This window comes from Eleginops maclovinus, chromosome 6, assembly GCF_036324505.1.
Source record: "Eleginops maclovinus isolate JMC-PN-2008 ecotype Puerto Natales chromosome 6, JC_Emac_rtc_rv5, whole genome shotgun sequence".
In the NCBI taxonomy this organism is placed as follows: domain Eukaryota; kingdom Metazoa; phylum Chordata; class Actinopteri; order Perciformes; family Eleginopidae; genus Eleginops; species Eleginops maclovinus.
The window spans coordinates 20879285-21351894 of NC_086354.1; the positions used below are offsets into that span (position 1 = coordinate 20879285).

At 40.7% G+C, this 472610-nt stretch overlaps 23 protein-coding genes, 2 long non-coding RNA genes, 4 other non-coding genes and 1 pseudogene across 51 annotated transcripts; 7 read left to right on the top strand and 23 right to left on the bottom strand.

Moving 5' to 3' along the window:
* Nucleotides 1-225: 225 nt before the first annotated feature.
* On the bottom strand, nucleotides 226-5437 carry dnajb4 (DnaJ heat shock protein family (Hsp40) member B4). Its single transcript, XM_063885250.1, has 3 exons — nucleotides 4977-5437; nucleotides 3172-3746; nucleotides 226-1910 (listed from the first exon to the last, which is right to left on the bottom strand). Exons 1-3 carry the CDS (start codon nucleotides 5185-5187, stop codon nucleotides 1680-1682), a joined length of 1017 nt encoding a protein of 338 aa, XP_063741320.1. The 5' UTR covers nucleotides 5188-5437; the 3' UTR covers nucleotides 226-1679.
* Nucleotides 5438-6309: 872 nt separating this feature from the next.
* Nucleotides 6310-12975, top strand: slc25a24l (solute carrier family 25 member 24, like). The gene is made up of 10 exons (XM_063886398.1): nucleotides 6310-6570; nucleotides 6680-6806; nucleotides 7125-7212; nucleotides 8026-8137; nucleotides 8267-8425; nucleotides 9868-10005; nucleotides 10105-10215; nucleotides 11839-12006; nucleotides 12097-12235; nucleotides 12319-12975. Exons 1-10 carry the CDS (start codon nucleotides 6448-6450, stop codon nucleotides 12492-12494), a joined length of 1341 nt encoding a protein of 446 aa, XP_063742468.1. The 5' UTR covers nucleotides 6310-6447; the 3' UTR covers nucleotides 12495-12975.
* An 845-nt stretch (nucleotides 12976-13820) lies between these two features.
* Nucleotides 13821-23479, top strand: fubp1 (far upstream element (FUSE) binding protein 1). 14 transcript variants are annotated; one of them, XM_063886599.1, is made up of 20 exons: nucleotides 13847-13974; nucleotides 14357-14480; nucleotides 15396-15431; nucleotides 15603-15639; nucleotides 15735-15781; nucleotides 15863-15934; nucleotides 16042-16099; nucleotides 16182-16344; nucleotides 16458-16556; nucleotides 16708-16818; nucleotides 16902-17004; nucleotides 17209-17448; nucleotides 17550-17710; nucleotides 17792-17943; nucleotides 18030-18121; nucleotides 18316-18441; nucleotides 18745-18819; nucleotides 19233-19295; nucleotides 20095-20255; nucleotides 20471-23479. In XM_063886599.1, exons 1-20 carry the CDS (start codon nucleotides 13861-13863, stop codon nucleotides 20477-20479), a joined length of 2043 nt encoding a protein of 680 aa, XP_063742669.1. In that variant the 5' UTR covers nucleotides 13847-13860; the 3' UTR covers nucleotides 20480-23479. The 14 variants fall into 14 exon arrangements, with proteins under 14 accessions (XP_063742675.1, XP_063742682.1, XP_063742681.1 ...); XM_063886605.1 differs by having other exon boundaries at nucleotides 13821-13953; nucleotides 14357-14447; nucleotides 20095-23479; XM_063886612.1 differs by having other exon boundaries at nucleotides 13821-13953; nucleotides 14357-14447; nucleotides 18030-18106; nucleotides 20095-23479.
* Nucleotides 23480-23772: 293 nt separating this feature from the next.
* On the bottom strand, nucleotides 23773-35186 carry miga1 (mitoguardin 1). Its single transcript, XM_063886613.1, is given in 16 exon segments — nucleotides 23773-25653; nucleotides 25791-25907; nucleotides 26031-26084; nucleotides 26385-26519; nucleotides 26624-26722; nucleotides 26809-26895; nucleotides 26980-27052; nucleotides 27152-27261; nucleotides 29128-29227; nucleotides 29307-29428; nucleotides 30471-30607; nucleotides 30783-30915; nucleotides 30998-31116; nucleotides 31502-31664; nucleotides 33655-33814; nucleotides 35110-35186. Coding segments are annotated over 15 exon segments (1767 nt in total). The 5' UTR covers nucleotides 33754-33814; nucleotides 35110-35186; the 3' UTR covers nucleotides 23773-25434.
* Nucleotides 35187-36256: 1070 nt separating this feature from the next.
* usp33 (ubiquitin specific peptidase 33) lies at nucleotides 36257-58530 on the top strand. Of its 2 annotated transcripts, none has more exons than XM_063886321.1 (24): nucleotides 36257-36450; nucleotides 39354-39452; nucleotides 40001-40054; nucleotides 40151-40213; nucleotides 43764-43913; nucleotides 44221-44329; nucleotides 46283-46352; nucleotides 48203-48316; nucleotides 48936-49014; nucleotides 50381-50825; nucleotides 50925-51065; nucleotides 51438-51553; nucleotides 51780-51952; nucleotides 52770-52840; nucleotides 52925-52958; nucleotides 53058-53103; nucleotides 53197-53377; nucleotides 53514-53640; nucleotides 53765-53934; nucleotides 55291-55372; nucleotides 55499-55607; nucleotides 56214-56316; nucleotides 57056-57124; nucleotides 57315-58530. In XM_063886321.1, the coding sequence occupies exons 2-24, from the start codon at nucleotides 39369-39371 to the stop codon at nucleotides 57470-57472; spliced, it is 2748 nt and encodes a 915-aa protein (XP_063742391.1). In that variant the 5' UTR covers nucleotides 36257-36450; nucleotides 39354-39368; the 3' UTR covers nucleotides 57473-58530. The 2 variants fall into 2 exon arrangements, with proteins under 2 accessions (XP_063742391.1, XP_063742393.1); XM_063886323.1 differs by having other exon boundaries at nucleotides 50937-51065.
* Nucleotides 58531-58775: 245 nt separating this feature from the next.
* On the top strand, nucleotides 58776-78378 carry zzz3 (zinc finger, ZZ-type containing 3). Its single transcript, XM_063886712.1, has 12 exons — nucleotides 58776-58841; nucleotides 64537-66334; nucleotides 69487-69625; nucleotides 70490-70637; nucleotides 70767-70879; nucleotides 71513-71584; nucleotides 72409-72510; nucleotides 72845-72940; nucleotides 73470-73619; nucleotides 75477-75611; nucleotides 76144-76244; nucleotides 76717-78378. Exons 2-12 carry the CDS (start codon nucleotides 64602-64604, stop codon nucleotides 76859-76861), a joined length of 2934 nt encoding a protein of 977 aa, XP_063742782.1. The 5' UTR covers nucleotides 58776-58841; nucleotides 64537-64601; the 3' UTR covers nucleotides 76862-78378.
* A 1731-nt stretch (nucleotides 78379-80109) lies between these two features.
* ak5 (adenylate kinase 5) lies at nucleotides 80110-141410 on the bottom strand. Its single transcript, XM_063886812.1, is given in 16 exon segments — nucleotides 80110-80758; nucleotides 82017-82217; nucleotides 82396-82512; nucleotides 90007-90063; nucleotides 90065-90091; nucleotides 90093-90175; nucleotides 96479-96523; nucleotides 97634-97679; nucleotides 103643-103716; nucleotides 112079-112169; nucleotides 117597-117788; nucleotides 129268-129381; nucleotides 133283-133455; nucleotides 137437-137604; nucleotides 139679-139865; nucleotides 141097-141410. Coding segments are annotated over 16 exon segments (1701 nt in total). The 5' UTR covers nucleotides 141157-141410; the 3' UTR covers nucleotides 80110-80692.
* Nucleotides 141411-145215: 3805 nt separating this feature from the next.
* pigk (phosphatidylinositol glycan anchor biosynthesis, class K) lies at nucleotides 145216-174444 on the top strand. Its single transcript, XM_063886929.1, has 11 exons — nucleotides 145216-145344; nucleotides 145548-145601; nucleotides 145727-145818; nucleotides 146766-146901; nucleotides 147518-147629; nucleotides 149194-149290; nucleotides 150792-150909; nucleotides 151475-151585; nucleotides 153804-153976; nucleotides 161830-161905; nucleotides 173119-174444. Exons 1-11 carry the CDS (start codon nucleotides 145279-145281, stop codon nucleotides 173233-173235), a joined length of 1152 nt encoding a protein of 383 aa, XP_063742999.1. The 5' UTR covers nucleotides 145216-145278; the 3' UTR covers nucleotides 173236-174444.
* Nucleotides 174445-176977: 2533 nt separating this feature from the next.
* st6galnac5a (ST6 (alpha-N-acetyl-neuraminyl-2,3-beta-galactosyl-1,3)-N-acetylgalactosaminide alpha-2,6-sialyltransferase 5a) lies at nucleotides 176978-239784 on the bottom strand. Of its 3 annotated transcripts, XM_063886918.1 has the most exons (9): nucleotides 239757-239784; nucleotides 239390-239444; nucleotides 238963-239257; nucleotides 233675-233793; nucleotides 223818-224055; nucleotides 222971-223189; nucleotides 193668-194080; nucleotides 182689-182796; nucleotides 176978-179982 (listed from the first exon to the last, which is right to left on the bottom strand). In XM_063886918.1, exons 5-9 carry the CDS (start codon nucleotides 223830-223832, stop codon nucleotides 179724-179726), a joined length of 1014 nt encoding a protein of 337 aa, XP_063742988.1. In that variant the 5' UTR covers nucleotides 223833-224055; nucleotides 233675-233793; nucleotides 238963-239257; nucleotides 239390-239444; nucleotides 239757-239784; the 3' UTR covers nucleotides 176978-179723. The 3 variants fall into 3 exon arrangements, with proteins under 3 accessions (XP_063742988.1, XP_063742989.1, XP_063742990.1); XM_063886919.1 differs by lacking the exons at nucleotides 238963-239257; nucleotides 239390-239444; nucleotides 239757-239784 and having other exon boundaries at nucleotides 233675-233939; XM_063886920.1 differs by lacking the exons at nucleotides 233675-233793; nucleotides 238963-239257; nucleotides 239390-239444; nucleotides 239757-239784 and having other exon boundaries at nucleotides 223818-224476.
* A 6583-nt stretch (nucleotides 239785-246367) lies between these two features.
* On the bottom strand, nucleotides 246368-308836 carry st6galnac3 (ST6 (alpha-N-acetyl-neuraminyl-2,3-beta-galactosyl-1,3)-N-acetylgalactosaminide alpha-2,6-sialyltransferase 3). Its single transcript, XM_063886572.1, has 5 exons — nucleotides 308607-308836; nucleotides 290578-290772; nucleotides 283303-283712; nucleotides 255124-255231; nucleotides 246368-251893 (listed from the first exon to the last, which is right to left on the bottom strand). The coding sequence occupies exons 1-5, from the start codon at nucleotides 308622-308624 to the stop codon at nucleotides 251704-251706; spliced, it is 921 nt and encodes a 306-aa protein (XP_063742642.1). The 5' UTR covers nucleotides 308625-308836; the 3' UTR covers nucleotides 246368-251703.
* LOC134866466 (uncharacterized) lies at nucleotides 301858-303378 on the top strand. Its single transcript, XR_010166041.1, has 2 exons — nucleotides 301858-302250; nucleotides 302441-303378. It is a non-coding gene; the product is annotated as an uncharacterized LOC134866466 (long non-coding RNA).
* Nucleotides 308837-313232: 4396 nt separating the features above from the next.
* Nucleotides 313233-317799, bottom strand: LOC134866321 (uncharacterized). The gene is made up of 2 exons (XR_010166034.1): nucleotides 317370-317799; nucleotides 313233-313636 (listed from the first exon to the last, which is right to left on the bottom strand). It is a non-coding gene; the product is annotated as an uncharacterized LOC134866321 (long non-coding RNA).
* Nucleotides 317800-318435: 636 nt separating this feature from the next.
* Nucleotides 318436-324726, bottom strand: rabggtb (Rab geranylgeranyltransferase subunit beta). Its single transcript, XM_063886756.1, has 9 exons — nucleotides 324616-324726; nucleotides 323987-324094; nucleotides 323068-323265; nucleotides 322694-322799; nucleotides 322178-322230; nucleotides 321977-322087; nucleotides 321319-321444; nucleotides 320484-320633; nucleotides 318436-319913 (listed from the first exon to the last, which is right to left on the bottom strand). Exons 1-9 carry the CDS (start codon nucleotides 324616-324618, stop codon nucleotides 319773-319775), a joined length of 996 nt encoding a protein of 331 aa, XP_063742826.1. The 5' UTR covers nucleotides 324619-324726; the 3' UTR covers nucleotides 318436-319772.
* A 10572-nt stretch (nucleotides 324727-335298) lies between these two features.
* On the bottom strand, nucleotides 335299-341794 carry acadm (acyl-CoA dehydrogenase medium chain). The gene is made up of 12 exons (XM_063885887.1): nucleotides 341656-341794; nucleotides 340458-340560; nucleotides 340225-340322; nucleotides 339723-339792; nucleotides 339361-339461; nucleotides 339119-339199; nucleotides 338624-338754; nucleotides 338238-338346; nucleotides 337649-337789; nucleotides 337382-337477; nucleotides 336658-336906; nucleotides 335299-336255 (listed from the first exon to the last, which is right to left on the bottom strand). Exons 1-12 carry the CDS (start codon nucleotides 341668-341670, stop codon nucleotides 336184-336186), a joined length of 1266 nt encoding a protein of 421 aa, XP_063741957.1. The 5' UTR covers nucleotides 341671-341794; the 3' UTR covers nucleotides 335299-336183.
* Nucleotides 341795-343805: 2011 nt separating this feature from the next.
* Nucleotides 343806-347578, bottom strand: rps8a (ribosomal protein S8a). The gene is made up of 6 exons (XM_063885959.1): nucleotides 347481-347578; nucleotides 346186-346292; nucleotides 345836-345935; nucleotides 345462-345637; nucleotides 344747-344876; nucleotides 343806-343960 (listed from the first exon to the last, which is right to left on the bottom strand). Exons 1-6 carry the CDS (start codon nucleotides 347482-347484, stop codon nucleotides 343851-343853), a joined length of 627 nt encoding a protein of 208 aa, XP_063742029.1. The 5' UTR covers nucleotides 347485-347578; the 3' UTR covers nucleotides 343806-343850.
* Nucleotides 344186-344254, bottom strand: LOC134866668 (small nucleolar RNA SNORD38). The gene has a single exon (XR_010166069.1). It is a non-coding gene; the product is annotated as a small nucleolar RNA SNORD38 (small nucleolar RNA).
* LOC134866667 (small nucleolar RNA SNORD38) lies at nucleotides 345110-345178 on the bottom strand. The gene has a single exon (XR_010166068.1). It is a non-coding gene; the product is annotated as a small nucleolar RNA SNORD38 (small nucleolar RNA).
* On the bottom strand, nucleotides 345735-345805 carry LOC134866669 (small nucleolar RNA SNORD38). Its single transcript, XR_010166070.1, has one exon. It is a non-coding gene; the product is annotated as a small nucleolar RNA SNORD38 (small nucleolar RNA).
* LOC134866670 (small nucleolar RNA SNORD46) lies at nucleotides 346029-346136 on the bottom strand. Its single transcript, XR_010166071.1, has one exon. It is a non-coding gene; the product is annotated as a small nucleolar RNA SNORD46 (small nucleolar RNA).
* A 743-nt stretch (nucleotides 347579-348321) lies between the features above and the next one.
* On the top strand, nucleotides 348322-351820 carry LOC134866276 (E3 ubiquitin-protein ligase TRIM39-like; annotated as a pseudogene).
* hectd3 (HECT domain containing 3) lies at nucleotides 350801-358037 on the bottom strand. The gene is given in 21 exon segments (XM_063886361.1): nucleotides 350801-351030; nucleotides 351269-351340; nucleotides 351430-351508; nucleotides 351658-351732; nucleotides 352415-352544; nucleotides 352639-352845; nucleotides 352971-353060; nucleotides 353165-353278; nucleotides 353420-353588; nucleotides 353676-353728; nucleotides 354124-354306; nucleotides 354532-354613; nucleotides 354814-354979; nucleotides 355273-355355; nucleotides 355445-355558; nucleotides 355850-355971; nucleotides 356228-356363; nucleotides 356633-356849; nucleotides 356852-356885; nucleotides 357056-357501; nucleotides 357820-358037. Coding segments are annotated over 20 exon segments (2571 nt in total). The 5' UTR covers nucleotides 357416-357501; nucleotides 357820-358037; the 3' UTR covers nucleotides 350801-350945.
* A 514-nt stretch (nucleotides 358038-358551) lies between these two features.
* Nucleotides 358552-361922, bottom strand: best4 (bestrophin 4). The gene is made up of 10 exons (XM_063886324.1): nucleotides 361881-361922; nucleotides 361614-361792; nucleotides 361419-361519; nucleotides 360446-360679; nucleotides 360149-360303; nucleotides 359979-360056; nucleotides 359623-359775; nucleotides 359449-359529; nucleotides 359001-359155; nucleotides 358552-358915 (listed from the first exon to the last, which is right to left on the bottom strand). Exons 2-10 carry the CDS (start codon nucleotides 361763-361765, stop codon nucleotides 358651-358653), a joined length of 1374 nt encoding a protein of 457 aa, XP_063742394.1. The 5' UTR covers nucleotides 361766-361792; nucleotides 361881-361922; the 3' UTR covers nucleotides 358552-358650.
* A 3201-nt stretch (nucleotides 361923-365123) lies between these two features.
* si:ch211-106k21.5 (leucine-rich repeat-containing protein 38) lies at nucleotides 365124-375202 on the bottom strand. Of its 2 annotated transcripts, none has more exons than XM_063886835.1 (3): nucleotides 375022-375202; nucleotides 369445-369598; nucleotides 365124-369357 (listed from the first exon to the last, which is right to left on the bottom strand). In XM_063886835.1, exon 3 carries the CDS (start codon nucleotides 369353-369355, stop codon nucleotides 368138-368140), a length of 1218 nt encoding a protein of 405 aa, XP_063742905.1. In that variant the 5' UTR covers nucleotides 369356-369357; nucleotides 369445-369598; nucleotides 375022-375202; the 3' UTR covers nucleotides 365124-368137. The 2 variants fall into 2 exon arrangements, with proteins under 2 accessions (XP_063742905.1, XP_063742904.1); XM_063886834.1 differs by having other exon boundaries at nucleotides 369441-369598.
* Nucleotides 375203-376427: 1225 nt separating this feature from the next.
* Nucleotides 376428-417500, bottom strand: LOC134866476 (zinc finger protein GLIS1). 2 transcript variants are annotated; one of them, XM_063886680.1, is made up of 9 exons: nucleotides 417389-417500; nucleotides 400848-401962; nucleotides 392585-392746; nucleotides 387684-387797; nucleotides 385223-385331; nucleotides 383630-383786; nucleotides 378801-378934; nucleotides 378625-378723; nucleotides 376428-378384 (listed from the first exon to the last, which is right to left on the bottom strand). In XM_063886680.1, the coding sequence occupies exons 2-9, from the start codon at nucleotides 401715-401717 to the stop codon at nucleotides 378257-378259; spliced, it is 1773 nt and encodes a 590-aa protein (XP_063742750.1). In that variant the 5' UTR covers nucleotides 401718-401962; nucleotides 417389-417500; the 3' UTR covers nucleotides 376428-378256. The 2 variants fall into 2 exon arrangements, with proteins under 2 accessions (XP_063742750.1, XP_063742751.1); XM_063886681.1 differs by having other exon boundaries at nucleotides 400848-401957; nucleotides 417389-417463.
* LOC134866475 (general transcription factor II-I repeat domain-containing protein 2A-like) lies at nucleotides 397647-400248 on the bottom strand. The gene is made up of 2 exons (XM_063886678.1): nucleotides 399003-400248; nucleotides 397647-398734 (listed from the first exon to the last, which is right to left on the bottom strand). Exons 1-2 carry the CDS (start codon nucleotides 399873-399875, stop codon nucleotides 397760-397762), a joined length of 1848 nt encoding a protein of 615 aa, XP_063742748.1. The 5' UTR covers nucleotides 399876-400248; the 3' UTR covers nucleotides 397647-397759.
* A 1560-nt stretch (nucleotides 417501-419060) lies between the features above and the next one.
* On the bottom strand, nucleotides 419061-425308 carry LOC134866486 (heterogeneous nuclear ribonucleoprotein C). Of its 3 annotated transcripts, none has more exons than XM_063886693.1 (9): nucleotides 425151-425308; nucleotides 423348-423446; nucleotides 421918-422183; nucleotides 421231-421264; nucleotides 420979-421029; nucleotides 420415-420584; nucleotides 420079-420201; nucleotides 419801-419955; nucleotides 419061-419635 (listed from the first exon to the last, which is right to left on the bottom strand). In XM_063886693.1, exons 2-9 carry the CDS (start codon nucleotides 423350-423352, stop codon nucleotides 419534-419536), a joined length of 906 nt encoding a protein of 301 aa, XP_063742763.1. In that variant the 5' UTR covers nucleotides 423353-423446; nucleotides 425151-425308; the 3' UTR covers nucleotides 419061-419533. The 3 variants fall into 3 exon arrangements, with proteins under 3 accessions (XP_063742763.1, XP_063742761.1, XP_063742762.1); XM_063886691.1 differs by having other exon boundaries at nucleotides 421192-421264; XM_063886692.1 differs by lacking the exon at nucleotides 423348-423446 and having other exon boundaries at nucleotides 421192-421264; nucleotides 425151-425269.
* A 618-nt stretch (nucleotides 425309-425926) lies between these two features.
* LOC134866601 (putative ferric-chelate reductase 1) lies at nucleotides 425927-431638 on the bottom strand. The gene is made up of 7 exons (XM_063886833.1): nucleotides 431488-431638; nucleotides 430739-430839; nucleotides 429748-429954; nucleotides 427913-428023; nucleotides 427519-427660; nucleotides 427098-427259; nucleotides 425927-426461 (listed from the first exon to the last, which is right to left on the bottom strand). The coding sequence occupies exons 2-7, from the start codon at nucleotides 430835-430837 to the stop codon at nucleotides 426409-426411; spliced, it is 774 nt and encodes a 257-aa protein (XP_063742903.1). The 5' UTR covers nucleotides 430838-430839; nucleotides 431488-431638; the 3' UTR covers nucleotides 425927-426408.
* A 4226-nt stretch (nucleotides 431639-435864) lies between these two features.
* LOC134866286 (uncharacterized) lies at nucleotides 435865-455618 on the bottom strand. The gene is made up of 51 exons (XM_063886373.1): nucleotides 455555-455618; nucleotides 453579-453631; nucleotides 453383-453409; nucleotides 453159-453227; nucleotides 452423-452476; nucleotides 451890-451943; nucleotides 451562-451621; nucleotides 451436-451477; nucleotides 451276-451341; nucleotides 450341-450412; nucleotides 450206-450256; nucleotides 449565-449657; nucleotides 449320-449391; nucleotides 449179-449226; nucleotides 448757-448825; nucleotides 448575-448640; nucleotides 448337-448408; nucleotides 448168-448230; nucleotides 448003-448074; nucleotides 447485-447544; nucleotides 447233-447289; nucleotides 446836-446904; nucleotides 446278-446346; nucleotides 446083-446133; nucleotides 445929-446000; nucleotides 445440-445499; nucleotides 445260-445334; nucleotides 445108-445173; nucleotides 444960-445028; nucleotides 444778-444837; nucleotides 444604-444678; nucleotides 444455-444520; nucleotides 444307-444375; nucleotides 444155-444226; nucleotides 444009-444074; nucleotides 443793-443864; nucleotides 443652-443711; nucleotides 443447-443515; nucleotides 443299-443364; nucleotides 443152-443223; nucleotides 442793-442855; nucleotides 442197-442268; nucleotides 442047-442106; nucleotides 441874-441948; nucleotides 441523-441585; nucleotides 441230-441292; nucleotides 441038-441112; nucleotides 440811-440850; nucleotides 440538-440589; nucleotides 439621-440035; nucleotides 435865-438891 (listed from the first exon to the last, which is right to left on the bottom strand). The coding sequence occupies exons 2-51, from the start codon at nucleotides 453624-453626 to the stop codon at nucleotides 437287-437289; spliced, it is 5076 nt and encodes a 1691-aa protein (XP_063742443.1). The 5' UTR covers nucleotides 453627-453631; nucleotides 455555-455618; the 3' UTR covers nucleotides 435865-437286.
* Nucleotides 455619-457035: 1417 nt separating this feature from the next.
* apol1 (apolipoprotein L, 1) lies at nucleotides 457036-463710 on the bottom strand. Its single transcript, XM_063885963.1, has 10 exons — nucleotides 463563-463710; nucleotides 463036-463107; nucleotides 462398-462454; nucleotides 462125-462214; nucleotides 461960-462010; nucleotides 461200-461250; nucleotides 460445-460516; nucleotides 460293-460332; nucleotides 459823-459874; nucleotides 457036-459700 (listed from the first exon to the last, which is right to left on the bottom strand). The coding sequence occupies exons 2-10, from the start codon at nucleotides 463081-463083 to the stop codon at nucleotides 458734-458736; spliced, it is 1428 nt and encodes a 475-aa protein (XP_063742033.1). The 5' UTR covers nucleotides 463084-463107; nucleotides 463563-463710; the 3' UTR covers nucleotides 457036-458733.
* Nucleotides 463692-469746, bottom strand: LOC134866058 (uncharacterized). Of its 3 annotated transcripts, XM_063885964.1 has the most exons (22): nucleotides 469600-469727; nucleotides 469106-469177; nucleotides 468953-469021; nucleotides 468792-468863; nucleotides 468640-468708; nucleotides 468374-468445; nucleotides 468222-468290; nucleotides 468060-468131; nucleotides 467893-467955; nucleotides 467742-467801; nucleotides 467304-467369; nucleotides 467171-467221; nucleotides 466995-467069; nucleotides 466578-466625; nucleotides 466327-466395; nucleotides 466174-466227; nucleotides 465985-466059; nucleotides 465053-465097; nucleotides 464448-464492; nucleotides 464101-464177; nucleotides 463961-464020; nucleotides 463692-463758 (listed from the first exon to the last, which is right to left on the bottom strand). In XM_063885964.1, exons 1-21 carry the CDS (start codon nucleotides 469675-469677, stop codon nucleotides 464014-464016), a joined length of 1308 nt encoding a protein of 435 aa, XP_063742034.1. In that variant the 5' UTR covers nucleotides 469678-469727; the 3' UTR covers nucleotides 463692-463758; nucleotides 463961-464013. The 3 variants fall into 3 exon arrangements, with proteins under 3 accessions (XP_063742034.1, XP_063742035.1, XP_063742036.1); XM_063885965.1 differs by lacking the exon at nucleotides 465053-465097; XM_063885966.1 differs by lacking the exons at nucleotides 468792-468863; nucleotides 468953-469021 and having other exon boundaries at nucleotides 469600-469746.
* Between the last annotated feature and the right edge of the window lie 2864 nt (nucleotides 469747-472610).

A 472610-nucleotide genomic window follows, 5' to 3' on the forward strand; every position in this document is an offset into this window, starting at 1 on the left:
AGTTTTGCCATTTAGTATAAGCATTACATCCAGTCAACATAATTTAATTACACCATCAGAAGTGTTACTGTATATAAGTTTTACATCAACAAAATATTCACATTTGACGAGTAAAGATAAGTCAGAAGAGGACTATTTCTATCGGCTGATTGACTATAAATAGGCTTATTTCAGGGAAGAGGATTCATAACATACCTCCCTATAATTCAAAACAGCTGAACTTAATTTCATGTGGAAATATTTATTTTAAAATTCAAGTACAATTCGTTCACATGTAAGTCTAAAATGCACACAAGACAATCCATTTCATTCAACCATGTTTTCATTTGCGTAACCTGTACATAGATTTTAAGACAGCCTCCAAATTGAGGGTGTTATCTCTACATGATGCTGGGCTGCAAGTGACTAATACTTTAGTTTTTGATTAGAAACAATTACTTGTTAGGTCTGAAACATGTGCATCCAAGTTTCTCAAAGTCTAAAGTGCTGTCTATAAATATCTTGTTTCGTCAGTCCAAAACATAAATATATATGGTTTAGTAAAATATGAAACAGAGACAAGCAGAACATCTCCAGCACCATTTTTGCAAGACCATTTACGATTATCAAAAATAGTTCGGCTAGTATTATTTCTGTCGGTTAATAAATCATTGCAGCTCTACTACACGACAAAATAAAGTACAATTACAGTTAAAAATGTCAGTAATGAAGCCGGTCAGAAAAAAAAAGTTTGGCACTGCAGTCATTTTCATTCCTTTTTTTTGGCAACTGTAGACTCACTACAAAATATTTCCAACAAACAAAACGATAAAGGGATTGTTGCCACATACATAAAGTGTGTTTCTTTCAGACATCAACACTTCGAGCACTGATATCAACTCGGCAGCATGCATGGTATTCATACAAGCACCACATAGCTCAAAAATAGAAATTGCACATTCGTCGCAGGGGTCCATCTGTGAAATCTCAGTGTGTGTGTGTGTGTGTGTGGGGGGGGGGCTTGTTAACATGGGCGACAGCTTTTCTCCCCTCATTAAGTCTTTGTTCTTTGTCAAAGCAGGTAAATGTCGATTTAGGACATCTTTTACTGTAAACACATTAACACATTTCTGCCTATTAATCTCGTAAAGTGTGAATTTGAATCCTCACATCCTATTTAATTGTTCAAAATTTAGGCCAATATGATCATTTTAAATCACATATAATAAAAACGTGTTTATTTTCAGTTTTACGAAATGTTCCGAGCAGGACACTTTATTTATTTTTAAAAATACATGTGTTGGCCCTCAAAACACAAAATATTAATACATAAATTAAAAAATAGGAACAGAAAATAAATAATTATAATAGTAATTATTATTATTATCATTATGATTCTTATTATAATAATGATTTTGATTCCAATAGGGTCCTACTACCCGACATTGTCAGTACTTAGGAGGACAAACTTGATAGAGGTGAACATTTTCAAACTGCCTTAAAATAATCTTTGGACTTTTGTGTTTGTCAACACATTATATCTGCCAATATGCTAAAAATAGAGACATTTGTATAGAAATGGCACAATCATAGTGGGTCCATCTGTGAACCCTCAGTATGTGTGTGTGTTTGTGTGTGTGTGAAGGGGGCGTGTGCTGTCATGTGTTACTTCTCGTTTTGATTAGTCCTTGTTCTTCTTCCTAAGTAGGTAAATGTCGTTTCAGGACATCCTTGGCGTTTCCGGGCAGCGTGTCGGGGAAGTTAACGTCCAGCTCCACCACCAGGTCTCCTCTCTGCTCTGGGTTTTTGGGTAAGGGCAGGCCCTGCCCGGCGACAGTCTTTCTCATGCCGGGCTTGATGACGTCCGTGATCTTCATGTTGCACGTGTTCCCGTCTATCGTCGACACGGTAACAGAGCATCCGCACAATGACTGAAAAACACAGGAACATGGAAGTCAGTGTGAGGAACAAGAACCCAGACATGACGTAGGAAACAATATTACACATAACAGGAAATGTTCATGTCACTAAGATACAATTCAGCTAAAAGTTGATAAAGGATCATATTTATTTCTTCCTAATCCTAACTTTTTTTGTTGTTGCTGATTGTCATATTAACATTGACACAATCAGCTGATAAGCAAATATGTAGATTCTGTCAAATTGGACTTGGGTTTTGGATAAATGGTTTCCTCCACTATCACACTCAAACCCACAATCTGAATATCTTGTATTTTTCAGCTTTAAATACCCTTAAAAATGCTGCTACAAAGCACTCTTTTTATCTTGAAAGGTAATAATATGGTTGATATGATTTATTATAAGAGTTTACCACAATTCTTCCCAACGACTGTAAGATAACTGAACACCTAGACCTAAATAATTGAAAACCGAGCATATTATACATCTATTGTTTCAAAATAATCTTTATTTAAGGTCCATTTAAGATCCATAAACACATCAACAGTCTCCATTAGTGATGCAGTTTGCTCAGCTGTCGAGGAGATTGCTCAATTGTCCTCACTTGATAACAGGTGTCCGTAATCTCTCTGTTCAAAGATCGTATTTGGAGTTTGATGTTGTACTTTTGCTTGTATTTCTGAGGAACACTATGACATGCTCTGGAAAGTGTTCTTGGAGGTCAGATTAAAGTCATGTTGATATATTCTATTGGAGTATCGTTGCAAAATATGTTTTACCAGAAAAGAAATGAAGCTACTGTATGATTGGAAACCTTTAACGTGATTGCTAGAATAAGTGATGAGTCACTTCACATGGAGCTGATTGGCTGCTGTTCGCATGTATCGCTCACATATTCAGAGTTGAAGCAGTGAGATCTCAGAGTGTTGAGGAGAGTAGGAGGAACCATAAAAGTACATCTTGAAATGTCTGCATGTGGGCGGCCGCCGCCTCTCTGCCCTCCCTGTGATACAGCTCCTATTTCTCAATGTTAGACATTACATAAGCCAAAGTGTGTGTTTAGTACTATGCTCATTCAGGACACATGTACTTTCTAGGGAAAACCACTTTCAAGCGAGACTACATCTGTTTTTGAGAATCAGAGCATTAAAGCAGCACTCTAAAATAAATATGAGGTGGTTCTGAAACACCCCTGTGTGTGACTAATCTATCTATCAGACTCTAATAATAAAACTCAGTCATGAGTGGGAGCCAGAACAGAAAATAACTCACCTGTCTTAAGCTGACGCGCACAGGATATACAATATTTGAGCCCTCCCGCCTAAAATGAGGGTGTGGCTTGTCTTTGATGACGAAAACAATGTCCGCAGGAATGGTATTGGGCGACTCGTCCCCCTCCCGCGGGAACGTGATCTTGGTTCCCTCTTTCCAACCTCGCTTGATCTCGATAGTGAGAATCTTATCCTCGTTGCGCATGGTCCTGCCGTCTGGATTTATTCTCTTGCGAGAGATTTTCATCCTCTTGGTGCAGCCGTGGAAAACCTCCTCCAGGGTGACCCTCAGTTCGTGGATGATGGCGGGGTCCTGTTTCCTGCGTGGCCCTCCGGGTCCCACGTGAGGGTCCCTAGGGAAGCCATTCATGTTGAAGTTGCTGAAGGAACCAAAGGGGTCGTTTCCGTCCACCTCCATGTCGTCGTCGTCCCGACCATTTGCTTTACGCCCAAAGAACATATCGAAGGGGTTCGAGCCACCGAAGAAAGTGGCGAAGGTGGCGTGAGGGTCCCCGTGGAAGGTGTAAGTGAAGGTGTTGCCGGGTCCATCTGTGGGCCCGTTTCCTCCCTTGAGACCTGATGGGCGATACAAATGATCCATCAGTCATTCTGACATTGACACTCAACAGTGGGAGAGCTTTATTCCACAGGTGATGCAAACATTGACAATCCCCAAGACAGTAGAATAATCCTCTCCATTAAAAAATGGTTCATCAATAAGGTTAGTTTCATGAAAAAATGGCCCAAAATGCTTTTATCCAAAACAAGGTACAATAAGGGACAATAACTACAGTACAATTATTATTTTTGGGGGGTTTTAATTTCAATGTGCAGTCAAAAAATGTTGATTTAGTCAATTTTGACTATGTCATTAGAAAAAATCTGTTTTATGTCTTATTATCACTCATTTGCTTAAGCCAGTATGTAGTAATGTCATGTTCCCTTACATAAGAATAATCCTAATGAGTCTCCAACACTTATAAAAGTAGGTCAAAGGTTGTGCCTTTTAATGGACAGTCTATGCTGGACAACTGCTCAGGCTATCTTCCATTTTAGAGTACATCATCTACTTAATGTACTCCAAGGTGTTCACTCATGTTTACTCGTGGGTTATTCTGATAACAACTTCCATTTTATCCCCAATTTAGAAAAAGTATAGATGCTCTGTTTGTTTCATGGATTGAGTTAGCCTTTAAAGGAGACATAGTGTACACATTTCCTAAATTAAATAATAAAAATGATTTTAAAAAAAGCTCAAAACGCCTCATTTAGTTTTTTATAGAACTATAGCTTTATAGGAGACTATCGGTGACATGTTCCCCTTCCTCACACCATGCTTCCCACCCATAACCATCTGTTCAGATTCAAATACGACATGGCAGGTACGACATATCCTACTGTGCACACATGCTTTGTTATTATTAATTCAATTCAGATGTAAATTAATTTATAGCTATATGGTTGGAATACATGCACTGTCCCTGTCAAATAAAACAATGTATATTAAAACACCCACATTCGTAAGAAAGTCTGAGGTGGAAATTATGACAGGCTTTTCTTTCTCTCAAACCAGGGGCTTATTATAGCTGCAGATATGATGCAATTGATCATTCTTATAATAAATGCACAGATCGAGGCCCATAATGTGCTGAACAGCTGTTTTTAGCCCTGCTGGTTACAGAGTGATTTGAATTAAAGCCAGCTGTGCTTTACATCCAGTCAATCCGGCTTTGTAACGGGATTAAACCGGTATATTGAAGGTGTGACACCAAATATAATTCAATTCAAGTAATAAAAACACCTTACCTTCCTCTCCATACTGATCATAAACTTCTCTTTTCTTTGGATCACTGAGCACCTCATATGCTTCAGCGATTTCCTTAAATTTCTCCTCGGCTGCTGCAGACTTGTTTTTGTCCGGATGCCATTTCAACGCCTGTTTTCTGTAAGCCTTCTTTATATCCTCCTCTGTGGCTCCTTTGGAGATGCCCAGCGTTTTATAGTAATCTTTACCCATGTTCCCCCTCACGTATCCCCTTATAAAAACGCCTAAGAAAGACCCTTGCAGCGGATGTATGCAGTGATGCTCGTCGGATGGTTGTCACAAGCAATGGCTCAGTCTGGACACATGAAGCCGCAGACAGACACACAGAGCGGGATGAAACACATTTAGAGGCGGTTAGTCAGCGCAGAGGACCTTCTGCTATTTATCCGTGACTGGATGACCCTCTTTAAATAGCCTCGGCTCCCTCCTCCTACCCTGCATCCATCCACAGAGCCAATGTCAAGCTCAGTAACATGAAATAATTCTGCTTCCGGTGACAGTATGTGTGATATAATATTGGTGAAATTTAAAATGCAATGCGTATTCACACATAGTATCATAGACATGTTAACTATGCCTCATTTTGGATGAACTCAAAAGTGTTTTTTATTGTTTAATTTATTATATTAATGTATGTAGCATATTTGATATTATTAATATTATTTTTGGATTATTATTATTATTCATTTTCTATTAATTTTCATTTAATTGTTTTATTATTATATTTATTTTTCTCCATTATGTGTCCTTTTTTCATGTTAACTATGGTCATGTATGTTTGTTGTTTTTTTTTTAAATATTTGGACGTGTTATGTGTATGTTTTTTAAAGCACAACCATATCCTACCAAGGCTAGCTTATGAAGAATATTATCTATTTGTAGTATTTTGTTATTAACATAATAGGCGATTGTGCACAGCAAACCACTGGCAAACAAAGGCTGATGTACTTGTGTGCTTCACTGATCCCTACCTAAGCTTCCAGATCATTCCCATTGTATCCAATTGCCTCAACACATCCAACTCTAAAGATAACACGTTTTTCTATAATTGGTTGCAGTGGTTTGAGCCAAGATAAAGTTATTTCCTTTTTGTCACCACAAGCAAAATGAAGTACATGTCCATATATTTTATTTTATTGCTACTGAACACTCAGCAGGTTCAGGATGTAGAGGAGAGGGCACAGTGGCGATGGATGGTGATGTGGTGGGCTTCTTGCAGCTGCAGCGCCACCTGCTGCACCACAGAGGGAATTAGGTTTCCTCTTTGCGACGTAAGCATTCCTGCAGCACTGGCACTGAGCTCCGCTGCCAATGAGTCAGCGTCCGAGCAGAGCTGCAGGTCAATAATATCTGATGATTTATCAATGCATGCATTTCTCCCTTGATGAAGAAGAGTGCATATTTTTAAACATCTTTATTTTTAAGCTGGGTTGAGTTGTTTCTAAATGCACCATGGATCAGTTTCGTGGTTTATTCTCTAAACTGGATCAAAACGAGGATGGATTCGTTTCAGTGTCGGAGCTCCAGGACGAAATGAGGAGGCATGGGATCCTCTCAGCTGATGGAAAAGTCCAGGTACCGTTGCAAATATATACATACATGTTTTATTCTTAACAGCAATGCACAAGGCTGTTATGTCATTCATTCAGGCCTAATCACCACACACCTTCTCACTTTCTCCTAGAATATCATTGAATCTTATGACAAAAACAAAGATGGCCTGTTGGATTACAAAGAGTTCCTCAGCTACATGATGGACAGAGAAAGGAAGTGGAAAATCCACTTTCATGACCTTGACAAGAACAAATGTGGTGAGTGAGACCTTTTTCTAAAAATATTTTATTTATGAAGGAAACAAAAGAAAATGCAACAACGTCGCTTCATGTAGAAGATGAGTTGTCCAATTGTTTCTTATTCTTTATTAACAGCTATTATGTGAATTTCTATGACAATAAACTGTATTTTCAAGGTGAGAAAGGAAAGGTAGTCGTGCATATTCCTTGTTTATGGTACACAGCACGCAGACTGTAACCTTTGCACCCATACAGTTTACAGTATCACTTCCCAGAAATATGAAAACGCAAAGAGCCATATCTGTTTGTAATCATGTGCATTTCTTCTCTGATCAGGGGTGATTGACCAGGAGGACATCATATGTTTGTTTAAGGAGTTAGGAGTGGTCATATCAAAGCCGAATGCAAAAAAAATAATTCAAATGTAAGATTTTTTGTCAACTACATCATGGATTATATTTGTTGTTATTTAAAGGACTTTATCAGTTGTAGTACTTGGTTCAACTGAGATCACCAAACACACACAACTTTAAACAGGTGTTATCATATTGCACTTTTTTGATAAATGCCAGCAATTTATTGTTTTAGAGTTTAAAAAAAGTCTGTTTTTTTTAGCATGGTTCTTTCTCAATATCATACTGGTTTCTTTTGCAAATATATAAGCTAAAACTATAGAAAATGACACGTAAATAAAACAAATGTACAAAAAAACTGAGAAATTAATAAATAAATGAACATGCAATCACATGAAAGAGGAAAAGGAATCACATTTATTCCATTTAGATGAATATGTCGAAGAATTTACTATGTTTGCTATTTACACATTTTAAAAAATAGCTGGGTCAAATAAAAGAACGATATCCATTTAGCCCAATCTGAAGTTAAAAGAAAAGGTATATTTCTCCACGACACAAACATCTATCTAGCTATAAATCATAATATCGACCAACCTGGGGTTACGGGTTTCACCTGTAGTTACAAAGGAATACATCATTTTATTGTGGCCCTAAACGGTCCAATTAGGACTCACTGAACTGTAAGTATTATAATGGGTCATTAGTGCTCCACATTTGAGATTAATATTCCTGATCAATAGGGACATAACCAGCAACTTTTGAAACCTTTATCAATGTGCCTTTTTGTGAAATATTACTAGGTTGATGTTTGATGATAATAACACACAGCTGGTCATTACAGTATTTGATCAAAACAAACCAAGTGTTTATTATTCCTCCAGGATGGATAAGGACAGCTCCATGACTGTTGACTGGGCTGAGTTTCTGCACCACGTCATCCTCAACCCTGTGGACAACATCGGGGAGCTGGTGTCGTCATGGAAACACAGTTTGGTAAGATCTTTTTGGGCAGCTTCACGGTCAGTTATGTTACTTTTGATGATGATGTGCAGAAACTGTGACACATCCACTTCAGCGTGAGTAATTCCAGATAATAGAAGATGATGAAGGCTCATTCTGCAGGTTTTCGATGTGGGCGAGAGTCGTGCAATGCCCATAGAGTTCCCCGAGGAGGCGTCCGGTTTTGGTGCGTGGAGGACGTTTGTTCTGGCAGCAGGTCTGGCTGATGCCGTGTCCCGAACTGTGACGGCCCCCATTGACCGGCTGAAGACACAACTGCAGGTCAGATCCACGGTCAGGTGTTACTGAAAAGCATGTATGGACTTGAGACAAGACATACGTTAATAATCTCCAAGGGGAAATTGCAATTTTCACTCTGTTGTTATTTACATTGCATCACACACAAATGCCTGAAATACCCACAAACATATAAAGATGCGTGAGTGGAGATGTGTCAGAGCAAAGAGTCTGCCAATAATTCAGCACCATGGAGCACTTGACGGTTTAGGTCAAGGAAGCGAAATGACACTCCTCCAGCTACACTGTATTTTGTTTTGATCAGGACTTGAACCAGCAACCCTTCGGTTCCCAAGCTTGGTGTCTACAGACAGAGACACTGACAACCCCTTTCTTAATTTATCTTATATGATACTTTTATGAGTGTTTGATCCCAATAATCGTCTCGTTTGAAATCTAGGCTATATAATAAGGTCTGTTCTTGTTTCTCTTGGTAAAATAACCTTTTGAAAGATTTTGCAAACAGAATCCAAACCATGTGAGTTTAACCATGATACCATAGTGTTACACAGCATCATGTGTTTTCAACATACAAAACGTATTATAATGTGAGCTGTAGTTAAAAGCTTTGAGAGTTAACAGTTACAGAAGGGCAGTCGTTGGCAATGTAAAAGTATAAGGCTCTGTCTAACAATGCCAATATAATGTGTCTAAATGAAGAACAAAACAAAGCATATACTTACTTACATAAACAGGTCCTAAAGGTTGAATATGAACTTCCATACTTTGGTGTCTTTGGAGGAGTATTTAAATCTGATCTCATAATCTTTTGTGCAGTTTTGCAAGCCAAACATTCATATCTCAAAGAGTGAAGGACAAAAACCTAGATAAGAAGGGTATTGATCTTTGTTTTACATAGAGTGCTGTCCCGGTTTTATTTTACACTGTCTGGCCACTAGATTACTGTTACCAGCTAGCCTACCTTGTTTTACATATTTATGTTCCTGACACTGGAAGATCATTCAGGCTAAAACATTTACATGTACAAGAAAGATAATGTTTAGTGCTGTCATGTCATGCTGTCACTGTACATTCAGTACACGACTATCATGGTCAAAGGAATACATGTAACAATATCTCCCTGTCTATATAAGAGCTTTTAAAAAAAGGACATCAGGAAAATGTGTATTTAGCTTAGTTTATTGTCTCTTCTTTGGCAAATAAATTGCATTCATTTGTGTGTGGGATGTTGGAGTTGGGCAAAAAATGTAACACAGTATAACTATTTCCTTGATTACTTACAGAGTAGTATCATATTTGCATTATTAACAATACAAAACCTTTTTATGTTTTTGCTGCAACTCTAGGAACATCTGAACCTTAATGTATCATCAACAGGTGTCATGAGTCATCCATTTGATGCACATTTATGGTCAATCCTTATGAAGTTGATATCTATTTTTAAAAGGTTCCTGTGTGCTCTGCAGGTTCATGGATCCAAAGCCTTCTCTCAGGGGTTTTCAGAGATGAGAACCGGTGGTCTGCGGTCGATGTGGCAAGGCAACGCCGTCAACATGCTGAAAGGAACACCACAGTCAACGCTCCAGTGTCTTATCTACGCCCAGGTGAGGCAGTCACAGGAAAACTCTCTACAGTGAATTATTCATCCAGAAGTTTCCATTTATAATTCAGCGGCTCACTCAGAGTTACTCAACTTTGTGCAGATGAAGGCGTACACCCAGAGCAGCACGCAGCAGACTCTGACAGTGCAGCAGCGCTTCGGGTTGGGCTGTGTGTCCGGGACCGTCGCTCACGCTGCCTTCTACCCTTTAGAGGTATTACAGATCAGAGGCAGGTCTGAGGGCTTTAACTTCTCTGTCCTGTCCTCAACCGTTAATAGCAGTTGCCCATTACAGGCTACCACAAATGTCAATGTGAGAATGTCCTAGTAAGATAAATCATGATGCTTTGGTTTAGTTGGTGCAATCTAGGTGTACAAATATACTACTTTTAACTTCTCTATAATTCATTGACACATGTACTTTATGTGCAGATTTAGATTATGAATTTGAAATATAAATCAACTAAGAGTTTTTAATGGGGGTCATATATTAAGATCAGCCTAATACCATGTCATAAAAATGCACAACAGTATATTAAACTAAGCCCCACCCTTACCAACTACAACAGCAAAGCTATAAACACATTAATGCATCAATTATTTCAGAACAAAACATAATGTACATTCTCCTCAAATGATTTATTCTGCATAATGTTACTTTGACTTTTTCTACCTTATAGATATTTATTTTATATACTAAACTAAATCTACATCTACCAAAAGAATATTTTGAATGCAGACCTTTTATTTGAGTATTTCTGCACTGTGGTATAACTGTTAAATAAAGTAAATAGATTATAATTACTTTATTGATCCCAATTTTTCGTTGCAGCAGAACAATAAAAAATAAATAAAAACAAGACAATGTAATTACAATAAATAAAATCAAATAGCATTTGTAAAAATATGCTATTTGGACAAAAAATATACAGAAAATACAAAGCAGAATATAATATAATATGTACAATAAATAAAAAAGATATGAGTATTTGTTCCACCACTAACAATAAAAAAAATCACCACTTTATTTATTTAATTTGATAAATTTAACCTCATGGCTCTTATAAAATGCAATACTCAGGCCGGAAGATTCCTCTCTTAAACCCTGACCCATCTGCTGTTGAGGCAGTATCAATAGCTCTGGTACTTGAAAGCATAATGGGCCATCATGCTTGCTCATACCCCTCCTTGTGACTTATAATGGTAATACAATTATCGTTAGCATCAAAGTTTGGGTGTGTGTCATTCTCCTTAGAGAGACTATACACTGTGAAGAGGTCACTTTACAGATGTCTGTGTTATTCATTGGCTGTGATGCTTTAGGAGCTTTTCCCACACTAGGTGTTCACCTCTGATGAAGATTAGGTTTAATTTAAGTAAAACACAAGTAAATCTTACTGTTTGCTCTACTTCTAAAATAACCCAATTTTATTTATTTATTTTTCTAGGCAAACCAAAAGTGTTCACGTAGGCCTATACTGTATATATATGATCCATTGTAGATCTTAAAATCAACTTCAGACATTTTCAGTTTTAAATAGTCCTGGTTATTCTCAAAACGGAAATTTATAATTAATCAATTAATTAAAAGAAATTTAAAGGCTGATAAATGGAAGCTGTTTTTGACCTGAGACTGCTCGCCTTTGTTTGCATTAATTCTACCAATGTCTCAAATCGTTGTGATAATATAAAGAATAATAAGAGGCTTTGATACTAATATCTGTATAATCTAAATGAGAGACTCACAGTTTTGCTATCTTAAAAGGTTAGAAAGGAAACTTATCATTTGTAATTACGTGAAAGAGTGTCTCATTTTAGTAATCTCCCTCCTCTACAGGTCCTGAAGGTGAGGTTGAATCTCCAGCAGGCCGGCACCTACCACGGCGTAGTGGCATGCGCTCGATCTATTTACAGACACGAGTCGCTTACCTCCTTCTACAGAGGATTCAAGCCCAGCATCCTCTGCATGATCCCCTATGCAGGCGTGGAGTGTGCAGTTCATCAGGTGAGATGAATCAGCAGTCAACAGTAGAGTATACTATATGTCCTCTGAAATTCAAAATATATATATTTAGCCGTTTGCTTCTTGTTGCAGTCGATCATGAACTGGGCAAGGAATCATCCCACCTACAACAGCGACTCCAAACTGTTTTTCTTCAGTTTTGTGGCCTTTGCTTCTGGACAAATGACCAGTTACCCGCTGGCTGTGATCCGAACTCAACAGCAAGCACAAGGCAAACCAATTTCTGCACACATTTTAAGATTATTTGGAACCATTTCAGATGTTGTGCTCATGCCCATTTGTCTTGTTTTGCAGCTTTCAGCCCAGATTCTCGTCAAGCTTCAGGTGTACTACAAGGACTTATAGGGATATATGAAAGAGGAGGAATTAGAGGATATTATAACGGAATGGGAGCCAGCTTCGTCAGAGCTATTCCATGTGCTTTGATAAACTACACTTTAACTAGAACATTTGAAGATCTGGTTTCCTAAACAGGGTCTTGAACTTACGAAAAAGATGGTGCTCACTCCAGAAAACAAAGGCACTGTGAAACCTCTATAATGTTGACTGAATGTAGATAAACTACTTGAATCATGTTGTGTTTATGTATGCACCAACATACACCAAAGCAAATTCCTTGTATGTGTAAACGTACCTGGCAATAAAGTTAATTCTGATTCTGAATACTGGAGTAACTAAGAATACATAAATCCTCATTTGATTCAATTTTCTAAAAGCCTACTCTTTATCTTTTTTTAAATGAAAGGTTGAGTTAAGTGAATGGTTTATCACTGACAGAGCTTATCACATGAATGTTTTTTAAATGCATGGTTGACTTGAAATAAAAAAATGTTTAAAAGTGTATTAACTTCCAGTTTTAGTCTGGGCTACATCAATGTGCTGAAGGGTGGTCTGTAAACAAAATGTTATTACATAAATGTGGTCGGATATCTTCTTTTCAACTATAATTAAACAGTGTATGTGTTTTGTTTTGCAATGAGCAAAACATCACAAACAATTCCTGGTTTTTGCACTTATTGTAAGTTGCTTTGGATAAAAGCCAAAAGTAGGGCATAATTGAGCAGTAGCTGCCATATTGTGTATTTTTATTTTCTGCTACTTTAGTCCTATATTACTCCAGTACATTTATTTGTATTCAGATCCTTTTCTAAAGTAAATGAAGGTCCTCAAAAATCACGTTGAAATATTGCGCTTCAAGTCATCATCATATGCTCATACATTATAAAATAAAACTAAGAGTGTTAAGAGTACTACTACCCCCTAATACAAGGTTCAAACGGTTCAAAGGTTTTATTTGTCATATGCACAGACAGCGTATAGGTCGGCAATGAAAATCTTTTATCGCAGGCTCCTCCAACAACTCAACATACACAGTGCAAATAAGATAAATAAAATAATGCAAAAAATTAGACAAGAATAAACTAGTGCAATAAGCTAGTGAAAGTGCATTCTTTTGTAAAATGTCTCAATGTAAATAATAGGATGGCATATTGCATGTATGTATGTAGTATTATGTTTCTCTATCAATATGTTTAGAGCTTGATTCTTTGTGTTTTATGTTTATATTTGTCTGTTTTCGACTTTTTTTCCTTTTCAAATTATATGCAATATCTTGTTTATAAGCTGCTGTGACAAAACACAGAAAGAGAACACAGAACAAGTGGTCACTTGTCATTGTTACATACAGGCAAAGATTTAGAGAAACTATTCTTGACAAACATTTGTTGTCCCCGCCTTAAACACTTCTCGCGATACGTCATTTCCCCGCGAGTTTCCCGTCCAGATCTCGTGAATGTAACCGTCCATCTTGAGGCGCTGTGCAGCAGATCATCAGATATGGCTGACTACAGCAGCGTGGCTCCTCCGTCCTCTAACTCCGGTGCTGGCATGAACGACGCTTTTAAAGATGCTCTACAGAGAGCACGGCAGGTAAGAACATCATTTGATCAAGTAAGTAAACAAATGATATCGAAAGCGGGCGCGAAAAAGCACGTTTTTTGATGCTTTTTCTCCCCGCCGTAACATACGACAGCACGCGAAGCTAAGCTATGCAATGCTAACCATGACGATGAAAAGCGAAAACAGATGTGGGAACAAAAACAATTTCAAGTGAATGCAGTAAATTGAACACGTATTACTTATAATTATTGGCTAAAAACTAAACCTATACGAGTAAAACCGTAATGCATTTTTAAATGGAAGTTTTAGCTTCCTTTGTTGGCTCGCACTTCCGGACCGGACGGTTTTTTGCACTAGGCCGCAGACAGAGACGCGTCAACCACAAGAGAATAAATCATCTTTAATTTTAATTTTTTGTCTTTTCTGTTTTCAGATCGCAGCGAAGATCGGCGGTGATGTTGTTTCAGCTCCCCAGACGAACGACTTTGGCTACGGAGGCCAGAAAAGGCCCCTGGAGGACGCTGGTGGGTATTTTCCCATGCCTAACCTAAATATCGGTCAGTGGTTCAAATCGATTCAATGCAAGTCTTCATAGCTAATGCTTGCATGTTTGTTTTTAGCCACTACTAAACTGTATTTGACTAGACTTTTTACATTAACTAATACGCTTAACATTAAGTGTTGTATCCCAAACCATATTATTTCCTCTTAATGTTAACCAATCCAACATGTTGGTTAGTGCATGGTTTGAGAGAAATTTTCACTGTATCAAATCAGGGATGATGAACATGTATGTATTGGGGAACTTATGTGTTGACATGAACTCTTATTCAATCAAAATGTGCTGCAACTAGTAAATATTAGCAAAGCGCTCAAACCTTGACCCATAAGGATTCTTTGCAATTGAATCCATACAGTAATTATGACAACATTTAACTACTGTAGTAGATTAACTAAAGTCAAACTACACAACAGCTGTGCTCCACTGTGGAACATGAGTAAATTGGCTTGACTATATCCCAGCACTGAGGGTCTAATGTCTATCTAAATTCAAGGTTAATGGGCATTTTCACAGTGATTATACATGTCTATACTTTCTGTGGAGGGTGAGCCATTGTTGGTTTCAGTTTTGTTTTCCTAAAAGTATAAAGTAGTGTCAACAATCCTTTTCAGAGAGTTCCTGACTTTATGTACAACATTGCAGTAATATGTCTTATACGTATATCCTGCAAGAAATCTGACAAAATATATTCAGGGTGGAGGGACTGTTGAATTGACAGGGATTTTCTGGGTGTGTTAATAAGGAAATGAAGAGTACATTGCAGCTCTTGTGTGGTGGCTATGCAGGCTTTTGCTGTTTGCCTAACCATTTCAATTTCAGGTAATGTTGATTAGCCATTTTTAGATACTGTAATGTGATAGTGGGTGTAATGATAGATACTTATACTGGTTATTATGTCATGTTGTCACAGACCAACCAGAGACGAAGAAAGTGGCTACAAACGACGGTGAGTGACCTGGTGACGTAGCTGTAGTTGCAGTTGAATATGTGGCTGTAATTTGTTATGATTCCCTTCCTTTGAGTAATTGCCCCCAACATTGGCATGAATTTGTTGCATGTGTTAGATGTCTGTGTTGTATATTATTCCCACCTAATGTATTGTAATGTCTTTCTGCAGCCTTTTCAGGAATGGGAGGAATGGGTGGTCCCCCAAGGTAGTTACTCGAGCTAAATTAGAAATATTTTTGTCTCTTACATTTGATTATGTATTTCAAAGATCACAGTGATTGATCTGTTCTGTTATTCTCAGGTCATTATCAGAGGAATTCAAGGTCCCAGATGGCATGGTTGGATTCAGTAAGTTTAGGCCCTAAAAACACAGCATTTAAGTGTCTTTTGATAAAGAATGCTTTAGGGTAACACATTTTGTCCTTATAGTTATTGGAAGAGGAGGCGAACAAATCTCTCGCCTGCAGCAAGAGTCTGGATGTAAGATACAGATTGCATCGGGTATGTTTAGATCTGCTGCTGATATTTTGGCTCCAGTTATTCTCATAATTATTAGATCTGATAATGGCTGTGATGTTAGAATTGACTACATGTCTTTTGTGATATAGACAGTGGAGGTATGCCTGATAGGTCGGTGACACTGACCGGAGGACCAGAATCCATCCAGTAAGTCAACACTATTATACAACACCTTGGATTCATGTTATGGGTTTCAGACGGTGTTTAATGTTAATGTTTCTCCCATTAGGGCTGCCAAGAGGCTACTCACAGAGATCGTTGAAAAGGGCCGTCCAGCTCCTGCATTCAACCACAACGACGGCCCCGGAACAACAGTCCAGGAGATCATGATCCCTGCCACTAAAGCTGGACTCGTGATTGGGAAGGGAGGAGAAACCATCAAAGGACTTCAGGTGAGCGTCCGGCCATAGTTCAAGAAGCAGAGCGATCCTGAAAATAGGAACAGTCATTTATTTGATACAGATTTTTGGCAAAGGCACATTCTCACTCCTCTCTTAACCTGCAGGAAAGAGCTGGCGTGAAGATGGTCATGATCCAAGATGGACCCCAAAACACAGGTGCTGACAAGCCACTCCGTATTTCAGGAGAACCCTTTAAAGTTCAGGTGAGTCATTGTCCCCGCTAAATATTAGTACATTAAAAGACAGTCATTATAGCCTTACTGTCTTAAAGCTAAGCATATTTTACTATTATTGGTCTCCATTTGGGACCAGTGGAGTAGTGCCGTAATAAGATGTCATTTCTTGTCTCGACAGCAAGCCAAAGAGATGGTGATGGAGCTGATCAGGGATCAAGGCTTCAGGGAGCAGAGGGGAGAGTACGGTTCACGAGTCGGAGGCGGCAGTAATAATGGAGACAGCTTAGATGTGAGTATTTGTCTCAATTGTCTTGTTTTGGAGACAGGATGTTGAGTCTGTTTCTGAACTGGTTTTATTCTGTCCTCATTTAGGTTCCCGTCCCCCGGTTTGCAGTGGGGATTGTTATTGGCAGAAATGGAGAGATGATCAAGAAAATACAGAACGACACAGGCGTCAGAATTCAGTTCAAACCAGGTAAATGTTTAGGAGTCTTTTGGACGCTGTTAAAATGTGTTTGGTCCGTGATGAAAAATCATGCACCACGCTGAGAACTGATGGATAACCCCAACCCTTTAATCTGAGACCTGAACACAAGACTTTAAAACGTCAAAACCACTTTATCCCAACACCCTATATTCTCGCCTGACGGACTCTAATCCTCATATTTTCTTTCTCCAGATGACGGTACCCCCCCTGAGAGGATAGCACAGATCATGGGCCCCCCGGACCAGGCACAGCACGCAGCAGAAATCATTTCCGACCTGCTCAGGAGTGTTCAGGCTGGTGGGCCCCCAGGACACGGCGGGGGTAGAGGGCGTGGTCGCGGGCAGGGGAACTGGAACATGGGCCCCCCTGGTGGCCTGCAGGAATTTACCTTCACTGTTCCAACCATGAAGACCGGCCTCATCATTGGAAAAGGTAAGGGACCCCTACCGTGTGAAGTTCAGTCGTGTCTGGTTGCATAAGACAGACTCCATGACAGCAGATTATGAACTAATGATGGTTTCTGAACTCTCCAGGCGGCGAGACGATAAAGGGCATCAGCCAGCAGTCTGGAGCCAGGATCGAGCTGCAGAGGAACCCTCCCCCCAACGCCGACCCCAACATCAAAATGTTCACAGTGCGGGGCTCCCCTCAACAGATCGACTACGCCAGGCAGCTAGTTGAGGAGAAAATTGGGGTGAGACAAGTTTATGTTTAAGCCCCGTTGGATAGATTGCCTTTTTTTAAAGCTGTTTACTGACCAGGATGTGATTTTCAGGGTCCCGTCACTCCAATGGGTGGCCCACATGGCCCCCCCGGTCCCCATGGAGGTCCAGGCCCACACGGTCCTCCTGGACCACCTGGACCCCCCGGGGCTCCCATGGGTCCATACAACGCTGGGCCATACAACCAGGGCCCCCCAGGACCACAGTAAGTACAGGGGCCACCTGGTTCTCATGATGACGCTGATGTAAGATATTGAGGGTGCAGGACATTGATGCTTTTTCTTTCCTCAGTGGCCCGCCAGCGCCTTACCAGCCTCAGGGGTGGGGCAACGGATACCCTCACTGGCAACAAGGACAGCCGGATCCAAGTGAGTGTCTACAGGGTTCGTTAAAAAAATACTTACTACAAAAATTTGGCACATTCTCAATTGATCTGTTTTCAAGGTTAGTTTTCTAAGTGGAAAAATACTCCTTGATTGACGATGGCATTGTTCATATGCTAAACACAAACAGCCATGTCTGTTTCTATCTTTTGTCCTGGACTTTGTTTTGTAACAAAATGCTTTTATATGTCCAGATAAAGCAGCAGCCGACGCCAACGCAGCAGCGTGGGCAGCTTACTACGCTCAGTACAGCCAGCAGCCGCAGGCCCCCATGACCCCAACGAGTGGAGCTCCTGGGACATCTCAATCTAACGGCCAAGGTGACTGAAGTCTCGATTAGTTGGTCTGTTCCCCTATGAGATGCAGAAAATGAGGGCAGGAGTAGAGCAGGGTAGCATACTTTAGTTGTAGGCTAGTAGTGTTCTATGCTCACTTCTTCTGACAGGAAACGCGTTGGTTTGGTTCCACCTTTAATGGGTTTTGCAGAACATCCTTTGTTTACTTTACCTCAGGGACAGGATAGTTTCCTTTCAGCCCACAAAAGCTGACAGACCTGAACCCAGGCAGCAGCAGACTCTCTGAGAATGCTTCACTAATTACACAGTGCCGTGTTTCTTTAACAGGTGACCCACCGCCTGCAGGGCAGAGTGGACAGGCAGATTACTCCAAGGCCTGGGAGGAATATTACAAGAAAATGGGTATACGAACAGAGTTCCAGTGTACTACTATTAACACGAGTCTAAACAGCCACAGGGCAGCCAATCAGCCTCTTCTTTTAGGGTATTTGTCAATACGCTGGCATGCAGCTTAGGGTTTGTCAGTGGGCATCCAGATGGTCTGACATTTGATGCCTGTGCTGTTTGGACTGCAACACTTCTCACTATCAACAGGAGCTGAGGGCACAGAGCCTTAGTCATGAGCTTAGAGTAGCTTATTTTCAACACTATAATTGGGCTTTATGGACACTGTTTTGGGTCATGAATGTGTTACTGAATGCATGTAAAGTTAAATGATGTGTGTCATGGATGTAAGCCATGTAGAAGGATTTCATTTTAATATTCATATTTTAGTTCAACACTAATACTTGACACATTTTTCCTTCTGTTTACAGGTCAACAGAGTCAACAACCTCAGGACTACACGAAAGCCTGGGAGGAATATTACAAAAAACAAGGCATGTACTCTTTTTAGTTGCTTTAACATCAGATATGCTTTCGGATTCATCAAGGTATAATAATGGCGGCATACTCGGCTCAGTTCTGTTTGTGCATTTATAAGTAAAAGTAAATTGCTGTCAGTGCCTTTTCTATGTCTTTTGTAATGAAACAAATCAGGAAGCGTTTGCAAATGATGACCCTGGTTGTAAGAGTAGTATCCCCTCTTAGAAACTGAGTGAATTATATTTTGATATCTGAAAAAAGAGTCAGTCAGATGTTTCGTTGTACCTCTGATTCAGAAGTCTTTAATGTTGAAGGGTGGCTGGGTTCATTCAGCAGCCCTCTCTAGTAGAGTGTCTGCTCTCCCAGCCGCCCAACAGAAAGGCAGAAGGATTCTGTCCCACCACCTCTAGGAAGTGGTGGTGGGTTCGTTCACCTTCTTATAAAACGATATCTGCAGCCCTGTTTAGGGGGCCCTCTTATGCTTATTGGGGTTTTCCCTTTCCTGTTGTTTTATATGCATGTAAATGGTCTGCTAAAGTCCCCTCCCCCTGCCTTAAATGCCTCCATTGGACTCCTTTGTTCACTCCCTGAACATAATGACATCACATGTAACACTTGCACGTCTATTGGCTAATGTTCCAACACGTGATAGGCTACATCTTTATGGCATTGACCAATCACAGCTCAACCTGAAGTTAAGCTAAATGGGGCGCTGTTAAGCATTAAGTTGATCTAATAACCTAAAGCGACTGTGCTTCGCCCGTGTTCCTGAATCAGATCTTCATTCCAACGTTTGTTCTCGTTCCCCTCCAGGTCAAGCAGCCCCTCAGGCCACCGCTGCCGCAGCAGCTGCCTCTCAGCCTGGCGGTCAGCCCGACTACAGCGCCGCCTGGGCGGAGTACTACCGGCAGCAGGCCGCGTACTACGGCACAGCTAACCCTCAGTCGATGGGAGCAGCACCACAAGCCCCTCAGGTACACCCCCGATAAGAATCTGCCCTCCACATCACTGAATATTCAATTTAGTGCTGTAACTGCCTTCCCCCCCTCAGGGTTCACAGGGCTCCGGTGACTCCCGCACCCTCACACACTTAACCAAAACGCCTTCCTCCCTAAACAGGTTTTAGAAGCTGACTCGCTAATTCCGCTGTTAACATGCAACGTATCTTCTATGTATTTCTTCTGCACAGGGCCAGTAATGTGAAGTGGACATAAAGTAAATGCTACATTGTCGAAACAAAATCCTTTGTTAAATGTTTGGATGCAGACGCCTTGATGAAGATCTTAAATTTCCTTGGTTTGAAAGTGTTTCACATAGATGGCAGATTTCCCGGCGAACACGTCCTTCTCCTTTTTTTTTTTTTTCCTTTTTTCTTGTAAATGCTTTGTTTTTAGTGAGGTTATTATACATATGGTCATTCCAGCCCTGTATCTACATTAAATGTGGTTAGAACTCATGTTTATTAAGCTGTAGACATTACCATGTAAATCATCTCAGTTTTAAAATGCTATTTCCTGTTGTGTTTTTGCAATAAAACAAACTGAAACCTCCTGTGTTGGTAAGTTGGGGTGGTTTTAAAGTATAGGTGTTAAAGAGGAATTTCTGTATGTTGTTTTTACCGAGGGGGAGGGAGGTTTGAAACGCTAGCCATGTGTGGGTTTTATTGACTCAAAGTTGTGCTGTCCTGTCTCTCTCCAACTGTCTATAAGGCTCTTAGATACATTATGTGCGTGCAATGATCCCGAGTGGTTCTGACCAACAAACGTCCTCGTTGATAGACATTTATTTTTTACACTTGTTTCTGATTTTGCTCTGCAGTACAGAGATGTTTTGTCATGAGTCGTCAGGTATCCATGTATCTTATCTCATGCATTAACTGCGTTGCTATGGCACTCCCTTTTTTTTAATAAATTCTGTCTGGTTTGCTGACATTGTTGAGGTAGTATGCACTGTTTTGATATAGACACTTCCTCCTCCACAGGCAAATTTAGAAAATCGGTAAGCAAGTATTCTTCCTTAACATGTTCCTCAGAAAACGTGGTTGCAAGAAATGTTGCATATTTTTAGTGTTATATATATCTCTATTTTTTTGTGCTGTTCTTCTTCCAGGACAGTCAGGTAAATTGCCACTGTATCAAAAATGCATTGAAACGTGTGTCTTGACCTTTTCAAAATGCGAACTAACTCACATGTATGAATTTGTTTTTTTTAAACAAATGTTTTTTTAATATAAAAACATTGCAAAAAAGTCGTTTTTGCTGTCCCCATTCTGTTAGTGTTTATCCAATATAAGAACATAGATGTTGTAGGGTCGGGGTGGCTAAGCAGTCTTCATCCATCAGTTGAGCCCTCCTATACTGTAAGTACAAAACTGTGACTGACTTTTGAGAAGTAAACGCCTTTTTTGATGCTTTCTGAACTGCAAAAAGATGTAGTATTTTTGTCCAAATATTGCCATTTCCCCCCCCCCCCCCCCCATGTCTCTGGGTAAGTATGAAATGTTCTGAGGAGAGGAATAGAGCTTTAGTTTACCTCATCTTTCTGAGACTCATCTCCCCTTGTGACTCACATTCAGACTTTGAATCATTCACAGTATGTTGATACTTGTAGATTGCTGACTGTTTGTGTAGGTAGCATTTTGTTGGATTTCTGAACTGAGGGTTTGAATGTCAGATCTGTTACACTGATGGTAGGAACTGTTTTTAAGGATGTGGATTTTTTTGCGTTTTGATTACCTGACCTGCTAAGTGCCATTTTCTAGTCGTCATGTTTTCTTTAAAATGCCATTTATTGCAAAAATATTTCAAAGAAAAGTCCCACTGCATAACTCCAGTGTAGCATGCTTAGGTTTTTATTCCTGTTATCTCCTATATCAGCATGTGGAATGCTAGTAGTGGAAGTGCTTCTGACTAGCCCAGTATTGATCTGACATGCTCTGAATAAGCACTGTTGTGAAAGGCTGTTTAAGCATTGTTCACTGATGGCAAACAGTGCATTATATCTGATCTTTGCAGTGTCGTCCCAGACCTTGCACCTTAGGTTCTGCTGCAATAACACAGGTAAGCGAAACCTAAGGAAACCAGTGTTTTTGTCCAGTGACATGACCAATTTACATGCAAAGAAATGCTTACCTGTGAATTTAACATGCATTTTATGCCTAGTCGTAAACGAAATGTCCTCTGAAGTATGAACAGCCCTTTTTTTCTAAAAAGATGATCTGCTTTCATGAATGAACTGCATGATATGAGCTGTATGATTTGTTGACTTTTGAAAAAGTGACTTTATCCAGAAAAAGTTGTTGCCTAGGCTCACTGAGGAAATGTTGTCTTTTTCGTATGTGCTTAATATCTATGATAGCCTTGTCTTTGCATCCCGGTAAGTCTTACAGCGACTGTTTCGATGCTTCTAGACATTGGTTTATCAACACTGCATGCCATGTTGTCAGACGTTAGTTAGCAATGTGCTCAACCTGTAGTTTAAAAGGAAAACGGTGAAATACATGCTTTTGATTTTCTCTGTCGTGGTGTGAATCTGCCCTCAAGTGCAGTGCAAATCTCCTATTGAAACGCTGCTGCCTTCACTTCTCGCTCACAGTGTTGGTCATAGATCAGGCCCTGTCGTAGTTTGTCCCCAAAAGGAGGGATCCTTTTGAGTCAATCCCCACTGCTGAACGTAGACCGTTCAAGAGCTCCAGTGATAAGGTAAAACAGCAACGCAATGAAATTTAAATTCTGTGATTGCAAAGTGTTGGTCAGATACATGTCTTTCAGCTCGGATAATGTCTATCTAATAACCATGATTGCCATAGTGTATTTAGAGTTGTCTGATGGTTTCTTAGCTTGAATGCCTTCTTTAATAACCTTTCATATATAGGAATGTGCTTTAGAAAGTTGGATGAGGACAGGAAGTGATGTACTTTAAATCACATGTTTTATTGGCAGTAACATTTGGGGGTCATCTGTTTTGTTAAGAACCTACTCCTTAGTTTAAAGGGTCACTTACTGTCTGTCTACATGTGAAATGCTCAAGGGTTTCAACACAGTTCGGGGGGTTTAGAAGAAGCAAGAAGCATGCCTTAGAGGTAAAACAAAGATTTCATGTGTTGTGTATATTATCAAAATATATTTGTTTGTTTTTTGAATCGACTGTTCTGACTTTGAAATATTGCCATGTTCATTAATAAAGTTGTAAGAAATAATCTGGATGTATCCGCCTGAGTTTGATTTCACATTGGGACAAGAACTAGAACTTAAGTGGGCCCTATTTGGGGTTTTGTGAATGCAAAGGCTAAAATCCTTTATTTCTGGAACAGTGACATCATTATGCTACACTAACTCCTATTGGCTAGTGCTCCAACAAACTAGGTAATGTGCTCAGGTGTGACAAATATCTCAGCGGTTGGCCAATCAGGCTTCTTGTTTCCGACAAACCTGAAACTGAGAATTGAGCCCCTTTTTTTTAATGTTAAATAAAAAAACTTAACACATCCTCAAGTCTTTATTTGCTTTATTTATACACAAACAACTCACTAATGTAAAAATGTCTTTGCTTTTTTGCCAAGGTCAACTTTAAAGAATAGATTGACACATCAAATGCCTCTCTGTTAAAATGCAGCTGAACATAGGGGGTCAAAATTGCTTTAAAAAAAAACACCGTCTGAATGTACAGCCAATGAGGAACTTCAAGAGTTACTGTTTTTATCAATGTCTCCCCGCTATTTCAAGTAAAGTCTTTCTACAAAAACCTGAAGCTTCATTGATTTACTCCATCGTTCATTCTGCAAAAAATGATTTCGCGATGTCTTATCTAAACATTATGAAACCTAAAGATAATTCACCATTTTATACATACCAAGAACACTAGAACACGTTGATACTGAAAAAGCCTGGGAAACACTGAGTTTTCACCCAACATCTCAAAACATTGACAGAGAAATGGACAGTGATATACCAAAGAAACACCAGTGGAACCTCAAACCTAAAGAGGGATTTTCAAAATAAAAGCACTGGAGAAAAAAAAGTTGATATGACCCGTGACTGAAGTGGCCTCACAACAAGCACCATCACCGGTAATTACATTAAAGTGCATTGTATTTTGCTTTGTGATGCACCTTTCAATATAAATGAATCCAAAGGAAAATCCTGCAACTAACAATTTCAATACCTCCTAAAATATCTAACATGGATCACAACGCATACAATTCAGTTTCTCCTTCGTCTGCTGCTCAAAGCTAGCATGTTCTGTACATGGCAGTGACTGACGAGCGGAGCGGACATCAATATATATATATATAGTATTAATAAGACTGACATTCAGTGATGAAGACACGGCTGGAACATGTGATATTACAGTAAGGCTTTTAGCGTGTTGGCCTGTCATGAAGAAGCTGCAGTATTGTGCAATAGTGGTGTATCATCTTTATTTCCTGTGTCTGACGGTAAAATGGGATTACGGGTTTTAGCTGCATGAGCTAGGCTTCATTTAAATATTGCACTAAGGTTTGTGAGACACGGTGCCAAAAGTAACAGCTTTCATGAATCTAAATGTGATGACTAACACTTTCTCCCTTTAAGTGATGTGCTTGTAACAAAAAGAACATTTCATTGTTTGCATTGTTGATGTGCAGCAGGATGTGTTAATACATCTAGTAAACCTCAGATTATATGACATCCGTACTATATCTTTCTATAACTACAACCTTTAAAAAATAAATCCTACATAGTAAAATAAATACCCTTCTTTTAACACACACCAATAAATATGCTGAAATGTACACAGCAGAATATACACTGCGATATGATTACTATCAAATGTCTCACAGCTTGCTTAATTTGAAATATTATTGCTATGATTTTGAAACGTGCACTGCCATGGCACAGTCAATAGGGAGCGGGGAAGAGGAGGAGGAGGAGGCCATACTTGAAAAACTGATCAAGTGTGAAGGCAAGGTACAGTTTACCCTCACAAACAGAGCAGTGAGAGCACAAAGCATGATGGGGGATGTGATGTCAGACCACGGTGAAAGTGTAAATGAGTAGTTTTGTGCAACAGATACCGACAGTTGAACTGCACACAGTAAACTCACCCCACGATAAATGCTAATATTTCCACATGTAGTTTTGATGCTTGTTTGTGTGTGTGTGTGTGTGTCCTTCATTGCACTCGGGCCTCTAGCAAGGCGCTGGGCAGCAGCTGCATCGGCGGGGCGCTGCAGATGTTGGCTTGCCGCAGCGAGTCGGCTCCCAGGTAAGCCAGCAGCAGCTCGGAGCGGCGGTGCAGCAGGTGGAGCATGTCTTCCGCCAGAGTCTCCACAGACGAGTAACGCACTTTGTCCAGGTCAAAGATGTCCTTCAGGAAGTACTGCACCTGATCCTGGAGATAAAAGAGAGAACAGTTTTAGCACAAATCTGTGACAATGAGTAACTCTTTATATTAAAAGATCCTATTCATAAGAGGGTACAGGGAGGTATAGAGTCCCTATGACATTATTTTCTGGAGCTGAGACGGACCTTGAAGAAGCAGCAGAAGTCGTGCAGGGAGCTCTTGGGCCCCAGGATGCCCCAGGCCAGCACCGGGCTAATCTGCTCACACACCGCGTAGAAGTGAGCGATGAAGCCGTCAGAAACCTGAGACACAGAAGGAGGTTACTGTCATAACAAACCTGAAATAGGATTAGATAGGATCAACTGTAGGACCTCTTAACAAACGGAGTAGGATATTTAAATAGTTTGAAGCTGTTGGACTCTTACCTTCATGTGCTGTCTCTTCTGCTTCATCACTGACCAACAGCTGGAGGCCACCGCCTGTCAAAATATACAGTTTTCAATTTATTGCAATAAAGTCGATATAAAGAAACAGCAGATGCATTTTAAAGGGGTCGAACAGAAATCCTTTAATCCTTTTTTATAAAGTTTTGAGATTATAAAGTGCTTGTAATTGTCACACATCTAAAGAAAGCCGTAACGTGATGATGAAGTAACATGATCAGCACATTGGAGATGTGGTTTAGCACAGCTGTAAGGTAATGGAAACGCTCAAAAATGTCTGAAAAATGCTCAGATTTGACTCAAATTCAAGCACTACCATGTTATGCGTTTCCTCACCGTCTCCTTGAAGGAGCTGTTGAGCCAGCGGTTGTTGATCACGTTCTGGATGGAGATGGGTGGATTCTCCAGATCCTCGAAGGAGTCCATCAGGATGAAGTCCAGCACGATGTCGTAGAAGTTCAGGTGCTTCACCTGGTCGGAGAGAGGATTAACCGTTAGATTTATTTCAAGTGTTGTTGGCAGCATGTTGAATTCTGACATCGGACAATAAGTGTGAGTAAAAGTAGCGGTCGTACCCCTCGGGTGGCCAGCTCCACCTCCGTGTTCTCCCAGTGCTCTGTGTGCTCCACGAAGGAAATCATCTCCTCGAACACTTCCTCAAATCTCTTCGGGCTCTGAAAATATACAAACAACAGCACATTTAGGAAGGGAAGCACTCTTACAAAGTCTTATAATCGACTGGTTGTGGCTTCAGTATCACCTTCTGTGCTTTAACAATAATTGAAGACAGAATTTTCTTTCCCGTGTCGGCCAGAAACATCCGGGTCGTTCTATCACACAGAATGAGCTGCAGAAAAGAAAGAGTTTTACTCAAACAATGTACAATTCCAATTCCTCATGATGTGTTTTAATTCATTAGGTCATTGTGTACCTGACATGCCTGCCGCACACAGTGCAACTTGGCGAGGAAGTCGATGTCCCCGAGACACCCGAGCATCTCGGTCCTGACGAGCAAAAATCGACGTTAAAGTGTTGGCAGAAAATGCAATGAACTCCACACAGCACGATGTAGGAGAATGTGTTATACTAAGTACTGTAATTACCGCAGCACCCGGCAGGAGATCTTTCCGTCCTCAGCCATCTGCAGCGCCTCCTCGTAGAAAAGGTGAGGACCCAGAGCGATGACGCTGCGCAGCTCTCGGTGCTCCGTCAGCTGATACGGGTAGAAAAAATTATGGATTTAATAATAACCGTTTGAATCCCATTCCTGCCAAAGTCATGCTCCTGTTTCATAACACAGATGGGAATTCTGTGGCCTACTATGATTCTCGATACTCATGTAAAAATAAGAGGAAAAAGACAAATTACAACAAAAAACCGATTTATTTTAAATGCACTTTATGAGGATTTATCAAGACAAATTCATTTTAAAATCTACTATTTCTTACAATTGACTCTTTTGGTATATTTCCAACAGCTAAACAAGAGAGAAAATATGCTAATAAAAAGATGTATTCTAATCAAGGTGGCATTTAAGGATAAACCTGGAGTTTCTTCTTTCACCTAACATGAGTTCAGGCTGTCCTGGAACACAGCGTGACTTCTTAAGTGCCGTAAGACCACCACGGTATCACTGTAATGAGTTATAAGTGTGCAATTTTCTAATCTAAAGAGCAATTCTCTGACCCCACAGACACCTCCCCGTGTTGTTGAGGTGTTTGGAGATTATAGTGAAAGCAGCTGCAGAGCGACAGTGAGCTTGCGTGCTGCAAAGTGAAGAATGTTGAAGCTCTATTTATAACGGAGTGACCCGCTTTAATCATTCCTCTCACTGCTGTGTAAATGTCACACAGGGTTGAGGGTGTGAAAACCATTTTTGAAGGTGTAGACTCTAGAAAGCTTAATATCTTGATATATTTAACAGCTATTTACTTTAAACGCTGTGTGCTGTAATGTTGATTTGTAACCCCCGGTAGATGTGAGGCACCTTCAGCTCTCAGCGTGACGGGAGATCAAGGTCTTGAACATTTCAAGGAATTAAGCCTCAGTGTCAGTAGTTCTTACCAACCAGTTTATTTTTGTACTCTGTGGGTCAAGTGCACCAGTAGCAGTGGAGACACAGACGGACAGAACCCCCGCCTCCCCCACACCCCCCACCGGTGACTTAGAGAGATCAGCTGAGAGCTGCAGGTGAAAACCAGGAGATGAACGAAGCTATTTCCATCAAACTCCTGCTGTGAACGACTCGAACAGTATTTGATGCTTTGACCTGTTCTTGTGTCAGGTGCTCCAATAAGGGACGTGATGTGTGATGTTCACTGAACTGATATACCTCTCCCTTTATCTTTAAAACTCAGGAGGTGACGTTTGTTTGTCAGCAGGATTAAAGAAACTAGAGGAACGATTTCAATTTAATTTCCCACGAAACTTAGAAGTAGGTTGTAGCATGGGGCAAAGAGGAGCTGGAGTGGATATGAATCATGGGGCGGATAGAAACAATATATTTGACTTTCAGTATTTGATTTTAAATTGGGGTTTAATATTGTTTTTACGTCATGTGTGAGGGTTTTCAATCTGTGGCTTTAATATATATATATATTTATTGATGTACAGCTCTTTGGTCAGCTGTTTTTAAATGTGCTAAAGAAATAAAGTAGGATTGGACTTAAGTTATACTGTACTTGCTAAAATGGGCAAACAGCTTGGGCAGGGATTTGTGTTCGACAGCAAGCTATATTTCTTTTTAACTCAAATACTATACTTTAAAAATACATCTGTTGAAACTTTACGGATACTTTTTAGTCAACCACACTTAGTATTTATTTTTCCCCAACAACCAACACAAGGAAAAGTATAAAGTGTTGCATTCAGGCACCTCGCCGTAGTGTGTCTTCATTATTAGTATTATTGTTTTTTTTAGGGATATTTGCTTGACTTTGCCTGATCAAATCTTTCCTTAAAAAGTAAGAGGATGTTCTTATTCTACATAAAGAGCTCCTGGGATGCAAGTAGAATATATAATTAAATATTCCTATTGTTAGTTACTTTATGACCTTAGTTATTTTAGAGCCTCTCTCACCTCAGCAGCCGACACAAAGGAGTCGTTGGAGGCGATGCTCATGCTGTCTCTCAGACACGCGTCGTCCAGCTCCTCTCTGAACAAAACGTCTGACATTTATCTGTGAGGGAGAATCATCGTTGTAACGTGTTGTATAATACTCTATTGATCATGGACAGTTCATAGTGTGTGTGAGTGACTCACCCTGGCAGAGGGACGAGGGCTCCGACAGGCACAGCACCCCCTCAAACTCCTCCTGCAGGCTGTAGGCTCTCTGCAGCAGAGACTTCAGCCTGTGGAGGAACTCTGTACTCATCACCTCCTGAACACAGAGAAACATCGAGTTCAAACACAGAAATATGGCTCTCAAAGCCTAGAGAAATGAGCTATATAGAGACCACACAGTTTCACTTTATAATCATATTAAAAAGGATTTGAAAAACAGGACGGACAACGGCATATGCTGCTCAAATGCATGAGGGAAAACATGGGGACAATTTTCCCAGCTTGTTAAGAGGAAAAATGTCATTCCTGATTATGGTTTTTCAACTTTGGAGGGATGAGAATATTATGGTTGTTGTGGTGAAAATGGCACTACCTTTACTGCCTGTTTTTGTTTATTATTGACACCGTTGTGTACTAGATTTTTTGAAATCATTTTCATCTGAGGGGTTTCAGTGGCTCTGCTGTTTCAGCCATATTTCAATTGCTGCTTTTATCTTTTCTTTTTCAGTGTTTTCCTATTGGTTTTCCTCCTTTTTCCACATGCAATGATGCAACCTAATAAAACCTGGCTTCAGTTAGAAAAGGAAGGGTTTATAGCAGGGTCCCTCATGTTTGAAATAGCATCAGCTTGAAGGGAGATAAAATGAAGACATTTTAGATTTTTTAAACCCCTATTATCTAAAGATCTCTTTCTTTGTTTCTTGAGAATTCCCCTTTTTAGCTTAGCTTATCAAACTGTCGATACACTTGGTTAGTGGAAGGACTGGGGAGAGGATACTGTTGTTGTTGAAGAAGTGTGCAGCAGACTGGACATGGGTTTGGGTGCTGAAATTAACTATTTGACCCGCACTAATCCAGTTAGCTGTTAAACAATCCTCACTCAGAGTGCTGCTTACTCATGTGTGTGAATTGGAGTTTAATGTGTGTAGGCAGGATGTTGTCTCTACCTTCACCTGGCATAAAAGCATTTGTATATTCCTTTTGATCAGGTTTAACTGATCTGCTTCTTTTCTCGGGTGCTTTTAAAAAACATACACTTTTCCAAACATAAAAGCATGACGTTAGAAAGACACTGTTTAGCACTACCCTGAATATGTTGAATAGGAGTTCAATATGGAGGTGTGTGTCTGTGTGTTCACCTCAGTGCCCGGCTCAGCGACGGCCTCTTCAGCTCCCGTTTTGACGGATGCACAGCTGGCATCATCCTCCTCCTGTCTGTTCCTGAACGTCAACGCTTCCTCCCAGCGCCTCAACGCCTCCTCGAATAAATCCATACCTGCAAACACACGTACAAGAAACTCTGATTTTCCTTAAACATCCGAGGAATAAAAAAGCAAATCAAAAAACTGCTGATTATTCCCAAAAATGAAGGATTAAATATCAATATTTCAACTGACAGTCTCCTTATTACAAACACTGTGAGGTGACGTAGTGTGTGTGCAAGTCTGTACCCATGAGGTAGAGGTTTTCCGGTGTGGTCACAGGTAAGTTGACGACACTGCAGATGTCAGCCTCCACCGCTCGGTCCCAGCAGATGGACTCATTTGCGCAGGTGCTGCTGCTCGACGAGTTCATGCTTTTCACCTGGGAAGACACGGAGGGGAACACAGTTAGAATTACATATTGAGATGATAGGTCTCACATTCAAACTATGCCTTAGTCTTACCGAAGCCAGGCTCAGCAGAGAGCCGGACATCTTCCTGTAGTCTCCCGAGTTGAGAAGCAGACCGGAGGCGAGGCCTTTCTTGGAGTTGAGGGAGAGAGTGATGTTCTTACTGGTGTTATCTGGGGAGATAAAGACGAGACGTCAGAGATAATCATCGAGTCAAAGATCAGAAAGCAGAGATCATAAGAAATTAGCTGGAATACACAATGGATAAACTGAGTTTGTTTACAGCTGTGTTTATTAATATGCACTCTCCATTTCCTGGGAATTTAGCTGCTGTCCTTTATCCGTTTGAATAACTTCCATCCCGTTTTAATGATTGACTTTCTGACTCCCCTGCTGCTAATAGCTAGTTTATCAGTTGCTTTCACTTTGGGACTGTTGTCAGTGAGATTAAATGAATTAAAAATAATTGATCTGCAGCTGTCGGTTTAGAGTTCAAGGTGCCCAACATGATTACACCACAAACTGTTCCATAACTGAAGAGATATCCCAGGGTTTTACCTGCGGCCGAGGAGATCAACTCGAAGCCGTCCTGCTCCCACTGAGGAGAGAGAGCCTTCTTCCTGCCCTTCCTCCTCTGGAAGCGGCGAGCGAGGAAGAGGAGCGAAACGGCGCCGAAGGCAGCGGCGGCCACCAGCTTCTTGGTGCCTGTGCTGACATCCAGCTGGAGGACAGGGATAGGGAGGAAGAGATTACACATTCATGTTTGTCCATCTTTAAAAGAGCAGTAGAGCCGGTATTTTCAATTTGGTTTGATATTCAAAAAGTCTCCGTAGCTTCACATCCTGTTAGTGCATTTTCACAAGCCTTACCCTGACTGTCGAAGAGGACAAAATCTTAAATTGAAACCCAAAAGATCCGTTACATGAAAAACAGATTGGGTAGGAAGATAATGTTGACAGTCATTACCACTTCATACAAAGTCAACTAACATGTGTTCAGAGCACAGGGTGTTGGAAGCTGTTTTGTATTAACACAAAATAAGAAAACGTTTGTTTACGTTAAACATACAGGGAGAAAAATAATTGCTCATTGCTATTTTGATAATTGCTCCAGTCCTTTTTCAAGCAGAAATTGTGAATCCATTCCTATGTTCTCTAATTGCCTCCTGATTTTTGTTGTCTTTTATTGTCATACGTAATTTCAAACTAAATATTTTTGGAGATATAAGACGTGAAGATCTAACTTTTGGCTCTGTGAAGTTGAAATTTCCATTGTCTGACAACTTGTGATGTATAATAGATGGACTATAATCATTATTTGAAAAACATATATGCACATTCATCTATAATGAAGCAATGTTCTCTAAATATCGTAAGAACAGTCTGCCACCTAAAGAGAACCGTGGCAGACTGAGGAAATACAGCTGTACTTAGAAAGAGACTATTGCAGCCTACAGCAACACAGAAGATTGTTTTCTACAGTAACACAGTGTAGGCGAAGGTACGATGAAACAGAGATATAAAACAAACAAAAAAGATTAGAAGCAGTTGCATCATATACCTGCCGGAGAGAGTTCATCTGAGGATGCATAACTCTCCGGAGGACAGAACACACGGTGCTGAAACTCAGCTACCAGCCTGTCATCAACATTTAAAGACTCAGCTTCCTATAGAGTGCACCCCCCGCCGCCCCCTCTGTCTATACATAGAACCACTGAACCAGGACGGGGAGATTATCCAGACTCTGCCGCTGCATATTCCCAACAACTGAACATTACATAAACACGGTTTGAGCTCTGACTGCGCAGCCATATTGACTTTTTAAAAGCCACTAAAGGGAATGGGATGAGTGAAATGGTGCCAACGTGTTTCCATGCAGCTTTTCCTGCACACATGTCAGACGTGCTCAGATCAGATTCTCAATGACATCAGATCTGCCACACACACACACACACACACACACACACACCTTACGCACTGCTAATAACATGACAACACAAAAGGTTACTGAGAGAAAATACTGTCCATGTAGCAAAAAAACCAGATGATTCAACACTGAAAATGATTGTTTGTTGAAGCGATACTGTGTTCTAGATTAATAAAGTATTACGATTTAGACACATTCGAGCTAAGTATAGAAAACTGTTCAAAGAATGTCAGACCTTTTGATGACAGTGAGGATATTCTGATGCTAGCAGTCACAAATTATTCAGAAACGTCACAAAATAAGGATCTTTTGGAAACAGTAGGTTATTGTAATAGTAAATACAAAGTCCCTATGTGTTTTATGAAACTCTTTTTGTATTTATTCTTGAATATCATTGATTTTTTCCTCTGTTATCTGCTGTGGATGAGTTTTGTTATTGGTGTGTTTCTCCTGTGTCCTTAAATTACAGTGATCAAAAGTAATGCTGCTAATATCCTGACACTCTGCACACGACCATAAAGGCTTTATTTTTCCACATTTAAAGAAAGCTATACCAAGATAATTCGATCCACTACTGTTTTAGACAAATATCAAGACTATAAAAATCAAATAAGAACAAGAACACAAGCAATAGATGAGATGCACTTAATAAAAGGCAGCTACAAAAAGATCCTGAACGTGCAGTAGTCGTACCCACCACAGACCTCTCATGACACAGCAATCAGTGAGAACTCCCCATGACGAAGCAGTTTGCAGACTTCCACCAGTTCTAAACACACGCTCACCTGAGTCAGCGAGCTGCACACGGACAACGGCAGGTCCACCATGCGCAGGGCAACCGCCTTGACAGACAGCTGGGAGTTAGTGAGGGTCTCATGTGTCATTGTGGCGGTCTATCCATGACTTGGCAGCAACTCTCTTATCCTCATCGCCATTCTGCTGCCGCTGAGGGAGATGACATGCAGGGATTTAACCTTGGAGGCTCAGGAGGGGATATAATCACGTTATTACATAAAGGCTCCAACATACAGTACATGCAAGCAGCAACACTTGCCTAACCTCAGGAAAGTAAGGCTTGTCAACCCTTAACATGTGGTAATGTACTAAGATAGACGTGAAAGTCTGTGAATTCCTTACATTACACACATGCCTGAATAAACCTTTATATGTTCAGTCTATGAGACAAACTGGTTTTCTGAATTCACATTAAATAAGAAGCTTTCTCTACACATTGCTTTGTCTAAACAAAGTCTCTCACTATTGGACCTCATCCTCTAATCTGTTTATCCACCGGACAAGACAACATGCAACATCCAATTAAAGTTTGCACATCATCACATGGATGGTTATCCCATTAGAGTCTTACCCTGACACAAGGATGATGCTTTGGCTGAAACCTTTACCATCGCTAACATCCTTTAAGTGTAGTTTCATTTCCAGTTTGAATGTTGTGAACGCCTGTTAAGAGTGCTTCAACATACAACTGACAAGTAAACAACACAAATAATGAAGAGGCACAGGTTTGCCTCTTCCTTAATATTTGCAACTCATCAATTGTAATCTATTAATTTGGATGTTCAACTTATTAATAGTTATTAATACATTAATAAGAGAGCAAACGGATGTTACATCTCTACTCGATTGTACTTGTATTTCCTATATCCAATTAGAACAACATAACATCGTACTTTTGTCTACTTTTAAATACACTTCTGTGTTATGGTATTGTATTTTAAATCCCTTTATTCTATTTTAACTGATTTTAATGATCTTTTCAGTCTGCTTTACATGTCTAATGATTTCTTTGCCTCATGTGAAGCAGTGTGTATAGGTTATTTGCTATATAAATACATTTGATGCTGATAAGACCTATTCTCTTTATACATCTATTGAAAAGAGTGAAATATCCAAACTTCCATTCATTAGCATAACACCAAAATACAAGTTTTCAACTAATATTTTCCAGGACAAACACTCAGACATGAATAAAAACAACACCCTCAGGTTAGTTCTGGAACATATTGGTGATTTTAGCTCATGTTAATACAGTTACAGCAGTCTACAGTTACTGGCCTGGCTAAGCAGCTAATGCTAACTTATCTAACAAGGCTAATAACGGCTATCAACGTTAGCTTCATCTGTTAAACCCGCTACAAATAAACAGACAAACAAATCAACTCGTCCAGATGGGTGGTTGTTTTTTGACCGAATGTAAAAACTGTAGTTATGAATGAAAGTACCTGATCATCTAGAGTTTTCCTCCACACACTGCTTCACTGCTCCGGCTGACCTCAGCTGCTGCCGAGTGAAGGACTCCAGCGGGATTTTCAAAATAAAAGCATGTCTCCCTGTGGTTTCTATGGTGTTTTAGCACCATCTGCTGGCTTTCTCACAGTATTGCAAATACAGTATATTTATTTTGTATAATGACCATACTGAGATTGCATTACAGGGTAGGGATAATATAATGATCATTGAAAATATCAGACTAACTGCATGTATAATGTGTAAGAACCCATCATGCATAAAGGTGTATACATATATTTCAATTTTTGTCTTGTTTTGATCTTGTTTTATTTATTTAGTATACTTCCCCCCCCCTTCTTTTAAATTATCGAGCTACTGTCACAAGACATTTCATTCTGGTGTGTGAATAGATAAACTGTGGGTACATACAAGTCAAAATGTTTGCTATTCAAATCAGTTTATTAGATACACAATTAAAAAATGAGGGGAAAAACAAAATCAAAGAGAAAAGGAAAGTCAATATTTTGCACGATTTCAACAATGCTATTAAATAAGTGTTTGGTTTTGCTGACTGACTAATAGGCAACAATACATGTAAATAAATATCACCTGAGTGAGGCAGAAAGGAAACATAATAGGCTACATATATTTGATCCTAAATTGACTTGTCAAGTTTTAATAAAAATGTTGGAAGGATTTTTATTTTATTTGTAATTTTTATACTTTTAATTCTTTTAATTAATATTTTATTCTTATTTATTGTATTCATTCCCACACTGTGAGTATCATAAAATGCACCAATTACACTAGATGGCGCTTGGGTTGGGTTTATTGTGTATTGCCATCAATGGGATTGTATTGCTATTATTATTTTGATCAGTACTTTTCCCTAAGACAATGTATACTTAATTCAGGATATCATCAGACAAGTATTTCTTATTTATGATATAATTAAATATATTCCATTGATTCATTACACATCTTCCACGCATGATATGGAAAGCTAATTCATGGTTGATAATACTGTATGAACTCATTATGCTTCCACACAAATGTAAAGCTCGTAAAATGAAAAAAGCATACATTATAGTGTAATATTTACAGTTGGATGGGGAGGGGTTTATGGTTTATGGGATGTCTTTTTTTCTGTACCGGAAGAGGGGCGGAGAGACAGCTGTAACGTTAGCAACCACGCTGAGCGACAGGAACGATTATCGTTAATGTGAAGGATTTTCTTGTTTGAAATATGTCTTAAAAACATTCTGAACCTGTTTCTAAGACATCAAATACTGTTGGATATACCTGAGAAAACGTCGAGTCTTTTTAATCTGCAGGTAAGGACCGAGGCTGATATTATTTCTGGATGCTAGCTAGCTCTCTGCTGACTTTAGTCACCGTGGGATTGCCAGTGATCATGTAATACAGGGACGTTGCTAGCATTAGCCATGTAGCTTGCTACTAACGAGATGGTTATCAATAGAAAACCATCTCTAAAAATATCACATATTGCTAAATACATCCACCGCTTGCTTAATATGGTATTACAAATGCTATGGCTAGCCTTCAAAGCATTTATTTCAACTTGCTGATTAATTATTGGCTTAAAGGCTAATGCTAACATCGAAAGATTGCTAGTCAGACTGTGACGCTGTCAATGCCTCGCCTGCTTTTGACAGCTCAGTTTGAGAAATGGACAAGGCCAAAGCCACACACAGCTATATCTTATTTCTTCTACAGTATTGGACTGACTTTGGCCTTTCCGAAATTAGCTGTCAGATGATTCGTTAAAATGTCGTTAACTGGCAGGCAACGGTGCGTTTTCAAAATAGAGTTCATATGACCCTTCTGTGGTGACTCTCCTGGATAGCTATTGTTATCAAGCTACTTTAGTTTAGTAATTGTGTATCTAGCAAGTTGTTATGTGAAGGTTCCATTATGTAGCGTCTGCAACGAGTCTCGGAACATCGGATTCATTTGCATTGGGTCAACGCCCCACCCAGACTGTACTGTACTTCTTCTTTGTGCAGGATTAAACAGAGGTGATAGAAGTACTCAGATCTTGTCCTCAAGTGAAAGTAGAAGTACCAGAGTTCAGGAATGCTGTGTTGCTCTGTTTCAGGACATGCATTCAGAATGATACTCAAGTAAAAGTACAGATGTAATATACTTAAAGTATCAAAAGTACTCATTATGCAGATAGGCCCATTTCAGAATAATACATATTATGTTTTGATTCCTATTAGTGATGCATTAGTGTGTTTATCATAGCTGGTATATGTGGAGCTAATTGAATCGCTTTGTATACTGCAGCTTGTGAATTTACTCAGAAGTTACAGGTGTAACTAAAGTGTTATTTAAGTGTTGATTGTATTTCACTTCATTAATCTATACCTGCCAATTCACTTAAGGTATTAAATAAATGTTGTGGAGTTGAAATACTATTGAATTGTAGTGGGGTAGAGGTACAAAGTATCCAAAAAACTGAGTCCCCCAAAATTGTACTTAAGTACTTGGTTACTTTACCATTGTGCAGGATTTAGTGTATCATTATGTTGTTTGAGGAGAAAGGGAAAGGGTGTGGATGGTGAAATAGATAGGTATTTTCTCCTCCATTAGCATTGCGTGATCGCAGGAGACTACACTGTGGAACCACTGGCTAATAACGTTCTCCTTGTGTGTGTTACGATAAGCTCTATCGGTGACTGATCTCTGTTGGAGGCACCGCAAGCGTGATCATTTGACATTATAAATGGTTGCAGCCAAAGTCCAAGGCAATTATAGAAGAGTCTAACACAAGTACAACTGTGTGAGACTTTTTATTAGCTTTTTTGTGTCCTAAAGTACCTAGTGGGATGGATATATTATGAAGCACTTGATCATAGCACGTCATTTGGTTTCTGGTTGGTATGCTGTGACACACATGTGGTTTTACCATGTTGATGTGATTTAAATGTGCTGAATCACGTGCAGCGCAGCAGAGGGCTGTTGGTCTCAGCTCTGCTGTCATCGTGCCAATAACACTTAAACACTCTTTAATGTCTGGATATCAATGTGCAGCCGCCATCAAGGTCTACACTTTGTCACCTCACCATGAACGAAATGGTCACACATTCAATTTTCTGGTGGGTTTCAGGTCTAAAAAGGCAATTTTTTGTCAGAAAAAGTTGATCAAAACTAGAGAAAAACCCCGTAATGATCAATATTGTTTTTACTTCTAGAGGACAGAGTGAATTATTAACAAGTGACTCCTGGGATGTATCTGCTGGCTGATAATGGCTTTATCATCATATCATAATTGCTTTCGCTATCTCACTTCCTGTTTTCTTTCCTTATATTTTTGTCCACTCATTCACAGTATTTATAAACAGAGCTTTTTGACAGATGGACCTGATCTCTTGAGAGGATGTGTCTTAAAAAAACGATGACCAAACCTCTGTGTTTGCCACTAAGGAGAAATGACTTCTGCTCACAGTGAGACAGTGGTGTGCTTTATGATAGAGCAGTTCTTCTAAAACACAACCCTTGATTGACAGACTCCAGTAACCCAAGTCTTTTGAAGCGAGTCTCCTGCTCCCATAAGGGCTTTATGAAGCAGTGCATTTCCATTTGAAGAGGAAATGGGATTGCGGCCTTCTCAAGAAACCTGATAACGGAAGCCTCCAGTGGTTTCCTGTCATCCCAATGTACAGCGCTCATATGTCTTGTCTGGTCGCTGTCAGTCTTCCTCTTTTCCTACGCACTGAAATAAAGACGCATAGAAGGACACAACCATCAACATATACACGTTTGTATTAGGAGCAAACTAAAAAGAGCTAGATCTTTTTGTAATAAAAACACGTTTTAAATTCAGTGGTGATTAGCGGAATTGAATTCTCCTGGCTGTGCTTTCAAAATATCTGCTCTAACTTATTCATACATCCCATAGCCTGTGTCTCTGCTTTTCTTCTGCTTTGTCAGCCCTCATATCATATGGCAGCAACATTCAGACTGCCTGTTCCCCATTTGTTGACAGCCGTAGTGTGCTGATGTCCTTCAGTGGCTGATAATAACATGAATTTGTCGGTCATGATGCGGGTATGGAAAAATGATGTTGTTCGATGGTGTCTCAGATTACAGTAGCCTGACTGTTTCAGAGTGTGTCAGAAACAAGAAGAAGAAGAACAACTCTGTTTTAGAAGTCACCTATAATTGTGTACTCAACGTGTGTGTCATTTATCTTTCTCTCTCTATCTCTCAGACCTGTGTGTGAGGGATGTCGCCGGGGTCCAGCTCTGATTGTCCCCACCTGGACTGTGTGGGGGAGATCACCAAGGAGGAACTCATTCAGAAATCCCATGTGAGTCATCCACCCTCCACCGTGGCTCTGTCCAAAGCCATACTTCTCCCTTTTACATCTTATAATAACAGAGTATCTATCTACTAAATGCATCTCTTGCTCTACTGACCATAGATCTTAAATAACTTCTTTTTTTTGCTGCATTGGCTGCCAGTTAAATTTTAAATACTGCCTGAATTTCTGAGTTAGTAAACCCTTACACCACTGAGCGGATACTTAGGTCAAACAGCCAAAACCTGTAAACTATGGAACAATGTCCTCCCTTCTGTTGGATCAGCTGACTGTTGACTGGTTCAAAAAACATTTATACGCCCTCTTCTACAAGTTGGCTTTTCTCTAATTCTATAATCTGTGTGCCTCATGCTTGCTGAGTTTGCGATCGCGCTCTGCAGTTAATGTTTGTGTTTTCTTTTCATTACATATGGAGCACTGATCCTGATATATGACTTTACTCCTTCTGAATTAAAAGCCTGATCTATTTTTGAGTACTTCTGCTATCTCGCTGTGCTCCAGTTAACTTCAACTGGAGTGTCTTCATATTTTTCCAGGGCCAGTGCCAAGACTGTAAAGTTGGAGGACCAAATCTGTGGGCGTGTTTGGAGGTAAAACAATGCTCACCAGAGAAGAAAAAACATCCTTTGTTTCTCATTTCTTACATTTCTCTCTTTAATTCCTGCATCCTCTGTTTGTCTCTGCAGAACGGCTGTGCATATGTAGGCTGCGGAGAATCCCACACTGACCACAGCACTGTGCACTCACAGGTGAGGCTCATGTCTTTTAGCGGGGTAAATATGAATGAATGCTTAGCAAAAAGAGAGGAAGGGATGTGACCGAAAAGCAGGACGTGCTAAAGACTGTGAAGTGAAAAACGATGTAACCCAAAGAGGAGCTAAAATGTCACTAGAGAGGCAGAGGAGGCACAGATGGCAGGACAGGAATACCACTTCATAGTCCCAGGAGCCAGGACTTGGAAAGAAAACTGCCTCCAGCACTCCTTTATTTTTTAACATGATTTAAGAGCCAGTGCTTCCATTTTTGTAGCTTTCCAAGTGCACCCATTGTTTAAAACCATCGGACCAACCCTGCCTGCCTATACCTCCGAATTCAGTGCAATTTCAGCAGTACATCATCCATTATTAATCGCCCATTCCTCTGGAGAGTGAGGGAGATTCAGCAGCCAGTTCCATGGTAACAGTATCTGCCCCTCCTGAATCTTTACACAGCCTCTGCTGCTCCCACTGTTGACTCGAGCTTTTCCTCCAGCTCGCCGGGGCCAAGTGGGGTTAGGAGCAGAGACGGAGAATCATGAGAGCAAACTTGTAATTTGCCCGGCCTATAAGTATCTGCATAGCTGCTCAAACTATTGTCCAGAAAGTGGCTTTTCAAGTGCTCAACAGTAGAGCCCTCCACATCAGATGGAAGACAGATTTTGGATACAGAGCGTGCCGGTTAAGAGCTTCAATATCAGCTGAAGGATTTGAAATGATATCACTAGTGAATTTTATATCCGTCCGCTTATCCAGGACATTTTTCTGTGCATCTCGCCAGCCCCTCTGTGTGTGTGTAGATAGAATCGGAGGATGAAACCCTCTTTATTAGTCACATACATGCACACAGCAGAGCACACACAGTGAAATTGGTCCTCTGCATTTAACCCATCCTAGTACTAGGAGCAGTGGGCAGCTATTGTGCAGCACCCGGGGAGCAATGGGGAGGGGGGATTGGATGTGTCCGGTGCCTTGCTCAAGGGCACCACAGCAGGGCATAGGAGGTGAACTGGGACCTCTCCAAGTAGCAGTCCACTTTCCATATTTTTTCAAGTCTGTTCGGGGACTTGAATCGGCGACCCTACGATCAGTCCAAGCCCCTACTTACTGAGCCACTCCTGGACACTGTGTGTGTGCGTGTGCGTGTGTGCGTGTGCGTGTGTGTGTCCATCAGCCATCTTTACATTTTGTAAGAATGGAGGCCTGGTTAATTAGTGCTTTGGAGGCCCTGAAGGGAGGAATCATTTAAATCTCTTGGCTATGAGAAGGACTGCTGTTGGATCAGTTGGATTTCATCAGATCCTTTCTGAAGTACAAGATCCACTTCTGTGTACATTTGGTAAGAAACTGGAAACAAAATGTACATTAAGATCATATTTTAAACATTACACACACAATTTGGATTGCTAAGGCAACTCCAACAAAGGCAAACCTGTAAATCTGTCTTCACTTTGCAGATGAGGAATGGGAATGGGAGGTTTACCACAGCCTTACAGTTGCCTTTGGGCTGAAAGCAACTCAGTTCTTCTGCAGTATTACATGCGTTTGTGCAAAGTGAGTTGTGTGAGATAAGCTTGGGAGAGTACTGAAGTACCTTATTCTTTATTGATTATTGTCAGTAACATCTTGAATGCTGAAGGCTAGAGACGAAACTTCACTTCTGCAGAAAAAATACCCAGACTCAACAGACAGAAACGCCTCCATTGGACTCCTTTGTTTAATTCTGTATCCTAGTGACATCATGACGTAACACTTTATTGGATGACACTACAGCATTTCTAAGTGGTTGACCAAACACAACAGAGCCCGCCAGCTAACCAATCAGAGCAGACTGGGCTCTGGTTTCAGATAGAGGGTGAAAAGAGGTGTGGCAGCACAGGCAGTATGAGAAACACAAAGAGCTTTTTGAACATTAAAGCATGGAGACATGTCCCAGGAGAGGCACTAACTATGAATATTGAAATGAGCAGAATAAGGCCCCTTTAAGGATAAATTATTGTCATTTATTGTCAAGATTGCAATAATAAAAACACTAGTGCCTTCATGTAGAATATTTCTTAGGTTTATATCAAGAGGACTGTAGCAGGAACAACGGTGAGTCCTCTGAGCAGACGATATTTCCTGCATCTTTAATATTCAAAGGTCTGCATCGGGGAAACACTGTCCATGAAATTTAACAATGTTTGAACACCAAGCATCCATCTTCATTAAGATCACACACTGAGGCAGATGTTGAATCCCAGCTGATGCTGCAGTACCCGTGTCAGTTGAGTTTTTGTACTCTGCAGACACGATAAGAAGTCGTAGTAGCTCAAATCTTATTCTGTCTGTGTAGAAGAAGCACTGGGGATTTTGTTTTTGCTCGAAGACAGTATTTTTCAAGTTATAATTTTAAAGAATGAGTTGACAAAAAATAAATTAGCATAACAAATGAAAGCTATAAACAGACACAACACAAAAACATCCTCTTGGCTATAAGTCCATTATTATTGATGCCCTGCCTTGTATTCTTTCCTTAATAAATTATTTTTGTTTGGGAGTTTCATACCCACTCTCAGTCTGCTGTGCCCCCTCTGCCAGCTCTACCCCCCCCACCCCCCACCCTTTCTGAGAAGACTAATGCAGCCCTGATCAATAATGCAGTCTGCTGCTCACGTTCGGTCTCCTGTCCACCTGCCAGCCTGCTGCTTCCTGTCAGAGCAGCAGTGGGTCAGCACAACTCTGCCATGTTTCCACAGTAAACATCTTAACCCACCGCGCCCCCCCCCTCCACCTAAACCTGTAACCTGAGGCCCTCAGCTCAGAACTAGTGATCAACATCTTAAAAACACAACTTTAAACCTAGAATTCAAGGTTTTGTTTTCATATTTTGGAAAAGTGTAAGGATGTTGATTTTGTTTACCTGCAAGGAAGCAAACTGAAGGGGGGAGTAAGTGAGTGCTAGAGTGGAATAGCTTCTTGAAATGATAACTTTTTAAATAAAACATCAAATAAAAACACAGCTCTCTGAGGATATTGTTAAACTTTTTTTCAAGCTCGAATGCCAAAAGGGATGTAGTGCCAGCTTCTCTTTCGTTTGGATAGGCAGCTGTTCTTTATCTTTTCTATTTGAACTGCAACCTTTAACTTTAAGTGGGGTTGTATGAGGCACTCATCTGTATCTGTACCACTGCTGCCTGTAGATTTGAAGACATTTTCTGTATATTTTTCCTTTTACTACTAAATCAATATTGTAACAAACACTGACATTGTAAAACTTACCAATGCCAGACCGCAATATTTGAGCTGAGAACTTAATTTAGCTGGAGATCCCTGAAAAAAGTTTGTACTCCAGGGAGGCACTAGGACTCATATATTTGTTACATAAGAGCAAGCTGGGATTGTCTAATGAGATGCTGGGTGTGTTGAGATGAAGAATAATTACGCTGATAACAATGTGCTTTATCAGCTTTCATTAAATAATTAATTACCACTATCTTCTTTTCACTTTGTGTACACAGTCTGATTCGTCCATTCACAATATCTCTAACACCTTTGTGTGCAGGACACGAGACACAACCTCACAGTGAACCTGACCACGCTCAGAGTGTGGTGCTACGCCTGCGGGAAGGAGGTTTTTCTGGAGCGTAAACTTGGACCTTCGTCTCCTCACGGCAGCAGTAAATCCCTCTTGTCCCCTCAGAATTCTGCACAGGTAACATCCAGGTTCTCCGTGTGCCGTCATGTTTTATTGCCTTCAGCTCACGTGGTTTACTTAACTGCAGTCATAAAGCAGGTTAAGTAAACCAGGTCTTTGCATGTACTCGAATCTGAAAAAACATGTTTACATTTCACCGTGTTATCGCTTTATCACATAACCATGTGCTTTCCGTCACACTTATCAGAGCTGTACGATAATAGTTTCCGCAAGCCTATCCATTTTAAGTGTCAGTCAAACTGTAGGTGGTTATTCATTTACCAGATGAGAGATTTATGATGAGATCTGTGCGTTGTTTCTCCAGGATAAAAGCAGGGCCCCTGGGAGCCCTACCTCTCTGAGAGTGCCCCCTAATGGAGGCTGTGAAGACCTGGACATGGAGACGGAGGAGGAGGATGAACTGCGAGCCAGAGGTCAGCCTTACACAAAAAGAATAACTCGAAACATTGACAGTAATAGAATCACACATTGCACTTGTACCGTTAGGAAGACGCTATTTAAAGTTCATATTCTGAAATGTGGTTGACAAATCTGAAACAAATGTAGAAATGTTGCATGTGTGCAATGTTGTTCAATTTATTCCCCAGACTATGATTATGTATAATCAAAATGATTTACTCTTATCAGCGAGGTGACTAAAGTGTAATTAAATGTTTTCAGCTCTTTTTTGCAAGTAGGACACAATAACAAAAATAAACACTGCATGAATCATTTGAAGTCAAAGGAGCTCAGTAATCAGCCGTTGCTTTAGTTCAAAGCACAGACTATGATTTAATAAGAGCAGCTAATGGGTTCGCCAGGCTTCAAAGTACAAACACGGCCATTATCCTCTTCTGTTGAAAGACGTACTTGAAAACACCACACAGCCAGCAATCCCAACAGCTTTTGAAAGACAAACAAAACAAACAAACCGACGATTTACAAACACACAAACGTGATCCGAGACACTTTGGGCACAATCGGATCCGAGTAGCAGCCATGGTTACAGACACACTGCAAATATTACAGGCAACAGAAAGCTGCACACACACACACACACACACACACACACACACACACACACACACACACACACACACACACACACACACACACACACACACACACACACACACACACACACACACACACACACACACACACACAGAGGAGCCGTGTGTGTGTGTGTGTGTGTGTGTGTGTGAGAGTGTGAGTTAAGCCCTGCACTTCACTGCTGAGTGCTTCAGTCCCACTGGAGCCACCAATGCAAATAATGTCCTCTCTCAGTGCTGCGAAACACACACACACACACACACACACACACACACACACACACACACACACACACACACACACACACACACACACACACACACACAGCTCCGCCTGATGGCATATGTTATTGTAAACCTCATGTGGTGAAGCTCAGGCATCGGCACCAGTCACTGCCTCCATTATTTTGGTCACAATTACCGATCATATGATCAGGAGGCGGGGCAAATAACCTTTCTAATGCTCTCTGCAGAGGAGGCAAGTCATATAATATACAGGGTTTACAAACCGTAAGCAATAAGCTACTCCCAGTCATAAAATCAAAATACATAGACATGATTAGATCACCTTGATTCAATTACGTTTGTAATTTGCAAAGATATTATCTCCGATGTGATTATTGCAAAAATAAATTAAAAAAGCTGCTTAGGAATCAGATAAAAAGGCAAGTTTATGCAAAAAAAACGTACCTTCACAATCACTTACAGTTATTAGAGAGACAAGAAAATACAAGCTGAACTGGAAACACACAGTTATGAATTACTGTGAAAGACTAAATGAATAATTATTTGATTTAATAAAAGCTGGCAAATAGAAAAGTCTTCAGCCTGATTTAAAGAACCGCAGTGGGTGTGCAGTTTTCTGGGAATTTGTCCAGATAAATGATGCGTCTGGAGATCAGAAACTAAATCAAAAACGTATTAACGGCATTACTGGCTGAATCCATGGCAACTTTATGCCTCTGTTTACATCACCCCAGGGAATTATTCAACTGCAGTTCAGAACATATTTCATGGATAAAGCCCAAATAAAAGATAGACAAATAACAGAAGTTAGAATACCTGTTTCCTGAGCGGTTGGTGGGGAGGTTATTTAGTTTTTTGTCTGAGCAGGAGAAGCAGTATCAGTCTTTATAAACGAGGACAAGATGAATCAGCCCTCACAGTATCTGATGTAAATCACACCCAGGTAGCCATCTTTTTTTTCCCGCTCCTGCTGCAGTAGATAAATCTTAGGAAAAGGAGTGGGTGTCCTTACCTCGACTGCCATCAAAATTTACAAGCGTTTGAGGAGTGGCTTGTTTTAATTTCCCCGGTGTGTTGTGTCTCCCTCAGGCCTGACGGGGCTGAAGAACATCGGGAACACCTGCTACATGAACGCAGCGCTGCAGGCTCTGTCCAACTGGTGAGTCCTGCGTTCCCCTGCTGGTCCCACATTCACCTGTCGGACGTTTCACACGCGCTCTCCGCTTTCTTCATGTCCCTTTACACTCATTCCTCAAACTGTCTGCACGCTTTTCTCTTCAAACTCAGTTTTAGCTTGGTCATCACTTTTCACATCAAAAAGTATTTCAGTTGACAGCTGTTTTTACAAGGGGTTGCAATATGTATTTGGATGTAAACAAACATATGTTTTGGGGATTCAGTCAAATATATGTAGGAAAGTATCCACATTAATTAAAAATAAAATCCCCTGTTTATTTTGTCTCATTGTATTAGAGAACCTAAGGGTGCAGTCCAGATCCTTTGTAAAAATGTATCCTCCAATTACCCCTCCCAGTGTTCCCCTTCATACCTCCATTAGTGGCGTCCGTGTTTCTAAAATAGTTCCCTCTGTAATCCCATCATTAGTTTCCATTCTCTAAATACTCTTTCTAACCGCTCAGCATATGTGGAACGATCGATTGGAGCTTTCTCATACTCAACAGGCATCTTATCAGTGGCCACTCCCCTCTGATTCTCTGTCTGTTTCTTGTTGATTGTGAAAGAAACGACTATGGCTGCACTCATTTGTGAGAGTATGCTGGCTGAATGAGGGAGAGTTGCTGCAGTGCACCATTCGAGACACAGAAATGGCCTTTTGTGGTTCCCTGTAGGGTCTTCTGTTACAAAAGAACTCTTTCCCAATTTCTTTAGTTCCTCCTCCTCCTCCTCTTTTCCCCAATTCTTTTTCCCACTTGGTCTTTTTATGAGTCACATAAAACTGTAATTACTTGCTGTTTCTCTCCCTGTCTGCTACATACTTTTTTTATTGTTTATTGAATTACCATTCCTTCTGATTCATTCTTTGTGACTGGATTGTCGGTGTGGTCACTTAAAGTAGAGCTCCGCTGCACAGCCCGAGGCTTCTTACCTACTTTTAATTTATTTTTAATGAAAGAACAAACCCCTTTCTTCTTTAAAACCGTCTACCTAGGGGGTCGATTTTTATTATTTAATTCAACTGAAGATGCTTCGTCTGGATTCAAGTCAAAGTGGGTAAAGATGTGGGTCAAAATTTGCAATCTAAATCCCGTTCCAAAAATAGGAGGAAGTGAGTCACTGAGCTGCGGGAAGGAGGGACATTTTCTAAAGTTTCCTTTGATGTCTATTTGTGTGAGCGCCGCTTCTTTAACTTACTGTCGGGTCATTATTCAGTTCCAAGGACTTTCCTCCTGCCAAGGGAGAGGGAACGCTCGATGCCTTATTCATTTCTGTAGTCGGTTTCTTTCTCACAAATTCCTGTCCGCTCTGTATCCATCAAACAAAATCCCCTCAGCTGTTTTTCTTTTCAGCCATTTCCGATGTCCTTCAACTTTCAGCTGTGTGTGGAGTTTTCTAGCATCAGCCAGTACCCCTGGGAATTTGTGATATTTCTCTAGGAGTGAAATATGGGTTTAATGAAACAAAAACGCAGGCAGAAGACGGCATTATGCAGAAATACTGAACTCAAATCTCTCAGGATTTCCCCCCCCTATTTATCTTTTCTCTTCTTTGAGTGACTTTTATGGATGTAATCACAAAACCAAACTCCCCCTAAAGGATGATTTGCAGATTTTACAGTATTCCAATGCATAACAGAATATAAAAACATTACATTATGTCCTGCCTCTCTAAATCATATCTGCTTTTCTTCAGCCTATTGAGGATTACAAGCAGATTTCTTAGAATTAGTCGCAGCTTTTTGGTAATTTACTCAATTTGTTATGGACATATTTTTTAGTAAAAGCTTCCTGCTGCCTATGAATGATATGTTTAAACCTCTTTCAACTTCAGCCCGCCCTTGACACAGTTCTTTCTTGAATGCGGTGGCATGGTGAAGACGGACAAGAAGCCCGCTCTCTGCAAAAGCTACCAGAAACTCGTGTCCGACCTTTGGCACAAGAACAGGTAGGAGCTTTTCACACAAGTTACAGTTAGTTTAATACTTCATTTTCATTTTTTTAGAGACCAATTTATGCTTTTGGGCATTTTCCCTTTCCAGTAGTGTGTTATATAGGGATTCTGTGCATGTAAATGGTCTGCAAGGGCTCAAATCCCTGTGTTCCCTCCAGAAGGAGTTTCTCTCCCACACATTCCCCCCTGCCTGAGACACTTTCATTAGACTCCTTTGTTTAGTGTTGTTACCAACATACTGACATCACCCCGTAACACTTGCGCTTCTATTGGCTAGCGCTCAAACTCATTGTACGGAAGGGGCGGGACATCTCTAAACACTTGAACAATCACAACAGAGCCGGCCAGCTTACCAATCAGAGCAGACTGGGCTCTGGTTTCAGACAGAGGGTGAAAAGAGGCAGTATGAGACAAATAAATAGCTTTTTGAACATTAAAGCATGAAAACATGTCCCAGTAGCGACACAAATAGAAATATGAACCTCATAAAAGCATAATATGTCCTCTTTCAAATATGACTCCGCAGTCACTTCTGAATTTCACAGTTATCACAAAGACTTTATGTTGATTTTGTGTACATGTGTTGAGCATGCTGTGTTTTGTCACATTGCAGACCCTCATATGTGGTCCCGACCAACTTGTTCCAGGGGATCAAAGCCGTGAACCCCATGTTCAGAGGATACTCTCAGCAGGTGGGTCATTGCAGATGGTGAAATGAATGTGCAACTGAAGTGCAGACACACAGATTCACAATAAATAAAACATGGAGCCACTCTTCACGCTCTGAGAAATATTCAACGGTATTTTTGGAATCGGTTGTTGGGTCTTAGGGGAGTGGATTTTCTTTCTTTTACCTCTGTGCTTTGCAAGTAATCTGAATAATCTGAGTAAATATGAATATAAAACACGGATTTGAACTGAATCCTTCAAGAATGAGTGTGTGCTGAGCTGGAATTATTATGGGTCTGACGCCCAGACTATAAAGTGGGCTCAGATCTTACAACACAGCCTTTCCCTTTTTTCTTTTCCACTCCATATCCCCCCCATGTATGTTCCTTCACAGAAATCACATTAGCTCCAGCTCAAATCACTCAGGCAGATAAACTGAATCCCCAGCCTTGCAATTACCAACTCAGATCTTCTGACTTTCATTCACATGCAAATGCACACATTAATCCTATCTAGAAAACTAAAGGTGAATTTCTTGATTTAATTTCAGGCGAGATTCATGTGTCACAAATATGAAGAATTTCCAGAGGCTTTCTCCAGGATCACGTCTAGTCTCTGTCCAGTGTGTGTAAATAAGGGTTTCATAAGCCTGAGTGGTGCGATGATGAAAGGGCCTGTTTCCTCTTGGCTTGCCAGGGTTTGTTCAGAGGAGTTAGCCGAGGAATATTCATTTGTCACGCCATGTCGGGCTGCGCTGCCTTGGAATAAGCATTGCTGTGAATAAACTTCCCGATCCTGGGAGAAGGGGGGGTGCATTTGGCCAGAGAGGGAGATTGGATGTCTGTGGTTCGTTAAGTTTGATTACACATTCATGAGTGTTTGGTTTCGGATTTTGTGAAGCAGAATCGGGATAAACGAGGAGACGCGGTGTTTGTTTTGTAATTTGGAATATAATTAGCGTTGCTGTGTCTGTCAAACTCGTATATTTAGGGAGAATATGTTGCCTTATATGTCTTTTCAGGGAGAGGAAATTAACTATTCTTTTTACAAACCTCTGAGGAGCAGAAAACTGAATATTTCTCAGCTAGAACAAATTTGGAAATAACATTTATTTTTTCTAAACAATATCTTTTATAGAGTACAAACGATGACATCCAAAAATACAGTTATTATCAATGACTTAATGAGACATGTACAAATGAGCTGGAGATCCATGCATAATATACAAAGTTTTACTCACTAACACCAAGTCGCAAAAAACAAAGACACACCGGGTGACAAGACCCGAACAAATGAAATAAAAACACTAATAAATAATAATAAAAAATGTATGAATTGAAATAATCGAGGAAATGACATTTCTTGTGATTATTCCATCTCGGCCTCCAGGACTCCCAGGAGTTTCTGCGCTGCTTGATGGATCAACTCCACGAGGAGCTGAAGGAGACGCTGCACGAGCCCTACGACCAGTCTAGCGGCGTCACCGTGGACGACTGCCCCGAGGAGGACAACCACAGTCAGTCGGACAACGACTTCCAGTCATGCGAGTCGTGCGGCAGCAGCGATCGCGCCGATAACGAGGTGCAGGGCGGGAAGGTGATGATGGAGGACACCAACGAGGCCGAGATGCTGATCCCGGAACAAGAGGAGATCCAGGCCAACAGGGAGTGGCAGAAGGAGAAGAACATGATTAATGACCTGTACCGCTCTGGAGTTAATGGGGTTCTGGGTGGAAGCACGGGAGTGGACATGGACAAGGACGTCGACACCACCACTGAAAACACACCCATTATCAGCAGCCAGGGAGCCATCAAGGTTCAAAGCAGGATGTCAGGTGATTATGGAGAAGATGATTCTGTTTTGTTTTAATCTAAATGTACTCAGTGATATTCAGAATTATGCCTCGGTCTAATATTTGGCCTCTTCGTGCCAGATTCCTTCCCAGACATCCAAATGTCCAACAACAACAGACCACAGAGTCCGGTCCCAATGGAGGGACACATTCCCAAAATGTCCAGCAGCCCGCCCAAAGCTGCCTCAGGCTGGCCCAGCATGAACCCTGCTCACAAGAAAGGTATTTCATAATCTGAGGAAGTCAAATCCACAATCAAAGCTTAACAAGTCAGTTGTGTCAGTTGCACAAAAGACCCTTAGTATTCTCCTTAAGTAAGACACTTAAAGGTGCTGTGGTTAAGTTAAAGGCAGAGGCACCTTATGTTTTTGCTTTAGTTGCTATGGTCTTGTGCAACTAACTTTTCCTTAAGTTTAAAATGTTGATGAGGTTTTCTTCAATTGATGTTGTATTAAGGAATTCTGAACTCAGACTCAGAGGAACATTTTGTGCAACCTGCCCCAGGGTTTTAGCACGATAGTAACATCATATGTCTGTCTTTGCCGACAGACCGTCAAACACTATTCTCACATTTCTCTCTCTCTCTTCCCACAGCAGTGACCACTTTCTGCCCGCCGAAGAGCAAGCGGCAGAAGAAATACCGCAGTGTCATCTCGGATGTGTTCGACGGGACCATTGTCAGCTCAGTTCAGTGCCTCACCTGTGATCGGGTCAGTGTGTTTTCTCAATCTCAAAATAATGGGATTGCTGAGAGGCATAGCAGCCGAGCAGCACTAGAGAACAAGATATTGTGTCGTTCAATTTCCCTGCCCTCAAATTGAATGTCTTTCGAAATGATCAACTCTGCTGTTAGACTCTCCTGTTCCTACGCTCTGTTGACACGGTTCTAGAATAAGCTGAAGCCTAACTGTGTGTGTTTGTTGTGTTTGCTGCCAGGTGTCTGTGACCCTGGAGAACTTCCAGGATATCTCGTTGCCCATCCCGGGGAAGGAAGACCTGGCCAAGCTCCACTCAGCCACCCACCAGACGGCCCTGGTGAAAGCTGGCTCCTGTGGGGAAGCTTACGCACCGCAGGGCTGGATTTCATTTGTCATGGAATACATCAAGAGGTGTGGTTCTACTTTTTATTGCAGCATTCATCTTTAGTTGGGTACTTTTAACTAAAATATGTACCGTAATTTCCGGACTATAAGCCGCTACTTTTTGCACAAGCTTTGAACCCTGCGGCTTATAGTCCGGTGCGGCTTTTCTGGATTTGATTTGATCATGATTTTTGTGATATCCTAAGAGGTTTTGTTTTGGTTTGTTCCGCTGTTGTACGGCACTACTTTGCCTGGCGGAAGGGCATGTGATCAGACACACAGTCACGGGGGAAAAGAGTGGTATGTTGGTCACATGTCCGTCCGCCAGGCAAAGTAGTGCCGTACGAATTAGCGCGAAAAAGAGACTAGATTAGCAAGAGCAAGACGAGTACCGTCATTTCCGGACTATAAGCCGCTACTTTTTGCACAAGCTTTGAACCCTGCGGCTTATAGTCCGGTGCGGCTAATGTATGAACAAAACAGGATTTCCCCCTAATTTTAGCTTGTGCGGCTAATATTCAGCTGCGCCTTGTAGTCCGGAAAATACGGTATATAGTATTTAAAGAATACAAACATAGAGCATCAGGTGCTTTTCATTTGAGATTTAAAAATAAACAAACAGATTTAAACAAAAGATTTGTGGAAAATGATACATTTTTACTTCCTAAAACCAAATGGAGAAGCACATTTCTTTCCATTAAAAACATTTCATAATTTATATCATATGGATATTCCCAAAATAAGAGGTATGAAGGCGCTCCAATGTCAACATTTTATTCACATTTTCCACAATCGATTTGCTCTATCCTTTTTCGTGTAACCTCTGTGTTTGTTTTATTTGTAGTTGGTTCTGGGGCCCGGTGGTTACGCTACAAGACTGTCTTGCTGCTTTCTTTGCGAGAGATGAACTAAAGGGTGAGCATGTGGGCGTGAATCTGTTCTACCAGCACAAACATAAAGATTGATGTGTCAATAACCCTGTGCTTGTTGTTTTTCTAGGAGACAACATGTACAGCTGTGAAAAATGCAAGAAGTGAGTAATTCTGACATGGCTGATTATTAAACTGCTGTTTCTTTCCACAACAAAATGTGTGGATCTGTAATCATTGCTGTTCATGTTTTTCTCTCCTAGACTACGAAACGGAGTCAAATTTTGTAAAATGCAGAGTTTGCCAGAGGTAAACAGACAACGCTCATATTTAATCATGTTTCTTTTCATGCTGTCTTTGATTTTATACAATAAAACGTCTTTGTGCATTCCTCTTCTCCAGATCCTGTGTGTCCACTTGAAGCGCTTCAGACATGAACTGATGTTCTCCACCAAGATAAGCACCCATGTGTCCTTCCCGCTCGAGGGCCTGGACCTGCAGCCTTTCCTGGCCAAAGACAGCTCCGCCCAGACCACCAACTATGACCTGCTGTCTGTCATCTGTCACCACGGCACTGCCAGCAGTAAGTCCCTCCCCTTTCTGCTCAGACCTGGGCATCCGCCTCTATTGGCGTGGATTCATTGGCCTGTAGACACATTTCACATGTTCTTGTTAAATTTATGAAAGCTGCTGTAATTCATTCCCCTGTGTGATCCCAGGTGGCCACTACATAGCGTACTGCAGGAACGATGTGAACAATCTGTGGTATGAATTTGACGACCAAAGTGTGACCGAGGTGTCTGAATCCTGCGTCCAGAATGCCGAGGCTTATGTGCTCTTCTACAAGTAGGCCTTTGATCTGAGTTTTCTGAGTTACATTTTTAAGATTAACTGTGCAGCTTTGACATTCATAACTTAGATCTCACTTTTGTTTGGCAGTGCATAATCTGTGTGTCTGTTCCCGTCACAGAAAGAGCAACGAGGACGCTCTGAAGGAACGTAGGAGGGTGTCGGGTTTATTCAACATGATGGAGCCCAGCCTTCTGCAGTTCTACATTTCCCGACAGTGGCTTAACAAGTTCAAGACCTTTGCTGAACCGGGGCCCATTTCCAATGACGACTTCCTGTGTTCGCATGGAGGTGCGTGTGACATCATCGTACTAAATCTCCTCAGAGGTCAAAATGTCTCCAAACAGAAAGCCTTTCCTTGCTCTGTGCAGAAGCGTTTAGTGGAAGTTGGTGCTCTATCCTCTCTGAACACAGCTTTTGCTTTCATCCTCTGATGTGAATTTTTGACTTTGACAAAGACTGCAGAGTATTCCCTTTACAACACAGCAGACTTCAAAAGGGGGGTTTTAATTCTCAGAAACTCAGATCCTTCTCTTGCATTTGAGTAGAGAAGAGGGGAGAATTTGAAAAGCCTTTTGTGCCAATCAATCTGCTTTCCTTTTTCTGCTCTATGCGCTGAACATTATAGAATAAAACATTAAGCAGGAAAAAGAAAACCATTTATGATAAAGCTGTCGGAATAAAGACACAATATTTCATTCCTTAAATAAGCACCTACAGGTTGTTTCCTCCTCCTCTTTCGCAGCTACCGGCACATAATAACTGGTTAAGTCAGGTACATAAGTAGAGATAATAGCAGTGTAGAATAACCATGTTTGCGCTGCAGCACTTTGGCCTGTTTTATTTTCAGTGTAAATCCGTTTGTGCACCCGTTTGTTTTCACTTTCCTCTTCATGGCCAAGGGCATCCTCAGAAATATATATTTAGGCATGCAAAGCATTTATTAAGGGGCTCAGGCAGCAATTTTTCCCAGGAGAGAGCTTCAAATAGGCAGCCATAAAAAGGTTATCGTCCATGATTTTTCAAGAGGAAATAGTTTGCCCTGCAATGTAGTGGTTCCAAATTATTCTGCCCTGTCAAAGATTATGGCTTTAGTATGGAAATATAACTGATATTTTTTCCTCTCAGTTGGATAAGGTTAAAGAGGACATACTTTTCTCATTTTCAGGTTCATATTTGTACTTCGTTCCTCTACTGGGACATGTCTCCATGCTTTAATGTTCAGAAAGCTCTTTATTTTTCTCATACTGCCTGTGCTGCTGCACCTCTTTTCACCCTCTGTCTGAAACCAGAGCCCAGTCTCCTCTGATTGGTTAGCTGACTGGCTCTGTTGTGATTGGTCAACGGCTAAAAGATGTCCCTCCCCTTAGCCAATCACAAACAATATGTTGGAGAGCTAGCCAATAGAAGCTTGAATCGTGAAGTAAACAAAGGAGTCCAATGGAGGCGTTTCAGGCATGGGGGATCATTGGGATTTTCCTACTTTGCACACCATTACATTCACTGAAACCTATTTAACACACTACAGGAAAGGGAAAACTAAAAAAGCATAATAGGGTCTTTTTATCCCGTGCTTACATGCTTCTTTGTCACTTTACAAATGTCACAGTGTTAATATCTGATGGATGTTTTAATATGTTTCATCAGGTGTGCCTCCCAACAAAGCAACGTCCATCGACGACCTGGTGGTAATGCTGCCTCAGAACGTGTGGGATCACCTTTACAGCAGGTACTTACAGTAAACAGAGCCAACTTTGAGCACATTAAGCTATATGGGGAAGTCAGTTGCAGTATCATTTCCTTTTTGTATAGTTTAATGTCATCCTTGTGAGTTAATGTGCACTGCTCCCTGCAGGTACGGAGGAGGACCAGCTGTCAACCACCTGTATGTGTGCCACACGTGCCAGATCGAAATAGAAAAACTGGAGAAACGGCGCAAATCAGAGCTGGACATGTTTGTCAGGGTATGTTTTTTTATTTCTGGCTAGAAATAAATTGAGTTTTTGTTAAACACAGGGAAGATTGGTGTAAGTGATAAAGTGTCAGTGAGCCTTTGTGCAGCCAGTGCTCATGGGAGGCCTATTCTCCAGTCTATTGAACCAGTTGATAGGCTGCATGTGTTGCTGCTCTTCAGCCCGGCAGGAGATGAGAGGTGTGAGCCCGATGAAAGCCTTATCATTAATGCATTGGGACAGATGCAGCTGTTATTGTGTGCTCACTCACACAATGTCCGCTCAAAAGGAGAGATAGATGGTGTGTGTGTGTGCATGTGTGTGCTTGAGTAAGATAACAAGAGGAACAGGGATTGTTGTCATTTGAAGACAGATGAAATTGGTGCAGTGGGGTGTTAAGACTCTGTTCTAACTGGAATAACTACCAGAGAGAATCGATTAGGTTTCTCCATCTACTCTCCTCTCAATCTTTTCATCCTCACTTAATTTTAATTTTTTATTTTTATCCCCCCTCAACCCCCACCCCTCCCTTTTCTCCTCCCTATCCCTTTGCGTCCTTTCTCCTCCCTCTTGTCTCTACTGCTCACTCCTCCCCCATTTCCTCTCTCCCCTCTGTAGCTGAACAAGGCGTTCCAGGAGGAGGAGTCTCCAGTGGTCATATACTGCATCAGCATGCAGTGGTTTCGTGAGTGGGAGGGCTTTGTCAAAGGAAAAGACAATGGTAATTGGACAGAAGTCTTGCCTTTCAACCCCCAACCCTGTTTAAATGTCTGATTAAAAGGCCAAATGTTGTGTTTGATATCTGGTAATGTATTTTTAATTGAAATGCTTCTGATTTCTTTTTTTCGATGTGTTTTTTGTATTGCAGAATAGGTACAATCATTTATGGTCACAATTGAGACAATGATCTTTGAAATGCTTCTTATTTTGGTTTGGGTCTGTACATTCACATGGATAGGAGGATTATATGGATGTACTGTTTTTATATGGGACATCCAAATTCTCCTTTTTCCAAAACCTGCTCAAAAGACACGGTGAAGTCCCGCATATTCTCTCGATTTATCTTCAAAGAGTTTGCTTCAGTCCCCCGAGACAAGTTTCCCTCCCGCAAAACAGCAAAACGAAGCGTCAAAATACATTTAGTTTTCTTCCATTCGTTCTGATTTTTTTTGCTTCCGTTGCTTTGTATTGTCACATCTATTTATAACAGCTTACATCTGGCACGTCTGCAGATCTCTTTTTTCCTTCTGACTTCTGCTCCTCGTATATTCGTTTTTTCTCGCTGTAGCAAGCAGGGAGCAGAGAGTGCTTTTCATCGTGTGACAAAAACATTTGACACTTTAACATCATTGCTCTTTGAAACAATTATGCAAGAGAAAATGTCTCTGAGAAATAATGTAGGCAAGCATATTAGTGCGATGAATTATTATGACAACTAATTGTCTTTCTTCCTCTTCAAGATCCACCGGGACCCATTGATAATTCCAAGATAACAGTAAACAAGAACGGCCATTTAACACTCAAACAAGGTACTACCTCCTACTGTTATTGATGTCATGGTGCATTATTGTGATTATTTTTTCCTTAAAGACGCATGAAGTAAGTGTACATGTACACAAAACGTTTTGTTCTTATAACTTCTGCAGAGACTCTATTGATTATAGTATTATTTAACTTGAGATATTAGTGATATTAAAAAGTGTGTGTTTGACCCTTCAGGAGCTGACTCGGGGCAGATCTCTGAAGAAACGTGGAACTTCCTCCACTCCATCTACGGCGGCGGGCCACTTGTAACGGTTCGGCCAAACATCAGCCACCAGGAAGCAGAATCATCGCAGTCAGAGGAGAAAATCGAAATGGAAACACGCTCTGTTTAGTCAACACGCTCCAGAAAACCACATAAAACATTCAAGAAATGAAAATCCTTTTTATTTTGCACTTGACTTTTATTTTCAAAAAATAATTCAAGCAAAGGACCTCATCTCCACCGCCACATGACCGCCTTCGACGGCTGACAGAGGGAATTAACATGTCTAAAAAAGGTTTGTCATGTTGTACACATCTGTATAAAGAGCTCTTAAATTTATATTAGCATTCTAGTATTCATGTGTCAGGTTGTTTTCAGAACCAACCATTTAAATTGTGTGCAGCTAAAAATTCCACTGAATGCCATATTTCTTTTCTTCTTTTTTTTGACCAAATGAGCACATGTTGTATGTCCATGTGTCTTATGTTGCTGATATTGATGAATCACAAAACACCTTGCTGTATATATATCACACATTTTTCTTGTTGAAAGAGAAAATTGTCCAATGAATGGTAAGAGAAGGAAAATGTGACACTTTAAGTGATTCAAATCAAGGGTTATGAAGGGACTAATTACTGAGTAGTCTCAGGAATTAATTTTGTTTTGCACTGTTTTGTAGACGTACAAATTGGCATGCTCTCGCAAATGTCTGGTCTGTATTTGAATGTACCAGTACTGATAGTATGTTGGTAAAGATTCAGCACTTGGTAACTTACCACAGAAGGGAGTGATTAATAATATGATGTTAATAGTTTTTGTAGAAAATATGTGGCAGGTGGCGTATGTTAAGAATGCATGCTTTAACACTCAATCACAGTTTAACATCACATGGAAATGCATGTTAATGCAAGCTGCTCATAAAATGTGCACGCAACTCATGATTTGGATCAATCTTCACTAAAATGTACAGCTACAGAAAGAAAATTGCGGTATGTATTTAGCATCATCAGAAATGTAGTTAGTTGAAGACATTATTTTTGTGTATGGGCATGGTGTTGCTTAATGCTGATAGGGGGAAATCAGGATGCTGTACTGTATGTTTTTTTTCGCATATGGATGTCACTTGAATAAGATCTAACCTGCATTTTGCTGGCTGACACTATTAAAACTTGATGAAAACATGTTTAACACTGGTCACTTTGATTTTGTTTCCATTTCTGCTGGGTACAGTGGTCGTTAGATAAGAAACAAGGATAAATACAAAAGGAAAAAGTAAATGATCAAAACTGTGTTCCATTATAGTAAAACTGTCAATAATATATGATTTAATAAACGAGGTGACCCCGAGAAGAGTTGCCCGGTTGCACTCTTGGCAGAGCAGAAATGTACAGTATAGTGTTGCGTTTTGAGAGCGCGGTTCAGTCGGCTCACACCCCGACTAGTTGACTGGATTGAAAACATGGCTGCGGCCGAACGTGCAGCAAATTTACGGAAGTGAGGTATGTGTAATTCTTGAGCTACAAACGCTATTTAGAAGTGTGCCTGCAGTTCGCTGCTTGTATTACAACAAATGACAAAACCTTAATTGATTAACCCTCCAAAAATGTCTATGACCGGCATTGTTGGCAGTACACAAATACATCGGCAAAGTTATGCGCGGAACAATCAGCTAGCCTGGCTAGCTTCTACTCGGCTGCAGCAGCTAGCCGTGGTTAGCTGCTAACTGGTTACTAACTACCGTTATAGCACTGCTGTTAATCAAGCCGCTTCTGTCGGTGTGTGAACTGTAAACCTCGGTGAAATACAATGTTAGTAGGGAACCCTCCATTGGTTTGTGTGTCATTGGTGGACTTAAAGACTGTATCAGTTTTCGGGCTAGTTTAGCTAGCATGTTAGTGTCGCTCTCTCAGGGGCTAACAAACCGCCACGATTCTTCGCTGCACGATGCAGTTTGTGGGATAACTAGCGGAGGAAACGTTAGCCAACTCGGCTAACTAGTCGTTCGTGAGAAGAACAAAACAGGCTTTTATACTGTTGTGTACTTGTGACTTGGTTGTCACTGGAAGCGTGTTGGATATTATGTGTATTTCACGGGTGCAACAGTCTGCAGTTTGGTGTCTCAAGCGTTAATGTGTTATATTTAGCCCTGGGAGAGCTAACGGTAAATTAGTTAGCTATGGTTAGCCAGTTAAAGAGACGCTAACGTCCAGGTCCAGCAACGCTCGCTTGGAAGTTGGTGTTTGCTAACATGTAGCCTGCTCTCCAGCTTCATGAACTGACAGTTTTAGTTTTTTATCCCGAACTTAAACCTGCTGCAAACTAGTGTTAACCCAACCGGCGGCACATGCAGCTTCAGCGGTGTCTAGTCTCCAGATAAACAGCATTAAACTTTTTAGACATTAATCTCTCGGCAGCTGATGAGCTGGGATGTTGTGATTTGAGCTTTTCTGTTTGGTATGTAAACCAACAACACTTCTTGGATTTGTTGTTGCCAAAAGGCCCTGTGGAAGTGTTGAACTACAGGTCAGCAACCGGTCCAACTAAACGGTAAACCGGCTCAAAGCTTGCTTCTCTTCCTAAAAGCAATTTCTCACCCTAAACTCAAGTGTTAGCTTAGCCGCTTCTCCAACAATAGTGTTCACACTGAGTTAGTAAAGTGTGTGTTGTGTGTTTACTTGTGTGTAACTAGGTTTTACAGCCATACAATGTAAGTGAAACCAATGTTTTTGATACAAAATGACCCTTCTGTAAGTCGTGGTCTTGTCATGATAATAGTAATCAGCACGTGTTAATATAACTTCACCCAGCACGCGCTTTAGTCAAATACAGGAAGTGGTTTGATTGAGAATTACAATCACACATGGGTACTGTCTGAGTAGCTGCACCCTCTAACAAATATTCAGGCAATGACACCTTCAACATTAATGGTTAAACTGGTCCCTATGAGCATAAGCTGTTCTTGTCAGGATCCGTAGCTATACATGGAAAAGTATGTATATATTCACTCAATGTGACCTAGGTTTTTTGGCCCTCTCAATGTACATTTATAGAAATAAACACAAGGAAAATAAAGCTGGGCAAAAGCTAAACAATACACATTGGCTACTATGCACAAATACAACTACGCTTAAATCATGTATTAATAAGCAAAGACAGTGACATTTGTAATCAAGTTATTGTGTTAAGACTAATGAACTTGCCCTTTCTGCAAATATTTGAGAGTATCATTGTTATTCTATTGGATTTTGGGATGGAAATTAAAAAATCAGTAACAGGAACAAGGATTTTTTATGTTCTAAGATCCAAAACAACCCTGTTAAAAGTAATTTATTCCTATGACTAAAACCCTTCCTAAGAAGCTGTGGTCACATACAAAAGAGAGGATGTTATGTTGATACCTACACTGGGGGCGTGCAATACATGGCATGTGCTAAATACTTATTAATAGATAGTGACTGTGGACTTTAATTCCTACTGTAAGGTGTTTTAATTGTGTCTATATATGTTTATCGTCTACTGTGTCGAACTAAACACAAAATATACACACAAAGGACCTTTCTGTTTGTATCAGTAGCTCTCCACCGTCACATACCCACCACCAGCAGTAAAGTGAAAACACAAGTCAAATGCTGCTCTGTGGTCTTAAGCAGTTATTCACAACCTTTTCGGCATTTGACCCCTATAAAACAAAGCAATGTCTGTCTGTGACCTCTTGTCTGACACTATGGCCTTATTTTTAACATGATTTATGAGCAGTGTACCCAAAACAATGCTCTGTGTATTTCTTTATTTGTATTTGAATAACATTTTAGGGGTGAAAAGAGTTCAAACCTGTTTATAACACCGCTGTGACTCATGATTTGACGCTGTTTCACGATAGCCAATAATACCATATAGAAACAGGCATTTTATAACTCTTTATTTAATGACATGTCTGACACAACGCCTCATTTTTTAAAATTCCTTTGAGCCGACTCTACAGGTAGTTGGATTTAAGTAATAACCTGCTTTCTTTTCCATTGATTCATCAGCGCAAAGCTTATCGTGACGTTTCCGACAGGCACCTGAAGGCAGCATTAGTTGTTTATTAATGGCTTTGTCAGCTGTGAAAACAATGTGTTGATTATAGTGAAAAGGAGGTGCGAGCAAATGTTCGATAAAGCCAAAAGGTAACCCCCTGATCATTCAATAGTAGTGATTCGTTTTCTGGTTTTTGACAGCAGGTCAGATGAGCAGACTTAATTACTTTTGTCGATTTTGAGTCTAAGGGTGAGTCCTCAGTCTGACTGAATCCCCCCCCCCCCCCCCCTTTCTGTTTTTCTTTCTCTCTCTTATTTTATGCATGGACAAATCTCATTAGCTTTCTCAGCTGGAGTCCTTAGCGGAGTGTGAGTAATTTGTGCATGTGGTAGTGCTTGTTCCAGGTGACTATTATGTTTTCCCCCTGAAGGAAAATCATATAAATGTGTTGTTGTGTTACCTTAGCACAGTGTAGGAGGGGAGCAATTTCCCCAGGAATAGCAACACGGTGTTTTTAAAAAAGAAAGCTCTGTTTTGACAGGGCCACAGATTAATGTATTGAAATGAATATAAATAAGCACCACGTCCACATTGTTAATTGCTGTAATCTATTCTCTCTCTGTGTCATTTTCTGCAAAAGGACACCAAGTGAGATCATATTCCACTGAGTCACTTTATAATGACCTTTACCATGTTACATTTTTTTATTGTCATCTGTTGTTTGATTCATTGTTTTTTCTCGAGGATATTTGTGGCGAGTTGTTTTTCGCTCGAGCAAATACATACTTCATGAATACCATTAGCAGAGCCCATCAGTGATCTGTAGCTACTCAGGAGGAATATATATGAAGCAGAATTGTGTATTTTAAAGTCCTTGAGCTTGAGGATTGCAGTCTCACGCTGGGGAGGTGTTTATTCAATCTCTTCTTGAAGCAGAAAACAATATTTGACGTGATGTCTCCACTGACAGCAGGGGGAAGGGTGTTGTTACAGAACAGTGGAGAAGACTCCTGTCAGAGCATTTGGGATTAGCTCTGGGGAGTAACAAAGCACGGGGTGGAGGTTACTACCAACCTTTGACCTGGGACATGAGCTGAGGGTAGCTTTACCTTCAGTTCTGGAATATTTGGTATGCATCTTTGAAAGGACAGTTGTTGCAGCGACTGATTTGCAATGGCTAAGCTAGTGATGGCATAATTCTTAAGAGCAGGGGTTTGTTAGAAAATGTGTTTTTTTCAGTGGATATACGCATTATTTTTCAGTAATTGAAACAGCCTTGGCTCCCAGAGTGCCCTCCTAATTTGTAATGAGATAGCTACAGCAGTTTTTAGTCACAATATATTAGTTTTGATACATTGATTTTCATCTGCCTCACCTTTATGCCATGGACAGAATCAACGTAATCAGAAACTATATACGCTTATAACAAGCTAAGGGAATTAAGTTTGCCTCAATAACAACTGTGTTTTAGCTGTGAGAAATGTGCAGTTATATTGAATTGTTTTTGCTTGAAGGCTACCTAGTATTTGTGGACAGATTATTTGGTATACGATACATTATTCAGATTTGAATACCCATTAATGCATGGAAGCATTATGTTTGTATTTTTCCTGTTTACACTGTAAGCCACAGCATGTTTGTCCAAATGCACAGAAAAGCACTTCATCCGTGGAATACCTCAGGCGAATCACAAAGCATGTTTGGTAAATCTTTGTTGTGCCTTTATTTGTGTCAGAGGTTTAGAATATGACAATCAACTTCCTGTGGTTATCCAAACTCTAAGCCTGTAAAGCCGTGTGTAGGATTGTTGTTGGAGCTTTTCAATTTTTGCACATTTTGATAAATCGTGGAAGGATGGCAGCCTGTTGGTCCTCTGGCACACCTGTTATTCAGAGATAAACAGTCTGCAGTGTGAGATGACAAACCTGTGTCTGCAGTGTTATCTCTGCTGAATTGGGTGTAAGCATTACAGTGTCGCTTCTGTGTCAGAAATCAGTCAACCATTATCTGTTCTGTGTGTGACAGAACACACAGTTACCTCTGCTGGGAGGAAATAAATATGCCTTCAATAATACATTCACACATTCGATTTCAGTGCAAGCAGTTTACCCTTTTTTATATATGTCATCTGCTTGACAGCTTTAGGGGCTTTTCCTTGTTAAAATGCTTGCTGCGCAGCAGTCACCTTTATCTCCGGCGTTACCAAGCACATACAGATGAGATTCAAGCTGTGACATTTGTGAAATTAAAGGAGGCTGTGATTGGTGATGGAGGCTAAATGGAAGATCTGAGATTTTATAAGTATTATCTTGCAGGCCTTTTTTTCTTTTTTGTATTGCATGGGTGATGGACAGGAAATTGTGAAAGAGGGGTACTAAATTCAACAAAGGGACGTGGCCTGTGCGTTAAGGTCTCACCTGTAGGACACCTGCTCTAAGTGTGCTGCCAAAGTGTTACTTGGTTATTAGTTTAATAAAGGTTATAGCAGAACAAACGGTTAGTCACCATTGCATTCATACACTGATGTACTGATAAATATACATGCCACTGTATATGGTAATGGAATCATAATTACTGTAAGAGGGCACACACACAATCCATTTCTTTTAGCACTAATGCAAACATTTATCAACCCACTGATAGATCAACAATGTCACAACATCTATCCAGTCAATCTGTGTTTGGGGCACTGTCTGTAACCATTCTTTTTACACTTTCCTTGCTTGCTGCTTATGGGTATTCCTCTTCACCAGTATATGAGCTGCAATATTTCCCAAATAGATGCTAGAGAAAGAACGGTCAATTCCAGCACCAAAAGAATGAGATCTGTCTTTATTGCCTGATGTTTTGTCTTCCTCTTTCATTTTCTTCTGTACGGCCCTGTGGTAAGACATCTAGTTTTTCCCGTGGACACAAGGTGTTGCTTAGCTACAATGACAGCATAAATCAATACCCTTGGTGTGAGCTGAGCAATGACCCATGCCGTATTTAACAAAGGCCTACTGGTGAACGCTTTTGTTGGAAACACTCAGGATACCATTCATGAATTCATTTTTAGCATGCGTAGCGTGAGGCACCAATCAAACTTCTAGTTGTTGCAAAGGTAGTTTCATGATGTAATAATTCAGTGATATTTTTGACCTAATGTAATGCATGCATCTGTTTGTTTTGTAGGTGCCCACATTCTGCTGCAGAAGAGAGAGCACCAGGATGAGGAGACTGTAGGCACCCGCCGTAGTATGGCCGCGTCCCGTTCCTCGCGTGTCACAAGGTCGTCAGTGGGGCTCAATGGATTGGATGAGAACTTTTGTGGTCGAACCCTCAGGAACCGCAGCATCGCCCAGCCGGAGGAGACCTCGGTTTCTCCGCTGCCAAGGGCCCGCTCGCCCAAGAAGAAGCAGGAGTCCAAGCAGGAGTCCAAGCAGGAGTCCAAGCAGGAGTCCAAGCAGGAGTCCAAGCAGGAGTCCAAGCAGGAGTCCAAGCAGGAGTCCAAGCAGGAGTCCAAGCAGGACGGCAAGCAAGAGTCCAAACAGGACACCAAACAAGATGTTAAGCAGGACGCTAAACAGGACTCAAAGCAGGACACCAAGCACGATACCAAGCAGGACCCTCAGCAGGATGGCCAGCAGCAGGCCTCGTTGCAGGAAAAGGTGACTGACTCGAACGCTGCTCCGGCTGAGGTGGAGCAATGGACCAGTTCCAGGAAGCGGAGTGTGTCCTGTTTAGAGAAAGACATTAGTCCTGAGAAGTCGGAGAACTGTGATAGAGGGAAGGGCTCGCGGGATGCCTGTTCTCAAATCAAAAGGGCCAAGCGGTGTTCCCGCTCTGCAGAGTCTCAGGGACACGACGAGGACCCTGAGCCTCTGAAACCCGACAGTCCAGTGTCTGTCCCGGAGCCTGGCAAGGACAACAGTTGTGAGGATTTCCCCAGCCAAACCTCTTCTCCTGCTTCACCTGTCCTCAGTAAAGAGGGAGATGAGCCGACGGGGGGGAAGGTGGAGGATGGTCTCGAGGAGTGTGATGGGGCAACTCGGCCCCCAAATGCTCACAAGGCCTCGAATGGACTTAAGGAGAATAAAGCAGAGGAACCCAGCACGCTCACTGGAGAGCCTGGTGCGAACCCACCCTCTGCCCCCAACACCCCGTTGCTGCTTAACGGCAGTCAGACGACGGCTCCCTCACCCCCTCACCCCGCTGTGCCTTGTCGAAACTCTGTCCCTCTGCAGATAGAGGTCTCCGGCTCAGGGGAGTCGCCAGCCTCACCTGCGCCGACTTTTGTCCCCGAGGACCCTGTCCCCGAGTTGATAGTGGCTAAGGAGCAGGAGGTGGAGGAGGTGGAGGTGGACGTGGTAGGCGAACCGTTGTGTGTCTCCCACGAGGAGCAGGTGATCGAGACTGAGCACGACACCAACGGCCGGCCGCTGACACCACTGCAGGAAGCCCCCGCCTCCACCTCTTCCACTAACACCCACATGAACAGTAGTCCAATCAACAACAACAACAGCAACTCAGGAGAAACTACACCCCCTCTAGCAACAACCCCCTCCCCCACAGAGCCCGGGTACACCCCCTCAGTATCCAGCACGCCCCCCTCCTTCACAGAGCTCTATGAACACAGATACACCCTGCGGACTTCACCCAGGAGGGCCGCCACCGGTGGCAAAGCCTCCTCCTCCAAGCTCAGCTCTCCTCCACGAGACAATGGTCCCATGAGGGAAGAGGGGGAGGTGGTTGTGGAGCTGCAGGAGGAGGACTGTCCTATGGTGGAGGAACCTGCTCCTTCAGACGTTGTGGTCCCCTCCTGTGAAGGGCCGGTCTCCACGGCTGAGGACAGTGTGGCCGTAGTGGGCAAAGAGGAGGACCAAAGCAGGGAGGTGACGAGGAGCCAGCCTGCAGAGGAGGAGGATGAAGAGGAGGAGCCAGACGTGTATTACTTTGAATCGGACCACCTGGCTCTTAAACACAACAAAGAGTATGTAGGAGCCCCCCCTGGGGAGTATGCTCTCTCCTCCTCGTCTCTCTCACATGTTGGACTGGGTTCTGTGCTCGCTGTGTTACTCCTCTCTCTGGCTCTGAATGAACCGGAGTCCATCTGAGCTGAGGAGGATTTGGTTTTGTTAAAAATGTGTTTTAGAAGTAATGAATCTAAACCTCAAGTCTTTTTTAGGGAGGCAGTTTCATTGTTTCCAAAACCTTTACTATGCTTGTGGTTATTATTTAGGTATTTGTTATTAGAAGTAGATTCTTCTGAACCACCCCCCAGGATGAACATGGTTAGGTTCTATATCCTACATTTATATAACATTTAAGAGATGAAACCTTAAAAGTTCTTATTCCACAAGAAATAAGCAAACATTAGAGAATACAGTTACTCTTTCCTTCCCCCCGGATTTCATTTATCTCCGGTTGTTGACGCTGTTGTACTTCTTAAGAATCATTTATTTTTCTTGACCTACAGCTACAGAAGTTCAAATGAGAAGTCATTTTAGAAATCAATATTGAATGAAATGAAATGAAAGCTGAATTTCCTCCTTGTGGGAATAAATGAAGGTTCATCTTCAAAAACGAATGAGAGGAAGCATCACATAGAAGTGTTTTAAGGTTGTTGCGCATGCACGAGTATCAGCGAGGATCTATCTTTAGCTCCTGTTTTGTTCAGGTTTGACATGTTTTAAGCGTTTAATTTCCACCTTCTATCGAGAGCTGTGATTGTGTGAATTTGCTGCCAGTTGCCCACTTTCCATATCCTACTGAGATTGGATTTAAAAATGACTCTGCTGAGTGCCTCCGATCTGCCGGCTCGCAGTCAGAGGAGTCATTTCACAGGAAAGGGTATCTCGCTGTAGGGTTTGTTCCTCTGTGTATTGTCAGTTGTCAGGATGGGATGTTCGTGATGCTGGACAGGTCCCACGCTGCGCTCATTCAGGCCCTTCTAACCACTGTGGCATGTCAGCCGGTTCATGATGCGTCTTCAGAGGAGGGGGGGGGTGGCGGCTGGTTGGTGCTTGGAGACATCGGCAGCTGAGGTCCGTTTGTCTTTGACACCCGTATTGGTCAATGTTTTAAATTTGGAGACTGGCTTCAAGTAAGATTTCACTGCTCTCCGATTCCAAGTTTCTGTGACATGCCAAGTTTTACTTTCTGCTGAGCGAGGAGTATCTGAAGGCTCTGATCAATGCAGTAAGAACTCATTTTTAAGGGAGCATGACTATGCATTTTAGGGTTTGCTGAATATGGAGAATTGACACGGACATGATTGATGTGTATACAGAACATTCTTTATTTTCATTGTGCAGTTTTATCCATTTGGACACAGTTCTTTCAACCTATACCATGTAAATATTCTAAAAGCAACCCTTCATTATCAGGCTTTGACAAGCTACTACTTTATTCCTGCCCGCTTTTTATCTGGCACCCTGTGTGTGTCAGTGGTGTTCGGGCCCAGCAGGTGGCAATGGTACACCAGGTTTGTACCCGGACACCTGGCAGGAGTCTGAGAAGCTGGGCCAAGTCCTCCTCATTTCCTGTAAACAGATTAATACACACACAGATTGTCTGTTCATCTGAGGAAGTCTGCATGCGTGCTGTTTTCTTTTGCAGAGATCTTACGTTAGACTCAGAGTCGCTGTAGTACAGGAAATGTGCAGCAGTGGCTGCAGGGACAGATCTACAGCTCGCTTTAAAGCACAGCGCTCAGTGATGCAGAACAAGGTCAGCAGAGCTTCACCCAGAGCTCAAGGGGGTGGTGTGTGTTACTAATAAAGGGATATGAGGTTAAGCACTGGTGACCTGCTTGAATGTTTCTTACAGGATGTTCAAACCACAGCAGCTGTGGAATAAATTGTCCTGTGCATTGATTTTCATTCATGTCCTGTTAGGGGGGGGGGGATTGATCCGCTCTGCCTCACTGAGCACTTGCATTAGGTTATAGCCATGTAGTAAACTGTCACATTCCTGTCCGTTCCTCCTGCTCTGCGCACAGTGGAGGCCCTCCGCGTCAGTCGCACACTTAGTCACTGACAGCTCAGTTTGCAGCTCTTCTGTGGCCCCGGAGGGTGTGAGTGGAAAGGTCAGACTTGTACAGCGTGGACGGCTCCTCAAGCACCACAAAAGCCAGTGTTTGTCATGCAAAGGTTTCGCTGTTGCTATGAAAACTGAGTGAGGCGCTCCGTTACCGAGCAGAGTTGCAGTGGTTTAAGTGCATTTTCTCCTCCCCTTGAACTTTCATTTACCCTCTGCAGTTTCAATAGATTGGTTTCTGTGTTGATTTTTCGTAGCCGGTTTGAGACACATATTTCTTTGCAAACTCAATGCCTTTTTAAATGTGTATTTTGCAAAATAAGTGGAAAGGACTGGAGACTTTAATTTCTGGTGCAATGATTTAAAGCTACTGTATCATCATTTTGGTTAGATTTTTGTGGCTTCTGTGCACAGTTAGCAGTGTTTCCACGAGCTGCACTGCCGGCATAAAGATGCTGATGTTGTGTAGCCATCAAGAATATATTATATAGTGATGTCAAACCACATCCCACAATTTATTTTACAAATAGAATAGAATATGAATCAAAAAAAGGCCAATTAAGAATCAGTTTTGACTCCTTTCAAATCTGCAAATTCTCTCCGTCTGTTGAAAGACTTACCAAGGTTGACTTTTCTTTTGTTTCGTGATTCTTTACTTTTCTTTCTCTCTTTGCTAATCCTGCCCCGGTTTCAACCATAGCCACAAAAAAACGTCAAAAATAAAATTCTGGATAACGTTCTCCCTGCACAGCTTGGCCTGTGAAAGTGTAAACACATGCTTCCTCTGGTCAGTGTCCCAGAGATGGTTTATTCTTAATTTAGCTGGGAATCAGGTTTTGGAACATTAGAAATAACTACGTACAAACAGACTTCTTGCCGATGGACTCGTTTGCATATATAGGTCATTTACAGGCGTGTTAAATGGGGACTTCTTTTACCTCCAGTTAAACCTTCTTGTAGCAGCCTTTCGCCCTCAGCTCCCTGATTGAATTATGCATTGTCTGGGCTCTGAAACTTTGATGCGCTGCAGCGGTGCGAGTGTCAGGGTGAATAATGTCAGCCCTCCCTCCCACTGTTGTCTAACCGGGCTCTCCTGCGTGTCAGTTACCAGAGGCTGCTGCAGACCATCGGGGTCCTCGAGGCCCAACGAACGCAGGCCATCCTGGACCTGGAGACGTTGGCGCGGCAACAGAGGGAGGCGCTGGCCGATCCCATCAGCTTTGTGGAGCAGCTGCAGAAACGGGTAACAGAAGAGCAAAGATTGTCCTTGAATAGCTTTTATACGAGTTATTTTAAGTGCTCCACCTGTACGAACTAATGCATCCAATACATAACGTCTACTTACCGGTGGCTGTAATATTATAAATAACCAAGAGTAATTTAGTGCTACATCTAGGTTATTGTGTATTCACTCACGTCTTTCTTAAGTGTCTCCTAAGACCTTGTTCTTGAGGTTTTTGCCTGAGGGATACCTGGCTGCTGGAAACGCTGCTTGAATAAATATCTGGGAGCTTCTTGTAATTCAGTGTGCAGACCACTTCTCCAGTGTATGACTCAGATTGTGTTCTGCACCTGTTCACAAACGAGGCAGGATGTGCACCTTTCTTTCTACTTGAGATATTTCTGAAAGCTTATAAATAAAATATTACGGCAAATGAATTCATACATGTGTGCAGTCATGTAAATGCAAACCGTGAATACAATCAGAACACCTGCTGCACGTGTTTGAGCCAGGACCTGCTTAAATGGTATTGTCACTCATTAGCATATGGTCATTTGTTTGCAGAGTGTGCATACAAACAAAAGAAAATCACGTCTTGAGATGATGTGGTGACACGCTCAGTATAAAGATGGAGGCCAGCAACCAAGTCTGTTGAATATAGATTTAGAAATCACTATTTATTTTAACAAATCTGGAAAATGAAAAACGAGCAATGCCTGGAGTTTTCCGTAAAGTAGAAAAATGTCCCAAAACTTTTCCTCACTCGTTTGTTTCTCATACATTGTCACATATCCAACCTCGATGCAGTAAAGTCTAAGCAGTTAAGCCGTTTTATTATTTTATTTGTAAATGGATTATAACCCCCCCACTTCTTGCGTCCCTCAGGTTAATTTGGGCTTGCCGCGTCCTCAGCGAGTCGTGCAGCTCCCTGACATCGGATGGGAGCAGTACACCTCAGGCCTCAGCGACTTTGAGAGAGAGTTCTGCGACAAGAAACGCAAAACCAGGCGGCTAAAGCTGGTCTTTGACCAAGGCATGTTCACACTGCATATGCTTTGTCTGTGTGTTTGCAGTTTTTACCCCTTTTATGATCAAAATAAACAACATAAAGATTATTTTCACTCTTATAAAAATACTGATTCTGCTCTTCTCCTCCGCTCAGGTTTGCCTGACCGACCAAAAAGTCCAGTAGAGCCCAAGAAGGAAGGCGAGTCGTCCACCATGTACTCCTCTCTGCCCACTAGTGACGCTCTGGAGAACAGCAGGCAAGCGCAGGTATGGCTCTGCTGAAATAACCTGCACACACACACTCACACACACTTTGCTGCGGTGATCGTCTCCCAGTGTACCATTAGTGGAGACGCTGCTACATCCGTTCTATCTATAGCCGGTGAGTCACCGATCTCCTGTAGGTTGGCCTACAAATCATCTTGTTGTTACCTCATTACATGCCGAGGCTTCCTCCAGCCTCCTCTCCCCCATTCTCACCCGTCGGGAGAGTTAAGCATGCAGCACATGTGAGCACAAAAGATGGTATCTATGGAAACATGAGGAGCCCGCCTCCCCCACACCTCCGTATAGGCAGTCAGGTTTTTACTTTTGACTGATTGTTGGGATTAGCCGGCGCCAAGCTCTGAGCAAACAGCTGGATTCCTTTTCTTGAACGGCCTGTTTGTGTTGGGCCGGCACATTTGCATTCTCCAGGGCTACACTCTGAAATCTCCCAGGATTGTGTTTGTCAGTCACAAGTGTTACTGTTTTTCTTTCCGCGTTTTCTTTCCCAATGACGCATCTCCAGTCTCATCTGACAGCTGGGCTTTGTGTGTCAAACTGACGGATCTCTTTTAAACGGCGCAGTGCCCATTATTCTGGGTTTTTAACATGGCTGTCACTCATGTTTCCTGACAGTTGATCAGGGGGAGGATCTCTCAGCCGAACAAGTCTGACACGTTCAACCAGCTGTGGACGGTGGAGGAGCAGGTAGGTGTTCGACGCTGCACCGTGTTGGATCATTTCAGCATGCACGCTGAGAGGCATGCACAATCTAACATGCAAGACGTCACACTACAACTTTCTTATTAAATAAAAACTTTCTAGAACTTATCCGGTGTTTCCCATTAACTGCTTACAGTCTTTGTAGACCTGCTGTACTTTGTTTATTTGGCCTTTTTAAGGATCCTCCTTTTATTTTTACATCGCAATGTGGAAACATCCTAGAAATAAATAAGAATTTCCATATCAGGTTATTTCAATATCGTGCTTCCCTGCTATATTTTAGGGATCCTTTTTAAACATGTTTTATGTATTTCTCAGATATTATAATATTGTTTTCAAAAACCTGTTTCTCACAAAATAATCAATTAATAATAATAATAATAATAATAATAATAATAATAATACATTTCATTTATACAGCACCTTTCAAACAAAGATACAAATAAAATAAAAACCTAACACAACTAAATATAAAGAATTAAATGAACTCGAAACCTTATAAAACAATGGCAAAAAATCAAAGTCAAAGGTAAAACAGAGTAGGACAACCTGATAAAACAAAGAGTTGAACAAAAAAAGCTGTACAAAATAAATAGAATCAAATAAAGGTCATTCTCACAAAGTGCACAGAGTTTACAGCCCTGATCTCCTCAGGCAGGTCACTCCAAAGTCCAGTCACTATCAAACATACATTTTTGTGATAGAATCTTATTAAATAGTTGAAACACTAAGGTAGCCATGCATTCATTATCATTCATGCATCAATAACATTGTCTTGTTTTTAACTGTTGTGTTGTATATTTTGCTAGAAAAAATTGGAGCAGCTCCTCGTTAAGTTCCCTCCCGAAGAAGTGGAGTCGAGACGGTGGCAGAAGATCGCTGACGAGCTCGGCAATCGAACAGCCAAACAGGTGACAGAGAGAGAGAGAGAGAGAGAGAGAGATTGGACGGAAGAAAGCATGCTTTGATTAATGGTCATTAGCTGCTTTGAGTTGTTAACACACTTACAAATGATATTTAAAATGACCTACACCTGTGTCCTTGCGTTTTATTCGACACTGATAAATCTGTGTGCCTCTACTAGGGAACCAGACTGTTACATTGCATGGCCTGTACACTGTGCTAAAAGGCAGGGACCCCCTGCCAGCAGCAGGATCATACACTTGTGTGACCTCAATTACTTGAAGCAGCTGTTCCTCGGTTGGAAATCATTAACACAGCCATGTTCCTTTTAAAACATTCCAGGTGGCGAGTAGGGTTCAAAAGTACTTCATCAAACTGACAAAAGCTGGGATCCCCGTGCCTGGGAGGACACCCAACCTGTGCATGTACACTAAGAAGGTATTTGAAGGTCATTTATTTACTAAACCCTTTACCAAGTTACTAATGGTATTAAAATGCTTTCTTTTGAACGTAAAAGGGACATTTTATCACTTCTCTCCAGTGCTATTTATCAGGATTGTTGTTTTGTGAGTTAATGAGTGTTATAGAGAGGCTGTGAAGTAGTTTAAAAAAAAAAGATAAGTTGCTGTTTAGTTTTTGAGGCATTTTCTGTGATGTTTTGGGCACCGTAATCCCATTGTTTTTGAGAAAAGGCAGACTCCACAGCCAATATCTCCCAGAAATGTCAGCTATAACTCATGAGGTTTAAATATAAACTAAGGGCATCGCGTCTTTATTTCATATTTAAGTCTGGATACTTTTGCCACACAAGATGTATCAATCAATATGGCCCTACTTTAAAACATGTGGAAAGTATGTATTATTTGTAGTGGTTGCTATTTTATTGGATAAATGAAATATCAGAACATGTTTAAAGGAACTGTTTGAAGCTGCTTGCTCCTTTTAACTCCACCTGTTCATCCCTCAGGCGTCCAGCAAGAGGCAGCACCACCTCAACAAGCACCTGTACCGGCCCTCCACCTTCCTCACCTCCTACGAGCCTCCGGTCTACATGGATGAAGAAGACGAGCGCGCAGCGTATTACAGCAGCGTGCAGGACGCCTCGGCTGATGACTCGGTCAGTGGCATCACACTAAACACTCGTACTTAAACGTTCTTGTTCTGCACAAATCCAACTCCTATTTACCGGTCCCAGGAGACCATCTTGAAACCGATCTCCTGTCTTGTCCGTGTCACTGATCACCGAGCAGACTTGCTACTTAATCAAGCTCATCACAAGCTCACAGCCCCTCCTCTCCTCCGCTGTGTCCCCTAGAGCTTAAATCAACATACACTCAGTCCAAAACTCACTTATTCAGTCTAGCTTTCAATCTCTAATCAACCCCCCCCCCAGATATTTTACTCTGCACTTTAATTAGGAAAAGCGCTGACACAGATTTCAGGATGTCTCACAGGGAAGAATAATGAATGAGAATTTAGCAATAGAACAAAAGTATCCTCAAATATTCACAAAACACTGTGTAATATTTTCTGTTATCTGAAAGGTGTGCTCTCTCCTCATTGTGGTCTGGTTTTTCCACCAGTTTTGTCCTTTTCATATACACAGCATCTACAGTGTAGTTATAGCAATGGAAATATGGAGTCCTGTATATCATCCCCTGCCAATTTAGTTAGTGTACCCACTTACAAAGAAATGAACAGTCTGTCATTTTTATGGTAGGTTTATTTTCACAGAGACAGAATATCAAAAACAAAATCCAGAAATGTACATTTAAAAAAAAGATATAAAGGAATGTGCATTTAAATGGGGGAAATAAGTATTTGATCACCTTGCAAAACATGCCTTAGTTCTTGGTGGAGAAAGCCTTGTTGGACAGCACAGAGGTCAGATGTTTCTTGTAGTTGGTCACCATGTTAGTGCACATCTCAGGAGGGATTTTGGTCCACTCCTCTCTGCAGATTCTCTCAAAATCCTTAAGGTTTGGAGGCTGATGTTTGGCAACTGGAAGCTTCAGCTCCCTCCAAAGATGTTCTATGGGATTGAGGTCTTGAGACTGGCTAGGCCCCTCCATCACATAAATGGGCTTCTTATTTTAGCCACCCCTTAGTTGCTTTGGCCGTATGTTTTGGGTCATTGTCGTGCTGGAAGACCTATCCATGTCCCATTTTCAGTGTCCTGGCTGAGGGAAAGAGGTTATCAGTGAGTTTATGCTCACAGAGATATATATGACTAACTCTAACTGGACTTTCAAACGTATGTGAATCAATAAACTATACTATAGCTGTGACCTGCACGATAAAGAGAGGGTAAAGCTGCATGCCATGTCTACAGGAAGCTTGTTTTATACCTGACAAGTCTATTTAAATCCATTTAAGGCCAAGAAGCTGCACACAGTCACCTTCACAGACTGTTCGCTCTTTATCTTAAACACCTTTTGTTGAAATAAGGCATTTGATCATGAGCGCCTGTGACTTTCCCCCTACTTTAATCACTGCTGCGTGTTCTGTATAAAACGGCTAAATCAGCAGGGGGTCGCCCCAGCCGTTTCCATTTGAACTGTTGCTCCTGACGCTCGCCGTTACCTAAGAGCTGACATTTCCCTTCTCCATCCTTTGATGGCAGCAACCTTTAAGTGAAACTGGGTCGCTGCGCCCCGCTGACAACACATGCCGCCATCTCCACCAGCGCATTAACAAAACCTCCGACACCGCCCGCATGAAGTGGAGTCACAAAGGTGCTGCCGGCGTGGGCTGCAATCATTTCGCCCCTCACAAGGCTGTCCTTTGCTTTGGCCCAGTCTGCAGGAAGAAATGAAAGTTTGCTTCTGCACATTCTCACAGAGACATTTCCTTTCAAGACCTGGGCGTGCAACTTGCATAAAATAAAATGTTGCTGAAGCGGAGCAGTCATCATGTCTCTTTGTCTCTGTATGTGCATATGAATGTGTGTTTGTTCTTCCTCCCTCACGCTCAGGATGAAGAGGCTATACCTGTGGAGTTGAGAAACTTGCCGGAGTACAAAGAGCTTTTGGAGCTGAAGCGACTGAAAAAACAGACGCTGCAGGAGATCCACGAGGACAAGGCCGGGATGCTGCACGTAGGATTCAAGGTGAAGACTTTGCACCAATCTGTACACACACCCCCAACTTTACACATATTACTACATATAATATACCAGCTCCATGCATGAGAGGTGAGGACACCCTGAGTCAGAGGAGAGGTGAGACCTGTTATTTGGTCAGTGACAGTGTCCAGTCAACTATACAGTTATTCTCACATTTCTAAACAAGGTACAGTGTGTTTTAAAAATGACAGAATCAGCCCTATAGTTACTCTATTCTTTAATGGACTATATATCCCACAATGCAACACACAACAGAAATAGAGGAAGCTTTGAACTCGTAGAAAACAGAGGAAACGGTTACATTATTAATACTTTATATTATAGGACTACTGTAGTATTTCTTTATCCAAATCACTACTTTATCCATGGCGTGGTAACATACAGTCAAGACATTCAAATGTTATCGTCCTGAAAAATCAGTGTCTGCTGATCCCTGTTATGGAGTTATACATACACTGTTATATTAAGAAGCATAGAGAAGTTGATGCTGTTCTGAAGATGTGTTTGTTTTGTGCAGTGTGACGTCTGCGGCATGGATCCCATCCAGGGAGTTAGGTGGCACTGTCAAGACTGTCCGCAGGACAACTCGGTCGACTTCTGCTCCAACTGCTCCGACTGGTGAGATGTTCCTCCTCAGCCGAGAGAGAGAAACACCCTCATTAACAGCTAGCATTTAGAATGGGACAAAACGACAATGTACCCCTAGAAGAGAGATGTTTTCATGGTTTAAACTGTGGTTACTTTGCCTTTTTTAATATATATGTGCAACGTTGTAAGTGTGTATGCGATGGCTTGTTATGGAACAAGGGATATTTGGTCAGTAATGAACTTCTCTGGATTAGCCATAAACAGAAAGCATCTGGTACGGCTCATTTAAGCTGACATGGATCCATTCAAATGAGTTCGATCTAGTCCTTAGGATTGGCCGGCAGAATCCCTAAGGTATCATATTATATTTGGAAGTATACTATATTTTAAAGAGGTATAGATGGAAAATATGTCCGTTGAATTCACAGCCCATTGGAGGTCAGGTTTAGCTGCTGTCTTTTCTTCGGGGGATCTTTAAACTGTTTTACTGCTCGTCTTTCAGTTTGTTCAAGACGGAGACCCACAAGCCGAACCACCAACTGGAGCCGGTGCAGCATCCGGACACGTTTCTGGACCGGGACTACTGCCTGCCGCAGAGCACGGGCTACAATTACCTGGACCCAAACTACTTTCCAGCCAACAGATGACAGGGCCGGCGGCGCCTCTCGCTCCAGAGTCTCTCCACGTATCCCACAGGCCTCTCTGTGCACGGCTCCATCCTACAAGTGAAGAACACCGCTTAACCCGCGGCCAGCAGGCAGGCGGGGGGGCCTCAAAGTAGACCCCAGTGCTGCTGCTGGTGAGAGGGGGGGGGACTGTTGGCAAACTGGCCTCCCTGACTCCAGCAAAGGGCGGCCATGTTGGATCCTGCTCCTCCTCAGCCAGGTTCATCAGTGGATCTGTGATTAGAAACACTATTTTTAAAAACACAAAAACAAGAAGGCACACCGACATTCCCGAGCTCTGTGACTCCAGGAGGGCTTCCCCCCCCTCACCCCTCACCCCCCTCCAGTATACCTCCCTGTGCTGCTCCCAAACTGGAGACCAGTCTGATGGAGACGTGTGGTCTCAGCGGACTGTGAAGATACACCACGGTTATTTGTACGTGTGTGTGTGTGTGTGTGGTCGCCTTGTTATGCAAGAGTGAAAAATGTCCTAGCTAGGTTTCCGTAGATTGAGTATTTATGAGTCGCAGCGGGAGGAGTCGCTGCGAGAGGAGTGACGCAGAGGCGGGTTTGTTTATGGCCGCAGACTGTATAAAGTTCTGCCGATACACACCACGCTCTGCTCACACACACACACACACACACACACACACACACACACACACACACACACACATACATATACACACACACACACACACACACACACACACACACATACACACACACACACCTACCTGTATGTGTTAAACAGACTGGAGCCATCCCTACCACTGTCACACAATGCTGCTCTCACTCTTCACACACACACACACACACACACACACATTTTCATCTGGATTTCTTTTCTGCTCTCTCTCCACTAAAACACGTCAAACGGGAAGCACTACAGCACGGAGAGCAAATGTTTCTGAAGGCAGGCGACCGGAACCTTTCTGTTTTTATTTTTATTTCTCCCCCCCACCCCAATGTGTGCCGTTGTTGATCATGTTGAGTGTAAAAGTAAATGGTGAAAAGTAGCCAGCGATAGTTGCTGTGTGCCATTTTTTAAAAACAATATCTTTTTGTTTTTGGGGAGGAATTCCACCTCTGACCCACAGCTCCTCCCTTCCTGCGTGGCACCACCAACCCACATCGTCCTCCATTATCGATCCAGTCTTCATGCCTCTAGATCTTCTTTAATTTCTGCAGTCCACTTTAAAAAGGTCCATTTAAAAGATTGTATTTTTATTAATCTATTTAAAAAAAAAAGCATTGAGGTAGTGGTTGGAGCCTCCACAGTGGAACAGCCCACACAGTTTTATACACATAGATTTTGTTGTGCTTGAGTAGACACCATTTTGTATGGTTTTCGTCTCCTTTCCCTCACCCCTGCCCCCCCCCCCCCTCTCTGCCCCGCTTCAATATCTGTGTATAACAGTCTGTTCTTATGTATAAAAAATAATAATGTAAAAAAAAATGCTAGAGGAGAACCGTGGAAATAAAAGTATGTGAAAATAGTGTTTCTACACCTGTGGTTCCTGGGTTCTTATTGCTGGCTCTGCATCTGGTTTGGTAGTTCAGAGGTGTAACGATTATTCAAGGACTCGAATAGTAAAGAAACGTATCAGAAAATCTCTGGATCCTCCTTCCCTGTGAGGATTTGCGTCAGTTTTATGAAATGATTGTCTAAATATCTGGTTTTAGACTGATTTGTTGGAACAAACAAGACTTTTTAAGATATCCATTTTTCACTTTTTGCTTACACGTTTTTTTTATAGACCAATGATCAATTAGGAAATCAGCAGATTAATTCAATTGTGACTGATCTTTAATTGTTACCTTTCAGAATTTGATGATTTATCGAGGTTGAATCAGTTTTTACTTTAGAATATCAATGCATTAGAGCTTTAGACTTCATCATTAAACGTAAAGGCTCAGCTTTAAAAGGCAAAGTCTCAGATCTGATTGTAAAACAAATGTATTGTAATCCAACTAACAGACCAAGATCCAAAGATACTCCTTATACACGTTACAGATGTTTGAGAAGCTGGAATCAACACATGCTAGTTTCTAGATGCAAATGTCTATTAAAACTTTCTTTCCACAAGAGATTAAATAAATAAGCCGAGGTGGGAGAAGTACTCAGATCTTGTACTTGAGTAAAGTACCAGAGTGTAGGAATACTCTGTCACAGTAAAAGTATTCAAAATGTTCCTCCAGTGAAAGTAGAAAGTACTCTCCTCTAAATGTACTTAAAGTAGCGACAGTAAAAGTAGTCATTGTCTGATTGGTCCATTTCAGAATAATATCTCTGATATGTTTTATAATGATTGATCATTAAAGTGTTCTCAGAGCTGGTAAAGGTGCAGCTAGTTTGAATGGCTTTGTATACTGCAGGGTAGCTGCTGATTTACTCCAGGTGAACTAAAGTCTGATTTAAGGGCTGATTATATTTACCATCATTAATCCTAATCTGTAAAGTATTTGTAGTGTAGTAAAAGTACACCATTTACCTCTGAACTGTAGTGGAGTAGAAGAACAAAGTAGCATAAAATAGTACAAGTATGTCAATTGTACTTAAGTACAGTACTTGAGTAACTCTAATTAGTTACTTCTAACCTCTGGTGTTTAGTAGACAAAACCAGAGCGCTGGATGAACCAAGACTTCATAATTTACGCTTTTCAGGGACTTAAAAAGAACTAAAAAGCCTGTGATAAATTCTTAAATATTTCAAGTAACTTAAATATGTGAAAACTCCTACTCAGATAGTACATGTTTTTTGATCTCATGCACCTATCAGTAACACTTTTGTTTAAAGATGTATCCCCAGAAAACAACAAATACAGGGAAAACCTATTCCTTTCAGGAGCTGATAATCACCTTGAAGCATAGCGAAATCATCCCCTTTCATCTGCTAATAATTAATATGTGTGCTTCTGTTTCAAATATTTCCTGTAAAATCGTTATTTTTATAGAATTCAAGTAACGTAGAAACCTCCAGGTGTTGCCAAAAATATGTAAAAATGTTTATTTATTTATTCATCTTTTTATTTTTGCTCCCAACATGTGAGCTATAGTGATCGCCTCACACACTTCTTGATGTTGAGTGCTGCTGGTACTGTTGGATCCATCTACTGTATTGTGATCTTCTCCCCTGCAGAGGGCGCTATAGGACCGGCTGTTAGCATTCCCTCTCAACACACACCCGGGTACACACAAACCACCCAAAGTACAGACTCAAAAATCCTTAATTTAGCAAATGCACTGGCTTTATTGAATGTTAAATACCAGACTCAAACAAGCACCTGCACGATGAGCTCGGATACATAAAGACATTCGTAAATAATTCTTCTCTGCTTTTTATTTGACGCACAAAAGGCAGTAAAAGCTTGATTGTAATTCTTGCATGCTTGTTACGATACAGAGTATGTTGCTGTGCATGAGAGCATGAGAACACGCAGACACTTCCACTCTGCAGCGCCGCGGAAACCCTGTGCTCCTGTTAGCGAGCTTTCACATTCAACTCGAAACATGCTCTCAGTCACAGCAGGCGATGCTTTTTATTCAGTACAGTTATCTGCCTCGCTCCGGCAGTCGGCAGCATATATTGAGGTCAATGTAAGAGAGAGACAATGCATGTGGGTGAAGCAGAACGTGATGAAACCGGGCGCTTCGTCAGTGTGAAAAGCAGAAAGAGGTTTCACTTCGGGGCACATGCAGTTCAGAGAGTGTGTGTCTGAGTGAAGGTATGTGGGTGAGTCTCCAGCGAATTGGGGGAAGGCCTGCACAGGTGGACCTCCTGGACAGCAGAGGTTGGGGATGGATGGAATTCAGAAGTTCTCCATCAGCTGGCAGATCTGTGCGAAGACGTCTTCTGGTGGCCTCTCAGCGTCAATCTGCAGACGGAGAAAAGAAACTGAGTCTGAGGACTTTCAGAACTGAGGACAGCGACTGTCTGCTGCAGAGCGACCTCTGCAAGCTCACAGCAGACAGGTGACCTCAATACCTGCTGTGGCATTTGAGTTCACACACACACACACACACACACACACACACACACACACACACACACACACACACACACACACACACACACACACTTCTGATGTGGCATTTCAAACGGCTCATTTTAAATGACGTTAAACCCGCCTGAACAAAATGTACGTGATAATCCTACTGACCCTCGTGACGGTGCAGACGTCAGGGAAAGAAGCTCCACACAGAGGGGGGGGAACCACTGAGCTACACCCGAGCCATCTGCTTCCAATATGTGTTAAAAAAAAAAGTGTGATGTACAAGCGACTCCCGAAGCCCAGGAGAAAGTGAGAAAATGTCTGGAGCTTAATTTATCTGTTTAACATTGACTTTGTTTATGACATAAAGAACTGGCAACAAAACCAACCGCTTTGCCGGGGTAATCTTTCCTTAAATCTCTTAGTGATCCTTGAAACAGGAGGGAGGAAAAAGTGTTGGTATGCACATTTATTTAAAAAATGTTTGCGGTCCAAGTGTTGTTGTAGCAGTCATTTCAGCCACAAGATGAGGCTGAAGTGACTTTTGAAAAAGAGTAAAAGCATTCCAATTTTCTTTTAGGTAACTTTTAATTTGTCCATGCACTGCCCTCAAAACAAGGCACAGTATATACAGTATTGTGTGTAGGGTCAGGTTCTCCTAGAGGCAAGAAATGAATTTTATCGAGCACTTATCTGCTTTAAGGGAAAACATGAATGCTTTTTTCTCAGGTGAAAAATGATTTGTAAATATTTCTTTAGTCTTCACTAGAGGTACTGATGCTGACCAAGAGCAGTCAGAAGGATCTATTTTGTTTATCTGACTGAGAAGATCTGAGATCAAACATCTACTACAAACTATGGGATGTCATTAAATAAATATCTGGTCTTTTGTTTCCAAGGTGCATCAAAGACACCTCAGGATCTTGTTGGAAGTATATCAACGTCATTTAAAGGAACTATTTGGGTAGAAAAGTTAAATGAAGTTGCTTGAATATGGGTTTGGAGGGCTTTAAAATGTGCTGAGGTATGTGAATAAGCTTATTTGATGGGTGAGCTCCTGTTGCCCTGAGTGTGAATCAAACCGCCTCCCCCGAGAGTCAGCTGCGTCCAGCCGCACTGAATAAAAACTAGAGGTTGTTACCGTGTGCAGGAGCTTCTTGCTCTCGTAATGATCCGCCACCGCCTGGCTGTCGCTGCAGAAGCTCTCCACCCTCCTGTGCAGGGCGCCCTCTCTGTCTGCAGCGGGGGGGATGCCAGAGGTGGATCTGCTGCGGCTCTGCAGACGGCTGGACATGGTGTCGGTGCAGCAGCTGAGCAGCAGCACCGCATCGGGCTCCCCCATCTGACTCAGGACACAGGAAGAGGAGAGTCAGCAACAAGTATCAGCTTCAGGAGACATCTTATTCTGTTTCACTTTATATCAATCAAAGCACTTCCCTAGCCTTTGGGAATCCTCAAAGAGCTTAAAGATGAACAGAATTAAGATTTAACCACAGCTGTCTGTCAGCCGGTGCTCTGACCTTGGCCTCGTACTCCTCCGCCCGTCTCAGGTCTCTGAGGAAGCCGCAGATCACGATGCCTTTCCCCTGCCGGACGGACGCTGACACTGCATCACACAGCAGCTCCAGCAGAGTGTCCTGGTACAAACAGACACAAACGTGCATTAATCAACATGTAAACAAAACCCCCAAACATCAAATTACAACAGGCAACTCCAGGAACAAAACCTCTTACTACACGTGTGATGCACTCCACTCAATGGAAGACGAATCAAGCGCACCCTCTGTAACGAGCCGGCCTATTTAAACAGCTCCACCTGCTCTGTTGCTTTGCTGCTAGTTTTCACCTACACACACTTCCTGCTATGTTTGAAGCATTTTCAAGCTAAATGGCTAATAACACCATCAAGGGGAGTTTGTGAATGACATAATGTTTGTGTTGTACCTGGGGAAATGTGTGCTCCTGCTTCTCAAACTGGACACTATGTTAGCTTGAAGCTACATCAACACCTGCTAATGGCTTTCCTCTGAACTGCTGCACCTCAACAAGCTTTGGTGAGTCTGTGCTGTCTCATTGTTAGTGTGGATTATTGCTCTCTGAAGCTTGTGGTGGTTTTCTTTGCCTCTGCTAATTATGCTGATGTTGCTCTTGTGCTGCAGTTGCTGAATTTTTGTAGATTATGATGCTTTCATGCTGCCGATGTCTTTGTAATGTAACATTATTAGTTGCTTTTGGTTGTTCTCCTTTTTACCCAGACTCGGGCTTGGGGTTTACACATAATTACTTTTTCCCTGTAGGCTTTATGTGAAGTTTGGATAAACATGAACACATTTTACATTCAGTCAGACATTAGAGGAATAATTCTACTCACAACAAATGGGTTTATGTAACAGCATTAAATACTGTGTGATATTCTCCATTTCATAATCAACAGCTGAGCTCCTGATCCACTGCTAATGCCACTCCACTAATGGACGTTTATCTGCTGCTTATCAGCGCTGTGTAACTTCTCATGATCATTGAGCGCATACCTCTCATTCCTGACTCGCATTTCTTTAGTTGATGAGTGGTGTTTAACGCTGGATGGCTTATTTCCAAGAAACATATTAACACATTTCTGGTACACAGTTTTTAAAGTGATGTTTTTTTCTTATTTTGTGTTGAGAAACTTGCTTTGAGGACAAACTGTGTTATCTATTGACTGTTGTCCCTTTGTTATTGATGCCTCTTAAAGTGGGGATTTGTAAACATGAGTTTATGTTTAGGTATGTTTTTAAAAAATATTTTAACCTTTATTCCTCAGGATTGTGAGAAACAGCATGGCTGCATATTGTTAGGGAATATTTTTGCTTAGGTGTTTAACCTTTGACCCAGTTCATCATTTTTTCCTTCCTCTGTCTGTATTGCCATGGCATAGTTCTTCGGCCTTAGAGGTGCTGTTATCTTCATTAAGGAGGGGCAGCCTGGGCTTCCTGAGCCTTGTTGTTGCCATACTGGGTACGAGCTCATGCTGACCTAAGATTGGTTTAATTGTTTTGGAGCAGCTGGGCGCCAGTTTATATGGCCCCAGATGCTCCTGTACACACTTTATTAGTGAACTAGATGACAGTTTTAGTTGGACGTATTGCCCGCGTTTGTTTAGTCTGGCGACTAAAGAATGTTGATTGTCCAGTCCGAACTGGTTAAAACCTCGTATTGTAGTAGAGATCTTCAGAATTGGCCGGGCAACCGCTCTGTCAACTCGTGGCTGCAGCAAACGTCTTGTCAATTCCCCGGCTGGTAACTTCAGAATAAACCTTCACTGTTTGCCATCAAAGTTCCAGCTCTCTCCCCGCGTCTCTCTGAGTTTCGTCTCCATTGCTCCAGAAGTTTCCACCACACGTATCACTGCTGGGATTGGGATTTATCATTATACATTCTCAGTTTCCATTTCATCAGCTCCACTCAGCTAAAGCTAATGCACCCTCCAAGTGTTTGTGATAATCTGCCCACCACATTTATAGACTCGGAGGATGAAACCCTCTTTGTTAGTCACATTCATGCACACAGCAGAGCACACACAGTGAAATTGGTCCTCTGCATTTAACCCATCCTAGTACTAGGAGCAGTGGGCAGCTATCGTGCAGCGCCCGGGGAGCAATGGGGAGGTGGGATTGGAGATGTCCGGTGCCTTGCTCAAGGGCACCACAGCAGGGCCTAGGAGGTGAACTGGGACCTCTCCAAGTAGCAGTCCACTTTCCATATTTCAAGACTGTTCGGGGACTTGAACCGGATACCCTACGATTCCCAGTCCAAGCCCCTACTGACTGAGTCACTGCTTATATCAAACAGGTTAGACAATACTCGATAATGACCATACAGTTGAATCAACAGCTCTCCAAAGCAGCTTTACAAAAGAAAAAGCCACACTTCCAACTTCCTGCACGCCATGTTTATCGTAGGAACGTTGTATAGACTTTATTAGTTTAAGATGTGTGTTCAGAACCTCATAAATCAGGTTGTATTTCCTGCATTGTATCTCAGAATGGCTGCAAGCTCTGCTGAACTTTGTGTACGCAGCTCTGTAGATACAGTCTGACTTAATCTCAGTTTTCATGGCTTTCAGAATGGTATGTTTTGAGGATAGTTGGCTTTTTTGGATTGAGGTGTATCAGTTCAGACGGAAGGGAAACATGCAGCTCCACAATCGCTACCCCTACACTTTAAGGGGGTTTAAAATGTGTCTGAAGGGGTTTTGCTATGTCTTTCCACATCTATAATCCACCTTCTACATCATACAACCACATTTTGACTCCTCTTTAAACTTCTACACCGCTCAGATTCTGGACTATCCAAGTCTCCGAGCAACAGCATCGACGTTTGACTGCAAACTGCAATCATTTGCAAAAGATAAAGAAGGACGGAGATCCTGACTTTTTAAATCATTTCCAGGTATGGTGATTTCGTCCTTCTCGGGAAAAGCTCACAGAAAGGAAGTAAAGAAGGAAGGATGGCAGGGGGATTGATGCTGTGATGACACGACCTTGTCAGAAGTCAGATCTGCTCTCAGCTGATTGTTCAGGACGGGCTGAGGCCCTGGGCTGCCAGAAGATGCATCAAATAATGAGCAGCAGCAGCAACAGCAGCCTCAGGAAATCAGCAGGAAATCCACTGCTTCTGATGGTTTAGCACATTAAATATTAAAGAGTTCTGGCTTTGGCTCAAAATACATAGCTGGCAGTGGATTTTTCCACCTCTGCACACCAAGATCTTACATCAGGGAGGGAAAAAATCCATTCTTATACACGTTTAATCTCTCAAAGCTTGAGACCCAATATATTATCTATGTACAGATTCATACAGAGCACACCGGGCTGAGGCGAAGTAAAATATTGATATTATATCAATATTGTAGGGGACTAGATATCGGAGGTGGTAGATGTGCTAAGGTGCTTTACTTAAGTGAATATACTCAGTTATAAGTAATGTCCTGCATTCATTAAGTTGTACTTAAGTAAAAAATATTAGCACCAAAAGTACTTTATTTATTAGATCTTAATCATTGAAGCACTGTTGTGTTTATAGTCTCACTGTTGAACTGGGATTATGTAACTTTTCATAGCGCTTAGTGGCTTCACCTTGCAGCCTTTATCCCTGCAGCTGGTAATGAAGGCTGCACAGAGAACCCTCGGCAGCAGTCTGCCCGTCCGCGGGGACATCTACACTTGCAGGTGTCATGAAGGATGCTACCCACCCTGCAAATGAACGGTTTGCCTTCCTCCCGTCAGGCAGGAGACTGAGCTTTTTCCCTGATGCTGTGAGACTCGTAAACCCTTCCTCCCTCCTCACTCCCCCTACTTTAGTTCCCCATTTCCTTCCATCCTCATGTTTGTTCTGGAATGACAATAAATTATTATCTATGATCATTAGGAAGTTGATTTTGAATAAAGAGCAAAATCTGCAATGTGACTTGTAATTCAAGTGGAAAAACAAATGGAGTGAAAGTATAAAGTAGCATAATGTGAAAATACTCAAGTAAAGTACAAGTATCTCAATACTTCACTTAAGTACAGTATTGTACTTTCACCACTCTTAGATTTTTGATATTGTATTTTGGAATAACCGTAGTCTCTTCCTGCTTTTAAAGTTTACACTAGATTTATGTAATTTTCTGAAATGACCCTCTGTTGGAGCTGCTCCGTTTCTGCCCTTTATCCTCTCATTATGTCCATGTTACAGCTGATTATCAACATGTTCATTGTGTTAATATGATGTGGAAGCCCCCAAAGGTCAAGCCTACACTGTTATTGAAATACCGATAACGAGGCATTTGATCCAAAAATATTGTGATATTTGTTTTTCTCCTTATCTCCCAGCACTGCACGGTCAGACAGGAAGCTGGCGGAGGGATAACAGTCAATGGAGACCATTACATTTTGCGTTGCCAGGCAACAGTAGAGTAATATTTCACCGGGTCTAAGTCAGTACCTCACAGCTTTAAGACTCACACGACAGCTTTTCATTTCCCTTTCAGATTAAACCAATAACTCTGTGGTTTTTGTAGAGTGTTCTGCTCTAAACCTGCACTTCAGTTAATGTGGGATTTTGTATTAATCCTTCATAACTAATTCACTCACACATCATAAAAATAAGTGACAATGTTAGTGAACACACGGGACATGGCCTTAATGTGCTGTAAGAACCTTAGACAGCTGAGCCTCACAAGGACGCCTCGGGTTTCTGCACTCAGATGACAGAAAGTTCAAGTAAATCTGAGCGCGGGTGTCTTTTCAATTGCTTGCAGATCCGTTCCCCACACCACCGTTTAAATCTTTAGACAATAGGTTGATTGTCTTGGATTTTGTAGATGTTTCATAGTGTGTTCTATCCCAACAATGTCCAAATTAAAGGATCAGAAAATAAAAATGTTACAGTAGATTTATAGCAATGGAGCTTTATGGCACAGAGGAAGATCAGACGGTATTTGTTAGATATTATGCTGATTTGGTTAATAGATTTTGTTGACGACAAGACTGACAGAATATTGCTATCCATCTTATTCTTAGTCATTCTAAGGATTAATATTCTGTCCTTTACTCAGCTTTTCTGTCAACAGTTTTATTCATCAGGCTCTCTTTCAAGGCTATGGTGAGTTCATGAGCATATAATACTTCCCTAAAGAAACACATTCTTCCGGGACAGATTAAAGGCTAAAAATCATTTTCTGTGTGCTTCAACAAACTGCTGAGTGGCGTGAATGGACACGCTACCGACTACATTTCTCTTCAGATTTGTTTCATGATGAGTCCGATCGATATTTGTGACGCATTCAGACCTACTGTCCTCGATGTGTGCCATTCATAAACCAGAAACACACACATGCATACACACTTTGGAACATGTGAAGCAGGGATGACAGTGTGAGTGTGTGTGTGTGAGTGAGTGAGTGACAGGTGCCGATGTGCAGTGATGTGAAATGTCAGACTCTTTGCAGCTCAATTTAAAAAGCTCCCTGACAGCCCCCGGTACAGTGCGATACCGAGGATTAGTAATCACCAGCAGCACAACGCATCGCTGCTCCAAATCTCTGCAGATGTGATGCGGGACGTGGATGCTGAAAATGAAGACCAGCAAGCTTAATGTGTCTCACCTCCTATACCTGCCGCGGGATTTGAAAATATATTAACTTTTCACCATGAGGTGGATGGTAAATCCTTTGTGATTCAAACAAGAAAGATTTTTGTGAGGGACGACTTAAAGTGTGTGTCCTATTTGTTTTTATTTGAATCGACGTGTGCTTACCTCATTATTTAATATCTTTGCCATGTTTTAACGCAAAATCCCCGGCTGTCTGAAATATAAAAGATTTCTGATTCTGATGACGGTGGTACACAGTGGACTCCACCTCACTATAGCAAGGTGCTGAACCCCGTTGTATTCAGGAGGTCTTGTTATGCTCCGCTTCAGTTTCATATTTCTGCTGAAACCAGAGCCCAGTCTGCTCTGATGGGTTAAGCTGGATGGCTCTGTTGTGATGGTTCCCTCTCTCACGTAAAAAGCGTTGGAGCGCTAGCCAATAGAAGCACGAGTGTTACAAAGTGATGCAACTATAGAAACATATCGGGGAACTTTGGAATTTCATTGGATTGTTGTCGCTGCCCATATATTTTCTTCCTTCATTCAAAATGCTTATTGATGCTTCACTTTGTTTGACCTTCACTGAGTAGAGTGTGTGTGTGTAGGGATGAAATATGAAGGCCGTTTTCACATTTGTGTACTGAATGGGGAATGTGTTTTTTTTTGTACACGAGCAATTTCTGAAATATTGATCCCACGGTGTATAAAGTAGTAAAATGTGCTCCGCCTCAGGCTATCACATTAACATACTGCTTATGTTACAGCATCAGAAACACATTAGCAATAATAAAATAACTCTCCCAAAGGAAATAAAAAGTACATTCTGCTTTTTCCTTTGCAATTTAATGTGTAATATTATAGATAATTGTGAGTTTTCACCATTTAAAATGATCTCCCATACATTTCTGACAAATCGTCCAGTGTTTTCCTCTGAGAGTTTTCAGAGTCGTAGATAATCATCTGGTTTGCAGTCTGAGTTCGTTTCCATCTCCAATATATGCTCAGACAGCCATGCCAGCTTTGTCTGGAACATTGTGTAAGAAATCTTCAATCTCTGCTCAAGCCTCTCTGAACACTCTTGGCTGTACCATCCCTCCTCTATTTATTTCATTAGGCCCTCAGCAGGAAGAAAACAGGTTTGTGGTAGATCAGTGTTTTCTCAGAAGAGAGCTGTGGTATCACATTGTCTATGGTGTCTTCAGCTGTCCGTCTTTTCTGAAATATAATCTATAAGATCTTGTTTTTTAAAGAGATCATTTTATTTAGCACATCGCTCGCTGCTCCCAGAGATCACCTGTCAGTCAAACAGTGTGTGGGTTTCTGTGACGTCTTTTTAACTTCATGTTTATGTTCAGACACGCTGCTTACTTGCAATTCATGTCATCACTTAGAGTTCTTGTTTTCACTCCAGACAACCTACTTATCTGAGTCTGTTCGGAGTTAACTATACCTTGCTTTCTTAAAGACTGCTTTTAACCAATAACAGTGTAATTATTGATCAGACAGGCAAGCACATATTCTTAATAAACCTTTGGACTTTTATTCTTAAATTAAATACGATTGTTGAATATTTCCTCCATGGTATAAAACGTATGCAATATATTTTCTTGCCGTGTTAATTTTTTTGCACCAAAATAATTACGCAAATTCTACAAAATGTTAAACCTACTGGCAAAATTATTTTTATTCTAAATAACTCTTGACTACGCAGCCTGCAGCTTGACTCAATTTGCGTGTGAATGAGTCAAACCTGGACAACAACTGTTGCACTGAGTTTTGTTCTCCTCTGCAACGACGTAGCATTTTGAATTCTCTGCCGCTCTGATTTGCACCCTCCTTTTTAAAAGGCAACCGTTAATCATCGGTATTGTAGTATTTTGTAGCGGTTGACACAAAATCTCAGTTTTCTCAGAAACAGAGTTTAAGTAATTAAAAGTAGTGGCCATAAGATAAACATAGGAGACAGTTAAAGGAGCCCTGTGTTTACACGTGAAGTAACATAGCAGCAGACCGACCTCCGGCAGCTGCTCTCCTCTCTCCAGGACGTCCGCAGGTGTCGCCCTCTTGTCCCCAGTGAGACAGCAGCTCGTTACACAGCAGGGTCACCGAGGGCGAACGTGGACGCAAGGCCGAACCTCTCCTCCATCCGCTCACATTGCAGAGATTTACCTGAGCCTGGACCACCTGATGAGGAACACACACACACACACACACACACACACACAGGGTCAGTCGGTCCTTAGAGACGAGTAATCACTGAAACACAACACAAAGTGAGACGAGAGGAATGGAAAAAAAACAGAATAATGAGCAATAGAAAAGGTGTGTGTGGCTGCCTTGGTGTTTGTGTGAAACAAAAGTTGTCGAGGGATAATTGGAAAGAAAATGAGTGCAATTTAAGTTCAAAATAATTGTGTGTGTGTGTTGTGGTGTTGTGTGTGGGGGTGGAGTTGTTTGTATGTGAGATTTATAGGGAGAAAAGAGGGAGTTGTGGATTTAATGTGGGAATAAGGGTGTGTGTGTGTTGTGTGAGTGTGTGTGTGTGTGTGTGTGTGTGTGCATCACAGTGTCAGATTCATCGCCAGGGGCTGAGATTCAGGTTATCACAGATCATCATCTCCTCTTACTAAATCTGTACACACACACACACACACACACACACACACACTCTAATTTTCGGTCTTTCTTCACCTTCATTTCTTTTGTGCCTCACCTCTTGTTACACTTGCTTAGCACCTTATCTTTGCAGTGGAGAGGCGAACTCACGCCTTATTATCTTTCTTTATGCTGCTTTATATTTCTTCTCAAACATTCTTACTTCTGCTGCACCAGGAAGAGGAGGCGTTGTTAGCCCCCGACAATCACAGCACCAGTCCCTCCTCTACCGCCTGGTTCCATTGAAATGTATTGCAAAACTATACAAATGTGGTTGTTAATTTAGACAACTCATCCTACTGATTAGTTGTCCATCATCAACATTATGTATTTAGACTTTAGTTGATTTAGTCTTTCAGCTCGCTCCACTGCTGCTCTGTAAGGTCTGAAGGTGTTTTCATAGCAGCTTAATAACTATATTACACGGCCATGGAGCTGAGTGAGGCATCGGCAGACAGAGGTGATCTATCATAACCAGCCTCGGGCACAGTAATAAAACTCAGGATGTGCTCCACATTTATTAGTATTCCCCTCGAGACAGAGTGTCGCTGCCCTCTGCCAAAAACAAACATCCTCATCTAAGTTTCCTCAGAGAGCAGGGACCGATAAGAGTGGCGCACCGGGGCACGACCTGGAGTCAGGAAGGCAGATATTGATTCATTTATTGTACATTCAGCACATATTCACTGATTTAATGTATTCCACCAGCCTCAAAAAGGCTGCACAGCCCCCTCACGCCTACTCACTAGAAGTTTTACTCCGCTGCTCGACACCTCTGCCAGGAAGTGAAATAATGACCCAACAGGCTGAAAGTCCACAGAAGCTTGGATTAAACTCTCCTATTTAGTCGAGTAAACCTGCTGTATGAACTGGCACTGTGAGTAAAGATAGTTTTCTCTCTATGAGAACATTTAGAGTATTGAATAACTGGCCCTGAGAGCAGAATGCTTTTGCATTAAGGTTATTTTGAATGTCTCTCTTTTTTCTGTAAAGGGCTAAAACTTCTGCTGCTTTTAAGAAATAATGCCCAGATTTTCAGTGAATTTCAGTTATAACCATTTATTCACCAAACTCACAAGATATATTTCATGCTTCTGGAAAATTAGGCGAGTAACAGCTTCACTTAAACCTGAAATAAAGGACTTACTGTATTATGGCCACTTTAGAGGGCAGTGGGGACGATATGTAAACACAACACTGACTGATTTTAAGTAAATATGAGGAACTTGTTAGTAGTAAAAGTTATTTACACCTCCAACAGAGATATATTATAACTCATTTAGTGTTGTGTTGATAAATGTAAGTCCAATAATCACTCTGCTTTGGTGTCCAAGGGAAAATACCCATGATGCTGAACAGGTAGTGTTCATAGTGAGTATAACCTCTTTAAAATTACAATATGAATAAGTATTATTTTATCAGGCCAGAGGAAAAAGTGAAACTGACCAACAGATTTGGCTGAAATTAGGTTGACAAACAGATTGAGTTACAGAGTATTTATTACGACTAAATCTCTACACTGATGTTGTCTGATTCCAGTCAAGATATTTTCCTTTTAACATGCAAATAATCCTTGGTTTAGCTTTTGGTATGGTTTCATTCAGAGTTGACCGATAGGATTCATTGTTTCCACTTAACAATATCTTGCTTCACTCCTTTAGTTACTGTATATGTGGTGTACCTCAAGGCTCCATCCTAGCTCTCCTTCTCTTCAATATGTTACCTTTTTATAGTGAAGTTATTTTTTAAATTCAACCTGCTAAATCCACCAAATGGGGATCAAACATATATATAAATGTCTCTTTGGTTTTGTGGATGCTTGTTAGATTTCTCAAAGTAAAAACGAATGGTCTTGGTGTCATATTTCCCCCTTCTCTGTTGCTTGAATCCTACTTTTATTCAGACAATTTGGTGAACATTGGCAGACGTGTGGACACATTGGAGGCTTAGATTTGGGAAAAAAACCTGCCATGTGTGAACAGCCCCATCACAGTGTTTTCCTCTAAAAGCCAAAGTGATGGATGGATTAGAGACAGAGATGTAATGAGGCAAAGAGGGCAGAGGACGAAATCTAGGAGAAATCTTCAGGTAGATGTATTTCTTGAATCTATTCCTGCTACATTATTATTTTCCAGCAGGTGACACTTTAATGCAAAACAGAAATCAGTCCAAATGACAAACGAGCCGCTAAGGACACCAGCTGCTCGCCTCCAGTCATTCAGATGCTTACATTTAAAGTGAAAAATGTTCTTTGCTGGATTCAGAAAAGAGAATTGAATCTGTGTTGAAGAGATACCGCCATACCTCTAAGTGAAGAGACCGGGGACTTTGCAAGGTGCTCTTCACTTCCCAAAGAAAGTATTTTTGAGTAATATAAATGCAGACCGTAAAAGACAGGTTGGTTCTCTGCCACATTGTCAGCAGTTTTGTGATATTTCTTAATGTGTTATTATCCTCTTGGTAATATTAAAAGATGAACACTTAAGAGAAGATGAGATGGGTATTACTACTAAGTCACTTTATTTAATTACTTGTTTTGTTACAGCAACAATTAAAAACAAAGTATAATCATATTAGATTAAATAAGAAGACCAAACGTTTAAATAATCATTTGGTTTTCTGTAAATCAACTTCTTTAACCTTTTGTGGAATAAGATTGCACCCTGAGTCAGTTCCTCATTGCCTCTTAAATAAAAAGGTCTTTTCTTATTATAACATTTAAATGAACCTAATGGTGTAGACTTTTCATCCAAAGTCTGATTTGTTACTCCTCTGGGCTTCCTTAATCGCAATGAAAACACACCATTGTTTATTTTTAGCTAATCCCACCTCATCCTGCTGCTCTTCACTGGAGATCAAAATGTGCGTTAATCCTCAACTGAAAACATTTTGAGTATTTTCTCCTGTTTGAGTTATAGTTACTGGAAACTGCAGTGTCCAGCTGTGTGGGAAAATACAAGGAAACCTGTTTTATTACTTCGGAGAAAAGGGCTGATTTCTTTAATTGGAAATACAGCATAAGGCTTTTCCTTTATCACTAAAGTCGTGGTGCTTGCTGCTTTTCAATGACTATGGAAGGTTTCATCAATGGCCATCAAGGTGCAACATTCCCATTACATCAATTCAAAACATTGTAGCACTGACCTTAGCTCTCACACCAAAAGGTTTTTCCACCATTGAAATGCCTGAGCCTCAGTCTAAGTGTCATTACAAAAGTAAAAATTGTAGAGGGAGGAAATGGGAATGAGGAAGCAGGAAGAGAGAGCGAGAGAGAGAGAGAGAGAGAGAGAGAGAGAGAGCGCAGCGGGACATGAAGGAGAGAAGATGATAAAAGGCTGAAAGCTCCGGCGCCAGTGAAACCTCACATTAGCATTTCCTCTCAGGCTTCATCTCTAACTTTTTTTCTGAAGCATCGCTGCAGAACAGCGCTTCAACTTTCCCCCCAGTTTTTATAATCGGGAGATTTTGAATGGATACACCAAGTTAAACCACCTAAAGCTCTGCTCTCCCAACTTTTGATTAGAGCAGTTTTTAGAACACAGATGCTTACTGAACAGACCGTCGTTCATTTTAAAGAGGCCCTATTTTTGGTGGGTTTTCCCTCTCCTGTAGTGTGTTATATAGGTTTGTGTGTTATATAGGGATTCTGTGCATGTAAATGGTCTGCAACGGCTAAAATCCCAAAGTTCCCTCAACACACTCCCTCCCTGCCTGAAACTCCTCCATTGGACTCCTTTGTTTACTTCTGTAAAACAGTGACATCACTATGTAACATCCGCGCTTCTATTGGCAATCGCTCCAACACATAGGTGATAGGCTAAGGGGCGGGACCTCTCTAAGAGGTTGACCTATCACAACAGAGCCCGGCCAGCTAACCAATCAGAGCAGACTTGGCTCTGGTTTCAGACAGAGGGTGAAAAGAGGTGCTGCAGCACAGGCAGTATGAGAAAAATGAAGAGCTTTCTGAACATTAAAGCATGGAGACATGTCACAGAAGAGACACAAAATACAAATATGAACCTGAAAATGAGCAGAATGTCTTCTTTAAGTAAAAAATGAGCTCTATCAGCAGGCATCTTAATCTAAGGGTTTCTCATACATTTAATTTCACTATTGCAGTATTTTCACATCCTCCAAATTAAGAATTTGTCCAATTTAAGGTCAGCAGTGTGATCCACGCTCTTATATATTGCCACTCCTTTCTTTTCCCCTCTGATATTACTACTTAATCTCCTTAAAGACACCCTGATATTCACTCTCAAAAGCCCTTCAGAGGGCAGGTAGATGAGCATCAAGAGACTCTTCTTCTTTACCACATAAAAACAGTCTGACGGATAACCCCCCAAAGCTGCAGCATCAGCAGGTTTGGAAAAGAGCGACAGCAGGAGAAGAGGAGATGACGAGGGGACATTAACTTTTCATTAATAAGTGAGGAGTCCTCGTGCTGAGTCAGGGAGTCTTCAGACTGTCAGCATCAAGTCTGGCAAAGCTGGAGATACGACCTGTCCTGTGAGGTGTGCTGTGATACACAAACTACATCCTCCACTGGAGAGTGAGTCATCCGTTGTCTGTTTTCACTTGCACTATATCATTTAGTCAATGCAGTTGCAAAGCACTTTGTACCTTGGCTTTTAAAGTGCACTTAAAAATGCCCTAAATAAAACAATGCTATGTTACACTGAAGAGGCTTTTTGGGATCTCATTCAGTTCAAAGATTGTTATAATAATGTAGTTTAGATTCTGCTTTTTTTAGACTCACTGGTAACGCTTTTAACGAGAGGAATGGTTCCCCTTAATTAGAATAATTGGCTATTTTTGATTACTTGAATCACGCAATTAATTTGGGTATACAGTTTTAAGGATTTGTTAGCCTGGTGGAGTCCCATTCTGATTTGAAGTTAGGTGGGGGAGAAACTCCCTCTCGAGAAACTTTGGGATTTTAGCCTTTGCAGACCATTCACAAGCACAGAAATCGATATAACACACTACAGGAATAACACAAAAAGCACAACAGTCTAGTGTTTGACACAAGAGAAACTGATGCTCAGTTCTAAAAAACAACTGTCATACATTTAGAAGGTATGATCACGAAACATGAGGTGGAGTAAAATCCTGTTAGCTGACGTGGCCAACCTTTAATTATTTGGTATAAAATCTGCTCATGCGAGAGGAGGTTACAGTTGGAGAAGCAGTTGGCATTTCCTTCCAATTATCCGGTGCTGCTGAGGAAAAGCTCCTGCTCTAACTCAACCTCAAACATCCAGACACACTGGAGTTAGTACAAGTCAGTGGGGATTTGTCGGGTCGGGTTTCATGAAAAGGGTTTTAACAATAACACACAAACACGAGAAGGTATTTTTTGTATTTTCTGAAGGAGTGCACAAAGGGAAGACCTTTTCTGAAGACGGACACTTCAAACACTTAATTTGATGCCTTTTCTTCGTAAAGTTTTGAATAACGACTTCATGTTTTCAACATCTTTGACTCTATTTATCAGTGTTTGGTTTTTCTACTGATGAACAGTGTTGAAATGTGCCATGAAATTCTACAGCAGCAATTCTTTAACTCGGACACTTTTAATGAACTACTTCATTAACTCTCCTTCTGTCTGAAACGAGCGAGAGCCTCTGAGACCGGAACATCTGTCGTACCCCCTGCAGCGACACTCCTGAACGCAGCTTTTTCATCATCAGTGTGAGTTTAGTTCACAGGAAACATGCAGAAAAATGTTCGGGCAGCTGCTCTGTATGATTCTGTGTGAACGAGGCCAGTTTAACTAACAGCAGTCAGCAGCTGCTCATTATTATTGTGTGTGTGTGTGTGTGCACGTACCCATCATGAAGATGACCTTTGGTTTCTTCTGTTCTGTACAATAACCTGTCAGAGGAAAGAGATCAGAGTTTACTATGAGGAGTAGGTCAACACGTGCAGGACACTGTACCCGCATGCAGGAACAGAAATAATTCAGAATCAATGTTTTAATATATTTTTGAAGCAACAACAGCCCTGTTTTCTAGAAGAGAAATTAAGAAATTATTATTCATTTGGTCCACAGAAAATGTCTGCTAATCTTCAGTGTTTTTCATCTTTTAAAAAATGAATATACGTTAGCAAAAAACCGTGACAATATATTGAACACGAGGTGTCAAACTTCATCACCAGTTCCTAATTATAAAATCCTAATTATTATTATTTGGAAGTCAGTCTGCAATGTTTGAAGGTTGATAATGTCATAAAATAAATGATAATGGAGACTAAACACATGGTTTGTTGTCCTATAATCAGACATGTCTCCTCCTCCTCCCCTCTGTCCTCTGCCTGCTGCGTGGAGATGTTAGCGTAGCGACAGTTAGCTGACAAGATAAACATCAGGTCTGACCGGCAACAGAGAACCCTCCTCCCCCTCTATTACACAATCAATACTGTTGCTGCACAACAATGCTGATGAAAACACACACACACACACACACACACACACACACACACACACACACACACACACACACACACACACACACACACACACACATACACACGCAGACAAGGCTGCAGGGAGAAGTTCATTCAGGCATCTTGTGAATAGCCGTTCCCTGACACATGTGGCATTTACTGAGATGGAACTCTGTGTGTGTGTGTGTGTGTGTGTGTGTGTGTGTGTGTGTTTGGGGGTGCATCTGTGGCTGGTTTATGAAAGGAAGCAGAGAAGAACAAATGTGTAGCTGCTATTAAAAGCTTTGATGATAAGTCAGGGTGTCACCTGCAGCTTAAAGAAGAGGTGTGTGTGTGTGTGTGTGTGTGTGTGTGTGTGTGTGTGTGTGTGTGTGTGTGTGTGTGTGTGTGTGTGTGTGTGTGTGTGTGTGTGTGTGTGTGTGTGTGTGTGTGTGTGTGTGTGTGTGTGTGTGTGTGTGTGTGTGTGTGTGTGTGTGTGTGTGTGTGTGTGTGTGTGTACAATCAATCTCATAAAATCTTTTGTTTCAATGAACTCACTTTCTGTGGTTCCTTCAGCATAGGCCATTTCTTCCTCCTCTTCGACCTGCAAACAGAAAGCTTGGTTTTATATATTTAAACGCATTATTTATTTTCATTTTATGTCCTTGACTTGTTTTTGACTTGAGCTAAAAGAAGACGTTGGTATATCGGACTGAACCAATGACTCACCTGATAGAAAAGTAAAGCTGTCTGCAACTTATTTAACAATCAATAAACTCTATTTCAAATGTCATTTTGGCTAAAGACTTACCAAATTCAGAGAGAAAAAGGCTGATTAAATACTTGTTTCCATGCCGTAAAAGGATTATTAGGAGTTGGCTATTTTATTGTGTTTTTTAATGCATGTCCTTAACAACTGATGGATGGAAACACACTGCATATTGAAAAAGGAAAAGGGCCTTTCCCAAACACTGAAACTAAAGTTGGAAGCACAACATTGGAATCCTGCAGCATTAAGCTAACAGGCATTTAACATGTGGAAAAGAGGCAAGAGGATATAGAACAAGAGACTCAAAGAAAATAGTTTTATGTAGGAGAGAGTGGCCAGGGTATTTAGAAGCAATAGCCCTTTGGAAAGTCTGAGACTGAAAGAGATGAAATATTATTGAGAGATGAATACAGTGCTGGATGAAACCTCAGTCTCCCCGGAGCAGACACATGGTGGAGCCTGGAGGAGGAGGAGGAAGAGGAGGAAGATGAGGAGGAGGAGGAAGAGGAGGAACCCTCAGCAGCCATACTCTCTGAATCACAATCACAGAGTTACAAACACATGGCAGCAGAAATAATTGGCTGATGGACATTATGCATGTCCTCCAAAGGACAGTCTGAGTCATTTGATTCAAGCGCACATCCAACTGGTTCGGATATTTGAGACCATTTTCAAAAATGATTTCTCCCTCAGGTCTTTCTTGCCTCAGGTTTCCATGGTTATTCTCCTCAGCTTTGGCCGTCTGCATCACACATTACCCGTGTGGATATCTCAAGTGGTGGCATAATGAAAAACCATGAATTCTTAGGATCCGACTGTCTGCTGACACCGGAAACACACAAACACACAAAAGCCGGACAACCTGAAATCTTTGTGAAGGAAAAGGAAGATAGTATAATTATTATTATTTAAAGCCGTGACCAAAGTTGTGATTTATGCTGGGGACGCTGGGGACACGCTCCACCACTTTCTGAGATGGCCAATTTAGTCCGTACTACTTCTAAACGTTTCACAATGTCATGTTTTGAATGCTTTGAAAAAGGTTGATTTGAGCAAGAGAATAATTTAAATCTCAGAAAATAGTCATTACACACTCAGTGGGAGGATTTTAGGGGAACAAAGTGATGCATTTTGTGACACATTTCATCTTAGTAAACTTTGATTAGAAAGTAAAAAGGCAGGTATCCCGCCCGCTTTGCATTAGCAGGACACAGACACCGCACTGGTTGTGAAATATAGTAAGCTGATGAGAATCTAACCTGGTTCGCCCTCCTACGTACTTCCGCTCAATTTTCATTTCCCTTCAGTACTCTGCCTGGGTTTTCTCTGACCAATCTTTACCTGTCCAATCAGTGAGCAGAGGGAGTGGCTGAGAACGATGACGTTGAGGTCGTGCGCGAGTCTGAGTTGTAGTTCAGCAATGGCGGCGTAGAAAGATGCGAAAGAAGCCATTCGGTTCGCTGTGGCAACGCTGCGATTGGTTATGGCAGATCCAGAGTGGCACTGGGCAGATCCAAAGTTTTAAACTTCAACAGAGTACCCGCTTTCAAGTAGAAAACACTTGTCAATGGGGAGTGGCCAGACTCTCTGTACAAATGAAATGCAGTACAAGAGTCTGGTAGGACCAGGCTAATAAGAATCCCCCTAAAGCTGCATTCACATGATGCACAGTTTGCTCTTTGCTCACCGTGAAGTTGGGAGTAGAGTCTTGCGAGGAAAACTGCTAGTCAAGTTTTTATTGTTAAGCAGATCTTCAAGTATTGCTAAGAAATAGAATTGCATGTGGATGCAATACACTAGATGCTATTTCTTAATTGGAAAAGGTGTGTCCACCTCCAAGTCTCTCATATAGGGAGATATATCATCTTCGGAAAAAACATTTTCCACGTTGAAATATCTCAGTTTGCAAACATCAAAATGGATTTAGATTTGTTTTCATTCGTGATGAAGTAAAGTTGGTTAAAAGCAAGAAATATTTGGAGTAAAATGTCCATAAGATGTGACAACAGAGACCCAAAATAAAAAACAGCTGGTTAAGTTTAGTTTCTACGGTTAAGCAGATCTTCAGGGATTACTATGGGGGTGGGTGCAATACATTACATGCTATTTCTGAATTGGAAAAAAGTACTGCCACCTCTAAGTCTCTAATATAGGGAGATATATCATCCCCTGGTTCTGGTATTGCTCATTTATTGTGTCTTTCAAGTAATATAAAGCTGTTAATGACCTTTTCTGTTAATAATGGATCGAATGGGAAAGGAAAAAAGAAGATTCACATTGATCACAATATCATCTCACTCAAAACTCAAAATGAGGTAACAAATGGTAATTGAGCATACGGCCAGCTGATGAAATGACAAATTAGGTGTCTGTGACAATATTGTTAAGAAAAATCACACACACCATTAGGATCTGATTCCCTAATGATGCTAATTGCTAATTGCCCCCGTTTAACTCCTCTCCATCAGGTACTGCAGTGAAGAGAAGTGATACACCGTAACAGAAACATGTTGTCAATGCAGTCTGTTATGTCAATACATATGAATATTTATGGAATGTCAATTAATAAACACAATGTTAACCAGCCGACGGCCAAACTGCAGTTTATCCAAGCGTTGACTAAGACAATAAAAGATAAAACAAAACTCTATCTCATTCAACAGAGCTGCAGTGAGAGTGTTGAGGGGAGAAACAAAACAGAGTAAGGTTGTTAAATCTTCAGGTCACAAATGACCGGATAAATGGAAGAAAATAATGACTTTGAATTGCTGATTTAAATAATATGAATGAGTGATTTGTAATTTGATTTGGGGCAATTTGAGGGAACAGTTTATCAAATATTTCCCGTAGGGTTCAAAATCAAAATGTTAATGGCTCTTTGAAATGAAAATGCTAATGGGTCATTTAAAAGGGAAATAGAAAGCGAGCATGCAAGCAAGTTGTAGAGTATGGAGAAAAAAACAAAAACAATCCTGATTTCTCTAAACCAACTGGAAGCTGCATTATCCAGCAAAACTTGATACCTCACGATCAGCCTTGGCAGAAGAAACTGTTCAAATGATGCAACACATTTACAGAAATCTGACAGAACAGGCATCTATTGTCTCCACAGACACGTTTCTCAGGCATGCAGACTTTAAAATGAGTCCTAACAACACCTTTTGTGCTTCCTCACCTCCGTGTTTCATATCACTTCCCAACAAAAAGTATTCAAACGTGTGAAAACTGTGTGTCTGCTCTGAGAGGAAAAACACCTGATGTGCACAGAAATGTAGCGTGAGATGAGCGCCTGCCAGAGAAATAAACGTTTCTGTTCATGTCCTCACAACATGCCAAAGTTATTTCACCTCGCTGTTGTCAACAGGAAGATCCTCTAAAGTTAGGGTTTAATACATTTAGTAAATATATCTTATTAGGAAGACAAAACGTGCAGTAGTGTTGAAAGAAATTCACCTAACTTTGGTACAAATAGGTCTCACAATGAACTAGACTAGTCTAGTAAATTGCACTGTTGAGCAACATTTTTCATACATTACATAATTACACCGTGGTTGTGTATATGTTATGACAATAAACCTTTGAATCTTGAACTACATGATGAACAGTCAAATTAAAACATTAAAAAAAGTCCCAAAAGATGTTTCAGTCTCTGAGAAGATTTACCAAATGTTTTCAAAAAGTTTTCTCTAAAGATTTCCAAAACTAGGTGGAGGGCTGGTCAACATACAGCCATCATGGATACTGTTTTATGAGATAGATATTGTTTTAGTTTTTGTATATCATAGTAGTAGTATATCAATATTCAACTGTTCAATATCCTGGCTTTATCAATAATTGTATAATATGTGACATTATCCAAATCTCAGCCCAAGCATCTCAGAGGCTATTGAAGGAATACTGATTCCCTCCTTGTTCTCATAATGTGTCTAAGCAATGAAGCCGTCTTGTTTTTGTATTTTCATGGAACTGTTTGTGATTTGGAGACAGCTGCCTATCAGCAAATGCCCCCAGAACAGCCCGCCGTCATCTGCAGACAGAGGACTGAACAAAACACCCCCTCCCGAGAATCTGTCGACCTCTAATCCTGCAGAAACGGACTTCTGTGATTGAGACATGTGGCTGTTTGCAGCGTGCTCAGTGTAAATGGGAGCTGCAGTTACATGGAGTAAAGAGACGCAGAGTAAAGTAAAGTCGAGTTCTGTGAGTGTTAAATAAATTGCGTCAGTGTGGGGGAGTGGGTGTCAGCTTGGCATGTGGGTACACCAACTGGTGCGGTGACTCAGAGGGAAACACATGCACAGCCATTTTGCAAACACGTGATGGAGGCTAGATATGTATGTAAACACATACACTAAAACACCGTAAAAAAGAGGGTGTTTTTCTTAATGCCTGGGAAGAGGATGCTGTATGAAGGCGATCATCAATGGAACCTGATGCATAAAGACACACATTCATAACCACTGTGACGCAGTTCTGCTACACACCATGTGGGAAAAGACATTGAGATATTTCAGTCTGAAAACAACAAAATGGACTCAGAAACTGAACTTAGCTTTCTTTTCATCACTGATAAAGTAAAGTTGGTTAAAATCAAAAAATATTTGGAGTAAAATGTCGAAGAGATGTGACAACAGAGACCCAAAATAGCCGCTCTGCCCTTCTGTGAATTGCCACACAGAATCTCAAATCTGAAGCCACAAATATGGGATGACAAGTATGCACTGTGTCTTCGCTCCACTTCACAGAAAAGGAAAATCGCCGCTCGCCACAGGAAGTGCTGCTCGGGGACGATGCGTCTGCAATGAAATCAACTCGTGTTTTTTGTTTGCACTCCCCTCGTCCTCAACAAGCAAACTGTATCGATATCCCTGCATCATCCTGGCTCTGAATGTGCCTTTGTGGGTGACATTGGTCAATTATGATCAATCAGCCTAAGAGTGTTTTATTAGGAATCCTCACGAAGTGCCATGCAGCGCTGGAGACACCCGGCAGGTTGTTGTTGTAACAAAGCTCCCGGCTGTGAGGGAAAATGTGTTTGGGAACATGGATGGTTAATATTTAAACGCTGTGACGACATCTGTGGACAATAACATATCACCCCGGGCTGAGGACGCAGGGGAAGAGCTGTGTCGCCTTTGATTGCTTCGGTACTTTGTAGATGTTACTTCACTGTGCTGCTAAAGGATGTTTGATTCTGGGCTGATTTTTAGTGCCATTATTAAACGGATTGAGTATCTGCATAAAACAAAACTATCAAATAATCCATTAAGAAAGTGTAGAAGTTCAAGGACTTTCATGTTCGGTGAATTGACAATTATTGACTGAAATTTGAACCGTTTTCATAATATAAAACATTTGGCAAATTGCAAAAATAAAGTGCAAAAAAAACGCACCAATGTTTGTATTGTCTTAGGAAACAAACACTGTTTGAATACTAAATAAATAACCTGAACCTGTTCTTTATAACAGTACCTGTCTTAAAGTGTTTTCCAGATGTGAAAGTTTTAGCAAGTGTTATCCGTACTGCAACGTGTTAGGAAAAGCATCCCTGTTTGTGTGGCTCATCCTAACAGTTAGAGAATCATAATTTAAAGGTTTTCATGTCTTACTTAACACATAAAGTTCCTGTATTTGTTTTGCGTCTTACAGTATGAATAGGAAACATAAAAATGGCTGTATTAGAGCAGTTTAGCTTTTAGAAAATGCAAACAAACAAAAAGAAAAGTATCTCCATCTCAACAGAAGGTAAAAATTGGTAGCAAAACACATTTGACATTCTAAAAGAAGAGCAATCTTACCTCATCATACTTGCAGGCAACATCTGCCAGGCTGCCGGTTTCCCCCAGCAGACTGAGATCCAGCTCACTGGGACCTGAGCACAGAAAAACACCCATCAAACTCTCAGCTTACTGTACATCACCTCAGGTGACTTGTGGAAAATGCAAACTGCTTTAACCTGACAAAATCAAAAGCGTGTCTCGGATCATATGTAGGCCACTGTAAGCTGCCAGAATCACATCACAACAGATGTCTGGATATGTATTGCATCATCTCCCTATAATACAGCTCATTAAGTCTCATAAGACGCAGTGCCACAACAAGCTTCCAGAAGTTTATATGCAGCTTCACATCTGTATTTTGAGGAGGATATAAAATCCACAAATCAAGGTTGATTTGCATAAACTGAATCTAAACTCCATATGTTCAGATAGCAGCTGCGACCGTTCTTTGTCTCCTTCCTCGGTGGAACTGGGTCGTGAATAACATTTCCCCTCGGCAGTTTTTTTTCCCAGACGCCGGAGATCTGCTTTAGTTTCTGCGAGGAAGCAGCTTCAAACGTTCAGGCAGATGCCACAGAGAGACGGCAGTGGTGCACTGCTTAATTTCGTTGTGTAGAAAAGTGTCAGGATGCATCAGATCTACAGAGAGGAGGATCGGAGACAGCAACATGTCAGAGGGCAGAGGGGCTGAGGTTTGACAGTGGGTAGCTTTTTGTTTTCCTGGGGCCAGATCTGTCAGGTGGCAGTGGCTGCAGCCATCAGCAACACCTCAGTTTGCTCCACATAATTACAGGTTGAAGACGGAGGAGAGCGACAGTTCTCCCAGGAGAAAAACTGCCGCTACAGAAGCGTCAGTAAATTTCTCTTAAAGAGTTTTCCTGAACCTGCTTCAAATCTGATATCAATATGATTACATTTCATTTTTTGTTTCCTGCAGCTTTCCTTTGTTTTTAAATATGAGCTGAACATTAAAGGTTGAAGCTGGAGATTTCTCATAATAGACCCTTCAAATTGCACTCCACTCAGGGTAATTTTTTTTCCTAGGTGTGGAACTCCTATAGTGAGGCTTCAATACAGCCAACATATGCAGGAAATGTACATTGACAAATGCACAGATGTCATGCTGCTCTTCCAATGCAGGGCACAGCTAGGTGCTGTACATTAGTGCAGGATACCACATCAACATAACTGCTGTATGAGTGGACTCTAAATGTATGAGGAAAAAAGATTGGATTTGATGTAAAACATATCTAAAGGAGAACTTAATGTTTTTTTTCTGCATGGTTATTGAGTGGTTATCTTTAGATTTAGATTGTCCCAGAGGGAAATGTGTTTTTTTACATCTGGTTAAGAACAGATATACACATAAATAAAACATATATACACACACAAAGCCGAACAGCAACACACTGCATCTGAACTTACAGATACAGTTTCAGAAGCAACATATAAACTGTGGCCACGGTCAGGAGGGTTACTTTGAAAATGTATTGCGTAACAATTTCTAGTTAACTGTAAAAACCTGTAATCAGTAACCCTAGTGTGAGTAATGTAACCTGACTTTTGGATTACCTCAATATCAAAAGCATTGCAGATACACACAAGAGAAAATAAATATCAATCAGATGTACATTTGTGTTCACCGTGTGATTTACAGAACAGTGTGACCTTAGAAAAGACAAAAACTAGATATTTAGGATCATAAAGGATTTCCTTTGTAGGAAAACCTGCCTTTCACGAAGCAGTAGCCTATACACCAACAATGAAACACATACTAAAGTTAAAAGAAGCAGAAATACAATCTGAGCAGTCAGAAAATGTTCAGTTTAACCAGAGAACTTTTAATATTGACGAGAACGTTCACTCTCAAAACCGTTCCGGTATGGTACTGCACCTGGGGGCGCTGGTGGGCCAGTGCAGAATGAATGTGGTCCTATGGAGCCCCACCCATAGATTCCTACATTTCTTTGGATATAATTTTTTTTTAAATCACTGCTATAGTTTTTTAAACATGGAATGGATAATCCTCACAAACGACACATAGCTAGTATTTTATATTCGCTTGATTTTGACTAAAATTAGGTTTTTGTAAATCGGATGACGTCATGCGTGATAAATTGCTTTACGGCACCTTGTGTCTCTCCTTCCCTTTCCTTTCCCTCGCAGCAACAGCTGCATACGATCGCAGCTGATTTGGCTCCGTGGGACCAAAGCCCGTCTACGGAATATACGTCAATATTAAAAGTTCTCTGGCGTTGTTGATGTTCTGTGGACAGGTACCACAAAGCGTATTCTTCGGTCGTAACCAGTCGTGAGTTCTTCATTGACCAATCGGCTTTCATTAGCCAGATGCTAGCAGAACCTGGGTCGCAACTGCCCAACCTGTAAGAAAACAAAAGGCTATGACCCCCAGATTATTCCACTTTTGACGAAAAATCCCTGTCGACCTCTCGGAAACCACAGTAGTATTTTGGATTTTGTAGACGATATGCTAGGAGAATGATGTAGCTAGCCGCCTAGCTCCATAGGGGTCCATGTATTCTGCACTCGCCCGCGATCGCCCCCTAGGTGAACTGCAGCCAAATTCGGTACAATGGGGGTGAATAGAGAGTGAAGGGGCTTTCCGTAGACGGGCTTTGGTTTAACACACACAGTTAAGCTCACACACACTATTTCATGAACATATCACCTACTGAATAAAAAAGTGAGACGGTTTTAGAGAAAACCATAAAGCAGATTCAGGCAGGATATTCACTCCGCAGCGTACACACGGTTCCGTTGCGTTGACGCTTGCCGGTGGGCGTGTCTGGCGCTTGGGGTTAACGCGACCAACAACCAATCACATTAATCCCCCGCCCCGAACACACATACACGTGGTTTGATTGGCTAGCGCTTGCAGGGGCATATTTGCATAAACGGGATTTCATTGGATGGCGCTTCCGTCGACGCTTGAAAAGTTGAACTTTTCTCAACTTCCACCGCGAACAACGGAGCTAAAGCAAAGCAACGGAACCACAATGCAGTTCGGCAACGCTTGACGTCACCCCATTCAAAGTGAATGGGAAGGTGCAAAGCCCGTCTACGGAAAGCCCCTTCACTCTCTATTCACCCCCATTGTACCGAATTTGGCTGCAGTTCACCTAGGGGGCGATCGCGGGCGAGTGCAGAATACATGGACCCCTATGGAGCTAGGCGGCTAGCTACATCATTCTCCTAGCATATCGTCTACAAAATCCAAAATACTACTGTGGTTTCCGAGAGGTCGACAGGGATTTTTCGTCAAAAGTGGAATAATCTGGGGGTCATAGCCTTTTGTTTTCTTACAGGTTGGGCAGTTGCGACCCAGGTTCTGCTAGCATCTGGCTAATGAAAGCCGATTGGTCAATGAAGAACTCACGACTGGTTACGACCGAAGAATACGCTTTGTGGTACCTGTCCACAGAACATCAACAACGCCAGAGAACTTTTAATATTGACGTATATTCCGTAGACGGGCTTTGGTCCCACGGAGCCAAATCAGCTGCGATCGTATGCAGCTGTTGCTGCGAGGGAAAGGAAAGGGAAGGAGAGACACAAGGTGCCGTAAAGCAATTTATCACGCATGACGTCATCCGATTTACAAAAACCTAATTTTAGTCAAAATCAAGCGAATATAAAATACTAGCTATGTGTCGTTTGTGAGGATTATCCATTCCATGTTTAAAAAACTATAGCAGTGATTTAAAAAAAAATTATATCCAAAGAAATGTAGGAATCTATGGGTGGGGCTCCATAGGACCACATTCATTCTGCACTGGCCCACCAGCGCCCCCCAGGTGCAGTACCATACCGGAACGGTTTTGAGAGTGAACGTTCTCGTCAATATTAAAAGTTCTCTGGAAGGTGCGTCAACGCAACGGACGAGCCGTTAGCCTACAGAACTGTACAGTTTACAAAGACGACATAAAATCTGCACTTTTACAACAAAAACAATATGCTCTTTTAGTTGTTTTGTTTCCTACTAGTGATCCCCCATTTTTAGAAATGTAACAGTACTTTGATTACATATTGTTTGTATGTCACTGTAAGGCAGGGGTGTCCAAACTACGGCCCGGGGCCATTTTGAATCGGCCCTCAGCAAATTCTAAAAGTATAATGGAATATGGCCCACAAATTAAACTTTTGTTTGTCTCTATTTTCCTTCTCAAATATATATGTTAAAATATATTAATGAGCCCCATTTTCAAATAAATTCAGTCATTTAGAATTGAAAACATTGTCTAACAAATCTTAGTTGATAACAAAACAAGCTTGAAATTTAACCTTCATATTTACTCTAATTATCAGCAATCTGAGGCTTCTGTTTTAAGGAATGAGCTGTCAACAGAATAAATGAAACCCTGAAGACAGATGGGATGTAGGCTGTTTTTGCCTTAAACCATTTGAAAGTATCGATCATTATTCACCTACATTTGATTTGCTTTGCTAACTTATAACATAACTTATGAGGCAATATTCACCTCTATAAGTGGCCCAGCTCTCCGTGTATTTTTCTGTATGTGGCCCTTGGTGAAAAAAGTGTCGACACCCCTGCTGTAAGGGAATACTTTTTTTGGTATCCTGATTACATAATCCTGTTAAATGTAATCCATTTCTTCATCTGAGAGTCCTGCATCTCAGCAAACCTTACAACGCAGCCCTGGCATTTTATGCTGGCTTGATCCCTCACATTTCACCTGTTTCCGAGGATCTATTTTGGGGGTTTTGCAGGCTTCTCGAGCTCAAGAGGTTCAGAGTTTATAACAATCTGCCGCTGTGTTTCAGTGTCCTGTCATTAAGTAGACTGCTGTCAAGGGCTGTCGAGTAGCATGAGGCAATTTTGATGTCAAGGATTGCAGATAATGTGATGTCTTGATTACGTAACGTGAAGTTCCTAGAGAAAAGCTGACAGACTTACAGTGTAATAATGATGCCACATCCCACCTATCCAATAACAGTTCGCTCACTGCTCTCCTCTCAAAACAAACGCAGTATAACAGACGGTCTTTTCCTCAACTATATTGAGCTGCCATATCCTCCTGAAACAAAACTGTTCCAAACTTCCACACAAACTAAAGATTTCTTGTTGTAAAAGAAGGAAAAACCTAGTACTCAGCTTTCTGCTGTGCTGAGCCCAAACTGTGTGGCACAACACCATGAACGATGAGCACAAAACAAGCCAACCACACGAGGCATTCGTAAAGGGGTTTATAATCTGTACAACCTCTGCTCTATCCCCTCAATGCACACTGTAAAGATAAAAAATACAACACAAAACACCTGAATCTGGATAAAAGAGACACCACTGGAGTGACCCTTCTCCCAGGATGATCACATTTAATACAGGGTTTTAATCAGTATACTATGCTTAATTAATTAAACCAATTAAGAGTTGAAGGATGTGTTTTAATTTCCAGAGATTTGCATTAGAGCTCATACTGGCATTGACTCTATCCAAACGTTAAATGCTTCAGTCTGTTATCCACTGAGTTGTTTGTTGGTTAGAAGTATAAAATATGCAGTTCATTGTGCATCGGTGGTGGGCCTCTAGACTGTGGGTAATGAACGGGAAACACTAAATCAGTCATAGAAAATGTTTTCCTTTTTGTATCATCCAGCAAAATAAATGAATCATGACCTGTTAGAGTTCATTTGCTGTCATTGCGATGCAACTGTATGGAGATGTAAATTATAAAATGGTATGCACTGTGCGCTTACTGCTGTGCATGTCTGTGCATTTAAAGTATTCAGAAACCCTCATTAAAAATCCCATTGACATTTGTAACCGTCCTATACCCTACTCTCTTTGTGGCGTGCTTCAGATGTCTAGATGAGGGAAATGTTCCATAATCTCATATCTCTCAAAATATAAAGGTAGAAGTAGTTTTTAGAACATGACAATATATTGAATAATGCGATTCTCTGAACCAGGTGTCGGCAATGCAAGTCCAGTTTTGTGTGGCTACAAAACAAGGAGCAAATAACTACAGAACAGCAAAGTAAAGACGCTCCTTTCCAACTTATTCTCTGAAAATAAAGAATAATAAAACTGTGAGTTTGAGGCAGCAATAAGCTTCTGGACTACAAAATATGTGGGAACAGTTCCTGATTTCACCTACGCTTTATTATAAGAACAAAAATAATGCTTTCAAAACCAGACAGCTGAGTTCTGCACCAACACTTTTCCTTTTATCTAAATCCTTCATGATAGCTATGCTTCCTTTTATATGAATCAGTAGGAAGGAGTAGGCATTATGTGTCGGTACATTTGCTGTCATTGCGATGTGACCGTAACCAAATTGCGGTGTGGATGATAAAATGATATTCCCTGTGCAGCTTGTGTCAGCTTATTGCTGTGCCAGATAAACACAATAAAGAACCAAAGGGAAACCAAAACACACAGGGATCAGAACTCGTCATTCCTCATGTGGCAAAAGCTACTGATTTCACATTTGCTTTATTATAATAAAAGAAAATGCAATGAGGTTTTGCCAGCTCAGTTCTGTGTCCCTCTCTCTAAAACCGTCATGATATCGCTCAGAAACCCCTTGACAGACCATGTTTCAAACCGATCTGAATCCACACTTCTTCTAAATGATCAGGTTTTTATAAAACACACACATAGTCTCCGTCTGAGACTGACTCTCACCCCGCTGATCCCGTGTTCCCTCACAGAGCTTCGCTAACCCCGCTTCACTGGTTGCTATGCCAACTCTGGTGGTAACCAGGGAGCTGGTGGGTTTTTCTGTCTTCTTGCATTCCTGCACTGAACACATGCAGCCGCTTAAAGCGCAATAAACCCCCCGAGGATGTTCTTCTGACTGTCGGTATTATAATGGATATCTGTTGCGTAATATGTCATCATTTGGTCTGAAGAAATTGTGTGAGTAATGTGTCTAACATTTATAAATACACACACGTGTAACATAACGATATCTTTATTTGTTATGACTAAAACAAATCCTTCTCTCTGCAATATTTGAGAGTTATTTAACGCTGGAGGCCTTTCATAGCTTTGTGACATTTACTTCCATTTATAATGTTGGATAAGAAGAGCCCAGATCTTTAAGTCTCCACGTCTGCCATCGCAGACTGAAAACCCGCCTGTTTTGTGTTTACCTTGGCCATTACACAGATTATACACCTTAGTATTCATGTGTTCATAAGCCCACTTTTCAATAGTTACATTTGAAAACATTTCCTAACAAATCTTGGTTGATTTAAAAAAAAAAAGAAGCCCAATAACTTATTCACATAACACCCTTCATACACTGCCCGGCCAAAAGAAAGGTCACAAACCGGTGGTGGGCAGTGCTATGATCTAGGGTTGCTGCAGTTGGTCTGGTCTAGGTTCAGCAATGTGCCTAAAGAATGAGGTCAGCTGACTCCCTGAATAAACTGAACGACCAGGTTATTCCATCAATGGATCTTTTCTTCCCTGATGGCACGGGCATGTTCCAAGATGACAATGCCAGGATCGATCGGGCTCAGATTGTGAAAGAGTGGTTCAGGGAGCATGAGACATCATTTTCACACATGGATTGGCCCCCACAGAGTTCAGACCTGAACCCGATTGAGAATCTTTGAGATGTGCTGGAGAAGACTTTGCGCAGAGCTCCGAATCTCCCGTCATCAATACAAGATCTTGGCAAAAAGTTAATGCAAGACAGAAATAAATGTTGTGACGTTGCAGAAGCTCGTGGAAACGATGCCACAGAGAATGTGTGCCGTAATCAAAGCTAAAGGCGGTCCAATGAATATTGTGTAATATCAGAGAGTGGCATTTTTGTGGGCCGGGCAGTGTATTTCCTGTTATTATCAGCAATCTGAGGCTTCTGTTTTAAGAGATGAGCTGCCAACACTTTTTGTAACACAATAAATGTAACCCTATGAAGAGCTGGGATCTTTTCTTAAAGCAAACTCAAGTATCAAGAATCATTTACCTACTTTTCATTGATTTTGCGAACTTATGAGACGAAATACCTCACCTCTAGATGAGTAGACCAGAACTTTCGTGTATTGTGCTGTATGTGGCCCTCAGTGAAAAGACACCCCTGGTTTAGCCCGTTAAACTAATGCACCAGCAGCTATAATGGTGTGGCTTATTTGATGTGAACATATCTGCATTTTTCTTGTTGTTCTGAGTTTTTATCTTTATGGTTTATTGCATTTACTTTGAGTCGCTGTTGATAAAAGCGAAATCAAAACTTAGAGGAACATGTTTAACTAAAATGAAACTTCCCCAATTGTTAACCTACATCATGTTTTGTATTACAGGTTTTTAATCCTATTTGTCATTAAGATTGATCTGGCTTGCATCATTGCAGGCTGTATTATAACCAAGGATGATCTTATAGAGGCACATTTTTAGTTTGTGTTTCTGTTATGGTAAGACACATTTAAAAACTGCTGTTATAAAATGAGTGTTCATCTCACCGGCTGCCGGCTCTTTGGAGGAAAACAGTTTGTTGTCCAGAGTCATGCTGATGTCGCAGAAGACCTCCTCCTCGTCTCGGTCAGCATCCAGCTGAAAGGAGAAGAAGAGCCGTTCATTCACATTGTCATAATTAGTTTGCTTTTTGACCTTTTGATTCTCTCTGTACGACTGAAATGACATGACCTGAAAGCTACAACAGGAACGGACATGCTCAGTCCATTAAACGGCCGTGACATCCAGAATGAGACTCATTATAAGATCAGACATCAGAAACACGCTCTGAAGCCGGGAGCCGCACCCTCGGGGTCATTTTGCATTCGACACACAGCAGAAGCTTTCATAACACCAGATTAATTCAGCGTCTAGTTCCCCTTTCGGATTATTCAGAGGCCGGCTGTCTTCTTTTGCACGTACAGTACTCACTAATTCACTGTGAAGAATGTGGTTTGTGAGCGGGCTGGAATCTGATTGACTTCTGCCTCCTCGCTAAAGTGCTCTTTGGTCTTCCCTCTGCACCCGTCGTGGACAATAACAAAAAGATTTCAAAACACCCCCCATACTGGATATAATTGCTGTGTTTCCAGTCTACCTTCAGGTGTGTGAATCTCAGCCCTCCGAAGTAACCAAAACCGAGTAATGAATGTGTGTCAGCAGGTGTAGGGGTGGAGGTCAAATGTTAAATTGTAAGATAAGGACAATCAGCTTCCTCCTGTGGTTTCTGTGGTGACAAGCGTTAATAATGAGGCTGCTGTGCGCAGTGGAGGAGAGTCCCCTGAGCCTGAAAAGAGTCCACCTGCTGACGTGATGCAGAAGGGATAAAACTGAGGATTCCCCTAGAGAGCGTTACAGGAAAACAACTAGCAATATATCCGGCATCATAAGCCGAAAAAGTAAAAGCTGTCACGCTGCAGTCTCTTTCACAGTGGTGGAAAAAGGTCCTACTTAACGAGGCCCTTGGGGTTCTCCCTTTCCTGTAGTAAAGGGTGTTATATCGGTTTAGTGCATGTAAATGGTCTGCAAAGGCTTAAATCCCTGTGTTCCCTCCAGAGGGCTCCTTTGTTCAATCCCATAACAGAATGAGATCACTATGTAATACTTGCGCTTCTATGGCTAGCGCTCCAACACATTGTACGTGATAGGCTAAGGGGCGGACACATTTCATGATGAAGGGAAGAGGTGAAGCTAAGTGAAAGCCCTCATCCTCCATTTCAAGATCTCAAAGAAAAAGAAGAAGTAGATTAAAGGAGGCAGAGGATCTTTGAGCAGCTACTTCTTTTAAACCTCGCAACTCTTTTCAGGAAGATGGTCGGTGCATCCACTGTTTTCGGTTGGAGACTGAAGGAATACAGAAGAGTCAGAGTAAAAAAAACAGCTTGAAAAAAACGTCCAGTTTCGCTGATGTGACGTAAACCTTGATGTTGTCACACTCTGAAGACGAGTCACAAGATAAAAATAAGACTCTAATAGATAGAAAGAATTAATTCTAGGTGTTATTTTCAGAGCGTCTTTGATAGTTGTTAATGCTGATTAGACAGTTACTATGGCGCTACCCTATTTATATCCCAGGAATCGTTAGAGAGATAAGACTCTAAGAAAGATGGAGCGAGCTGTTTGTTTATATCCAAGAGGTATCTGGCAGCATGTGGGGAACAAGCAGGAGCTCAATTCACTGGGGGGATACTTCATTAGATCGGCTCTTTTTTCCTGGAATGATAGGACCGGGTTTGATTCAACATAAGCAATTATCTCTGCTTTGCTTCTGCAATTTCCGGTGAGGCTTCATTGTGTGTGTGTGTGTGTGTGTGTGTGTGTGTGTGCGTGTGTGAGTGTGTGAGTGTGTGAGTGTGTGAGTGAGTGAGAAACAAACCTTCATTTGTACGTCAATGTGACTTTCTCCAAATAACCAAAATGTCAAAAATCCCCCAAATGCGGCCCAGAAAGAAAATAGCTGAGCAATTGTTCGTCAGAGATGGGAAAACGTTGTCACAATGACAGAAATATGAGAAGTTAATTCAGCGAGACGCAGGGTATTGAAGGACTTGTAGACGTGTGTAGAGACAATTCAATTCAGCCGTGAAGATTTGGTGTAATGAGTCACTGCCATTGTTCTCTATAAACGTATGCCTTCTTTTCTCAGAGCTGGCATTCAAGAGAGAGGATTACTGTCACACAAAACACTTTTAATGAGCCAAAGCAATTAAGCCTGAGGCTATAGCATTCATTAGGAAACACTGAGTCCTAATTACTGAAGAGCAGGAGGAACTCATCCAATCAAAAGTTAGGGTGAACTTTAAAATCTGTTTATTTGGTGAAATGTTTTTTGTTTCGGGTCATCAGAGAAGATAAAACGCAGTTACTCTTTAGACAACACAACAATATAACAAAGAGGATTCTTTTCTGTGTTTCAGAGAGATATGAGGAGGAATTATCCATTAATCCAGCTTTCTATTAATCCTAATACACCCCTCCATACTGTATGTTGTCATGTACATGTTATATATAGTACAATGTGCACTGATTAAATGTTACTCTATTTAATTTAATTGTATCTTTTAATGGACATTTTACTTTAACATCTCATTTGTCAAGAGAAAATAATTAGTTTCAGTCAATTTAAAAGATAAAAAAAGCTTAAGAAATTGTCAAACATTCTCTGATTGCAGTTTTTCAAAAGAGAGGATTTGCAGATTTGCCATGTCTTACATCGTTATAAATTAATTATCTTTAGGTTTCGGGGTTTTGTTCGACAAAACAAGACATTTAAAGATGTTCTGTTGTCAATTATTTCTCAATATTTTCTGTCGATATGCCACTTTGAGCGATGCACTATTGAAAACTTTAATTTAACATCATACTAAACTATGCTCTTCCTCTGACAGAGCAGACACAGATTGCCAATAGGTAACAACTATAAATGGACAGAAAATGTACCAAGAATTGACTCAAGAGACGTCTGGGGAGAATTTAGGACTTATAATACTTTACCCAGCCGTGTGCTTTCATCCATTAATGAAAGGCGGCGTTAATCTTCTCTCTGTTCAGAATTTACTATCAGTTAATCCGCACAGATGTTATGTAGCTTTTAGGATTCACAAGGAGAAATATGTGCTGGTTGTCGGAAGACTAATCCATTTTATAAAGATAATACTTGGTAGATTAGAAACTTTATCTTGAGTTTTTCTTATAATATGTTAAAAATACTTAACTGGGATTTTAAAGAGGAACTGCTATTCTATGTACAGGTTCATGTTTCTTTTTTTGCCTCTATACTGTGACATGCTTTAATGTTCAGAAAGCTCTTTATTTTTCTCATACTGCCTGTGCTGCAGCACCTCTTTTCACCCTCTGTCTGAAACCAGATCCCAGTCTGCTCTGATTGGTTCGCTTGCGCTTGTGATTGGTCAACCGCTTAAAGATGTCCCGCCCCTATCACGTACAATGTGTTGGAGCGCTAGCCAATAGAAGTATGTTACGTAGTGATGTCACTTTGAAGTAAACAAAGGAGTCCAATGGAGGCGTTTCAGGCATGGGGGGAGTGTGTGGGAGAGAACCTCAGTGATGATTTACATGCACAATCGTCGATAACACAGAACATGATGCAGGTGATTTCTAAAAGTCCTGAATGTAATCATTTTATTTTCAAATTACAAGAAGCAATTCCTCCTCAATTGTCTGTTAAACAAAGCATCATTCTGAATATCCCATCCTCTCCCCGTTGACTAGAAATGTAGATTCTCTTTCCTCTGCAAAGCTTTTGTGATTTCTCTTAAGAACTGCCCAAGTGTTCAGCTCAAACACCTTTTGACATGAAGGCTTCTAAAGCGAGAGTGTTTCTGACTGTCAGTTTTTCTCTGGTGTCAGGTCTGTGATTGAGAGGACAATTTAACAAGACAGAGGTGGTGTGAAGCTGCGTGTCTGAGAGTCGATTCTGACTTTCCAGCACCACAACAAAGAGAGTTCACTGGACAGAAAATCCACCGATAAGCTCTCAAAACGTTCAGTCTGCAGACTTCTTTAATTCACAGGTAACCGGAGCAGAAATTGGTTTAGGACAAAGGTGTTTTTTTACAGGAACACAACACATTGTTCCTGTGGGTTTTGTATTAGGAGCTTTCAAGGTTATTTATGTCATTTGTAAGTCATCTGAAGCTCTGTGCTGATTAGCTGTGATGTCTAAGTAAACCTGTAACTGCATTTTTAAAGCATATTGTATTGAAATTATGAGCATGAACTGACAGTCCTCCTACCTCAGTATTCTTCAATTGCTCTAACTAAAGGGCAGGGAAAAATGTGCCTGAAAAAACCCCCTGAAAACTCAAAGGGAGGTTTTCCCTTACCTGTAGTGTTTTATATAGGTTTGTGTGCATGTAAATGGTCTGCAAAGGCTTGAATCCCTTTGGGAGAGAGTGGTTTATCTCCCAAACCCCTGAACCTCAAAATAAGCAAAGGGATGGAGGGAAACAAAAATGAGGAGAATATAAAAAGATAATATTCAAAAAGAAATTGAAATTGGAAATTGGAGAGATTCACCTTTACAGCATCAACCACAGAAAGTTAAAGATATACCCCGCTCTGACTTTTTTTGCATCTGATTTCACTATTTCAATGTGAGATCCTCCGGAGATTGCCCTGATTATTTGATTTTACGATGCACTGAGACATCAATCTAAAAGCCTGCGAACAGAATCTGTTTCTGGCAGTCGAAGAGTTATTCAGTATTCCCTCTGCTTCGAGGACGCGACACTCAGACAGATCAATAAGACTGAAGAGTGGGCAGGCGCTCTGTGTTTTCTGGAGGAGCAAATCACTCTATTAGCACCTGGCTCACACATACCGCAGGTAACTCAATGCTCCTCTGCGCTCTACCACACGAACTAATGAACATCCCAGTGGTCTGCCATTAACACTCCCTCCTCCGTCCCAGCAGAAAAAGTCTGCGTTTCCCTTTTTTCTAAAACAATCAGGAGCCAAAAAGAAATGGTTTGGAAAGCTGCTTCACTTTGTCATTTGTCTTTTTGGTGTGCACTGGGAATAAAGCCGATTGCCTTTATTTGTGCTAACGGGATCGCACACAGCTGCAAGTATAAACCTGAATAAACAAGCAACCAGACACAATTATGTTTCTAAACAAGACTTTTAACACATTCATTTTGGGGGATTTGTTACTGTAAAGTTGAGAGACACAAGAAGAGGGTAAACGATGGTTTCTAAATGCGGCGCATGTGTTGTCAAGTTGGTGAAGATGTTGGTGAACACATAACGTATAGTGGTTAGCCTGCGCCAGAAAGTTAACTTTGTTTCATAAGGAAAACATATCTCCTCACCTCCTACAATCCCTGTTATTACTCCCTGTGTTTGCACCAGAAAGTTGACATTGGATGTAAATCATGCAACGGACAATAGTTGAATTATATTAATAGTGAGCTGCTTTAGGAAAATAACCGTGCACGTTTATTATCACTTCTCCCCGTCTTTAACCCTACGCTAACACACAGAGACATGCATGTTATTCCTCACCGTAACAATATGGCCCCTCTCCTGGAAGTATTTGACCAGAGGAATGGTGTTCTGTTTGAAGTTGGTCAGGCGGCGGTCGATGGCCTTGGGGTTGTCGTCCGGTCGTCCCTGCTGCTCGGCTCGTTTCTGCAGCCTCTCCTTCAAGCGGTGGTTGGTGCAGGCCAGGAACACCACCAGGTCAGGAGTGCAGATCTACCGGCACACAGAGAGACATATAAAACCTTACAGCCACTCAGATAAACCTTCATTCATCTGTGACGGTCACGGTTTAACCCTGAGGAGGCTTCAGCCCGGAGCTGCAGATTAGGATCAGTCTCATTCTCAGTCAATGGGCGAAGGTCAAAATGTCAAATGCAATCACACCAGAAAAAGACTTAATACTCAGTCAAGTCGCAAGATTTTGACATATATTGTGTGGATTTCCAAGTGAGTCCACCACTTAAGGGAAAGCATTGAAAGTAGATGGATTTTTAATCCAGTTGGGAATATCAGTAGTCAGGAGTCAGACAGGATGCTAAACTGCACTCTCCCCACATCATCACCTGCCACATGCAGACATATTGTCTTTGTTTTAACGGAACACTTCTCCTTCTTTGTGACATGAGTAACATCGTATGACATTATAGGTATGATCACACATGCAGCCTTTTTCCATGACAGTGACGGAGGTTTTCTATTTCAGACATCAGATGTATAAGCGGGGCCAGTTATAGAGTGCGATTCGACAGCTCAAGACGCAACAGACCCCTTTATGTTATCCGCACATGGTGACTCTTAAATTATTCATAGTTGCTATGGCTGCCCCAACCAAAATGTTTGAAGTGTTTTCGTATCTTAGAGGTAATTGAAGTTTTGATTTGGATTCCTGTCCTGCATATATATCATTTTATACAGCTTGTTCTAAAACAACCAAGGTGTTTATATTGGAGTTGTTCCTTCAGGCAACCTGTGTAAAACTCACTGCTCTCTAAGTCTGTCAGCTGTTTTTGGTCCTTGCCGCACTGAAGGGAAATATCTGTTGCTGAGCTGATAAATGTTCCACTATGTTCCCCAGCTAGACCCTGACTGTGTCTGCTATTTGGTGCTCAGCAGGTATATCACAATTTATAAACTGTACATGACAAACACAAATTTCTACAAAATATCCACATTTTTGCTGTTCGAAACAAAGATTGTGTTGAGATCACACAACAGTCCAAATATTGACCTAATAGATGCTTAAATGCTATACATAAAGCTGAGTGAGTTGATAATAATCAGTGGTTTAGTCTCTATGATCAACCCCCTTTACATTCTAGCCATTTGGTCCATTGGTAATATTAAGTGCTGCTTTGAGCTTTATGTGTTGTTTTTGAATTTATTTTTATGACTAGATGCTCTGAAATCTCAGAGAAAATAATAACAACGGATGTTGGTACTTCAGTACCGAGTAGAAGTTGAAATTCTGTATATTTATGTACTTAAGTCCCTCAGGGCTTGGGAATAACTGTGTTCCCAGGGAAGGTAAGGCTGTTCAACACCTGAGCTGTGAAGTGCTTTCAAAAAATGTACCTGGTTGCATCCCACTATTTATTTAATTACAAACAGTATTTAATTGTACAATATTTAATGTTAACTCTTACATTCTGTTATTGTATATTTCATTCTGCTTCATGAACTTAGAATCCTGCATAATATACTTGATCACTTCCATCATGCCAAGCATAATTTAGCTTAAATATTCACTATTCATTTTGCACTACTTTTCTAAGTTTTACTTTATTATATCTATTTTATTTTGTCCTTTTATAATATGTTAGAGGAGCTCGGTACCTAAGATTTTCAATGCCAAACTACACTGTAGCGACTGTGCACATTGAACCCTTGAAACTTAACAAAGTCTTCTTCTAAATTTACTTGAACGTTGGTCGTGCAACGTGATCTTGCACTATTCAATTTCTACTCTGTTTCTTCTTGCACCACTTCTATTCTTGTTATGTATTATATATATCTCTATGTTGAATTGTGATTGCCATAACTGCTCTGTAGCTACTGTGAATATCACAATGAAACCTTTAAATTTAGAATCAGGAGGAACACTAGTTCTAGCTGTCGGCAAAGAGTAGTTAAAATACCAGTAGTTTGGGGTGTAAATTAAAACCTGTTTGATTGTAATCTCTTGCAAGGTAGTTTTGAGGAGGATAATGAATAAATACAGCTGCTTGAATGAGTTGTTTTTAAGAAACAGACATTAGGAATCAGATATTGTGAGAGTGAATAACATGACCTTCATCAGAAAATATGTAAAAGAGATAATATTGAAATGAGAATATTTTAATTTCAAGGAGTATTCATATCGATATTTATCCAGTAGGAATTGTATGAATTTGTTCTCTTGGAAGGATAAACTAAATCACATTACCTGATGTGTGCTTATTAAAAGTTACCGGCAAACTCGTTCAGCTCATTTCACTTCAATCAGGAGGGAGGCCTTAAGCGGCTGTTGCCACGATGTGAAAATAAACACTAGCTGTTTTGCTTTAAAGGGAAAGGTCAAACGACAGCAGCAGCTTTGACTCAGACCTGAGTAATGGAGATTTAATTTGTGACAGGACAATGAGCAGCTTCTGTTTTCATGAAATCCAATACACAAAAACATTCCTGGGTAACCAGTGAGGACGTGAAGCAAACACGCTGACGTGCACGCTGGCTATTTAAAGAACGGCGGAGGATGCTTTTATCTAACTAATGCAAAGCAGCAGCAAAGGGAAACAACTCGGTTTCTATGGCTGTGACCTGTTTAGGTGAGGTTAGTCGTTCTCTGAAAAGAGTCAAATATATTCATGTTCTTGACCGAGCACGCCACCTCAGGGGACTTCTGTCTATAAAAAGCATCAAGATACCATTCATACTCTGATGCTTGTTTTCCTGCTTTGTTCGATGAAATGCACTTTATGAAGACTCCAGAGTCTGCATTTTAATCTGGCTCGCATCCAGAGCCAAAAATAGCACTAGTCTATTGAGGCGAAATCCACTCCTGCATCGGGAGTCTTTTTCTGACTCTTGCAAATTCAAAGTTTCTGTTACCATAGTGACAGCACACATGATCATGGTTTTTATTTTCTCTGTTTTTTTCTTACAATCATTCAAATGTTTCCAGCAATGTATTATCATGTAATCACACAACAGTGTATATTCTAAGAAATAGTCTTAAATGCTAACAGTCAGTGATGCTATCTCTCTTGCTTAAATGCCAGGAAGCATGAAGTAGGCTTCCTCTGTATAACACACACACACACACGCACGCATGCACACGCACGCAGGCAGATGTTGGCCTGTGCCAAACACGACAGTTATTACCTTTCATGGATGTTTTACTGAATTAGATATTAAAGGTCCCCTATTATGCAAAATGCACTTTTTGATGTCTTTTAAATATGTGTCCCCGGTGTGTAAGGAGACTCACCCACATCTCTAAGAACAGGGGTACAAACGAGCTGATCCAGAATTGCTGCGGACTTGACATCATAACCAAAATGTGGGCTGGCTTTACATTGAACTCATGGCAAGGTCCCGCCCACGTGACACGTCCCAACCTATCGTCCCCCATATAAAGTTGCGAGCTGAATGCCCTCCTCAGCACCTCTGTGTGTCTGTGTATTCAGCAGGAGGGACTTATAGTTGTTGTATATATAATACATATAATGTCTCTGTTCTTGTGGTAAAAACTGGGAAGTTTTGCTGAGTTTCTCCGTTAGAAACGTCTCTCTTCACAGTGAGCTGCATGACGCTCCAAAGGGGTGTGGCCAGCTTCAGATCAGCTCAAATATAAAGCGACTGTCACAGAATCAGCACCTCAGGAACAGGGCTGAAATAGAGGGGGATGAGGCATGCTACAATGGATCTGTTTGGTATTTTGAGCAAAACACTTCACATATGTATGCATTGTATAGATATTGCCCTACAATATATTGTTCAAATATAGCATAATAAGAGACCTTTAAGACTAGATTTGTGGAAATGTAACTCTGCTGCGATGCTGCAAGACCTAGAGAGTTGGAGCTTTAGCCAATAGAAGTGCATGTGTTTTATAGTGATGTCATTATGTTACGGAAGTAAACAAAGGGGTCCAATGGAGGCGTTTCAGGTAGGGTGGGGGCGAATGTGTGGGAGAGAAACTCCATCTAGAGGGAACTTTGGGATTTTGGCCTTTGCAGACCATTTACATGCGCACAAGCCAATATAACACACTACAGGAAAGGGAAAACAGAGATGGCTCCTAAAATATGTATCTCAAATGTTTAGAGAAATCTGTAATTTTAAGCAAGGTAGCGCTCCGTTTTATTTTGGCCATAATTCCACTTTCCGTTTAGTGGAATTATCTTCCAGAAGCTGGATCATAAACGCTCACTTCTGCATTCAGTAACACAAAACACATTTCGAGCATGAGAGCTTTGTAAGTTTGCATCCTTTCAGTCTTTGCAACTCTCCTTTGTTAGCCTGCAGAAATCTGTCTCACAGCAGGAGCTCGATGAAGCCAAGTGCTCTTGCAATTTGAGGTAATTCGTTCTCAAAGCATTATGTTTAATTTCTCTCTGATTTTGGGGAGGGGTGTTGGCGTCCACACTGAAGATACAAACTGCTCTGTTTGGTTGTTTTGTCCTTTTTGTTATTCATCATGATGGATGAGTACTTAAAGACCACATGACAGCGATTGATCGATCACAACCTCGGGCCAACAGTCATTGTATCACAACTATTACTTTACCTTTGTATAATAGTCAAATATAACAAAATAGGGAAAATTGCTTATTTTTGCACAACTTTCACAACAAAACAGGCAACTATTTGATTTCCAAAGCAGCAAATCTTCACCTTTATTTGCAGTGTTTGGCAATTCTGCTTGATAAATAACCTTTGACGATTGATCAATTGCTAAAAAAAGATAAACGATAGATGTGTTCGTGGCAGATTTAGAAACACACAGGTAGATTGAAGAGAATAAATGGATAAAATGACACCTCTGTAGTCGATGGAAGGTGGGGGGTAAAAAGCCTGGGGGTGTAGATGAAAGGATAGACGTTCTCCCAGGCAGCTAAAAGAGGAGTAGGGCGTTTGTGGCGTCCCACTGGAGCGAATCAAAAATGGCTGCTGTGATGTTGTAAAGGGCAAAGTAGAAGCATGGGGAGAGGGTAGATGATGGAAGTGGATGTTGTGGATCCCCAGAGAAACACTCACAGCTCCCACAACTGTCCTTCAGGGCATCCAAAATAACAATGCACTTTCTACATTTGTATTTTATTCATGTAGTGCTGATTCGGTAATTTGGAGAGTCAATGTATCACCCAGTCGGATCTAACCATTTGAGGGTTTTTACAAATATTCTGCACACTGAAGCTCTGCAGAGGGAATGGTTTGTGTGTTAATGATGTGTATTCAAGCGTGACAATTTCCATGCAAATTCTCTACGAAATTGCCATGTTGAAAAAGGCTTTTAAATTGTAATTGGGCATTTACATCCTCCTCTGAAATGCTTACTGTTAAAGGTTGCAAAACAGCCTTTAAGAGTCAGTAAGAATGTTCTTTTCTTTCTTAAATCAAAGTCTCTGATGAATCGCTGAGTGCATATAATCACAGTAGAGTACTTGTCCCTGACTAAACACTATTGTTTCCAAAATGCTTTTACCTCTCTCAGGTGTTCCATTTTCTGTTCCTAAAAAGACAACATCTTGTTTGACACTACTAAGAGCAGATAATGTGGAAATGCAGCTGATTTAATGTCGTCTTGATATGACAGTTGATATAGGTTGGAGATGCAGGCGCTTGAACATTTTCAGTTTCATTCAGAGCTGTATGAGGTGACTAAGAGGTCCAAGCAACCAAAAATAAGCACACTGAAATAATAAACGTACTTTGACTCTTCCTACATGAAGGATCAATACCTTTTTATTCGCTCTACGTAGCTACATCCAGGAGACCATTCGCTTAGCTTAGCATAGCAGCTGGAAGCAAAAGGAAAAACTAGTCAAACTCGATGGCCCAAAGTTTAAGAACACTAGCACCCTCTGAAACGCTTCTTCTATCTGCATCCAGCTGCAGTTACCTGCATAAAATAGTGCACATCAATTCCTTTAAGAGCGCAGTTTATTTGCAGGTTTGTAGGTATTTAAATATTTGGGAGAAAGTCAGAAACCCCCCTTAAGCTAAACTGCGGTTATGGCTAAAATTAGCATAAAGACTCCAGACAGCCGGCATCGGCTAAAAAGGGCAAACTGTGCCAGGCAAGGGAATGGTGTAACATATTTACATTCCTAAACTGGGTTTTCTCCCACGTTTTCTGCATGATTAAACTGACTAATATGTTCCTTAGTGATAGTCTGAAAAAGGCTAACTGTGTCCCCTTGTTTAGAGTCTTTGTGCTAATATAAGCTTGTTTCCTCTACAAGGGCAAAGGTTTGTTTTCAACAATGTAGGGTGACACACTTAGGAAACAAAATCCATACCTATCACTGATAAATAAGAATCAGTCACATTTAATGCTAATAAAAAATGGTTAAATACTGTTTTATTTGCATCTTTACTAACCGTCTTCTGATGGATCTTTTAAAAGGTTGAGTGGCTTCTGCTGGTATTCCTTTTCAGGCTGCATACCACAACCTTCAACCATTAAAGTAGGGCAACATGCTTTTAGCATGAGAGTTGAAACCCAGGTGAGAAAAAGGCTGCCAAGCACTAAAGGGCACCACTTGTTCAACTCATGAGCCCATGGTTATAAGTAAAATGAAAGCACAATGGAAAATCAGTGTTCCACGATACTCATAATCATCCTCCACCAACAAGGGGGGGGGTTACAAAAACAAGATTTTGAAAAACGAGGGAAAGACACTGCCATTATTGCACTCTCAATACACAAATGATAAGAACTCTGCTTATTATCTGATAAAGCATACCACTGTTGTCTTCTCCCGTTGCTCCTGAGCTCAACACAAGGCCATTTAATAACAATAATGTTTCACTTCTATTGTAAATCAAGGGCTTCTGCATCTGTATCAATATTCATCAATGTTAGGTGAGACGTCATCAGTTCCCAGCCAATCAGCAACGTCTGTCGGAGCTGTTTTTGAGCGGTTGCTTGGACACAGTAATAAACAGTATACGTTTGTTATATACGAGACTACATCTGCAGTGAACTTCCTCGGGTCCTTATCTAACCCCTGGCGCTCATTTGCAAACTGTCATCAATCCATATACTCTACTTAGCTGAAATAAACATTCAAACTGAGACTTTTCATGCTACTTTAATGTAGGAATGCCTGTTATTCATATCTGTTTTTATTTAAATGTTATAGTATTGACAATATTAAATCCTATCTGCGCCAGAAACAGCTGGAAATGATGATAACAACCATGGTAACAGCTTAATTGTGAGCTCTATGAATGAGATATGGCGTGCAGGATTATGTGGGTGTTCTCTGGGTAGAAAAGTCCTCTCTCTGTGCACGAGCCAGCCACATACAGTATGTAATCTCCCTTCGTTCAAACACGGAACATGAACACAAGCGGAATCTGCTGGGCTTTGGGACAGCAGCGACAAAATTACGAGCTCTCATGGCTCTCTTCATAAAAAGACATCTTATATTTATCGAAAGACAACTACACTGACATGACAGCTGTCCATATTTGGTTTATGCGTTGAGCCAAAGAACACAAGGCCTGAACCAGATTGCTGCAATACATCAGTTTTTCTTTGAGGATACAGACTATTTCTAATACAAAACTACAGAAAAAGTGAAGGAAAATAATGCACAATTTAAACTTAACATAAATAAAATAATGTACATGCTGGATAGAGTCGGAGGATGAAACCCTCTTTATTAGTCACATACATGCACACAGCAGAGCACACACAGTGAAATTGGTCCTCTGCATTTAACCCATCCTAGTACTAGGAGCAGTGGGCAGCTATTGTGCAGTGCCCGGGGAGCAATGGGGAGGGGGGGATTGGAGGTGTCCGGTGCCTTGCTCAAGGGCACCACAGCAGGGCCCAGGAGGTGAACTGGGACCTCTCCAAGTAGCAGTCCACTTACTTTACATGCTCATTACTTTCATATGAGCTTAAAATCCTCTGTTGAAAGTAGTGTACTAATGCAGGCAAAATGTCTATGGTGACAATGTTAAGCCCCCAACAATCCAGGTTTCTTCATTTTATGGGGAAAAATCGCTCTTTAAAAGCATTTTGGTCATCATGACGCTCAAAACGCTCTTAATTCTGACCCACACTAATGCATTGGTAAAAAAAAAAATACAAACCCAACACCAGTATTCTATTGAAGAAAACCTTGTTTACACAAACATTGCTGCAAGAGTAATTGAATAAGCACAAAACAGCATTTATCCACTGAGTGTTGATGCTAATATTCATCATATCTGCAGGCGATGATTCCTAATCAACCACTTAAGACATGACTCATCCTCATTCATTCGTTCCAGCTGATATAACCAAAGCAAATTCAAAAACAAGTTAATGATACATCTTACTGCCCACAGTGTGCATGTTATATTCATGTATGCACTCATTCTGTAGGGAGGCCCTGATTGCTCTGCATATGTGTGTACGGTATAGTAGATAAAGAAGTGTTTCCCTATTTATTGATGTGCCTCCATGTGTGTAAATATGTTCGTATGACTTATTCATGTGTGTGCATCTGTATTCTACATTTATGTATACGTCCCATGATTGGTAAAAGATTGTGTGCACTATCGTTATGTGTAAGAGGTTGTGCGTGTAATTGGTGTGAAATACAGAAAAAAGAAACACAGTACGACAGTCAGAGATTGCCTTTTTTGCATCGCTTGTTACCATAACTGACTGGAGCAGACGGACCCTGTGCAGCCAGTTACTTGCCTGTGGCTGCCTACATTAAATAGATGTTCACATGTGTTTACTGGAAAGAGGACAAGATAAAGCGCCATGCCATCTTTCTCTAAACGCACCTCCAGAAGAGGCCAATGTGGCTCTCCCTGCAGGACCCTACAAACACACATTCAATCACCATTAAAAGCCGACGAGTTTGTGACGCATCATTCTTCCTTAAGTGACGCATTAAGAAAACACATGGCGGGTTGATTGTTACACTCACAACAGAAGGCAGCTAACAAGCGTGGTGTAGAAACATAAACTTAGTGTCTACAAAGAAGCCGTATTACATTATACCCTGATGCTAGGAGACATTTATTGCCCCACACATTGATGCACTAAGAAGTACTTTATTGAACACAATTTGGGACATTTTTGACCGTATGTATACAGTATACACAGTATGTAGTCTTTTCTACTTCGTCATTTCTTTGTAAAACATTCTTACCCTATCTAATCTTGTATAAACGCATCTTTTCTCAGCGTATCTTGGCCTAGTTTAGCTTAATTAACTCTCATCCAGTATTTTTCTATTGTGGTATTGCAAAAATCTATGCAAAGTCATCCAATCTCTGCAATATTTGTGAGATTTCTTTGCCAATATAACCAATCCCTGCATTTCTCTCTATGAAAATGATTAAAACCAGACCTACTTCTACCAGCAAAAGTCAAACGAAGTGTATGTTTCTCCATAACGGCTTTCTCAGGCAGTGTTCGTCCTGATCCTTTTCTGTCTTTTCAGTTGAAGCCATTTCAAGTGACCCATATATAACCTGATGCTTTACACCAAGTATTTGATTCATGGAGCTGCTGCAGGCTCTTCTACACAGTGATGTAGAGGTTTATATATACAGTCTATAGGAGACACTAAGGTTTACTTACAGACTTAATTCAGGGGGGAAAAGTCAGAAATGTAAGTGCAACATCCTTGCATGTAACACCACATGCTAGCAGAGAGTTCACCAACAGGTCAATCCTAACGTGTCTTCTTCAACACTTTCGCAAACAACCCAAATCATACTATTAATTAAGTAATTATGCTTTTTGTTTAACAGCCTTATGATAATGGCCATTTGCTTTTCTTCCAAATCATCATTACTCTGAGCAGCATAGAAATGATCGGATTATACAGTCAGCTTCACCCACACTGACCCACATAAACGGTATCCACTTTAAAGTCATTTAGAGCACATTTAGAAGTTGATAAATGTTAAGTGAGCTTAAATGTGATTAATAGAATCAATCCTTCTAAAAGCAATCGACCATTGTGCCACAAGTGTGCCGGTCAACTGTAACGATACATTCAATCAGGGCGCTCAGGCTAGACGGAAACACTGCTGTACAATATATATTTATAGCTTATTTGTTGTCAGAAAAACAACTACCTTTTATCATTTATTATCCGTCTGTTGCATCATAACGTGGCTCTTTATGGGAAATCAACTCAACTTTCATGACATACAAAACCTGCACGTATGCTTCAGTCATTCTTAGAAAGCGGGTCCAAACACCCAAAATAATTCTGGCAGGTAGTCTTGCTCAGGAGTGCTTTAGCAGGTCAGATGTTCAATGACAACACAAAGAGTGTGTCCTTGCTCGCTGTGTCACTACCTGCTCATTTCATGAACACACAGCAGTGACTGGGCAGTGAATGGAGACAAAACTGTTGAATAGCGGAGCAACAGCAGCTGAAACACTTTGAGCGGTGGCACTGTGAGTACAGTGTCACTTAAAGGTCAATAAAATGTTACACTAAATTAGATATTAAAGTAAATAAATATCCGCTGGTTTATTGCATGCATTTCAGATGAAATATAACAGCTAGTCCATAACAACTTACATCATGTATCAAACAGAGAGTAAATCATTAACCAAACCATCCGTCAGTATCTTTGATAGAGAGCTTCTTTCATGTCAGGCCCTCCTAATGAACCCTCTCTGGGCTGCAGATCCGGCTGCTGAAATCTTTTCTTCAGGGATCTACAGTGTCGCTCTTGTGTCGCTTCTGGTTTCAGAACACCAAGATGATGACTGCTAAAAGCTTAGAAGGCAACAGCCAAAAAACAAAAATGCCGATAGCCAAAATGCTCAACTCAAAGCATGAAAACAGTAATCCAGAACCTATAGTTTATGGCTTGACCCACTTTTTATTTACAGTCTATACACTGCACTTAATAATCCACAACAACTTATACTGTATCTGTTGTTGTAAAACTCTAAATCAAAGTTTAGGTGAATCTGATAATAAAGAAAGACGCTATTCTTCATGATGTCCAGGACAGCTCAAAGGACCTTAAAGGTGTTAAGTGTTGTATATAATGTAAATAATAAGTGTTGGTAATCATTTCTACAGTTAAAATATCACTTTTTTAAGATGAAAATACAAAACTGATCAGATATTTACAGCTTGTCCAAGAGTCTAAATGCCCTGACGAGTGACGAGGTTAAACGGACACTTTGTGCAGCATCAAACTCAGGCAGCGCGAGTTAGAGCATTGAGCAACCGACGCTGCTATCCTCAGATCTCACACCGTGAGATAAAACCTGAGAGATAACAGCACGAGTGTGTGGAGAGCGACAGACTTGTTTACATATTTGGCTGGAAGCTGGTGCCACTTGCGTAGCTCATTGTCTGTTGGACTCTGAAACTTGTCTGGATGCCAAAAGAAAGATATCATTTGTTTCGGATCGTCACAGGTGGAAATATCTGTAGGGAGATAAAAAGCGGAAGGGATGTGTAATATGTTGGACAAAGTATAGAATTATGTTCCTCACCTGGTCTTCAAAGGACAAAGCCTGTCCAACGTCTCGAGGGAATCCATCTATGACGATGCCGCTAGCGTCCGGTATCTTCATGATCTTCTGCTTTATTTCGGTTATCGTTGTCTCCTGGTGGACAAACAAAGAACCGGGATTTGTCATTTTGTATAATCATCGAAAAACGATAACCATATCAACAGGAGCTTTATTGGATTTCTGATCAAGAGCTCCACAATGATCCTGATGCTTGAGTTTACGGCCTTCCACACTTATTTATTACATTTTAAATGCTGTGAGTGAGTGAGTGAGCTACTGGTGTCATGGGAGATTTGAGCTGCAAATTATTAATCATAAAGGTTCACAGTTGTAATTTGCTTTTCCATTCGCAGCATGAAGGGGGAGATTAGTTCTGTTAATGTTGCTTCAATTCCCAGATTCATCAAGGTTGAATATTAGTTAAAACCACTTGAAAATGAACGAGAGGCGGAGATAGAGTCATAAAGCAGGTTAATAGAAAGCTGCAAAGACACTGGAGGATCCAACACTATAATACATCTGTTATCCAATTATATTTTAATATATCTGACTGCAGCAGGAGAACTGTTGTGATTGCAGCTGAAGCGAGACACTGCCAGCCTCTTTCAGCATCATTTACTTCCTCTTGGCTGGAGGAGGTCGACATGTTCGAATGTATTTCCCTGAGATGAATGCATCATACGATATGGCAGAGATACAACCCTCCGATCTAAAAATAACATCCACGGCCATCGCTGAGTAACAGACGTTCAATTTCCCTCCATAATAAAGGCAGCGACCTGACAGACTTCACTGAGATTAAACATAATCTACGTAGATCCCACCAAACATATTGGTGTATACATGTAGAGGATCAAGAAAAGCCCTCTGATCCACTTTATGGCTAAGTTTAGATTGTTAAAGTAACATATATATCGCATAACAGTATCTAGCAGCAAGGCGTAACATATTTTCTAAAATTGCAGTTTGATTTAAGGGCACGTGCCGTATCATTATTGCAAAATGGGAATGAAAATGAAGCACTACTGAGACAAAAAGCTAACTATAGTATTTGCTTTTAGTAGCTTTTATGAAATTGATGCACAGCTTTTCTCAATCCTTTTGAATTGCCATACATTAAAGATGGGTCTTTAGCTGCTTTTATCACTGAATCTCGTGGCAGGGCCATCTCTACACAAACTTTTTTAAAGTCTGTAGTCGTAGACCAGACTGTCAAACATCCAAGATTGTTATTATGTGGACATCTGTTTGATTTCTGAGGGAACGGAAGTTCAGATGAATGCTGAGTCATATGACCTTGCGGCGTCTCACTGACAAAGAGCAAAAGCGCTGAGAGTCTGTGAGGCTTTTTGAATTATTTGCAGCATTCAAGGAGTTTCACTGTAACTTTTTGGAGCGTTTAGGTGCTCCTTAGATGGTCCCTTTTACCGAGCAGGGACGCTATAAAGAAGATTTGTGTCGGCCTATTTTTTTCAACCTTCTCTAGTGTTTTATAGTCTTTACGGGACAAGGAAAAGCAATGGAAACGGATGAAGTGAGCCAGGAAAAATCGCCAAATTATTACTGACTTTTTGAATTAAGAGGGCATAAAGAGACCTCATTCCAACACTACATGCATGCAGCACAAAGACCTCTCATCTAGATAGAAGATAGATAGAATCGGAGGATGAAACCCTCTTTATTAGTCACATACATGCACACAGCAGAGCACACACAGTGAAATTGGTCCTCTGCATTTAACCCATCCTAGTACTAGGAGCAGTGGGCAGCTATTGTGCAGCGCCCGGGGAGCAATGGGGAGGGGGGATTGGAGGTGTCCGGTGCCTTGCTCAAGGGCACCACAGCAGGGCCTAGGAGGTGAACTGGGACCTCTCCAAGTAGCAGTCCACCTTCCATATTTTCAAGTCTGTTCGGGGACTTGAACCGGCGACCTTACGATTCCCAGTCCAAGCCCCTACTGACTGAGCCACTGCTGGACCTCTGGTGATGTTAAGGGAAGAAAAGCTTAGTGTATTCATCTCGTAATTTGAATACCCTTCAGATTGAATGGGTTATTTCACCTTTTTTCATTATTTTATGAAAATCAGGCCAGTTGTTTATTTTTGATCATCCTTACAGACAAACTGACAACTGACAACCTCCTTGGTGGAGAAGCTGTGAATCAGTAATACATCAATAAACACAACACAATATATAAACAAGCACCACTGTCATCAGGGCTTCTGTTTAAGTGTGATAACCATACCCAAGAGTATTTAAGCCTCTTTCTCTCATCAGTCCCTACCAAAATAATCAAGAAACCAATTCTCCTCTGCTCTGCTGAACTAATCATGGCAGTTAAAGAAAAGCCCGCCAGCAACAGAAGTCACTCCATCACAACGAACATGTCAGCAGCTTGGCCTACTTTGCTGTTTATCTCCCTCGTTCCTGGGCAGAGATCTGGGGCTTGGCCAGATGGAAGATGAGATGTGTGCCAGACGCCGCACGGAAGATAAACGATGAGGTGGGCAGCTATTGAAGATAATTCACAAGGGGACGCGAGCTAAGAGCTGCCAGTCACGAATCAGGCGGGCGATGATACAGCCATGTTCCTCTCTGCTCCGCTAATGCATCATGCTGTCCATGTTGACAGCAAAGACCCCTCTGAGGAGTTTTAATAATGCTAATTTAAAATGTGCCCAGACAACCAGAATCACTTAGATTGTTTCACACCTTTTTATATAAACGATAAATCCGTTACAGATGCTTTTAACCCTCGCCTTCCTGTTGAAATGTCATCTGTTATCACAGTGACTTACTTTGAAGAGGCCCTGTTGTGCTTTTTGGGGTTTTCCTTTCCTCCACGTTTTACTGCAGAGGGAGTTTCTCCACCACAACCCCCCCCCCCCACCCCCACGGAAACGCCTCCATTGGACTCCTTTGTGTACTTCTATGACATAATGACATCACTGTGTAACACTTAGGCTTCTATTGGCTCGCGCTCCAACACATTGTACGTGATAGGCTAAGGGACATCTCTAAACGGTTGACCAATCAAAACAGAGCCGGCCAGCTAACCAATCAGAGCAGACTGGGCTCTGGTTTCAGACAGAGGGTGAAAGAGGTGCTGCAGCACAGGCAGTATGAGAAAATAAAGAGCTTTTTGAACATTAAAGCATGTCAACTCACTTTAAACTTAAGGTCCATTCACTGACTATTTCAACAGCTTTTTGTGGGAATCAGACCACTTCAGCAACATTTAATTAAATATAATAATTAGATAAAGTGTCTTCTGAGATTAAAAGAATATTCCTAAAACCACATGAGCCAGCTCCATTCACTGACCAGGCCTTGAGAGGCAGTCATACCTACAATAGCTCTTTGAGGTTAATATTTTACCAGAGATAATGAATCTAACTGCACCATGTGGTAATCATCTTTCTTTGGAAAAAGAGCTAAAGGCAATGAAGCTGTCGTCGTAATCCAGTCTCTTTTATCTCTATTTTACACCTAAATGACCTGGCTGGTCGAATGCTGGAATAAATGGTTAAAAGCGATTTTCTGCTTATTTATAATTATGGTTTTAATCATCCCTCTGGCATTGAATGTGTAGACTTCAACTATTAATCAACATTGTCATCTTAATTTCATAAGCATATTGAATATGGAAATATAAAGTGTTTTGTAAACAGTTTGAATGAATGAATGCACAAACAACCACACAGGGTCTGTGCTCATGTATTTTCCCAGGCTGAGTAATTACCTCTGCAAATAAGGATGCTAATAAGACCGATAAGAATCCCTCTCTGCAGTGGGCTGGTGATATGAACGCTGATAATGAGGCCCTTCGTTCATGTTCGCTGTGATAATGATCTGCGTGTGAGTGGACACACTTCCCTTCATAATCTCCCTGTTATGCAAAACACACACACACACACACACACACACACACACACACACACACACACACACACACACACACACACACACACACCACTCTCTGTGTTTATGCTACCTGTGGTGCCAGCTCTCCGTTGGTGATGATTTTAGCGATCAGGCTCCACTTTCTGTTGCTGGTGGCGTTGTGGATCATCTTCTTCCTCAGCAGTTCGCCCACAGACACGTACTGGAAGCCGTAGCGCTCGGCAATCTTCAGACTCTGTGTTCCTTTGCCGCTGCCAGGGCCACCTAGACACAGAGGGAGAGTGTTGATGTTTTGGGAGAGAATTTGTGTGCGAAAATGTGTCCGTGTAAGTGTGAAACATTGTGTGTGTGGGTGTGTGAGAGGAGGCTGTATTAGTGCAAAAAGCCCAGACTATGTGAGAGTTTGTGTGTGTGTGTGTGTGTGTGTGTGTGTGTGTGTGTGTGTGTGTGTGTGTGTGTGTGTGTGTGTGTGTGTGTGTGCATGACTGCTTGTGTTGGATCATTTGTGACAGTGTGTGTCTCGCTGTGTGACTGTGTGTGTTTTTGTGGGGGAGAAGGGCATGTAGGGGGGTGGATGATAGCAACCAGGTATGTGTGAACCTCCTACATTTGCTACCAAATCCTCTTTTTATCTTTAAATTTCAATGGGAAGAAGGATGTGCACAGTAACGATAACAGCAGAACACAGCTCCAAGCTTTATGGGTAATTTAATAGACAGCCTTGTCAATATTTGTCATGTTAGCCTTTGTTTTAAAATGTCATTATTAAAAGACTCAAATGCTTTTTTTGTCATATGCACAGTAGCTACAGTGCTATTATGGCAATGAAAAACGTTCGTCCCAGGCTCCTCCAACAATATATACAAGACATAAAACAATAAAAGCTGTGCAAAAAGAAACAGAATACATATAAAACAGCAAGAGGATGTTGCAAGTACAGGTTTAAGAAGTAAACGTAAAATAGAACACAAGTTTACATATAAAATAATCAGAATTCATTCAAAAGTATAAAAGGCAAGACAAAACATTATATACAGTAGTTGATATTTTGGAATTAAATTGCAGTACGGGGAATCCAGTCATCAGAAATAAAGTCCTAATGGTGCAAGATACAAGCTGTCCGAAAGTGAAAGCCTTCTATAAATGTCTGCAAAAGCCATCTGACAAATTGAATGCTGCTTTTTCTGCCCGTCATTCAAGGATTTTAGAGAGGCTCCTGTTTCCACAGAAAATGTCAGCCGCTCCAAAATTGCTCCTGGTATAAAGCCAGGGCAGCAAAAGTGAAATTAGTTGGAGAACAAAGCTGCGTGGGCAATTCATCCCACCGTGGTGTCACTGCCAGAAAGGATTTTTGCAGTGAGGAGAAGAGTGTGCAAAAAATCATTACGAATCAGTGATTGCTAATAAATCATTGTGTTAATATAGACCTGATTTCATTATTGTGATGTGATCTCAAACTGAATCCTGAGAGATAATGATTGAGGACTTGAATTGTCTGAAAGAAATAACAGGTATTCGATAATCTGACAACTAATCACATTATCAATGGCTCGGTTCAGTTCAAACAGACAGTGACATGACCCTAAGTTGTAAATCCACCCATTTCCGTTCACCTTTCATCTAGATTGTTTTGGAGTGAGCTGCTGAGTGTTATCTTTTATACATTGGCTGCAGAAATGCTTGCCTTTTTTTTGCATAATGAAACCAGGGCTCAGGGCAAAAAGCTCAACAGTAATGTCTCTTTCCAGAAATCTTGACCATCAGGAAGGAACTATTTTCTTTCCACCAAACTACACTCGCTAAATGTGACACAGAAGGTGTGTGCATCCACTCTTGGACCTTCAGCTTGTGCTTTTGCAAGATATATGTATTTCAGTCAGACAACCTCAGTTGTTATTTAAAAGCAGAATGTAGTTTGACTTTGGCATCGAGGCTCCATTCCTGCAAATATTTGTTACATAGAACATTGAAGAGTGATGATGAAATAACCGGATCCTACAGGTGGATGTTGAGGTGGTGGCAGGGGCAGAAAAGCAGCAGCATTAGCGAGGCAGAGGGAGAATGTGTTTGTTGGTTGTATGAGAGGGTCAAGCATGTCATGTATGTGTGTGTGTGTGTGTGTATCTTTGGTACTCGAATTGACCGCATGAACTAGCTTGCACGCTTCGCTCCATTAATTGGTTTCCTTCTGGGCAGCGCTTGTCACGATTGGTAGAAGACGTCATTAGATGCTTCTAACTAATGAAACAGATTGTGGTTGCGCTTCAGTAGGAGGAAATGATAGAGATAAAACCTGTCACTACATGATCTGTGGATTATCTTGTGTAACCAGGTCATCATTTCCGTTTGAAGACATTGGTTATTAGTTACAAAAACAAACGTGCTTTGCCTCTTTAAGCACCACAAGGCCAGGGCTATGTATTTTATTCCATTATATTCCTGAGAAGGCAGACATTTCTACGGCCAATCTCTCTAACGCTCAGCAACTCACATCCAACAAATAAGGAGGGAATGTTTTGGTTTGGGGATGAACTTTCCCTTAAAGGGTCATTAAAGTGCACTGCCTGTTTGATTTTTGCAATAAAAGGCCCAGTGATTTAGCCAAATATTCACTTCACATGTAATAAAGACGAAAAAGTGAAAGTTTGAAAACATTAGCGATGGAGGGCTGGAGAGATAATCTAAAAATAATAAGTGCCTATCTTAAAAATGTGCTCTTTTATCTCACATCTGAGAGTTTTGCAATGTTCGACCCAGCTTCATCCTGACCAAAGGCGTCTTCATCAGTCCGTCTGTCTCTCTGAAAACCTGACAAACAATTGGCACAATCATCCAAAGTGATGACAGCTGCTGCCATCCTCATTTCCTTTAAAAATAGGGCGCAATGTGCTCAAAAAGACGAGATTGTAACTGGCTTTGTGCTGCGAGGACAAATAACAATCATCCACACTTCAGGGGGACTGAACAACCAGGTCCAAACTAACATGCCGCAGCAGAGGGGAGGTTTTAACCGAGACCCAAGTCCTTTTCTGGCTTATTAACTGTGGTGTATTAAATCTGTTCATATATACAGTTAGTTACTCTCTGAGGTCATAGAGAGTACAGAGAAGATGTCGTTCAGGGGCCAATCGGTGGGCAATCGGATGTTGTATAACAGCATCTGGTATATGTTAGGAGGCCCCTATGAACGGATACATGTCACTTAGTGAGGCATACATTGTCATTGATTACCTCCTGTGAGCACACACACTTTGGACACGCACACAAATTTTCTCTTATAAATTGCATGCACAAAGAGAGTTTGGGGGACTTCCACAATTGACTCTGGGAACCTCGTATCGCCCGTGTTGGTGTATGATACTATGCTGTTTGTAATAAACCTTATTATATACAAGCTGGTGTCTCCGGAGACTTCTTCATCATCTTCACAAACATCGCTACAAGATATACCTAACCTTAACCCCTAACCCATAACAAACGTAAATAACTATTTTTAAGAGGGTTTATAAATAGCAGCCTTTGTTCCGTCCAACTCGTCCAGTGTCATGACTCTCATTGTGCAGCTGCCATGCTTAATTCATAAGACTAATGAAAGTGTTTGACGGGTTAATTCAGGCCCCAAGAAGGAAATCAGATTAGCAAAGCGTGAGCGTCTAACACAGTGAGTGACATGCAACGAGATCCCTCCTGCTGATAGCAACACAGAGAGGCGGGGCCAAGTTCAAAATACCATACCAGGACACACACACACACACACACACACACACACACACACACACACACACACACACACACACACACACACACACACACACACACACTCAGAATACCATCAAAGCCATGTATTCTTAGATCACGAGTGTGGTAAATATAAACTTTGTATTTTTGTTGTACTTTTTCATAAAAGGATAAAAGCTCCCTTCAGATGCATTAAGTAGACTCGGGTCAAAGTGTTTTCCATGTTTGCACATAAAAATATATCTGCTGCCTGCTCGCTTATCTAATGGAAAACACGAGTCAGCAGGAATCCAGCTGCTTCATATTTCTAACATTCTGGATGGGGAGACATTTTTGACTCCAAGGGAAGTGTGTGTGTGTGTGTGTGTGTGTGTGTGTGTGTGTGTGTGTGTGTGTGTGTGTGTGTGTGTGTGTGTGTGTGTGTGTGTGTGTGTGTGTGTGTGTGTGTGTGTGTGTGTGTGTGTGTGTGTGTGTGTGTGTGTGTGTGTGTGTGTGTTGGTACTCTACCGATGACAAGGATGACTTTGGGTCGCGGTCTGGATGGATCGAACACCTCGTACTCCTCTATGAGCTCCGCCGTCTCCGACAGGTCCGAGTCGCTCTCGATGGAAAACTGGCTGATGGGAGGGAGGCGGTCATACCTTCTGTAGGGAAAGTTTGGACTGTCGGGCAACACTGTAACACACACACACATACACACACACACACACACACACACACACACACACACACACACACACACACACACACACACACACACACACACACACACACACACACACACACACACACACACACACACACACAAAAAGGGTAATGATGAGAACCAATTTGTTTACTTTTATCTGAAGTATAGATAAAGAAAAGGCCTGAATTTGAATTTGAATGATCATAGTTTTGTGCTTTTCCACATGGTTTAAAGTGCTGCAAAGCCCAAAATATAAAAAAACATCTGCTTTACCAACAGATGAAGCTATTGTGTAATTCAGTGCTTCGATCAGTTTGGCACAGCTGTCTCTTGTGAATAAGGCATTGATAATAAAACATTTAGCAGAAATAGAATCCATATTGAATGCTTTCCGAGAGCTGCTGTATATTGACATACAGAACCAATGTTATCTCTTCACACTGTATTATGACAGAGAGGTTGCTATTTCACATGCAGTTTTTACCAGATGTGCCAGAGATAGATTGAGATATTTTTGAAAAGGTTGCAAATAACAACTGAAGCTGGCTCTCCTGCCTGAGTCTAAAGGCGTACCTGTTGCTCTTTTTACATTTCAAACAGATTGAAGAGTCAATGACGCGGAGTACAGAATAATTCAGGAAGCGAGATCAGCTTCCAGCAAACTTTTGTAACATGGAAGAGCTTGGCTTTCTGCCTAAAGGGGGGAATCGCAGGACACATGAATTTCTGATCAGGCTTAATTACCCTAGCAAATAAATGCTTGAGCTGGCTTTTTCAGACGTTTAAATGGGATAACTAACCTTAGTGAAGCACTCCGCCCTCAACACATCTTGACTTTCAAAAAGTTGTGCATGTAAGCTTGAAAATGCAAAAGCACGTTTTAATCACTCATGGCCTTTGCATATTGCTGCCATGCTTGACACACACCATCGACAAAGAAGTAATTGTTGGGATTATTATTATACTATTATTATAAATAATGCAAATAAAGAGTTTTGCATCTTGCGTCAGTGGTTGGCCCTGCCAGGAAAGCTGTATTAATGACTAACTGCACACGTTCATCTGTGTTTTTCTGCACGGAAACAAGCTGCCACAGGTCAGTGAATGCACCACAGACATGATAAGCGCTGTGATCTGCATGCAAGATTCTGTTTTTGAACATTTTGGGAAGCAACAGCAGTGGTTTGTTCTAACCTTTGTATTTAGTTTTGTTTGTGGGCGCTTTGATACCTCAGAAAAACGCTTCTATCAATTCTTGCTGGAATTATTGATGCACACTGCTGTACTTCACAATATTCCTGGAAAAAAGACTCCTCATATTTCACATATCGCTCTAAAATTCTTCTACTATTTCCAGATGTGTTAACACGTTTTCTACAATAGGGCTCATAGGGGTAACAGTACAACTGTCAACACCCCTTCCTGTTCAAACACTGAAACAGTTTTGATTGAGTAGGAGAGGATGATGTTTTGCTACCAGAAACATTGGAGAAAAGTCAAACTTAGAACATTTCTTTTGTCTCTTACAGTAGCATTTAATCATCAATTAAAGGAGATTCCAAGGTGTAGAATAGGATGTGATTCTGGGCTGTGACTATTTGGCTTTCTCCAAGATGATATAGTCAGTTTCTAGGGACATTTTCTGTCCGCAACAACATGCTGTTACCGAAAGAATGAACAAGCTCTAAAGATGGCCACGATATTGAAACGTTAGCATGAATTATTTGACAGATTGAACTGGCTAAATTCAATTTTGTCAACTTCCTCCATAAGATTTGTGTCTGCGATACATTTTTGCCTTTGCGTTTTCAACACTGGATCTTTTTTAACTTAGGTTTAGCACCACACGCAAACACAGTGGTGCATCCTTTCAAAGACCTGAAACCTATATTGTCTGCTATATAAAACAGATAACAAAGTGAACTTCTTTTAAAGGCAGGAACCAGAATTAAACAATTAGTCAGTTATCACAATTGTTGCTGTCTGTTAATCAAATGACCGATTTACTGTTTAACGTTTCAGCTTTTAAGTGCTTCTGTACAATCAGCATTCACTGCTCACCATTTCTGAAGAGGGACCTGCGTGATTGGCCGCCGTTAAGGGGGGGAAGGGACTTCTTCTCCTGGCCCACGAAGGTATCCCACCGCACTTTGTCTGGTCCTCCGAGCTCCTTAGCTTTCTTCAGACAGCCCTCCAAGTAGTCGATGGGGTCGTCGGGTCGGTAGTACATCAAACCTGTCAGCAGGCTCTGGAGAAAATAATGAAGGAGGTGGATGACTTGTTGAGGGAGAAAGAGATGTTTGTTCAGGCATCGTTACATCTCTGTGATCATGTGTTGTTCTGTAACAGCGTGGACGGCTGCTGTTTTTAATGAGGAAAAGTCCTGAAGTGCAGATCATGATTGCCTTGGCTGGTCTCCACCGGGGGAAACAAAACATCTCATTTTGTCAGAAGCCCATGAAATGGAGCTCAGGTCATCGGGACTCTGTGTTTATTTGCCTGTCTGTTATTGTCAAGGAGGAAAGCCAGCCACAGTGATGAATGTGAGAAAATGAACTGAGCTCCAAAACACAAGTTAATGTTTGTGTGACATTTGCTCCCTCGACCATGAATGTTTTAAAACAATACCTTCCTCGGGGACTTCCTTCCTCATCCCCACCCTCCTCTCTAACAACTCCCACCCATGCACACATAAAGCTTCTCCTCACAGGAAACATTCACGGTGGTCATATCTGAAAGCTTGTAATGAATATATGAGATCAGTAACATTACAGTGCAGTTTTGATGATGTGTCAATTCACTCCTCAGTGTAATTTAAACTGGCTGTGAATAAACAGGCAGTGATTGCTTGCATACATTAGCTGCGCTGCACATGGGATTGAGTCTAATTGAGTGGATGAGCCAATTTACAGTTGCCTCAGGATAATAAACGATATCTCATTATTATATTTTTCCTCAAAGCTGCTTAATAGAGATTGTAAAGCTGTCTTTATTGTTCTTGATTGCATGTTTACCTTTAATGGTATAATAATACTGTAGAGACTTCTCTCATATTTAATTGTATTACTTAATAGTATTTTTTACCACATGTCTAATATTCCACAAGTCATATTATGATACTATTTCCTGCCGTAATTGCAATAAATGGATTTTTAATGATCTTTTAATGAGTGAAGCCTGTATCTGAATAATAATTATTACAGAAATCATTCTAATAATTCATCCCACATCAAGCGAAGAACAACAAATCTGTTTGGTTTTGTTACATTTTGAGTAATTAGCCTACATTTCACCATAAAACACAGAAATCTTTAGCGTTTCCCTTCTTCAAACCATTATTTATAATCAATAAGTAAGGACAGTAATCGTCCATCCACCAGCCATAACAACATTGATGTTTTTGCCGTCACTCGCTCGTGTATCGAGTCTTTGTGTAAAAATCACACAGCCCGATCTTCTCATGTTTCAGAATATCTCACCTCAAATAGTTGAGGTATCTCCCGCCGTGCGAGATACTCCTTGGCATCGTTGGTATTCATCTCCAGTCGGATTTCCTCTGAAATCACAACTTGTCCGGAGCGTTTCTTTGTTTTTGTTTGCCTCTCCCGGTGTCTCGGTGCCGTTAGGGTTGATCTCTGTTAACAGCGGACCTCCAGGCAGTTTCCCTTCAGCGCATCTTAGCCTCGTGTGTGGACTTTACAACTGGATTCCAGCAGGCGATGCCACCGCGCCACCCTCCTCGGTGATGCGGATGCGTCTCCCCTCCTACTGCTCTCTGCCTCAGCGTGCACCATGTGTGCCTGACGTTGGCACAGGGGTCGCGCGCTGTGCCAAATAACGCACGCACAGCCTCAACGTGGCGTTTTTCACATGGTTAGTCAGCCCGGAAACGTGTTGATGAGAAAGATACAGTAACGCACAGAAGTATAAAAATGACATACAGTATATGGCGGTAAGTGTCCTCTGGGAGTTGCTTTTAACCATCCCTTCGTGTTCGTTTCACCCTCCTTACTTTGGTGTTCTCGGTCAAATCAAACTGTTTTAACTGCCCTGAAATGAACTCAAAAAACAGTTATTGAATGAGGGGCACATTTAAAGCTGGACCAAGGAGAAAAAGACAGTGTTCAAGATTTAAACTTTTTCAGTTCAGAATAAAGTCATAGCTCCAGTGGTGTAGTGGGGATTTTTTAAGTGAGGGTACGCTATTTGTGACGTCACCCCCCACACACACACACACACACACACACACACACACACACACACACACACACACACACACACACACACACACACTCCCACCCAAAAAGCCATAGCCTACATATATTCAGCTTCATCACATCCACGTTCTCGTTGTTGTTTTTTTGTCTTGTTTTAAGTGTCAGGTTGATGACGATTATCGAATGTTCATGTTATGTTCATGTCGTAGCCAATATAGGTCACGGACAGATACTGGGGATGTCTTATGTAGCCTATGTAGGTTGTTCTCACCATTGCCAATATCTCCGGATTTACATTTGAGTTGTAGCCTAAGCTATTTTTTTTATTTTTTTTTTTAGTTGTAGCCTAAGCTATTTTATATTTATTAATATATCACGTCGGGAGAAGTGGGTGGACGGCGTACCCCCGCGTCCAACGCCCACTACACCCCTGCATAGCTCTCATAAACAGTTGTTGTTTTAATAACAGATGTGTGTTAATGAATTAGTTGCAATTTTATGGTTTATTAACCTGAATTTGGTCTCAGTAAAGAATATATTTTATTTTATTTCTTAATATTTGTTTGTATTTGTTACTGGAACCGAATTTGTTTCAATAACTTTCCATTTATTTAATTACTTTACTGAAACAAACCCATTCCTGTTATCTTAGGTTACTGCACGATTTTGGCTGCAACACAAAAAACTTGCATTTTGGAGGGGGGACACGGGAGGGTGCACAGTGTTACAGGTGCCCCTGTTGGCCTCCCCTAGGACCGCCCATTGGAGACAGATACAGATTACAGATAAACGAGTTAATGGTCCTCTACTACAGTGGTTCTCAACTGGTCAAGCCTCAGGACCCATTTTTTCTTAACTCATATATATATACCATGCAAGGCAGATTATATCCCTTTACAGAACTGAAGTATACTTTTAAAAAGTTTAAACTGGTGAGGGTCATCACGTTTTCTAGAATCAGAATTGAACTTTATGAAATAAAAAAGGCACATATTTTTGTGATAAATAAAAAGACAGACTTGGAAACAATCCTGGAAACTCACCATACTTGAAAAATGTGACAAGTTTTACCCTACTTACATTTTTTCCCCTTGCGTATCTGAGACAAGTATTTGAGAACCACTGCTCTAGTAAGTGCGTTTAATTGGGTTTTGGTTACAGAAAACATGTTATTTTTGGATTTCCTCATGTGCTCTTTCAGACAAAAACAAGGGCAGAGTTTCACCTCAACCAGTTTATATAAACACAAAAACAAGGTCCACTTCACAAGCTTCTCACCGAATCTAATTCCTTCCTGGGCATATATTTGTATTCCTTACGTCTTTTATCAAGCTACTTACCAACATCGAGAGTAGGTCTCAATGCTCTGGCTCTATTTTTCTGAAGGTTTTGTCATATAATAAAACTAACAAATCCCTTCATCACAGATGGGATAAGTCTAGTAGCTACATCCTGTACAATACCTATTTTGTCCTTGTGTGGGATCAGTGCTTGTGTACCTAATCTTTGCCAAATGTAATGAAATAGCAAAAGCATTGCAACCCAAAGTATTTAAGATATTAATAGAACAATTCCTCAAGTGTGTTTTTTGAATTTGCAAAACAGTAATGGAAAAAAAAAGCAAAAACAATGGTGAAATAGTTTGGCTTATTGAAAGCTAATGTACTTGCAGGATGTTTGCCCTCTGAGTTTGCACCCTTATGGTCGATTGTACTTATTGTAAGTCCCTTTGGATAAAAGCATCAGCTTAAAGTAATGTAATGAATTCTCTGGACAGAAAATACTGTATGTCTGGCATTTTAAATATTAAAACATTTGACATCAGGGAAACATGCTCCATTCTATTTAAAGCTTCAGCAACAAGCCTCAGTGATATAAACAGACTTTGTCTCCTCTTGTCTCAGTATAGATAAATATTTGACCAAGACTGGCACGAGGTTTCAGTGCAGCAGCGTGCAAGTGTTTAGCTCCAGGTCGATCACCACTTAACCTGCATAACAATGTTTATTTCTAGTTTTGGTTAAGCATATAAACAAAGTTCAAAAGTGGAAATCCACTGGATCAAGGCTTCTTTAGGCAGCACGAATAGGCCACTGGTTTGCTCCATAGGATTTGATGCTTAGAGGCCACTAATCCTCTGGACAGCTGACTATAAGTCACCTTGGTGTATCAGAGAACAACTTTAGATCAGTCCAGCAACATCAGTGTGTTGAATCTGAATGACGTTAGAGCATGACTGAGATTCTGTCACTAGTGAGGACAAGAAATGCTAATTTATGGACTGAATATGGCATAGTGATTCGATTTATGCAACCACGATCTGTTTGGTTGGCGCGCTATCCTTGCTTTTTCATTTTCTAATGTGATGCATTTGAAGGAGGGCATGTCTATGATGATATCTATGCAGGCGAATAGACTGATGCCGCAGGTCAAAAAGCAGCAGAAATATGCAGCATTGAAGTGGTTAGCAGACCCCTAAAGGCGTTCCAAACTGATTGTGATACTGCTTTTCCAGAAGACGTTGAACCTGCTGCATTTGAATGTTACATTGGAATTGCATGAAGGATATGTTTTTTTCATAGCTTTATCTCGTACTGCAGGGCTGCCAGATTGAGGCTTCTTCAGCAGCAACGTGACGCGCTTTCTGACATCTGCTCATGTGATATACATGTGTCACTTCTCATTAGAAATTCCCTCAGCAATTAGCTGAAGAAGACATTTGAATACGAAGCTGTCAACATTACTTGACCTCTAATTCTCTTTTTTTTCCATCTGCCACATTTGGCATAATTATGATTTGCTGAATTAGACATGTAGTCATCTGTGTCTAACCCCTTAAGTGTCTTACTGAAAATGGAATTGAGACATGAAAAACAACTTCAAGAAACCACAACACCAAACAAACCATTACAATACCAAAATGAAATAAAAAGAAAAAGGTTTTCATGCTTTAATTTACAACTAGCATGTATATCATCTGTTTTGTGATTTGCACATACTGTATGTGTATCTGGTGTGTGTTTGTATTTCTATGCTGCAAAAAGGATGGAAACATCTATGCATTTTTTGTTTCTAGGACATATTAATTTAGTGAGCATATATAATAGAACACAAGAAAACAACAATATGTTCCTGGCCCATATTCAACTTTATTTGAAGTTTATAAAAAGATAAATGATTAATCACAAAGTGTATATTGGATGTGTTTGAATGGAGGCAATGCACCAGCTCACTGCCAACATGAAATGTCTTAACATTTAACTCTGAGAAAAAGCAGTGATCTTAGACGTTAACTTTATTCTTTCAGAAAAATGTATATTTTTTTGTCCATTCACATTTTCCATGCCGACGCTTTTATTTTGAAAGTAATTCTACCGGAAGCACTTACTGGGCGGAGTCGCCGGTTTTCACTTCCTTGATGCCCACAGCTAACAGAGCTGCACAATGAAAATACTTACTTTATTCAGCTTATTTGCCACCTATTCATCAGCAAACAGCATCAACATCGAGGTGAGTGTGTATTCTTTCACTTGCAGCTATTATTACCTCGCCAATGAGTTGTTTTTATGTTGAAAAATACCTGAAAAGCTGTTCCCATGCAAGCTCCTTATGCTATCATGCTAGCTATTGTGGTGATGAGTGTGAGTGCTTTTATGACACTACAATCAATTTATCTAATACATACATTTATGAATATCCTCTACATTTCTTAGGATAACGCAGGGCAGTTTTTTAGCAGTGGTCATACAAACAACTGGGCTGTTCTGGTGAGTATTTATTCATGTAAAGTTTGGATAAAGCTAACATCAAGCTAATTGATTTCCTGCATTAATGGTGGCAGCAGCAGAATCATGTTTGTGAAACCTCCTTTTCTTATTTGTTTGATGCACAGGTGTGTACATCCAGATTTTGGTTCAACTACCGTCATGTGGCAAATACTTTATCCGTCTACAGAAGTGTTAAGAGGCTGGGCATTCCTGACAGGTAACTGTGATACCATTTCTGCATCGAAAATGTCTAATTTAATATATCACATTGGTAGACATGTAAAAGTGATCTCGTGGTTATCTACAAGAGAGACAGTTCAGACGATTACTCCAATAGTCTAAACAATAATTGTCAGATTCATTAACGATAACAATTATTGTCGATCAAAACACTATGGCCAACTTTTTGAAAATGTGCAAAATGTAAATAAAATACAGTTCTGGACTTCCAGTTTAGCCTTTCTGAAATTACGGAGTGTATTTTCAAAAAAAGACTCACAACCAGATTTTTTGAACCAATACTACTATTAGGAATGTGTCACCTTTCCTCTTCCTGCCTAAACTCTAGGAATACACTTTCTATGATTGTATAAATTGCAAGCCAAAAGTTGGCAAAAACTAGGAGACCTTCAATCATACTTTTTAAACTAAAGAAAGAAAGTGTTGAGTCTCTTGGCAGAAAGCTCTCATCTTTTATTTAAATCCTTGAGTTACTGGCAACTAAAAATGTATTAAAGACATATTTCATCTAAAGCGCTATCAGTATTCTTAACTCAATGTCTGAGAAGATCAAAGCCACAGATGTGAATTAATGAATGATACGAACTGTTGTGAGGCATAATGTGACCTTGTCTTTGTGTTGGTTTAACTAGCTGCTTGTCTGATTTATTTATAAAAATTCCACCCGGGTAGACATGAATTCTATTCTCTCTTAGAGGGACAGACAGGCATTGCATATATCATCCTTTGTGTGCATCTGATAAAAAGGCTCCTTTTTATAAAAAGCATCTGAACAATAACCTGATTTAAATGTAACTCGTCTGTACACAAATGGTATTTAACAACATACTGAACATGTGTTTAACACAAATGCCGCATTCGTCCTTTACCTTGTTTTCTAATGTTGTCATTTCTAACGCTCTCTGTTGTTTTCTCGTTCTCCAGCCACATAGTTCTCATGCTGGCTGATGACATGGCTTGTAACCACAGAAACCCAAAGCCTGCCACAGTGTTCAGCCACAAGAACATGGAGCTGAACGTGTACGGGGACGACGTGGAGGTGGACTACAGAGGATATGAGGTCTGTTTACATTGCAGTCAGAAGGTTATGCACAGCGTTTCACCTGCTTTATAATAACTGAGTAGTTAATAAACAACACTTGAAGGCAGATATTAGTCGATGTTAAGGTCAACACTGTGAGTCCAGTGTTTGCTCTTTCTGTTGAGCAGGAAATGACTTGATAGAGTAGCCTCTAAGTGTATTGTTTGTTACAGCAAGGCAGATTCCCAGCAGTGTATGGACTCTTTATCACAGTTTGTGTTTGATTATTTACCCTGCCTCGTGTCGGTCCTTTAAATATGAACAAACACTGCTCTCCTGATCGATGTTTGCTGTCAAATGGTAATTATGTACAAGAAAAGCTGATAAAAGATCAGGATGAGGACAAAGAGGAACAGAATACAAAGACTACTTGATTTTCACGGCGTCATTAAAAGATAGAGCAGTACCTTATACTGACCCTACTGATGTCCTGTTTTGAAAAGTGTTTTATTGGTAAAAGTTCATTTTCTTTAACGTCCCAATCTGCTCACTGTTTTAAAAATCCTCCGTGGATGTGCATTAAATTAGAAGACGCACAGTACATTATATATCACTGCTGAATCATGCATGAATATTCTTGCTCTATCCTCTTCAGGTGACGGTGGAGAACTTCCTGCGTGTTTTGACTGGCAGGCTGCCGCCCAGCACGCCTCGCTCCAAACGCCTCCTCTCCGATGACAGGAGCAACATCCTCATATATCTGACAGGTAATTAAAGGACAAATCCACCCCCACATACTCCACTGGCACTCTTTATATTAAATAATTGTAATGTTCAATCAGCTGTTATTACTGAAGAAGCGTTGGTGTGGAAACGGTGTCTACAACCCTGCTTTAGCTAAGGAGAAACAAACATTTTCAGAGAGGGATGGGAAAAAACAATCCTTATGGCTGTCGGTTAGGAACATGTACATACAATAAATTAACAGATAATTTGAGATGTATAAAGATAGATAATCAGATTTACAGATATGAGACATGAAAATTAAGTGGTTACAGTCTAAGCAGAGAGAGAGAGAGAGACCCCCCCCAACAGTACATTGAGGCGATGAGTATTAATTTTAGCAGGGATTCATCAGGATATAATGTAACCAACGTGTCCAAACTTTCAGATCTTCATGCATTTTATCTTTAATTCATTTAGTAATTTAGTAGATGACGCACTCATAGCAACAACACATTTAATATATGGCATATGTTTGTTTTTATAACCCTAATCCCTTTCCCCTAAAGTTTAATATCAGTCAAGTGATTTCTTTCCCCCCGGTGAGGTATACCACCTCCTCTAATTTACGTTTCAGTAAGACTTCAAATGTAAGAGAAAGAGTTTTCTACAGAACTGTGTAACTTCACATTGTATTTGAAATAAAGCACAGGTGTTTTTCTAGATACAGTATGAGGGTGCTAATATTACGGCCCCGCCCACTTTCTGATGAAGCTCCTGCGTCAGAGTGAAGCGGAAAATAACACTTCCTTCATGTCTTAAAGCTTCTGCGTCATATATTGAGTTCCGGTTTCTTTACTTCCTCTCCAGAAAAAAGGAGAGTAAATGAAAGGATGTAATTCAGAAATCTGTGTTTCAGTGTCAGCCTGCTGCCTGCCACTCGTCCACCGGACATCCATCCCCGATTTATTCTCCGTAAAGACAAAACTGTCTCTGCCGTCTGACGAGACATTTGACAAGATTTACTGCATTTTTTAAGTACTTATAGTGTTTTGGAGGAACAGAAATATTGTTTTCTGGCATCCCTTTAATATTTTACAGGGAAAATCTGCATTTTGGTTTGAGCGTGCATCGCCCCGTTACGCGCTTTAGACAAAACCCTGCAGTAGCCTCTGTTAACCTGAGTTGAGGTTGTCTGTGTTTGATCTTCACTGCATTGCAACAAATAAACCCTCCATATAACACTTAAGTTGGCTCAGAAGGTAAAATCATTAAGAGGTTGACACCATTAAGTTGTTTTACAGACAAAAGTTATTACAATAGGAGAGCTGTACAATCAATACAGGCAACACTGAGCATTATCTACCCCTTAAAAGACCTTTCCCATCATGTCGTGAGTCGTGTGTTTCTACGCTCTTGAGATTTGTATTTTATAGATTTATGTTTGAGTTTGTTTTATAGTAGCGTCTCTTTACATTATTAATCTGCGGCTGCATGCAGGAGAGTTTCAGTTGTTTCTCCCCCAAAGCTGCCAGCCTAGCTTTTTTTTTTTTCATCAATATGAATCAGAGAGGAATGAATAATTAATAATGTGTGTTTGTTTAACAGGCCATGGCGGAAACGGCTTTCTGAAGTTCCAGGACTCTGAGGAGATAAGTAATGTGGAGCTGGCTGACGCTTTTGAGCAGATGTGGCAGAAGAGAAGGTAAATAAAGCGGAAAACCACATAAAACATCAAACACTGCGTTCCCTCTGTTGCAAGTCCATTATTTCCTTAATTCCCCTGAGGGCCAATTATCTATGAAGCAAGTCAACTCTCATTTAATGGCACGACACTAAGCCACCTATAGATGTTATATATATCCTCTCTAGGATCGACTCAGGAAGATACGTTTGTATATTTTCTTGAAATGCAGGGCTTTATACAAAATACTCATTTTACAGTACACAAGGTTTTGCTGGCACAGCCTTTGCTCATACCCTACCTTCATTATTACTCAGTGTAAAATACATGCGTGGTGTTGGTCAACATGGTCGAAATATCATTGTCAATAACCTCCGGCTGTCAGTATTTGGTGTAATAAGTTCAGCTCCTTGTCCCTGCAACAGGGCCCACACATTAATCTTGTGAAACAGAACTCTTTTAGAGGTTTAGTTATGATTTAAATTCAATATATTTAGTTTGTAATTAACCTCCTGATGATTGAGTGCATTCCTTATATTTCTGGAGGAGAATTTCACATGAGTTTAATCTCACCCAGCATCACAGAACCATGAATCATTGAGCATCCGTTCACTAATGAAGGATACATAAGTACAAATGTAGCAACAACTCTGTTCTTTTTACGTCCCTAGCCTCAATTTTCTCCTCTCTATTTGAGCTTCCACAAGCTTTTTTAAGTCACTATAATGCGAAGATATTCACAAATGACCCGACAATAGAAATGACAACAGTCCTCTTATTGTGGTGTTTCTTTTATCTAGATCCGCTGTCCAAATCTTTTCATCCCTAGAAGCCCAACCTTATATATAATAACAGTAATACAAATAATTACAAATCCTCTTATAAAGGAGAGACTTCTCTGTTTATATAGGAATCGGTTGCTTTTAAAGAAGCTGCGATCTGTGTTTTAATTTGTGCGTTTTAAGACACTAATTAAGCCGAGGCGTCTTTATGCCCCCGGCTCCTCTTTTGTCCTCAGACCCATGCATGGAGAGTATCTGGGTTACAGTCAGAGCTGACAGATAGAAGCTTAGAGACGCCAGCTTTGATGCTGATGTGATAATTGCAGTCTTGAAGTGCCAAATTACAGTCGCCATAGAGACTCGGCCACCTCCCTTCATCATCATCATCATCCTCAAACCAGCTCAGTCCATTCATCAGGGATTAAAAAACTCTCATCATGGTGTCCTCAGCGAGAGGAGGACGAGGTTAAAGGAGGTAGCGACTGAGGATGTAAGGGAGAAGGTGTTTCAGGGACTGAATGAGGCTGTTGGTTTTTATTGGTCACCATAGCAACTGCATTATGAAAGATGGTAGAGGTTTGTGTAGCGGCCGGTTTTTTATTGGAGCAATTGGACGAGAGATATGCCAGCTGTGTTCTTTCTCATCAGTCCTGTTTGAGAATGTACATGACCCACTATGTGTGTGTTTGTGTTTGTGTGTGTGTGTGTGTGTGTGTGTGTGTGGGTGTGTGTCTCTCCAGGTACAATGAGCTGCTGTTCATCATTGACACCTGTCAGGGCGCCTCCATGTACGAGCGGTTTTACTCCCCGAACCTCATGGCTCTGGCCAGCAGTCAGGTGGGAGAGGACTCTCTGTCGGTGAGTTGCCTGCCCTCACATGATTTAACATTACATTAAAAATGATCCATCAGTTTGTCAGCTTTCTAATAAGCAGCGGGTTTTCACAACACATCTCAAAACTAGGCTGGAGCAATATGTTTACACACACACACACACACACACACACACACACACACACACACACACACACACACACACACACACACACACACACACACACACACACACACCTTAATACAATCTCGAGTGTTACATTGAACTGTAAATAATTGCTTCCCTAAAGGCACAATTACCTTTCCAAAAATACTTTATAAACAAAGATGAATCCCTCTCGATCCTTTTTTATGCCCCACTCAATGTGTGTTGAGATGTCTGAATGTGCAGAGACTCTGCCCTCTACTGCACAATCAAACACATATTCACCATGTTATCTTCCTTACAAATGAAGTCATGTTCCCAGTCCGGGGCAAAGCAGCATTTCTGAGCCAAAACTAAAAGCGCCATCCATTCTCCTGTAGAGCTGAAGTGCTGTTGGAGACTGAACATTCAAATTCTGGTATTCTCTTCTTCTGTCCTCCTCCAGCATCAGCCAGATTTGGCCATAGGAGTCCATCTGATGGACCGCTACACCTTCTACCTGCTGGAGTTCCTGGAAGACATCCACCCTGCAAGCAAATCCAACATGAACGACCTAGTGAGTGTGACTTTCAACCAATATCCGAGAGAACACATGTACCGTAGAGCAGCAGCTTGGGTTCAATTTCCTTTTGTAATCCTTTTTGTATTATTAATAGATTCACTATCAAAAATAGTTAGAAAGTAGTACATATAATACCATTACACTTTCCTAAAGCCAACGATTTTCAAATGTGTTCTAAACCTAGAGTCCGAATCTAAAGGTACTCAATTTTGATAAAGTTTATGTACATTTTACCCTCATATAACGAGTGATATTTACTAATCAACTAACCAATTCACCACCTGTAAACCAAGCAAGCTTAAGTATTTATCGCCTCTGCATATACTCCAATAAGCTGTATAAACAGTAAGTGTTTTTCCCCCGACACTGTACATTATGTGAGACGTGGGTCTGACTAGATTTAGGCTTCCTTCACAATATTTAGGTTTAACTTTCCCCTTGTTTTGTTTCCAAGGAGTTAGAATACTAAGTTGTAGACACAATTACTTTTTTAACAATCACTCGAATCGGTAAACTAAGTTAATTGAAAACAATTCACCGCACCAGACAATACTTAGGTGTATCATTCAGCTTTATAAGGACAAATGCTAAACCTTCCCTGGATCCTGCCTCTCTGTGGTGGGGATTTAAGTCCTATAGGTTTTATAGCACTGCAAGTACTTAATCAGCACCGATTAGATTGTAATTGGATTTGAAACCACACAAGAGATTCAATAACCTTAACTTAAGAAAGTGGAGTGGGCCTTTTGTTGGTAAGGATGTATTGGATCTGAATAAAACAAAATAAAAGTTGATATTTTGAAAGTAATTGTGGCAGATGTTCATGCAGGATCTATATTTTGTGTCCTATAGATGGACTGTGGCAGTAAATTCAGTTCACATGTAATGTTTGGTACCTAAAATAGAGACAGTTCCCCTCCTCTTCCTCCTCTGTCTGGTGTTTTGCTCCAAAGGAGTCAGATGAAAGCCACACAGCACTTGAAGCAGAATGTCTGATACTGTGTTCAGGTTTTTGGCCTTTCACACATGACGGATGTGATGGGGGAGGACATGCTGCTTCGGGCCATGGCCTCCCTTTTTGTCCTTCACACTCCTGCAGAGATCCACCGCCTCTTCCCCCCCAACAGGAGTTACAAAGAGGACACCTGTAATCCTCTCTCCTGCACTCAGCGCCAGCGAGATCAATGCTCTCTGGCTAATGCTTATTATTCTTTCCCATCTTCTTTTTTCTGGAATTGCACTCTTTGTTCGTGAGCTATTTTGTGGAATTAAGGATCGATTTTATGGATTTCCCGGACGAGCCCTCACTTACTTTTTAAAAATCCAGTCTGAAAAGGCTTGCACTTTGATGAAACAGAAATTGCCTCCAGCTTCTCAACTAAATCATCATCCAATTGTGTGTTTTCCAATTCTTGTTTGTCTGATAGAGAAAATGCTCACCTTGGTTTTAATGATTTTTCCGTTTCTTTTCAAATGAAGAGCCCAGTCAGACAAAACACTGATGAACCACACACTAGAGAGGATTAACCCACAAGTGGTAACACACCAGGCACTGAAAGATTTATATTTGATCGTGGCATAAACAAATGTCAAGATCTTATCTTCTCAGTTCACTTTCACATATTTGAACACCTCCCACTGACGCTCTAGCCATGCTTGAAGCATCTGGCTCCTATCTGTAGTATAAAAAGTAAGAGAGACAAACTCTTTAACGCCATCTGACCCCTGTGTCCTGGAAAAAGTGACCTCTACCCAGTGATTCATGGTAAAGCTCCTGACAGCAGCGTGAGCAGATGTGTACTGTATTCACATTATTGATGCCTGAATATTTAGTAGCATTTATCTATAAACAAATAAATAAACCAGTTTAGTCTTATATAGAAACCTCCCTCCCTCAAATATCAATAGTCATAGTTAAAGGGAGAAAAGGATAGAAAGTAAACATCAATATTTGATATTTCTTTAACGTTGTGGTAGAAAATGTATTCAGATTTACATTTTACTTTAAAGTTCATGCTAACAAATTGAGATGAAATCCATGAAGGGTTATACGTCGTTGCTAGCTTTGCAAATACAGTGTTCATCAGATTTAAAAACAGTTTTATTGTTGTTGTTTTTTGTTAATGGCCGGTTGTAAAATGTAAATGGAGCATCTTCGGCCGTCTCTGAAGTTTAATACCTCTAACACACTGCTTGTGTTTTGCCTCCCCAGTTCAAAGTGTGTCCCAAGAGTCAGTGTGTGTCCACTCCGGGCCACCGTACTGACCTTTTCCTGAGGGACCCGGGAAGTGCCCTCATCACAGACTTCTTTGGCAGCGTGCGCAAAGTCGAGATCACCATGGAAACCATCAACTTGACGGAGCCAATCCAGCAGGTGGAGCTGACGTAAGCAGAGTTATATTTTTCCTTTGTGTTTTATCTAAACTTCATTTAGTTTTAATGTGGAAATGGTTATAATATGTATGGCAAGGGAGATAGAAGAATACATTATGACAATACGTTTATTTTTCGGGGTCTCTAAAGCGTTTTCTAAAGGTAAAGCAACCGTTTCATTGAAGGCCATGTGAAGCAATCTGCCTCTCCCAACAAGGCTTGATCAATAAGTCGATACCTAAACCTGTTTTCTTTTTTAAATATATTTTTATAACCCCTCTCTCTGATTTCACATTGCCTGATTATTGTCTTGTGATTTTGTCACATTATAGGTGGTATACGTTTGCTCTGTTTCATTACATGGCTTAGTTGAATACTAGATTCTGATTGGTCAATTGGGACATTTCAGAGGTCAATATGACAGGAGTACAGACCGCTGTTAAACACTATAATGACCGTTGCTGAGGAGAATCAAGAGAGGGAAAGGAAAAGAGGTTAAAAGACGGAGCGCTGGACGTCAGATAAATAATACTAATACTAATAATAATGATAATGATTGTTGATAATCAACAGATGAAGGCAGACAGGAAGTCAACACTAACAGGAACACGGTATGGGCTCTGTAGTGTTTAAGGACTTGTTGTCGGACTTCCAGCCGTTGGTGCACAGCGTAACAGAGTTTTTATTTTCTTAGGGGAAGCAATACGATAATTTACAAGTCAATTAAATCATATCAATTAATATTTGGAGTCCAGACGTTAGTTGTTTAGTATGTGGTCGTGTAATATATAAAAATGAAATGAATCATTATTATTTTATTTAGTATTTCTTCTATGTGTATTTAAGTTGTGCAAGTCGATCCAAATCAACTCCCTAAACTAAACTAATAATGTTTTAAAGATAAAACATATTCAACGATAGAATGTATAATAAAAACTCATCCGTATGAACACACCTGTTACCCACACCTCCAAAGGGAAGTGATATTGGGGGTGGATTGGGGTCAACCTGCATGTGAAACACGTTAATTGAGGTCAGCCTCTCTTTGTTTTAATTGAATCGTAGCAGGACAAATTCGCTTGGTTCTCAACCTACTAGACTTTCGATTTCTCTTCAGAGCGTCTCTTATTAGCTTTATTGACTTCTCTGCTAATGGTGTGAGTTGCTATGACTACCCTGTAGGTGATTTAAGACCTGATTGTTACGGTTGACCAATGACACGACTGCCTGAGGTTAATGCGGCTCAATCAGATGGTACTTATAATCAGCTCCTGCACTTTCGCAACAAAGTGAGGTTCATAATTGGACAGCGTCTGTAGTCGATACATCAGTTACTCTTCATCAGAGACTCTGAGTGAGCAGCAGTGGCTCTGATTGATTGAATGTGGCGCCACCCTGTGATGAACCTGACCAGATGCTTCCAAATTGAATTCAGTTCTTCCTCTTGGTGCGTCACGTGCTGTGATGAATATACTCCGCCACTAGATGTCTGTAGAGAGCTGTCAGACTCTTAAACATCCTCTGTGTCTGGTGAGGTATCGTCAACTTTCTCATATAAGTTCTCACACACGTTAATCACCTGGAGTTTTTGGAAACAAACAGCTAATGAACAAAATACAATCCCTCCTCCTTTGTTTCGCTCATCAGGCTGAAGGTAAGGAATAGATTGTATCGCTCTACACACAGATGTGATGAAATTAAACTTTATCACTCTCTATTCTATTAATTCCATAAAGATGGGGTTTAATTGAACCACTGGGAGGTGTTCTAGTGAAAGGATCTCATGTGGTTGGCTGCTAATTAGTAATGAAAAGGTAATTGCCACACCGATTTTAGTCATCAGCTGTTTTGGCTCTAGGCTAGTTAGTCATTGCAGAAACTTCCCCCATTAGTTTATTATTGATTAGAGCCAGCGCTCTAGGTCTGCTGATCTCACATGCAACAAAGAAACACAGCAGCAGTGTATCGAGCGGCCTGTTGCCCTCATTCAGTCCTAGAGAGACGTTGCATCTACCATTCTGATGTAAGAAGCAGCAATCCCGATTCACTTGATGTTTAATGGAGCTCAGTTTACTGATGCAGCAAAGCACCAGCGGAGTCTTTCTACTTTTAGGAACGATAGAAAACACTATCGCAAAAGTTTAAAGGTAGACTCAAGGGAGGGTTACAGCACTTTCAGTCATTTTGTCTGTCACATTTATCAAGTGTTTTGATAAAGAGGCACCTTTTTTATGCTGATTTTTAGGTTCATATTTATATTTTATGCCTGTACTTTGACATATGTTCATCCTGTGCTGCAGCACGTTCTTCAAAACCACAACCAAGTCTTTGCTGATTGGTTTGCTGATCGTTACTGTTGTGATGGGTCAACCGCTTTCGGATGTCCTGCCCCTTAGCCTATCACCTACAAAGTGTTGGAGTGCTTGCCAATAGACGCTTGAGTGTGACATAGTGATGTCATTATGTTAAACAAATAAACAGGGGAGTCCAATTGAGGCGTTTCAGTGTGTGGGAGAGAAACACAGGGATTTTCGCCTTTGCAGACCGTTTACATGCATGCACCTATATTTGCTGTCAAATTGCTAAGGGAGGTTAGGTATACAAGGTTATTCTACAGAGAACAAAAACATGATTTGAATCTCCAGTATGCTTATCAAATGACGTCATTGCATGTGTCCTGTTTTGTTATATAAATGCGAGAGTTCTCAAGGTGACTGTTAACATGTGCAGGTTACCAGAAGGCTATTCAAAGGCAGGTTATTCATGGCAGGATCGCCAACACAATAGAAATACAGTAGCTCTCTAAATTTCCTGCGTTAAATATATTTTTCTCCTTATTTTTTCTTGTTTACAGAAAATCCAGCTTAATAAACAAAAAACTGAGAAAAAAAAGAGTCTCTCTGGACACTTCACTGATGGAAAGACCAGACATAGAGTAGGAAATCAGTCCTGGGATTATTAATGGAATATTGATTGGAACATCAGGTCATAATAAATTATCCAAACCTCAAAAAACCCTTTTTTCCCCGCTGGGTCCAGCTTCTCGAACACAAGGTCTTGCTGCTTAATTTAATATATATCTTACATAACTGGATATCTTAAGGGTTTACAGGCAAAGTCAAAATAAAACGTGCATTTATTTGTAAATCTTCTGCACACTCAGTTAATCAGGAAAATAACGTATTAACAGTAGCCCTGCATACAGACATCATCCCACCTCCTAAAATAACTAAAACCTCTTATTTAAATGTGTATTTAAATCCGGGCTGGGCTCGGTTCAACTCTTCTTTTCAACACATCTGGATCATGTCACAAAAACAATCACGAAAATGGATAATTATGGGACCTCTATGTCCGGCCCCACAAGTTAAATTGCATAATAGCGCCCCAGAAGACCGGAAAATGGATTGTAGTGAGCTCTGTGTCTTCTCAGGGAGAAAATATGACAGACGTTCTCTGTAAAAAGCTCTTATTAAATATAGTGCTGCTTTTCGGCTCATGCGGCCTCTCCGACGGCAGGATAGTTAAAGAAGATGGGTACATGTTTCAAGGTTTCAAGGTTTTATTGGTCATATGCTCTGCATATACAACGTGTATGTTGGCAATGAACATTTTATATCCCATGCTCCTCCAACAACTCAACATACATGGTGCAAATAAGATATATAAATAGAGCAAAAAAGAGAGAGAATATTTACAATAACAACAATAAAGATTTGAGGATGTGAAATATATACATATGTGGAATACATTGAGAGTATTTAAATACTTTACACTGTTGAATGAGGAGGTATGGACAGATGCATATATTACGTATAACAGATGTATATGGCAGATATGTATAATATAGATATGTGTACTATAAACAGATATGTATATTATACACATATGTGTGTCCAAGTGTGTAAGTCCTTTTCTTTCTCTTGCTCACTCATCCCTCCCTTATTGTGTCTTCTCCTCCCACCCATTTCCGAGCGGCCACTCTCCCTCAGAACAAGCTCTCCCATTAAGTGAATTGCTCTTGATGCAGAGGACATTTTAATGGACCCCTCGGTTCTTTTCATTATACATGAGCTTAGCAGTGTAAGGTAGTTACTCACTTCCAGCCATAGGTGCTTATCGACCAAAACACGTCATCTTGTGGGGTCACATAACTCCAAAGATTATCATATTAAAGCTACATTAACTTCCCCCTTTTGAATAATAAAGCACATTTACTGTCATTTGTGACACTGCAGCACCGGAGAGACTCTAGAAAAAGTACTTTTCATGAGCAGAAAATATTTTTAAAGGATTTGTGTGACCTAAAGGTGGCAGCTGGAGTAATACCGGAGCTGTAGGTGGGGAGGAGCGGTCACATCTATTAGAATCAGTTAAGGTCTGGATTGAAGACGGCATTATGCTCATTATTAGGTTCATATTTGTATTTTATGCCTCTACTGTGTCATGTCTCCATGCTTTAATGTTCAAACAGCTCTTAATTGATCTCATACTGCCTGTGCTGCAGCACTTCTTTTCACCCTCTGTCTGAAACCAGTGTGCTCTGATTGGTTACCTGGCTGGCTCTGTTGTGATTGGTTTACCGCGAAGAGATGTCCCGCCCCTTAGCCTATCACGTACAATGTGTTGGAGCACTGCAAGTGTTACATAGTGATGTCGCTATGTTACAGGAGTAAACAAAGGACTACAAGTGGAGGGCTCGCAGACCGTTTACAGGCACAATACCCTATTCAGCACGCCTTCTTTAAAGGAAATTTGTGTGACCTAATGATGGCTGCTGGAGTAATACCGGAGCTGTAAGTGGGGAGGGGCGCTCACATCGGTCAGAACATCGAGCTAAGTGCATTGAGACATCTTCTCAAAAACACCTCTGTACATGGAAAATGGTCTGAATTGAATGAGGGTATTTTCTTGCACTCAGTAAAAATGGGTGAAACAGCGGTGAGTCTCGGTGACATATTTCCAGTAGCAGAAAGAGCTGGCAGCACACAGGGGGCTCGACGGGGGATCGTCTCTCTGCCTGATAGCCGCCCAGTTTCCTTCTGTCTCTGTTCCTGTCTATCAAAGCAACTCCTGCCCTGCTGCACAGACACAGGGAGTAAAGAGACGTGCAGGGAAAGGGGGTGGAAAGAAACAGAACAAAGGAGGAATGACATGAGCCACAAAGTCAGAAATAATTTGAGCAACATTAACCCAGTGGGTGAGAGAGGAAAGAAAAAGCAGAACAGATTCAAACAGCAAGCAATGGCTCTCTGGGGGATTTGGCCCACTTTGTCCGCAGCTGTCTGACCTGAACTTTCTTTGATTAGAGAAAAAAAAGGCCACTCAAACCTCCACTCGACTGTGACCTTTAGCTGCAAATCTTCTTTCTGATTCATGACTGTGATGTTGCAGAAAGAGATGAATGGAGGCATGTCAAAACCACCCGATTGCATTTGTGGTGTATTCTGCACCCAAATCCTTGCAATGGGTTTGACAAGCGTAGAAACTTGTAATGTAACTCTGACAGCTGTGTTTCTTTGCGTTTATCAGTTATGTCAGTGCTCTTAAAGTTGACACAGTTGGATGTTTCTGTTTCTTATAGATCAAAGCAAGTTAAAGAAAAATACACCCAAGAGTTTCGTTAACAGTGTGCACAGTACAAGAAATGAACCTGACATGAGATAATAGGGACCCTTTTTAATATGGAAACATGTCAATTAACACTATATAGACAAAAGTATTGGGACAACTACACATTACACCCAAATGCCAAATTCTTAGGCATTAATATGGAGTTGGTCCCCCTTTTGCAGCTGTAACAGCTTCCACTCCTCTGGGAAGGCTTTCTACAAAATGTTGGGGAGTGTTTGTGGGAATTTCTGCCCATTCAACCAGAAGAGCATTTGTGAGGGCAGACCCTGATGTTGGACGAGAGGGCCTGGCTCTCAATTTCCGTTCTAATTCATCCCAAAGGTGTTGAATAGGGTTGATGTCAGGGATCTGTGTGGGCCAGTCCAGTTCTTCCTCACCAAACTGCTGGCTTTGTGCACTGGGGCACAGTCAGGCTGGAACAGAAGAGGGCCTTCCCCAAACTGTTTCTTTACTACTGTCAACAAACCCCCTGTCACAACTGTTTTTCAGACATGGATTCTTTCTAGTGAGTTGCACGTTGCTTAATGTGGGGTCGACACACAGTAAACTGCTGCACCTGTGTGTGTTGTAATGATGCAACGTGTAGGCCAGTGTGGCTCATTAATGCTTCTTTAATAGCTTTCTGACAACAATGGCAGCAGCGGGGCTCTGTGCCTAGGTAACCAGCGCTGCATCTCAGAGGTCGCAGGTTTAATGCATCTTGTCGAACATTAACTAATGAATATCCATCAACTGGTGCAAAGGGAACTTTTTTGTTGTCCTTGAGCGAGACACTTAACTTCATCCATTTATATAAGTCTCTATGAATAAATAATATGACTGCACGGCTGTAAATACAACTGGCTTTATTCATAACTCTCAATGCTCAGGTGCTTTATGGTCGGGAAGGATTAAAAGGCGCTGAGGAGTCGCTCTTTTACTTTGAAGTAGTTTTACCATGATATGGTCTTTGTGTGCTGGCCTTGGGTACACGGATACAGAGCTTTTTCTGAAACCATGCCATTAAAAGGGACGCTGGAGTTAACATGAAAGAAGTAATTAAACAAATCTCCAACAATTTCTTACTTAAACAAGCCTTTAATGTCATTAACCTGTAAAAATAAACCCTAGAACTACAAGTGAACGTTTTTTAAGAAAGACTTGTCTGATTTTACTGATCAAAGTTTTGCTAAATGTCTAAAAGAAGGTATACAACCTTTTGTTCATGCTGCTTGAAGTTATGTAATTAATATTGGATATTAAATCCTCTAGTTCCTGTCTGCTTTCTGCTATAACAGAGCTTCTTTTAGAAGTCGTTTTCCATGCTGTTGTCGGGCAGATTTAGTCTGTTCTTGGGAGATAGACACAAATCTTCTTTTCTGTTTTGTGAAATGGGACTGGATGTTTTATGTCCTTTGTGTGTGCTTATGTTATTATAAGAAGTCTTAAGTAAAATAATCACTCTATAAAAAGGGAAATAATAAGCCTTTCAAAAGATTTCTGGGGATTCTGGTTATTTAATGCCATACTGACTAAAAGCCTAAAAGCTAAAGCAAAATTATCTTTGTAATTCTTTAAACTGGATAAGAGCTATGAAGATGGTGCAAACAGTACTGCTCAAGGTTTGTCAAATCTAACAAATAAGAGATCTGTTGTTTGCCGTGAAGCACCGACAAAAAACCAGCAACTCTATTTGGTTTACCGGCTCAACATTGATTTCTTCATCGATGTTGACTCAGGTTTACTTTATATTTTAGAACAGCTAACCAGAGTGCACCGTGGGAGGTTTGTTAGTTTGGAGCCCAACTAACACGTCTAAATGATAAAAGGTTGTGTGGGTTGCTTGATAAAACAGATGTTACATGTCGTATCACGTAAACATGTATTTCCTGTGGTGTTTGATCCATTTGTCTTCTGTAGTGATATACACAGGATGGGATAGACATAATAAGATGATTTGCTCTCTCCACAAAGTGCTTTCTCTGTATTTATCAAGAGGAAAACATGGATTTACTTGCATTCATTTGCACTGCATGTCATTGACTCAGCTCTTAAATGGTGTGTTAATCACACACACCTCCTCTAGACTCACACTGCCACCCGAAACGCTGCGGTTCGTTCCTCTTCCCGACAGCTTTTATTCATTTCTGAATAATGGCGTCCCATTTAACAAAAGCTTAATTTTTCTAAAGTGCAATTAACTGCAGGTAAATGCTAACGAGAGTCCATTTTGTGTGTGCTTTGTCTTTCAGTCCTGTCAATGAAGAGCTGCAGAAAGAGAAGTACTCCTATGCCGACCAGCTGCCAGTGTCTGAGATCATCCATCAGGTAAGAGAGAGACACACACACACACACACACACACACACACACACACACACACACACACACAAACACACACAACCAGGGTCATTAGGGGTGTGTGTTTGTCTATTTTCATGATAATAGACAAACACACAATGCATATTATGGTCTTCCCCATTACTCTTTTTCTCACCCCATGTAACCCCAAGAAGAAAAGGGGTACACAGTAACTCATAAATCAGTCAAAGTTGAAAGGTTTTGTTTGTCATTTGCACAGTAGAAGTGGCGGAAGAAATACTCAGCTTTTAAGTAAAAGTATCCATACCTTATTGTAAAAATACTCCGTCACAAGTAAAAGTCCTCAAAACCTTATTTTAGTTAGAGTACAAAAGTATCGTCCTCAAAACATACTTTAAGTTCCACGTGTAAAAGTATTTGTTAGGTGTAATGGCACATCTACATGCACAACAACCTATATAAAACCCCAAAAAGCATAATATGGCCTCTGTAAAAAAAGACAAAACGACTAAAATGCATACTGTGGGTTTATGTAAATACAAATATACAAACGATAAAATATAAATGCAACGATCCTCGTAACAGAGTAAGAAAAAGAGAAATGATATCTGACCCTATTTGTCATTCTTCGACTCGCCCTTATCTGTACTCCGGTATATAACCTTCCCTTACTTTTTTTTCCCCTGTTCTTTCACAGTTCTTGTATGATATTTTTTCACATTCAGCAACCTTTTCCCATTTCAGTTTCCCTGACCCTGAATAGCAGGTATTTCTTGAGAACATTTTGCCACCCTATCATTACTGCTGTCTGGGTCCGTTCCATACATCGAGAAAGTGCAACCCAAACCCCCAATTATCTCCAAGGAAATAAAGTTTTGGACAGAATTTGAAATGTGGACACTTATAACTGTGCTGTGAATCCTTATCCAGATGTTTTGGAGGCACAACCTCAGGGCAGGAACCAGAATCTCTGCACCTTTCTTTGAGCCTCAAATCTCTCTCCCAAACACTTCTCAGAGTTGCCAGCATAAGTGGAAGAAGTGTTTAGCTCTTGTACCTAAGTAAAAGCACTTATACTAATGTCAAAATAAACCTTTAGAAGTAAAGGTCCTTCATTTAAAACTTCACTTATGTGAAAGTACTGAAATATTATTAAAAATGTGCTTAAAATACTAAAGTAGAGTCAATCTGCAGAAAAATGGCCTCCATGTGACATTTCCGTGTATGAATTGTTGCATTGAGTAGCATTTTACTTTATATAAACACTCTATGGATCTGACACACAAATTATTTATGTTAACGACTTTCTTTATCTTTGGGTAAAACATTTGATATTTTAACCTCAAACGATTCTTTTTTGATTCAGACGTTTTAAAGCTAAATGTTCGTCTGAAAGGTCAATAAAAGCTGTAAGATAAAAGTAGAAGTGCAACATTTACATGTGAGATGAGGTGGAGTAGAAGTATAGTGTAGCATCCAATGGAAAAACTCAAGTGAATTATAAGTAAATACAATAAGTTAAATACAGCACTTGAGTATTCGGTTTCTCCCCTAAAACCCAAAATCTAATGTTTTTTGGAGACCTTTTGTCGTTCAGAAAACTACTTTCAAGTTTTTCTGACTTTTTCGACATCCATTTCATTTGTGATTAAACTGTCAAATGCCTTTTTCTGTCTGGCCATTCCCCCCCCCCCACACCTGTGTTTTTGTTATTCGATGTGTGTCGAGGCATTCGTCCTCAATTTGGACCCTGAACCGAAAGGTACGGGCAACCTCCAGCAACAGATGTCTTTGTGTTGTTTCTATGGTGATGGCTCTTAAGTGTGAAATGCAAGTACCTCTAGTCTCGTGTGAAGGGCCCACCGTGAATTCCAGCAGAATGGATCGGTAGGATTGTGGCGAGAAATTGTGCATTCACCTCATTCCCAAATGGATTGTGCCTTTCAGTCGCGCCGACCTTCACAAATGAACACCTATTCCTCCTCATTCCACCTTTTGAACGTGTGCTCGGCATTCAAAACACACCGTCTGCGCTCGACTGTGTTCCTCTTGTAAGATTTTCTATTAAGAGCCCTTTTAAAAAATACTATTTCTATACCTCCCCTTCAACTCGTGCTTCAGAAAAATAACAAAGTCACATTAATCTTGGCCACCGGCAAGAGCAGACATTAGTGGAGCTTACATGTGGGGTTCAGCTGCCTCTGTAAACCCATATTTAAAAACATTAACACGACCATCTTCACAGTATTATCCGATGCAATATCCTGACAGAGACAGATACATGTTATATCAGTTCTGTAGCGGTTTGGATTTCACAGTATGGGAAATTGAAAGCTACACCTTAGCAGAACTTATTTCAGAGCTGTTTTAATGGGTTGCACACCCGGCTTTAACCCAATCGAAATATAATCATCAACTTAATGACAAATCCAACATCACATCCCTTTTTGTATTCACTACCCCCATGATGAGCTTCTCTAATCAATATTTTTAGTTAGAAAGGCACCATATCAAACTACAAAAGTGGATATTTAGGTATCTGGAGTGCCTACCAACCCACCAACTAAAGTGCTTCGACGTCCAGATAGATGAAGCCAATAAAAAGGACACATTTGTAACTGAAGAGCTCCTGAGCTGTGTTGCAGGTTCCTGTCTGTATTCAAGCTAATTGGGTATCTCCCATTCAGCTCGTAGAGTTGGAGCAGCTTATCATTTCAACAAAGCTATCTACAAAGCTAGCATCCTGTCTCAAACCCCCTGGGATGGCATCGTAGGGATAATAACTTCAAATTCAAAACAAATCCAGTTTTTTTTGCTGAGGATGAATGGAACATTTCAGCTATTGTTTTTTCCACATTAGTCCCTAAAACACGAGCTAAGTAATTTCAGTTATTGCTAAACTAATGCCACTTGTCAAACCTGGCCTTGTGATTCTAAAGCCACAGCAGTTTTCTAAATGATACCGTGGCTGTCTTTAATTAGTACGCAGAAACTGAGGCATCTAATTATACATCTGCAAAACAAAGAAGAGTCACTTGGTGAGGATAGATCTGTTGAAATGCTCTTGGTTTCATTTTCAAGAACTACAGTATAGGAGTTGCTGACATTTGAATTAACTGTGATGTTCTTCTCTACAATTACTGTTTATACTAAAGGTCAGGTCCAGCTGACCAGCTAAGAAAGAAACGTAGAATAAGTCTGCGGTTCTGCTGCTGTTAGTCTTTAAAAGGAGTCACAGTCATTTGGCCCAGAGAAATGAAGCTGACCACAGGCCGGCGCGCTGTCAGACGCTTATTGAGTATCGTGAGGGGAAGCAGGGGTGGTCTCGTTGCCCAGCAGGAAATTGATCTCTGAGAAATGCCTCAAAAGACCAGAAAATACGTTCTGGTCTCAGATCTGCTTCCCAGCCTTTAAGGTCATTAAAGCCATTAACTCTCTGCCGGCTTCATGTCTTTTTTGTCTCAATATATTTGTCCACCTCCTCTCCTCTTTCAAATGCACCCGCACGAACAACGCAGAAACACACTCATCGACCCGGCGACCCCTGTCAGAGATTTCGATTATCGGCTAGCACTCCTGCTGGGTTGAGGACGGGAGTCCTGACAGACTGAGTCATCCCTCTCCCCCTTCAACATAATCCATCTGCACTGCTGCAGAATGACCAATGTCCATAAAGCCCATTGACGGCTCTCCTCTTTTTGATTAGCTGTCATATTGTGCGCCCGTCTCCCCGAGATGTCTTTGTTTTCATGCCACCGTGGCAGCATCTGTTGTTGTCTACGATCAGAAGCACTCATCTGAAGGACCCGATGTGATTGAATCTCATAAGATTTGATGTCTAAAGTATTCCCAAGTGGTCAGATTTCAGCTGTGCCTCCAACAAAAAAACTAATCTTCTCACTGTGTTTATCTTCTAAGAAAACCATTTTTCCATTTCCATTTTTGCCAGTAGACCGGGCGACGGCTTGTAAATAGAAAAGTCATCACGGTGACTGACAGCGAGTGTATAAGCCTGTGCTGTATGGCGTCTGTGTACAAACTTTCCCTCATTGTTTATGTGGAAGTGTGTATGTGAGGAGTTGATTAATGCCCTGTCATCGTTGTCAGTTGTCTTGCTTGTGGTGACGGGGTGAGTCCCCTCTTCCCGCCACCTTCCCTTTCCACATCTCGTCACGTTGGAAACACTTAATCACAATACGTTCAGCGCTGGAAACAACGAGTAGGAGCTCCTTGTTTCCCTCTCTTGTGTATTCTACTTTTCTTTTCCATGCCTCGCTGCTGTGAGTTCTGGTCCCTGGCGTCAAATTGTTATTTGTTCTTTTGCCAGCTTGACGCCACACCATATGGCTTCAGAGAATTCAAAGTGGAAGAACTGAAAATTAATACCTTTGCCTCCCTTCAATCCTACGCCAAATCCCCCTTTCCCTCACTGAGCCTGCTACATTGACACTTTTTTTTAAAGTGGATGTAGGGATTGTGTGGATCACAGGCCAAACCCACTCCGACAAGCTTTTCCTCTGAACGAAAAAAAGAATATGGTCCTGAAAAGCAAAACATGCTTTATGAGAGAATAATACACCCGCTGCTTTGTCTGTCCAAGCACTCAAATGTCCGGGCAATACAGTGGAGGGTCCTGGCAGAGCAGAAAGGCTTCCGTCATCAACATAAATTTGCTGCAGTTTTGACCTTGGACCGTTTGGCAGGGCGTTTCAGACCTCTCTCAAAGGACATTAGCATCCTGCATGGCCTTGTGAATTAGCTCCGATCAATCAGATGGGTAGCTGCTAATTGATTTTACTTGTGAATTGAATACACAACACAAAGCGTGTGTAATGGAGGCGGGCTCTTTGGTCCTTGGTGTTGAGAAGTGAATGGTTCGCTCGGTGAAGGTCAGGTTTTTTCTGCTCTCATTTCTGTGATTCATTTTTCCTTCTCTTTAAAAAGCTGCAATCTTTTGGACGTGTGGTAGTGAGAGAAATCTCACACAGAGTAGGCTTGTTTTTCTTCACTCTGTGGTCGTGGCTATCCACATTTAATATTCAAAGTAGGTTTTAAATAAGTTATTGAATTTAGGGCTGCAGCATTTAGTCATTTAAGCAATTAGTCGGCGAACAGAGAATGAGAATTTTAATAACAGATTATCCGTTGAACTCATTTATCAAGCGAAATCTCCAAACATTTGCTGTTTCCTGCTTCTCCGTTATAAATATATAATGATCAAATGAATGTGTGGGCTTCTAGCTGCAGTTTAGACAAAAGGAGAAATCAAAGATGTGACCTTGCTCTTTGAAAAGCCTTTCTTTCACACATTACACCAGAGCTAGACCAAAGAAATCACAGTTACAGTTATATGGGTAGAACAGTATGAGTCCATCGATAATTTTCAAGAAAATAGCGTGGTATGTTGGAAGGCAGTGACCAAAAACCATGACAAAAGGGGGAAATGAATCACTTAAATGTACCTTTATGTGAACTTTGTCCGCGTATATTGATCACTATTCTCTAAAGAGGATATATTGTGTTCATATTTGAATTTGTGTGTCTTTACTGGGACATGTCTCCATGCTTTAATGTCAAAAAGCTCTTTATTTTTCTCATACTGCCTCTTTTCACCCTCTGTCTGAAACAAGGGCCCAGTCTGCTCTGATTGGTTAGCTATGTTGTGATTGGTCAACCGCTAAGAGATGTCCCGCCCCTTAAACTCACTTACATCACGTACAATGTGTTGGAGCACTAGCCAGTGTTACAAAGTGATGTCACCATGTTGCGACGGTTAGTTTTGGAGTAGTCGATTGATGTGCACCAGTTAACTCTCCACTGACTCCATGTGGCTTCCTTCTCTTCTAATCTCTTTCTCTCTTTGCTCTTGACATATGCTCCTCTTTCTGTCGGCGGTGCTGACGTGGCTTCCTGTCACAATCGATCCATCTTCCTTTGCTCTTCCTTACCCGAGAGGCTTGCGCTTGCATACCCATATATAAATACACACACACACACACACACACACACACACACACACACAGTCACAGAGTCACAGTCACGCACACGTCTGTCTTGCTTTGTCAGGGAGGTCAACTGCCCCCAATGGCGGCCTACTCCCAGTCGACTCCTATCAACATCCCTGGCCGGCTCTGCTTCGTCCTCCAGATGTTTAACCCTCAGCTCCTCTTCTTGTCTTCCTGCCGGCCACTTTGTCACCAAGGCTGCAGCTAAGAGTGTCTCGACTCACATTTTGTTTTGTAACACAGATCTGATGCATGTAGTGTAGTGAGAGCCGGAGAACATCCCGCGCTGAATATGTATTTTAAAATCAGTGTAGCCTTAACTGTCAGATCAGTATTCATGTGATTATGTCCCAGTCTCAGTGGGGCAGATCACTCAAGCATGCTGTCAAATTTAATTGGGATTTGGGGAGTTTAAGCTAAACTAGAACAGACGGGTCAAAATCGACCAGCGTTCAAAGTAGTGTGAGAAAAATGAGATGCCTCAAAGCCGAGCTGTAACCCCGGCTCCTTTTTTATAGTGAAGATACCCATGATTCAGGCACTAAATAATGACCTCTCTCCTTAAACGGTATTAAAGTATGAAGGTCAGTCATGCAAGTATCAGAGTTTGTAACAGGAAGATTGTGTACAGTGCTTATATAAAGTGAGAAACTGACGCAATGAGAGCACTGAGACACGGTCGGACAGAAGGAGCTGGAACTCATAATAAAGCCGTGGGGATCCTGAAAAAACTGTCGATATTTTCCATGGTTTCATCACCACGACTGAACCCTTTCACCCTTTTCTGATTATTTTTCCTGTAAATATATCGACCGTAGCATCTTTGGGTATCAATGACTAAATGAGCAACACTTAAACAGGAAGAAAAGACAAAGCACTCACCCCTAAACATTGAGGTTAACATTGAGATATAATAGAAAATAAGGAAGTCATTACGGTTTGAAGGTTTGACGGGATGTAAATGAGTGCGATAAACCCAGGAAAGCAAGGACTAAAGGAGAAAGTATACGGAACAAATAAAGCTAAGCATGAATAAAAGGAAGCAGAACTCAAACATGGTGAGGATTTAAGGACACACATTACAGGAAGTTCTATTGTGTTAAATATAAAATTGCACAAATGCTCTAGTTAGTCAAAAAAAGTTCATTCGGATAATCCCCACATGCTGCACATAAACAGATATATGGATTACTTATTTTTGTCCCATATTTAATGCAGACTGTGTTTAATTACATGGGAAAGAGTCTGTTCTTTAATTACAGTTATATTTGTAGATACATTGTTAGAGCTGCAACAATTAGTTGACTAATTGGCATTTATTTTGATGATAAATAAATCGAGAAAATGCAGCTTTCAGCTCGTGAAATAAAAAGACTTCCTTATCGTTCTGTTCTATATCTTATTAAATCTACTGTGTTTGGGTTTTGGGCAGACAAAACAAAACATTTAAACACATGACCTCTGGCATTGAGAAACTGTTTTGGACATATTTCATTACTTTTTACTTAAAACACCAGCAATAATAATGAGTGTTTTAAATTAGTAATAAACAAAGATTAGACCACAGGCACATCCCATAGTTAAACATGATGCACTTCGGATATCATGGTCCTGGTACAGAAGTAACACTCCGAAACTCCACTTCCTCTTCGGCGCTCTGCAGGTGCCAAATGAATGGATCAGTGTGAAATAACTGAGAGTGTTCTAACTTTGGCAGAAATGATAGCGCTTCATAATTCATAGTTAGAAGTTGAATGTGAAAATAGGAATTCAGGGCCTTTTTCTTTTCTTTTTTTTAAACAAAGGGCTATTTCTGAACTCGGCTCTTACTTTGACGTCACACAAATGAGACCAAAATGCCTGAGATTTGTTTCTGTAGTTTCTCTTACAAAGCGCCGTTGAAACAGACGCTGAAAATATCCCTTTGTAGTCGGGGCTTCATCGTCTCTGCTGCTCACTGGAACTCTACTGAAGCACCCCGGTTTTTTTTCTTCCACCAAATACCCTTCAGCTCAGTATCCGTCAGACACTATCCACTAGATTAAGTTTATATGGTGTATGGATGGTGTTAGTAAAGGTGCCTTTTACTGGAGGATTGGCGCTTTACAAATAAATACAACTGGAAATTGCTACGCCATAATATTACACCATCAGAACCAGAATAGCTTTCTTCGTCCCACAGAGGGGACATTTTCATTTGTTACAGCAAAAAGAGCCAAAGACAGCTTAATATTACACCCAAGATACAAAAATATATACAATTTTACAAAATACACACAAATAGACCCCAGAAACAGTTCTTAGGTATACCAGCCAGGTATATATTGCACAGTTATTAACAGTAAATAGATATATATATATATTGCACATAGTTGGTATTGCACAACATTTATTGAATTCTATTTTGTATTAATAACATGCATAGGCATAGTAGCTAGATAGTAAAGCTGTGAAATGGTGTATGAATACATTTGCGTACAAAATGTAGTGTGGTAAATCTATACAGTTGCACAAAGTACTCAATATAAATACAATTAGCAAAAATGTCAAATGAACAGCAGGATGTGTTTCAGTTAGAGGAGCCCTCTTCTGCTGTTGGTAGTTTCCCCTGTCCTGCAGTGTGCTATACAAGTCGTTTTTGTGCATGTTAATGGTCTGCAAAGGCTTAAATTCCCAAATTCCCTCCTCGATTGGACTTTTTTTACATGTGCTGTTACAAGAAGAATGTCCCAACTTCAAAAAGAAAATCAATCTGTTCTTATCCAATCTAATATCCTACAGCTCCTCTAAAAACCACAATATAACATCAGCCCTGTTTCCTGTCCTCTGGTTTTGTCTGAAATATGATTATTGCTGGCTGTTGTTTTCCAGTCCGACATGAATAGAGGCAGAAGATCTCACTATGAAGGCAGCTCTGAACCCTGTTGGTGCTTCAGTATTCAGGGTGGCAGTGGAGCGTTATTGATTTTTTCTTAAATGAGCTGTTGAATAAATTTCAAGTCTGACGTAATCCAGTTTTACTCCTGTCCCGAGTCTTTCCATGTTAGAAATTGGCAGCGTTGTTGCGTACACCTGTAGTTTGTGGTGAAACTACAGCCTTGAGCGGAGCATGAAAAGCACACAGAGGCAGGAGGAAACATACTGAAATCCACTTTTCGCCTCACTTACCAGGAGCTGTAAAAAGTCATGAGAAATTAGAATAATTTCCACCAGCCGCAGTAGTTAATATTCATTATTCTAAGGAAAAACATAAGGATGCCTGCTCTAAATGATATGTCATGAATAAAATCAGGTGCAATGTGTTATTTAAGACTTGCTGTTTTATGCATCGGGTCAAGTTCATCATCACTGCCTCTCCATTAGCTCACGAGGGAAATGTTCTTTGTAGAGCAGGAGCGTTACAGTCGGTCACTAAAAGGCCATTTTAAGACGGAGACGATGCTTTTGCTTTAAATGGGCCGGCTGTCCGTCAGAAAGGAGAGAAACAGGAAACTGAACATAACTGAAGTGTTCAATTTCACAGTCTCAGCCAGTTTTGGGAGGATTTCAGGTGCCAAACACACATTTTACTGGCATTTGGTGCTCAGTGGGGGGTGATTTCAGTGCTGCACATATTTAACACTTCAGTATTATGCACCAGTGCTGTCCGCTGCACATATGCCGATTCAGCAGTTCTCAACCTCTCATAAAAAGTCAAGTTCAGCAGAAATATCCACTTGAGTTGTACAGGTCAATTCACCTATAAACTGCAGGGCAATTAGACAGTTTCTATACTGAAATGTCATCAAAATTAGATACAAAACATTCTCTCTCTTCACTGCAATTGAGTCACTAAACGATACGAGGCAATTTTTTTAGTTAACATTGTTTGTATAAGTGGTATTTCTGGTTTCCATCAAGTGATTCTCAGGCTGGTTATCACGGGAATTTCTGTTTTTATTTGTGTTTTGTCACTAAAAAAATGATACTATCAGTTTATTCATTATTACATCTTTTTCTACTAAAGCTATCTCTTCATTAAACCACCGGCTTTTTTAAAAATGTTGTCCGAACTCAAGCAGCTACACAACCTTTCCCATAAATAACATCACCCAACAATTGTCAAAAATATGATTTAATGTGCTCTTAATAGAATAACTAGAGGACAAATAAGACCAGAATTTAATGGCAGGTCAGGTTATTAACGTGTTTTATACTCTGTGCTACTGAAACATCGATCCGAACAATATTCACTTACCTTTTTAGCTCAGTTATGGTTTGTGTCCCCACTCAGAAAAGTAGCTCTGACTGATTTCTCATGGAAACCGCTGCCTATAGGAGCACTGTGACACTAAACCATACATTAAATATGCTAAAGAACCAAATCAGTCAGCTTAAAAAGCCTGTAGTGATAATTCTCCTTAATATAAACCCTAAACATCTCTCTGCTCATTGTTGCTGTCTTGTTTTACACTAATCATGTGATAAAATGCCCCTTTACTGGGCTTTAATAGCCTGGATCCACATCTTACTGACGCTGTTGGATGGACTTCAGAGAGACTGAATGTACACTAGAGCTCAGCCATGATCGAGGAATCACATCTCCTATGTGTGTGTGTCGCAGCTTTACTGTACGTTATGTGAGTGTGTGCTCTTTGGCACGTCTCTGGGTTTTAGCTTTGGGGAATGCCTTCTCTGCCGGGTGCTTTCTCACCTCCCCGGATAACGGCAGCGTGTATAGCGGGGGATAACAGACATCTCTTAAGTGCGTGTTTGCAGCCTATCTGTAGCTTTTGTCGCCAGTGGAGGAGTTAGGACGACTTTTTAGAGGTTAAATCTCATCTCTCCGCAGAATATTGCAAAGGCATTAGCATATAAATGTGCTCCTTGTGAGATGCATGTTTAATACGGAGGAGATTTAAAAGTATAATCATACACAAAGTGATGATGTGGCAGTGAATGGGACAAACACAAGACGGGGGGGGTGTACTGATGAGAATTACCACCCGCTCATTGTGTGAGTCATTGTGTGTGTGAGACAGATAGTGTACATAAAGTGTGTGTAGAGATAAAGCGAGTGTGTGTGTGTGACTGCACCTGCCAGCCTGTGTGAATGACAGAGCAATCAGCGGTGGCCTTAACAGGAGAAATATACACACCACAGCTAACCTGCAATCTCCCCCCCACTCCTCTCCGCTTTCCTCCCTCATCATCGCCCCGCTTCTCCCCCCTTTCAGAAACCAAAGCAGAGAGACTGGCATCCCCCTGACGGCTTCATCCTGGGCCTGTGGACTCTAATCCTCCTGGTGTTTTTTAAGACGTACGGCATGAAGCACCTCAAACACATCTTCTGAAGCCTCTGTGTTTACCCCGCTGGATATCTGGAGGACAGGAAGCTGCAGATATGGAGCTTTGTCTGAAGGGATATTAGAGGGAAAGGTGCAGGGTGTGTAAATAGAGAGAGATGTATAGCACCACAAATGCTTCTCCAGGAACTGTGTTGCCTTTTTCTGTTTTATTTTGGGGGATTTCGCTCTGTTGGTGAAATGTTGACACAAGGGATGAGGGACACTTGAAAGTCATGCATTGGATTTGCAATTCCTCATCTCTGCAGGGGGAATACTACTGCCATTTGTTTGTGTTTTTTGGACTTGTGTTTATTTATTTTGGTTTGGAAAGTCTGTGTCGTCGAGCCATTCCATAGTTATTTGGTTAAAAAAAAATGCACTGAATTAAGTCTGCAGATAATTTAATCGATTTCTGAAAGCATGCTGCATATTTCAGCGGCGGTGGCGGCAGCCTTTATTGTTTAAGTGCTACTCGGAGTGTCTGCTCGGTCAGGAGAAGGAAAGTGTGTGATGAGGGCAGGCTGATTGGCTGTGAGTGGGCTGTGAAGAGATTACTATTTAATGTCTCTCTTGTCTATATACATTACACCCCTTGACTGTCATATCACGTTTGTGAAGGATAACAATTGCACGTAATCCCATCTCGCACGATGGACCCATCCACTTTCCCATTCACCAAATTGCCCTCCCTGTGGAAACATCCATTAGCTCCCCGGCCGGGCACTCTGCTGATTGTATTCTGGATGATGGACGGCAATTTCTCTGGCCATTCCACGGCGGTGATAAGTGAGTGATAACCTAGTAAGCTGCCGGCCGTCCCAGATGAATCTCCTCGGTGCTGCTTACCTCCCGTTTCCCTCTCTCGCTGCATGTGTAACTACTCTGCATTAGGCTCATTGTTGGAGGGAGTGACTGATGCTCAAAGCATATGGATTGAACCCGCGGTAGTTTGTCTCTGCTCCTCGGTGCGAGGATCCGCCCATCCAGTGCCCACTGCAACTCTGAAGCAGGAAGGAGATGGAATTGGAAATGAAACCATATGTATCAGAGGGCAGCTGCTGCGTCAGCCACCGAATACCTTTCCTTATGCATTATTTATGCAATGCTTGTTCTTCCTCTCTGTTTATATTTTCCTGTAATCTCATTCTGCCTGCTCCCGTTTCCTGGAGCTCATTTTGATGCCCTGATTAAAGATGAAACACTAAGTTAAATGAATTCTTGTTTTTGTTGTTGTTTTCCTTCCATATTTAATCTTTATAAAAACACATTAGCAGATGTAACTGTTAAATACCCTTTGAAGTCTGCCCAGCTCCTCTAAACATATTTTATATCACAAAGAAACTTGAATCTGTGAGGTTTAAATTGAGGTAAATAATCCCCAGAGAGGCTTTTAAAATTGAGTCTTCTTTGTTCCAGTGTCGTATTACATAAGATATTGGGCCCCAGCCTCTATATACATCCTTAAACAATAAGCTGGCAGCAGATACAATAAATAAAATTAGAGCAAACCTATCTCTGATGGATTTGTTTGTTCTTAAACCCACTTCAGAATCAACTCAATTTCCTCCGCGCCTCTCGTTGCTACTTCAGCACTCGCAGATGGAATTGGATATATTCTCCTTTCAGCCTGGTGATGTATTCTCCTGTCTCCTCTGTCACTATAGATTCAAAATGCTAATAAAGATCTGTGTCTGTTTTCCTTCACACCTGATTTAGTTGGGAGAAAAACCCAGTGACAGGACAATATGAGAGCAGCCACCTCCAAAGAGACGGAGAGATTTCAGACGGAGCCGTCGAAGCAGCATGCTCTGAATGTGTCACACAGGTTGTTCAAACGACAATCTGTATTCACCAGTGAGCACACACACACACACACGCTTTGCTTGTTGTCTTTAGAAAGCTGAACAACATCGACATTTAGTCCCTTGTGGCAGCCTGCTAAATTTAATGATTCACACACAAACACACAGACACACATGCTGTTTGGAGACGGTGAGCGCCTGACAGGTTGTCCAATTTACAGAAAAACTCTGGATTTCCAACTGCTCTCCTGTCAGCGAGCCTTTGTAATGTCAATCATTCCCAGCAATGATGATAGTAATTTCAGCAGTCACAGATTCTCATTCTCATCAGCAACAATAGCGATGGCACAGATAATGCTCAGTGGCTCTTGTTCAGTGTGGTTTTGAATTTGAATGTCTCTTTAACTTTGAGTGAGAAAACCATAATAAAGAACAGGAGAGAGTTTCACATTTCAATGAAGCTGTTTAAATATGAACAGCTTCATGTTCCTAGTCCAGATTGCATTGTTTTATTTATGCAAACTCAATGTTACACCAAGAACAAACCAAGAAAGCAAAGACGATCCAGCTGATACAAACTAAATGTGTTTTCTAAGCACACAGTAGGAAATCATTTTGTTATGCTGGAATAAATATTAAAATGCATGAGATCAAAGTTGATGTTGGGCCTTGAACTTTCAGTCTCAAAAAGAAGTCCTTCAAATGCTCTGAAAAATAATAAACAACTGGGTGAGTGCTCTCTTCTGAGCTTTTTACCTTGAGGTGAGTCAATTAAATTCTGATTGTACAGTCGTTGCATGGCAAAACAAATTCTTTTCTGTTTTCTGAGATATCTCATGCTCTTCATACACCTTTCGTCACGTGACTGAAGTTCCATACTTGAAAGCAGAAGACTCCAGCTGCTGTTTAAGACTGTGAGCCCTGGTTAAAAGCTCCAGAAAAAAACTAGCAATAGGACATTAACCTACATTTTATTGGGGGGAAATCTACTAATGACAATCACAATCCTTTCAGAAAAAGATGCATCATTTACTGCTAAAATGAGCTATCATCATGTTAACCCATAAGGCTGCTAATTGATAAAAGTATAATTAGTATTAAATAAACATATTTGTTGAAACATTTCCTCACAAAATGCTTTAGGGAGGTATTAGAAGCCTTTTTATATACAGTAATTCTTCCCTGCTGTCACTACTGCTGGCTACAACACGTAGAAAGCTCATTGACCTATAAAAGGTGATGCAATAAATCTGCTGCATTTACATTTTATGTGGCATTAGGAGAGTCGTAAAAAAAGGTCTAAAATTAAACTTGGTTTACCTTTAAAAAATCAAGTTTATTCCCCAAACTATTTTGCAATTAACCAAAAGTTGATTGATAGTTGAGAAGGTTGTGAGTTCAGTAATATATTCAGGATTACTGCTAGTTTTTATTTCAAATTGAAGATGTTTGAAGGTCTTATGATATTATACTTTATGATGAGAAATCAATCCTCCTTAATGCACATAAGGAACCTTTCATTGATCTGGTTCAGCTGTCTAGTTATTTGAATCATCCCTTTAATAAACACTTGTATTCCCTTTATCTTCCTCTGACGTTACCTTGATCTACCTTCACTTTATGTGGCTGCACGTTTTTTCAAAGACAAAACGAGAAATGCTCCAGTGCTCAGCCGTGAAGTCGGTCAGGGATGTGTGTGTAGCTCGTGGGAATAATGGCCTTGTTACGCTGCCTGTCTTTCATTATTATTTCAGTGTGATGTCACGCGCAGACAGGGAGACAGAGATGGAAAAGAAAGAATCGCAGCTGCCGTCAGTGGAGGGTGAAGGTGAGTCACCCGCCTCGCCTCCTCCAGGTTTCGTCTTCATCTCTGGGGACTCTCTCTCACTCTCCCACAGGGGCTACATGTTTACCTTGTTTTTGTTAGAAACTACTGAATGCCGTACTGTTGGTAAACCTGTTTTATTGAGTGGAATGACACATTTCCATCATGTGCAAAAGAATCAGATTAACAACATCAGTGCTGAATTAATACTCAATTAGTCCTTCAGAAGGAAATACATTTGAAACAGTTTGTCAACCCTTTTAAAGGCATGGCTGACATTTTGAGAAGTGTGCCTTCTTCTGAGAGTACAGACTGACACCACTGTCCTGTCTGTACAGTTCATATGTAGCTGAGTCAGCAGCCGGTTAGCTTAGCTTAGTTAGCATAGCATCCAAACAGCAAACAGGGAACCACAGTTATCCACGGCCTATCCAAAGACAGTGTTGGATGAAGTCCTTTTTAATTAAAGGTAAAGATACCATCCAGAAATACTCAGTCACAAGTAAAAGGCCATTACTTATGTTAATGTACACAGTTATCAGCTAAATGTACCTAAAATATAAGTAAAAGACAGAGATCTGCATTATGTCTCCTTTCAATGTGTAAGGATTTGATATTATTCTGTTTTTATTATGTACAAATACAGCATTTCAGGGATCACGTTCATCAATCTAGAGCCAAATTAGCTATTAAAAATGACTTTTCCCTCTGAAATGTAGAGGAATATCAGCAGTAGTCAATAAAGGAATACTCTTGATCTACTTGTACTATACTTATTATATTCCACCACTATCCAAAGATCACTAGGTATTACATGATTTGTGCTATGTTTTCATCTATCCTTACAAAAGCAGCAAAAAACAGTTTAGTGTGTGCTGTTTTTCTTGGCTGGGAGTAACAATAGTCGGGCACGTTACCCACGGTAAAACAACAAATTGTCTAATCGTTGAATTTTGACTTTATGCTAAGCTACTGTAAGCATCAGCTGGTTCAGCTACATTTTCACTGTACAGATATGAGAGATAAGTCAACGTGAATCTCTGCACGAAGGGAGTAATCATATTTCCCATATGCCAAACCTTTGAAGTTATCCATAAAGCAAACCTTTGAAATGTTCACTGGTGTCACCTTGTGTTTTGAGAGGATTTTCAGCTTTTCTCTGTTTTACAGTTAAATACCAGTTTAATATCTTTGGATTTTCACCTGTTTAAACAAAACCAGCAATCTGAAAATGTCACCTTGGACTCCAGAAACTTGTGACTCATTTCTGACATTTCAGAGCTCAAACAATTAATCTAAAATGGAAATAGCTTGCAGCCCAAAAAGACAAAGCTTGACAGTGCGTATCACTCTGCTGATACACACCGCCGTGCACAGCCAGTTGCAGACGAGTAAACAAACACATATCTTTGTCTCTCCTACGGCACAGACGCAGCAGCAGGACTCTCAGTACTGTAGCATCACTCCTGCAGCTCTCTGTGATGTACGAACAGTAATCGCCACGTCCACGATGGGAAACTCATCCTCGTGTGAGCCCCTCTGTATCTGACCCACAGCATTCCTCCTCTCATTACTTACATTACAGAGATGAGGGGAAAATCGATAAGGACTTGGGACCAGAATCATCAAGATAACCACACGTCTCATCGCTTTCTGCAGACACCTGATTCTTATTCATGGAGGAGGAAATAGAGGATACAGAGGAAGGGCTAGTCTACAAGCCGCATACACTCCATCAAATGAGAGGAAGGGCACATAAAACACAATGGAGAGCAGGAGAGGAGAAGACCGACTCATCACATACTCATCAGTTTAACAAAAAACTGTCATTTTCCTGCGCGGAGATTCAGGCCGCAGATGAGCGCTGTGGAGTAGGATGGATGGCGCCGCTGCATCCCTGCTCTTGATTTTAATCTCCCACTTGTCTTGTGCGACATGGCTGTGCATTTACATGGAAATCCGGCTTGTAGCGATATAAATTGCACTATTAGGTGGTGACAGCAGCCGACAAGGCCTTTTGATACATAGGCTACGTACGGGGCCCAGGAGGCGCCCACACATGAGATAAAACCTTCCAGTTAATAGCACACGCATGTCACTCAGCCGGGTCGGAATGCAGTGCAAAGTTTGACTTGTTTGACACTTGTGAGTTTACAATGCACAGCTGAATGGTAGTACAAATGAAAGTCAGGGAAGTGATTTATACCAGCTTTGTTGCACTGCCCAGGCGTCTAAAGAATCGTATCTGACGCGACCTCTTCAGCGAGAGAATAATGCTGATGATTACACAGTTGGATTTAACTAAACCATTATAGGTATTCATCCGGCACTGTCTCGAGCTCTACATGTCAGATTAGGTGAACTGTAATGGTATTTTTCTTTCAGAGAACTGTGAGCCTCGAATCCTGCAAAGATCCTTCATCCAGCAGAGGCTTTGTGGAGAGCCCAAACTCAAGTTAGTTCGGCTGCGGTCCCTCAGGTAAACATACAGCGCATACACATACACACACACACACACACACACACACACACACACACACACACTCAGAGATGAGGAGGATCCACAGTAAGACACTGCATGCATACATTGAGAGTGTGTAATGAGGTTGTCTCCTTGTAAAAACTCGCTTTGCAAGGTTGTACAATGGATGTACAACTTTGAACTCAGTGAACCGAACACGCTGCTGCATCCGGAGAAATGTTGGCACCAAATATCCAGCAGGACTCTTCTTCTGTGGTAACTATATCTTGCCTTCTTCATGTTTTATCCTCTCTGTTAAGCGTCCAGCAGGCCTAAATGCAATCATCCCCATCTTTAGTCTTTTCCCAGATGAATCTCTCAGGGATTTTCTCCACCCCAACACAGGTCACGTCTTTTGGGGTACCAGGGGCGCCGCGGTGGCTGTGGCTTCTAGAGTCCGGTTGGCTGGGAGAGGCGGGGGTGTCCAGTCCGGCTGGTAGAAGTGGATGTCAAAAGTCCGAGCCCACTTAGCAAAGACCCGCTTCTCTGTGATGAAGCGGTGGTGGCTGCCCCGCCGCCCGCGCTCATGGGAGATGTACATGGCGCACTCGTCTGGACCCCGGGGCTCGTAGTAGTGGTACGGGACGGAGTGGTGCTGCGGCTCCCTGCAGAAAACGAGAAGAGGTGGTTGACATTAAAAACACTTTATGAGTCACTGCAGTTTCAGTGTTTTTTCATTCATTGTTTAAAGAGGTGGACTGATTTACATTTATTTGTTCATCTCTGCATGGATTATGTAACCACATTTAATAGCTTTTTAAATGCCACCAGCAGCTCATGACTAAATGAAAAAGTCAAATGGAGAAACAAAGTTTGAGCATGAATAATGAAAGTTATGACAAAAGAGCCTCCATTCAGGCAGGCATGAGCAGCGCTTTATATTCACATTATCAAATCATGTATGAGTTCTCCTCTTACATCAGGCGGTCTATACAAAGATGTGCTACTAATTGCCACACTGCCGCCTGATTTTAGATATGCCAGGTGAACCAATTATGCACGAACTTTACGACTATACTTTTGGTTTTTGCTTTTGTTCTGTCATAAATATAGCTTTATTTTGAAAGTATGTCTAAAAATATTCAAAATCATCAGAGTAAACTTGGTCACATCTGATCAGAACAACATTGTATTATGGTATGTCTGAGAAAAAATGTTGAGAAAAATGTCTTGTGTCATAAAAATAAATAAAAAGTTTTAAAAAATCTAATGTTGTTGATTGGATTTATTGGAGTTCAACACAAGTCAAAGTGTCTAAGAAAAGTAAAAAATTTACGTGAGCGCACCAGGAGGGACGAGAGACTGAGATTGGAAACTAACTAACCAAACTACGACCTCATGCTATTCCACTACCCAGCATGCTCCAGGCTGATGTCCGCTTGTGTGCTCTTCTGGTTGACCGCAGGAAGAAGCACAGACTTAAAGAATGTACTACTGTTTCTATTTTGTCTTGTCTTGTTTGTTTTTACAAGATTTAATGGAAAACTGCAGTTCATTGTGCACTCCTGTGGTGCACAATGACAGGAAATGATCCTTGTTGTACGAAAGTCGCAGTAGAGTATGTCATAAAGTAATGTAATTTAGATGTTATGCTGCAGTATGTCATTAAAAGTCACGGTACATTAAAGAATAAGTCTAAGCAAAAGTCACTGTCTTCATTAAACATGTAAATAATATAAAATGTCCATAAAACACATTTGATCTAAGATGAGTCTCAGTTGGATCAAATCCAGTCAGATCTGCAGACTTCACTTGTAACAACTTATAGTGATTGCCAAATATCCGCTTAGACAACCATTTGCTCAGAGAAATGAACCGTCATCTCGCTCCTCATTATCAAGATTGGATTTGTGCCTAAACTCAAAATGATAAAAAGAAAAACTGAAGTAATGATTTAATCAATCAGCAGCGGGAGCAAAGATATACTGAGCATTTTACAGTTTGTTCTTTTTTATTGAGAAATCTAATAAGATTTGTTCCTTGTCCAATAAAATCCCCCAATTAAAGCGTTGGCTGAGAGGAAAGAGACGTGAGCTGTAATTTCAAACCGTTAAACTTGACTAATGAGACGCTCGCTGAATTTGTTGCTATAGGAGCAGGACGGTCACCAGCAGCTATGTATCCCATAACTATTCGCATTTGTGCTAAAGGGGAGCAGTGTCATGGTCATGCTATTCTAACCGGCTCAGTGAAAAGAGGGAAACGTTCATTTTTTCGGAGATTTATGAAAGGTAAAACATTCCCCTTTTCTTTTTCCAGAATACTCCGTGGATTATTTTATCCTGGATTTTGGTTTTCTTTTGTTTGTAACCGTCTGATTGCAAAGTACTTACTGTAACTATAGTGTTTGAGTTGGTGCAATATGAGAAGTATGTATTATTGACACGTCATGAGAGGCTTTATTTTTGGTATACTGGCTACAGAGTAAAGATGGTGTACTCCACCTCCGATCAGTTCCTCCATGTGTCAACAACTTCCTGTTTCTGAGTAATTCCCTGTAATAAAGTAGTAGTAGTAGTAGTATATAGGATTATAGTCAAATATGTTAAAATATCATGGAAACGAGACGTCAAAAAATCTGAAAAAGTCAGTGTAGTGGGATTTTTTTTTAAACGTCCTGATATAGTATGTCAAAAAAAAAGGTCACAGGCTAGTACGTTGAAAAACAAGCTTTGGAATAATATGTCAGGATTTTGAAAAAAGGTATAATATAGTTAAATGTCAAAAAATACCAGAAACACATCATAGTATACACATGTGGTGCAAACTAAAGTCTAGTATAGTATGTTGGAAATCTCATGAACAAAGTCATGTTACAGTTTGTTGGAAATTTGAAAAATGCCGAAGGAAAATGGAGAATTATCGTGTAAAGTGTACGGACTGTGAGCTGAATCTCCCTGCAACAGGAGGCTATAGAGGGAAGCCTACTCAGATATGAAAGGAAACATCATATGTGCAACAAAGCTTTTTCACACACTGTGCTATGATGTGGCCACACAATGGAGCTGAGTGAGACCCCTGCTTTCTCTTTTATCTCATACGGACACAAATACTAAAACCCTGGGTGAATTTATTTTTACTAATCTGCAGGCAATTTAAGCAATCCAGAAACATCTCCAGTCACAGTGACATGTTATCTATCAGCTGCCTGAATACATTTAGTTTGAATCTTTCTTATCAGGTCGATGTGCTGCTATGAATTTCTATACCCTTAAAGGAATTGCATATACACCTGTGATTTATAAAAGGATTAGGGAGGGAGTTAGTTGGAGAGCTGGTGATGATGTTTACATGCAGCTCCACAGCCTCACCTGCAGAAGTCGGGGGCGACCATGCCGTACACGTTGATCCTATCGCACAGTTCCAGGGCTATGGTCATCGTGAACCAGCCGGTGCTCAGCCAGGAGTTAGAAACTCTTCTGCAGACGAGAGAGGATCAGACAGTTAGATGGATATCATGCATGGGAAATAACGAGGTTTAAAAATGCACCACGTTGGATTTTTGGGATTGTGATTAACTGGGATAGATAATCAGAAACTTCACATTGGCATGTTATGGCAGAATAAAGATTCATCTTGATCCAGAGGTCGATCTTTCTGACTGCAAGATCATTCAAGTTCCCTCGCAGCTTCATTAAAATACAGATCCATCGTACGTATCGACGGATACAAATGAACCCTATCAAATAATCAAACCCTCGATCAGAATAGTCTGCAGAAAGTAGAGATGACAAAGCCTCAGCTGCAGAACCATCTGCCTACCAACACACTGGAGATTTATCAGTCAAACACTAAAGACCCAAGCACAGTTTTCTGAGAAATGCTGTTATGAAAGAAATTATTTTTACATTGCATTTGATAGTCTCTCCGAATTTAAATAGGGTTTCTGTCAGATGAAATAACACAACAGCCTGACTACCATGCATTTTTCAAGCATCCCTTGAATAGATTTAATGGACTCCAGTCATGAAACTTCCAACACCACTCATAAAAGGACTAAAAACACATTCAGTTTAAAGTTAAATACTCAAACTAAAACCAAACAACACAAACAAAACTTTGATTCAGGGGATTTGACAGGAAAATGAATAAATAAGCTCTAATCAAAGTCAGCTGAATATAAAAGCACACTGCAATGTTTATCAGAAGCTGCTTTTATTAAGGCTGTGGTAAAAAAAACACTGTTGTCTTAAAGTCGTCTTCAGAGGTTTTTCAAGTTAACTTTCTTTTATTCCAGACAAGCCAAAGTACTTACGGGTGTTTTGTAGACCTGATGATTAACTGACTGCAAATTGCTTTAAAGGCCTGAAATGACAGCCAAAATGTTTTCGAGGCTCAAGAGCTTATGGTTAGTTCGTCAACTACTTTAGTCCAAACTGAAATACCTTTACTTTTAAACAGATTTCAATTAAATGTTAGGCAGATATTCATGATCCTCAGGGGACGAACCCTGACAAAGTTGTGGCTCACATCTTGGTTTAAATATCTTGATACATATTGAATGTATGACCATGACATTTGACAACCGATTAGGGGGAAATAATCGACACAGCATAGCATCGCGATAATTTATGAGGGGATATTGTATCGATACACGGACGCCAAGTATCGATACAATATCCCCTAGTTATTATTGTATTCCCTCACGGTGTTTGAGCAGTAAAACACAAAGCTCTCAATTCTGACTTTTTTCAGAATTTCTCTGAATTTTTTATATTTTCAGAAATTCTCAGAATCGATACACGGACACCAAGTATCGATATTTCATTGTATAAATTATTCATATTGCAAATCCAAATGAAGGTTTTTGGTAACGATTGCTTTTTCAATCCACTAGATGATGCTGAGCTTTTTCTTGTGCGGTCATGGCCATGGGTAAAGTCAGTGGGATTGGCAGGAAGTCAGTCTAAACAAAGATGGAGTCAGCGGAGAAAGAAATCAGAAATGCGCAATACTTAGCATTTGGTAGAATCGCAATACTACCGTATCGTGGCTTGAACGCGATAGTATCGTATCGTGGGGATCCTGATGATTCCCACCCCTAACAGATATTCAAGGACCCAAGAGGAGAAAGTGTAATTACCTTGGTCAACTCAAGATCTTTTGTCACCATCATCAGGTCAACCTTTAATGTTTCCCAAACCTTTGCTTTATGACAAAAAACTAATGACCTTCCCATGAGCTTCAGCTATACACTATACCTTTGAGATTTCAACCTAAAATAACCCAGCACCAGTTAGTATTGGAACTCCTGCACAACTGTAAAAAAGACTGTCCATAATGTTTTACTTACAGCTAAAAGCTTCAGGCATTTTCAATTACATGTAACTTGTAATACGAGTTAAAGTTGAATGCTTTCTGCACAGGGTGGGGGGATCAGTGTCCCATGATGCCTCCAAAATATGTCAAAGTATGGCTATACTATGGGGGTAATAAACCATCAGCATACTGGCATTACTGTTAGGGAATATTTTGCTTAGGGGTTTAACTTTTGACCTAGTTCATCATTTTCTCCTTCCTCTGTCTGTATTGCCATAGCATATTTTTTCGGCCTTGCAGGTGCTGTTATCTTCATTAAGGAGGGGCAGCCTGGGCTTCCGAAGCCTTGTTGTTCCCACAGTGGGTACAAGCTCAAGCTGACCTAAGATTGGCTTTATTATTTAGGGACAGCTGGGCGCCAGTTTATCTGGACACAGATGCTCCGGTAAACACCTTATCTCTGACCTACATGACAGTTTTTAGTTAGACGTATTGTCCGCGCTTGTTTAGTCTGGCGTTTGCAGAATGTTGATTATCCATTTGGAACTAGTTAAAACCTCTTCCTATTTTCGAGATCTTCAGAATTGATTTGGCAACCTCTGTGGCAACTCGTGTCTGCAGTATATGTCTTGTCAATTCTCCGGCCGCAACACAGAATAAACCCATCAGTGTTTTGCCATCAAGTTCCTGCTCTCCCGTGTCTCTCTGGGTTTCGTCTCTATTGCTTTAGAAGTTTCCACCTCTATTACTATGAGCAGGTTAACATTTAGCTCAATGCAGAGCATGGCATCCAGCTCTTGTTTTCACAAAGCAGTAGGGACAGAAAACTTGATGCTGGCTGGCTCGTCGCCACGGTTGTAATCGCTGCCAAGCACAGTCATGCAGGAGGTTTAGCTGTTGTGCTTTTTTGGAACAAACAGTATTCATTACATCAATTTATAATTGAAAAAAAATCTCAACTGCTCTCGTTCTCTTACACACTGTGTGCAAATATTAAAAGTATGAGCTGATACAACACAATTCAGCTGGGATGAATTTGAATCCTTCAGCTGAATCAGGCCCAGCTGTGGTCCTGTCACGCTCCCCCTGCTCACCGCTCAACCAAACCTCCAGTGGGATTATGTCAGGGGACCAGTGCATCAGTTAGCAGGTGTATTTTAAGAAAGCCTCTTTGTAAACATCCAACATGCTGGTGACATTACAAAAGCAAATATAAGTCATGCCTGCAGCCTTTACTGTAAATGTTGCAACAGATTCGCATATCAGATCAAACTTAAATAACAATGAAGGAGGAACAAAATGAGTTCTGCTTGAAGCACATCATTTGTATTAAGTGATCTTCCTCATTAAATATTTAAAGAGGAAGCAGTGCCACCCATAGCCCTCTCCACTGTGTCCATTTTAAGTCTAAGATCGGCCAAGACTTTGAAGGAATGCTCTGGGACAAAGGGCACAACGATACCACAGAGATAGCTTTATGGTTCAGAGCCAGCAACCCCGTGCTTTGCCAGATGATAGATGAAGTGAAGGTTGATGGGGGGGAAAAGATAATCACTTTTGGCAAGAGCAGGAAATTATGGGCTGGCACGTAAGGGTATTTTCTAATGAAAATACTGGAAACAAATTATGTGTTTTTGCAAGCTATTGTTGATTAGAAGAATGAGACTTCACAACGCAATGTTTAGCTTGAATAATTTGGACTATGATCATCTTAATTTTGCATGCCTAAATTTGGTATTTAGCCCTCCACACAGATTGAAGCTGAGGGGGGTTTTGTTTTGCAGGATTTTCTGTTGTAAAGTCTATTTATTTTCAATAGTTTTCAGGTCATGAAACCCACTGATTCTCAATCCAGATGGTATTACTTAATTAGACTAACGTGTAACACCTCTTTTAAATAGTTAGAAAAGTCTATTTTATGTAAATATTTATGTAAAGATTTGGGGTTTAAAAGTCTGGATTTTTTCCAATAGCTTCCATAACATGTGACCCAGTGACTCTAAATCTATGCAGCATTGTATAACAACACTTGACTAAATAGGAAACATCTTTTTAATAGGAATAGAATGTATCTACTTTGTTAGGGAAATTCTGTCCGAGGGTTTTATATAACGTAATAAGGATTTCTCCTCATGGCACAATGAATAATTTCTCTAAATGTCACAGCAATCCGTCCGATAAGCTTTTCCCATCAGGAACAAGTGGTGAACAAACACACAGAAATACCAACTATAAATAAAACCATCCACTAGTGTCACTGAAAAGCTATTTTACATCCCACCTTCCTTTGAACACTTTAAACAAGCATTAAAAGAAGCTTTTCTTCTCATCATTTGTGTTTAAATGCTGTAAAGAGGAGTGAGGAGGCAGAAGATCAAGTGCCGTTTGACAGGATCTGCCGTTCTCTCGACCACCTCGTCTCCCCGCTGCTTTCAGAGAGCTTGTTACTGCTCCTCGTCTGTTCCCACAAACACACTCAGCATCCACAGAGAAGGCTTCCACTCAGCAACACAGAGAAACAAAGCTCGGCCTGATAAGAAAAGTGTTGACAAGAACAACCAGGCAGCCAACTCCACACTCGCCTCGCCTCCGGTTGATGAGGGTGACACATTTGGAGTGGAGGGATAACCCCGGCTGTTGTAAGGTGTTTCTCTTCGTTCCTCACAGATAGACAGCAGTGTAAGGGGGGAGGGGGGGGGGGGGATGCACGTCAGACAGAAAGCTTTTAAATAAAAAGCCTGTTGAGCATTTCAATTTTGAGCATTTCCCCTGCCTAAGGATGGTGGGATTAAACCACATCTTCCTGGGAACGTTTAGAGGAGGGGAGGAAAGTTATGGGAACGTTTAGAGGAGAGGAGGAAAGTTATGGGAACGTTTAGAGGAGGGGAGGAAAGTTAAGAGCATGTTCTAAACAGCAGCAAAGAATGACTTTGTTAACAGGCATTCTAATGATCCTCTACCTTTCCAAAACAGCATAATGTGTGGGTGTTCTGAATAAAGCCTAAAACTAGTTTTTTTTTTTACCGATTTAAACCAGGGGTGTGCCGATATTAACCAGATTGCCAGAGCATTCTTTGAACTTGAACATTCAGAATATGAAACACATCTTTACTAAACGTTTGGAAGCATGGAGTAAAGATCATAGAGATGCATGGCCAAAAGACAGTCGAAATGTCTGGATCGGAAAGACTTTAAAGGTGCCATGGAATGGAAAACTGTGTTTACCTTGGCACAGTTGAATAAGGAGAGTTCGGTACATCTCACTGACATACCGTGAACCTCAAACACCATTGTTTCCTTGTTCACGTGCAAATCATGAATATGCATTCACAGCGGTAAACAACAATCCTTGTGTGTGACGTCACACACGGTAGTCCAGCCCCAACATTTGCATACACCAGCTACTGGAAACACTAACGCTAACACTTACCACTCCGTAACGTTGCTCTCCAATATCCGACCCACTGGCTGTTCTTCAAACTCATCGGTTTCCTCCTCCGATAAAGGCTCAAACATGTAAGGTTGGATGCCAATGGCCTCCATGGTTCATCTCTCACAGTTTCGCTTCACTTACTTCTGTGGGCTCTGAGGCAGCCATGGATTGCTCCTTCTAAACCAGCCAATCAGAGCAGAGCTCGTCATCATTATTTAAATGAGCCCCCAAATAAGGCAATTCAGCTCGTTTCATTCTAGGTCCAAATCATAGAGTTGTAAATGGACCTGTAAAACTGCATCTGGACCCTTTTTGGATCAACCAAAGTTATATACCTTCTTTGTAGACATCAGAGAACAACTTAAAATACCAGATAGATGCTTTCTATGGCACCTTTAACACAGAGACTTCATAATCAAAAGGTTGCAGGTATGTGGACATCTTGCATATGGAGGGCTGCGTCCGTACGGTGAAACAATCCAGTGACTATGAATCAAAGCAGCATTAATCAACTACACTGGACGAGTAGGACACACCTCTTCTTATGAGATTTTAGTGCTTCCTCAATTCTATACAAACATTTTTGTGAACATTTTGTGGCCCACCTACTATAAATCAATGCAGCGTTAATCAGCTTCACAGGTTGAGTAGGACACACCTCTTTTTAGTGGATTCTGAAGCCTATTTTGAGGGAACAATTAATCAGAATACATTCGGACACTCAAATAACAAAGTGGACGGTCACTTTGGTGCACAGTGTAGGAGTTAGGGAGTTATTTCAGACACATGCTCAGTTTAGTTCTCTTTCAGCAGTCAAACAAACAACAACAACTTCCCTCTTTCACCCCACTCTGACCTTAACCCAACATTGTGTGTGCTGGAGAAAAAACGTCTCCGAATAGACACATCCTGCTGTTTTACCGTGTTGCCAAACAACACCAAAACCCTCTGAATCTGTACTGAGTGACAGCGTGATGAATAGTGACGCCGCACTTTTGTCTGATTTTCATCTTTATTAGAGTCTGTGCAGGAGACGAACAACAGTGTCCGACCAAAGTGATGCTATCGCTGCCGAAGCACAGACTTCTCATTTTCATTTAATTACGACAGCACCCAGGTTGTCTGGAACATGTTGATTTGTTTTGATATGCAAACACCGCCCTGTGGCTTTACTTTGACAACAGCACACACACACACACACACACACACACACACACACACACACACACACACACACACACACACACACACACACACACACACACACACACACACACACACACACACACACACACACACACACACACACACACACACACACACACACACACACACACACACACACACACACACAGATACCTTTTGCAAATTAGAAAACGTCCAAAGTTCAAAGCGCAACATTTTGTCATCAAGCCGCCTTTGGTGGTTGCGCGGGGGTCTTAGTCGGGAGGCGTGCAGCTAATCTGACTTAAGAAGTCTTCCTCATTTCCTTGTTTATGAACATGCTGATGAATAATGTGGTGTGAAATGTCAAGCTCTTAGCTTCAATGGCTGTCTTTAAAAAGGACTGGAAGCAAGCTGTGAGTGGGAAGATGGATTCATCCCGGTGAAGGAGAACGGCTCCTCGTGTTTACACAGTTTGGGTTTGAAAGTCGAGCAAAAGCAGCCCGTTAATGATGAGTTTAGCTGTATTCTGATCCCTGGGTGTTAACATCTTATTTCTATTAAAAGACTGATATTATTTGGGCTCGTATTAATAAAGGAGATGGCTGTTTTCATAATATTGAGTTGATTAGCAACAACACCCAGCAGGCATATTGTCATTTACTTTGAGAGAAATAATCTAATAGAATCGAATTAGTGAAGAAGTGTAAATCTTTCTAATTATGGATGCTGAGAAGAGAAAGACAGTCGTTCTGCTCTTTGGTTACTCTGTTGTTGCAACGTGTTTATTTCTGAAGAGCAGGTGTAGTTTATTATAATGTTTTTTATGTTACTGCTGAGAGGTAAAGGCCAAACGAGGGTGTGAATTGGTGCAATTAGTAGAAGCTGAACACGTGTCGAACGTCATGATAAATGCACCCTGGACACGGAGCTGAAACATTAGTTTAAAAAAGCTGTTGTTTAGAAGAAGGCACGCACAGGTTATTTACTAAAGGCTGCAGTGATTAGAAGCAGTTTGGTGTTGATTACTGATTTATGGTTCTTCACTTCCACTCACTCACGTTGCATTGCTCAGGGGTGAAAGCTGCGGGACTAAAGCTTCCATTTATTTGTTTTGCAATCACTTCTCTCGAGTTCTATTTATCCAATTAAATTATATTTATTTGTATGCACTATCTAATTTGGCTTTACTAAGCTGCAGACTTTCCTGCATCTGGAATGCTTTATGTTTTATTTATATCCCGTATATATTGCAGGATGCGTATTGTTCTTTACAACTCATTAATTGCTTCAGGAAATACTTAAGATGTGTAACTAAAAATCTAACTTTTATTCTGAAAGATGGTCCATCGGCACCTCTGCTCTGCTTGGTACAGCCACACAGGTATTTCAATTACTAGTCTAGTGGTTAGGATTCGGCGCTCTCACCGCCGCGGCCCGGGTTCGATTCCCGGTCAGGGAACGACATTTTAATGGGCGGTGGTGGCGAAGTCCATAGGGGGTTGGCCTGGGAACTGGAAGGTCACCAGTTCAAGTCCCCGAAGAGACCTAGTGCCACCGTGGTGTCCCTGAGCAAGACACTGGTTACCTACACTGCTCCCCGGGCGCCGTACATAATGGCAGCCCACTGCTCCTAACACTAGGATGGGTCAAATGCAGAGACCGCATTTCGTTGTCCTAGTACTTGTACTCTGTGCAATGACAATAAAGTTGAATCTTCTCTTCTTCTACATGGGCTCTTAGGAAAGTAGTTTCCATCCAATTATAGCAAAATTCCAGGGCAGGATTTCCAATTGACTTTTATATTACTTAAATAAAAGAAAATGACCTTTAAAGGTGATCGTACACTTTGGAAAATGTGTGATATTGTTCAACTTTTAGAAGATACCTATTAATAATTGACTCTGTAGAGTGTTCTAAGTTTAATTCAAGGGGCCCTGTTATAGTTTTTGGGGGGATTCGCTTTCCTGGTGTGTATTATATAGGTTTGTGTGCATGTAAATGGTCTGCAAAGGCTCAAATCCCCAAATGGGTTTGGTCACACTACATCAAGGCTCCTGTCGTGGCTAATTGTTCTTCCAGGACTGTAAACTCTACTGTCGTATTGTTCTCTATTGAACACTAGGCTTTCTGTTGCTTCTCTCATTCTCTTTCTGACCTCTGAAGTCTATCTTTTGGTAAACTGAAAACCTGACGCACTTTATTCCAGTTTAAACTAATTTCCCCCGATGAATCAAGCAGAACAACAGTAAAACACAGTGAGACTGTAAGCCGTTAGAGCAAAGCATTATGGGAGCATAAAATGATGTAAAGGGATGAAAAGTTATTTAAAAAGCTAATTTGCCTTTAATCACTGGTTGAGGCGCATGGTAATTTAACACAGAGGAGGCAGGGGGACACCTGTTTTTCATTCCTCCTCTGCCAGCATTATAAAAATGGGTGGATGTGACACCTTCCCACACCATCTTAATTACCTTTACTGAAACGGCATAGCCCATAATTACAATTACTGGCTTGCAGGGTTGCCGATCGCACAGTTGATCACCCAGTAACTCTGCTATTACTGCCAGCTCACACAGCTTCACAGTCCTAAAAAACAATAGGATTCATTTTATAAATGCATTAAAATATTGTAATTTCAAGCAGAAAGCTTCTTTTAAACTTTAATCCATCATTAAAATGATGTACAGTTAATGGAGGTGTTCTTCCTCCCTCTTCCCACGCTCCACAGAGCTGAAATGACCTCAAATAAGCCTCACGGATATTAATGCCAAACGCTATAAAGAGGATAACAGTACATCGGAAGCCGCTCGCTCCCTATAAACATTTACCATGAATGAAGACACAGATCCTGAAGGATGGAAGTCTTGGCCATTCACCAAATCCCTTGACTCGACATTTTCCCCCGGACATCTGTCTAAACGCTGAAGACATTCAGTCTCCAACAACACTCCGGACAAAAGGAGAGAGACTAACTGTGTGAGTGTGTGTGTGTGTGTGTGTGTGTGTGTGTGTGTGTGTGCAGATGTGTGTGTGATAGCATTTTCATTAAGCATTAAAGGCCTCAAGACTGAGGACTCAGCTAGGACTCATTAATTTCGAGCCCTTTAACACTGCTTTAGAAAAGACGCTGCAGTAACTCTGAAAGAGTTTCTAAATCCCTTTGACGTCACGCGTAAACAAAACATTTAGTTTTATTTTCATTCCACAGCCTGTACTGTATAATGTGTTGGAGTGCGAGCCAATAGAAACGTGAGTGTCACATAGTGATGTCACTATGTTACTGAAGTAAAAAGGAGTCCAATGGAGGCATTTCAGGCCAGGGGTGAGGGATTTAAGCCTCTGCAGACCATTTACATTCACTAACACCTATATAATTAACTACAGGAAAGGGAAGACCCCAAAATGGACAACAGGGCCTCTTTAAATCTAATGGCAGAAAGGTTTGGGTGTGTGGCCCTGATGTCAGGTGATGCTTTTTTGTCACATCATATTACCTGACACTGGTTTTAACTAGAAACCCTTCCTTGCCTTCTATATCTGGCGCTGCCTCTACAGTTTTATGTTAGCAGGCTTGCATGCTGCGCTTTGAGTGTTTCTTCACCTTGGGCAAAAACATAAACCATTACATTCATACCATGGGGACTGACCACTTCAAGAAATAGACTTCTGGAGCCCTGAGGAGAAACTCTTATCACACAGCCTTCCAACTGGACTAATATCAAAGCTCAGTCTGAACCTCACGCTGCTGCACATTTCAGGAGTCCTCTAGCAGGTTATCTGAGCAGGAGCTACTTTTCCGAATCATTACCATAACTGCACCACTAAAGTAAGATCATTTATTAAAGAATTTAATAAGAAATAAGTAATGGTACTCAGATAGACTGAAATCTAACTGTGCTTCAAGCACTGCTAATATATATTTATAGGCTTTAAAATGTAATCTTATACCCAAAAGCATGACCACAAAATAACCAAGTCACTTTGATTCAAGCCTCCAAAGATTAAACTCATTATCAGTTCATCTGTAGTTCAAAACATATATATTACTATTCAGTAAATCCAGTTAGACTAAAACCCTAAAAAACACCAAACACAATTTCCCAAAGCCCTAAATCAAAATGCCGAACTGTATTTATTCAAATTACAATAGTCAAATAAAAGGCAGCAAAGGCTCACATTTGAGACTATTGTACGAACAGATGTTTGAGACCATTTATGTTGCTTATCCTCATACTTGGAAAATGAGGACTGATTTTCTGTCAGTCGAGTAACCTTTTAATGAAATCATCATCTGAAAACGCTTCATCTCTTGATTTTAATATGGAGAAACATATTCATTCCTGTAGCACCTGAGCTCATCCTGTCGCAGGTTTAGCCTTAAAGGGTGATATTCAAATGTTCCGGTAAATCATGCGATGAACTCTCCCTCACCTGTCCTTGCCGGTCTCCTTCTTGAAGAGCTCGTCGAACTGAAGCATCTTCTGCCAGGAGATGATGTAGACTTTGAGTTTGGGCAGCACCTGGTTCATCAGTCTCAGGTTGTTGTACACCAGGCCCTTCCCGTCGCGCCTCATGTAGCTGCTGGGGCCCCAGAAGATGAACACGGTGTCCTGGCTGGCGTTGAGCAGCTCGTGGCGGCTCCGCAGGACACGCTGCATGCTGGAGTGAGCGATGACGCGCAGGGATGTGCGGCGACCCACGTCTGGAGCGTAACCCCGGGCGGTGGGGGCGTCGTTCATCCGGATGACGCACTCGGCTTGGTCGATCTCTTCCCCCCGTCCGCCTCCGAGGAGATGACCTGAGCTCGTCACCAGGGCGCAGGTCTGGCAGTGCATCCTGGGAGGCTGGTGATGGAAGAAAAACAAGATTAAAGCAAAGGGAAAGTAAAACTTTCTTATGCAAATATGATGTACTGTGAACTGAAACTGTGGCCTCTTTACTCCCAGTGGAAGAACCAGCAGCACTGCCACCTGAATCCTAAGTTTTCACCATATTTGGTTTTTTTCCAGAACTCAAAATTGCTCTGAAAGTTGTGTTTAGCCCCGGTTTATACAGAAATATGCAAAGCAGACAGAACAGCACACCTAGGGGGAGCGTGGTAAAATGCTTTGCTGTGTGTTTGAGGAAGAAAATGCTTTGTTGACAAATGGGTAGCGGCAGAGCCTCCTGGGGATGAGTAGCTTGTCATTTCGCTTTTGCGATACCTAGAAACCCCGGGGTCTTACAAAGGCATTCACCTTACATCTTTCGCCCACTCACAAAGTACAGAGGGGTGTGTGTTTACCCCAAAACAACAGGTCGGGTGCACGTTGAATTCTTATCAAATATCAACCTCAAGTATTCACCGTGTTGTATATTTCAAACTCAGGAACTCTAGAGGAATATTGTGATAGAAATGACTGACAATAACATATATGATAAGTATGTGGATCAAATACCAACATAAATTTGTTTGCTAGTTAATCACTTCGTCAGGAGAAAACAGAAACATCTTATGAGGGGATTTTATTTAAAATGTGTTGTATGATCAAATGAGTGTTAGGGTATATGTTTACCTGTGTTAATAAATGCAGGTATTAACAAATACTTGCAATACAAGTGCTTATTTCTAATTATATCTGGTGTTTTTTTCTTCTTCTTTTTACTTTGCTCATCACTTATACAATTTAAACAATAATAAATTCTGGTCCAGCAGTGGCCAAGTAAGTAGGGGCTTGGACTGGGAATCGTAGGGTCGCCGGTTCAAGTCCCCGAACAGACTTGAAATATGGAAAGTGGACTTGGAGAGGTCCCAGTTCACCTCCTAGGCCCTGCTGTGGTGCCCTTGAGCAAGGCACTGGACATCTCCAATCCCCCCTCCCCACTGCTCATAGCACTAGGATGGGTTAAATGCAGAGGACCAATTTCACTGTGTGTGCTCTGCTGTGTGCATGTATGTGACTAATAAAGAGGGTTTCATCCTCCGAGTCTATCTATCTCTCTTTGCTTTTGTTTTTAACGACTGATAAGTGAGAGTTGACCTCCGGATGCACTTTTTAAAAAATGTATTTTAATCCGATAAGGTTAAAATCTTCAGAACTGAAAAACAAAAATGAGGGAGAAACAAACATTTACATAGGAACTAAGAGGAATGCTCATAAAAATAAAGATTCAAAAAGAAATCATTTATATTTTAAGTTTTGCCTGTTTCTACTGAATGAACTGAATATCGTCTGGTTTTAGAGTGTTGTTAGAAAACAAGCATTTTAAATATAGCGTAAGATAAACTTTTAACGTCCCTATAGGAACATTTCTTCTGGACTCCATCCTTAAGATAAAATAATCACACAACTATACCATATATATTGTGGATATAACGCCATGCTTCACTATTTCCTGACATTTAATCGATTAAATCGGTTTAAGAGAATAGTCTACACATCAATCAATAATGAGAACGAAGGTATCAGCCTGTCATGTTTGTTGGCTTGACATCCTGAGCATTTCGTTGGATTATATGACTAAAAAGTATTTTAAAAACCCTGATTATTATCATTTTCTACACATTTATGCACTCATATATCATCCTGTTGTGGTTGTGGTCTGCCACAGATGAAGCTACACTGGAAGTCATGCTTCTCATTAAGAATTTCTGTCTGTGCATGAACATTAGTCATTACCATAAATCTATTTATGCGAGCTGCTCTACATGTTGTTAGAGTGTTGGTGTGTGTGGTGTGTGTGTGTGTAGTGTTACTCCTCATGTTCTTTTTATGCATGCATGTGGGTGTTTATTCCCCCGCCCCCCCCTTGCACTGAGCAGCAATGATATGCAAACCAGGCCCTGCAGAGCCCGTTAATGCACGCTGAAATATCTCCCCAGCAGAAGTATGATGGTTATTTACATTCCTATAGCCATAGCTAATTTACATTTCCATGGCATTAACAAGAGCAAATGATTATAGCTAGATGTGAGTGTGAGTGTACAGGGGGAAATGCCTCATTATCATCCTCATCTGCCGACTTTGACTTACTGTCAGATTACCAGACGAACAGACTCATCTGGCTAATGAGACCTTGAGGAGCGGCGGCACAGAGAGGAAGGTGTGAAAGAGAATGAAGTAAAGCGATAAAAACAAAGAGAAAGAAAATGTGGCGTAAGACAAAGAGATATATGGAGGCAGGGAGAGCCACCCCGGTGCCGTAGTGTTTGATGAGATGTCGAGCTAATGAGGTCCTAGCGGTCTCCACCATCACTAGCAGCAGCAGCATCCATCCATCCATTCCTCCCATCCCCCTCCCTCTCCCACCTGGAAAGCCAATCTGGCCGTAAAGCTGCGGTACCAGTGGAGCAGGTCAGAAATCCCATTTTCACCCGGGGGCTTTTAAGTGGCTCCGCAGACGCTATTCTCTCTTCCTCTGTCTCACAGAGAATTTAAGTGGGGCTCCGCTGGCCAGAATTGGCCTCTTCAGGGAGCTCCGTCAGGCTATTACTGAGAAATAGGCTGGATGTCTGGACAAGACTCTCTATTTTAGCCAGAATTACGTGACCCATCCAATATGGGTGATTGGTCTGAGGGGATTGAGTCGATGTAGTTTATCTCATTCATTGTTCAAGAGAATATTAAAGACTGGATCAAACTTCTGTTCAAATAAAAATCTAATCAAATATTATTGATAGAGCCCAATATCACAAAACACATTTTGAAGGCTTTTCAGATCAACAATCATGAATGGAAATATAAAATGATATAATAAAATCCCAAAATATAAAAAGGTTACAAGACTTAAAGTAAAATACAAACTATCAGAGTAAGATGAAACAACAACACAATATATAATGTTCTAGGGAAGGCTGAAAGCGGCCCTGTCATGCTTTATTAAAAGGAAGGTTTTTACCATTAAATCTTAAGTTTGAATTATAATGAACCGTGTCTGTAAATTAAAATACCTTTGATCATTTACCTGCGACAGGTGTTTGGGTTTTCTTTTAAAGTGAATGATATCAATGTCCTGTTAAAGCTACTGACCGAAGCTTCAGGCAGTAAAGTAACGAATCAATATCCAAACTAAATTAATTCTGATTAACATTCGGCTATTTCTGTCTGACTGGAGGAATAAAGATAGACATAAGAAGAACAATGTTTTTCAGCTTTGCTCAAAACAAACACTGATTTATCTGCGGGTTTTAGCACTCCCCCCAAAGGGACCTTCATATTTGAATTTCTCACCGTGTTTATAAAACATTACAGACACAAAGAGGTGACAGGGATCCTTTAAGAAGTCGCCATGGTTGGGAAACACTGAACTAAACTAGCTAACAGCTTATACATTTTAAAAAGCTTCATGAGCTACTCATAAAAAGATATACTGTTGTAACTGTGCTTCCTGCATCAGGCAGTCGTACTGTACTTACATTTCATTCACATTGGTCTCTCTCTCTGAATGATTTCACTGATTATACTTCTTGACTTTTACTTTTGTAAGCCTTTAAATATAGCTGCAGAGCTTAAACTGTGATTTACACTCCGTCTATTCTTCTTCATACTTTCATATTGACCACCTTTCATACAGAATCAGAGATCAATGCAAGTAAAAGTAGTTTTGCATCATCTAGTGAGCCTCTGCCATCCGACTACCATCCTTCAAACTGAGCCAGTTATTAATTGTGTATTCAGTACAACCAGACCTTTAAATAAGCATAAATAATGCAGCAGCTATGCATGTACGGCACAGATGTATATATGTCAGCCGTACCCTCGTGTGAGGCATGGGCATGTGCAGGCTTTGGCCTTCCCTCAGGGATAATCAATATTCATCCAGCTTTAATCTGATTCAGAGGAGCAGAACAGTTAGGGAGATAAAATGTCAGACCCAGAATCAGAATCGAGTTTTTGTTGCCGAGTAGTTTAACACATACATTAAAAGGAATTCAATTTGGTGTATATAATGGATCAATCCATTCAATAAGAGGAATTCAGTAAAACAAATTAAAGAAAAAAGCTTTGTTAAAAACTATTTTAAAAAATGATAAAAAGAAATGTTGACAAAAATATAAATATACAAAACAGAGTAAATAAGAACATTTTACGCTGAAAATAAAAATATCTGAATATAATTTAAACAATATTTGATGGTTGTGAAGCTGCTACTCTGATGAGTTTGTTGATTAGTTAATAAATCGTTTGGTTTCCCAGATATTGTTTTTTGTCCAAAACTCAATTTAAAATCATAGCAAATAGAGAAAAGCAGTATATTGTCACATTTGAAAAGCCTGACCCACTAAGCTTAGTCCTCACACAAAGCGACATAATCATTGTCGTTACTAATGAGTCTTCTTGCCTAATAGTGTAACCTTGTCCCAGTTGGTGCAAACCCCGGAAGCCTGCCCTGGTTTCATTAAGCCCACACATCCATCCACAGCATCCTGGTACAAAGATACCGACAGAAAACAGCCTGTCACATCTTCGCCCCCCTCACAGGGAAACGTCACTGACCCGCTCAACCTGCCCGACTCCCTGACCCGAGGAAAACATGGCTGTCAGAGCGGCGGGGATTAACCTTGAGACGGATCGAGGATGAGGGGATGGAAAAGAGAGAGGCAGCTCTGGTCCCGGACCTCCTGGGGAGGCGGTATCTCTGAGAGCAGAGGGAGACGGGGGACCAAAGACAACGTTCTGGTGCCTATTAAGCTCTGAATAAACATGAGTGTGTTTCCAGTGTCATTAAGTTTGTTCTGGTTAGAGCTGCACCATTAATCAACATCAAAAAAGTGACTTACTATTAGCTAACCCCAGAGGAGGAAGAAGTACTCAGGTCTTGTACTTAAGTAAAATTAGAAGTACTAGAGTGTAGGAATACTCAAATACTCAAGTATGTTTTGATGTTTGATGGAAGTAGCAGACAACTGAAATACTCAAATAAAGTACTAGCATCTCAAAATTGAGTACTTGAGTAAATGTACCTACACCACTGGCTAATACACAATATAAATCAATTACCAAACCAACAAAGAAGCATCATTAAAGGTTAAGATATCAAACAACAAGGTCATTAAAGTACAGCCTTACGGTAAATTGAAATGGCTTTGACGAGTATTTTCACTTTTGGTACTTTTGTAATATTTCCTGGCAATACACTTGTACTGTTACTAGAGTAATATTTGAAAATGCAGGTTTTACTTGTATCAGAGTATTTTTTTTAATGTAGTATGAAAGTAAAATATATCCGAGTTATTCTTCCTCCACTGGTGCTCAGAGCCCTTCGCTGCCCATGGGTAACACAGACAATAATTGGTGGTTAAATCTCACATGGGTCTTAAGGGGGCATGAAATCAGCTTTAATTCCTCACCCGATTCCCCCCCCCCCCCCCCCTCCCCCTCCTACAACTCAGCAGCATCCCCAGAGGAAGAGACACACTTACAATGCAGTGAACCATTACGCTTGACGTGAGCCATACACCCTCTGAGCGGAGAAATAGCATTGGAGTGTTGTTATTGATTTTGTGTGGGTGAATGCCGTGGGGAGGGGATCGAGCGCAGGCTTAGTGATGATGCCGGGCCTTAAAGGATGTGAAATGGAGGATATGGTCGGTAAATGCGAGCACTGAGAGGCGGCAATCATGCAGCCCAGCAGGACACCGTCTGGCTGTCTAGTGTTGTTCAGAGATACCCAACAACAAAACAGAACATTTTCAGCCTCCTCCGGGCCCCGAGGCCTGACCTTTAGGCTCGTCAAAGACGCCTCTGTTTCTGCAGCTTCCTCAGAGGAATGCCTTCAAACCCACACTCAGAAATTAATGGTGGCTGGAAGCAAAACTGCTCTTGTAAGTTGTGAAAAACAAAAAGGGAGAAATTCTGACCTAAATATACATATAAGTATGTGTTGTTGTTGTTGTTGTTGTAGGTCACACTGCTCATGTATTGGGTACTGAATGCAGCTTTTGTCCTTCATGGCCCATGGGGGACATTCTCCAGTGTCGTATGTGTGAAGAAAACAAAGTGAATGCACAGAGATGCAGGAACCAGAAGTACAGAACGTCAGCACCACTCAGAGCTGCAACAAATAAAGGGGCCGTGTTATGCTTTCCCTCTCCTGTAGTGTGTTATATACGTTTGTGTGCTTGTAAATGGTCTGCAAAGGTTAAAGTCCCTGTGTTTACTTCTGTAACATAGTGACATCACAGCGTAATATTCACGCTTTTATTGGCTAGCGCTCCAACAGCAGGACATCTCTAAGAGGTAGACTAATCAAAACAGAGCCACCTATCCAATCAGAGCAGACTGGGCTCTGGTTTTGGACAGAGGGTGAAAGAGGTGCTGCAGCACAGGCAGTATGTGAAAAATAAAGAGCTTTTTGAACATTAAAGCATGGAGACATGTCCCAGTAGAGGCACACATATACAGATCAACTATTTTGATAATCACACAAAACAAATGTAGAAAATGCTGTTTTCAGCCAATGAAATATGGGAAGTTGTGATTTGTGCTTTATATCATATTCCATTTTGTAGATGTTCTGCTATTTTAACCGGATGAATAAAAACTTGAAATATTCCCCATGGACTGACCAACTATTCCCTCCCTGCAGCTACGGCTAAAATAGTCGAACAGCAAACAACTGCAGCTGCATGAAAGAACCAATATGAGGAAAAAAAATCTTCAAACAAAATCAACATCAACAAAGCGGAGGAGGACGGGCTGGTTGGGGAAAATTGCATCACAACACTCTGAACAGCCAGCTGTTCCTAACAGTGCAGTGAAGTTAGAGCAGAGCTCACAGGGCAGGATCCGGCTGATATTTGCAATGCTAATGTATTGTTTCATCATTCAGTAATGTTGCCTTTGAAACAGGCCATGAAAAGCTCATGAAATCTGATAAAAAAGGGACAAAAATGCTCTGAGAAATAAGCTAATTTCTTAAGTTGGCTCCTGCTGTGAGAGCCAAAATGTGCAATATAAGATACGACATGATAAAAAGGAAGTGAAGAAGAGGGGGGAAATGGGAGGATAAAGAAATGAAGTAGACGGGGATAGAGAGGGAATGAATGTAGAGTTAACAAACAGAGAAACAAAACAGCATTTAGAGTTGAAAGCTGCGCAGGAGGAGCGGATGTGAGAAGGCGGGACGAGTGCAGTTACCAATTAGAGTCAAAGCTAAACAGCTGGAGGCAACAACAGAGAGGAGGAAAAGGAGAGTTAAAGGAGCTTTATTCAGAGGAGAATCAGACCTGCTTCTGCTGAGCTGCAGGGCACATCGATGGAGGACGGCTGTTTGTCCGGCAGCGCGTTTGACCGGTCATAAGAGAGAGCTGAGCGAGGAGCGAGCGCTAGTGAGAAATAATGAACACGAGGAGGGGAGGAGGAAGAGGAGGAGAGAGAAAGGGAGATGTCGAAACAGGGGCAATTAGGGATCCAGTGATCGGTGGAGGTACTCCAGGTTGACAGCTCCTGCTGCTCCGACTCTCTGGTCTTAATTAGGGCACAGTTTTTTTGTGAGCACCTTGAAAAGAAGACATCTTTGATGGAGGGCAATTTATGTACTTCACAGTTTTTCCCCCCACATCTGGCCTAAAAAGAGAGTAATAGAAGTTCATAGATGGATGTAGAGAGTGTTTTGAAGATCTAAAGGGGGGCTATAGTTGAAATGAGAGCTGATACCATCCAGAGCATTTGAAGAGACGGAGAGATTGGCGGCCAAGCTCTGATCTTCAAAGCAAGCAAGAGTGTAAAGAGGACCCTTCACTGGGTGGCTCTCTCTCTGTGTGTGTGTGTGTGTGTGTGTGTGTGTGTGTGTGTGTGTGTGTGTGTGTGTGTGTGTGTGTGTGTGTGTGTGTGTGTGTGTGTGTGTGTGTGTGTGTGTGTGTGTGTGTGTGTGTGTGTGTGTGTGTGTGTGTGTGTCTTGTGCACATGTTTGTGATCAAAGTAAAAGTGTTTGGCCGGTGGAGAGGGATGCAACAGTTTACAGGACATCAAACCGTCCCTGTCTCTCTCACTGACACACACACACACACACACACACACACACACACACACACACACACACACACACACACACACACACACACACACCATATCTGATTTGGCACTTTCACTTGACACGTTTGAAGCAAATACCACCATCAAACTAACAACCAGAAACATTCAAAAACAACAACAAATGCGAGCAACATTTCAGCAGACTATCAACGGTAATCATGCTGTCTTTGTTCACTTATATATTAAAAAAAAGCCAAATGGAAGAATTTTGATGCCTGATTCGGAGAGAAAAACATTACTAAAGATAACGTTTAAAATGATGTGTAAAACAAAAACCGTTACGCAAACTTAATCGATAAATTGATGTCTGCCGTCATTGAGTAAAGTTCAAAATGGCCTCTCATTAGCCATTATTTTATTAGTAGGCACTGTTCTATTCTAATTATTTATTCATATCAATTTGATAAAAGCAACTGACCATTTAAAATCCATCCTAGATAAAACAAATGATACTACATCTCCTCTCATTTGCTCCTTTGTTGAGTAAAGCTGAATAATTTTGCTCCTACCGGTTGAGATTGAATTGAAATCATAAGGATTAATCTTGTTTAGGATTGGAAACGTTGTGACATTAGTAGTTCTCCTACAGAAAGAATAGACAGGAAGGAAGCAAAGACTTAGAGTGGACTGTATTCTTAGGAGTTTGGTAGCTATTGTAACCACAACCCTGTTTTGTACAATATCACTCAGCAAGACAACAAGCCGCAGAATGGCTCTGATGCAATGTTTACAGTCAGTCGCTGTGCTCAACGTTTATTTATTAGTCACAACAGAACCATAAAACTTCCTTTTTACGACAGAGTGTGGGACTACTTCATGGAGAGAAAGCCAATCTGACCAAACCTACAGTCCACAATGGTTTCTTTTACCTATGAAGGCAATGTTTACATGATCAAACTTTTAGATTTTTTATTTGAAAGGACATCATTTTCAGGTTCGAATTGGTATTTAGTGTCTCTACTGGGACATGTCTCCATGCTTTAATGTTCAAAAAGCTCTTTATTTTTCTCATACTGCCTGTGCTGCAGCACGTCTTTTCACCCTCTGTCTGAAACCAGAGCCCAGTCTGCTCTGATTGGTTAGCTGGCTGGCTCTGTTGTGATTGGTCAACTTCTAAGAGATGTCCCGCCCCTTAGCCATCACGTACAATTTTGAGCGCTTTGTTCAGGAAGTAAACAAAGGAGTCCAATGGAGGTGTTTCAGGTAGGGGGGGAGTGTGTGGGAGAAAAACTTTTGGATTTGAGCCTCTGCAGACCATTTACATGCACAAAAACGTCCATAACACACTACAGGAAAGGGAACAGGGCCTTTAAGTAAACGTATCTTGAGGAAATGTTGATTGTACTGGACACAACTTTGTAGAAATCTAACTTATATCTAGAGCTTGCAATAAGAAATTCCTTCATACTAAGAGGTCAAACAATTGGGAACTGCAGTTGTAGGATATAAAATGCAGTAGGTTGCAACCAAACACACGCTGAATATAATACAAATCCAAGAACACCGAAGTTGATGTTGTAAAAACTGACCACACAGTTGTAGCATCATCTCTGTGACACCAAGTCTTGACCACAGTGCTAGAACTTCTACTATACTGGGCTGTATTTTATTATTTATTATATTTATTATATATATTATATCTTACTAAGGTTGTATAGGTTTTACTATTGCTGTGTCTACCCACACTGAATCCACATCTTCCTTTCTTTACTACAGTCCACTCCCCTAATCTAAAATGCCCTTATATCTGAACGAACGCCTCTGCAGGTCACGTGCAGCCCGACTCTGCCCCGAAGGCAACACTGTGTCATTAAACCTTAACTCTCCTCACCACCTCAGCGGGGAAAGGTGAGAAGAAGAATGCTGCACCTTGTTTCTTGCTCTCTCTGGATAAAATGTGATTCCTCCTCCTCCTCTTCCTCACCTCGTCAGGTGAGGTTGACCCGGCGCTTGCTGTGAGTTTCTATTAGTCTGAGCTGCTGGAGAGAGCGGACCGAAAGGCAGCCCGACGTGTCGAGTCAGTGGGAGTGTGGAGACAATCGAGTTGCGCCTTGTTACAACACACACTTTCCTTGCCTTAATTGGTCCATATCAGCCTGTTAGCCGCTGGTGCAGATGGTAAAATTCAGCCACTGCTTGTCCCTATAACCTCCACACAGAAAGAGGAAGGAGCAAGGTGCTGCAGTGAGGAACACACACACCCCTGTAGGAATGATTGCCTTGGCATGAATACAAAAGATGAAGTCAAAGAATCTCCCTCCCTTGACTGTGTTCTCGCTCTGAAATTGCAGCAGGAGGTGGCAAACTGAAAAGATGGAGGAGGGGAAAGCGAGTAAGGAAGTGACAGAGGGACAGGGAGATGGGTAAAAATGACAAAAAGCGAGGGGGAGGAGGTGACAGACAGAGGCGGGCTGAGGAGGGGAAGAGAATGAAAGGCAATCTGAAGGATGAAAAAGAACACCAAGAAAAAGGAGTGGCTGTCAGAGAATGAAACACTTTGGAGACCAAGAAATGTAGGGCAAGGCCAGCGGAGACATAAAAGAGATTTCAGGGGCATCCTTTGATGACGGAAAAGTTAGCAATACACACTCGTTGCTTCACAGCAGCGCGGCAGAGATGGTATCTGAGCAGGTCATTATGTGAGCGCGGCCTCAGTTCATTAAAACCAGAGCTGCACGACTAAGAATAAAACGATCATTTTGACTGATGTGTTATTGCGATATTATTCACGATATTAAAATATTATCTCTTGAAACATTATTCACATTATCATTTAAAAGGTATTTAATTAAGCATTGGTCAACTTTAAGGAGGATCTGTACCAAGGAGTCTTCATTGAGTCTGGATTCTTTACACTCAGATGTGTGTTCACATGTTTTGCTTTTACAATGCTCCTGATGAAATGTGGAAACTGCACAAGTCCATAATGCGATATCAATTAAAGTACAAATACTCGGAACCCCTTATTAAAACATCTGCAGCATCTCTCCTCCCAAGCGCATCCAGCCTTTGGGTTTTAAGGACGGTGGGCTCAGCTTCATTTCATGGTTTGGTTGCTGTTTGCGTTTAACCAATTACAGTTCAAATTTCGATTCAGCTTAACGAGTCCGGTTCTTATCGAGTCCAAACAGGTATCATGCTTATTTCACATACAAATGATGAAAATTGTATTCAAATGTATATTCATTTACATTGACTCTATATGAAACCTATTTGCATGCAGTTTAATTTGTTTGCTGCTATTAAATGAAATGATTCAATAACAATCTGTTCATTATTTCTGCATCCACAAGTAGACTTTGAGTCTTCCCATAATGCCTAGACCAAATAAAAACTAAATGTATTTCTGCGATGTGTGTGTGTGTTTAGGAACCAAACCTCGAAACACACATTTTCTTTGGCTACCCGCCTTGTGGATGTGCTTATTTCTTGGAACTGAATATTGGTTCCCAACCCCTCTGTGGTGGACTGATTATGTTCCCCTAATCCCCTCAGATCAGTTGCTGGGAATCGTGGTCATGGTTATCGCTCGTAAACAATAGACTGAATCGATGAAGAGAAGATGATATTGTTAAGAGAAGTCTGGTGAGAGTAATGACTCGGAGGGGTCTGAGCAAGAAGGTGTGAGACATTATTTCACATCACGTCCGCGGCGAAAGACACATTTCTACAGGAGATGGAAATGAAACTGAAAAAGGTGCAGTATAATTCTGGCTTAAATGCGCATATATGTATGGGAAGGGAAAGCGGGAGGATGTTTAAATATGGAACCGTTAACCGTTAAAGTTGAGATGATACGTTTGCTATGAACAAGGGGAAAAAATGGGCAATTTTCCAACCAAGGCTCTTCCAGACTGGAGACCGGCTGTTAAATCTTGGAGTGCAACAGTAATAAATCCCGTCGATCGAGATCCCAAAGGAGCAATTACTGTTGTGTTCTCGCAATATAACAACAAGCCTAAGAAAAACAAAAAGAAGACATCAATAAAACATCGCCAATACTTCAGTCCTGCGGAGAAAAGCTCTGCCTCCCTCTGAAAACACTTTGAGTACAAAATATTCTAGTTGGAGTTTGTCCATTATGTGCTGGAGCAGAGGATAATGAGAGACAGTTACCAAAAAGGATGTGTGTGTGTGTGTGTGTGTGTGTGTGTGTGTGTGTGTGTGTGTGTGTGTGTGTGTGTGTGTGTGTGTGTGTGTGTGTGTGTGTGTGTGTGTGTGTGTGTGTGTGTTAAACACCAGCTGCCAGTGACAACAATCGTCAAGCACAAAGACTCTCCTGGGAGGCGACAGATTTCATATTTGCAAGCAAGACGCGTAGGAGAGTCTTTCAACATCTTTGAGCTTTAGTCCACACTGTCTCCGTGCAAAAAAGTAAAAGTTTTACTACATTTACATTACTACATTTTCTCTCAGCTGTAGTACTTTTCTTTACTGAACAAGACTTCATAAAAACAGCTTTAAGAAAACAATTCAACATTATCAAATCACTGGTTCCTAAATCTTCTTACAGTGCCTGATCGAGTTCCCTTTTCAGATGTGTGTTTCCATCCACCAGTATGTAGGTGCATTTTCATATTCACCCATCAACTCACCCATCAAAATCTGCAGTGGAAATAGTCGAAATATAGTCAGACAAGAACTTCTAGAGATAAGGAACAATGAAAGGACAAGATTATAATTAAGCCAAAGCACAGAAAGTACATTTAGATCAAAGAGGATTACTGCACTGCACATGTAATTTAAAGACAGGGCAGAGGTCGTCATGTGCTAAGATATAAAGCTATTTTTATGTGATCTTGGTGAGGATTTATTTCCTTTTTCTTAAGAACAGTGACTTGAGGAATCATGTGTTCAACAATTCCGTTTAATAACCCTGATTTGTTTTGGTTGTCTTAGGAAGAAACGCTCTAACTTTTTATAGAAAAGGCTTTGAAAGTAGGACTCGTTATCCGTCACAATGACACCTTTTTATATTCAGGAAGTTAAATGTTTTGAGGTTTTTTTCTCTAATTTGTGGACTGGTATGTTATGACATGTCACGTGACCGTCTTGGGAGTCATTTTATGGTGTTTAGAAGATAAAATAAGATACTAAAGGAAAAGCAAAGACACTAGAACAAATAAAGGTCCTTTTACATTGTTGTACTTTTACTCATGCTGAAGGGACCTGAATACATCCTCCATCACTAAGTGTGCAAATAACTCATAAATATGAATATCAATTAGTATTATTATCATTAATTAATAGTACTGCTCCCATCTGTGTGGTAAAACTCAAGGTCCCTATGTGATCCAGGGCAACCCCAGAGTACATTAACAGGGAAACACTAATAAAATGAATCACAACACTAATGTTTATTGCCATGGTAATGCGCACCTGAGATGTGATAATAGCCGACCTGGTGATGAGGAACTTGAGCGTTACACTCGCACAGGTTGATCTTGGAAGTTATTCCTCTTGTCAGTAAATGGCTGCAGGAAGGTTGTTTGCCTCAGTTTTTTACCAAGGTGATGAGCCTCCCCCACACACGCCAGGCTCATTAGTCTAATCCTGGGTGTATTCTGCCTAGCAGGAATTCATAACAACACAAACAATGTGTGCATGCATGCTAACAGCCTTCTGTGGGGGAACGTTTTATCTCCTAATGAGTCCTGATCAGCCGCTTTCACGTTACTGCACGCTGAAGGAAAGGCGAGTCTCACACAGACGCTCAGACCCTTCACTTCAGCAAAAGTGCCAGAACAACTATATAAAAGAAAAGAGGTATAATGGGCCAAATACACACCAACATATACGTTGTATCTGCTGTGCATATGACAAATAAAACCTTGAAACCTTGAAACCTTGAAACCAAATGTAACTTTAGTAACAAAGTAAAATACTCATTGGGCAGCAAAATGCTCCCTGTTGGATTCAAAGATTCATGATTGCATTTGTTGGAAATAAAAATGTTAAGTCACAGGATCAATAAATATAATATCATACTTTTGGGGTTCCCTTATCCTGTAGGTTTTTGTGCATGTAAATGGTCTGCAAAGGCTATAATTCATCAAACGCCTCCATTGGACTTGGATAGTAAAATCACTATGCAACACTCACGATTCTGTTGGCTAGCACTCCAACACATTTTACATGATAGGCTAAGGGGCGGGACATCTCTAAGTGGTTGACCAATCACAACAGAGCCGGCCAGCTAACCAGTCAGAGTGTGAGTGCTGGGCTCTGGTTTCAGACAGAGGGTGAAAAGAGGTGCTGCAGCACAGGCAGTATGAGATCAATAAAGAGCTTTTTGAACATTAAAGCATGGAGTGAGGTCCCAGTGGAGAAAATAAATACAAATATGAACCTGAAAATTATCATAAAAGGGCCCTTTAAAGCAAAGCACAAGTTACTCTCTCATGTTTAAAGCATTAAATGCTGGTATTAATGCGTGTGCAGTCGCTACTGTTCCTCTCAGTTATTAGCCGAGCATCTGAGGCTATTATGATGATGATGATGATCATCATCATCATCATCATCATCAAGGCTCCTGCTGCATTATTAACAAGATAATGATGGAGGATGGAATTAACAATGTGATCATGAGCCGGGAAAATGTAGTCATCCTCGGCTCATAAACAGACAGATACTCTTTTGCATTTCTGAAACGAGCCTCTGCATCTATTAAATACATTTATGTTCCGTCGCTGTGGCCAGCTGTCTTTACATCATTCTTCATCACTGTAAAAAAAACAACATAGTGTTTACAGCAGTGGTAACCAACCTTTTCAAGCCCAAGATCACTTTTTATTCCAAATTGTAAGCCGAGATCTACCAATCCGATATCTTCCAAAAAAACCATGTTCATCTCGTATTTATTTTTGCAATCAATTTCTGTTGCAACAGGCTCAATGTACGTGCATACATACACACAAAGAAAAACACAGTTATCTGCTCAATGCACAATATTCATACAGTATATACGGAAGGCATATCTGTTCAATACAAACTATCCATATTTACATTATCTGTTCAATGTTCAACTAATAATATTCACATTTACAGATATTAGCCTACAGTTCAATGAACACAATCTATATTAAGTTTCTCTGTTCAATGCACAATATCTGTCAACGCTCAAGTTGCTCTATCAGCCTGACTTTAATGAGACTGCTGTGACTGCACATTATAAGTCTTTTGAAATCTGGTTGATCGTTAGTGATTGCCAGTCTGAGGCAGTCAGTAAGATGTGCGTCAGTCATACGAGTTCTATACTTGGATTTTAATTATTTTCGTTTGTGAAAAGGCAATTTCACAAACGTATGTGGAGCAAACGTAGGCCTTCAGTTTAAGCGCGCATGACACAATCAGTGGATACCGCTCTGTACTCAACGAGAGACCATAAGTCCTGGTCTCTTGCCTTCAATTCAATGTCGCTTTGCATTTCAATAATCTCCATGTCAATGCCCATCGGTAATGTAAACACCTCCTGCTTTTTAACTGACAGCTGTTCAATGTCAATGCTGAGGAAAGGGCTTGATACAAAACCAACTACTTGCCCCATGTCTTGTACCTCCACAAATCGAGCGCCAAATTCTGATGTTCAAATGGGCGCAGAATTGTTCAGGATGAAAAGCGTTTTTTTCTGTGAGGTTTTGTGACACCTTTTCAAGATTTGGGAAGTGTGTCAGCCTCGCATGTCTTAACTGAGTGGTCCACAAACTGAGCTTCACTTTGAATGCCTCCACTGCGCTAATCATGTGACCAAGCTCTCGGTCTTTCCCTTGCAATTCTCGGTTAAGGTCATTGAGTTTTGCGGTCAGATCGGTAAGGAACCCCAAGTCCAATAACCAAGTATCGTCGGACAGCTGCTCATACTCCTCGTGCCTCGACTTCAGAAAACTGATGATCTCTGGCAGCAAACCCAGAAAACGCTGGAGCACCTTGCCCCGACTGAGCAACCTTACATCTGCATGAACGATCAAATCTCCTTATGCAGAGTCGAGTTCGTCCAATAATCGAGTTCGTCCGGTGACTATTTTAACAACACCATTCATTACATGTGACATGTCAATTGCTTTAGCTGCCAATGCCTGTTAATGTATCACACAGTGATAGTTTACAAATGGTGGAAAGTCTGGGTCTTTTCTGCACAACGCGACGAATCCTGAACGAACACCGATCATCGCCGGTGCCCCATCGGTTGTGAAGGACAGTATTTTATGAATGGGAAGTCCTTGAATGCCTTGTTCACGTCCTCACCCCTGGTTCTTTCTTTCAATGGGATAAGGGCCAGAAAGTCCTCCTTGACAGTAAAATCCGTGAAAACCATTCGGACAAACACACTTAGCCGGGCTGTGTCTGCGGCGTCGGTAGACTCGTCAAATTGAATTGAAAAGTATTCCAAGAAAGATAAGTCTTTTAATACTTGCTGGGATACATCTTCGGACAATGACTTGACTCGTCCGGCTACAGTAGGTGCACCGAGTGGTAAACTTCTTATCCTTGCTTTTATGTCCTCTTTGTTTTCAAAATCAGCAAACAAGACGTCAGCTGTAACGCTCATTGCTTCTTTGTTCAACTCACCATCCGTAAATGTTTTTTTGTGCTTAGCCAAATTTGGCTAACTCTGAAGGACGTTTCTGTCTGCCTTGCTCTTTGCTGTAGGCGCGATGAAAAGCGACTGCTGTGCTTCTAGTCCTCTTTTCAGTTCATCAATTCTTTTTGATCTTAATGCGCTGTTGAGTGGATATGAGTCTTTGAATTTAGCATGGGTGCTAGCATGATGGCGCTCCAGGTTGCCACGTTTTGGCAAGGCTACCGCCTGTTGGCATATGCCATATGAGGCATATAGTCTTCTCTTTTGCTGATGTGAAAAGATATTCATGCTCCCATTCAGGTGGAAATAATACATTTTTGATTTCTTTTTTGCCGGACCCTCAGCCATATCGATGTTAACTGTTAGTTAAGGTTGGCAGAACTTGGCACAGTTTAAAGTTACTACTTTCTCAAGATGAACTTTAGGATATGATCTTTTTTTAAACCCCACCCACAATTGCATACAGCCATTCATAGACCTCAGCATATCAAATCAAAAAACCAATTGGAGTTTGTAAAATGACCTATGCGGGATTCAAATCAACAAGCCAGAGCTAGGTCTAGAACGCTTGTTAAAACAACCAACCAACCAGAGCATGAACATTTCTTTTTGGTTATTTAGAAAATGTGAAAATGCTAGAGGTGGACAGTGAAGGCTTTGAAGATCGACCAGTCGATCGCGATCGACCTGTTGGTTACCGCTGGTTTACAGCGACAAACTTTTTCTCAGCTCTGTGTTGATCTTTAGAAACTTACTTTGTGGAGTTACAAAGCGTGAACAGTGTTGTAGAGGAAATTCAGGTATTTAGGGACCACTTCAGAGCTTCTATTAACCGAAGCAGAGCAAAGCTTCGATTGAAACAACTGAAGGAGAAAAAGCGCTAAAGCAGCTTCACTCATCGTTACTGCTGTTCATCTTGACTGCAAATAACTGCAGATAGAGACAAGGCAAAGTTTCAAAGGAGTTCCTTCATAAATACAAACTAAAGATCAGAAATATACTGTTTCACAATCTTTAATAAGGACATTTTTATGAGTTGTTTGCATGAACTCAAACTATTTGAATTTTAAGAGCAACCTGCCTGCTGGCTGAGGATGAACACGAATCCCACTTGTTATTGAGCTCATTACCTAAAATAATTGATTCTTTAAAGAAGCTGTCGGGCTGTAATTTATTTGTTTGTTGTTGCATTTGTTATTTGTTCAGCTCAGGTTCATTTTGTTCTCACAACAGAGGACGGAACAAGGACTCAGCAACAACACTTTCTCTTAGGCCATACATTTTATTGCAGCCATGAATTACCTGCTGAATGCTGACTCCTGTTTTCTGATTTGTAAAGAGGATACATTTCACTATAATTTGATGAAGTGTTTGCACATGGGGGTTTTAGTGATCGGACTTGTCCTGGTGAGAAAGGAGTGCTGCTGTGTTACCTCTTATTTTTAGCACACATCTGCACTGGTTGACTGATTTTGGTTGTTTATTTTTTTAATGTTATTTGATGTTTTTTGCGTGTTAGTTTTCACCTTGGGGTTTAGCAGAAGCAGAAACAGAACTTCAATTGCTGCTTTTAATGTTATCTTTAAATGTTAGACTCCCTTCTTGATGGAACAACCATATGTTATTTCAAAAACCAATAAACACATTTTTTAAAAGAAGAAGATTATAATAAGAACCAGAAACGAGCAGAATATGTTTTTGTAGTTACTGCATGTGTCCTCTGACTGTGTCAAGTATTTCAATTCATTACATTTTTTAGCACCTCCAGGTTAATTACTTTTTGGTGAGATGCCTGAAAAAGCCGACTTGCACATAGCCGCCTTGAGCCTAGCAGTGATGTAGTGTGTTTGACGTTGGCTTTTTACTTCTGGCTATTGTGTTTGCACTTCAATTATTATTTTAAAAAAGGTGTAAATACGCAGAGATTATCTTTCTGGATAACCTGTGTTAGTCTCATTTACCACAGAGCTTTTTTCTACAAAATTCCAAAAACCAGTGGAAAAATCCCATTGCATTTTGGTCGAGCGAACTGTTGCAATATTCACTCCCAGGTCGGCCTACAAAAATACGTCATCCCTGATCCACTCTGAAATAAGACTATCACATAATGGACCAGCTGTTTCTCCCTGTCCTCATATCTGGATTCTTTTTTCTTTTTTACTGCAGGAAATTGAGAGCTCTTTTAATGAGATTGTGTTGAGCCACCACAGCGAAAATCAATTTAGTCGTCCTGACAATCACAGAAAATTCCTCTGTTGACCTACATGTCACTGTGACCCAAATGCATCTGCTGAGGCTTGTCAAAGATCTCAATGAAGTTCACATCGGTGGCGCACACCGCACTGCATACAAAAAAGCTCGAATCTCTAGGAAAACAGAGCCGGGGTGAGAGGTGCTGTAACTGCAGGGTGAGATATATTTTCAGAAAAACAAACAAACCAAAACTCACACCTTCTTCCCAAAGTGAGGAAGCTGTACGGACAAATTCTATTCTCCACACTTCAGATTACTGTTTCCATCATTCTGTCGGTGTTCACTGCAGAAACACACTAACAACTCTGCTGTGAGAGAGTGTGCAATCAGAGAAGACAAACAGCAAAGACTGCAGACTCATGGACGCTCTGTTAACCTCATTTTGAACCAAATACTTCAGCTGGTCTTCATCACATAGTAGGGCTGAAACTAACCATTATTTTCATCAATACATAATCAGGAAATTATCTTCTTGTTTAATCTTTAGTCGGTAAAATGTCAGGAAATAAAGAAATATGTCCACCCTGTTTCTCAAAGTACAAGGAGATGTCTTTTAATTTCTGGTCTTGTCAGTGGAAAGATATTCATTATAGATGTTCACTTTAATATGTAATAAAATATTGAAAAGCAAGAAATCTCCTAATTGGTCGTTTTGAAAACTGTATCTTCTTTCATTTTTGCATAAAAAGTATGATTAGGATCAATCCATCAAAAACTTTGTGGCAGTTTTTCTGCTTTTAATCGTCTGATCGCTGCAGCTACAGGGCACGCCACACAAGGAGTTCTTATCCTGATGCCAGTCCATTGATATTTTATATCAACGACTACTTGGGTCTGATCATCCCTCCTTCACTATGCTGACCAGCTTTTTGTTGCCTTATCAAGCTGCTCTACAAGCGACACACAGAAATCAAAGTCATATCAGAGTTGTCGTTATTAAGGGATACGGACTTGGAAACAGTGTTAATGTCAACATCCATCACGCAATTACAAGGATTTTTCTAAAGGCTCTGATATATCCAATATTGCAGGTAATAGAATGGAAATGCCTGACAAAAACATCTGGTATCGTGATCAGAATGTAACTTGTGAAGTTTAGCATAACAAAACCATGTGGATAATAACTTTTATTAACGGACTACAGGCGAGACAAAAGGTTTTGCATTTCTTTTCACGCTGTCTCGTCTATACATAACCATAAAACTCAGCAGCAGAGGGGTTCACCTTTATTAAATGCTGGAGCAGCTTTTCTTCAATGGTGAGAACAATGGCTGATATCTAAAAAGACGGCATCTTTTGTCTGTGCGTTTATGAATAACTGCAAATTTGCAAGTGTGTCTCTCCAGCTCCTCACCAACATTATTCAACTAGAGTCTCTGAACCTAACTGGAGGAACGGTTCCTCCAAAACATCTCCTCTAATTTGGTGTTTTGATGCAGAGCAACATGTGACGCTATAATCTCCCATGGGTGTTCAACTGGGTTGAGATCTGGTGACTTTGAAGGCCACAGCATATGAATCACAAACTCATTTTCATACTCATTAAACCATCCAGTGAGCTTTTTTTCCCCTGAATGCATCTGCATTTGTTTTACTCTCATTTATTCAGAGTATTTTTCTTGAATTTGTTTCGCTTTGTTGATTGTATAAATTGACCTTTTCCAGAGCAGGGGATGACGCATCTGGATTTGCTCTGAGAGAGAATAAGGAGTATTTACGGTGTCTGTTTTACACTACATAGAGAGTCGGGGGTCCGGGAAAGACCCTGCTGTTGATGTAACTTGAATTAATGTAGAGTCCCTCGAGCAGTGAGGAAGGAAGAGGAGGCGGAAGCAGCTTTGTATAACGTCCAGGAAAAAAATGCTTACTCCTCGACACCACTGGAGGTGTAATCAGTCGGCATGCGGTGAGCGGGAGAACAAAAAATCTTCAAGGAGCAACCATGACACGTTCTCCTAAATGAGGGGGGGATATATATCAAAGTGTTTCCTGTAATTGGGACTGTTTCTATTGAAGGCAGACATCGGGGTGCAACGATTTAATGTCACATCAGCAAAACACTCCAACGCCACAGAAGTGTTTCTTTTAATGTTCCCTCTGTCATTTCTTGTTTTACAAAAAACATTTCCAACCTCTAAACACAGCTCCTATGCTCTATTTTCTGCCAAAGAAACCAACCAACAAACCCCAGGCCCCCGTAATTAATGACCTTGGTATCCAATATGTTTCTAATCTGGGGAGTTTTGGGGGACGCTCACGGCATACAGAAAGCGATTACGCCAAAATACAAGTAAGAGTTTGATCATCCCTCTCCCCCACCATGGAGGACATGCTCATTAATCACGTCTAAAGAGCTGAGTAATGTAGCTCGCCTCGTAGGTCTGGGGAGCCAGAGGAAGGCAAAGCAAAGAAATTGGGTTTTATTGCCGAGCTTCCTGCCAGCCGTCTCTTTGCATTTGCCCTCAACGATGCAGGAGCCAGCGGCGGCTCATCATCTTTCTCCTGATGTTGTGCCAAAAGGTATCATCCATTTATCACAGTTTAACCTTTTCAGATCCTTCACAGGTCTCTCAGGGGCCAAATGAGGAGAGAGACCCACAGGCTACCGCTTACAAGTACCAAAGGTTAAAACATGCAGAAGCATGAAATCACCATTCAGCTCATGACACACGTCTCAGGAAATTTCCCTTCTCTTCCTTTATGTTGAAAAACGTACGACTTCACCAGCGATTCCCTCGCCACAGAATGCCAAAAGGCATCAAGTGTGAGATTACTCCGTCGAGGGAATGCTTATCGAGACGCAGTCCCCCCCCCCCCCCCTGCCTCCTCAACACTCCCACTCCTCATTCATAATTGCTTTCCAGGCCTGCATTGGAAAGAGCCTGAAGCTGTGTTATGTTTAGCGGGAGCAAAATGCACTGGAGATAAGTTGAAATCCAAGACTGTGCCCCAATTGGGAGCGCTGTAGCATAACGAAATCACTATTCTCTTCTCTTCAGTCGAAACGGAGCATTTTTATTATTCTAACAAAGTCTCTGCATAAAAATATTGGTTATCTGGCTGCTAATGTAACATGCAGTTCCCATTGTAATTTAAAACTCTGAATGGTGCAAAACACACACACACACACACACACACACACACACACACACACACACACACACACACACACACACACACACACACACACACACACACACACACACACACACACACACACACACACACACACACACACACACACACACACACACACACACACACACACACACACACAAACACACACACACACACACCTTGGCCATAACAGCCTAATTGGGGAGTTTTGTTTTTCGCTTTCCAGCTGGCAGATTGCACAGAAAAATCCTAATGAATGGTGAAAAATGTCTTTGTTCCTTGGAGAACACAGAAGATGTGGCTGTCTGAGATGAAATATTAAACATCTCACTTCTCCAGCTGTCACTAAAGCAGAGGTCGGGAGAGGGATGCCTTGTCATGTCTTCATTGGCCCAGATGGCTTTGTTCTCCGTTGGCTCAGAGCAGTGAGCAGCTAGTCGTAAAATCGACTGTCCAGAGTTTGTGCAGAACAACCTCATTTGTAAATCTTCTGTGTCATCTCAGTGGTGTTGGCTCCCGTTAACGTCTCCTGGAGTTGGACCACTTTATGGGAGTATCTCAAAAACGATTGATGGATTATTCCTGAAATTTGGAGGAAACATTCATTGTTCCCAGAGGATAAACCATACAAACCTTTGTTGATTAATGTGCTTTTTGTTTGGTGAAACACCTCAAGTTTTAGTAAATCAGTTGCATGAAATTTGGATCAAACTTGCATGGTCCTAGTAGGATAAATCCTAATGACATTCTTGATCCACAGACTCCTCACTTTGGTTTTGTGTAAAATATATCATGGATGAATAGCCATAACATTTTGCAGAGACACTCATGTTCCCCTTAGGACTTGTTTTAATGGCTTGACAGATTCCTTAACTTGCCATCTAGCACCATGATCAAAAGGTCAACACATTAGTATTTACAATGCGATCAAAAACCTGCAACAATAACGCCAGTCCAATAAACAAAGTGAAAAGCATTGACGTCGGGGATCGTGACATTGTTAGCGGACTGCGATGACTCTGTGGAGTACTCTCTCAAGGAGACTCTTTGTCTTTTTTGTTAGGAAGCCGAAGCGTTTGACTTTAAATCGTATATAAACATCTTGTGAAATGTCGGTCTGGGTTCATCCCGTTCCCCCGTGACATCGGGGCGTCCCTCATGTTTGATAAGACTCCTTGTCTCCTCCATTACTTCTCCCCCCGACTGTCTGGCATGATATCTGTTAGGGAATCTGCATGATAGCGGTGTCAGAGAGGCAATCAGAGGGAGGTGGTAGCGCTACCTCGTCCTTCCATCTCCCACGAGAGACGAGCAAGAGTGGTTTCCTGTCCTCCTCCTCATCCTCCTCGCTGACAAAATAAAATGTAAGATACTACTAGAAGAAAGGAAACCCCTTGGGATCTTGCTATCGTTTGCTCTTGGTTTCTCCCTCCTTCACTCACTTGTCTTCTTCTCGTAGGCTGAACCTTTCCAGGGTCCTATATTCTCTTTTATCAATCTCCACCCTTTCCTACTTTTCTCTTCTTCTCTTGGTCTGTTTGCCCTTAGTCTTCACGAGAGTCATTTTCCGTCTTATTTCCTTCCTTTCTTTGCTTCCTCATCTCGTCTATATCTTAAATGCACGCGGTCTGTCAGCCAATGCTGCTGCAAATCTACAAATAGATTACACTAAATCACATCAGCATTAAAAAAAAAACTGGTACACAGGATTTAAATGGATTCTGTTGCATAAATAGTGTCTGTAAAATACAACAAAAATATTGTTGATAAGTATCGGCTCATAATCCGAAGAAGAAAGAATTGCAGTGTTCTTCAAATGTTTCAAAATCTTGCCAAGAAAGCCCACAGAAAACTTAAATGCTTCAAGTTGTTTTTTCTCAGAGTTGTGATGAGTTTAATACTCTGGTGGAAGATAAAGTGAAATGGTCAAAGGCTGGCTGGCATAGCACCGAGTGCCAGGCTGCTGATATCTTGCGTGGATCAATATGGCAGAGAGGTCAGCGAGCAAAGATGAACAAGACAAATGTTCATGCCAGAGGAGTTTTTCCAAACACCACTCATTCAGATCTGCGGAAGAACTAATGTGAGGCAAGGTCAATCACTTCTTCAATTCTCCATATGCACAGAGAAGGCTCATCTGTGAAGTCAAGGCACCGGCAGAACAAAATGTCTCGGAAAACTGAACGTAATGGGTTTGAAGGTTGGCCTGTGTTTTGTACTTCCACATGCTGTAGTAGCAGAGTGCATTTGGATCAGAGTATTGATTGCAGCTTGCAGTGGAAAAATGTGAAGAGTGATATAATAGCAAGTTTTGAAAAAAGCATAAATGATGTTCAGTGGAGCCTTGGCCCTAATTGATGTCCCTTGTCACTGAAATGTCAATAAGTTTATTGCCGAGAGAAAAAGATAAATTGGCGGTTTACTTAGCATGCTCGGCTGCTCCCGTCAGAGCGGGAAAATCAATTCCCATCCAAAGCTGGGTTTACTGACGCATTACAGACAAATCCTCATCAAATCAAAACCAACACTGTCACTGAATATTGGCATTTCGGGCGTTGAGAAAAAAACATGCTGCTGCGTGTCCCCTGAGCTGGCTTAAATATGAATGACTCGTTTTATATTTATATGTGCACCGCCCGAAATCTGTCAGAAATGCAAGACTCATTATATTCTTATATTCGTTCTGAATTCAAGACCAAACACTCATACAGCCTCTGGCATATTGACCACAACAAATATTAACTGGATTTTAATGTCCTGTCTCACAGCATGCTGTCAACCACATCCCACTTAGAAACAGAGTCACAACAAAAAGTTTACACACTTTAATGAAAGTTCTGGTTTGGGGAAAACCAAAAACAAGCAAAAGCAAACCTTACTTAACTTACTTAATGACTTGTTTGCACTTTTTACTGCCTTGACCGTATTGTTTAGTATTTGTATGGTAATGTTTTGTAAGCGTACTGTTGAATGTATCATAGGTCCAAATTTATAGGCACTTATTAGTATTATGTGTGATTGCACAATCGGGAATGCATGGAATTTCGCTGTACCCTGTATAGTGACAACAAAAGGAATCTGAATCAAAAGCAGTGCGACCTCAGGCAGGCAACTAAACTAAACACAGTTTGAGTCCTTAAAAACATCTCCAGGGACAAACAGGCTGTGCAAAAACATCAGCTAAAACCACATCATCTACAGGTAAAACATGAATGCATGTGAAATGTTTGTCAGAATTGTCCATTCTATGGAGCACTTGTCATAATGTCTTTCCCGGACAATACAGAGCAGATATTCTCAGCAACGGGACGCAGAAATGGACGGCCGATGTTCATGTCTTTTCTGTTTGACTTTTGGGGGTTTTCCCTTTCCTGCAGTGTGTTGTATACGTTTTTGTGCATGTAAATGGTCTGCAAAATTCCCTCCAGAGGGAGTTTCTCTCCCACACGCCTCAAAGGAGTCCAACGCCTCCATTGCACTCCTTTGTTTACTTCCGTAACATGATGACATCACTATGTAACACTTAGACTTCTATTGGCTAGCAATCCAACACATTGTACGTGATAGGCTAAGGGGCGGGACATCTCTAAGTGGTTGATCAATCACAACAGAGCCGGCCAACTAACCAATCAGAGGAGACTGGGCTCTGGTTTCAGACAGAGGGTGAAGAGAGGTGCTGCAGCACAGGCAGTGTGAGAAAAATAAAGAGCTTTCTGAACATTAAAGCATGGAGACATGTCCCACTAGAGGCACAAAGTACAAAAATAAACCTGAAAATGAGCAGAATATGTCCAATGACTGCATTGGATACGGAGCCATGCTCACACATCATTGTTGGCATGGTGATTAATGTCATGCTGCATGAGAGGCAGTCCATGTGGACACTAATGGTCGCACAAAAACTCAAAGTAACCTTCACTGCTTTATGGCTTACCAAACAAAACTACAAAAATAAGAAACAATGAAATACATTGCTGGTGCTTATTTATCTTTGGATCAAAGCACCAACCATAGCGCTCTCGATTTGAAGGCTGGAATGCCTGTTAGAAATGTTATATATTATGTCCATTATGTAAGGTGGCCAAAGTTCTGAAATAAGGAGCTCACAAACAGCATTTCTTCTGTGAGTTTTTGTCACATTTGCAAGCTTAAACAGACAACCTTAAATCATTTTCAGGCTGAGAGAGTATCTTCCTTTTCTTTCAGTATCCATTAATGAACTTTTGTGAAGCTTACAAAGACGAAGATACTTCCTATTATACTTAGGCACACAGAGAGATGCTTCCTGTAATCTTTGGACACCCAGAGACAGAGTCATATAGAGATTTAATCATCAAAGATAAGTCACCGGAGACTGCATTCCCTTAATAAAATTAAATATATATACACATTTGAATATCATTATATACCCCTTTGAAAAGGTACCTTGGAAACAGGTTGAAAATGGTTGCCTCATTCTGATCACAGATATTATGTCACCATGACTACTGACTGAACTTTTCAACGCCATCAAAATCGCTTCTGCACATGTTGGTTTCCGCACCGATGCAATTTATTTGAATGAATAATAGTTGTACCTTCTGTTGCCAACCTGCGGTGCTTTTTCATAAGATTAAGTGACTCTTCAGAGCCCCTGGTGTTTAATTTAGCAAAAGTTTATTTCCCTACCAGGCTACTTTTTTGACATTTGCGAACAATGTGTTTACTTGCAAATCTGTCCGGCTGATACATGTACACGCTGCCTTTTTGTCAAAGCAACAGCCTCTTCTGAGAGCAGAGGGGGAGGCTGTGAAATTACTCATATGCAAATCAACCTGTGCCATAAATCTGATGATTTAAAGCAGATCTTCAGCAGCCAACATATCATTTTCTCCAGAGAAAGATGGCACTAATTAGCTCTGTCATTCAAAGTGTTGTCTATCCTGCCACCGAGGAATTACTCCCGGATTCCGCCCTCAGGCCTCTGGTCGAAGTGACTATTAACCTTTATTTGCAGAAAGTCAATCAAATCGACAACAAAGAGAGACACATTTTCTACAGGGAGGGCAAACAACCACAACTACAGACCATGTTGTGATGGGATCACTCAAGCCACGACAATAAATCATGCCAGAAGAGTAAAGTGGGGACATAAAGTGACCCCTGTTGGTCAGGCTGCATGATCTTCATTTTGATATCAGCTACACACCTGTTAAGTTTAGTATCTGTGTCCTGCGCTGTTGCAGCTCTATGACCATGACACAATCTGCCCACATCCGGACAGACATAAAACACCTGGCATATAGCTCCGTTGTAGTTCCCACCACAAAAGGGTCTCCAGAAGTGCATTTTTCATGAGAACGCGTAAAAATGCACAAAAGGTTGAAAAATAAAGAGCCGCAAAATGAATATAACAATGCAAAGAACTACAAAGAAATGCCATAAAAAGATGCTAAAAGACTACAGAGAGACACAAACTGAATGTGAACCATTTCTGCGTGTTTTTCATTCTGGGATCTATTGTCAAAACGTTCTCTAAATCTAGCATCCTAAATCCAACGGGTTAGAGAACTGTTGCATAGATCATTACTCTCAGAGTTGCAAACCGCCCACCATCAACCAAATAGCCTACAGAGAAGCCGCCTTGTACGTTGCCTAAAAAAGAGAAAGCCTTTACAAGGTGATTAGGTCTGCTTAACTTGCAGCGGCTTCGCTCCCCAGTACTCACATTGATTGTTTTCTCCTGGCTTGGTAAATAGATGGAAGTCAATACACACTCCTGCTGTGACATCAGGGTTCACCTAGCTGCAGGTCTCCTGGGTTTACCAATTAGAGAGGAAGAATGCAGCCAAGGATTTCATCTGTAGCCTAAGCTGTTATTAGTAACGACAGGTGGGTATTGAGTGTGGCGCTACACTGTTCTGGAGAAAATTGTGATAAATGACAGAGGGGTTAAGCTTTCTTTCTCTAAAGAGCTGTGAGGATAGATGACTGCTGGTCATTAGACAGGGGGAAGTGTGTGTGTGTGTGTGTGTGTGTGTGTGTGTGTGTGTGTGTGTGTGTGTGTGTGTGTGTGTGTGTGTGTGTGTGTGTGTGTGTGTGTGTGTGTGTTACAGAAAATACAAAGTGGCAATGCAGTGCACAAATAGGGCATCTTGAGGGAAACACTGGCTTCACTTAGGTGCCCATTTTGCAGCGCTTTAGCCAAACTTTTGAAGTCATTAATCCACCCTCTCCATGTATTGAGGGCCAGCCACACACACACACACACACACACACACACAAACACACACACACACACACACACACACACACACACACACACACACACACACACACACACACACACACACACACACACACACACACACACACACACACACACACACACACACACACAGTAACTAAATACATTTACTCAGGTATTGTACTTAATAGCACATTAGAGGTACTTTACCCTATTATATTCATTTTATACAACTTTAAACTTCTACTCTACATTTTGGAAGCCAATTGTTTACCCCACTGCATTTCTTTTACATATATTTAGAGGCCACATTATAAATTCAGATTTTGAAACACTATGTAGGAAAATCTGAATGAAATCAGATTATTTGGTAGTTTTACTCTAAAGAATCTGAATATATTTTCCACCACTACACACACACACACACACACACACACACACACACACACACACACACACACACACACACACACACACACACACACACACACACACACACACACACACACACACACACACACACACACACACACATGTTTACCTTATGGTCGATGATGCCGCTGTATCCCTGTAGGATGGGGGGGTGAGGCTTGGGCGCCCTGACGGAGGCTTCAGTGGGCCGCTGCTCATGCTGCCGGGTGTGTGTTTGTGTGTGTGTGTCGTTAGCGTCCCTGGAAGAAGTGCCGTTGAAGCTTCCGTTGTACACGAGGAACAAGCTGGCGCACATGAGAAGCACGAGGAGCACAGCTATCCCATGGCGCTGATGCAAAGACACAAACAGATGCTGATTATTCCTGTTGCACCGGACTGACTTTATGCTGCTCCCTCGTCTTTCTCATTTCCTCTAAGTGTGAACACAACTTTTTTTTTAAACCCAGCTTTTATCTAGAATAATCAGAATCATGACATTGAAGCCAGGTTGTTAGTGAAAATCTTTACTTAGTTTTACATGCATGAATTGTAATGGTTCCACATCTGCACCGGAATTTACTTGAAGCCATAAAGTAAAACAAGTTAATACCACATATCGACCTTGTAACTCAAAGGGTTCATGCATAACTCCCACATGCCCATAAACACACTTTAGCTTTGATAATTTGAATCTTTTGTTTCAAAGCGAGAATTAAGACAATAAATACTAAAGCGCGTTTAATATTAATGCATCTGCATTTAAAGCAGGGGGGGGACCCTCATGCTGTCTAGTGTTTTTAAGAGAAAAATCCGGAGCTTAGTGGCAAACAGAGCGCACAGCTGGATATCCATTGTTCAGATCCTAATCTTTTGATCCGACAGAGTGCACACAGACGCGTTATGGCGATCGGAGCGCACTTCCCTGAACAATGCATGGGTGTAAAAAGCCCAAATAGTTGCATGGCAGAAAGCTTTACCATAGGTGTCTTCATTTTGCGGAGCTCCGTCTTATCCCTGCAGCTCAGTGCGTCTGGCTCTACTTTCTCTCATCGTCCAGCGGCATCTGCTCGCATCCCGGATCCTCTCCGGTCCTCCTGCCGCCGCCTGACTGTCTTCAGACCGGAGCCCAGGCGCAATTCATAGTGAGGAGACGGAGGCGACAGATGTTCACTATGGTACCTCTGCCGGGTCCTAAAGCCCCCCGAGTTACAGCGGCTGGAGGGGAGTATATGCGCAGTCAATTAAAGACACTACCTGCAAGAGGGTGATAAGGCCGTTTTGTTTAATGGTTATTTCCTGCTGAGCAGTATTTGATGGAAATCTCTGCTCGGATTACTCTGGAGTACAGTGAACCCACGCCGTGTCATCTTCTTCTGCTGCTGCATAAAGTATGAGGGGATTATGAGAGAAGTTAAACAGCTGCGATGATATCTTAGAGAGCAAACAAACACTCATTGTTAATCACAGAGGTATTTGTACACAAGTACTGCAGTTCTGTACTCATTAGAGGTATTTGAGCTTTATTCTAGCATTTATGCCACGTATATTTCTACTTCGAAATTAGGATTCTGCACAAAAACATGACGAACCTTATACAATAGGAGTTAAGAATTGAACTTCCTACTAGTTTAATTAACAATAAACATACTCGTCTGTCTGTCTGTCTGTCTGTCTGTCTGTCTGTCTGTCTGTCTGTCTGTCTGTCTTTTCTATAAAAGAAATCTTGATAGCAAACATTAAAACCCTCTTCACTGTGCATCAACATTATCGCAGCATGCAGCTCTGGTGATGAATTTCCCCTGCTCCTGTTTTACTGTTGATTTATGCATATCAATGTTGTGCATGAGCAGAAGCACTGTGTCACGTTTCCCAAATGCACATACAAATATGCATGTGTAGATATTATACATTCAGTGCACACTGAAATATACATGTGCAGTATACATGTACATACTTATCGTAGACATTTATAATAGTCCCATTTAATTATATATACGGCACTGTAAGTTTCTTCTGCAGTTCGACTTTCCCACAGTTTCAATCCACATCGCACCGATGAAATTCACATCAAGCTGCTAAAATATTGACTTCCTGAGAAAGACAAATGTCTGTCCCCCTGTCCGTTGATTTAGCTTCCCCTTTCCCCCCTCCGTTTGTTTTAGTATCTTGTAACGTAGAATTTGATTGGCTGTTCCCCTTCTCCCTTCCCTTTAAGAATCTGGTCTAATGTTTGATCGGGGTCAGATCCTGGTACGACATTGGTTGTGCAGGTTATCTGGCCTCCAGCTGGAATTGATCTGTTAAATGCTCTGCTCTTTATTAAATAACACAACTTTGATTTGAAGCTTGTAGATTTCTTACCAGAAGGTGATTGAGTGTGGAATTTCCACAACAATACTTACATACATTTAAAATGTTGGTTGGTTACAAAAAAGCTTACCACTGAGAAACTGAGAGACAAAGATGATTTAAAACCATGTATTTTAAAACACTGAAAGGATTTCATTTGAAATGCTTGCTACGTTCAGTCAAAGACTTGAAAGGTAATCAAAGAAATGTTAAAATGATGATTTAAAATCGACGAGGTAAAAGAAATACAGGCAGGTCTTAGATCGTTGTGGATTTAGTTTGAAGTGTTGTTGCTGCAGTCTGTACAAAATATAGAGAGGAGAGAGAAATCTTCCTCAGGCAGAAATATAGAGAATTTCTCATTTTTTTAACGAGATGATATGAAAGCATGTATTTGGGGAAAACATATCTCGATCATAGACTAAAACATCAGTAAATATAAAGGCTTATGTGCCTCTCTACATGTGTTAGCAAACCCAAGTTGAAATGAAAAATGCATACAAATATATTATTCATACATTTTTATACAGATGCTACTGATTCCCTCAAACAGCTGGTTACTTTAGTTATCATAGTGAATGTTGAAAAAGGATATGCCTTTGATGCTTTCCTGATATTTATGTTACCACATGTCAGCTGCATTGCTGGACAGGAGCATTGATAGGGCTTAATTCTGCTTAATCGCAGATTACAAGTACAGTGTTCCAAGAGCCACTAATTCTTTTTATGACTCTGACTGTTGTGGTGTATATTTCAATATAGATGTCATTCTCAGGGACACTGTACATACAGTATGTAGGATTGACTCTGTGATCTCGGTAATGTAGGAACACGTCAGTCAGTGCGACAGCAAGGCTCGATGATGCATTTTTTATCTTTTTTGAACGACAATATATATATATATACAGTGGGGCAAAAAAGTATTTAGTCAGCCACCAATTGTGCAAGTTCTCCCATTTAAAAAGATGAGAGAGGCCTGTAATTTTTATCATAGGTACACCTCAACTATGAGAGACAAAATGAGAAAAAAAAATCCAGGAAATCACATTGTAGGATTTTTAATGAATTAATTGGTAAATTCCTCGGTAAAATAAGTATTGGGTCACCTACAAACAAGCAAGATTTCTGGCTCTCACAGACCTGTAACTTCTTCTTTAAGAGGCTCCTCGGTCCTCCACTCGTTACCTGTATTAATGGCACCTTTTTGAACTCGTTATCAGTATAAAAGACACCTGTCCACAACCTCAAACAGTCATACTCCAAACTCCAGAATGGCCAAGACCAAAGAGCTGTCAAAGGAGACCAGAGACAAAATTGTAGACCTGCACCAGGCTGGGAAAACTGAATCTGCAATAGGTAAGCAGCTTGGTGTGAAGAAATCAACTGTGGGAGCAATTATTAGAAAATGGAAGACATACAAGACCACTGCTAATCTCCCTCCATCTGGGGCTCCACGCAAGATCTCACCCCGTGGGGTCAAAATGATCACAAGAACGGTGAGCAAGAATCCCAGAACCACACGGGGGGACCTAGTGAATGACCTGCAGAGAGCTGGGACCAAAGTAACAGAGGCTACCATCAGTAACACACTACGCCGCCAGGGACTTAAATCCTGCAGTTCCAGACGTGTCCCCCTGCTTAAGCCAGTACATGTCCAGGCCCGTCTGAAGTTTGCTAGAGGGCATTTGGATGATCCAGAAGAGGATTGGGAGAATGTCATATGGTCAGATGAAACCAAAATAGAACTTTTTGGTAAAAACTCAACTCGTCGTGTTTGGAGGAGAAAGAATGCAGAGTTGCATCCAAAGAACACCATACCTACTGTGAAGCATGGGGGTGGAAACATCATGCTTTGGGGCTGTTTTTCTGCAAAGGGACCAGGACGACTGATCCGTGTAAAGGAAAGAATGAATGGGGCCATGTATCGTGAGATTTTGAGTGAAAACCTCCTTCCATCAGCAAGGGCACTGAAGATGAAGCGTGGCTGGGTCTTTCAGCATGACAATGATCCCAAACACACCGCCAGGGCAACGAAGGAGTGGCTTCGTAAGAAGCATTTCAAGGTCCTGGAGTGGCCTAGCCAGTCTCCAGATCTCAACCCCATAGAAAATCTTTGGAGGGAGTTGAAAGTCCGTGTTGCCCAGCGACAGCCCCAAAACATCACTGCTTTAGAGGAGATCTGCATGGAGGAATGGGCCAAAATACCAGCAACAGTGTGTGGAAACCTTGTGAAGACTTACAGAAAACGTTTGACCTCTGTCATTGCCAACAAAAGGTATATAACAAAGTATTGAGATGAACTTTTGTTATTGACCAAATACTTATTTTCCCACAATCATTTGAAAATAAATTCTTCAAAAATCAGACAATGTGATTTCCTGGATTGTTTCCCCCATTCTGTCTCTCATAGTTGAGGTATACCTATGATAAAAATTACAGGCCTCTCTCATCTTTTTAAATGGGAGAACTTGCACAATTGGTGGCTGACTAAATACTTTTTTGCCCCACTGTATATGGCCTATATGGCCCTCAGAAATAAGCTGTATCCCAAGAAAAACATAGAATATCTACAGATTTATCCTTTCAATAGTTTATATAATGACCTCCTCTCCACGTATCTCCCTGTCTCGCCATGACTAGAGCCTCTGCACAATAATCAACAATGGACTGTTAAACCAAATCTAACAATGCGTTAAAGCTGGAGTGGAGCTGCTGAGTGTTTCACCCACATTTGGCTGTGACTGTGTATAATCTGCTTTTTAAAAAATCAGGCCCTCACGGGAGATGCATGAGCAACTTCCAAGAAGCAGTAATCCACATCAGTGTCGCCATCATTGTCACGGGGGAATAATGTGCTGTAACACAACAACAACAACAACAACAAGAGCAGCACATCAGAAAAACAGTTTCAAAGACAGGGCGTCTTTGAAGTGTGCACTTACAGAGGGCAGGGAAAGGGCATGTGGGTCTCTGAGCTTTAACGGGGATATTCAAGGAATCTGGCAAATATATTTCAGAGATACCTGTCGAAGTCTTCGTGTGTTTGTGCGCAGTGGGGGAGGTATTCAAATCCTTCACATAATTGGTTATACCACACTATGAAAATACTGTCACTACGAGAAACGATCCTGCCCTTAACGAGGCCCAATTATGGTTCTTTGGGGTTTTCCCTTTCCTGTAGTGTGTTATATAGGTTTAATTGCATGTAAATGGTCTGCAAAGGCTAAAATCCCTGTGTTCCCTCCATAGCGATTTTCTCTCCCACACACATTAGACTCCTTTGTTTAGTGATGTTACTAACATAGTGACATCACTACGTAACACGTCTATCGGCTAGCGCTCCAACACATTGTACGAGACAGGCTAAGGGGTGGGATATCTCTAAGCGGTTGACCAATCACAACAGAGCCAGCCAGCTAACCAATCAGAGCAGACTGGGCTCTGGTTTCAGACAGAGGCTGAAAAGAGGTGCTGCAGCACAGGCAGTATGAGAAACATAAAGAGCTGTTTGAACATTAAAGCAGGGAGACATGTTACAGGAGAGGCACAACCTGGACCTGAAAATGAGCAGAAGAAGTCCTCTTTAAAAATATAAAGAACTTGAGCAGGATTTACTTTAAAGCTTGGGAATGTAACATTGGGAAGCTAGCAAGAGTAGGCTTGATTTTTAAAACCATCTAACTGGAAACGCAGCCCGGTGTTGTAGTTTTAAGAATCAGATTTTAAAATAAAATGTTTCCTGATGCTGCATTTTCTTGGTTTCAGCGTTTAAGGTTGCGCTGTTATATTGTTGGGTTGTTTTATCTACAGCAATGCATCATATTCTAAAAGATAATTGTGTTTTTTCGCCCATGTCCTTTGAGACCCACTTATCTCTAAAAAGTCAACTTTTCACAAGCTTGGATAAACAGCTGTGTTTCCAGCTTTGAGACACAACATTTCCTGCTTATCCTAGAGGGTTTTAAAACAGTTTATTTAGCTTAAGGAGTTTGATAATGTTCTCAACACAGAGAGAAACATTTAATTGTTCAGTTTATTATGAACATTTAACAGTTACCTCTGGAGATACCTAGTTTTCAGTGGACAGGAAGGAGATACACAATCTGTAGAGCAACTAAAGATACATATAAATAAAGAGGAGTAGAAGTAAAACCCAACATACTTACCTGAAATGTGTACGTAAGTGTAGTACTTGAGTAAAAGCACTTAGTTACTTCCACAACTGTTCGCTGCATGCTTTGGGTTTATGAGCATTTTGACTGCAGTTGTGTTTTACCCTGCAGAGTGAAGCTTAGATAATATTTCTTTACATAAAGCTGTAATTATCCCCGGATAGACAATGAGCAAAATATCGAGTGTCGCTTAAAGGAAGAACATTTTATCTGTGTGCATACTTCCTCTTAGAAAAAAAAAGGATGAAAGTATACCAAAAGTTTAGAAAACAGGACTTGTGCGTGGAAGCACCTACACTAAAATTCACCCAGAGTTATTAAACTGCTGCTACAGTCCCTCAACACGAACAATACATAAATTGAAAATTAGAAAACAGGACATATTTCAATAGAATATGAACATGAGGTGGCCCAATACATGCTGCTGAATGCTTCTATTTCGTTGATTAGTAGGGGTTTGTTGTGGTATACTTCAAAACGGATTTAAATGAAAGGAAATACTGAATGGTATGCTCCTGTTCATGCATATTTCACGACCCTTTTGTAACATAAAAGGATCCAACATCCAGTGTGAGTTTGTGGCAACTGTGATGACGAGAGAGAAGTTAAAGAAGAGCTATTTTGTTTTCCATGTGCTGTTAAAAGTCTGTGCTTGTAATTCTGCTGGAGTAATCTCTGTGCTTTTCAAGAGAGGAGGAGGAGGAGGGGGAAGCATTCAGGAAGAGAAATGTGCACTAACTCTTAAAATAACAACAGTTTTAGTGAACTTTAACTCAAGTCATTTTACAACAAGCTTCACTGAGAGTATTCATGAGGGGCCAGAGCGGATCACTGCTGTGTGGGCGGCTCAGCGCTCTGCACTCCTGCCATGACGATCCGTGAGCAGTCATACAAATTCAAAATGCAATCAACATGCAACATGCCAGCAGCAGCAGCGTGTTGATTGGTGTTAATGGTGCTCTTAACAAGGAGGTTACTGCGCTCACAGACCAGCGTTTGATCGTCAGGCTGGATGTGGGGGTGGTTGCTGCAAAAAATGGCCGCCGCTGCAGAGCATGGGCACGGTCAGTGGGGTACACAGTACACATACTCAGTTTCAAGTAGTCCTGCATTCATCAGGAGCTCTCCTTTAAATCACATTTTGAAAACCTGGTTAAAAAACTCAGGCTAAAGCTTGGCTTCTATTACAGAAATCGCCTGTGTTTTTCTTTGCGAGTGTGTAAATTGCTTGTGTCGTCAACTTTTCTTCCTTTAGTTGACTATGGAGACGTGCTGTACAGGTATGCTTCGTCTTAAAGCCTATCAGCTTTGGACACTGTTAACCACAGTCCACTGACTGTGGCCACCTCACTCATCACTGTAAGCTTTATGCCGAGTCTGGTTGGCCATCATTGAGCACTAGCAGAGAAACTCACTGGTTGCTTATGATCTATAAGGCTCTGCTTGGCTTGGTTCCCTCCTACTTGTGTTCACGCCTCCGAGGAGCAGAAACCCGGTATGCCTTACGGTCCAGCGATAGTTACTGCTTGCATATCCCACGAGCTCGGACGGAACTGGGGAAAAAAGCGTTCAGTTTTGCTGCCCCATCAACTTGGAACAATTTTCAGGCCGAACTAAAAATGTCTGAACTTGTATCTTTTAATGTCTTCCGCCGGTTCCTAAAGGACCGACCACAAAACATATTTGGACGGTGCCTCTGCTCCTAATTATTTCCTATGATCGATCTTCCTTTGCTCTTGCACTTTGTTGTTATTTTATGCACTTGTGGCCCTATTTATTGTAATGTATTTGTGTCTTGTATGTTGATGACGTGTGCTGCTGCCTTCTTGGCCAGGTCACCCTTGAAAATGAGATCACGATCTCAATGTGTCTTTTACCTGGTTAAATAAATAAATACAAAATTCAAAACTTGAGTAAAAGTATTGACATCCACATGTACTGGTACCAAAAGGCCCGTTCCATAATCATATATTAAATGACTGGATTATAATTATTAATACATTAATGTGTTCACAGTTAGTAAAGGTCTCTGTATTCTGCTGATGGTGCTTCAACCTACATGCTAATCTTTATTGATTTAGTTTTTGTACTAGCAAGTAATCTGAATCTATAAAGCGACTAAAGCTGTTTGATTAATTGTAGTGCAACCAAAAGCATTATTCTTTTATATTATGAATGTCAATGCATTAGTGTTTTCATCACAGCCCGTAAAGTTAGAGCTAACTTTAAAGAGGACATATTTTGTTAGTTTTCAGGTTCATATTTGTACGTTGTGTCTCTACGGTCACATGTTTGCACGCTTTGATGTTCAAAAAGTGTGTAGAGAAACTCCATCTGGAGAGAACTTTGGGATTTTAGCCTTTGCAAACCGCTTACATGCCCTAACAGGTTATCACAGCTGGTGAAGCTGTAGCTTATTTCAGTACTATATAGACTGCTGCTCGATAGCCTGACCTATAACCATATGTTAATCTTTATTTTTTAGTTAACTTAGATGTTGTATTGGCTTTTGGTCGGACTCTAAAGCTGTAAAATTAATTGTACTGCAGTAAAAAGTAGTACTTTTAGAATGCTTATTGTTGCATCACAGCTGGTAAAGGCAGAGCTCATTTGAATTACTTTATATACTGATATGTATTAGTTAATTCTATTAGCTCATGATATGAATCTATAACATAACATTTAAGTTTGTTATTTTGAGCCAATTTCAGATATTTGTAAAATACTTGTTACAGTACTGCATCTTCCTCACATACAAGCATATCATGTTTCAAATATAAAGAAGTAGCTGTTAAATGTGAGTGCTGAATACCTGTAGTGTGGTAAAAAGTACAATATTGCTTCCAAAATGTAGTGGATTAGAAGTATAAGGCGGGAAACAATGAAAATACTCAGGTAAAGTAAAAAATACCTCATAAATTCCTCTTGAGTAATTGTGCTTCACTTCCTGCCACCTCTGTGCTCGCTGGTGTTTACGATGCCTATAACAGGCAGGAGGGCCCCGCTACTTATTTCCTGTCGCAGGCCGTTACATGGTTGATTGTCTGGGGTCCGCATGGTGCTATATTTCTCTGTTTTATGTTCTCTCTAATCCTCTGCAGATCTGATTTATGAGTGAGAGCTGCCTCCCGTGGTGCAGCAGGAGGAGGACCTTGACAAGAGATTCTGACCAGCTTTTTGTCCTTTCCATAATTAGAGAGTACATCCAATTCACCCCGTTCATTACCCCTGGGTCCTCTGACAAATGATGAGCTGGCCTGTTTAAACGCTCGCTGGCTGTCCTGTTCGGGGTGAACGAGCAACAGCGAATACCAGAGGGGGGCAGACACAAGCGTGAGGGAGTCTGGCTTATGGATGTATATGCAGATATCTAATATTGAATATTTGACCCCTCCAGCTCTGTGTATCTGCACAGCTTTCCAATATTCATTACAATACTGCACATATGTTATCTTATTATTCTGAGTATCTTTTCATTGTACTGTACATCGTTTTTTTTAATGTAACTAATGTTATTTTAAAGTCACAATAGTTGTTTTTCGTACAATTTAACTTCTTTAATTGTATTTATGTATGCAACATTCCTGGTATGTGTAAACCTGCTTCTGATTCTGGTTCTGATTTCTCATTCTATGGAGAAACACATATTTCTCTGTCCGTATGACGTAACCTCTCTGTGAACTTCACCTCAACCCGTCCACAATCGCGCCATCTAAGCAATTGCTTAAATTCCATTAAAGTTCAAGAACAGGGTACCAACAGCGGCTGCAGATAGTAAAAGTTGTCTGACATTTGCTAAATTTCTAAGGAATTACAATGCAATTCAATAGCCGGAAATGATGTAAATTATGTAATATCTGTGTGCACTTAAAGGGGCTTTACCGTGTTCATTTGCAAGTTCATATTTGAACTTTATTTTCCATAATGCATAAAGAAATGTGTAATTGTCACTAAATGAATGGATGCAACATATTGACGGTGACATCTCAACCTAATTTAAAAGGTTTTTTGTCGGCTAATTGATTTTCACATTGTGACAAAATGAACTGAAACAATGGGAGGCAGAATGGTACATTTAAATGGATTTGCGAGCTTCAAAAAGGTTAGTAATTGAGTTCACAACATACAGGCTTCCACCAGGTAAAATGGAAATGATGACCTTTATATTGTAGCTAGTGATAAATAAAGGCTGTATTCATAAGCTGTATTTTTCTAACATCTACTAAACTCTATATCTCAGTTTTCTTCTAATGAACTTGCATCCACTTTCAGAAAAAGTCAGAATAATAACAGGTTGTTTTTGGCATATTTACCCTTGTTTCAAATGATGATTTCTGGCATCCGATGTGAACATCCTCCATGATCCTCCTCCACCCATCCTGGTTGATGATGTTCATTGCTTCCCATCGTGGTACCTCGAGTTGAGAATCATCTACAACATTTTTTAGAATAAAATACTCTTCCATGTTAAAATATTATTTAAACAACTCAACAATCAGGTAAGTTTTCACTAAATCAAAAAGACCTGATGTGTAAAAGTTCTGCGCTCCAATTTTAAGGAGCTAAAAACATGCAAACCCTCCAGGCTGCTCCTCTGTCTATTGAACACAGTCTCTACTGAAGCAGAGGAAACTGAAGCATGGAGTTCAAGTGGAATGTGAGGTCTGGATCCTTGTGAGAAAAACACATTGTTAACATGATAATAACAGCTGACAGGTAATTAAAGCTGAAATTAATGGATTATGTTACCAGATGGAACATAAAAACGAAGCCCGTTCAGGTTGTACAAAATTGGAAAACAGATAGGATTTCCAGGACCGGATTCAATTAAGTAACGTCAATCATCGGGAGCATTCTCATGAAAATAACTCCATGTATTAAATCGTGCCCCTAACCCGGTGAATTACAGTCACTACATCACAATCTGTTCACTGGCTGTGTATTTATATTTAGTGTAGCAGAGCCGGGACATTGTCCACAGGAGGATTTATTCACTCTCCATGTTTGTTGACTGTGGACTCGTCAAAAATAGGGTGATGGGTGTCCTTTGCTCGGAGCTGGCTTTTAATTAAATTGTTCCCTCAGGCATGATGGAGGAGGGAATCTAGTTTCAGGGGTGACTGGGCCACGAGCACAGAGGGAGACCCAGCGGTGGTCGAGGTGAGATGAGCTCCGAGTCTGACTCAGTAAAAAGAAAGCAGCTCGATGGCGAAACACCAACGTCTCCACTCCACATGGGAAGGTATTAGGCTTCAGCAAAATCAAAGTTATCTTTTAAATCTCCTCTAAAAACACACTTTTATTGATGTTTTCTTCATGGCATCTCTGTTTACTGGTGTGTTTTGTTGTTCAAACTGTATTTCCTTTGTTATTGTTGCTGCTTATAGATTATTTCTGTATGAGAAGCACTTTATTTCAACACTGCTGTTGAGTCACACATTGGTCAAAACCCTTTAGGTAGTGCTGACGTTATTTGTAGGTCGAACCAGAAGTTAGCATCACACTGGTTTTCTTAGTAAATAAGCTGTGTGTCAAACAACATGATTTTTTAAGTGTAGGGCAATCTTCAGAAGTAAAAAGCTAACATTGGGCTACATCGCTAAGCTAAAGGCGGCTAATGTTTGGCATTTGTTGTGACTTCAATTAAAATCTGAATATTACTTAAGCTTAATCACAGATCTTATTGTAGACACATAACCAAAAACATGTTGGACTTTCAAGGCAAGGGAACCAGAAGTGCTAAAATGCTAATGAATTCCCGGGTTTTATGACTCGTTCCTCTTCCTTCCTACATGGACTCGTCTTTCTCTCTATCGGCAAATATTTCAGTTTTGAGTTTTTAACATTCTTACTCTAACATTGTTTGTGTTTTTGAGTTGTTCAGTGCATGTTGCCCTATTGAGATTGTGTGTGTTTGTAGTGGGACTTGTAAACTACAACTAAATATTTAACATGGTTACGTGACATGTTCTTGTCCCTATAAAAACAGGACTGGATTCTGTGATAAATGCTTAATGGTGCTTTCATTGTTAATTTCAGCTATAGTGCATAATGATTTTCTGCAATTTCTACTCAATTCAGCTGAAGAACAGCATTATTCCACCTCTCTTTTACAGCAGATCTTGGTGTAATGCAACACTTCACAAAATGTTGCTGTGCTCGCTGCCATTAACGCGTCCATCCTCCACTCCAACTAATGGAAATTCCCATTTGGTGTACCTAAGTGCCTCTCACAAAGTGCCGCTCTAATGTCCCGTTCTCAGCCCCTTCCATTTGAATCTTTATTGAAAGTCACGCTCAAATCCAAGGAAAATTCCCCCCTTAATGGTCTCTTGTTGGGAGGCAGATTACAGTTTGTGTCCAAGGTAATTTCAACACCAAATGACTTTCTCTCTGCCCTACTTTCCCTGAGTAAAGAAAAACCTTGTCCCCCTGCTGCCCAAACCAAGAGATGTGAGGCCAGACTTTAAATAAAGCCATCCCCCCTCTCCTCTCTAATTTCCCTTGCTGTTTATAACCGTCTGAGGAACCGGCCAGGAGCCCGCCTCCCTCTTTGGCTGAAAAACGGTTTGGCTGAAAGAGCAATGGCTAATTAACTTCTGAATATAACTATTTATCTGACTTTATGATCTGACTGTGAGCCAGTGTGTGGGTGAGGGGGGCAGCGCCTGACGTGAGCTCAGACCCACCCGGTGCCAGAGGTGGGAGAATACTCATCTTGTACTTAAGTACCAGAGTGTAGGAATACTCTGTTACATATAAAAGTATTAGCATCAAAAGTACTTATTATGCAGATTGGCCCCTTTCCAAATAATATACATGATATGTCTTGATTCATTGAGCATTGAAATAGTAAAGTACAAGTACCTGAACATTTAACTCAAGTACTTGAGTAAATGTACTTAGTTACTTCCCACCACTGCCAGATGCTCGGCTGCATGCTCCGTGCTCCAGCGATGGCAGAGAGCCACTGCTGCTGCTTCACTGGGCTAATGTAAATGCACTGTCTCATCATCCGGCCCGCAGGGAAACACACTCTTACGGCCCGACATGCTCACTCTCTCTCTGGGGGGGGGGGGCTATTGGGCCAGATGCTATGTGACGAGGGAGCTGTTGGAGGTCAGGAGTGAAGGACTGCAGAACAGGGAGTCTGAAATCATTTATAAAGCTATCTGGGCGTGCAGAAACCAAGGTAGTGCTGGTTTTTAAAATGACAGATATATGTAGTGGTGTAATGTGCCATCAAACATCTTATTGTGAATCGAAATGGTCTTCATCACAGACATCCTGCACATGGATTCAGCAAATAAACACCACTGTGGAAATGTTTACGGTACATTTTAGATTTCTGAGGATCCGTGAAAAAACATTTCTAACCTTGACTTGGTATATGAATGTAAATGTATGAGCATATCTTACATTGAGTTAAAATATCTGTCTGTCTAAAGCAACATCTCTGCAAACTTGAAGTCAGCATGTACAGGATTGCATAATTTAGAATAATTGCTTTAGTTCCAGGAAAGTTCAAGAACATGCTGCAGATAGTGAAAGAGTTATATAACTATTGCTGATGAATTAAAAGGCACACTGTCTAAGCATTCAATAACAGTAAATGATGTAAGTAATGTAACATCTGTGTGTAATTAAGCCTGTGCAAAACTGATGGATTCTGCAGATATACTGTCTGCACAATTACATGTTGTATAATAAGTGCTCATAGTAAACTTTTTAAAAATGGGAAAAAGTTGGCAGTGTAAAAAATCAATAACACAATAAATATATAAAGTTATTAAGTAAGTAAATACATAAAACGATGAATAAATAAAATAGGAATTTATACTCTCACACAAATGATACAGAATTTAATTGGGTGAATATTGGATTTGCAGACTTTATTTTATAGTCACTATTTCCTCCAGAGATGGTTAAAAAAAAAGCTGTATTTCTAAACGAAGCACTGTCTCTTAAAAAACCACCACCTGCATGTCCACCATACAGTAAGAGGAACATGTAATGTGAATGAATCAACCTTCAAATACCGCTTTTTAGCTTTACTTGTGTTTACAAAGACAAACATGTGTCTCTGTCAGTCATCGGTCTTGTTTTCTGCATTGTGCTACAGTTCCTAAATTATCTGATTTCCGCACAACTCAGCGAGACAGACAGACAAGCCCCGCTGGTGAACAACCATGAATCCTTTCATCGTTCTGCAAGAGTATTTTTGTGGGAGTAGCCATGCCCTGTATGTGATTGGTTTGGACGGATGTAATTTTCAGGAGGCTTTTGAAAGCTTCTCTGTCTCCGCAGTGCAAGAAACCCCAGAGAGAGACAGCATCAGAGGATTGGAAAGACCGGCAAACGTCTCGTCGTGCACACTGTGTTTCTGAGGCAGGAGTGATAACTGTACTCACAAAATGTTTGGTAGGAGCAGAACAACGGCTGTGTGAGGCTGTTCAGCAATTTTACTTTGCTTCAGGGGAACAAAAAAAGCTGCTGAAGTTGGTGGCACATTTCCAGCAGAATTAGGTATTCATCAAACTGTCGATGTATTCCAAAATTTCGCCAAGTTGGCGCGCCGAGTCAGGGAATTTTTTCATGTCTTCAGCTGGCATGGCTGCAAACGCGCTGTGAACATCTCCTCTCGCTGCCTGTGAAATCTTACTTATCACTCAGATGATTGGAGGCAGTTTAAAAAAGAGCCCTGACTGGCTGTAGAATAATGGCAAGAAAAACTGCTCTGTGATGTTGGAGTGCTGCCAGTGAATATATTCAACTGAAGGAAAAAATGGTCTTCACTGCCTCTGAAAGAACTGCTGAGGTGCCCAAGATCATAACAAGTCAAGGCAGTGGTACATAAAAAGTATTTAGATTAGCTTTAGACGTTTCTACATGCAGTACAGGAAGCTGTGGGCAGATGTTTGACTTCTTCAGTGTGCAAAAGTCATCCAGTTCCAAGCTAATCAACTTATCACCAGCAGTAGCACCAAGTGGCTCCCTCATGTCCTCATATAACATATATTGGAGAAGGACATATGCTCATATAATCTGTGCATTCTCTTCCTTTAGAGATAAGATATGCATGCTTGGGGAGTAACGGATTACATGCAACAGGATTACATATTCAGGATACAAAAAAACTGTGTTCCCTAACAGTTACATAAAAAAATACGTCATCAGATTACCGTTACACATCTATCAATTGGGGATTTCAATGTTAGTAAAAAACTAAAAAGAGCAGATTGTGTTTGTTGTAAAAGTATCAAGTGTTGTTTCTTTGTGAGCTACTGTTCTGTAGGCTAATACTTTAAGTGTGAATCTATACATCTACTACACATGTACACATGAAAAGATGTGAGAGTAGAGTCACAAAAGAAAGTTATGAAACCTGAAATGGGCAGAAGAGCCACTTAGATGTGTTTTTTTGTAAAGCAGTTTGAGTTGCTTTGTGTTGAAATGTGAAAGAAATAAACTGCCCAGCCTTGCCTTCAATTCTGAGCTCAGATAAACACAACAAGTTCAAAGAAATGGAGATAACACTGACAGACTACTTATACTCCTGACAAACGAAACACCAGAGCGTCCTGAAATTCACATCTCTTACTTTTTGTTTCGCCTGCAGTTCACAGGGGGGGTCTCAGTTGTTGTTTCGGCGCCGGCGTTATAAACGGTCGGCTGCACAGAGGTGTAAATCAGGGCCAGGGACTCTTCATAGGACAGGCTGAACACAAAGTGGAATTTAAACAGTTCATCAAATGCAGCTGGGGAGCCGGTTTCCCTGGCAGAGGTGAGCTGTTTGTCCACTCCGATGTAATAAACGTCAGACCTGCTCTCTGTTCTGCCGACAGCAAGGAGCTGCAGCTGCTGACCCTCAGGTTATCATGGAGGCTGCTGCATGACTGCAAAGCACAGAATATCACAATGAGGCAGTAATGAGACGATTACGGTGAGGTGGAGCATGAAAACATACATGGTTTTATGTTCAGTGATGTGTAGATTCAAAGTATTAAGCAGCATTTAAAATATCTTACCATTTCATGCTGGGTCAGTGTTAACTATGAGTCCCAAAAGTACAGATATTAAAAGCTGCAGGAGGAAAGGAGAGATGAAGAAATAAATGCAGGAAGCACACAGGTTAAAGATCATCAGTGGTAATTAGCACATAAGCTGTTAAGATATATTTAGCACATGTGATGTACCCGTACTGATTTTATTTCATCATTATCTGCTCTATCAAATTGTTTAAAGTTACCGTTTGACTATTCAAACTACGATTAAAGCATCCATTTAATTCTGACCCTAACCCTGGCAAGTGAATAAGGCTTCCTTTAGTCACTGAATGTTAACCGTTGTCAATCAGGTTTGTAATAAATAAATAAATATCACGTACGCACTTACTTGAAAAAGTCAGCACCGAAGCTCCAGTTGCACCTGCAATGATCTGAAGTGGATCCTGCAAAGAGTGGATGTTTAATAAACTCTGAACAAGCCAATCAACAACCCAGCTAACTCAGACCAGAGTATCCTCATGCAATAGGTCACCATTGTCAGTACGTTGTCTCTGTATACTAGTCTGTGCAAACTGTCTATATGTCCATGCACTAGCTGGCAGGTTATTTAACATAAGATTATTCTGATGTTATTTGAGCATTCTCCTACTAATGTCTGTCAAGGGCCTGCAAAAGCGTCAGCAATGAAAAACCCTTACTATGGATAACAAAACTGCATGGTTAAGGTTAGGAAAATATTGTTTGGGTTCAAATAGGTAACCTAAGTATGTGACTCAACTTAAGGTGGCCCTGGTTGAGTAAATAAATTACGTAACAAAAGCAATTTGTATTTCGGTTTCAGACAAGCCCACCCAAATGTCCGCCTCACACAGACTTTCTCACTCTTTGTATGACTTCGTCTGACTTCCCACACCCTGCATATCTCTGCTCACGATGAAACGCATGACTTTTCGTGGTTATAAGTAGGAACCGAGAGTGAGAAGGGTCTGCTTAGTTGCCAATACACCCAAAACCTGACCCCATATAACACTGGATTTGCTCTGTTTGTGGGTGTACTCACATGGGAAGCAGTGTGTGCATCTGAATGAATGAGAAGCAGCGTTTTATTTCCAGGAAACTTTCCTATTCCCCGAGTGCACTCCCCTTGATCCTGATGCACCTTGAAAGCAGCTGACACTTCCCAGCAGAGTATTTGACGGAGCGCTCAATCACATCCGTCAGCTGTCAGACAAACCAGGACGTCATCGGCATAAAACTGAAAATGAATAAAGAACACCTGTGGCTGACGCATTTAGGGGAATATAAATAGGCATCAGAGTCGGGTGATTGATTGTGATGAGCAAAGGGAGGCTTTCTCAGAAATAAGACCTTTTAGAGCAATTCAATTACCTTCAGGCCCACAGGAAATGTGGGACGTTATAAACTTTGATTACATCTAGGTTGATGAAAGGATGTGAAGGGATGGTTGTAAACAGCGACATCAACTGAAACATTATTGTGCTTGTGGTTATATAGTTTAATACACAAACACTTATTTCTCTCTATTAAAGCGTTTAAATTGTTGTCAAGAATCTCCAATGAGTACAAATGCAGACTGTAGCTTTGCACGACACAGATTTATTTTGTCAGGGCGGCTCATTAGTCACAGTTGAATGTTTTCCGTTGCCGCAGATAATCTGAAAATTGTTGACATGTTGTGCCAGCCCGTACACTTTATCCCGTGAACGCTGCTGATTCCTGACAGGCTCGATATGCTCCGAGAAACTGGAGAAGGAAGGATGAGCAACTACTGGAGGAGGTGCATGCAATCAATATAAACATGAGGCAATTAGTGTAGCGCTCATATTTCTTTAGGGAGGTGGGTGTAAAATTGTGGCGATCAAAGTGATGTTGGCTCCATGAAAGTCATTAATGAGGCACCCGAGTGACTACAAGGATATATTGTTAGAGAGCCTATAAGAAACCTGCATGGAATTCATTAAAACACAATGCACTCCTCCATCTTTTATGCTGTTTTCCCACATTATAGATAATTTAAAGAGTTAGCAGGGCTGCTCACTCCCACATGAAACATCCCATTTGTTTCTGCTACAAACTGAAAGCAGAGTAGAGAAATGTCTGAGAAAGTAGTGAAATACACTAATTAACAGGATCTGGCAACACAAGTGCAGCACCAAGTCGACAGGGAAGAGTCCAAAATGCATGATGTCAGTGCTCATTTCCATTCACAGTCCTCATGAAACATGCAAATAAGCTGAAACTCAGGGATGCAAACAATACTGAGGCGCAAACGAACAAACAAACAAACAGTTTGAGCGTCGTACACAGCTGCAGATCATTGCTCCGGGGAAAGTGATGTGATGTGTTTGGACTTGATGAATCCCACACACACCTGACTAATTGGCTGCATCTGACAACAAACAACAGAGTAGTCATTAGTGCAACAGATGAGTAAAACATGTGGGAGACACAAGAGGTGTTTTTGATTAAGAGAGTGGAAGACTTGGGCTGAATGCAATGTCTGAAACGGGGATGATTACGTTCAATCATGTATTCGAAAACCAAATTTCAAAGTCTAAAAAAAATTGAGAGATGTACAGATATAATTGAGAAACCTGTGGCATAGAAATTAATCTTAAACCACATTTTAAATCTATTAAACAGATTTTTTACAGCAAGTTCTTGATCTGCAACCTGTTTGTAGCGTCATTTAAAGAAAAACAAATAGATTTTTGCATTTAATTAAACCTGAGAATACATCAATGAACTTTTTATTGACTATCTTGATGAAAACTACATGAAAAAATGTCTTCAAGTGTGGCACTAGCTATTAGCAAAATGACTGGAAGTAGGAGGCTTAAGCTAGCCTGACTCATTCTTAAATCAAATGTAAAAAAAAAAACGGTTTTAGAGAAAGCTGTAACTGATTTCTTGTCTAAACTCAAAGCTATTGTTTTTATATTTCTTTGCCTATATATAAAATAAACTAGGTATACCATGTAAGTAAGTGATCTTAAAAGGTGTTTGGTTATAGCATCTATTTTACTTTAGAGAAAGCTAGGCTAGCGGTGTCACCATGCTTACAAGCTTAGCTAGCTAGCTAAACTAAGCTCATTTTCTCTTTGCGTTAGCTTTATGTTTACTAGAGAGAAATGAGAGTGGTATACGTTTTCAAGTGTAATGTTAACTACAATTTTAATTTATGGAATTGGGACACTGTTGGTTTAAAAAAAAGAAAAGTCCCCATCTTTTGGCAGCCATTGTTTTTCTAGAAAGCTGCCATGTTGTAAAGCGTGTGTGAGCTTCTGCATGAATGTGTGGTCCATTAGGATGCATGGTCAGCAACTTTCTTGTCATGCAAAGAAAAAAGTACTAATGTAACATTTGTTGACTATAAAGAACAAAAGATGGAAGTAACAACTTTAGTTCTAGCGTACACTATAACTGATATTGATTGTTTTCAGTGGCTAAAATACACTTCCCTGCTTCCCTCGTACACAACTGTACAGATTATAGATAGCAACCTCATACAACCCCTCTTCAATCAAACCAAACTACTCCTATTCCTTTTTGTATTGATATGAAAAGCAACAGAGGTGTGCTTCAAACAGGAGAGTGTATAAAAAGCAAAGCATGTCTTTCCTATCCCTTCCTTCCTTTGCTTTTTCCCCTTACATTTTATGATTAGGCTCCCACTTTAAGTGTCCCTGAGCTTGAGGAATGCCACATATTGTAGCACCATCTGGCCCAAGTGAGCACCTCCTTCTGCAAAGATGTTCATGAGGTCAAACGCTCTGCAAGAACATATTTGCAAACACTAAAATTGAAAAGATTCCAGTCGTCTCGTTGACCTTGCACAGTTAAGCTGTTTACATAATAGAAAATACTAATGCATGCCAGCTGCTAGCTAAGCAAACAAAAAGAGGCAGACAGAAAAATCACGGAAATATGTGGCCGGGCTGGAATGTAATTGAGGTCTAACAGAGTCAAGGCAAGTAGAAATAGAGGATTCAAGGTAAGGTAAACTGAAAAGTTGAATTATTTATTCCATTTACCCTCATTTGTAACTCGGTTGGTGTAAGCGTTTGCAGATACCATGTGTATGGTGTGCCACCTCTATTCCGACATGCCCTTATTCCGACACAATGGTAGTACCGCCATTCCGACAGTCTACCCAGGCGCGTCGGAGCATCGTCTTTCTTTCATTGTTGTTAGTGTGTCTTTTTAACATACTCTTTTTTTGTTGAACATATTCAGTTTATTTTGTATAATATAATATAGCCTATTGTTGTAATGGATGCACTGACTGGTTGGCACTCAATTTCGTTGTTGTCCGATCGCCCTGCATCCGATCTGCAAGGGAGTCGTTCAAAGAAAGTTAAAGCCATCGAGGCTGCTCCCAATTCTGCGGAGCTGTAGAGCGGAGCTGATGGGATGACGATGGAGAGACTTGGAGGAGCAGTGGCGGTGGATTCGGGAGGGCTATCAGAAGCGTCCATGAGGGAGGAGGGGGGCCCTGCGTGTCTGACAGTGGCAACTACCGCTCCGAATGCTATGCAGACCCAACGCACCATGTCGGAATGTTTGAAAAAAAAGTAAAGTGTGGCTACTCCGACAATGGAACATCTGTTGTCGGAATAGTGGGCACGTTTTTAAAAGAATGGAAATCCCGCTACTCTGACAATTAGACGTCAATGTCGGAATAGCAGCATGTAACCCATGTTTATTGCTCACTTTGTTCCCCCTGTGAACTCGCTGCAGGTATTTACAAATCTTTAATCTACAAACTTTTGCAGATTCCTTTGGTAACACTTTGCACAGAAATAAAGCTTTTTACCTTAACAGGTATTCTGTGCATGATTTTATCTTGGTTGTTGCTACCAGGGCCGGTTCTAGGCCATTGGCTGCCCTAGGCGATATTGAGATGATGTTGTTGCCCCCCCCCCCCCCCCCCCCCCCCCCAAAAAAAAAAATATATTGTAGGGGGGTGGGGGGTGGGGGGGGTTGGGGCATGTTCATTTAATTCAATGAGGGTTTTATATCCCATGCTTTAAAAAAAATTGTTGTTGTTAAAACAAAGATGTGCGCCAATTTGGCGCCCTTGGCGGTCGCCTTGATGGCCTGTAGGAAGAACCGGCCCTGGTTGCTACCCGCTTTAACCGGTTATTTTCTCAACTAGAACCACCTTTAGTCATAGTCCTTCGACTGAATGTGAAAAACTACTTGACAGGAAACCGTTTCACATTCTGGTTGTGAATAGCCTGCTGATTGTATGTTATCAACTCATGCGGTTTGCTAACTTGCAGCGTCTGAGCTGAATAAAGTAAATGTTCAAGGGTGTTTTCACACTTGGTCCCTTTCAGCCCTCTAAACGAAATCAGATCGATGACTCAGCATTTTTTGTCTATATGGGAACACTCCAACCGTACTCACACCCCTTTAAAACGAACCGTACTGAGACTTCCTCGGGAGGTGGTGTCAGACACGGTTCACTAAAAAGTCAGCGGTACGGTTCGCCTAATCTGCGCATTGTGAACACAAAGCGCACCGGGTTCACTTCGCCTTTTTGCACTGCATTGAGTTAGGTTCCTTTAAAAGGGACCAAGTGTGAAAACACCCTTAGGGACCAAGTGTGAAAACACCCTAGACTCACGTGACCGCTGCTTTGACTGAATCTCTTCTGCAGGGCTGCAGACGTTGATCTGATGTTGGTCAGCTCAGGCAGAAAGAAACTGAATCTGTCATTTAATTAAACCTAAGAGGATGGGGTGGGTTTATAGCAATATTATTCAAGCTTACTTTGAGATAAGGTAAATGAGGATAGAAAGCACAAAAACCTAGAGCTGGCATCATTTTAGGAACAGCATGACAGGGAGAGATTAGTCGTTTTCTAAATGGGAGCGAGTGACATGCTTTCCTAATAAACATTCCTGCTCGTACTTCAAAGGAAACATCACCTTTTTTCAGCTGAAAGGGGATAATGTGCAGCATATTTCAGCTTTAAAACGGTTTAACATTTACATAATTTAACAGCACGTTGTCTCAAAGAAGACCAACCTTGACTCCAAAATATTCAACTTTAACATGTTATTTCTGCATGAATCATGTTGACAAGTTTTCTATGGTCTAATTAGAGTGAACTTCTGTGCCCCTTAGATAAAGCGCAAGGTTTTGACACAGGAGATTTAAATGCACCTGTTTAAGTACATTTAGAAAACAAAGTATTTGACAAAGTAAAGAACACGGTGGTTCAGGGTTTAGATGAAAGAATCCCTGGTTAGTTTTTCGCCTAATTTGAACCAAGAGCTTTGTGTTGAGCCTAAATATAAGAGCGTTAATCACGTTTAAGTTGCACATTTTATAGGGATAACAAATCAAATAGGTTCTGTAAATGTTAGCAGTCACTTTTAGTAGGAAAATGTGGAGGCTTTGGAGATATTCTCAACTACAATATTCAACTAAAATCCAGGCAGCATAAGTCTGATGCAAAACTTATTTTCTGTTGCAAATTAGTACTGCAAAAACATATTTTAAGAGGCTACAGTTGTATAACTATGAGCCTGAGTTACAAATAAGTAGCAGTAGTTCAAAGACATTAGTTTTCACAAGACAGGGGGAAGACATGTGGTTTCTTTTTTAAGGGATTTTTAAAAAAAGTCAGAATATATCAACTACCTGCTAGAATTAGGACCATTATTGGTTCAATCCGTCTCTTAAATGTTTTATTTGTATGCTTTATTTATTACTGTTGCATTAAAACCATGACTGTGAGCATCATTATTTAAAACTGGAGCTCTTTATTTATGCAGAGGTGACATAAGAAGCTCTCATGCTCACCAAAACTCCTGAAAACTTCTTCGTCTGAACTTCTTCGCTGATGTTTTAAAAATCTCATGAGACGTCAGATTTGAGCCGACGGCTCCATTCATATTACATGAAACCCGTTCTTCAGGTTTTCGTACATCCTGTTTTGTTGAGAAAAGGAATTTAATCAAATAACAAGGTTTTTAGGTTTCTTTTAATCCCCACAGAGAATAAAAGACACAGAGGACACGTCGGTAAAAATAAGAACATTCACCATATATCTATTTTTAGCTAATAAGTAGACAGCAAGTGACAGAATAATACATATAATCACTACGTGTTTAACAACATGTACAATTAAACGACCTGCAATTCTCCATGCAGATGTTATTCTTCAACCGATAAAAAGGAGTGTTAACTGTGTTAGCAAAAGCATCTTTCTTTATAACAACCTCTCAGTGTTATATTACATTCAATGCAACTCAACACTCCAACCAAAGTTACACTTTTCACAAGGACACTTGACCTGAAAATGGAAAAAAGGAAAGTGCTTTACAACACAAAAAAGGAATGCAAGACGTGCACACGGTGAAGGAGAAATTCAAATGAACTTTAAGGCATTTGAGAAAAATGGCAACAAGTACAACAGTCAGGAGGAAATGCTACAAAGGGAAGACAATCGTTAAAATCTGAACTCCAAAACATAATTATCAGCAATGATCTGGACCAGAAAAAAAGACACAAATAATGAGAGCATTTTGAACGCAGTGGTAATGAACATCTCTGTTGTGCAGACCTGCAGACCGAGACATTTTAATCAGGTTTTTTTTTTTTAAGCAGGCGCTGCTAGTTTTAGGCGACGCAACCTTCAATTACTTTTTAACTTGGTATAATAAAATGGAGTTCATTCAGCTTCTGTAACCGTGAGGCTGAGGACAAGCAATGTGTTTTATTTTTGTTCATATTTGCATACTGCGAGGTACAAAGAGAAGAGTCTGCTTCAGGTTTGAAAGGAGGGATGAAACCATTTCCCCAAATGGAAGCTTCATGTGATTTAAATGATCAGTTCAAGTTCAGTGAGAGAAAAACAAAAGAGCCAGAACCAAAAGTTAAAATATCCAGGGGAGAAATAGTTAGAAATGGTTCAACATTTTGGGAAATTGATTTGCGTTTTGCTGGAGAGTTAGATGATAAAATGTGAGGATAGATAAGAATAGTTACGTAAAATACAGCTAGCTGGTTAGCTTAGCATAAATAATGGAAACAGTTGGACTGGCTCCGTCCAAATAAGGTTCACTAATTAGATTAATATGGTTATATCTTTCTGTGCAAAAACCTTAAAGATAAAAGGAAAATGTGCTGTTTTTATAGGAAGTTATAGAGAGCCAAAGTGAGATCCGAACTTTAAGCTTCTATTTTATCAACCTCATTCACAATCCAATTAGTATTTTTATCAATTTCAAAAGCTCTAACACCCTTGGAACCGAGTCTTAAATGACAAAAGTGATGTGACACGCGTACGGTAAAGTACATATTCTGTCTTTTAATTTGAACGATTTCCCAACAGCCCTACATGGTGACAGCCTACAGGTCACAGCTCTACATAAGAGGGAATGAGCCTGTGTTTCAGCAGCAGGACAGAAATGGTTTTAGACAGAAAATAGCTTCAAAAGAAATCAGAGAGGGCTGGTGAGTTTTATGGATATAGACAAAACCAAGTTCTTTCAATACCGGTCACCTCGGTGCCAACAGTTAGCTTCCTCTGGGTCACAAAGTTATCCCAAATTCCAAAGGATCAGAACCAGTGCGACAGAGGGTTAGACTTTCCTGGAATCTCAGCTGCAACAGCTCCTAGCCGACGTACACTCGGGCACAAAACCAAGTGTAAAAAAACACAAATTGCTGTTTTTCACACTTCGATGTTTACATGCATAAACAAATGAGATAGAACATGTTAATTTGTAAGCTTTTAAGAGGATTTAGTTAACTTTGTACGAAGCCAAGCTTGCTGTGCGCACCGGTTTCCAATTTTAGAGCTAAGTTAAGCTAGGATATGCTAACCGGCTACTGGTTGAAGCTTCAAATGTACTGTAAGGTATGAGATCAATCAAACATATCACCTTACTGCCGGCAAGACAGCGAATAAGATATGTCCTAACTGTCAAACTATTGGTTTAAAGTTAAAACAAACAGTAAAATAATGTATAAATGCTCATTAAAACTATATTTTTCCTCCCACTCTTCTTCATAGTGTTACTTATTCACAGCGAAAGCATCTCCTTAACGACTAATTTTCTATAATATCCTGTATAATACATCTGTTGGGATCCTTCCAGGTTGTTCTGGCCGAAGACAAAGGAGTGTTTGTTGATCAGAAAAAAACCAAGAGCACAGCCTGCAGCAGCAGAAAATATTGGCAACACACAAGCCACTGCATCAACAACAAAAAAGAGCAACAATAAGAGGAGAAGAATGTGAACATTAGAATAAAATAATGCACCATAACACACCTGACAATCATATGGGACAGCTAAAACTTGTGTTTGTGTGAAGCGTTCGTGATATCCTGTATAGCAGAGGTGAAGCTGCCGGATGAATGCACAATCACAGGCTGCGTGGAGATGTACATTAATCATGTAACATGCATGGCTCCTGTGTAATTCAGTGTCAGGGGATGTTTTACCTCAGGATAAAAGCATGTTTCTAACTCTTCCAGAGGCACACATCCTATCTTCTAGCTTGCAGAGCAGGAGGAATATCACAGAGAGACGTTTTTTCAGTTTTACATACATCGTGTGGTCCGGGGTTACTTCACACCTCTGGAGCGCAGTGTTGTCCCAGAGGAAATCTGACCCGTGACCCCGTCTGTGTTACAGCCATCCCTTATACGCTGAGCCATACCGGCTGGAATTTAATATAGGCCGATTTTACATTTTTGCTGATGCTCTTCCTCAGCTGGGCGGACTTACAATGAGTTGTGAGTTGGAGGTCGTTCTGTGATAGTCCTCGGGTGCTTTATGCCGAGAAATATGAGACAACCCAACAAGACACACAATGAACCAGAGAGCAGGTTTTGGATATTTGCAGGTCAACATGCACCAAGAGTTCTGGGTTATAACTGGAAAGTAATTTAAAACATCTGTATTTTTTAAGAGCTGTATCTTTAGGTTTCAATTGCCGACTTCTTCAACAATCTTCATTAGAGGAAGGAGTTGCTCAGTTGTTACGGAACTTAGTTGCCGTTTTACTCTTAATAACTAAATAAAAAAGGGCACATTTGTGTTTCCACTGCAAGTGAAGAAGACTGAAGATATAAATTGGGCTAAAAATGGATCAAGGAAAGACAATCTGGTTTGTTTTTCATCCCGGATTTAAAAACAAAGGATCATTATGTTGTATTTTCATGTTGATTAGATGCTGCAAGGGAGACGTGCAACATGAAGCGGACAGGAAACAACAGAACACGTGTCTGAAGAAGCGTCAGGAATTCATTACATAACTCTCTACAAACATTAGAATTAATGTCCACTTCTAGTCCTTACATTAAGAAGTGTTGTAGCTGTTTGCTTGCTTCCTCTGTCAATAACTGTTGTATAAGTTGTAGTCGCCGGAGGCTAATGTTGGATCAATCAGGAACTCTTACAGTACATTAGACTCCAGGCATGCTCACACAGAGTAGGGACTATTTTGAGATCCTTTCAGTTTCCTGCAGGATAAGTTCCTTTAAAAGGTCACTGAGGTCTAAGCAGTCGAAAGGCTAGTTTTACAGATGTCTCAAGTAAAACAAAATGTACGGTAAATTGTAATATGGACTAGTTAAGAAATGTAAGATAATAATATTGCAAAGCCTTCTTCGAACTGCTTTTCAGGGGATAAATACTTAAAACTGTACTTATGTATTGGCCTGTTACAATCCCACACAATAAAACTGGATCTGTCTTTTTTAAATCCTCCCCACACTACATTAAAGAAACACCAAGAAGACATGACCTCAGAGTCTTCAGTTGTAGCTGCGCGTCTGCCAAGAAATCCACAACCCTTCCAGTTTCAACCTACATGTTGACCTGTAAATCACCAAATCGATGCTCACTGAGAAGGAGCCCAAAATGAAGTGTCTGAGTGTGAGCGTAAACAGAGCAGCGCGGCTGTGGAGCTCAGCTGCAGTTTATTACAGTCGTCAGGGATCCTGTGCATCAAGTCGCCTAAATTAGACTTTGATTCCTTCCAGTGTCATTCCCTCCGGGCTGCGGCTCCGACCGGGACACTAATCACAGTCTTGAAGTTGGTGGGGGGGTGGGGGGAGAGTCATGTTCACAGCCAGAGAGTCTAAGCCCTCCACGGAGACCATCCGACCTACACACCTCACTGATTATTCTTCACTGCGCTGGAACTGATGCATTCAAATGTTACGACCTGAACCGGGAGACATGCATGCTGCGTTCAAAGACAAACGGGCAGATGTGTTCACACGGTGATAGTGTACACAAAGAGGCACAAAGCTGAGATGAAAATATGAGCGATGGAGAGAGGAGCGGCATCCTCCTCCGTCTCTATACAATGAGTGTATCGCAGGCACAAAATGATAATGGAATACAATTAACTTCCAATGGTTTCACTGCACACATAAATCTCTCCCTCTGCGGGGGTCACAAATGATACAACTCCCTCTGTGAGTTTGTAATTGCACATTGCTCTATGTGCTGTGATGCTCACATTGTCAATGGCACACTGTTACGGAGCGTTGCTGAAGAGCTGAATAAATTAGCAACCGATCCAGATCGAGGCGGAACGTGTCTCTTAAAAGTTTCACAGCGTTATAAAAGAAGGAAACAGCTGACATCTTTTAGTCGTGTGAGTTTACACACAGCAAAGCATGACGTTAAACAGCTGATTTACAGCCGTGACTCTTGTTTAGCGTTGAGGTTTTCTTTTTCAAATGACCTTGTTCGTTGAATCTGTTGTAGGCGGAGCAGATAAAAAATGCCTCGATTATCCCTCAGTCAGAGGGGAAGGCCTGAATGATGCTTGTTATGGATTCATTACAGCCTGACAGGAGTCAGAGGGAAACAGAGTAGGCGAGCTCAACAGGCGTCCATGGCCACTTGAGGTCTTCTTCAGCCTCTGCCATGTACATCGCCTGCAGACATGTGAGGTCAGTGAATGTTGACACACCGTAGTAACTTCCTGTTGTTTCCCCCCGTTGCTAAGCTCACAGAGCAGCGAGAGGATCGACTGGTCAGTGAAGAGAACAACTCGTCAGCTCTCAGATTCAAGATGCAGGAGATATGTTTTTTGCTGACCATGTTTATGAATTCAACAGGAAGTCTTTCTGTCACAAAATCACTTTGCCATTCAGGACTTGAACAGCAGCCATCAAACAACCTTTTTTAATGGATATGAAGAGGAATGTGTGCCAAAATGTGAGGATTGTGCACATTAGGGAACACGCTGTCAGAGTAGCGATCCCCCGTCGACGGAGACGATGGTAATGGCGATGACGGTGTTATATTTCCTTGTTGGTTCAGCCAGGGTCACGACAGCGTCCACGGGGGGTTAAAGAACTTGATGGAGTGAGGTTTGGCCCACTTGCCGATCACAGATTTCTCCGTGATGAAGCGATGCCCGCCATACGGGGCGCTCTCGTGGAGCAGATACTCCGCGCACTCGTCCCGACTGCCCGCCTCGTAGTAGTGATAGGGAACCTTTCTGTAGCCCTCCGTCCTAAAGAGCAGGAGAAGAACAAAGAAAGACAGTTAGAAGAATAGAAAGAAAAAGATAGAATTTAAAGGGACAAGGAATTTATTGCAGGTCTAAAACTTTTACAAACTGTGTATGTTCACCTTTACCTTTTTTAGTTACCCTGAAAAGGCTGAGTGCATTTTGATCCTGCATATTATGTTGTTTGGACTTCCTTTCTTTATTTCCGCTGTTTCCAGTAGCCAATTGTGTTAAAAATATCTTAAGATCCGCTGGGAAATTTCAGATTGACAGTAGCTACTAGATCTGTTTTTGAGGAGTTTTTGCTATCACCCTCGCCTACGCTAGAAGATGATACAAAACAATTGCACAGAGAGGAAAGTGGAGGAGGAAGACAATGAAGAAGTCGAGTTTTGGAGTAAAGTAAACAATCTAAGCTTTGAGATCCCAATCTGTGAGTGCTGCAGCTGGTGAAGGTGAGACTCATCTTTTTCTATACGTAAAACATTTGACTGGAAAATGAGTAAACACCCACAAGTGCAGGATGAGTCATTCACATTTGGCATTGTTCTCAGGCAAATTATACACTCTAAAATACCGTTATGAATACCATTGTATCATTTTTGGCGCCATATACTGATGCATCTTTTTTGATTTCATAGGAAATGTAACTCCTGCATTTCGGCCACGTAGCTTTGGGAGTGTTGGATAGTGGACACTCCCTGAAATAAAGAGTGCTTCTGCTAATGTCAGAAGAATAATTTCAGTTTTAACCAACATATTATTACAATTAGTAGCATCACAGAGGAGAGGCATGTATTTATTGTGTGCGGTGTTTGTTTGACGTCCTGTTAGTAAATTGATCCTGAGATGAGATGCGACAGGATCCTTCTGATGGAGCTCTGAAAGTGATTGAGCGATCGATCACTTTTAATCACATCAGAGCTGAGTGTCACAACAACACAGTGAAGGTTAAAAGTAGGGTCAGGATGCAGCTATATCATCAGACTGCTAACCATGAGGACAATCACATCATTTTATTGTTAGACCGTTTTGTGTATCCAGATCTATTGCTCCAAGCAGGCTGCAGACTAAAGTGGTAACTGGAGTTGTTGTCCTACAAATTAAGAATTTGGTCAACGATTGAAACGGTTAATTATATGGTTTTTGCATGTGTGATCCTAGTTAAACAGTAAAAATAAGAGTGTTTTTTTATGTGTTTTAAGTATTTAAGTATTTTTGTATATGAGTGATATATCAGGTTCAAGTATTTCTGTTTTTCAAGTTGTCTGACTTTCCATTTTTGTATATATAGATAAATAATCTATATATACAAAATGCAGGGGGATGCATTTTCAGGACGAGTTCCAGAAAATGACAGTATTTAAAGCTATGAAATAACAAGCAAACCAAATTAATCAAATGAAGGTTTTTTCAGGACAGCGTTCAGCGGCTTGAAGTGATGCAGCCTCGGGCGAAATCCTCCACTCTGCAGGTTTCCGTCATTAAAACTAAAATAACAGCAGCTACTGTTATTCAATAACTACTCTTGTTATTTGTAAGATATCATGAAAACATTTCTCCTGTTCTGAGCCACAGTACATCTAAAATCATCCCGAATAAACTGAGTAATGTTGAGGAGGGGAGTGAAGCAATCCTGACCTGAAATTGTTTACAGTTTGCATCTTCAAACCATTAAAGGAATCAATAAAAATAGGAGCAGTGGAATAGATTCACTGTGCAGCCTGCAGTTGGTTTCTAATAGTGAGTGATGGCTTCATGAGAAAATGTTTCATTAGGGGAATGAACACAGACAGAGGAGAAAGAGCCATCTCCAGTGGGTCCCATCCACATGGCTGTCTGCCAGCTCTCAGTGATACACAACCCAATCACTGCCTCGCTCCTCTCTGTGTCACACGGTGGAGCGCACCGGCGTTAACAAATAAATTCAATTTCACCCTCTCTGCGGCACCTGTTGAGGCTCCATTACCGTCTACGGGCGGAGGTCCATTCTGACTAGCGTTGTACACAAAAACTTCACTTCTTGTTGTTGCGGAGGAGTGTTCGGCTGCCAACAGCAGTTTGTGTGACACTAAATTGTCCACTCAGAAACTCAGTGAAACACAACATCCTCCCGACTCGTGCAGGTAAGGATGGAAATAAGAGAGAGGCAGGGAATAAGAAGAAGTCCCCCCTTAAATGCCTCGCTGAATGAAACCATAACAGGCACACTTCCTTTAATAACATGTTTGTTTTGAGCAGCTAATCTTGTTTGCCATGTTGCCTTCTGTCCGAGAAACCAGCAGGAACGCACCACGGACAGCTCCGGCTCCCTGACTGTTCCAGGATTAGCACCTTGGACAGCGCTCAACACAAACTCCAAGTGTTTACAAACATAATTTGGGCTTTTGGTCCACTACCAAAACTTCCCTTCTTCTTGTTGTAGCGGAGTGATCGGCTGCCATCAGCAGTTTGTGTGACACTAAATTGTCCACTCAGAAACTCAGTGAAATGCAACATCCTCCGGCTCACGCAGGTAAGGAAGGACATAAGAGACAGACGGGAAAGGAGACGCCGTCGCCCCTTAACTGCCTCGCTGAATCATAAAATCCTCTGTGCTGGTTGAATTATCTCTCCTCTCTGCCATGTGTCTGGGGCTGTTTATATTTCAACTCCCGCTGAGCACGGGGAACACGGGGGGGGGGATAAAAGGCAGGATATTCACCGCGTATTAGATAGAAGTGTTTGACTCGGGGGATAGAGAGAGATCCCGTTGAGCAGAGGGGAGACGCAGGGAGAGAGGAGGCGAGTCAATCAAGGCTGAGAAGACTAGAGACCGAGCAGGCCGCGTCCAGAGCTACAGCATCTTGTTTGTCATCCTTCCCATAGCCTCGCAGTCGGACAGCAATCACTCACCCGCGAGTCAGACCGAAGAAGACAGGCATGTAGAGAAATACAACTTTAAGCAGGGGAGGGAATGGGTGCTGCCGCCTCGGAGACTCTGCAGCCTGCTGGGTATTCTAGGCAGGGAAAATATAACAGGTATTCACGGCACAGAGAACCCAATATGGATTTCAGCATAGAAATTCAGCTATTAAATCCAAAGTGAGGAATTGGAAATGCATTCGAACAGGGTCGGTCTTGATTATGGGAGACGCTGCGATTGGCCGGCGCTGCTGTGAATGTGAATCTAGTTTTAAGTTTTTTGTGTGCATTTTTCACCCGCAAATGCAGGGGGATAGTGGGTGTCTTACTTGCAGTAGGTGTCATTTATCATGCCGTAGATATGGATCTCTTTGCACATGTCCATGGCGAGGATGAGCGTGAACCAGCCTGTGCTGAGGTAGGAGCCGGACTGGATCCTGCAGACACACAGAGACAGATCTTTAGTTATAATGTTCATTTTTTTTGATACAATACATAAACTTTACTGTCACATCAAGTGTGAAGATGTTCTTGAAATGCAGCAGCTTCATATGCAAAAGCAACAAGGACACACTTTAAGAAAAGATACGTTGAAACACACGTTTAACATAACATTGAAATCACTGAAGACAATATATTCAAGACCCTTTAACCTACATTAAGTCTGGGATTAAACTGTATTTAATTTGAGGATTGACTGGTGCATAAAATCCTTATTCAGTCATAAAAAAAACTTTGAGTTGCATTAAATGAAAACATCTGTAGAGTTTCTGGGTTTCTCTTTCTCTGACCTCTGTGCTCTTTGCTTTTGTAACGCAGCTGATGTGAGGATTAAAATTATTCTAACAGCTGTTCCTATTGTAGGTTATCCTGTATAAAGAGCCTCAGCTCAGGATCAAATATGTAAATGTAAAAGTAAATGCATCTGCAGCCCTCAGGACAGGTGTACCACCATATGTCTGCCTTACTGTTAGCCTGTCAAGGAATTTTAAAGGCCCCTTCATTATGGTGGACATGAATAGTTAAAGAGGTTGTAAAATCAAAGCTTCTTTGTAGATATGCAAAAAGGTTCAGAGGCTGAGAAAAGAAACACACTTTATTGGGTGTTGAACAGCTTATCACAACAGCTGCAGACACGCCGTCCCCTGTGAATAATGCAGGACCCCCAGCGGGGCGATCAATAACAACATGCATAATCCTTTCATCAGCATCAGACTCGCGGTGTTATGACCTCTCAAAGTTACGAAAGGTAAGCTTTGATCATCCTCCAACACACACAACACACCTCTGAGATGGAGCCTCACTCAAGGTTTTGTCAAAACAAGACAAGTAAGTGGGTCATGAAGTATACACCCGCAGCCCCCGCATGGCAGGTGGCCCCACGCTCCTGCCACACAGCAATGCATGAAACTACAAGGAGCCTTAGACCTCGTATAAATTAAACACAGAGTGCACAGCATGATACTGATAATGATGAAGGGGGAGGGGGGGGGGAATGGTGGCACTCCCACAGTATCAGACACAGAGACAGCGTAGAGATTGTGAAAGACCGCAGGGGAGATATATATATACGTCTACAAAACATCGAGTCCCTGATATCTGACAGGAGAATGACACAGCAATTAATGAGAGGAATAAGAGATGATTAAATTGATGAAATTATAACGTGAACTGGGCGATGAAAACAAAGTTTAACAAAGAAATGTACTAATTATTAGATGAATCCACTAATAAACAGGTAAAAGGAGAAGAGATTTGAAGAGAAACCTATAAAATACTAAAGTTATAACGCATTGAATAATACCTTCCTTTAACAACAAGGATGTTTGGAGCAGCTAATCACGGTTGCCATGTTGCATCCTGTCAGAGCTAGCAGCAGGAACGCTATCCAGTGGAGCACCATGGACAGCTCTAGCTCCCTGACTGTTCCAGGATCAGCACCTTGGACAGCTCTCAACACAAACTCCAACTGTTTCCCAACGTAATTTGGGCTTGTGATTCCAAAAGAAATTGAATAAATGTCTCCTTGTTTCCCGGCAACGCCGCGTGCACGGGTCTACCAGCTGTGAAAAAAATCCAAATCCTTTTCAGCTGTAAATATACCAGAATTTCACAGGAAAACTAAAGATAACGTCCTCAGCCATGACAGCAGCTCTGTGAGGATCAAGAGCTAAATGCTAATGCTAAGCAGATGTGATGTTAGCATGCTCGCCATCTTGGTTAAGTTTGTTAGCATGATACAATTTCTTAGCTAGCACAATGTACAGCTGAAATGAATAGTCCGAAAATAACAAAAGTGTTTCCAAATCATCCTGAAGGGTTTTGTACAAAATTAAACAGAAATCCATCCAATATTTGTTGAGACATTTCCTTCATAAAGCCTCGCTGCTAGCATGGCTAAAAAGCAAAGATGCGGTGAGAGTCTTTAAAGTGATATCTGGTGCAGCAGGAACATGCTTCTCTTTCTCCTTATGATTATTTCTTGTAGTCTAGACTGCAGCAGATCTACTGACGCCGCTTTGTCTTGACACTTTTTCACAGTAAACATGCTTTTGTCCAAATGATCTTCAAGGCTCCAGTGAAAGATTGGGAGAATTTAACTGACCCTGAACAAACAGCTTGAAACATCCCACTAAAGATATATATAGCGTATGTATCTATTGTGCTGGGATAGCAGACGGTGGATGCAGCTCTGATTGATAACTGAAGGTTCATCTCCAAAGCAATTCACGTCTTAGTCCTGCACCAAAGTGAACTATTCTACACAACATTGAGAAAGACTCCTCATCAAGTGGAGAGGTTATTTTCTTGCCACTTTTCAAAGCCAACAGCTGCTAGGTTTTCAAATTGCAAAAGGAATAATAATTTATGATTATGAGTGATTATGACTAAAGACCTTGTTACAGCAGGAAGCAGATGGTGGAGTTAGATGATGAAATTAGATGGGGAACACATATTTTCCAGTACAGAGCTGTGACCATAACCCCTTTAAGATATATTTCATTTCATAAATTTCAATCATTATGGGACGATTCAAACATGGTCCCAATATTGTTTAAAACCAAATCAGAGATATAAACATAAGAAAAAGCAATAAAAACGTCTTTTAAAACAAAGCAACACGTTTTTAGGGAGTCAAACATAAAAAAAGAGACTCGTATGTCACTTTTCAGTTTTGAATTCAGTTGCATTACATTTTTCAAGTCAAATGGTACCATTTCTTTACAGTTTAAAGACCAAAAAATGTTGTTTTTATTCAAGAAAGACCATAGTCTAGACACTCCATCAACCACAAGGGCAATTGTTGGATGCACTGACCTCCTTAAATAAATCTGCTGCAAGATATTATGCCAACACATGCATAATAATAAAAAGGAGGTCAAATGTAACCCATTTTCAGAGCGCATATTCCACATTTTTCCTGGTTATCACTCAGCAGGTTGAGGCTGCAGCGTCCTTAGGGACAGATCTGTTGTCGGGATGGGCCCGGTGAACTTCCTGATGATGTATCGGCTCCCTGGCCACATACTGCACTCATGAAGTAAGTCTCCTCTCTTTGGTTCTCAGTAATAATGACGGCGCTGTCTTTGCCCTGAACTCTTTAGAGATCAGTCAAATAATGTCAATGAGACTCTTGACATCGGCGTCCTCGGTGCTCAAGTTAATGAAGTTTGAGTTTCTGTGGGTGGTGCTCTTATCGTTGTCAGTTCAGCTGTGTTTTTCTTCTCCTCACTGCAAATTAACCCGCTGATTAAAAATTTAAATGTGTCACGCACTCCTGTGTAGCTAAAGGATTTATTCTCAGGACCTAGCTGACAGGGTGGATATTACAGCAGCTGAAAAGGTTTCATGAGCTCCGTCGTGTGGGCCGTAGAAACCGCTGTAGAAAACATCGACCCCCTCCCGAACACATTCAATACAGATCATCCTAACAAAAACCAATGAAATATATCCAATTCTTTTGCATTTTCAGCTATGCTTTTCCCCCTATAGCAATGGAAGTGTCTTGAAATACCTCAACGACTATTGGATGGATTACCATAATATTTGATGATCTTGGTGCCCAGAGGCTACGTCCTACATATCCCGACTTCTCCTCTCCACCTTGAGGTTAACAACTGTGTTTCTAAGTAAAAATGTTGATGAATTGCTTTCTTATCTTAACTTTCATACACACATTTGCATATGGACATACAGCAATGCTTATATGTGACACTGCCTGTTGGACTGCTGCTGGTTTTGGGTAAACTCCAGCTGTCTGTGGACATATAGGTGAACAACGTTAGTGAACATGTTGTTATTTATGAGAGCTTGAAGCATCAAACATGCAGATCAATCAAACAGGATATGCGCAGCACCGGTCAGTTGTTTATATGTATGTTATTGGAAATAATTTAGCATGCTGACATTAGCATTTGCTTCGCAGCACTTCTGTACCGGAACATTTACACACACAAAAACCTATACAGGGAAGGAGAAACAAGAGCATAAAGGCGTCTTTTTTAACATCTTTTCATCCAAAAACATTTAAGGACACTTTCTCAGTATCCTTAGTAGCAGCTAAGGCTGGTGGCGTACGAGATAGTAATAGGATATGAGGTTAACTCAAAGTATTCCTGACAAGCACAGCAAAGCCAGTTAGAACCGTCAGAAAAAAGCTGGAAAAATATTTTTGCAAAACCCATCAGCAAACTTAAGTAAACTAAACAGTGTGAAACACCCTTAATGTGGATGTATGCCCCCAAATGCACCATCTATTTTAGTTTCAAGTTTTAGCAACTCAACAAACTTTCTCTCACACGCCACATGCTGACACCGGGGCTGTTGGGGGGGGGGATTACACACAAAATGTAATTTGTGTGTAATAAGGGAGTGGAGGAGGACAGAAGGGAAATGGCGCACTATCAGTGATACACAGCTCGGCAGCTCTCAGCCATCAGAGCTGTCAACACATCACTATTACGCTGCATTATTCATTAGCCATTTGCCACTCTGGCAGCACACACACATACACACACACACACGCATACTTTCACACACACGTCCCCAGTCGAGAGCTGAATGTCCTAAAGCAACAAAAAAAAAAATGCTAGAATAAAAACAGGGGAGGGATCTGCTGACCTGATGATTAACATTTCAGAGCAGATGTGTGGAAGTGTAGACGCAGAGAGAACAACTGATAGAATTCAAGGTCTTCAGTCGACAATTTGTTTACCTTTGACAATCATAATGGCACAACTTTGCAGAGGATGCTGTTATTGTGCGGCCAATTTAAAGGAGAGATAAGGCTCGGTATGAAGCGGTTTTGGCAGGCAACAAATAACATCCAGAGCCGGAGGATACAGAGAATGCAATTTGCTTGTTTTGTTAAAGCAAAAAAAAACAAAAAAAACAGCCTTTTACTGAAGGGCAGCAAACAAAAGGTGTCATGAGGTCTGCCTCGACACTGCCTGGCTTCTAACCGTGTCTCAGTATGGCTTTTTAGTAAAATGGAACATAATAAATTGTGTCGGGCACGAACAGAAAGGAGAAACACCAGTAAAAATCCCTCATTTCCCTCTCTTTGGAATGATTGGGACTGACATGCTAGGACGCTACAGAGCTAACGGCGCTGGGAACCGAAGGGTGTTTGAGAAATGAAGTCGGACACTCTGTGCAGGGTTTAAGTAAATAATCCCCCAAGTCTGACTGAGCTGGAGCCTGTTGTGCTTTACCTGCCGAGCGCCAGAGGCTAAGGAGCTACAGGGATCAGCGAGAGGCTCCCCTACCTCAGACTCCATTCAATAACTCGCACTTGACATTCGCAGCAGGAAAGTCGTCCTTGTGTGGGAGAAAATCCAAAGTGACGACCGCTTTAGTGGATACGTGCTTTGTGTGCGGCTCTGCAGCTGCACAAATACGATATGACACCTGTCAAAACACATAGGGGAATACATCTCATCCCTTTTGTCAGAAGTTGATCCTCACTCTGCACAGATATCGCTTTAAAAACTGATTATTGGCTACATGTCAGACATAAGTTAATTTAGTCAAATTTGAGGGAAATGGAAATATTCACATGAGACACCTGATGTGTTTGTAGCAGCATCTGCTTTCAGACAGCTCAGCTTGAGTGTTGACTTAAACAATTAAAAAATAAACTAGACACCTTTGGCAGACCATCAATCACTACAATGAAATCATAGGAACAGTTTGACAATTTGGGAAATAGACTCATTTGCTTCTTTACCAGTTTCACGTCTCTACTAAGACAGGAAACCGTTTCCACTTTAGCAGAGCGCCAGGAAAGGTGTTTGTTTCCAGCCTTTAAGCGTGTAACCTTTTCCTTTTGTGAACACATCATAAAATAGTTATTAATGGGTTTTACATTTACACTATATCAAATGATATTCCTCTTTTAGCCCTTTTGAATATATGTTGAAAATCTTTTTCCCGTTCAAACATTATAATTCAGAAGCTCTATAGTTCTTTGTACGCTAGAAAACAATAACATGTTTCTTTCTACACCAGATTTAAACTCATCAAGACAGCTTTTGACTTTTTGACCTTTTGTTCTGTGGTTCCTCCCGATGATTTTTATTCTATTACTGTCTGATTGTATCTGACCGCAAAGCCTTGGTGATACAGTGCACGGAGATTACCGGGTTCATGAGGTCCTAGTAACAACACTGCGCTAAAGAGCAGGATCAGATCAGAACCTTCTGTTCTTTCCTATCGGGTCAGTTTGTGCTTTGACTTACAGAGAACCCTGCCCTCGTACATCCGTCCTTTACCAGGTTATCTCACACACATCCGTACGGAGCATTTACAGACAGGTATTATTCCTCTCCTGGAGAAGGAGGCTGGGAATCGTCTCAAATTGACTGATCTTAGGCTGTTTACATCCACATACTTACAAACTGACATTTGGCTTAAAATGTGTGTTTTTTGTTCTTTCAAATTGCATACTTTGTGGATTTTCTGTAAATAAAAGTGCCCAAATGTCTACTGTAATACAATATAAGAATCAGTCTATGTTTTCTAAATTGGGGTTTTCTTTTTTTGTATTGTATGTCTAGTAAGAGGGTTTTCAGTCTTTGGCTATTAGTATGGTTTTATTGTCTCATGCTTTTACATTAGTTTCTTTTTGTCCTATCGGTTTTGTCTAATTGTATTTATGTGTGAGTTTACTGGAGATACTTAGAGGTTAAACAGTAACCTTTAGAAAAAAGAATCACGACACAAACTATTGTCAGAGACGTCAGGGTACGGGTACGAGAAGTCAGCTGATGTACTATTCCATGAGTTATTTCACTGTGAAATTGTTTCGTAGTAATGGCATACTTATCTGGTAATTCAGTAAGCAGTACATACTGATTGAGCACTGTAAGTCGTTTGCAGTGATAGATTTTCAAACACAGCCTTGAAGTTCTATTCTCCTATTTAGTTTTAAAGAAATTGCTACTCGCGCAAATTGCAGGTAAACACTCAAAAGACGCGTTTCTTCACCAGATGATGATCCAATCTTCAGAGGCATGAACAGCAACTCGCTGCCCTTTTTTTATCCAGTTTTGTGGTTTCCTCCCCCCCGGCAGGATGTGGCCTGATGTTCATTATTAATTGATTAGTTCATACGACACCAGGCCGCGAGACAAGTTGTCGAGTTTTCCCAGAGGGCGAGTTCTGAGTGGAGGAAAAACACACTGCGTCTCTGAAAACAGCTGAGGAGCCTCTGAGGAACAGCGACAACATCCAGAGCTTAACCGCCGGGTGAAAACAGGGCCTTTTTTTTGGGAAACATTTTTCTCTTTACACACACCACAGAGCACAGCAATTTATTTTAATGATGGGAATGAGCCATGCAGACGTGTGTGCTTGCTGAGGCGTTTCTTAACTCTGCCGCGGGGCAATATGAGGCATCGGGGTTGACCTCCACAGACTGCACCACGAAGAAGACAATTTGCTCTCTTCAAGTCTATTTGTCTTTACTTTGGTACCAGTATGCAGAGCTATTAATAACCAGGAGGAGATGATTGTTTAACCTGAAAGAAAAGAGGATAAGAGGAACATAACCTTTAGTGGGACAGAAAGAAGCTTTAAGATGCTTTCATAGCTTTATTCACGTTCTTGAATCAGACCAAATATTTCATTTTCTTTCACAGAGCCTAATCGTTACATTACATGTCACTTGTGAGTTAATTATATCCAAAGCGACTCAATACTGTGAGCCATCCCCACAGGAGCAATTTGCTTGAAGTGCCCAAAGATACAGCGGCATACTGACCGCAGCGGGGTTTGAACCAGTGCCCCCCTGATTTCGAACACTGCCTCCCTAATCATGCCGAGTAAACCTCTGTTTGATTCTTATTCACAGAAAATACTGGTTTTACTGTAAACTGAGGTAAAAGCTGATCACATCAGACTTTCTTTCTCCACTCGTAGTTCAGTTTCACCAAGAACAAGCTTCTTTTTCTACAAACTAAGGAGTATTAAATGCAAGAAAATCCACTGACATATTCTCAAAGTGGAAGACTCAGCACCTGAACAACACAAGCTATTTATAGAAGTACCAACAGGCGCAAAAAAGATACCAATCAACACAAGGGTGAGTCATTAAAGCAAGGAATTTAGACAGAGCAAAGAAACTAGTTACCAAGAGGAAAATGAAGCACCAACTATTTCAACAAAATAGATTTTAAAGACTAATTTTAAGAATTCAGTTTTCAAGATTTACCAAACACTTGTATTGTTGATTTTCTTTACAGTGTGTTTGTTGTCTTGCTGGACTTAATCGAATATCCTCTTAAAATCTACAGAAATATGTGCAAGTTGGGTGCATGGATGTAAATGCGGTGTGATGTGCAAGCTGTAGTAATTAAAGTTATGACATTATATTTGTAGAGAAGTTTCTTCAGTAATAAAAGAAAAACGCTTCCTGCAAAGATTGTCGATATGCATTTGCAATTATCGTGGCCGAACGTGCCTGGAGGATCTGCCGTTCTGTGAACGTGTTGTCTTTTTCCAGAACGTTGTGATAGTGAAACATGCATGTTCATGATTAGTTTATGGGCAATAATTTGTATTTAAAACTGTGAAACGGTCCCTCAGATTATCTTGTATTGTCTTTGAAAATAAAAACCCAGGAGACGGTTTGTCCAATTGCTTTCTCTTTTTTTTTTTGGCCTCAGCTTTGCAACAATTTATTTTCTTGCAGATTAGTGTTTAGTACTGTAGTCCTTTAGGCCCTGATGATATTGGATTTTAGTCCCTTGTGGATCTCTTACTCTCTCTCTCTAGTTCAATATTTAAAAGCCGTTTTCCTCTTTTCCACTATTTCCTGTTTCGACTTGATCTCTGCTCCTCTGTTTTTATCTCCTGTGGCCACAGTTTCTCTCTCTGACCGTTTGAACTCTCGTCCTCTTCCTCTTCTCCCACTCTGATCACCCCTCAGTACCCTGACTCCCACTCTTCCCAGAGTTAATGGCCTCGTTGTCCTCCTAAAGCAGATGTCAATATGAGCACAGGGAGAAGACAGAGGACAGAGGGCTTGTAAAAACGGACAGGAAAGCTGTGAACTCGCTGTGCAGACGCTGATATCTCAGCAGTCGTGACTTGCTGTGACATTTTGCACAGAGGATTTTCAAAGTGAAGTACTCACTGAATAGCTAATTCTGCGTATAGAAAGATTTCAGAGGGCAAATTTTAGTGGTGATGGAAACTAGGAGGATAAGAACTGAGGGCTAAACCCATTATCGTGTGTAAAAAAAACTCCAATGTATTCTTAACCTTTCCTAAAGTTTCCCAGGGAAAAAGCTGCTGATGATACATCCATTAATCCACAGCGTCATCATCACTCAGCCTTTTCTAATGTGAGATCTCATTTAGCTCGTGGAGCACAATGTCTGCCTGTTTTGGTCGGTAAATGTCATTAAATCAGCTTTAATGAGAAAGTATTGAGAGGAGGTGGCACTTGACATATATTTTAGGATGAAATACATTTGCAATATCAGCTAAAATTGAGGGTTGGGGCAGTAAAATATGCCTCATTAACCCGAGGAAACTCAGCAGAAGCGAAAATTGGCAGAAGAAGTTTTCCTTCTTCTGAAAGTTTCTCTGTTTCTGAAAAAATATCCTGCAGGCATCAGTCAACGATATTGATTTTCCATCAATTGTTGAATAAAGTTAAAAAACCAACAGATAAACTGATCCCGAAGCCCAGGAATAAGTACAATAATGCACGTTGTTTGGTTCTTTAACCCACCTTAAGCCCCCTGTTGCTGTTGTTGATGCTCAGCAACGAATCCATGGCAGTGAGCGTGGATGAGCTTGATAAAACTGAACAGATAGCTGTGTTCAACTAACATGAATAACCACTTTTTTTTTACAGCTCGTGTTAAACAGATTGCAGGTGAAAATGTAATATGTTTAGCATTCCCACTTTCACACCCTGAGGCAAGGTAGCCTCAGAGCCTACAGGTGAACCGCCACAATTATATCATGCAACCTTAATCCTTGACCATTTTTAACTTAGTATTTTATTACATTTTTCTTAATAAAACCCATTGTGCCATAAAGGAAGGTGACCTACAATCTTGTACCCTGTACTTGGCAGGTGCTACATTAATTTCCTTCCCTTGTACAGTGAGTCATGATAGTCATGTCTTCAGATTCTCTGCGAGGAGGGAGAAGGCAGAGAGCTGCTGCGTCTTACTTCATGTCAAGCCCCTGCAGAGTGTCGGTGCTGTTGGCGTGATCCAGGCTGCTGTGTTCACCGTCTCTCAGCATGTGGAGACCATCCATCATCCTAACTCCCTCCACACCCACAACATTTGTCCCCTGTCACTTTTACAAAAAAAAAGAGGACACAAATGGCCGTCCATATGTTGCTAAATGGCCAAAGCCAGAAAATAAAATATCAGCTGGCCCTCTCTGCGAGCCTTCCCCTTCCCCTGCCATGTATTGAGCTCACGGCACTGCGAGGGGCTTCCACTGATCTCCTCATCTCCGCCCGGCAACCAGGACTTTAATAATTCTGTTAGTGCAGAAGAAGCCGCCTGATGCTTTTATGCCCACCACCACCCCAGCAGTTTTTTCTCATTAATTTCGCAGGACCCCAGTGAGTCTGAGGCTTCCTTAGGTCTAAGGAGAATGAAATGTTTTACCATCAATGCTTCTTCCTTTAAGTCCCGGGCCAAAACAAACCATGGTGATGACTAACCTGCCTCTTAGATTGCATTGTTATGAGTCATGAATCACAACCATTCAGTGTTAGATTAAATGAATCCCAGTGCTACAAAGCTTCAATCATAAATCATAATTAACTTTGTGCTTATCCTGAAACCAGGCCGCTGCCAGGTGCCATTACCTCTGATGAAAAGATCCCAAGTGTGGGTTTCTTTGAACATTTTCCCTATTGCCCCAAGGAGAGGAAGATACCTTTTTATTATCAGGAGAAAAATAATGTGTATGGTTGTAACACTGGTTCCATTTATTCCTTTAATTGAGTTCAACTGATTGCACTCAAATCCCTCAAAAGTGAGTCGAACTCAAAAGCAGCCTGCCTTGATAGTTGCTCGCACAATTACTGCCCACAGATATTATTTCTCTGTCATACTCCGGCAAAAACTTCAAAGCAAATTTATCTCAAATTTGTCTGAAACAACTGGGCAGATATTTCTGATTATAAAACATTTTTTCCTCATTTTTAAAGACAAAGCCCGATTAGTCAAGCAGAGCTCAGCAGTGAATCAAAGAGTGACACACACACACTAAGCATATTTTCTGTTACATTTTAAGGCATTTCGCTGACGTGTTAATCCTCAGCGATGTACAAAGTGTGGAACAGCGTATTCCTCCTTGGGTTCGACTGATTTCAGTATTTTTAGTTATCAATATCTCATGTTTTGTGCCAGTTCTCTGTGTATTTTCAGTATTCACTGTCTGCCCTAAATTCTCTTTTTGTCTTGGTGAAAAGCCTCCTCTTTCAGACCAACGTGGGACACTAAATCTCTCTAGTAAAACCCAAACTAATGATTTAAAAAGAGGTTTCATGTTCTTTCAGGCTAGAGGAACACCCACACACTTCAAAAACTTGACAATTGCATCAAATAAAAATGTTAACTAAGAGTCAGCAGTGATGCTGGTGGCTTTGTAAGCCTGTGCTCAGGCAAAGGAATTAGCTAGATGCTAACATTGGCATGCTAACATACTCACAAGAAAATGCTTGAACGCTGATGTTAAGCAGTTCAAACGTTCAACATGTCGACCATCTTAGTTCAGCTTGGTAAAAAGAAAACATTTGATTTGTAGCTACAAACACACGGTACATAGGAGGCTGTTGTGTCATGAAGTTTTGCAAGGAAAAAAGTAACACGTAAAACCCCTTCCTCTAACCATGAGCGTGTGCGTGTGCGTGTGTGTGTGTGTGTGTGTGTGTGTGTGTTCCTCCTTGTTGTGCTTTGAAAACCAGTGAAGGACTTTCAAGTGTTCAGAAACTAGGCCTCATGTCTCCTTTTTGGGTTGTTTTGTTTCATCAGTTTGTATTCAAGGCTACAGACTAACTTATTTCCTCACTGTCCCGAAAAGATAATTTACACCGTCCCAAAGTCAGTGTAAAAAAGGAGGCCTATTGTAATTATTTGTACTGGTTATTAGCACGCAAACACACAATTCATTGAATAGGGAAATTAATTAGTGTAATGTTTTATTTAAATATTTACTTTGATTAAAAATCCAGGCATTAGTCATTTTTAATTATGTATTATAAGCTGATTAGAGTTAGTATTAAGAAGTCAAACAGGTCATAATTCCCTCTTTAATATCTATTTTATATTGCTGGGAAAACATTCGCTCTAAAGAAATGCATATTCAAGTTTCTCGCCCCAAAATGTTTTAATATATAGCCGCGGAAAGAATTAAGAGACCACTTCAGCATTATCACTTTCCCTTGTTTTATTATTTAAAGGTATGTCTTTGAGTTAAATTACTATTATTTGTTATTGTATTCTATAAACTACTGACAATGTTTCTGTGTGTTGAAGTTTCGGAGCTGTATATAGAAAATAATCAAGTTATAACAAATCTTAAGAGGAGCAAGTGTCAGACTCGGAGGAACCAAACAGCCTGTGTATGTGCCAAACATCACGTATGTACTTTGCCAAATGTCTGGTAATGAGGGTGTCATTAGAGAGGCCACCTGTCAACCAGCAACCTTCCCACAATCCACCTGTCGCCTGCCAGCAACAACCCCTACTTTACATTTGCTGCAGGGGAGGGGGAGATTGAAACACATGGCCTATGGCAGGTTTGAATTTAAATTGACTCGGAGGGAAAAGAAAAAGCTGCAGCAAAAAAAAGAAAAAGAGGACAGTTTCAAAAGTCTCCTGCTGCACCAACGCAAAACTGGATAAAAAGTACCTTGCTTTTCTTTGGGTGTAAGGCTGAATTACAACCTGGATTTGACTGGATTGTAAAGACTTGTCCGTGTCACTGTACATCCAGTTCTGTGTTTGCTCTCTCTTTTTGGTGGGGCTCATAAAGCAGCAGGAACTTTATTCGAGTCTCATCAATTGTATTAATTTTTCGGCCAGCCTGGTCTTATCAGCAGCAAAATAACCAAACAAACAAACCCGGCTCCAGTTCATTTCAAGTTCAAGGCAAGACTTCAGCAGCAAACAACAGACTATAAAGTGAACTAGACCCTTTCAAATAGTCTTTTATCTTTGGAAGAGAATCTACTTCAACATTGAAAAGCCTTTTTGCTCGTGGAACAATAACTGAACCACATACTTCTGAATTCAAACAACCGCTTGCAATTCATTGATAATTTATTCATTTTCCTTCATGGCATGCAAGAAATATAAAAGCTGTCAAGAATTCAGCGAATCATAAGTTAAACTGTACAGGTGCAAACGCCCTACAACGGCCCAAAACACTTACATCAGGAGAAACGCGCTCCACTTTCAAAAATGAGGCAAATACAAAAACACAAATGTGCCGAAACACATGAAAGTAAAGAAACCTCTCCAAATGGAATTGTTTGGGCAGCATTTTCACCTGTCTGCCACCACGGAAATGTTACCCGAATAATAATTCTGGGAGTATTATTATCTAAGTGGCTCTAACTCAGACTCTCTTCAAAATGTTTTCCACTTCACTAGGATACAAATGAGTCATTCAGGCAACAGCATTTTGCAGTTCCCAGAACAGTATCTTGATAAAAGGAAACCTAGACTTCACGGGTTACAATCCTGCTAGCTTCACTTACTAAGGTGCTGACAAACCGCCTCCGGTAAAATATCCCTTCATTATCTCAGACCCCAGCCAAGAACTTTACACACTTCCCACACAGGAGTAAACCCCTATTCGTTTTGCTGAAAGACAGCCGGATTTATCAAAGAGAGAATAAAGTATTTCCATCAAAGCCTCATGCAAGTTGAGAGGTTTATATAAATCAATTCTAGTCAGCGACAGAAGGAATACACTTTACAATATTACCCTTTAAAGTCTAAACCCTCAAAGAGAAAGCTTCGTCGAAACCTGGTTAGTGTTAGTTAGTTTTCCTCATTCGGCGAAGAAACAGCAGTCCATAAACACAGACATTGACTGAGATCTATTCAGCAGAAAAGCAAAAGGAGGAAGGGTCAGATGAGTTGTGTAAGAGTTTGAATGGGATTGGTCTAACAAACTTTAAATAGAGTACAACAGTCTGTAACCTCTGCAGCCTGTTCAAGATGTTAATGGGATGCCCATCCAAAACCAGGGGAATGAAAACCAAGGATTAGCAAAACAGACGAGGACCAATTTAAGAGATTTCTCCAGGGACAGCGATCAAGACAAAGAGCCAGACAGCCAGAATTACACTCAGGACCACTGATTATAATTGATCCAAAGCTCAATAATCAATTAATCTCACTTATACTGTTGAATAATTTAAAGGCGGCTTCTAAGAAAGGTTCACAATAGGGAGTAATCCAAAGCAAAAGTCCAATAACCAAAGCACTTTTTAAGCTCTCCCTGACTGTTCAAGCTGCTCCTAAGCCCACACCGGGTGCCCTCTCTTACAGTAAAGAAGATTTATGGCTGCCCGCGAAGAAATGTGTTACGACCTTAATATGCACGAGACTCTCGCGCCGACAATGCTGCGGCACTGCTTGTGGTTTTTACAGGAGGCTTACAGCGACACGCCGCCGTGACTTTACATCCTCATGTTCATCACGCCACGTTACCGAGACGATAAACGATGGCGCACACAAATCAGAAATCCGAAAGGTGTGACAGGCGGCATAATGAAGTGATTATTCTTCCTTTAATGCACAACACTTTCACTAATTTGACACATTTACACAATGCCACGTCTCGTATGGATATGGTTTCTATATACAGCATGGATGCATTTATATTCATGCACACTATCTGGATCTATCGCACTTGATTTAAATGTTTCCATATTCATATTCAGGGGCAGTAGAGTTGAAAGGGAGTTAATTTTATTTATATTGCACATTTCAGGCACAAAGGCAAGTGCTTCAGAAGTTATGAAAGGAATAAAACAGAAAAAGGAGGGGGGGGGGGTTACGCAGGAACAGATCTAATACAGCGCTTAAGGTGAAAAGAACAGGTGGGTGCCGGTGCTTTCAATCTACAGGAAGTTGGTTGGAGTAAATAATGCTGCTGATGTTGCTGGATAGAAGCAGCTGCAGCTCAGGGAGGGAAATGAAGGTAACCTGTGTGTCTTTTAGACCGTCAGCAGCCCTGAGGAGATGTTTTTCTCTGAAGAGGGCCTTGTTTGTTTGTTGTTCAAACTCTGTCAGTGTTTTATAGGAAAGAAATGTATTGATTATGCGTTTCAGATCTCAGTGAGCAACACAAAATGTAAACATCATTATGGTTCGTTAGAGGGGACCTATTGTGGGGGGTTTCTCTTTCCTGTAGTGTGTTTTTGTGCATGTAAACGATCTGCAAAGGCTAAAATCCCTGTGGTCCCTCCAGAGGCCTGAATCGCCTCCATTCGACTCCTTTCTGTAGCATAATGACATCACTACATTATACTGCTATTGGCTAGCGCTTCAACACACTGTATGTGATAGGCTAAGGGGCGGGACATCTCTAAGCGGCTCACCAATCACAACAGAGCCGGCCAGCTAACCAATCAGAGCAGACTGGGCTCTGGTTTCAGACAGAGGGTGAAAAGAGGTGCTGCAGCACAGGCAGTATGAGAAAAATATAGAGCTTTTTGAACATTAAAGCATGGAGACATGTCTCAGGAGAGGCACAGGAACAAATAGGAAGCTGAAAATTAGCATAATACGGCCCCTTTAACAATGAGACTCATCGGGGCACCTTTCAAGTGCGTCCAAAACTTCCAGAGCAGTGCCTTAAAAATGCCAATCCATAACAATCCAATCTTCAAAATTAAATAATGTATCTGTGGCAGCGGGGTGTGGTTAGGGCGCCGGCTGCAGGAGTGGTGGGAGTGGCTCAGCCGGAGCCCAGACAGCTGATCAGAATCAGGTAATGAGTCACTGAATGAAAGCATGGTTGTAACCTGGTTCTTGTCTCTTGCAGTAGACTGGGTCCTGATTGAGGACTGTCTCCCCTCCCACGCCTGAAGCGAGAGACCACTCGTTATTCCGTGCCCGAGTTTATTGCACGTGGTACAATAAAGATTTTGTTTGTTTGCACGAGCCCGAGCAGTCCTTCCATCATTGTGAACCCCGGTGTGAGCCTGAACGCTCTCAGTATCATCATGCATTTTATTATTATGATTTAGGTTTATGTTGAGGAGAAAAATATTAACCTTGTGATACAACATTTCTTAACTCTGTGTTCAAAATGTAAAATAAAAGGTCCCTCGCTCTGTAACAAAAGAAATCCTGCATTGATAGGAAACTTCCAGCTTAGAATTCAATGGTCACTTTGTAGTTTAACATTTCAGAGAGAGATGAACAATAGGCACCAAATTGCACACCAGAATTGGAAGTATAAAGGCTTGCAACAACATTACTTCGACTTAAAAGCTTTCAAACCTTCGGGCGCTGCACAAGATGACCAGAAAGTAAAGCATCTCATTTCACACAGCTCTGCAGACGCACCAGAACAAAATACTGGAAGTCTCTCACTGGGATTACTATGATTTGTGTGTCAATGACTTGTGAACACAAAATGTGAGGCATTAGCTGATTGTTAGGAACCCAAAAGCCGATGTTTGTCAAAAGCAAACGGCTGAATTAGTGTTATTTGTCGCTGGCTAAGAAACTCAAAAGAACAGGCGACGCTCTGTTTGTGCGGATGAAGGCTTGACAATTTTACAAGCAGATTTGAATGCTGCTGCCAAGGGGTGATTTCTTCCCTTTTCACACAGAGTTGTACGGCTATAATCGGAAGTGACTATAGTTCACATCCAATTCACTGAGCATATAACAGAGCGTCGCTGACAGGATGCATCACAGCTGATGCTGCACGGGGCTTTATGGCTGCACTCGTTCTTCTTTCTCAGGACAGATAGCATATGCGTCCATTGAGTGCATTACGTGACATGAGGCTGCACGTTTTAGCCCTATGTGATTATTTGACTGTAATTCAACAGTACAGCGTGCATAAAAGGAACACGTCTTTAGCCGACCTAAACATCGGAGAAAAGCTTGTTCAAGTCAGAAGGTGTTAGAGGATCCATGAGCAATGTAGAGAGAGCGTGTTATGTGCTCTGTCAGGAGAATCAAAGCTCTCTATCTGTAGCAGTTAATATGTCAGGCACCGGCCAAAGAGGAGGAGGAAGAAAAGGAGATGGAAAAAAGAAACAGAAGAAGAGGGCAAGGCCAACTCGAGACCTGATTAATGTGAGGACAAAAGATACATACAGACTATTAGTATCGCTAGAAATTCACATTATTGTTCTCTAATGTTTCCTTTTTAAAGTGTCGTGTCTTCACTTTGCGTTTCACTGCACACACCGTTCTTCTTTAATTCTTTGGGACAGATGATTTATGTTATTAATTTAGCATTCAGGTTATACTTTACTCCAACACTGTATTGATGATACGGCTTCAACTAAGCTCATTTTCATGACTTTAGTCAGTAGAAGACCAGGTTGTGAATCCTTCTAATGTCCTGTTTTATTCTGATCACCAGGTCACAACCCACTTAAGACATTAAATATAAACAAAGCAGCAAATCCTCGGTTGACATTGTTGCTTAGAAAATAATTGGCAATTGCCTTTAGAAAACAAAAGAAAAATAACAATAATTGTTTTGGCATCAATTATATTGTTCTTTGCAACTCTTCTGCGCTGATTTGTATCCTAGTGTATGTTTTAAGAGCTGCAGCTACATGTTTAGCATTTTTCTAATAAGGACCAATAACATTTCATCTTGTCCTTTTATGCCTTTTGACAATAAGGGACAAATATAACACTTATAAAGAGTAAGAGACTCAGTCAGTGACAGAGGTGAAGAGACTTATCCGTAATACAAACCGACACACCGTGCAGCCGTGTGTCAGGAGGCTATTTTATCTCTTTAGAGGGTTATTTTCTGAGGCTACAGAGGCATTTGATGTAATAAGGCTCATTAGAAGAGGCTAGGCGCCTACATGACCGGGGATGCAGGTGTGGATCTGTGTCCAGTGGAGGTTATTCAATCGGGAGTAGCAAAGCGGAACAGAAAATGCATTTACTACTTTTGTGGCCGCGGGCTAACCATCATGTCTACCTGCCTTTATGCCCAGCCGGCAGAAGAACAGACCCACGTGAGCTGAATGTGAATTTGTAAGCGAACGCTGGGTAGAGGAGATTTTATTCAAATATGCTAAAGAGCAGACAGGGTGCGAAATGAGGGTCGGACAGAATTGTGCAGTATTATTCACAATGGATGGTCTTATTTGAAGCTAATGCACCTCAAGGATTCTTGCTATTGTGAGTTTGTATCTGAATGGTTAATGGCACTAATTGTAAGTCGCCTTGGAAAAAATACTCAGCTAAATAAATTCTAAGTTAATATGATGTACTATAAAAACTAATATATATATATATATATATATACAGTATATGTGTCTCAGTATACCTGTATTTATCCTATTTCTGATAAGCTGCTGTTAACAGCCTGTCGCTTTAAGCTCACCTTCAAAGAAAGACCCGCTCTGATTGGTCAGTGCTCTTGGTACCACCATTGCAGGACTTAAAGGATGTTTCTAAGTATGGGCTGTGTACATTTCTCCATTGATTGAGCTTTTTGATACCTTCTCAGTAATTATACAGCACTTCATTATAGTAAAATATGGAAAAGATGGAAATACAGCTTTGAAATTGGTTTATACTAGATGTAATGGACCGGCTGTAGTGATGTTGTTAATTTCCAAACAACCCAACACTAAATAGATGTATTACAAATTACCTTTGCCTCCAGCCGCCACAGTTAATGTTCTTTCTTTCATTTAGGTTGTAACAAAAAGTGACAGTGGGCAACAAACAATGTAACCCAACTAGAGTTACATCCAGGTCACTTCCTGTCCTTCTGGTCTCATTACTGAACAGGACACAGGAGTAGTGAAGCGTTTCATTGAAACCGAGCAGATAATTAAACCTTCCTTGAAGTAGCTCGATGTTGGTCTTCACTACAAATATTCTCCTCCAGTGTCAGACTCTCGTAGTGAGAAACACAAGCAGCACATGCTAACCAATCACAGCGGCGTTACTGTGTACAGGCTTCAAAGCTAAGCCGTAACCCCCTAACGCACAACCATAAGCCCCCCCGGTATCGACCAACATCAGCGCCCGGCCGCAGTAAAGCTCATGCGGCTGAACGAGGGGAGAAACATCTCTAGTGGTTAATCCTCCAGGAGAGAGGAGGCTGAGGCAGCAGAATATTAATGCAGACGGGTTTGTGAGGTATTAGACGTTCAACGATCACATTCAGGTGTAGTGTTCAGCTGTCCACGTACAAAAGAGGATATTGGTGCATGAAACTAGCACTATAGAACAGTGGACAAAGTAGTACTACCACAGTGTTTAAATAATATAGTTAGAGTCAGGCATTCAAAAGTTAACTTCATTAAAAGTACAAAAGTATGAGCTTTAATGTATACTATTACAGGATGTGCCTTTAGATATTGCTAAAGTCTAACTCATGCAGCTGGTGAAGGCAGAGCTCCATTGAAATACTCTATATAGTTAATATGCTGGTAGCTTGTTAATTGTTTTGATTATTAAACATACTTTTTATAATTTATTTTACTATTTCCTATTATTCTGAGCCATGTCTTTTTTATATATATTTGTTTTTTGTTTTTTTTCTAATTTAAGCTATAATATAAACAGACACAAAGGGAGAATATTGGTCAATAAAAAGTAGTGAATTAGAAGTAAAACAAAAAGCAGGAAAGGGAAACACTGATTCCTCAAAATGAGTTACCTTGTGTTTTCACTACTTAATAATGACTTCTATTTTTTCTATAAAAACGCAGAGTACAAGAAGTGTTGCCTTTTCACATCATTAGCTGATAGTCTTGCTCTCATTGGCTCCTCCGAGTGTCGTAACATCATTAGGACATAAAATGGACTTTAAGGAAGGCAGCACTTCGCCTGCAGCTGCTTCTCTCCCCCCGGCTGTCGCCTCCTCTCTCTCCGACGAGGTCAAACCATACAGTCTATGGGTCAAACGCACACAGAAACTGACGAGCTGCTGATCCTCTCTTTCTCCGGGAGGATCACTTCCTGGTTCTTCTGAATTGACCGGGCTGACCTGACGAACAGCCTCCCAGAGCGCAGCGGTATTTATGTCTCAGGGTTTCCGCTGGCTTCATTTAATAAGATAATTTCACGGCAATTACAAGCTTTCACCACAGATGTAATATCATTTCACGCTTGCTCAGTGACAAATTCTTGTTTTGGATGGAAAGCAGTGCGCTCAGTGCAGATTGTAAGGGCCGTATACAGCGGGAATCAAGGCTTCATGTGGAGAAAACACAATGAATCCTCTCGCTCGCTTTTCTCTTTTAAACGGCTCGGCGTGATAAGCATGAAATTACAGTTGTGTGGTTTGTGCTGCAAACATTGTGTTTCAATCTCCTACAAGTTTCTTCTTCTCTTGACACCCAATACACAAAGCAATTATACATACAGTCACGTACGACGCTGCATGTAAACAAAAGCCTGAGCACTGGCGGAGAGTCGTTTGACATTGAGACTGCTCCTGATCACATCGGGAGGCAGATTGCGCCAACAAAGTTACAAGTCACATTCCTCCACTTTCTGTTAGATTTCCTCAAGGTCAATCAGCAATCCTCAGCTGCTTTGTGTGAAAAAACATTGCATTTCATTTTTGTTTTTTCAAACATAAAAGCACAATGAGGTGTGGGGGCAACAAAAGCAAATTCAATCTCTGTTAAGTGAAACAGAGTTCTTGTACTAGGTGATTTTTTTCTCAGTACTTTCTCTGCGACATAACCAAAATCGACAGGGATAAGCGAAATGTTCTCAGAAATTGAGGCTATTATTGTTCCCTTTGAAAACACAAAACAGAGCAATAAAGCGAGCCAAGCTGAACAGACGATCCAAAATATCAGAGAAGAAATCTGTGGAAGCATTTCAGATTTAACTCTGAAAGGTGTAAGGCTGTGTGTGCCGTAAGTAATCAAATGCTGGGCGATTGAAGTAAACAAACTACAGCCACGACAATAAAGCTTGAACTCAACGGGACATTCAGACCAGCAAAGACGTTCTCATTTCCAACTCTTGAACTTCAACAGTAGTGGATGCAGTACTCAGATGAAAAAATTATGAAAGCTCTATACAGTTAAATTAAATACAAGATTTCACTCGTAGAAAAGTACAAACGGTGTTAAAAGATGGTTGTTATTGAAGTAAAAGAACAAGGGCCGAGAGATCCTTCTCAGAGAGTTCAATTCTTATATACCATGTTATTGGATTACTGTTACTGATGTTTTAACATACTGTATAAGAAGCGTCTTAATGTCCTTGTGGATAGTTCATCTCGAGCACATTATCAAAGTGTATAAATTGATCTTGATTGTGTTACTGACCACAGCGGTCAGATTTATCTACTGAGCATGTAGGTACAATATTTGCCTGTAGTGCTGTACAATCATAAAGTAGCATAAAATTCAAGTTTGAGTTAAAGATACCCGAGAATTATACTGAAGCACAGTACAGGAGTATTGGTTAATTTACACCACTGGACAACTGAGATTTCTCTGAGTAATGTTGATCAACATGTTCCAAGAGGACAATGCCAGGGTCCATCGGGCTCAAATTGTGAAAGAGTGGTTCAGGGAGCATGAGACATCATTTTCACACATGGATTGGCCCCCACAGAGTCCAGACCTGAACCCCATTGAGAATTTTTGGGATGTGCTGGAGAAGACTTTGCGCAGTGGTCCGAATCTCCCGTCATCAATACAAGATCAAAAGAAAATGAATGCAAGACAGAAATAAATGTTGTGACGTTGCAGAGTGTGTGGTCTTTATTTGGCCAGGCAGTGTAGGTTTATAGGTCATGTTTCTTTTCTTCAAACTTAAAAACAAATACACTTTTGACTCTGAAACAAAGCACACTGGGAAATGAATTAAAAAGATTGTTTTTCTTTAGAAACCTAATTTAAGTTGTCGAATGAACCCTCAGCTGCAGCCAGCTGAGGGTTCTGTCAGCTCAGTCACAACAACTCACTTTCCTCTAAAAGGTCTAGAAATAAATCCATGAATTAAACAAACTGTGTTTATGTTGGGTTAAAAACAAAGGCTGTTTAATAGAGTTGTATACTTCGAGCGCCCTCCAATATTTTGTCAGGATGAGCTAATTAATTTACGTCTGTGGCACTTCCTGGTCCGTCAAGGTATTAAGGATTTCAGTCAGTCCAATAAATATAACATGAGAAACGTTGTTTAAAATACAGGAACCACAGAGCCGTTACTTGTAACATCATCAGGAGTATAACCTAAAGCAGTTTCACGGTCGATGAACGGGAGACTTTTGGAATACAAATAAGTTGTGATGGAGTGAAGTGAGTTTTATTTCATAAAGATGGTGTCCATTTTAAACCAGACTCCTCTCTTCTTTCTGTCTCAATTAACGCTCTTTATTACATCTATATCACATGATTTTGGAGCTTTCCACATTCACAAACATTGAACCGAATCTCTCAGCCCGTCATTATACCGCAGAGTGGTTGTTGAACTGAATGCTGTTTCATTTCAAACTATTTTAGGATCAATGCACGCTAACTACCAGGGGTACTTACGCTCATATGAAGTGGACGGCTCGAGATTATGAAGCATGATTACACAGCCGTGACATTCACGCTAATAGAAACAGATTAAAAATGAAATTTGAGACATATTTGGAGGCCCATGAGAGCGGAGAATCTGCACTCAAGTTCATCTAGGATCGAAATGACTAACCCCTTGTGAGGAATTCCACATAACACACATGTTGTTCCTTTTTTTGGATCAGTATCTTACTTTAACTTGAGGCCTTAGTGAGCCTTTTAAAGGTGCCATAGAATCTATCTATTTTAAATTGTTCTCTGATGTGTACAAAGAGATGCGGTTTTACATGTAAATTTACAACTCTATGATTTGGTCCTAGAATGAAACGAGCTGAATTGCCTTATTTGGGGCTCATTTAAATAATGAGGACGAGCTCTGCTCTGATTGGCTGGTTTACAAGGAGCAATCCATGGCTGCCTCAGAGCCCACAGAAGTAAGTGAAGCGAAACTGTGAGAGATGAACCATGGAGGCTATTGGCATCCAACCTTACATGTTTGAGCCTTTATCGGAGGAGGAAACCGATGAGTTTGAAGAACAGCCAGTGGGTCGGAGATTGGAGAGCAACGTTACGGAGTGGTGAGTGTTGGCGTTAGTGTTTCCAGCAGCTGGTGTAAGCAAATGTTGGGGCTGGACTACCGTGTGTGACGTCACACACAGGGATTGTTGTTTACCGCTGTGATATGCATATTCATGATTTGCACGTGAACGAGGAAACAATGGTGTTTGAGGTTCACGGTATGTCAGTTAGATGTACCGAACTCTCCTTGTTCAACTGTACCATGGTAAACACAGTTTTCCATTCCATGGCACCTTTAAAGATTGTGCCATTTCCTGACCACTGATTCTTGTCCATTGTGAAAAAAAAACAACCTCTGCTCGGCTGTGATTGCTCGAATGTTAAGATTGGTCTCAGCTTTTTGATTTTAACCTGTTTTTATTGCACCTAAGTTAAACGTTTTCAGTTGCTTTACAAGCCCAGCAAGAGTCTCTACTGTCACAATCATGTCTTTTGGGGTAATGTCGAGCCAGAAGGGACGCTAAAATATTATACATTACAACAAGTTATCCAATTTCATGGGGGACGGGCACCAGAGAGACAAGGGGTAATATAACCTGGAGTACACAGGAGTAAATGAGCTTTGACTAAATGGCACCGTGTTCTGAATTAAAGGTCACCTGTGGAGTTTTTGACATCTAATCTCATATTTCTATGTTTTGATGAGTAGGTACTCATTATATCTTGCACTCATGCAGGGACCGGGGGGACGTAACAAACTGCACATACATTGGTAAATGTTCAGTGGATGTTGGTTTGTCTTTACGATTCAGGGTTTGGATCAGCTACATAATGTCCATGTCTTCTTACATCAGTTCTGCTTGTTTTACAGAAGAGGAGGCGGCACTATACAGTTTGCACATTAAAAAACGAGTAAATGTAATATCATGCTCCGTGAGTTGCCATGAGAAGCAAACTGCAGTCGACAAAAAATGAGCTATATCCCAAAACAACACCGGTATTCCTTCTTTTTGACCGTAAGAAACGCATAATCAGCAGATCTCTGTGCCGTTTGAATCTTGGTTTTCTTTCATGCAAATACAGACTACATTACATAAACGCTTTGTGAAAAAGTCCTGCATTAGATTGTGTGTGAAGTATGTAAGTGTATTCAGAGAAATGCAGCTTAAGTATTGAAAAGTAACGGTTGAATATCTGTGTTTTAAGTCTAACATTCTATACAAAAAAGCAACAATGTTTTTTTTTCTATTTGGATTTATTTGATGGGTATTTTCACTGTCTGTCATGTTAGCATTGTTGCTTCCCCTTTTGTTTCAGGCAAACCACAACGAAACAATAACAAAAGAAGAACAAAGGTGCAAACCGATGTAAACCAAAGCTCACTTCATCAAAGAAGTGCCGGAGGTATGAGTGGGATTGACTCTTCTTATCAATACACTAAAGAAGAAACATGTTTTTCCAAATGAAAAGGACAAAAGGTTAGCTTGTAAGTTGTCAAAACACTTCTGAAGGAATGAATATGTAGTAACAGAAAGATAAAAGGTGCATACACAGCACAGAGAGAGAGTGCCACTCACAACAGTGGAAACAATCGCCTGCGTCCACACAACAATCCCTGTGAGGGAGCAGCTGGCTGGGGAGCAGAGACCGGGGTGACGCAGGCCCCGGTGGCAGCGCTGTAAAGTGGCATTGTGATTTAGGTGCTGTGTCGTCGTAAGGTCTGTTATCTGCCGCCGCTAACAGGGCCGCGCCGATACGGTCCGACAGCCAGCGACTGCAGCTCGGGAGGTAGCGCTGATAATGGATAGCTTAAGCCCATGCAACTTCCCGTCGCAGTGCGCCATCACATGAATCATGTGTTTAAGCTGCTGTCAGATACGTTCACATCCAGGGCTGTGGTCAGTCTTTTTTATTGTCTTTTTCTGTCGGAGCATTTGTTTTGTTCTTTTTCAGACGGAGTAACAGAAGGACGAGGAGTGAGAAATGTCCCTGGACGTCAACGTGATGATGTGGCTCAGAGAGGAAGAGGAATATCTTGCCGACTCAGCTGTCTCTTTGTTTGGAAATATGAAAACCAGGTTATTTTCCTGCCAGCAAACACAGAATTATGAGTGAAATGATGTTGGATCTACTGGCTTTTCAATAATTGGACGTTTAATACTTTAGTAAACACCTCCTCCAGAAGTATCTACTTCTGCGTACATCCCCTAAAAAACCCACGAGACATTATTATCTTTAACAAGCAGTTTTTCTAATGCATATTACACACTAATAAAGCAAAATGTCATAGTATTTCTTTTGATCCAAATTTAGCGCCTACAGGAAAAGGGGAAAGGAGAAATCAAGGTGTGTTTTTTTCGATTTTCTTACCAGTGAGATAGTAAGAATGCTTTATACAAGTGCGTACAATTTAACTTTAAGTCAACCCTTTTGTCTTTGTTTAGTTAAACAGAACCCTAATCGATGGTGCATGTACTCTTTAACTACTTGTTTATATAGGTAATGAACATTATCTGGATTTGCATACTAATTAAAAACAGTACACTGAGTGTGTTATTGGTCTCAGCCACCGGTTGTTCGCTAGTTTCTTCTCCAGCCCTGTTCAGATCATCATAACTTCTCTACCTCAGAGTGTCCTTAAGTTTAATATCCTCAGCTCTGTCCAGAAATATCTGCGCTCCCTGATATATCTCTTATAACTGGTTTCAAATTACAGGCTGAGAGATGGTCACTCGGTTGACTGGAGAGTCAGTCAGCCGGAGAGCTGCGTTTTTGCCTGATCAGCAAGTTAAAGATGCGGCGGCGCGTCTCCTCGGCTGCTCGCGGCAATCTGGATAATTAGAGATGTGTTCGATCACTGTTCGATTTCCTCCAAGCTGATGATTATCCTCCCACAGCCGGCAGCAAGAAGTGACAGTAAGCCAGTGGCACACCCACACACACACACACACACACACACACACACACACACACACACACACACACACACACACACACACACACACACACACACACACACACACACACAAATTGGAAATGGTTTTATGGACTTAAAAATGATCATAACGCTTCCCTTGATTAACACAAGTTGTCTTAGGACAAGTCAAGTGTCAGGACAAGTTCAAGTCAGGTCTGAGGACAAGCTGAAGTCAGGTCTGAGGACAAGCTGAAGTCAGGTCTGAGGACAAGCTGAAGTCAGGTTGAAGTCAGGTCTGAGGACAAGCTGAAGTCAGGTCTGAGGACAAGTCTAAGACAGTTTTAAGATAAGTTTTAGGACAATTCTCAGTCAAGTGTTAAGACAAGATTAAATCAAGTCTTAGGACAAACTGTATTCAAGTCTAAGGACACGTTGAAGTCAGGTCCAAGAAGAGACAAGTCCGAGTTAAAAAACAAATAACAAATTCTAGTCTGTTTGTTCTAAACTTAAACAATCAAATGAACTTTGCATGGATGAGGAGAATAAATGGATCGACCCTGTTTAGGTTTTAGATATTTTGAGAGCATTTTATTACTAAGGACTTCAAAAAAATAATCAGCATGTCTTCGAGCTTCACAAAGAGCTGTCGTTTATTACTGGAATAATGCCATACCAAAAAAGCTCAACATAATGGTCCTTTCACTCCCTCTGGTTACAGTACATTAAAATATACCATGTTATTGTTGTCTTTCATGCTAACATAAAAGCCGTTACCATGGACACTAATTAACTCTAAATACAGGAATATGTGGAGCCAAGTTTCAGATAAATAAAAACACAAGACTCCCAGAGCTTGTCACGTATTCATTGGATGGGGTTCATTGTTCACACCTTGCATTTCTCTCTCCGTTACCAATCAGTAATGATTGAAGCCCTGCGTCACACCCAGGAGCATTATGTCCAGTAATGAGATTCTTCTCCCCGAGCTCGGCTCCCTAATCCCACGTTTCTATCTTTTGCGTGGTGGGCCCGATGAACAGCTGAGCCAGGCTGAACATGGACGCTCTACATGAAATTCAGTGTTAACCCTGCCATCCTGAATAAGAGCGAGACAATGGAGCTGGAATGGACTGGATTCTACGCCTATTACCGAACATGTTAATCCTCTTAAGAAGTTAAGAGAGGTCTTGATGACATGAGGGAGAGGCAGGGGTGTAAAGCTCTGTGGAAATGAGGAGAGGCGAATCTGAGAAATGAGGTTCGTCCTGAACAATAGCGAGGCTGCAGCCTGAATCTCATAGTCATTAACCTGCAATTCTCTCTGGGGACTCGCAGGAAAAAGGAGTTGCTGCGTGGGTCCGTCTTTAAATTACAGAGTGCAATTTTAACACTTGTAGTTGCCAAAACTTTTCCAACTTTCCAGGTTACAGATCTTTAGCTCGAATAATTGTACAGTTTTCTGTGAATTCAAAATGTGCCAAAATGCTGTCAGAGAAGTTGAGAAGCTGGCTGCAATCAGGGTGTTTAGAAAGACTGCCAAAATACTGCCACCTCATTAACAGGACGTTTCCCCACACCGGCATTTGGCTGAGGTATGTACCATAGGCTGTCCATGCTTCTGAGGCTCATCTTAAAAGCTTTTAGTTGGAAAACGGCCTCTGGTGCCATGTAAAGCCTCTTCAGAGGGAAAGTTAGGTAGTTCACTTTGATAAAGATGATGTTATAGCAAAGAACAGAACGGTGAATGTCAAAGCACTGAGTGGTGAATTTGCAAAGCAAGAAACAGGAGCATTAAATGAACGAGATGTGACTCACCGGTCTTTTCCCGTCTCCTTCTTGAAGACCATGTCGCAGTAGTTCATCCTGTCCTCTGTGGTGACGTAGATGCGTGCATGCGGGTAGTTCTCGGCCGCCTGTCGCAGCATGTTGTACACGATGCCCTTCCCGTCCTTCCTCATGTTTCTCAGCGGCCCCCACACCACATAGACGGTGTCGTTGCCCTGGCCGAAGAAGTACTGGGGCTTCTGCAGCAGCAGGGGGACGCTGGTGTGCGAGACGACTCTCAGCGTGGTGCGCTGGCCGACGTCAACCTCGAAACCCCGTGTGGGCGCGTTGTTCATCCGCCAGATGCAGGGAGAGCGATCGATCTGCGCACCGGCAGCCTGGCCCAACATCTGGCCGGAGCTGGACACGATGCTGCAGAGCTCACAGTGCAGCTTCAGAGGCTGCAGGGGGAGAGAAAGACTGTTTCAACAATTCATCAGCATAATATCATAACTGAGACAAGTCCAAGTCAAGGCTCGAGTCAAAGAGGTCAAGACTGATTTACCTCTCGAGTAAATTGAGGCAAGACCAAGTCTATTTCTCAGGCTAAAGTTAGAAGAAGTCAAGTCTTAGGGAAAGTCTGAAGACAAAGTCAAGTAAAAGGAGAAGCACTATTTTTTTTAAATCAGATCTTAGGACAAGATAAGTCGAGTTTAGGAAACAATTAAGTCAATGCAAGCTGCAAGTCAGGTCACAAATTAAGTGTAAAGCAAATTGAGAGGAGTAGAGTCTCAGGTCAAAGTCGCTCAGAAGAAGATCTAGTCTCAGGTCGGTATAAGTCAAAGTTAACTGATTCAACTCCTGTTTTAAGTAATTGTAGCGCGACATTTCTCTTCAGTGCAAGTCTCACATTAAGTGAAGCAGGTCGTAGAGTCTCAAGTCAAAATCAATCGGAAAAGTCTGGATTAAGTCTCCAGTCTTTAAGACAAGTCCAAAATGAATAAGGTCGTGTGAAGTAGTTGAAAATGAAGTATTGTGTCATTGAAGACGTGTCCATGTCCAAGTCTTGAAGTGACGTTAGACTAGTCAGAGTTCAGTAAAACTTTAGTTTGTGCAGCTCTTTACTCAAGTCTAAAGGTCCTAGAGATATGTCTGAGTCATGTCATATATTTTTGCCTGCAAACTGCAAGTCAGGATTATTCTTTCAGGTCTGAATGCTGAATATAATATTGCACAGGCTAAATAATGCAGGGTGACCACTGCCCTCTGCTTGAGATTTGCTAATGTGCTGGAAGCATCAACAAGTCCAAACTGATACAACGAATATCCGCAGTGCCGTGTTTGACTCTATCTCAGGCTTTGTATCTAACAGACCTCCATCGGAGCATTAAGGACACCATGCATTTAAAAAGACAGGTAAGAAATAACCGATCGTATTCTAATTATAGGCTTTACACAGACCTAGTTATGAGACATGCGGGGCCTGACTGTTGCCGCTTTATCTGCTTTGAACAGAGGCCACTGCTGCGGTCAAAGAAAGAATAAGCAATATATAACTTTTATAAACGACCAGGGCAACATAAGCAGGGCTGTGGATCGGCCACACGAAAAAGACATTAAGAAAAGAGACCAAAAAGAAACCACAGAACTGCAGTGTTATATAAACACAAAAGTAGAAGTTAAGGTAACTTCTGCTTTTGGTAATGATGTCATTCGTCTCCCGCAAAATGTTATTATCATTTTGTGACAAGGACAAAGCAAATATATATTTCTTCTTTTCAGGTAATTGAAAAAAAGTGATAACATCCTGTTAGAAAATGCTCCTAATGTGCCGTTTCTACAACGATAGGAACCCCATTAGGATCTCCACAGGTGTAACGGCTGGATAAATTTAACTTCAAAGGTTATTTTGTTAATACAAACAGTCTAATATACCTAACATCTCGTGCCATTTTTATACGTATGCAATAAAAACATTAAAGTGACGTTTTGGCAAGAGGCCTGTGTGATCAGAGGGTACTGAAATACATTCTGTGATTATTTATATTCATCAGGGTTTTACAGGCCTATATCATTTTATTTTACGTCCTAAGATAAATGTCACCCTGCCCAGAACTAACACTGATTAAGTTAATTGAATGTGGGACCTCAGAGGTTACAACGGAGTCTTACTGCGGCAACGGAGAAGCGAGGGACTCGTGTCATTTATCTTACTGTATACCTTTTATATATCTTCTTATACTTTACTGGAGCGGGGGGGATTTGTAATGAATCTTCAATAATAGCTCTTAGCTAAGCTTTGCCAAGAGAGGAAGGGAGCTCTCTGAATCCAAACTGGGAGATTTACCTAATTGAAGCTAATATGCTCGGTTTGTTTTGATGAGATTAAACGTACTCAAGTCAACGAATGCAAGACAAAGTTAAGAAAAAGCATTGTGTCGTGCTGGAGCACAGTTTGATCATCTGCTTAATGGAGGGTAACTGTAGTTTGAATATAAATGGCATGTTTTTGCTGTCATCTGGCCAAAGTTCTCTATTCTCTATAAAGTTCTTCTATTATGACTAATTGGTGTTTGTAACATAAGCCTCTTGCAGATTACATTAATTAAATAATCACGTTCAGTTGGAAAACGTTGTCATACAGAAGGTTATTATGTCCTTTAATTTCATGCTCATCATTTTTTATTTCATATTTAATAATACGTCACAGTATCCAAAGTAACAATGCAGCTATGAAAGCCCATCACCGGGGAAACTAGTTAGACTCTGTGTGTGTGTGTGTGTGTGTGTGTGTGTGTGTGTGTGTGTGTGTGTGTGTGTGTGTGTGTGTGTGTGTGTGTGTGTGTGTGTGTGTGTGTGTGTGTGTGTGTGTGTGATATGAAAAACAGTATATACACACACACTCATGTATTTCAGAGAGAGAGAGTCATTAGAATATTATGATATAATGACATACTGGTTATTAATCTATGTGTACAGAACATCTGTACCAGACAGTGTTTAAGTAATTGTATTTAAAGGGGTCCTGTTCTGCTCATTTTCAGGTTCACATTTGTATTTTGTGACATGTCTCCATGCTTTAATGTTCAAAAGCTCTTTATGTTTCTCTTACTGCCTGTGCTGCAGCACCTCTTTTCACCCTCTGTCTGAATCCAGAGCCCAGTCTGCTCTGATTGGTTTGCTGGCTAGCTCTGTTATGATGGGTCAACCATGTAGAGATGTCCCACCCCTTCACCTATCGTGTAGAATGTGTTGGAGCGCAACCCATATAGACTCATCCATTTCATTTTCCTATTGAGTTCAAATGTATGCAAGTTTGTTTTTAATGAAAAGTTGTTTTATTGTAAAGCGTCAACTGTTAATCCACCAGCATAATCTAAACACCACTCAAAGACCATTGGTTGTCATCAGCTGTATTAAAGAGATTTACCAGGTCTGTTACAAAGTGTGCAGGATATAATCAGGAGAAGAAAGAGCTCTGCTACACTCAGATATTTGTGAATAGAGAAGATTACCTGCTTAGGATTCTCCAGCAGAGCTACCTGCTATTGCTTTTCCTCTCATGTATGGATTCAGTCAGGGGTTAAGAAACAACCCCTGCATCTGGGCTGGTAGCTCTCCATTTACTGGGTGGTTGAGACACACATCATCGCAGCCTTGAGCTGTCAGCAGCTCGTCCATCATCCCCGCTGCCCTCAGCCCGGCTCATAACTCCATCACGCCTCTCAGCACACACAGATTGGCTGAACTCTGTGGGGAACGCAGGCTGGCTAACTGCATGGCAGACACATGGAGAGAAAACCTCCCGCTAAGGAGCCAGTGAGCAAGGCATTTCACACGCAACTGCGGCAGTAGATGCTCAGTGAGGGGTGAGGATGTAAATGAATAAACTGAACCAAGTGAGATTACTCCTGCATTAATTAAGCTTCATTTAGAAATAAAAAATGGCTTCTGAGAAGTTCACGAGTATAAAACGTTATTAGTTTCCAATGAACATGAATCACTTCACTAATGAAGAGTGTAAAAACGTAATCTAACGACTCATAACCCTATTTTATTTTGTATATATATGACTGGAATCAAGCCAACCAATCTCCGACCATTACTTCCTGTACATCAATAAAGTATTATGGCCTCTTCATCCGCTCGGCTGTGATTCATGTTTCAGTTTCCTGTTTACGATGGAGCTGTTTCAGTGTGCCGCGCAGTAATCGTAAACAGGGGGCACTTTTATAATCCCAATAATTTTGCCACGCTCGGATAAGTACAACATCCACTGAAAGCCTCAGATTTAAATGCATGACTGTGTCAAAAATAAAGTGGGTTATTTGAAATTTGAAAATAAATAAGAAGGCCTAATGCCGTGAACTCACTCATCATTTAATTATAGCACCGGGGTTTGAAGTTAACCTTGACGTTCATTAAAAGGCTCTAAACACAATGAATTAATAACAATATTAATTACATTAATGGGGCCAAGTCCCAGTCCAAAAGCTCCTCTTGGGGCACACATTATACTAAAGGGCAGTGGTGGAACATAAATAACTATGTTTACACAAGTACTGCACTTAGAATTTTAAACTACTTTACAATTCTACTTCAGTTCAAATTGGAAAAGTTTTTGGACACATTTGGAATAAAACTGAACAAAATATATCTCATACGTTTTTTAAATGCATAAATGATTCACATGTCTTATTATGTGGGTGTGAGGTAATGCAGTCGTCTGTCAAGCGGAAGGAAGGTGGTGGGTTTGATGCGGTCCCCTGCAGTGCAACATGTCGATGTATCCTTGGGCAAGATACTTAACCGATGTCACGGCCAGTGGTGTGTGTGTGTGTGTGTGTTGGATCCTTGAAAAGGTGGCAGTTTTCACGGCTGTCCCTGCCTCTGAGTGAACGGTTGAATCATGACTTGTTTATATAAAGCGTTTGAAGGGTAAAAGACTGGATAAAGCGAAATATAAATGCTGTCGCTTTACCAACTTTTCCATTTGAAGATATTAATATTTTTTTCCATCCGAAGGAGCCACAGTTTATGTGCCATTTCACCCAAAATTACTCACTAAAAAAATATCATGTAGACATTTTCATCACCTAAAATGAACTTTGTGTTTAGTGTTCATTCACACATTTCAGCACACTAACATGCAAAACTAAGATTGTCAACAGGGTTAAACATAAGGTGAAAAACATCCGCCTGCTAGCACGGTGAGGTGAGAATATAGCTAACTCGCAAAGAACCTAAGAGTTTCTATGAAAATAATCCCAAAATAGAGGCATTTTTTCCTTCATACTGCCCATTTGTACATCTCAAAAGGTCAGCATGTAATAGAAAAAGCATAGGTATGAAATGAAAGTAATGAGTTTCTGCCTCCAACCTAGATGAACCAGCGGCCTGAATGTAAAGTGCCACAAGACAAATGTTTTTATTTCTCCTGAAAGGCAGAGCGGGGGAGATTTATCACGCCTGGAGGCAGACTCAATCATATGAGGAAAATAAGGCCGGCCATTCCCCAAGTTAACCGGGTTATGCATTATACATGCTTGCAAGAGGTTTATAACACCTGGAATGACACCTCGCTGTGGGTCATGTAAGATTGCCTTACTGTCTGGGAGAAATATGGCTGCTTCTAAAGGTGTTGCTGTGTGCATAACAGAGGCTGACAGCTCACACAGCGGGCTTTCAGTCCGGACATAATCGCTTACGACAACCAGCACACGAGCATCACCTTGACCAGACCTCCACTATTCTGTCCATCCTTTGTCAGAGATTTTGGCAGCGTGCAGAGCATTTATGACACTCACGTCCAGGTCAATCACTGCCCTTTCTGATTGTCTGTGAAGAACTCACTGCTGGGGGAATTTTAGCCGAAATGAGGCCTAATTCTGCAATAGCTGCCAGTCTTTCATATGATTTGCATAAATCTCTCCATGGGGAGAGGGCAGTGATTTAAGCAGGCTTGTCTGGAGGCAGAAGGAGTTGCAGACGTAGAGATTGGTGTAATACGTGATTGCCTATCTGGGGATCTGGGCCTACGTTGTGTGGATGAAAACCTCCTGAGGCAGAGGGTGGCGCTGCGCATTAATCTGCCAATATCAGCCTCCTGAATACAAGGCTTCCTCTTCTCATTAAGGACCAAAGCACCCATCGAAACTCCAAATCTAGATGCGTTGCAGCCTGAACTGAAAGCAGTCTCCTCAATCCCTGAAACGTTGCATTCATTTCTGCGAGAAAAATAAACGATTTTCCTGCATGACTACCCAATGTGCACCGGTAAAAGCACAATTTTGGGTTTTTTTCGCCAGACGCCTCCCTCAAACAACAAACACACGGCACATTGTGATGCTTTGGAATTAAAATGCTTTGATATTTCAATTTCCATAAATTGTGTGGGGAATTTACAGCACAGAGGTGTTTGAAGGCAGAAGAATAGGATCACGGACATGGCAGTTTGGAATAACAAAGAAATAGTGCTCACTGGAGACCTTAAACAGGCATTTTCAGATCAATCACAGAGAACCTGAGTTAATGAACGAAGAAACCCTCTTCCGGTGCTTTGCTTTCTGAATGAGCGCTTATTAATTCACCTTCATAATCGAGGTGAAGCTGCGTGATGGCAGGTTAATGTCAACAGAGGGTTTTAGAATATAAATGCACAAGAAAATAACGTGCGAGACATTATGACAGAAATACTATCATATGACAAAGGTCAAAAGGAAAATTAAATTACGTTCAGACAACATTAAATCTAAAGCTTCAGGAATGACCATTGTGGAGTAATTAACTGTCAGTCAGTGTTTAGCCACCATATCTTGAACCGCCTCCATTGGTCTCCTTTGTTTTCTACTGTGATTTAATGACATCATGACGGAACTCGCGCTTCTATTGGCTAGCGCTCCAACACATTGTGCGTGATAGGCTGAGGGGTGGGATATCTCTAAGCGATTGACCAATCACAACAGAGCCGGCCAGCTAACCAACCAGAGCAGACTGGGCTCTGGTTTCAGACAGAGGGTGAAAAGAGCTGCTGCAGCACAGGCAGTATGAGAAACATAAAGAGCTTTTTGAACATGAAAGCATGGATAGAAGTCCCAGTAGAGGAGGGAAATACAAATATGAACCTGAAAATGACTAGAATAGGGCCCCTTTAACCTGTTAGCAGACACTATTAGCATTAGCAGTAATAAAAGTACCAAGCTAGATGCTAACCAGAGTGACGAGACTGAATATCAACTCAAATCAAGTCTACTACAACATCTATTTACAGATGAAACCTTTTTTTGTGTTGTGCTTTCTGTTGTGTGTTTTGTCTGTGTCACTCACCTCCTGCTTGGGGATGCTAACGTAGCCCAGGTGAGGCTTGAAGGCCTTATACGGCTGCTTGGAGAACATCCAGTGGCTGCTGAACGTCTGATCCAACACCGGCTTCAGCAGGAAGTAGGGCTTCTCCGAGTAGTTCACAACCACCACGAAGAGCGAGACCGCCACGATCAGACTGGTGGCGATCAACGACTTCCTCTGTGACGAGAGAGAGACAGATAGAGCGCGTTTAACAAGACGGAGACATGCAGCAATCGTTAAAAAAAACTGAATGAAATTACTTCATAGTCAGCAGTTTAATAGCTTGAGCAGAGGCTTTCCAGTTTCATCATAAATCTGCCAGTAGTCAAGGCAAACAGACAACAACAAAACACTTTGAAGAGGCATAGAACACAATAAATAACACATGTACAAACAACAAATACATTGTTTGACAGCAACAAATAAACAATACAGCCTTCACAGAAGAAAGGAGAGGAAGACTTTGTCTGCATATGTTGTGCATAATATAAATATATGACACATTGTACATCTGAAGGTTATGAGGTGGATTTGTATGCATCACACTCACAGCATTACACTGTACAGCATGGTGCTTTTGTGACCCCTTTGCATTTATATAAGATGCATAAAACCTGAAGAAATGATCAAGTTACATCTTTAACTTTTAGCACCACTGAGCGAAAAGTGTTACACTGTCATTTTGTTTTTGATTCAATAACCATGACTCACAGGAATCTCTTAACTTGAGATGTACTGAGTATGGAAATATCCTTCTGTTGTATGGTGAGATGGCAGAGGTTAACACTTTATATTAGCTAATTGACACGCATACTTTTCCCTCTCTTTAAAATGACTAACACCTCATACTTAAGAAAAGCTGAGCTGGCAAATGGTTGCAAAGTTCGTCATTCCTTTTTTGCCAGGTCCACCACTTCAGTTCGGATGGAAATACCTGAACCAATCCTACATTTTGCACAGTCATTCATGTTCCACAGGGGATGAATCCCATTAACTTTCACACACCCTCAGGTCTTCTGCTTCCATCCATCATGGGGTCCAGACATCCGGAATACTGACTCTCTCTCTCCATTTTCAAATCCACCCAGATCACATCACACGTCCTCTGTTTTTCAACAATTATATTGTCTTGTTTTCTTTTGCTTTTTGTGAAACTCGTTTACCTCGTTTTTGTGACCTATAAAGCCTTGAAAGGTGCCTTTATAAATAAAATGTATTATTATGATTACTTTGGAGATCTTCTGGCTCTCCATGTGTGCTACCAGCAGGTTGTCATGTGTGGTTCAGAGTCAGAAATCCTGAAATCTGAAAGATTGATTGGCTTGAACTTTGTCACGGATAGCAGGGTCCCAAGGGGATCGTTTCCACTGACTTTGGGGACCCATCGACCTATCAAGGTTCTTACTTATTCGGTGGTGAATCAGCTCAAATGATACACACATTCATGTTTCACAGTCACGACTTTGTTGACTTTTCATTCAACGCCATTGTCAGGTCCAAGCTTTTATGTTCAGCTTGTTGCTATGCTGATGTTAGCATTTAGCTAAAGTACAGCCTCACAGAGCCACTAGCACGACTGCAGACTCAAGAGTCAAAGGTGCCTGAGTTGTAATCCACTTTTCTGTTATAGCATCTCTACCAAGAAAGCAACATTTGCGTCAGTGTCGTTGTTTCATATATTGCAATATAGCAAAAGAATGGAGGTGAGAGGGATTGTGGCTCGGCAGACGGAGCCAGGAGTGATGAATAATGGATAAGAGATGGAGGGCGAGGAAAGGTCTCACAGAGGAGAAGCTATTGGCATGGCAGAGCTGGAGGGATCAATGCACAGAAGTGAAAAAGAATCAGGCAGAGATGAAAAAATCTGTGGTGTGCTATGACATCTCGGAGCCTGGGGTGATGGATAGATTTCTTTTTTTATTTCTTTTTTTCCCAGGAAACTTCAATAACGTGCTGCTAATCTAACACACAACACCGGTGGGGGAACTCCAGATATTTTGGGAAGGTGGTGTTTCATAAATTCTTTGAAGTTATCTGATGGTGAGAAGATTGAATGTGGCTCGGGGTAATGGTGAAGCCCCACAGCCAGAGCGCCATCACCGCCTCGCACTCTGATCTGAAACATCAAACATCCCAAAGGGGGCTCCGGAGGCTCCGCTTCTCAGAGACAAGATCAAACATGTGAACTAGAGGGGGGGTTGGGGGGATGAAAGAGACAGTGACCATTTGCTGCCCCAATGAGACTTTACGAATTGCATGTATGTTACATCATGCCATCATTTCATAGTATTACCGCCAATCTTTGATCACCAACAGAGTGGTTCAAACTTTGATCCTGCATAAAACGGCACAAAAAGGACTTTCACAAGATAATACAAAGGACAGTTAGTCGGTTTTATGTCACCCCAAGAAAAGAAGATAGAAATGGCAGGTCATTTTCTGAAAATGTGCTGTAATAGCTAGTCATCAGGAGTCCATTAAGGAGCATGAAACCAATCCCTTACAAAGCAAAAGGCTTCTTAAGCACGGGAGAGAGCGAGAGAGAGAAAAAAAAGGAACAACCCTCGGCTCAGTCTGCTGCACTTCAACATCCATCTGTTCTCATGAAGGCAGAACATTTCCTTGTCTCCTTCAACCTAACTCCGGCCACAAATCACAGGGGAAATGATGTGTCAAAGTCTGGAGGTGATTGGACGCCTCGTCGTGGGCGTAGCGAGGCGCTGAACCTCCACTACTTTCAGTGCGGCTTTCACGACTCCTCTCTGGGTTCGATCATCCATTAGGGCAATCACCAGTCGGCCTGTTGAGCCGTTAGGCTCGGCGGTGAGGAAGGAAAACAGTATGGGAGTTTGGGAGCGCTGGCAGAAATGGGGACCATTCACACCAGCAGAGCAGCAATAAAGTTTCAACATCAGAGCCTTTGGTTAATATTAAAACATTTTTCTTGAGGAATATGACTCCATGAGCGGCTGCAATGACCTTGTTTGTGACCATCAAATCAGACAGTGGTTATGTTTGCAGCCTGGGATATGTTTCTTTAAACACCCAAACCACCACCTGAAGCTTTGAGTGGGCTATGTTTTTTAAAAGGTCCCTAAACCTTCTCTGAGGAGGTATTGATCTCAGTTTACAGACAGACTGCGTGGGATCATTGGGACACTAGAGGGCAACAATCTTCTACTGGTCTCTCCTGCAGTGAGCCAGTGTGAAAAAAATGTCAGACAGAAAATGTTCAGCTAAATATCAACTCCGCCTCGAACTTTTAGCCTTATAGTGAATAAACGGATCTCTTGGGGGCAGTTGAAACACATCAACACGACATTGACATACCATCACCTGTTTAGCTGATGTAGTGAAGCTAACTTACTGAGCTGCATTAGCATTCATCGGTCCTGTTTCTGTTTGCACTTGATGAAGGTTAGTTCAAAATAACTGTTCTTTAAGCTCAAAGTAAGTTCTCTTCAAAAGTCTAGCGAAATACCGGACTCTTTAGTTGCTAAATATCCCACTACGCTAACAGCTAATCGCTAACTCTACCTGTTCAGCAGCAAAACTGCAAACAGACAACGTACAGTGGGTTTATCAGAGCTTTTTCCTGAAAACACAATAATGTACGAGTGAATCAAAACAGTAAAGTTGCATCTCAACATCTAAAAATGAGCTGATGTGAACACTGAAGATCGATCTAATAATTCATCACTACAAGCACACCTTTTACATTGTCACCATCCGCAACATGGTGCTGGTTTAAGGGGAAGGTATGGGAAGAGAACACTGGCTCACCCACTGTACGCCCAAGCCTGATAAGCCTGGTGTGATCCCATTGCAAGATGTTGTTTAGTTTTCACATTTTTAGTATAAAGAATATCCATTGTAGTTGCTTTGAGTTGCATTTTCAATGTCAGACTTGTACTGGGAGACTTGCACTCGGTTTAAGGACATGTACTTAGGTATATTATCTGAATACTTCCTTCACCACTGGCAGTAACTTGTCAGTATAAGAAAGTTACTGCTGTGTTTGTTATCTACAGGCAAAAATAAATATCAACTTTCTGTATCAATCAATGCCGAATTCCCCCTCTTAACGTGCACCAAATAGGCAATAGATCTGGAAATTACAGCAAGATAAACAAAAAGTGCTCCGTTCACTTGAGTGATGAATACAAATTTGAAGCATATTAGCTGTTTATTTCCCCACACATATTGTGCAATCAAAATTTCACCTCCATCAGGCTCTATCTGGGCATGAAGACAATACAATATCTCACAAAGACTTGCGCTCCAGCTCAGTAAATAACAGAACCACCCTGTAGTTCAATCCAGAAAACTAATCGCAATGGGTATTTATATAATGAGAGACTGAACCTGAAGAAAATGGCTCGTGAAAAAGCATATCTGGTAGTTATATTCGAGAGCCTCCTGGGCAATGGGTAGAAAAAAACGAAATTACATTTGCAATGCAAAAGGGCTACCTCCCTCGCACCTGATTCCCGCCACCACGGTCCAGCGAGCAGTTAAAATCCAATTTCAATTAAGGCATTTGAGAAAATATTTACTGAGTCGTTCTCTCACTCTTCCTCCTCCTCTCTTTCAGTGTTGTTCTCCAGGGGAATGAGACAGGAGTATAAACAAGGAGCCACTCTCCAGATTGAGAGTGGGGGTCCAGACACACATTACTTAATTCTTGTCATATTCCCAGCAAAGGTCTCGCCTCAAAAGTCATCCAAGTACGAGATAACAAACTATTATTTTCCCGGAGGACGAGGTCGAAACTCTCTGCTGCCGGTAAAACCGTCACGCTCAACTTCCCTCTCCAAACTTCCCTCGCAGGAGCTCTGACTGCCACAGGAACTGTGCGAGAGAATTAATTCAATTTGTAGATGTTATTGAATATATATTAGGTTTATGACTGTATGATTAATTTCATTCATGAGCTATTTACACAGGTCTCCTGGGCTTTTACTCATCACAAAGGCACATTTTGTTTTCTTTCTAGTTGATTTGCAAATAAAAGTGCTGCATCCGAAGGAAGCTTCCTTGGACGGAGATGCACAGTTTCAGTTGCATAATAGACAGCAGTTTATGACATACAAACTCCAACTTGCCCCTTGAAGAAAAACACCTCCCTAGTTTTTGCAGAGACACAAGTCAGTATAGTCAAGGTCAGACATTTTATGTGACAAAAACATAAAAAAACACAATAAAAAAAAGGATTATTGCAATGTCACTGCATTTCAAAACTAGATTGAAACTTATTTTCAATTCTACATGAAAATGACTAGATAAGAGGGACGGTTTTGTTTCATCGAACAATGTATCAGGTGTATTGTATGATATATGCAAAACCGCTATTAACTTCACCTTAGATAAATGTAAAGGAGTAAAAGAAAAATAAATCCCAATTATTTAAGTCGCTTAAAGGCTAAAACTGGGCTCCTTACTTTGAAGCGTTCCTTGACAAAAGTCTGTTCGAAAGATAAGGTTTCAAAATGATTAATAAACAAAAGAAATAGCTGAAGCAGGAGCATATGTTACACAGGAAATGTCTAAAAATACATTAGCTCTCACTGTAATTCCACAAATCCCCACATACAGGTGCATTAAATACAATAAACCACACCCAGGTGACAATTGCCGGCAGCGCTAACCAATTCAAATAATACACAGCTAAATAAGCATGCTGGCTTCTACAGTACAGAAAACGTAAATAATAGAAACCTCAAACCTAATTAATGGAGGTAAATGTTGCGTTCAAACACTCAGCTTCTTCTTTAATCATTTCCCTACATTATTAAACTGAATTACATCTGAACTGATGCAAAGAAAGAGCCTGTCTTCCCACATGCTGCATCAGAAGGGCAGAGAAGGAGCTTCAGCAAAGTTCATCTCCTAACGGGAACATGTTGCATCCTGCTGGTCCCTGCAGAGCCCAGCAGAGGGGGCAGTCCCCCCACACAGCGGTCATGTTGAATCCTGTTGCTTCCTTACATCTTAAAAATGGATGTGACTAATGCTCAGCTCCAGAGAAACACCCACTTCACATTAATCCAGTCACATATAGTGTGTCAATCAGACAGATTGCAGCAGCTGGAGGTTTGTTTATGATGCAAAGACTGAAGAGTGTTTACAGTGCATATACAAACCCTCCAGCTCATTTATTCATATTTTACCCTGCAGAGTGTTGTTAAGTTTGCATGTTTGCAAACCCAAGTGACAGCAAGAGTGATGACATTTTAAACCAAAATAACAATATTCATAAACTCCTCCAAGCTTTGCACACCATCATTTGGTTTCAGTGTCTTTAGCAACAAAGATTTAGTGGAGAACACCGAGAGGGACTTCTGGTGCCTTCAACTTCAATACCAAACATTAGTGTATGCAGACAACGTCTCAATATATACACATCGATTTTGAGTATTCCTTATGACTTAGTGGCAGATGATTTCACCCTTTTCGCCAATTTAAGTTTACTCTGCAAACCAGATTTGTCTTTGATGCGTAATACCAAATTTGAAGTTGGAAATATTGCTATTCTTATCAGTAAAGATCAATCTGTGGGAAGATTAGTGTCGGAAAAATTATAAAAAGGTTAAAAAAAAAGGTTATTTTTTAGCGTGAAACTATGATTTCTATTAAAAAATACCTGAGACATCTCTCAACACTTTTGAGGTGGAGCTTCTACAAACGTACAGACAACTAGACATTCTTTAGGAACAGGTTGTAAACCAACATGGTGGAAAAACTGAAGTTTTAATCTTGACAAAATGTTAAATTTCATAAACTAATCAAAAATGTTTTATGTAAAGTCTTCAACTGAAAAGTACCCGATACCTCCAGAGCTCAATAAGTAAACTGAAGTTAAGTACAATATTTTCCTCTGAACTGTAGTGGAGTAGAAGTATACAATAGCATAAAATGTAAAGTACAAGTACCTCAAATCTGTTCTAAAGTGCAGTCCTTGAGTCAACAGAGAACACTAGGAGTAGGACACTCTGCTCTGCTGTAGTTCCTCTTTCTGTATCTTCACATTTAAATCATTGCTTGGTGCTTTCCTCCCTTCCTTGAGTATACCAGCAACCCGTCCTGATGATGTGTACTACTTCCATAGCATCACCCTTATCAGCGATGGTATATGAAAAGGAAATCCTTAAATCCAGGTCAAACGAACTCTAATCTGCGCTGCTGGCATGATACTGCTTCATTATAGTGCGGAGCATCACAGAGAATCTTAATCTGGCCCGAGAAAAAAAAATAGAAATCTGTTTGTTTTTATGTGAAAGCGAGTCTGCGGGGGGGGGGGGGGCAGAATAAGGAGGAAACAACCATTTATATCCACTTGGTTTTGCATGGCTATAAACATCAATACTGCACATTCCCATCTCAATCAGCAGATGTGGATGTACGTGTGTGTGTGCGTACGTGTGTGTGTGTGTGTGTGTGTGTGTGTGTGTGTGTGTGTGTGTGTGTGTGTGTGTGTGTGTGTGTGTGTGTGTGTGTGTGTGTGTACTTGTATGCGTGACATGAAAGCAGTCAAACCCATTTGACTAATGGATATCTGATATCAAATGGAACATATTCCGCATAAGTATAAAGGATTAAACACTCTATAATATTCACTTCCCCCTTCTGGATCCTGAAAACTTTTGGGACGAGGGAAAACACTCTTTTTTTTTTCTAAACACCACCATATGTTCACAGAGAGAGTTTGGTAAAGCTCTATATTCTGCTCCGTTGCGTAGGCTGCTGCTCGCTCACTTGAGAAAGTGAAGAATTTGTCAAAGTGAAGAAAGAAAAATGGGCTCTTTGAGAAGCCGAGGATGAGTCTACCTGTCAGGAACAAGGTGCATTAAGATTTTACAGTAGACTGCTGTCATCATGCTGCAATAAAGACTCTCTGCTGTAGAGAGATACACCACTGTCTGTTTCCTTCAACAACCCTTAAAACTACTCTGAATCCCTGGACAGGATTCTTTGTTTCACTTTATAATAAATCTCACATGGCTAACAAACATTTAATACATAGGAGCAGTGACCTTCATTTTCTGACCATAAATCGGGAAGCATTTGACGCTTCTGAAGGACGAAGTAGAAGAATATACCCTTGATCGTCCCGCAGAGGGGACCTTTTAACTCTGCGTTTGACCTATCCTGGTGTTAGGATACATTATGAACAGCGCAGTGTAGGGAACGGTGCCTTGCTCAGGGACACCCGGTAGAACTTGGTCTTTTGGGAGCTTGAACCAGTGACCTCCTGGTTCACCAAGCCACGTCCCTATCGACTTCACCACCACCGGCCATAAGCCAAAGTATCCGACCGGTTTAAAAGAAAAAAACTAAAGATACGAACACAAACTATTTCTACTGAATACTTTTTTGGGACTGAAATTGTTTCAAAACTTTAAAAAATTGCAATGAATGTGATCTAGTTCATTCTAATTTGTGAACTTAACTTGGAGCTAGCTCTTGTAAAGTATGAACAACAATGTAAGAAGCACAATAAAAAGTAGTCCATTTACCATTAAAAACTTTAAACACAGCATTTTTTACTTATTGAAGCTTATTTGCATCGATTTACGACTAAAACTTGCCTTTGTACTTGTTTTTTTATCGAGTTAAAGTAACTGTTTTCTTTTAAGTCACTTTTTCCAATAAGGTGTTCTTGTATTCTTATAGAGCTGCATTAGCCTATGTGTTGTTGTTGTTGCGCTTGGAAATAAACGTTCAATCAAACAAAAACAAGTTAACATGAAGGCGATAATTCTGTATTATCACATGGCTGCGTTTAGCGGACCACCTGCTCCACTCACTCGCCTTTAAGAGCAAAATGAGAATAAATGTGTTTTATTTGGAGCATGTTGCCTCTTCTATAATATCTATAACTATAGTCGAGGGTTATATTTAGACAGAGTGTCACGTCTAGCTGCATTCCGGCCAATCACAGAAAAGGACTTTTGCGCTCACTCATGACTACAGCTCTTTTGGCTTCGTCCTGCTGTAATATCAGAGTTTTTAAGTAGCTGGCTCTTGTGGGCGCAGATGGCCGCCGGGCAGAGAGGAGCGCACAGCCGGCCAAGGACAAAGCTACAGTATAATGAATCTACAGCTCGCCATCCAGCACGACATCTCTGCAAACATATAACACAATAGACAGATGATACAGCATACCCCGATTCTGAGTACTTTATACAAGAATAGCAATTAATCTCTCCGTCACTTTGTGTTTGAAGGGCGGCAGGGGAGGGGGGGGTTGGCTGTTGAGAAAAACATCGACCAGAGAAAATCCATTTCAATTTGCCAAATGCCACCACAGGATTACTGACATTTAGCAACTGATATTTCCCTGAAACTCGACGGCATCGCTCCATAAGTCCATAATAGCGCTTCATCTCATTGGTAGTGATTACGCAGCATGACTGCTCACACACACATATATGAACCTAAGAAACTGAAAGGGAAGACGAGGACTGAAAGGCAAACAGCATCCCCAATTTTCTTCTCCACTGGACTCAACACGCGTTCTTCCCGTGCACAGATTCTTTCATACAGTATTATTTGTTAAAGAAATATTTCTGAAACAAACAGTTCTCCTCAAGGCTGCAGGAGACAGAAAGCAGCAACGCTCGCTGAATAGAAGTGGCTCAGTAATAAAACATGCGTTTGTCATGTTTGGTGCCTCGGAGAGATGAGCACTGACATACCTTGAAGTTACAAAAGCATTGTTCTTACTGGTGAAGCTTATTTGCGTCGTGTCCAATTATTTATGTTACTTGTCATGCAACAGAAAAGAAAGAAGTGGAAGAATAAGCAGTAACAGAAAAAGGATTACATGGATTTTTCACTTTTAAGTTATTTGCTAATTGAATGTCGGTTGGTCTTCACCTTGGACTTCTGAGAAGTTTTCATAGGTGTTTTTTCGGACATTACCCTTTCCTTTAATTACCTGATTAAAGGAAAGGGTAATTCACATTTCACTTGATAATGAGGATAATTATTTGTTGTGAAACTGTGAGAGGACTTTTACATGTTCACAAAGAAAGGTCAAAATCAAAGCAGTACATTCTGAGAAATCCTCACTTTTAGTCCCTTTTATAACTCAAGCAAAGGTTTGAGCCTCCATAATGGATATTGGATTTTCCATTATGTCATTTTGCGGTATAACACAACAAGTATTGGATTTTTTATGCCAATGTCAATATAGACAATATTAAGCAGGACCTTTTATGGTGTCAGTGATCTCTGGTGGACAGCTTTGGCTTAGAGACCTTGTTTTCCGTTACAGCAATCGTTACTTTATTACTTATCAGCTTATATATAAACCAATACCAAACTCTATGGCCGTGGATTTGAATAAGGGCTTTGTGTTAATGTTAAGTCTCCAAGCCAAGATAATAAAATGACTACAGTTCTTTTTTTATGACCCGCCAGACAGAGTAAGAAAGCCCATTATTAAATACTTACCCAATACCCATTATTACTGATACTTTATTAATCCTAATTTCTATAGAAAAAGTGTCAAATGTTTTCTGATTCTTAGAATGTACGGATTTCCTGCTTCAGACTTTAAAAAGCATCATTAAGTAAACAATAAAAATACTTAAGTCATCGTTTTAGTGATTGTTCAGTCTGTCAGCGTGCAATCAGTGCCATGCATAAGAAAAGGGCAGACTTCCTGAGCTGCTGAACAAATAGGATATGCCGGATCGGATAAAGGATGTGTTTTTTTGCATTTGCTAGATATATTTTTAAGTCTCATTCTTCAAATTCCTGGTGTTTTCTTTTAGACAGACTGAATCCTCTTTGGCTAAAGCAGAAGAGATTTCTAACCGCAAAAAACATTCAAACGATTTGCCAGTGCAGCTTTTTGTTTTGCTATTAATCCGCTTTAGATTGTGAAGGTTCCTGCCAGAGAGCTCGAGCACCAGCATTGTGAAAATGTAAGTGGAGCAGCTGTTGCACACAACAAAAAACCTACCAGGTGAATCAGAGGCCACCGAACAGCACAGGTGTTCATTCTGGAAAAACAACGGTAAAGTTTGCATAGTCTTTTCTGTCAAAGCCTCCGTAGTGCTGCTTGTTTATGTTGGTAAACTGAGGGGTTGGAATGTGTGGCATTCGATGTGTGTGTGATGGTTAGAGGATCGAGGTGGGAGCGATGTCAGAGACAATAAGACGCAAACAACTGCAGTCATCAGGGAGATCAACAAGAAACCAGAAGGAAAACCCAGTCACACAAAAACAACACTGTGCCTCGACACACAGCGGCAGAGGTTCCACACAAATCAACAGCTCAGTGAACAGATGCAGCATTACCCAGAGTACACGGTGGCATTTTGAACCGCTGCCCATTTCCTTTTCAAATAATGACCACAACAACAGAAAGTTCCAGGGCACAGGAGGCCATTACGAAGCAGACGGGAGATTATATTTCATGAAAAAAATTGACTAGCACTTTATTTAATGCCCTCACTTAACCGCCAGGCTCTATTTGTTTCTGTCAACCTCTTCAGGATCAGACCTCAGTGCACAGGCGGGCTTTCCACGGGGGATAATAACAGTGGCACTGAAACCTGTTATTAGCTGACTTGGTCAAGAGTGCTCAGCTGGAGCAAAAATGATGACCACCTGGCTCCCACTGACACTTCCATCAGAGGAAAGGTGAGAGAATCAAAGCCGGGGTGTTTCGTAAAAGATATTGGATTTTGTCGACAAATTCTGCAACAGTATGAAAATAAATCCTAACATGTAGAAGCAATAAATCAAGCTAAAAAAGCCGGTCTGGAGGGAGCGGGCGTGGCACACTTGGACAACACTAATGCAATTACAGGGATTTTCTGCTTGCTCACAGGCTCCGTTCAAGGGCGGAGCGCATGAAGCTCAAGGCGAACGGCAAAGACTCAGCCCTTACTCAGCGGCGCCTCATCATGCCTCCTCACTGGGAAAAAAGCGGCTGAAAGGATACCTGCAGGATTACAGCGCCACGGATCAAAATTAACCAGTTTGTGGGGCAAGAAATCATTTGTGAGCGACATGATTTCATAAAATTACGAAGCTAAATTGATACTCCTAAGAAGGATTTCACTTGCCCCTTCCCATTAGCAGCTTAGAGGTCAGGGTCAGGTACAAAAGGAGCACCATGACTCGGTGTTTTGCTTAAGTACGCTTTAGCAGGGCAAGTACTTGAACCCCAATCTTCAGTCTACACCTCCTGCTGACCCTTTGGTTTCTACATCGATTATTTTTGTGTTGTTTGGACAGCAATTCCAAGCCAATTCTTTGCAGACGCTAACTTCTTAACATCAGCCTCTGATGATCGCTCTCTTCTTGGGTTTTTGGCTCGTCCCTGTGCCAATGGGCATTTGGGTCTCACAAACAGCTCCTAAAAGTCGGTATAATTGCCCAGAAATGAGCGCTGAAAGTCTGCCAGGGAGAAACAAAGAATAAGAAATAAGAAAATGCTGATTTAGTTTTCCTGCCTTGTTCAACAGCTTAATTAATAGAGAAAACAGTTGCATAGTTTCAGTACTTACTATTATAATGGAAAACAAAAAGGCAGTTATTGAAATACTTATTTATTTTTCAGACAGAAATGACAAATAATTGCTCATTTTATAGTTTTCTTGTAAACTAAATATCTTCAGGGTTTCAGAAGTTGGCCCAACCACACAACCATCTAAAGAAACTCAACAAAATGCAACAAAAATTAAGCATTTCTAATGTTTAATACGCCAAACGATTAATCAATTCGTTGGATCATTCAACAATAAAAATAAGTTACAGCCCTAACACTATTTTTTCTGTAAATGTTTTCTTCTTTTCTTTGGTGCCACCTTACAAACATTTCAAATCCCCATTCTGCCGAAGCGCAAACAAGATCACACGTATCTCAACGCTGACAGCTTGTTCACACTATGTCTCATCTCACACTCAGCGAGCACCCGCTGATAACTCCTTCATACATACGCAATGTGAAGTCCATCCGGTATTCGTCATTTCCAGGCAGCAGTCAGTTGGCAGAACACCTTTTGGATCAAACCCCAAAGTCCACAGTTCTTCCAGGAAACCATCGGGGCCGGACGATGCCATCTGACCACAAAAGATCTGCAGACATGGACACAATCTCCCCGACCCACAGTTCATACTTATGCCACTCCTTCGTCTTTAACCACGAGTGGGAGTTTGCAGCTGAGTGGAGAGTGAGGTGTTAAGCTAGTGTTAATCCAAATATGGTGTGTGACCCTTAAATCCCCTCTGTCCGAGTCAATATGTGTGTGTGTGCTGCAGAGGGATCAGACAGGTGTAGTTAAAAACAAACACCAAGGCCAGCTGATTATCTGAAAATGATCCACCATAATACCAACAAGATTAACACCGACTTTAACACAATAAGGAGAACGAGATTAAAAAGTATTTCAAGGAGTTTGGATTTAGGAGCAGTTTCGGATGACTAATGAAATCTCAAAAAGGGTCATTAATAAACCTTTGTTCAGTCAGGTGGCTTTTGGTTTGTTATGGGGAGTTAAAAGTCAAATCTCTGAGAATACCTTTGCTGGAGGTTAAGACGGAGAATCCCTCAGTGATAAAAGATCATTTAGGAGCATCTCGAATAAGGATTTATATAATCTAGTTCAAATATTTGCGATTAAATTGCAATGCATCAGAAAAGAAAAATACTGCAGAATGCATTCACACATTAATTAAGACGCAAATCTGGAATAATGGCACGATTTGGTACCAATCATCTGTTTGTTTCCAAACACAATGAAGTCTAAATCTTTAGGAGTATTGTAGGTAAAGGTTGGAATTGTTCTCTAGTCAATAAAAGGCTCAGCAGCAATCTGTCCCTTTTCATCAAAATAGCAGGTAAATCTTCTACTGTATTGATCACACTGTGTGCACTTTTCCTTATCCCTGGAAGAACAATGGCAGATTAATAACTGCAGATAATCCTTTTCCTTCATGAATATTGGCTCTGTCCTCTTGATTTAGGTTAATTAAAGAATAACATTTCAACCCTCGACATTTAAGCTTTAAAAGGGCTCCTTTGAGAATGCATGTACAGCAATAATGGAGGTTAGGGCCCCGAGGTTCTTTGTGAATGACATGTAATTTTATGCAGCTCACCGAGACTTAATTACAGAGTTGAAGTTAATTTATAGGCGGCTATATCAGCTCTTTCATTAAACTTTGGGTGTCTTTTCTTTGTCATTTTGGTTGAAAAGACAGATTAAAACCAGCTGAGGAAATGACCAGCGCTGGCACATGATTAAATGATCCAGGATTAGAGGCTACCTGACTAACATGACCAACGAGGCGCAGTGGGATCAAGTCGCCTAAACCCGTAAGTCTTCGCAGATGTTGATAAGATTTCTGGTGTGAGCGGTGGCTCCGCTGGCCCAGTTTCTGCGGCCGCTGGATTGATGCCAGATCAGGAGCGAGGTTATCACCCTGGGTTATCAATGTGCCTACCTTTGCACTAGTGTAGCAGTGTGTGTGTGTGTGTTTGCACAACAGATGTAGGTTACATTACCATAATAAAGAAGCTACACGTTTAAATGCTACCCTCTCAGCTCAAAAGGGGGTTTTAGAGAATGGACGGCAAACAGCGAAGCAGCAAAACAAAGACTTTCTTTGAGGTCATTCTGTGAGGGGAAGGTTCAAAAAGTCAAACTGGAGGAAATATAAAGGATTATAACACAGCAGCTAGCAGGCACATATTCCCATTTTATAAAACTGTTTAAAACCTTTTTGGAACATATTTGTGGAAACTTTAACTAGAACATTGCAGCCTGCAATTCTTCGAGTTACAACAACTGCTGACCCTGTAATCACAACATGTAATCGGCTTGAACAGCTACCTTTGCACTGTATTTGGAACCTGATGCAAACCAAAGACGTTATGTACCATGATTGAACATTTCCTTTTACAATAGTCAACATTTAGGAGTGCACACATCATCCTTAGGTTGTTTACAGGATGATTATTGTATGAAGGGAACAAACTTATAATAACTGATCTGTATGAACTGTACGATTATGACTCAGGTTTTCCTTGCGGACCCTATGCAGCCAGAACTTTAATAAAAAGGACCGAAGATCTCATGTAAACTTCACACTCAAGAAGGAAAACAGATTTAAAAAAAAGAGAATGGCACAAAGGGAAATCTGAGCACGGATTTGATACACTTTCAATAAAACCCAGAGCCTCATTCAACATCCTTTTTATCAGCCTGCCTTCTGCTGTAACCCACACGGGACAAGAGGGACTCAGAGAAGTGCCATTCATCCCCAAAACTCTGAAGAACTGGGACACTCACTGCATTCCCCACAGCTGTTACGACACCTCGACACACACACAAATGACTGTGTTTCTGCGTGTGTGTGCATTAATTAATTTGAGGTCTTTTTTGTGTGCTTTGTGCTAGCGTGTACCCACATGAACCCGTCACAAAAAACATGCTCCTCTGGCCCCTTGTTTTGCCAAATGTAGTTGAGACGTGATGTAGAGCTCACCCTGAACTGTTATGACGGAGGACAACAGCCACAGCCTTTCCCAGCTCGAGTTCAGTTCTTCACGGATGAACTCACTCCAATTAAACACAAGCTAACAAAGAGGACGGAGCTTTTCTGCAGGCCTCGCTCAACACGTGAACTAAGTATCAGAGCGGCAGTCACACAGCTCTCTCTGGTCTCTCTGCTTTAAGCCGTGCATCATGCACACAAACAGAGATGAAAGTAAGGGAGTACTTTGTGTTCTACTTGAGAACAACGTGCATTTCAGAAGGACTCTTAGTCCACTCGGGTTAGTGTGTGTGTGACAAATACAGTCACTACTACTGCTTGTTTGCCCCTGAAAACTTTATAGATATAGCTTCATTTAAATATTAAGAAAGAGATCAAATGCTTCGATTTAAACAACGAAATATAAAATTAGGAAAAGTTCAAAACTATACATTAAAAGGTTTGAAGCAGAATTTAGACTTTTCTTCTTTTCTACCACATTATTTACTTCATGACCTCTCACATTTATGTTATGAACCTCAAGTGCATATTTGGGATTTCTGTACAGCAATTAATTTTTTGATATAAATAAAGTATATTCCAACATTGAAAAATCTGAAATCACCACATTTTGGGTTCAGTTTTCAGGAGTTTTCCAATTTAAAAAAGTGTTTACACGTTGCTGAGGTAGAAAATGTGGTGCATAGATAAAAGCAAAATGTGACAAAGCACAAAGGAAACCGACTTTGCTAAATAATCAGGACGACTATGGGATTAAAACATCACTAATTCTTCTGCTCCACTGAACACATGAAAAACAGTGTCAGATTAGAACATCAGATTAGTGTGGAGCGATTAGAAGACTGCAGAGATCAATTAAGCCACGAAACACTCGTAAATCCCATAAACCAGCACTTTTTCTTCAATCATTTGAAACATAGGAAGAAAAGATTATCAATTCAGCCATCCATCATCACTTCATCTATTCATCCACAAGCATTAATTGCAGAAATAATGAAACAGAAATCTACTGTTCGTTCATAAACAAGTAAAAACCAGCAGAAAGTTTGCGTTTTACTCGTGCCACATGTGTATGTCTTCTTTTTCTCACTGTTTATGCAACAAGTTGGCTGGATCTAATTGAGACCATATGGTGAGGAAAGAGTATAACTACAAGTGTGCCGTGATGTCAGCAGCAGTTTCCAGTAGCCTAATGAAGACATAAATGGGCTTTTGAGTCTGCCTATCTTTACTTATTTATGTACCTAATAGTCATGAGAATAACAAGCAAACTGGCGTCATTTCATTTACAGCCCATTAACTTGGTGTCCCATTTCTTTCAATCACTCTGTGACTTGTAGCACATAATTACATGTTCTAAGTTTGGCAATATAATATAATACTACAGTGTGTAATCTAGTGTGAAATGATTTCGTGGCTCATGACAAAAAACAGGATGGAAGTTTGTAAAAGGACATTTTTTTTTACTGAAAATTGTTCTTCCCGTGGGTGAGGGGTGATTGGCAGGAAATCAAATGAATACAAAAAGTCCTAACTGCGGCAAAATAGAAATAAGAAAGCATGAAGTCTGACAACACCAAACAAAGACTGTTTACTAAAAATATATATTATTAGTATTAGCAAAAAAGATTTCATAATGTACTATTTATATCTGACATTTTGTGGTCAAAACTAAACATGAATTGCTAACTTACTTCAAGTCACTTATCAAGGGAAAGAGTTGAGTGTCATTCAAGGTTTTCAGCCTTTTAAAGAAAACAATACATACTTGTGTTTTGAGAGTAGTTTCAGCACAAGTTATCCGAAGATGTACATTCAACTCAATTTTCTGACATTTTATAGAGGAATTCAGACATTACAGTTAATCATTAATAAAGATAGTTAGTTGTAGCCCTAACGAACACATGTTTTGTGTCACATATCACCATCAGTTCTTAGTGTGTTGTTAATCTAAACATCTGTAAATTACTGACATTCCTGAATAAATGTGAAATGAAAAGGGTGACACAAAGAAGAGGACAGTGGGAGCCACTGAGGAACTTTTTGTCAACTTTCTCCTCATCTTTTCAGGCCACAGTGGAGGTTTGTAAACTCCTCACTCATCATGTGAACACCTGAACGTGTCATGTTGTGAACACAGCTGGCTGCATGGCCTGCATCTACCTGCTTTGAATCAACAGCAATGACCCAAAGACATGGACAAAAATGCAAAAAAATGACAAACACAAACCCTATGGCCCAGCTATCCTTCATATGCAAAAATCACGAATTCAAAAATGCCCCCACCCCAAAAAAACAGGCGACCACCAGCCAGAAAGCAGTAGAGATTACATTACCTCCACGCAGCATCACCACCGTAAGGTCACATTAACACAACATCTGCCTAAACGCACACCAACGTCACGACATCCACATCAGGAGCTGGTTTTACGCTTTGTTCCTTAATTTCCCTTTTTTGGGGGGGTGTAAATATGAGCGAAAGCCCCTCTTACCTTCCATATCCAGGCCATTCTTATTTCTACGCAGACAATGGTGGACCGCTTGTTTTCGTCTCCCCCGAAACGCCGTTCCCCTCTTCCGTCTCCACACGCATGTATTCAGGCATGCATCAGGAGAGCAGATGTGGTTCAGTTAAGTGCGGGCATCGGCTCCATAAATATTGGTGTGTGTACCGTTATTCGCCTCCTCTGTCGGGTTTTTTCCCCCCATGGAGCTGGCTGGGACCTGGAGCGATGCTGCGCTGCTACTGGTCGGTGCAGACGCAGAGCCCCGCCCACGCATGCGTCACGTGACCGCTGCTGGTTTCCTGATTTCTGTTTCTACATGGAAACATGATTGTATATTAATCATTTCCTGTGACTGTTTTTTAATGTTCAAGACAGCATATCACAGTTATAGTTTATACTTATTTTTTCTCCGAAGTTTTACACGTATAAACGTAATTTGCTTTAGTAAATCCTCACTTTGATTCAATAAATGAAACTATATATTAAGATAATAACTTCAGAAAATAATGATTAAAACTGTAAAACTGCTCTCCTAATATAATGTTACTTTCTATATATTTATGTAGACCACTGGTGTTTTTTCTTTACTTTATTTTTTATTAATTTTTCATTTTATGTTCATCCCATCATTTGTGTACTTGAATTTAAAAAATGGCTAGAAGTTTGTAGATGTATAATTTGCCTTTACTTCAAGAAAAACAGATTTTATAGGTTTAATACAATATATAAAATGTATAGTTATTTTTCCCAAAGTAAATCCTCACTTCCAATCAGTAAACAAAGATGTTTATTAAGACAATATAAATTAAAATGGTGAGGCTGCTCTCCTAACATAATGTGTTTACTTCCTGTGTATTAATGCTAACCCCTGGTATGTTCTGTTCCTCCACTTTTTCATTTTATGTTTACCCCATCATTTGTATATTTGAATTGGTCACTTATTTAAATAAAATCTACATCTTCTACATGACAAGATGTTTGGAGATACATTATTTTTTCTGTCACTTAACCTTTCTACTGGAAAGTGTGTTTTTTTAAAAGGAAATCAACACAATAGACAAAAATACAAAAAGTATTTCATTGTAAAATTAGTTTTGCAAAGCTGTAAAGAAATGTAAAAAGTAAATCCTCACTCAAAATGTGTTTTCAATGCAGGGGGGAAACTGTGGAATTGAATATATGCTAATACAAGAAAGGCTCAAACCTGGCTCATGAGAGGGATGTTCAAAATTGCTCCCGATGGCAAATAGTGAATGTGTGTGTGAGTGTTAGTCTCCCAGGTGGACCTTTGTATGGCAGCCCCTGCGTCTGTATGAATGTGTGTGAATGGCTGAATGCTGAGTTTGAGGGGTTGAAAATATATTAAAAGCCCTATATAAATACAGTGACAGTCCTTTACCATATAACGCAAGATGTAAAGATATAAATGCCGTCCCCCGTGTCTGAGTTCTTATGTTAATTAGCTGAGTAATGCTAGGTGAGTTAGCTTCTCCAATATCTTCATCACTCGACAACTCACACCAAAACCTGTAGTTTATAAATATCACTAAAGGTAAGAGAGTGAATATGTATCTTAGATTTGGGGTGAACTGTTCCTTTAACTCAGTCATAATGACGTTCCAGCAGCCAGCCGTGATTGTGCCTCTACATGAGGCTATCCTTTTTCAGGGTCACAGGAGGACTAGAGGCCTCCTCAGGGGTCAAGTTCCTGTCCGTCACACAGAGGGGAAAAACACTCACTGCAGACGATTCAGAGAATCCAATCCTCCCTTTCCACATCTTCTTTAAACTGTGATAGGACACCGGAGCACGGACAGGAAACAGGAGCCGGCGTGGTGAGAACGTGTAAACACCGCACAGGAAGAGCCAGCAGAAAGGTTCTGATTATGTTCTGCAGGAGTAGAGGTCCTGTATCATATCCGAGAAGTTTATGAACCTTTCAGTGATTTGCCTTTTAGTTTCTGAGTTTGTGAAATTGTATTTTGCCATTGCATTAAATGTTTTTGTAAATGTTCACATGGTTAATTTAGTTTGATTTAAGATTGCAGGAACAGGAGAAAGGAAACATTTTATTTATTGAAGAACTTTAATCAAGTAAAATACGTTGTACTTTTTAACGGCACTGTATTTAATTAATAGCTTTGATCACTTTGCAGGTTCAGATAATTAAACAAAATAAACATAAAACAATAATGTATTAATAAAACATGTTGATGTATTAAGCCAACCAGAAGTACTAAATGTAACTGAGATTAGCCCACTATTTTTAAACTACAACATTAGTGATGCTTAAACATAAATGATTATATCTAAATTATTTAATATACATTTTTCTGATTGTGTACGAGTATGTTACTCTAACTTTTGGTGCTTTAAGTTAATGTATATGCTCCATAAGTATTAGCATGGATATTCTTTGTAAACCTGTGTGACAAACTTTGAAATTATGACCTGAAAAGCCTCTCAACTAAACCAAGACCTCCAGTATAATATAAACGAAGCTTTGTACGCTAAAATAACTTAGTTTACTCATCATTTTGTCCAATATTGAATCTTATTTGTGGTGTTTTCAACTAAATGCCATCATACTGAAGATGGGGCTAATTAACTAACCTCTCCTGTGAAGTTGAGAATGTTTGCTTGTTGATTTGTTGTCTCGTTGCGGTTTACAGTTAACTAAAGAAATGAGAAACTTTGTTTAGGAAAATGATTAGACTGGAAGACAGTTAGTACGAAATCTGCAGTCCAAATAGGATGAATGCAGAGGAGAGGTATGTGTACAGATGTTTCCGTTACTGATAAAGAAACCAATGACACAAAAACAATGCTTAGCCACACAAACTACCTCAAAATATATCTCCATTTGTTCTGCTTCGATAGGCTGTACTTGAGAGCGCTTTTTAGTTTATTTTTACAGCTTCTGTTGAAATTACCAGAAAGTGTGATGCAAACATCCAGTATTCAGAGGCTGCCTGTGTGTTTGCCTGCCTGTACGGGAGGCAGTAATTGAGTTACAGTCTGCCTTCCTGCAAGATGACATGACACCTTGAGTCAACAGAAAAAGAAAAAAAACCCTAGATTGGTTTCTTTCATTTGCAAACAAGACTGACATTTTTGAAAATTTCTCACACCGAATATATTTGATGTGCACCCCGTGTAATTACCGGAACACAAACAAACATGAATCCAGCAGATGTACAAACACTTGAGCGGAAAGAGGAACATGAACTCAAACCCTGTGAGCTCTGCAGGTAACCATAGGCTGCTGCAACACATCACTATTTCTGACTCACTGTCGGCACATTGATTAAACCTCTGTTATTTTTTCTGAATCTCACCAGGTGTGAAGCAGGTCCTCTAACTAAATCAATATCTCCATCTGGGTTATCACCAAATCTCCCTCCCGACCGCTCCTCTCTTAAAGCCTTTCAAACAGAGCATGAAAAAGGTAATCCCCAGACTCTGAGAGCGCCACATCAAGGATTAAATTCTCAGGAGTGCGCACCCTGCTCAAAAAGAGAGAGTCAAGGTCATCTGCATCTGAAATTACCTCAGGCTGAGTCAAAGACTGCGGATGATAACCCATCACCTTTAAGGGTGTGATAAGGAGCTATCAGGCTCAGGGAAGATGAGGATGTTACACAAGGCGTTCAAGATTACAATTTTATTTTTTAAGCATCATAAGTGCACATATTGAAGTTCACTTCCAACTCCCACCTCTCAACAATGCTGTATCCCTGTTTCAAATGAGATACTAATTATCATACGAACAGGAAATGGGGCAACTACGTGTGCCGATGCCTGGCAACCTGTTAATCTCTGCGAGTGTCACTAACAATTAGATCTAAACATAACTTGCTGCTTTGACTATCTCTTCAAATTCCTCTGTAGAACATTAGGAGAGGATAGTGTCCATTAACACAAAACTGAACAAACGTTGTTATGATGCATACTGACTTTTTTTCAGGTTTGCCCGCATGATCACATGACATTTGCAACACTAAATGGAATAGGTGCGTAGAATGTTTTTGGTACACACGAAGGGGTTCTACAGCCACTCAAGTTTGGCATGGTAGCATTACTTTTGTCAACAGACAATAAATAAATGACAGTGGTGTCTGATGGGAATACTATTGATTTTGCGGCGCACAAAGGTAAACATTTGCCTAAATTCTGAGAATGTCAAAAAAAGTCTGAACAATTTATACAGAAGGGTACACAAATGTGTTTTTCAAAATAAGGCGGTCACAACATCAGATTTGCACCACAATATGATCATGAACTAAAGCATTCATGATCATATTTTAGCAATATTTGTGTTTTAAGTCCTTATACACAATTTATTTTAATAAATGATGGAATTATACTGTTGGTATATGACTGGAAAACCTAGGCACATTGCTGAGTTGCGTCTCAAACTAGTCTTCAGGTTACCAGCTTTCAGAGGATGTACACCACTTCTATATGAAGTATAATGTTCATCCACCCCTAAACATCCCCTAATCCCTCCGTGCCTTCCCCTCTTAAAAAAAATGGAGATGGTGATTTCAATGCGTCTGAAGTATATTGAAGATTCACTTCCAAAAAAAAGTGTGAAAGCTTGAAACAGAGCCAGGTATTCATAACTTTAATTAGAGAAAAGGCCATCGGGTTCACCTCATTCAGGGATTATTTCTCACAAGTGAAGAATAAAAACAAATAACATTAGACCCGAGACGTGTCAGTACAGGTCTGTGCTTTGTCTCAGAGCTTTTGTCTAAAAATACTTGACACCCTGCTGTGCAGCGGGGCTCTGATTTCAGCTTCAGAGCACCTGGGTCCATTTGCCTGATGAGAATGGTGATCGTTGGTCTCGTTCCCAGGCTTTAGTCCAGTGAGCTCAGTAAGAGGATGCCTCAGAGGATGATGCCTGAAACCCTCCTCCTGTGCTGACAGACGCACACAAGCACGGCAGAGGTTCCCAGCTGATGGAGACAAGTCGCTCTTCACAGTCTGTCAGTCTGGAGGAGACCGGTCTGGAGTCCAACACCAGGAAAAGAAAAACGTTGCTTTCCTGGAAATTCTTGATGAATAAAGTATTGTAAATGGAGGCCGGCTTTAACAACAACAAACTATATAAAAACAACAGTTAATAAGCTGTCACGCAACTTGACCATGATAATCCAAGTCTATCTTTTGTATGCTAACTATTTCACAGACACATGCTTCTCGCTAAAACCTCACCATTTAAAACCTTTTTGCATAAACAGGCTAACTCTTGTGCAGGCCAGCTTCTCCTCTGTATGAGGACTGTGTGTTGAAGTGTTTTAGGATAATAAGGCATGCACTTTATTCATGTTCTGGTTAATACATTTAAATACATCTTTTATTTTTAAAGCTTCTTTACTGCAAACTTGCAGCCTTTGTGTAAGTTCAATGAATAAAATGTGCTTTAGTTAAATTGCGTGGAACAGGCGGGACCGTCTACAAAACCTTTCACATCTACTTATGTAAATCTGCAAGATGTAAATAAACAACTATCTGCAGAGATCATAATGAATAAGGGTATGTATTACTCCTGTGTCCCCCACTTTTTGATACGCTTTTCTGAAACTATTAACATGTGGTAATCTCCTGGTTGCTTCCTATAAGTTCGCTGAGGCTTGAATAATAACTCATGCTTCACTTTCACACGGAGCACTCCGGCCCTCCCTTCTCTACAGTGGATGTACTCTCACATCAGATTGCCTGCAGCCACAGGGTAAGCCGCTGTCCCGTGTTCCTCCTCTGCTTCCAAGAAGGCTTACCACCATGAATCATCTCCACTCAAGTGTCACAGATTTGTCTCTACTGCCACCGAAAAGAACTGAAATCCTATATACTTGTACACTACACATTAATGTCAACGTGTGTAATGGTTCGTTTTTAAACACAAGCTTCATTTATTGATATTGTTAGTTTGTTTTGATGCTTAAAAGGTCATTTTTTTATGTGTTCTGACAGTATCTACTACATGTCACCATGACTATGCACTGTGCTTTACTGCCTCCTAGTGATTATAACAATGTGTTAATGCAGGAAAAAGAAGCGTCACATCATCAGATATCATTGTTTAGTCCACGTAATCAGGTTGAAGTCCTGGTCAATGGAAACTGTAGTTTGCCAAAAAGTAAATTATCAATTCACTGGAAAATAAACGTTTGCAAACAAATGTCCAGTTTAGTCCATGGCAGAGTTGAGCTATAAATCAGACTTCCCCAGAGCTGGGCCAATAAGTTTAATATGTCAGTCTATCTCGGTGATAAGAACCCCACTCTGGGTGAACAATGCAACACAAATCTCATTCGGGGCCGTTTTAAAAAGCATTTCATTTCCCATCAAACTTGAGTCATCCTTACACATTCAACAGTACAGCGGTTTAATTAAACATGTATTAAGTGATTGTCTGCGGTGCCTGTGGTTCAGCAGCATTTGGCTGCAGCCCCTGTGGCCTGGACTAATCCTCAGTATTTTGTGCGGAGAGATAAGAGGGAGACAGAGAGGAGAAGGACGGAAAGTGGGTTGTGGATTTTCCTGCCAAACGAACAAGACATAGTGAAAAGCTGTGATCCATCCATCTGCTTCTCCCTCCATGTATTCTGAAATCTCTGCCTCTATCTCGCAGTCAAACCTTTCTTTACCCATCTCTCCCACCTTCAGTGTCCTCTTCATCTCTCTCTTCCTCACTAATGAGAGCCGATGGGGTTTCCCAGTAGCCGAACAACCAGCCTGTTTGTCTCTGCCCAGACACCAGGGGGGCACAGATTACTGCTCCCCTGTGGCCTGAACAGAGACAAGTAAATCTAAAACTCACAGAGCTGCCAGCTTATTCTTCATAGTGTTTGCAGTTTGCAATGCACTGAGAATATCACATGATGAAATATGCATTCAGCAGGACCAGAAGCAGGGCATGGACCCCTCCCTGGAATCTGATGGAGACCCTAAATGATGCCTCCTCTTGCCAGAGGCACAAGATGGTTGTGCTTGTTAATAGCTGGGATGGATTACTGAATAGCCCTGGGTGCAGGACCAGGGTCTCTGTATGATGTTAACATTTTTAGTTGGTAAATAAACTATATAGAGACAAGCAGAACAAAAAGACATGCACAATGATACAGAACATTGCAAATAACCTATGAAGAGACACAAAACAAACCACAAGGATGCAGACCCAGGGAGTGTGTCACTGGAATGGCAATCCAACAACTAGAATAAATCGACCACAAACAAGAATAGGATGTTGATAAAGAGATGCAAAACAAGACAAAAAACAACCACACAGTAAGGCAAAATAACTACGGAGATGTTCAAAAACATTAAAGAGTCACAAAATCTTCATGAGATGTAAACAAACGCATAGAGATTCCTTTTTGTAATGTGTAAGGGTAAAATGAATCAATGTTAACTTGATAGAAACAAGAGAGAAGACTAAATAAAAAACGTGAAAATCGACCACAGAAGAGTAGACCCAGGGGATGAGGTCTATGAAATGACTGTTTGACATTTTAGTTTGAAAGTCAAACTACAAAGACATTCACATAAACTACAAAAATACCCACCCTATCAACCACATCCTCACCCATATTTAAAGTTTATAAAACCACCCCTGAGCAGGAATCCAGACCAGAATATTAAAACTGTGCTTTTCACTATGAAGCTGTAATTAGTGCATGGAGATAAAAATGTTCCTCATAGTTCCTATTATCACTTCATCATTAGTCTGAGTTTGTGTTCATTATTTATTAAACAAAAGCCATTGTTAGTAATGGCTGCAGCAGGTAAAGTGTCATCTTTCTTATCCGGCTGTTCATTGCAGGGGAAGAGGTGATCTTTCACACAAGGAAGATCTTTACGCTCTATCATTACGATCTGACGCTGCCATGAGACATCATTCCTCATACAGAGGGTAAGGTGCCAGCATTGTAACTACAGCCTCAATATGATTGTGAAGTAGGATGTAACATGCATGAGGACATGTTTCAAGTGACCAAAGTATAGGTTACAGGTAACTCACAGTTCCCATAGAGCTTTACCCTCCACATCTCAAGAAAATGAAACCTGTGATTATATATTTGCTTGCAATCACATCTCAAATAACCCATAATCTGGCCAATTAGGCACCAGGAGTCTTCCCAATTGTACGTTAGTTTGCATCAGCATTTAAATGCATCTCGAACATTGTGTTATGCTATAAGGGTCATGCAGTCAGATTGCTATCCCTTTAAGAGAGAGAGAGCGGTGTGGCGCGTGCATGTGTGGGTGGGCATGGTAGAGGAAGGGGTGAGCGAGCGTGGGTTGGTTGTGTTGGAGAAGATAAAAGGAAGCAGCAGGAAAAGTATGTCCACGAAGTGTTTTTCCTGTAAGTTAACAACCTGAATAAATGCCACGGCCTCCCAAGAAAAGCTAGCCTCCCTGCCTTATTTTGCAAAGTGGGTTATTGAACCTTGACCCTGGAAGACTACAGAGAGTCTTCCCCTGTTCTCCTCGACTACAGTTTGGGACAGTGACAGGAAAGTTCAACAATTGACTACAAATGTTGAATGGTAATACTGCCATCTAGTGGCTCCCAATCAAACCAGCCACAGATGTTCACATGTATAACACACAGAGTGGCATTTAATGTGGAAACAAATGGTGGGGGAACTTTAGACAGATGTAAAACCAAAAAAAGTAAACGCTTTTAATGAGTAAAAACATCACAGATCCAAGCCATCCAGACTGAGCTCTTACCTGCTCTCCACAGCTTGCTGGTAAACTACTTCGGTGTCAGCTTGTTAACGTTGACAAAACTCCATCTTGATGTCCTCTTTTTGCATGTTTGTTTATCCTCTCACAATAATGCCTGATATCCTAAAAGTATTTTTTTGATAGCTAACCTAAAACGGGAAGCTAACAGAAGCGTGTTCTTTCACAAGCTAGCCGCCGTTAACGCTAGCCACTTGTCATAGAGAACCGCTGAACGCTAAATCTACTTTAAGTTTGGTTACGATACTCCGCAGATACTTTACTTACATTTTCTCTACGTTTCTTCATGAACACGACGTTTCACTGTGTGCTGTAGAAGATAACCCACATCGTTCACGCGCTGACAGCAGTTACTCAAATAAATACTAACGGCTGTCTAACTATGAGCCAATCACGACAACGCTACTTAGCCAGCAGCCAATTACATTGCAGCGAGCAACAGCCAATCAGCTCTGAGCATGGTTATTGTTGTTTTCCCACACTGGGAGCACTTGACACTGACAGCGTGGAAGCCAGTTAAACCCCCATTTTAAAACTATAATCAGTCACATTTCATGATAATGATTCTTTTTATTTTATGCCAGAAAACTGAATTATAAAAAATAAATCCTTTAAAACAATTCAGACTAGGATTTGTTGGCTGGAAGGTGCCACATCGAGTAGAAATGTGTTAACTATTAGTTACATTTCCACATAACTGTATAGTTAGTCAAACATTTAAAACGACTTTGGATTGACTGATTTATAAAGGAAGGGATAGATCATTTGCACAAAAGTCATTTTCTTTTCCGAGTTCTTGGAAGTCAAGGTGCATAGTAATTCACAAACTGTTTTGCTGTTTTCATTTTTAATTTAGTTGTATTTCTTTGTCAAATATGTGAATCAAATGTTCAAAGAATGTGAATCCAATTCGTCCTTCATCCCAGTGAGTAAAATCTAGTGACTAAAATGAACCCGGGTTAGATAATTACCCAACTTGCCAAATACACTGAGACGTGAATATTAAAAATATCCCTATTCTCATTTAGTACACAAACAAACTGAATCAGAGTTGAGGGAGATATTCTACATTTATTGCCAACCAAATTAACAAATAAGTTACATGAATATACACACAGACAGTTGTGCAACAGTAAGCAGCTTTTTGGATTAGAGTTGCCCCCACAACACAGAGATGAGAAGTTTACCTTAAAGTTTAGACTTTTTTTAATCATACTATTCCTCTATAATTGTGCAACAATTCCTATGATCACAATACAGGGATTTGTTTGAGTAATGACACAGCATTATCTTGGCATAACAATGTCAATATGAACAGTAATCAGTTTGTCATTTAAATTGGGGACACACTAATAGGTTCAATGAGTGATTTAGTGACTCTGTGTAACAATGTCACCACTGAACAGTTATCTAACAACAGATAAAAGAAAGACAACACGAGTGCAGCAATATGACATTGACAATCAGTGGTTCCGAAAACGGGGAAAAAGAGTTTTGAACAAGAACACGTAAGAAGAAGCTTCGAAATCATCAACATTTAAGACTGACATTTTATTTAATGTTTAACAAAGATGGGGCAATTATTAACTCTCTGCCCACGGCTGCATAAAAACACTGGGTTAAATAGTGTAGCTAAGATTGTGGATAAGACGTTAAATGTGCTTAGCAAGAGACAAAGAAGTGTCCATGTGTTTTACCTCTGGGTGTCACCACTAAAGATTACCACTTCATTGAATCTATGCAAAAAAACTATTCCTGTTTGAACTGTAGACGGTGGTACGATTGCCCGAGTTTAAACAGGACGAGGATACCTTGCTCTCACTTTTCAAATGTGGTATTTTATTTGACACAGCAGGTGCATGACATGGGCAGATCCAGTCAAGTGACTATGACTATCTATTGTTCCACAGATAATGCACATAAGATAGCAGAGTTAATCAGTGCCTCCGTCTCTGGCCAATGAGATGTTTGAGAATCTTCCAGTTCGCCAACAGTCACATTTGTTTCCTCAGACATCCCGAGTAAGTCAAAAAGCTAAGGAATGTTTTCTACTGGTTTCTAGAGTGTAGCATTGATGCTTGCACTTTCCAAAATCTCTTTTTTAAACCACTCTCTTGCAGTAAAACCGACAAAAGTGACTTGATAACACAACACATTGTGAGGGTGTAAAGGCAGACGTTTTGCCCTTAGTGAAACCTGCAGCTAAATGTGTCTGTGGTCTTCAGTTAACACTAGATGTGTGGCGGCCCTCACACTCTCTGGAGGTGTTCAGCAGGGCAGCTGTGTGTGAGTGTGAGTGTGTGTGTGTGTGTGTGTGTGTGTGTGTGTGTGTGTGTGTGTGTGTGTGTGTGTGTGTGTGTGTGTGTGTGTGGTGATGTTGACAGAGGGCTAGCTGAGGATGTCGGGCTGCAGGCGGACCCTCTGCAGGACGTCCTCAGGCATGCACAGAACCGGATTCACTGGCTTTATCTGCTCGTCTCCGAGAAGGGAGAGACCTGCGATTCCAAACAGAGTGTGGAAAGGATCCACCTGCAGAGAAGAAGGGAGTATGAGACTTCAAGTTTAAGAGGAATTTAATGAGATAAAAGGAGTTGCAAAACTTTATTTAGCCCGGCTATGTATTAAGAATGGTTGATGGACATTATTTACGTCATCTTATTTAGATTTTAACAATGGTAACAATCTTTTCATTCTATTTTTATTATTATTTGGTTGGTTTTTTTAGTCTCTTCTCCAGTAGTTTTTCCTTTTATGAATATTATGATAGCTTTTAGATCTTTTTCAATATGCTCATACACTTCTGGGTAGATGCTTATCAGGATTGCATAGGTTGTCTCTGTGCCTGAACTGTGCAAAAAGAAGAGTCGGATTTTAACTTATCTAAAACCCTCCAGTACTTAAGTTCATGGACATAAAACTCAAGATGTATTTACCTCGTACCTTTTTACAGGTTGAGAATATATGTGGGATACAGACACATAGAAGGGGATCATGAATGTGCAGACAGAGTTAGACAAGATGAGTAAGCGGACAAGATTTGAGGAAAAGACAGGTTTAAAACATTTCCTCTTTCCATCGCAGAATGCAGGAGTTATTCACCATGTCTCCCGGTCTGTCAGCGAAGCCTCCGGTCTCCTCGTCCTGACAGGCCAGAATAAACGATCGCAGCTTGGCCTTGTCGATCCAGTGGATCCTACCAATGATTTTCAGAGACGCTAAAACCCACCACGAGTAGCACACATCCGGAAGCTGAATGACACAAAGAAAACCAGAGCTGCGTCAGTACTGTAAGTGCATGGTAATTCAATCCATTATGTTTTTGGTATAAACAAATGAAGATATATTATTGTATTTTACAAATTAACGGAATTACTTTTGCTAGTAGATAGGTTGCACTTCAACCTGGAGCAGCCGAAGGAAAAAGTAGAAATGTATGGGATTGCAGGGGCATGCTCCAGCGAGCAGAAACTTTGGCTGGATAAACCCAAACTTGGTGGTCAATTTGCTGCCGTCTGTGCTTTTCAAAGTTTCCCAATCTAATGAAGACATAAGATCTCATGTCTGTGCAATCAATCAAAGTGGGGGCAGGACTGAGAAAGAGATTTTTGCTGGCCTTGTTTCAAAGTTAACGCTTGTAATTATACAATGAACACATATAGCAAATTGAAAACTGTTGAGCTAAATTGTTTTATTAGAATTAGCAATATTAAGTATATAATAATGGCAGCCAGTTGATGTAAATCTCTGTCAAACTCTTCCAGTGTGAAGAGACATTTGTCCTGACTCACAATTAATCAAAATCATTTCCAGATAGAGAAGAAATAAGAACAGGAGGAGCAGAACTCCTTCAGTAATCACTCTGCTGATTGTGTTAATGTTAAACAATGACAAGAAGCCCCTTGATTTCCCCGTACATAATCTAGAGAGCACAAACCTTCTCCGGGCGTCCGTTCAGGCCTCCAGACGGCAGCTGCCTCTCGCAGAGCCACCAGCCCAGCAGGTCAGCGTTTACCTGGTGCAGCTGGCCGGTGAGCGACAGGAAGCCAGCGCAGCAGTAAATCTGACGGACAGCAGGGAAGTGGGATTACATACGAGAAGAACTTTAACACATGTCACTGCTGAAGAGGGGTTTGAATGTAATGCCATCCAACTCTAGTGAGGACATTTCACCCTGTTAGTGTGAGGGATTGACAGTCTCCTCGTTCTGAGTCAGCCTTTCCAAAAGACCAGCCCACAGCCTGTCTTTAAAAGACTCGCTGCTGCCTGGTGCATGAACTTCAGTTCAGCTGTTGAACTGTATGATAAAGTGGAAGCTAGTTTCTCAGACAGTGTCTTCTAATGGTTAGTTTTATATGATCCAACAAAGGAAACTCTGTTGATTTTACCTGTGGCTGTGTTTTCCCAACCCTACAACAGATGTCAAGTTGATTCATGTAAAACTACATTAGATAAACACGTCAAATGTTGAACACTTTGACACCTGTTATCTTCAAGTTTAAACTCTAGATGTTGCTGCATGTGTTTAAAAATAAATGAAAGTGAAACTCCCACAGCGATGGTTTTGCATTACAGGTGTACATAAGTGGACTCACCTGACCAGCATGAGACTCTGAACCCGGTCTGCAGCCAAAACCCCCGTCAAAGTTCATACAGGACAGGATGAACTCTACAGCTTTGTCAACATTTATTTTGTCCATCTTGCCCTTAGAGGGAGGAGAGGACAGAGAGTCATCTTCAGATTAGAAAGTGTTACACTGTTGAGTCAAGACAAAAACTCTACATGATATACGTACCAGTAATGCAAGTGTCGCAACAGCACAGAAGGAAAATCTGGTGTCTATTTCTCCTGTAAAACAAACGTGGTATTTAATATTATATTTCAAACAAAATAAATGAGAATCCTTTCCCTGTTTTACTAGAATTTCCGCTTCAAGCACAATATGACTAGACTTGTTTGAATTGTACTGGGGCTGAAACTATCCATTATTTTCATTATCAATTATCAATTGGTGTAAGAAATGTCAGAAAATACCCCAAAATATTAATCCCAGTTCCTCAAAGTTCAAGTTGACGACTGTAAAAGTCTCTCTTGTCAGTCCAAAACCAAATTATGTTCAGTTAAATATCACAATAAAGCATTCTTGCATAAAGAAGCTACTTAAACACTTGTTTTTGTTTAATAGCGAGTGTTCATTTATCTGTTGTTAGACTAATGGTTACAGCTCTTATTTTTACATATAGTGTATTCTTCTTTTTCATTTGAGGAGCAAATCTTTCTTGAGACATTAATCAGAGTAAGTCCGGCTCACCCCATTTGTCTCCTGCAAATGATCCATCTTCCTGCTGCAGCCCTTTGATGTACTCCACCACTTTGTCCACATCGAGAGCATCCACACTGTCGTACAAGCACAGGATCTGAGTAAAGAAGTAAAACATTTCATTAACCGAAAGAACACGGGCATTTTACAAACCTGCAGCCAACACATACATTGAAGTTTTGCTGGGAGTTAAATACAAATATCACTGTAATCATAATGATCCTACCACCAAAATATGTCGGATGAATAAAATCTATGCTCTTTCTTGTTTGTTGGCGACATTTCCCACTTTTCTCATCGAAAAAGTTGATGAAAAAACAAGAATAGGTGAGGCAAATTTTTATGTTGGCTGTCTGAGGAGTCACCTGGACGGCGCTGAGGGTGTAGAGCAGATGGGGGTCGTGTCCGATGCTGGCGCTGAGGCCTCCACACTCGTGCTGACAGGCTTTGATGAAGTCTATGATCTCCTGTCGATTCATCCGGGGCAGCTCCGCCATCAGGTCCATCACCGTCAAACCCCAGTAGATGCCGCTCATCCGCAGGTACTCTGACAGTGTGTACTCCTGGACAAACACAAACAGGAAAGATACACTGAGTCATAAAACCCAGAAATGAGTCAGCTCAAAATCTTTGGGACTTTTAACAGGTTTTTGGTTAGATTTCTGGTCTGTGGCAAACACCATCTTAGGAAATGTTAAATGTTTTTTTCAGAATTCCTGTTCCCTGGGTCCAAGTTTAGCCTTGTTTTTAGCATTTGTCGCTTTATTTAAAAACGTTGGAAGAAAAAGCTAAGGCAAATTTTCACAGATCAAGCAATACAATTGGGAAAAGTTGAGAAGTGAGATGGAAGTTTTGAAGGCAGTTATTAAAGTAATATGTTCAGCCACTTTGGAAATAGCAATGCCCAAAGGAAAGAAACTTGTGCCTCAAAACTGATGTGGAGTAAATTCATATTATGTAGATGAATGAGTGAATATGACAGGAAAGGAGTTATTGACATGCTGTGGTATATCTGCAAATGTGATGGTGTATGTTTCAAAGAGTAGATCAGGAGTATATCAGTTTGCTTTTAGCTGTAGGTGTGTGATTTCAACTTATTCAACAAGAAAAACATACATTGAACATTTAACAAAGGACAAAAAGCATTGCTGAAACCGTGAATACCTCTTAAAAGTGTGTCATATAAAATAAAATAAAAACTTGGGGAACATAGGACACTAGGAACCTAAAGATACACTCCTAAAAAAACATAAATAAATCCTACAAAAATGTCCTTTTACTCACATAGTCATCCTTTTTGGAGCCGTAGGCAGCGATGTAGTCTGCATGTTTGTCCAGCAGCAGAGAGCTGGGAGCGTCAGGCTTAATGATGACATCTTTCACTTGGGTACCCTGACATTGAACACATCACCACAATACTTTTCAGAATCAGGTGTATTGCCAGGTACGTTTACACTAACACAGAATTAGCTTTGATGTATGGTGGTGCAAATATAAACAAAGAAAATATACAGAATAACCTACAATGCTAACAAAACAAGGGACAATTAATACATGACAAACTACAGTGTAGCATATATGTTAAACATGGCACAATTTATAAATGACCTTCTTTCAGTTACATACAAAAACAAACCTACCTGCGTATCAAACCTGATAATGACTTATATTATGTAGTGAAATGAGTGAAAATAAAAATAGTAAAGCAGTTGTTTTGGTTCATTAAGCTACATGCTAACTCCGATGCTAACCACTTTAATTAACATAGCTGTTTAAAACGGTTAGCAATCAATGTAACGCTAAAGTTGGACATATTAGAGATAGATTGAAATGTTAATGCAGTTCGGCTAGGATGTTATATAAAAATAAGCTGACTTAACTATAACATTTACAACATGATGATAACCAGTTACCATTCTGGAGATGTTCGCATGATCAGGCTTCTTTTCTTCTTCGTTTTTTTTTTGGTGGCTGTCAAACTAGCTCAGATGCGCACTACCGCCACCAACTGGGGACACATGAGTATGCAGGAAAAACCATTTGGATGCTTTTAGAATCAGATTGAACAAGAAAAATCCCCTTTTCGTCTCACAAATGTACAATGGTGTTACAAGAGTGGATACTATACATTATACATTACATATGGTGGTGTTACTGCACATCAGTGGTGTTACAGTCTGTATTGTGTGGTGGTCACACAACATTTACTCAAGTATTTTTTTGGATGTGTGTTCTTTACTTGAGTGCTTTCCTTTTATGCTACTTTATACTTCCACTACATTATATTTTAGAAGTAATGAGTCCCAAAACCCAGAAATTACTTAGCATTTGATTCCCCTTTCGGTTGCTAAGTCTCAAGTTGTCTGTGTTTCACTCGCATTACTGTTCCTGTTTGACAGCTTTATATTGACTCATCTGAAATCGTTTTCATTTTATTTTTATGCTTTAAAAAAGACCACTTGGAAGTGAAACCTGACATGGTAAAAAAAAAAAAACCTGGAGAAGTATTCCGTAGCAATCTATGATAAATACTTCATTTAGAAACGTGTATGCTGTTAAATGATAGTTTGCCTATTTTAACACAAATTCTTAGAGATTTGATCATCTGAAATGAAAGGGAGCCTCATTCATCATTATCTACCGGTCCGCAAAAGCTCTCTGTCAAAAGATATGGTGCATCTAACTAAACAAATGTGTGTTAAAACAAAGCAAACACATTTAAATGACCTTAAATAAGAGCTTAAATTTCAGGAAAACATTAGTTTCAAATACTAGAAATATATATATTCTTACTAAAAACTCAACTTCATTTCTTATGTTTATTTTTTAAGATTTATTTATAAATTTGTCATTGCTGGTGTTAACGATAGGGCAACTCTGCCGCTCCAATTTAGTAGGTAATATATCTACGGCCAAAAATCGAGTCTTCGCTTCGTTTTTATTTATTTATTTAGTTTTTAACTATGGAGGGATAGGGTAGACTACCTAAACCCTCCAGCTGAGTGTGGAGATTATTCGGCCCCATTGACCACTCAGTTTCCTGTCTATGAACACCCAAAGTCTTTTAGGTGTGCAGGAGGCGCCCTGACTCGGCAGGAAAACGTTTTCTCTCACTCTGTGTTTTGCTGACTCGAGTCATGCTGGACTTCTGGCACGGAGGGATAGGGTGGACTACCTAATCCCTCCAGTTGAGTGTGGAGATTATTCGGCCCCATTGACCACTCAGTTTCCTGTCTATGAACACCCAAAGTCTTTTAGGTGTGCAGGAGGCGCCCTGACCCTGGCAAGAAAACGTTTCTCTCACTCTGTGTTTTGCTGACTCGAGTCACACTGGAGTTCTGGCATGGAGGGATAGGGTGGACTACCTAAACCCTCGAAAGAGTGTGGGGATTATTCTGCCCCATTGACCACTCAGTTTCCTGGCTATGAACACAAAAAGTCGTTTAGGTGTGCAGGAGGCGCCCTGACTCGGCAGGAAAACGTCTCGCACACTCTCTGTTTTGCTTACTCGAGTTATGTGGATTTCTGGCATGGAGGGATAGGGTGGACTACCTAATCCCTCCAGTTGAGTGTGGGGATTATTCTGCCCTGTTGAACACTCAGTTTCCTGGCTATGAACACAAAAAGTCTTTTAGGTGTGCAGGAGGCGCCCTGACCCTGGCAAGAAAACGTTTCTCTCACTCTGTGTTTTGCTGACTCGAGTCACACTGGAGTTCTGGCATGGAGGGATAGGGTGGACTACCTAAACCCTCGAAAGAGTGTGGGGATTATTCTGCCCCATTGACCACTCAGTTTCCTGGCTATGAACACAAAAAGTCGTCTAGGTGTGCAGGAGGCGCCCTGACTCGGCAGGAAAACGTCTCGCACACTCTCTGTTTTGCTTACTCGAGTTATGTGGATTTCTGGCATGGAGGGATAGGGTGGACTACCTAAACCCTCCAGCTGAGTGTGGGGATTATTCTGCCCCATTGACCACTCAGTTTCCTGGCTATGAACACCCAAAGTCTTTTGGGTGTGCAGGAGGCTCCCTGATTCTGGCAGGAAAACGTCTCTCACACTCTGTGTTTTGCTGACTCGAGTCATGTTTCCTTCTGGCATGGAGGGATAGGGTGGACTACCTAAACCCTCCAGCTGAGTGTGGGGATTATTCTGCCCCATTGACCACTCAGTTTCCTGGCTATGACACCCAAAGTCTTTTAGGTGTGCAGGAGGCGCCCTGATTCTGGCAGGAAAACGTCTCTCACACTCTGTGTTTTGCTGACTCGAGTCATGTTTCCTTCTGGCATGGAGGGATAGGGTGGACTACCTAAACCCTCGAAGAGTGTGGGGATTATTCTGCCCCATTGACCACTCAGTTTCCTGGCTATGAACACCCAAAGTCTTTTAGGTGTGCAGGAGGCTCCCTGACTCTGGCAGGAAAACGTCTCTCTCACTCTGTGTTTTGCTGACTCGAGTCATGTTTCCTTCTGGCATGGAGGGATAGGGTGGACTACCTAAACCCTCGAAAGAGTGTGGGGATTATTCTGCCCCATTGACCACTCAGTTTCCTGACTATGACCCCCAAAGTCTTTTAGGTGTGCAGGAGGCGCCCTGACTCGGCAGGAAAACGTCTCTCACACTCTCTGTTTTGCTGACTCGAGTATGTGATCTTCTGGCATGGAGGGATAGGGTGGACTACCTAAACCCTCCAGATGAGTGTGGGGATTATTCTGCCCCATTGACCACTCAGTTTCCTGGCTATGAACACCCAAAGTCTTTTAGGTGTGCAGGAGGAGCCCTGACTCGGCAGGAAAACGTCTCTCACACTCTCTGTTTTGCTGACTCGAGTTATGTTGATTTCTGGAATGGAGGGATAGGGTGGACTACCTAAACCCTCCAGCTGAGTGTGGGGATTATTCTGCCCCATTGACCACTCAGTTTCCTGACTATGAACACAAAAAGTCTTTTAGGTGTGCAGGAGGCGCCCTGACTCGGCAGGAAAACGTCTCTCACACTCTGTGTTTTGCTGACTCGAGTCATGTGGACATCTCGCATGGAGGGATAGGGTAGACTACCTAAACCCTCCAGATGAGTGTGGGGATTATTCTGCCCCATTGACCACTCAGTTTCCTGGCTATGAACACCCAAAGTCTTTTAGGTGTGCAGGAGGAGCCCTGACTCGGCAGGAAAACGTCTCTCACACTCTCTGTTTTGCTGACTCGAGTTATGTGGATTTCTGGCATGGAGGGATAGGGTGGACTACCTAATCCCGCCATCTGAGTGTGGGGATTATTCTGCCCCATTGACCACTCAGTTTCCTGGCTATGAACACAAAAAGTCTTTTAGGTGTGCAGGAGGCGCCTTGACTCGGCAGGAAAACGTCTCTCACACTCTGTTTTTTGCTGACTCGAGTCATGTGGACATCTGGCATGGAGGGATAGGGTGGACTACCTAATCCCGCCATCTGAGTGTGGGGATTATTCTGCCCCATTGACCACTCAGTTTCCTGACTATGAACACCCAAAGTCTTTTAGGTGTGCAGGAGGCGCCCTGACCCTGGCAGGAAAACGTCTCTCACACTCTGTGTTTTGCTGACTCGAGTCACACTGGAGTTCTGGCATGGAGGGATAGGGTGGACTACCTAAACCCTCGAATGATTGTGGGGATTATTCTGCCCCATTGACCACTCAGTTTCCTGACTATGAACCCCCAAAGTCTTTTAGGTGTGCAGGAGGCGCCCTGACCCTGGCAGGAAAACGTCTCTCTCACTCTGTGTTTTGCTGACTCGAGTCATGCTGGACTTCTGGCACGGAGGGATAGGGTGGACTACCTAATCCCTCCACCTGAGTGTGGGGATTATTCTGCCCCATTGACCACTCAGTTTCCTGGCTATGAACACAAAAAGTCTTTTAGGTGTGCAGGAGGCGCCCTGACTCGGCAGGAAAACGTCTCTCTCGCTCTGTGTTTTGCTGACTCGAGTCATGCTGGACTTCTGGCATGGAGGGATAGGGTGGACTACCTAAACCCTCGAAAGAGTGTGGGGATTATTCTGCCCCATTGACCACTCAGTTTCCTGGCTATGAACCCCCAAAGTCTTTTAGGTGTGCAGGAGGCGCCCTGACTCTGCAGGAAAACGTCTCTCTCACTCTGTGTTTTGCTGACTCGAGTCATGCTGGACTTCTGGCATGGAAGGATAGGGTGGACTACCTAAACCCTCGAAAGAGTGTGGGGATTATTCTGCCCCATTGACCACTCAGTTTCCTGGCTATGAACACAAAAGTCTTAAAGGTGTGCAGGAGGCGCCCTGACTCGGCAGGAAAACGTCTCTCAACTCTCTGTTTTGCTGACTCGAGTCATGCTGGACTTCTGGCATGGAAGGATAGGGTGGACTACCTAATCCCTCCAGCTGAGTGTGGGGATTATTCTGCCCCATTGACCACTCAGTTTCCTGACTATGAACACAAAAAGTCTTTTAGGTGTGCAGGAGGCGCCCTGACTCGGCAGGAAAACGTCTCTCACACTCTGTGTTTTGCTGACTCGAGTCATGTGGACATCTCGCATTGGAGGGATAGGGTAGACTACCTAAACCCTCCAGATGAGTGTGGGGATTATTCTGCCCCATTGACCACTCAGTTTACTGACTATGACCCCCAAAGTCTTTTAGGTGTGCAGGAGGCGCCCTGACTCGGCAGGAAAACGTCTCTCACACTCTGTGTTTTGCTGACTCGAGTCACACTGGAGTTCTGGCATGGAGGGATAGGGTGGACTACCTAAACCCTCGAAAGAGTGTGGGGATTATTCTGCCCCATTGACCACTCAGTTTCCTGGCTATGAACCCCCAAAGTATTTTAGGTGTGCAGGAGGCGCCCTGACTCTGGCAGGAAAATGTGTTTTTCACTCTATGTTTTACTGACTCGAGTCATGCTGGACTTCTGGCATGGAGGGATAGGGTGGACTACCTAAACCCTCGAAAGAGTGTGGGGATTATTCTGCCCCATTGACCACTCAGTTTCCTGGCTATGAACCCCCAAAGTATTTTAGGTGTGCAGGAGGCGCCCTGACTCTGGCAGGAAAATGTGTTTTTCACTCTATGTTTTACTGACTCGAGTCATGCTGGACTTCTGGCATGGAGGGATAGGGTGGACTACCTAAACCCTCGAAAGAGTGTGGGGATTATTCTGCCCCATTGACCACTCAGTTTCCTGGCTATGAACACCCAAAGTCTTAAAGGTGTGCAGGAGGCGCCCTGACTCGGCAGGAAAACGTCTCTCTCACTCTGTGTTTTGCTGACTCGAGTCATGCTGGACTTCTGGCATGGAAGGATAGGGTGGACTACCTAAACCCTCGAAAGAGTGTGGGGATTATTCTGCCCCATTGACCACTCAGTTTCCTGGCTATGAACACCCAAAGTCTTTTAGGTGTGCAGGAGGCTCCCTGATTCTGGCAGGAAAACTTCTCTCTCACTCTCTGTTTTGCTGACTCGAGTCATGCTGGACCTCTGGCAAAGAAGGATAGGGTGGACTACCTAAACCCTACAGCTGAGTGTGGGGATTATTCTGCCCCATTGACCACTCAGTTTCCTGACTACGACCCCCAAAGTCTTTTAGGTGTGCAGGAGGCGCCCTGACTCGGCAGGAAAACGTCTCTCACACTCTGTGTTTTGCTGACTCGAGTCATGTGGACTTCTGGCACGGAGGGATAGGGTGGACTACCTAAACCCTCCAGATGAGTGTGGGGATTATTCTGCCCCATTGACCACTCAGTTTCCTGGCTATGAACACAAAAAGTCTTTTAGGTGTGCAGGAGGCGCCCTGACTCGGCAGGAAAACGTCTCTCACACTCTTTGTTTTGCTGACTCGAGTCATACTGGACTTCTGGCATGGAGGGATAGGGTGGACTACCTAAACCCTCCAGATGAGTGTGGGGATTATTCTGCCCCATTGACCACTCAGTTTCCTGGCTATGAACAAAAAAAGTCTTTTAGGTGTGCAGGAGGCGCCCTGACTCGGCAGGAAAACGTCTCTCACACTCTCTGTTTTGCTGACTCGAGTTATGTGGATTTCTGGCATGGAGGGATAGGGTGGACTACCTAAACCCTCCAGATGAGTGTGGGGATTATTCTGCCCCATTGACCACTCAGTTTCCTGGCTATGAACACAAAAAGTCTTTTAGGTGTGCAGGAGGCGCCCTGACTCGGCAGGAAAACGTCTCTCACACTCTGTGTTTTGCTGACTCGAGTTATGTGGATTTCTGGCATGGAGGGATAGGGTGGACTACCTAAATCCTCGAATGATTGTGGGGATTATTCTGCCCCATTGACGACTCAGTTTACTGTCTATGAACACCCAAAGTATTTTAGGTGTGCAGGAGGCGCCCTGACCCTGGCAAGAAAATGTTTCTCTCACTCTGTGTTTTGCTGACTCGAGTCATGTGGACATCTCGCATTGGAGGGATAGGGTGGACTACCTAAACCCTCCAGATGAGTGTGGGGATTATTCTGCCCCATTGACCACTCAGTTTCCTGGCTATGAACACAAAAAGTCTTTTAGGTGTGCAGGAGGCGCCCTGACTCGGCAGGAAAACGTCTCTCACACTCTGTGATTTGCTGACTCGAGTCATGCTGGACTTCTGGCATGGAAGGATAGGGTGGACTACCTAAACCCTCGAAAGAGTGTGGGGATTATTCTGCCCCATTGACGACTCAGTTTCCTGGCTATGAACACCCAAAGTCTTTTAGGTGTGCAGGAGGCGCCCTGACTCGGCAGGAAAACGTCTCTCTCACTCTGTGATTTGCTGACTCGAGTTATGTGGATTTCTGGCATGGAGGGATAGGGTGGACTACCTAAACCCTCGAAAAAGTGTTGGGATTATTCTGCCCCATTGACCACTCACTTTCCTGGCTATGAACACCCAAAGTCTTTTAGGTGTGCAGGCGGCGCCCTGACTCGGCAGGAAAACGTCTCTCACACTCTGTGTTTTGCTGACTCAAGTCATACTGGACTTCTGGCATGGAGGAATAGGGTGGACTACCTAAACCCTCCAGCTGAGTGTGGGGATTATTCTGCCCCATTGACCATTCAGTTTCCTGGCTATGAAAACAAAAAGTCTTTTAGGTGTGCAGGAGGCGCCCTGACTCGGCAGGAAAACGTCTCTCACACTCTTTGGTTTGCTGACTCGAGTCATACTGGACTTCTGGCATGGAGGGATAGGGTGGACTACCTAAACCCTCGAAAGAGTGTGGGGATTATTCTGCCCCATTGACCACTCAGTTTACTGACTATGACCCCCAAAGTCTTTTAGGTGTGCAGGAGGCGCCCTGACTTTGGCAGGAAAACGTCTCTCTCACTGTGTTTTGCTGACTCGAGTCATGTTTCCTTCTGGCATGGAGGGATAGGGTGGACTACCTAAACCCTCGAAAGAGTGTGGGGATTATTCTGCCCCATTGACCACTCAGTTTCCTGACTATGACCCCCAAAGTCTTTTAGGTGTGCAGGAGGCGCCCTGACTTTGGCAGGAAAACGTCTCTCTCACTGTGTTTTGCTGACTCGAGTCATGTTTCCTTCTGGCATGGAGGGATAGGGTGGACTACCTAAACCCTCGAAAGAGTGTGGGGATTATTCTGCCCCATTGACCACTCAGTTTCCTGGCTATGAACACCCAAAGTCTTTTAGGTGTGCAGGAGGCGCCCTGACTCTGGCAGGAAAACGTCTCTCTCACTCTGTGTTTTGCTGACTCGAGTCATGCTGGACTTCTGGCAAGAAGGATAGGGTGGACTACCTAAACCCTCCAGCTGAGTGTGGGGATTATTCTGCCCCATTGACCACTCAGTTTCCTGGCTATGAACACAAAACGTCTTTTAGGTGTGCAGGAGGCGCCCTGACTCGGCAGGAAAACGTCTCTCACACTCTGTGTTTTGCTGACTCGAGTCACACTGGAGTTCTGGCATGGAGGGATAGGGTGGACTACCTAAACCCTCGAAAGAGTGTGGGGATTATTCTGCCCCATTGACCACTCAGTTTCCTGGCTATGAACCCCCAAAGTATTTTAGGTGTGCAGGAGGCGCCCTGACTCTGGCAGGAAAATGTGTTTTTCACTCTATGTTTTACTGACTCGAGTCATGCTGGACTTCTGGCATGGCAGGAGTGAAAGCTGCCTCAGTAGTGGTGTTTACAGGTGCCGTCCCTGTGGTGTTATTAGATAATCGAGGACCCTCAGGGGTTGAAGAGAGGTGCTATCTGTTTCTTCTTCCACAGAGCATTAAGAATTTTAAAAGAGTTACAACACTCGAATTTCCCCACAGGGATTAATAAAGGTACATCTGATCTGATCTGATCTGATCTGACCTGATCTTGACTTATAAAAACGAGCTACCACCTGATGAGGAAAACCATCAGCAGTGCTTCCCTAATAAGTAACTCGAATGTGTGGTTAATCCACAGGACAACATATTTCATTAAGAAAAGAGCGACTGCAATCCCTGATTTGACAACGGAATATGTTACTGAAGCAGCTCTCATCAGCTCGGGAGCAACAGCAACAACTATCCATTGCCATGCGCCTGAACATGCAGATGAAAATCCTTTCAGAACCTTGGGAGCAGCAGTTACTATCCATCTATTTGCCACGGAGTAAATAGAGGAAAATACTTCTGGTACTTTAGGACCAACAGTTATTATTCTTCTGCATGCTGCAGAATATGCAGATGTCATTTCTTCCAGAGCCTTGGAAGCAATATCTCCTATATTTGCCCGGGGAACAGTTGAAGATCCTGCTAATGGCACAAAACTACCAGAAATTCTCCTTTGAGCAAAAGGAATAATGATTCCAATCCCTAAAAGAGTAGCTCCGCCTATCATATATCCATTTCCAATCACGTATGTGATGTTAGCTCTCAGCTGTCTAAGTAGAGGAAATCCACCTATAATTGGGGTCTGACGTGGCTGAGGAATCCAAGGAAGCCGGAGCAACCTGACAGCCTCACTTTGATGAATCTGTTGTGTTTCCTGACCACCCTGGACACAAGGGATGAAAGTGCTAATGGGAGCATTTCTCCAGACTTGTGTGAAAGGCCAGTTGTTGTGTTTATGTCCACAGCAAGTCAGGGAAATTGGCACAACTTCCTCCAACTCCTCTCCAGATCTTTCTCCTCTCCGGTTGAACTGGGTCGGTGTTGGAGGACGAGGGTCCAAAAAATCCTCCACTGCCTTTGTAACATAAGTGCCCAAAACATAACCAAGACAAAGAAACACCATGGCTGTCACAGGTTTTTGATCTTAGTTATGAATATGGAATTAGTTATTGTCTCTCTGAAGGATTTAACTGAACGACTGCAGTTTCTGTCTTCAAAAGTGTCTCATTGAACTAGAACACAAATCTTTTTATAGTACCTGCAAATGGAACGTTAGAACCCTAGGTAGTTAGTCATTGTACTTTCATCTTTAGATGACGTAACACACCTATGACGTCAATGCGTCGCTGTTCACTGCACGTCAAAAAAGAAGGCCCCGCCCCCTCCCCGGTTAAAAAACTTAAAATCGGCGCGGAGCGGTAAAATATACTTTGTATCATGTGTTAAAGCTGCTGTTTTACACTTTAAACAAAAAAAAGATCCAGAAATCTGAGTTTCTCAACCTACCATTAGTATAGAAAAGACAGTAATAGAAGATACCTGTGGCTTCAGACCATTCACAGAGAAATTGTAAACAAACACTCGATCACAGTTAGCCTGATGCTAATGGGGTTAACGTCAACCGTCAAAGTGCACAGTTTTGTCAGGTAAAAAGTCACGGTAATGAATCTAGATGCAGCATTAAAATATAAAACACTTTAAAATCCAAGGAAATTTAGTTGTTTTGTGTTGTTATTATGCCACTCGTGACATGAAAATACATAGATACCCTTTGCCTGACTGACCATCCTACCTGAGAGTCTTGTAGATTTAAAAATGCAGGTTTCTCTTCATGTTTTGATGGGATTTGCAGAATTCGTATTTACCATCAGCCGAATGACAGCAGATATGTTCACCCCAAAAGTAGCGCGGGGACATGACTTTTGATTGGGTGGTTGAAAAAAACTAAATAAAACACTTTTTTAGTTGTATTTAATAAAAACACTTACATTTGTTTTTTTCTTCATGGAAAATGTTAATTCAAGAAATACAAACTTGCTGTCAACACATTTCATAACATGGTAGTCAACGTTCAAGTTTACCTCGTCCTGCTTGTTACCAGTTAGTTAAATTAATAGATATACAGACTTAAAAGCTGATCAGATTAATTAACCACAGTGTAATGTGTCGTCAAAAAGTGACAAATGTGTTACAATGACCACCGAAACTTCCTTACTTTCTTAATAGGATGTCCATGATCAAGTGTAAACTGATACCTCTCCATACAGGATGGTAACACAACATGTTTCTTTCTAATCAGACTTCAAATCATTTTCATTTTAAAATCAACTTGCACTTGGTAAACAAAATATTAAGCCTCGCTTGTTTCTAACACACTGGTGAGAAGGATAGATAAACATTAAGGTGGTTCTGCTCTAATTTTCGAAATGTTTGGTAGGAGGCGTTAACCTTTTGGACAATTTTCTTAGAAATAACGATTACCATCATCTTTGCTTTGACATGCTTTTATTGTCAATTAGAATGAGAACAAAAAGAGTTGCAGCACACACAGTGTAAGGCTGAACATGCTCCTCTCCTAAATGAGACAATCTACCCTCACCCCAAAAAATCTACATATTGTCTTTCTGGACTGGGCCTGTGAGTTTATAATGATCCACCTACTCTCAAACAGACACCAGCATATTGTACCAGATAAAAACAACTCTGCAGTTTCATGTCCCGACTGCTGTTTATTGTTTGTTAACCGGATCCCTATGAAAGGAGGCCTCAGAGAGCGCTAACCTTCTTGGCGTCCACTCAAGCAAAAGGCATCACATGATTAAATACAGCAATATAATATACAGTTAAAATTGTGCACTCTGATACTTTAGATGTTTGTTAACAACAATATTCATTTTATATTTGAGCATTACATTCCTGACTTCTTCCAAGAAGGATCAGGAGGCTACTGTTGTCATAGTTCATATGCTTTATCTGTTCGTGTTGAGCAGTGAAGTGTTTGACTGGCTGACACTATTTACAGAGGTTGGAGCCTCAGCCCGGACAGTCATGTGATATCTTGCCTGAATATGGTAATCCCCAACCCATCAAGTTACAAAAGAAGGCAACAGTTCTACAACGCATTTGAAAAAAAACTTGCACAGGTGTTGTTGAAGGGTAGTGATTTTCTCGGATTAGAAAAGTGGACGGCTGACGCAAAGTCTGGATCTATCTGAACAAAGCACGGCCCGGATTAAGTGCTCATAAGGCAAACGATATCATTTTGCAACGATATCCTGAGTATAAATAAGCAGATCTAAGTCCAGGAACACATGTACAATATGTGTAGAAAAGTTACAACATTAGTACATAAGGGATGTCAGGTGTGATGAGTTCACTTCTTGTATCTTCCCAGGAGTTCTCGGGCAATAATCATTCTCTGGATTTGAGCTGTGCCCTCGTAGATCTGCAACGGAAATAAAATAACATTTTAGAAAAGTTCTTCTAAGGTTAATAGCAAATAAGTGCAGAACATTCAGGGCTTGTTTTATCACGTCCCAAAATACAATTTAAACCATTCCAAAGTTGAGTGTGTGTTCATTTAATTGCCTTTGTGTATGAAATGTGCTATATAATTAAACTAGCCTTAATAAAGAGACAAAAAAAAGGATAGAGCATGGTAGAAATGCGTCCCCTCCTCTCTTCATTAACTTTTTAATAGTGTACCCCCTCTAAATGCAATTTGACATGTACAACATTACAAAGTTGGGTCTACTTTTCCTCCCAAATTATATTTATTGTCCCTGAACACTTTTCCACCTAACACAAGATGTCCATTGGTTCAATCCCTGCAAACATCAGCACCCACCTGGTAGATCTTGGCGTCTCTCATCAGCTTCTCCACGGGGTATTCGCTGTTGAAACCGTTTCCTCCGAATACCTGAACGGCGTCAGTGGCCACCTGATTGGCGATGTCTCCGGCGAATGCTTTGGCGATGGAGGCGTAGTATGTGTTCCTGCGGCCCTGGTCCACTTCCCAGGCCGACCGCTGGTACGCCATCCTGGCCAACTCCACCTTCATCGCCATCTCAGCCAGGATGAAGGACACGGCCTGATGCTGTGAGACAGCAGGAGACAGAGGGGCCTGTTAGTCCTCTACTCACCTTTTAACCCCATACCTGAAACTAAAGCTCAAACAAGCAGTGAAAGAAATTCACCAAAACTGAAAAGATATTGTCTGATTAAAAACAAGAACAAATGTATATTGTTAATATTACTTCAATAACATGAAACCCCAGACATTTTAAAAACTAGACCCTCCAGGAGATGGCGCTATGCTTCGTTTAATCAAATTATTCCACACTGTTTTTCATATGCGATCTAGTCTTGTGAACTAAAAGAGAAACACTTGAAATCTATGAAGTGGAAATGTCAAATCTAAACTATTATGACTTTGCTCTATTGATTTTTCATGTGCAGCACTCTTCAGTAAATTCTGTAATTCATTGAACTAGATATGGGATGTATCAGCGTAAAAAGCCAGTGCTGGAACGTGTGGTTTTCTGCTGATGAATGAAATGAAGAGAACAAACCTCAGCAATAACTTTTCCAAAGGTCTTCCTCTCCAGTGCGTAGTTTGTTGCTTCTTCAAACGCCCTCTGAGCCAGACCTGTGGCTCCTGCTGCCACCTGAAAGCAATTACATTAGCAAACATCAAAGATGCACGTCTTCAGTGACCATTATACATCAGTAAAAACAGTATGGTGTTCAGTTGTTTGGTTGTAGCAATATAATGTCAGATAGGAGATTTAAAACGAGAGCTTTATTCATGGTGGTACTTATTACAGTTGGAGACTTACTGGTGGCCTTGTGTTGTCGAAGGCCCCCATGGCAATTTTGAAGCCGGCCCCCTCACCGATCAGGACGTTCTCCTTCGGTATCCTCACATCCTCAAATGTGATGCCTCTGGTATCAGAGCACCTCTGGCCCATGTTCATTTCCTACAAGCACAAAACAGATAAAAGCACTGTTATCTTGTGGTGTGCAGATCCCAGTGAGAAACAATGTAGCTGGAATGGATAGCAGATGTTTTCCTATAGGTTAAATCAAATTGTATTTAATACAAATATCAAATATTAATATGGAGGAAGATTTCACAAGCAGCTCACAAGGAGACGATTAATACATCTCAAAGCACAGGGACATGTAGCAGGATTCTGTGTATAGGAAGAGGTGAATGAAGTGCATTTAGTGGATTTTACACAATAAAGTTCCAGGGAATTCTTTTGGAATCTTGTGGATAGGTGAACTTTCACAGAGAAATTGTAGAAAATGTCACCGGTTTGTATATTCTGTGACATCCTATAATTTACTAACACAGCACATTTAGCTATGAAAAAAAATGCAATTCTTAGTCAAGCTTAAAAAGACAATTGAGCCTTATCCTACCTTTCTTCCTACTATAATTCCTGGAGTATCAGCGTCCACAATGAAGCCAGTGAAAGCCTTGCTGGTAGGACATTTAGGATCTGGGTTAGACCGGGCCAGGAGGAAGTACCTAGGAGCATAAGAGACGTAGAAAAGTTCCAATAACCTTTACAGCACCAGACAGATGTAGGTTTTATTAATGAGCTATATACGTACATAACGCATAGACATATCCGTTGACAGGTTACTAGGTACAACTAGCTAAAACTAAAGCAGTCTTATACAAAAGTCCTTCAATAAATCCTCCATTAATGAAGGTTATCATGTTCAGATTTCATAGCACCACAAACTACAAAGTGGCAACAGAGTAAATATTCTTAGTGTATAATAACAGAAATGGTACATACCAGTTTGCTTTCCCACCATTGGTGATCCACATCTTCTGCCCGTTAACAACATACTCATCGCCCATCTTCACCGCTTTGGTCTTGAGGCTGGCCACATCGGAGCCGGCCCCGGGCTCCGTCACACAGTATGCCTGCAGAGACAGCCCACACAGTCAGATCTGAGGTAAGAAGCCATACCTGTTTTATTTGTGCTGGTGTCAGCGTAGTGAAGCTGATGTTCCTCACTGCAAAAAAGGCTATTTGTTGCCATTAATTAACGTGCCTGTTCTCGTGTACGATCTTTCTTGTATTTTTAAACACAGATCAAAGTTGTTGCATCCTGAGTGTTTCTGTTTGCATTAAAAACATAACAGTGAATGATCTACATAGGGCAATGGCTATTCATTTTTTCTGTCATTTACATCCTTTTTCTTCACATAAACAGACTTGTTTTACACTACGTGTGCTATCAACATCAACAAGCATGACTACACTGGTGTCCTTTCTCATACTTACACACATGAGAGGCTCCTCCATCATCCTACCCAGGTATTTACTCTTCTGCGCTTCATTGCCGGCTATAATAACAGGCATTTGCTGTGAGAGAGAAACAAAGGATTAAACCTTTGATTTGCAAATCAGTTTTGAAAAATGCCCATCATGGTGGACAGTTTTTTTTTGTGATTTGATTTCAATGAATAGACTTTTTAAGGATTGGTGAAGAGCAGGTGAAAAAAACATAATGAACGATGACTTACTCCCAGAGAGTTTGCTTCGATAGCGGTCTGTACTCCTGTGCAGCCGTAAGCCAACTCTTCTGTGATGAGGCAGTTGTCAAAGATTGTCAAACCCATTCCACCTGAATACAAGGGGACACACATAGGAGGGTTTGTCAAGGTGATTTTACGCAGACAATAATAAACCTTCACTAAATCTTCAATGACATAAAAAACATTCGAATATACTTAAACGGAGATGCTCTTCTAGAACGCAAATTAAATATATTTATTTGTGTGTGGGTTTTTAGGCCATCACCTTCAAAATACATTAATCTGAGACAAGATGTGTCAGGGTATACGCGGATTCTGCTGTGGAAAGATGAGCAAATAAAATAAAATACCATAATCCTGAGGAATGTGGCCGTTCATCAAACCAAGTCCCCATGCTTTCTTGATGATGGGCATAGGATACTGCAAAACAACAGGACGTTTAAGAGTTAATCAATCTTTAAAATTCATGTTACACAAGCACAGAGGTAAGAGAAAAATATCTTTGAAAGACATTATAGACCTCTAACAAGGCAAAAATAATGTACGTATTCACCACGTGATGAAGATCAGCTCAAATATTTAAGCGTTCTTCCCTGGCCAATACTACACAGCTCTATGAATAAGATTTTAAAAAGTAGAGCTGTTATTAAAAAGCTATATACACTACATTATAACTGCTTGACTTTTCAAGGAAGATAAAGGCATTTGCACACGGCACTTGCAGACAAAAACAGAAAATAGAATAATAAAGTTGTGAAGATTCAATGTTATTAAGGTAAGTCAAGCTATATTTCATTGTCTACATACCCTCACTGTCTCCTATTATCTGCATATACTACATATTACACTCACTTCACCACTCCTGTCATAGTCAGCTGCAACAGGGAGGATCTCTTCACGAGCAAACTTCCTCGCCAGCTGTTGGAACTCTTTCTGCTGATCAGACAGCTCTGTGGGTCAAAGCATCGAAACCCAAAATCAGCATCTTCAACAACAACAACAACTTCAGTTATTTTTCCGAATCTGGTGAAACTGGACATAGGCGGATGATAGCTTTTAATAACACATTTCTACATCCTTCTCACCAAATGAGAAGCCGAGGGATATGTTGTTGGGTGCAGCAGCACTGGCTGCAGTAGCAGCAGAGCTCTGCAGCCGGACCCCGGACCGCACGCTGGCTTTCAGAAACTGTGGAAACCAACAACAAACAAAGTTTAACAGGACACCTCTAACCGTTTTTAGTCAAATATCAGCTTTTTCACAATTTATTTACAGTTGGCAAACAGTACAAGCTACGTTTTTCATTTGATATGGTCACTTCAATCTTTTGTATTAACAAACGTGTGCATACTTAGTTATTGTTTAAAATTCAAGTTTATTCTCTTCACGTTATCTGCACTATACTTCTGCTGTTTTAATAATGTAAATGTCCTGGTTGTGGGACAAATAAAGGAATTCTGATTCAGAGCTACGCTACTTTTCCCTGAAAGGCTTCACCTCACAAAGTTTCACAAACAGAGATCACTCAAATGAGTCATTAAGTTCTTATAGACCCATAAAGACTCTAACGTATATGGTTATAAAAAATATATAAATACGCAGCACAATAAAAACTGATACTCATTCCTCAATTGTTTTCCTATCAAGCCATGAGGAAATGACCAGCATATGCCCTTGTTTGTGAAAACAACACAGCCCTGCCATGATATGTGCTTTGTGAGGCTCATGATGTGTTTGGCTGTATATTGCAATAAAACATGTGCAGGTTTAAATACCAATGTTTAGTTTGTTGGCAGGACACATGCATAACATTTGGTGGAAAATACCATATACTTTGACTATTTGCTTTTCAAAATGTGCTCAAATGATAGTGTTTTAATTGTGCAATAATAATCAAAAAGAGAAGTCCTTGTGTGTTGAAGAACTGTGCTCATATAACCGGATTCTGGACTCCGTTGTTCAAGGTTTGTTCAACGACCTTCGGTGTGTTTCAAAGATGAACAGATAGTTGGTTATGTGTGCATAAAGACAAGCTTTGCTCCTTCTGTCTATCTTTACGGTTAAAGTTTTCCGTGGAGAAGTTGTTTTGTAACGTAACGTCAGTTTTAAAATGTAATATGTCCGTTGAGGCTGTTAGCTAACGTTAGCCTGTGACGTGGGTTAACTTTCCCTTCATTTACACGACAAAGAAGACATGAAGACAACTCGCTGTGTGAATCTACTCAAAATAACTAAAACTGTGAAAATATGGATCTGAATTAAAGCTCATTTAAAGACACGTACCTTGTTGAGCAGCATTGTTATGGATTGATAGCACTGCACGTATTACCGGACTGAACACCACCACAACCTTTGTCCCACATACGTGCCAGCCAATAAGAGCAGCGGGATTGATTACGTGTCGTACCCCTGCATGCGGAAACATGACTTTTCCCCCAGTAAGTTACCCAACTTAACCTCTTCATATCTATAGTTATGGGAAATACATGGAATCGTTGTCTCAATCACAGTTTGCATTTGTTCTTCCACTCTTTATTATTGTTCCACATGGACACAGTAAAACTAAGACTGTGTCCTACAACATGTAACACTCCTTAGGTGGGTTACATGTTGTAGGAGTAGAGTCTTAGAGGCGAGTTACGTACGCTGTCATGTCGTGGACTTTAAACATACATGTATATGAACATCATAGATGTTGTAAACAAAAAGGTTGACATCAGGGGTACACAAATAAAGAAATAAAACATAACATCAAATACATTAATAAAAGAAAACAAAGAAAAATACAGTTTCACATTTCAGATGAAATATTTGTGAAGAACATCTGCATCCATATGATCAACTTTGAAGCATGTCAAAGTCTCTTTATCCTGGAGTTTATTGTTTGTTCCATTATTCTTTTTGGAAAATGTTCTACTATATTCTTAACATTTCACTAGTGTTCATAGGTCTAACCCGCACGTAATATCATGAAGTCATGTATCATTGAAAGCTTGAACCATTACCTACAGTCGCATTTACATTGCACTGGTTTTGACCTCTAACACCCAGTAGGGCACATTCTGAATGCTTCTGCAAATGTCCTTAATATTGATGTGATGTCCCTATTTAAAGTTCATTCATGAAGAAAACAAAAAGCGTTTTATATATTAAATCAATTACATTCATGTTCAGAATGAATTTAAGTTGTGCAGTTTGTTAGCTTTCTAAAACCACTAAATATTATTTTAAAATCCTAAAACAGTGGATAAACCTGGTAGATAGATCCACCCCGTTCCCCCCCCACGTAAATATAAAATAAAGCAGTGCCCTATTCAGCAGCAGGTGTTATGCGTATTGTTGAAATATGTTGAATGTTTAAAAGGTCCAACATTTCTGAAAATGAAAAGAAAAAAGTCCCAATCCTAAAAAATAGATCAGATCTTAGTTCTTTCTTCTTTGCTCTCCCAATGATCACCTTATGACTCCCTAGATGTATCAGTGGTTATCCTGTGTATCATTTGGTTGTAGAAATGAGAAAAGCATTGAAGTTCCTCAGCTCTTCTCAAGGCTGTAATTTGTTTGATTTAATTCACTTAGAAATCGCGCATAACAATAAACTAACTGGACAATAATCTAAAGACTGCTACAGGCAGTTCCTACCACAGTGGAGCAACACATGTCAAACACACTTCGGACTCTGGAGGTGTTTGACAAAAATAGAGGAAATGAATGGAATCTGGATGACCTGGGCAGTAAAGGAGCCGTTTGACATTTGTGGGAGCCTACAATTACAGGCTAGGTCTGTTAAATATGATAAATATGGGAACACATTTCGATACTTGCATCTTTTCTGATGTTTCGCTTGCATATGTTGTCCTAAAAAACTCCCCCTGACATGAAGTTCCACGATTTTGACCAGTTACATGCTTTATCAGTGAAAATCAACCCCTCAGTTTAGTGCCAAGTACTCAAGTTTGTATTACAAGATGCCCATTTTCATTGAGTCACTGATTTAATATATTGTATAGCACACTTTAAAAACAACGTTCAAGGTGCTTCACAATGCTATGGGGAGAAAGAAACCAACTACAATGACATAAAAGCTACCTAATCATATTTATTAAATATAAGATTGCATTTCACCTTCCAGTTAACCCTGCAGATTGCACAATCCTTGCTGACAGTTCAGTAATGCTTGAGAGATAACAGCAATTTGTTTGCCTTTAACAAACAAGCTTTTATGTAAACATCCAATGTCAGCCATGTGTCCTCAAACCATGATTAGAAGCAGTTTCACAGTTAAAGTTGCAACCCCTCTAACACAGGCCATAGATTTGGGGGGGAAATCAGGTACAACAAAACCTACATCTCTGCCAGGGGCCAAAATTATAAATTCACTTCAGTTACCCCCCACCACTACAACACACGGAAACAGTAGAGACAGCAGACAGTTGTGGGGCATTTGGATTTTATTGACGTATCAAACAGCTGTACATCTATTTGCCTTTCTTGGCCTTGATCTTCCTCAGGTAGAACTCGAGCTCCTTGCCTTCCAGGATGTAGCCGTCAGCCCTGCCGCACTGACCGGGCCTGGAGGCGATGCAAGCTGCAGAAGGAAAGAGAAAGCACGGTCAGCTGAGGGGAACAAACTGTCCAACAGCTGTCCATTTTAGAGGGATCCCATCCCTGTATTATTCATTATTTTATAATCATACTCTAAAATTATATTGAAATAAGATATAGACCACCATTGAAAATGTAAGATGTGTGTAACTTCAGCACCCAGACTAGGTGAATTAGAAGCAGCAGATGTCTGTGCAGGTAGCAGGTCTTTCTCAGAGTCATCATTAGCATCACTTTCATTCAGTAGCAGAACTGGACAACGTTATCTTCATTGAAAGACGTGCTCCAGGACAGACACCACTAGATCGGTGTAAAGGTGATAATGGCGGCAATTCTCGCATTTGTTTTATAAAAGCACTACTGGATAAAATGCATGCACAGATCTTCTCAAAGTCTATTACATGCTGCATGTAGAAAATGTTGAATTTACTAAATATGCAGATTCCCAAATTCAAGAGAGATATATCCTGCTGTTTAGATTCTCAATTTGACATTAAAAATGTGCATTCCCATAAAAAAAAGGGGGAATATTGCAATTGAACCTTTCTTCAAATATCACTCTAAAAAACAACCCCCCTGTCAAAATGACATCTACGACCAGAGGAGGTGTCTTTTAGGAATGAGATTAACCGTCAGATTTTGAGGCTAGATTTATTTTATCATCTAAAGGCTGAGTGTCTTAACTTTATCCAGGAGCAAAACGGGGGTGACATTTACTCTACACATTTAAAATAACTCCATTACAGCTGCTACAGATGTTTAGACTCACCGAGCAGTTTTCCCTGCTGGAACTGCTCCTCCAAGAGGGTGCTGATCTTGGCCGTCTTTTTGCGCTCATCGTACTTCTTCTGGGTCCTCTTTGACCTCTTCTTGTTCAGGACCTCCTCCTCCTCAGGAGTCTTAAGAAAAATGGAAAGAGCTTGGTGAACTTCTGAAAGATGATTAGTTTGAATCTTTAATGCATAAAATCTACTACTCTTTATATCATAACAGGGGTACCTGAGGCACTCATCAGGCCCTGTTAATATAAAGTGCTTACAGGAATTGTTCAATAAAAATCTAAAGAGACAGAAACACAACTCATGACACTGAAGTGTTTAGGACATTGCAGGAGTGGTGCAGGTAGCAGGTCTTTCTCAGAGTCATCATTAGCATCACTTTCATTCAGTAGCAGAACTGGACAAGGTTATCTTCATTGAAAGACGTGCTCCAGGACAGACAGCAGTGTGTGCAACCTCCGGGAGCTTTAAGATCTGGAATTACTACGAGAAGGCAGCAGCTTTGTGTGGCTATAACAAGATAGATGCATTTTCAGGACCAAGTTTTTACTAAGGGCTTTAACATTTTAATTTTGCACTTAAAATTCTCTCACTTCAATAGCATCATAAGAGTTACACGGATGATGCCAACGCTGAAGTCAGTGCCTCAGTTATGATCTTCCACAAAGAGCAAGGCGTACGAGAAATGTGTTTTCTTCCACTTACGAGCTTAGCTCCCTTCTTCCGTCCCAGAGCAGTGGCGAAGTGGGCCTCATACCACTGCCTGTAGGGAAGGCTGTCGACGAGCACGATGCAGTTCTTTACCAGGGTCTTGGTTCTGACCAGCTCGTTGTTCGAGGCATTGTAGACAACATCAATGATCCTGGTCTTACGTGTGCAGCCTGTGTACACAACATAAAGAGCAGTTCGTATAAGCAAATCACTGCTCCCTTTCACTTGTCAGCAGACAACTAATATAACTTTAAAATTCTAGAGATCTTTTCTCAGATGTCTTTGATATCAGCACTTGCATTCAGTAGCAGAACTGGACAAAGTTATCATCATTGTAAGATTCCTTTTGTGAAATAAAACTAACTTACACTCAGAGCCCCATGAGAAGTTTCCAACATCCAGCCTCAGAGCACGGTATTTCTTGTTCCCACCACGCACCCTCACTGTGTGGATGCGACGGGGTCCAATCTTAGAAAAAAAGGGGGACAAATTTAATGTTAGTATTGCGTTTCCCTAGGATTGAGGTTATTCATGAGTTAAGATTTCATTATGATCTGTTGAAGCGTGTCAGAGTAACTATGACAAGTCCTGTCATTGGTAAGTCAAAAACTTTGATCCAAAACGGCTCAAAAATGACAAACCTAAGGTCACTTTTTCATCACCCACACTTCCACACCATACATGTATCTGAAAGCAAGTGGTCATCGATTTTACTCACTTTTGTGTTTGCAGGAGGGCGTCCAAGCTCATACTTCCTTTTCTTGTGGTAGGGCTTGCGTTTACCACCGGTCTTGCGGCGTTTATGCCAGTTATCCCTTGAGATACCTAAATAAAACGAAACATGCATAAAGCAGGGGTTAGATCACCACAACTCACAGGACAATTTCACAAAATGATTTGCTATGCTTGAGCATCAGTTCTCCAAGGTAGGTTTCCGCAATTTAAAATTAGGATCCGCTTATGAGTTTCATCATGTTGCTCAAGCATTTGTAAACACAGCTCTTGGCTAAAAACATTCAAATTTTGCAAACAGATCAACATAATTTGAGGCTTGTTAAATGGTCAGGGTCATTTTGTGCAAAGGTTTCTATTTTGAAAGCAACAAGGAGCTGGCCTTAATTTGCTGCACATGTCACCACTCCCAAGTGCTATAAACTGCTCGTTAAATAAAAACGATCTGTATTCATAACCCAAGTTAATTTGATGTTTTTGCAGCTCGCTATCCAGTCTAGCCTTTATTCGCTTCCCTGATATCATTTGCCTTCTCAAACTCATGGTTAAGCTAGATTTAAGGAATAGTATGACCAAGAAGCTTACGTTCTCTACAGTAATTCTGTCTTTCAGAACTGAATAGATGCAATACACGTGGTGAGTCAATTCTATGCTTAGACACGTAATAATTATCTTTTTGTTAGCAATTCGTAATCTGTTAAACAGTGTGGCCTTTCAAGAACCAGCGTGTACCTCACGTGTCCAAGCTACACTTTCCATTACCGTTTACGTTGATCAAACATATCAAACAAGAGGTAAATGCACACCATTTCCTTCCCCATTAAGTATTATTATTCAGTGCTTTAGTGCAGCAGCGTGACACGATCACGGCCACCCTGCTAAGCTAACTTATGCTAAAATGCTACAGTTAAATCGCCACTCTGCTGGCGTCGTTAAAACCTCTCAACACTTTGTGAAGGAATAGCCGTTTCAGTAAAAACCTCTGAATACTAAAATACGTTAACAAAGCACAAACAATTAATAGTGTGCCATTTTAACCACGCTAGAGCACCAGAAGCTAACTACACAGCCAAAAAGCGCAGCCATCTTGGAGCACTTCACACATCCTTTCCAAATTATTTAAATAAAATATAAAATCTCTAATGCAGTCAACAAAGATAAAGCTGCATCTGTTCAGATAACATTTAGCTTCAATATAGCAAACCATTTTAGATAGAATTCTTCGTTAAAACAGCAGATGGACAAGGATTCTCCCTCCGACCAGAGCATGAAAACACGTACCCATTCTCAGGCGCCGGCTAGAAAGAGGAATCGCAAAGGCTCATGGGGAGGTTTGAAGCCACGTGAACTCGCGATAATTTGCGGGATCTTCATTTGGGTGAGGTTTTGTTGTCCACAGAGGAGTGTTGTCGCGGGTGTTTGCAATTATGAATTACAGCGGTGGAAGTTAAGTAGCATCAGTGTCCAATACTTTTTTACAATTAAAAATAAAACATTCTTAATTTAAATAAAAATACAGAGGTAATAGCAGAGGTGGGACAAGTATTCAGGGCGTATTCATAAGTAAAAGTCCTGCATTCAAAATGTTACTCAATTAAAAGTAGCCTACAAAAGTACTAAAAATATACTTAAAGTACCAAAAGTGCTTATTATGCATATTGGCCCATTTCAGAATAATATATCTGATATGTTTTATACTTATTGATCATTAAAGTGTTATCAAAGCTGGTAAAGGTGCAGCTAGTTTTAATAACTCTGTAGCTATACTGCAGAGTAGCTTGTGTATTTAATAACTGTTGTGTAGTAAAAGTACACGATTTACATCTGAATTGTTGTGGAGTAGAAGCACAAAGTAGCAGAACATTGAAGTGCAAGTCCCTCAAATTGTACTTGAGTAAATGTACTTTACACCACAGGGTAATAGCTTTAAAATATACTTAAAATACCCAAAAAGTAAAATAATATTTTTGTAACTTATACAGATACAGATAAGATATGCACTTTATTATAACCGAACAACTGAACAATACTTTATGACCTCTGAATGTTTTAAAGGTTCTGTACTGTAGAGATCAATTGAAGTTAAACCAGTTTACTGAGAGCTGTAGTAGTGTGGCAGGTGTCTGTGTGGAATGAGACACACCTGTATGCTACAGGTGAACAGAGACAAACCAGGACACAGTTTGTTTTTCTGTCTCACTACGGAGAGACAAACGGACCGAAAAAAACGAGGATCAGATTCACTTTCAGACCAAATTAATAACTTCCTTGGAGTTCTTCCCACACTGAAGGCGAGCTGACTGAAAACACCACTCGAAGTACATTTCAGTGAAGTCAGTAGAGGAGGGCAGGGTGCCATGACTGAGTGTGCTTCCTTTCTGCTGTGTTTTCAGCCTTAGAGACAAAATGTCTTCCAGATCATAGGTGGATCTCGGCTGTCCGGTCTGTCATAAAGTCTTTATAGATCCTGGTGTTCTGGCATGCAGCCACAGCTTCTGTAAAGCCTGTCTGAAGAGCTGGTGGACGAAGAAACAAATCGACAGGTGTCCAGTTTGTAAGAGAAGATCTTCAATGGAGTTTCCTTTAAACCTGGTGTTAAAAAACCCGTGTGAGCGTTTCTTACAGGAGGGAGATCAGAGAGCTTCAGAGGCTCTTTGCAGTCTGCACTCTGAGAAACTCAAACTCTTCTGTCAGGACCATCAGGCGCCAGTGTGTCACATCTGCAGAGATTCAAAAACACACAACACACACAATTTCATACCCATCAATGAAGCTGCACAGGATCTCAAAGAGGAGCTCCAAAAATCTCTGAAGCCTTTCAAGAACAAGTTAGAGACTTTAAAAAAAGTTAAAGTGAATTTTGATCAAACAGCAGGACACCTGAAGGTCCAGGCCCGGCACACAGAGACACAGATCAAGGAGCAGTTTAAGAAGCTTCGCCAGTTTCTAGAAGAGGAACAGGAGGCCAGGATGGCTGCACTGAGGGAGGAAGAGGAGCAGAAGAGGAGGATGATGGAGGAGAAGATGCAGGATTTGAGCAGAGAGATAGCAGCTCTTTCAAACACAGTCAGAACCACAGAGGAGGAGCTGAGAGCTGAAGACATCTCCTTCCTGCAAAAGTACAAGGCTGCAGTGGAGAGGCTGCAGTGCCCCCTGCTGGAGGATCCACAGCTGCCCCCAGGAGCTCTGATAGACCAGGCCTAACACCTGGGCAACCTCCCCTTCAACATCTGGAGCAAGATGAAGGACATGGTGTCCTACTCTCCTCTCATTCTGGACCCAAACACTGCTAATCCAAACCTCCTCCTGTCTGAAGATCTGACCTCTGTGAGGCGAGGAGAGTATCAGAAACTTCCTGAAAATCTGGAGAGGTTTGATAACTACTGCTCTGTCCTGGGCTCTGAGGGCTTGAACTCAGGGACTCACAGCTGGGATGTCCAGGTTGGAGACAGTGCATACTGGTTACTTGGTGTGATGGCAGAGTCTGCCCAAAAGAAGGGAGACATATGGTCTGGAATATGGAGAATACATTTCTGTGATGGTGAATACTATGCAGGGTTACCGTTAGATCCACAAACTCCTCTCAGAGTGCAGAAGAAGCCCCGGAGGGTCAGAGTGAATCTGGACTGGAACAGAGGAAAGTTGTTGTTCTCTGATCCTGATACTAACACACACATACACACCTTCACACACACTTTCACTGAGAGGATGTTTCCATACATTGACATTGGTGGTGAAGTGAAGATATTGCCAGTGAAGGTGTGTGTGACAGTGGAACAGAGCAGTTAGATAAAGAGGAGGATTGTATATGATGGTGCTTATTTCTTAAAGAGAAAGTCACTGAAGCTGCACCGGTCTCCAAATTACTAAGGCGTAAACTAAAAAATAAACTAAAGAGGATGACACGTGTGTTCAGCCTGGCATATTACATTTACATTAAAACCAAGGACTTAATCAAAGTCAGTATTAGGACATACTTCTTAACTTGTATGATGAAATAAACATATTATAGTATTCAAGTGTTGAGGCTTGAAGGTGAGGGTTGAAATTCGGGCCGGTACTGATCGTGTTGCCCTAAAAATACATTCATCTACATCTGATTCTTCTTGTTTCAACATGTTATCGTTCTGTGCAAACCCCCAGGAAAAAACAGTTTACACTGTTAAAAAAATCACCCATAGGAATATGTTTCAGAGCATAAGACTATTCATCATGTTTTACTTGTTTAAAGTCCAAAGCTTTTCATTAGCTATTGCTCTTATGAATGAACGTGTGTCTTTACATTTTCCTAGGAGCTAGTGTTGCGTGACTGCAAGAATTACAGAATGATAACATCTACAACAACGACGACATTCAAAAGACTGAGGGGGCAAAAGACATATCGGCGTCCAACATTTGTAGAACTCGAAGCAGCAGTAAAAACTGAAAGACAGTGGGCTCTGAAAATGAAAATATTCTCATCATATCCTTCGTCCTGTTTCAGCTGCAGAACAAAACTCATGAAAAACATTACCCTCATGTTTCAACCCCACCACAACCTCTTAGCTAATTCAAACACATCCATTCATTTGATGTTTGATTGAATAAATAACAAAAAGTCATTTCAATGTTTCCATAGAGTTCTTTATTATATACAGCTATGATTAATTGGCAGTCATGTAGATATGTGGATACAATTGGCAAAATCTTTCTTCATTCATCAGTGATTTGAAAAGTGTTTGTTCAGTGAAGCAGCAGGGAGATACATCACTCTTCCCACGGGCTCATGTCGGTGTCGATGGCCACACAGTTGTAAGCAGCGTAACGCAGCTTCTCCTCACAAACCTTTGCACTGCAGGACCGAACGAAAAGGAAAGGCAATACATGTCACATTAATGTCAATTAAAATACGTCATTAAAGCTCAGACCAGTTGTACAAATCAACTTCCTCAAAGTTCAGATTAAATTAACTTTGTGGGATTTAATAAGTATAAGAGAAAGAGAAAACCTTTGAATGCATAAGTGTTTAACTTAGTTCCCTGCTATATCTCCAAGAACAGAATCTGAACGAACACATATCACCGGCGTACCTTGCGTAGCTGGGTAAATACAGAGTGCTGGAACAAGTAGACGACCGTGGAAGTGCATCAGTTGTTTCCATGCTAAATGAGAAAACAGAAAAATGAATACCATCATCCTGTATTGGAAGGTTCTTAAAGAATCTCCAATCCAATTTTTAGGGTCGACTCACCCTTTATCAGGAAAGACGTAGATAGGTGCAGGAAGACGACTTCTACCGGTTACAAACCTCAGAAACCGGCTGCGATCCTCTGAAAACAGATTCAGAGTGTTGAGAATTTGTATTTTCTCAGCATAACAAATGCATCGAAACACTTCAGGGCTCTGTAGTTTATACCACAGGATGTTAAATACAGTAGATATGTTCTGTAAAATATGGAAGAATTAACAGCAAACTGACCATTGGTGAAGCTCGTCAGTGCTTCCCATAAGTATTGCACTCTGACGTCACTCAGTTCCAGGTCCTCGTAGCGTGCTGGTGGGGAGAAAGAAACAACGTTAATGCTTTTTCATTAGTTATTTTTCCAGTGTTTATTTGAAGATGATCTACAATCAAGCATCTACAGCTGTTCTGAGTTTGTACCTTCATAGTTGATAGTACGTTGATCTGAATAAAAGCTTCTAAAATAATCATTCAGATTCATAGTTACATTGGTTTTTAATAACTCACTCTTTGGATTTACCTCCTAATAAAGCTTTGAATAATCTGTTAGGCTTGTTAACATCCCTTTTGACAGATGTGATATATTACTATCACATGTTCTGATCTTAGAAATCACAATGTTCTCTTAATTCATTGAAAAAAACTGAATTTGCAGGAAACAACAGTTCTTCTCAAGATGTGTTTTTGTGAGCATGCTAGCATTCTGATGTTTAGCAGGCATATAAGGGTGCTAAGATCAGCTAGCTAGCATTTGACCCACGTCCAGCTAAGCCTGATGAGAACTTTTGCAGTTATTCTTTCACAAAACAAAGTATTGGATGATGGCCGTAGATTAAAAATGTAAAGTGATCTCAAAACTTATTGTTTTATATCAGCCTGGAACAAAGTTTTGAGCTGCTACCGTGTCTTAAAGCACATTGCCTTCTCTTAAATAAGTTCAGGAAATGTGTGTTTATTGTCAAAGAAGCTGATAAACTCTCAGCAGGAAACTCACTGAGTCGTTTCAGAGCTTCCACAGTGATCTCAGGGTCTCCACACACTTTCTTCTCCACTTCCTGCCAGGTGAGCATGTCCAGCACGGCCTGAGGAACCACCTTCAGCATCCCAGCCTGCATGGCTGCAATCTGTAACACACACACAGACCATCAGGCACATGCAACATCCAAACACTTCAGTGAGCTCACTTTGGAGCTACTAGCAATGTTAACAATGTCCCACCTGCTTCCTGCTCTCCTCCATCCGAGCCTTCTGCACCTGGCGGACGAACTCGCTGCGGTCCTCGTAACGGACGGCTACATTACTGCCGCCGGGGATGAGCTCCACCATCTGGCCGTCGCTCAGCAGGGTGGTGTACACCAGCTCCTCCCCAAACCTGAACTCATACGTCTCCTGGTCCATGTTCTCCATGGCCTCTAGCAGGTTCACCTAAACACAAATGCACCATTAACTTGAGACAATGGCCAGTTCAATAAGATTGGAATTGTGTTGTATATGTAGAGCCTAATATTGACATTATATGTTACCAGGAATAATCATTCAAAATTCCTCACCAGTACAGAGTCTACAGCGGGGAAATCTTTATTCCAGCTGACTGCCTCCCCCGTCAGCTGCTTCCACACCAGCCCGGGCAGAGCCAACACCTGCAGGGTCGGACACAGAACAAATTCAACTCTGTACATCCATTCATTTTTACTTTATGGCCATTTTAACGACCTACAGACGATGAATAGTTAGCTGCACTTACCAGGAAGTCTTTTCCTCTGAGAGCCGCTCCCATGAGCTGACCGATCCACTCATACTTGTTGAACTCTTTACAGGACGGGTTGGGGACGTAGTAATCTCTGGCCTCTAAGGAGCCCTGAGGAGCAGCAGGTGAAGAAAAATACATGTTTTAAATTCTTTATTAGTCCTGTGTCAAATGTCCTTTCCTAACCTTTTTCTACCCATTATATTTTGGTAACATCTGAATGTTTTGTAGCTGGTGAGGATGAGGTGTTACCTGGTTGGACGTGCGGCTGAAGAAGGGCAGCGGCATGGCACACTCGGCTGAGCAGGGACAGAGCTCCTCAGACATGTCTGCCAGGCTGTCCCTAAATCCTCCTCCCTGATCGATGATTCCCTCTGCGATGAACTTACACTCCCACCACTGGTCATACCGAGCCGGCCATCTGACAAACACAGCGGAGAGAGAAGGGGGATTTAGATCTTAATGGTCTCAAGTTTCAAAAACCAAGATGAAAGGCTAAGATACACACCTATAATCCAAAGTCTTTTCAAATTTGTCAGATGGTTTTAGGCCTTCATACACCTGCAAGGAGAAACATTTCAATCATAAAGCAACAGAAACAGCTCCCATAACGCATCAGAGACAGACAGAAAAACCAGATATTTTCTCAAACTGGATTCCCCAAAAACATCTGATTGTTGTTATAGTATTAGCACATAAAAGTACCAAAACCTTAATGACTCATTATCCAAAAAAACCCATTTTAAAACAATTCCTTAGATTATAGCTATTGACAGATTCGTTAAAATGTCACATTAATGTGGAAGCGAGTAAAAGTAGGGCTTATTGATCACTAGAAGTATAAACTAACACTAAATAGAAATGGTCAAATAAAGAACTTAAAAGTGTACCCAAGTACAGTACTTGAGTAAATGTACCTAGTTCTGTTCAACAGTCTATTGCAAAGTGTTGTGTACCTGATTCAACACAGCGTTCTTGCAGCTTGGGTCCAGAGAGGGGTTGTCTCTGTGCTCCATGGCCAGGCGCCGGTTGATGTAGAGTCGGGGCATGAAGTTAGGTTTGCTGGTCTCCGAGTCCTTCAGGCATTGAGTGATGAGCGCCGAGCGCCGTTTGGACAGCAGCAGGAACTGCTTTATGCTCTACAGGGCGCCAGAACAAGTCATTTCGGAGTTATTTTTTAAAGCAGAGATGCACTGATGTGTCTGCAAACTATCAGAATGAACAAATAAATCGATTACAAAAAGCTGTTTCACTGCCATTAAACAAAAGCCATTTACTGGTAACAGCAGCTACTATTGATGCTTTTTGCTTAATTATTATTCAGTGTTGGTCCTGCATTTATTAAAAGCTTCACAAAGACTCACTTTGATCTGGTTGAAGGTTCCCAGACTGTAATCCCAGGCGGGTACCAGGTGTGGGAGTACGCCGTCCAGCAGACAGATGAACCTGCAGAGAGAGGACCGAACAAGACAGTCAACACAAACACTGAGAAATGCTTCATGCTCAGAAAATCCAAGGACCTGTCGGAGCATTGCGTCTGACTTTTCGTTTCTGACATTTAAACAACGTTGGAGTAAATGTATTGCACACATTTTATCAGATTTTTACAAGAAACATCACATTTTGATGATAAACACGAAGGTTACCTCTGGATGACGAGAGCTCTGCGGTACAGCACGTCGGGCGTGTTGCCCTGCAGGCGGGGGTAGCGCACCAGGTTGGAAGACTGGAAAACATCTGCATTCAGACCCAGGTCTCTCTCACAGGACGATTTAATCTTTAAGCCCCGGATCCGGACGTCTATCCCCTCATCTGCAGGGTCAACAACTTTATTTAAGGTTCACAACAACACTTTAGAAACTTTTGATGTCTTCAAAACCTGGAAAAAAGAGTCAGATACACAATAACCGGGTCTACTGATCGATTTCATAAAGACAAGGGAATCGCCTTAACAGTAAATATAGACATTTAATTGGATTTATCGACTTACCTGTACCTACGGTCTCTAAAATAAGGTGATTCATTTTCACTTTTATCTGCTTATCCATGCTATATTGAATTATTGTTCATTTTGCTTTACACAGAAGCCTGCTGAAAAGCCTTACCTCTACATTCCTCAATCCGAACCTCAATCACAGGCAGGTGAGCCGTCATATCCTCCAGCACACACACTTCTCCAATCAGGTTGCTGGAGGAACAAATATATATATATAAATTATAATTATTAAAGTTTTTTTTGTGATAAATGTTGATGAATAAATTGTTGAAGAGGCTTACTCGTCTATGGTGACGTCACTGAGCTTCTTCAGGTTGTCTCCCTCTCCTCCAAACACCGTGACTCGTTTGGGCATGTAGTTGTCGTCCGTGGAGTCCACTGTCAAGATCAGCTTACTGGAAAAGCACATAGTATAAACTAAAGACATGTCCACAAGATGAATTCATTTGAGTTAAGCTTGAAACCTGTAGTTGACATCATAAAACTCCTATTAAAAATACAGAAAGTTCAGAGTTTAGATTATAATGTCTACGATGTCAAGCCTGACATTGTTATTACAACTGTCAGTAGGAACTTCAAAGATAGCTCAATGTCTATTTTAAAAGCGTCTGAAGTAGCTTATTGAAATTCAGGAAGGAAGCTGTGACACAATGTATAACGTAGCTGGAGATCAGCAGCTCCCTCACTTGACCACAGTGCCTCTCCTCATGTGCAGGCGGATCCAGTGCTGGCCCTGCATGCCGTCGCTCTCCCAGAACGTCTCAGTGTCGCCGTCGGTCAGATAGCTCGCCCCTCCGCTTGGATCCTCCTGTCAGCAAATAACAGAGTATGTCCGTGAGAAAAAACATTCACCGACCGACTTTTAATTATATATTTTCCACAGGGACTCAATGTTACAACTTTCGGTAATATTTCAGACAGAATCGAGCTGAAAAGCAGACAATACATATAGACCAACCGACAACCAGACAATTTTCAATACGCATACCGCTTTGTTTCCAGCTACAGAAATGAAAGAAATCCATACTTCATTACTTTAATTACACACAACCAAAGTTTCTCACCGAACATGAAGAAACATCGATGCTGGTGACGCACTGCTTCACACTCCCCAGGTTCTCGTCCTCTTTCCCTATGTGGTCATAGAAGTAGTGCACCAAGTCCTCGTCACACTCATATGACCAGGTGGGAGGAACAAACCTTAAGGATTTGAAGTGGGAAATAAGCTTAATGTGAAAATCTGCTGCTTGATAATCACAAAAACGCATTATTTCATCTGAAGTCAGTCACGTCTGTAGAACAATATTTGTAGGTTAGGATATCTCTGCAGCTCCACAATACGTATTTCGAAATGGTATTTTAAAACATTTTAGCCTTTAGTAAACATAGTGGTTCCTGCTATTTTAATATTGCAATTTGGATAAAAGGTTGATTAATTGTGCAGCCCTACTCAACACAAACATGCCCACCTCAGCTTCTGGACGGCAGGTTCATCACACTCAGCGATTTTTGGTTTGGAGCCGATGTGCAGAGCGTTCTCCACCCCCACCACCTGCTCCCAGCGGTTGCATGGCTTGTGGTCGTAGCCGAAGAGCTGCTGTTGTCTGCTGATGGTCTCAGGAGACTCCACCGGCACCAGCCTGTCGCCTCCCTCTGTGTGTTTACACACCAGGATCCAGCCCTCTCTAGCTCCTGGCCCGGACGGTGCTCCTCCAGCTGCTCCTGGAAACAGACAGGTACAAGTTTATCAACATGTGTTTTCACACTGCCTTAAATCAACATTTAATAAACAGCTGATACAACTGTAAGAGGGTTTGTTTGGAAAAAATAAAGGATTTAAGATGTTTGATGGATCATGTACAGTAACCTGGCAGGGTGGGAAATAAACATACCTTACTGATTTTCACCCACAGACCCTGGCTGTTGCAGAACTCCTCCCCTGTGGTCCGGATGCAGGTCCCTTTCTTTGGCTCTATGTTGTACTTGCATAGTTTCTTGATGTTTGGAGTCTGGTGTGGGCTGTCAAACACAGGGACGAGTGTCTTCCCCACCGTTGAGCCTCCTCCTATAGATGCTCCTGCAGACGCTCCGGAGGAAGAGGAGGATGAATCCTTGCATATTTTGTAGCAGACCTCCCTTGGAACAAAACACAGACACTGCGGCACTGCCTCGCTCCTCTTGAAACACTCAATGCAGCGGTTCAGGAAGCGGATCCTGCCCAGCAGCAGGTGAGGGTTGTCGCCCACCGACATGATGAAGATGAGGATGAAGATGAAGGTGACAGTCAGCAGCTCAGCAGGGGGCCCACAGCTGACATTACAACACTTTCCTGATGCTTCTGTCAAAACAAAGCAAACAAAACAGAATATTCTCGTTACATAGAGCGTCCAGCAAACAGCAGCCACATCCTCTAATTTAATTCGATTGTTAACTCTCTTCCACAGGAGTATAAAGGTTAAAATATCCTCTGATTAGTGACCAAAGTCCGCAGAAAAAGTCTCAGCTCCTTATAAGAGCTAACGTTAGCATGCTAGCTAGGTAAATGTATTCTGAGACGTTACGACATCCGTTATCCACAACACGTTTATTTTAGAGTTTATTACAGAGATGTAATGACCTGAAAGAAAGGTGGTATCTAAAATTAACACTGACGTACCCTTACTGCCGATTTATTTGTATAAGTGAAACTCGTCTCTCGTTCTGGACTTCTTTGGATTTCTGTCAACGCGGAAGAAGCGCATAAGAGACTTTTGACCCTCTGCGATTCCCGTCGTTTGTATTTCAAAATAAAAGTCTCCCCTCGGAAGATGTTTAATCATTGATGTATAAATAGATTTATTCTTTATTCTACGTATTTAAAACAGCATGTTGTCGAATCATCCGATGTATTGAAAACTACTCGTTCCTGTTCATATTGGAGTGTAAAGAAATACTAGTGCTTTTATTTGATGCTCTTCTTGGTGTACTGACCACGTGTAGACCAGTAAAAGCACCCCCACACACTGCAGTCTGCGTCCAGAATATTCTCTCTTGTTTTCTATACGTTTACCTGAAATGTAAGTCTTACATTCATTGGGCTTGGATTCCTTTTATTAATGGCTGTTCAGTTTGGAGGAACTTGAGTATTTCCATTTTAAATAAAACTCTCGAACTACATTTTTAAGGGTTACTTCACCTTTGAACCTACTCCACCTCGATAAGCAGTTTGATTATTGCATCAGTAATGATTATGATTATAAGTGCATTTTATGGTTAAGTATGAAGGGATTACTGCATAGATAGTAATTTGACTATAGAAACTTAAAATGTGTTTAAGAACAGACTTTTATAATGCAAACTGTTTTTACGATAAGACTATAAAGAATCAATATATCTTCTGTTTGGGAGGGGAATTCGTTCCTTTATTTCACATATTGATTGAGTTTCAACAATAAGACAACATTTCTGGTTCAAAAACGCACACTGTGTTCAAGTGTCACAATCATTTTCAGTAATGTTGTTCCACTGCAACTTTAAGCAATGACATTTCTTGTTCTTTGTGGTTGATGTTGATGATGTTTTCCTCATCTTCCTCCTCATGTGGGAGTGACGCCACATCCAGCAGTGATGGGAGGCTGCAGCCGCGCAGGATCCCTTTACCCCTCTGCAATAAACCCTCCATACCCTCACCCTGAGATCCCTTCTGAGGTAAATACTGTTTCTGTGCAGCAGTGTCTGCAGACTGGTGAATCTCCAGATCATCCGCACTCATCCTGCAAATAGCAAACATTTGAGTTTCTATTTTAATGGTCTGTGCAGCCGCAACAAAAAGCATTGAAAATTTCAAAATGAAATGACCTCATGTCATAAGTGGATCCTCTGAAGGCGGGTGTGAGAGTCTCTGCTGCCGTGGACAGAGTGTAGGGGACTGAGAAGTTTCTCTGCGCCCAGTGCTTGTCCTTCACCATTGGAGCCAGGTTCTGGTACATATCGTCTACAGCCAGCATCGACACCTGCAGCAAAGAGAGTCAGCGGAGAGCACTCAGTGTTATAAGCGTGGCTGTGTTGAAGAAAAGACTTACAGGCATTAGTGGATCATGAGACAATGGGCCCCTGGGCAAAGACATGCAAGGCCCCATCACCTACTGTACATAGGAGCAGGACACACACACATGTTGTTTGTTCTCTTTTTGTAGTCATTTGTGTCTGGTTGTAGTAATTTTGAGTCTCTATGCTGTCATTTTGTGTAACTTTTTAGCTGTTTCGGGTCTCTTTGTGGTCATTTTTTGTCTCTTGAGGGGGCAACCTGAATGTTTCTGTCGATCAGCTGGTTGGTTTCAAAGTCGTCATCATCCTCGCCAAATGGATTGATGATCAGCTCCCCGACCTTAAGAGAGGAAACTCCTCATGAAATGACAGATTTCTCAACAAATTAAAAACAAAAATCTGTTTACTACAAGAGAAATGAGAAACACGTTACCTTGAGCCAGCCAGCGTAGAAGAAGAACTGCAGCAGGGTGAAAACGGGTACGTACATGTCTATTTTGTGATCCTTGTATCCTTTCTCAGGGTTCAGGAATTGTCGGCCAATCACACAGAAGGCAAAAAAAGAGTATACTGCTAAAGTGACTACCTGCGTGGATGAAAAAAACAAGGCAGAGTTCACCTGTGGTGGTAGATCGTGTAATATTAAAAAAGATTACAATTTTGGATTTATGGGTATAAAGAATGACTGTATATCGAACAAAACTTAAGATAAAGAGCAATAGAAGTCATCAAATGAAGTAAAATACAGTTAGTTGTTGATATAGGTGTTTTTTAAACTCCTGATGATACCTGAGTGTAGACCAGAGGGATGCTGATCCAGTCGTAGTGGAACAGCAGGCTGCATTTTCCTCTGTACTTATTCAGCTCCTGCAGGTATACAAACACATCATACATTTACAAACATTATACAGGATGTGTAGACACACTGGGACTTTGAATAGTTGTTTTGTCACACTCACGTCCATCAGCAGTCTCAAAGCGATGTCGTCCCTCACCCTCCCCTCCTCCCTAGCCAGGGACGCCAGGTTAGAGAACCAGGTCAGAGGCATCCAGTACTTGTTGAAGTCCGAGTGCAGAGACTCAAAATTATTCAGCTCATCTTTCGTCATAAATCCTGCACACAGATTACACGGTACACAGTTAGCTATAAATCATCATAACTTACTACTACTGTGATTCATAAAAGCTTAATAAAAAGAAAAGTCTAGTAGGACTTTAGCAATGCAACCTATATCCCCCCCCTCTGTATTCCTCACCAGCCTCCACGATGTGCTCCAGGGTCGGGAACCTCTTGTGGACTCTGGTGCTGATGGAGCGCAGGATGAGGACGGAGGATAAGTTGGCGTATCTCATGAGGGTCCGTCGCAGCAGACGACCCCTCTCGTCTGTGCCGTGCACGTTTCCAGAAACCACCATCATCAGGTTATCAGGCAGAGGGAAGCTGGTGTACTGACCCCACCATCTGTTGAAGGCCAGGGTCACATAGAAGCCTGCACAGAGTGATATGCATCAAAAAGAGACCTTTTTTTGTCTGCAGTGATTTTGGCTGAGTTATTGCATGTGACGTACATGTTGGTAAGAAATGTCAGTTGTTCTTTTAATCTTATTTTGGGAATTCATCCTCAGATCCTATAATAAGTCTAAATACACGGTCCAACCAAAGTACAGGCACTTAGATCCATAAGAACAAAAATCCCTCATTAAAACCACATTTCTATTTCACAACCATAACATTATTCATCATATTATATCAGCCCTTACTCCAACATGTATCGTTCTTTCTATCTTACATCAAATCTTATGGTTTATACATTGGGGACATCGCTGCTGTATTATGTGTATGATGCAATGCCACATAATCAGCTGTTAATCATTGACATTGAAAACAATTTAATTAAATTTGACACGACTGATAAAGGATTTTCAGTAATTCAGTAACAAAAATATTTAATCATTGACATATCCCAGTTTTATTTTGAAAATAGAAACAAAAACAACTGGCATTTAAATTGTTTTAATATTGAAAATGAGTATTTGATAGTTACTATAAGGACTGAAGTTCGTTAAGTCAAAGAATAATTTAGACGTTTAAAAATATTAAAGTTTGTGACATTTTTAATGATCTAATGACTTCATAGAAAGGAGACACGTGTTAAATTTCTTATCTTTCATATTAGCTTGTTGTGACGTATCTTCATATTATGTGACAGACAGTTGGATCTGACTCACCGAGGACGAACAGAACTGGGATGAAGTTGGTGTTGGTGAACTGGTCGCAGTAAAGGGCGATCCGCTCAAACAGATCCTGCTGCTTCGGTGAGAGGAAGAACCTGTGAGGGGAATAAGAAAAACCTCCACTGACCAGCCACAAACACATCATACCAAGCAAGCAGCAGAATTAAAAGATGAAATCAATGCGTTTACCTGTAAAACAAACTGAAAAAAGTATAAACCCCACAGAACACCAGGAGGTCTTTGTAGAGCAGCTTGTAGATGCTTCCCTTCCACCTCAACAGCAGCTTGGTGAAGCCACCAAAGTGAGCGTCTGCCACCTCAAGGGTGTAAGAAACTGTCATGTCTGGGTTTGTTACAGCTGAATAATCCTGGAAAATATCAATATGGGATGCATCGATCGGGATACATTTTATTACAACAGTCTCCCTTTAAAATCAATATAAATCAGTGTCTCACCTGTGAATGCAGGTGTGTCACCTGGTGCTGACGTCCTGGGAAGAAAAGCTCTTCCTCCTGCTCTCAATTTAAACCTCTCTGTTGTCGTCATAAATGAGCTTTTTTAATTTATTACCTGGGAACCTGAAGCCCACAGATACACACCTATAGTAACTGAGTGAGTGTGCAGTTTCTCTCCTCAAATGGTAATGTTAGGGACTTACTTTGGGTGATCAGATAACATTATATCTTTGATTTAAGAAATGAAGACAGAAGTCCCCCCGTGTTTAAGAAGTATTGATGACAATTCAGTTCGATTCTTTGATGTGAGAGTTTTAGTTCTCAGCGAGCTGTAAATGTCCTACATGATTTCTTATTCGGAATTAGGAATTCTTATTAATGATTCATCTACAGATTATTTTAATGAATTAGTGAAATAGTTGGCTGTAAAAAAGTGTTAGAATATTAGAAGAAGAAGAAGAAGAAGAAGAAGAAGAAGGAGGAGGAGGAGGAGGAGGAGGAGGAGGAGGAGGAGAAGAAGAAGAAGAAGAAGATTTAATCAATAATAATGCTTTTTTATACATATGTACACATACATTTAAAAAATGTTATAAAATGTCTAACAATAAAAAAACGTTTTCAAAAGCAACGTGCAACACAGTTAAGAAAAATGCAAATAAAAACAAGTGCACACAAATATAAATATTCAATGGAAAGAGTTTGGAAATAATATGCGAAAAGCTGTTTGCAGAAATGTGTTACATTGTCCAAGGAATGTGCAAGGACACACAGAATAAAGTAAAGAATATGCCATGTATAGAGCTATAGTCTCAAATATGTACATTACATTTATGCATATACAAATGTTGCTGTTCAAAACATCTGTTCGAGATTCTTCAAAAAACCAGGACACTGACGCACTTGCTGGTGATGCCACGGTCACCACTCCAGCGGCAGAATCGCTATGGTTGGTGGGTGAAACCGAAAGCAGTCACGTTAACGTCAACCTAAACGTGAGTATCAGCGAAGACCCTGCATTATGGCCCGACAGGTTAACAGACAGAGAGCGAGTTGAAATACTTCAAAAAGGCCCAGTGCAAATTAAGAACTTTGATTTCCCACAAAATACGGATTAACCACCCAGAAGATTTACCAAACAAAGCTATGACGATGAGAAACGGAGAGAAAATCAACAGAAAGGGTTTGGTTTATTCAGTCGGTGCTGATGCAGTCTGTTGTTGTCGCATTTTCGGGGAATCAAACGCGCCGCTTAGTTCCAAATGGTTTTCGTACATGGAAACATATTACCGAGCACCCCTTGAGACTGCAGATATGCCCGCACACACACACACACTGCACACACACACACACACACACACACACACACACACACACACACAATTGTAATGATTTCAAAGGATTGTTGTTACTGTTTTTTACTGTCAATTTCATCTATTCAAAATAAATACTGTGTGTCAGTAAGTATGCCTCAGTATTACAAAGAAATGTGTGTGTGTGTGTGTGTGTGTGTGTGTGTGTGTGTGTGTGTGTGTGTGTGTGTGTGTGTGTGTGTGTGTGTGTTGTGTGTTGTGTGTGTGTGTGGGGGGGGGCTCCAGATTGTCCTTTGCCCAGGGCCTCAAATTTCCTAAAACCGCCCCCCTGACTCTGGATCTCTGTTATCTGAGTGAAACCAATGCCCGGCCACAGAAAATCAAATAACCCTCACACAGATTGATTTGCACAGCAGAGGCCCCGTGAGTTATTTACAGTGCTGTGATAAAAACACGTTTACAGTCAGAGGAGTTTGTCCCACACGTCTCTCAGCCTTTTGTCATTGGCTGCTGTGCCCCGCTCACTTGTTTGTTTTTCACATCGTAACAGAGTGTGTGTGAATCTGTTTTATCCTCTGACTCTGTTTGCTCTCCGCTGAGCTGAAAGGTTATTTATGAGACCGTCTATCTTCCACCAGAGCTGGAAAACTGATCCCTGTGGACTTCCCTTTATTATTTATCAGCAGACTATGAGCCTGACTATCTGTATCTTTAATGTAATGCATTTAGAATCAATAATAACCATCATTCATCATAATGAAGTGTTTTTTTCTTTGGCTGATAAATTAAAGATCTAGTTCCTGTCACTAGATGGCGCTCTTGTTGTGCAGCAGGCTCTCAGTCCTGAGGCCTGTCGGTCTGTATTAATCTCATAAGCAAAGACACATAAAGGCTCCTTATTGACAGCAAACAGTAGAAGAACATCTGACATTTAATTTCATGCTCCTTTAAAATGCTGAAAGTCAGATAGCTTATCTGTACTTTCAGCATTTTATAATTAGTTCTGCATAAAGCACATTATTACAATTTCCTTTAATGTTCATTCTTATTTTTGTGCTGAAAAATGCAGTATTGGACATTTACTACTTTTAATAAGTATAATTGTATTATCAAAGTTGACTATTTCAATACACCCCTACTACATTTTGGAGTCCAATATTCGACTTGACACCAAGTTATTTTGCAGATTCTGATTATTAATTTGAAGTGTAAGGTTATGTAACATCTGTGATAAACAGATTGTATTGGCTGACTGGTTTTCTTGCAATTAAACTCCCAAAATTGTGAGCTCCTCTCTACAGTCTTTTTCCTGAGATATCCAGAAGTATATACCAACCCGTATATAAAGTTATTCAAAAATAATAATCACATAATGTAATACAAATTACTCTGAAATGGGCAGCACTTTTTTTTGTAGCATTTGTTTTCAGTGTAGTTTTCGTACTTTTGCACTATATTTTAAAAACTATTTCACACAGAGTTTCCACTTTTATGTTTGTGTCTCTGTGTTAATCTAGAGTCAATGCTTGCCCTGTGTTCTTGATGTATGGAGAAAATAAACTCCCAGATCAGTCTCCATCTGTTCTTTTCTGCTCATGTATTTCCGGTCCTGTACTGGATCTCCTGGTCCTTGGTTTAGACTTTTGAGAACAGGACAGAGTGATCGTATTAGGTTACCTAACGCGATAATTACAACTTCCCACGGCGAGGTGAAATCAGAGCTCAAAAGGAAAGTGGGATTACAGGTATCTGGGGCCGGACTGGGTCATTGTCGGGTTCAGAAAGGTATGAGCGGCCACGGAAAAAAGGTTTGATGAAAAGATCTGGGGCATGCTGCAAAAAAACGACGCAATATTTATATATTACCAATATTTTGTGTTTTTTTCCTCTCTTGTTTGTTTGTGATCAACAGACACAGTCCTGAAAAAAGAAATCCTGAAAAAAGCATTTATTTCTCCTTCAACAACAAACATTTAGCATAAAACAGTGAAGATATTGCATCTGCCAGAATAAACTTTATGAAAACAATCAGTGCATAATACCAGTATACCCATTTGGTTTCAACAGAGAAGGATCACTAATGCTATATGCTAATTAGCAGCTGTTACTAAAGCTGTTTGACCAAAAAACAGAGGGTAAGGCCTAGTCTCACTTTAAAATATTGAGGTCAGGCCCCGGCCGTGGCAAACTGGCTGGGGCACCTGCACCGTACGCCGGCGAGCCGGGTTCGATTCCCGACCTGTGGTCCTTTCCGGATCCCATCCCGACTCTCTCTCCCACTTTCCTGTCACTCTCCACTGTCCAATCCGATTAAAGGCAAAAAGCCATAGGCGAGGTCATAGGTCTCATTACTCTCAGCAGGTTTGGACCAACATCAAAGTCTCCTGTTTCTATACTGCCAAGAATGAAATGTATTTCTATCTTCATCCAAATGAATGACTTATTTTTTATGTATAATTAGAAGGCCTTTAAATAGTGAGGTTATAGTTAATCAAACCTGAAAAGACGGGTTTGAATGACTGTTAGCTTAGCCTAGTTTAGCAACCATAACAGCACAGCAAGCCTGTACAATTTTGGGGACTGGTTTCTCATTTTAGCATTTCCAAAAAACACAAGAGCAAAAGTAAACAGTGTAAATATGCTGTGACGTCAGCGTCATCCTTTTTAACGGATGTTCCTCGTGATATCAAACAAATCTGCTTTTCCAATTATTAGTAAATAGGAACATGTGATAAAAACTCGGCTAGTGACATCATTTCACAAAAGATAACAAACAGGATTTATTCACCCCAATTCTTGGGTACATCTGACAGTTAACAATAAGATGAAACAAATAAATAAAGCGACCACTAGATTGTTAAAACTTAACTTGCCTAATAGCTAAAGTCTCGTATACAATTACATTTGGTATGTCAGGTTATTTATGTGTGAACAAAATTACAAAAGCAACATTCACTCATTTGTCTGCTTGTCTTTTGACCCAAGGGCCTCCGACAGTAAACCTTACAGTGTCCATAAATAAAGCTTTGAAGGAAAAAGCTTGATAACCCACTGGAAATTACACCTCCGTTGTTTCAAATTCCAGGAAGCTCCACACCCTTAAGGCTGCACCCACTTTCTGTGTGTCCGTCTCACTAAACACGAGCCAATTAGCGTTCCTGTGAGACATTTTCCTCAACTTGGATGACCCTGATTTTCTGTTTTTGTCTTTTGTGCCTCCAGTGTAATTTTGTGGTAGCACCACTGCACAGAAATGCTCTGCATCTTCAGTTTACTTTACAGAGATTGTTATCTTAAAACCAGCGTTCTCCTGCATTTAGATCTGACTGCGCTGATTGTTTCCAACATTTAGTACGTGACGTGAAACATTAGCAAACCTTTCATCCTTTATCCAGAGGCATAATATCAATTTAGACTCCTCACCTAAGCTTTACATTCCACATTTCACAATGAATTAACTGTTGGCACTAAAATGGGATTAGTCATTGTTCATTTCTGGATGTGCAGCTTAAAGTGAAGAATCCAGAACATCCTGTATGCAGTACAGGTCAAACTGGAAAGCATTTAACAATTACACTTGGTGAGGTAAAGGAGAGTGCACACAAAGGATTGCCTGACTTAGATTAATAATGCATTTAAAGTATGTCCTGTCCATTGTAATACAGGTGGAAACAAAAGGAAGTGTACATTTGCACAGAGTGCAACATCACATAAACAATAAATGTCTTAGTTTTTTCCAGAGTGAAAAAAGGAGGGCCTCCCTTTCAAAGCGTCACTGCGTTCCTCGGGTCCCACAGGAAAAACTCTGGATTAAATCACTTCCTCTTACATTGTGATGGCACAGTGGTCGGACCACTCTCTCTCTCAGATAATAGATAACTTGCTTTTACTGTAACACAAACACAGGGTCTCTGTTTAGGAATAATTTGAAATTTTGATGGAAAACACTTTCTTGCCAAGAGTTAGATGAGAAGAAAGATGCAAGTTCTCAGAGACAGGATTAGCTTAGCCTATCCCTTAGCATGTTTCCATGGTCCTATGTTATTTATATAAACTAAGATATTAGGGTTGTATTCGCTGAAAAATAAATAAAGGGCTAAAGACATTTCAAAAGAGGTTTGAATGGTAAAAAATCTGTTAACCCACAGCAATATATTAAAGTCTAAAGAAAAATAAAACAAAAACTATCTATCTTGCAAGTTTATTTGAGGACTGAGGTTTCAAGGAGTAAATTTGGTATGCCATAAGCATAGGTGGGAGATTTCAACATGTCAATTTGAGATATATGCTCCTGAGTACAAAGAAAGAATAATCCTACTACAAAGAAAACAGAAAGAAGCTCTGCTCGCAACTTTGGTGACTGACTAGCGGTAGCAATTTTCTTGTTAGCTGGAAGCTAACCGGCTACAGTAGCTTTAAAACAAGTCTGCAAATAGTCACAATGTAAAAAAGCGTGGGTGGATTAACTTAAGCTTGATCACATTCTAGTTTAAACAAAGCTCGCTCATTTATAGGTTGTATCTAATAAGTTGAATCGACATGCCTACACAAACAGGATGCAGTCAGGCTAGCTGTTTTCCCTGCTTGCAGTCTTTATGCTGAGCTAAGCTAACGGCTACATACCATAAGCCCCTAAAGAACTTGGTTTCAAAAGTTCCTATTTTAATTTTTAAAAAAGCAATAGTCAAAGTTTAAGTATAGGAACATGTCGATATGTTGTAGAATAACAGTCAAAGATGTTCAAACCAATGAAAAGAGCACAGCTAAAAACTAAAATACAGAAATTTGTGAGAGTTAATTAACTCTGAATTTTTTCGTTTGACTTCAAACTGAGAAGCTGATTGAGGAAATAGATTTTAAAAAGTTTAAAACAAACATATGTAGGATTCAAATCTTCTCATCTAACTCTTGTCAAAAATAAATTTAAGCTGTTCCTGTAACCCGGTGTCACGAGAGGCTGACATTCTCATACTCGCCGTGGTCCGAGTCCTCAAGTTCGATCCCCGGCACCAGGCTGTAGTACTCAGTGGACTGTGTGAGGTACGCCTTCTCTCTGTCATTTGAGTCCTTCATCACCTCCGTCACGCTCACTGTGTCAAGCTCGGTCTTGTTGGACCCTTCAGACCCCGGGGGAACCTGCTTCCCCTCTGTGGAGCTGGAGCAGATGGAGGTCACATGAGGAAGAGACTCCAACGAACCCAACTTAATCTCCACCTCTTCGTAGATGTCTCTGGTGCTGCCCAGGAGGGTGGAGGCCGGGCGTAGCAGCAGCTGGTTCTTCAGGATCCCTTCTTTCTTCTCTACTTTATTCTGATCAGCGGCTGCAGGTTTCTGCTTGCTGCGATGCTTCTGGCCGTTGGTGGAGTTGGTAGCTCTCTTTTTTGAGGTGCTTATTGATGCCTCCTTCTTCTTCCTCTTCCTCCCGCAGCACCAGCAGAGCACCAAGGCAGAGAGGATGAGGAGCGGCAGCACGATGAAGAGAGCGGTGAGGCCGGCAGGGCGGCACACGTCGCTGATCCTCACAGACGACACGGTCCTGCCGGCCAGGTGCCGAGGAGTCACGCAGGTCAAGTTCTTCACCAGATCCTGCAGCTTAGCTGTCCTGTTGATCTTCCCGCCGTCCTCCAGGCCTTCCAGTAACAAACAGGAGCAATCCCACGGGTTCCCATCCAGATCTAGCGTTTGCAGATGGGGCTTCTGCAGCACAGAGCCTGGGAGGAGGCGAAGCTGGTTTCCCTGCAGATTCATCTTCGTGAGGCCTTCTGAGTCCTGGAGGAAACCCTCAGGAAGCTCTTGAATCAGATTCCCGCTCAAATCCACCTCCACGAGCCTCGGCTGCCCGCCCAGAAACCCCTGTGGCAACGCTGTGAGTCTGTTATGACCTAAGTAAACCCTCTGTAGTGTAGACACCTCTTTGCTGCTCATATTAACAGAGCTGATATTACAGAAGGAGAGATCCAGCGTCTGTATGTTCGTCTCATTGGTGAACACGGACCAGTGCACGTGGCTGAAAGTAGAGCCGGATAAGTTCAAGCAACAGACGTCAGCTGGTATCTCAGAGGGAAACTGGGATAAAACTAGCGCTTCTGGACATTCACATCCATCCACAGGTCCCATCTTCACCAGGAACAGGACAACCAGCAGGGCACCACGCTGGGAAAGCATCTCTGAAACAGAAAACGCAGACTGTAACTTCATCATAATGCTGATAAAGTGTCTCCTCTTTTTGTCCTTCTCTTTTCCTACTTACCTGCCTCCTTTCTCTCTCTCTCTCTCTGACTGGATCCCCTTTATGAAGGCTCACGGTTGTAAACCTAACGACTTCTCCGAGGACTCCTGGTTGCTGTGAGGATCGGGGGAGTTGGCATGGTGATGCGGGTCACTGGGGATCAGGAGTCCAGTGTTTGGCTGTCGGAGAGGAAACAGATGCTGCTGTGAGCTTCACGTGAAGGCTGTGCCGTTAATTGGCACATGTAGGTTGTACAAACATTACCTTAAGGCAAAGCTGGAGCCTCAAGTGGTTCAGCAAGAAGGTTATTGTGTTTACTTAGACTGAAAACCCCCTTAAATCTGATATAAGAGGATCAAATATATACATTTCATTTTGAATTCATGGATTTATTTTATGCTTTAGGCTCCTCTAAAGAAACTACATGTCAATTAGCCTAACTCGTCATTAATTGGCTTGTTAAAAATGTTTATCTAATTTTAAAACAAATTTCGCATGTTTTCAGTAATTCAGAAGTTTTACTGGTGCCTTAACTAAAGACTTAAATTAAACAAAAACAGATCTGTTGACAGCGAATAGAAGCTATTATAACCCATCTCATTTCAAAGCCACCAGACTCCATTGACAAAAACACTAATTTGACTCATAGAGTACGGTAGTTGCTGGTGTACCGCTGCCTCCAAGACATCGTTTGTTTGTGTTTTGGTGTTACTTTGGGCAATCCTGACCAACCAAAGTCACAAAACAACACAAACACACAGCCAGCAGCTCCCGTTTTCTGAGAGGTAAAATGACTGTTTTTGTCAATGCAGTCTGGCTGGCCTTTTTTCAAATGGCTATAATATATCTTGATGCTGACTCCCTTCAAAACAGAACAAGATTTATGTAATACATGGACTATAACTAAGTACCTCATACATCCCAGCTTCAAAACATACAAACTAACCCTTTAAGGTGAAAAGGTACAAACATGCAAGACATCAAAACAACTTACAGTAGAAATCAGCATAATTTACTTTTAGGATGTCTGAGAAGGTTCCAGAAATTCCCTAAATTCCCTGTAATTCATGTGGAATTGACCTCTGCATGACTTTTTCAGTGTCAGGTTTGATACCGTGAGTCTAATTGGGAGACCGTGACACGAAAACATTTGGGAAACCCTACAGTTGGAGACATAAACGAAGTAATTGCTGGGTACTTCCTAAAACTTCTAGGTATTCAGCGACGCTGCCTAAACTTAAAAGCATGTGTGGTTGACATAAACGAGGCCTGTGTTTTCTGAAATGACTTTACATGTGAAGCAGGCAGGAAGAGGGGGAGTGTGTTTGGTCATCAGACTTCCTCACGCACCACAATGGAGCTGAAAGCTGCTCTACAGTTCGGAGGCAGGAATGTGCTAACTCCCCAAACAGCAGGGACAACCCAGCACCAGGGGAGGCTTTAAACAGGACCTCCACTGTGAGCTGTGATCATCCATTCACCAAAGAAACATCAATTCACAGGCTGATGATAACACACTTCTTGCAAAGATGTTCACTTGGGCTGCACTTTGTCACAGTTAATGCTAATCTCAGCATGCTAACAAGCTCAACAATGATGATGCTAACATGCTGGATTGTAGCATGCTAACATTAGCTAACAAGTGCAGCTTTGGCTGATGGGAATGTTTTTGACATAAAGCAAAGTCCTGGACATATTACACATTCGATCTGATGAATGTGCTTGATGAAAGCTCATTCACTAGGCAAGCATTCAACATTTGAATGAACTAGAGCAATCTTGCAGTCCAGTATGTTAGTCTTAAAATACATTTATGGCAAAAAATGACCTTCATGTAATGACTCAATAGGAGCCACTCTTTATGAGGTCTTAAACATAATAATGAACCATAGAAATAAGCAGACTGCATGTATTTTTAGCCTGGACTTCAGCAGAGCAGCAGAGTGTCTAACAAACACAGGAAGCGTGCGTCACAGGAAAGAAACTCTGACTCTTTGTTTCTGGCAGAGATGATGTAATATATCCAACATGAGCGGGAGGATGAGATACTGCAGGTATGAGGAGGGTTGTTTGCATTAACAACATTTATTTTTCGTTCCTTTGTGACACTCTACTTCATAATTATCTAACATGGAGATAATCAGCCAAACCCTAGCAGTGGAAAGTAACTTAGTACATTTACTGTAAGCTTACTTCTATTTTAATTGGGTGTAAGAACTTATGTTACATGCCTCTTAAAATGTACTCCATTGCATTTATTTAACATAAATTACTTAGCAGATTCAGATTATTACAACTAATTATAATTAACAAATGAATTATTGAAAATATAAGCAACCTCAAACTACATAAATATGATAAAATCAGCTCCATATGTGATTTAATGACACATCTCTAACTATAATCAATAAAATAAATCAATATGAAATAAAACGTGTGTATTTAAAGTTAGTTTTGAGTCTAATGCTGATTTAGTTTTACTTAATCAAGACTTTTTCATGTAGAGTTTTAGTGTCAGTGTTGTTCTACGAGTATTCTTCCACTTCTGTCAACACCGAGTAATATTCTGCGAGGTCGTTTTCTTTCTCCGTGGTTCTCAGCAGGTGATACAGTTTATATTTCCGGCAGCGGAGGGACGGATGGAGATTCGGTTGTTTGGATTAAACAAAAGAACAAAAAGGTGATTGGTGTGAGCAATGACAGCTACCACAGCTGAACAAAGAGCAGATAGACGTCCAGTGGAAGGACATCGAAAGTCTCCATTATATTAATATTTAGTTAATATAAAACTTCCTGAACGCTGTGGGACTGTTTCATCTTCTGCCACTCATTAAGTCCCCTTATAGTAGGTTATTTAAAAGAGGGAAACCACCTTATACTGAGAATTAAAATATGATGTCTGTTAAAGGGAATTGAGTCTAAAACTACATGCTTCCATTATAGTACAAGGTTTCTTTGAATAGAAAATTACTTAAACGCTGCAAGAAGGAGTCAGTTTTTGGCAACATGGGGGCAGCAGAAACAAGGTGTAAGTATAACATTGATATATTAACACCTTTTTAATTAAGTACATGCATTGATGGTTGAAATAGCATATCAGATCAACAATAACTTGAATTAAAATGATGAATTAAGTCAAATATTGTGTCCTTTCCAGCTTTGTTCAGCGGCTTACAGCTCCACTATATTTACCAGGTCGTAGATAACGTTGTCTATCGGCTGTTTTAGGTTTGACAGGTTGAGTGAAGCCAGATTTTTAAAGGCTTGTTCATCAAAAACAGCTGACTGCTGCTGGAAATGATGAGAGTAAACCAAACTGTTAAAGTGTTGGGACGTAAAACACCAAGATAACCAACAAGATAAAAAGCTTGGTAAAGCTGAGAGCAATAGCAGAGACTTCTTCCACATACAAGAAGCCTCATTACACATGTTTATATCAAAAGCACCATTTTATTTCAAAGATATGGGACTTTGGTTGATCTGTGAGGCTGTTTAGTTCATTTCTATGCATTTTAAAGTGGTCATTTCTTCTTGAATCCCCCAGAAAATAGAGACAGAAAGGCTGTTTTTGTTCTGCAGTGCACCTCTAACAATCACTTGATGCTTTGAAGGAGACAAATATAGTTAAATGTGTGAGAAAAATAAATAAAGACTTTTTCAGATAAGCTTGTGTTTGCTTTTAATCTCTACCTTTTATTTAAAATCTTACCAAGTGAACGGAGCCTCCTGGTAATACACAGTTCATATCCTCATTATTTGCATGCTGTGCCGCTCTGTAAAAAGCTTTTGTCCTACTGATAACTATCAACAGACGATATATTCAATGGTTGAGGAAAAGGTAACAGTTGTGTGGGTGTATGAGGGTAAAAATTTGCTTAGATTTGGATGCCTTGGTCGTAGTTTTACGTAAGACTTTTGTGTGTGTTTCTAATTCCAAGCATTCACTAATTAAGATAACTCTGCCTGCTCAGCAGATAACAGAAACAGTCTAAAGGTGAGAATCGACTCACACGTTCCACTATCTGACAGCACAGGGAGATCTGCAGTTACTGAGGTTAGAGTCACCTTAATCACGTCTTGTGATACCCCTGTGGGTTTATCTGGAGAGGGTGTGGCTGTGGGACGTCTAACTTTGATTGCAGTAGCTACAGGGCACCTGGGCCCGGTGCCCTGTAGCTACTCAAAGTCTCCCTGCCACACTAACTCTCTGCACTGCTCCTCTCTGCTCTTTCCCGCAGGCACCAGGTTTTGGTTTGGTATACTGTTACTTTAGCTGTTCTACTTTGTACATCTCCTCACACATACACGTCCATGCAACCCTCACCCTGCACTTACACTACTGATACCACTGACGTCCACACCTCATCCTTTAGCCTACTTATTTGTGCACTTCTTTAATTTGACTTACTTTAATAAACATATCTTTTGTTACCATTGACATGGTGTGTCTCTCCTTTGTTGTGGCCTTTTTGAGCCAGGTCATAACAACGAATCACCTCTTTCACCACGTACTGTATGTTTGCAGAAACTGTATGGCTCAATGTTCATTAATGGATTTTAAACTTTACCTCAAAAGGACATTAGTTAGGACTCATTTCTGACGATACGAAAGAGGACTTTTTGGTTAATAACAATCTATTTTTGGTCAGTTTGAATCCAAAACCACATGCATGAAAGTGAATCCTACATTTCTTAATGAGTTTCTTTCATTTGTATTTCTTTGGTATTGTAATGTCTTGTTTAAGGATTAATTATGAGAGACTTAATCTTGGCTTGCACCTGATTCCATTCAAATATTGTGAATAAATATCAAAGCCATGTCATTTTATACATTTAAAATGAAAAACAAAAACTACGTGAGACACTAAACTGAGCCTCGGAGCTGTGGGTGTGAAGCCTCCTAATCTAAACAGAGATGAATGTCTCCTCTCAGGGTGAGAAGAGGAGCGAGGTTTACATCTTGAGAACATGGTGATCTCACTCTCTAACAATGTGAGCAGCTACATCCTCTCTGCAGCAGAGCTTCCTCTGAAATATAACGGTCTCCTTTCATACACATTCATCATCAAATATGTTCAAAACCAGGGCTGCAGCACCGGAGACCAGAGAGGGACCTTTTCTGAGGATTTTACTGTTCACAAATTTAAGTTTTTAGGCCTATTTCTTTCACTTAATATCATTAAAATGCACACATTTGGGGAAAAACTACTCAAGTTTGATAAAAAACAACAAAACACTGAACAGAACATTATTAAACCACTTATAAATAAAAGAAACTGCAGTAAAGCAGAATTAATGAGTAGATTTGATGAACTTTCTTGTGTTGAGTCAAACTTTTTTAAAGGGGTAGGGGTTGAATTTTGGAGGACCACGGACTCTTGCCCTCTGTACAAAACACACCATAATATCACCACAACTGCAAAGTTCTACACCCCGTGGATCTCTTATAAATATGCAAAATCAACACGTTACACACACACACACACACACACACACACACACACACACACACACACACACACACACACACACACACACACACACACACACACACACACACACACACACACACACACACCTGTTTGAGATATAAACAACTTACCTGTGTCGGTCATGTCCGCTGCAGGTGTGTTTCTCTGTCTGAAGCGGAGGAGAGATGAGACTCTTCTTCAGGTTTCAAACTCCCCAGCAGCAACAGCAGCGGTGTGTTCCTCCGCTCTGCATCCCGGCACCAGCTCCCCTCCTCCGGATCAGAGGGTGTGTCTCCCTCGGAGCGGAATGTGGACATACAGCTTCCAGACGGCGAGTGTGTGTGTGTGTGTGTGTGTGTGTGTGTGTGTGTGTGTGTGTGTGTGTGTGTGTGTGTGTGTGTGTGTGTGTGTGTGTGTGTGTGTGTGTGTGTGTGTGTGTGTGTGATGTTTATTCACACACACAGTGCTCGGTTAAGTGCGTTTATCTTCGACTGAAACTGACAGATTGAGTCTGTATTTGGTCAGTGACCGCAGAGCGCCACCTGGTGGTTGAACTGGAGTTATCATCAAACTGTTGGGAGTAAAAGTGTTAAACTGGTATTTACACCACACTTCCTTTGCTTGAAAACGTGTTTCAATAACTTTGTCTACAAGTTTATTTTAATTGATAAGATTTGTATTTAACGAGTCTAAATAAGTCTAAATCACTTAATTTAATACTTCAAGTTCCCTTCAAAGGTAACTAAAAGTGCTTTATTGGTTATACATTACTCTGGATCAGGGGTGTCCAAACCTTTTTCACCAAGGGCCACATACAGAAAAACATACGGAGAGCTGGGCCACTTATAGAGGTGAATATTGTCTCAAAAGTTATGTTATAAGTTATAAATGCACGATACTTGGAAAAACTCTTTCAGAAAAAAATAACTGCCTACATCCCGTCTGTCTTTAGGGTTTCATTTATGTTGTTGACAGCTCATCCCTTAAAACAGAAGCCTCAGATTGCTGATAATAAGAGTAAATATGAAGGTTCAATTTCAAGCTTGTTATAGAAATAAATTATTGTTTTTTTTTTATCAACTAGGATTTGTTAGAAAATGTTTTAATTAATGGCTAAATTTATTTGAAAAGTACAATATAAGACAAGCAAAAGCTTAATTTGTGGGCCATATTGCATTATACTTTTAGAATTTGCAGAGGGCCGATTCAAAATGGCCTGAGGGCTGTAGTTTGGACACCGTTGATTGTTTTATTTAATATTTCTCATTCATTTGGAATTTTACTTTCTATTTTAGAAAACATTTAACCCCAACTTTCAGATTTTTTCCTCCAAATTGAATATTTGTTGTATACTTCAATTCATTTCCACACATTGAATAATCATTCGTCTATTGTAATTGCTTAGAAATAACTTACTCCTTTCTTTGCTTACCATAAATATTCCATCCTTCATTCAAACACTTTTCCAAATCTTGCTTTCTATTTACTTTATTGGCTTTTTGATTCAAGGTAAACACAAGTTTTTAAAAAAGCCCTATTGTGAAGCACAGAAATTGAAATGAATTGATCTTTTATGAAAACTCGAACCTTTTCAGGACCATTATGACTTCAGCTATGGATGACCAATAGATGGCAGTATTAACCAGCACTCAATAAGCTCAAAAACATTCTGTTAACATACATTTACACACTTTTCAACGAGAGGCTGAAATAGAGTAATTAATTCTAATTAATTGAAAGATAATTTATTGATTGTTGAATTTTCCACCCTAAAATGCCCCCAAAAAATCAACTGGTTCCAGCTTCTCAAGGGATAGGATTTTCTTCTTTTCCTTGAAAATAAATACAAAGTGTATAAATATTCTGCCTATAAATATCAAGAGGTATTTTTCAGTTTTTAAACATTATATAACTGATTGATCAAGAATATATATCATCATTAATGAAAGTAAGCATTGGGTTAAAGCACTAATACTAACAAACACAAACGTATACAAACAGATTTATTTGATATAAAAGACAGGTGCATTTCTTATAAAGCCTATATACACTGTTCAATGACAATAATGAGAAAATCTTTTGCTACAAAATCAGTGTAAACATTTTTTCTGGTTGGTCGTTTTTTTTTTTGCAGAGTGCAGAGCACGTATTGTAAACAATGCACACCTCCCTCTCACTGAATAAACACTGATACAACATGAGAAGAAACACAAAAGACAATATAAAAAAGGAGATTATGCTACGCTCTCGATCGGTGTTGGATTATATTGACACTTATTTAGTTGGCACCTCTCAGTCCATGGCAGAAGATCACAGATGGAATATTTTAGTGCAGTATTTGTTGTTTGGTGTGTCAGTTTGAAGTCCCAGGAGATAAACACACAGACTGTATTTATATTATATTTACAGACACTTGATGGCAGCACTGCTACAGTTTATCCTCTTCTGCAGCTAAATGTAACTCGAGAAGCACTTGGAGGTTTCTCAATAACCCTTCGGACACACGCTTCAATCTTAAATAAGTACTTTTGTTTTAGTTATTCCAAAAACAAACTCCTCCCGCCACCATAGTTAAGCATCTTTGCATTGGTTACCAATTTCTTTAAGGATGTATTTGATAATCCTACAGTACTTCTTGTCCTTCAGTAGCCAAATGTTTTAGCGTCCTGACATGGTTATCAACCCTCTCTTCTAACTCCTCTGCAATAAAACAAGTACGCATATCTCAAACTGCTTTACTCATGATCTGCTTTAACATAAACGTGTTTTTGGTCTTGTGGTGCCTTAAGCTGAAGCAACTTACAACACCTTTCACACCTGGAATTATCAGAGTTGTGTGCATCTAAACCAAAAGTCTAACTCTTTTTGACTTCTCAGATTCATTTGAATAAGGTAGCAAACAAAAACTGGACAAAACTAAAGTATACCTTGAAGAGCAGAGGAGTGTTGTTTTGTTCTTACAGTATCTTCATTCTACCCCAAGAAACTTATTTATGGGCCTTAGGTTTTAAACCACTACGTTATAAGATTGCGTCCTAAAAAATGACAGTATTTTAACATTAAATGGAGACAGAATTAACATCACTGCTGCCAGAGACCCAGATCCACCTAACCAATAAAAGAAGAAGCTCATTCAGATCCCAAATGCTGTGGTCATCTCTGAACAAAAAATGTCACCTCTGTTAAAGACGCTCTCACTTTACTTATGTTTGCATTTAGCTTGTGCCATTACACTCCCGCTGACGCTGACTTCAGCCTCGACTAAACTGTGATTGTCTGCTCGCACACCTTTCATGCTGCATTTAGTCTTCAGAAAGACAAGGAGATTTGGGCTTCAGTTTTTTTTGGTTCTGGGCAGCTGACCCATCATGAGTCCAGGTAGATGGAATAGATCTGGTTGAGGCAGCGGTCGACGCCTCCCGCCTGGAAGAGGAAGCTGTCGTCGGAGTACCCGCCCCCCGCCTGACCCTGCAGGTCCTGCAACAGGTCGAACCCTGAAGGACGGAAATGTATATCTGTATACAGCAGCTCCTTTCCTTTCACGAGAAGCAGAGTGGGCATGCAGTGGTAGTAGAGACGTACAATGCAGATATTAACGATAGGCTATTGCCTTTTTTTAAATATTCAGTTTGTTCACTCAACCCCACTAGCTTTCCCACCTCCACAGTAAAGGGTTTCAGATCATCTAAGAAGCACTCTGATTGGAGGGTATGGACCATCGCTCTGCTGCTTACCTGTAGAGTGAGAGGTGGGGGGGTTTGTGAAGTAACCGGCGGGTTCGAAGCCTCCGTCGCTGCCTGGTTGAAGCGCCTTTCCCCCTCCGTACAGACATCCTTTAGGAAACACAGAGGAACCGTCAACTCCACAAACCATCTGACACACTGAAGCCGACACGGTCCCTCTTCAGTACCTTGCTGCTGGGAGAACACCTGCTGCTGCTGCTGGAAGTTTTTGTGATAGTCCTGCAGCTGGACGTCTCCTCTGTCTGAGGAGGAGCTCACCGGGCTGCCGTCAGCGGACATGAACAGTGAGGTCGATCTATTCCTGTTGGCAACACAACACCGGGTAACTCAAACACTCAGTTCTTTCATGTCAACATTTATGAGTTCAGGGACACATTTCGAGGAACTGTTTGCATATGTGGCGGGTTTCATTCATGGTGCAACTTATTTGTTTCATAATTTGCCTTAAATTATTGCTACATCTTTAAAAAACTTGCTGTGTAGAACATGACGGGGCAGAGAGCCTTGCTTTTTTATGGTTCTGGGATGCTTTGTCCATGAAGTTTGGAAGACAGCAATTCAAATTAGACTTCGATGACTAATTAAGGGCTTCTCGCTTTCATGCAACCACAAAAGAAAAATCCTCCCGAGGCCTAGTGCACATCCTGGAAATATTATATTCAATTAAGTCATTCAAACTCAAATACGGTATTCATTTAAAGTAATTAAAAACAGTTTAGTGGTAATTACTTCATCTTAGAATAGGGCTAATTTAAAGCCATGCAACATGTATTGACTTTATTTCCATCTTAGTTATTAAAAGGTTTCTATAAAGTTGAACACAGCTCTCTGCAGTCTGTCATGCTTATAACCGTTACCCTGCAGTGTGGCAGCAGCTGTGTAATCACACACAAACATGTAAATACTTAAATCTGAACAAACAGTGCAGTTTATACAGGAAAGCGTTTCCAGGGGGGGTAATGTGGGCGGGCTCTGTATCCATCGTTACGCTGCAGGAATTTGCTGACTGTGCACAAACACTCTGACTCAACATGGAAACCAACGAGTCAGTGGAGCCAAGTGGACGTGAAGAAAGGAAAGACGAATATCTCTCCGAGGAGATATGGAGCTGAAACCCCCCCCCCCACCCCTCCTGCTTCTTCAAAGACTGGCTCTCAGCATTTCAAGCAGCCTCTCCTGGATGATGTGCTGCAGTATATTTGTCCCCAGAGAGATAAATGGCCTTGGATTCTGCCTGAAGATTTTTAGTGGTCTTCATAAACAAGCCAGACCTTGTCAGAGAGACTAATGGCTGCCGGCCGAAGCAACTTCTATATACGCATCTGACCAGTTACTAAAGGAAATGTTTAGAGGCTTCTTTACATATCTCTCATTTATAATCCCCAGGTTTCTTCATAACCCAATTCCCATGTCAAATGCCATTACACTTAATTTAACAATCCCCGAGGAGAAACACCATAAAAGCCAAGATTAATCAGAAGGACTTTTTGAAACCCAATCTGATATAAGTTACAGATGGCTGCTGCGGCGTCCCGAGGTAATAAAGACCAGGCTTTGAGTAAGATTATGTAAACAAAGTGGGCTTTGATATAGTGCGACTGTTGAAATGAAGTTGCCGCGATGACTGCGAGCCCCAAGAATCCAACACTTCTCTGGATTCCCCCTCGGCGGCCCCCGCACCATCAGAGCTGACCTTAACTATAAACAACTGCGGCTGTTCTGCGGCTCACATTCCTGCGACGTTGCAACAACATAGCTGGGATGTCTGATCCGTGCTGCGTGGATCTATCGTTTTGTGGCCGCTGTACCCCTAAAACTCCTGATGCAAGAGCTTAAACAGAGCCGGAGGGAGCGTCCGTCAGCACAAAGACGGAAAACGTTTCTCTGATCAGGTGAAAAACCCCTTCATCATTTTCTTTTCTTTCTGTGTAACTAAAGCAAGAAGCCCTCTGGAATCTGGAATGAGAAGAATCCTGCTTGTAGAATTTAAACTGGTATGTTTATTAGCTTTTTTAATAACAGTAAACTTGGACTAGATCAGAGAAGGGGGTGAGTGGTTTTACTAAAGAAGGTGCCATCTGCTCTGCTCTGTTGTCAGTTCTGGCAGAGGGAAGCTGCTGTGACAGAGATGTATTGGATAACAGAAGAGCATGTTGAATGTATGTAACACAGATGGAGCTTTAATGTGATCTAAGCACAACCAATCAAGTACTTAGAGAAATTCGAGGACATTTATTTCATGTTAAAGATGGGGAAAATACAAAAATGTACGAGCATGTCAAAACATTTCAGTTAAACCAGCTCTTTGGATCCGATGTCAGTCGGAGCTTCTGCAAAATAAACTTCATTACGTCTCTTTCCTTCAAATTGTATAATAGTGTTTCTGTGTGAGAGCCACCTGATGGAACTGCTGCTCCAAAAAAAGTCAATCCTGCTCTCCCCTGACCGCAAAACACACAAACACTGCACATCACAAACACTCGCTGACGGACAAGCCTTAAGCCTCTGAATCCCTCCAGTATAAAATAATTAAAAGAAGTCCAAATGGCTCGTCTCGGCCAGGGTAAACACGTGCCTGGCTATGAGGTCAGAGGAGCACAGATAATTTACTTTCACGTGTTTAACGTCTCGCTAAGTCATTCGGGGGAAAAACAAGTGCTTGTCTGGTATTGGCTTTGGCAGGCCGGCGTGTACTGCGGGCAGCGGAGGGACTCTATGACATCCTCAGTGTCTATAAAGAAACTCAATGGACAGACTGTGAAGCTCCCGCTATAACTTCTGAGCTGGAGATGGAGGCCGAGGGGATGCGGCTTTAAGGCGAGTACATTGCTGTACATGTCCAGAAACACAAACTAACAGACACCAAACTCTTACCTGAACATCAAATTTGAAGGACTAAAATATTTACTCAAACTTGGCTGTGTTTGTTGAACTCCAACAACTTTAAACAGGTTAGTTTGACACCTAAACTGCTCCTTATGTCAAGAATCCAGGTGACAGATTTATTAAACGCTTCCATCATCATTTTCTTTTTTCTAAAATATTAGGATGTGCAAGGCTCATTTGAGGTTGGCAGACTTTAAACTACAATAAATCCACTTTTTATTTCCCGCACTACGACGACTTGCTTGGGTTGTTTTTGTTCAGAAAGGGTAACAACGGATCTGCACATTTTAACAAACACATGGAAACGCTAGACATACAAATATAAAATATGGGATTTAGCAACTCTTTTTTTCAATTAACTTACAGGAATTAAAAAGGATTGGACCCAATGAAAGAATAAAGGGGAATCCCTGTTTTTACCTTTATTTTTGTGTGAAGGTTATTGTCCATGACTCAGATTTTCCTCGATCATCTTGAAGCATTTTATATCAATTCTAAAAATCATAGCATGCTCAAGAGCATCCCAAACCAAACAAAAGTGAACTATGATTACTCCAGCACTTGCACACGTTCAAGGTTTTTTAAGGCGCTGCGCACACATGCAGTTTCAGTACATCACAACATCCGTTATCAATTAAACAAAAATGTTAAGCACAACTTCCATGGAAGATGACTCAAAAGATTGAGAGTTTAAGCTATTAATTGCTTGGTTTTCCAGTAAGTGGACTTTATTCAAACCCTTTTTTCCCAAGGTTAATAATAAACATGAGCCCAAGCTTGTTTATAGGTCTGAACAACACATCTCGATTGACCCAAAGCCTATTTTAAAACAAGGATTTCGCAGAAATACTCGAGCACTTCATGTGAAATTATATTTGAGAGTTATTCTGACCCTTATCAAATATCCTTTATACGATAGACTTCCTTTGTTGTTGCTGTTGAGCCAATAAAAGTCTGTTTACGGGCGATTCCTCAATAGACAATAATATGAGGCCGTATTGACCAGACTGCAGCCTGGAGGATTTCAGCTGCAGCTTTTTAGTCTCACTTCTACTTTTATACTGGGCTAGACAAAATTTGTCTCAGTTTACAGTACACATAAGTTCTGCGGCCTCCAACTACCCAATCAGTGCGACCACAAAGCCATAACTCCATCTCTGGTGATAATGTCTCGGGTTTATTCAAGAATGCACTATGCACTGTTTCTGAGCCCGAGCTTTAAGACGAGGGAAAGTCTCATCGGGGTTTTTTGATGGCGTCCATATATTTGAGGTTTGACACTTGGAAGAGTCGAGCAGTTTTAAAAATGCTTCAGTAGAGGATTCGTCAAATGAATAAAGAGTTTGAGGGCGAACATCCAAAAATGCAAAGAGGAGCAGAACACTGTGGTCACTTTCTTTGGCTATTTTTATCTGTCCTAGAAAAATAGCTCCGGATGATTACTGCCAAACACAATCCCGTTCAGCTGCATTGTATCGGGTTGGCAGCAGAAGTCCATGCAGCAGATAAATCACACCCTTGCCAGGCAGCAGCAGGGAGGGGGGAGGGTGAGATTTGGATGAACTGACCATTTCAGTTTGCCTCTGGGTACACCATTAGCCCAGTAGCAGTAAAATACCCATGTTTCAAGGAACTAAAGGCAATATATTTCAAATGCATGACAGTGAGAACATTAAAACATATTTCTGACGTTGAACAGCTCCTGATACAAAAGGTCATTACTCTTAATGACTCCATGGAGCAATAAAACAGAAATTCAAAACGAGGAAATAAACACAATCGTTCTCCAGTAAAAACGACTTGCTGCCCATGAGTAAGACCCTTAACATCTAATAGCCACTATTTAAATGTTTATAACGGCAGCTGAAGAAGTCCATGTGTTTACTGTTTATTAGCTCCGCATATGAGGTTATGTTTTGGGTTTGTTTGTTTGTCAGCATGATTACAGACAACGATTTTGTTGAAAATTGTGGAAAGGTGTCCCACGGGCTAAGGAAGAACATGTTGGAGCTGATTTGTTTTTGGCAGGTCTGTGCTTTCCGAGTGCCTGTTGTTGAGTATTGAACTGCAGCACATTTACCTCCATTGATCTCCTGGATCTTACACTCACCCCTCTCTCACGCTCCCTGCGCTAGTCAGCGAAGATATCGGGCTGTTGGCATCAAAGTTCCCCTCCAGGCCTCGGTACCTGGAGCAGGTGTCCGCTGACGGAGGGAGGAACTCAGAATTGGCACTGTTGTGGACGGAGCTGCTGTTTGAGTACACACCTGACAGAGAGACAGATATATTAAAGGATAACCGCAACGAAAATCAGATTTATCAGTATTAACAAAAGCCTTGTAAGGTAGCTGCTCAGTGGTGAAGGTATTTTGCACATAAAGTAACTTAGATTTACAAGTTACAATAAAAAGTAGGAGAAAGTCTTACTAATATGATATGAAATATGACTTAATAAACAACAAGTCTGTGGCTATGAACTTAAGAGCTGTGGGAACACGTATGCTCACCGTAATTCTCCATTTGACTGTTTTTTAACTGATGGAAATGTAGTAGTTATTCCATAAAATGACAATAGTTAGATAGATATCAAAATGTCCTAAACACATTGGTTAATTTCTTGTTTTGTCTGACCGACTGTCCAAAAAATACTAATAGAAAATACTTAACAAGATATGAAAAGCAACAACTTCTTTAATCTAAAGAGCTTTTGTTTGTTATTAATAAAGCAACTATTCTAATTTAGCAACGAAGCAAACACAGAGGCTTTTCCCCAAACGGTTAAGCAGCAAACTGTGCTAGTGAGAAACAGAACCTCCATTTTAACGTATTCTCACTTTATAAAGTTTGACAAGTTTCTACGGACTTTTATATATTTTTCTTCACAGTAAAAGTGTTTTTATCAAAGTTCAAATGGATCCTGACAACAGCGTCTGTTCCCTGCAAAGAATCGAGATTTTCAGAGCCACGTTTCAAAACTACAGGAGGTGTTTGATATTGAAAACATTATTTTTTGGTCCCTTTCAACACTTGGGTTTGATTTTAATGGCGGCTGACGATTGCTAGTGTATGTCGCCATGAATCCTGCATACACACAGTTCAGTACAGACTCTCGTTTATACAAAACAGAAAGTAACATTCGGGTATTTCTGATAAGCAGAAAGTCCTCTTGGGACATTTTCAAAATCAAACACTGACAAGCTTGTTTCGCCATGAATAAAATAGTGGGTTTAGTGCCGTTTGAGGCTTTCCCCTCAAAGTCTTCTGGGTAAAGCTGCAAGTAGTCTGAAGTAATAGACATGGACAGCTCTCCTGGACACTCTCCTCTCTCTTTTGCCAGCTGAGCCTCAGTGTACCTGACAGCTTCTTGATCCCTGTTCAGCCATTGAAAGGGGAAAGAAACAGGGCTTGGCTGGAAAACGTTTTTGAGCTGAGGGACGGGCGGGGAGGAGGCCAACTCGCCCGCAGTCAGTGCCCGGTAATTGGACAAGGTAAACACGGGCATGATGAGCTATCATCGCAGGAATGGTAGAGAGGAGGGGAGAGGAAAAGGAGTGAATGAGGCCATGGGAGAAAATGAAATAGACACAGCTGAACGGCCCAGGTGTTTGGGCAATTACTCGTTTCTCTGTTGTCTCTCACTTCCAGAGAGAGAGTAAACACTGATTCTAACATTTGCTTTTGCTACCGTTCCACCTGTGCGTACCTGTGAAGTCATCGACGCTGGGTAAAGGCGAGTGGTTTCCCTGGTGGAGATGCTGCCGGGCCAGACAATCGCTCAAAATGTCCGATTCCAGCAGCGCGTGCACCTGAACCTGTCAAACAGAGCAAAGACAGATCATGCTGTACATGTAAAACCAGTATCAGTGGTAGAGGTGGAGATTCCTACTGCTTACCTAAAAGTCCGGCATTGTTACTCAAGTTAAAGTAAGTTTAATTAGGTAAATATAGCTAGAATATTCTATTATTATACCATTTGATTATTATTATTATTATCATGCATCAATATAAATTAGGATTTAACTATTGTAGTTTGTTGAATTGAATTTTTACCTATTTTGTAACACACATCAACTAGTAATTCCCAGATTTATCAATTGATTTTTTGGCTTTAAAAAAATCAGAAAAGAGTGAGAAATGCTGGGAAATTGACCCAGAAAAGTGGCTTAATGTTTCAGCTGTCCTTATTTATACTGTTTGGTAGTGTTATTTATAACAAAACATATTTCATAAGCTCTTTGTTTGTTTTGTGTGCATAAAATTTGACTTGTAACTAAACCTATAATTAAGTTTTGAGTACATGGTCTTTTGGTGGTTGGAGTGACCATTGAAATGGTGGTACATGTTATGTTTCATGTTGGGGAGCATGTAGAGCATGAACGGATGAGAGTCATTATGTTTAATATGCAGCTTTCTTCCAATTGTGTTTTGCTGTTGGGCAACACGGCTCCCATGAAGCCAAACATTGAAATGATTAATCTTGATTACAAACAGTAGATCAATTGAAAACACAGCGCTTTGTCCGCAGGCCCTTTTTTACTGTTCATTTTTCAAAGAAATGTCACTTGGACCAGATGCCTGGTTCTCGTTTCGTCCGACTTCTCCAGAAATATCGTTATGCAACTTATTCCAAGATGTTCTAACAAAGTTAAGACAAGACAATTTACTTTATTATCCGGCGTTAACAAAGGATCCCCCAGGACTTTCCAGAACAATTTATGGTCAGCTCCAGGACTAGCAGAGAAGCTTGTGAAGGACACCGAGGAACCACAGAAGAGCTATGAATAATCAGCGAAAAATGTGCGCCCAAAACCAGTGTTTATGAAGATACAAACTTCATAAGCTGTGACGCATTGGCCCAGAAGAAATGTATAACCGTGAGGAGTTTATAAAGCACACGTTTAATATTTCAAAGCTCTCTGTAGCCCCACAGCGCACATTTACTGCAGCACAGGGCGTGTATGCCATGTCACAACTTACAAGCACACGTGTTTCTGTTTATAAAAAACAAGGCATGGGAATACACACAAAGCCCCGGTGTCACTCACGGTCCATAGAAAACAAACAAGGCCCAGATAAGGCTGAACAATAGGCTCCCTATTCTGACTTCCAGCAAAGTGTGTGTAATACTTTGTTTTGTTGCATTTCATCCTACTGAATCATAAACATGCTGACCCTCTCCTCCTGCTGCTCTACATCTCTCACAGAAACAAGAGTTATTAAGAGCAGAGCCAGGCCGCGTCACTGACATCACTCACCCTCTGAGATGCTTTCAGAGAACCTCTGTTAAAGATTTCATCTTAACAATAAACTTTACTCTAAAATAACTGCATTTTTAAATCATTGTGTTGCTGCTCTGTTCTTTCGGGAAGCTTGAGACGATGTGAAAATGTCATGACACAATGATCGTAGCCACGATAATTGGGATTTACAACGTCTGATATCTTGATTATCATCAAAATATGTCCGTTAAACAAACTGGAATAACGTTGCCTGTTTTGCTAATAGGGAAAATCTTTTAATTGCATCCCAGAAGGGAAATCTTCTCTTTGAGATTTTTAGTGAGAAACAAACCAGACATTTTATTCAAAGTACTCTGTATATATAATATATTTAACTATACTGTAATTTCCATGAACAGGTCATGAATTATATCTTGTACCTTGAATGTTATTCTTCATATGACAGAGAGCTTCTGAAACAGTATTTGCACGATCGTAAAACTGTCCAAAAACTAAGATGAATAAAGATTAGGGTTAACCACTAAATTGAAATGGCTCTTATTTTCCTATAAAATCACATTTCAAAGAAACTTTACTGAATTTCTGTTCACCAGAGGTCAAGCATCAAGATTCTTTGACCGTGAACTAATAAATAAATGTTTTATGAGGGCTTTGTGGTGGCCTAGTGGTTTAAAAGCCTGACCATGAAACCTCCACGCCACTGGTCCGAGTCCAGGGGTGTCGTTTTTACTGCCACCAAAAGTAACCATTTTTACTTTTGAACAAAGAAAACCGTTTATATCAACCTCTGTTACTTGATTTATATTTATAGCCTCGCCTTTCCTCCACATCTAATCTCATATATCTTTGGAGGTTTTATTAAAGATGTGGGTGATGAGAGAAGTGAAGTGCAACATGTAGGAAGAATACAACTGCTGCTCTTACCTTGACCTCCCTCTCCTGGATGCCTTTGGCTGAATGAGCTTTGACGTGCTTGCGTAGTGAGCTGGGGTCGGTGTAGCGTTTGGTGCATCCTGGGAGCTGACAGGCGTACGGCTTCTGGGAATGAACCGCAACAAGAAGGGGTGAGAGAGGCAAGAACATAGAAACCAAAGTACTGTTTTGAGTCATTTTAAGTGTGATTTGATGTTGCAAAAATGTTATTGTAACAAGCCACTATAGAAGCATACAATTGAAGTAAAGTAGAAATACCTTTAAGCTGTAATTTAGTACCATACTTGAATAAAACTACTACTACTTTACACCACCGGACAAAATAGAAGTTGTGGACCCTTTACTGAATATTAAACTCTATACTAAATAGTTTTGTGATTCCCACAAACTCAGAACATTGTAAATCAGATCCCATTCACCACATCTGGTTTATGGATACGATGTTAAACACAGAATAAAATGGTGTTTAGAAATAACCGTACGAGTTTAGCTGAGTCATAGTGCAGATTGTTTACAGGTGTGAGGCTGTGTACAGTAGTACTGTGTATTACACCCAAACATTTAGGATAAATGTGCTCACTCAGCGTGACGTGTGTACTAACAGAAAGAAAGGAAGTGAAGATTGTGTCAATATTTGATAGAAAACACTCAAAATGCAGTATATTTACCTTTCCTCTGCAGGCTTAGGGAGAGGAAGAGAGAGAAGGGTTAAGAGGAACACATCGTATAAACCCCACCCTGAACGTGTTCATAATGTAAACTTTAGATCCACCTACAATCAGTGAGTGGAGAGGATTCTCTTCAGCAGGTTATTTTTAGAGTAAACCTTTCAAAGCGAAGGATCTGTATATAATATACCAAAAAGGAACATGTCTTTATCTGGTAAACATAACAATTAGAAGGGTTCGCATCGCTTTTTAACAGTACAATTCAAAGGCTTTAAGGTACCCTCATTAAATATGTTAAGACTTTGAAGACCAAATCATCACATCTGTATTGTTACGATAAATCCAAACAATCTAGTTTACAGAATTTCCTTATACCCACAGCCATCACTGTATATCGACACCACGATGTTTTGAAGACTTTTGTGGTTTATTTGAGTGATTTAGTAAATGCAAAACAGATAACGTTTGTATTTTTGAACTGAAGCTAACCTTGAAAACACAACAGTTAAAATGTTTGATAAACTTTCAGTCTCACACACATAGCTGGTTTTTACAGCTTTTAGCTTGAGAGCCCCACTTTCTGCTCTTGGAGATTGGGTTGTTTGTTTTTCCCAATCTCGTGAAAATTGATGGTATGGTTAGGTAAATGAGCTCATTTCCATGAATCTAATTCCTCACAGGTTTTTCTCCCCACACTGGGTGTTTCACCAGGTGGACTGAATTAAGTTTTCATGAAAACACATGTGAATTATTTAGTTGTTGGTTTATGTACCAGAATCAGAACATAACAAGTTAAAAATAATGACCTATGTGGTGGAAACAAAGAGAACAAACTCACCCACTGTCTATCAAATAAAGTGCTCTAAAAATAAGGGTTTTTAAAACAGCACAAATGTACAAGGTCAAAAACACTTAACTGTGAATGCAGTATTTAAAGGTTTTATGTGAGAAAAAGTCAGTGTGATGTTAGGGCAACACCGATCAGGACTAATACACTGCCGGCCCACAAAAAGGTCACACTAATATTCGTTGGACTGCCTTTAGCTTTGATTACGGCGCGCATTCGCTGCGGCATCATTTCCACGAGCTTCTGCAATGTCACAACATTCATTTCTGTCTTGCATTAACTTTTTTTTGGATCTTGTAATGATGACGGGAGATTCAGACCACGGCACAAAGTCTTCTCCAGCACATCCCAAAGACTCTCAATCAGGGTCAGGTCTGGACTCTGTGGGGGCCAATCCATGTTTGAAAGTGATGTCTCATGCTCCCTGAACCACTCTTTCACAATCTGAGCCCGATGGATCCTGGCATTGTCATCTTGAAACATGCCCGTGCCATCAGGGAAGAAAAGATCCATTGATGGAATAACCTGGTCGTTCAGTATATGCAGGGAGTCAGCTGACCTCATTCTTTGGGTACGTAACTTGGTGAACCTAGACCAGACCAACTGCAGCAACCCCAGATCATAGCACTGCCCCCCCACAGGCTTGTGACCTTTTTTTTGGCCGAGCTGTGTATATAATATAACTATATTTCTGTTAAAGAGGTGACGTTTTGTAGAGATTAAGAGAACATATTTAGCTCACCTAAGGGTTTTTTAAAAACTCTTAAAAATAATACACATTTGTATGATTAGAATGAAGTAGAGTAGGGACTGTGCACATTTTTCTCAGTTGATTGTTTTAAAAAACCGAAATGATTGTTTGTAATTTCCCTAAAGGCATTAATAAATAAAAATCCAGTTTACTCTGAAGTAGATCTGGCATCAGGAAAAGTGCTCCTCTAAAGTGCTGTACGCTTTATTCGGGCCAAAATGAGGCAACGTCTCTTCAAACAATAGTTCCTGCGAAGCAAAGCGAACAATGAGTCGTTAAACTCTACTGTATATTCTTGGCGTTTGCATGCACAGTGCTTATGTCAGCATGAATTGATGAATTGACATGTCAAAACGCAACTGTGTGTCAAAATTATACAAATATTGAAATCATAAATCAACAGCGTAGCTTAAACAAAGCTTTTCTGTGCAGTGTTGAAATACTAGATGTTATGACTAAAATGTTTTAGTTTACCAAGGTGGCGAAGCATGTGAAATCAAACAGGGAACAACAAAATTCAGAGTTTAATTTGTGGTTTTGATTCTTCTAGCTGTGTTCAACATTCGCTAATACATGTGCTTGGTGAATCAATAAAGACTTGATAAGCACTCGGTAACTAATCACCCAGAAAATGGTGTGATATCGGTTTAAACTGATTGACAAACTCCAACATTTAGGAGCATGTGAGCTGCAGTTTTAGTTGAGACACATCTAGATGACACTGAGGACATTTTGGAAGCACATCTTTGATAACACAGTATTATTTAGAACATAAGTAACACAATACAAGATATTAAATCAAACATAAATAACTTGTATTGACACCAGTCTTTTCTTGGCTGCTCGAAATACTATTTTCAGCAATTATTTACATCTAGACACATCTGGCGCCATCTCGGAGCCCCAGATGTGTCTGATTCTGGATTTGTGACGCAACTGCGAAGCCGCTATTAGCCAGCGTGAAACCACAAAAAGGAGAAAATAACTCTCTACTCTTGTTGTAATAACACTGGAGAGCATCGTACGGCTCCATCTCACCCGTGTAATAAGAGATCTGATTTGCTGGATTACTGCTAAGTCTTCATCGCTTGTCAGCAGGAGTAAAAATAACTGTGGTTTACAGAATAAATCCACAGCAGGTATGTAGTTATACGATCCTAAAGAATGTTCTGTACTGTACCAGAAATAGGATGAAGTAGGGGAGCAGTGGCACTTAAAATTAAACAAAACCCCTTATTACCAACACATAGTGTGTCATAAAGAAGCCCGTCTACCGAAAGCCTACAAGAGATTGAGGTTTTATGCCTACAATTGCTTGATTTATTTATCAAAGTGACACTTTTTGTTATTCAGACAGGGATGGCTTTAAAGTAAATGTTCCTAATACATGGAAGGTGATGGAACTACTTTATTTAAGGAGGCCCTATTATCCCTTTGAGTGTTTTCCCTTTCCTCTACTGTGTTAAATAAGTGTTTGTGCATGGGAATGGTCGGCAAAGGAGGTAGTTTCTCTCCCACACACCCCCCCCCCACCCCCCTGCCTGAAATGCCTCAATTGGACTCCTTTATTTACTTCAGTAACATAATGACATCACAACCTAACAGATGCACCTTTATTGGCTAGCACTGTGATAGGCTAAGGGGCGGGACATCTCTAAGAGGTTAACTAATCACAGCAAAGCCGGGCAGCTCATCAATCAGAGCAGACTGGGCTCTGGTTTCAGACAGAGGAAAAATAAAACACTTTAAACATTAAAGCGTGTAAACCGCTCCGTTCACAAATCACAAATATGAACCAGAAAATAATCATGACATGGCCTCTTTCAAAAAAATGCTGTGCTGTTCCTGTATTTGTACTTAATAACTTGGAGCTTTTTTCTGTATTCTCTCAGGTAACATCAGAAGTGGATTTCGTCACTTCTTTTGCAACAGAAGCCTTAATTTATGATCGTGATACCCTGAAAAATCCCCCCAGTCAGTTCAAGCGTTGAAGAGTTATTAGATGATGATTTCTTCAGCGTGTTTTTATAAAGCGTGATCGTGAAAAAGCAAAGAGCAGCATTTGATTTTAATATTCTATCGTCTAAACAGTCGGTATAAATCATAGCTGCAAAGTTGTCACTGAAAGAGATGGATTTGAATTAAAGAAAAGTCACTGTATTGTCGTGCACAGATCCCAAGATTTATATTTATTTCGAGTTCTGCAGGAATGAATTTCAACCTCGTGTTTTCTATTAAAGTGTTTGGGGTTTTTGACATTTTTATCCAAGCCGTTCAAACCATTTCCTCCCCACAACACAAAGAGCCAAACTTACATAATGGATCATTAACAGTTTTTCACGGTTTAATGGATTTAGTTTCCTTCTTAAAGATGATAATTAGGTGATACATTTATTAAGAGGAAGTTGCTGCATAAGGCCCATTGTTTGTCCTCGCCATTTGTACTCAGGAAAGAAGGACTCATAAATGTTGTTTTTAAAAGAAAGCATTTTTTCAACACCGTAAACAGACAGAACATTCTGTTAACTGGTTTCTTTTTATGAGACGTCTGTGCTCGAATAAAGTAATTTTTGTAATGTAAAGTGTGCTCTTTAAGACACGTGTGGTGCGGCTGTGTGTTACTGACCGTGTCCAGATGTGTGCGCTGGTGTTTGGCGCGGTCGCTGGAGTTGCTGAAGGCCTTGAGGCAGCCGGGGTGCTGGCAGATGTACGGTTTCTCTCCCGTGTGGCTCCTCAGGTGGATCTTCAGGTTCTCCAGACGGGAGAACGCCTTGGAGCAGCCCTCAAACTGAGGAGGAAAATATAAACAGAGAGGCTGAAAGTGAAGACTAATTCAACGGTTTACTGAGTTAGAGGTAATAGCAGCTTAAAGTTAACTCAGGGTCAGGGCTAAAGAGTGATTTCATCCAGCAGGGCGTAGTTATGAATCAGAACATAATCAAATATGAATACTGGGTTTATACAAGGATGCTTACCCAATATCTGGCACGTTTGACAGTGTATTGATAAAAGCCTTTGATTGAATTTTGTAAATAATGGTAAATTGTGAGAAAAAAAACCAACCATGGACAAAAAATGTTGACTTTTACTGGACCTTTACGTGTTTTAGAGTCATATATTCATGTTAACATCCTTGTGTTATCTTACTTCTGGTAACCCAAACATCTTCCTATACAAATCCCTTCTGCAGCTTTAAATATTATGCTGGCCTGTAACTCACACATAATAAAAATCATATTTTCACATTACATACGAGTGATGTTGAAGTCCGGTCCAACAGTAATAACTAGTAAGGAGGTCATAAATCATGGTTTAATTTTATATGTTTTAAGGTTATTGAATCATAAACCTCAGGTAATGGCCTTTTCCCAAATTGCATGGAACAAAACGCACACTCACACACACACACACACACACACATACACACACTCACACTCACACTCACACTCACACTCACACTCACACTCACACTCACACTCACACTCACACTCACACTCACACACTCACACACACACACACACACTCACACACTCACACTCACACTCACACACTCACACACACACACACACTCACACTCACACTCACACTCACACTCACACACTCACACACTCACACACACACACAGGTAGGTTTTGGTGAAAGCATTTCTTTTGGACTGGAGCTGGAGAGTCTGCCGGCTGCACACTGCAGGCCATAAACTAAAGCTTTGTTACTTTAAATAAACTGTGTCAAATGTATTCTCAAATCTCACACACTAAAAATGTTTTCATTTATGTCACGCAAGTCAAAGTTTATGTGGAAATATTTCTCAAGGTTTAATTTAAACATCCTGGCGCTCGTACAGGAAGTGGGAGAACATCGAGACGATCGCAGGAGAGCATTTGACACATTTCTCCATGATTCAAAATGTTCCAAAATCCCGTTATGTGGTAATTGCAACACATCATGAATGTTAGGAATGAGTTTCAATGCTTTCACCCATCTGTTAGATTCAATGAAATGCAATCTACTCACAAAAACAATGATAACTAGGCCAAATGACGGAAAATAATTGTGTTTGTTACATGATATCATGCCATTTAATAAGGTAAAAGCTTTTGTTTATGAAAAGGATTATTATCTTTCTGAACAAGACTTCAAACGAGATCCGGTTTTCATCCTAAACTAATCCAGAGCGAAATATGGAAACAGTTTTTCTACCCTGATATTCTTTCCAGGGGTTTTATTAGGTCTCGCTAATGAGTCAGTAAATGTCACTCACCTCGTTTATTTTAATAACTGTGTGCATTAAAAAAGACTACATCATGGTGATTAATTAATCCAAGGCTGGAACCCGCCTTGAAAAACAACAAAATAACAAAAACAGAAACGAAAAAGCAAGTTATGAATAAAAACAGATCCGTGACGGAAATATTTTAATGCCCGATGACTATTTATCTAGCACTTTATTAGAACACAGACTATAGATTATGTCCTTTATAAGAAGGGAAACTGAACATCCTGCAGCTTTATGTGAACTGATCAGCCATGAGTTGTTAGAAAGGAGGAAAAACTCAATAGCCTTTAAGTGATGCTCGTCAGTTTAGTCCAAAGATGCAGAAGTTAAAACATTGTGAAAAAAACAAATGCTAACCCACTCTTATGTGTGTCCTAAAAAGAAACAGATTCTAAAGTATTTAACAGCAGAAACATGAAGTATAGTTTCATGTTTGCCGTTACAGTTTATGTACTTCAGGGTTTTGTCTGAACCGGGTAATGGGGGCGCCTTTCCCCGTAAAATGTTAAAGGGATGCCAGAACAAAATATTTCTGTTTGTCAAAACTATATAATGAGTTCAGTCCAGAAATATGAAGATGGAGTCAAATGTCTCGATGGCAGAGACAGCTTTGTTCTTATGGAGAATAAATAGGGGATGGATGTCCGGTGGGTCTGCCGGTGGATGAGTGACAGGCAGCAGGCTGACACTGAGACTGAGATTTCTGATCCTTTCTTTCACTCTCCTTTCTTCTGGAAAAGAAGTAAAGAAACCGGAACTCTGGATTTATTTGTTGTTTGAGGTGCAATATATGACTCAGCAGCTTTAAGACATGAAGACACTATTATTTTCCTCTTCGCTCTAATGAGGTATTTTCTGACAGAAAGTGGGCGGGGCCGTAATTCACACTTTCTTCTTGTAGAAAAACCCCTGTCTTTATTTTGTCTGACATTTAAAGATTTTAAGACTCAGTTTATTACTCAGTGCAGGAAATTGTCATTTTTTCTATTTTCATCTCGCATTTATTAATGTGTATTTAAAAGCTGGCAATATTCAACCCACAAATCTTATGAAAAGAGGTGGTGACAAAAACACGTTCATTTTAGTCAGGGGACAATGGTGGACATACTCCAAATGATCAATGTGGTCTTGAGGTTGGAAGAAGTGATTCAAACAGCAGTCTTTGGTGTTGAGGGACAGTACTTTGTTGAACTAACCTGGATTTGCTTTGTGACTTAAAAGCAAATCCAGGTGCTTTGTGACGTAAAAGCATCACTACTCTGTCGTTATGGGGAACGGAGAGTAGTGATGCTGTCATTCTTCTTGTGTGGAGACTCTTGGAGATGTATGTGTGATTAACTACAGTGCCCATGTTTTTAAAACGAAGCCAGTGCATCACTGTGCCCTTTGTTTCACAGGTTAGTTCTTGACAACAATGACACTTAGGCAAAGAGAAATAAGATCAGGGTTGGCAACACTCATGGCATTTGTTGACGGAAAGGAAAACCTGAGGATATCCTTCATATGAATCTGAGCAGAATCTTAATTCAGGACCATAAGTCATGACTGATGACTCCATCATGGTGTATTTAAAAAGGCTTCAGGAGCTTGTGTTTACAGCTCGAGTAGCACCTGTCTGATCTGAGGCCTGACATAACGAGCCGTCAAACTAGATTGAATTCATCGCACACACACACACACACACACACACACACACACACACACACACACACACACACACACACACACACACACACACACACACACACACACACACACACACACACACACACACACACACACACACACACACACACACACACACACACACACACACACACACACACACACACACACACGAGATTTATTTTTCCATGACTGCACCAGGGATGACTTAATTTACATGTTTTGACCTGAGCAGTTAATGAAAATGACGTTATTCATATAGTTTCGAGCATGACTGACTCTTCTTGTGTGTTGATTTAAATGTATTAATCTGTTTGCAGGCGACTCGCCAAAGTAATATACTTACAAGCTGGTAGCGGGTCGAGACGTTTTAATGAGCTAATTCACTTAATTAGGAAGCGTGTCCCCGAATGAAGATTTCTGAAGGAATTATTAATCGCAGACTCAGTTTGACGACAGCAGAGGAATCGCTGGGGAATAACGGAGAGAGTTACTCACGCTCAGGGACGGGGATTTGGAGCCAATGTGAAGGTCGTCATGAGGCAGATGTGTTCAGGCAGCAAAAGTTGTGTTTCAAAAAGTGACTCATGACAGATGTGATGCTGTGCTGGGGCTCAAAGGCCACTGTTGTGATGGTCAATGCTGAAGCTGCAAAGTCCGTCTCTTTTGGGACCTAATGTGGTCTGGTTTCGTCTTTATCTAGGACGCTCGTCTTCAATGTTTCAAATGCATCTGCTTCTTGTTCATTTTATGGGTGTATAGTTCATCGTCCTTATAAGCAGCCCATACGTTTCACACGACAAGTAGCTCAGACATTAAAGGCTGGAAATGGTCAAAGGGTTTTCTCTGTGGGAACACACAGTTTACAGGAAATGTAATGAATTTTGTTTATCAGTTTAAAATTTTGCAGAAAGTAAAATAAAAAGAAGCAGCCGCAGTAATCGCATGGATAAAGAGTTACAGCAAGGTAACAACCTCGAGCTTCCACAATATATTTTCTACAAAGTAGCTGCTCAACAAGGGTTTGGTTCGCCAGGAAATCTGGGATTTGTAGTCTTAAATCTCACTTGCCATTATCAGATGGAAGGGACATTTAAAAGGCAAGAAAAAGTATCTTGTTGGGAATTTGTTTTGAGGAATAAATGATGTATCAGTTCATTACATCACTACCTGTTAGCTATAAATGTATTGGGTTAGTCAGAATAACCTCAGGGCGATCAGCAGGTTTTTGGATGCTTGCTCCTAAAGACAAATCCTCCATTCATACAACACCTACATGTCTGGTCATCTGGCGAGCATGAGTAAGGGAAACCCGTCGCAACGACAGGAAACCATTGGATCATCTCTCTGTCTGACAGCCTCTCGAGACGAACCGTAAGCAGGTGAATGTCTTTCAAATCCCCTTTCAATGCAACGAAAAGTCGGAAAGGATGACATTTGTTTCGACTGACTGAAAAAGGTTGTAACAGTTTTGGAGGAGCAGATTTGGAGAAGTTAGCATTGCTCTACAGCAGGGGTCACCAACCTTTTTTGAACTGAGGGCTACTTCTTGGGTACCGATTAATGTGAAGGGCTACCAATTTGGTACGCTTCAAATTTGCGCGGTTTACCTTTAATTGTATGTTATTATTAATAGTAAAACTAATTAGTTATATTCACCTGTTTGAGGACACTGCTCATTTTAACAAATTTGCACAATAGGCCTAATTATCAATAATGGCTTAAAAAGGAAGGAAACAGACAAATATCAAAATCAGCACTTTATTTCTATTTCACTGTAATCACCATCAAACAGAACAACATAACATTAAACAAAAGTATTTATAGGCCTATTTAATCCATCACAATCTTTCATAAGTTTTAATGGGAAGCCTGGCATTGCATGCTGGCAACCAGGGCCTCGTAATCTGGGCTGTAATTTGACACTGCAAGTCTGAGTGAGTCTTGCAGATGTGCATCAGTGAGCCGTGTTCTGTGTTCGTTTTTTATGAAATTCATGTCAGAAAAGGCTGATTCACAAAGATAGGTAGACCCAAACAGACTGGCAACCTTCATTGCTGCTGTGCACAGACCACTGTACTTTTCAGTATCAACAAGGCCCCAAAAGTTTGCTGCAGCCTGGTGGGCTTTGAGGCGAATGTCATTCTGCAGTGTCACTATTTCTATTTCCACCTGCCCAGCATCCAAGCTGAACATTGCACTTAGTTGCTCAGCAATGGACGTTGTGTCCACGTTTATAAATGGATTCGAAACGAACGACACACATGGCTCAAGTTTATCAATGTCACAAAACCTATTCTCAAACTCTTGCCCAACCCTGTTTATGACTTGAGTGTATTTTTCGGCAGCGTTGCCAAAAATCTCAGACGCAGAGGTATTGTCGTTCAGCACCATCTGCAAAGAGGGGAAGTGCAGCACCTTTTTTCTCTGTAAATGCGCAGAGAAAATGCTCATCTGTGCTTTAAACGCATTTAAAGCACTGATCATGTCGGCAACAGTCTTACCTTTGCCTTGCAGCGCACAGTTCAGATTGTTCAGTTTTCCAGTAATGTCCGTCAGAAATGCCAGGTCTAGTAGCCACGCAACGTCCTCCAGCAGCGATGTGTCTTCGTCTCTAGATTTCATAAAATCTTTGATCTCCCTCAACAGCGACAAAAACCGGAGCAGAATCCGTCCTCTGCTGAGCCATCGGATGTCCGTGTGGAGAAGCAGGTCCCCATATTCAGCCGACAGCTCCGCCAACATCACCTTGAAACTTCGGTGTTGTTTAGCTTTGGAACGGATGCTGTTTATGATCCTCACAACAGGAGTCATTACGTGCTCGAAGCCGATCACCTTAAAAATAAAATAAAATCACTCTTACTCAAAGCACTTAAAAACAATAACAATACAATACAATACAATACAATACAAAACAAAATGTATTTATATAGCGCCGTATCACAACTATGAAGTTGACTCTAACGACCAAAAAGCGCAGTAGGGGCCGGTCTACAAGCAGATGCGTAAAATATGCCCAATAGGCCTACTCATAATTACAAATAGGATATTAGGCCTACAACAAGGATAACATAAATTAATAAAATACAAAATGAAAACGCACCTTTGCACATAAGGCCTGCTGGTGAATGATGCAGTGGTACTGTACGAATTTCGGGAACGCTGGGTCGCTTTTACAGAGCGCGATGAACCCTGCATGCCGTCCGGTCATCGCAGGAGCCCCATCGGTGGTAATCGACACCAGCTTTTCCAGTGGTATGTTTCTGTTGTTGAAAAACTCCTTCACCGCGTTGTAGATATCAACCCCCCTTGTGCTGGTTTTTAGGGGGAGTAGTGTGAGAAGTTCCTCTTTTGTAGAGAAATCTTGAAACACCATCCGAACAAACATCATCAGCTGCGCCGTGCTGCTGCTGTCGATGGACTCATCACATTGGATGCTGAACCACCTGCACTCCCTGAGATCCTGGTCCAGCTGATCAGTCAAGTTGTCGGACATTGCTGTCACTCTCCTGACCATTGTGCTTGCCCCCATTTGAACATCAGCTACAGAAGAGAGCACTTCCTTCCCATATTTCTCGTCTTTAAGCACAGTGTTCAGAACTATCATCATCGTTTCCTTGAAAAGGTCTCCATCTGTAAATGCCTTCTTCTTCTTTATCAGGTGTTCTGTTGCTCTGAACGAGGCTTCGGTAGCTTTCTGAGATTTTTTAGCTGGTCTTGTGAAAAAAGACTGTTGCTTGCACAATCCTGCCTTTAGCTCACTTACTTTTTCCACTCGTAGTGCGCTGCCCGGTGGGTAGTTAGCATGGTAGCTTGCGTGACAGGTCTTGAAATGCCTCTCAACATTGTGCCGCTTTGGTATCGCCACAGTCGCCCGGCAAATGAGACACACGCAGGCATCTTTTACAGTGGTAAAAAAAAACTCTTGCTCCCATTCACCGTGAAAATAATACGTTCTCTTTCTTTTTTCTGCCATGTTTTCGATTAAATTGTAATCATCCGTTCATCTTGACTTCGCTTCACTGCACTGACTGGACTCGGTCTCCACGCAACGGTTGTCGTGGAGACCAGCTAGGTCCAATCTACGTAATCTGAAGCATTTTATTTTACACAAATTACGTTTTATAAGTAGGCATATGTTTATATGCGTGCATACTGCATATTGTTATCTTCTTACAAGCAATGCAATATATTTAAAAATAATAGAAAGTTTAACAACGAATAAAATAAAGTTGTGTGTCACGTGAGAACTAGGCTATTTTAGAACAGGCCTTCGCGGGCGACTCAAGTAGTCCTCGAGGGCGCCATGGCGCCCGCGGGCGACGCGTTGGTGACCCCTGCTCTACAGCATCTCTAGTGGTCAGTTGAAAGGCCAGTCATTTTTCACTCTTTCATCTAGGTGTGAACTTGATGACTCAGCTGTTGAAGCATCAGTCCACGTGGAGCTATAGGGCCTTTAACACTTCAAACCTGTTTATTTGCCTTGATTTGTGTTCATTTATATTCTCTTTCTGCTCCTATTACTATTTCTTTCACCTGTTTTATATATAGGGTAAGACCAAGGGCAAGTGAGTTTGCATCTCAAATTCAATAGGAATCTGCACTACAACTATATTAGCATGGACCAACCCAACATAAGCTATTAAAAGCTTAAGCTGGTTATCAGTTCCCATCCAATGGAAATACACAACAACTACAAAGAGAATAAACATGAAGCAACAACAAGTTAGGAAAGAATCATTCATTTCTGACATCAAAACATGACATTGAGCTACCACCGATGTTTAAAGCAGGGACTCCGTTATGACCGTCTTGTAAATATTTGAATGTTTTTTTGAACTTCATCTCATCGAGTCTGATTTAGTGATAAAAATAAACATGTTCTGTTTTTCTGTAGTAATCATAAAAACGTTATTGTGATCAACCAGACAAAAGAAGGCCGACTCACCATGCATTTATTGGGTTTCTCTCCAGAGTGGACCCTCATGTGGATAAGCAGCTTGTAGCGAGCGTTGAAGGGTTTGTTGCGTCGCACGCAGCCGGCCCAGAAACAGGAAAACTCTTCTCCTTTGCGTTGGTCGATGTGCACCTTCTCGATGTGCCTCACCAGCTCTTCCTGGCTGCAGTAGGTGGCGTTGCAGTCGATCCAGTGACACGGCTGGTCCTGCTGGTCCACTGCAGGGTCCTGGCCTCCGGGTCCGTTAAGCCTCGGGATATGAAGTAGGGTGCCTTCCTGACCTTTGAAGGTCTGGCCCACATGGAACAGCTCCCCCTGCTGGTTTTTGTTTTGAAACTGTTCCCTCTTACACGGCGAGAAATCATCTGCAGGCTCTTGCTTTATTGGGAGATACTCTTCCTGTATCTTTTGCTGGAGATGAGGAGTCTTGTTGCCACCAGGTACATCAGAAAGAGGCAAGGAAGAGGAGAAAAATAAAGATGACGAGGAGAAGGAAGAGGGAAGAGAGGAGGGTGGAGAGCCAAAAGGAGGCAATGTGGTACAGCTAGTGAGCATGTAGGATAACGGGAGGGAGGGCTGGGGGTAACAACTGAACCTCTGGGTGTTGTTTTTAGGATCTGTGTGCCCCGGGGTTGCAAAGTCCTCCATTGTCTTTTCTATGTGGGAGGTGAGGTCGCGGCCCAGCGAGGACAGGGAAGTCCTCGGAAGACAGCACATACCAAGACCACCTGACTGTATAGAGGACTGACAGAAGCCACCAGAAGACAGCGGCGCCTGAGGGTCCTCTGCATCCTCAAACACACTCCCGAAACCAGGAAGAGTCAGCTGGACGTCTGGAGGCCCGAGGTCAGGGGGCCACATCCTGGCCCCCCGCTGGCAGACTTCCACCAAGAGATCCTTTCAGTTAAATAGCTGCTGCTGATTCTGCTGGAGACACTTCAGGCATCCATCGGAGGTAAAACGGTCAACAGCATCTTCTTACTCTTAAATGTGATCAAATTACGTTCACTTTCTGCTGCCGGCATCTTCTTATTTGAAACCCAGCATGTGTAATCTTCTGTCATTTGTTCCAAACTGCTGCCTGGTCAGTCATCTCTCGTGCTGCACTGCAGGAGACAGAAACCAAACCCAAATGAGTCATCTCAAAAGAGTAAAGAAATATGAAAACAAAACACTCTCTGTGACGTATCTCAACAGAGATTTGAGAAACAGCGGGTGAAGAAGAAACGGGATCCTTCACTATGAACCAATGCAAAAATGTAAAGCTAGTGTTCTGTATTAAAAGCAAGTGTGTAAAGAAAAAGTAAATAAGGGCAGCTCATTTATATACAGCTTAGTGCTGTGGTTCCAAACATAGGGATAAAGATACATTGAGAAATCCATGATTAAAAGAGGAAAAAACAAAGAGTTTTTTTTTAAACAAATCTGTATTTTCTGGACCTTCTCTTAATATTTCTCTTCCTGGTGGATAAAATATAAACACTTATGATGTTATGCAAGTTCCTCATACGTTTTGCACATAAAACATATATTAAACTACTCAATTATTATACCCCAATACCCCATTAAAGATCAAAATAACATGAATTCATCAGTAATAGTCTACAATACAACAGTAGTTATGGGTAAAAAGTGAGTTACTTATATTTCCTTAGGTAAGTAATGGCAGTAAATGTAAATGGATGTTGCAAATATCTGAGTCAGACTTGAAACACAGAAGTTGTCACACTGCAAACATTTTCCAGCCATGGGCAACACTGCATTCAATAATTCACAACAAATGGACCAAGTCGCCTGGCAGAGACGGCCCCAGATGAAGTGAAACTAAAACAAACAGCGTGCCCGACCTCCTTGTCAGCAGGATTCAATCAAACGGCTCAGAGTGCGACGCTGCAGCGACTCGGGGAATATTTGGTTTCCTTTGAGCCGCTGTTACAGTCGGGGCTGATTCATTACTGCATTAGGGCCACCCCTGCAGCAAACAACCAGTCGTTGTGTGGCAGCAGATTGCCTGGAACCTGGTCCAGATGCTTCTAACGGAGGACGAGTAATGGGCCACATCTCAGGATGGTGGGGCTGGAAAATAGTGGGGCACACAGAAGTGCCACTGCCTCTGTCACACACAGAAGCTCCACTGTGCTATAGTCGTTGAATGTTTATTAGAAAACTTTTACACTGCCAGGTATTGATGATCTACTACAGGACCCCCGCGGTGTGTAGTTAGTCATCAGAAACGTTCAATGGGACGGTTATTTCACGAGATATAAACGGACACAGCGAGGACGATGAGTAACTTCACGTTTGTAGTTATATTAGCTGACGAAAGAGTCACTAAGTGTAGGTTCATGCCTGTAGTTTCCTGGTATAGTCTGGGTTAAAGTTTTATGATTCTTCCCGTAAATCGCTGGAGTTCCCCCCCCCCCCTATACACACACACACACACACACACACACACACACACACACACACACACACACACCAGAGTGATGTTGCAGAGCAGTCATGGGAACTGTGGTTGAATCTTAATTAGAGAGGTTGCGATGTGTCTGTATGTCAACAAGTTGAACTGGATACTAATTCCTTTGAGCAGAAGGGGTTTGGTATGTTTGAAATATCCTAATTGCCACCTAGTGCTTGTTAGCTTTGAGAGCTAAAACCAATTTAAGAGCTTTGAGGGCAAACTGTGGGATATGAGATGTATAGAAAAACATTAGATTAACCAAAATCAAACAATACATCTGAAAAAACAATCTATTTACTTATCGAACTGTTGAATTATGTCAGATTTAATGATAACGTGAGTGCTGGTTTGATGCTAAAAAAAGTACCAGAGTGAATTCCAGAAGCAAATATAGCAAAATGGGAATTTTATTTTAGCAGTGTCTGTTCTCAAACGACTATGGTGCTCATCCAGAAAGAAGAGCCAGACAGTAAAACTAAGAAAAGTGTCCCACAAAGCCTCAACTGAGCCAGCAAACTTTATAAAATAGCAGGCTCATCTCATGTGGTGTCCTTTAAAGACTCACTTGCTGAGGTTAGCTAAACACAGCTGTGGCGTTTCAGGACAAGCAAATGTGTACTTGTCTCAACAATAAGCACTTTAGGTTCTTGAATTACAAACCCTTTTTTGTGCTTTTTGGTTCAAGTGAAACAGGGGAAAAGGATCCTTATTGAGATGACTGATGTGAACTCACAGGGTAATCAAAATCCAGTTTCCTCATCCTGTCCTTCCTCAATAATCCTTGTGTCGTTACAGAGGTGTCGGGAGGATTGGCGGCTTCAGACTGAGATCTGTTGCTGAAGTTGCTTCGGAATTGGCACTTATGAATGTTACTAATACATATCAAATTCATTTACACAGTGAAATCTGATGATTGTTTTGTAAAGACTCTGTTTGAGCAAAAAACACAGAGTTCATCAGGTGCATGTGAACATTATTATCTAGGAAAATCTGAATTTTCTATTTATACATTTAGTTTGTTTCCCTCTCCTTAAATCTAAAAACGTTTAATGGTTGAAAACATTGAACAATATTGTCAGTCGGACCAAAAGCAGCCTGTCACTACTGCTAACCTCTGCTTTTACATTACATTTACTTTGTTTTGTTTTGTGACAAAGACCCTTTTCACAAGTCATTTGAAATGTCGTTCAGAATAATAAATATCCCAAAATAAGATATTTTTTTATTAAATTATTTTTTTGTTTTCAAAATCTATGGAAGAGCAACATATAAATCTATAAAAGAGCAATTATTGAAAAGGTTTCATGGTAATGTTGTGGTATTCTTTCTGCTACATGTACAGCATGAGATCAGTTGGTTTTTATGGTTGTACTCGTATTGTTTGGCCATATCCTTTGAGCAATGACTTAGTGTCACACATGACTTCCAATAAACGATCACAGAGACATATGGGATCAGCATCATGTGTTTCCATGTACTGATTTGCAATCCTGTCATTGCTTTTTATTGCATTCCTATATAAATCATATGATCTTTTATGCGTTTAAGAGGGAAAATAAGCGTAGTAAATCTTAGTTCTTGGATTTAAAGAAATACATAGGGACAGGTTTTGTGGTTGGACATGCCCACAGGTGCAGTATATTCCAGGTTAGGACAATATGTTTGCAGGAGAACAAACTCTCATAAATGTGCCTGGCTGACCATTAAAGAAAACATGTGAATTACGTAAGGCGTTTCACAACTGTCGCTCTTGTTTTTATAAGCGACAGGAGAGTCTGGTATCCCAGGGACGGAGAGAGTTGGCCGGAGAGTGAAGGCTTACACTTCAATAAATAATTTGTGCCTCAGGGTCTAAGTTTTTAATTCAGTGAAACCAATTTTGTGGGCTATTAATGTGCTTATAAATCACTTTACTTTCTGGTCATCAACATTTATTTATTCAGAGGAAATTGAGGGAGTTGCCTGCTTTACATTCTTACACTACACACATCCATCATATGGCAACATACAGAAGGACTTCAGTTTTCTACTGGCAGACACTGTGCAGGTGCAGATGAAAAGAGAGGGTTACTTTTGAGAGACAGGAAGGGGTTTCTTATTCATTTTCCACAGGCACAACACTTCAGGAAGCAAAGCTTGCAGATACAACCACTGCTTCCGCTGTAAAATCCAAACTCTATAAAAAAGCTCTCGATATCCTTAAATATTAAGCAACAGGGCTTTACTAACAGACCCTTTTTACATGCAGATACTCACAAAATGTTTCACTACGCATCTTGAGTCTCCAACGATCATTTGAACGCCAAAATAAAAATAAAAACAGTCGTACTCGTCTTGTTTGCACACCTGCGGGACATCAAAAGTTCATTTTCTCACTTGTTCAATGTCCCTTTCGTTATGTTTCTCAATTGGCAGAAAATCACTGCACATTTCACCGGCTCAGTTCAAAGTGTCGGAAGACTCAGGACAAATGACTTCACAAACAATATCACTCAAAAGGAAATTCAAAGTCAAGAAAGTAATGCAATACCAAAGATATTTCAGATCAAACACAATGCTGAGCTTGGAACACAGTTCTGCCTGCTGTGGGAGGAACAGCTGGATTTTATGTTCAAACTAGGGGGGTCAATTTAGGTCCGACTGTTAGAGGATATGCTGTGGAGTTTGTTCTCCTGAAAACATGCTGCACTTTGTAATTAATATGCATAGCAGCTGAGAATGTTCTGTTTTTGTTTTGTCTTCTTCCAGTATTATAACATTTCACAGCAAACCGAGCTGTCAAACAGCTTCAGCTGAGAAACTTAAACAAGAGGATCATGAGGTGAAGCCTCCTGAAACATTTATTTATCCTGAGGGGAGAGGCCCAACCTGGAGCTGCTGACCTGACACTGAGAGCTGCACAGAGACGCAGACTGTTGATTGGAGGTGATATATCTTCCTCCTCAAAAACTGAATTTTAACTGAGTATTAACTGTTGATAAGCCACACAATCCCTTTTGATAATTGTACCCTAATTGTCTAAGGTGTATGGGAGGCTATACGACACAAATTCTATGTTTTTTATCAGACGTCGACTGTACAAACATTTCTCCACTCAGAGCACAATCTGTCATCATGTCCATGCCAGCATCCCAGAACAGGAAAAATGAAAAACTGGGAAAACTGTAAAATTGTTCTAGCATCGCTTCAAACCCCACCCCAAGGAAAAATAGAGTATTGGTCTGTTCAGCAATTGGCCAACAAGAACATGCAAGCAAAAGGTAAGTGTGACAGAAGAGAAGACATTTTTGTTGTGCCTAAACTTATATAAACTCAATTCCACACTTTAAAAAAAAAAATCAATGGTGATTTGTATAAGTATTGCAAGGTCCAAGCAAACAATTTCATCCTGTTGAATTAAATGGGAGGCATTAAATCAAAAATGGATTTTTTTAGCTTTGCAAAGTACAAATCTGACCAGAACAAGGATAACATAGATTTTAGCATAAGACTGGATGACCTGTGAGGCTGACTTTAAAAAAAATAAAAGGTCTGCTGTGAACGGGAAGGCTGCAAAGACAATTTACTTCCCTTTGACCTTCAGTGCGGATAGGCAGTCAAACACACATGGACAGTAAGGTCCTGCTAATGTCCAGGTGTAGAGTCTAAAGACATTCAAGTCACTAATGATTGACACATGACTGAAAAGGTTGCCACATCGTTCCTGAACATGACGTCTCAGTGTGCCAGTCTGAATCCTGCAGCCAAGTCTACAGAAAAAAGGTGCTGATGATGATTTTTCCAGAAACTTCAAGACACAGCAAATAGAAATCTCTGCTCCGTTTAAAGAGAGTGATCAGAAGCTGCAGGAATACCGTGACAAACTCCAATGCCGATGCCAATGCCACTAAGTCATGTCTAAATGTTGAGGCTTTGCTCAAGGTCTTGGTGACAAAACCACTGATGCCTGTGGAAACAGAGCTTAAAAATGAAGTGAGGAATTTAAAATGTAAAGACCCAAACAGAGGAGGTGATTACTCTTCCATCCCCTGGTTATATCGATACTCCAGCTGGAAGAGGCAGAAATGATGCAGGACGGAAAAGCAGAATGGTATGCGTTTCTCTTAAAGCCACAAATCAAGATCCAATGAAGGTACATGGCAAAAAAAACGTGAACATTTAGCAGAACAACAGGACAAAGTCAACCGACGATCCAACTCTATAGAGGAAAACCTTCCTCCACAGATATGTACTATACTAAATCTCACATGCACGTATCAGGTTTGTCTCCCCAAAAAACTATCTTTTGATTTTCCTAGATTCCCCAAAAGGTTTCCAAGGATCGAGTAAGAGATCCATATCATACAGTATCCTTAACAGTGCGGTTGCTTTCCTCCAGATGTGTGCATGAGAATAAAGCACAAATCATCCACCAGATCTCACTTGAGAAGATGCAGTAGGGTGAGCCAACAGCTTGAGGATGGATAGTTATATAGGACTGATACTTAGGAATATTAAGGATATATGAACACCTTTCTCATCAGGCACAAATATTACATCTATCCATGTGAGATACTGTCTACCACACAGTGATATTATTTCATCCTAAGTTATATTTTAACATGACTGATTTCCCTTTTTAATAGCCTTCTTATTGATTGAGCATTGTTGGATACAGCCTGAGATATAAGATTTGTATTTCCAACAACGCAAACTTTAATTGTTGTTCTTATAAGGTTCAGAAACTAGTGCTGCAGCCTCTGTATTTCTGGTAATTCACATAATAAACTCACCGTATTTGTTGTTTCCCATAGTCTTGCATCAACATGCATGTAAATATATCTTTATACAGAAAACAGTGGATGTTTCAAATGTATTCTTAGACTATTAAACATTAAATTCCCTCATGAACATGGTAGCATTTATTTAAACGCAAGAGATAGCTAGATAGAATCGAATCGGAGGATGAAACCCTCTTTATTAGTCACATGCATGCACACAGCAGAGCACACACAGTGAAATTGGTCCTCTGCATTTAACCCATCCTAGTACTAGGAGCAGTGGGCAACTATTGTGCAGTGCCCGGGGAGCAATGGGGAGGGGGGATTGGATGTGTCCGGTGCCTTGCTCAAGGGCACCACAGCAGGGCCTAGGAGGTGAACTGGGACCTCTCCAAGTAGCAGTCCACTTTCCATATTCTTTCAAGTCTGTTCGGGGACTTGAACCAGCGACCCTACGATTCCCAGTCCAAGCCCCTACTTACTGAGCCACTTAAATGCAGTGATGTCCTAGCAGACCCAATAAGTGATTTATCCCCTGACTGACCTCAACTCATGTGCATGATCAGTGTGGTCAATCCTAAACTTCTCACAGTGTAAGCGTTGTTTATCAAATCTCCTCAGTTATTTTGATAAGTGTGATCATTTGTTTCATTGATATCAAACACACCCAATTCGATAACACCACGGGCTGTTTTGTTCTGTTGTTGCCAAAAATACATTCTTTGGCACTTTTCAGATTTTGAGAGGCAGTTTGGGTCAGAGTGAACTCAGTGGGAGCAGGTGAATAACACAGTCTCCTGTTGCACAAAATAAGAATGTGTTATTGGACGAGAACTCATGCATGTCATCTTAGCATGAGGCTTGAATTGCTGTTAACTTCACACACAGCGATCCTCCCGGGGCTCTTCTTCAAATTGAGTTTTTAGAAATGTGCAATGTACTACATCTCTGAACAGAAGAGCTTTCTCTCCTTGTTTATTTTTACTGGCTGTTCTTTCTAAAATTCTTCTTGTGTCTGTTTTTTCCATTCTTTTCACAGAGAGGGTAGAAACCTTTACTCAGATTCTGTACTTGAGTGGGGGGTTCCACACCTGAGTATTTCCCTGTAATGCTACTTCACACCTCTGCTAAGCTACAGTTTAGAGGGAACTGTTGCTGTTTTTAGATATCTATCACATTTTTGCTGATGAACACTAAACATACAAAACACAAGACAATAATGCGTTGTTCAAACGACTCAGCGAATATTAAGTGGTCAAAACTGACTTGGCATCAAACAACTGCAGCAGAAAAATGCAGCATACTCTTTAATGCATGATGTAATACTGCATTTTTACTCTCAATATTTCATAACTACTGATCCCCTGAAATTGCACTCATAGACACAATCCCTTGATATAGTTACCCATTGTAACGGTGGACCAAAACCATAATCATAACAACCAAAGCACAGCTATGATAACAGCTTTCTCCTCCCATTTCTGAAATCATAATCACAGCAACACAAGTCAGGCTTCTCCCCATTTACAGTCTTTCTGGTAAGCTAAGCTAACCAGCGGATGGCTTCATGGAATAAATCCTATCCTAACTTGTACTTCTCATTGTCAAATTTAAGGAAAGAAATCATGAGACTTAAGTACTAAACAACCATGCTGCAATTATCAATTATTTTAATTACCCATAACTGCCGATTGTTTCCTAGAATACCATGGTAATCATGTGTTCCATAAAATGTCCATCCCAGCCTCTCAAAGCCTAAGGCAAGGTTTTAAAATGTCAAAGGATTTTTATATTGTTGTATTGTTACTTTAGGTGAAGCCAAGGATCTCAAATCCGGTATGTAGTAAATATGAGTAAAATTACAGGAAATAACTAATGAGTTGTGGAAATGTGAACATGTTTAAGTGATTTTCTTAGATTGATGTTAACATCATGCTGTTTCAGCATCAGCTAAAGTGCTGTCTGCAATGAAAAATTCCATTTCCTTAACAAACAAGTGAGTTTAAGTCCCACAAACCAAAACCTCTGCCTCCGTCAGTGCTCACCTATCCCTTCGTGCTCTCCTCTTGGCACAGCTAAACATTTACAAGCAGGTGTGGATCTGTGAGAAACTCTGACTGAGCGCAGATGGCAGGAAATTCCAGTGAAATGACAGTGGATCGGTCCAAACCACAAGACAGTGTGAGCAGAGCCCGTGAACCAGATACAGCAGAAGCCTATGGACTGGACTTAAGAGTCCGAGGCCTGCCAGCTTCTTGAAATAGGAGCGGCTTCTCAAGACGTCTGCTAAAACTCTGCTATGATGGACTGAGTCTGGTGTGGTACTACTGACCAACTTCACTGTGTCTTTGAAAACACATTTTGGATGGTATCTGCTCTTTGAAACCTCGTAAAAATAGATGATGTTTTGCCTCTAGTGGGTTTTTATAGAAGTGTGTTTGGCGAAACTTCAATGTTTCTGTCAATAGATCAGGCAGGACTATGTGAAGCAGCACTTTCAAGGTCAGTATGAAGCACTGCTCCTTATTATAGCATAGGAGAATTCATTTTACTCATCAGGCGGACAGGAGTGTGGTTTTAAATGGAACAGCTAAGTGGCTCAAAGGCTGCAGTCAAAAGTGTGTTATCATCGTAATTTAAAAGGAATACCATTATTTGGATAATAAGTAAACCACTGTGAAATAATAAACACAATGAGAGGTTGCCAGGCCCCTTGCTTCCCTCTAAAGGTGAGTCGGTAGGTAAACTTCAAAGAACTGTCCAAAGAAGTAACAAAAGAGATCAAATCAGGCTACTAAAAGAGAAAGAAAACAGAGTCAGAAAACAAGCAAGCTGTGTATAATGTGTGTAACATGTTTAACTATCTTTTATTATCGTTGTTAGCTTGCTGATAAATGGAGCAGCATTTCCTTCTGTTTGAGAAACAGCCGAAGGTGAACGTATTTTATCACCATCTGATCCCGTTACAGAGGATGTAAAACTTATAAAGTAAGCTTATAAAGGTCTACAGAAAGTCATTTCCAGCTGCTTTTTTCCACAGTTTACACTGAAAAAGACATGTTAGAAAGCCATCTGAGCATCCTATCTGTCCTGAAGAAGGAGATGGGTTTGGCTTTACACATTTGTCTTATGTTCAGGGTGACTGAACTGAACACTAAAGTACTGTTAGGAGGAACAAATGATGTTGCAAGCACAAAATAACACTACAGCTGAGGGGATGCTCCACACCCACTGTACACACACACACCTCTTCACCCAACAAACAGCTCTGAAAATAACAAATAATACACAAATAATGTCAATGATGTATAATGTGGGATTATAATTCTTATTTGCAAATGTGAACAATTTATACAGATATAATAATTTACTTTTACAATGAACAATGCATTTGAATGGCCAAGGTTTTGAAGCATTGGGATCAGCCTTAATATGAGAACCTGGTTTGTATGCCAGACCACTACTAGCAGAAAACAATAGCCTAGCTTTCTAAAAAAAGACGGTGAAAGTTTTGGAGTCGTATTGCATTACATTTGGGATCGCAGGGGAAGGAATGAAGCTGAGAGAGTGCGGTGACGAGAAAAAAAGCAAACTCACTCAATTTGAATTAATACTGTAAAAATACACTTGTTCCAGGCCAACATATTTTCTGTCTGAGCATCGCTGTATAACTCACGTTTCAGTTTATATTCAACATTTCTCCCTGTGATTTTAGCTGGGCCTCTAGATCCTTTATAGTACACTTTTTTTGTACTAAAACTTTGAAATGTAAATTGGTATTTCCTCTGGGAGCGGATGAAACGCTCTACATCTGCTTTACAGTTTTTTCGAGGCGTCATCAATCTTGACAGATCCCTTTAATTTAACTGCTTTATTTGTTATGCTTGTATGTTAGCTTTATGTGGCTCCCAGTAATAATATTTAAACCTTATTGCAATTCCCCCCTCTACATGGTCTTCTCTTAAGTGCCCCAAAACTAACTAGTACAAAAAGAGTACATTATGTTGCTACTGGCTGCGACTACCTACTCTGCAACACATTCATTGTGTAAGACACTTCTGCCTTCCTGCATTATATTTTCCAATTTGCATGCTGTAATGTAGTTTTCTGCTGTTGCACTGATTTAATAGTACTTGCTGCAACTCCCACCTCCCACCAAAGACCTCATGGGATATAAATTAATTAGCCTTACTGCGTTATCCTTTATATATGTCTTGTGTAATCATCTACAAACTTGATACACCACAGCTTCATAAAGTAGAATGAATAGGTTGTCAAACTAATTTAGCCAGCAGAAGTAAATCTATCCTTGAAGCAATGCTAATCAATATTTTTCACATTAAAATTGCAATGACAACGTGTATTATACGCTTTCTGCTCAGCATCACACAGCTGACAGACACGGTTACTTCTGGGAGGTGAACATAAAGGAACATTAAGCAGCTAAAAGAGCCAGAGATTTCCCTCAGGAGTTGGTGGAATATAAACCAGAACTAAAAGGAAAATGACTTTTGGTTTCAGATGAATTCAGATGCCAGACACATGACTCCAAATACATGCTGATGTTGTTCAATATCTGCTGGATGTTCAAATAAACAACTGCCATATACACTTTACTCCGGCAGACATTTTGCCGAAGTGGCCGAAAAACAACTACTACTGCTTTGAAATGAAGTACAACAAATCTCAGAAGGCTGTAGCTGCAAGACTTTACAACAATATTCAACTCTTCTTCTATTTATTGGACTGAAATAACCATAACCTGACAAACCAATCAAGCAACTAGTTATCTGAAGATATACGAAATGAAATTGAATTCATTTTGATTTTAAAAGAGGTTGCAATCGTACTAATACATAGCATAAAACGGATGTGCCACACAGATTATAGCCATATCTGCTTGGGCTTTCAATGAACTCAAGTAGCTTTAAATGTATACATTAAGTTATATATAGACAGTGGTGGAATAAGTATTCAGATGCTCTACTTAACTAAAGGAAAGGAGTAATTCATATTTAAAGTATTTAATTTCACTCCTTTGTGATCTAAATAGCTAGTTCAATAGTTACATTTTAAGAGATGCATTTTCTGCCAAGTAGCTAAAGCTGTTAAATAATTTACCTGTGAATTGTAGGGGGGTAGAAGTACAACGTAGCACAACATTTAAATACACAAGTGAAGTACAAGTAGGCTACCTCAACATTTTACAGTACTTGAGTCAATGTACTTCCCACCTCTGTATATAGACTATTTACAGTGCCACTTTGGATGGAAACATACTACTTGGTACCCACGCAATACCGGAAGTGTACCATTTAAGGTATTGTGCTATATCCCACACAGGTGATTATCCTTTGAACACATACCTGTTCTCCTCAACTCCACGTTTATTTGCACCGTCTGTTTGGGTAGCTATGTTTGTCCAGTTGTAACTTATCATGATGCTTTCATGTTTAATAATCCTCTTAGAAAGAAGCTTGAAATCCGGAGAGGTACGTTTCCGTTACAATCGCCTCAGAAAACGCGAAGGGGAAAAAAACGTCTCGTGTGACAAGCTAGCAATTAGCCAATTTCCCCCGCAGAACCGCTCCATATTAAATGTGTTTTTGTTTTGTTACCAGAGGTCTGGTTTGTCACAATATCCAGCGGCTGGTGGGCTCCGAAGAGTTTAAAAAGTGGACTATTTTGTAGAATATAACACACCTCGTTCATGGTTACCGAAGTTGACGTTACTTTCAAACTACGTAAACGTGACAACAACAGTACTAAACTAACAGCCAATCAGAATGCAGCAGAGCAACGGACAATTACCTCTGAGCATGCGCAATGCTCTCTAGGGCATATCCATCGAGCACAGCCCGTTTAAAACACCATTAAAAAATCACTATTATCATGTTGATATAATATTATGAAAAATGTATCATGTTAATATTATCTTTCAAAATCACAAAAGTTAATGTAACCAATTAAACCTCGGTATACAGTTTCATCAATTAAATACAACAATACAGACACCTTATTGAACATTCTACATAGCCAAAATCTTGTGATGATTGATTTGCAATTATTATTAATGTCTGAACTGCTAAATCTTTTTTTTTTCAAGATTTAATTTACCCTTTGACCCCTAGAATATTTGTAACTGTAAATGTCTATTGTTTTGGCCAAAGTTGAGTAATGATAAATGAAAGTTTCAATAAAGGACCTGAATACTTAATCCACTACTGTCCAACAAATCATTAAAGCGGGAAAAAAATGGGTTTGCGTGCAACTAAATATGGAACCTAAACCCAAAAGGCTGAACACACACACACACACACACACACACACACACACACACACACACACACACACACACACACACACACACACACACACACACACACACACACACACACACACACACACACACACACACTCATCTCATTAATGCATTTGTTTTATATAAAGTATTGTGGGAAGAACCCCAAGCAAGGATCTGGAGTTTATAATAATCATGTAGATAAAATATGTATGATGGAATTATTAAAATCCCACTAATTTACTGGACTCTGTTAAGAAGAAATTTTCTTGGAATTGAAATAACCTCCAAAGTAAACATGATTTAAAAAGACATTTGTCTAATAGTTAATACAAACCAGAAACAATGTTGAAACAGTTACCTCTGAAACTCACAGCGAGTCCTATTACCCAGCTGTGTCACCCTTGGGTGTTGCAAAAGAGCACGCACCTCTAAGCCAGGAATAACATTTCTGAAGCAAAGCAAAACGAGTTCTGCTTATAGGGCAATCACTGTTAATGTCCGTGAAAGGTATGCATAGAGTGAAGCAGAGAAAAACAAGTGACAAATTATTTCATCAGCATACTATGAACCCAGGCAGCGCTGTCAAAAAACAGAAGTTCAAACTAGCAGGAGATCGGATGTGACAAATTCATACTGCAGGCTGTTTCTTTTCATGGTACCAAATATTTATGTAAGAAAAAGCAAATTTGTTTCTTGCCTGAGACTAATAACTCCCATATGATCGGACTAGTCTCTCAGTCACTTTGAACCCTTAATTAAATACATTAGGTCATCTGTGTAAACATGAGTTTTTAAGGGGTATTAGTAAGTGTACTGGGACTTAAATGACCTCTGTTGGCCACCAGAGGGGATTGCATTAATATGTTCCAAACATTTCTCCAATTGTAATGAAATTTACTCAAAGTAAACAAAAGACAGATTTTCTCAACAGGTGTTTCCATCGGCTGGCTTTGTGCAAGTAGTAAGAAGAGGGCGTAACGATATTACATCATGAAAAGAGCTCTAGTAACTCCTCCACCTTTTTCCTTAGAGCTGAATTGGTTTTCTTCTACATGTGGTGTTTTTAATTTACCGCCATTTGTGTTTTTCAGAATGGGGATGTGCTGGTTAAAGGAAAAGTTCTGGGAATAATAAGATTTCTGTCCAAAATGTTGAATAAAAGATCAATACCACAAATGATTTTGCATCAAGTGCTCCTATCACAAGGAAGTGATTGACTTAGTTTAGCATACAGACCGGAAACAGAGGGAAACAGTTAGCTAAAGCCAAACAAGACTTTAAAGCAGCCTTAAAGCCTATCTAGTGTTTATTGTTTGTAGACCAACTTTTTCCACCACAGTAAAGAAGCACACTCAAAATGTGCATAAACACAAGCAGACCCTCAAAGAAGAGGCAGACCTTTACTGCTTATCTGACAACATTTTAACACAAGGTCTAATACAGTTTTTTGCTGAGTTGTCATAATTCATCCACTGCTGAAGGTTGTGAGGTTGATAACTCCAGAAATACCTTGAGCTAAGATAACTTTTTGTCACGAAACAGCTCAGCATCAAGGTCCACTTTCTTGTAGGTTTGGGAGCATTTAAGTTGATCACATAGTCTTCAGCAGGCTCTGTGACCCATGTCAAGACTGAACGTGAACAAAGTATTGAATGTGTCAAATCAAACTGTGCTTTCTGTGGCAATACGTCCTAATCTGACCTTCATCAAGATATTTATCTTCCCATACACACATGCAGCTACAAATACATCTTGACACTGAATGAATGACAAATAATCTACAACCTCAGGAGAATCAATGGATTCTGTTGTTGGGGTTCATTCTTTAAATTGTAGTCTGATGAAACATATTAAAACTGTTGTTTGTATTTTGAAAAAGTCAGCATCGAGTTATTGTTTCTATCCCGAGGTGTGAAATCAATATGACCGGACACAGCCAGGGTGACCAAATATTCTGGGGGTGAAACAAATCTTGGCTCCTTGTTGTCTTGGCTTGTATGACAGCCAGCTCAATCTGAGCACTTGAACAAACAATCTGGTGGAAAGAATAATCACTGAGTATTGATCAACATCCTGATCAACCTCCAAAAGGAATATTATGAAATGTTGTCTTTACGGAGCAGCACAAATCTTTTTTGAATACCCCTTTGATTGCCACATGTATAAGATTAAATGAGGTAAATGATGAAATTATTTGTGACTCAGCACTCTACACCTCTGTGCAGTGGGAGCACTGGCAGAGGCCTGTGAGTATAAACCAGCACAAGCTCTGTGTCAGTGATACCATGAGACTAATGATTAAAACAAGCCTCCTCATCTGTTTGGCTTCCAGAATGCCAGATTTCCACCCCCTGCGCAGCACTTTTCATTCCAGCAACATTACATAAATCAATGCATTGCAGAGGAGGAGTGGAAACGAGGAGTCCCACAAGGAATAAGGGGGGAAAAATATCCCATTTGGGTAAGAGTTCACTACAGTATAGAGCAGCATATCTATTAATGGTCTTCCTTAAGTCCTTATTGCACAATCGAAACAAGTTCTTGTGAAATTTTTGATACAATTAGACCCGGTAATAACATTTGTAGAACTAGTTTCTGCTCTTTAGGGAAGTTTTTCCCCATGTATCATAAACTATTTCAATGTTCGTGGTTGTAAAGCTGTTGAAAATCACAAACAATGCTTTATGTTTCAGCTGGAGTGACTTTATGTGCAGCTGCCAACATTTACTGTGATGTAGCTTGATACTTGTTCATTTCTTTCTTTAAGCTTATTGTAAAAAGAGGAGAAAAGCTGATTTAGAGGGGATACACTGAGCTGTTAAACACTGATTCAGCATTAAAACGTGTCTCTAAAAACATGTATATCTAAAACACAACATACATCATGTGGTAACGTGTCGTTGTCACTTTAAATCTCCATGACAACGTGGCTTCCACAACTTAAATAAATGAGCATTCAACTTTCTATACATTTAAAACACAGTGTAAGTACAGCAAGAGAACTTACCGTGTTTGGTCCACTCATAGTTCACACAGCTTGTTACACGGTCTCTGCCTCGCGCTCTCTGCTCACAGATTGTGCTTCCCACTGTCACTGCACGCTCTCAGCAGCGCGAGCTCCCCTGCATGTGGTGTTGCTGCGCGCACACGCACGCTCGCACAGGCACACTCTTTTGTCTGTCTTGAACAAAAAAAAATGTGCAGCCAAGTAAATTCAGTTAATGAACATGTCTGAGTTTTACTTTTTTATTTAATTATGAGTAAAATGCTTTATTTAAAAAATATAGTGTGACCCCCCAAATAAAGAATACTAGAAATACAAAACTAAAATGTCTGTGGTATTCAGTGTTATTATAAGAATACATAACCAAACTACATTTTTTGTCTGAGTTTGCAAAGCTCAGTAATGACTCGGTAATCACCTGCTGAGGCTTTGCTATTCCAATAACACATTTGGTAAAAATATAATATAAATCAACTATAGGCCTACGCAAGATTCTCGTTAAAATTGAAATCCAATTTTATCAAATAAACTTGACTGGAAATGACTTGCTGAAGATGCATGAGAAACTAATTTGAAGCCTTTTCTCCCTTATTTTGGTTTTAACCTGTGTTTTAAATCGAAAGCATGTTTTTGTCCATTCTCATTTGCAGTTATTTTTGACTTAATTATAACACAGTGGTTCCCAACCTGCAGGCCAATCTAAGGGATTTCAACAAGGTAACCAGACTGATTAGAACATATACTTTAATCAGACCTTAAAAACCTAAACAAAAATAACCTTGATATCAAATAACTTGCTACGGAACACCCCCTATTCATGATATGCTCACAACTACAATAAATGTCACGTGCAAACTCAGACAAGGAGTGCTGAGCCTGTGTTGACTTTAAAGAATGACATGTAACACAGTTTAGAGATAAGAAAGAAAAGGTTCAAACGGGCTGGTACTATACCTGCACACTAGATGTCCTCAGCGAGTTTCCTGCCTGTGTAGCTCACCTGACTTCATTTTACATTAGCCACCTGTCTGCACAGCTGCTACTGATATAGGAGAGCTTTACAGTTGCATTAACCATGGCCGTTCCAAAGATTTCGAAATGAGTTTAGCTTGTGTTTTAAGATTATATTTGACAAGTCAAACACAAAACTGGCCTTTAATACGAAGGTCCTGCACACTAACACAGGTGTTTCCAATTATCCTGGATAATTAGAGATCGGACAGGGTTCAAAATTGATTTCATGGCCACTCATGAGTTTATGAAACATCGCTGTTCGGCTCTGGTTTGGTAAATGTGAAGTTTATCACAAAATCTACCATCTCCATTTTCTCAGTCATGACAACAGCGACACCTTCTGGTCGTCGGTGGTAACACACGTGTGACTTGTTCTTTTCCAAATGTACAATAATATAAATACAGCGTTATTTGATCTGTTTGTAAAACTAACATATTTTTTTGTAGATGAATAGGATTAAAAAAAAGGAACCAAATCAACCACTGATACTCTCCTGTTATTTTCATTGTAAACATAACCAGATTTGATATAGTTCAAAATCTGCTAAAGAGATCTGCATCAGTTTAGCGACTTTACTTTTAGATACAAAATCCACAGCTCCCCGCCCCCCCCCCCGAGCTCTTCATGTAGTTTATAAGTAACAAAGCAAACAGAAACCGATTTCCATTTTAATATTTTATTGCAATTTATTCCTTTACAGTTAAACTGAATAGTATAAAAAACTGACATTAACACACAGACAGGGACAAACAAACTCACCGATGAGAAAACCAAAGCACATTGAAATTATAAAACGGTCTTTCGTAGCTGAATTATTGTCCTCCTGCGTTAACACATGTCCGTCGAGCTGTCGTCTCTGAGAACATCAACAGTACCGTGTTTCCTTCTTCTCCCGGAGACAAACACCGAAGCAGTAAAAACAGACTGAATCTACAGCTAGTTATTCCTGTTACAGCAACACTGGACAAAACAAACCAAATTTGACTTTGGGGACACTGGGACAACAGAGTGTGTGCACCATGCTTGTGTGTGTGCACAGTTTGCTTTTTGTATCTACAACATAAGTGTTAAAACAGGAGTCCGAGTTCCTACTGGAAGCTGTCTTTCGCAGCATGCGTCGGTGCGCTCCGAGCCTAGGAGTCATCGTCACCGTTCACACTATCGCCATCATCGTCGCCTTCAATGTGCTCTCCTTCCTCTTCCTCATCATCGTCGTCCCTCTCTTGACTCTTCACCTGCAGGTCGACAGAACATTTTAGGGATGAGATTTGATGCACTTTTAACAGCATTATTGGGGCACACACCTCTGCATCGGCTTCACAATCACAGGAACCTGCTGTTTATATGTGAAATGCATCCATAGTTATGCACAAAGCAATAACAAACAATGGCACTCGCACCTCTTCTTCCTCCAGCAGGTCTCCCTCATCGTCTTCATCCTCGTCAGAGTCGTTGACCTCCTGGATATCCCTATCTCTCTTCAGGCTGTCCTCTTTCTTGCTGCTTGGGTGTGGAGGGGAAGTCACCTCGCCTGGCTCCGTTTTAACACTTTTAGCTATTGCCGGGAATTCAGACAGAGTCAGAAAAATCGTGCTACCCAATCTGGTCAAATGCTTTTGTTTGGGACTTTGCATGAGTCAGACACGCTGCCCTCCATATTAAAACATAGTGTGTTTACCCCGCATCCCCGACTTCTTGCCATGGTCCTTCTCCATGCTCTCCAGGCTGTCCAGCAGGTCGTCCACTTTGCTTTTGATCTGAGACAACTCCCGTTTGATGGTCTGCAGCTCGTCCACTTTCACTGCAGAGAAAACAGAGGGAGAACGAGCATTAGAAAACCCTCTGGGTGAGCAACTTACGGTCATATGCAGCTTCTCATTGACATGACAAACATCAAACCAGCTAAAAACGATTCGTTTGACTGGTACTATAGCGCCATTTTCCTCACAAGTACTCCTTAAACAACATCTGTGCAGCACCCTGGAGAAACTGATAAAGCTCCACATAATCTCACTTGTTCTGGACGAGGATGTCCTCTGACTGCTCTTGGACGAAGAGGAGAAGCTGCTCTTGGTCCGCCGGCTGCTTCCTCCGCTCATGCTGACCCGCGTACGCTTGGAAGGGATCACGGCCCGCGACAAGGGGGGAGGAGGAGCGGGAACACGGGACGGGTACGAGTACATTCTGCAGCAAACACAGCACAATGTGGTACCGTTTTATTCAAAGAGGTATAAACAGTAATGGATAAATGTGTCATCTGCTCTGACATGCCGGAAGTTTCTCTCAGGGTTGACAAGTCTATCAAACACAGCACATTGTTTCAGACAAATGGACTGGAGTTCTTTGCGGTGGAAATAAACCAGTATATTCAACAAGGTATTGACTAATGATAGACGTGTAACTAACATTCTGAAAGTAAAAACGTTACTTTCATTGATAAAAAAACACTATTTTTACACATTTGCAGCATTTTAAAGACACCAGTCGAGTGAGAGGAAGAGGATCAGATGAAATAGAAAATATTAACCTACGAGTCAGACAAAGGTCATTTTTAATTCCAGGGATCTGTTTGACTCACCTGTCGTAATAATCTCTCTGAAAGTCGTAGTCGAGTTCAAAGGAGGAACTACTGTAGAGACAGAAAAACAAGAAGAGCTTAAGAAACATGCAGGAGGTGAAGTGGTCTCAAGTCAGCTGAGCTTTTAGATGTATATTTCTTTGTTTTAGCTATTCGCTCGAGCGGGATTTTTCTTTAAAAACCCATGTATAAACTGTAGTATCATAGTGACACCTGTACATGTCCCCAGCTGAGCGCTTGGTAGTTTTTGACCTGTGTGGTTTGGGTTCTCCAGCCAGGTTGATGTCTGAGGAAAAAGAAAAAGAAAAGTTCAATTAGAAAGAGATGCAGAAACCAGGTCCAGCCTCTGCAACACAGTTCACAAAATCAGAAAATTAAAATACTGATGAAAGAGAATTTACTGAAAGTGATGTAAAACTGTAGAAGACAGATTGTAATGTATTTTTGGATTATTCACTGACAAGAGATGAAAATGTACTATGTATTTGAGGTTTCTTCTGATTTAAAGCAGACTTTTGTCGAACAAATGAGTCTTTGACCTCACAGGAGATCAGAACATATATATAAAAGAGTCACATAAGTAACTTGTTTATATTATTTTGTGAGGTGCATTTATCTCCTCAGGCTTTAACAATCAGTAAAATTACCACTAACCACTACCTAACACATGCAACCTGTGAGGAAAGACTTTAAATACTAGTGCTTCGCTTCACGTGGTGACAAGCTTCAAGTGCTGGGAACCACCTTCCTTCTGGAAACCGCTTTACCTTAGAATATGTCTATTGAATGACCCATGCAATACGTTAAAGAACTAAATCCTCAAATGTGATTTAGCACTTGATGCATGTCAACCCTTTTCTTGCTCCCCGTTTTCTACTCTTAACCTCAAATATTATTCAACCAAAGAAAAAATAAATCTCGAAACGACTGGATCCTTACCGAGAACTTGGCCGACGATCATCCTCCCGTCCTCCCCGTCGACAGCAGAGCGGGCCGTCCTCTCATTGAGAAACTGGACGAAGGCGTAGCCCTTGTGCACGGAGCAGCCAACGATCTTGCCGTATTTGGCGAAGATGGACTCCACGTCGGCCTTGGTGACCAGCAGGGTGTTGAGGTTCCCGATAAAGACGCGGGAGTTCAGGGAGCGCTGGTCGGTCTTGTTGGTGACGTTGCTGGCCATCAGGCTGGCGGTGGTGGGTGAACGACTAAACAGGAAGACACACAGAAAGACAAGTCACACGATTAGTTGCAGAATAATTCATTCATCCCTGATATTCTACAGCTGTCCCTGGTCAAATACTGGTGAGTCCCCCCAGCTGTGAATCAAGAACAACAGTAATTAAAACTAGTGCGAACAACAAAGGATAAAACCTCAGGTGGACATGAGGCCATTTACCCTTTCAACAGGAGTATCCAAAACCTGGCCTAAATTTGGTCTGAAATTATCCTTGTACAAAGTGTAGCAGCATATTTTTCCTTTTTTATCCAAGAATACAATTCCCAGTTTCTCAGTCCAAACATAGAAAACAACAACCAAATTAAGCATAATAAGCAGAAATTTAGAGTCAACGCATGCTACTGGACTTAATATTTAAGGTATTTTTAAGTGAGATTTTTGGGGAAATGATACCATATCTTTTATGGTATCATTTTTAAAGCATACGTGTTATTGTTAAGGGGAGAATCCTTTTTAAATTACTAACATACCTCTGTGATTGAAGGTTGTTGAAACTATATTTCTTCATGTGCGACGCGTCTACTTCTCCTAAGCTTTGAAGTAGACCTACTGTTTTGAGTTGGATCAGTTTGGGGTTTAGGGTCGGTGCTAATTGTTTGTTATAAGTCTGTTGGTGCTTCAATCCAGTATTGAATAAGGGGTGGCTCATGTGTTTATTTCTGTTTATTAGTCAGTTGAAAATGCTGGTGAAGAAGGCATAAAAATACCTTTAATTTCACTCAGCAGAAAAATGTTACTGTAATTCCCCATTAAGGCCAGCAGAGGGCAGCATTTAAGCTCCAATAAATATAATCTGATGTCACGCTCCATTAAAAAAAGGAGGGGGGGGGGGGGGGACACTGTATTACTCTTCTGCAGAACAAAAAGCTCACAGATTCGCAAAGTACCATTAATACACTCATTTATATTTAATGGGGTTGTCTCTGTAGCTCACTCATTTTCTAATAAACCGGGTGTGTTATTATTCTAGTAGACGCAAGGAAGGATGAGAGAACCCCCTCGAAGCCCAGAAGCCCCAGATGTGTCAATTTTGAGATGGAAAGTGAGCCCCGATACAGCAAACATAAAAACACTAGTGTGATCAACAGTAATCCCCCCCGGGCTGACAGGGGGTTGAACATTCAGCACTCACTCCATAGCGTCTGTGTGCAGGGCTGTCGTCTGATGTTAGACACTGAGGGCTGGGATCAGTTGGGGCTGGTGTCTCGACCTTCGCCCCTCGCGATAAATACTGAGGTGACAGAAAACACACTCAGTCAAGCTGAGCAGGGTTATGATGTACCAAGTCTTACCTGGTTGGAGTGTGTACATGAGATGAGGCAAACAGAGAAACACCTCAAACAAAAACAAAACAAATAGAGGTATGCGTCTCCAAGAAAATCCCATTACCACAAGCTACTCTGGGTCTGAATCCAAACCATAATGCATGTGAACGTGCAGTATCTATCGGTATTAAGCACAAACTCTGGGAAAATATTGTATTTGTCCAAGAGTAAGGGAAATCTAGACCTACTAAAACTAACAACACCTTTACAATCATCAGAAACTTGATAGAAAAGTTGACAGGTAGGCCCAACATATCCTACTGATTCTGCAGAAACTTGGCTGTAGAGTTGAGTTTGTATTTTATAAATGATGTAGGTGAAGCCCATTAAGAATTAGATGTATCAAATTATATTAAAAGTCACATTTTAGGATGTTATCAAAAGGCATTTCCATGTTTAAAACATATAATTGACGTGTCAAATGTTAGTTATCTTAGGGGGCTTAAGCAAACTAACTAAAATATACGTAGTCCTACCAATTCAGAGATCCTTTTTTATCTTATACTCATTAAACATAAAGTAATATAATTTTAATTACATTAAACCAGTGAAGAATTAGACTTTCAATCAACCAATCAAAACTAGATGAATGATGAAAACAAAAGCACACATGTAGTCATTATTAACCCAATAAAAGAAGAGCTAAGCTGCAACCATGAAATAGAAAATGGCCTATTTTTAAGAAGTTTAGGGGAAATAAAGACTTAGGACACAGTAATGTGGTAATGATGAATAACTTCTGCTATAAGACCATGCATGTGTTTTTAATTTTGTAGTATTTCCCCTTAATGTGAACATCTTCAGTCTATGGGAGCTCATGGGTGTATCTGTGGCCTAGGGGTGAATGTGAAGGCGTGCTTTCATTTGATACACAGACAGCCATAATACTCATTCAGATCAACAAACGTTTAATTAATAAGATGTGTATATTTTTCGTAACGATATTCAACAAAACTGAGGCCACCGGAAGTCCACTTCCAAAAGCAGAAAAAGAAAAATCACTCGTGTGTCAAAAGAAGGCAGAAAAAAAAGAAAAACACTGGAAAAATCTACTCTTGATCCAGAGAAGCAGAAAACATCCCGCAAACAGCGCCACCAAAAGGCCTCTGTGAAAAAAAACACAAGGCCAGCTAGCCCACCACAACTCGAAAAGCATACAAAAATACAGATAACAGACCAGTTCCTCTGCTTGCAAAAAACAAAACCTGCAAAAGTGAGACGAAATCTATAGTAAAACAGGGAGAAGCTGCGACTATAAAAACCAACAGGAGCCTCTTAGCTTGTAGAGCTAGCTTAGCTTAGACAAAACAGTCCCGTCAAGGAAAGTCTTCACAATAAACGCAGGAAAACCAAAGCTACACAATCTTGCGAAAAATGGAAGAAACAGCAGCTAAGATGCATCCAAAAGAGTCGTGTTTCTTAAAAACCACAACCAGCGTGTGTGTGTTTTCTTTCAGGGGGGAAAGAGTGAATTAGCATAGCCGGCTACTTCGCTAGCTAGCCCCCAAATAACGCTGGTAAAATAGAAAAAGCATCGTTGCAAAAAATCCAAAAAGAAAAGAAAAAGGAAGGAAAAATAAAACAAAAATGTCTGGGAACAAAATACTCACCACGACCTTTAGGGTAAAATGTCTTGCTTTCAGTAAAATGTGAGACTACAGGCCGTCCTTGCATGAAGCTCTGAGCAGCTTTCTTTTTACCACCGAGCTATGATGGCGGTGGCGCAGTACTTGAAAAGGATGCTTGTTTTAGATCATAGAATAACCTGGGAAGGCGGGGTCTGGGATTTAGTGACCATTGAAAGAGCACTAACCACTCCGGTGTAACCTGGTGCTTAAAACATACTCACCTGGTGTCTTTGATAATCAGTCTGTCCGGCCGACAAATGTGTTTGACTTGATTTTGTCTTTAAATAACATTTTAACTTTGTCAGTTTTTTAACTTAGGATCAAATATGGGATTTATAACTGTAAATGATGGTAAATATATTGTTTTGGAGATGTATGGCAAAACACAAAACCCATTTTTTCAGTTATTGTTTAGTTGATTGACAGAAAAAAAACTAGTTATTTTGAAAAGTCACTTTTCAAGCATAGATTCCCTATTTCATGTGCTATATCGTGACAATCTGCCAACAACTTCTGTCTCACTCAAAAGATATCTGAGTGTTTTTTAGGTTTTGGACTGATGATAAGACCATATTCAATTTAAAACGTAATTGTCAGCTCTAAATCCTTTATTGGCATTTTCCACAAATCGTTTAGTTTTATTCAGTACCTGAATTGTTCATTTCAGTCCTAAAGTCGTGGTTTGTTATGTGTACCATGATGCATGTTCAATGTGTGTAAAAAACAACCTCTGTGAATGACATGAATCCACAAACCAATACAATTCAAATGTATTTTAATCTTTGATTAAAAAGCATTTTACAGTCACAGTACATTTTACACGTAAATATTCAAACCCAATAATGACACTGCTGGATTGGCTTGGGTTTCTCTGAATGTGTGTTAGCTGTTTGTCACTTGAAGTCTACTTCAGAAAAGGGTTTAATGTCTGCAAATATATGTCTATAAAAACGAACTGAGGTGCTAGATAGGCTGGATTATGTGGATACATTACATAAATTAAAAACTTTAATTACAACACTTTTTCTAGAGCACTATGCAGAAAATGTATAAAATAATTTATCACTTAAACCATAACAAGTGTTTGCAAATTCCACATGACTGTCAGTCGCGTTTCATCTGGAGTTTGATCATAAGTTACATCTCATGAACAAACAGTGCAAAATCAAAAAAGTTCAGTTAAAACGTTTTATACAAAGCTTGACACTCAATTTATTAAACTGGACACAACTTCCTCCTCTCAGACTCTCAGCATGACGGTCAGCGTGAGGACGCTCAGCAGGAGCAGCACGGCTGGAGGGAAAAAGAAAAGATGTTCATCACAAAGTGCTTCATCTTTAAGCTCTTCCTCCTCTGCTTTTAATTGTTAATGGTGCATCAGTTATTGTCTTTGGTTTACAGACATCCAGTTTCATTTGCAGAGGTTTTAAAGAAATATGGATCTTAGATATTGCCTTCACTATCTTTTGGGCCAAGAATCTCCCCAGTATTCACAATAATCCTCGTAAGATGTCACGAAAAAAGTCATGGTATAGTAAAAAACTCACAATACAACATGTTTTAAAAATACCACAAAAAAGTCACAACAGTACAAAATAAAAAATGTATAATAAAGTCTATCTTAAATATCATCAATAAATACTTATAGCAGGAAATACAAATAGATTAAAAGGTATCAAACTGTTTGTCTTTCAAAAAGTCATTATTGTATGTCATAAACAAAAAGTTAATAAATTATAAAAACTGTCGTGGTGTCACATGTCCTAAAATGTGCTAAAGAATCTATATTATATTAGGTCATAAAAAACAGTTAGTTATAAAAAATCCTAATAATAATATTTCCTTTAAAAGGTCATGGTCATTAAAAATGTCATATTATAGCATGCTTTAAGAGGACAATCTAAACGGGCAGTGAGTTTCTTTTCTTACCATGAGGCTGGAGAGCTCCACTGTTGTTGGGCATGGTGGTGTTGCTCATGGGTGCTGTAGTATTACTGATGGGTGGTGCTGTGGTGGTTGGGACGGTGCTGTCGGGTTTGGCGAGGTTCAGTGCTCCGCTGTTCAGGGACACATTGAAGGCACCGAGAGAACCTGAACAATCACAACAGGAGGACAGATCAGTGGGAGGTTAGACATGTATTGACAGCCCTTTAGGATACAATACAATGCACTCAATACACAATCTTTTTAATCGGTTTCAAAGTGGAAGCAGTTCTATCTCTGGAGATAAGGGTGACATGTTTTATTTTATTTATGCCAAAAGGATGAAAACAGTAAATGATTTGGCATTTATAATTAAAATAAGGCTATCACATGGTTATGAAGTGTGTGTAACTGTGTGTGCACTTACTTCCGTTGAAGCTTCCGCTCCCGAGGAGGACGGAGAAGGTGGTGGATTGGCTGTTCCTGGTTTTGGTGGTGTTCACATCCGGGACAGTGAACTCACACTTGATCATATTTCCATTCACCATGCCACGGATTTCTTCCACTGTCTAGAAAAAGATAATGTTTGGTAATGAAATGACTGTTCCCATGGCTGTGTGCTGAAGCTAAGGATCACAACTGAGCAACTCAAAGCTTTCTGTGGAACCATGATGTAAATTAAATGCGTGACAGTTGAATCAATGGACAATTATCTGACTATCTCAGCAACAAGTGCATTCATTAAATCACATTTATTTTCTCAATATTAAGATTAGATTGTAATCAGTGGAATAAAAATATGAAAAAGTTTGAAAGCTCACCCTCTCCGTTGGAGTGAGCACGTTGTCGGTGTTGTTCCTCTCCATTGTCCGGAAAAAGAACGTCCCATTGTCCGAGCTGTTATGAGCGCAGATGAAAAGCATGCTGGTACCCTGAGGAAAGAAATATTGGTTAAATGTAAAAACAGGTTCTTTGAAGTGAAGGCAATGACACGTTTCTATAGTCATACAGTGTCTTTGTCTTTGGGGTTTAGTTTCCAGCTCATATTGTTTTGTTTTGTCTCGGTGTTCACCTGAGATGACCGCTGTTTGGTGGTGCGTTGTGTTTCTTTTGTGTGTGTGTGTGTGTGTGTGTGTGTGTGTGTGTGTGTGTGTGTGTGTTTCCCTGTTTGCATCATGTCTTTGTGGGTTCCTGTCTAGGTCTAACACAGTTCTGGAAAGTCACTGCCAAATAAGCCTCAAGATATTCATGTAGGATACTCTGATTTGTTGATGTGTAGAACAGAATAGAATCATGAACAGGAGAAAAAAGACCCCTCGCTAAATTTTAAGAACAACGTTGACAGAGAGTTTGATTCATTGTTGGTAAAAAAAACAACAACCTGGTAGACGGGAGGAAAATCGAGGAAAAAACACAGAAGATTATATTTGTAAGGTTATTACAAATAAAACTTGATGTTCTCTGAGATTTGAGAGGTCGCTTTACAACAAAACGTATGAAAAACACAAGAAAAATACTTAAATGAATTGTAAAATTAAACTTGTAAATGAAATGACGAGTACATTTCTTTGTTGTTTTAATAAATAAGTCTATTAAGCATCAAGAGTGTAAAGATCATATTTAGAAAGGAGAGAAAAAGCAGCAGCAGCAGCAGCAGCATACAAACACACACAAGGAGGTCGTTATAAAGTGTAATATTAAACGTGCAAACTAATCTATAATAATAGGATGCTAATGCTATATACCTTTAGCTTTGAAAGTAGTTGCACAGTTAATGATAGCTGGACGTTTTTGAGTTCTTTCCTCCTACATCCTTCATTGTAATATCAGGTAATAAAATGGAAAATGGTTTATTGCTTCCCTACGGAAACAAAGCAGCCATATAGTCTTCCTCAAACAATGTAAGCAAATATCATTTCAACAAATGTCTTATTTCAGGGGCTGGATCCTCTCAAGTCTTTAAACACAAGAAACATGAAATAGATTTAAAGAGAGACACTGAATCCTCTTTAGCACAAAGCATGCCGAACACACAATGATGTATTCTCTACGCTCGTCAGTATTTTACAATGGAAACAATGTCAGTTTTTATCAACTAAGTAAATATTTGATCAGTGAATCATTTGATCATTTGTATTCATGTTGTCATGAGTTCCTGGTGAATTGTAAAAAGCTAGTCAGTGCCTTCGCTGGGAGCTTCGACATCACAATAGAGCGTTATATAATGAGATATTCTGAGTGATGTCGTTGTTAATAACTCGTCTCAGACTACAGATTCGTTTCTAAAAAAAAGGGGATGACAACAGATGCTGATTATGGTTTTCACTTTTTTGGTTCCTTTGTTCTCTTTTTAAATTCAGTAGGTGAATCCATTATGTTTACAAATAGTGTGTGTTTAACTGTAATGACTTAAGCCTTAAACTGTAGTATGTGGTCATTCTTGGACTAAAGTCTGTGTTTGCTAAATGAAAGGGAGAGGACACGTTATTTAAATGTCTTGGTTTCTTCATTTCTCATTGTTCTGTTGTCTTACAAAATACACGTAACCGTGTTGATGTCCTTGCTGCTTAAAATGGACATAAGACACAATTTATGAGTCCAATTTAGCAACAAGACGCTTGAAATAGGCCACACTGCATTATCGTGTGTGTCTTACCTCTGAGGCGTTGACAGTGAGCCCCAGGGCGATGTATCCTGCGGACTCTCCGCTCAGCTCGATGGATAGTTCAGTCCCGTTGGAGGGCACTGGGGTGGAGGAGACCACGGAGGCGAACAGACAGGAGGTGTTTCCAGCGGGGTTGCAGTTTTTTGGTGTCTCCACACACAGTTTAGACATTCCACAGCCATCTCGAGTGATGTTCACCTGTCAGAGACACAGAAACATAAATAAGGGCCTGCAGTAAATCATCTGCAGCTACTCCTCCAGCCAGCATTGATCATTTTTTCTGGTTACATTGCATTTTAATTAGCTGTCGTTTTGTGTCGAAAGGGATTTACTGTTTGTGATATCAACCATGAGGATACAAACTCAGAACAGCAGAAATACTGCAACTACCTTACCTTTAAATGAGTTTTGTGCTAGTGCGTTAGCGTGAAATCAGCCACATGTTCTTTAACATTTCTGTCAACATTTTAATGAAAGGTTTTCATTTTATTTGAATGGCCAAGGTAGCTAACACATTTATGCTTTGCTGAGATAACGCAGTAGTTAAACGTCACCATATTTGACACAGAGGCGAGTACTCAGCATGTTGCATCATGTCCTATTTTGAATTACAGAAGCTTTTTAAAATATGAGATGTCTAGAAACTATTGAGCTGCATTATGGGAAGTGTAGGCTCCACAATACGTAAGACTAAAATTCTGAATGTTTTGACTTCTTTTTCTTAAATGTAGAATTGTTCTTGAATTGTTTTTTGAAATACTCTACATATGAATTTAAGTTTGGAAGTCAGGCTGCTTCACCAGCTTCTCAATAAAAGAGTAAAGAGAACTCCAGACCGAAATTGTAACGCAATATCAACTAACAAAATACAAAGAGAATTGGTCCTTGTACAAATATTTGTTGGTCACCTATTCGAAGAACAAAGGTCAAGCAGGTAATTCGGTTATTTACTCTCAGAGGATTGACGTGAATGTAATCCCACCTGTGTGTCATTGGAAAAAGACAAGTGACCCATTCCCTGGACATCTGGTGTCATAAAGAGCACCAACGCAGCGGCCAACACGATCCATCCTCTTTCCATTTCTATCAGGACGACAATAATGGAGAGTTAATGTTGAACATGTCTGAGAGCCTTTCGGCCATTTGCAGAACGTCTTTATTACTCTGAGATATTTCAAGCTTTTTCATAGCACATTAATACCGGAGTAGTTAACATTTTTATGACAATTTATTTAAGCACAACTATTTCTAATTATGGACATTTTGAGAAAACCCATTTTGTTCAGTAAAAACAAATGTTGGATTTTACAAATGCAGAAATTGTAGGAATGGATTAGTCATTACTCAACAAGTTATTATATAAGTCGTATTTTTTAAAAAATGACACAGAACCCCGTCATAAATGACAATCAGATCAATTTTTCCTCAGCTAAATTGTATAATATTCATAAATATTGCCTTTATGCTTTACACTACTATAGCAAATCTTAAGTCCATCTTGCCTTCTTTTTCATGCTTTTAACACAAAGTTAGCAAACTTAAAAAGCTCAAGACATAATCATAAGTATTGTTAGTCTATTCCGGGAAAAGTAAGAAGCGTCATATAGGACTAAAGTCTTTCAAGTTACACAGCAAATCATATTAAGAGAAGTAGCAAGTATAAATAAGAATGAATAATAACCAATCATTAAAAGTAATCACTCAGTAATCGGGTTTTCCTGCGAGACTTACCTGAGGTGAGAGTGAGAGTCAGAGAGGTTCTTCAGCTGTTTCTGCTCCTCTGTGTGTGAGAGCTCGCGTGGGAATGATCTAAATCTGCAGTCGTCAGCGATGATGGCTATGTGGGTGATGCAGGAGCAGGGAGGAGGAGGAGGAGGAGGAGGAGGAGGAGGAGGAGGAGAAGGAGGAGGAGGGAGGGGTGGGAGGAAGGGAGTTTCTGCAACATCCTGGAAAAGGCGTGTCCTGCACCTGACTGACTGCATTTCTGGATGTTAAACCAGAAAGCAAACATGCCTCGTCATGGAGGAAATTTTTCGGTTATCTGAGAAGGATATTATCCCACTGAACACGTCTGATATTTAACGTAGTTTAAAGTTTAGTTTATTGATGAGCAGATACATGTCTTTTAAAAATGTAATACAAGATGTTTTGGTGTAATTCTTACTCCCACATAATCTCACAGAACATGTATTAGTATTACATTAATCAAGAGTAAAGAGAATATATTCCAAAACCATTTAATTAAGGTTCAAGAAATATATACAAATATAAGTATTGCAATTTAAAAACAGTTTTCATTAACATTGACTTGATTATTTGTAAAAAAAAGGTGATTTTGGGTGATTTATTTTTTAAGATATCTTAAGGTGTTTGTATAGAAGTAATTGAAAGTGCTTTACAAAGTTAAACGCATAAAAAAAAGGAGATTTAATTAAATAAATAAATGTATAAAGACATATCAAAATATAACTATAGTACACTTACAGTCCGGTTATAAATCGTCACAAATTCAATGAAATGAAAGGCTGCAGGAGACTATAGGATTTATGATTCGCAGTAATTAACAGAATCTGACCTCAAACTCAGGCTAAACTTGTTTTTTAAGGAGTATTTTATCCAAGGGAAACTGTGTGATACACATTCATGTCATTATTCTTACTCATACTGACATGTGATCCGTCTGACGCCAGGACGCCGTCAGTGTGAGGCGTTATCTAACACTTCCGTCAGATTACTGTTATGTTTTTCTCCAGTCAGGGAAACTTTGGTTTGTTTCCAGGATTTGTTGGGTACAAATTTAAACCCAGTGCATTACGTAGTTTATCTCCTACAAGTAAACACAGCATACCTTCACACACTTTGACGCACTTCAATTGAGTGTGACAGGGTCAAAATAAATTAAAGTCATGTTGCTTTATATTAATCCAGATGCTGTTGGATCAAGTTAACGGTACGGTAACTAACTATACCTATAACATTCAGTGGATTAGACTTAAAATACAACAGTCACAGACCGTGTGTTTCTCCTCATCAAACTCCTGTCAAAGTTAGGGGTCTTAGAAACTAAATCTAACCCATTATAGGACACTTAACTCTCCTGGGTCGGATCAATTCTTTTTGTTGTTGTTACCCTTTCTTAAAAGCAGACCACAACACTATTACTAATTGCTTTTCATACTAGAGAGGCACTATTTTACTAGTTAAATCCCCTTTATCCTAAGGGTGGCTTATTCTCAAAAAGGTAGATGTTTGGTTTATCAGCAGTGAACGTTCTGGGTATGAAACCTCAAGAAAAAAGTGAAATCGGTATCCATGAACTATTTCAGTAAAAGATGATCTGATTTTTTCGGTCTTGGTTGGTATACAAACATTTGAAGAGCTAAACACAAACAGAGGAAGGGGAAAGGTTTGTCATTGGTTTCAATATTATGAGTTTGAAGCTGCATTCAAGTCGAGGTGGGCCCATTCATCCCTATCATAACACTGATTGACTGTGAATGAGCTCTTAATGAGTGTGTTTTCTTCAGTAAGTTGGTACTTTGCACTCTCTTTCCTTCTTTGTGTTTGTTCTGCCTCTCTTTACTCTGACCTGCAGGGCTCACCTAAGGCGTGTTTTTACTCAAACACTCCAGGACCTACAGGATTAACAGAAACACTGAGATCGGTGAGGAGCTAAAACAAACACCCGTTACAGTGTGTTTGCAGAGGGCTCAGTAACAGGTTAATGTGTTTTCATGCATAGTAGAGTTGTAATGCAGCATAGTTGATGATATTAAACTGCATCTTTAAGAACATATTACAGTGTTTCTCAGAGATGTGTGCTACAGCTGTGAAGGTGTTACATCTCCAGCTACAGCTCTGAAAACTGCACAGCTCTTCCACTTCAAAGGTTAAACGAGCCATACAATACTAATTTTCAGGTCCATAGTTGTACTTTGTTCCTCTACTGTGACATGTTTCCATGTTTAATGTTCAAAAAGCTCTTTATTTTTCTCACACTGCCTGTGCTGCAGCACTTCTTTACACAAAGATGTCCCAGTTTGGGATAAATAAAGTACTTCTGATTCTGAATTTCACCCTCTGTCCGAAACCAGAGCCCAGTCTGCTCTGATTGGTTAGCTGGCCGGCTCTGTTGTGATTGGTCAACCACTTAAGAGACGTCCCGCACCTTAGCCTATAGCCCATAGTGATGTCAATATTTTACAGAAGTGAACAAAGGTGTGAAATAGAGGCGTGTCAGGCAGGGGGGGGGAGAGAGAGAGAAACTTTCTCATAAGGGAACAGTGATTTTAGCCTTTTCAGACCATTTACATGCACAAAACCATATAGAGTAGAGGGGAAACCCACTAAAAGCATCAAAGGGCCTCTTTAAGAAGTTTGGAATCTTGACTTGGACCATTACTTATTTCCGTTATCTGGAGTCTCTGCGATGTGAGGAATAAATGCAAATAAAAGGGTTTTAAACACTTTTCTCAGGGATATGGCAGGAAAAATGCCATGCTTACCGTTCCTCTGTGAAAAAGTACACGTGAACAACAGCACAGTCTTAGAGCAGATGAGCAGGAAGTGAGCAGCTGGTGTGATGTCATACAACAGAGTCTGCCATTATTCAAACATTCCCTCGGTCTTATGACTGGAAAATAAGTTTTCCTCATTCTGTTTGATGACTAAGATATGAAGCGGCCTTAGCGATAACATTTCAGAGACTGCCTATCCCTTCTCATTTTCTAAATGGTTACCTGGTCCAGAGTGACTAATTCAACCTTATCTGAATATCTGAATATCTGAATATCTGAATAGCAAGTTTGTTGGTTCAAGTCCCCGAAAGACAAAGTGCTTCCGAGGTGTCCCTGCTCCCCGGGTGGCGTACATCTGGCAGCCCACTGCTCCCAGCACTAATGGGTCAAATGCAGAATGTAAATCTCCCCACTGTGGGACCATTAAGGGTTCCTTCTTCTTCTTCAATTAACCATTAAAAAGAGCTCTATAGACAAACTGTTCCTAACACAAAGTATATTTTTATACATTTGGGTGTCATTAAACCAACAGTCCTTAGTTTTGTGTACTACTAAAAACTGACCTTGGGGTAAGGTTACGATAAGAGAAGCAAAGAAAAGCTCCTTAGTTACTGTAAATACAGCCACATGTTGATCCTGCTCCTTTTTCACTCTGCTGTTCCTTTGACTTTTTACCTATTTGGTTGTCAGTCATTTTTCTTTGAGGAAACATATTCTATTGAGGTTTATCACACACACATCTTAGACGGCATAATGGTTTCCGTTACAGTGAAGCACAGTATAGCACAGCAAATACACCACACACACCCAGAGTAAACTCATAAAGGGTTTAAGAGTCTGTTACTGAGAGCTAATTACTCTTCTGGGGACCTCGTGTCTAACCCTACAGCTCTTTCTATAGAACGACTGAAAGGGGTTTTCAGGGAGTGAAAATCCTACGATGGGAGAAATGAACACACTCAATTTTATTGAGCTATTTGTATATTTTGACTTCATTTTTGAAAGCCTTGTGGTTTGAAAAATGGTCCTTAACTTACTGTATCCTTCATCTCTACCCATCCTAGTTCAAAAGTGTTTACAAAGTACTTAACTGTAATAAGCAGCACTGCCTCGATGTAGAAGTACATTTTTTGTGCATTCAAATCTGCAATATTATTGGCAAAATGTAAAGAAAAAGTACTAACTTTACCATCATATTTCATGCCACCTATGGTGGCAAAGTCCATAGGGGCTTGGCCTGGGAACTGGAAGGTCACCAGTTCAAGTCCCCGAAAGACCAAGTGCCACCGTGGTGTCCCTGAGCAAGACACTGGTTACCTACACTGCTCCCCGGGCGCCGTACATAATGGCAGCCCACTGCTCCTAACACTAGGATGGGTCAAATGCAGAGACCGCATTTCGTTGTCCTAGTACTTGTACTCTGTGCAATGACAATAAAGTTGAATCTTAATCTTAACCTTAATCTTAAATCCACACATGAAACATGACACACTGGGGCGGGACAGATTTCATGTGTCATTAATGTCAGAGATAACAAAAACACTGTACAGTTGTTGTGTCGTTCTGAATTAAAAAGCCAAAACAGCTTCAATAAGTGTAATAATTTATTTGTTCTGTAAGAAACCAACACCATAGAAATATTTACCCGTATAAAACACATAGTGAACATATAAAAATACAACCGACTGAAGACAACGAGATGAATACACACAAACATTACGCAATCATACATCCAGAAGTGACAGTAAATACATCAAACCTGACGGGAAGAAGGAAAGTTAAAGTGCATCGGTCAAAACTGTCTTAACTGGTTTTAAAAAAGACAGAAAACGAGACACCGAGGAACATTGACAGCAGTAGGAAATGATTCCTGTGTTTCCTGTTTATACTCGCTTTGGTTAAAAACGTACAAAAAACCCTGCAAAAAAGGCACATTATAGACTGAAAGAGTCCTAAAAAAAGTTTGCAGTATCCCTGAAGTACCAGAACTATAAACATTAACAGACCCCATGTTTCAGAAACACACGAGTTAATAAAGAAGTCGCTGTCGTAGTAGTAGCAGCATCTCCTCTGTATCTGACATGCCTGGCAGCGAGGTCAGATGTTGAATTTCTTTTAGGATGCTATGGCAATATTTCATAAAACGAGCCTCAGCTTTTGGTAGTAAAAGAGGAAGTTAAAACTCCTTCTTTACAAGATTTGAAATTGTAGTGGTAACATCCATAAAGACACACGTAAATGCAGCTTATTTCCCTAAACTTTTCTCTCAGCACATCAGAAAACTCAAAGTAAAGCGCATAATCACTAATCAGTTCACTACAGTTCCAGTTATCTCATGATTGAATGATGGGATCCGTCCACCAGAATACTGCACCTGCGTATATCACATTAATGTTGACATGCCCAGATGTAACCTGACACCAGCTGCATGTTCAGCTGAGGCTAATCTCTCCTTTAGGAAGTTTGAAACATTTCAACGTGATTTTTATGAATGATAATATGGTCCTAAATTTGAAAGAACTGGTCGAGGTTTTACAAACGAATGACACCCTGCTCTCCTGCCATATTAACTGGGAACTGGAGAGAGAAATCCAAGATATGAAGACAAGACGTAGATCAGGTTTTTCTTTCCTGTAAAAACTCCTGTAAATCTAACCTGAATCTTGATAGCGGAGCCAGCATGATTGCATAAGATCTATTGACCTGTTTCCCTCTTTGTGACGTGGCAGGAAAACTTGTCTTTGGCAATTCAAATTCATTTGAATTTGGACTTTACCAAAGCTGACCTTTTGGGAACATCTGCTTTCTATAGAGGTCGTGATATCTGAAGTAAAAACTGCTTTTCTTTTTAAAGTGAACTCTTAACTTTTAACATTGTACCATACATTTTAAGACTGGAGTCCAATCGGAACACATGCAGCATTCCTCCTCCTCATTCTTAATATAATATTTTGGCACGAAAGGTTTCATACGATAATGTGTGTCAATATAAAAAAGGTAAACTTGTGCGAGTCTAGATATTGAGCCCGTCCTCCAGCAGCACTTTGGATTGAGGTCTGGACCCTCTGTGTTCGTGCCCTCTCGCTCTCTCACTCCCTCTCTTCTCTCCCTCCTCCTCTCTCCTCTTCCCCTTCCCCTCCTCCTCACCTCCTGCTCTTTCAAACTTCCTCCTGGCGCTCTCGATCCTGCTCCCTCGTTTGTCGTCCCCCCTCTCATCGTCGTGAGGAGTCTCCCTCCTGTGGTGACTCCTCTCCTCCCTGCTGCTCCCTTCCTCCCTCCTCGGCGCCCCTTTGTGACTTCGATGCGACTCCTTTCTCACGTCTCCATGTTCCTCCCTTCTCGTCCCTCTTTCGGACTCAGCCCTCCAGTCCTTCACCCCTCTCTCCTCATCCCTCCTCCTCCTGCTCTCCGGCCTCTCGTTCTGTTTCCTCCCCTTATCGCTGTCTTTAGTGTCGTGTTTGCTCCCTCGTTCTTTGTGGCTCCTGCTGCTGTGTCTCACACTCTCCCCCTCCTGCTCTTTATTCAGGGATCTCCCTTCATGCGTCGCCTCTCTTTCCTCCTCTCTGCTGCTCCTTTTACTTTCTCTCTCCGGTTTGACCCTCTCAGAATATTTTGAGTCGCCTGATCTGCTCTTTACCTCCTCCTGTTCTTTCCCCGCTTTACCTCTCTCCTTTTCCTTCTCCTCCGTCTTTGTATTAACTCTTTTATCTTCTCTAGTCTGATCTCGCTTGCTCTCCTGCTTTTCTTTCAAAGATGTGATTCTGTTCTCAGCTTCTTTGTCTTTCTTCTTTCCTTTCTGAGACTGTTCTTTTAGAACCTCTTCTTTGGTTGCTTTGAACGTCTCCACTTCCTGCTCTTTCTCCTCATCAGATATCTTCTCCATGTTGCTTTCTTCTTCACCTTTCCCCTTCTTACTCTTCTTCTTCTCCTCTGTCAGAGCATCCCTTTTCCTCATTTCCTCCTCTATTTCCTCCTTGTTCTTAATTCCCTCTGCCTCTCCCTTTTCCTGCATGCCCTTCTCCTTCTTTTTCTCCTTGTAAATGCTTTCCTTCTCCATCTCTTTTATTTTCTTCTGCTCCTCCTCCACCTTCTTGTCCAATTTCTCCTCCAGCAGGTCCAGCTCCTGCTCCAGCTCAGCCAGCTTCTTCGGATCCGACTCAAACTCGTCTTCCACCTCCTCCTCCACCTCCACGATCTCCTCGTACTCCTCCACCTCGATGCCGTCCATGGTTTTCTGCAGCTGCGTCTTCACCTTGTTCAGATCCAGGAGGCCGTCTTGTAGTTCTTTGCACACGTCCCTGATTTTGGTGGCAAATTTAGTTTTGGCGCCCTTGCGGAGCTCGTGGGAGTCTTTGGCGAGGAAGAAGATATCCAGAGCGAGGAAGAGCCCCGACATGACGCCCGTGGTGACGCTGATGGCCTGAGCAGCTTTAGCGGCGCCGCCTGCAGCTCCTAGAACCTGCACGGTGCTGATGAGCTTATCCGTGTTGATCATCAGGGCTTTTCCTGCGCGGCCGCCCTCCTTCATCACGTGCTTCAGGTTGTGGTTCATGGCCTTTTTGGCAGCGCTCTGTGAGTATTTCTCAAAGTCCCACTCCTGCAGGGTTTCCATACCGGCCTACAAAGGGACAGAGACAAGAAGGGACGGTAAGAGCGGTCTCAGAAAGAAGATATATTTTAAAAAGCTATTGCTTACTGGAATCCCAACACTTTTGTATTAGAATTTGCCATACACATATTCAAAACAACAAAACTAAGACTACAGTTACTCTCATTTCAAGAATCTGGTGTTATTCTTTTATATTTGTTAAGAGTGTGCTGTAATATTTTTGCTACTAGTAGACAAGCCTAACCGTGGAAAACAACATCCATACTATCACAGTTTGATGAGGATTTGCTGATTCCTAACATATTACTTTAACAAAGGACAATCTGGTTGGATTCAATCTATAATAGTTATATGAGAAAGTTAATGAGGTACTAAAAAAACCACAGGATGACAAAAGTATATATTCTGAAAAGAAGAACCAGATTTTGGGATGAATTTCTGGGGAAAATAGTGCATGAGATCCGGCTGGCTAATATTCTTCCATCAACAACACTACACAAATCCACCCTCACCCCTTTAATGATAATCCATTTATTTCCATAACTATTGTAATGTGAAATAAAAACAAATCTACTGGATAACTAAACTATCTTTAACAAGAACTTACAAATATTAACCAGTGTTTTGTTTTATTACATGAAGACATTAACGAGATATATGACAGTACTATGTGAACAAGACAGACAAGAGGACAGTTTTTTAAGGCCTTTTAAACCTAAAGCTCAAACATCTCCTCACCTGCACGAACTCCATGCACTCCCTGATGTCTTTGATCTCCTCCTGGTATCCCTGGATCATCTTCTCCAGCTTCTTGCGGTCCATGTTGGAGTGAACCGTGTCCGTGATGTTCGCTGTAGCTGAGGTGATGCTGCCGGCCGTCGCCACACCGATCCCCACGGCCGTCACGATGATCGATGCGCCCATAGTGAAAGGAGCCAGAATGAGTCCTGTGATTGTTGCGATGCTGCCTGCCACACTGGCCACCCCCCCACCGACCGCAGCCTGCACCGTCTTTTTGTGGAATTGATCGGCGGCGTCAGCCAGACTCAGGAGCTCCAGGATGCGATGCTGTAAGGACGCCCCCCGCTGGTTGAAAAGACGCACAAACAGACGGGCGGCCATGTAGACTCGGTCTGCCGCCTGCTCCATCACCCTGCACAGACACGCGGGGGGAAGGCTTGAGACTAACAATAGGGAGCATTTAAAGTAACATCGAGATGAGTGTACGACTAAAAACGACACTTTCTCATGTGCATGTGTCTCAAGCTAAACTTGCAGGCAGACATAGGCCTTTATATCTATTATTTGAATCCAAAAGTTGACAAATACTGGAGAACAGGGTTTCTTCACGGTTCATCAAGTTAGAAACTCTGTACCTCATTCAACCCCACTTTAAAAAAATGGAAAACTAATCCTTTATTACCAAGTTTATAATCCTACCAGCTAAAAATAATAAAAGTATTATGGAAAACCAACCGGACGATGTGTCCTAGAATTATTGAAGTTAAAGCATTTTGAAAAAGGTTCTCTGCCTATAAGTTGTGGAGCTCCCTGGCAATAGTGACAATGCTTTCTATAGCTGTGATAGATATAAAAATAATATCTTCTGGCCAAATTTGAATCAAAAATGATTAAAGATCCGCAAACGTACTTACATTTCCTCATCTTCCTCCTGGAAATTAGATGTTTCGTTCCACTCAGCCCAACCTGGAGGCGACAGGATAAGTATTACAATGATTACAGTACATGGAACACAGACATGAAACTGTTCTGTGTCTTGTTTTAATGCTAATGTTCTCTTATATTTTTTCTTATGACATTTAAACACATTCTGTTTGTATGAACATGAATCAGTGGTACTTCTCCTCGTGGAGCAGTAAAACAAAAGAGAAGTCTGAAAGAATAACATGGACAAATTCTAAACCGACCTTTGACCGTGTTCCACCATTCCATCAATTCATCGCTTTCCTGAAAACAGAGACATTTGTTATTGAAAACTGATTAATTGATTTTGAAGACGACATAAGACAAGCAATTTGAATTTGTAAGCTGTGAAGGACACCAATAAGGTCCAGGGACTATAGACGTAAGATGCTAAATAAAAGCACAGACAAAATGAACCAAACCAAAGCAGAGAAAGTTTCCTGAAACACACCGGCTCAGTTCCCAGAGGGTTTTCTCCGTTGGGATAAGCTGCCATCTCCACATTCTGGACATCCACGGTGCCCTCCTGGAGGACAAACACAACAGCACTTTGTCTCACTAAACTCAGTTTAAAGGGTCTGTCTGAACAACATTCCCTCTGTTTGTCTGTGAGCATCATACACACACTTATCATCATGCTAACCTGTTCTGGGATCAGCTCCTGCATCTCAACAACTTCCTGAATATCAGCCATCTTGTCTGAACCCTGTGGAGGAAAAGGTCAGTCAAAATACGTCCATAATGACATAATGACCTCATGGACTGATCCTGGAAACTTGTGTAAGTTTAACAAGAAAAATAAATAAATGGAAATCATATCCAAAATGTTTCCTTACTGTTCGAAGTTACAGATCTGTCTTTGGTGTGGCAATTAAAGAAGACTTCCATATTTCAGACCGTCTATATTCCTAACTGAGGAATAACTAGAACTCGTACCTGGAAAGTCAGATTAAACTTCGATATTTTGGGACGAGTTGTCTTGACTCTGAAGGAGACAACCTGAGAAACAAAACAAGAGAAGAGAAGAAGAGTTTGTCGATGAGAAAAGGCATTTCAAGATCAGATCAGAGAAAACTGGAAGAGCACCAGACAGGTAACCCCTTTCATCATATCAAAGCTAAACCACAGTGAAGAATAGCTGCTCACACTCTGGTGCTCCTGAAGCTTTCTGTCACAACAATGGATGCAACAACAACAACAACAACAATAATAATAGATTAGTTAGAATAGCACACTTTTAATGAATATTTCTGGTTTTATTGTTTTTTAAAGCAAACAACAACTCACTCTTTTTTTCTTCTTGATGGTTCTCTTGCGTCGGAGCCCGAAGCCTCCTGTCGGGGCCTCCAGGTCCTCACTGTCCTGCAAATGAACACAGAGATATCCAGAAGTGTACATTCAACCAAGTGTTATATTTAAGAAACACATTTCATGCCCCTTTCATGCCGGTAATATCGTACCTGTTGTTCAATTGTTTTGGGCGTCCTCCTGAAGATTCCAGCAAACCCTCCTTTCTTCTCCTGTTAAAAAATTGAAATTTGAAGTTTGAAAATACAATCAAATATTCAAATAACACCAAGCTGAATTGTACACTCTACATCAACACCCACCTTTGTTGTGTTTGAACTTTCAATAAGATCATCGGTACTGTTTGACCATTCAGCGAGGGCTGAAGGATCATCCTTTAAGGAAAATAACACACAGTCATTATCACGGAAACTTCTGGATGAAACCGGGGAAACACAGTTGAACAGAGAGTTGAACAGTGTATGTTTGTTTGCTGTTTTAATGTTTCTCTTTAAAAACGTTGGGCTGCATGAGTGTGAAAGGTACAAAACATAAGCAGACAGTAAATCTAAAAGTGTAAAGAATGGCATTAAAAGACTTAAAGGTTTTCTTGCAGTGCACGCTTGGGTCAAATGCTCTGAGATTCCCTTGTGTCAAACATCTGTCCTCATGAAAGAAGAGACCTTGGCTTTATTATATACCAATACAGAGGGAAGTTAGTGTGAAGCACTTCTTCTTTTTGTAGATCTGACATTTATTTGTCACAGCCTGAGCATTGTGAATGTGGTCATCCTCTAAAAAGTATTAGAAATGTTTGTTATCAAAATCATTTTGACATCAGTACTGTGGTACCGATGCCCAGTGTCAGTCTTGATCAACCGGCTGCCGGATGCGTCCACACACTTTGAGTATCCCTCACCTCTCCATATCCTGGGAGGCTGTCGCAGCTGCCGTACAGCTCGCTTGTGTCTTTGAGAGGATCCTGAAAAACAAAAAGGAACTCAAACCACAAGTCGATCCGGTTGGTTTTAACTTGTTGAAATGTATTTAATCACAATCACTTTAAACTATAAATCGTCAATGAAAGATATTCACAGACTGAAAATCCCCTCATGATTATTGGGGCAATAAGAATTCCCCAATACAGAATTATCTATATCTATAGAAAGTGGGACAACAATACTAATATAAGACACCTGTATTTCACAGACCACTACACAACCACAAAAGATACAAATACCCAGAGGAAAAAAACCAACAACATATTTATCTGGTCACCTTGGTAGCGACTAGGCGTGGCGATGGTTTTGGAGACTTTTTGAAGATCCCTGCAAGTCCTCCAGTCTTCTCCTGAAAGACATATTCTCATGTTGATATTGAAAGGAAAACAAAACACCAGCAGAAGGAGACTGTGATGCTCTGTACCTTTGATTTGTTTGCTTCCAACAAATTCTCGCAACTGGTTGATAAATTCGTATCCTCGTTTAATTCCTGAACGAACACAACACAACACAATAAAAACAAAAGCTAAAATACTTTGACGTGCTGTTAACTTTAAGGGCCATTTCTGTACCTCGTCAGTCGTCGCCCCCTCTGATGGTTTAGGAGTCTTTTTAAACATGCCACTGAAAATATTTTTCTCCTGAAAACAGACAAACACTGTGTAAGTGACAGAAACATCTCTTGGAAAATGCATGTTTAAGCATTTCAATAAACAGGTTTGAATATTTGAGTGCTGACATTTCTTCTTTGGTTCAAAAGGTTCCTCAGCTCAGTACCTTGGTGTTGCTGTTTTCAAACAGACTGTCATTGCTCGCTGACAGCTCCTGCTGGTCGTCCTGAATAGAGAGACATGGACAGTTTTTAATGTGTATAATAACAGTGTGTACAGACGGCGATGCTCTCAGAGAGACTCTCACCTCTGCTGCCGCCTCGTCTCCAGACGCTTTGGGGGTTTTCTTGAGAAGACCACTGAACAGCCCGCCTTTCTCCTGAAGAGTAAAATTGATTTACATGATTTCCAACCGTGTTTCAAAGCCTGCAGATGACCTGCTTTTTATTTTTCAGCAGTGGAAGAAGTATGGAGATGTTTTACTCAAGTAAAAAGGTGTGTGGGGGGGGGGGGGCGCACTGACCTCGTCAAACAGGTTTTCAATGCTCCCTGATCTTTTGAAGATGCCAGCCAGGCCTCCTTTTTTCTCCTAAAACACAGATAAATCATGCAGTCAATGCATTTGCTCTGGTTTCTCTGGATGAATTGGGTTTTTTCAGAATGAAGTACCTTATGGGCTGGGGTGTCAGCCAGATTCTCACAGCTTCCAGATAACAGTTTTTCTGTGTTCACCTCCAGCTCCTAAATCAAACCAGACAACTGTGAATAAAAGATCTGTCTTGTCCTTGAGAGTACATTTATTAACTATCAGATCACAGTACCTTGTCTGCTGCAGCGCTCTCTGCTGGTTTCTGCGGCTTCTTAAACATGTTGCTAAAAATGTTTTTCTCCTGAAACATAAACTGGCTGTCAGTAAACGCTCCCTCTGAAGACGTTTCATTTACAAGCATTTGTTGCATTGCTGCTCACCTTAGGAGTGTTATTCTCAGACAGGTCATCATTGCTGGCAGACAGCTCTTTCTCAGCCTCTCCTTCCTGAAACACAGACGTTGAGGTTTTATGAAACTGTGACAGCTTTCAAGGTTCTAAAATGTATTCCGCATCTTGTAAACACTCACCAGAGTCTCTCCCCTCTCTCCAGACGTTTTGGGAGTCTTTTTGAGGAGTCCACCAAACAACTTTCCACCTTTCTCCTGATGAAACGGACCAACAAGAAATATGTGATTTGTTAAAGTAAATAAGCATTGTGTTGAAAATGTCAATACTAATGTTTGGATGTTTAACTCACTGACCGGTTTGTTCCCAGATACATTCTCAGAGCTGGCTGAGAGATCGCTGTCGAGAGACTCATCCTGTAGAGGGTTTTCAAAAGTTAGCATATACTTAAATCTTTGAGCACTAAATAAAACTTTATGTTCACATTTCCATCCTGCACCAGACAAAAATGGATGCTTAAATGATCAGATCACAGTACCTTGTCTGCTGCAGCGCTCTCTGCTGGTTTCTGCGGCTTCTTAAACATGTTGCTAAAAATGTTTTTCTCCTGAAACATAAACTGGCTGTCAGTAAACGCTCCCTCTGAAGACGTTTCATTTACAAGCTTTTGTTGCATTGCTGCTCACCTTAGGAGTGTTATTCTCAGACAGGTCGTCATTGCTGGCAGACAGCTCTTTCTCAGCCTCTCCTTCCTGAAACACAGAGAGTGATGTTTTATGAAACCTGTGACATACTTTCAGAGGGTCAGAAACCTATTTCACATTCAGTACACACTCACCAGAGTCTCTGTCCTTTCCCCAGACGCTTTAGGAGTCTTTTTAAGGAGTCCACCAAACAACTTCCCACCTTTCTCCTGAATAAACGCACAAGAACAAATAAAGTGTTCGTTAAAGGTAATGAAGTAAACGTCCATTTTGTTGAACACATAAATATTAAAGTTGATTTGTAACTCACTGACCTGTTTGTTCCCAAATAAATTCTCAGTGCTGGCTGAGAGATCGCTGTCAGGAGACTCGTCCTGTAGAAGGTTATAAAAACTCAGCAGATCAAAATCTGGGAATACTAAATAAAAGTTGCATAAACAACGTTTGTCAAATCACTGAATAAACTCAAATCTGTGACTTCTTATAAATAGAAACGAGTCATAAAAACTTATGAACATGGTTTTGCACAAGTGTAGAAATAATGATTGACAGCCATGGAAAACATTTGCCAGATTTTCATGGAAATATAGTGAAACAATTCTGAAAGGCAAAAAAATACTGATTTTTAAACCGCAAACTATCATGCCTTTAATTTAATACACATTTTCCACCAAATTTGAATAGAAATTGTCAACAAATCTCAGACATCCTGGTCCCCACGACTCCAAAGGGTCCCTCAAATGTTACAAATGGAAATATGAATTTAAAGAGTTTATTTCAATAAAGCATTTAACACATTTTACCTCCTCAGGTTGAGCAGCTTCTGCAGATTTAGGAGTTTTCTTGAATATTCCACTAAATATTCCTCCTTTTTCCTGAAACATACACAGTTCAAAATGAGTGCTCTCCCCTTCAGTTATCCAGGACTGTTTTCAAATGATGCATACATCTTTTTACCTTAGTGTTGAGAGCTTCACTGCTGCCCGTGAGTTCATCGTCTTGTGTTTCCTGAGAAAGAAATCAAATACAAAATGAAAAGCATGTACTGAGTTTTTTCGCTTGACTTCTAACAGGGATCTTTTACAGCTAACAGGAACACCACTATATTAAAAAGGGACTCCTGAACGGGTCCACAAATCAGATTCTCCTCACCTCCTCTGCAGCAGGACTGTCTGCCAGTGTGGGCGACCTCTTGAATAATCCACTGAAGCCTCCTTTCACCTGAAACACACACACGACATTTCTAAATAAACCATTGGAGAGGACCATTTTAGAAATAAGGAAGAAGAAAACAATAAAGTACATTTATACAATAAAGCACCATAAAAATAAACAATAAATAAGAACTAAATAAATACATTTCTGTCAAGTCATATTCAGTTATAAGATGCACTGTTAGTTAATGTATTTTCTGTATTATTGGTAGAAGCTTTTGATAGTTTTGTAAACTCCTCAATCTTAACTGAAGCCTGTCTGTAGTCTTGTGTGACTTTCCCTTTAGCATGTTCTTGTTGTTTGTATTAATTGTTGTAACAAGGTTTTAAAATCTACAAATAAAAAACTGCATGGTATATTTCATTGCCTCATTAGATTTGAGCCATAAGAAGGGCTGCAAAAAAAAGATCCCTCACATTTTCTATTAACCATTTCCTGGAGCCCAACAGACACACCTCCACTGATGGCTGAGAGAGTTCTTACAAACAAACTGACCTTAGTGTTGCTCGCTTCAGATAGACTGTCATTGCTGGCTGAAAGATCTTTCTGTGCCGATAGATTCTCCTGAAAAAACAGAGAGCAGCTCAGCAGGAAGTGTATGTATTTTTCAACTCTGAGTCAGATGAGGAGCACTCTATTTCTAAATAAAGACAGGACATATATCATTGAGCCTGTAATGCAGATAGAGGGGACAGGTATATTTTCATACTGTTCTATAATCACACTGACATCCCTTTGGGTCTCAGGACATTGCTGGTTTGTGTGCAAAATATAAAACCACATCAAACAAACAGCAAGACACTCAAGTGTTGTAGGGAACCCAGGTATTAAGCACAATATGTTTTAATGTGTGTGTCTACATGAAAGCTGCCTTTACTTTGAGAAGCTGTACCTCTCCAGATGTTTTGGGAGTCTTTCTGAGGAGTCCACTGAACAATCCACCTTTCTCCTACAGAGAAGCAGAAAACTGGTTAGAGCAAACTCCTTCATTCCTCAGATTCAGAACAACAAAGCTCCTTATCTTCTTTTTATAGAGCTCAGATTTTTCAGGCTAAACCTTTTCTCCTCGTGCTGCTGGTGACTTCCTGGTGACTCACTTTCAGTGTGTGTTTGTGGGGAGAATCTGACAGGGATGAAGACTCACCTTGGTCTCCGACAGGCTGTCAGAGCTGGCGGAGAGCTCACCGTGTAACGTGTCTTCACCCTGAAAACAACAAATATGTTACTCAACCTGTGCCGACAGGGACAATGTAACTGTTTACTGAAACAAAGAACCGGTTATTGCAGGTGAACAGAGGACCACGTTCACGTGTGTTGAAATATTCAGATGATAGTTTAAAAGCAGTGGTCGGTCCTTTAGATTCAGCCATGGACATTTAATATTCACTGCTGCGCAAGTTGGAATAATTTGGACACATTCCTGTTCCCATTTCATTTCACTGTGATGTTTGGAAGAGATTGATCAATTCAGTCTTGAGAAGATATACACTTTATCTATCAAGAATAAATCACAATGATTTCAGGAGAAAAGGTTAAAATAATTTATGCCAACTTTAAGGGGAACAGTATTTGTAGAAGTCTGAATGATGGAACAGTAACAGGCTGCTACATCATGGCATGATTATTACAGCACCTAGGAATGTACGTATACTTTTCAGTTACCTGTTCAGGTGTTTCCTTTCTAGAATTCTTGGGAGACTTTCGCAGCATCCCGCTGAAAAACCCTCCTTTTTCCTGTTCATACCCAACACATTTACACCATTAGTAAAATGATTAAATGAAACACGATACTTTCACTTCACTTTTCACAAAAAAGTATGATCTTACTTTAGATTTTTCAGACAGATTATCATTACTGCCCGAGAGGTCGTCATGTAAAGACTGTCGGTCCTAAAAGAGAAAATAAACCAGCTTAACATGCTACTGGATTTCACTAATAATGTGAGCGTTTGGTTTTATTTAAATTGATTTGCATAACGTTTGTAAGCTCCATCACCTCGTCAGCTGGAGCAGCTTCTGTTTGTTTCGGAGACCTCTTGAACATCCCGCTGAATATTCCTCCTTTTTCCTGAAGCAGACACAACAACATGCAGACATGATGCTCAGTTATGGTTAAGATTTCTTCTGGTCAAGGTCAGATGAATGTGAGGCCGTTATACAGAACAATCTACCAGTGTGTGTGTGTGCACTGTACTTAAAGATAACTTTATCTGATCTTCCACAGAGCTGCTCACCTTGCTGCTGTTTTCAGACAGACTGTCGCTGCTGGCAGAGAGATCGCTGTGAACACTCAGACTGTCCTGAAACACCAACGTGACAGAGAAAATAAAGTTCAAAATAAGAAAGAGACAAAATTATAAACACAACCTTTTAACTTGTTTTTTAAGAAGAAGGAAGTCATTTTTTTGTCGCTAACCTGTGCCGGTGTCTCGTCTGATGCTTTATGGGATTTTCTACGGATGCCCGAGAAGAAGGCTCCCTTTTCCTGAGAAACATGAAACCGTTTGTCTGTGATAATACGAATACAGTTACACAAAACAGAACACACACCTACAGCATCATAATGACACTGCACAAATACATCTCAGAAAATAATAACTTAAAGTAGGATAAAAGCTTCAGCTGAATGAAATGTAATGTAGCAGTCCTCTAAAACACGTAGTCCATTTCTATTAAATCATACGTCTCCTCTCCAGAGGAACAAGGGCAGCACTCTCTAACCTTGACTATAACATGAAGACACATATGTTCATGTAGATATTTCTTTGGCTATTTGAGGCACACCTTTCAAATAAGGGCTCATTTCATAACAGAGGTTTGCCAAAAACAAAAAGCTACCTTATTTTCTTCTTCTTCCTCTTCAGGATCACTGTCTGCGTTGTTGACCTGGGGGTGAAAGGGCAAAACAATGAGTAAGAGGCACTGAGAGACTGAAAGTGAAATGTATGACGAGAGAAGGAGCAGAAGAGTTGAAGTTACCGTCACAGCAGGAGAAGATGATTTCTCTTTTGGTGTTTTCCGGAACATTCCAGCAATCTTATCTCCGATGTCCTGGAAAAAAAGGTTGAAAAATAAACAAGCTACAATAATGTGCTTCTTCAACACATTTCTTTAAAATGAATGCTACCGTTTGGTTAAATTAGTGTTAGCACATTTAAAAAAGTGTATTTCTGAGTGGTTTATTTGAACACTTTTAAGGAAATCACAGAAATCACGTCTCTCACCTGTTTAGCTTCAGCATTTCTTTCCTGCTTGGTTTTTTCCGCGGGTTGTTCCTTTTCCTCGCTGCTGGGATCTGGGCTCGGCTCTCTGCTGGCCTTAAATAAGAGTCACAACAATCTTCATCAAAATCTGATCATCTTAAATGTTTTACTTTATACCACCTGACAAGAGGAAAAACAGAAACAAGAAAAGAGTACAAGGATAGAAGGCTGACAATGCAGTAGGGAAGTACCAAATAGACGATGGATTGCTTCACCTCAGAATAATCTCTTCATACAAATTAAGAATTTGCTCAATAATTCAACATTTATAAGTTTGGTAAAGCCCCTAAAATAAAGAATGCTGCAAGCTGCATAAAAAAACTGTTGAAAAAATAATGAAAAACCCAATTTATGTCATTCACAGGGATTCATCCAGTCAGTCGGAGCATTGTTATCAACACGCTTCTTTTAAACCAAAGACAACACTTCAATATCCATCATTAAACAGGTTCCACTACTGAATACTGCACAACCACCACCATTAACACCACTGCGACACAAGCAATGGTTCATTCATGTCAACGGTCATCAACAGATATTGCTAAAGATAAAACGCTGCAGCCACCACCAGCAGGAAACACCAAGCATCAGGTGCTTCATACCTTTGGTGACGACTTGATCTGTAACCCTTTCATAACTCCTTTCAGACCGGCCTGTCAAGCACAGTCACATGTCACACACCAGCGCATGACATCAACATGAGAACACACAACAAACACACACAAACACACACATACCGATTTGCTGCCAGGAGCCTTTTTAGCCGGGACATCCTCAGTGATTTCCTCTTTGTCTGGGGGAATGTGACTCTGGGGAAGAAAGGCAAACTCAGTAACGTCTGATTAAAGTACCCGCAGAATGACATCATATATTTGATGTATATCTTCTGTGCAGATTTAATACAACGTATACTTTCAGGATTATTATGTTCATCTGTGACTGTGACTCCTTTCTTCTGTGATTGATGAATATCAGTGTAGAGGAACAGCAGCTCAGACATGCTGAATACACACACATGTCTCATGCATGTACACACCCACACACACCTGTCTTCCAGCAGGAACCTGTTTGACTGTGGTAGAGCTTTGTATTCCATTTTTTACATATACCTTCTTGTTTAAATGACCCAGTTATAGGTCCTCCAGTCAGTGTATGAGGAGGAAAGACAAGTATATATTTAAAGTAATATTCTCCAAGATTTACATTTAAACAAATGTTTGTTCTCAATCAACACTTAACTTCTACTATGGAAACGAAGTTAAACTGAGCACTCAAAAAATACAACTTCTTAACTATGCTTCCTGTTTTAATTTGAGGACTGTTCTTTGTATTATTAACCATACTCATTTAGAATTTTAAGGCAAATGGAGTGAAGATAGAGCAGTGCTACCCTCACTGAGCCATGGAGGAGGAGCCAGCTTTGAATTTTAAGTTTCTAAACCGCACCAAAAAACTCAGGATGCTTTTAAATTCAGGAATTAGAAAATATGGACTCAAAGAGGTTCAAGATAACTGCTTCCCATCATGTTTTTCTCCTCTACCTCGTTGTTTTAAATTAACCACCTGCTGTGCATTGTTGCATACACAATGGATAAAAAGTGTACCCTCTTTTGAAGCATACAAATAAACACACAGTACTCCTGCAGATACGAGCTGCAGGTGTGTTTCTTACAGTGAACGAAGGCGTTTTCTCTTTTTGGTTCCGGCGAAAAATTCCAGTCAGGACCGACTGGTCAGTCTGCAACACGGAACATGAGAATAAAGAGGAAAATATTATATCGTGGTTATTAAATTAGATCAAAGCTGAAGAATAATAACTCCGGCTGTATTACCTGTTTAATGTCTGTTTCCTCTTTGGTAACTTCTGTTTGGCTCTGGTGAAAAAGAGGGAAGACACAGACTCAGAAAAGTATTTAAAAAAGTGAGGGTGTTAGACTTTATCGCGTGTGTGTGTGTACCTGTGTGTGTTCAGCCTGTATTCTCTTGCGTTGGCTGTATCTGGTGGTGGCGTTAGGTTCCTGCACACACACACACAAAAGGCCCAGAAGGGAACAATAACAAAAGATATTTAGAACAGTAAAGTAACACGAAACCTTTTATCATTTCCAACTGTAAGCTGTTCTCACACTGAAGAACGGGCTCCAGAAGTTGCTGATTAACTATAATAATCTTTATTGACAAGAAACAAACACATGTTCTCACAGTATCAGGTCACCTTCTGTGTTTGGTTTTAAATATGAGAAACATGGCATTGTATTTTTGTACATTGGGAGTGGTTGTGTGTACCCTTTCTGTGGGCCTGGGTGGAACCACAGGAGTTTGTATAGAGTTTCCATTCGCCTGATGAGGAAGAAAAAAGATGAAGATACACTGAGTTGTTTTTTTTTAAAGGTATTAGACGACAATTAGGCACATAGTATTTGTAGTCAAAGGAAAGCAGAACATTGGTTGAATTCAATATCAGAGTAATCATAAATGGTTTGACTTCTGTTATTCTCATGTGAATTGACATCATACATAAATCTACTGATGACTATTTACTCACCTAATCTTTCGTATTCCATTTTATTCTACAGATTATTTTTGTGGCATTATTAGAAAGTTACAGTAGAGATGAGACAGGAAACATAAAGGGAAATACAAAAGGTTAGGACTTGAAAATGTCCGAGATCAGATCAAAGAGAGATAACCACTCTGTCATCACAGTGTCAAGATCTTTTTGATTTAATTAAAAATAATATGCATCTGTTGTTCATTTTTCGCTGCCCTTCTGTCTAGTAAAACCTAACAAAAACAACACGTATAAGTTTAATAAATACCTCATTGTTTGTTGTCGCTGCTCTTCTCATTCGGTATTGTGTCTGACTGAGTTCCTGCACACAAAACACACATCTGTTTTAAACGGTTCAGTCTCTTCACAAATCAAACTAACCTCTCTTCGGTCTTAGTTTTTTTAATAAGAGACATTAAAGCATTGTATGCAAAACACGGCTCGCTTGAAAAACAATGGTTTTCATTCGAGTAGTTATTCAAGGCTGATAAGTCCAGTTCTATCGTTGTGCTGAAGGCTGCCAGCGGATAATAATAAATCCAACAAGAGACTGTTTTGTGTTAGATATTTGGAATTGATGGATTGAACACTTGTCTTCTTGCTCACAGAGCGGAAACATCTATTTATAGAATACAACAATTAAAAACAGATGACATTGATTGATATTATTCATATTATGGATAAATTGGATGCAAACATTTCAGAAACTGTTAAACACATAGTTATTTTGGGCAATAATTAATATTATATATTCTGACTTGTAGGAGGGAAGACAACGCAGAAATACTTGAAGATGTAGTTATAAAGAGTAACATGAATAAACATCAATATCTCCGTCCGTATTTTTCTATTATCTGAGTCCTAACTCTTTCGTAGCCTTCGTCTGTTACAGCTGATTTTTATATCAATATCCTGTGTTACTTAAATGTTACCAGATGTTTACGAGGTGTTGTCAAGGTCTAATCTGTAGAGAAACAGAACTAGAGTATAAATGTTGGCCTTACAGCGTCCGCAGGTCGCTGAGGCACCAGAGGAGTTTGTTTCTGTAGTTTCTCTTGTTCCATTCTTTTAATCTGTGAAGACAAGTTTGTTGAAATGTGAAGCCATCCAGAAATCAAAATGTAAAAACCCCTTATTATTAAGGCACATGCATGGTAGCAAAGAAAGCAAACACATGATTAACTTTGCGATAGAGCTTATTAAAGCTTTAGGTTTATGATTACAGTACCTCTGAAGGCTTTAGAGGAGGCTTCGGCTGTAGACAGAGAAGAAAACACAAGACGTTTTTGGTAAAACTGGTTGATTTACATCTGTTGTATGTGAGTTTCGGATTATTTATACACTCCAGAATCAGTATTCTGACAGTTTTCACACTGTGTCGTGCATGAAGTGATTGTTTTTGTGTTATATGTAAATAATCTTACTGGCTTGGGCTTCTTTTTGACTTCTGGTTTCATCATACATGCCTCCATCGTGCCTGTAAGAGACGCAGAGAGAGATAAAGCGTAAACAGCAACAGGAATAATCACAGGTGTGTGCAGGTGTGTCACTTCCACACTGAAAACCCAGAAACACAACTATAAAGCAATATAATATACATTTCTATGAGATGGACCACTCTTCATAATGAGTACGTTAGGCACTAGTATTTTCCTGGTCATGGAGTATTTCTAATCTGCAGTATTCTTGTCTTTAATGCATTAAATTACAATGGTGGAAAAAGAATTCAGATTCTTTACCACCCAGTAAAAAGAATCAATGTCAAGTCAAATAACTGCATGGACGATGGTACTTAGGTAAAAGTTTAAAAGCACGAATAGGAAAATGTACTTAAAATATAAAAGAAATTAAGAGACCTCACTGCAACACAAAAACCCATACCAAATATTGTAATTTGAAAGTAGTTCCTCAGTATTGTGTGTAAAAATGTAAAAAGTAACTAGTAAATAAATCAGTCACATTTTGGAGTAAAAACTACATTTGCTTCCAAAGTGAAAGAAATACTGTACTGAATACAGGAAGAATTGCAGGTCATAGAGACAGTATTCACTCACTGTATGAAACATTTAGGGAAGTACTTTAATATGCGTTTCCTTAAACTGCAGTTTCTTGATACTGGACATTAGCCGTTGTTAGTTTTAACGGCTGAAAATGTTTAGCTAACGTTAGCTAACAGGCATTTAAACGGATGGTAAAACAGTCCTTCTAAATGTCTTAAACTGTAAATAACTGGATCAGACTCAGTGGTTTCACTTACCGGAGGTTTGCAGACAATTATAAATCAATTTACGTTCAGTTTTTTACAAAATGACATCAAAGCAGAAGACTGAGGGCTCCTTCACTGTCACAACATTCCCAGGACCTTCTTAAACTTTTCCACACCCACACAACAACATCTGCACACAGGAGGCGTTCGAGAGCTCCTTAAAAAACTCAGACATCTTGTCCTCCGTGTCCGAGGTCACATCCGATTGAACTGTTTTGTATTGTGTTATTATGTTCAGTCTTAGAATTGTTTTATTTGCACTTGAATAAGATTTATATAAAATAGCTTCCCTCACATGTTCCACATTGATAATGCTTACTGATATATATATATTATTTTGTTTGTCTTAAGTGTTGAAAAATCTATATTTTTAAGGAATATCATTGATGAAATGCATAAAAAAGGTACACTTTGCTCTGCATATTCATGTTGTGGTTGCATTGAACTATCATGTTTCGTTTGATATATTCTTTCTCATTTTATGCGTTTCTTTATTTTTTTGTGCCTCTGCAAATAGCTCCCAGGGGGAAAATTAAGTATGTTGAATTTTGTGTACTCATCAAACTTACTTAGCAAAAAAAAAAGGTATCTGTGTCAAAGAATATGGGTATCATATTTGCTCTGCTATTAATTCAGTTTGAATAACCAGCTGTAGTGTCAACATCCCGATGTATCTATATTTTAAATTACAGAAGCATTGCATTAAAGCATTTGCAATTTGACTTGAAAGAAAAGCGTGCAAAAATTAAACGTGCCAAAAATAGATAGATGATATGCACATCACTGTCAGCTTCACTGGTTGATGCAGTTTAAATCGTCTCCATCTTTAACTCGTCATGCACAGTCCACCATACCATCTTATTGGCATGCTTCTTAACGCCATTTATCGCCACATGAAGAAATCCAAATATTTCCGACACCACCCAAAGGCAACATTTCTCACAGGTCGAACAAAGCATCTTAAACAAACCCAAACACGCCCTGCGAGCTTCTTGTTCCAAACAAACTCACACTTAAAATCACCTGTTAGATAATAATGCTGACTTCCTGCCAAACACATTATCTCATTCACAAAATCGCCAGATGACACTTGATCAGAAAATAAAAGGAAGCGTTAAATGACCTACATCTCACCTGTTATTGCAGTGGGAGAAGATGCGAGATAACAAACCTTTGTGTTGCCTATGGCTTTGTGAGAGCTGTCGACTCACCTGGGAGTGGGCGTGCAAAGTGAGAGGTCTACCTGTGCCAGAACAAACGGAAGGAACGCGTTTCCCAGCCGCAGTGACTCATCCGTTTCACAGGTGTCAACAAAACGCAACCGTGATGCTCAAAAAATAGAAATGTAGTCATCGTCTCGTGAAACAACGAACACTGACTGACACATTGGGAATGAATATTAAGGATAATGAAAAGTAAATTTAATTGTTCAAAGTATATCCTGAAAATATCATCCATCTCCTTTTTATTTATAGGTTTGTTTTTCAATAATGTAAAGTTAATTGACCACCTGGTGAAATCTAATTAAGGTGTAGAAACTTCCAGAAATGGTCAGGAGAAAGAAGAAGGCACTTGTTGACTTTTCAGTTTAGATTTTTCTATTAATTAAAATTGCAAAACAAATAGTCATCCTGTTTTATCTCTTATTGGTACATCTGGGGAAAAGTCAAGATTCATCTGGTAAAATGTGAAATGTTTTTGTTGTGATCTATTTGGTTTTTAAAAAGCTAAAGCACCCTTGAAAAATGTCCAGTAGTAGAATAGAAATAAAGAGGTTAAATCCTATTATATTAACAAATGCATAATATACTGAAACGTTTACTTATTAAATTTGATTTAAAAAATAGTAGGAGGGAAATATAATGCCAGCATACAGGCTGTGAAAGAAATCCACGTGAAGCAGTATCCTTGTTTTAGGGAAATGCACAAAAGCAATCAACCAGCTGTCACTGATTTTATTCTATTTTCAATATGGCTACGACTACAGGGTTGCACTTGTTTCCTTCTGACTGCTTATCAATGACACTCACATTATGGTGTGCGAAACCTTTGTAGTAATAGCTAACTTAAAACGGTTACATTTAAAGAGCACCTTTAAACACAAATGAAGACCGAGACGAGATGATAAACCTAAACTGGTTTATCATCTCGTCCTGCAGCGGTGATGTAGCCGTGTACTTGAGGGTGGGGTCAGTACACTGTGATGTCACTGTTGGGTGTGGTAATGAGTGTAAGCAGGTCATGGTTTCTGCTATATTTCTATTCACAAAACAGCATGTGTTGCTCATGCTGCTTTGAATGGATTCCTCTGGGTAGCAAAGAATTGGACCTCAGTCTCATGACTGTTTTTGATCAAGATCACTACGGAATTCTTCATTTTGCCACAAATGTGAATGGTGACAGAAATTCAGAGACATTTTCAGCTAGCAGACTTCCTTCAGCATAATAAATGGAAATGAAAAAAGTAAACATTGCTGGAGGACACTTAGACAAACACATTTATCTTGGTTATTAAATGAGCAAACACCAATGAAGTAAGTGCACAGAAGAAGAGGAAAAAGTGAAGTGTCGGCTTGCTGACACATAGACTAACAACAAAAAACAGATTGACCGAATACATTTCTCTCTCAGACCTTTATTTGTCAATTTAAAAGTACGACACAGCGTTCTACAATATATTGCACATGTACAGGTAGTATCGAATGCACTCCACCCAGAAAATAAATATTAATTCATTAAACAGGACTGACATCTGCAGAGCTTACAGTATGAACCACACACAGTTTGTTAGAGTGACTTTGAAATAATTTAAAATATTAATGCTGTAATAAAAGGAAATGGCAAACAGGTTGACACAGTCCTTGTCATTCCAGTTGTTTATTAAGAGACCATTTTTCAAACCCTTTAAACCTTAAATACGGCTGAAGACAATGGTTAAACTTGCAGGACTGTTAAAAAACAAAGAACACCATCAGAGAAGTTCTCCTCAGATTTTATGTTTGTACCTTCCAGTTATGTTGCACCAATTGTTCCCAGTGTGTACTAAGATTTACACTTCAATCAAATAAAACCGGTTGCTCCCAAACAACTGATTGGCGTGAACAGATTAGTTGCTGTTAAAATATTTACACTCAGTCAGCGACAGGTATAAGTGAGGCCTAGCTAACAAAGCTAACGCTAGTTTGCTTTCCTTGTGACTAGTTTAGACTGAGGAGATATGGCAATGATATAAAACACGAGGGACGTACATAATCTAACACTACAAAAATACATTTAATAATGGTGTTAATTGGGAGTGAAAAACATTCATTACGAAAAAAGAGCAGAAATATTAAAGATACAAGTGGCGTTAGCTAGGTTAGCATAATCGGATAATTCCCACTCATTCTAGACTGCATGAATACGAATCATTTAAATAAAACATAATTCTCCGTTTATGCTTGAATAAAATAAGGCTATTAATGGCATTTGCAAAGTATTGGCAGCTAAACATGTTTTTTGAAGCTTTGCTGCAGCTACCGTTGATTGCTTTGGGCATTAGGAGGGTTTTCTATATCAGACAACTTTACTAGCTTAAGTTTTAAGCACCCCCATTTACTGAAACTAGCTAGTATCTAGTTAAAAACTGACATGCTTTTATTGATGTGTATACAAACACCTGGAGCAACCCTTTCCTGTTTGAATCTGAGGTTAATTTTGTTGTTTTATTGGCTCTTGTGAAAAAAACCCTCTGATGCAAAGCTTATTGCCCCATTTTTTTAAATGAGACAAAATATCATCAATACGTTAAAAAATCCCACATTAAATCCAAAACTTCAAGCAGAGGATAAGGGGTTTTGTTGCAGCCCTGACACCCAAACAAACAACATAGACTATCACTACATTGCATTATAGTGTATTTCTTAGGCAATTTAAAAATAATTAAGGCACTTAATTAAAAGTATACGCATCTCTCCCCCTGATCAGTGAGCGAAGTGTTTGAATCCCATTCTCTTAAGAAACAAAACATGGCGGTTTAACACATTGGCACAACAGCCAGAGAAGCAGATATTTACTTTATCTACAGCCTCAGTTTCTCCCAGGAGTGTTTAGATTCCAGAATTCACATCCTTAAAACACATTTGAGAAACTATTATATTTCCTCATTGTAAACCGGCCTGATTGTAGTTATCAGTTTTGAGCAATGTGCACCACTCACCTCATAGAATAGATGCCAACCTGTACTTTCAAAGTACTTGTAATGTTTTGCAGGGGAACTGGGATGTATGAAAATTGCATCTGAAACGAAAGTTTCAGGCCTTTTGAATTTTCCATCAAACATATTCTCTGTTCTCATAGTCCTTCTTAATGGCTTTTTTGATGCGGTCGATTTCATCTTCACTTGAACTGTCATGTTGGTCGTATTTCTCTTCTTTCTCTTTCTTGGCACTGTCCATTGGGGCTGTGTCATCGCCTTCGTTGCTGTCTGGAGCGGTGCACTGCAGCTCCTCTCGTATCGTGTTGAGCTCCACCAGGCCATCGTGCAGCTGCGTCGCCACCTCCCTGATTTTGGCAGCAAACTCGGACTTGGCCCCTTTCTTCAGTTCTTTGGAGTCTTTGGCCACAAAGTAGATGTCCATGCCTACAAAGAGTCCAGTGAGCACACCGGTGGCCATACTTGCGATCTGGACCGCTCTCGCTGCGGTGCTTCCCGCCACGTTGGCGATCTGCACCACGCGCATGATCTCGTTAGCGTTGATGAGGATGGCTTTCCCTGCCATGGCACCGTCCTCGTAAAAACTCTTGCTGAGCACAGGGAAGTCCCGGTTGTAGGCGTGTTCTTTCATCTTGATCAGGTCAAACCTCTTCATGTTCTCGATACCCTGCTTGATGAATTTCAGACACTTGTTGAGGTCGGCCATCTTCTCCTGATAGTCCTGCACGATCTTCTCCACCTTCTTGCGGTCCATGGAGTTGTTGACCTGGTTGGAGATACCGGCACCTGCAGATGTCAGACCGCCTGCTGTAGCGACACCCAATCCCACCGCCGTCACAATCAAAGAGATTCCCATGGTGACCGGGGCCAGAGCGAGGCCGGTGATGGTGGCCACGCCCCCGATGGCGCTGGTGGAGCCGCCGGTGATTTGAGCGATCTTTGTGTTCTTGCTGAACTTGTCCAGGCCATCTGCGATGCTGTTGAGGTCGATGACGTGCTGCCAGAGGCTCTCGGCGCGCTCCGAGAACAGTTTGTTGAAGACCCGGATTCCCTTCTGCACCTTGTCCGCCGTCACAGCAAAAGCCCTGAGACGAGGAATTTAGAATTACAAAGAGTAAAAACTTGGACACATAAAACCAACCCTTTGAACGACCAAATGCAAAGGAAGTTAAATATGATATTAACATTCATTTGAGTCTTAACTTACTTGGCCTCCTCTTTTTCCGTCATGTCTTCATCTTGAGGCGTGTCCTCCCAGGCTGAGGAGGTTAAAGTAAGAAAGAACAAAATGAAGTTTTCTTATTATATTCATTATCTGGCCAAAAGTATGTGGACACCAAAACAACCAGAGCATATAATTCCACTAGGGCATTTATCTGCTGCTATAACAGCAACTGTGGTTTCAGATTTGGGGTTCAGCTGCAGGGATTTGTTTCTATTCAGCAGCAATATAAATGAATAAACCCACAATACTGTTTTTAACTGACCTTGTATCCCATGGGCTTTATGTTAAAACAGAAAATGTTAATTCTAAAACCGTTTCCACAAAATTGGAAGAACTCTAAATATAATGGTTTGATGTGGCATTCATTTCATTGGAATTTTGGGGACCATGACAAACGTTGGTCGTTCAGTTTAAGGGATTTGAACTTAAAAACACTCTAATGTGTTACTTACACTCCACTGTGTTCCACCAATCCATAAGTCCCTCGAAGTCCTGAAACACACCGTTAGATTTGTATGGGTTTGCATGTTGCTATTCAAACTGTTAAGGTCAGATTTTGTTGAAATGTTACTTTTTTTTGGGACAAATTTCTTCCGAAACAAACCTGTCTGTCTTCAGGCTTTGACGGGTCAATACGTAAATCCTCCAGCTGGTCGAATAAAGTTCTTTTTCCATTCTGAAACAACAGGAATATTCCTTTTTTAAATCCTTATATGAACCCCAAGGTTTTGAGTAAAGACAAGATGTGAGGGTCTTTAGTTGTAGTAGAAGAGTCAGTGATTCAGAAACATACAGATAATGATCTATATCGATTTATGAGGTGTCACATATCCTTGGTTTCACTTGTTATGCTGTATATGCTCAGATAAAGAGGAGGAAGTGACAGTAAAAGGAGTTCTAAATGCACTGCTTGTTTTTTTGCAGAAGTAAAGACTCGTTGAAAAAGGAAGCATAGCAGAGAAACAAGTTTGGGAACATTGCAACCTAATCTCATCTCTGCTCCTTCTATACCAGGGACCTGCACAAACACTGCGTGGAGGTGGCTGTCAGGTTGAGAGTGGGGGGTAAAAAAACAAACACATGTTGACTATAATAGTCTCTGTTGGGAGCTAAGTGGAAACCCTGGAGACAAACATAAGACAGAGGTTGTTTTCAGGGAGGGGTCGGGTTACTCGAGTAGATCTTTTGTAATCCTGAACCACGATGAGTAAGACCGAAATAGTCAGTTGGGTGGACAAATATATTGACACAGAGGGAGGGAAAATGTTAAAAAATGTTGTGAGAGGAGACTGAAGGAGAGAAAGAAAGGGAGGAAACGTCCAACACAGTTCTATGAGTCATCCACTTCATTTCCACTACCTCTCCTGTGCCTGCAGCGCCGTCCTGAGCGTTCTTCCTAAGGCCTTTGCCCTGAAATAGATGAAAACACACCGTTACAGCATTTGTAATATCCATACAAATTTGCTTTTTGGGCAGATATTCATTCCCATGCAGTCCAAACAGCTACTAAACCATTTCTCAGAAGAAGGACAAGCAGAAGTCAACTTATTGGAGGAATTAAAAATGAGTTACAGAAGGGGAAAAAATAATTGTGGTTAAAATATTAATGCTGCACTAACAATACCAATAAGGTAATGGGTTGTTTTTTATAGCCTATGCTCATTTACTGCTAGAGAATATATTTTCAGAGAATGGTGATCATGCTACTTCCATCCATGGCAGTAAATAAAGGTATGGCTTGGCTTTGATTGGACTAAGGGAAGCCTTTATTTAAATGTTCTTTACGGCTTCAACTGAATTTTGTTAGTTAACATCCAACGGCATAAACCTTTCTTTCTTCTGATAGGTCCTTGGGAGAATAAATACATACATTTAGGTTGTGAATTTGACATTTAATAAGCAATTAATGAACTTAATTATCATAGAATAACAAGCACTTAATGCATGCACTAAACAACATAGGTTGGTGTGGTTTAAATTGCTTAACAACGACATGTAGGGCTATCTAAATGTAAACTACTCGCACCTTGGTAGGTCAGTATTTGTAATGAAGGATTTAGTTCAAATAACAAACGTTTATTATCCACGTTGAAGGAAACGTGTAAAGATTGATTGTTACCTTCCCCCTTGGCATGAAAGGATTGTGTTTCTTCGGTTTCTTCACTTTGGTCTAGAAAGAAAAACTCAAATGAACATTTATTCCTGATAACTATGGTTGAAATAATCAAACCAGGAACTGTTATTTATTTAGCAATCATTTCTTTAAAGGAATCAGTTCAAACACCTCTCTTTTTTCCTTGCCCTCTTCATCTTTCGTTTCTTCTTTGGATGAAGAATCATATTCCTCTTCCAGCCCTTCATCATCAGACTGACCCTGAAGAGAAAACAACAAAAGTGTTAAAAGTTTAATGATGAAACAAAGTAGTAACAAGGGGAAACGCAGCAGGGTGGCGTATAAACGTCCTAAAAAAAACCTATTTTGAAGTGAGTGCAACACAAATAAAAGTCCTTAATGCAGAATTGATTTTATATGAAGAGCAAATCAAAAATGGAATACCTTTGCTCCAGCTCGTAGCATAAATGGATTATGGCGCCTGGGTTTTTTCACCTTGGCCTGTAAAGAAAAGCCACAGTAATGTTAGGTAACATGAGAACTGGAAGGACCACATTACATAACAGCCTGCGAATGTGCCTAATCTGTGCTACAGTTCAAAAAGATCGAACCCTCAGCAACTAAGTGTCCTTTTCTTCCTCACATACACTTGTAAGTATATATGTTGTTTACAGTAAATCAAACATAGCATGCAGCCAAATCTAGGTACCCTCTACTGGTAAATGATTCCTGCTCTGCAGCCAAACGTTTTTCAAACAGGCACCTCTTCATTTTAAAACCCATGCAGATCCTAAATGTGCCACCCATATCAGGTTGCATTTTGGAGAGATGGTCAGGGTAATATTGCCTCATGACTGACCTAACCACAAGCTTTTGTAAAACTCAGGCTGACAACAGCTGGTGCCAAATGTCGTTTGCATCGCACGAAAGAAGAGATAAAAAAGGAACTGGAACTTAAAATAAGCACCTGCAGCTAGTACTTCAAAATGACATATGGTACATACAGGTCCGAACACAGGTTTCTGAGCTGCAGAGTAATTCTAAGGATTAGGAACAGTGTGATGATGAAGAGATACACTCACGGCTCTGCTTTCTCCATCTCCCTCTCTGGCTCCTGCAGAATCATCCATGAGGCCTTCATCGTCTGATTGGTTCTGCAGAATCACTCATTACATTTCATTTAACTTGAAGGTTTAGGAAAAAAATGTTTTACACGGTGCACTGGAATTTGAACGTATGACTGATGATATATATTCTTGGCCGTTGACCGCCGATGTTTAAGGCTAGACATTTTTATGCATGAAATGACATTGTACTTCATCTGTTCAGGCTTCAGACGTGCACTTCTTTTAGGGTGGAATCACTTGAACAGCTTTAGAATACTTATTTGTTTCCAGTCATGTTTTAAGACACACAAACACTCTTAGAACTGCTGTTGATGTACAAGTATGTACACACACGTACATGTTCTAAACTTAAATAAAAAATGATCTCAGAGGAACCTTCAGCAGGTAAATGTGAAAACAGTCTTCTGGAGTTAAACCCTGCACAGTGAAGGTCAAATAACAAAATATCATTCATATATTGTTCTGTGTGTACATGTCGCTACCTGATGGTTGCTCTTCTGCTTTTGTCTCGCTGTTTTAGTCAGTTCCTGAAATGAAACCACAATAGATTACTTAACCACAGGACAGATACAGCTCAGCTCCAGACAGACACACTCAGCCACTGTTCCCCTTAACGCTGAAGCCTTAAATACCTCCTCTGATCGATCTGGCAGATCTGGAGATCATGTCCTTGTTGTCCTGCAGAGGACAAAATATTTTTAAAGCTGAGACACCCTGTTCATTCTCTGTATAATAAGCAAGGTATTAATGTAACATAAAGTGTAGCCTTCGAGCATGCTGCCTGCATTACTGGCTGCTTTAATTGATTATGAAATAAATTCATTTAATTCAGAGATATCGGAAATCCAATCTGTAGAAGCAGAAAATGTAAGTACTGTACCTGATCATCCTCAGTTCCTCCTGCTTTCACTCTGTCGTATGTGGACGTCCTCCTCATTTCCTGTGGAAAGATCACAATGAAGCAGACAGGATACAACAGAGATTATCTCACTTGGACCAAATGCCACTGAGTTTGCAAACCTCCTTAGTGGGTCTGGGTGGGACCGTTGGAGTTTCTCTTCTTCCTTTCTCTCTCGCTGGATCATGTTGCTTTTGACCTGACAAGGACACACACAAACACACACACACACACAGTTTCAAACAGTGTGGTGGAGCAGGAGCACAGACGGACAGGATTTAAAGGGAGGTAAGACGATGAGGAGGTTTGGAGGAGGAGGAGCATGAGAAGAGAGGAATTTGACTGAATTTGAGCAGCTGTGTGTGTTTGTGTGTTTGTGTGTGTGTGTGTGTGTGTGTGTGTGTGTGTGTGTGTGTGTGTGTGTGTGTGGTCACTGATGACTCATGAGTGGTGCAAAAATTGGACTGACTGGTTTCGACTTCTCTTCCCCTGGTGTGTCTTCCTCCGTGTTTTTCTGAAAAGAATCACATTAAATATTACATATTAAATTGTCTCAGCCAAAATCAGATAACTCACAGACCGTACCAGATACTTTTTGTATGTTTAACCCTTTAACTACATTTAAGGTATTGTTAACTTTACATTTCTGCAGGCCATTTTCAATTGCACGCTGTATAATTTAGATTTTGTATTTGTTCCACTGTTTCTGGCAGCCATTGGTTTTCTATTCATATCTGTATTGCGGAATTTGGAAACTTACTTGTTGTGTCATTCATCACACGGGTCAAACACATCGGTTTTAGTTTAGCCAAAACTGCAAAGAACTGTTGGTTGCCGGGGAAATAATACACCCTTAAATCGATTCAAAACATTTAATAAATTGGAGAATTGGGACGTAAAGTATTCTGTAGTAATACGGTTCAACATACAAAATCATTGGTAAGGTCCCCTGAATCCACCATTATCATTATCCCGTCAGTGAGTCCCTATCACCTAAAACCATCATGATCGGGACGACCCCCCCCCCCCACCCCCCCACACCGGCACCATGAACACCATCAGCAGCATAGTTACTTTGTGTGTAGAGCGGAATATATTCAGTTTGGACATGGCTCCAGCCTGAGAGTGAAGGACACAGCAACATTTAACACTTGGATCTGCTTTTAGACCGATTTATTGGCCAAAATAAGATAACAGCGTTGAAGATATATGATTGTAACGGTGTATATGTCCATCAATTGATTTCTTCACTTTGAAATGTGCTGCTTTGTAATGATTGTGTCTTAGCTCATTTTAAAGATTTTGTAATTTTTGTAATTTTGGGGATTTTCTATTCTTTATTATTCTTTACAATGTTTCTTACTACAAATGATAAAACATTGTAGGAATTAGTATTCATCATATGCTACCAAATCTATTTTTGTAGCTAATTTCTGCATTTATTTAATAAAAACTGGCCTGTTAGCATTATTAGCCTTTTCTGGTAAAACCAAGGGGAACACACATGTTCAGAGGCTAACAGCTAACTGAGCTTCTAGTTTTCAATAGTTAGTTTTATGACTACTGAAAAGCCATTTTGAGGATATTGACCATCCATGACAACTGCAAACAACAACAGCAACAGTAACACGATGTTTGCGTGGCTTGTGCAAAACAACGCTCCACGACAGGCTGACTACAGATACTGGGATCTGTTCCCTGTGACATTTACTAAAGGTATCACATTCTCAACAAGCCCAGGCAAGTCAAGTTAGGTTCGACTGCTGTAGGAAGAGCCTGTGGGTGAAATACTTCTCGACCAAAGACACACAAGTACAAACAAAAGTGGTGGAAGAGCAAAACACTAGACCCCATCACAGGAGTGTGGGCTGTATAAAATAGCAGCTAAATAAAATGATGCTTTTCTCTCCCCGCAATGAAGCAAGTGTCTACTGAATAAAAATGGCTAGTTAGAAAATGTGTCACCAATCTGCTGAAATAACAGGAACAAGTGAATGTTAGAGCACCTGTTTGTGGCCTGAGGACTTTTCGCTGCTCGCAGGTGGATCCTCCTCCTCATCTGAGCTCGTCTGCTTCTCATTCTGTGGAAACAAGACCGAAACAATTATCTTCAGAATAACACATGAGTGAAGCTGACGGTTCCCCTAAGGTAAAAGAAAACACTTCTGAAAGATTTCAATCCAAAATGTCCCTACTTTGTTTGCAGGTCTGAAAGGATTCAGTTTCTCCATGGCCCCGGCAAATTTACTCTGATTGTGAAACAAAAAAAAGACATGAAATAGGAACAACATCCAGAGAGTACATGACTGATAAAAACTTAAAATGAAATATTAACAAATCTTACAGACCTGCTTGTGACTGGGCTGGCTCTCTCCATTGTCCAACATCTCCTCAGATTCAGAGTCAGATTTCTTCTCCTGCAGAGGGAGCAAATGATGTTGATATAATGTATACTTTAATATAAATAATAGTAGTATTAGTGCGATTGTAACCCGCAGCACGCTTTGAATGAATGACATGCTTTAGTTTGGGGCAGTGTGATAGGAAAAGGAACTGATGATGTGCAGCAGATGTCCAGAGTACAGCAGCCATTCTTTACCTGTTTGTCAGAGGAGAATGTGCTCTTCATCATCGCGCTGAAACCGTTCTGGAATAAGACAAAGACAGCGTAAAAAAAAGACCACCGCCATAATCTGCATCTTAATGTCATGCAGCCGCAGGAAAAAGTAAGAGACCACTTCAGCATTATCATGTTCTGTTACTCACGCGTCTTTGAGTTCGCTTATTTAGTTCTTTATTGTATTCTATAAACTGCTGACAATTTTTCTCTATGTTGAAATTCAACAAACACTGGAATGGCTGCCATACATGAACAGATAAAGATTTAAGAACAATTTGGAGTGTCCTCTTAATTTTTTCCGGAGCTGTAGATAAACTGAGCCTATTACAATATTCCAAATCTGATTTTACCACCATGTCTCAACAAGATCGGGTTATTTCTGCCATCACCACCCACCTGCTTGGCTTTGGGCTTCTCTGCAGTAGATGCGTTCTCAGTTGAGTCTCCTGAAGGCTCAGTCTTTTCCTTATCCTGTCACAACACACATTACCACGTCATTAAACTCAAAACATGATCGAGTGTATTGATAGAGTTATTTATCTGATGAAGGATTGAGTGTGAGATCAAATGACCTGAGCGGAGGAGGTGAAAGGATTCTTCAGGATCTTCGCTGCAGCTCCACCCTGACAGACAATTCAAAGCAGCTAAAGTTGGAACCTCATATTATTTGCTGCGTAATCTGTTAAGTGCAAGTTGATCGCATACCTTTGAAGGCTTCTCTACGAGACTGTCACTGCTGGCAGAGAGTTCACTATCCGCTGTCACATCCTCCTAAACAGGGGGATGAAGCATACCGTCAGAATGTAACAACCAAGATAAAAAAGTGTTTGCTATCAAAGAGAAGTATCCACCATGAAACTAAAGGACTGCAGGCACTGAGGCAAACAGTCTGCAGGTTATTATAAGCAAGTTATTAGCAAGTTAGAAAAATGAAAGGCTCTGGGAATAAAAGTGCATTGCTTTTTTTCAAATGTAACTCTAAGTCTGGGACTGAAATATTACACAGTTTTTAGGAAACTATTAAAAAAACTGAACAACAAAGTAAGATGTCCCTGGTGACCTCTCTTTAAAATAAATAAATAGGTAACAGAACAAACTTTATACACACCAGGATTATTTTATTGACAAGCTTGACCCCGTTACCTGAGACTGAGATTTGGCAACTTTTTTTCTGAACACTCCACTGAAGATTCCTCCTTTCTCCTGAGGGATATAATATAAAGCCAGCATTCATTATGACGGCAGGTACTGTTACTTTTCTATCTTGCAGTGACTGGTTTCTAACAAAGCTCACCTTAGTGTTCTCTGAGAGATTGTCGTTGCTGCCCGAGAGCTCGCTGGGATCAGACAAATCATCCTGAAGGCGAGAAACCAAAGTAACTCATCTATAAACCTGTTCTTATATTTACTGTAACATGGTGTAATAGTGAATAAGCTCCAGTTATACTCTAATACCCTCACCTGAGACTTTGTCCTCTCTCCAAAAGGCTTTGGTGGTTTTTTGAACATCCCACTGAACATCCCTCCTGTCTCCTGGAGAAAAAAAGGTCACATGAAAATGATTTAAATGTTGCCCTTAATCAAAATGTATTTAAAGTGTTCATCCGGTTTCACAAAGCTCACCTTAGTGCTGCTGTTCACTGACAGATTGTCTTTGCTGCCTGAGAGCTCGCCGTCTGCAGACAAATCCTCCTAAAAGAAACAAACATTAGCAATTTTACTATCCTCTCCTATTCATTTACCTTAGCTGTAAGTAAGACAAGTGAGATGCTCACCTGAGATTGTGTCCTCGATCCAAAAGGCTTTGGTGATTTTTTAAACATCCCACTGAACACCCCTCCTGTCTCCTGAAGAACAAAGCCACGTGGAAATGGGTTGTAAAATGTTGCCCATAATGCAGTGATTTGGTAAAGCAACATGCAATTCCTACCAAACACTGATGCATGCAGGTTTATCTCACCTGTCACAACACATACACACACACGGAAAACACACTTCCTTATCTTTGTTTATAGAGGTGTACATCCTTCACAAAGCTCACCTTAGTGTTGCTGTTCACGGACAGATTGTCTTTGCTGCCTGACAGCTCACTGGGTGCAGACAAATCCTCCTGAAGGCAATAAAAACAATATATTACTGAATATATTCATCACTTGCTTTAGATTTAACTCAGGTAAAAGGTAAAACTCTCACCTGAGATTCTGTCCTTGCTGCAGAAGTCTTTGGAGCTTTTTTAAACATCCCACTGAACACCCCTCCTGTCTCCTGGAGAAAAACAAAGTCACAAAAAAATGGTTTGCAAAGCAGGTTTTAATTTCTGCCAAATACTGATACAAAGCTTTTGCTCTCCTTACCTTAGTGTTGCTGCTCACGGACAGATTGTCTTTGCTGCCTGACAGCTCACTGGGTGCAGACAAATCCTCCTGATAGAAAGGAAAAGGAAAAACAGTGATTAGCATCTCCTTAAAATGTGACACAGCAGGAAAAGTTAGACGCACTGCTCTCACCTGAGAATGTGTCTTTCCTCTAGAAAGGTTTGGTGATTTTCTAAACATCCCACTGAACACCCCTCCGCTCTCCTGGAGAAATAAATCACATGCTAATTACCACATGTTTGAAATAAATAAGCCTATGCAGCTGTCAGATGGGCAGGAGGGGATTTAGTGCTTGTCACACTGGGCAGCAGTTCTTTAAAATAGCTGATGAGTGCAAGTTTAATCTCCTGCTTCAAAACAACAACACACCCTGCTAAAACTCACCAGCCAACCAGGCGAGCTCTACATCTGATGTAGTTTAAATGAGAATACCAATATATGTCAACAGCTAACAATAAGATAGCACTAGATTTAAAATCATATTATTTTTCTGAATCTTTTCTGCTATGTAATAAACAAACCTTGTGTTCAAGCTATGATCTCAGATGTCTTGTTTGCAATTCTTTCAGCCATTTTGTGTTTTTCAAAATGTCTGCATCCAAAAAAGACGAGAGGATGAAACTCACCTTAGTTGTGGTGTCATCAGACAGACTGTTGTTACTGACTGTGAACTCATTGTCCAAAGATCCTGAAACACACAACATGATCAGTCAGTCTATCACGGAAATAACACAACATGATATTCAACATGGCAGCATTATGCTGATAGTCGTATTTCTCAGATTAAATATCGCTGTGTGCAGACGTGAATAGAAGATCTTGCTTCACCTGGGATGGCCTCCGGGCATGTCGTTTCAGTATCCCACCGAACACACCTGATTTTTCCTGAAGAGAAATGTACAGCCAGAACTTTAGCTCCCCAGACTAACATTTCACTTTAATTACACTGTGATTTCTCATTGTGCTCTGTCATTTTCCAGCTGTCGTCTTCAAAAGGTCAGTACCTTAGTTGTGGTGTTTTCTGACAGACTGTCGTCAATGGCTGCAAATTTGTCTTCCAAAAGATCCTGAAACACACAAAATTATCTTTTAACCTCTCAATGAAGTAACTCCATTTAACATGTCGAGCATTTAGCTGATAGGTGTATGTTTCTAGTTGATACATCTCTGCGTGGAGGGTGTGTAACAAAAGATAGTGTTTCACCTGTGAGGGCCTCCGGACATGTCCTGGTTTAGGAGATCTCTTCAGTATCCCACCAAACACACCTGATTTTTCCTAAAGAGAGAGGTGAAGCGAGACCTTTAGTTCAGAAGCGTAAAAGGAGAAAAAGTTCTGTGTGGGGATATCTAAAATATGACGGAGCAGAGAGTAAACTCACCTTTGATGGCTGGTTGTCTGTTAAGCTGTCACTGCTGACGGACAGTTCAGGATTTTGTACGGACAGGGAGACCTAAAGAAGAGGAAAACAAGTGTTTCACTCGGGTTACACTTTTAAGATAAATACTAAAGAGTTTAGAAGAACAACAAAACAAACGATACATCAGAAAACAATGCAAGAAAGTGAAAAAATTAATAATACACGAAAACATATTTACTTCATCTTTTCCAGAATAAAGAAGTCATAATTCAGTGGATAAATATCAGAATTTTTTTGAAGCTACCAACCTGGGGCTGTTCCTCTTTGGCAGCTTTGTTTGACTTCTTAAACATCCCTTTAAATACGCCTCCTTTCTCCTGAAATATAAAGAGTTAGACTTTAAAATAAATCACTTAAACAAAATGATATTTACTCAATCAGAAAACTGAAATAAGATTTACAAAACAATACATAACACAAGGAAGGAACAGAAATGTGTCACCTTGGTGCTGATGTCAGTCAGACTGTCGTCGCTCTTGGAGAGTTCACTGCTGACTGATAAACTGTCCTGTAAAGTCAACAGAGTGCGAATTTCAGATGATCAAATAGCGTAAATCCAAAAATCTGAATTGTATTGCTTTTAATACCAAGTTAGATTATGTAAATGTTATGTTCATTCTTGCTTTAAATAAAGTGAGTTAGTGCTACTACATCACCTGCGCTTTGAGAGGAGGTTCTGTGGACTTGAGAGATTTTTTGAACATCCCACCGAATAACGCCGCTTTCCCCTGATTGAGGAGTGAAAAATAGGTGAGAAATTAAACATTTAAAAAACAAAAACAGCTCTGCTATGGTTTAGGTGAGTATGAGTGAGTAACAGAATCATTTACTGATATTTGAGAGTCAGCAGGATAAATCTATCTCTCCCTAACTGGAGAAAATGCTGCCAGTTTTCTGATCAAAAGGCTGCATTTCCTCGTTCACATCTCACAGTCGAGCTTCACGTCCAGACTTGAAACTGGACGTGAAGCTGGTTTCATGCCTTCAGTTGAAAACCTTGATGACGGTTAATTAAGGGTGATTGTTGTGTTTCTTGCATTCGGGAAACGTATCATATTACTGATTGTCCCTGTCTCCATATAAAAGGAGACAGGGGCATTAAATGACCAGAGATTGCGTAGAAAACAGGCAAACCACCATAAACTGTTGGCTTTTCTGATATTTAATCAATATTTGACTTGTCAACATTGAAACAATGACTTAGATGTAAGTTAGAGATCTGGCTTTAAGATGTAAGGTCTTTACATTTGACTGAACAGTGTAGGTAAACTTAGGGTTTCAGCTGGTAAAGGTTGAGCTAATATTAGCTACTTTACCTACTGCCCTGTAGCTTCGTCCATAACAGATATCGAAATAAGGTTTGAGTTAAATATTGTATGATTGATTTCAATATGCAACAAGTAAAAGTACAATATAGGCCTCCAAGTCGTGGTGGTGTAGAGATATAAAGTGGCATAACATAAAACAAAGAAAAACTAGAGACTGAAGTAGGCTAGAAGTAACATCAAACTAAGTGTATACATGTAGCATTAGCCTACATTCCCACACTGCTGTTTACATACTCATGGACTGCACTGAAAGTTCCAGTCACACAGACAGAGGTCAGGTCGATAAAATCAACTCAAACATGGCTGTCAACTGTCACTCACAACTAATATAACAACGCAGCTAAACTTAATACCCAAACGTTAGCAGTCTAAAGCACTACATTAAAAACAAAACATCAAACGTTACTCACAGCTACGCCTCCTCCTTCACACTCCAGATCCAGATCGAGGTTATCGTATCGATCCTGTCAAACAGCAGAGAAATGTCCAACGGTTATTAAAACCTAACTTCACATTAACGGACATTTTCAACAGTTTGCTGGGAGAAACGTGACGTAAAGAAGGACGTTTTTAAATTGCGAGTTTAAACTGTAACTCACCATTAAAGCTACTCTAACTCTGCCCTTGTTTTCCCGGTGGTTTATCGATGTTGTTGCTATTGATTTAAATGATTGAGTTCCCAGCCACAGTTTGCTCGTGCTGGTGCTGCCCGCTCCCGTGTTGATAATGCCGTCCGTTTTCACTCAGCCGCTTTCCTCCCTCCTCAGGAAAAATACCAGAAAAAAAAAAGAGGCTGGAGATCACAGACTTCCCCCAGATCTTTGTGACTTGTGTTTTCATACAGCAGACATTGCTGAAACTGGCAAATCCAGTTTTTTTTTCTTTACCTGG

Excerpts from the sequence above, each read along its gene's own strand:
- dnajb4 (XM_063885250.1), bottom strand. The coding sequence starts at position 5,187 with ATGGGTAAAGATTACTATAAAACGCTGGGCATCTCCAAAGGAGCCACA. Across the intron at positions 3,747-4,976 it reads TGATCAGTATGGAGAGGAAG|GTCTCAAGGGAGGAAACGGG; the intron begins GTAAGGTGTTTT and ends ATCGCCCATCAG. Across the intron at positions 1,911-3,171 it reads TGCGCGTCAGCTTAAGACAG|TCATTGTGCGGATGCTCTGT; the intron begins GTGAGTTATTTT and ends TGTGTTTTTCAG.
- slc25a24l (XM_063886398.1), top strand. The coding sequence starts at position 6,448 with ATGGATCAGTTTCGTGGTTTATTCTCTAAACTGGATCAAAACGAGGAT. Across the intron at positions 6,571-6,679 it reads CAGCTGATGGAAAAGTCCAG|AATATCATTGAATCTTATGA; the intron begins GTACCGTTGCAA and ends ACTTTCTCCTAG. Across the intron at positions 6,807-7,124 it reads CCTTGACAAGAACAAATGTG|GGGTGATTGACCAGGAGGAC; the intron begins GTGAGTGAGACC and ends TTCTCTGATCAG.
- fubp1 (XM_063886598.1), top strand. The coding sequence starts at position 13,861 with ATGGCTGACTACAGCAGCGTGGCTCCTCCGTCCTCTAACTCCGGTGCT. Across the intron at positions 17,005-17,208 it reads CAGAATTCAGTTCAAACCAG|ATGACGGTACCCCCCCTGAG; the intron begins GTAAATGTTTAG and ends TTCTTTCTCCAG. Across the intron at positions 18,122-18,315 it reads TCCAAGTGAGTGTCTACAGG|ATAAAGCAGCAGCCGACGCC; the intron begins GTTCGTTAAAAA and ends TTATATGTCCAG.
- usp33 (XM_063886321.1), top strand. The coding sequence starts at position 39,369 with ATGTCGCCGGGGTCCAGCTCTGATTGTCCCCACCTGGACTGTGTGGGG. Across the intron at positions 48,317-48,935 it reads GACCTTTGGCACAAGAACAG|ACCCTCATATGTGGTCCCGA; the intron begins GTAGGAGCTTTT and ends GTCACATTGCAG. Across the intron at positions 53,104-53,196 it reads AAATGCAGAGTTTGCCAGAG|ATCCTGTGTGTCCACTTGAA; the intron begins GTAAACAGACAA and ends CCTCTTCTCCAG.
- zzz3 (XM_063886712.1), top strand. The coding sequence starts at position 64,602 with ATGGCCGCGTCCCGTTCCTCGCGTGTCACAAGGTCGTCAGTGGGGCTC. Across the intron at positions 70,638-70,766 it reads AAAGCTGGTCTTTGACCAAG|GTTTGCCTGACCGACCAAAA; the intron begins GCATGTTCACAC and ends TCCTCCGCTCAG. Across the intron at positions 72,941-73,469 it reads TGTGCATGTACACTAAGAAG|GCGTCCAGCAAGAGGCAGCA; the intron begins GTATTTGAAGGT and ends TTCATCCCTCAG.
- pigk (XM_063886929.1), top strand. The coding sequence starts at position 145,279 with ATGAAAATACTTACTTTATTCAGCTTATTTGCCACCTATTCATCAGCA. Across the intron at positions 145,602-145,726 it reads CAAACAACTGGGCTGTTCTG|GTGTGTACATCCAGATTTTG; the intron begins GTGAGTATTTAT and ends TTTGATGCACAG. Across the intron at positions 147,630-149,193 it reads CATCCTCATATATCTGACAG|GCCATGGCGGAAACGGCTTT; the intron begins GTAATTAAAGGA and ends TTTGTTTAACAG.
- st6galnac5a (XM_063886918.1), bottom strand. Across the intron at positions 182,797-193,667 it reads AAGGAGACCGGCAAGGACAG|AAGAGTTTCTAACTCCTGGC; the intron begins GTGAGGGAGAGT and ends TCTCGTCTGCAG. Across the intron at positions 179,983-182,688 it reads GTCGCCCCCGACTTCTGCAG|GGAGCCGCAGCACCACTCCG; the intron begins GTGAGGCTGTGG and ends CGTTTTCTGCAG.
- st6galnac3 (XM_063886572.1), bottom strand. Across the intron at positions 255,232-283,302 it reads AAGGAGACGGGAAAAGACCG|GATCCAGTCCGGCTCCTACC; the intron begins GTGAGTCACATC and ends GTGTGTCTGCAG. Across the intron at positions 251,894-255,123 it reads ATAAATGACACCTACTGCAA|GACGGAGGGCTACAGAAAGG; the intron begins GTAAGACACCCA and ends CCTGCTCTTTAG.
- rabggtb (XM_063886756.1), bottom strand. Across the intron at positions 322,800-323,067 it reads ACACCCTCAGCGCCGTCCAG|ATCCTGTGCTTGTACGACAG; the intron begins GTGACTCCTCAG and ends TTCTTTACTCAG. Across the intron at positions 320,634-321,318 it reads TGAACGGACGCCCGGAGAAG|CTTCCGGATGTGTGCTACTC; the intron begins GTTTGTGCTCTC and ends TGTGTCATTCAG.
- acadm (XM_063885887.1), bottom strand. Across the intron at positions 339,462-339,722 it reads CCACATTCCTCAGGATTATG|GTGGAATGGGTTTGACAATC; the intron begins GTATTTTATTTT and ends CCTTGTATTCAG. Across the intron at positions 338,755-339,118 it reads TGGAGGAGCCTCTCATGTGT|GCATACTGTGTGACGGAGCC; the intron begins GTAAGTATGAGA and ends CTGTCTCTGCAG.
- rps8a (XM_063885959.1), bottom strand. Across the intron at positions 345,936-346,185 it reads GCCCTCCTGCAAACACAAAA|ATTGGACCCCGTCGCATCCA; the intron begins GTGAGTAAAATC and ends TTTTTTTCTAAG. Across the intron at positions 343,961-344,746 it reads CCAGCAGGGAAAACTGCTCG|CTTGCATCGCCTCCAGGCCC; the intron begins GTGAGTCTAAAC and ends TTCCTTCTGCAG.
- best4 (XM_063886324.1), bottom strand. The coding sequence starts at position 361,765 with ATGACAGTTTCTTACACCCTTGAGGTGGCAGACGCTCACTTTGGTGGC. Across the intron at positions 360,680-361,418 it reads CCCAGTTCTGTTCGTCCTCG|GCTTCTATGTGACCCTGGCC; the intron begins GTGAGTCAGATC and ends CACTCTGTGCAG. Across the intron at positions 359,776-359,978 it reads TCCCTCTGGTCTACACTCAG|GTAGTCACTTTAGCAGTATA; the intron begins GTATCATCAGGA and ends TCATCCACGCAG.
- si:ch211-106k21.5 (XM_063886835.1), bottom strand. The coding sequence starts at position 369,355 with ATGCTTTCCCAGCGTGGTGCCCTGCTGGTTGTCCTGTTCCTGGTGAAG.
- LOC134866475 (XM_063886678.1), bottom strand. The coding sequence starts at position 399,875 with ATGGCAGAAAAAAGAAAGAGAACGTATTATTTTCACGGTGAATGGGAG. Across the intron at positions 398,735-399,002 it reads AGCAGGCCTTATGTGCAAAG|GTGATCGGCTTCGAGCACGT; the intron begins GTGCGTTTTCAT and ends TTTATTTTTAAG.
- LOC134866476 (XM_063886680.1), bottom strand. The coding sequence starts at position 401,717 with ATGTGGCCCCCTGACCTCGGGCCTCCAGACGTCCAGCTGACTCTTCCT. Across the intron at positions 387,798-392,584 it reads AGCGCACACATCTGGACACG|AAGCCGTACGCCTGTCAGCT; the intron begins GTCAGTAACACA and ends GTTCATTCCCAG. Across the intron at positions 385,332-387,683 it reads TCCAGGAGAGGGAGGTCAAG|GTTCAGGTGCACGCGCTGCT; the intron begins GTAAGAGCAGCA and ends TCTGTTTGACAG.
- LOC134866486 (XM_063886691.1), bottom strand. Across the intron at positions 421,265-421,917 it reads GATCGTCGGCCAAGTTCTCG|ACATCAACCTGGCTGGAGAA; the intron begins GTAAGGATCCAG and ends CTTTTTCCTCAG. Across the intron at positions 421,030-421,191 it reads TCAGCTGGGGACATGTACAG|TAGTTCCTCCTTTGAACTCG; the intron begins GTGTCACTATGA and ends CTGTCTCTACAG.
- LOC134866601 (XM_063886833.1), bottom strand. The coding sequence starts at position 430,837 with ATGGAAAGAGGATGGATCGTGTTGGCCGCTGCGTTGGTGCTCTTTATG. Across the intron at positions 429,955-430,738 it reads CTTTTTCCAATGACACACAG|GTGAACATCACTCGAGATGG; the intron begins GTGGGATTACAT and ends TGTCTCTGACAG. Across the intron at positions 427,661-427,912 it reads TGCTCACTCCAACGGAGAGG|ACAGTGGAAGAAATCCGTGG; the intron begins GTGAGCTTTCAA and ends ATCTTTTTCTAG.
- LOC134866286 (XM_063886373.1), bottom strand. The coding sequence starts at position 453,626 with ATGGAGGCATGTATGATGAAACCAGAAGTCAAAAAGAAGCCCAAGCCA. Across the intron at positions 451,944-452,422 it reads CAGCGACAACAAACAATGAG|GCGAATGGAAACTCTATACA; the intron begins GTATTTATTAAA and ends CTTCCTCATCAG. Across the intron at positions 448,231-448,336 it reads AAGCTGCTCCAGCTGACGAG|GACCGACAGTCTTTACATGA; the intron begins GTGATGGAGCTT and ends TTTCTCTTTTAG.
- apol1 (XM_063885963.1), bottom strand. The coding sequence starts at position 463,083 with ATGGATGATTCTGCAGGAGCCAGAGAGGGAGATGGAGAAAGCAGAGCC. Across the intron at positions 462,455-463,035 it reads GAGATGGAGAAAGCAGAGCC|GCCAAGGTGAAAAAACCCAG; the intron begins GTGAGTGTATCT and ends TTTTCTTTACAG. Across the intron at positions 459,701-459,822 it reads ACGGAAAAAGAGGAGGCCAA|GGCTTTTGCTGTGACGGCGG; the intron begins GTAAGTTAAGAC and ends TCCTCGTCTCAG.
- LOC134866058 (XM_063885964.1), bottom strand. The coding sequence starts at position 469,677 with ATGTTGTGTGTTTCAGGATCTTTGGACAATGAGTTCACAGTCAGTAAC. Across the intron at positions 467,370-467,741 it reads TTGCCAAATCTCAGTCTCAG|GAGGATGTGACAGCGGATAG; the intron begins GTAACGGGGTCA and ends CCCCCTGTTTAG. Across the intron at positions 467,222-467,303 it reads TCGTAGAGAAGCCTTCAAAG|GGTGGAGCTGCAGCGAAGAT; the intron begins GTATGCGATCAA and ends ATTGTCTGTCAG.